The sequence below is a fragment of the Podarcis cretensis genome (assembly GCF_951804945.1).
Source record: "Podarcis cretensis genome assembly, chromosome: 7".
NCBI classification, from domain to species: Eukaryota; Metazoa; Chordata; class Lepidosauria; order Squamata; family Lacertidae; genus Podarcis; species Podarcis cretensis.
Window position 1 is genome coordinate 68645889 of NC_137176.1, and position 547936 is coordinate 69193824.

Consider the following 547936-nt stretch of genomic DNA (forward strand, 5'->3'; position numbering starts at 1 on the left):
ACCACTGCTTTCCACTGCCTTAAAAGGGAGAATCTCTCTTTGATTTTGAGGAAAGAGAGTGGAGCAATTACGCTGTGCGTGTTGTGTCAGGCTAGGTCAGGTAATGGCCCCCGTGGTATGCACAAAAAGTCTCCAATGCTCAATGCACTGTTACAGTGTCTGTAAATTGCTGTCCACCAACAGCATCTGCTTGAGGAGCTGATACAATACAACACAGTGCAATCCAGATGCTCCTTCTTCAGAAGGAAACCCCAAGTATCGCCATTCCCACCTCAGAGAAGCAAATGAGAGTCAAGAACACCCACGGGGGGCGGGGGGGGGGTTAAATGCTGAAGTGCAGGCATTCAGAATGACAACCCCATAGCTACATCCCTTCTAAAAAGGAATAAAAAATATTTCTTTTTACCAATGCAGACATTTACAGCATTAATACCAAGCCAACTGCTCTCTCTCTCTCTCACACACACACACACACACAACTGTTCTGCTTAATATCCAGCCTGATACATAAATGCATAAATTAGGGCAAAGTGTGCATTATAAATTACTTACTTCTTTCATAACATTTATACATTTTATTTATAATTACTTATTATTTATTACTTTATTGTTTTACGTTTGTAATTTTAAAACAATAGACTTATTGGCAAAAACAGCGAAAAGCAAACTGCTTTCCTTTTAAAAAAATAAAAACAATGATAAACTGAAAAGAGAATACAAATTAACATTCCACATATCTAATTAGGTTTGTCTAAACAAAATGTTTTTAGCAGGTGCTGAAAGGAGTACAGTGAAGGCACCTGCCTGATGTCAACACCCCTGCACATTTTCAGCTTACACTTCTTTACAAACTAAGTCAAAGTGCTGGTTATGACCTATAAAGCCATATATGGCTTAGGCCCAGGATCTCTGAAGGACTATATTCTCCTGCAGGCTCTGAGATCTTCAGGGGGAAGCCCTTCTCTCAGGCCTGCCCACCATCACAGGTTTGCTTAGTGAGGACAGAGGAGAGGGCCTTCTTGGTGGCTGCCCCCATACGTTGGCACTCTCTTCCTAGAGAGGCTAAAGTGGCTCCTTCCTTGTTGTCCTTCCTCCAGCAGGCGAAGACAGTTTTATTCTGGCAGACTAGGGAACTGGCTAGGATTCTTTTTTAAAAGGAAGAGCCTTTAATTGTGCTGTGCTGCCTTTACTATTTGTATTTTCATAGATTTGTTTTTCTATTGATCTTCAGATGAAGGGTGGTATACAAATAAATAACAAACCCTTATTTAGAGTTTAATTGCTTTTAAAACTTTTATCTTTTATATGTCTTTTATCTGTGTTGTTCAATTTGTGTAAGCTGCCTTCAGTCTGAGTTTGGGGAAACGGCAGGATAAGGAGGAGGAGGAGGAAGGGAGCGGGGAGAGTTTTAGTTATAAAGGATAGTTTTTAAACTACATACAGGTTCAGTTTATTAGAATGGGTAGGAATAAGTCTCTAGGCCTTCTATTTATGGAGAGACTTTTTTCTTTTTATTTCCTTGTTTCTGAAAACGCAAAGCCATTCAATGCATATTCATACATCTCAATGCATAATAATTGCTCTGTAAATTAAAACTTATCGTGCTTTCCAGCATTATGGCCATTCAGTACAATGGTTTCCTCCCTTTACCTAATGGGAGGGCCGGCTCTGGAACATATTTTACATCCCTAAAACAATTTATTCCACTGGGGAAACAGTTTCCCAAGTTATCACCCAGTGATTAGGTAACAAGCCCTTCATTTCAGCACCTGGGGTACACCAAGTAACAAATTGTGAATGCCAAACCACAACGTCTCTTATCTTTTGTGTGCCGTATACAGTGCCTCATGAGCATATATTTTTGCGCCCAGAGTCAACAGCTAAATCTTTTCTAGGTGTGCCTCAATATTACACTTGGTTTCAAGAGGGATTTGAGTGACAAACGATTCTCAAATATCAGAAATGATCCTGCCCTCACGTATTACTTTACCAGACAGAGAAGCCTATCCCTTCCAAATTGAGAGCAGGCCTTCAGTTTGATGAGGTGGGGGCATGGGGAGGGAAAATGTTATTTCCTTCAAAATCATTCTCTAAGCCCATTCCATTGCATCATATCGCAGCCCGGCTGCAGGGAACATAACACTGCATAAAACAAAAAGTGATCTTCTGCACTTTGGGCACCTTGGGTGACACATTTAAATGATTCTGTCTCTCTACCGACTGACCTCCCAAGTATTTCAGAGTGCCAGAGCTTGGCAACTCCTTTCTAGCCAATTTTGTCTAGCCCAGTGACATATCATCAGAGTTTTGTGTCTATGTTATTCTGCAGGGGCATAGACAATTTGCAGGATGTGGTACAGGGTGCAGAATCCAGCTTCCTAATAATCTCTGTTCTCAGTTTGTAATCTATATGAGAGAGACAGCATGGGGTTTTTTTAGCCCTTATGGATAAACAGATGTGCTTGAAAGTGGGTAGGCTATTTCTGCTAAAATCTCAAAACCACTAAACACCCACTGGTTGGGGATGGGGTTTCAGGGTTTTCCAGAGTTCTCCACTACCAACAAAACTGGAATAAAGTATGCAAAAGGGTAACATGAAATATGGGGAGCAGGGGGGAATCACTTTAAAATGTGCAGATCTGCTTAATTTGCCTAACAAATATGGGTAACATCCAGCTTCTCTTGGCACTGAATATGAATTTCCTTGGCACAGAATTTTATTGTGCAGATTACATGCATACCTTGCTTATCGTGCCTTTTAAGGGTCTTCCTGCAGACCCCAGAATTGCTAGCAGCCCCTGCCGAATTCCTAGCTTGCAGCACTTTGCTTACCCTGACCTCTGCCAGAAGTTAACGCCTGGTTCACAGAGAAGCATGGGTGCAGATCCTTCCGACGTTACACTTTTGTGTACTCGAACAAAATCAGAAAATAGCCCTGAATGCCAGGCACGTGGGCCAAGGCAGACAGAGGAGGGGAGACATGGAGAGTATGAGCAACAGCCAAATGCTAGGTACCGTATTTTTCTCTCTATAAGATGCACCAGACCATAAGACACACCTAGTTTTTGGAGGAGGAAAACAAGAAAAAAAAATATTCTGAATCCCAGAACAGCAAGAGGGATCGCTGCGCAGCGAAAGCAGTGATCCCTCTTGCTGTTCTGGCTTCTGGGATAGCTGCGCAGCCTGCATTCGCTCCATAAGACGCACACACATTTCCCCTTACTTTTTAGGAGGGAAAAAGTGAGTCTTATAGAGCAGTGTTTCCCAACCTTGGGTCCCCAGCTGCTGTTGGACTACAATTCCCATCATCCCTGACCATTGGTCTTGTTAGCAATGGATGATGGGAGTTGTAGTCCAAAAACAGCTGGAGACCCAAGGTTGGGAAACACTGTTATAGAGCAAAAAATACAGTAAATGTTCATAGCAACAGAGGTATTCAAAGGTTGGTTAGCAAGGGGCAGGTCACAAAAGCTAACCAAGGCATTGCAGGGATCAGCAAGCAGAAAGGAGGGCAGAGGGGAACTAAGTTGGAAACTCAGCAAGCAGGCAGCATGCAAAAAACAAACTCAACAGGATGGTAAAGACCGGCAAGGAGGTGTAGGATGAGAGGTGGACCTGAAGCAAGGGGAGGGGGAGAATTTACATACATCTCTTTGGATATTTGGAGTTAACAACAGAGGCTGTGCCAGTTTCCTCCTTTATGCCTTTCAAATACCTACCCTTTTCTTTTGGTCTGTCCTCCTGTGGCATCTATGAGATGGACTCTGGCAAAGCCTCTCCTGTTGTTGACATTGGGGAGCCCGTATCTCACCTTGAGTAGGGGAGGATGGAATGGCCAACTGCAAAATAGTGTCTGAAAGGTAAATGTTAGAGGCTGGATGGGAAACCTTCAGGGACAAAATTTAGCCACCTCCCTCTCTCCCTCCATCACCTAATCCTACAGGTGCCTCCTTTAACCTGTTGGGTACCAAAGAATGAAAGGACAGCCATATTTTTTTTCTTCATGTGCCACAATGCAATTAGGCAAGTGGCAATATCCGATTTCAAGCTCAGCAGGTCTTTCGCCCTCTTCTGGCCAGGAAATGCACTGCATACGTGTTGAACTGAACGGTGAATCTGAAAGAGAAGGCATATTGCTTTGCATCCCAGACAAAGAGAGAGATCCTGTTTGGGAGTTCCTCCATTAAATAAATCTATTTTAATTTATCATGTATCATAGAATGGGTTTCTGTAACACAGAATGTATACTAATAGGCTTCTAAGCTCTGTTAGTACTTAGGCTTGAAATTCCCCGGCAGGCCATCTCCTTTCCCTTCAGATATGTCAACTTATGCAATTTATTTCCTTAAAAGAAAAGCTACATTGCATTTTTTAAAATGAGAAATGAAGGTCACGATCCAGCAGATTTGAAGCGTGTTTCCATTTCCCACCAAGAACATTTCCATTTAATTCGCCTGGGCTTTGAAGTGCTCAGTTTGGATGTGTGGTGACAAATCTTTGCTGATTTCAGACATTAGGAACAACTTGTGCCTCCTCCCATCCACCCAGTCTAATCAGCCTTCCATTCCTGCTTATGGAATCAGGTGATTTAATGCATGAGTTGTTCTAAACTTCCACTAAATTTTGGCACAGGCGGGTTTACACTGTACTGCAGTATGCAGGTTCTACACAAGGTGGAACATGAAAAGCAACGCTTGCACCTTGTTCTGTGTCAGACGATTGTCCCATCTAGCCTAGAACTATTTTTATTTTTACTCAAATTGGTGGAAATTATCCCAGCTCCTTTTCCCAGGCGCTATGACAGATCTCCAAGATTTTGCCATGCCTCTGAGTTCAGGCCCCTCCCCACAGGCACAAACTGCCCATCAGGGATGAGGAACCTATGGTCTTCCTGATGTTACTGGTCAGTTATTCCCACCAGCTTCAGCCAGCATAGTCAGCGCTCACTGCACCAGCCTTCCCACCCCCTTATCCATCTCTCTCCCAGGAAGCACAGCAACGTGGCTGAGAGAACAGGTGAGTTGTAGTACCCCACCCTGTTGGCCAACCATCTGAAGGGCCACAGGTTCCCCATCCCATAGAAGGTTTGACGTGAAACCAAAAGGTAGTTAGATCCCATGGACCAAAACTGCTCACATGAATGCTTGTTCATCAGCTTTGGCTCATACTAAATGTTAACTCATCAGGGCATGAATTCTAGGTTTGCACTACAGAGAGAATCCAGACCACTGGGCATGAGTCAGCCCCTACTGGTTTTATTGGTGCTCTTCTTCTTTTAAAATGTAAAGGACCCCTGACAGTTGAGTCCAGTTGAGAACAACTCTGGGGTTACAGTGCTCATCTTGCTTTATTGGCCAAGGAAGCTGGCGTACAACTTCCGGGTCATGTGGCCAGCATGACTAAGCCACTTCTGGTGAAACCAGAGCAGTGCACAGAAACACCGTTTACCTTCCTGCTGGAGTGGTACCTATTTATCTATTTGCACTTTGACGTGCTTTCGAACTGCTAGGTTGGCAGGAGCAGGGACCGAGCAAAGGGAGCTCACCCCCTCATGGGGATTCGAACTGCCAACCTTCTGATCGGCAAGCCCTAGGCTCTGTGGTTTAGACCACAGTGCCACCCACATCCTTCTTTTGCATACCACCAAAGCATGGAATCATAGAATCATAGAATCATAGAGTTGGAAGAGACCACAAGGGCCATCGAGTCCAACCCCCTGCCAAGCAGGAAACAAGCATGCCTGGTATTTGCACAATAGGTCCAACACTACCGTCAGAAACATAAGAAAGTTACCTAAGTAAAGTTAGCAAGAAAAGACCTTGAAGACAAAAAATTGCATTAAAGGGAGAGCTTATTTTTAAATTCACTTGCCTGCTCCATGTAATGAAGGCATGAACATTTAACTTCTAGTTAGATGGAGCTGTGAAGAATGCATTGCTGAAGGGATGGAAACAAGGCTGTCACACCTTGGTACAATTCAAAATCAGCTTTTCCTGCCCACAGACCTGAATCCACCGTCCGTGCCAAAAGGAGGAACGGTCCACAACAAATTGTCTTTCTTTGTGAGAGAAGACAAACACGTCAGTCTTCATATTTATAATCTAAAAGGCGTTACTTCTACACAGCAGGTTTAACATTAGGAATGCTTAAACTCCTTGAAATTAGTAAGATAAGATTTAAATAATATTCACTTACATCTACTGCCTTTAAGTAGGATAAAGAATGGCCTACCTTCGCCATACAGAACAGCACCACAGCTACAGAAGCCCTGGTGTGGACACAACACTAAGCCACCTCCAACCACAGCTGTACCACTGCCTAGAGATGTATGTGAATTGTACTCCAAAGTATCTAGAGGGCACCAGGTTGGGGGAAGAGGGTTCCATCCATTTCAAGCAAGCAAGCAGATGCATGCTGTTCTTCCTACCTGTGCAAAGATGTGCTCCCTCCATTTAAAGTACTGTAGCACAGACCGTATGTAGAAGAGCACTGCTACTTTCCACTGCACACTCAACAGTGTCTGAGTTATGGACAGTTGTGCTGCTGTTATTAATATAATGATCACTGTGAGGCAGTATTTCATGATTCCGTTCTATTGCATGCAGACATGTTCACTTCCCCCTCCCCCTTTGTGCTGCATAGAATATAATGTATTTTTAAAATATCAAACACAGCTGCCATTTATATGCTGCTTCTCCTTTTTACTGGGATTATCCAACAGATGTAGCTTCCACTCTTCATGAAATCCTTCCATTTTTTCAGAAGTTACCCTTAAGAGGTTCTTGAGAATATACATTAAAAGGGGGGTTTAAATCACAAAGGTCTGTGAATTTTGTTTTTTAATTGGTGCTTCTTTCAGATCAACTAATAGATTTTAAGAATTGTAGCCAACATCCAGATATGATTTGGGGTTTTTTGGCTTTTAATGCACAGGTATTTAATCAAAATAGAGCAGAAAAAACATCCAGGGAGGAAAGAGTTTAATAATACAGTTGTGGTTTTAGTACCATCCAGTAAAAATGTTCTGAATATTAATTTACCTTAAAGAGTGTTAGGATCCGTACACACTAATCCATTTGTAGCACAAAAGTGATATTTTTTCTCAGTCAGGAACTGTTCATTCTTGTCCACAACATGTCACTTTCAAACTACTGTAGATTCTAGCTCCTGCTATCCGCAAGGGTGGGTGTGGTTACCTGATAAGACATTTGAAACTCCTCCCCTTGTTTAGGCTAACCCCTCCTTTTCTTCCCTGCACATGCCCCGGGTGAACGAAGCAGGAAGTGGTGACTGGGAACTTGATATATGCCCACCCATAGCATCACCGAACAGGTGCAGGGCTACACATCCACACCCACTGGTGGCACTGCCTATAGCTGCTTTCATCCATTTGCAAATGAGCACATTGCACAGCAATGCAGAATCCATCCGCAATGAGCTTTTATTTCCAGAACAGAGCCATTTTCTCAAGAAGAGCTTTTCAGGGGCAAAAAAATATGCAACAGATCTAAATTGTGTGCGGACTACATGGGGAGGGGGAAGCATTGTCTCCATTGGTTCTTGAATAAAATGCCATGGGTACGCAGTCTTAAGAGTTGCATATTATTTGGCGCACAACCCAGCAGGAAGTTCTCCTTCTTCAGCCTCACTGAAATAGGAACTGCGTAGCAGTGTGAGAACAAAGGAAGTTGCTTAATACCAATGGCCCATTTTGTTCAGTATTGTTCGAGCTGACTGGCTGCAACTTTCCAGGGTTTCGGACAGGAAGTCTCTCCCAGCTCCGCCCGGGGATCGAACCTGGAAACTTCTGCACGCAAAGCTGATGCTCTACCACTAAGCTACAGGCCTTCCGCAGCAAGGCATGTAGACCTTCCCGGTGAATTGTGCTCTTGCAATGTAGTGAGGTAGACAACAGAAAAAAAGAACTCTCCATTATTAACACGGAATTTTAACTCTTGCAATAACATTTCAAGAAGGGGGGGGGACGATAATGTTACAGACATACAGCTGAAATATTGGATTAATGCTCAACTCTGTACAGCTCAAATATAAACTTTTTTAACCAAAAAAAATTAGACATTTGAGTGCATATCATGTTTTGGACATTTAGGGGGAGGGGGAGAAATGAATGTTGTTTGCCACCATTTCTGCACTTTGCAGTCTGTTTAAATAAACAAGTATTTACAGCTTCAATACGAACAACAGTGCATCCAAACCAAAGTGTGCATTAAAGAACAATTATTGCTCCTGGCCGAGACTTTCCTTTATTAGCATCATTATATTATTTATTTACTTATTTACTTTTTTTACACTTGTACTTCTCTCCCCCATCCCACCCCTCACCCCCGGCCATTTTGCAGCTCTGTGAAGTCAAGATATAGTCTAACCGCTCTAGAATTCACTGGAGGAAGGAATCTCCCCATGGACTTCAGGAATGCTCAGAAGTGCATTATCTTGTACGTCACGCCACTCTTCGCGGAAGGGCTGGGAAAGAAGGCAAATGTTCATAGCGACGCGCTTGCTCTCGGCATCACTTTGCGCAACTGTGTAATACTGCTGTAGCTTCCTGTAAGGCGCTTGCCTGCCTTCTCCTGGAACTTAATTCAGCTCCCTGTCGAAACTTACCTTGAAACTAAAAGGCGTTTCCAACCTATCTTTTTAAAAAGGGGGGGACCCATCTTGTGTGTGCTTTCTTTAAACTCCTTTCACAGCTTTTCATTACTAGGATCTGAAGCCCAACCTCACTGGTAATTACAGTTTGGCATTGCAAAGCTACAGAAAGGAGAATACTTCCTGATGTTTCTGGAGGAACATCAAGCCAGCTCTGTTCTGCACTGGCTCTTTCCCATTTCTCCTCTTAAAAGAAAGCCTATATCTTCAGACAACGCAAAGAATACAATCTGACACTTAACAGGAAGTATTTGGCATTTTCTGTTCCCACGGCCCCTTTCCCCACGGCAATCCCCTAGACCTCAGCCTCCTGCTTTCATACAATTGTAGAGCTGGAAGGGACCCAGTGGATCATCTAGTCCAACCCCCTGCAATGATTTGCCTGCTGATCTCTCGACAGGAAGTGTCTCTGAGACAGGTGCTTTCCTATCTGCCCACCTGGGTAAAACTACAATCTGGAAAACAAAACCATCCAGGCAATTTGTAAGCATGTGCTAAGTTACTTGTGGAGGGTGGAAAGTGGAAGGGCGACATGGGTATCCTGGGATGGGGGAGATATCAGCCACCATGAGCATCACTCATGAAAGCGGCTATCACCATTTCTCACAATACTGATCTCCAAAGCACTGCTGATCTGGATTTCCTTTCCAGCCCCCTCTGCTTCCCTGCACCCCCTACTCTGAGCATCTCTGATTTGCAGGTAAGAGGAGATCAAACTAAAGTGACCGCCATCTCTGGAAAAACTCTGCCTGACCAATACACCTCCTAATATCAAACACGGGGGAGCAGACTGGGGCCAGCTACTCCTAGCCACAGAGCATCAGGAAGATGCCCACTCTCCTCCTAGCCTTTGCCCCGTGTTTTCCGAACAAGAGGAGAGCTGTTCTTGCCCTGGCTTTCCTTGCTCCTTAAACTGCCGTCTGCTCCGTCCACCAAAAGGGAATCCTGAACTTGGAAAGCTGATGGGCAGCAGGGAGGGGTGGGAGCCGGCCCAATTTCTAGCAGGCCTCTTCGCCTCTCCGCCCCAACGTGGCTACCCCCTGACAAGTGCACGGAGCGCTTGGAGGGAACGGGCTTAGCAGGGCGCAGGCGCGCGCCTCAATCCCACTCCAGAGGGCTTCCCAGGCCCGCGCGGCGGTAGCAACTGCAGCAGCGGCCGCCCCGTCGAGCGCCTCTTTTGCTTTCTCCTCCCTGCGCAGGGCTACCCCTAGCGAGTCCCTCGTGGGCGCGCTGGCGCTCTCTCTCCCTCTCTCTCCCCAAGTTCCCTGGTGCTTCTTTTTCTTCCCTCCAGGGGGAGACAGAGAGGCGCGGCGCTACCTGCAGCCGCAGGACTCGACGACCATATCCTCGTACTGCTTGTAGACGACGTTGTTGCCCGCGTCCGTGTACAGGATGCTGATGGGCGTCAGTTTGGTGGGCACGCAGCAGCTGGGCGGCGTCGAGCCCGGGTCCATGGAGTTCATGAGGGTCTGGATGATGGCGTGGTTCGTGGGCTCCAGGTGCGAGCGCAGCGGGAAGTCGCACACGCCCTCGCAGTGGTACGCCTCGTACTCCAGAGGGGCGATAATCCAGTCGTCCCAGCCCAGCTCCTTGAAGTTCACGTGCAGGGCCTTTTTGCTGCACCGCAGCCGCGCTTTCTTGCCGTGCCGCTTGCCGTGGCGGTTGTGGAAAGCCGTGCGCCTCATCCGACGGCTCTGCAAGCGCAACTGCGCGGCGGCCGTCGATTCCTGGGGAGGCGCGTGCGCGCTCTGCTGCTGGGCTCCCCCTTCGTGGCGCAGCTCGGAGAAGAGATTCTTCCGCCGGGACTTGGTGAAAACCACCAGCAGAGCCTTCTCCTGCTGCGCCCGAGCGCCTCGCCCCAGACCCAGATCGCGCAGGTCCAGCAGGGGCTGCTGGGCGTGAGTTCGAGTCCCCGCGACGGCGCGCACCTCAAGGCACAGTTGCTGCGGCTGCGGCTGCTGCTTTTTCCAGGGCTGGTGAGGCTGCAGCGCCTGCCACACATCAAACACCACCCAGCCGCCCCCGGCCTGGGCCGACGCCGCCTCATGCAGGCCCCAAGTCCTGGAGTCCAGGAGGCGGCCCGACAGGCAGGGCGAGACCTGCACATGGGCCAGGCCTGTCTGCGCCTTGGAGGAATGATCGCCAGGGGCTTTGCGAAAGAGCCGCAGCTCCGCTCCCACCAGCTCCTCTTTGTCGGAGAGAGTCGATACATCAAACAAATACTTCTGTCTCTTTAAAGCGCTGGGCGAAAGATCGTCTGCAAGATAAAACGCATAATTGCAGTCAGTTTCACCTCTGAAGCGGGAACGTGCGCGGGGTGGGGAGGAGGCGGCCCTTGCCCAGGTAGAATTGACCTCTTCCAGCAGCCTGGCTTGGCACGAGAGAAAGGGGAGCGCGGACTTGCTCCTCTGCAAGCTGCTAAAATACCCGGGGCCTACAGGTCCCGAATGGAATCCAGGGGACTTCTTTCCTAAGGGGGGTAGGAGGGTGATGAAATGGACTGCCACTGGAACCATGGAATTGTAGAATTGGAAGGGACCAAGAGTGTCATCTAGTGCAATCCCCGCAATGCAGGACTCTTTTGCCCAACCTGGGACTTGAACCCACAACCCAGAGCTTAAGAGCCTCACACTCTACCAACTGAGCTAGGCTGCTCATCAGTTAAGGCAACTGTAGATGGCATTTATCTGTATAGCCCAAAGAGGAGGGCTAGCTCCACTTTTTCGGAAGGCAATTTCTGTTGCCTCTTGACATTTCAAGGCATTAGTGAAGCTCTTAAGTGGCTTTCCTTGCATTTCAAATCACAGTGCTTTGGTGAGTCCTCGCAGCCAGTTATTGTGGTTGCTGCTTGTGGGTACAAGCTTTCTGCAGCATCCACATATTGCCATACGCCGCCCTGTATTATTTTCCCACTTCATCCCGATTTACCATTTCCATGGGAAAATCTGTCTATTCTGGATTAGGGGGGAATGCAGGAGGTATTTGATGAGGAGTGTCCTGTGGATGCTGCAAAAAAACTTGGTTGCATTTATTGAATTTGCTGTGTAGAAGGGCCCCTTATCTTTCTCTCAAAAGTCCAGGCTAACAGGATCCCCCAGGGCAGAGAGACTGGGATGGACTGGGTGGGCTGCAGTAGTTGCTAGTGGAACCCCTGCTGTCCCCCTAAAACAAAACCATAGAATCATAGAATCATAGAGTTGGAAGAGACCACAAGGGCCATCGAGTCCAACCCCCCTGCCAAGCAGGAAACACCATCAGAGCACTCCTGACATATGGTTGTCAAGCCAGGAGTACTGAGAGTAGATCTATAGTGCTGGGGATCTGCTCTCTGTTGTTGCCTTGCTCTCTTAAGAACCTGGGATCTTCTGCATGCAAAATAGATGCCCTCTTCCTCTTTTATACTGTATATATTTTAAAAACGCATTTCTTTTGTTTTTCCAAAACCTGCTTGTATGTGTGCTCACGTGGATTACATTCACCCTGAGACAAACCTGGATTTCTTTTTTTGACACATATTGTGTACAAAGTGTAGGCTGTGAAAAGCAAACCAGATTCAAACCTCTCCCCGCCCGCCCCCCGCCCCGCGCGCCTTAGCTGCTTTCCAATAAAAAAGGTTTACAGGCCAGCAAATACAAAAAAATTCCCCCAGCCTCTGGGTTTCCCCCAAGAGCTAATAAAAATCAGTATATATTTCAACAGTAAAAGTGTCACCACACAGAGCCTGCTCTCGTGAGCTCTGCGCTGCAGCTCAAGCTGGGAAAGGGAGGCTGAAAGAGCTTGCAAGAGACCCGGTTATTTATTGATCACGAAGGTCACTACTAGTATTCCTAATCAGTGTGTTTTTACAAGCTAAAGGACCTGGTTAAAAGGTCTTGGGAAGACGGGTGGGGCGGAGGGGAGGCACAGGAGGGTGATGGATGGGAATCAAGACCTTCCAACTTGCCAGTGACAGGAAGAATCAATTTCACATTGGCGCCCCCACCCCAAAAGAGAGTGCCATAACCCTTCCAGCTAAAATTGGCTCAGGGCTCCTGCGCTCCTTTGAGCTATGCATTTCACCCATAGGCAGGAGCTGACGCGTTGTTTGGGATTGTATAGCAGAGGAATAGGGGAACCTTTTCCAGACCAAGGGCCACATTTCCTCATAGGCAGCCTTCGGGGGACACATCCCAGTGGTAGGCAGGGCTAGAAGCAAAAAGTGGGAGGAGCTACAGAGGTGACTCTTTCCCATGGGTAGGCAACCTAAGGCCCGTGGGCCGGATGCGGCCCAATTGCCTTCTCAATCTGGCCCACGGATAGTCCAGGAATCAGCATGTTTTTACATGAGTAGAAGGTGTCCTTTTATTTAAAATGCATCTCTGGGTTATTTGTGGGGCATAGGAATTCGTTCATCCCCCCCCCAAAAAAAATATATAGCCCAGCCCCCCACAAGGTCTGAGGGACAGTGGACCGGCCCCCTGCTGAAAAAGTTTGCTCTTTCCTTTGCGAGGGCTACATTCCACCCACCTACAGGTCAGAGGTTTCTGCACCCTCTCTGTGTCTCTGTTCCATAACCAGGAAAGCAAAAGGCATGATCCACAGTTCAAGGACACACTCCCATCAGGCAAAAAGCACTCAAGGAGGGATCACCATACAACTAGTTAGGGACGTGACCTGGGAAAAGGAGGGTGTCCCAGAGATGGGCATAGCTTGGAGAGTATCCTAGCTCCTGAGGTCTGGGAAGCCCTAGACCTGAGGTTCCTCACCCTTGACGTAGGATAACAAAAAGATTTGCAGACATGTAGATTCAAAGCATATTCACCTATTGTAGCTTTACATGCCTGGCCTGGTGCATATTTACTCAGCAGTGTGTCCAACCAAGTTCAGAGTAACTTGGACATGGTTTCAGGCCAGTGGTGTTCAGTTGTATTATTCTAAGGGAGAGGATCGTGGCAGCATTCTGGATGGAAGTCGTCATCCATATCATCTTAGTCCTGAGAAATCCATAAAATTATTGGATGCTCACACTAAGTCATATTCCATTACCACAAGCCTTGACCAGAGGGTCAAATGTACTTGGGCCAGGTGTGCCCCGTTGGTGGCCAAAAAGTCTGGTGTTGCAACACTGGAAGGAAAGTATATCTCACTGCATTGCTCAGTGGTCAGAAGACTTAGCATAAGAAAAAGATACTTTTAGCAAAGAGAACAAACACTTGAACATTTTGGGTCCATACTTAGAATTGTTTGCATGAAGCACATGCCCAGGAGAATAGCCTCTGCTGGAGTCTATTCACCCAAAACCTTTTGGCCCACCACAAAATTCTGAGAGGAGCACTGCTTGGCACAACACCCACCCAGCCCACCCTTGGGCTGGCCAAGCTGGGAGGTGGAGCTCAAATATTCCATAGCACTGCCCCACAAGGTATTTCACTCCTGATACCATGAAGTGAGAGCTGGACCATAAAGAAGACTGATCACCAAAGAATTGACGCTTTTGAATTATGGTGCTGGAGGAGACTCTTGAGAGTCCCATGGACTGCAAGAAGGTCAAACCTATCCATTCTGAAGGAAATCAGCCCTGAGTGCTCACTGGAAGGACAGATCCTGAAGCTGAGGCTCCAATACTTTGGCCACCTCATGAGAAGAGAAGACTCCCTGGAAAAGACCCTGATGCTGGGAAAGATGGAGGGCACAAGGAGAAGGGGACAACAGAGGACAAGATGGTTGGATAGTGTTCTCGAAGCTACGAACATGAGTTTGACCAAACTGCGGGAGGCAGTGGAAGACAGGAGCGTCTGGCGTGCTCTGGTCCATGGGGTCACGAAGAGTCGGACACGACTAAACAACAACAATGAAGTTCAATATGTCACAGATTTAGAAGAGATATTTTGCAAACACCCATATATCTTCCACTGAACTTAACCTTCTGTAACTGAAAAAGGTTGCTGATACAATTCTATTCATCTTAAAGCTACATTAACATGTATCACCATGGTTGTGGGTGTGCATGCTGGAAAGAGCAGGAAGCATTAAAAAGGAGGGGTCTGTCTGTAAGAGAGAGTTGAGAAATGGAGGAATGAGGAGGTAAGGAAAAGGGGGTGAAGGTGATAATGTGGTATGTATTTTTATTGGGGTTTTTTTAAGATACAGTAATATGGTATATATGTGCAAAGGCTGGCTATGCAATAGGAGAGAGAATAAGACATGGAAAATGGGGGTGATCTGTGTGCAAGGGGGTGCTGAGAAAAGAGGCAGGGTGAGAAAAGTTTGTGAAGGTGGAAATGGGAGTGCAAAAAAGGAGGGAGTAGGAGGAATGGGAATAGAGTTGAAGATGTCAGCAGGGGCATGAAGGAATATGCAGAATAGGTGGGGATGAATGTTTAGAAAGTCCCCTTGGCCTGGGGAAACATTCAATGGGAACTACTTTTGAATAAACACGGTTGCAATTTTGACTCTTAGTCCAGGGTGGATTTGATGATAAGGCAAAGTGATTAGGACAGGGATGGTGGGGAACTTGTGGTCCTCCAGCATCATTTGTGACCAGTGGCCATGCTGGACTGGGGCAGATGAGAGTCCAAAAAAACCCACCTGGAGCACCACAGGTTCTCCATCCCTACCTTTGAGCCCGTTTGCTCTTGTCTGTGTGTGGGGTCTGTGTGTGTTGTCTGTGTGTGGGGTCTGTGTGTGTTGCTGCATCCATCCAAACCCAAAGTGAGCACTTAGGCAACACGCATGTTGCACTCACGCAGGAAGGCATACCATAGCACATACTTAACACAGCTCTCTACCTCTCTCCCCTTCTGCTTTCCCCTCAGCTCACACACCAACCTCAAGGGACTTGTGTGTGTCAGTGGTAGCAATACTAGGTAAAGGTAAAGGGACCCCTGACCATTAGGCCCGGTTGTGACCAACTCTGGGGTTGCGGCACTCATCTCGCTTTATTGGCCGAGGGAGCCGGCAATACAGCTTCCAGGTCACGTGGCCAGCATGACTAAGCTGCTTCTGGCAAACCAGAGCAGCGCATGGAAACACCGTTTACCTTCCCGCCGGAGCAGTATCTATTTATCTACTTGCACTTTGACGTGCTTTCGAACTGCTAGGTTGGCAGGAGCAGGGACGGAGCAACGGGAGCTCACCCCGCTGCAGGGATTTGAACTGCCAACCTTCTGATCGGTAAGCCCTAGGCTCTGTGGTTTAACCCACAGCACCACCTGCGTCCCTGGTAGCAATACTGGTGCATGGCTATTTTGAGCCCCAGGCTCAAAATCCCCCTTCCCCCCAAATAGTTAACTTCAGTGTTCAGAAACAGACGTATTGTAGAAATGATAAAATTCTTCAAAATATTAAAGTAAAATGTCAGATGTAATATAAACTGTGTTCCTTAAAGGTCTCTAAGATCTGCACTCTAGGCAGCTGCAGACCTGGGTGGTAGCTAACTATTGTTCTAGTCTTCCTTTGTTAGCCCCGCCCATTCATCATTACCACGCCCCTTTGGGCCACGCCCCTTCCTTAAAGAGACATGGAGTGAAATTTAGTTGATAAAGGGAAAAACATACTGAGTGGCCCCATTACTTGCTCTTCTTTCTGAAAGGAAATCACTCGCCATCTCTCTCTTGCTCGCTCGCTCTCATTATAAGAAATCATATCAAGTTAAAAGCAAAGCAAAAGCAAAGTGGTCCCTTACCACTTCTAAGCAAAGCTACAGGGAACCAGGCAGAGGGCCTTCTCGGTAGTGGTGGAACGCCCTGTGGAACACCCTTCCAGCAGATGTCAAAGCGATAAACAACTACCTGACATTCAGAAGACATCTTAAGGCAGCCCTGTTCAGGGAAGTTTTTAACGTGTGATATTTTAGTGTATTTTTGGTTTCTATGGAAGCCGCCCAGAGTGGCGGGGAGGCCCAGCCAGATGGACGGTATAAATAAATTATTATTATTTCACCGGTAGACATCTGCTGACTTTCTCCTCCTTAGCTTGAATAACAAAAACTCGACCAATTCATGCTGGGTAGGGCTATCGATGGTCGCTAGCCGGGACAACTAAATAAAATTTCCATGTTCAGAAGCAGTATACCTTGGGACACTAGACGCGTGGAGACCACCACCTACACGCCCGGCTTCTGAGCTTCTCAGATTCATCTAGTAGGAACAAGATAAACCTGAGTCCGATCCAGCAGAGCGATTATTGCATCATCGCGGTATTCAGCAAGGCGATTATTAGTCATCGCCTTGATTTGACAGGCGGATTGCGCTTGTTATTAGCAACGATAAACCTCCCCTCACGCCCCGCAAAGGCAGCTGAGCTTCCCTACCTCGTTTTGAAGTGAAGCTATGCTCATTAAGATCAAATGGCAGCGGGTGGAGGAGCGTGGCTATGATAAACTGAGATTAGAGTCTAAAATGACCTAACCAGCCCCATTGCCCGGGAGGCAACACCACGCCGTTCCTCCTCCTGTCTGACGGCTGCACCGACTACCATTTCCCTCCGCATCTACCACGCATCTGTCCCCAGACAGGGACAGGGGTCCCCAGATAGGGGTGGGAATATCTCTTGTCTTAAAAGCCTGGAGGGCAGCTGGCAGTCAGCTGGGTCCCAGCAGTTGTTGGACTACAACTCCCATCGTCCCTGACCACTGGTCCTGCTAGCTAGGCATGATGGGAATTGTAGTCCAACAACAGCAGGGGACCCAAGGTTGAGAAGCACTTGTGTAAACAACACTGAGCCCAATGGGCCGATGATCTGGCTCAGAGTCAAGCGCCTTTCTATGTCCCTGTGGATCGAGACTTCCTTCCTGGCAGCATGCGAGGGGCCAGCAAGCTGCAGGGCGCTCTGAGGTCCCAGGTTCAATCATTCCAGGTAGGGCTGGGAGAGACGCCCTGTCTGAAACCCTGGAGAGCAGCTGCCAGTCAGTGTAGACGGTATTGAGCTACCTCGACCAGTGGTCAGACTCTGCATAAAGCATCTGCCTTTTCCTTCACCTACCTTACAGGGTTGTTGTGGGGTTTAAATACGAGGAGAGGGAAAGAGAGAGAGAACCTCAAGCTCCTTGGAGAAAAATGGTGGGGTAGAAATACTATACACAGAGCACAAACATACATATATGCTAGCAGAGAATCTGGCTGTAATCCGAGATTTACTTGGGTTATCCCTCTCCGTAGCAAAGCCGCTCAGACGAGGATTAGGAAGAGCCCCGGGGCCACTGACTGAGTTCAGCAAACGTTCCCTAAACCCCATCAATGAAAGTGGGAGTAATCCAGGGCCCAGGAGCAAGGGAGAAGAATTCGAATTTCCAGTCTCCGGACGGTGGGCACAATCGTACACACGCTCCCTCCGAGTCAAGCGCCCTCCAGATTCGCTTTGGCGCCTCCGTTGAATTGCCACTAACCGGAGGTGAGGAACTGGGCTGCAGGCGCACCATTTTCTAATGGCTTATCGATTGGCCGGTCTAATTAGTCGATAATCCGCAAACCCCTAGAATAAAAATGGGGTCGCTTTCTTGGGGATAAATGTCATCAAAGTCCAAGGGAATTTGCACAGAATTAGGACCCAGACGGCAAGGCGCGTTTTGATTTTTCAGACGTGAAGGCCTTTGCTTTCTGCTGTTGTTTGTTCCCCTTAAAACAAGGCGACAGGATTTATCTATCATTTCAAGCCTGGCCAAGGAAAAGCCCAACACCCAACACATCAAATCTGCAAAAGGAAAATCCAAAATTAATATATATTCACATGCACACGATGAGATGCAAGTGATGGTGGGGTCTGTCCTCCCACATTCTCCAGTTTAGTTAGAAGTCTCGTTTCACCCTCTCTGGAAACTAGCCGTTTTGACTTCTGGCTGGCTCGGTTTGGTACTCCCTCTATCCGAATTAATCCCTTCCTCAGTGGAAGGTCAAGAAAGTGCTTCTTCGTTAAAGCGAGGGAAGATTTCAAAGGCCACACCTCATCTCAGGTACATCAAGGGCAATTAAAGCAATTAAAAAGATAAATAAATAATTTTTAAGAAAAATAAATAGAACACGGCCGTAGCGAATGCCAGAACCGGCGTACCATTTCAAAGCGCATAGCGGAGGAGTCGCTTCAGAGACGCACAACCCAACACGGTTCCATTCCCCTTTCATAGGATCAGAGTTGGGTCACGAAGTCCAATATTTCTCCCAAAGTGGTGCTTGAACCCACAGCCCTGAGATTAAGAGTCCCATGCTCTACCAAATGAGCTATCCCAGGGCGGATCCATAACTGAGCCAAGGCTTATGTAAGATGCGCTGCAAAGCGTCATAAGAACGATTTTTTAAAAATAAGGAGGAGCAAAATCTTCTCTGCCTGTTGGTTTATTGACAATCTGATACGGGGAAGAGGAAAGAGGAAGAGGTGTTTGAAACTTCAGAAGGAAATGTGGGTCCACACACTCCAACCCTCAACTGAGGGAATCTCTGCTTTGAAGTGAAAACCGTGCGATCCTTACTCAGCTCTCTCCAAACCAGCTAATCTGAGGTTGCAGCCGCAAACCAAGTCTCTCAAGTCACTCACCTAGGCGGAAAGCCCTATCGAAGGGAACGGCTCTCTCTTCCCAGCTTAGGATCGGCGCTGCAGCAAACGCCGGAGCTGCGCCTCTTCAGCTCCCCGAGATTCCAGCGCCTTAAATTAAACTGGAAACGGAGGCGTTTCTAGAAAGGAAAAGTTGCTTCTTTCAGGAAAGGGTGGGGTAACCCTCCGCCCTCTCACCGGCTCGCTGCGGTTACTCCTAAGCGGAACTAAAGCTCCGTCCTGACCTGTAATACGATCCCCGTCCGCCCTAATAAAAGAGGGGGGCGGGATCCAGACTTATTGATTCCTTGGGGGTTTTCAGGCTGAATTACGTCCCACTGATTTCAGTCGGCTTGATTTACGCAAGGAAGTAACTCAAGGGCGGCGGCCCGAAACATAGGAGATTTCTTGGGTGGATTCCTATTTAGCCTGTTTCATTATTCTCTCTCTTTCCCACATGTTCAGGCTGTGAGTGCCGCTGATTTATGGAGCCCAAAGGGCACCGTCTCCGCACACAGGAGCTTTCAGCAGGGTCGACGAGTCCAACGCTTTGCAGAAATATATATATATATTGAAGAGCGTTGGAGGGGTCCAGGAGGGGGCCCCAAAACAACCGAGTAAGGACTGGTCAAGGAATGCAACAGTCAAAGAGAAGGGCGGAACACGGGCTTGCAATGGATTCTCTGCGCAACGTTATTTTTCCTAAAGTCTCGCTTGCATTGGGCAACGATGTCCGAGTTACATTCTCTCTCTGCATCCCTTCTCCCTTTGGGTTCAACTATTTTGGACGCTCCAGACCTCTTCGAATTTGTTCAGCAGTTCCTTCTGGTGGGTTCAGAAAGGCGTGTCGTCTGAAGGAGGGAGGATTTGCAGCAGATCTACTCAGAAGCAATTCCAGAAAAAGTTTCTTGTCCATCGTTATCCAGGTTTCTCAGAGACTCAGCAGCGCTTTTTACATCTGCCTAAGGTTTCTTCCTAAGCGTGCGTAGGATCGCGGCCACCATTTCTGCTCTCAGATAGCTTGGCGGCTGCAAGAGAACTTGCTTCCCAAGTAAGCGTGTTTCAAAGAAATGAAGTTAAAGCTGCGAGCCATCCTTTGGGAATTAAGTGGGAAGAGATCGGTATTCTAAGCGACCGTCAGCCCGCTTGCTGCGTTTCAACCAAATACTCTTTCAAATACGATTTAAAACCGAAAAAACACGCGATGCTGCGACTTCAAAGCACTTGCGCTCTGAACCAATTCCCTTCGCGTTTGTTTGTAGGTTTCTACACCGTGTGAACCTAACCTCTTCTGATCAGAGGAAAATCCCACTGCAGCCAGTAGATTTCAGGATCTTAGGACCGCAGTTTTGCGAGAGAGTAAGTCACATAGTCTTTGGCTGGGCTTACTTCTGAGTGAACGTGCTTAGGATAGGGTTGCGCGGCTTATAATTGAGTGAACTCTTTCTATGCATCATTCATTTCAATCAAAGTTCCCGGAATCTACCACTATGAGGTGAGCAGCTTGGGGCAAATTTCTAGCTCCCGGAGGATCTTGACCCTTCCTAGGAAAACGTCTCTCGGGGTAATTCTAGACAGCTCTCTGGATTCTCAGTCTAACAAAAACGGCGCCTCCTTTTACTAGTGGAGATATGGGCGGGCAGCATTGGCCCGCGAGGCTGCTGTCTTTGAGCTGCCGTCGAGGAAGCCTCGTGGGACTTCTTTGCGAGTAAGCAGACCTCTGGCTGCATGGTTAGAAGCCCTACAATTAAATCAGGTTAAACATTTTAAGCTTGCTACCTCTTTCCGTTCCGGTTGCCCCTCCCCGATTCCCTTCTGCCTCACCGCCTCCTCCTTGGCGTGTCAGGTGATTTCTCGCCCTCGAAAGGAGGTTTTTCTTTAAAAAGAAAATAAAACAAAATCGAAGGGCGTGCACTGAGATGCATCTGGTGTGAAGCGGCTCGTCTCTCCGCCCCCCACGTCTTTTCGCCAGCCACCAGTATTCCCTGGAGATGGTACGCCAAGGCGCTAGTCCTCAAGGTTTTATCTTTTTATCTTTACCAGAAGATTCGGACGACTGCCCCGTTCCTCCCGTCTGGCCCCAAGCTAGGCTGAAGCGCAAGGAGCGAGGAAAGCAGCCTAGCTGTTTGGGAGGCCCATGGAAGCCCCGCTCTTCATTGGCGGCTGAAAGCCCCCGTCGAGGACCCTCCTGGTGGCTGGTCAAGAAACACCCGCAGCCTGCACAGTAACAGCCGTGACAGCCTCGTCTTGCGCCTCGGCCCGTCTGAGGCAGAGCGAAACGGGCCTTTTCGCCTTGGGTGGCATTGTTTTCCACCCGAAGGAGAGTTGTATAATTAATATATATTACTCCAGGACGGGTTTTAATTAACGGTGCGCTCCGGTCATTTAACCGTCTTGGAAAGCGCACGTCGAAAAGGGAGGGCGCCTCGCCCTCCTAACCGAAGTCTCCACCTTCTCCAACTTGGTGGCCCCTCCGGATGTTTCAAGTGGCTGCCCAAACTAGGTAGGAGGCTGCCGTAAAGCCTTGACACCCGGAATGGGGACTCTCCAGTAGTTGTTGGGCTCCAATTCCCATCAGCCTCAGCTGAAAGGAACACCAACAGACAAGGATGATGGGATATGTAGTCCAACCAAGGCCATGTCATACAACAGGAGCCCCCCTCTTAACTGCATTAAATACACCAGCACTCGCCAATTCTGCTGGATGCGCTTAAACTACAACTCCCATCATTCCTGACCATCTGCTGTACTGGCCGAGGCTGATGGGAACTGGAGTGCAATGCAACAGGTTGGGGAGGCTGGCATAGACTGCTGTTAGGGAACATCAATCCAAGTAATCATTCAAGGCTTGATAGATTTAGCCCGGACAGCCTAATCAGCAAGCCAGAGTCTTCGTGGAAAACCAGAATTTAAACTCAGTTAACCAACCAGGTGTAATCGAGGGGGGGGGGTGTATAATCAAACTATTCCCATTTCGGACCGTTTCAGCACCTGAATCTTCCACGACCGAAAATATATATGCCACAAGAAGAAATTAAGGAAGAAACGCAGAATTGGGATTTTTCAAACCACAACCCGCAACAGGGTTGCATTCACTCTTGGAGAAGATCGAAGTTAACGGACGTGACTAGCTTGGGTTCATTAATATCAATGTGTCTACTCTGATTGGACTTAGCAATGTATACAACCCGTATAGTGTTTTGCCAAATACCAATGCGCGGTTGAGAAAGATGGAGAGGCTGGGAGTTTAGACCGCTTTACAAAATCAGATTAAAACGATCGAGGTGGCAGTCAAGGCTGCTGCGATCAAACGGTGCTACGGAATTCCCTGGGCTTCTGGGCTTCGGACGGCGCTGCACTACACACGAGTGAAGGACAGCAGGCCATTACCTGGCAAAGCGAGACACCTGGCCTTCCAGATGTTGAAGGATGGCGACTACCATCATCCCTGACCACTGGACATGCAGGCTGCCGGAAGCGGAAGCTGGAGTCCAACCATTTATGGAGGTGAATGGCTCACCCAGCGCTAGATAGATCCAACTGGCACTGTTTTCCCATTGTATTAAATGGGGACGATCATACGAGAAACTGGCCACAGCCAGTTCCTTTACTCCCTGGACTATAATGGGACTGGCTCACTAGTAAGTACGCATAACACTGCGTTTAAAGATAAGCAGTCTCCTTTCCAGCCATTTAGCAGGGCTTCATTTTTTATTTTAATAACTTGTATACAGAGCTTGATTTTAGTAAAACCTTCAAGGGGTTTACATTAAAATAAACAATAAAAGCAATTTTAACGTAATTGAAAGCATTAATGACAATTCAAATTAACGGGGGGTGGGGAGATTAAAGCACGTCTACGTGTTGCGCCCTGGTAAAAAGGTAAAGGGAGCCCTGACCATTAGGTCCAGTCGTGGCCGACTGTGGGGTTGCGGCGCTCATCTCGCTTTACTGCACCCTGGTAGGCTTGCCTAAATGAAAATGTTTTAAGCGGATACCCGGAAGTGCCGAGGGAAGGCGGCTGCCTGGTGTCAACAGGCAGGGAGTTCCAATGTTTGGGTGCTGCCACACCAAAAGCAGGCTTTCTTCCAAGTGTGGTCTGAGTGCGTTTATGTGGCGCCTCTAATAGTGCCCCTTCTGCAGATCCAGGTGGTCGAGTGGGGAGAGGCGATCCCTCAGGGAAATCCAGCGGCTTCCTCCCGCTCCTCCTTCTCCACTGCTTCACTTCAATTGCGTGAAGAAATCCCTACAATTGCTGAGCCCAGGGAACGCCTTTAAAAAGTCTCCGCAACTTTCTGGCGGGTAAAGTTGCACTTTGTCGAACTGAAAGGTTGTCAAGATAAAACGGGTCAACTTGCGTGTCACTAAAAAGAAAACTTCTCGAGTGACTAAAATAAATAATATGTTTTCTGACGAGAGCATCCGCCACTCCTTTAGCTCCCAAATGCAACAGAACATGAGACTGAAAGCTTCCGTTGGATGTGCACGCTCTTTACTCAGAAGTAAATCCCATTATTTTCAGTGGGGCTTTCTCCCAGGCAAGAGTGTAAAGAACTGCAACCCTGAAAAAGCTGTTGAGAGTAAAAATACGAGAGAGATGGCCCACAAACTGCTGTTTTATTGTCTGCAACGTGTTCTTGGCTCAATAATCCTCCTTTAATGGTGGGTTTATTCTGCTTGATTAGACAGAATCATAGAGTTGGAAGGGACCCAACAGTTCATCTAGCCCAAATACTTGCAATGCAGCTAAAGAAGTTTTTTCTGCCATGCTTCCGCAATGCGACCACCTTATTGCTGTCCGAGGGAGGGGCAGTGGGGTGCGGCGTATCAACAGCAAGACAAAGGTGGACTTTTGGAGTGAAATGTTACAGCAGGAAGTGTTGCAGGAAATGCACTGGTGGGAAATGAAGCAGTATGACCCCCCTCAGACTTTTGCAGAGGCAAATAGCATTAAGAGGGGGATCCCGTGCAGCCGCCCCATAGAATCAGGAGCAGAGCGTCATTAATGCGCAACAAAAGACGGCTGATAACATGGGCGTAGCTAAGGGGGGGGGGTCAAGGTCAATACAAATCTGAGGTTCTGAGTGCCCCCCCCCCAACAAAAATCCTGGCTACTCCCATGGCTGGGAAGGCCGAGAGGGAGAATAGCTGTGTCTATTCAGCTTCCACATCTGATCACTGGAGCAGCTTTGGTTTCCCCAAGATGGTGAGAGAGCTCAGAGTCAGGCCCCTTGAACCCAGCAAACAGACCAAGGAGATTCAGCAGCGCGTGAAGTAATTCCCCTTTCCCTTTTCTTACCTCTCTCTCTCCACATCCTTCCCAACACACACAAACATACGGTTGTGGCGGTGATAGGTAGCAAGAGGTGCCCGGGTTCGCCCTGGAGATGGAAGGAGAGACGGGCCCTCCCTGCTCTCCTGCATGGAGCCACCTAAGCTAGAGTTCTAACTCAGGATCACGAGCAACCCGGAGAGGTAGGCAGCGCGGTGAAGTCTGCCTCGAAGCCCCTCGCCGTCCTAAGGAAATCCCCAGCGGGATGAGGAAGGTCGAAGTCTGACGCACACAGGAACAAGTGCATCATTCCTGGAGCCAGGAGGGTCCAGAGAGGAAGCCACTGCCAGTGGCGTAGCGTGGGTTGTCAGCACCTGGGGCAAGGAAAGTAATTTGCGCCCCCTAACCCGTGGATTTGCGCCCCCTAACCCTAACCCCCAGATGTTGCGCCCGGTGCGGCCGGGCCCCCCTGCACCCCCCACGCTACGCCACTGGCCACTGCAGTGCCTTCCAGATGTTGTTTAACTCCTATCATCCGTCCTCCTTGGTGCTGATGGGACTTGGACTCCAAGGACATCTGCAGCGCACCAACTTCGGATGCAGCGCTGGGCTTCGAGCGAAAAGAACAGGGTTCAAATCCCGTGCTTGGACCCAAAACGTGGACTAGTTAATCATTTCTTCTTCCTCTCTCTGGGTTGTTGTAAGGCTTAAAGGGGAGGAGGGAGGAACCTAGTATAGGCACCACAGGTGCAAAATGAAAGTGTGGGTGTTGGATCACCCCTCCCCCGACTATCCTTGGGCTGATGTGAGTTGCCCAGCAAAATCTGGAGGGCTATAACTGTCTGGCACAAAATAATGTACACGGCCTTTCCACAGCTAGGGAAGTGGCTAAAGCTTTGGACCAGGAATTCTCAAACAAGCATTTCTCGTCCTGACCTCCTTCAGGAGGGATATACACCTATCGCCGGCACGCGTAAAATGTGGGTCTCCAAGGGCGGCTAAGGGGGGAAGGGAGAGATAGGATAAATTCCGCTTATTCCAGCCAGTCTGAGCAGCCACTTCCCCTTGGCTGAGCCCAGGAAGCTCATCTGAGGGTGAATGGGGATATATGACACTGCAGTCCCGCATACGTGCTTATGCTTGTTTGGTTTTCTTCCTATTGTGAACCGCCGGGGGATCTTCGGGTGAAAGGCGGTGTACAAATTTAAAATAAAAATAATACTCAGAAGTTCTATTAATGGCAGTGGGGCTTATTGCCAGGTAAGTCAGCGCAGGTCTGAGGCTGAGGCAAGAAACCGCATTGTTGTTATTACATTTATTTCATTATCACAGAGTTGGAAGGGATCCCGAGGATCATCTAGTCAAACCCCTGCAATGCAGAAATCTTTTTGTCCAATGTGGGTCTTCAACCCACGATCGCGAAATTAGGAGTCTCATGCCCTACCGTACCGCTTCATGCCAAAAAAATAGGCTTCTGGGCGGTTTACAGAATATAGAAAGGCACTTCAACGTCGATGCAGCTGACCATATTATAATTATTATTAATTTATATTGCGCATTATAAAAACCACTGAAACATTAAGGCGTGTGATCATAATACTGTATATATTTGCTTGCTGGCTTGCTGCTTTCTTCCACAACAAACTTCTTCCGTGGTTTCTGATGTATAAAAACCGGTTCCATAAACAGCAGCAGGCTACGACAGTCCAAAGACCTCTGCAATATCAAACCACCACTCGAAAGGCGATGGACTCTCCTCCCTGGGAAGTTTTTAAACAGAGGTTGGATGGCCCTCTGTCAGGGATTCCTGCATTGCAAGGGATTGGACTAGATGACCCCTGGGGGTACTTTTCAACCCTGCGATTCTATGAAATTCCTACCTCGATCAGCATTCTGTTCCCAAGCCTATGTGCCAGCGAAACCCCCAAGTGAGACGTAGGAGATAAAGCGTTCTCCCGCCAGCAAGCTCTGCACGCAGCGGGCTCATAGGACGGGGCTGTTTTCCTTGGGGCACCTGCGCTTCCTTTGTGGAAAGACATTTCCACGAACACACCCAGTTTACATCATAATGAGAACTCGGGAGCAAGAAATCTTCCAAACTGAGGTCCTAGGCCAATCCGAATCAAGGCCAGCTATTGCGATGCTACTGGACAGACGGATTTTACAGTGAAGAAACGAACCTCCTCCCTGCGTAAAGTGCTGCGTTTTCGCCTCTCTTATCCTCTATGTCTCCCCGCTTCCCAGTACTGTGGTGGATTCAATGCGAAAGACAGGCAAAGTTTTGGATACATAAATAAGTACCACGAGCCACGTGACTGTACAATCCCGTTCTGCCGAGTCTACCGCGCTTCCCCCTTAAAATAAAAAAAATACAAAATCAGGTTGCCTCGGGCTTAGACTTACAAATCTCCTTCCCCGGAACAGGCCTGGAGTGATCCCAGACCAATACCGTCAAAGAGTAACACAGAGCAATTTGGATCCAAGCCCTCCAGATCTCACCAGAGGTGCCTGCCAAACGCCTCTAAACCCTGCAGACATTCGTTGCAAACAAGTTATTTAATTCCCCGCCCCTACACCTAACCAGATGTGTCCGCTCGCTTGCGCTTCCTTCCCAAAGAAAAGGAAAAAAGCGTCCTACCGAGTTCAGCGAGGCTTCTTCCGAAATAAGTCTGTCTAGGGCGGCATCTTAAAGTTAGGCGCTTTCTTGGGAGTACCACTGAACTCAGTAGGGATTACTCCGGAGTAAACATGCTTAGGAGCGGGGCACAACAGTACTGTCCTCATCCCAGGCGTTTCCTGCGTCCAGACAATATGCCTCCAACTCAGTTTAGTGCTGGCATGCTGGGGGGCGGGGGGGGGGGAGAAGGACCCCCAGGCTAGTCCCCCTCCCTTCATCCCGGGTCTTCTACCTCTTTGCTGGGCCAGGGAGCGCAGATTGGAACCGTCTGCGGGGCTCCGCCGCTCCGGCCGTCTGGTCTGCATTAGCGGTTTGTTGTTTTTGTTTTGTTTTTTTTTATAAGGGGCTCAAACAAATCGAATACAAGGTCGCCCCATCATTAAAAGCGGTGAATTCCCTTCTTCCCCATTAAAATACTTCCCTGCTTGTATTTCATTCGCCTTTCGCCAACCACAACACAGCCCCGAAGGCGCGGCCCGGATTGCGCTTCCCTCGCCCCGGCCGGCCGGCGGATGGTCCCACCTAGAAACCCGCCGCTTTCCGTCAACACGCAGCCCCAGAGGAGCTGCCAGAGGGACCCGCATTCCTCAGCCGTGGCAGCCCAGCCCTGCTTCCCACCCCGCAGGGGTTGTTTTCGAACTGCGGGCCTCCCCGCCCCTCGAAAAACTTCCCTTCCCTCTCGCCTACCCGCAAATCCCCCCGAGGGATACGAAAGACGCGTCTACGAAGAACGGAGGGAGATGCCCAGCCCCAGCACAGCCGCGCTTTGCGGCCTGCTTGCCTGGCTTCTCCTTCTTTTTGCAGGAAATATCGCCACTAATTTGGAAACACACACGCGAGAGAATGAGTTACACCCAGCCACCCACCCACCCACCTCAAGGCTTTAAAACCAGCGTCTTCCTCAAGTTCCACGCCAGCAGCAATGCAAAGCCAGCACGTGGGCAGTGTTCACACGTGACGCTTGATGCCCCAGTCCACCTACTGAGGGGCAAGTGGGACTTACCTCCGGGTAAACGGGCAGAGGCAGGGAGTCTCCCACTGCTGCTGTTTGCTTAAACCTTAAAAAACAAACTCCATTTCCTTTCCCAGTTCTCCAACATTCACACGCGTGTCCTCCGATTCAGAGGGAGAGGCTACAAGACGCGTCACAGCAGGGTTACCACGGGTGGTTGCAGATGCTGTTGGACTGCGACTCTCACCATTGGGCCATGAGAGTTGGAGTCTAACAGCACATGGGGGCGCCACCTTGGTGACCCCCGAGGATAAAATACTCAGGTGTAAAAGATGGTCAAACACGCGGTCCACTTCTCTTCTGCTTTGTGCAGGGATACGGTCTGCATGTGGTACACAAGGGGTTGTATCCAAATCCAACCCAGAGAAGACCTGGAATTAAGGAACCTATATTGGTCAGATCTATTCACTTCAATGGGTCTACTCTGAGTAGGTCGAATATTGGACACCGTCCTTGGAACGGAAGGGGAGCCTCAAAGAAGCTGGGGTTTTTTTTAGTGTCCTGCTTATGAAAAGGGTCGTGCCACGCTCAGCCCTCGCTAAGTCGTCTCGGTCCCTTTGCTGAAACTTGCGGATCTTCCTGTTCCCGGCCTGGCATCCCGATCCCAGATACGCGGAGGTGCCCGCGGCAGATGGACCTGCCCTGCAGCCCGTGTGAATCCTTAAGGCTCTCATCCAAGGCAAACTCAGCGAGGCAGAGAGAACCGTGCTCCAAAACGGAGATCCACGACTGTAACCAAGACAGCGCCTTGAATACAAATGCAATTATGTATTGAAGTGGCATAAGCTTCCGCGAGCTAGGATGCACTCGGCCAGATGCACGGAGTGTAGCGTGCTATCGTGAGTTACAGGAATACATACACGTGGAAGGAGTGCGTTAGAAAGAGGCAACAGCGAAGTCAGAATGAAACGAAGCGCAGAAAGCGTAGCCACTCACAAAACTGTTGCTGCTAATCCACACGCATTGGCTAATTCACACGTGAGCAGGTTTACTTGTTTTTGAAACAACGTAGCGTGCTTTCCAGCCTTATATTCACCTGCGAGGAAATCAGTACGACTGAACTCACGGACTTCGGCTCCGCCATGGGAAACTGAAGTCACAGTCGCGGTTGCTTTCTTCCAAGCAAGCCTTATTTCTGATGCGCCAGGCACGTGTGAACTCCGTGGAAAGAAATGCCTTATGGACGTCGTGTCAGTGGGCATTCCCAGCACCTACGAGCTTCCACTGTTTCCAACCTGCCGCTCGTTTTTAGCATATCCCTGGTCAAGAATATACCAAGCGTTTAAGACCCTGCCTGCACTTCCCTCGCCTTCCACAAATCCTGGGATTCCCAAGCCCTTCTTCAAACCCCTGTGCCTCACCTGCCTTTCACCTTCCTCGGGTAGTAAATCACAGCAATCACTCGCTCTCAGGCAGGCCTGCCGATTTCTCCCCGCAGAGCCTGAGCTCTGAGCCCCCATAGAACTAAATGGGATTTATTTCCGCCCAAGAATGTCTAAAGAGTTCTCAAGGAAATTAATAATAATAAGTGCCTTTGCGGTTCACCCCTGCATCCAGCGGCAGTTCCTAATTGTTCTGCTTTATTGTGGGGTTTCTGAACGTGGGGAGAGGGAGGGCGGCGGCGGCGGAGCGAGCCAAGCACCATCTGTGTTTTAATGAGTTTACTTCATGCGCCAACAGTAATTTTCCTACATACAGTGAGGTCCTGTCTGATCTTGCGACCATAACTGGGAGGAGTGGTGAAAGGGGAGGGGGGGTAACCGGGCTTTATGGTAAGGGGGAGGAGTTAATGCTAACTATCCCCCACTTTCCCCCCTAAACACGTAACAACAAAAATAATAAAGCATGTGAGCCAGCGGAGCCCTTTCCGATTAATAAACTATTCTGAAAGTTCTGCACCGAAGGAGGAGGGTTTCTTTTTTTTAGGGGGTGTTATTTTTTTAAGTAACGCCCTTCTAAAAACCACCAGCGAAGTCCTAACCGTGCCATCCTAGATCTACGCAGGTCCCATCGATTTGCAGCCGAAATCACTCTGGATTTATCCCCGTGGAAAGGATGGCTCGGGCGCGCTCCTGAGGGTTTGTGTTATGACTCTCTCTGGCCCTCATGGGACGCTGCGCTGGGAGGAGAGACAGAAGCGAGACTTAGGATCGCTTCTCTTCGCTCCAGGCTCAGCTGAAACCAGAGAAGAACCCCATCACTCCGCGTTACTTATAATGATTTGGGAGAAAGAGAACAGTTTCTTTAGCCAGATCCACAATAAATCACCCTCGTCTCCAGCAGAGTGAAAGAAGAAAAGTGGGTCGGATTCGTGGGAGCGTCGATTTCTATAAAAATAAAAAATAAAAAAGGAAGCCATTCCAGCCACTCTACTGCCTTTTCGTTTACAGGGATATTGACCAGGCGAGCCAATACCGCGGCGATCCTTAAGGGAGGGCTTGGAGGAGAATTATTCCGCGTTAGGGAAATGGAAAGTCTGTAGCTGCGCGTCGGGCAGGAGTCCTGCAAATGTTTGGAGAGGAGTGCTCCGGAGCTGCTCCTGCTGCTGCATAAGCCCATCTCAGCAATTAACTGGAGGACGGGGGGAGCGGGGAGCCCACAGGGAGGTGGGCTTTGAAAAAGAAAAAGGGGGGAGCCCAAGCGGGGGTCGCCTGCCACTTCAGAGGAACGGAAGTTCTCTTGAAGTCCTCCCCGTCGAGGGTGCGCCATTGGCTGGCCCGCCTTCATTATGGGAGACTAGACAATCTTTGATATGTTATGACATGAACACTCAATTAGATCACTGAGTTGAACTACTCTAATCAGGGGCTTGATGCTAAGCAACCCTCAGAAGGTCCAGCACGAGGTCACAGCCTGTGACACATCAAATCAAAATCAATGGGGACGGCGGGGGGAACGGGGGACGAAGGCTTTCCTCCTCCACCTCCTCCTCCTCACCCCCGCCCCTTCACCAAACCATGGCTCCTCCTGGGGGAATTGCTCTCCCGATTGCTCTGCCACCATCGCCCGCCTTCCCTCGGAGAAAAATCTCCCAGGAGGGCAAAGTGAGATCCATCTTTGGAGTCACGTTTTCAGGGTCCTCTGTAGCCTGCAAACTGTCCCCCTTCCTATCCCTTTTGTTTAGAAGGCAGCGATTTAAACTGGATAGGTGTATCCCAAGTTGGTTGTGGTTTTTGAAACAAACCATATAAAAAACATCAAGGAAGGGTGGGCCCCCGTTTCCTAGCTGAGAAGCGAGATAATCTCTTTTAAAATCAGATAGCACCCTATTCTCCCCTCCTCTCCTTAGAAACCCATTCTTGGTGGGGTGGCGAGCGAGAATGGAGAATTAAGAAGCCGTTCAGGTGCCACCGACCAGCTATTTTTAACCGAGGCTGCCAGCTAAGGCCTCCTTTAGAAGGACTGCTCTCAACAAACGAGCAAACGGATAACCCACCCGAGAACAGTGTTTCAAATATGCCTAGCATCAATCTCTCGTTATGGTGGTGGGGGCCCGGCGGAGGAAGAGGCGCAAGTCGAAGCGCGGTTAACTCTTCCCGTGAACCGCAGATGAGAGTAATCTCCTGGGCTCCCCTTCCCCAGTGAAAGCTACCTTACGAATCTCTGACTCACGTTAAGCTTGCGGTCTTGCCGTGAGAATGGAAGGGAATCGCCTGGGGTTCCCTCTTCCTATTCACTTTCCGATTGCCCTTCGAAGCAATAAGGAGGCAATAGATTTAAACCTGAAGACAGGCTGCAGATACCTGTAAGGTAGGGAGCAACGGCTGGTAAGGAGCCGGGATTTGGGGGTGGGGGAGAGAGAAAGGAAAAAAGGGGGCTGTAAACAGTTTAAACCCCGGGGAGGGGGGAAAGTACTGTAAGTTAAAATCCCCCAGTAGGAAAATAAATAACGTTTTAAAAAAACAAAAACAGAAGAAACATTTTACTCCAGGAGGATAAAGATGGCCATGGAGCATATAGGAAAACGCTGAACAATGCCTGGAAAGTGTCCATGCCTCATTAGCCGGTCTCAGGGTTGTTATGTGGGTTGAGGGGGTGTTTCAAGCCCCCCCCCCTCATTAATTGCTGGCGTCCCCATCTCCTTGGGGCAGAGACCTGTTTAAAGGACAGGGGAGCTACTCTGATCTTTTGAAACGAAGCGCAAGCTTTTAGTTCACTCCTTCTATTTTGCTCTTTTTTTTTAGCGGGAGGGAATCAGCTACCATTTGCAGCCGGCGGTTTTGATGTTTGCTCCCTCCAAGGCTTTCCAAGGCTCAAGAACCAGCCCCTGGCTCGGTTAGAAGGGCAGCCGCTGCGCGCAAAGGGCCCGGACAAGGCAGGCAGGGAGACCTGAACAAGGATGTGGGTCGAGATCTGACTTTGGGGAAAGAGCGTGCTAAATGGGAAGGGGGGGGTGAGAGAAGGAGGAAGAAGAATGTGGGAATGACCGAATTTACAGTCATATTTATGGATCATTTATGATCCCCAGAAGGATCCTCAGAGATTTCGGAAAGCGGGACGGGGACCATCCATTAAAGGCTTAGAGAAGCGCATCACCTACAAGGGAGTGAGGGGGGTGGGTGGTGAAGCGATCTTTAGGAGATCCCGAGATCTAGCTCGACCTGAAGATGCTGCGATTGTACCCAGATTTGTTTGTTTGGGTTTTTGTGGGTTTTTTTAAAAGTGGAGATGGCGGTTTCTGTGGAAAAGATACGAATTATGTGTATGGGGCGGCGAATTCCCACGGAGGCTGCCATGCATTAGGGAGGGAGCCCTATTCAACCCGGTGGGATTTGCTCAGCAGTAACCGCGTGCCGGATGGGGTCGAAGGTCCTTTTTATTTTGCACCGGTTTTAATATTCATTGTGGCTAAATGATTCTGATTCTGTGGGAGCTGAGGCGCGCCTTCCTGGCGGTTAGAACCGAGCAAGCGCTGACCCTCGCAAAGTTTTATTGGAAACTGACCGAAAAAGAACAATTCCCCCCGCTCCTTAATTTGTTTCATACAAAATCGGGCCCGGTAGGAGGATAACACACCCCCCCCCCCCGCTCCCCGTCGCGATTAACCTGGCTCTGGATTTCCACAAGGAAACCGGGGGCCGCGAACACACAGACACATCCCCACCCGCCTTCGGATTACTCCGGATTCCGCTGCGCTTTTAATCCACCGAACAGAATAATTCCCGTAGAAACGGCTTCCTAACAGAGCACCGAAAAGAAAACGCGACCCAGAACTGCAGCTCATCCCGATGGGGAAAAAGCCTGCGAAACATTTCTGGCAGATGAGAGAGGCGCTTCCGTCGAAGTCCGGGCGCTTTAAGGTTGGATCAAGTTTGGCAGAGGCAAGACAGCAGAGAGAAGGGAGAAAACTTGCTCCAGAAACAGAGCTCTCCTTTCCCTGTTTATTTCTGAGACGCCGACGCAACGAAGAAACCAAACGCGAGCGTTTGTCCCCAACCCAACGGCGATCCCCCGGTGGAGACCCCCAGACGCCGCTTTCTCAAAGGGGCGCCCCAGCCTCTTGTGCGCCTTGGACTCTTTGGAGGGACCCACCAGAGTCGACGGGGCAGACGCCCCAGGAAGCGCGCAGAAAGGCGGAGCGGGTCCCCCATCCAAGCAAGGCACGTGCTACTCCAGTGCAAGTGTTCCGGAGTGTGTGTGTTCACATCGAGACGCGTGTGGGACCTCCTATTCAGACTGAACTCCAGAAAGATGCTGGTGGCGGAGCACACAGGAGCACAGCTGTCAACTTTTCCCTTTTCTTGCGAGGAATCCTATTTGGAATAAGGGAATTTCCCTTTAAAAAAGGGGAAAGTTGACAGCTATGCACAGGAGCTATGCACAGGGATTCGGGAGCCTGAAGGAATGACGGGGAAGCCGGGGGAGTGCGGTCGGATCGGTGCCCGTTTGGGGAAGAGGGAACGGAGGGGCTGCAGGCTGTAAGGAGAGAAGATGGTGCGGGGAGAAGAGATATTTCGGGGGGGGAGGGAGGAGGGAGGGATCGGGCCCGGGAAAGTGTCAGAAGGTGGATGGGGCTCGGGGAAGTGTCAGAAGGTGGATCGGGCCCGGGGAACCCGCCCGAAGAAGCTGCCCGTCGGCTGCGCCCCGTCGGCTTACCTCGCCCCCTGTCCACGAAGCTGGTGATGGTGTTGGCGGCTTTGGAGGACTGGAAGAAGGTGGCGTTGATGCCCAGCTTCTCTGCGATGGAGTAGGTCCGGTAGAGGGAGAGCATGTACTCGTGGGGCTCTACTCGCGGCGGCGGCGGCGGGGCCCAGGCGGACGGTCCCTTCCGGGCGGCGGCGGCGGCGTCTCGGAGCGCTTGGCCGTCCTGTGGGCTCCGCATGCCCTGGTGGGACTCCCGGAGAGGCTCGCTGGGCGCGTCGTCGGCGGGGATGGTGGCCTGCTGGCAACAGGGCAGATCCCCCCAGAAGAAGCAGGCGAGGAACACGGCGGAGAGCAGAGCCCGGGCCGCATTCATAGCGAGCGAGCGGCGGCCCCGGAGCCAAGCGCGCGCCCGCTCCGCCCAGGCGAGTCCCTCGCGCAGCGCGCACAGCCCAGCCCAGCCCGGCGCAGCTCCCTCTGGCCGTCTGCGGCGCGGCGCTGGCTGCGAGAGAGGCCACAGCCCGGCCCGGACACGCCCCGCCACACGACACGCCCCTCCCCGCGCTGGATACGCCTCCTCCCCCGCCCGGGAGGGGTTTGGGGGGGGTGACTGTGGGGGGAGCCGGACGCTGCAGGAGCCGGAATCTCCTTTGCGCCACCAGCCAGGACTCAGCCCCGGGGGCGAGGTGTGCCTTCCGAGCATGTGCAGAGTGCAATGGGTGTAGCCAGGATTTATGTTGCGCGCGGGGGGAGGAACCTCAATTAGTTAACTATTTTTATTGATTTACTTGATTGAAGGAGGGGAGCTGCCCTCCTGCCTCTCCTAAGCCCCTGGCACTGTGTGATCAGCCTCCCGGGGGGCGGCTGCTAGGCGGGGTTGAATTCGGATTTTAGGTGCCAGAGTAGGCCGGAAAGGAGATTATCTGGCCACTTCACCGTCTGGATTAGGCGCGTTTGCTAAGCCATAAAAAAGGTTAGGCTGGGAGATTTGTTGTAGTGAAATAAGGAGCTGGCACTCTGCACATGCTCCAAGTCATTTCTTTGCCAGCTTTTGCTTTGTATGTTCTCCTTTGTGAGTTTTGGCTGAAACGAATTCCTGGAAAGGGGGGGGGGGTTAGGAGTAGAAAACTTCTGGTTGATTTTTCCACCAGCTACACAGCTGAGACAAGAGCTTGAGTGGAAATTCGGACTGAAAGAATAGCATTTCGCCGTCCGTTTAAAAAAGAAGTTGGTTTTTTTTTTACAATTGACAGGCTCACCTATGAAGTATACCCCAAACCCTGCTTCCACACTGGAACCAAGGAGGAGCCAATGGAAGGAGAGCTGTTCTTAGTGGTTTCCAAAGTTACAGAATACATTTCTGCCCCCTCTGGACATTGGGCAAAGTCTGAGCTGGAGCATGTTTTGAATATGCTCTTTCCCACTGGTTTCCCCTCTCCCCCAACAGACTATTCTAAAATTCCCTAGGGCATTGGCAGATCACTTAATGATTTTTCTGCCTGCTGGAGCAATTGGAAAGTGCTATGCTAAATGCTCTGTTATTTTAAATTTTTATTTATTTATGATTTATGATTAAAAAAATAGAGCAGTTTCTGGTATGTAAAACCATAAAATTAAAATCATTTAACAAAGTTGAAATCAAAAATCGTGTAACTATTTTGGAAATATGTGTTCTTAATTCTTGTATAGATAGGCCTGATGGAATAGAAAAGTTTTCGGCAGGTGTTTAAAAGTTGGCACAGAAGGCATCTGCTGAATCTCTGTTGGCACAGTATTCCACACTTTGGCTAATGACACTGAAGCCTTGACTTCTTGTTATTGTAAAATTAGTGTCACCAATTCAGGGAACAACCCAAGTTGCTCCTTGTAAGATACAATAAAATAACTGTATTTTATTACTTTTGGGGTTTTTTTGCTTGCAATTTTTTGTATTCCGGTTTTAATCCCATGGACTTCAGTTTGCATGTGTGCTCCAGGGAAACACCAGAAACCATAGTTTGGGATACCTGCCTCTAATCATCACCTGCTTGCTGGCTAGGCATTAATGTTTTCCTGCCTGCAAAACATTTGTTGTGTGTACAGATACAGCTGAACACTTCAAGCAAATCATCACATGCAATGCTCCATATATGTTTGCTTTTCAACACATATCCTGGAATTCCATAACTGCACATCTCAAGCACATGGGACAAGTGTTCAGGTCTGCCCTCATTACTGCAAAATCAGTATTTGATGTGGCTGTAATTTAGCTTCTTTTAGTAAATTGTTGTTTTTATGTACTCGTAAAAGTTCAAAAAGGATTTTCAGTGCAACCTGCTCTGAAATTGCTCTGCGATGAAGATTGATGCTTTCAGTAAGTAAAATATATAGGTTGCATGCAAAGGATGTCCTTTACATGTATTTTATTTTATTTTATTTTATTTAACTATGGCGCTTTTAAAGGTGCCCTAGGTGGACTTTGAGTGGCCAGAATTGGCTTGTATCAGGGATCAACCATTCCTCCTATTTCTGGGAACTGGGTTCTAAGTACCGTACGTTGAACCCTCAATTCTCTTGGTAGCTTTGGGGAAAATCGTGTTTGCAGAAGAAAGAAAATGTAGCACTTCTTCATACAGTGCATAGTTATATGGGACTTGCTACCACAAGAGGCTATACTTCCTCTGGGATAAGCGGCAGTGTTCTAGTCACTGGGGAACAACGTTGGAATTGGGCTATTGTTCAGAAGTAATGCCATTCCTCTGCTATGAGCAGGGAGATAGTTCTTATCTATTTTCATTGCTCCCTATTCCCTACCAGTGCAGTCGGCCAACCTTTGACCACTTGTCAGTTTGGTGGTCCCTGCTTGCCTAACCTGCCCTCAGTGTTGGCTTTATAGATTTTTAGAAGAACAAATAATGAGTTTGGTAAGAGCACCCATGTGTGTGTTTGTGTGTTAACCACAACCTTGACCAACTGTCCTTTCACTAGGCAGAGAGAAACCGTCTCCTCTGAAGAAGACAGGGCTTAATGGTTTTTTTTAAAAAAAGTTTGTTTACATTTTATCCACTCTCATCCCTAAAGACTTTGGTGGCGCTGTGGGTTAAAGCCTCAGCGCCTAGGGCTTGCCGATCGAAAGGTCGGCGGTTCGAATCCCTGCGGCGGGGTGCGCTCCCGCTGCTCGGTCCCAGCGCCTGCCAACCTAGCAGTTTGAAAGCACCTCCGGGTGCAAGTAGATAAATAGGGACCGCTTACCAGCGGGAAGGTAAACGGCGTTTCCGTGTGCGGCTCTGGCTCTGGCTCTGGCCAGAGCAGCGATGTCACGCTGGCCACGTGACCCGGAAGTGTCTCCGGACAGCGCTGGCCCCTGGCCTCTTAAGTGAGATGGGCGCACAACCCCAGAGTCTGTCAAGACTGGCCCGTACGGGCAGGGGTACCTTTACCTTTACCTTTTACAAAAGTTTAAAAAGCAAAGTCAGCTCTAAACGATGCTTTCTAGAAACAGCCCACCTGTAATTTCAGTAAAATCACTCGTATCATGTCCCAGGCTGTTTCTGTACAGTGCATTTCTGCAATGACACCTTGAAAGCTTGAGATTTGGTAGGGGATACTGAACTAAGCATTTAGAGAAAATCCAATTTATTTTCTTTCCAAAAAAAGGAGAAAGTTTCTGGTTCTCCAGGCTGAGAAAGTGCAGACAATGGTTCAAATGGATTGAGTGGATGAGTCCTCAGTTGCCATGCATAGATTCTTAACTCTATATAGAATGCTTATGCAATAATAATAATAATAATAATAATAATAATAATAATAATTTATATACCACCCATCTGGCCCATTATCATTCATTGTAGAGCACCCCACAGTGTTGTAAAGTAATTATCTCATTAGTTTTTTGTTGGGTTGAAACTCCCCTTGCACTGGAGGCTGATGTAGACAGAGAGAGGAACTGCTGTGTTTCCTTGACTGTCCTTTCTGACCTAACCTGTGCTGACCTTCCTTCATTTCCTACCTACTTCCTCTTTATTCTCACCTTGGGAGAAGAGACATCCTTTTGTCTCTCTCCTGCTAAAATGCAAGAGCAAGCATAGCTCAGGGCATCACCACCTGAGGTAGAGAGAAGTGAGATCTTTCCTGTCAATCAAGCATGTATTTCATGCAGCAAACATAGCTTTCTTATTTTCCAAAAGTCAAGAGTCTCAGTGTGATTATACCCAGGATAAAGTGCTCCTCCAACAGTGATCCAGCATTTAAGTTCAACGTTTGCAGAGTGTTTTAATTCCAAATGCCAACGTTTTCAACGAGTACTGGTTAGAGTGTTGGACTGGGACCTAGGAGACCAGAGTTCAAATTCCCACTGAGCCATGAAGGTCACTGAGTGACCTTGGGGCCAGTCATTGATCCTCAAGGCTCATCCACACTTTCCTTTTGTCCTGGTACTCTAAGCATAGGTCTGTGTCCCAAGTGCTTTTTATTTTTTTGCCTGGCCGTGTTCCCCAGGAAAATCTGACTTGTACAGTGGAATTGGAGAAAATTTGGGTTGGTTGAAGAGGAGCTTTTCTGCCTGGCATCTAACCTACCTCACAGATCTACCAGTGAGCGCAAGTAAAAAAGACAGTCACTTAGAACAAAAGAACAGAGCTCCTCTGAATTTGGGGCTGTGACATCCTCCCATTTACTCGGCATCAAGTGCACTCCCAGCACTGGTTTGGGAAGTGATGTTCCTATAAGGTTAGCAACAATCCACATCTATCCTGTTTTTTCTTATGAAATACTGCATTATTTTATTTTTTAATAATTGTTATTAAAGATTTCTTAGTTTACAAAATCATGTGCATTGTCTCTTTTCCCAAGTTGTGTTTTCAACAGATCCATTACAGTGGTACCTCGGGTTACAGACACTTCAGGTTACAGACGCTTCAGGTTACAGACGCTTCAGGTTACAGACTCCACTAACCTGGAAGTAGTACCTTGGGTTAAGAACTTTACCTCAGGATGAGAACAGAAATTGTGCGGTGGTGGCGCGGCGGCAGCGGGAGGCCCCATTAGCTAAAGTGGTACCTCAGGTTAAGAACGGTTTCAAGTTAAGAACGGACCTCCGGAACTAATTAAGTTTGTAACCAGAGGTACCACTGTACATTTGTTGCAAGACATTAGTATTGCATGCAGTATTCGGTTGGGATGAAAAGAGGGGAAAAGATGCTTCTATTCTACTTAGTGTATGTGTGCGGTTTTGTGTCAGTGTCACTTGTGTGGGTTCTCTTTCTATTTGCTTGTTATATTTCCTTGGTGGTGAGCAGTGGTGTAGGAGGGGGGTGCAGTGGGTGTGGGTCACCCTGGGTGTCATCACTGAGGGGTGTGTGTGTGACAAAATGGCAAAAATATGTGTTTTTGAAAAAATAATTCCCGCGCCCACCGCATGCCCCTTCCTATGCCACTGCAGAAGCACTCTCCTCTTGAGTGATTTCCAGAAACCAGAAGCATTGCTGTCTCCAACTTTGCAGGCAGAGCGCAGCTTTTATGGCTAACAGACTTTGCCAGCCCTCTCCTCCATGAATCTGCCTTATCCAGAGGCATAGCTAGGTGAGGCGGGGGGCACTGGGTGCTACACTGTGGGGCCTGCAGTGTGCCTGAGCTACGTGTCTCTCCTGAGGGGGAGGCAGTGGGCGAACTGCCTGCAAGCTCCGCACTGCTTTTTTGAGCAGCGCAGAGCTTGTGTCTGCCCATGTGGGTAAAACCTCAGCGCCTAGGGCTTGCCAATCGCATGGTCGGTGGTTCGAATCCCCTCGGCGGGGTGAGCTCCCGTCTTCCGGTCCCAGCTCCTGCCCACCTAGCCGTTCGAAAGCACCCCTAAGTGCAAGTAGATAAATAGGTACTGCTTTATAGCGGGAAGGTAAACGGCATTTTCGTGTGTTGCGCTGGTGCTGGCTCACCAGAGCAGCTTCATCACGCTGACCACGTGACCCGGAAGTGTCTCCGGAGAGCGCTGGCCCCCGGCCTCTTAAGTGAGATGGGTGCACAACCCTAGAGTCGGACACGACTGGCCCGTACGGGCAGGGGTACCTTTACCTTTACCTAAATTAGTCTGGGAATTTAATTGATGTTTCCATGAGCATAGACCGGGGGGGGGCAGTAAATAAATAAAAATACTTAACTAAAAGTAGAAATTGTAGAGAGATTTTGACAGATTTTTCAGAGCACTTAGGGGGTCAAAAGAAAGTAATTTAAAACAACTGTTGTTGAGACATTTCATTTTGAATCTGCTAGACAGAATCAGACAGAGAATGGTGACAGATGGGTGGCCTGCCCACCCCACAACACAAATCATGGCTATGCCCATGGATATTTCAGTTGTTACATTTCACTGGACGTTGTATTGTATTGCTAGATCTTACATTGATTGTAACCCACCCTGGGACCCTGAAGAAAATGAGAAAATGTTTCCATGCACTATTTGCACAATTTGATCACATGTATTTATTTACAGAGTTTAAACTATGGTCCTGTAAAGTATCAACAGTTTATCCCTGAAAAACCTGAAATCGGGGGAAAAGGCACATTCTTTCATATCCAGTTCTCCAAGAATCACTCACCTACCACTGCCCTTCCCTTGAACACATTTCAATGCAGAAAATCTCGAATATTTGTCCTTCACATACGGTATTTATTTCATTCAGTTAACTCAGTGGATTGTTATGTAAAGCTCTAGGGACAGCGAAACGGTGACAAGAATTTCAGCTGGCAGAGTTATTTACCATGTGAACTAACAATGTTCTTGAACTCCACCCAGCAAGTGAGGACCACTTCTGAACTGGATCTCAAGACTGCATTGTTTCGGTTCCTATTTCCCAGAGGGGAGGGAAAGAAAACTTTCTTATTTGACCATACAGTAACTGATTTTGTTCTTGTCCCGCTGCAGGTGTTTTTAAATAGCAGGAAGAGCTCTTAAAAAGCCATTTTAAAAAAGGATGGTTAGATCAGCCCACAAATCAGTTAAGCCGAAGTCAAATATACACCCTTTAGCGACCATTTGGGGGCCTACAAGAACTTGGAGCTAGCCATTCTTCTGCACCTGTATTGCCCATCGAGTTCAGTGAAATGTAATTGGCACACAGCAGGGATGTTGAACTGTGGCCCTCCAGAGGTTGTTGGACTACAACTCCCATGATCCCTGACCATTGGCCATGGTGGCTGGGGCTCATGGGAGCTGGAGTCCAGCAGAGTGTACATGGAGACAAAGATTTGGGATAGTAGGTTGTATCCTGTGCTGGATTACCAAATAGGCAGAGTAGGCACCGGCCTTTGGGCCCCACACCTCTTAGGGGCGCCGTGACAATGGATCAAAATTGGTTTATTAAAATTGTTGGCTGGTAAAATAAAAAACTTATTAGGAGATAGTTTGCGAGCCCCCCACCCCGAGATTTTGACTGCGTAGGGGCCTCTACAGGGTTAATCCGGCACTGCTGTTCCACTTGCATAGGAGACTTCTGTTTTTGCAATGACACATCCTTTCCCTGCAACCCCTGCTTCAGAGGGTTTGGGGTCCCTCCAGAGAATATTTGGGGGGCTTAGCAGAGTGAGGAGAGGAAAGGGGGTTCCTGTTGCATCAGTTGAACACAGCATTGGATGTAACCCAGTGTCTTCTCCCTGTATCTGCCATAGAAATGTCATTTTATACAAGAAATAGCCCTATTGATTGGTTTCAGGGTGAGAGATGGCTATCCGCTTTGTCGAAAACCTAAACACCGAAGCAATAAAAATAGGAAATTTCACACAGGGGATCAACAATGCTGGAAAATTATAAGCATGTGCTTACTTTGCATGGGATCTCATTTATACTTTTATTTACTAGCACTTGGGGAACATGAGAGGTTCGCCGCTGCAGTGTTTATTTACATGTACAGAGAATGTCACACTTCTCATTAATTTGTCATAATTTGTATTTCTGCTTGGAGACTCCAGCTATGTAAACTCAATCCCTGGTTTTACTATCATTTGTAATTTACCCAGCTGTTCAACTAACTCCAGAGGCCGCCCACTCCTGCAGCCGATTCCCAAAATGAGGCATTATCTCTAAAATTATGGTGTAATCACTTCTCCTGAATTCGTTGCTGAGCCTATGCTTCTCAATTCCTTGGGGGTTGTAAGTCTTTTAGAGCTTAACTTCGGAGCCTGTTCTCACAATCACCCCAATGTCTGGGCCCAGAGGAAGAAAGTCAAGCCGTTCTGGCGGCTTCATTCGGTGGCAAGGCTGTTGTGTACATCTGCGGCAAAAGGGGCGAAAATATACAGTCAGTCCATCGCTGGTTTTTGGCATGCTGCTGAAGTAGATGACTCATCTACGTATGTGCCTTTGATTCTTTATTTATTTTAGTTGTTAGTCATTATCAAAATGACAAAAGGGTCTGTTAAAATGGAAAAAAATCCATGCTTTTAACCAGTGCTATTTTATCTAGAAAAAGAGGTGCTGGAACTCACCACGAACACCTCCCTCCCTCTCTTAGAATGGCAATGATGCCTACTTGAGAGGTGCCAGAACGGAGTTCCAGCTGAAAAAAAGCCCTGCTTTTAACAATATAAAGACATAATTAGATTCCAAGGGGCCAATTCTGGAGCAAGAGTCACTGGGGTGAGCAGTTTAGGATGCAGCAGAGCTCCAGGTCAGTTGGCTCTGCTGGTGGCAAATCTCCAATCTTGGCTCAGCTGAAGATAATGGCAGTGTAACTTGGGTGGAGCTGTGGGTTAAACCACTAAGCCTAGGGCTTGCTGATCAGAAGGTCAGTGGTTCGAATCCCTGCGACGGGATTGAGCTCCCGTTGCTCCTGCTCCTGCCAACCTAGCAGTTTGAAAGCATGTCAAAGTGCAAGTAGATAAATAGGTACTGCTCCGGCGGGAAGGTAAACGGCGTTTCCGTGCACTGCTCTGGTTCGCCAGAAGCGGCTTAGTCATGCTGGCCACATGACCCGGAAGCTGTAAGCCGGCTCCCTCGGCCAATAAAGCGAGATGAACTCCACAACCCTAGAGTCGTTTGCAACTGGACCTAATGGTCAGGGGTCCCTTTACCTTTAACTTGTTCATCCCATCTCAGCAAGGACTCTGCTGACACAGCTGAGGCCAGCGTAAGTTCCAGAAAAGCGGCAGTGTGTAGATGTTGTGGGGGCGGGATTAAGCCCATTCAGATCAGTCATGTGATCTGGCAACCTGGCACAGAACACTACAGTATTTCATTTTTCTTCGCCACGCTTAGGCAGAGCAGCAGCAGCAGCCCAACTGCTGAATGGGATTTGGATCTGGTGTGACTTTATGTCCACATATGTGATATTAAGCCGCTTTGAACTCAACAGGTCTTAATTTTGAGTAGACAATATATAGCAGTACTGGCGAACCTGTGGTCCTCCAGGTGTTGCTGGACTACAACTCCCATCATCCTGGGCCATTGGCCATGATGGCTGGTGGAGGGCTGTAGGCTTCCCAACTCTGATATAACAAATTGGTTTGTATATGTCAGTGTTTCAGTCTGGTTGTTTATCTTCAATGAATCATGTCCATTCCAGTAGTGGAATAACTTATCAACTATATTCATATTACATTGACATTTTCTTTTGCCCTCTCTAACATGCATAAGATGATTAAGTTTCAAACTCTTCTACAGTCGCCAATTTAATTTCCCATTGTATTATTCTGGGGATTTCCATTCCCCCACCCTTTTAAAAAACAGCTGAGTTATAAGGATTCAATCCAGTGCCATAAAAAAAATGATCTGCAGTATTGTCTCCTTAGTACATGCTTCTTTCATGACCATAGGGTAGGGGCCTTCTCCAAGTAAACACTGTGACAACAGCAGGCTCCAGATCAAGCTATTAACATTATAGAAAACATATCTGCAATATACAGATTTATCTTATTTTTATTTGCTAAAAAAATTCTGCACTATATTGCCAACATTAAGGGAAAAATTGTCATATGGCAGTGAACAGCATAAAATCGACAGTAAAATTGCATTCATTAAACAAGTAGAAAATGTGTCACCAGTAGGAGATCAGTTTGATACATCAATGCACTACTGTACATGCTTGCTTTATGTTCACTGGGAGCACATTCCAAAGGGCAGGTGCCACCACACTAAAGGCAATGTGTGGTGGCAGGGCTTTGTGAAGAAGCAGCATTATGAGTTACATGCAGAGAACACACCACATGGACACATAGGACAAATATTCATTTTTTTAAATGTATGTGGATTGCATCCTATAGACAGTGGGAGGCAAAGTATACACTGGCTGATGAAACCATAGACTAACTTGTGGCTCCAGTAGCACAAGTGCATTATAGTTGTTCATGAGTCTTCATATTAATCATTTCCAAACAGGTGGACTGCATGGCAAAATTATGTCACTTAGGTCACTAGAACTCATGATTCTTGTAAAGGCATCTAAAGGCACAGTCCTAACCCTAGATCCACCTGGATGAGTTAGGATCTACTGGATCTGGTTCCCAGCTATCCCAGCAAGCCTGCCTCAGCCAGTGATATGCTGGCTTAACTCCCCCATTGCAACTGGGCTGAGCCCAACAAATTTGATGCTGAATAAGGGTCATTCCAGGGGAGTGGTGCAGGCTGGAGCAGGCAGTGAGGACTTATGGTGAATCTTAACTCTGTTCAGATGTCAGGGACCATGCTGAGGAGGGCACTGAGGAAGAATGGTGGGAGCCACCCCTCCCCCTGATCCTGATCCGGAATCTTCCCAGGAGCAGGAGGACAGTATAGATTTGGAACAGTGGTTTGCAGAGGGGCATAGTTCAGAAGGCAGAAGCTGGGAAATACTGGATGGGGAACAGCTAGCAGAAGAAACACTAGAAGAGAGAGAGTTAACAGATTCACAGTCTCTGGATAGCATTCACCCCCCTTCTCCAAAGTCACGGAGCACTCAGAAAGTGTCAGAGCAGAAAGCACAGCAGGTACAAGCTCAGATTACTAGACGTAGGAGTGACGTAGACTAATAGGGACGGAGAGGGGAGTGTCCTTTAATTGGGAGCACCGCCATTTCTAGGAGATGTGCTCTTTGTTCTCTCACTGTGATTATTAAAGATTCTAACTAGTAAGGCGTTCCTTTCATTTGATCTCTTATCTACTACCATGGGGGGGGGGGGGGGAGAGGAAGCCCATTCCCCAAAGCCTGACATCAGCTTAGGCTCATGGTCTGGCAATGTGGAGGAACTTAACGCTGGCAAAAAGGATGGTGAAAGTCCAACCACAGAATGGAAGTTAATGGGAAGGGGAGGGTTCCTAATCCTCAGAAAGGCTCACCTTCTCATGACACCCACCCTGCTCTGAAAGCATGCTTGAGATCTGGCATGAACCCTGGCCAGTCACACGGCAGCTCACCTCACATCTTGCATCCGGTGGCACAGCAGGCTGCCTCAAAAGTGCAAAAAGACTGTGTGCTTGGGAGAGGGGCACAGGGTTACCTGGTAAAAGGTACTTTACACTAGAAGGGCACAACCAACAAATGCTAGGCACTCTCAGCAGTTCTCAAACAAGGACCACCCACCAGAGATGGGAAGCAAATGAGACCTTTGTGATGAGACCTCTCTCTGAAGTTTCTTTCCACAACATGAAAGCAGCAGCAGCTGCATGTTGGAGATCCAGAAACTGCTCGCACACAGCAGCTGCCCCAGAGCCTAGCAGCAAGGTTGTTATGTACTAAGCGTGGATCCTAGAACAATAGGCAAGGAGGATCTTAGAATGCAACAACTGATGGGCTTACAGGAAAAGACCAATCAGGCTCCAGGAGGAAGTTAATCAGCCTATTAGGCTGGTAGGATCGTAGAATGCAACAACTCTTTGGCTTGCAGGAAAAGACCAATCAGGCTCCAAGAGGGAAGCAGAATCAGCCAATCAGACGGGACTCATTGTAAATAATGTATATAAAAGCCTGAGGTTTGGGGGGCAATTCAATCACTGTTTTACAAGCTGCAATAAAGAGCATGATATCACTACAGGACTCCGAGTATATTTCAAAGGTCATGCCAGGAAGCAAGGGGCCCCCAAAGAAAGGCCAATTAACATTCCCATTCACATGATGAGGGCTGGTGGCACTCACAAGCACCCCCTAAATTTGCCCCAGAGCACTATCAGGTCCTGGCATGCAGGTCCCTGTGGAGGAACACCAAGGCTACTGCCATTGCCTTCCTGGACACAGAGCAGTGGTGGGAGGGTGAACCTCCAAGGGAAGAAGGCTCAGAATGCAGGGTGGGCTGACGATGAGCGATCAGAGGGAGAAGATTGGGAAGAGAAGGAGGTGTCGGAAGCTGAAGAAGTGCCAGGTTTTAGTGAGCAGGGAGAGTCTGCGGCAGAGAGAAATCTAAAATCAGGAGAGAAGGGAGGCAAGAGGCAGAGATGAGCCAGGCTGATGTCTGGTCTTCCAAGTTGAGTAGAGGTATGAAGCAGGTGCACTAGCGAAGTCTCAGCTTGCTTGGGAAGGACCTGGGAGAGAAGGAGACTTAGGCTGCTGTGGGAAGGCAGGGTCCTTCAGCCTCCATGACTGCCTCATAGGGGCAAGACCTACCGAGAAGAGTTGCTGTGCTTATTAGGCCTAGCGCTCCTGAGCAGACCTGGCTTATTCTAATAAAGAGTTAACTCCATGTGATTTATTGCTGGCTTGCTCCTGACAGCTGCCATCACCAGCTGCCAGCCTTGAGCACTACACAATATGGAAGTGCTTAGCAGGGGACCTGCACCTTGGACACTGAGGACACACAAGGAAAGGTAAGAGGTTGCCAGTTGCGGAGGATGCTGCTGCAACCACTAACCCTTGTTGCCATCCCCACGTCTGATTGCCTAGCAGACACGTAGCTTGGAGAAAGCAGCAGCAGCACTTGCACTATTGGTGGTTATGGTCCAATACGGAGAGCCACACTCGCAGAGAGTTGCATTGAGCAGAAACACAACAATCAAGCTAAAGCTAATAGCAGCATTTTGCTTTTCCCACCTCGGTGCTCGTTTTGCGTCACAAGCTCCTTGAAGTTGTGTCCCGTGTTAACACAAACATAGCAATTCACTTTCACTTTCCAGGTCTTTTTTTTAGTATTTATTTGACGGGGAGCTCTGTTGCACAGGTCTGTTCGACTACTGGTTCCCAGAGCTGATCAACAGTGTGCAAAGTGTGTCACATCTGTACTATTTTCTCCCTTTTTATGCAGTACGCAGTAGGTCTCTGTACAGAGGAAGGATATGATTTGAGACTGGTGGGTTCACAGCACCACCCTGTGGACGGCAGGGGGGAAAAAACCTCTACGGGTGCAACGGCTACAAGACTCGCCTTGCATTTGTGTCTATTGCGTTTGGAAGCAGCCCAATCTGTTTCAGATCTGCATGTTGTTGTTTCAGTTCGATTCATTATTTGGGTCCAAGTGTGATGTGCTAAACCCAAAGCTCTTGTTTCACGCCTGTTGACTACAATGGCAAATCTCCATGCACCTTTTATATTTCGACCCCTTTCACTTAAGAGGATGAAAGCTGCGAGCAAAGGCGCTTCTCCAGAATGGATTAAGCCCACCAAATTTCAGGCATATCCACCCAGGAGTTTCTGTGCAGGAAATCTTTAAAGCTATTATTATTATTATTGATGAAAAGTCTCTTAAGTTTCTAAATATTCCTCCAGAATCAGATGGAAACTGCAGGTGTGGCTGCCTCTTCCAAAGTGATTAGGCCTGCCATGTTTCCCATTTCTCACCATCCCTGACCATTGGCCACCTTGGCTGGGTTTCATGGGTGTGGGTGTCCAGAGACACTTGGAAGGCCACAGGCTGATTCCCCACCCCATAGATGAATAAACCATCTTTGGATCTCAAGCTCTGAGTGCAGTTAAAGGGGAAGGGGCTCCCTTGCAGAAGGGATATACTTGGCCCCATAAACAGGATTTTAATACTTATCCCACAGTTTGTTTTGTAGGTACAGTGCTGTATGCTGGTAAAAACGTTATCACCACACAGTAAAAAGGAAGCAGTAAAGAGAGACCCTGATTTGTTTCCCAAGCATTTAAAGAGCTACAGATTATTATTAATTTTTTTTGGGGGGGAAGGAGGGGAGCCACTCTTCTTCAGCCAAAGGATTTGGAAAGAGTAAAACACACAAAATGTAGGGAAGTGGCCAAAATAAGTGGGAGGGGTCATTTCCTCAACTGATAGGAAAAGGCCAAGCAATTAGCTAACCCCCTGCCTGGATAATTTAATTCAAGAGTATTTGGTGTAGTACGGAAGGGATCCAGTGCAAGGATTTTACTTTTAAAAAGCATGTAGCATTCTCCACATCTAAAAGAAATCCTGAAATAGATTTGAATTTAAGATTCAAAAAGAAAATCTTTGCCACAAGCACATTATTGCAATGCAATTTTCCCTGATAGACACATTTTTGCAAAGTGTTTTTCCCTTATATAAGGCATTTTAAAGCATTATTTTCACTAATTATATGCATTTGAAATACATACTTTAGCCTAGTATATGCATTCTCTACATATTACTACTTGCCTGGAGAACAGTGTTGCAAAAATCAGGAGTGCAAATGTCAAAGGGTGGTTGTTTTTCAGTTCACATATTGTTTCGAAAGGTGTGGATTAGGTCAGGTGCCTTTAAATGCAAATATAATCAAATTTCTCCCCGCATCCCTATCGCCACAATAGAGGCCTGATTAGATCTGTGCCCTTTCCTTTTCCAGGAGCAAAGCACACTTTAAAAGCAAAAATAGGTATTGGGCAGTTGGGGTTATACACATGCTGGTATTGTTCAACATTGTGCTTGTCTGCAGCATACTCTGGCAGATTACAAAGTCATTATTGATAGAATTTCACTCATATAGTGCTAGATCATCATCTCAAGACTTCAGGATGCAGCAAGATGAAATCATAATTAGAATTACCATTCATTTAAGAGCCATAAATCACTATGAATAAAGAGGAGCACAACAAGTAATGAGAAATGCCATTAAACCATAACAAAGATGCTAATGTGATATGCCAAAGTCTCCCTTCCCTGTAAGTATGCAAAATTAACTCTTGCCAACAATGACTAGAACAAGCGCCAAGCAACAATACTTGCATTTGCGGCATTGCCCTGATCTCTGCAAGCTCTGTTTGTTTTCAGGGTGGGCAAACCATTTCCATTGTAATGATAATCAAGAGGGCCAAATTCTGTTCTGAGAAAGGAACCTAATCCAGTATCTATAAAACAACATGAGCAAAGAATACGTTCCAAGAAAGCGAATATCAGATTAAATTCCACTTTACCTCTGTAGGTCTTGGCTCTAGAAAAAGTGTTTCAAGTTACTGCTTCCTTTAGGCAGGTCCATTGGCAAAATCCAGTGATAAAAATACAACACCCTGCAGTCATTATTCCCCGTGTTGGATTCTAACTGATGAGAAAGCTCAGTAGTGTTTGGCTGGGACATTGTCCAAAACCCAATCACCTACTCCACTGCAGCAAAAGTTTGGAAAGGGCCAGCCTTTGAAACACAAAACCATCATTTTGCTTGTATTGATGTTAAACAGATAAAATTGACTGAGAAATAACACACAAGGAAATACAGCTACAAGTGAGCAAAGTAATAAAACCCAGGTCTGTGCAAGGATAAAGCTGGCCAATAGTTAATTATTATTTTTTTACCCTCACTGTTTTTCAGAAAAACAGAAAAAGGCTCCCAGAGCAGCTCAAAAATACCAGTTCCTAGTAGCCCCTGCTACCATGGGCCAATGGTTTGGGATGGAATTATAATTCCACTCCTGGAAGACCACAGGTTGCCCATCCTAGTTTTTTTAAATGACATTGGTTCTCCACCATTTCAGGAAAGAATTATCCCCAGCCCCAGTACCTGATATCTAATTTGGCTGGCAGTTCCAGGTCCTCTAAATCTGTATGCAGAGCATATAGAGTAACATGGAGCTGTTGGTCCTTCCCCCTAAAAATTCTGTATCTGCTATTGCTAATACCATCAGGCACAGTGCAAACCAATTCTCACAAGCCCAAACCACCTCTTGTCAGCCCGGCAGCAAAGGAGCACTTCAGGAACATAGAATGCTGCCTTATTATACTGAGTTATATCACTACTCCATCTAGCCCAATATTGTCTACACTGACTGGCAGCAGCCCATGATTTCTATCTACATAGAGCTTTTTTCCTTATATTTCCCAAATATCCAACACTGTGATGGGAAAGCTAGCATTTTAAAAAAATAAAATACAGCAAGCATGTTAGAACTTTTAACATTTGTGTTTTAACATCTCCAGATTTTATTAGGTGTTCTTTATACAGTCATCTGGTCTGTTTAAAGATTGAGCAGTAATATAAAAGGAAATACAGCTACAAATGATTGAAGTAATAAAATCCTGAAACTAAATAGTATCTCATAATTCATTTTACACAGCATATATTAGGTTTCATTACATCAGTACATGACTTAGTAGTAAATTCCCCTGGGGGCTATAAACCTTTAAGAAGCTGTCATCTTGAAATTATATATATTTAAAAAAGAATAATTGAAGAAGTGCTTTATTGATCTATGGTACAACTCCATTTAGTGCCAGGGTGAAGAATTCTTCTAAGCTATTTTATTGTTTCCATTCCAAAACATGGCATTTCTTGTTCTTACTAAACCTTAGAATGGTGGATTAGTCACAAGGCTAGTAAGCCAACAGAGTCAGTATTTTGTCTTTCTACTTATCTGAACTGATGCACATTTTGGTGCCTGCTCAAAAAACAACAGCAAAATTCTCACACTAACCTTCCTGACATGGGAATCTAACTGAACATACAGATCTGTGACTGCATTTTGAGTATTCAGCTAAACAGCTTCGCTGCAGTTTCAGATGTGTTTTAGTTACTGGTATTTCTGGAAACATGGGAAGCTGCTTTACAGTGTCAATTATTGACAGGCAGAGGCTGTCCAGGGTTTCAGGCAGAGAATTCCACAGCCCTAACTGGAAATACCACGGATTGAGCCTGGACCTTTCTATATTCAAATAACTGATTCTACTGCTGATCTACAGCCCCTCCCCTATTATTAATCGTTACTAGGGCATTTTTCTTATTATTCATTTCTGTACTGCAAACTCATGAAATCTCTCTCGAAAAGACACAATACTTGAGCTCTGCACAGATTTAGGTGCTTGAATTCAGATCTACTCTCATTAGTCAGTTTTAGAGAAAGAGGGGCCAACTCAAGTCTTCTTTCTCCCATAATTTACTTCCTAGCACTTTGTCAAAAAGGAGTTTGGGTGGGAGGACAAGGGAGCGAACATTCCTTACCTTTACAGACCCTGTTTTTATGCAGTTGGCACCGATATGGGTTCAAACACATAGATCTACTGATGTCAAATCTACTTTACCATCAAAGATCAATCACCTTCAGTCAAGAGTTCAATATTTCAATTAGACAAGGGATGCGGGTGGCGCTGTGGTCTAAATCACTGAGCCTCTTGGGCTTGCCAATCAGAAGGTTGGCAGTTCAAATCTGCACAATGGAGTGAGCTCCTGTTGCTCTGTCCCAGCTCCTGCCTACCTAGCAGTTTGAAAGCACACCAATGCAAGTAGATAAATAGGTACCACTGTGGTGGGAAGGTAAACGGCATTTCAGCGCACTCTGGCACTTGTCACAGTCCTCCCTGCTCTAATAGTGGTTTAGTCATGCTGACCCCATGACCCAGAAAGCTGTGGACAAACACCGGCTCCCTCGGCTTGAAAGCAAGATGAGCACCGCAACCCCATAGTCACCTTTGACTGGACTTAACCGTCCAGGGGTCCTTTACCTTTTCAATTAGATATGCAGGTATGTATGAGCAGTGGTTCTGGGGAACACTTAAAAAGGAGAGGCAAATTACAGACAACCAAGGCAAACTCTTTCCATTCACAGATAGGTAGCCGTGTTGGTCTGCCATAGTCAAGACAAAATAAAAAAATTCCTTCCAGTAGCACCTTAAAGACCAACTAAGTTAGTTCTAGGTATGAGCTTTCGTGTGCATGCACACTTCTTCAGATACCTGAAGAAGTGTTGGTCTTTAAGGTGCTACTGGAAGGAATTTTTTTATTTTGTCTTTCCATTCAGTCTATGGAAAGAGTTTTAGTTTTATTAGGGTAGAAAGGACTAGCATTTGATAGGACTAAAACTGCAAGTGATAATGGTAGATCAGGGTGTAAAAACTATGCCATCAATGAGTTTTAGAGAATACTACATGTGCATGCAGGATTATAAAACATTTATTTGGTGGGGGGGGGGAGGAAACTAATCCTTTACATTTCTTGACCGCACCTATTTTTCTCTTCCAGTTGTTGTTGGGATTCCCATCAGCCCAAGTCAGTATGGCCACTAGTCAGGGATTATGGGAATTTGATTTAAACAACATCTGGATGGCACCAGGCTGGCTACACCTGTGCTAAAATAACCCCTGCCAAGAGAGAGAAAACTGGTGGCAAAGCAGAGGGAGGGGAGCTCAGGTCCTGGTTTCAGACTTCCCATAGGAATCTGGTCAGGCATTGAGAGACTAAGATGCTGGACTAGATGAGTCGTTGAGCTGACCCAGCAGACTCTTCTTACATTCTGTGAAAGGGTTGAGACCCCTCTTTCTTCCCAACCATTCTTTGCTCTAGATCTCTTTATACACTTTGTCTGAATTTCCCTCACCCAAAGTAAAGTGCTGCTACCTTTGAATTCAGTTTTGGCCACAGTCTTTCAAGAAAGAATTAAATAAATCCACAAATTATCTTCTGCAAGTTTTATTCAATTGCTCCCATTATGCCTCACCAGATTAAGACAATGGGGTATATGGTGCTGCACGTAGTAAGATTTCCCTTAAGGGGCCTTTCTGGGGGGGAAATCTTCCATTTTACAGCAATTTTGTAATTCAACAGAATTCTGTCCTCTTCATTTAGAAGTTTTCTCTTTCTGTGCTGAGGACAGAAAAGTAGTTCACTACAGAAAGGAAATGGAATTGGGGAAGCCCTTGAACTGCCCGCTGCTGGTAGGGGACAAACTTTACCTTGGAATTGCAAATTCAGATGCTCCTGTTTCTAAGGCATAACATTGGAGCATTCGGTGAATCAGAATTAGTTTCTTCTAACTCTTGAAACATTTTGCTACAGTTACTCTGTAACTGCTATGTAGATGAGTTACTCTGTATTCTTAAGTATGTTTCAAAACATAGCCAGATTATGTGTACTTCTAGTCTTGGAAAATGGTATGCCTTTTAAAAGAGAATCTGGGTAGATTAATTTTGTATTCAGCACACGGAGGCATGTAGAGTTTATGAAAGTAATCAACAGATGGGGAACTGGAGATGTCGACAACAGCCAGCTTGCACCACAGAGCACATTTGTGCATAATCAAGAAGCAAGGAGGAGAGCCTCATTAGTCGCTTGTACCTCTGCTTTGCCAGCTTTTGCTGTAGCATCTGAAAGGAGGACTCAGTTCACTTGCTCTTTGACAGATCTATGAGCCCCAGGGGCCACCTGCAGCTCAGCAATCACAAACCTCATACTTCTTTATTTCACACTAGCAATCTGATTCTCCAAAGGATAAAAGTGCTTTCCTGTAGCTTATAGAAAAAAAAGTTATATAATACAACATAGTTTATGAACTATTGCACGTGGACGTGTTTGTGTACAGTGCTTTTTTTCTAAAAAAAATGTTTAGGGGTACTCTCATTTTCCTTCTCATATTGAAATACTGCTCCTCAATGAGGCCAAACTTAAATTCACAAAATGTTTAGGGGTATGAATACCCCTGCGTCCCACCAGAAAAAAGCAGTGTGTGTGTGTGTATAATGAATGAGAGAACAAATGAATATTATTTATTTTCTGTCCATCACCAGAAGGTCCTAGGAGAGGTTACAGGAATATAAAACACAGCATTAAAACACATTACAATCACAACTAAAGTTTTATATACATATAGAGTATCAAAGGCCGGGGTAAAGAAGCCACAACACAAGGGCTACATCCAGTGCCGGATTTACATATAAGTTAAACAAGCTATAAGCTTAGAGCCCCACTCTCTTGGGGCCACCCAAAAAAATTTAAAGGAAAAAACACTGGATGTACATTTCCAAAATATAAGATAAAAAAACAAATAAAATAAAACCTACATACAGCAACAGTGTTTTGTGTTGGCTCCTATGATGTAAGTAATGGGCCCCACCTCCTGGTCTGCTCCCTAAAATATCACTGGTTTGCTCATATAAATTAGGTAAAGTTAGAGGTACCCCTGACCATTAGGTCCATTTGCAGATGATTCTGGGGTTGCGGTGCTCATCTCACTCTATAGGCCGAGGGAGCCTGTGTTTGTCCGCAGACAGCTTCCGGGTCATGTGGCCAGCATGACTAAGCCGCTTCTGGCAAACCAGAGCAGTGCACGGAAACGCCGTTTACCTTTCCGTCGGAGCGGTACCCATTTATCTACTTGCAATTACCACATAGCAAATGTTGACAAAGAACAGCTGGACATATAAAGGGCCCCATTACCTTCAGTAACCTAGGGCCTCATTAAACCTAAATCTGGCCCTGGCTACATTTGTAGCAGGTGGTATACGTGCCTCCATATGTAGAGTACAAAAGGAACTTTTACTCCAGAAGTGTGCTCAGGACTGTATACTTTAGTAATTCAGCATGGCTAAAGTATACTAGGTATGCCTTAGTAATTCAACAAATAAATCCAAATGACCAATTCAGGTTAAATGAGGCAATTGCTTTTATTTAAAGATTGGCAAGAAACACAAATTCCAAAAGCATCTATTAATGCAGCGTTTCATTTGTTTGGGTAGACACGATAAGGTTTACGTAATCCCTATCTAGTGTTGCTGCTGCTGAATACTTAAGTGTGTCTGCATTCCCACCTCCAGAGACAAGAGGCGATGATGGCTATATAGTCATTCTGCAGATGGGCATCCCTTTTAAGAAATGAATCAGAAGAACAGAAACAAACAGCAAAGGTTGTTGCTTATCTACCCATCCAGCTGCAGGAAACATCTGTATTATGACAAAAAGAATTACTCAAACAGCTGGAATGAAGATCACAGATCACCATGTTCGTATGCAATGAAGCTGAAAAGACTTGAACCAATTCCTTGCAATTTAGGAGAAAGGATTCCAAGTAGATTTGGTAATGTTTATTTTAGGTGGATGAATATTAAGTGAGGAAAGATTTACATGAGATTTCTCCACACCCAGATTTTCTCAGTAGACCCCTACCTGAACAAAATAATTTAAAACTTAAAAGAAAACATTTTTCTGAAGTGCATTGCAGCAGCAGCTATTTCTTTTCCCACTCTTCTCTTTCAAGTCTTTCACGGATGACTTCTTTCAGATATGGCTCAAGATAATGTTTGTCCTAAAAAAAAAAAAAAGAAAGTTAAGGATGTTGGACATTTCATACCGGGATCTTTTTGTAAGAGCAGCATCAACAGTAACATGGATTATCTGATACTTCACCGCCATTTTAGGAACATAGCAGGCAGACCTAAATTTAAAATGCTTAATCCATAATTCACCAACTGGCCTTTCCTGCTACAATTATTACTTGTAGAGTCATTTCCCTAAATTTGTGTGATTAGTAATGCATCTGCCCTACGAAACATCTTATCGGTTACTGAAACTGTCATACAGAATCAGTCTAACTTTTGAGTCTTGCGTTTAAACCTGTTTACAATTAAGCCCTGAAATAAGTCAAGCGTCTGTTAAGAAATTTTTCACCACCAAAAATCAAGAGCTTTGAGGGTGCTACTGACTCTTAACAAATTTATCATAGCACAAATTTCCATTGACTAGAAGACTAGTTCATGAAGGCTTATGCCATAATACTTGTTAGTTTTTAAGTTGTTACTGGATTTGTGTTTGCTGCAGCTAGATTTGCAAATAACACTGATACACCTCTAGACATCTTTCACTCAGTACAGTGGTATCTCTGGTTACGTAATTAATTCGTTCCGGAGGTCCGTTCTTAACCTGAAACTGTTCTTAACCTGAAGCACCACTTTAGCTCCCGCTGCTACGCCGCCACTCCGTGATTTCTGTTCTCATCCTGAAGCAAAGTTCTTAACCCAAGGTATTATTTCTGGGTTAGGGGAGTCTGTAACCTGAAGCGTATGTAACCTGAAGCGTCTGTAACCTGAGGTAACACTGTATTGTACAGTGGTACCCCGGGTTACAGACGCTTCAGGTTACAGACTCCGCTAACCCAGAAATAGTACCTTGAGTTAAGAACTTTGCTTCAGGATGAGAACAGAAAACGGCAGTGGAGAGGCAGCAGTGGGAGGCCCCATTAGCTAAAGTGGTACCTCAGGTTAAGAACAGTTTCAGGTTAAGAACGGACCTCCAGAATGAATTAAGTTATTAACCCGAAGTACCATTGTACTAGTTGTTAGCCAGCAATGATCTCCATTTCACTGTCTTCTCCTCTGTATAGCATGCCCAAGCTGCAGGTCAAGCTGTTGGTGGCTAGGCTATGTGACATTAAAGGTTTTGGTTACACTGCGACTTTGCCCCATATGCCGTTTTTGTTTGTTTGTTTGTTTGTTTACTTTTTCTTATATAAGTAATGGGTGGCATCACTGGTATGGGATGAAAAACTGTCTGAGGCAAGCACTGCCCTTTACCCCTGGTGATCCCAGTGCTTGGCGTGAAAAGATTTTGTCCCTTAACAACTCTGATCTATATTAAAACTATCTTACTTTGTTTTACAGATTCTTATGGGGCAGATTATGACAAAGCTTGACTTTCTTTACACAACACTGCCCTTGGATTCTATATTTTGATCATGCTCAACTATGACAGAACAGAAAACCATTTTTTAAAAAAATATATGGAGATAGAATTATAACCCCTCCTGCAAGACTCAAGGTAGATAATACTACAAGTCATGTATAAAGTACCTGAAGGTTTATGCACTATTAAGTTTCATAAAATTAGGTTTTACTGCACCAAACCTGACAAACAGCAGATTAATAATGAAACAAATATATCCTCCCAAAGCAAGACGTGATCAGGAGGGAAGACTTGATTTCTATAGAAAAGTTGTTCCAACCACATTATGTTCAAAGATGCATTCAGTTATCATGATCACATGCAAGTTTCTGGCTGTGATCTAGATCTGTTGGGTCTTTTGGCAAAAAGAAGTGAGTGAAAAGTGTGAGTGTCCCCTTATCTCCTCCTCCCAGCCATGTTTTTGCTGAAGAATCACAGAGTAGGTTTTCTGCAAGTTCTATTCCCCTCAAAGTTCTGAACTGAGCCATGAACATTCCATCCACCCAGAAGCTAATCTACAGCCTTAGATTAGCATCACAAGAGTTAACCAATACTCAACTCAATTCATCAAAGTAATAATCAATGTTATGAACAGACACCATTCAGTGGTTTAAAGTCATACTTAAGTCAGTCATGCTTTAATACAACGGAAATCAATGGGACTTAAGTCATGATAAATAACTTATTTGATTTCAATGGGACTAAATCATGACTTAGTTTCTTATGTTGTCTGACAAGGAAACAATGATGTGGGATGGAAAATTTCCCACTACTACCCCTTTTCTGTGTAAAAAATGCATTTCTTTCTTTAAAAATGCATCATTTCATAGTTGGTTACAATGAATGGATATACCAGCAAAATTGAGCAGTTTCAAATTATAATTAACCCTTTTCATGTATTTATTCTCAGGAAGTGTGCATGTATAATTCTCTCTCTCACACACACCTACTTATAAACCGAAGTGTTAATTAAAATCCAACTATACTTATTGAATATGCTAAGCTACATCCTAATTGAGTCTTTAGGGCAATGGAAGATTTGATACAAAGATTTCCAGAAAACTCCGATTAATGGAAGAACATAATATTTATGCTGAACATAATATTTATGTTAGCTTACAACCAGCCTTCCCTAGAAAACTGGGTTGACTCTTATTATATGGGTATGAAACCATACCTCTTCATATTTTATCCACTGTTCTTTCGGAAGGATTTGTTGCCTCATGGACAAGTCCAATGCTCTCTTGATGCGAAATAATCTCTCATTACGTACATCTTCAGGAAGTCTCCTTATCGCTTCTTTCACATCTTCATTTTCATACACTGTATCATCTCGCATAAGTCCTGTAGCAGAAAGATGTTTCTCATGTTAACACAAATGATAGCTGAACATCAGTAGAGATTTTTTTTTTTAAAAAAAAACAAACTCTCTTCACTAGCTCTAGAAATTAATTTTTAGCAGCTTATTAGCTCCAAGCGCCTGGAAACATGTATTTTAGATGAATGTCCATAACTCACAGAACATCCCACTGATAAAGCTGCAGACTCCAAAGCAGTAAATATACACCCAAGTCAGGCCACTAACCAAGAAATGATAGCTCGACCTGCTCCAGACCATTCTGAAGCCATACATAGGCTATTGCAGGCAAGAATATTGCTGGCAGTAGCATGTGCCCTTGTTGCACTTTCAGCAGTACCCCCACCCCCTAACACCTGCCAGAAGTGCTTTGCCAGTCATCAATAGTTTTATTACTCATGCTAGTTACAAATTTGGTAGCTGATACTTGAAACACAATGAAATTAACTTTCATAGATTTTTAGGCAACCCTGTATCGGGTATAAATAATATTTTTTTATCATCATCATCATCATCATGTGTTGTAAGTTGCCCAGAGTGGCTGGGGAAACCCAGCCAGATGGGCGGGGTATTATTATTATTATTATTATTATTATTATTTGATCAAAATCCAGTTTACAGAGAAGGCAATCAGTTCACAGGGAGGGGATAACCAAAGATGCTAAGGTCTTGGGTAGTACTAAGCAATGACTTTTGCTACTGTTTACTTGCGTTCCTCTTCTTCTTTGGGGATACTGACAATTATAGTAGGTAGCAAGCAGGACAAACTTTGCTACCAAGTTAGGTTTAGGCCAGGCTATTGTAGGGCTTGGAAGCAAGCAGCCTTGTTCCTGTAACAGCTAACAAATTTTACCATAAGGAAATAAGAAGCTAAAGTTCCACCCACATAAACTGGAATATTTGGCACTTTTTATCATGGTCATACAACAACATCTGGTTGGTCAACTGACAAATCTAAACCACCCACACCTGTATTCGATTTTGATATATATTTTACTATTGTTCGTGACTGAAAACAGGGACAGCCAACTTCTGTATTCTCAAAGGCCACTGGTCTAACCAGATTTATTTAAAACTGTCCCACTTCTTTTCTACAAAAAACCCCATGTGGATAATAAAAATTAACACACACAGTCACAACACCAAGAAGAAGAATCCAAAGAAAGATACTAGCAGAAAGTGGACAAAATGCAAGATAATTCTCCCCCCACAACAAACAGACTCTTCTTAGTCAGGTTCCAAACCAAACTTCAACAGTAAAGGGCTTCCAAGACCTACCAATTTTGTTGAATCCAGCTGCACTGTAATACCATTTGCGAATACTATCAAGGAGACGACCGCTGGCTGCAGCTGGAAGTATTAATGACCACCGTTAGTTCAAGAGTATAACTGGTAGAGGCATTTATTCAGACACAAAGAATCTACAGTATTTTAGTTTGTTTTTTATAAACGTGCAACATTTGTAATAAACAGAAAGTAGGAACAACAGTCTGGATACTGTGCACTTGTCAAAGGGATGTAAAAACACAATGCTACTCAAAATATCCATGAAACAGCTATGCAACAGCAGATGAGATGAACGTTTGCTTAGTTATGAGCCCCACAACCTGCACCCACCATCTACTGTGCATTAGCAGCTATGCAACAATAAACAAATCATGAAGTAAAACCTGGCCTCAATTGCAAGCAGTGTCACTTCATGGCTTTTCTCAAAACAATAAGCATTTTAACATGATTAGTGCCTTCAAGAATTACTACCCCTTTGATCAGGGGTCAGCAACCTTTTTCAGCCATGGGCCGGTCCACCATCCCTCAGACCATGTGGTGGGCCAGACTATATTTTTTAAAAAATATATGAATTAATTCCTATGCCCCACAAATAACCCAGAGATGCATTTTAAATAAAAGGACACATTCTACTCATGTAAAAACATGCTGATTCCCAGACCGTCCACGGGCCGGATTGAGAAGGCCTTAGATTGCCTACCCCTGCCTTTGAAAGCTGACAGTATATGGCTAGATTCATAAATAACATTGTACTATGTGCACTGCAAGCAGTGTTCGAAACTCCCATTGTTCTAGGTGCATTCTGCGACAGTGAATTTCATTAGTGCAAGCAGTTGCTGAGCTCTGGGTGCAGTACTGTGCCTGAGATTTCAGATTAAAATTGCAGAGTGGAAGGAAAGGAGAACCTTTTTCTGCCTCCCCACTTCCATCTACTCTCTGAAGACTGGAGAAGAGATGCTCTTAAGAATATTAGGGGGTGGGTGGGCAGGCGAAGCACTAGACCATGTGAAAAATAAACATAATATTTTAGCTGCAGTTCATTCATTTTCAGCTTTTTATTATTGTTAGTTTAAAAAGTGTGCCTAGACACTTCATTGTGGCACCCATAACTTAGGTTTATGGTGCTACTTAGCTCCTAGCTTTCTAACACTGGCTGCAAGCTGGGGAGGAGACACATCCATAAGGATGCATTGTGTTGCAATTCACAAGCTAAAGGAGAGTGACAGGTTTGCTACTTGCTGCTGTCCTAGAGGGCTGTTTGCCACATGTTTGTTTCAAGAGACAAGGGTGGCTAAAATGAAACTCCCAAATGAGCTTTTCATTCACCTACTCTTTGCTTCCCGCGTACCCTTTGATTACTTAGAATGAGGGTCCTCATGGGACAATTACAAATTGCTACTGGTGCACAGCACGAAGCGTGACTATAAACAACTAAATCAAGCTTTTTGGGCAGTGAGAAGATTCACCTACTAACCTTTTGCTGGTTATGTGGATAGCAAGGGGGGCGAGGGCGATGAGGCAGGCCTCAAAGCAGCACGTGAATAAGGATCCCACAAGAGTAACACCCTTCCCTACGGAAACTCTTAATATGCAACCCTATTGCCTGCGTTGAACGCGACGTGGCTTACTTCTGAGTATGCCCTTAAAGGATTACAACATGGGTAGGCAACCTAAGGCCCAATCACCTTCTAAATCCGGCCCATGGACGGTCTGGGAGTCAGCGTGTTTTTACATGAGTAGAATGTGTCCTTTTATTTAAAATGCATTTCTGGGTTATTTGTGGGGCCTTCCTGGTGTTTTCACATGAGCAGAATGTGTGCTTTTATTTAAAATGTATCTCTGGGTTATTTGTGGGGCATAGGAATTCGTTCATTATTATTTTTCAAAATATAGTCAGACCCCCCCACAAGGTCTGAGGGCCAGTGGGCTGGCCCCCTGCTGAAAAAGTTTGCTGACCCCTGATTACACTGTGGTAAAAGCCACAAAGTAGAGACATCACCTTGCCAACAAAGGTCTGTATAGTTAAAGCTATGGTTTTCCCAGTAGTGATGTATGGAAGTGAGAGCTGGACCATAAAGAAGGCTGATCGCCGAAGAATTGATGCTTTTGAATTATGGTGCTGGAGGAGACTCTTGAGAGTCCCATGGACTGCAAGAAGATCAAACCTCTCATTCTTAAGGAAATCAGCCCTGAGTGCTCACTGGAAGGTCAGATCGTGAAGCTGAGGCTCCAGTACTTTGGCCACCTCATGAGAAGAGAAGACTCCCTGGAGAAGACCCTGATGTTGGGAAAGATGGAGGGCACAAGGAGAAGGGGGTGACAGAGGACGAGATGGTTGGATAGTGTTTTCGAGGTTACCAGCATGAGTCTGACCAAGCTGCGGGGGGCAGTGGAGGACAGGAGTGCCTGGCGTTCTCTGGTCCATGGGGTCACGAAGAGTCGGACACGACTAAACGACTAAACAACAACAACAACAAAAGCCACAACCGCTTGGCATGCCAAGAGTTAACAGCAAGGCGCCCCGTGTCCTCTCCGTCCCCACCAGGCAATCATAACCTCTCGCACACGCCCCAGGTATTGCCACACAAGCGCTGCCGGGCCCCCTCGACCATTTTCTTTCACCGGGAAGCTTCCCGCCCCCCTCCCTCCCCGCTGCAGCCCCTTCACCACCGACTCTTCCCCTCTCCTCACTCACCCGGTGCCCTCGCCGCCATCTTGACGACCTCTGAGGAAACACGCACGCGCACCGGCCTTCGGGAAAAGCCCACATTCCCCCCCTTTCAGATCACGTGCTCGCAACCCGCCTGCGCTGCCTGTGCTGTCACGTGGGTTGCGCGCGCCTGTGCGTCCCTACGCTGCGGCTGGACCATAGGGGGGAAAAAAAGCGCGGGATGTGATTTTCTGTTGCGTGGAACGGGCGCTTCCGGGTTCGTTCTGATGTGGTTTCCCCGCTTGCGATTTGAGAAAACGTGAGAGGACCCCATGGAAACAAAGCGCCGCAACTGGAGAACATCAGCCGTGGGGGCGGCAGGCTTTATTAGGCCCCAGTCCACGCCAGTCTCGCCCCCCTGCCCCATAAACCGTGGCCACCTGCCTCACACCTGGCAAGGGCAGGTGCAGATGTAGCTGGAAAGGAGCACTGGGAGCTTGAAGGTGATGGCGGAGGAAGGAAACTTAGGTGTTGATTTGATTCTGGCCATAATTAGCCCGCATGCACAGCTTCTTTGGAAACAGCTTATTTGGCCAACTCTGCATTTCACCTTCAAAATATTGCGCCGCAAACGACTGGTTGGAGCCCTGCCTGCAAAGAGAACCACCGACTTCCCCATAAACAGTTTCCGATAGGGCTTTGTTTTCTTAGCTGTAGTTGCTACGCAGCTATGTTTTTACTAAACAAAAAAAAACCAACCCAAATAAGAATCAAGCTACACTGAGAAAAGCATTTTAAAAACCAAGAACTCCAATAGCTTACTATTTTCCTGTGCTGTTGTTAAATAAAATTGGAGGAACTCCAGGAAATGATGAGGGTGGGGTGAGATTGCAGTTCCATTAATGCACTCCCAACACCAGGGGTTGAATGCTTGAAAAAAGGAGTGGTGTGCTACATACCCAAAAATGTTCCTAGAATAAGCACCCTGTAAGAAGACCCATAACAAAAGCTGATGCCGGTAAAAACTTAATGAAGGAAATGAGCACACTGAAAAAGCCATTCATCTGTGGGACTTATCTATTGCCTTTCTTCATTGCTAATATAAAAGTAAGGCCTTTGATTGGTAAATTCTCCTGTTGCATTCCAGAAGACTATTAATTCCATACCTGAATATTAACTCCTTTCCTTTTTTGGAGCTAACTTTCACAACCATATTAATAGTTACTAACTGGAACTGCTGAATCTTGTTAGGTTCAACTTACATTTCCCAACCCACTTGTAAAATGCAATGTCTCTCACCACCTTACAGTTCTCAAAAAATATATATAAACATGGGAAATAGCTCAATGTGTTTCATGTGTACCCTAGGCATCATTGAGAAAAGTGTGGAAACAAGACTTATTTTCTGAGTTGGACCTCCACTCCTTTAAATGAATATTGCCAAGTACAGAACTGACTAGCATGGCAAGGAACAGAAATTATGTACTGGTCCTTAGAATGTGCTATGCAACCAGTTTTGTGGTTATACAGCAGTACTACTGGCACACAAAAGCCACAAAGCCCTGAAATAAGATTTGTAAAATAGCTGATAAATAGGAAGCTTGGCCAATTGCCATGGCATGACCTATAATTAAGATGGCCATAGTTACTGATGTTAACTACAGATTTAGGGCCATAGTAATACTAATACTGACCCATTGGCATTACTCTGCCAAAAATCTAAAAGCCTCTAACAAAATGTAGTGAGGGTTGCAGTTACTCCTTTTTCTCCCCCTTGATTTCTATGGGCAGCTCTCACTTCTATCATTGGGAACATTTAAAAGTATATTCTCAGTGTGAACTGGGACATGGGCTATCCAGACAATGAGGTGGCTCTTTCTACTTTTTAAATTAAGTTTTTATTTTTCTGGCCTCCTTTTGCAGCCACTCCTTTCCATTCCCCACTGATCTGGTTTTCATGTGGTGTTTTTTTGGGGCTGTCAACATTTTGTGAGCAGCTCATATTGGCCTGGATAGAACAGTTGGTTAGTGCGATGCTGATACTGCCAAGGCTGCAGGTTTGATTGCCCATATGGGACAGCTGCATATTCCTGCATCACAGGGGGGGTTGGACTAGATGACCCTCAGGTCCCTTCCAACTCTACAACTCTACGATTCTAAGTCTAAGCAGCACTATTACTATGGCCAAGTAGAATGAACACCAGCCTTCAAGTCAAGAATTATATATAATTTTTTAATTAGCCAGTCAGTGTATTTTTAAAAAACATGATGTGTTGTGTTTTTAACACTGCACACTGCCCTGATATTTCATGCTATGGCAGAATAGAAATACTTTTATAATTATTCTTATGATTGGTTTGTGGCAATATCTACCTTTTACAAATACTGTATCTGTGCTGGGCTGAACTCAGTGCACCTATATATTAGTTGTGCCCTCTTCTAAATAAGTTTGCATTTTTTAAAGGATTCTTTATTGGTTTTCATAACCATATACCAAAATGTAACAGAAAAAAGCTCCAACAAATTCCCTTCCTCTCTTTCTCACCAGCAAGTTGGTAAGCATTATTGACTTTCTTTTGGGTCTTCTTTTGGTATTTTGTCAGCAGTACAAAATATGCCTGTTTGTATATTTTTAAGATGTAGGATTAGATGCAGGTTTTCTCAACAAAGTAGCTTCACAAGTTGTCATTTTTGCCACAAAACATGCAATTAAGAAAAACACCTTCCGATTTATTTTATTAACAAAGCTTTTTCTTTTATTTTACAGTGTTTTCAAGAAAATGCAGAAGTCTTCTTTTTCTGCTTTGGCAACTTCTGTGCAAAACACATCATCTGGCAGGGATACCAGTTTTTCTAAGGAGATATAATTGGGCTGTTTTGGATCATATTGTGCTCTTCCAATGAATTTAAGAAACATGTGTCTTTCTTTGATTCGCAGCAGCTTTGAATTAAAAACCTGAAATGAAAACAAGATCAATGTTAATGACCGAAATTGCCAAGACTGCCCTCCTATGTACACTTACTTGCTAGTAAGACATACTGAAAACAGTAGGACTATCCTGTTAGCTCAAACCTGCCCACAATGACTATGTGGCATTTAAGGCTAACAATCATATCTGCAAACTGATGCCATTCTACAATATATTAACCTAGGCTTTCCATCACACAGTCTGTAGACGACAGAACTTTCCCTTCAATACAGTTCCCAGTTTTCAAACTTCTTCCTATGACTGCAGTTAACTAGGTAGCATCCAAGAGTCTCACCTGAGGAAAATGAACCATCAGGCTGTGGGGAATGCCCATGACGTTGTGCACGTAGTCAAAGATCTCTGTTAGCTTCCTTTTGCTTATACCTAAATTCTTGGGGATTCTGTGTGCAATATGCCGAATTTCATTCTTACTAAAACCAAGTTCCAGCTCATACACCTGAAAAAGAGTGATTGCGATGAAGTCGGCTGATGCAGCTTAAAACACATCAGGAAAGAGGGAAATACGTTGACAAGTGATGAGACACAGGAGAGACACTTCTTTTTATTGTATTGTAGGTTGAAAACTTGCAATAAAATTCCACGTAAAAAAAGGAGAGGCACTTCTGTAGCAACCTGGAAGCTGCCCTGGCAGCTTAGAAAGAAAGAAAGAAAGAAAGAAAGAAAGAAAGAAATCATGAAGCCTCCATCACATTTGTGCAAACGGCCAGGCATGAAGCATAGTCCATAGTCTCATACTTATGAGGCCACCACAATTCTTTTCCATAAAGCCCGAAGTCCTCTCTTGTACTCAGTGGCGTAGCGTGGGGGGTGCCAGGGGGGCCGGCCGCACCGGGCGCGACATGGGCGGGGGGCGCGCTCGCACTAGCAGCTCTCTGCCCCTACTAAAATCCACGCGTTAGGGAGCCCGCGCTCGCTCAGCTTGGCGAGGAGGTCGTGGAAGGGGGAGAGCGAAGCCTTCTGCCGCGGGCAAAAAAAGGAGAGGAAGCCGGGCGGGCGGGCTGGCTGGCGGGGGTCTGGCTGCGCCTGCTGCTGCCGTTGCCGCTGCTGCCGGGCTTTGACAGCTTTCCCATAAGGGACAGGGAGAGGAGCTTTATGGTAATTGCAGCTCTCTTTCCACTGGCCACCTGGGTAGTGAGCCAAGCCGAGCAGGGAGTCTGGCAAGGGGGCGGGAAGAGACTTTCCCCCCTTTCCCCCCTTTTTTCCACCTCGCCTGGTCAAAAAGGAGAGCGGAGTCTCCTCAGGGTGCCCTCAGGCAGGGCAGGGCAGGGCAAGGCAAGCAGAGCGAGGAGGAGAGAGAGGGGAAGGGGGGGGGGGAAGCAGCCAGGAAACGCCGCAGTGTGGAGGGGGAATTAATTAAGGAGAGAAAGCGAAAAGCCTTGGAGAAAGGGAAAAAAGGAAAGAAAAGAGGCAGCTCCGGGAGAGCGCAGGGGAAAGAGAAGCCTCGCTGCTGCTGCTGCTGCTTGGGAGAGTAAATTACTGTACTTGCCTTGCCCCGGGTTAGGGGGCGCAAATTACTTGCCTTGCCCCGGGTTAGGGGGCGCAAATTACTTGCCTTGCCCCGGGTGCTGATAACCCACGCTACGCCGCTGCTTGTACTAGAGGAACACGCATAACTACTAAATTATACTGGAAGTCTAAAATTGCCATTTTTACTCACGAAAAAATTCTAATGATCCCTGCTTGTGCCTAAGTCTTTAAAATGCCATTTTGTCATTTGTCCCTTCAAAAACCCGAATAAAATGGCACAAGGAGTTTGGGGGGATACTTCGATGACCCTTAGGATCTCATGTCACATTCGGTGAAGGAGTATCACTGAACTGACTCATGCCTCCTCATTCCACTGATTGATGCTTTCCGTCATCAAGAGACACCCTAACTGAATCAGAGTTCCAGTGCTTGAGCAGTAGAACCAGCGACAACCCTTCTCTAGGATTCCAGCATCCACTTCAACAACATTTTTAAGTAGCAGATTATAAGACCAAGTTATTATTCACACTACATTTTGCTACCTGACAAGTGTTAAGTAGTCCTGCCGCCTGTGCAATCGTATCTAGGCTGCTGTACTTCTTATATTTCCTGTTACATCTCTTACAGCTTTTCTAAGAGCTCAAATGGCTAACTACTCTAAGATACTATCCTAACTTACCTTCAGGTTTTCTTTAATAGGCTCAAGACTGCCAGTCAGTAACCTTGGAAGACGAGTTACTACATCTCTGGTCTGTATTTTAAATACAAGGAAGGAAAAATAGTAAGTAAAGTAATGTGTATTAGATATTATCTGCTTAAGATAAAATAAATTTGTATTTGCATTTCTTTATTGGACATTTTTTTAACAGCACTGAATTATTCTACTTGAAAAGGCGTACATTTTCCACTGGGTGAGCAAAAGGCCCTCAATATGTGGCATTTTTCCTGCACAATAATGTGTGAAGAGACTTATTTATTCTAATATGATTACAGTCAAACCTCTGCTTACGTCCACCTCCGCTTGCGTTCATTTTGCCCAACGTCCACGGCAAACCTGGAAGTATCCGGCGGGGGTTGCCACCATTCGCACATCTGCAGGAGCGGCGATCGCCATTCGCCCATGTGCAGAAGTGGCGATCGCCATTCACACATGCGCAGAAGTGGGCAATCAGCACCCGCGCCTGCGCACAACAGTGCCTCTCCCAGCGACCTGTTTCGACCTCTGGATGGCCCTCTGGGATGGATTATGGTCACAGGTAGAGGTTCCACTGTACGTGCAATCTTGGGCAGGTCACTATTGGAGCAATGCTATGCACCTCTCCGCTGAAGTAAGCCCCTCTTCAACAGGACATACTCCTGGGTGTGTACAGTATTTCAGCCTGTGTCTCAGGATCAATGAATATACAACTATCTTTCCTTCATGTATATACTGTAGGGTACTGCATGCGTCAGGGGTCACAAAGTGCCCACCTCATAGCCAGAGGGAGCAGAAAGTAAGCTCTGCAGTGCTTGGTAGAAGTCTTTTTTTCTTTTTGCTTTGTTTCATGGTCTCTGACCAAGGATAAACTGAAAGATCACCCAAGTCAGTGATGCCACTAATAAATGGAAGCCCAAATTAAGGAACAGATCCGGCCTGGGTGACTCTTTACACAGAGTTTCACCCTTCATGCTGCCTGGAAAAATGTATCCTGAGCATCCAGCCACCACAGGGAAAGGCTTGAGTGGGGTGGAAGGAGTGCTGGTGTGTTCAGACAGCTTTCCACAGGCTGGGTCCACTCGCCTAAAAACCTCAGCTCTGTAAGCAGAAACTCCAAACCTACTTTCTGGCGTTCTGTTTGGGATTGTATGGTTTTTGGCTCTGCCCAGTCTTGTTTGGGTTGCTGTTGACCGCTTTCCACTGTTTGCGTTGTGGGTCGGGTATGGCAGTTTTAGGGAACATCAGGTTTCTCCTCTTCAATAGCCAAGAAGATCCCTCTCAATATTCTGGGGTCCTGGGGCTACTTTTAAGATACGTTCTACCACAGGCCAGTCACATATGCTGCACCCATGATAAGCGTGTGTATTTGAAAAAACAATTTCAAAAAGGCTTTCGTAGGACAAGTTCTCAACATATTGTGTAGCTCAGGCATGGCCAAACTTGGCCCTCCAAATGTTTAGGGACTACAAATCCAATCATCCCTAGCTAACAGGACCAGTGGTCAGGGATGATGGGAATTGGAGTCCCAAAACATCTGGAGGGTAAAGTTTGGTGATGCCTGGTGTAGCTGAACCTCCATTCTGTGATCTTGTTGACTGAAATTCCAAGTCAATTATTTATCTAAACAAAATAAAAAAAAATTTTCCCTTCCAGTAGCACCTAAAAGACCAACTAAGTTAGTTCTTGGTATGAGCTTTTGTGTGCATGCACACTTCTTCAGATACACTGAAGATAAAAATTTTTTTTATTTTGTTTTGACTATGGCAGACCAACACGGCTACCTATCTGTAACTGGAATTATTTATCTGTTAGCATAGGCATTATTCCATGTAAAATTAGTATTTCAGGATAACTAGCAATGAACTTGTAATGGGTGTTCCTCAAACATCTGGATGAACTAGTTTGAACTGTCCGTACAAGGCTGTATACTTTATATATGGTTCTAAGAAGATAATAGCATTTTAGAAGCAGTATTTTAGATACCTGTAATGCGAGAGATATTAGCTACTTGCTTGTGGAGTTTGTTTAGTTATTTTAACAATAGGCCCTCTGCCCCAATCACCACAACCCAAGTGAAAACAGAAGGCACCTTTTGTGAATTGAGTCCAAGTTCTTTTTGGAAGAAACCCAGCCTATTATCCAGTCTTTCCACAGAAAAGAGGAGTAAATATGGAGCCCCTGAGACCATCTTTGCAATTGCTTCCTTGCTGAATTTTTTTGATGTTAGATAAGCTACCCTGGAAGAGAGAAAGATCCAAATTAAAATGAGGGAAATAAGAAAGGCCATCATTTATCCAGCTCTGCCAGTTCCTCAGCAGTATGTTTCAAAATGACGGATGTTTTAATAATATTAACAAGCAAAGCTGCCAAGAAGAAGGGTGGAAAAGTCTGCAGGTATGACAAAAGCAAAATACCATGATTTCCAATTAACGGCAAAGAAAACAAACACTCTTGGTGCAAAATATTTTACGCCTGGATTAATTTAATGATTTCCAGCTGTATTTAAACAAAAATTATGTCAATACCAGACCATGATCTTATTATCCAAAATGGCTTGCACTGAAAGAAATGTCCACTTTCACAATCAAAATTGGCAATTTAATGAAGGTGATCTGATGAACTAAAGGGCATCTTTAGAAGAAGAAAAAAGTAATCACAGGAACAATCCTAAACATCTACATCCTACACCGACATACAGGTGAAGGAGAGAAGCAAATCAGGTTAGATGCCACTACTGTCAATGCTGCCTGCTAAAGACCAGGCCCTTAAAGGCTATGATATGCCTATTTATTCGGAGGGATATAATCCTAGGTTCCCTACCACAGTATCCTCCTCTTAGCCATGTCTTTTTGTTTCCACTGAGAAGGTGAAGGGAGCTGAATGGAACTAGTTGTACGTTGTGAAATTCTCCCTGTAACTGGGGAGAAGGGGAGCCACAGAGGCAAGATAATGTGAGCTGAGTGGCAGAACATCTGCCTTGAACACAGAAGGTCCCAATTTCAACCCCCAGTACATCCAGGTCGAGCTGGGAGAGACTGCCTATCTGAAACCCTGGAGAGCTGCTGCCAGTCAGTACTGACAATACTGAGAGCAAGATGGATAAATGGTCTGATTCAGTTACAAGGCAGCTTCCTATGTTCCTATGACTTGTTCCCTCCGACCAGCAGGGGGCAACCTTTTGCAGCCCAAGGACCACATTGCCTTATGGGAAACCTTCTGCAGGATGTATCAGTGGTGGGCAAGGCCAGAGGCAAAAAGTGGATGCAGCAATCCATGCAACTCTTCCTTGTGTATAGTAGGGTACATGACAGCTCAGTTGGTAGAGCATGAAACTCTTAATCTCAGGGTTGTGGGTTCAAGCCCCATGTGGGGCAAATGATTTGTGCATTGCAGGGGGGTTGGAATAGATGACCCTTGTTGTCTTTACAATTCTAGCATTCTATGGTTATACAGTAGGCTACTTTCCAGCTATCTAAAAATCAGTGGTTTGCATTTACAACTGCTGCCTCTTCATTCAGACAAGCAAGAAATATTCCACAGTTCAAAGACACATTCCAAGCAGGGCAAAATCACCCCATGAAGACCAGAAACAGTAGGGAATGTGTCCTATGGAGAGTCCTGAGGGCCAGATATAGAGAACTCTGGAGGGCACAACCAGCCCCTAGGCCTGAGTCCCGCCCCACCTCAGACCATCTTAACATTATGCTCAGATTGTGAACCCCTTTATGGATAGAGACAGAAATACTGATGAAATGCCTATTAGGTACCCTGACCCCATGGAATAGTGGGATACAAACCAAATCAAATAAAGTAACACCTATTAATTTAAGGGGTTTATTTCAGATAGGACAGAGCTGCATATTTAAGAAATTTATACTCTGCTTTTCTCCGAATGTCTCAAAGTAGCTTCCAAAAGATGCAGAATAAAGCATACAATATCTCATTGGTGGCTCAGTCACAAGACTAGGAAGCCTGTGCACATCTAACTAGGAGCACAGGGTCCAGAGACATACACTGAGTTAGGCAATGCTAAACAAATTATTTTCAGTGTAGTCTACCAGCTGTTCCTTCAGCCAAGGTTTACAAAATACCACATCCTGCTTCTATTGCATCAGCTTATGCTACCACTACAGGAAGATACAAAACATTTGCATACTACTGCATCTACTTATCTAAAAAGCTATCTGAGTTTAGGCAAACATAATTTAGGGTCTGTTATCACAGGAGCAAGAAAGGCCCCTTTTGAAACCCTGGCAGGATGGCTGTTGCCAGTCCATGAAGACAATACTGAGGTAGATAGACCAATGGTATGAGCTGGTATAAGGCAAATTCCTCTGATCCTAATTTTAACTATTAATTTGGTAGGTAACAGACGTGAACACATTTTGCAGCAGCACCAGTACAACTGCATGCTGGATTTTAAACCTGCTGAGATGCCCCAAATGCCTAAACCCAGCCAATTTTGAAACCTTTTTTTCCTATTAATTGCATTCTATGTTCTGGAGAGGCATGCAGGAACAAAACAGAGCATTGTGGAGTGTTCCTCTTCAGGGTTCCACCCACCATTGTCTTCTTTAGATATACTCCATTATATTCCCCTGACTCCTCTCCCTTCAACAGTCACCTAACATTTCATGGCCACTAAGCAGAGTAGGCTCATTCCTTAGTAGGGCCTTTTCAGGGTTTCCCACCCCAGTTTTTCCCCATCCTTGAATAATTTCTCTTCTTCTGCAGATCTTGGGGTTCGCCCAAGCCTGTAAACACTTGTGTCATACACAGGTATGGTACTCTTTTGGCTACATAAAGATGCACACTTGAAAAATGTTTCATGATTAGTGTACATATTTATGAAGAGATCGTATTGATGCCTCATTCTTAAGAGCCATCATTTCACTGCTCCAGACTGTCTGAGTAAGTTATTGTGTGAGGCCTATGCTGGGTCAATACAATTACTCAACCTATCTGGTACATAAAGCTTTTTATTGCTCAGCTTTGCATTCTCTCTCTGAAGCGGATACTGGCAATTGCAAAAATGACACTTTTACTTTAGACAAATAGATCTATGCTCCTGTTCATTCTGTTTTAACTGCATTATGTTTAGGATGAAGGTGCTGTGGTCTAAATCACAGAGCCTAGGGCTTCCTGATCAGAAGGTTGGCAGTTTGAATCCCTGCGACGGGGTGAGCTCCCGTTGCTTGGTCCCAGCTCCTGCCAACCTAGCAGTTCAAAAGCACGTCAAAGTGCAAGTAGATAAATAGGTACCGCTCTGGCGGGAAGGTAAATGGCGTTTCCGTGCGCTGCTCTAGTTTCCCAGAAGCGGCTTAGTCATGCTGGCCACATGACCCAGAAGCTGTCTGCGGATAAATGCCGGCTCCCTTGGCATGTAAAGCGAGATGAGTGCCGCAACCCCAGAGTCGTCCGCGACTGGACTTAACGGTCAGGGGTCCCTTTACCTTTACCTATGTTTAGGATGTACTGCCTTAATAGGCTGAAATCTTCTGTTCATCAGACTGAGTGGTGTGAGTGTCTTTCAGCCAGAACAGTCAATTAATAACAAGCCTTCAAGAGGAAGGGTGAGACAGGAGAAATGCATTTCTAACCAACTTCCTACTTTCCCCATTTATTTTCTACCACTCCACCCTGCCCAACAGGCTCTAGGAATAATTCCAATGACAAAGAATGTTTGAATTTTAATTCCACTCCCACAACACTATTTTTTATGTAGTTGCCCCTACACCTAGGTTCATGTTTACGACACAAGATTAATTCTAATCCTCCTTACTTGAGAAAGCTGTCCTCTAGCTTAGCTGGTGTCTACATAAAGCTAAACTGTTCTGACAACTGCCATGTTCAGAAGAATGTCTGGAACAAATTTCTGCAGTTATGATTCTAAATACTTTGCTATTTCTGTTGAAAACAGACCAAGTATTTCCAACGCCCAGCTTCAGAAAATGTCCCAATGAAAGCAAAACCTATGTATGAAAAAGGTTTGCTCATTTTGGGACTCCATTTGGAAAGAATCATTTTCAATAACAGAGTCTGACCACCTTCTGGATATCATAATCAGCACCTGCTGATCCTGAACACTTGAAATTGTGGAATAGGATCACCAGCAGTCCTTCCCCTACTACAATATTTGAGTGAGAAGGACAGCTTAAGCAGACTGTACAAAATCCCTAAAGCAAAGTAACATATTTCAGGCACACACACACATGAAATATATGAATATTTCAGGCATGTGGATAGATGATAGATAGATGAGAGAGAACAAGATAACAGACTGATGAATACAGAAGTCATTTTACCTTGTCTTTAGATCTTCCACTTCTTCTCTGAAAATATAGGGATTTCTTGTGAGAAATGGCCCAAGCTGCTTATCTTCCAAGCCAACATCCTTGAGAAACAGGATGATGTTTTTTATATCTTTTTCAAAGTCCAACTTGAGAAGTAGCTGGCCTGCAGCTGAACGTCTTTCCACTTTGGACAAATCAACTCCTGCAGCACATTCAAACATAAATTTAGTGGGATGCTGAATGAAAAATTCTGGATTTCTAAAAGTGTAAGAATGTACAAGTTTGTGCAAAGTGTCGTTAATGCTTTTATATGATATGTAGTAATGTTATCTAGTGCTGCCAAAAGGAGCTATGATACAGCAGCTCTGTACTACTGAGGATAATGGCAGAATGGACTCAAAGGCTGCCCTCAAGTTTTTACTTACTGGGGTTTTAAAATCTGCAACAAACAATCATATAATTGTGGACTGATTGAATGGATTGGTTTCACTCTCTAGAACAATTCTCTGTGGCTCTCCGTATGCTGTTGGACTATAATTTCCATCATTCTCGACTACTGGCCATGCTGGCTGGAGCTGATGGGATTTGGAGTCCCCGCCTGGAGAGCCATGCGTTTCTCATCCCTGTTCCAGATGAAGGCATTCAGAAAAATGCTGTCATAGGCATCTTGCAATTCAACATAGTACTTTTGCAAACCTGAAGCTGCAAATCTTAAGGTCCACGTGGCTAAAATGAAGCCATTCTAAGCAAGTTCTCATTTTTCACCGATTCCTCACAGTTCACACCGAGCTGATTCCTGCCCTTGAAAAACGTGAAAGATGCTTTTGCAGTGCTTTGCATTTTCCTATCCTCACTATACCCTTCTTGCTTTGTGGTCTATATTTTTGAATACAGGGATAGCCAACATGGTGCTTGGACCGCAACTGCCCAAGCACTATGGTCAGTGATGATGGGAGCTGCAGGTTCAACATCTGAAGGGCACGGCTACCTCTGCTCTGTACATTCTGCTGCTATCATGCTGTGCATGCAAAACCATTTTTTGCCATTTTACTGTATCAAAAGCAAATAATGACTTTGTATGCACAGCATCAGGAAGAGAAGGCTGAAGAGTCTTTAGCATATCTTGAAGAACCTGCCCGGTACAGCTATGCTTACCTAAAAACACCAGCTTCTGCAGTGTTTCTGAATGATCGACATAATCTTGAAGCGTGAACGATTCAAAAGGAAGTGGTGGCTCAGCCCTGATCTGAAGAGCCTCATCTTCCGAAACTTCCTCAAAAGGGGATGAAGGCAAAGTGTCTTCTAATCCTGAAGGTCGTTAAGGAAAAAGAACCTTTGAGAAAACAACAGATATAACATTTTCTCTCTCCCTCTGTGTGCGGCGTTTCCCTTCACAGAGGCCAGTGGGAATATAATTCCACTAATTCAGGGAAGGGAAATTTCACAATTTAAATTTAGAACTAGAGTGATCATCAGCTTTCTGACAGTGAGATCTTCTGCTATGCAACAGTTACCGAGAAAAAATGAGCATAAGAACAGAAAATAGACACTGAACTGGGAATGGGATAAGTTACTGTCCCATTATTTCATTATTGTGGACAATTCACAAGTGTTCACTGATCCTATTGTTCCTGTTTGTCTGACTTTCAACAGCAACTGGGATATTACTGTTCAAAGCAACAAAAGAATAACAGCAGCAGGTGGAGCCCTGGGGGCAGACAATGCATAGTTACTGAGGAGTCCTATACTATTTATTCCAAACAGGGATGGGTGTATCTGCCATTTTCAATTTCTCTGTTTCTCATTTTCCAATCTTAAATTAAGTCCCCTGTATTTCTGTATCAGTTTGCTTCTTTTTTTTAAAGTCCTCATGATAATACACATTGTTATGTACAATTATGCCTAATTACAGTGGTGCCTCGCAAGACGAAAATAATCCGTTCTGCGAGTCTCTTCGTCTAGCGGTTTTTTCGTCTTGCGAAGCATCCCTATTAGCGGCTTAGCGCTATTAGCGGCTATTAGCGGCTTAGAAAAAGGGGGGGGAAAGGGAAAAAACTCGCAAGACTCGCAAGACGTTTTTGTCTTGTGAAGCAAGCCCATAGGGAAATTCGTCTTGCGAAGCGCCTTGAAAAACGGAAAACCCTTTTGTCTAGCGGGTTTTTTGTCTTGCGAGGCATTCGTCTTGCGAGGCATTCGTCTTGCGAGGCATTTGTCTTGCGGGGCACCACTGTATACACATTTCTGCAAAGGAATGATGCCTGATATAACATTATTTTTTCTTATATAAGCATTTATACACACTTTGCCCTAGAATATGCATTTCTGTACACATTATTTGACAGAACTGCATTTCAAAATTTAGAGAAGGACGGTGTGAGGAAGGACTGCGTTTCGGTTCATGTATTGTTTCAGAAAGTACAAATTAATTATGTTCACCTAAATGCGAATTGAATCAAATTCCGCCCCCTCCCATCCCTAATTCTAGAAGGGTAGCAGACTATAATTTAAAGGTGAACGTATAGAATGCTGGTGTGCAAGGGACAAAAATCACAGGGACTTCACTGTTCTCTTGTTGTGCTGCCATGACCTAAGCCATGGTTGTCTTAGCATTACATTTCAAACCTGGGCCCATGGTTTGTCTCTCTCCAAGCAGGTCATAAGCCATAAACCAGGATTTGGATGCAAAGCTAAGCCAAACCATGGCTTAACTCCCAGCAGTGCAGGAAGAACTGAGCCCTTAAAAAGTTCACTTACAAACAATAATTTGGAAACACAATCCAGTAATTCCAAGCCTGTTTACAAGCAAGCAAGCAATGCATAAAAAATGAGGTTAAAAATCTAAATTTTAGATATGGTGTTAGGAGGGTCACAACCTTCATCCTTATTTTATTCGTTACATACCTTCTTCAAGCAATGCTTCAGTATATGAACTGGATATTATTTCAGTTTCTGGTCTGTTAACTAAGGATGAATTATTATCTGGACTCTGATTCAGTTCAGTGCTTGAACTACAGAATCGTACATGGTTATCAAAAAGTACAGTCTTAGAGTTCTTTAACGCTAGTTGACATGAGTATCTGTAAGGACAGAACAATGGCAATCCGGATTGTTGAAGAGGAAGTGTCCATGTTTTGACAGTTTGTTTTCTTAGCTGTTTTGCACTATTCACAACACTGTTTTTCTTTAGCAAGGGGCAACATCTGGATATCTGTCGAGTCAATGAAGCCATCTTAGTCAATATTCTGTCAAAATTGAGAAAGAAAATGGTCAAGGGAACATTCAAACCAATTTTGTATGCACAAAAGTTTACAAAGGAACAATTAATGAATTCGATTATGGTAATATTTAAGCAGAACTGAAGTGCATTCAGTACCATTTTGCAAAAGTATTATTTCACTATGTCTACCATATAGCAAAGGTCTAAAGCATCCACCCCCAAACTGCTGCCCTCCAGATGATGGACTACAAATTCCATCATCCCTAAGCATTAGTCATACTGCCTGCGACTGATGGGAGATGTAGTCTAAAACATCTGGAGCATATCAAGCTGGAGAAAGCTGATATAAAGCAATATAATATTACCGTCATGCTGCATAAGCGTAGAGTAGCAATACTTTCTTGAAGATGTTTTTGGAATACTCCAACAATCTCTGAGTCCTACACAGCAGCAGGGGTCCCACTGCCAATTCTGGAGCCTCCTGGCTGTGCTACTCTATCCAGCTACTTGCTGTCACTACCCATTTCCCTGTCCTTTCTCAGCAACAATAGGAAGGAAAAGGAATAGCAACAGCAGCCTCCACTCACTCGCCCTCCATTCCTCTGGGTAGTGATACAGATCAACTCCAGAGTGCGTGGGAGGCAGCGGCAAGCAAACGGATAATGGCAGGAGGACATGGATCCATTCAAGAAAAAGTGCCCACTGAGGACATGAGTACCTTTAGAACTTGCCCAAACCTCCCCGCACAGAACCCCTGGAACACTGCTATACCACAGAACATAAAACAGAAGAACATGTTAGCTTAAAATACCACAATTTTACATTATTTCAGGTTTGTATATCTCCCCGTGGGGAGTAAGAATTGACTTCAGTAGTCAAGCAAAGGACACAGACACACTCTCTCTCTGGCTTGTTTATGTGCCACAAATAAATTATGAACTCTGGTGCATTTAGGCTGGCTGGCTGGCTAAGATGACTTGCTGCCTGGGGACTGCCAAAAAGAGAAGACTGCTTCCATCATAAGTCCCATCTGCACAGCCCCACTCCACATCCTTGGATTCACAAGTATTGTGGGGGTATAACTCCCATCATCCCCCACCCGTAGTTAAACTGGCTGGAGATGACTGGAAAAGTTGCACCAGGATTTTGCCAAGAGCTGCTCCCTGGTATGGTATCAGGGAAGAATATGGAAAATGCTGTCTGAAAAAAATCCCTAGATTTGGTTGTGATATTAATTTGAGTGTCTTTTTGTAAACTGCTGTAAGTGACTCTTGGGGTTCCAAAGAGGGGCATAACTAATCTACGTAGATAACTGCTTGCGTCAGAATTGCAGCTTTAACTTCTATGTAAATATGGACAGAATTGGGCTACACATATCCTGTTGTGCTCAATGCCCCTTGCTCTCAAGGCAGTGTGCACAGGATCCTACCTTCATTCTCCCAGCACACTGCTACATAGCCTTATGCAGTTTATCTGGAAAAGGGCCTTAGCTCAATGGTAGAACCTTGCATGCAAAAGACCCTAAATTCAATCCCCTGCATTCTCCAGGTGGAGCTGGGAGAGTGTAGACCAGCTGCTCTCAACCTTGAGTCCCCAGATATTGTTGGGACTATTGTCTCATGAAGTGCCTAGAGACAGATAGGAGGACTGCATGTACACAGCATTGACCAAAGGAGAAATGACTGCTGAGAGGAGAGCAGAGAGAAGAAACCCCATGGTGTATTTGAAACCGGAAGCCTTCATCTGCCCAAACTGCAATAAAATATGACTCTCCCATATTGGTCTGGTGCCGTAACTCTCGAACTGTTTGACTTTACCCTGATGGCGCACTCTTCCATTGTCTCTCAAGACAGCTGGATGCCAACTAAATTGCAACAACAAAAACAACTACAATTTTATTATTTATACTCCGTCCACCTGGCTGGGTTTCCTCAGCCACTCTGGGTGGTTTACAGAATATATAAACCATAATAAAGCGTCAAACATAAAAAAAACTTCCCAATACAGGGCGGCCTTCAGATGTCTTCTAAAAGATGTATGATATGATAGCTCAGTTGGTAGAGCATGAGACTCAGTCTCAGGGTGGTGGGTTCGAGTCTTGGGCAAGGAGAAACATTCCTGTATTGCGGGTGTGTGGATGTGTGTGTGGACAAGATGACCCTCAAGGTCCCTTCCAGCTCTGCAATTCCTTGATACCATTCCCATCATCCCTGACCCCTGGGTCCTGCTAGCTAGGGGATGATAGGAGTTGTAGTCCAACCAGCTCTGGGAACCCAAAGTTGAGAAAGGCTGGTGTAGACAATACTGAGCTAAATGGACCCGGCAGCCTGACTCTGTATAGGGCAGATGGTTGCAAACCCCACTGAACCCAGAGACCGGGCTTTACTTCCGAGCGAAGCATGCAAACTGACCGAGGCAGAGAACCGAATCGAGATGAACCGAATCGAGAGGCCCTTCGGGGACGCAACAATAGAAGCCGCCGTTCCAAAGGGGATTCCTGGAGGGGAAGATGGACTCGGAGCGGCGCTGAGTCCGCAGGGTCCAGCCCCTCGCCCTCCCCGAGGCCCGGCTCCGTATCGAGCCCTAAGCGAGGCGTTTACCTGGCGTCCCGCCGGCGCCGGGTTGCCCCTGTCAGGAAAGTCCCCGGCTCGCCCCAGCCATGCAGGCCCTCGCCTGCCCCGGACTCGCTGCGGCGGTCGCGCTTCCCGCTCGGGCGAAGGCCTCTGACGCGCGGGAAGGAGGCGAGGCTCCCCAGCCGGCTCCTCCCCGCGGCCTGCGGCGGCCCAGCAAGGCCCGTCCCTCCGTCGCGCCTCCTCTCCCCCCGCGTGCCCTCCTGGGCCCGCCGCCGCCGCGGCGCCGCTGCAGCAGCCTGGCCAGCCGCCCCGCGCGCTCCCTGCCGTCTTTCCACCCCGCGCCGGCTCCTTCGGCCGCGGTGGCCGCCGGCGAGGCGAGGAGGAGGCGGAGGAAGAGGAGGAGGCGGCCGCCGGGCGGCGAGGCGATGGCGTCGTACATGGGCAGCCGGACCCTCAGCAAGGACGACGTGAACTACCGGCTTCACTTCCGCATGATCAACGAGCAGCAAGTGGAGGACATCACGCTGGAGTTCTTCTACCGGCCGCACACCATCACCCTGCTCAGCTTCACCATCCTCAGCCTCATGGCCTTCGCCTTCACCAGGTGGGGAAAAAGGGCTGGTGGGTGGGCAGCGCTGTGGGGAGCCGTGTTGCCCCGAGAGGAGAAGCTCGCTTGGGGGAGAAGAAGAAGAAGAGGAGCCCCCCCGGGGCAAAGTAGGGGCTGCGGTGGGTGGGGATGGCGACGGTCAGCCCTGCTGAGGCGGAGGAGAGCTTGGTCCTCTTCACCACCCGAATGAGGAAATCTCTCACGAGTCCTTATGCTCCTCCAGGGAGGAAAGATGGATTGCGGGTGCCATCGGTTCTTCCTATGCACGTTTATCGAGGTGTAAGTTCCACTAAGGGTTGTTTTTTTTAACCCCTCAAAAAATTAGGCAAGTCCCCCCATCCGTCCGTTATCTGAGAAAACACAGAATCGCAAAAAGTACCATTTTCCTGATGAATTTGCAAATGTGTCAGAATCAATGGAAGCGGCAGAAATTCGTTTTCCTTATAACCCTGGTGTTTATTTGCTTACTTATTCCCCGCATCAATCAACAGTTCAAGTAATTGATTCTGAAAGGTATTTAAATAGGTAGCATATTCATTCATAAATGTAAATTCGTTCATTTTCCCCAGATGCATCAACCCAATTGATGGATTCAAAAAGGTATGGAAGATGAATTTGTTTATAATAAAGAATTCATTCATTGGTTTCCCCAGTATACCCAATGATCAACCACCCAGCCAATCAAATTGAACTAAATACAAATTGACCCCCCCCCCAGTAAACTCAGTTGATGTAATCCCTAACAGAATTAAAATGAAAACTTTAATTCCTGCCAATGTAATATATTCCTATGTATAGAATCAGCGTTACCAGTTGCAGACTTCAATGAAATCCCTAATCCCTAAAAGTAAAGCTTTTTATGTATACAGTTAACTTGTTTGCAGTTTTTTATTTATATTTATTATATGTATTTATTCATCTTCTTTATAAGCCAGCGAGCGTGAGCAACAAATGCTATTCAGAACCACAGCCAGCTCCAAAAGATCTGCACACCAAATGAGGAGAACACACACAACATAATTGGGCAACCCCAATCCACAGAATTTATCTCAACAAAGCACTATAAACCACCTCCAATAATGCTAAACCTAAGGAATCTGAATGCAATTATGAATTAGGATGCAGAAATCCTGCTAATGGTGCACTGCATGGAGCCTGTTAAAATCAAATTAAGGGCCCATCAATAAGTCCTATGTGTAGAAGACCATGAAACCCCGGCACAATGAGTCTCTGCAGACAAAGCTGGGAAGGCAAAGATAGAAAACTAATGCATTGCTATGCCTTGCTGTTGGGCTCTTCTAAATACACCAAGCACTAAGGAAGGAAAGCAAGGAAGCTTACAGGCCAAAGCAGCTGATTCACGTTCCTTCACTTTCCATGGGGTGCGAGCTCTTCAGCGACAATGTAGCACGTGGAGATGCCACTGCAAAGAGGAGGGAGGCTGAGGAAATCAACGCTGGTTAGAGGAGCATTACTTGTGGACCCATTGGGGTAACTGTGGTCCCTGGGGATCTGCAGCCCACAGGTTGGGAACCATGGCTCCAGTAGACTAGGCGAGAAAGGCCTGAGAGTGAAATATGTGGAGCAGAATCAAAATACCAAGCTAGGCATGAGAAAAATCCTAACTGGCCAGCTATCTAGAAGTTCATTTAGATTCATACGTTGTTGGACATGGTAATTTAATGTATGCTTCCTTTATGTAACTTTGCAAATATGCTGGGATAGGTTTAGTAAACAGAGAACCTTCTGAAGTTTTCATTCCCCACCCTGTTCTTGTCAAAGCAGGCTTCTAGCAATTACTTCCCTCTCAAATTCATAAAGCTACTCATGGGAAAGGTTTGTTTGTTTTTTAAGTATCTTACAGCACTAGCTGGCAGGTGTTTTGAATTGTTTCCCTAGGGCAAAGTACAAGTGATACACTTTGTACAAAATTATTGGTCACTTACTGAGCTGTCGGGCTTTCTAGATAAATTATAAGTCTTCATTTATTAAATTGGAGGTGGTTTTAGGGCCCTTTCAATTTCACAAAGTTCCTACATGGAGTTGCCTTTCATATTAGAATTAGTGTCAAACTGCAGCATGTAGACCATAGCACATAAGAGTTTTCCATCTCTTTATGTAGCTTTGTGTGCCAGTGCATCGCTGTCACCAATCATAGTTTCATACTATACATAATGCAGTGAAAAAGCCATGAATGCATGTGATCTGTGTGTACACCTTTTGTACTAGTTTCAGGGCTGCTATACTATGCTAAAATGTGATGAAGTGACTATAAATAGTAGGCATCAGTTTGCAGGAGAGATGGGAGATGCTAATTAAGAACCCTAATGGATGTGCATTGCTCATATAGCACCTTTCTGAAAATAGTTGAGCTGAACTGCTTCCACCCCCAAAAATACAGGAGGATATATAGACACAACTTTCAGTGCATGGTTGCGTTATGCTGGTATAGTTTGTTTCAATTAAGCATAAGTTTAAGAAGATGAATACATCATCAGGGTACATTATAGGTACAGATGATATACAGAGACTCTTTCCATGAGTCTGGCTAAGACCAGCAGCTAATTGGCTCCTCTAGTCCCGGGCTGTGAACACATATTTAAAGCACATTATCCGCCCCCCCGCCCCCAAATCCTGGGGACTGTAGGGTCATGGGAATTTGAGGAATGAACTAGAGTTCCCAGGATTCTTTGGAAGAAACAATGTGTTTTAAATGTATGGTGTATATACAACTCTAGAGTGTCTCAGTCAACTCCACAACTATTTTATGTGGCTGTATCATATAAAGAGATGATACTGTGAGCCCCTCTTCACTGGCCCTGCTGGGACCAGCTGCATTTATTTAATTATAAAAACTATTTATATAATGCTATATCATAAAAAATAGCAAAGTGTTTACAACAGTATCTTCATGCAATAAAACCATGCAAAAATTTGAATTTGGAGACCGTCTATTTACTATTACAGGAATATATATTTTCTTAATTGTCTGCATAAGCTTGCTGACATAGAAAACTTCTCAGCAGGCATTTAAAGGTTAAAACAGAAGGCACCTGCTGAAGCTCTATTGGCAGAGGATTCCACAGGAATTAGCCGGCTTGGTTATTGTTGCTGTCAGATGAATCTTGCCAACTTGGGGGACCAGTGATGCTCCTGCAGATGATCTCAGTGATCAAGCTGGAGATGTAAGGGTTCAGGTTTCTTCCCTCACATAACTACTTCATTTATTTGCTTATTCCTTCCTCTACCTTGCTGCCCTTTCCCTTTTGAAATTTCTTTAAATGCCTGTTGCTTTTCTCTGGGGGAAAAAAATTCAAACCTCCTTCAGAATGTTGTTGAAGGCAATTCTAGTGATATCCTTTTATGCAAACGAACTTTCCAGACCATCCTCTCTTAGTGGATTTTCACCTTTCTGGTGATAATGTGTGTTTTGATTTCTTGGATTTTACTTTATTCCTGATGTTTGGATATACGGTTCCTATGTCCTTCAGAGAGACTGTCACGGCTTCGTTGTCACTACTTGTTAGTGTTAATAATAGGGGTGGCCAATTTTGGTCTGTTTTTCTTTTCTGTATGAATGAAACTGGGAAAATATTTTGCTATATCTTGATTAAGTTGGGCAAGGATCTGGTGGCACAAGAAGTCTGAGTTTCCTACCTATGCCTAGAAGCAACTGGCTAAAGTGCTGGACTGGGTGGCCAATGGTAATACCCTGTAGGACACTTCTTAAAAACTGTGCCCAGATCTGCCAGTCGGCCATCCCTAGAAGCTTAGATTTAGATTTGCAAAGGACCATGGATGCCATGTAGTCCAGCCCTCTGCTTAATGCTGGATTCATCTTGCCTTCCCAGATGGGCAGCTGTCCAGCATCTGTTTAAACACCTTCTGTGAAGCAGGGCCCATTACCTCTTGAGCAAGTCTGTTCTGCTGTTGAACTGCTTGTACTGTGAGGGTGTTTTTTGACATTTTGTCGAAATCTTGTTTCTCTCCAATTTCCACCCACTAGTTCTGGTCATGTGCTTTGGTGCTACAGAGGCCAATTCTGCTCCATTGCAACAAGTTTGCCTGATGTTTATTGTTCCAACCATTTCCCTGCCCCTGATGTTTATTGTTCCAAGCCTGTGCCATGCACCACAGAATCCCTGGCAGAGAGGTTGCACGATTAAGGAACAACCAGAAGCACAAGGGTATTAGCCAAAGACAGAGCTAAGAAGCAAAGATGTTTCCCCTCCTGTGTTTGCCTCATAAAGCAAATATGGAGCAGAGACGATGACGACAAATTGCTAACTTACCAGATGCATGGTCATTTTGACATCTAATTTGTCTCTAATTTTGGAGGCTGAGAGTGCCTAGGCTGATATTTCAAGCTAATTTACATTATGCATTGTAATAGCACAAGACTACCCTTCCAGCCACACCTGTCTTGATGTGATGGTATGACCACATATCAAGATTATGCTCTGTTTTGATTCATCATCAGTTATGGAAGGGGAGCAGGGGCGAGTTGTTTTACTGTACATCAAGATGATAATCTAAGCTGATGATTTGGCATTGAAACAGTTTGAACTGGGTTCCTCCATGCATTTCCCCATCTTCCTAAATCGCCTCATGTCCAGGTTTTTTGGTAAGCCTGAAGTTCCTGTTTCACCATCTCCTCTGCTTCTGTGGCCCTAGAGCATATGTTGCTGAACTGCTACACCCATCATCTCTAACTGTTGGCTTTCTTGCTTCCCGGTTGGAGTGTCCTGAGGCTGCTTTCTTTTAAAACAAAGCATTAGGGGAATGTTAACCAACACCTGCGTGCAACGCTAGTTTGGCCCTGTATCACCTTTTCCGCCTCAGATTACTTACTTATTGGGTGCTAAACAAGGACGTGACAGAGTGAGTGTGTTAGCAGAAATTCAGAGAGGTGTTCTTAAGATGAATGCAGCCATGGTCATGACCTCTTTTAAAAAAATATTTTAAAATATTGCCTATGTCTTAATGCACGTTGCTTCAAAGAGCTTAAATGTGTGTCATTGTTCTATCTCTTAATGTAGCTGAGATGCCTGAACCCGTATCCCTTGGTTACTATTATAAGCATTTGGTGGCCTTCATTTCTGTGAGAATTTTCAAGGCGAAACTAAGTGCTAATGTTAATAACAGTAATAGTTTTGCTTTCTTTGAAACCCTCTATATTCTTCCTTTATCACAGCTTGAGCTGGTTTGCAAAATCATAGAACAACTATAAAGCAAAGCCAAACCTAGTGGGGAAAATATAACAACAGAAGGGGGAAAAAATCGAAATAGAATAAATCTACAGGTTGAAAGCAGTCGTCTTCTATTTTTCCTTCTTTCAAGGTGTGAAACACAGATGAGAAAAGTTTTTTTATTTTTATTTAAATAGAAAGCACTGGAATTCACTGCCATAGAAGATGGCATTTGGAGTGCAGTTCTTTCTGAATAAGTGTGTGAGAGCTCATAAAGATAGTCCCCATTTTTGTTATTTATAAAAAGAAATTTTATATCTTGTATACTGATTTAATGCAAAGCTGGGGTTGCTTGGAGCCACAATAATTTTCTATAGAGAAGAGCTAGGGAAGAATGTAAATTCAAGTGCTGGATTGCCCTTGCCTAACTCAATGGTAGACAGTCTTTTTGGCACATATGATGCAAATCGTCCAAAACATTATGGGGGTTGTTTATTTTACAAATTTATGAACTGCCCCATAGCCTACAAACATTGAAGCGGAGTGCAACAAGATGAAAATGATACACACAAAAAATCTAAAAAACCAATAAAGCTATTTCTACAGATGTACTATTAATATTTCACAAATGACTGGGTCATACCCCAGGGAAAGCCTTCTTATCTGAAATAACTTTTGGTAGGCACCTGAACATTATGACACTTGGGTCTAATTTCAGCTGGTAATTGACTCCCGAGGGCTGGAGCTGTGATACTAAGAGCCCAGTTTCTAGTACAAACTGAGTGCACCTCTGTGGCATGTCTTAAGTCTCAGAAGTGCCCTATATGAGGAACACAGTGACCAGGCAGGAATACTCCTGGGGCGAGGCAGTCCCTTAGGTAACCTGGTCCCAAGCTGCTTAGGACTTCAAATGCTAAAAGCAAAACCTTGAATTGAACCTAGTAGCATATTAGCAGCTAGCGCAGCTCCCTCAGCAGAGGTTTTACACAGTGTCAGTGTGGGTTCAGCCCAAGGCAGGCGCCACATAGAGTGTTTTCAAAGGAAGTGCAACCCTGTCCAGAACAGGTAACTAACCTTTCTGCCAGACATGGAAACCTCTTTCCAACAGGGTCTCTGATTCGCCAGGGTTTAAATTCAGTTTGCTGGTCCTCATCCAGCCCTCCTGTGTACCCAGACACTGATCCAAAGGCTTCCCAGTCAGTCCTGATTCAGATGTTACAGAGAAATGGAGAAATGTGTTATCAGTTTACTGGTGACACTTTGATCTAAATCTCCCAATGCTCCCAGCAGCTTCATATAGCTGTTAAATAGCATTGGGGACAAAATAGGCCCCAAAGGAACCCCATAATATAAATGCAAGGGTGCTAAAGGGCATTTCTCCAATGCTACACTCTGGAACTGATCCTTCAGGTAAGAAAGGAATAGCTGTGAAACAGTGCCCCCCCCCAGCTTAAGCCTGCAACATATGTGGGGTGGGGGTGAGGAACTGCACCTAGAGCCAAAATGGTATATGGTCAAAATGCATTGTGTACAATGGCGGGTGGGATTGCCAAAGCCTTTTCCCTAGACGCCCACCCTCTTTAATTTTGTAAGATTCCCCCCCCCCCCAAGCTCATAAAGCTGAATGAGCACAAGTTAAATGTGCAGAAGTTGCGGGCTTACTCTATTAGAAAATGTTTGTATTTTATGCTTTATTGCTGTGAACTACTTTGAGTGGGTGGCGCTGTGAGTAAAACCTCAGTGCCTAGGACTTGCTGATCTCGAGGTCGGCGGTTCGAATCCCCGCAGCGGGGTGAGCTCCCGTCGTTCAGTCCCAGCTCCTGCCCACCTAGCAATTCGAAAGCACCCCTAAGTACAAGTAGATAAATAGGTACCACTTTATAGCGGGAAGGCAAATGGCGTTTCTGTGTGCGGCGCTGGTGCTGGCTCGCCAGCTGCCGCTTAGTCACGCTGACCATGTGACCCGGAAGTGTCTCCAGACAGCGCTGGCTCCCGGCCTCTTGAGCGAGATGAGCACGCAACCCTAAAGTCGGACACGACTGGCCCGTACGGGCAGGGGTACCTTTACCTTTTTACTTTGAGCTCAATTTAGTTGTTGGGAAAGTAGCATACAAAGATTAAATCAAGTTCAGTGGAATTTACTTGCAGATAAATGTGCATAGAATTGCAGCCTGAATCTCCTATGTTGTTGTTTTAATTACCAACTTTCTCTTTTTAGGGATGATTCAACCCCAGAAGACAATATTTGGAAAGGCATCCTTTGTGTGATCTTCTTCTTTCTAATCATCAGTGTTTTAGCCTTTCCGAATGGTAAGTAACTCCACAAGTATTTCTGTGCTGGTTTTTTTCTACAACTCCTTTTGCAGATAGGAGAGCAAGGTAAACACAAAGGTGCTTGGGGACTTTTGGAGCAAACTGTTTTATGGGTACTCTGGTTTAATAGTCTATTGTTTGCTCTGAGAATGGTCCCAGTCTCTCTTAGACTTTCACCTCGATAAGGGATGGTCCCTGGAAGAGCATTTTGTGTGGTGCCAAGCTGCAAAACAAGGCAGTAACATATACTCCAGAGTATACTCTTGAAAAGGAATGAAAGATGAGTCTAACTTCTGTGAGATACTAGTAGAACATACGTTGTTGGGCAACCATGCAGTTGCAGTTAGTAAATAAATAAAGTCTTGCATGCTAGAGTTCTCTTGATGGACACAGCATATGCAGTTTCAGGGTAAAAAAGGCAGCTCTCCCATAGAAGAGCCTTTCCCAACCTGGTGCCTGCTGTATAGCATGAGCCTCATAATTTCAGGGTTGTGGGTTCGAACCCCACATTGGGCAAAAGATTCCTGCAGTGCAGGAAGGGTTGGACTAGATGACCCTTGTGGTCTCTACAGTATGGTTTGCACGGTAACTGCCCTAATTTATTTACTGGCTGTGGCTGATGGAGTCCCATTTGGGCCACCCCAGTTTAGGGAAAGCTGAGATGGAGCCTTTTTTGTTGTTTTCTGTTGATGTGTTTTAGTTATGTTTTTATGCTTTATTTTATAAATATGCAAGTGCCTCTTGATACCCTTCCCCAAAAGGGATGTTCTTGCTTTCTCCCTTCCTGCGCTGTGGGTGCTGCTTTCCTGAAGGAGAGGTGGTAGGAAACAGCTTTCTGGGTGGGGAAGGTGATTGACAACTTTCCCCCTACTTCCCAGCAAAAGCCAGTTTGGAACTATATTTAACAGAAATAGCATGCATTTTATTGCTATCTTTAAAAGATTTCCAATTAGGGCATTTTAAAATTGAAGCAGCTTTGTTCCATCTAAAGAAAATGAGTTCAAAATTTCTAAATCTTTTGTTCTTATGATTAGTCGTGTGAAACAATGTGAGCCCTTTCTTTGACCTCTTCAGCAAAGAAAATGAATTTTTAAAAGAAAGAGGGGGGAAAGCTACACATAATTGCATGATAATCGAGGAGGTGCTCTGATATGGGGTGGTTAAATGCAAATAAAATGTGTGATTGCACACATGCCTACCTGGATGTGAGCCTCTTTGCAAATCCATATGCCCTGCTCAAAATAAATATGTTTAGCTCAGAGCAAAACAATTGTGTTGTTTCATTTTCTTGTATAATGTGGGGGGTAACTCCTTATGCTGAATCAGGTCAATGGTCCATCTAAATTAATAGCAGCATTTCTCCCAAGATTTCCAACAGAGTTCCTTTCTGCACCTATTGGCACTTTAGCTGGAAATGCCAGGGATTAAAACTGGGATCATTTTATATGCAAAGCATGTACAATACTGTTGAGCTGTGGCAACTTCTGAGTTGAAACTGAAGAGGCTCAAGGCAGCTTCCTATTAGCCTTGAGACACTAACAGCTTGATTTTTCAATGCATGCTTACTCAGAAGTGAATCCCACTATATTCCATGAGGACTGCAGCCTGAGATATTCTTATCAGTTTCCTTTTTCTACTGGACAGTGATTGATCAGCCCTTGCCCCCATGTAAATGTATCCCTCAAGATGCCACTTATTTTAGTGGCAGAAACAAAAAAGGGAGGGGAATAATAAAGTAGATACAGCACTGGGGTGGGCAGAGAGGTTTACATCTCTCTTCCCAACAAAGGACCCTAATGGGGAATGGGGTTGTAAAACACCCCTCCCTAGTTGTTGGATCAATCATTCAGAGAGCAGAGAGGGAATGATAACCTGGATTAGCTGAGCTGGGGTAGAGAACACCTGTGCAAAAGCGTGGGGTTGGGCACACCCCCTTTTGGCCACCTCTGTGTCTGGTATGCAGCCCCAGAAGGTTCTCCAAGTGTAAATGTGACCTTTAAGCCAAATAGAGGTTAGCCACCTCTGGACTAGACAAATAAAGGTTAGCCACCTCGGGACTAGGCTAACTTGCTATGCAGTTCATCCCACAAGCATTGTATTTTAAAATTTGAGACCTGGCTTCACATCAGAAGGTCCATACTGCAACTGTTATCCCTGTTTATCAACACTCGATTAAAAGAGGGTGGTTTGTACCTAGGTAAACTGCTGAGAGAGGAAAGGGAAGTGACATCCCATAAATCTTGCTTAACTGAAACCCAGTATTCAGTTTTTCAATACCTTGCGCCTGCCTCTCTTACTGGAAACATTAGAGTGATCTCATTGTGTCTGGTATGGGAATAGATAGTAGCCGTGGTCATTATCTGCAGCAGATGGTGACTGGCTTTCTTCCAGTAAAAGCAACTGTGTATAGTAACTGTTTGGTGTGAGTAAAGTTGATTGCGCTCTCTGACCGAAGCTATAGCTGAATTCAGTCCTGGGCATTTTTGGCAAGAGGCAGAATATCAGGGAATGCTTGCACAGGGAGATAGAGCTGCTGCTAAGAGGACTTGTTCCCGCTCCTCTGAGACTGGCCCAGTTCCCTTGCCCTGATTGTCAGTACTGCCTTGGTAACCAGGTTACAAGAGAAGCATTTAGCAGCAGCCAGAATACCTTCCCAGTGTGGCGCGGTTGCTGGGGGGTTTCAGAGGAGCATCCACTCCATCATCTGAACTGCTGATTTATCAAACGATGTCTGATACCCTCTAGGAATAATTGGGATTGCACTGGGCTACATTTTTACACAGAGGGCACTGAGCTATAAATTACAAAGCCAGGCACCTGATAAATGCAGACATAAATAACTCTAATGCAAAGACTGCAAAGTTGAGCAGATGTGTGCCTTCAGACACCTCACGTTAAGCTGCTTTGAGCCATATAATCTGGATTTGTATTTGATCTCAGTAGCGTCTCTAAAAGGTATTGATTTCAGTGGTGTAGCCGAGAGGAACGATTTTCCACCCGAATTCAACCTGTGTGCATGGCACTTGATATCCTTTGTGGTATCTAATGACTGGCTTGCTGGAAGTTTTAAGTGGCCTGCCCAGCGTGCCCTTCCTCCAGTTTTGCCAGTCACCTAGTTGCTTGGCTACATGAATTCACACTATTTTCATTCAAGCTCCTGTGTACCCTATTTGGAACAAACCGCAGAATAGGAAAACTAGCTTTTTACAAAGTGACTTGAAAGTAAACCTCAGAAACAGAGAAGATAAAATTTGAGGGCTCAGGACTAAAGTACTGTCAGTCTTACAGCACAATCCCAAGCATATTTACTCATAAGTAAGTCTCATTGTGTTAACAGGGACTTAACTCCTAAGTAATTGTGTTTAGATTTGCAGCATTAAAATAGTACATATATTCTGTGATTGGGCCTCCAGGCTTTCATGGGGATCCTAGATTAGTAACCTGCTTTGAACTGTATCACAATCTTGTGCTACATACATTCTTGTTCCTTCTCTCCATTTCTTAGCAGATTCCAATAATCTTAGTTGGTTGGCTAAATAAGTCCCTAAAATTTGATAGGTTGATTAAAGTCGTTGCACTTAGATTTGTTCCGAGCAGTGGGGGTTTTTTTGGTAAAAAAGGAGGCACAGGTACTCCAGCCTTGTTACAAGTGTCATGGGTGCCAGCACAAAATAGCTGCCATAGGCAGCAAAACAACAAAAGGTGGCAGTACTCCATACTGATGAGTATGGTTGCAAAAGGAGAACTAGTTTCAAGGCTTGTTAAACATCTGGAGATGCAAAAAGGGGTTCTCCTTGGACAAGCTTTGAGCAAGAAGTTGTTGATGGGGGACTCCTTGTTGAGTGACCCATGGCTTTTAGTTGCTTTCCCTATGGGATGAATTCCTGGTTAGATTCCAGGAATCTAACCTTAAGTCCTTAACCACAAGTTTCAAGATGTTGGAAATAATTGCTTTGGATCCCAAGATAAGTTAACTCAAGGAAGTTCACAGAAGGAAACTTTCCTGTCCCCTTTTCTCCCCTGCAATCAGCTGCAATCAAGGGAAGCCTCCTTGAACAACAAGGGATGAGGGACAGGGTCTGCTGAGAGAGGTCTGAATTATCCAGACTATGCACAGGTCTGCCCAGTTTGGGGCAATTCTTCCTTCTCCCAGCAGCTCCCTACACCTGGAAGACCGGAAGCTTTCATTCTGCTCTGCGAACTTCATTGAGTTACTGGCTTGGATCCTAAAATAATGGAGCTATATGCCCCAGTGTTCCTTAAGCAGCCTCCATAATATATGTAAAAACAGTTTCCTAGATACACTCACATTGGACAAAGAAATGGAGCTCCCGCTGAAAATGCAGGCAGGCAGGCAGGGGCTAGCTCAGTACTTCATTCCATGGGTCAAAGTAAATGTGGGCCACAGCTGGGGATGCGACTTGAATGGGAAGGACGCAAAATCTGAACATGGAAAGTACGGTAAATGAAAGGATGGCAACCCCTGGCCACATTCCCAACTCTGGAAATCCTGGCTTTCTTGACAAGGGCCTCTGTAGTGGTGTATATAATGCATCTCTGCGCATAGAGTACACAAAGACAAGCAGTGTGTGTATTTGTGTGTGCTTGTACGCACACAGTCCTCACAATATCTCCCTTCCTCCTCGACAGAACCATCACACACTCAAACATTTCACTTGTAAACTCATAATTTTCAGGCCCGCACATTCACTTCTGCCTTTCCCAATTGCTAATGTATCCCAATTCCCTGATGTGCCAGCACTAATGTTCCCACTACCTGGGAATTCCTGCTGGCAAGCATTGATCTTCCTGCAGATACTCATCTGCTTTTGGGTATGAAGTTGGGCACTTACTTTTCTATTACTGTTTTCACAACATAGAGAGCCTTGTTTTTTGGATACCATGGTAATTTCTACAGTGTCGCCAACAAGAAGTTCTTGAGGATCTGTGTCTTTATCCAGATATTAGTCTCAGTAGTTCCTTTAATGGCTTTAAATAGAAAACTTGATTTGTTATAAAGCTTGCTCAGGATTGATTCTTGGTTGGCATGGTTGCATTTCTTTCAGATTATGTTTAGATGACCTGTTGCAATTCTTTCTGATCCATCAGTTTGCTGTTATTGAAAAACTTTTTTTTCTACAGGGCCTTTCACTCGTCCACACCCTGCAATATGGCGTATGGTTTTTGGTAAGTTGTTTTTAAAGATGTGCTTTCATGCTATTCCAGAGCATCAAAAAATAGTAATTCATTACCTGAAAATAATACGGTATTTTTCCTGCCATTCTGCTAAGAGCAGCAAGAACAAAACATGTTACACATTAAAACCAGCAGGAGTAGAACTAAGTGGTATGCATTAAATGCCTGTTGCAACAGAAGTGATTTCAGTTTCTGGCGAAAGAGTGAGCTCAACAAATAAATAATTAGGAAAACATTCCCGAGTCAAAGAAACACTACAGAAGAAGGCTCCCATCTCTAGTGCTTACTCACCAAATCTCCTGAGATGGCACTAAGATCAAGCCCTCTGATGTTGATCAGAATTCCTGTGACTGCAAATTTAATTGGTATTGCAAAGGACACTTGGTCATGAAAACTCAGTTTCGACTTAATTGTATCTGCATGCAAATACACTGGAGTTTTGAAAAGGGAAATTGAGAATGGAACAATGGCGGGAGAGCAAGATGCAAATATTCATTGATACCCAATCACTTCTCCCCTGGGGGGGGGGGTATAAATAATAAATCATCATTATCATGGCAGTTTCTAGTGCTCTCAGGAATGGGGTGGTTGGAAGGTACAGCAAGTCTCCCTTCTTTCAGCATCTTAATGAACATTTCACAACCATGTTAATATTTAATGTATGGAAAGATTTGGAGACAGTTCTCAAGTGTTCCAGAATTGCTTTGGAAAATGGGACTCGGCCTCCTAAGGCACTAAGCGGTATTCTCAAAAATGACACCCTGTACAACTATAATCTGTTGGCATGTGGAGCAGCTGTAGCTATTATGATTACAGCTGAATTTCCAACATGAATAATTTGGATGCCCTTCAAAAACCTACCCAAGGTTGCATCTGCTTTATGACTGATGGATTAATAAACCTCTTGGCTGCCACGGGATGCTTAAATTCCTCTTTGAGTGTGACCTGTTTAACCATGACGGTGGGGTTAGAATGGAGTAACAACTTATCAAGAACTGCCACATTCTGGAGGGTTGTGAATAAACTATGGTGGATAAGTTATATGAAGAATCTGGGTTGTACCTCATGGTCCAATACTCATTTGTCTTGCTCCTTTTTCTGTTACATGTGAATGCAACATTTCACATTTTCACACATGTACCTCACAGGGGCAGGGGAGATTTCCAGCCATATGGAATTGTATGACAAGAATCTTCCGGAAGCTGCTTAATTATGAATACTTCATTATTATTCTTTTGTTTTGATTTTATTGATCTAAATTATTCCATTGGCATTGATATAACATGGTTTGTTTGTGTGATTTTAGTTATTGCTTTTCAAACAAACATTTTGTACATCTGACTTTGGTTTTCCTACAGGTTTGAGTGTTCTCTATTTTCTGTTTCTGGCATTCCTGCTCTTCCTTAACTTTGAGCAGGTGAAATCCGTGATGTACTGGCTCGATCCCAATCTCCGATATGCGACAAGGGAAGCAGACATCATGGTGTGTATTGATGGTGTTGCAAGAAAATATATTCGTTCCAGAGTGGATATAGTGCTACCATATTGCTGTGTTAGAATAGCATGCATTATCCCTTTGAGAAGGGATAGGAATTCTCCAATCCTCTCTTTAAGAAAGTTCAAATATCATGCAATAATATACTAGTATCATAGAGTTGGAAGGGACCCAAATGTCATCTAGTCCAATCCCCTGCAATGCAAGAATTTCAACACGTCCCCCATCCAGTTTGAAACCATACTGGACTCTGCTTAGCTTTGCAAATGGGCTAGCAGTTTTGTTGCTGCACCACTAAAAGATACTGGATATGGTTGGGAGGTTGAAGCATCTTCTCTAACAGGAAGGTTACAGTTTGGGGGGCCTTTTTAGCAGGGATGTGGCATATGAGAGGGGGCATCTTACAGACATTTCTTTCTCCTTGCAAAATGCATCTCTCTTGGGGAGGAGGACTTCTCCCCGCTTTCCAAATTGGGAGAGAGTCGCAAAGAAATGGCATAACCTGCCTGCCACGTTTTTGCGCAGTGGTGTGAATATTCATTGGTGAGTCTCTTCACGGCCTTCTTGGCTGCAGCTTGAGTGCAGTTTTTTGTTTGAAAAACAGCCCTTCTTCCTGAGAACAGTGACATCAATGTGCAGTCCATTCGATTTGGCTGTGTGACTATGGGTGGTATTGAGCGAAGTCCTACTCTGACCCAATTTAGTCATGTTCATTATTTTCAGAGGGTTCACTTTGCATAAAATGTAGTTGACTATCACTCCATGTCACTGAGGGCAAACAAAACTTGTTCAGACCAAAGGCAGTGTTTCAGGAGTGGGGTATTTATAGGTGTTCTGTATTGCTCCTTGAGTAAATAAAGCAGAGCAGGTAAATGCATGCTTATTAGTTTAATTTACTTAGGTTGCAGAATTTGCCCCCTTTTTTGGTTAAAACATAGAATATTCCATATCTGGCAGTAATTATCCCTAATGATGTAGAAAACAGAATTTTTATTGTGTTTCATTCAGTCACGTACTGTGATGAGGACCAGTAGAATAATAAAAAATATTAGGCTGCAATACTATTTAGACTTATCTGGGAGTAAGTCCAGTTGAACTCAATGGGGATTAATTCTGAGTAAACATGTGCAGAGTTACATTGTTAGCCATTCTCGAAGGATCATCATGTTCATTATTACAATCCAGCATTATAAAAGCATACACTTACCTTTTGTTCTGTTGTGTATTTTAATTAAAAGATATTTATGTTTTAATGTGTGTGCAGTTTGTTTTTATACTGCAGCCTGCATAGAAACCTATTTTGGCATTAAATGGTATATAAACTAATGATAATACAAAGCTAAGCTATAGCGGACCATAAGACGAGTAAATAACATTCTCTGATAGTCTCTGATATTGTAGTCTGAAGTTTTATTTCTTCTGAAAATGTTTCCAGAATAGACTTGTAACTTCTGCTTCTCTCTCTCACACACACCTTCTTCTTTCTCCAAATCAACAACAGGAATATGCTGTGAACTGCCATGTTATTACTTGGGAGCGAATCCTCAGCCATTTTGACATATTTGCTTTTGGACATTTCTGGGGCTGGGCAATGAAGGCTTTGTTAATCCGTAGCTATGGGCTGTGCTGGACTATTAGCATCACCTGGGAGCTAACCGAGGTAGGTTGCGTCTTCTCAGTGAAGAGTTTTTTATATCCTTGGGGTGGGGAATGACTGATGTGGCTTTCCTAGCAGTTTGTCCACATTGCAAACATAACACAAGTTTATTGTCTGCTCCTTAAATTTGACACACATGCTAGGTGTGAAGCTTTCCTCTTGCACACAAGTGTCTAGAATCGCCAAATCAGATTTATTTCATGTTTAAGTCAGTCTATCTAAGTAAGTTATTTACTCAATTACTTGGAAATATACTGGATGAATATAGACTTCAGTATTACTATATAGTATGTGCAGCTTGTCTCAGTTATGTTCCCTAAATTAAAACCAGTAGTGTAGTACTTCCTCCTAAAATTTGTGTCTCCTGTAATATTAAATCTTCTAGTGAAAAGGCAATATTTGCAGCACTGATTTTACAGTGCAACCCTATGCATGTCTCCTCAGTAAGTTTTTGGAAACACACGGCTGTCACTTTAAAGGGAAAGCATAATAATGCTTTTTCACCAAGAAGCCACCTGAAGCTGTAGGTTTATAGACTTTGGTCAGATTCACCTGTCGTATGAAAAATATTTCCTGTATTTTCAGCACCTGTAACTTATGTAAAAGTCACATTCTTATGTTAATGAGATACCTTTGTCTGAATGAATTTCTTACCCAGAATCTTTTTGCTGTATTCTGCAGCTTTTCTTCATGCATCTGCTGCCTAATTTTGCTGAATGCTGGTGGGATCAAGTCATTTTGGACATCCTGCTATGTAACGGGGGTGGCATCTGGTTGGGCATGGTAGTTTGTCGTTGGTTGGAGATGAGGACCTATCACTGGGCGAGCTTCAAGTAGGTCTCAAGTACAAGCAAATAACCATTATATTAACGATACTGCAGTATGAAAACTCTGAAATAAAATGTAATGTTTGGTAGATTGTGAATTTGTGGAGGTTGTCCCATTGCAGGCTGCTAAAATATATTTATGTTGAGAATTCTGAATCCCTAAGTTGGAAATGCTATGTTCTATGTTCACTGTCTTGGGTGATTCCTAAATTGGTATCGGTGCTGCGATTTATTTTTAAATCCATTTCCTTGGCAACGTTGGTGGATCATGACATTATGAATGGGTTACAATGTTATTTCCATTAATAAGCAAGGGGAGAGTCTGTGATTGTTCATGGTCCCTTGCGCTCACATTTGATTTCCATCAGCCTCTGATTTTACCTCTAATGGTGCAATCCTGTGTACATTTACCTGGAAATAAGCCTTACTGAACACAGTGGGCGTTACTTCTGAGTAAGCATTTGTAGGATTGCATTGTTACTCGTGTAACCAAAATATATGGTTCAACTCTCCAAAGCGACACCCATATAAGTATGGAACATACACCTTACTTCTATTGTCTTACTCTATTGATAAAGTCCAAGTAAACCTCTTCCATGGTTTTTAATAATATATAGTTAATATTTCAGAATTGGAGTGTGAGGGCCAAACTTCTGAACAGTAAACCATTTCCTGATACTTCTTTTTATAATGCAGTAGATGAAAACTGTATTTTAAAGGCCTCCCATTTCACCCGCTTGTTTTCCTTATGAAACTTTTGCCAAGAGCATATTCCTAAAACAATTTTCTTTCTGTAGACCTCTCTGAGAAAAGAGCCTCCGTTCTAAATTTTGATCCTGTACTCCTTAGGAGTGGGGATTAGGAATGTTGTAGCTTTGCACTTAGCCATGTGATTCGGACCTTTAATCTAAGCTGACCTTTCTGCATGCCTTACATACTTAGCACTGCTGTTTTGGCTGAAGATAAAGGAAATAAAACCCACTATCATTGCTGACAGTACCGTATTGGCCTGACTATAAGCCGCACCTTTGAAATTCAAGGCTTATTTGCGGGTGCGGCCTGCCTCCTGGCACTACCAGTGCTGGTGCCCAGCTCTGAATATAAGCCGCACTTTAACTTTGCAGAGTCGGAATTTGGAAAAAAAAAGTGTGGCTTATATTCAGGCCAATATGGTAATTAAATCCACTGGGTTTGTTGCTAGAAGCCAGCATCAAAGAACCCCATTCATGCACAGTTAAGTTTCCTGTTCCCCATTAGCTACACCTCTTACTGTTTGCCACACACCATGGCCAGTAATGACAAAAATGTTAAATAAAAGCATAAAGTGAAAGAAAAGTAGGACTGTTTTTTCAGTTGCACCTCACTACCTGTGACCCAGATATTGTTGGACTTAGCTGGCTGAGTCTGATGGAAACTGGAGTCCTACAATAGACAGAGGGCCACAGGTTCCTCATCCCTGATACACACTCATGGATTCATTTATCCAGCTAACAGTTGATTACACAAGAATCTAAATTAATTTGATGATGTTTTGGTTTTACCAGAACATTGGAAGTCACTTTCTGTGTTACTTCCCGGTTATTATTTTGAAATGAGTACAACATTACGATTACTTTTTTTGTTGTTAATTTGATTTGTGTTCACCTCTAGCTGTGAGGGAGAGATTTACTCTGAACACCATGGGATATGGGGCAACTCAGGAAGCTGTGAGGGGTGTTTCTAAGCTTCTTAATCTGGTGCTTCTGAGAGCCTTACGCTTTCTTTCACCTCATGGGCTGCTGCCCCAGAGGGTCTCCCAACCTTCAGGAGCACTGTAAATACCAAAATAAAATAAAATTGTTTGGCTGGTTCTGGTTAGTAAAATTTGTGGTTTTATGCTTATTTGCCCTTAATTAGAAGCATGATAATTAAATTATTAACATTAAATAGGGAGGTCTTGGCTCTCAGATCTTTCAGACACTTTTCCTCAAAGAAGTGTTTTTTTGTTTTGTTTTTTTGTTTTGTTTTTGCTTTTTTGAAAGCTTGGTATTTTGATAGCATTGGAAATTAAGGGATGTTTCCTACTAAGTTATTCTCCAAGCAGACTCTTAAGTTATCCATGTCCATTAATTTAAATGGGTCTACTCTATGCCTAACATAGGCTATAACCCCCAGTTTTCAGCTTTGTTGCATTTGAGGAGCAAATCACGCATGTGGAAAAGTTTGCTTCTTCTGATTGCAAACGTTTGTTTGCTTAATTACAATAGGTCTGCTTCTTAAATGCACCTTTCTTGTTACAAACCCCAGTATGATAGAGCTGTGTTATTTTACACCATTTGTTATATGGCAATTCAATGTTGATTTCCTTCTCTTTTTTTTACTGTTGTCCTTCTCTGCTTTCAGGGACATTCACACCACCACAGGTAAAATCAAGAGAGCTGTGTTACAGTTCACTCCAGCAAGCTGGACCTACGTTCGCTGGTTTGATCCCAAGTCTTCATTTCAAAGAGTGGCTGGAGTATACCTTTTCATGATTATCTGGCAGGTAAAAACAACAACAGCAAACCTATTGAAAACAAAGCCCAGGGAATCTCAGCTTGGGTTGACTGGATCAGGCTGTTTCCTTTTTGCGTTAGTTTCATCTGTGTTCATTCACAAATCCATCCCTTCTCCTTTCTGCAGCAATGCGTTGTTGTTTTTTTAAAAAATCCATATGAAAATATGGATTTGAATTTTTATTTTAACACAATTCATTATCATTAATTGCACTTATTAATTGCTTACTTATGAAAGGTAACTCAAAACGGCTTACAAAAAAAGTAGCACATAAAGTAAAACCAGCACGAAACCTAAACAGTAAAAACTAAAAAAACCCAATGTTTATAAAAAGGCACTGAACAAAGCCAGAAATATTTTTTTTAACTTTCCGAATTTTAGCTGTTGGCATGCTGGCTTAAGCTTATGGAATCTGGAATCTTAACAATATTTGGAGGGTCACAAGTTCCCTATACCTGTGTTAAGAGTGTAAGACCAAGACTGGAGAGAACCAGCTTAGAAACCCCCACTCAGCCATGAAGCTCACTGGGTCACTCTGGATCAGTCACTGTCTCCCAGCCCAATCCATTCCACAGAACTGTTATGGAGATAACATGGATGGAAAGAACTGTTTGTGCTGCCCTTAGCTTCCTTGAGGGAGTGTAGCATAAAAAATGTTGTAATAAAACTATATGATATGACAAAACTGCCTGGTGCCTGACACAGAAAATCCAGATGTAGTCCTCATGGTGGTAAAAATAAAGACAAATCAATTTAATCATTTACAAGTGTGATACTTTTTATTGGTACTACAAAATCTGCTTTCTCATGCTATATAAAGGTAGGCCGGATGCAATTAAAGGATACTTTTGCAAAGAGAAGTAAATTGACTCCATAGTTGTACACACAGAGAGAAAAATGAAGCAGTACGTTTATCTAGCTCCCCAACACAGGCATTTAAATGTATTGATTACTTTCCCAAAGAATTTAATTCTTTTTGTGGAGTTCATAATTTACTGTTCCTTATGGGGACAACAATTCTCTGCAGGCCACCAGGAGTGCCATATGTTTATTGTCCTGGAGCAGAACGTAAGCAGTTGCTAAGAAGTTGCATCTGTCTTATTTGTCTAGGATATCAAATGTTCCCAGCTTATTTTCTTCTTTCTGTTTCTTCTTCTTTTAGTTGACCGAGCTGAACACATTTTTCTTGAAACATATCTTTGTTTTCCATGCAAGTCACCCCTTAAGCTGGGGTAGGATCCTCTTCATTGGAATTATCACAGCACCCACTGTGAGGTACATTTTGTTCGTTTAATCTTCCTCACTGTAAAATTGCTGGGCAGCAGCTGGGGACCTCGAAAAGCCTAGCTCAGAGATGGGGAGCCAGTGAGGCCCTACAGATGTTGCTCACCAAGCCAGCTGTGGTTGGTCGGATTTGGAATCCAACAACATCTGGGTGGTCACAGGTTCCTTGCCTTTGCTCCAGCCCACTTACTTTTGGAGATTAAAAAAAACTGGTTTGGACGTAAAGCTAAACCATAATTTGGTGTTACACACATGAGCAGCAAGAAGCCTCGTGTTCATGTCTTCCCTCCCGAATGAGAGAGAGATTGGAAACATCTGCCTCTGCTTTTAAACTAACCAGGGTGTTCCATTATGTCCAAACCAAGGAACTCTGCTTAGCTTAAAACAAGCCACTGTTTGATCTTGACTTGTTTGAAAAAGCCACTCCTCCTTACAGAGGGGAGGAGTTGTGAGCAGGAGCCGTTTCCCACGTTGGCAGGGGGCATTGCAGTCCCCTGCCCAGCTGGCCTGGCTGCCGCCCCACGCCCCCAGGTAGCCAACCAACCAGGTGAAGGCTTGGGGGCGGGGTTTTGCCTCTCAAATGTGGCCACAGCAGCACTTCCCTTTCATTCCGCTGCTGGTTTTCGTCGGATCACCCACCCACCCTCCCTTCAGTTCACTGCTTGGTTCTTGACATTGCTATGGACCTATGGTTGGTCGCCTTAGTTGGCCAAGGGGCCTGGTAGGAATTTTTATCCAACTGGCCCCTTGGCACTAGCCACTTGGTTTTTCACCTACCTCGTAGCAAATCGCCACAACTTTTTGGTATTGGCGGTGAGGCATTGGAATATGTTTGTGTATTGGAGGGCAGGGTGTGGCCATCGCCTACCCCTCCACTTTATGGGTATTCCGGTAAAGGAATCCGGCGGTCGTAGATCCTGTCTGACGCCCTTGCTGGTGGCTAGGGCCATGGCAGGACCCCCGCTGACAACAGGGGGAGCTTTCAGTTGTATTTGCATCAACAGGCTCCCCCTACTGGTGGTTAACCCTTGATAGACTCACCCCTCCCTGAGCGGGTGGAGTCATGCTCTGTTGTTTTATCCAATGCCTAAGCCAATACCTCTCTCATGCTGTAATCAATAAAGTTGTGGCCTTTTTTTAGCCCATTAACCTAATATACTGTGTCCATGCGTCTTTCTTATCCCCAAGCGGGTGGCGGGTCCTTGAATCACAAACTTGATCTTGACTTGTTTGAAAAAAGCCATAGCTCAAACTAACCAGAGTCTGGAAACAAGAAGCAGCGCTTTTGATCTCCTTCTCACAGCTTTGCCAAAGGAGAAGCGGAGAGCACATAAGCCCCAGATTCACTGCTGTTAAGGTTTAGGGCAACCTTCCTCAACCCGGTACTCTCTCAGGGATTGGACTATGAGTTCCATCAGTCTGTCAGAATAGGCAGTGGTCAGAAGTGGTGGCACTTGTAGTCCAAAATCCCTAGAGAGCATTTGGTTGGGGAAACCTGGCTTGGTATGTCCAAAAAGGGCCATAGGGCATTCCACCCAATTGCTCACTTAGACACTAATACAATTAAATAACAACAATCATGCCAGGGAATGTAAAATCACCTGTAAAACAGCAGGTGAAATGACAGCAAGTGTGTTAGGCAAATGTATATTCCAGATGTTCAATAATTCCTCGCCCCCCTGGCTACAAGCCTGAAAAGCTTTTAACACAATTCTGTTTCCCATTCAACAGATTTCCATGCAGTGCAGTTTTTTGTTGGAAGTAAAACACATTTTTATTCAGTGGGGCTTACTCTGGGTAAAGGTGCAAAGGATTACAAGTCTTAGTTCCCATTGTTCAAAAGATTTCTGTCCTGAATCGCTTCTTAATTTCTAAACTCTGATTCCTTCTTTCCTCAGTCAAATCTCACAGGAGCTCAATTTCAAAAGGAAAAAAGTAGGAGAAACAACATACAATATTAAAATAGAGACAGTTGGCAGAAAATGCAGACATGTCAATCTAAGCTTAGGGCTGTGGCTGCTTTGTGCTCCTTTGTGTGGCTTCATTCAGGCAAACAGACATTCCACTGACATGCTAGCTGACTTTTCTGCCCCCTTTCTCATCCTCAGTTGTATATCCCTCTTTATAGCTGACCAAGTTTCAGTCATTGGTTTACAGTTGTCGCATTTACTTGATCTCCAAGATAGCAGTAGAGAAGTTTGAGGTAGTTCTCGAATATGGCTGAGCCTTTACCGTGTTCCAAGTAATTGAGCTGCTTTCTCCAAAAATTGAACATCAGCCCCCGCCCTGTTGTTTTTGCTAACTATAACCTACATGTGCAACTATCTGTTTCATTGAAATTTTCTCCTCTGTTTTTACTTCCAGGCAATACTATGCTTATCTCACAGACACACAGTGCAAAAGGGTAGGAACTCAGTGCTGGGTGTTTGGGTAAGTTTTTGTTGCAGTTGAAAACATTGAGACTGTTGTAGTGTTGACTCAATGAAAAGAACAACTTTGCATCCCGAAAGCTTTAATTACACGCTCCGTGGGGGGTATTTATTTGTTGTTCTTATTTGCTCTCTGTGTAACTCAGGGTGGCAGATATAGGGATGCAAGGTAGATTCCTATCCTGGCACCGACCAAGCCTGCTTGACTTCATCCAAGTTGCTGCCCCACAGCTGCATCCCTTGGCAGCTCTGCCAGCACATCAGCCACATTTTGGGGGACACGAATGCAGAGAGGAAGGCTGCTAAACATGTAGAGGCTGCCCCGGGGACCAGGAACCCTGGCCATTCATGCTAGCATTTTAGTAATATTTCAATAATGGGACACTGGTGGTGCTGTGGGTTAAACCACAGAGCCTAGGACTTGCCGATCAGAAGGTCAGCGGTTCGAATCCCCGTGACGGGGTGAGCTCACATTGCTCAGTCCCTGCTCCTGCCCACCTAGCAGTTCAAAAGCACGTCAAAGTGCAAGTAGACAAATAGGTACCGCTCCAGCGGGAAGGTAAACAGTGTTTCCGTGCGCTGCTCTGGTTCGCCAGAAGCGGCTTAGTCATGCTGGCCACATGACCCGGAAGCTGTACGCCGGCTCCCTTGGCCTATAAAGCGAGATAAGCGCCGCAACCCCAGAGTCGGTCACGACTGGACCTAATGGTCAGGGGTCCCTTTACCTTTACCTTAGTTAATATAAAAACATAACGTAACTCTGCGGGGGAGGCAGTCTCTCTCAAAGCTCTATAGATATTAAAATTCCCAAAGCCCTAACAGAGCTGAGCATTCCCAGTACCCTTAAGAAACTACAGTTCCCAGAATTCTATGGAGGAAGTCCTGTGCTTTAAATGTGCCTTAAATGGACAGTGTGCACACAGACTCGGTTGGTTCTGTTTGTGGCACTCTGTAACATGAATTCGGGGGGGGGGGATGAGGCGGAGCATATTGGCGTGTGAAGAAATCTGGTTTGGTATGAACTAGACCAGTGTTTCCCAACCTTGTGCCTCCAGCTGTTTTTGGACTACAATTCCCATCATCCCTTGCCACTGGTCTTGCTAGTCAGGGATGATGGGAGTTGTAGTTCAAAAACAGCTGGAGGCACAAGGTTGGGAAACACTGAACTAGACAACCCCCAGACTATTTCCAGCTTTCTGTGATCCTCTGGAACCGATTGTTTTCTCTCCTGCACACAACATAAGAGAAAAGGAAACAAATTGGTGTAGAACATCCAAGCCTTTCAAAGGAAGGTTTTCAGCTCACGAGGTTACAAAAATAGCAGCGTTCAGATCAGCATAGTCTGCCCTTGTTAAGAAGGTCACGCTGAGCTAATAGGCCCTGAGGGACTTCTAAACTGCTGCTTTGTGCCCTTGGCAAATTTAAACGGGCTAATTTAATCAGTTGACTTGGCCATGCCTAGGAACATTCCCATGTCATCACTTACTTCATGCCAGATCCTTCCTCCAAGTCTCATTCGTAATTTTGCTCCACTTTTGGCAAAGAAGATGATGAAGCCTGCTTTCCTAAGTACTATTTGTTGAACAACACCACCGGCATTAAAATTAAACAGAAAAGGGGAGGCAGGGGTTGCCTTCTCCAAAGTTTAGTGGGCTCTCAGAGTCGAGACATCAAATTCTCTTCTGTTTATTTATTTATTTTACTTAAATAGCTATTTAAACCACCTTTTTAGGGTCATTAACATAATAACGAAAACCATATTACTAAAATCATATGAAAGAAACAAAGCCAAAATCAGAGCAGCAGATAAAACAGTTATTAAAACACAGCACCAAAATAAAAAATCATCCAAACGCTGACCGGAACAGAAAAGTCTTTATTGGCCCCAGACTCTGGGGTATTAAGAGCTATTACCAGCCCCTTACATTGGACTTGGAAATACATAGGCAGCCAAAGTTACTAGTGCAACATAGGTGAAATTGAAGCGTCCAGCCCCTCAAATTGTTTTTGCTGCTGCATGTTGCACCGTTTGAAACTTCCAGACCGGGTAAAGCAGAAACCCCACATACAGTGGACGCTTGTGTTGCGAATGTGATCTCTGCAGGATGCACGTTTGCAACTGCAGCGTTCACAACCCACAGCGGCGCATCTGCACGCGCGTGGGTTGCGATTCAGTGCTTCTGCGCATGCGCGACCCCCAAAACCCGGAAGTAACCCATTCCTGTACTTCGGGGTTTCGGTGGGTCCATAACCTGAAAAAACGCAACCTGAAGTGTCTAAAACCCAAGGTATGACTGTAGAGTGTGTTACAGTAATCCAGACTGCATACAGCTAACGCGCAGGGGACTGAAGCAAGGTGCGACTAAGTCAAATGCAGGAAACATCCATTCTGCTGCAAGTGCCTTAGACAAATTCTGAGCTAAGGGCTGAGAACCACTTGTGCTACACAACTTGCTTTTACTTGGCAGTATTCCGTGCTTAGTTTGGGCCAGCTCACTCATTTCTAAGCTGGAAGATAGACTGTAGTATATCTAGACTAAGGTTTGCTTTGTTGTCATTTTAGAATGCTTTGAATGGAGCCTGATAGTATATTGCTGTAGTTGTATTCTCAGAGTTCTGTTGAATTCAGTGGGACCTTCAGGTAGTCTATAAGGATTACAGCCATAACTTTTAGAGAAGTGGAAGAAATAACTTGGCACATGGATTTTGGGGCAAGTCTTCCACGCATTTCTTTTTTACTTTAACACCTTCACTGTATGTGCCCCTTGATATGATAACAGAAGGTTAGACCTATCCCAAAGGTCTAAATTTTGGCATTGGTGTGAGGAAGACAACAAAGGGAGGGGAGGGAATGAAAACAATTGGCAAAAGTTTTTTTAAAAAAAACCAGACAAGAGGAAAGAGAATGTAAGAAAGGTCTGAATTAAAAGGTCTGTCTTATTTCTAAATAATGGCTGTTGAATTTCCAAAAACATAAAGATGCACAAGTAAGATGCACCCATAATAATAATAATAATAATAATAATAATAATAATAATAATAATAATTTATTATTTGTACCCCGCCCATCTGGCTGGGTTTCCCCAGCCATTCTGGGCGGCTTCCATAGAAACCAAAAATACAGTAAAATATCACAGATTAAAAACTTCCCTGAACAGGGCTGCCTTAAGATGTCTTCTGAATGTCAGGTAGTTATTTATCGCTTTGACATCTGATGGGAGGGCGTTCCACAGGGCGGGCGCCACTACCGAGAAGGCCCTCTGCCTGGTTCCCCGTAAATACTTGTGCAATGCTTAGTAGAAGTAAATGGGACTAGAGTTCCCATTTTTTACTCTTGGCCATAGCTCTTTGATTGCCTGACCCTCTCTGTTACGAAGCAGGGGCAGGGAGTTGGATTTTAATCCTGCATCAGTTCAGATCGTCTCTTGGTTCAAAGAGCTCAAGACACAAATAAATATAATCAGAGACAGTTAATGTAACAGACAACTTACTGGTATCTCACTGGGGTTTTGTTTTTTTAATGTGGTAAACTGAATTTTCATCTATCCGGCGAAAGCTGCTTAGTGTCTTGCCAGAAGGATTAGGCTCCCTTCCTTAAGCGTAATCTTAAACCGTAAGTTAAATGAACTTGCTCATCCAGTGAAATCCTTGTAAAATACACTTAAGGAAGAAAAAGAAAGTTCTAAGAGAAATAATGGCCAGTATGCATGTGTGCACACAGTATGCTTAAAAAAGAAAGAGAGAGAGAGAGGAATGAAATGAAATTCCATAATTTAAATTCTTCATTAAGAAAACCTGGATTTTGAAACCCATATAATCATGCAAATTTCTCCTGTTTTGCATAATTTTATTCTGCCACTTGTACTAGATCATCACAGAGAGAAGCAAGGATCTGTACAAGACCTCCATCGCTAGAAACTTTATTCAGATACCCCTCTGGCTTTTGAAATCATCATAAACATGAGAATTAGAAACTTGTTCATTCTTTTAAAAAATTAAAACAGGGGTAGGGAATCTGTGGTCCTCCAAAAGTTGTTGAAGTGTTTATTTGTTTATTTATTGAATTTATATACTGCCCTATACCTGGAGTTCTTCCATCCCCCACACCAGTGGCAGCGCTAATTGGAGCCACAGGTTCTCCATCCCTATTATAATGGGGGATAAAAGGTAAAGGTAAAGGGACCCTTGACCGTTAGGTCCAGTCGCAGACGACTCTGGGGTTGCGGCGCTCATCTCGCTCTATAGGCCGAGGGACCCGGCATTTGTCCGCAGACAGCTTCCAGGTCATGTGGCCAGCATGACTAAGCCGCTTCTGGCGAACCAGAGCAGCGCACGGAAATGCCGTTTACCTTTCTGCTGGAGCGGTACCTATTTATCTACTTGCACTTCGACATGCTTTCGAACTGCTAGGTGGGCAGGAGCTGGGACCAAGCAATGGGAGCTCACCCCGTCGCAGGGATTCGAACCACTGACCTTCTGATCAGCAAGCCCTAGGCTCTGTGGTTTAGACCACAGTGTCACCCACGTCCCATATAATGGGGCATACTAGGAATTAAACCTAGGACTCCCTGCATGCATAGCATGTGCTCTACCACTGAACTGTGATGCCACCAGATACCACTTTTATTGACTTGACAGAAGCTAGTCTCTTCTCTCATGGCATGTTCACACATCCACAACATACTATTTATGTTGCCACCCGCCTGCTGATAATACAGAAATGGAGGCACATGTAATGCAAATTACCATTCTAGCCCATGTATATTTTTTACATTTGCATTACAAAGCAGCTCTGACAAAGATATAAAAATGCTCTAAGGGGTTGTTTATTAAGGGGAGCAAAGTTGTTACCAAAAAATGGAAGGAGTTTTTGTTAAAGGGGGGCGGAGCCTGACCCAAGGTAGAGGATTTTAAAGGCTTTCAAAAGTGAGCTGTTTTATGGATGGTCCTCAAAGCTTATTTAGCCCCCCATAACATGAGAGCAATTTATAAACTAGCTCACAAAATCATGCAAACACCCCCGCCCCCCACTGAAGATATCAAAGCATGCTCTTAAATTAAAAACAGCCTGTACTTCTTTTGTCATTCCCTCAGAGTTATTGGTTTCCTGGAAGCTATTGTGTGCATCAAATTTGGTCAAGACCTCTTCTCCAAAACACAGATATTATATGTTGTGTTTTGGCTTCTTTGTGTGGTAAGTGGCTCTTTATTTTGCTCCTTAGGTCTTCCTCTTTGGTATGGCAACCATGTTAGTTGTCATGTCTCTTTGGTCATTGGCTAAATGTAAGCCACAATCTACCCATTATCACAACTTTGTGACCAGGGCTACAATGTTTAACCTAGACGAATTGCTTAAAAATAATAATTGAAGTAGCGGATTCTTCCACCAAGAAATCTATCCCCGGCTGGTGCTCTGCTGGCGTAGTGAAGCTTCTGCCAAATTCTATAGCCTGGGGTGGATTTTTTTTTCAACGCCAATGGTGTGTGGGGCCAGAGGAAAAATGGACAGAGCATTCAATGTGAATTTTACGATTACCCAGTGTGATGGGATGATGAGCTGCTTGTGCGTAAAAGCTTAGTCCCTCAGGGTTTGCTCAGCTTAGCAAAACTCTGTCTTTAGCGGAGCCCTTAAGCATGGCTCCCTCAGTCGCTGGCAGAATCCGACAGTGGGCGTTTGCGGAATCTCTTCCAACATAAAAGCTCCTTAACGGAAACGCGTCTTCTGGACTCTCGGCGTGACAGTTTCCGGCGAGGTGTGGGTGTCCCTATAGGAGGTCCTGAAACCTCCTCACTGTTTTCGCTGGAAGTGTCCCAGAGCCCTTCTTCCGACTCCCTTTCCCTCGGAGCTCCTTCTCTCCCCCTGCTGGTTCCTTCCTCTGCTGTTAAGTCTCTCCTAACCTCCTTGAGCCCTTCCACCACCTGCTCTGATGGCAGTTCCCTGACACCCAGTAAGCTCTATCCTCTCTATCCTCCACCCAGACAAGAAAAAAAGCATTCACAGATTAGAGTACATACTCCAGCCAGGCCAAAACACTGAAGGGTGGTGTACAAAGCAGGACTGGGGAGAGGTGTGTCGCTTGAGGAGAGTCCCAAAGGCCAGCCAGGGAGGCCTGGAGAAGTTCCTCCTTTACCTCACAGGCCAGAGATTCCTAATATTTGCTATCGCCTCTTAAGCAGCAGGCCTCCGGTGTAGAATTCAACCCTAAAATTCATATACATAGTTGTGTTTTGGTTTGTTTTTTTTAATTGGGTGATAGCCCTCCCTGTTCATAGTGGTAGTGTAAAATAAAATTGTTTGTAATATAAATAGGTACTATGTATACACTAGGAAGAGAGGCTCAGTGTTCATCAACATTGGTCACCTCCAGCGATGCATTATAAGTCATCCTGAGGCAACTTGTTGAAAGATGGGGTGCAATGCCCTGAAATAATAAAGGAATTAATGTAGAAGCTGGTAGGTTTTGACTCTTCTCCCTCCTTTTCATTCCTTTTCCCAATGTTGTAGGCCGTTACTACTTTCCTTTGTTTATATGGAATGGTTTGGTACGCGGACCACTACGGACAGCGCGAAAAGGTAATGCTTAATTGGGCACAAGGCACATTTTGAAAGATGCTTGTGTGGAAGCCATGTTCAAAGTCTATTTTGCCGAAGCTTGGTGAGGGTAAGGTGTCAAGATTCTAAGGTCCGTTCTTGGACATAGAGAAGCAATTACCCCCCAAAAGCATTTTATTATAAGAGCATTGATTTTGGTTATTTCTAATGAGTTGGGTCCAGATTTTGCCTTCTGCAGACTGAAAGAGTCCTTCAGTCTTTAGAAGGCTTTTGGTCCAGTGGACTCAGGATGCTGAACTCAGTGGTCCTTTCGACTTGATGCAGCAGGGTTCTTGAGCTCTGAATTGTAGATCTAGCCAGTCTTATTACTGAATAGTAACTTGATTTTGCAACACCTTCCCTCCTCACTAAACGGGTGCTCTTACCTCATGATTTTATGCACCTCAATAAATCCTATTCCACATAGATGTGGGTGCTCTGTTACCAAAAAGGGTGGAAATGATCCCTTCTATCATATGCCTGCTGACGTGGTATTGAGCACCATGTAAATGGGGAAAAACATGGCATTTGTTCATGCATAAATTTAAGAAGCCCGCTCTTTGCAGGAAGACTTGCATTGCTTAAGCAGAAGTCAGACCCAACTAACTCCCTACTGTGTAGTCATCCCTATCATTTCAGTCTTACAGCTGGAAAAGCAATTTTTTAAATTGTCATTGCACCTGGGCAGAAGGGCAGATGGGAATGCCAAGCAGCAGGAGGAGGTTTGGGTCACATAACAAAGCACAGGGGACATGATTAAGCCTTTTTCTCTCCCCTCCTAAGCTGTTAGACCTGTATAGCCCGGTGTGTACGTTAGGAAGAAGGCGCGAGGAAAATGCACCGTGTATAGTGTTTGACCAGTCATCTCTGCAGTTTTCAGAAAGCACGTTTAATAGAGTTTGGAGGCAATAAGCGTCGATGATTGCAAAGGTGGAAACCCCACGATGATCCTCTTTGTCTCCACAGACGCTGTCAGAAAGTGAAGACAGCTCATACATCCCAGATGCTTCCTGGCTTAACTCTAAGTTTACTAGAGGTACTGGTGGTTTGTATGGTACATTCTGTCCCAGCCAAATAGTCCTTGGAGATATATGGGTGTGGGTGTCCACTCTCTCTCACACACAGACATACAAACATCTCCCTCCCCACCCACCCTAATCGTTTCCTTTTCAGCAGCTTTCTTGGCTGAATTCCCAAGTTGGTTTTTTAATGGCCCTCAGATAGATAGATAGATAGATAGATAGATAGATAGATAGATTTAGTTTAATAGGCCACCTTTCAGCAGCATGCCAGTACACAAGAAAGATGATGCCTAGGAAAATGGGCGCCCCAAGTGGCGTGAAGCAGCAACTGGGCTTGGCAGGTCTAGCGCTAGCCTTAAGATTCCAGGGCACTTAGTTCTAGGGCACTGAAGATTCTGGGGCACTCAGTGCTTTTTGTAGCCTTCTCCCTGGTTCTAGGGTAAGTAGGTGGCATTTCCAGCCTACAAGGGCCAAGGAGCTGTGATGGGAGGCTTCACCACAGGCCTCATCACCATGGCGCCACTGATGACTGTGGCAGCGAGGGAGGGGTCACGCGCCAGAGATGCTCTGAGGGCGTCCGCCCTTATACTAACGCCGGCACTTATAAACCACCTCAAAGACACGCAGGCAAAGGATCGTGAACGATGGCCTTGTGTTTAACATTAGAAATAATTCACACTGGAAACGGTGGCTTGAAAGAGAATAGATGAACAAAGGAAACATCACACTTGCCTTGAGTCTGCATTGATCTCTTAATGCCTGCTTATGCATTGAGGCTTGCTCTCTCTTCTGAATCAGAGGGATGGAGTACCTGTGGCGCTCCACTTGTGGTTGGACGGCTCCAGCCATTGTGGTCCACGGTGAGGGACAATGAAAGTTGTAGTCCTCTGAGGGCTCACACGATCCCCATCCCAGCTGTATTGTTAAATTGGCTGGGATCGAAGGAGCTTCTTCAGATGCTCTCCAACGTTCATGCCCAATGGAAGTTTGTCTTTCTTCTTTGAAGAAATGCGTCCTCATCCCATTTTGTGAGTTGGGATGCTACAGGGTAGGGCTGCCATTTGAGAAACCCAAGTTCAAGCCCTCTTTGGCATGCAGATCCATTTGTCTGGTTCCTTGGATCTAGGCCCCTCCATCCTTATGTCACTATGGAGTGGAGGATGAAACAAAATTACTGTTAAGCATTTTAATAGCCCGCACTTTATATAGCAGTTGTTCTTTGTCATGAATTGAAATTTTATTGTAAATGAAACACTTGTTTCTTTATACATTTAAAGAGAGAACATTTATTAACACAGATTTTTCCTTCTGATTTTCAACATACTTTTTAAAGCTCCATGTAATCTATTTTTTATACACACGTGTTTCTTCTACGTTATATGAAAACACATTTTTCTGTAATATGATCTCTTAATACAATTTCCTAGCAATTCCTTCCCCCATCTTTAAAAAACTTTCTTGAAATCTATAAAAATTCTAAACAAAATAAACTTTTCTTACAAAATATTACAGTGCTGAAAACATTTTTTTCTTTATATTTTTCAGCTTTAGTGGCATATTCCATTTTGGCAAGTGGTTATATAAATTAATAAATGATGATAATTTGTATATTTTATTTAGGTTTTTGAAACGTACCAGCATGTTTCTTTCTTGTGTTTAGTTGTTAAGGGGATTGAATTAAAATGGTCTAAAACAGAATTGTATATGCTAACGGCCATCTCAGTTCTCTGACTCGCAGCTGAAGTAGCACCACTGACACAAAAGGGGCAGATTTGGGGGAACCACAAAGTTTGCAAAAGTTCAAGAAATATTTTTGAGGTGTGAGGGAACTCTAAAGAGGAGAAGCTCTCCAAAAAGCAGCCCAGTGAGGGCTGAATATGCTTAGTGGCCACAGAATCCTTCTCCTTCTCCTCCTCCTCCTCCTCCTCCTTCTCCTTCTCCTTCTCCTTCTCCTTCTCCTTCTCCTTCTCCTTCTCCTTCTCCTTCTCCTTCTCCTTCTCCTTCTCCTCCTCCTCCTCCTCCTCCTCCTTCTCCTTCTCCTTCTCCTTCTCCTTCTCCTTCTCCCCCCCTCTCTCCCCTCTCCCCCCATTTAAAAAAAATGTATTTGTGCCCCAAATACTGTTCTGACACCCCATCCAAGGTATATTAAACATGTTGCCTGGATGTTGGGGATAAGTTTTTTGTTGGGGAGTTTATCTCCTTTCCCACTTTTGGCTCCAGTGTTCCTTTTCCTTGTTCCCTAATTTTTCCAGCATCATCTGTGTTAAATTGTGTTGTTTTATCTTTTACATGTTTCTGTCCTATAACACCACCATCTACTTCTTCCTTGTTTTCCTTTGTCATTCTTTGTGGTTTATTTAATCTTAATAAAGGGTTGGATTAAACTAACGGACCCCACTTGCAGAAGCGTGCTCAAGGAATTCTGCTGGTGCAGCAGGGCTCCCCTTCCTCTCCTTCACCCACCCCCCAAAATTGGCTTTGGGGCTGTCAGAAGAATCTCCAGAACAATGTGCAGGGAGGAGTGGGGAAATTACTCTCAGCACTTGAGCAATTTTAGCTCTGCGTTGAATTCCTCCCAAAGCTTCTAAATGTTAAAGCTTCTAAATTTGGAACCTGGGGTTTGATCGGCTGCTTTGGCAGCCCAAGGCGAAAGTCTTGCCTTCAAAACTGGCCACCTCCTTATGTTACGCACTGCAGGGTGACAAAAAACACACACGGGTTGAATGCTGTCATGTGTTGAGAAAGAGGTCCCAGCTGATTTTCATCCCTGTCCTGATCTGACATCCATGCAGCCGCTTCTCACCCAAGAGAAGTGGCCAAAGAAACTGTGACCTCATGGCGACCAGACTTCTCCATTCAGGGGTCCAGGTAGGCACGGTCAACTGCATGATAAATGTGTCCTGTTAGTGTGGTTTCCTTTGCAGCTGTGGATAAATGTGGAATCACACAGCTAGAATTCTACAGCTTGATTCCCCTGCAAAGAAGCTCGCTGCAGTTCCTGGGGGTTGGCTGAGTAAAGAGTTTGCTCTGCTTTCTTTCTTCTCAACCTTTCTCTGTATCTCTTCCCCATCCCACCAACAGCAGTGTCCCATCTGCTTACAGTTGTGCACTGCTCTCATCTCCTACCCCTCACTCTTGAGGATCCTCAGAGTTCACATGCATACCCACTAGATTTTCATAGGGTTTGGGAAGCAGAGTATGGAGACCAGGATCTCACCCACAGCTTCTGCCTTGCAAACCTATAGATCATTGCTTCCCAAACTTGGGTCTCCACCTGTTTTTGGACTACAACTCCCACCATCCCTAGCTAGCAAGACCAGTGGGCAGGGGAAATGGGAATTGAAGTCCAAAAAAATCAGGATGCTAAAGTTTGTGAAACACTGGTCTATAGAGTTATTCTGCCCCTGAGTCCTGCTCCAGCACCTAGTGTTTCCATGTGCTAGCTAGCTTAATAACAAGACTGAAGAAAGAGTTGAGACAGCTGTATTACATTGTAGGTAAACGGTGTTTTTAACAGGTGATGTAATTTGGGGGACATAATTTGGGAGTTAAGCCACTAGATGGCATACCGGTTTCAACTAAAATGACTCAGTATGCATTAATAAATCCAGAGATTCACATGTGCCGGTAAGAAAAGATGTTCTTTAAAATAACCACATCTCACCTGTGTGTGTGTGTGTGTGTGTGTGTGTGTGACTTGCTTGTTAGGAACGGAAGACAGTCCGCCCAAACACTCGAGCAACAGCGAGAGCCATTCATCTAGGAGGAGGAATCGCCATTCGAAAACAAAAGTAACCAATGGAATTGGCAAGAGATAGAGAGACAGACAAGAGAGGAGGAGAAAGAGAGAGAATCAGTTTCTAGATTTGTTCCAGAAGTGTGCCTCTGAGAGCAAAGAAGCAAAACTGGGCCTGGTTCTGAACTCCCTGCTTGAAGGTCGACAAGAGAATAGGCGGAGGAGACAGGGGGACAACATCTTCAGCAACCAGAGTCCTTGGACCTTGTTAACATGGAGCTCATCCGTGTATCGCAAATCATTCGCTGCCGTCACTTGCCATCCATTGGCTCAGATCTTCTGCACTTGACACTCAAAACCGTAGTAATATGTTTAAAGGCAAAATAGTTGCTTGTTCCTGAAGGGTTCCTGTGATAGTCTTTGTTCAAGTAGTGTGTGGATGCCTTCTGAAGGCCTTTCTTTAATTGAGGACGATAACTCCAAGTTAACTGGCAACCAGTTGTTGTTTTTTGTTCGTTTTTCAGTTGTGGGCTTTTTACATCCTTGTTCGTTTTCAGCAGAACCTTTTTGACTGAAAGATGCTCTGCCTTTGTTCTCAATCTGACACCTAAGCTTTTCTGTGCTGTTAGATTTTTTTCAGGAAATCAACAGTTCCATATTTCAGTCAGCAGGGTGCTAAGTATTAGAAAATACGTTCATGATTTTTGTTCAGGTCATTTTTATAATTTTGTAACCCTGCTAAACGTTCATTGTGTTCATGACATTCTGTTACACAATCAGGGCTGTGCCGGCCCTTGGCAAGAAGACAGGCCCAGAGGCATTGGCACATACACACACATACATATATTTATATATTGTTTATTTTCTAACATCTCCAGTTTTCTGTATGTTCATCATCACTTCAGTTACACCATTCTTTTCTCTTTAAAGGCCTAAGCTCCCAACAGCAGCAAAATGATCCAAATTATAAACCAAAATTCATGCTTAAAGCTTTGCAAATCTCTGCCTGGCCTAACACAGCAGCTTACCCATGGGTGATACAATGTTCTTTGTATTATTGTGGTGTAACATTAAAAAACCCCACTTTTATACAAACTAACTCCACTTCTTCCAGGGGCCAGTTTTACAGAATGCTTCAGCAGTTTTTATTCCCTGTTGTTTTTTTAAAAAATTCCCCCACCCATTGGAAAATTGGTCTCACGGCATCATTCCCAAGAAATGAAATAATTATAATAATGAAGTATTGAACCCCCAAATCTTAAGCTGTTGGGATTAGGCCAGTTTTGCATAGATTCTGCTTTCTGTGTTTAGTTGGTCTTGATTTGTGTGTGCCAATCAAGTTGTGGGGCTACTTACTCCAAAAGACATGGCTAAGGTGACCGGTTAAGTGAGAACCCACATCCTTTCCCTCGCGCTTCAGCTGGGAAGAGCTGCTTGCTGTGATAATGTCATGGGATATGCACTGCAAGATATGAAGCATTGTAAAGAACTTCAGCGTACAAGCAAAGTGACTGTAAATAGAAAAAAGACCACCATAATCCATGACTTCTTATGTGCCACAAAGGATCAGCTTTTTGAATGCGCTCACTATGCAGCTGCTAATCCATGGAAAGCTCTGTTTTTCTTTTCAATCATGAATGTGCAAACTCTTGCATCAAAAGCTGCTATATCCTATTTGCTGCAACTGTGCTAAATGTTACCGGCCTGGGGAAAATATACATGTCTGGAACTTTCCCAGTTAACAAATGTTGGGTTTCTTGATCATATTTTGAAATATGTGTACTTTTACATCTGTGTATTCTTAGCATGCTGCATAATTTCCAAATGGGTTGGTTTTCTTATTTTGTTTTGGTTGATGCTCAAGGTCACTTAGTTTTCTGTCTTAATCCCTTTAGAGTCAGTTACTCAAGAGAGACCAATGTGTATGTGTGTGTTTTTTCTATTTATGCAAGACCAAAGTCAGAAAATGTTAGGGCTCTTCCGAATGAACATTTCACACTGTTCAGTTTAGTGTTAATAATGCCCATTCTTCCAAAGAGCCTGTCCTGTTTTGCAGAGCCTGCAACACATAGAAATATGACTGCTGGAGTCAGTAATAAAATTCCCACTCACACTGGTAGAGATGTGGCCCTAGTTATAATACAGTGCTGCCAAAAGCCATGTTTGTCAGCTGAAACTAGTGCTCACATGCACAGTTAATTATATGCATAGATAGAGCGCACATGCAGATCTTTGGCAAAATCAGTGTTAATATTTTACTGTGGCTGGAAGACAATGCACCTTGTGTTCACTGGGGCTTTTCAGCCTCTCTCTTCCAGCAGTAACTTCCTGACACACCCTTAGAACCCCTTCTTCCCGAAATGCTGGTCCGAAAGGTGCAGGGACCATGTGAAGTAGCATCCCATGGAGGCTGGACTGCTGCTGGAAGGGGAAGCCAACATCATCAACATAATCTGTGTGCACACAGATGTACTTTAGACACACACTTTGAATCCTGGGCTGTGTACTTTTTCCATTGAGGAATTTAAAAATACCTTGCATGAAGGTGGACAATCTTTAATCCCCATAGAAAGGAAAGTATCCTATAGGAATGTTTCCATATTGCTAAATATCAGCTATGTAAAAGTCTTCAAGTATTGCGTGAAATGCGGGATTTTCTGTAGAGCCATCGCTTATCCTATCTCAAAGTGGCACGTACACGCTCAGTTCAGAGTGACGTGTGTGTTCTATGCTTTCTATGGAAATGGAACCTGGACCACTAGAAAAACGCAGGTTTTGATCAGGTCCCAATATGCGATGTGGTCAGACAAATGTTTTGTCCCATAACCACTGAGCTCCACACCGGGGCTGTAGCACTCTCACCCTTGAGTTGGGAATTCTGGAAGGAATGTATTTGCTCCCATTTATATGCTTTGAAACTTGCTTTCTGCCTTCTTCATGTCCCCCTCATCCCACCGTTCTCACTCCCCCAGTTGTGTACACTCCAGTTTGTGGTGGCTGTTTTTAAATTAATCATTTACTGTGTGCTTATTGAAAAAAGAGATAGGTTGACCTGGTTCTGCTGGAGACTGTGCTGCATTATCAGTCAATGATGGGGGAGCCCTAACCTTCTGTGGCACAGCCCAAACAGTGGCAACCGGTTTATAGCATTTGCAAAAAAAGCTCTGATGCGAAGAAGCTTATACATATATACACGCACACACACTCGAGGCCAAGAGTACAGAAAAGTTACCCACCCAAAGTAAATCTATTGCTAGCTGCCAGTATTAAACCTGGGTGGAGCACTGTTATGTATAAAAAGACAGTATCTAATGAACACATGGAATCTGGTTTCAACTCTGCTTTTGGTTACTCGCCTGTGAAAAATAAAGCCCCGAATACCTGGGATTAATTTGGTGGTGGTGTTTTTTTTTTTAAATTAAAGCTGTGATTGTGTGTTTTTCTTCTGACTACAATCTTCAAGCAGAAAAGGCTATGTTGTGTGAATTATCATTGTCCCTACCAGAAGTGGACATGGTTCACCCCTTTGTGCCCCTCACAGTAAAAAGGAAATCTGAATCTCTAGTACTGCAGGCTTGATAATGATGAAAATGAAAATTTGACCCCAAAAAGACTTCTTGCTTCTAATGTACTCCCACGGTTGGCTAGTTCAAATTTCTTCTTGAAGTTTGGGGTGCCATTGGCTGCTTTGCTCACACAAGGGGGAGCTCTTTAGCTCATTCTGTAACCAAGAATCAGATTGATGTTCTGGTATAAGGCTGTAATCCTTAGCTTTTCATTTTGGGAAAACAAATGCATGGGAAGGAATGAAAATTATAAACACTGGATTCCTTTTATCAACTAGTATCGAAGTGCCAAGTACTGCAATGTTCATATAGAATTAATGCATTATGAAAAGTAATTTTTTTGCAAAAGATTGCAGATGAAAGCAGGATACTGTGTAGCTTCAAGTGTGTGTTTATGCGACATAGAAAATCCTTAATGTGGTGTTGTTTGGAAAATGATGTTAAATGAGATGACAGAAATTTTTAAAAAATAAGAATTGTAGCTGAGGGGTAAATGTAAAGGGACCCCTGACCATTAGGTCCAGTTGTGGCCGACTCTGGGGTTGCGGTGCTCATCTCGCTTTATTGGCCGAGGGAGCCAGCGTACAGCTTCCAGGTCATGTGGCCAGCATGACTAAGCCACTTCTGGCGAACCAGAGCAGCTCACAGAAACGCCGTTTACCTTCCCGCCAGAGTGGTACCTATTTATCTACTTGCACTTTGACATGCTTTCGAACTGCTAGGTTGGCAGGAGCAGGGACCGAGCAACGGGAGCTCACCCCATTGCAGGGATTCGAACCGCTGACCTTCTGACTAGCAAGCCCTAGGCTCTGTGGTTTAACCCACAGCACCACCCGTTTCCCTAGCTGAGGAGTAGAACACCTAAAAAGACTAAATTTTCACCAAAACAGGTTTATTCAGAACAAAATAGTTGAACAGAAAAAATCAAAGTAGCAGACCTATAATTGTTGTTTCAGAGGTCTCCCTGAAATCTGGATATGGGAAGGAAACTTGAGGAACAAACTCCCAAGTTCCCATCAGTCCCAGCATGCATTGCCAATGATGGGAGTTGTAGTTCACCAAGATCTGGAGGGCCACAGGCTCCCTATCCCTGTGTGACAGACTGCTTGCTATCTGTAATTGGTTGTTTTTTAGTATAAAATCCATGTGTTCTAATCCATGCAATTCTGCGAAAATAGATTCTGCTTGTCAACAGAATTCTGCCACTTCCTGTTTTGTCTCTTGATAGAATGTCTGGTCCGTTTGACCGAACAGGATCGGTTCTAACCCTTTGCCTGTAGACCGGACAATACAATTCAGAAAAATACTCCTGAATGTAGTATTTTAAAACTGATTTTGTTTCTCCTTGTTTTAAATACAAAATCAATGTTGGAGCAATAATGGGTTCCTACCATAAAACATAAGGGGTGCAGTTTTCTGCACATTTTCTGTGTTGCACTGTCTTTGTGAGTTTGTATTTAATACCTGCCCATCATGGGCATTTGATTTCTATTTAATGGAGGCAAATTACCTGAAGCATTTGATTTGGAATAGGAAGGGCTTTGGACTGAGCCAAGTGTCTGACAAGCTGTACTAAACAGTTCTTGAGTTGCTTGGACAAGAATCCATTGGCTTGACGTAGCCACAGCAGCATTAAGTACACACAGAGAGCAGATTGGATTATTGTTTTGGGGGGGAGGGATTAATAAGAGGAAAAACAAGAAACTAAAAGCAGGAAGAGTCCTGCTGGATCATTTAGCCCAGCAGTTTCTTTCAATTGACAATATTAAATTGCATTTGGGGTCGGGAGAGGACTTAAAACGATGTTGAAACTGAAATCAATACAAGCATGAGAGTTAGTTTCAGATTTAATGCAGTGATTCATTAGTGGCTGCTTTGAGATGCAGAAAGCCCACCCCTCTTCCCCGTTAAAGAGGGAATGGTTTGGGATGGAGTCTCGTGTTAAGAGTTTAAGTCACGTGTGCAGAATCAGACCCATCATTATGGCTACTTCAAATTTCCATGCACACAAAAGGTCTCTATCCAAGATGTTCCAAGGCATTTTGTATGGAAGTATGCAATGTACAGACCACATTACAGTACAGACCGTTATTGCTGCTCATAATAGCTGCCATTAGGCTGTGAGTTAGTTCCTGCTACTGCAGAGTGCTCCTTTCTTGCCTTATTCTGTTATCACCCTTTCCCAATCCGGTGCCCTCCGGGTATTTTGAACTATGACCCCTGATAGCATGTGAATGCAAACACTTGCAATGAAGGGAAAGCAAGTTGGATACTGCTATTTTCTGAAGTAACATCAAACACTGGCAGAAATGTTTATTGTACCTTTTCCTGCACTCGGTGTCCTACTGCAGCGCTGACAGTCTCACTTGGGATTGTCTGTCCCAGTGACAGCTGACTCATAAGGGTAAGTGTGGCATCCTGCCCATTTTTCAAAATGTCTTGGTGACCTTGCTTGACAAGAAAAGACATTACACACTGTTGGCAGCTCCCCCTGACTTAAACAAAAAACAAAATGCAGGAAAATGAAAAGAAGGGAAGGTACCACTGCAGTCAGAAATAAAAGTTAAAGAAACCCCTGGGGAAAGTTGTCAGTGAAGGCATTTCCTCCATAGCTGGGCTAGAGATCAGAGTCAGATCAGTGGGAAAACACACACACAAGCTTTTAAAAAAAAGAAACTGGAGAGGACACTCAACAGAATACTGCAGTGGGAAGTGCTACTGTTCAGGATACCAGCCAGTCAGCTTTCCCCCCCTTTCCAGGATACTCCATTTCATTCCTGCTCACCCTCCAAGAGTCAAGCAAGCATTCTTTGGCAACTGGAAAAAGAAAAGAAAAAACTCAAGAGAAATGTACAGTGGTACTTCGGGTTAAGAACTTAATGCAGTCTGGAGGTCTGTTCTTAACCTGAAACTGTTCTTAACCTGAAGCACCACTTTAGCTAATGGGGCCTCCCACCGCTGCCGCCGTGCGATTTCTGTTCTTGTCCTGAAGCAAAGTTCTTAACCCAAGGTACTATTTCTGAGTCAGCGGAGTCTGTAACCTGAAGCGTCTGTAACCCGAGGTACCACTGTAAGTGGTTGTTCCCACCTACACCCACCTGTTTTGCACAACCCTGTTAGGTAGGTTAGGCTGAGAGAGAATGATGTTTAACTAGTCCCAATCAAACCTATCCATTCTGAAGGAAATCAGCCCTGAGTGCTCACTGGAAGGACAGATCCTGAAGCTGAGGCTCCAATACTATGGCTACCTCATGAGAAGAGAAGACTCCCTGGAAAAGACCCTGATGTTGGGAAAGATGGAGGGCACAAGGAGAAGGGGATGACAGAGGACGAGATGGTTGGATAGTGTTCTCGAAGCCAGCAGCTTGAGTTTGACCAAACTGCGGGAGGCAGTGGAAGACAGGAGTGCCTGGCGTGCTCTGGTCCATGGGGTCACGAAGAGTCGGACACGACTAAACAACGATACAACAACAACTAGTCCAAGGCCACCTAGTGAGGGGTTGAACCTGTCCAATCTTGGGTTTAGTCCATCACTCTCTTGTTACAACCACGTTTACAGTGCACTGAGTGGCCCCCAGACTATGAGTTTATTTATATGCTGCTTTTCCACAGTGGGCTGTGCCCAAAGCACCTTATGACATCCCCTTATTATCTAAGGCAAAACACTGTTCCTTGCAAAGAGGGATTGCTTGTTAAAACCCTCTGGGAATTGCAGCTCCGGGAGGGGAATGAAGGTATCCTAGCAACTCTTGGCATCCCTCAACAAACTACAGCTCCCAGAATTCTTGGGGGCGGGAGGAGAGCTGCAGCTCTTTAAAGTGGCATCATAGTGCTTTAAATTTATGGTATAAAGGTAAAGGGACCCCTGACCATTAGGTGCAGTTATGACTGACTGGGTTGCGGCGCTCATCTCGCTTTATTGGCCAAGGGAGCCGGCGTACAGCTTCCGGGTCATGTGGCCAGCCTGACAAACCAGAGCAGCGCACGGAAACGCCGTTTACCTTCCAGCTGGAGCGGTACCTATTTATCTACTTGCACTTTGACATGCTTTCGAACTGCTAGGTTGGCAGGAGCAGGGACAGGGCAGCGGGAGCTCACCCCGTTGCAGGGATTCGAACCTCCGACCTTCTGATTGGCAAGTCCTAGGCTCTGTGGTTTAACCCACAGCGCCACCCGCGTCCCATAAATTTATGGTATGGATGTGGCCTAATAACAGCTGTAGGGCAATGCTGAGGAGGGCAATGGGGATGAACCCTCTTCTGCAGCCAGAAGCTTCCAGAATTCCCGTCTGCTAGTTCACAGGTCTTCTGAGCTCCATGCTTGCCTGTGAATGGACAGCAGGAGGGGTGTACTGTGTGAATTACAGATGCACCTGTGAGCATATTCCTGCAGTAGCAAAACTGTTCAGTGGCGCTAGTTGGTGTTAGGGCTGCAGGCCACACAATAACTTCCCCATCTGGCACGAACACTGTGGCCTGTGCTTGAACTGTCCTTAAGTTCTTCAATGCTCCCTTTGTACTATCTATGTTATGATTTGGGTGTTTTCTTTCTGCTGCATGTGCTGTAAAAGCAGGCGTCGTCAGAAGGTGCAGAAACTGTGCCAGGGAAGGAAACATTGTAGGTTCATAATTCATACTTGCACATCGGAGCTTGTTTTGCCACATCTGGAATGTGCTGGGACCAGCGCATTCCCTTAGACCGCGTGTGCAATAATCCCCACTCCCACCCCTCTCTAAAGTATCGGGAAAAGGAAGGGAGCGACGGGAAAAGGGATGGAAATATTGTGAAAGTGTCCAAAGTGTCCAGGTAACTTTGTGGTTTCGAGCCGACACTGCTGCAGTCTACAGCTGCATACATACCAAGAATCCTGGGAGCTGTAGTTTTAAGGGCACTGGGAACTGTAGCTTTGTAAAATGTAAATATCTCTACAGGTGCAACAACAAAACCTGCTTGTCTCCTGTCTCTTTGAAATAAGGTCCTTTTTGCATCTCCAGCAAATTTCGGCCACCCTGAAATGTCCTGCATTTCATCAGCACACCAGACACTGGAATGAAGGAAAAAGGAGCCTTGCTTTCCAGTTAGAATCTCATGGGTTTTCTGGGCAGTCCCATTGTGCTATAATGAAATAACATTTTAAAGCACACTTCACTGGGCACTTTCACTGAAGGATCTTAAAGCACTTCTGCAAACGATGAATTATGTTGCGTAGGCTGGCACCATTTGGCAAGCTGGTTTGAAGGTCTGCCTTGAAAACGAACATGCATTAGGTTTGGGATGAGCGCAAAGCCATGCAGAGCATAAAAACAGAATCCAAAAGTAAACGCTAATGTGATTTGTTTTCCCTGCTGCAGCTGCACCAATCTCCTCCGTCTTGCCCTGCTGACATGAAAGAAGATTCAGCTAGTATTAATAGACCTGCCTTGGCTCCCCCAGAGCTAAAATTCCCAGCACTCTTCATAAACTACAACCCCCAGGATTCTTTGTTTGTTGAGGGGGTGCTTTAAATGCAGGGTTTGCACACAGTCCCTGTCTGCACTTCCCAACAGAGAAACCACAGCCTAAATCCCGGAGAACTGCTGCCAGTTAGTGTTAGACAAACCTCCTGCAACCTGGCACCCTCCAGATGTTTTGAACTACAGTTCCCATTAGCCCCAGTCAACACAGGAACAGGATCTAATACTAAGGTGAACCAGCAGGGCCTAAGCCTGGCAGCAAATAGGCTGTGTAGGTTCTGACAGCTGCCATTTAGAATAGAATAGAATCATAGAATCATAGAGTTGGAAGAGACCACAAGGGCCATCGAGTCCAACCCCCTGCCAGGCAGGAAACACCATCAGAGCACTCCTGACATATGGTTGTCAAGCCTCTGCTTAAAGACCTCCAAAGAAGGAGACTCCACCACACACCTTGGCAGCAAATTCCACTGTCGAACAGCTCTTACTGTCAGGAAGTTCTTCCTAATGTTTAGGTGGAATCTTCTTTCTTGTAGTTTGGATCCATTGCTCGTGTCTGCTTCTCTGGAGCAGCAGAAAACAACCTTTCTCCCTCCTCTATGTGACATCCTTTTATATATTTGAACATGGCTATCATATCACCCCTTAACCTCCTCTTCTCCAGGCTAAACATGCCCAGCTCCCTTAGCCGTTCCTCATAAGGCATCGTTTCCAGGCCTTTGACCATTTTGGTTGCCCTCCTCTGGACACGTTCCAGTTTGTCAGTGTCCTTCTTGAACTGTGGTGCCCAGAACTGGACACAGTACTCCAGGTGAGGTCTGACCAGAGCAGAATACAGTGGCACTATTACTTCCCTTGATCTAGATGCTATACTCCTATTGATGCAGCCCAGAATTGCATTGGCTTTTTAAGCTGCCGCGTCACACTGTTGGCTCATTGGAACCATTGATGAGCACCCTTTGGGTTCGGTCAGTCAGCCAGTTACAAATCCACTGATTTGTTCCTGGCCAATTGGAAGTGGCCATTTACAATACTGGGAAGGGGCCTTTGGGTTGGGCACAGGCGGTTTAAGGATGGCACGACCCTTGCAGTCACACTGGGTGCCAAGCAGCAGAGGGTGCCAAAACAATGCTTTAGAACGGAGTGTGAGAGACAGGAGGGCGCAGAATTTCAGCGTCACACAGGGCACAGGTGAAATTTGAGAACCCAAAGTCTGCCACTGGGTTGCATGCTTATCATGGTGGTGGTAGCTGATTTGTTTTCCTAAGGTCCCCACTTCTCTTTCCCTTCCTTTTCTTTTTTCTTTTAATATATTTTTATTAAAGATTTCATGGTTTACAAAAGTATGTGCAATGTCCCTTTATTTAAGTTACATTTTCTCGGTGCTTTTTTTTCTAAAAAAAATAATGTTTAGGGGTAATCTCATTTTCCTACTCATATTGAAATACTGCCCCTCAATGAGGCCAAACTTAGATTCACAAAATGTTTAGGGGTATGCGTACCCCTGCGTCTCCCCCAGAAAAAAGCACTGCATTTTCTACAGATCAGTTTCATTTGTTGTGAGACATTAGGGTTACACTAGAAAGAAAAGGGGCAAAGAGGTGGAGGGGGGAATGGTGAGTGGGGTGGGGTCAGGTGGGAATGCTTCTATTCTACTTAGTGTATGTGTGGGGTTTTGTGTCAGTGTCACTTGTGTGGGTTCTCTTTACTATTCACTTGTATTCATTTGGTGGTGAGAGAGGTTGTGTGCCTAGGGTGTGGTTGATTGTCTTTGATTGGCTGTAGTGAACTTTCCTTTTCGTTTTGAGCAACAAGACTGTGGCTGCGAGTTGTGAAGTGTTTCCTGTCATCACACAAAATCTGTGTACATACATTTAAAGCACAGTTACCTTTGCCCCGCCAAGAAATCCTAGGAACTTCAGTTTGTTAAGAGTGCTGGGAACTAGAGTTCTGCAATGGGTCAAGTACAGTTTCTAGGATTCTCTGTGTGTGCACTTTAAATGTACGGTACATGTGCTGCCTGGCTCTTTGAAATGACTCTAGCATTGGGATGTAAGGCAAAAAGGAAACAGCTCCCATCTTGGCAGAGGGCAACCCAGTACTCCCTTCCTTAGCCTGATGTAGAGTAGAAGTATGCCACTTTAGGATTATAACAGAGCTCCTGGGTATTATTTCTCAGCCCCGGAGCTTCCAAGCTGAGCTGATTCCCATTCTTGCAAAGAATGCAAGATCTCAGATTATTTTTACCCTCTCAATGAAAAGAAAATGAGCACAGGAGGAGAGAAGGAAGAAGGAGAAGCCCATCCGATTGAGTACCAGAAACAATCAGCTGTATTGTCAAGTTCTTTCCCTCACTAGCTACAGCATACGGAGGATGAGCTGCTGGTTAGAATTAATAAATATTTTTCTTGAAGTTCATTGCCAGCTTGAATTCCGAAGCAGGGAGCGAGGTATTGGGCTCTGTAGGAAAAAGGTGGGGAACATCCGGCTAGGGCCTGAATGTGGCCCTCGAGGCTTCTTTACTTGGCCCTTGGGACTCTGCACAGGTCACACACCCTCATTGGCTCTGCTGTATGCCCTCTTCAAGTGCATTTCCTGGATTGGAATGTGCTACTGAACTTGATGGTGCTTCTTGCTTGGCTGAATGGCTTGTATGCAGTTGGACTTTAGCATACTGTACAAATGCAGGAGTCACACCTGTTGCCCCGCCCTCTTTTTCCTCTGTCCCTGCCCCTTTTGCTTCTGGTCCCACCCAGCACTCCCATGCAGCCTCTTGCCTTGCCCTAGGAGAGCAGGGGGCAGGGAACTGCTGCATCTTCAGTCTAGCTGCCTGCAAGAAGAGGGTGAGGGCAACACTCTGTTAGAGTAGGTGTTACCCATGGGACTTTATGCAAAATTCAGCCCATGTCCCACACCAGCACGGACCTTCCATGTGCTGTGTTTCTGCAAATGCAACTCTCACCTACCTGCACGAGCCAATCATTGTTGCAGAAGCAGAGAAACCCGCATTCAGCCCATGCATGAGAACACACACAATGCTTCTTCAGCCACCAAACGGATGATTGGCGGCATGTATTCTTCTAATAATGTTCTTTTGTGTGATTACATTATTTAGAACATGAAGCATGAAAGAATTTTAGAGATTTCTGACTTTGTGATTAGAAACCTTTGTGATGCAAATGGTCCTTTGCACAGCTTCTCATTTGGAATGTGATAAGAGCCTCTTTCCTGCTCTGAGCGCCAGTATTTCAGCTGACAGTTCTGGTAGGTCACAGTCATGTGGAGACCACAATTCAAGAATGCGCTGGCCTGTGGCCACTGTACTTTAGCAGCAGCATGAATTATTCCCTTTCTGCAACTAACTTAATACTGTTGCACATAAGTGGCTCTCTCGCAAACTGAATTATCGCTGCTCCTTACAAGCACAGGGCACATTTCCTCTTGGCATCTGCTTACGGTAAACTTTTGCATCTGTCTGCAATTTGCCTGTTGTCCTGCCTTGCCATAGATACAAATAATTCAAGCTCCTCTTCTTTCTGTTGTTTTTTTTTAATGTTGGCCAAGCGCTCCTTATGCACACCAGATGATTTCCTCCGGTGTCCTTCTGTTTGAACTGAATTTGCAAGTAAACAAGAACCAAGTGACTTTTCTCCAAGGTCAAAATGTTTACTGGAATGCAGAACAAGAAATTACTTTTTCTCGCAGTGAGGGAACCGCCAGAAGGCCCTCGGAGCTGGACCTCAGTGTCCGAGCTGAATGAAGGGGGTGGAGACACTCCTTCAGGTACACTGGGCTGAGGCCGTCCTATGCATGTCTACTCAGCAACAAGCCCCACTAAGTTCCTGAGGCTTACTCCCAGGTCAATGTGCACAGAATTGCAGTCTGACAGTACATTCCTATACATGTCTGCTCACAAGTAAGCCATATTGAGTTTAGCAAATTTGCTGCCAGTAGTTTTTAGGATAGTAGCCTGAGTCTAGACATTCCAAGCGCCCCTGTTTTACAGGAGCCATTCCTGTTTCTGATATTATCCCGTAATGTCTTGCTTTTCCTCAGGACACCCCTATTTTCATCAGAGAAGTGCTGGAGGGTATGACCAAGTCTGTCAAAAGTTTGAGGTTTGTGCACAAAATGTTATTGGTTTATTGAACCCATGACATCAGCTTTCTGGTTGTAAATGCTACAAGCTGAGTTTCTGCTAAGGACAGTTTAGTAGTGCTGTGTGTTTCACCTGTGTCTGTTTTGAGAGTTAATTTCCAGCAAAACCAGCAAATAAATGCATATGCTCATTTATTTTCTGAAACTGAAAAGGGGGAAATAATTTGTCTTCATTGGGCTCTTGACAATTTCAGACGAAGAAAAGTGTTAAACCTTCTTGCTCAAAAGCAAAGAACTTTATCACTGCCGAACAGGATTAACGGTTGTATAATCCCTTTACAACATCTACTAATCTTCTAACTTCAGTGCACATAAATTTTAAAAAAAGAAAGAGAGGAAGGGATCAATGTTTTTCTTCTAATTCTAGAGCAGCCACATTAACTCATTAAAACGCTCATCTTAAAAGATGCGTAGAACAAAGACAAGTGGAAGATGTATAATTAACCAATGTTCACCATGCTTATATTTGTTAGTTTCCCCAGAGTAGCTTTCCTAGTGCCCTTTGTTTGTTTTTTTAAATGTTGTTACTGCATAGATAAACCTATGAACGGAAGCTGAAAGAGAATATTTTGTATATTTCTCCCCATTTATGAATCGCTTCCCATGAAGCATCTCAGAGGAACCAAACAATAAAAACATTAAAAAATTGTGTATTAAAAGAATTTGATTTTCAAGACAGTTACAGACTGGGATAAAAATTTCCACATAAGATGCTTGTTGGACAACGAAGGTCTTCAATGAGCACTGAAAATAGACCTATGGTGGCATGAGCCGTCGCCATCTTGAAAATGGCAGAGGGAGAAGACCAAAGCATGTGTCTCTCTGTAAAACAGACAACTACAGGATCATAAGCATGACCAACAAATAGGAAAGGATCTCATCCAATCTGAAAGGAGAACAAAAGTACCAGGAACCAGGAGACCCCGTTTCAAATATTGCTGAAGCAATGAACTTGCTAGGCTGTCTTTGAGAAGCCATTCATCTGGGGTTTGGGGATAATAATACTGATCTGCCTTACAGGGTTATTTTAAAGACTATATAGAAAAGCTTATGGAAAGCAGTCCTCTTATAGTCTAGATAAACTATGAGATGATGGTAGTGATTTTGTTGTGTTTCTTTATTTAAAATATTTATATCCCATCTTTCTGCTTCCAAGATGGCTGACAACACATGACAATTAATACACAATAGGCAGTGGTGGGTTGTGATGGCTCTGAGGGGAAACAACGATGGAAAAGCTTTATTCCTCAGGCTTCAGATAGATATGGGGAATCTGTGACCTTCCACTGGCCACAGCCTGCAATGCCCACTGGTCCAGGATGATGGGAGTTATATTCCACTAAAAATTGGAAGGGCATGGGTCCCTGGTCCCTCAGGGACAACAAGTTCCATTATCCTTGGCTATTGGCCATGCTGGCTGAGACTGGTGGGAGTTGTAGTTCAGCAACAACTAGAGGGTCACATGTGCCCCATCCCTGGTTTATTCTGGCAGGTAGTAGCTCTGCAAAGTCTCAGGCAGAGACCTGGCTAAGCTATAACATCTCTTTCCGATGCTGTATCCACTGAAATCAGGATGGGTGGGTGGAGATTATTAATAATAGACATGGTCAGCTGTCTGTCTGTCTTAATCATACAGAACTGTATGTCCCCTCCAACATCACACCGCCCTCCTTTGAAGGAGTTCTTGAAGGCTGCTGTTAACAAGCTGTTTTGCTGTGTATTTGCTTCTCTCACAGCCAGTAGCTCTGGAAAACCTTTCTTGAGCCTCCTGATCAAACACTACAGCAGAACAAAGCAGGCAGGAGTCACGGGGCCGGGTGGGCTCTTTGATTTGTGCCATTTAATAAATAAAATAGTTCCTTATCTGAGAAGGAGCTAACCCAATTGCAGTAGTATAAATAATGATCTGCATTTTGGGGTGGACCACAACATCCTCAATCAAGTTGTAGTTGCGTGTACAAGCAGGCTCATGTAGCAGGTAGTCTCTCAAGATGAAGATTGTAAATGAAAAACCATAAAATAAATAAATGTTACCAGTGGTCAGTGTTTTGCTCTCCTGTCTGAACCCCTTAAACTAGCCTGCTGTCCTCCAATTTAGTTCCCACAAGAACCGTGTGAGGTAGGTTAGCCTGAGAGATACGTAATGGCCCCAAACCACCCAGTGAGCTTCATGAGCAAGTGAGGATTTGAATCTGAGTCTTCATCTGACACTAACCACTACATCCCCTCTTTCGTTTCCTCAGAAGGGTGGCTATTTTTTTCAGAGTGTGCTTTTTTCAGTGTGTGTTTTTCAGAGTGGTGGTCTTACCACAGTTTCATTTTTCCCTCCAAAACTAAATGCCTGGCCCATCATAAAGGCAGTGAATGCTCCATTGCCTCTGTCATAGATTTAGCTCAATCTGATCCAGATGCTTATTTCAGCTTGCTTCTTACATACCTTTGAGGTCTTTCTATTTAACTTTCTAAAAACAAATGAATTTGCTTATTGGCTGATATTCCTTCAAGGGGAAGAAATTGCCTCTCTGATCGATAGGGTTTCCTTCCCACAACAAGTTCTACTACCATATTGCCATTCTTTTAAAACTATATTGCTGGACTTCGAAGCTGAGCCAGTTGTTCAAAGAGTTTACCTTGGCTCTTGGCTTAGCACATACATATTAAATTTATCGTGATTATTGGATTTGCAATATGCATGGCTTCTCTCATGACCTTTTGCTTAAACTATAGCTGAATGTTATTGAAATGTCAGTATTATTTCCAGTTTCCATCTGCGCATGGGTGATGCATTGAAGGTGGGATTGGATGCATTCGTGGGGAACCGTCTAGTCTAGAGGTGACAAATTGCTGGCCTGAAGGCCTGATCCAGACCTCAAACCCCTTTTTGTTTTGTCAATGGCACTGGCAGCAGGAGAAAAAGAACTAATGGCTATAACGGCTTGCTAGTATCAGTGGCAGAGCCAATCCAATGCAGTGGGATCTGGTGGGGATCATGTAGGTGGCAAAGGATTAAAACCCACTTTCCCCGATATCACAATTTTGACCCAGCTTGCTCCTTAAATATCTCGCACACCAGGGCTAAAGAGGTCAAGAACAAAAACATGTTTAGTTTGGCCTAAAGTTGATGCAACTTGGGTTTAATTGCTCACCAGATGACCCAAACTTATCATATTCCCTCAGCCACCCTACCTGATATTGTTCTGAGGTTAAAACAAGGGGTATCTTGAATAAAAGATGGGATAAAAATGTAAAAATAAAGATGAATTACAGATGTAGCCTGATGGAAGCAATTTTAATCAACAAGTTGTATGAGCCTTGATGGACTAACTAATCGATGGATTAGATCTGCATATAGTTAAGGGAAACACAATAGTTTGGAAGCAAAAAAACAACATATACATTTTTGTGTTTAGGCGATCCACATGTGTATTCTGGAGGAGACATTTCTTTGTGTCAGGGATTAGGGAGTATGCCTCTTGCAAGAAGCTACTTTCATCTGTAGATTTTAGACTTGTTTGCATTAAAACAATTTCTTTCTTTAAAAAAATACAGTGGTACCTCAGGTTACATACACTTCAGGTTACATACGCTTCAGGTTACAGACTCCGCTAACCCAGAAATAGTACCTCAGGTTAAGAACTTTGCTTCAGGATGAGAACAGAAATTGTGTGGCGGTGGCACGGCAGCAGTGGGAGGCCCCATTAGCTAGAGTGGTGCTTCAGGTTAAGAACAGTTTCAGGTTAAGAACGGACCTCCAGAATGAATTCAGTACTTCACCCAAGGTACCACTGTTACCTGGGGACACCTTCTCAGGCAATGGGCAAATCAATCTAAGGAGAGGGTGGGAGAGGAAGAATTGAAAGCAGACAACCTGCCTAAGTTTATTCTGTGAACCGCCCTGAGATTTTATGATGAAGGGTTGTATATGAATCTAATTAATCATCATCATCTAAAGTCCTGGTGAGCTTGTTCTAGCAGGATGGACATTTGGGAAGGCACATTATTCCTTTTTTTAACCATCAGTTCTGTATTGCAATTTCCCCTCCCATTGATCCCAAGGGTTATCCAGCAGATCAAAAGCCTTCCCCAATCTTTCTCCGACCCACACCAAAATGCTTCCTCTCTGCCCTTTCCAACAGAGCACTGGCAGTGGAGGATCAATGGCCACAGACGTGCAGCTGGCAAGAGGATGCCTCCATGGGTAGATTTCCTGCTTTCCCATGGATCTCTTTCTCCACCCACAAGAGGGAGAGCCATCATATCCTGTTGCCCCTGGAATGTCCTTTCGGGAACCACTTGGCCATGACGCTCTGCAGGTAACGTTGGGGCCAGTTACTGTCTCTGTGCCTAACCGGGTTGTTGTGAGGATTAAATGAGGAATGGGGAGAATCATCTACACCACCTTGCGCTCCTTGGAGAAAAGTGTGGATATCAATGCAATAAATAAATAAAGTAATTAAAAACTGATGCAGAAATGTGAAGAAGTGAACTTCAGCCTGGAAAGTAAGAAATTAACAGATCCGTCTGTTTCTACTCCACTCAGTGAGTAAAACTGGGATTGTAACTTGGCTGTCTTCATTCTATAGCTCTTTCGCTGGACTGCATTGTTTCCCAATTGTGTAATCAAATTTTCAGAACCTAAGAACTAAGAAAGAGCCTATTAATGTCCTATTAATCCCTTGCCGTCTACCCACACACATCCGTTTCTCAAGACCCGTTTTGTAAGTTTCATTTGGTCTTGTTTTCTGAATGGTTCAGAGTGTGGCTTGACTTTTATTTCACTGGGAAGCATGACAAACGAATGGAGTGACCAAAGCCACTTTAATCACAAAATGACCTCACCATACTAGGAAATGTGAGAACAGTACATGGCCACTCAGACCCAAACAGTTTGCCTTCGTAAGATAGCATGCTTGCCAATGTGGCAAAGGTAATGTTGTCCTTAGGATCTTTCAGGGCTCGAGTACTTAATGTACTTAATGCAACCGCAGCCCCAGATCATTGGACTAAGCGGAATGCAGCAAACACCTCTAGCAGCAAAGTGATTTTGTTTGTGACTCCAGCAGCGCATGTATCATGTGTGAGCGTTTCAGAAAAGAACAGCAATTTTTCTCAGCCAGCCTGGGCTCTTTCCAACGTCTTGCTCAGTGGGGCAGACCAGCAAGAATCACAAGCCAGCAGTGGCACTGCTGCTGCATACAGGGAAGTGGAAGATTTAGGCAACACCACTTCTTGTGCCTGACAGAGATGCTGCTTGTGCCCAGCAGAGAGCTTGCTGGGAGGTCCTTGTTCTGGCTCTGCCCCACCAGGTGAGCCACTCCTGATTTTACTGTATTTTTCGCTCCATAAGATGCACCTGACCATAAGACGCACCTAGTTTTTAGAGGGGGAATGCAAGAAAAAAAATATTATTTAAAGGGAGCGCTGAGCCTGTATGCATCCCAGGCTCTGCTCAGAGCTCCCTTTCACAAGCCGCGTGGAGTGTGTGTGAGGCGCTTGCAGGCTTTTCCCCGAGGAGGGAGAAGGGCAGCCTGTCACACATGCTCTGCGCGGCTTTTGGGGGCTTTTCCGGGAGGTGAGGGAAGGGACAGAGTGCAACTAAGCCAGAAGCTAGAACAGTGAGAGGGAGCGCAGCGATCCCTCTCGCTGTTCTGGCTTCTGCGATAGCTGCAAAGCCTCTTCAGGGCAGCAGGATGAAGGCTCCCCACCGCCCTGAAGAGGCTGCACCCGGCTAAGCCAGAAGCTAGAACAGCAAGAGGGAGCGCTGCACAACAATCCCTCTTGCTGTTCTGGCTTCTGGGATAGCTGCGCAGCCTGCATTCGCCCCATAAGACGCACACACATTTCCCCTTACTTTTTAGGAGGGACAAGTGCGTCTTATATAGCGAAAAATACGGTACCTCTTGCATACGCATGTTCCACCGAGAATCTGCTTCTCCCAATCCAAGAACTCTGCAGATGTATGAGGTGGAATGCCTCCATTACTGTGTTCTGTGGTGGAGAAGGGCCCCACTTGTTCATTTCTTGCCATTTTTGGCCACTCAACCCCGCAAGCGCAATTCAAAAGCAAAAGGAGCTTGTTTGAGGCACGATACAACTCAGGAACACGAGGAAACTATCCAGAGCACTGTTTGCCTTGTAGTTTGAGGTACGCACAGATCCAATGCACACTCCTAATAACTACCCAAGAATGAGGCCCGTTGTGTATATGCCGACACCTGAGGGGACACAGCAGAGACTTTGCTAGCTTTTCACTCCTTATCAGAATGACTTAAGAAGCTGCAGGAACTGCAAGGTAAATCTCAATCTCAGGATGTTTCTGTCTCCCCTACCGCAAGACAATGTGAATGTATGGAGCTGCCTAATATTGAGCCAGCCCATCCCTCACTCACTATTATCTATTCTGACCGGCAGCAAATCTCCAGGGTGTTGGCCAGAGGTCTCCCCACAACATCTGCTACCTGAACCATTTAACTGGAAATGCTCTGCATGCAAAGTATATATTCTATATCATTGTACTGTGGTCCCTCCCCCTGTGTGTACACTGCCTGCATTGTTTGGCTTGGACATGGAAAAGGCCAAGTTCAAGGCCCTGCTAAAATCTGAAGCCAAAGGGAGCCTTGAGTAGCTCCTGCCATTTGGACTAGAAGTGCTATCCTTTATCCACATGACTTTAGAAGACCATTAGACAAATTCATGGTGTAGTAGCGACGATGGCCATTGTCAGGGTCTGCCACAAGGACCCTGTCATGGGGGTATCTGGTTGTGCCCTTTCAGATTTCTGTGCCCGGGGCAGCTGCCCTGGAGGGCCCCTCCCATGCTACACCACTGTGTTGTGCTTGTGTCTACCTTGCAGGCTTCCCAAAGGCATCTTGTTGGCCAAGTAAAGACCAGGATACGGCCTGGGTGGGACAGCCTGATTCAGCAGGCTTGTCTTATGTACTTAGTTCTGCTTCTGGTGTAACACAGCCTTTGTGACAAATTGTCCCCTCCTAATTCCCCTTTATGAGTCAATTCCTGTCCCTCTGGTGATGGGCTTTAATTATTCACTTCCTCTTTTTCTTTTTCATGTCTTGTAATATGGTGCTATAAAAATGGGAGGAAACAAGCAATTCAACCCACCTAGAGGGGAACAGAAACTGACTAATTCATTACTAGTGCCATGCCACACTGAACGGGAAGCAATTAGAGGCAGAAGATGGAATGATGATGCTGTTAATTAAATGCGATAGCAACCTATGCGGAACCAGATCTGCTTCTGAGTAAACATTATAAAAGCATCTAGGTCCTAGGAGCAGGCATGCCTACATTAAGTGCAACATGAAACCAGGATTTTAATTCTGTTTAAGCTGATTCTCTTAAAGAAAAGCCTCAGTGACACAACAGAGCCATCATGTGAAGAAAACAACTTCACAAGGTGTTGAGTCTAAAGTGTGACTCTAAAGTCCCCAAAGAATCCTAGGAGATATAGGAGAGTTGTTAGAAGGTCACTTAACAAACTATCTATATCTATCGATATCAATATATTTATCAATATAGATATCGATATCGATATATACTGTATGTATATTTGGAGGGAGAGCCATAACCGTTAAAGTGACATGAGTACTTCAAATGTATGCTGTGGGTATAAATTAAGTTACAATGTTGCAATTGCAACCTCCAACAAAATGTTCCCTGTTCTAGATACCTGTCACTGGATTCCATAACAACAACAACAACAACAACAACAACAACAACAACAACAACAACACAATTTATTGTTTGTACCCCGCCCATCTGGCTGGGTTTCTCCAGCCACTCTGGGTGGCTTCCAACAAAGATTAAAAATACATTAAAATGTCACACATTAAAAACTTCCCTGAACAGGGCTGCCTTCAGATGCTTTCTAAATGTCATGTAGTTGTTTATCTCTTTGACATCTGATGGGAGGGCGTTCCACCACTACGGAGAAGGCCCTCTGCCTGGTTCCCTGTAGCTTTGCTTCTTGCAATGAGGGAACCGCCAGAAGGCCCTTGGCGCTGGGCCTCAGCATCCGGGCAGAACAATGGAGGTGGAGACGCTCCTTCAGGTATACTGGGCCGAGGCCGTTTAGGGCTTTAAAGGTCAACATTCCATTGCCCCTCTCCTCCAGTTTTCCATTTCTCCCAAGTCACTCAGTGTTTTGCGGCTACTGAGTGCACACTTAAGTCTTCATTGGGCTGTTTTTAAGAGTGTTCCCCCCACTGGGGTAGGATTTTGGTACTTCTGCAAACCTTGCGGTTCCCTTACACCTCTTAAAACCTCTCCGTTGTGTATGCGTGCTGCCATTTTGGATGCAAAAGGACTGGCACACATAGCCTGAACACTGGAAATAGAAGGAATGACCACTAGCTGTGGCATTCTGCCCCCCCCAAACCCTTTATGCACAGGCAGATAAGTCTTTAGTCCCAACTGATTTAAACTGAAAATTAGCTCAAACTTTCTCCTATTAATATACATACCGTATCTTTTGAATGTGGTCTAGGGAGAGAATTGTGCCCCCCCCTCCCAGAATGGTGACAGTTTTGCACTAGGAATGATTTATGCTAACCACCGAATGCTCTCATCTGTGTCATGCGGAGCACTTGGAATAATAAGTGGCAGACATTAGTATGAAGCTTGATTGCTTCGGAATCTTCAAGTGATTGAAAAGTTGTTTTTGTTGTCTCTGTATGTGTGCTTTTATTCCTGTTACTGATGGCAATGAATTAGAGGTACATTACAAGCCCAGAGTGCAGGTATCTTGTGGGGGGGGGGGGGGAAGAAGTCTGGGAGACCACAGGAGATTGCTTGGTCTGAAATAAATGGAGCTATTATCAAAATCTAAAATCTTCTAAGATGAATTACCTGCTTTCAGAGTGTTTTTCCCTTTCTTCTTCTTAAAGCCCACTGCCCTTTTCAAAGAGGGGCTGACGTTCTTTGCCAAGCCTCTAATAACCAAGCCCAGAGGGCTTTGATGGAGCTTATGGACTTTGATAAAAGTTGTGTTGACTTTCTGGAGAACTGCTGCCAAACTGAAGTGGCTGTCCCACACAGCCACCCCCCACCTCCCTAATGCAAAAATGATGGATGTTTTCACGAGTGACGCTTAAATAGCTTTTCCTCGTTTAGTTTCTTCCTTTGTCTTTTCTGCTTCTGTAACAGACATCTTCTAGACTGTGTACAGTCAGCCTGAAAAGGAATTTCCCCCACCTTAATTACGGTACACAACACAAGTAGTGCAATAGAAGCTCAGTATTGCATTCCATGGTGTGTAAGCCACCATTTGACATGGCTTACAGCTACTGATTGGATAGTCTTGGATGCATTTGCTTTATATTGAGCCAGGCCATTGGTCCATCTAACTCATTACAGTGGAACCTCGGCTTTCAAACGCCAAAAACCCGGAAGTAACTGCTTTGATTTTCGAATGATTTTTGGAAGCCAGACATGCTACATGGCTTCCATTTTGAGTTTCCCTATTGTGGAGAGGCTTCCATATTGAGTTTTCAGTTTTCAAACATTTTGGAAGTCTAACGGTCTTCTGGAATGGATTATGTTCAAAAACCGAGGTTCCACTGTATTTGAAAGCAGTGAATTGACTTAAAACTATCACTTTGCTCCTATAGCACCATCAGGGCTCCCCCCCCCCCAGCCGGAACTCAATTCTGACACCTCTCAGGTGGGCACCATTGCCAAGTGAAGCGTTTGTCATGAGTTCCGGCACCTCTTTTTCTAGAAAAATAGCATTGAGCACCGTAAACACTAACAAATAAATTATGGCATAAACATTTGTGCCAGTGCGTTTTCTTGCATCGCTTGCAACTGATGAAGCTTTGCCAAAATAAATTTGTTTCTGTTTCAGAAACTACATAGATTCTTTGTTGTTTTTGCTCTGGAAGTTGTTAATTGACCTAATAAACGAAAGCATCAAGGGACTAATTGTCTGGCATTCGTTATTAACACGTTTCCTACTTTTGAGATCCAGGCACCAGAAAAAATAATCCAACAAAGGGAGACAGTTAATTGCATGATCATTGGGGGTGGGGGGAGAACAGCCCCTAAAGACAACATTGGAGAACAAATTCCTTGGAGACAAAGATAAGAACCTTCTAAGCCTCTCAATTGCCATTTTAAAACCTCTTTTAAAGGAAAAGATTAAGCTGCTTTGGAAACAGTACGCTCCATTAAAATGTAAAATGGCTGGGAAGATATGCCACAGTATGTTAATTTTTTTTGTTTTAAGGCTAGAGAGCACCTGCTTTTTCAAAACGAGTGTCAGTTTTTGCTTTCAAAGTGTGAGTTATTCAAATCAGCTAAACAAAAAGGAATCAAAGGCTAATGTGTGATAATTACATTTAATGCTTTCCCACTCTGGTACCTAACAAACATTTACAGCTCTTGGATAGTGTGTGTTTGTGTGTGTTGGGAGATTAGGCATTTAAATTGGCAGATCTCTTTTGTCCATGGCCACAGGAAGTCAGATTTCATTCCCAAGTGCCTGGGTTTATCATGCTATGTCTCATGTGTAATACTGAGCTAGTAGTGAGCAGGCTTGTTTGAAACTTCCTGCACTCTTAATGCTAGCCTTGATGCACTCTTGATGTTAGGACGTGGGTGACATTGTGGTCTAAACCACTGAGCCTCTTGGGCTTGCCGATCAGAAGGTCAGTGGTTTGAATCCCCTCGACGGGATGAGCTCCCATTGCACTGTCCCAGTTCCTGCCAACCTAGCAGTTCGAAAGCACGCCTGGGCAAGTAGATAAATAGGTACCGCTGTGGCGGAAAGGTAAACGGCATTTCCATAATGGTTTCTGTAATGGTGTCTCGTTGTGGCAGAAGCGGTTTAGTCATGCTCGCCACATGACCCAGAAAGCTGTCTGTGGGCAAACTCCAGCTCCCTTGGCCTGAAAGCGAGATGAACGCCGCAACCCCATAGTCACCTTTGACTGGACTTTACCTTTTACCTTTTATTCAGATGTTCAGGAGGGAGTGTGCTGAAGTTCTCCACTCAGCTAGATTGAGTTTACACACGTATTGGGGAGGGTGCCACACTTTTTTGCATGTGTATTCGATTCCCTGAAAATAGGGATGGAGAACCTCATGTCTTGGGGACTAAATACAGCCCTCCAGACCTACATACCTGGCCCTTTGAACCCTATATAGGCCACCTCTCACACTGGCCCAACTTTGCATCCCAAATATTTTTTCCTGGCTGCAGTGTGCCCTTGAACTCTGATCATGCTTCTTGCTCATCAGAATGGAAGGAGTGTGAGAGTCTGTGCAGAAACCAGCCTACCGTATTTTCCTGGGATTGCCACTGTTCAGGAGGAATTTTAAAACATTCCAGTTTAGCCAGGCATTTGATGGCTGAAAGATGGCTGGCAACCCTGAAATCATTGGCTGAGAGGATGATTTTAACTGTTTCTTGAATACTTTTAAGATAGTAGTAGTAGTAATAATAATAATAATAATAATAATAATAATAATAATAATTTTTATTTATATCCCGCCCTCCCCAGCCGAAGCCGGGCTCAGGGTGGCTAACAACAATAAAATAATACAAGATTCTAAAATCATTTCATTATAAAATTAATTCAAATCAAATTGATGGCAACCATTGGGCTAGAGTTCTGTGAAGATTGCCAAAGGAGGGAGTCAGGCTGTGCCCTGGCTAAAGGCCTGGTGGAACAGCTCTGTCTTGCAGGCCCTGCGGAAAGATGTCAAGTCCCGCAGGGCCCTAGTCTCTTGTGACAGAGCGTTACACACACACACACACACACACACACACACACACACACACACACACAACTTGATGTGTTTGCTCCTTTGGGAGGAAGAGCAGGATATAAATTGAATGTATGCATGACTAGAACCTGGTGCCCTCCAGACGTTTGGGAAAAGCCTGGCCATGCCGTCCGTGGCTGCTGGGAGCTGTAGTTTGCTGAAGGCTGTTCCAAAAGGAGCTATTTAATAACAGGGACAAAGAATTCTATGTGCTGTATCAGAAGACAGTTTTAAAAGACCACATCGCTTTGTCTACACGTGCAACAATAATCTGATGCAATGGAAGAAAGTGCTCTTCAGGCGGTTGTTTTTATTTTAGAAAACAAAGGGGAGGGGAGTTGCCAAATGTGTGACTCTCCCAAGCCGGAGAAGCTATTGCTCTGTTTCAATATGGATATATTTTGGTCATCTTATTCTCATTGTCTCAAAAAGGGAGGACTGTCAGTTTTTGCTCCTTGCACATACAGAGGTTGTGTCAGGAGGAAGTTTGGTAAACAAGTGGGTGGACTGTTTTTTTTAATTCTTTGTCACATGAAAGATCGGTTTCTCTCTGGGATTCAATAATACTCTCTCAAGTTCGGGAAAAATATATTCTTCCTGGATATCTTGATTAAGTCCCCCGAGTCGGCATCAGCTGTTGTCCAGATGTTGCAACCCTTCCTAAACTGCCCTCTCTCGCTGCAGATGAGATGAGATCGGATTGGGAATAAGGAATGTTACCCTGCCAGCCAGAGAGCTCTGAGTTCCCGGGAACTGTTTGTTTTTGTAGCTTAAATGCATGAATTTCATTAAAAGTAAAACTGGGACAGATGCATTGAAAACCTCTTTTGTGCACAGGGTTGCTTTCATTAGCTCTCCTGACGCTTGAGAGCTGCCAGCACACCCATTATGCAGCTACATGTTTTCAGAGTTTTGCATTTTGGGTATGAAACAGCATATTGGGCCCAAACTTCAGCCTGCACCAAGCGAGCTCTGCAGTGCCCTCAAATAACCTCTCTTGAATAAGGCAGGACTGAGCAAAAGCTCTCCAAACCAGTCCTTCATATTACTTAACATTTGCACTGTGTGTTCAAACTGCTTCAGACGCATTATCTGCAATAACCCTGTAAGGTAGGACAGTGTTATTTTTGTCCTTATTCCCACCTATATTGTTGTGTTATTATTCCCCTCCATGATACTGATAGGTGAAGAGATGCTGAGAGATGCTGGAGATCATTTCATCTGAGTTCTTGGGAGAGATGAAACTCTGAGCAGAGGCTTCCTAGTTCATATCTCTCTTAGTCATCACGCTGCACCAGTCCATGGGAGAAGCCTTTGATCTGGTCTGGAATGTGGGCAGATTCACAAAAGCTTGTATCACCTTCTGGTTCAAGGTGGGATGATTCATCTTTCTTGGAAAGAACTGCAGTTTTGATATTGCTATAGCCAGCACTGATGATGCGCCATGGTGGTTAGCAATAGGCATAGATAGGGATGGGCAAATTTTGATTTCTCCCAATTTCTCATGTTTTAGTTCTGGCACTACTCAGGTAAACACCATTGCCATTCTAGGAAAACAAGGAAGGCGTTCATGGTGAGTTCCACTACCTCTTTCTCTAGAAAAATAGCACTGATGACACCAGTTCCTATCACTGGGTTGTATCCGAAGCTGTGCCAGCAGACTTCTGCTGACACAACAGGACTCCCTCTGTATATTTCCAAAATCTGCTCCAGACTGTCCCCCAACCCTGAGGAACAGATTTTGAGGCTGGAGGGGTCAGGAGAGGAAGTCTGGGACACCAGTGGAGCTTCAGCATTCAATACATCTGTATGTATGTATGTATGTATGTATGTATGTATTATAGTCTTCTAATGAAGCAAGAATGAACATTGCCTGAAGGAGAATTAATGTTCAGTAGAATATGCAGAACCAGGAGAGACACTTATTTAATTAATATATTTAGATTCAGCTTTTCTCTCAAATTCTACTACATGACAGATATTTGAAGACCACCAGCATGTCCTGTTCCCCCCCACCCCTACATCTTCTGTTCTCCAGGTTAAAGATATCCAGCTCCTTCCACACAAGACTTGGACTGCATCTGCACCATACGTTTAAAGCACTCTTATACAACTATAGACAGCCATGGCTTCCCCTCAAAGAATCCTGGGAGCTGTAGTTTGTTAAGGGTGCTGAGAGTTGTTAGAAGGCCCCCAATCCCCTCACACAGCTACAACTCCCAGAGTTCCCTGCGAAGAGGCATAGACTGTTAAACCACTCTGCGAGGGAAATTGAGGGCTTTTAACAACTCTCAGAGCCCTTCTCAATCTTCAGTTCATAGGATTGAAGCCATGACGGTTAAAAAGGGGCATAATAACACTTTCAATGCCTGGTGCAAATGCGGCCTTGGTTTCTGCCTTCACAATCTTTGTTGTCCACCTTTGAATATCCTCCAATTTGTCGGTGGTGTCCTGAAGTGGGCACCTGATGTGTATCCTTATCTGGTGCCCTTTTGAGCTTTATTTGTAGTGTCAAAACCAGGTGAGGTTGCTTTTGCCACCACTCACTTTCAAGCTGTGTCTAGCTAGGGCGAGACCCAGCTCTACCCTGGCAGCAGCCCTCTGTGTCTGCTTGTTACCCTGAGGAATGACCTCTGAGGAGAAATTTTTGCCTTGGAATCCACAGCTATTAGGCCTGCAACTTGTACGAAGGGTTGCATGTGCGCTATATTATGGCATCTGCGTTCTATTATAGCTGGAGGGGAACTCCCTTGTGCTTTTTGGCTGGCTTATTAAAGCCTCCTCAGTGTAATGAATTACACTGGTTGGGCATTCCTCCCTTTAGCTGTAAAATTGTTTTTCAAATCAGCATGACGGTTTTATGAAGCGTTTGGTTTTCATACAGAGATGGATTATTTTTATGAGCCAGAGGCCAACTTGGTTAGGTGGCTTATTTTTATTTTATTTTTTGCTTCATGCCAGGCTGGGGGTAAGAGAGGGTTTCGTTCAATGCTTGCTTTGATTTGGGGGAGAACCGTTGCCTCCGCACCAAAGCCAGGTGTTATGATAAATCTGTGCTAAGACGGTTTGGGGGCCTCGGGGGGGGGGTGCTGAAAGAAAAGGATGCGCACCAGATGAAAACAGGCAAGGCTGGATTCAGGGGCAGGTTGAAGGATGCCCAGCTCAGAATCTGTCTTGGACTCATGATGAGACTATCCCTGAAACAAAAAGCACAAATAGTTCAAATGGCAGAAAGAAGGAACACATATTTTCAGATCCAAGCTTGGGAAATGTTGCCCTGCCTTACAGGGCAGAAATCCAGAATACATGCAAATTGAGGGTGGAAATCATGAAATGGGCTACGAAAGCAATTTTAAAAAGGTATTTATTATTTGTTCATCTGGGAAATGGAATTCCTGCTGCCTATAAAGGAGGTGTATATGGCTGATAGGCTCGCCTAACAGTTTCAGGGAATATATATCTCAGAAAACGTCTAAAGAGACACCACTATATCTGAGCTCACAAAGGTTACCTGGTGCTTTGAAGATGGAGTCCTTGAGTCAATAGTGCTCAAAGCTACCCACGATATCTGCTTGTACCGTTTGTTTGGGCTCTTGGACCAGGGATCTGAAGAATATGTTCATTATCTGAAATTTAGAGGAAGAAGTCCAGGCCATTCAACAACATACCACATCTCTCTCTCTTTCTCTTTATTGGGGGAGCACCCCCACAGAAATAAATAAATAAATAAATAAATAAATAAATAAATAAATAAAATCTGCAGCCCTGTTTCTCCATACAAGATTGTCAGTCAGCATTCATAAAAATTGGATCCCTAACTGATTTGTTCGCCGCCTCGTTCACCATATTGGAAACAACAGAGATCTGGCTTGATAAAGGGCTGGTCCACACTTCCGCTCATCCTGTGCTTAGAAAGCATGGGTCCTGGGGGTTTCCCCACTTGTCCCATGCTTTCTAGGCATGGGCCCCACCACTTTCCCCAGGAAAACGTGCTCTTTAGCGCTGAATCAGAACAAACATCAATCCGTGGAAAGCCCAGTTAACATTAGCTCCCATTTAGCAGTAAACTTTGGGTTTTCCTGGGGGAAAGTGGCAGAACAAACAGAAGTCTGGAGGAGCCCTTAGTCCCTAAAGACTGTAAAGCCACTGCCCAGTTAGTGGGAAGAGCTCTCCATATGTTCTCTATATAGTCATGTGATCGCTAGCCACAAAAGTTTCAGACATTTGTTTCACACCTTTTTCAGGGCGATGGCTGCCCTTCACCATGTCAGTGTCAGAGGCCTTGTCTGAAAGCAGTGGCAGACCTGGGAAACTCAAAGTTCAATGACAGCCTGCGCAACACCCAAATTCGGTGCCCTCTTGCCTCCCATTCTACTTCATAGTTACAGCACCCCCAAGGCTCCAGGCCCACTGAGACCAAACTGGTCACGCTCCCCTAAATCTGCCTCTGCTGTCAGCTCAGTCAACTTTAACCCATAAATCATATTTGTCAAGCTTACTTTTTAGGTCCCATGATCTCCACAGCATGACCTTTCAGGAGGCAGTCCTTGTAAGAAACACATTCAGAATTTTAACATTCAGTGGGTTTCATTCAGTGTTTGCCAAACTCAGAGCAGACCCACTGAAATTATTGGGCATGACTAACTTAGGTTTGTGAATTTCAACCAGTCCACTCTAGGAGAACATAGTTGGATACATTAGGTTGCCATATTTCAAAAAGTGAACAAACAAACAAACACAAAAGTTGTTGAGATATTTTTTTTGGGGGGGGGGGGAACCAAGATGTTGAGATCTTTTTAGACTTCTGACATGGGTTGTGCTATACGTCCGGTTTTTCCCGGACATTTCAGCGATTTCCACCCGGACACTGTTTGTGATTGCAACCCAATAGGTGCATTCAGTAAATGTTGGCAACATTTCTGAGATCCAGTTGCCATTTTCAAATAAATATTCCAAATACAGATAGCCAAATACAAGCAAACACTTCCCATACGCAAACCACACTAACAGCAGTGAGAGACAGTCATTGCTTATGTTTTAACTGCTTACTGGTAGCAAATCCTAGATAGGACCTCAATATCTTTTGGTTCCAGAAAATCCAAATGGCACCCTTTCAATGCACCAAACAAGGGCATCAAGAATCACAAAGTTCCTGTTCATTTCAGTGGAGCTCACTCAGGAGAACATCTCAGTCTTTTTTGCCCCAAGAGTTAGCTTCGTCTATCTCTAACCTTATAATCCACGCAGTGCCCTAAATCTGTTGCCCAGCAAGGCAGCCATGTCATCTTGGTTCACAGCAAGGCTGCTTCTGGGGGGTGTTGTCAGTGACACTACCGTGTAATAAATCCAGTTGTTGGGAAATATTGGCCAAATACTCACAGCCCCTACCAGATCTTTAATTTTTGGAATAGTATTTTGTAATTCCCTTTCTCAGTTTGCAGCCCAGTTTAGGCTCTCCTTTCAATCAACAGCTGAAATGCACCAAATCAAATAACAACAATGGATATCCAGGGCTTTCTATCATAAAATTGCTGCTGTGATGCATATTAGAGACATCTACGCCACTAGGAGCTCTCCAGCTGTACCATAACTTCTCATCACTTACACTGGATCCCTCGGGTAGCGTCACACACAAACCATGATAGTAGTTGTTGACGTTAATGCTTAACACAGGTCAAAACAATCTAACCCGACTTTTTTTTTTTGGCCAAAACAGGCTTAATAATTATTAACTGCACTCTGAGTTATGAAGGAACAAACATTAACTAATAACCTTGAGCTACTTTAGCAAACATTTATTTAATATCTCTTTTGTAAATGTCTGTTATGAGTGCTGTTTTATTTGCTTAGGAATCCATCACGGATTCCCAGTTGAGTTGTGCCTACATAGGATAGCAGAAGGGCACAATGATAAGCTGTATCTAGAGTCTTTCTCCACAACCCCATGTCTTTTGGCTATTTTTGTGCTATATATAGAAATGGACATGCTCTGAGTCATAGAGCAAAGGCTCTGTATCATGGAGGTCATTCTGTTCCCTAGATGGAGGGGAGGTATGCCTGTGTGGCTCTCTAGATATTGTTGGACTCCAAATCCCATCAGCTCCAGCTAGAATGGCCAATGGTCAGGTATGATGGGAGTTGTAGGCCACATTCACACCATATGTCACCACTTTGAGCAGTCACAGCTTCTCCCGAATAATTCTGGGAGCTGTAGTTTGTTAAGGGTGCTGAGACTTGTTAGGAAACCCCCATTCCCCTCACAGAGCTACAATTCCCAGAGTTCCCTGGGAAGAGGGATTGACTGTTGAACCACTTTTGAGAATAGTTTGACACAATGCCCTCCGGAAGTTGTGGACTGCAGCTCCCATTATCCCTGACCATTGGCCATGCCAGCTGGAGTCCACGGCAGTTGTAGTCCACAACTTCTCAAATGCACCATGTTGACTATCCCTGAATTAAAAAATGCCTGTCCAAGGAAAGACATCTTAAGAACTCAATTACATGTGAGCAAAGAAGGGGCCAGATGGACTTCCCTTGGAGGTTCTGCTACTCATGTCCTCATCAACAGCACCTGGCTGGAAAACAACAACAAGGACCTCAAGAAGAGAGCGAAGATCTCATATAGGTTCATATGGGAGGAGGTGATAGGCTGGCCATGTGTCCAACTTGGCAGAGGACCATCCTCTATTGTAAGGGCTGTCCAGTCCAAGCCCTATTTATAGATGTAGAACCATAAGATGGGAATGTAGGAGGAGCCTTGAAGTTGCACCTGTACCTGTTGGATAGCAGGCTGGGAAAACACCTGGTCACAGTCTTCCCTGCTATGGAATTGCATTTCTCTTCAAATTGTACTTATGATTTCTAAAGTTTCATCAATAATATTTGCATATGCAACTTTTATGCAAACCTGCCTCCTCTTTCTTCATATATATTTGGGGGGGGGTTGGGGTTGGGGGTAGGGGAGGTTAATGCATTTGTTACCCTTTTTTTTGAGCCATTTGTAAGTGGCCACCCTAGGATGGGGGTGATTTTTCTCAGATGCCCTCAGGAATTTGTTTGCATGCTTTTGCTCTGTTGGATTTGGTGTTTCCGTTTGGAATCCACCTCAGGGGCTATGCCAAGAAGCGAGACAATACAATAAAACCTGCTGCTCTGAGCTCCTTGGAAGAATGGTGGGCGATACAAATGTGATAGACAGATTACCAAAAGCATGGGCAGTGGCCATCTGGCTGCATCCTTTGCCTTCAAATCTGAAGCATAATGTAAATTACAGCCGTTTCTTCTCGGCACAGAAGATGCGGTTTACAGTTCTAAGTTATGTTTTGTCTGTCTCTAACCAAAGCCAGGCCGTGGAGTGTTCAAAATAAGCAGCAATTACATCAGTGTTCAGGAACAACATGACTTTTGAACAAAGCAAGCATTTGAAATAATATCTTTTAGCCCTTGTAGTTTGTTCTTTATTTGCGTTTGATCCATCTGTTGCTTAAAATAGGTCTGCTGTGAGATGTAAGGAGTTATGAATAGCAAAAATTAAAGAGAGAGCAAGAAGACCCTTTGCTTCTGAGTGCCAGAGTCAACCAAGAACACAAGCTATTCTCCTTTCAAAGGAGAATTCATTTTGCTGTTTTTCTGATAGTTACTTGTGCTGCCTGGGAACTTCAGGAGTCTTGAGTGAGATGGCTGCCTCAGGGGGCAGATGCTAGAGGGTATTTGGCTCTCTGATGAACATCCATCATACTGCAAAGGAACAATCAATTTGCAGGGGAGAAGCAGCAATGCAGGAACTGCTTAACCATTGCCTCTGCACTGCCATTTTCCCAGGAGCTTTGCTTCCAGCTGTCTTCTTCTTCTTCTTTGGTGATCCCTCATAGCCGAGTAAGATTGTCTTCCATAAACACAGTTTTAACAGTGGGTCCATAAGTGACTGTGGAGGCCAGTTCTGGATCCACATGTCCTTCCACAGTGGGGACATAGGTTTCCAGGAGGGAGTTGATACTGGTGAGGGTTTGCCAAGCATGCCTTCCTCTTAGCACATTTTTCCCTTTTGTCCTGACTTCGAGCATCTTCAAAGCCCATGACCCCTTTGGTAGAGGCTGTTCTCCAACTGGAGCACTCACAGGCCAGTGTTTCCTGGTTGTCGGTGTTTATACTCTATTTTAAAGATTTGCCTTGAGAGAGTCTTTGAACCTCTTTTGCTGACCACCAGCATTACACGTACCATTTTTAAGTTTAGAATAGAGTAGTTGCTTTGGAAGACGATAATCAGGCATCCACAAAACATGACCAGTCCAATGAAGTTGATGTTGAAGAATCATTGCTTTGACACTGGTGATCTTTACTTCTTCCAGTACACTGGCATTAGTTCACCTGACTTCCCAGGTGATGTGTAAAATTTTTCAGAGACACCTTTGATGGGATTTTTCGAGGAGCTGGAGATGGCATTTGTAAGTGGTCCATGTTTCACAAACATACAGTAAAGTTGGTAGTAAAATAGCTTTGTAAACAAGCATTTTGGTTTCCCTGCGAATATCCCGGTCCTCAAACACTTTGCACTTCAATCAAACAGCTAGGTGCCCTAGCTAGGGAAACAGGGGTGCAGGGAAGAAATGATGGGGATGTAAGGTTGAGGCACTCCATCTACTTCAGCCATCATTTCCCCACTAATTTGATGTTTGAGGGAACCATTTTGACTGTACCCAGCAAAGGAAAAATAAGTCTTGAGTTTTTGGAACTGTCTGGAAAAAGCAAGCTGTTGTTGCATTGAGGGAACAGACAAGTTATGGAAGAAGAAGAAGAAGAAGAAGAAGAAGAAGAAGAAGAAGAAGAAGAAGAAGAAGAAGAAGAAGGGCAGACTGGATGTTTCTTTAGGCTGAGGCTCAACTTGTGGAATAAAAATGTATGACATAAACACCACAAGCTTCCAGTACTTTTCTCCTTACAGGGAAATGGATAATGTAACAGGCTACCTTGGACCTTTTACCACTTAAAAAATCCGGGAACATCAACTGGTAGTTGCCTCATTCTGCTCAAACAGGGCTGTCTAATATTGACCAAGTTCTGGCTATTTAAACAGTGGTGAAACTGTGAGCCAAAACAGCCATCGCTGGAAATAAAAGTATTACATGTTGTTCCCAGTCTCCAGGCCAAATGACCACAACTACTGTTCCTTCATCACTGAACTCGTTGAGCATTGTAGTGCCAAGTATGTTGTAATTTCCAGCTCCATTGTGAGAAGCAATTGGTCCATGAGTTTGTGGAAAGGGAACTTGGAATAAGGGGACATGATGCTTTCTTCAATTCATCTGTGTGTCACTGTTCAACAGGTGAACCAACTCCACTGAAAAGCATTGCATTGGAGGTGACTTTGGATGATACAAAATCTCTGTCTCTGGTTAAATTTGTGATAGCTTTTTCACACATTCAAGTTAATGCTTGATGTTGCTGTCTTCAAGTGATGAATGTGCTTAGCTGAGTCAGCCCGGTGTCTCTATTAAAAACTGTGCTACATTTAAACAAAGCCAACTTCTCCACCAACAACTATAGCCCCGATCAGTTGCACAAAATTCATTGCTCAAATCGAATTGAAATCAATGAGGGACTCAAACGTTACAAACATTCCCAGATCAGGGACATTTTTGTCTTATATTCTTAAGAGAATTTTCACAAGCAGTGCTAAGAGCGTCTTTCGAGTTTGGTTTGGCACTCTTGGCAATAGTGCCGAAGAATTGATGCTTTTGAATTCTGGTGCTGGAGGAGACTCTTGAGAGTCCCATGGACTGCAAGAAGATCAAACCTCTCCATTCTTAAGGCAATCAGCCCTGAGTGCTCACTGGAAGGACAGATCCTGAAGCTGAGGCTCTAATACTTTGGCCACCTCATGAGAAGAGAAGACTCCCTAGAAAAGACCCTGATGTTGGGAAAGATTGAGGGCACAAGGAGAAGGGGACAACAGGACGAGATGGTTGGACAATGTTCTTGAAGCTACCAGCATGAGTTTGACCAAACTGCAGGAGGCAGTGGAAGAAAGGAGTGCCTGGTGTGCTGTGGTCCATGGGGTCACGAAGAGTTGGACACGACTAAACAACAACAAGAAATAAGAAAGGAGCCATTTAAAAACCAAATATGCATTCCAGTGAATCTTCATGTTAATGGTGTTTTCATTGTTACAGACTTGTAATAATTTCTATCAAAATTCTGGAATGTGTTATTGATGCCTCTGGCCCCCTTTCCATCTCAATATTTCTAACCTGCTTTCTGTGGTGATTTTGTTTATGCTTGATTTTGCATTTAATAGCAAAAGAAATGTATTCTAGTCAAGGCAGGTTTCCCCACTTGGCAGATCTGTTAATACTGCAAACATGGTTTAGCAGTCACATGTGAAAATGGAGCTGACCAGATTTCCACTTGCCTTTCCGCATCACCCTCCCACTCTCCAAATGCTCTTTTTCTTTTCTTAAGTTTTGCTTTCACAAGAGTTCAGTTAAGAGCAGTTAGCAGCTTATTATTCTATTTATTTCCTTGTGCCATTTAGTAGCTGCTTCAAAATTGGTCCTACCCCAACAGAGCTATTTGCAGAAAAGAGCAACATGGCTTCTCGCCTGGACACGCTTCAAGTGTTGACCTCGCGAGGTCAAGTCGTCCTGGACAAGCTCCCATTAGGCAGCAATACCTTTTTCTAGATCTGGACACTTGCTGAGGAAAGGATGCACAGTTCAGAAGTTTCCATGAGGTCTGGCAAAAAAGAGAGAAGTTGGCACTGTAATCTTAGATAGAATCCCTTAAAACAGGACTCAAGAATCCATTGACCTCCAGATATTGTTGGACTACAGATCCCATCACCCCTGACCATTACCGTTTCTGCTTGGGGCTGATGGGAGTTGGAGTTCAGCAAATTACATGTGCCCAGTTAGGTGCATGTTAGGTGCACCTGATGAGACAATCAAGGCCTGACTGAGAACTAAACAGGAGTCAAACGTCCAACTCCTTTATTGAGTTGCTTCATTTCTGAAGCTACAGTTCTCTTCAAGCTACAGATTCCAGCTCAGAGCCATTCCTGAACTGGGGAGGCTGACCCCTAGTTGGCAAAGACCATATGCTCTTGAAATTACAGACATGCAAACAGAGACCCTTTCCAAGCAAACAATTCATCCTGCAGAAAAACTGTTCTTGGCTTGTAGCACTTTCAACTACAGGCAGCAACCATTTCATGCGAGGGTTCCACCCTGGCCCCCACGCATGTTGGTAGAGCACGTATAAGTGCACCCCACCCCATTCTACCCCATTCTGCCTTCTTCCAGGTCCTAAAGGACCCACACATCAGTGATCATGTGTCAATTGGCCATGTGTAAAATGTCCATCGCTTGTATATTATCGTGTGCTCCCCCAGGGATGGTGCCAGGGAGAAGAGGGAGAAACATAGAAAAGCAGCAAAGCTAGTCTAGCCCAGAACTCTTTCCCCTTTACACCTGGCTTCCAAAGTGCTGAGAGTATCATCATCATCAGCACCACCACTGCCACTGGGAGAGTATTACATCCTGAGTTTAAGTGCTGGGAGGACAGTGGAAATGTTGCCTTTTAAGGCGCAGGCAAGGTTTATCTGCAATCTTAGTGTTATGATCACATATAAAAGATCCTCCGGTGACAGCAGCCACGAAATTAAAAGACGCCTGCTTCTTGGGAGAAGGGCAATGACAGGCCTAGACAGCATCTTGAGAAGTAGAGACATCACCTTGCCAACAAAGGTCCGTATAGTTAAAGCTATGGTTTTCCCAGTAGTGATGTATGGAAGTGAGAGCTGGACCATAAAGAAGGCTGATCGCCGAAGAATTGATGCTTTTGAATTATGGTGCTGGAGGAGACTCTTGAGAGTCCCATGGACTGCAAGAAGATCAAACGTATCTATTCTTAAGGAAATCAGCCCTGAGTGCTCACTGGAAGGACAGATTGTGAAGCTGAGGCTCCAGTACTTTGGCCACCTCATGAGAAGAGAAGACTCCCTGGAGAAGACCCTGATGCTGGGAAAGATGGAGGGCACAAGGAGAAGGGGGCGACAGAGGACGAGATGGTTGGATAGTGTTTTCGAGGTTACCAGCATGAGTCTGACCAAGCTGCGGGGGGCAGTGGAGGACAGGAGTGCCTGGCGTTCTCTGGTCCATGGGGTCACGAAGAGTCGGACACGACTAAACGAATAAACAACAATAAAAGATCCTCCAGTCTGTGATTTAGACAAATTCAGTTGCAAAACACAATGAATAGAATACTGCATATGGATCAATCTTCAGGTTGGGACAGCCTTGTGCTGCGAAACTATTATGGTACATTAGAAGAAACACCAGACATATTTCTAATTGGGAAGAATTGAGGAGTGTCATGGGTTTAATTCAGGCAACAAGTATGTTTCATTTTGGCACCGCACATTCCTATAATCAAATTGTCTGAGGACTGCTGTTCACGGCAGACATATAATGTAATAAATATTCTTTGTTTCCTTTCAGGGGGATTATGTTGACGGTAATATTCTGCTTTAAACCTGATCATACATTCTCCCTCTTATTATGCAAGCTCTCAAGGGCATCCTAGAGTCATGAATTAAAGCGAGAGGCCTAATTAGATCCTATTGTGGCAACTAAATATTATTTGATCTGCAGCAACAACACAGAGAATGCAACTCTCCAGCTTGTTCTGTCTGGCTTTATTAAATCTTCTTCTTTTTTCCAGAAATAGGCATAGTTTACGCTTAACGTTTTTGAGTTAGCACCTGAATAAAGTAAAAGAAACCAATCTATACTTTCTGGTAGCAAAACTGAAAGGAAAGAACACAGCATAATTACACTATCTCTGTACAGTTAATATTTTCTTCCTTCCGTGTGTAAATCTATCACACATGTCTGCCTGCAATCACATCCAGCTGGTTAAATAGTAAACAAAGGCTATATTTTTTAATAAAAGTACAGAGTTCCATTTGCTGTGAGTGAAGGTTTTGCAAGTGTTTGAACAACTGCATATGACTTGTGGCAGTGTGGGTTTTTATCTGAAGTACATTTCAATTGTTTCTGTAGCAGAAGTGAATTTACTGGTTGATGGTGTCTCTGGGCAATTTTCGACTTTAAAATGTTTGTCATCTAATCGGGGGATGACATTATTTAGATAACAGATCCTCTGTGATGCATCCACACAGCCAGCAGCAAAACATAGCTGAGAAAGGAATGTTAGCTGAACATGTCCCATGTGATGGGAAATTATTCACATCTTCCAAGACAGGGCTCACCGTGTTTTAGGAACACAGGAAGCTGCCATATGCCAAGTCAGATTGTTGGTTCTTATAGGCCATTATTGTGTACAATGGCTGGCAGCTGCTTGTCAGGGATGTGCCTGAATCGAACGCCTGGGAAGAGTCTGACTCTGGAGATGAAGGAATGCAAGTACAGAGGGAGCCAGAGTCTGACTCTGGAGATGAGGGATTGCAGCCACAAACAGAGCAGGAGTGGGTTAGTTCGCCCCCCCCCTTCATCAAGAGTTCCCAGACTCAGATAGAGCAGCAGACTCGGGAAGCTCACAGGCAGATGGAGGGGAAGAGATAGATGACATTGAGGGGGTCGCTATGCAACCAGGAGGGAGGCAGTGTTTGGAAGGATCTTTGTTTGATAGCTGGGGGGGGGGGGAGTTCACCCACCTTATCTCCAAACCAGAAGAGCTTAAAATGCAATGGAAGTACAAGAGAGGAAGGACTGGACTTCGGCGTCCTTTGTTCTGCGAAAGGGGTGCAGACTCAGAGTGACCAACTTGTAGCAAAGTGCAGCACGCTCAGAGCCATGCGATGGATGTTTATTGTAAATAAACGTACCATAAAAGTGCCAAAGACTCATTCATTCTTATTGGGGCTTGCTTGCCTGCCTGAGATCATTAAACTGCTCCACAGAGTTTCAGACGGGAGTCCTTCCCATTCGTACCTGGAGATGCTGGGAGCTGCACCTGGGCCCTTTTGCATGCTAAGTATGTGCACTGAATTATGCCCTTTTCTCTTTTAACCCTGGAACCTGCTTTTATTGCCAGGGGACTCAGCACCAAGCCCATGAATGTAAAAACAGTTTTATGCAGCCCCAAAGTCCAGGTCACCTCTGTTGATATATCCTCAATACGGCTGCAGCAAATTTCTGCTGCATCAACAGAAGTATAGTGTCCAGATCAAGGGAAATAATAGCCCTGTTCTATTCTGCCTTGGTCAGACCACACCTGGAGTCTTGGACCCAGCTCTTGGCACCACGATTTAAGAAGGATATTGGCAAGCTGGAATGTGTGCAGAGGAGGGCAACCAAGACTGTCAAGGGTCTGGAAAGCAAGACTTGTGAGGAACGATTGAAGGAGCTGGGTATGTTTAGTCTGGAAAAGAGAAGACTGAGAGCAGATATGATGGCCATCTTCAAATTGTTACCAAAAAGCAGCAATGCAGCAGCGAGCAGCAGCTACATCAGCTGCAGGTGGCTGGAAAGCCAAACAGGATGTGAATGTGTGTGACTGTTACCATGGTAAGAAAGGGGCAGTCCATTCACCGTACTGAGCGCCGGATGTTAGCTCAGTGTGTGTCATCTGACCTGTACTGGAAGTACAAGGGAGGAGCTATAGTCTCTCTGCTGTTGTTGTTTGAAGAGTACAGACATGTTTCTCTGTACTGCTGAAAAGGACAGAAATAAAAACATGTAGATACATTTCTGTCTGTCTCTTTCCCCTCCCTGGGGATAGCAGGGAGGAGAGTGAAGGAGTGGTGTGTTCTTCTCGCGTCTGGGGGAAGGATCACCGATTACAGACCTCACCTGTTTACCTGCCGGGAGACGCAGGGGGAGGTCAACAAGGAATTCAGTCGGTGCTTGGAGTGTGGCACATTCCTCTGACCGAGGCAGGATTCCAACACAAATATCTTAAAGGCTGTCACATGGAAGATGGAGCAAGCTTGTTTTCTCCTGCTCTGGAGGCTAGTCCCCAAACCAATGGATTCCAGTTACAATAAAGGCGATCTCAATCCAACACCAGGAAGAACTTTCTGAGAGTAAGAGCTGTTTGACAGGGGAACAGACTCCCACAAGAGGTGGTAGATTCTTCTCCCCTGGAGATTTTAAAGTAGAGATTAGATGGCCATCTGTCGTGGATGCTTTAGTTGAGATTCCTGCATTGCAGGGGGTTGAGCTAGATGACCCTTGGGTCCCTTCCAACTCTATGATTCTATTAATTAATTTTTTTTATTGTTTTAAAACCCTTCCTTTCTTCTGATGCAGGACCCAAGCTGGCTCAAAATTTTAAACTGATACAAATAAACATGCACAATAATAGAAATACAGTGGTACCTCAGGTTAAGTACTTAATTCGTTCTGGAGGTCCCCACTTAACCTGAAACTGTTCTTAACCTCAAGCACCACTTTAGCTAATTGGGCCTCCTGCTGACGCCTCGCTGCCAGAGCACGATTTCTGTTCTCATCCTGAAGCAAAGTTCTTAACCTGAAGCACTATTTCTGGATTAGAGGAGTCTGTAACCTGAAGCGTATGTAACCTGAAGCGTCTGTTACCTGAGGTACCACTGTAATTTTTAAAATTAGATAAATATGTAACCCCATTAAAAATAGCACTTAAAACACGTGCAAATATTTAAAAGCACACGAAAAAAGTGGTGTGGAGAACAACACCCACTCTTAGAAGATTCTGCCACAACGGCCAGTTGAACTAAAAAGGGCCTACTCCTCCTGACATAAACTATCCAAAACCAGACAAATGGCAATTTTTCAAGAAACCAATAAATCTATTTTGGCCATACTTAGCCCATTCAGATAGAATCTTTGCCATTCTCTCTCATTTCAGGATGCTGTTCTAAGATAATGTCACTGTCGGTAAGCTGTTGGAAGTAATTTTCTTCCTAATTTTAGGCCACAGAGGTAATAATGAATGAATTACTGGATTATTAATATTTGGAGGCCTTGCCTCCTCCTTTAGCTGCATAAGTGAATTCAAGCATAGCCCAATTCCATTTAGTTCCAAAGTATCTCATCAGCCTTTGTTTTCCAGTAACAATGATGATTTATTGGCGCCATGCTCTAGATCTTTCAAAGCGCAGGTCGCTAACCAAATTTGCCCACTTTGGGCTGATCCAGTCTTCGGTCAGTTTGGCTCACTGGGGGCAGAGTGGTTGGGTGGCACTTTATATGCTACTGGAGTAAGGTGAGTAGCAATCAACACAGGGCCTTTTGAGTAGTGGCACGCCAGTTACGGAATAAATATGTGCAGATAGGGGCTCATTTCATTCAGTTAGCTGAATAGGCTGACATCAGAAGTGTGGACAGAGGGGCACACTGAGTTTTGGGGTGTGGACAGCTGGTGCATCCTTGCTCCCCTTTCATGCATGCAGTGAACACACAAGAAGTGAGGTTGGATTCTGAACAGGGATTTCTCCTCCTTCAGCTGTGCTTTTCTGACACTTTGCTTCCTAGGGTGACTGCTCTAAGTAGGAGTTCACTGCATCAGGGGTATCAAAGATCTAAGAACAGAGAAGGTGTCTTAAGAAACAGCATGGATGTGAATTGTCTTGTCCTAGGGGAACTTAAAATACATGTCTAAACATAATACGCTGTTGCACACCACCTCAATCTCTGAGCAGTGTGAAATTCCAGGGGTTCTAGACCCTGGGTCTGTGTTTCCTCTTGGAAATGAGGCACAGGGGAGATTGTGGTGTCTTTATGATATATGGTTGATTTACGCATATCTACAACCTGAGCCTACAATGGAGGAATTTGCAGCATCAGCACCCCCAAAGGATCTTGTTTCTCCCATAGCTGTAGCCAGAGGTGCCAGCTTCTCAAGTTTATTGAGGGGGCCCGGCTCAACGTTGTACATCGTCTTGACAACGTCCTCTGAACATTGAGGGGACCCGGCCCCCTCAAAAGAAATATTCAGGGGGTGGAAGTATCTCGGGCCCCAGGAGTTGATGCCTATGGCCATCGCCTTGGATTCAAACAGAAACATTGCTCTCTCCAGCTTGCTGCTTTATGTCTAGGTCACATTACTCCCACTTTCAGCTCTAAACTCAGGCTTTGTCCTCCTAACTACTGTATTTTTCGCTCTATAGGACGCACTTTTTCCCCTCCAAAAATTAAGGGGAAATGTGTGTGCGTCCTATGGATCGAATGCAGGCTCCTTGGCTTCAGTGATAGCAACGCGAAGCCTCTGAAGTGCACCGACCCCTCTCACTCTCCAGGCTTCAGGGATGGCCGCCTGAAGCCTCCCGCTTCGGAGGCATCGGGTTCCTTTTGCTGAAGCTGGGAGAGCAAGACTCTCCCGGCTTCAGCGAAAGGAACCCGAAGCCTTCAAAGCGCAGCGCGAGTTCCCGCTGCACTCCGAAGGCTTCGAGCGGCTATCCCTGAAGCCTTCGGAGCGCAGCAGGACCTCGCACTGCGCTCCAAAGGCTTCAGGATCCTTTTGCTGAAGCCGGGAGAGCAAGACTCACCTGGCTTCAGCAGAGAGGGAGAGCTGTGCAGCGCCCCTTCAGCGAAGCAGGAGGAGAAATGGAAGGGGCTGTATACTCCTGCCGCTTCGCTGAAGGGGCGCTGAGCAGAGAGGGGGAGAATTTTATTTCTTGTTCTCCCCCTCTAAAACAAGGTGCGTCCTATGGTTGGGTGCGTCCTATAGAGAGAAAAATACCGTACCTCTGAGCTGAGGGAGAGCCCCCACCCATTTTTCATCTCGCACGGAGCCTTCTTTCCTTTGCTTCTCTTAATGGCCCATCACCCAGGCTATTACCTCCAGACAGGAAGCTAGCACGGCTTATATTTTAACACTTGCTGCATCCAGGGGTTGGAAGGATCTCACATACAGCCTTCTTCCTCCTCTTCTCTCCCCCCCAACTCATAACAATACATTCCACCTTAGCAAATGAAGGGAGGGTGGGAATGCTACTTTCTCTTGCAAACTCAGCTAAAATAATTTTTCCTAACACTGTTTGAACAAGTGTGATTTTTATAATCTCAATGTTTGCTTTGTACTGCCGTTGTGGTGGTGGGGGGAATGGGGCGAGGGGTTGCGGTTCACATGTATTTTGAATAGCAAAACAGAAGCGAGTTATTTACTTTTCTGATTAGGTTAACAGCTTTTCGCGGAAAGTGCTTACCAAACCTAAAATAAGTTAACATGAGTGCAGTGCACAGATGGCCAATGATTTGGGGTTCTTGGAAGAGAAGGAGGAGAAGCCGGTGGGTGAACATCCTGTTTTGTTTTTGCCATGAAAGGGGAGAGGGAGGAGATGACAGGCATATAAGGCGTTCAGATATCAAAGATTCTCCTCATCAAATAAATAAATAAACCCACAGAGCAGCCTGCAAGAAACCTTGCGTTTGTACACGCAATGTTTCAAAGTAAGTTGTATATGTTGCTAGGCATGAGGAACTGTTGCAGCAGAGCGCACAGCAAACTGGGAAGAGCAGTACAGTGGTACCTCAGGTTACAGATGCTTCAGTTACAGATGCTTCAGGTTACAGACTCCGTTAACCCAGAAATAGTATCTCGGGTTAAGAATTTTACCTCAGGATGAGAACAGAAATTGTGTGGTAGTGGCGCGTTGGCAACGGGAGGCCCCATTAGCTAAAGTGGTACCTCAGGTTAAGAACAGTTTCAGGTTAAGAACGGACTTCCAGAACAAATTAAGTTCTTAACCTGAGGTACCACTGTAGTTGTGGAAGAGGCATGGGCCATACTCAAAGCACTATAATGTCGCTTTAGAAGAAGAAGAGGAGTTTGGATTTGATATCCCGCTTTATCACTACCCTAAGGAGTCTCAAAGCGGCTAACAATCTCCTTTCCCTTCCTCCCCCGCAACAAACACTCTGTGAGGTGAGTGGGGCTGAGATACTTCAGAGAAGTGTGACTGGCCCAAGGTCGCCCAGCAGCTGCATGTGGAGGAGCGGAGACGCGAACCCGGTTCACCAGATTACGAGTCCACCACTCTTAACCACCACACCATGCTGGCTTTAAGCAGTCATGACTTCCTACAGAGAACCCTGGGTTCTGGAGTTTGTTAACGGTGGTGAGAGTTGTTCAGAGTCCCCTTTCGACGTCCCAAAGCTGCCAGGTGCACCATCTTGGGCCCCAGACTCTGAGTGCCCAGCAACACACGATGTGATATCACGTTATTACGTCACTTTACATGCGCACTGTTTGGCTTCCATGTGCTGCTGCTGTTCTCCAGCACCGCCGTGGGGCCAAAGTCTGACTCCTGACTCCACCACAGGACCTCTATTGGGGCCTGCCACTGCTGTAGCCATGCCCTGGAAGCACGTCCATGGCTGCAGCAGGCCCCAGCAGAAGCCCCGCAGGGGAGGCGGAGACCCCACTTTTAGTCACTGCAGCGGTGCTGGAGAGTTGGAGGTTAGGCAGCAGTCAGGGGTGTGCCCAGGCACCCAGGGCCCCCTGAAATTGGCGCCAATGAGAGCTGCAATTACCTGAGTTCCCTGTGAAGAGGGATAGCTTGTTCAACCATTCTGAGAATCGTAGCACTGTGAGGGGAATAACTGTAATAATTTTGGTATATGCACTTTGATACAACTTCGTTAATATATTCAGAAAGGTTTATCTGAACTTTTACTGTTGTTCTATTTTAATTTGATTTTAATTTTTTGTAGCTTTAGAACATGTCCTACGTTAAACATTTGAAAGTATGAAAATGAGTAAAAACTATGTTACACATACACCCCGCCCGAAAAAGGTATAAATATGTTCAGGTGTACTGTCTCTCCATGGCATGTTTTATTCTTCAAAGGAAAATTCTTGAGTTGAAATATATAGAAAATTTGAAGTATAGTATATTAAATAGTCTGTAGCAGATTCCATCAGGGGAATCATATCATTAAGCATTTTCTTCTTTTTACCATCTCCTTCATCTGGGAAAGTAATCTGTATTTTCATTTTTCTTTCTTTTTTTAAAAAATATGGTAATTAAAGTTGTACTCCCACGAGAGATCCTTTTTTCAGCAATAGGACAATGGATTTGAGACATGTAAAGCACCCCATTATAAAAGACCCTGAAATCAAATGGCCTGAAGACAGGTTTTTAAAGCTCCTTTTCCATGTTATTCCCGTGCAAAAGGACAACCAGAATTAGGGGGGGAGGGACCCTTGTACAGTACATTGCCAAAGAGGAACAAAAGAGGGCACCAACCTGCATAAAATTTGTATATGCTAACTGATATGCGTAGATGTAACTCTGAAAATTATTATTCTGATTTTAATAGAAATAAACAGCAGCATTCGGGGGGGGGGTGGAGCAGCACTCGTAATGTTGGCATCGCTGTTTACCTGGATGGCACTAGGGTAGGATGGAGCAGTGATGAGGTTGGGGGCTGTATGGATACAGTGGTGGTGCATCAATAGAGCCTCCATCTTCCTGCTACTTTGCGCCATCCAGGTAAACTGCCATGATGCCGCTGTCAGAAGGGCTTTTCTGTAGCTCCACCTCACTACAACAGCCATTACTAGAGACACAGCTGGACCATAAAGAAGACTGATCGCCGAAGAATTGATGCTTTTGAATTATGGTGCTGGAGGAGACTCTTGAGAGTCCCATGGACTGCAAGAAGATCAAACCTCTCCATTCTGAAGGAAATCAGCCCTGAGTGCTCACTGGAAGGACAGATTGTGAAGCTGAGGTTCCAATACTTTGGCCACCTCATGAGAAGAGAAGACTCCCTGGAAAAGACCCTGATGTTGGGAAAGATTGAGGGCACAAGGAGAAGGGGACAACAGAAGACGAGATGGTGGAACACTGTTCTCTAAGCTACTAGCATGAGTTTGATCAAACTGTGGGAGGCAGTGGAAGACAGGAGTGCCTGGCGTGCTCTGGTCCATGGGGTCATGAAGAGTCGGACACGACTAAACGCCTAAACAACAACATCTCACCATAGCAGGGAAGTCTGCAGGCAGGTGACCTGTGTGTCTGCTCTTAACTATTATTTCTGTTTGGGGGAGCTGTGGCTCATCTTCAAAGTGCTAAACCATGGTTTAGTGTTACATGTGAATGCAGCTGTTGTACAGCAGCAGAAAAAGAGAGAAGAAGCTGACATGAACACTACGGATATTCTGTAAGTCCTAACTTAACTTAACTCTGTGGGTTAACCCACAGAGCCTAGGACTTGACGATCAGAAGGTCAGCGGTTTGAATCCCCGCGACGGAGTGAGCTCCTGTTGCTCGGTCCCTGCTCCTGCCAACCTAGCAGTTCGAAAGCACGTCAAAGTGCAAGTAGATAAATAGGTACCGCTCTGGTGGGAAGGTAAGCGGCGTTTCTGTGTGCTGCTCTGGTTCGCTAGAAGCGGCCTAGTCATGCTGGCCACATGACCCGCAAGCTGTACGCCGGCTCCCTCGGCCAGTAAAGTGAGATGAGCACCGCAACCCCAGAGTCGGCCATGACTGGACCTAATGGTCAGGGGTCCCTTACCTTTAACTTAAATGTATAAATTAATACAGCCAGTCCACAAGTCCAAATTTCATATCTAAATGAGATCAACAGCAAGGGCCAACTTTGGTCTGTCAAATTTCAGTAGCACCCTGTGCGAGTCAAAAATGCAGCACACCCCCTCACTTCTTGCCTTCTGTTCTGCTTAATTAACTACATCATAGTTGTGACGTCCTGCAGAGCCTCCTAGACTCGGCGCCCAGTACGGCACAACTGGTCGCGCTGCCCTAAATCTGCCGTTGTCAACAACTAAAACCCATGTGTTCAGATGTAAGAAAGGATAGTGAGTACCCCCAGACATCATAAGGATGTCACAAAAAAGGGGACAGAATGTGGTAAAGCAGGAACAGAGGGGAACAGGCTTACGCGCACTCTACATGCGCATGCAGGTATCCGGATTGTAAACCCCGCTCAAAACTAGGATGGCCTGTATGTGAACAATGCCCAGTGTGTTTTGATTATAAACATTCCTAAGGAGGATAATGGATCTTCATGTTTCTTACATTTGTGCATCACTTGTCATTTTCACCAGGACTCATGAAGACCCTTCACCTCTGATGAGGGAATTCTTGTCAAGATTGCAGCACTGGGCAATCTTCGTATCATAAACAACTACTTCCAGGCACCAGCTTCAGGCCTTCCTCTTCCTTCGCTCATCCAGTGTCTGCTAGGCAACTCATCGGAGAATAAGCGTGTGTGTTTTTCTGCTCAATGCCTTCCTTGCTTCCTTTGTTGACAACCAGCCTGACGCTGTTGTGGCTGGCTGCCAAACCTAACAGTATATACCTGTCTGCATACTGGTTTTATTTCCTAGGCAGGTAGACAGATAGGTCATCACTAAGGAAGATGTCCTCCTTGACTGCCTTCAACTATATCTTTTGATTGGGCCATGAGACGGCGCTAGGGAGCCTTGGGTACCTAGCCCAAGGTTACCCAGTGAGATTCATGGCCAAGTGTGGATTTGAATCCTTGTCTCCCAGGTCCTAGTCCCACACTCCAACCACTACACCACACTGTCTCCCTGTCAGGCCATTGGTTCTTTCGCTGTTCACTTTCCTCCCTTGCTAACGTTGGGAGAGAAAGGGGGATTAGCTGTGCTTTGAATCAGCTCCACAATGGAGCTTGCTTTCGCAAATGGCTGGGGTGTTAAGACATGACGTAAGTGCAAAATGGTGCTATTAATGCCCGTACTGCATTTCATTGTTGCTGGGGTAGGAACCTTGGAATGTAGGAAATGCAATTAAATCCCTCGCAAACACTGGTTCAGATTTCATTAAAAGATAACAGTTTGCAATGTTATTTTGTAAAGAAGAATAAGAGCCAAGGGAATTTAGCCCAGCCCAACCAGCTCCAATTCTCCAGATCCCCACTTAAGGGGGTGTAAATATCCATATAAAAAGCTATTTATGGGGCAGGTCCGCTGAGAATAACCACAGATGTGGTGCTTTGAGCTAGTTCTGTTCCCAATACTAGTTTACTGTTTTTTAGAGGTGATAGAATCCTGCAGAGGGCTCTTTGCTGGCTTGCCTTATTTAGAACTTTATTATTTATGAGGATTTGTAGAAAAAATTACACTTTCTTTGAAGTTATTGCTCCAAAACTGTTTCCCCTTTACTTTTTGAAAAGCGTTTCCATTGTTGCCCCAAACGGAAGAGATTAGGATTTGAGGAGGTGCAGAAGAGGGCAACCCAAAATTATTCCTTATGGACGAAAGGCTAAAAAGCTTTGGACTTTGTGTAGGAAAAAAAGAACTCGCTGGGCACGGCAGAGATTTATAAAATCATACATTGTGTGGAGCACCTTTGCCTGACCTGATGGCTTCCAGATGTTACGAACGACATCCCATCAGACCCAGCCAGCTGAAAGGCCATAGCTGAGTTACCACTGAGCAACCACCTTGCATGCAGAAGGTCACAGGTTCAATCCCCAGAATCTCCCCATAACAGAGGCAGGAACTTTGTCTGAAGAGCTGCTGCTGAAGAGCTGTGGACAGTACTGAGCCAGACTGAACAACTGTTTGGCACAGTATAACACAGCTTTCCCTGTTTTGAATCTCTTTTCTGTATGTATGTGTGTGAATTTTGGTTGTCCCATTCCAGCAAGTGAGATCCATGCACGTAAGCAGGTCTTCTGCATGATACATTGCTGATGTGGAAGCATGTCTGGGTTCACATTCCCCATCTGCACTGTGATACACAATGCGCCAGCATTATCCTCTTTTAAAAATGAAAATAGTGTCGCTGGCTTGTTCCTGTAATCACGGCTGCCTGGAGCTGTGCAACGTCACTGGGGCATACACACAAACTGTGGGGTGCACACACAATATCATCATGCCCCCTGGTGTGCGTGTGTGACATCATCACACCCCTCAGTGTGCCTATGTCAGTTGCGCATGTGGCATGGCGACGTCATAATGACATTGTGCGTATGCTCCCCATGGCATCCATGTGTGGCCGCCACCACACTTTGTTTTTTGTTTATAAATATTTATTAAGATTTTTTAAATACAAATGCGAAATTAATCAACAATATAGCATATATCATCACATATTTTCAAAACCTCTTTGGACTCCCTCACATCTCCCGCTCCCACTTACATCGTCTTAAATTTTAACCAGCAAATTATCATCTTATTTAAATTCTTAGGTCCCATTCTTTTAAACATAATCTAATCATTCTCCAAATGATTTATATTTTCCTCGATCTACTTATCATCCTAATTCCATCTAATTTAGTGGTGGTCAATTATTTATGATCTAGCATCCTTCTTAACATTCAACCAAATTACAATACTTTTTAAAATAAATCTTAAATTTCTTCCAGTCTTCTTCAACCTTCTCTTCTCCCAGGTCGCCACCGCACTTTGTGGGTGCCTGGCCCCCTCATTTAAAATGTTGTGGGAGCCATGGCACCCAGGAACCCTGGGACCTGGCCCCTATGGGAGCGCGCATCTGTACCCAGGGCCACTGGTTGTGACTTGTGATTAAATGACCACAGGTGGACCTGTATCTTATTTATTTTTTGGTTAAAGGTGGGAAGTAAGAGACTGAAAACAGACTGAAGAGAGAAAAACAACTACCAGACTTTTAGAAGACATCTGAAGCCAGCCCTGTTTAGGGAAGCTTTAAATGTTTAATAGGTTATTGTATTTTAATATTCTGTTGGAAGCTGCCCAGAGTGGCTGGGGAAACCCAATCAGATGGGCGGGGTATAAATAATAAGTTGTTGTTGTTGTTGTTGTTGTTGTTGTTGTTGTTGTTGTTGTTATGGACCGTCTAGAGGGGCTGGGAGCTGGGGGCACTGTTATACAGTGGTTTCGCTCCTTCCTCCTGGGCCGTGTTCAGAAAGTGGTGGTGGGGGATGAGTGTTCAGACCCCTGGGCCCTCACTTGTGGGGTGCCTCAAGGTTCCGTCCTCTCCCCCATGCTTTTTAACATCTATATGAAGCCACTGGGAGAGATCATCAGGGGGTTTGGACTGGGTGTCCATCAATATGCAGATGATACCCAGCTCTACCTCTCTTTCAAATCAGAACCAGTGAAGGCGGTGAAGGTCCTGTGTGAGTGCCTGGAGGCGGTTGGAGGATGGATGGCGGCTAATGGATTGAGGTTGAATCCTGACAAGACAGAAGTACTGTTTTTGGGGGACAGGGGGCGGGCTGGTGTGGAGGACTCCCTGGTCCTGAATAGGGTAACTGTGCCCCTGAAGGACCAGGTGCGCAGCCTGGAAGTCATTTTGGACTCACAGCTGTCCATGGAGGCGCAGGTCAATTCTGTATCCAGGGCAGCTGTCTACCAACTCCACCTGGTACGCAGGCTGAGACCCTACCTGCCTGCGGACTGTCTCACCAGAGTGGTGCATGCTCTAGTTATCTCCCGCTTGGACTACTGCAATGCGCTCTACGTGGGGCTACCTTTGAAGGTGACTCGGAAACTACAACTAATCCAGAATGCGGCAGCTAGACTGGTGACTGGGGGCGGCCGCCGAGACCACATAACACCGGTCTTGAAAGACCTACATTGGCTCCCAGTACGTTTCCGAGCACAATTCAAAGTGCTGGTGTTGACCTTTAAAGCCCTAAACGGCCTCGGTCCAGTATACCTGAAGGAGCGTCTCCACCTCCATCGTTCTGCCCGGACGCTGAGGTCCAGCGCCGAGGGCTTCTGGCGGTTCCCTCATTGCGAGAAGCAAAGCTACAGGGAACCAGGCAGAGGGCCTTCTCGGTCGTGGCGCCTGCCCTGTGGAACGCCCTCCCATCAGATGTCAAAGCGATAATTAACTACCTGACATTCAGAAGACATCTTAAGGCAGCCCTGTTCAGGGAAGTTTTTAATCTGTGATATTTTAGTGTATTTTTGGTTTTTATGGAAGCCGCCCAGAGTGGCTGGGGAGACCCAGCCAGATGGGCGGGGTACAAATAATAAATTATTATTATAATATTATTATTGTTGTTAAGAAAAGCAGCACTGACTGCAATGCCTTGCCTTTGTGGGCCTAATAAAAGACAGATACACTCAAAATACATACCCTTCAACATTCCTCAGATGAAAACAGGGATATTTCTCATTCCCCTCAACTGATCCTTCTCAACACCCCTCCCCCATTTTTGTGACCCTCCCCCAGCAGAGCATTTCCTGTCAGAAAAAGGGTGGGTGCCACAGAGCACAAACACCTGTGCTGCTGCCAACTCTCCTCTTGTTCTCTGCAGCCATGACCTGGCAATGGAGCTGCTGTGGTCGGGTGCGCCTTGCCACTGCTGAGGAGGGCCGCTCTCTGCCTCCGGGTCAGAAGAACTGCTGCTGCTGGGCGCGGGGTGTGCCGTTCACTCACCTGCCATTTTGTCACCCCCCCCTTAGTCATGACACCCAGGGTGGGCCACACCCACTGCACCCCACTTCCTACGCCTCTGCCACCACCGTCCCGAGAAAACCCCTTTATCCTGATTTGATTTGATTCTTTATATTTACAAGAAGAAAAATGCACACCAATATATATGTGTGTATATAGACACACACACACAGTGGTACCTCAGGTTAAGAACTTAATTCGTTCCGGAGGTCCGTTCTTAACCTGAAACTGTTCTTAACCTGAGGTACCACTTTAGCTAATGGGGCCTCCCGCTGCTGCTCAAAAAAGTGCCAGTTCCTTCTCCTCCCCAAGCTTGGTGCCAGCAGGGGAAATGGGGACTTTCCAGGATCAAATCAGAAGCTGGTGTGGCTTTTGTAATTCCGGGACTGTCCCTGGAACATCGGGACACTTGGAGGGTATGAAAATACCTGTTTTCACCCCATACATTTAAAGCACATAGTTTCCCCCAGGAGCCCTGGGAACTGTAGTTTAACCATCACAGAGCTATTCCCAACACCCTTAATAAACCACATTTGCAAGAATTCTTTGAGGGGAGCTATGTGCTTTAAATGTATGGTGCAGTTGTGACCATAGTAATCTATTTGGTTTTGTAGGTTGCCTTAGAGAAGCCTGTGTTGTTGCCATATTTCCATTTAAAAGCATGGAAGCATGTAGACATACCCACCCACCCACACCAATATGCAATGTTTAGATGGATAAGCACTGAGTATCTTAAACCCTAATCCCTTAGAGTGTTAACACTTAATGGAAAACTATTCACAAATTAGCCCAGGGGTGCTCTAACCTAGATAGATAATCACTGGTAAAATTATGTTTTCCTGTACTGAGACAAATGAAATGTACATGGTGGCTCCTTGGAACAAGTAAAAACAAAACAGCAAGATCAAGTCATGGCATATATATTTTTTGCTCTTCAAGAAAAGAGATTCTGGAGATAGTAACAATTGGAGATTTGTTTTGCAGGGGAGGATGGGTTGAGGAAAGAGTAGCATCTCTGTTTAGAAAGTGAGAGACTGAGCTGTGACAGATGGTGTTATTCTGGAAAAGAAATTCAGTTTTAATTAAGGTTTTAATAGTGTGAACCAGATGTTCATCCTGTACTTTATCTTTGAAAAGAGTTGGGAGAATGCCAGGAAGATACATGTGTGCATCACAGATCTAGCATCACAGGTTTCGCCTCAACTAGGAACCTCTCCTGTCCTTTGCAATTTATGTGAATGAAAATAAACTCTCCAGCAATGTAAAAGATCAAGTTAGCTGGGCACCTGGATTTTCCGCTGTCAGAAAGTAGACTGGCTTTGTGAGCCAAGATTCTTTTGCAGAATTTGATGATAAAGCCAAGTCCGCTGGATCCCTCTTAGGGGTGGCAGGTGAATTTCAGGTAGAGACATTAAGAAGACATTAAATTTGACCATTAAGAAACATAGGAAGCTGCCTTATGCTGAATAGCACCTCAGTACAGTGAGAGATTTTACTTTCTTGGGCTCCATGATCACTGCAGATGGTGAGAGCAGCCACAAAATTAAAAGATGCCTGCTTCTTGGAAGAAAAGCAATGACAAACCTAGACAGCATCTTAAAAAGCAGAGGCATCACCTTGCCAACAAAGGTCCGTATAGTTAAAGCTATGGTTTTCCCAGCAGTGATATATGGAAGTGAGAGCTAGACCATAAAGAAGGCTGATCGCCGAAGAATTGATGCTTTTGAATTATGGTGCTGGAGGAGACTCTTGAGAGTCCCATGGACTGCAAGAAGATCAAACCTCTCCATTCTGAAGGAAATCAGCCCTGAGTGCTCACTGGAAGGACAGATCGTGAAGCTGAGGCTCCAGTACTTTGGCCACCTCATGAGAAGAGAAGACTCCCTGGAAAAGACCCTGATGTTGGGAAAGATTGAGGGCATAAGGAGAAGGGGACGACAGAGGACAAGATGGTTGGATAGTGTCTTCGAAGCTACCAGCATGAGTTTGACCAAACTGCGGGGGGCAGTGGAGGACAGGAGTGCCTGGCGTGCTCTGGTCCATGGGGTCACGAAGAGTCGGACACGACTAAACGACTAAACAACAACAACTGGAACTCAATGGGTAACTTTGACCCAATCACCTTCTCTTAACCTAGCCCACCTTACAGAGTTATTATGATGCTGAAGTAGAGAAAGGGGGAAAACATATACTGAGCTCGTTGTAGGGCACTATAAGCAAATAATAAACAGTGTTTGAAACACAGAGCATGGAGCATATGATTTGGATACATATAAGCACACACACATGCACTAGGGACTGCTGACCCTACTTGCATCACTTCTCAACCCCATCTACCCAACAACCCTTTGCCAATCCTCCTTACCTCACACCTGACCAACTCCTCTTCTTCTCTGCTCCTGCTCCTCTGCTCCACCTCTCTTCACAACGTGACCCAACACCCTGCTCCACTGCTTGGTTGCTTGCTGGAGGCCATGCGAACTACAGCATGACTGCAGCCTTACAATTTCATTATATAGCAAGATATATTCATATAGCACATTGTTGCCCTACGGAATTTGCTACTGCAAGACGTGGTGATGGCCACCAACATGAATGGCTCTAAATGGGATTAAACAGATTTGTAGAAGATAAGGCTATCCATTGCTCCCAGATTTTTTCGATGAGCTTAAATTCAATTCTGTCCACTTTGAACATACTTCTAGGGAGTGGGGGCTTCCATGGTGAGTGAATAACTTAACACACAAGTCCTTTGAACTGTTATTTGTTCCTTCTAGTGTACTGCTATGTTCTGTGAGATAGGCTTGAGGGGAAAAGGACAAGGACCTTGATTTTGGGGAAACCACATCTTTATCTCTGCAATTCCTGAATCATAAATTTACCTTAAAAGAGACTTTCATTGCCTGTGTGAAGTCTGGTTCCCACTTACAGGAAGGTGATAATTAAGTATTTCTTGTAAATAAAAAGATAAGCATGCTAATCTTTTCTGCAACTATTAGAGCCAGGATGTTAATTATTCTTTCCAGGACATGTCTGAGACACAGTGGCGTAGCGTGGGGGGTGCAGGGGGGGCCGGCCGCACCGGGTGCAATATCTGGGGGTTAGGGGGCGCAAATCGACGAGTAAGGGGCGCAAATTACTTGCCTTGCCCCGGGTTAGGGGGCGCAAATTACTTGCCTTGCCCCGGGTGCTGACAACCCACGCTACGCTGCTGCTGAGACAAGAGCTTGTGCCATGGTCTCAGATAGTTCACGAGGGGCATCTTTTACAGTATATTAAACTTATGCCAGCTGTGCTGATGCCATGATCCATTGAAATAAATCATATAAAAAGCCCAGACATGTAAAAACCATGTAAAAAACCCAGACCATGTAAAAATGCATCATTATTTCCTCTCCTCCTGCATGTGACATAATGTTTGCCATTTTAAAAGGGTTTTTTAAAAAGTGCTTAGTATGTCAACTGCTTCTCTGTTCTGTTACATATATATCCAAAGCACCATAAATGAAAATTGTGGCTGCAAGGCTGCTCCCTCTCCTACAACAATTCTCTCCCAATTGAGAACATTGTGTCTGCTTAAAGAGCTCCACTATAAAACAAACAAACAAGCAGTATATATTTTGAGGAAGGGATTCAAGCACATACTGGGAATTTAGCTTTGCACAGTTCCTCCTCCAGCATGGTGTGGTGGTTAAGAGCAGTGGACTCGTAATCTGGAGAACCGGATTCGCTTCCCCGCTCCTCCACATGCAGCTGCTGGGTGACCTTGGGCTAGTCACACTTCTCTGAAATCTCTCAGCCTCACTCAGCTCACAGAATGTTTGTTGTGGGGGAGGAAGGGAAAGGAGATTGTTAGCTGCTTTGAGACTCCTTAAGGCAGTGGGTCTCAACCTGCGGGTCCCCAGATGTTGTTGAACTACAACTCCCATCACCCCTATCTAGCATGGCCAGAGCTCAGGGATGATGGGAGTTGTAGTCCAACAACATCTGGGGACCCACAGGTTGAAACCCACTGCCTTAAGGGGAGTGAAAGGCGGGATATCAAATCCAAACTCCTCCTCTTCTTCCTCTTCTTCTTCCTCTTCCTCTTCCTCTCCTCCTCCTCCTCCTCCTCTTTCGTAACCTGGTCCTGAGCTGTAGAGGGACTTATATGTTAGTACCAACATCTTGAACTTGGCTCAGATCTACCCGTAAATCCCCATGTCCTCCATCCATTAGAACCCCATGCATGAGATACACATGAGAATAGAGCCTGCAGTGGGGTGCACCTTCTGGCCCCTGCCCTCAACATCCTGTGCCCCATGCACAGGTGGTTGCCAACCAAGGCTGAGCCTAACCTTTCCCAAAAGGAGTTTAGGAAGAGAACAGGTAGTTGGTCTTCATCTGCTGCTGTCTTCAAATTTGTCGTCATTTTTTCCAAAACGCAGGTAGTCATTTGCTTTATTGGGTATAATTCTGCAAGCATCTTGGTGTTTATGTGGACAGAAAAGCTGCAGAGAGGGGGAATAAAAAAGTCAAACTGAAGAAATGTTTGAGAATGGCTGAAGGGAAAGCTTAGCAAGGAGCTCCATTCTCTCCTATTGAATCTGGTTATGTGTTTCCACCACCCCTGTATTTTTAAAGCACATGGTTTCCCCCAAGGACTGCTGGGGAACCATAGTTTAAGGGTGCTGGGAATGGCAGCTCGGGGGGGGGGAGCTACAGTTTCCAGGATTCTTTAGGGAAAGCCAGGCGCAACAAATAGTATGGATGCAATCTTCGTTAAATGAAGGAAATGAAGCAGCATTTACCATACTGAAATGGAGTCTTATTCGGAGACCTTAGAACTGTTTTGGTTCTATCTTTCAGGGATTCCGCCCCCTTCAGTGGAACAAATGATTTGCTTTAAAAACAGCAGAAACAACAAACACAGACACAAGCAATCCTTTCTCACCACTTTGCAGAAACTGTTTTCAGAGGTAGCGGGGGGGGGGGCAGGGGGAACTGACCAGGAAATCACAGGAGCCAATGCTCCATGAGTCATGCTGAAGCTTCTGTCCTGCTCCGTTTTCCTTCTGCCAGCCAAAATCAATATATTTAACATTTGCATTTCATTACATGAGGCTGGAAAGGTCAGTGTTTCAGGGTTGAAGGTTTCTTCTATCTTAGAAAAGATTGTGGCTAGTTTGGAATCTGACTTATGGTCCGGGAGAGGGTTCATTGCACTCTCCTTACCTGGGGAGAAATGAGAGAAGGTGGGAGCAAAAGCTTCCTCTCTGCTTCCCACCATCCAATGCAAACAACACACCAACAGATGATAAGATTCCTATTCTTTTGTAGCATAGTGACAAGGCACCAGAGATGTACAATAACATGCAACATGTTTATGCAGATCCAGCCAAGAAAATCTTAACAAAAGACTTAAAAGCTTTTAAACAGTATTGTGAGCCCAGGAAAAAGCCAGTGGTTGAACACTATCAGTTTTGGCAACTTCAGTTGGGTGAAACCGAAGAAATGGATCGTTTTGTTATACAATTAAGGTGCAGAGCTCATGAGTGTGAGTTTGGAACATCAGAGGATGTAATGATAAGGTATAATATTGTCTTCAGTGTCCCTGATTACAGGTCAAAAGAGAATCGTGGAATCGTAGAGTTGGAAGCGATCCACAGAGCAATCTTATCCTGCAATGCAGGAATTACAACTAAAGGTTCCCTGACAGATGACCAGCTAAACTCTGTTTAAAAATCTCAGGTGAAGTAGAGTCCACCACCTTCTAAAACTTCTTTAGTACATCGATATTACACGTGCTCAACCAATAGACGTTTGTGGACTTCAGCTCATGCATACCCCCGCCGCTTGCGATGGCTCAAGGGTCTTCAGTGTATGTCCACAGTCAGCCAAAGGAGCATACAAATTCATCCATTGCATCAGCCAACAAAGTCATCTGCAATGTTAGCAGTTTGGCACCAGTATTAATGGATTAATAGGAGAACATTTGTTATTGAGAAGACTCAGCGATGACAGTGGGAGGGACTAGTCCACTAGTGAGGTACAAAAAACCCTGCAGGGCTGTGTCCTGAAAAACAAATGGCGTGTGCATGGCAGTTGATTGGTGGTTTTCTAATATGTCTACCGCTAGAGAGCTCTTTCTCTGTAGACTTCAATGCAAAGGACCTGCTGTGTTCTGGAGAGATTCTGAGGGCATGTGTTAGGGTGCTGGTCTGCTCACACGGGATGTTAGGCAGGGCTTTTGAGCCTCGTCATTGTACTGCATGAACTGAGAGCACACCAGAGGAATACTTCCAAGAACAAAGAAACAGGGGAAGCTTCCTTATAATGAGTGAGACCATTGGACACCTAGCTCAGCGTTGTCTGCAAAAATTGGGCAGAGACTTTCCAGGGTTTAAGAAAGGGGACCTTTCCAACTCCACCGGGAGATTGAACATTGAACCTTCTGCTCTCCCACTGCTTCCCCCCTCCCAAATAGTAGTAAGTTTGAAGGACAAAGTAGGGGAGGTCAGTTGTGATGGGGAAACTGTCTTGCAGAAAAGCTTGTCCACCAGGGTGAAACTTTTCATTGAGGCACCCTGGACTTCCCCAGAACACAGTTTGAGAACGCCTGGCTTAGATAAAGCTTACGATCAAAAAGAAAGGGAAAAGAGAAGCGTGTCCAGCCCCTCTTTCATGTCTCAGGAGATCTTCCTCACTTCATCCTCAGAGACTGTCATCTTCTTTCCCCACCCCCAGAACTGGTGCTTCTTCTTTTATCGTTATCCTCCCATTTCCTTCCGCAATTACAAAGCTCTGCAAAGATCAAAGTCCTTGTGACCCTGAGTTTGCACAGTCTTTCTCTTTTGTCACTGGATGGTGGCCAGCTGGAGCGTGTTAAAAAAACCCACACATCACTGGAATATGCTCCAAATTCAGACTTTTAATAAAATGCTGGAATAGATGCTGATGCTGATTGGCTGATACCCAGTGATGGAACCCTGCAAAAGGGAAGTCATCACTTTGATGTTAGCAGCTGCACCGTTTTTGTACATAATCATTCTTTTCTCCCATCTCCCCTGCCCTGTGGTCCATTTTTCGAGGATGCAGCATCTAGCCCTGTGCTAAGGGACCTTTGAGAGTTGTCTCCCTCAATTTATTAGCATGTTTGTTGAAACTTGCAGGTGTGGGGCCCCCACCCAGCCCAGCATCCTATTCTCACAGTGGCTAACCAAATGCATAATTAATTTCATTTGAAGATCACAGGGTGGTTTATAGCATAAAACTACAAAATGAAAACATGATTGCAGGAATGGGCCAGTGGGCCACTAGTAAGTTTCTTTAGGATTAGAAACTCAAAGGCCAGATTGCATGCCGTCCTTGGATAGGGATAGTCCCATGACAAAATCAGCCTTCCAATTTATTGAATGTTTTCTTCTCCAGTGAAACAGGCTTCTGTTTTTCTGCCACATTTGCAGAGCACTTTGGAATTTATTTAGAATTCCTTTATTATTCCAGGAGATGTGGGGTTCAGTTTGCCTTATCCTAGGAAATAGTTGAGCGTGGCGTATATGGGTTTTTCTTCCCCTTTCTCCAGTGATCTGTAGTTTCTGTTCCTTGTGCTTCCTGAGCTGGGGGGGGGGGACAACCTGTGGAAGAAGTAACCTCATGATATCTTTCCCTCAGTTTTAAATCAAGTGCAAGAAGGCTGGCTGCTGAGCGGCTGAGTTTGGTGTGCTCACTGGTTGTGTTTTTAAAGGAAAACCTTCCTTTTACCTTAAAAAGAAAAGAATAGAAAATCTTCCCACACTGATTTATTTAATAGTTTTTTAAAAAGCTTCAGTTTTTTTTTTGGGGGGGATGACTGCCACATATCAGCACAACGGAACTGGGGGTGGAGACAGGAGATAGAACTAGGCTTATGCTTTGGCACATACCATCACGACATCCAGTTGAGAAGAAACAAAAGAATTTGACAGCTAGCATCGTGGCTCTGCTTGGAGACAAAGTTAAGGACAAGTGGACTCAGGAAAATAATTGTTACTTGAATGACTGATTTGTGTTTGTTGGTGTCATGCACTTGAGGGGGGCAGGAGTGCAGACTTTTGCCCCTTATGGGCAAAATTTCTAGATCTGGCCCTGCTGTTTTCCTCGAAGACTCACGGCTGCACAGGACATTATAATAGGCTTCTTTTATCTGTATGCCTTTCATTTCCCCCCAGCTTCACAGAAAAGCCTCACTTTCTTTTCCCGGGATACCCCACTGTTGATAAATATCATCGGCTATTTATCTCTCCTTTGCTGTTTGATTCATTGCATTCGCAAATTTGGAGCTAATTCCTTGTATGACAGGGCAGCTAATGAGTTTGTCTCCAAGACTTGGAATAGAATTTTAAATCCTTTCCATGGACTCTTAAATCCTTTACAGCCATTAATGTCTTATCAGCGAGAGTCTCGTTGAACAAAAGGTATAATTCTTAGCTCATGCTGTGTTAACACCAACTGAATTCAGCTCAGTTGCTTCTGCTACACAAAACGCAGGAGAGGGAGCCTGTTCTGCAGGTCATCACTGCTGAATATTACACTTTGAAGTATTTTTTCTTCATTCAATTAAGAACATTGGCTTATAGGGAAATCTGAATCTCAAAATTCAGCTATCCCTACTGTCTTTTCATCATCAGACTGGATTTAACAGTCATTCATTATTTGAGGACCCAGGTTGGAATTCAATGTACTGCTAAGTTAAAGTCCCTTGGCAATGTCCTAGTTGCGCTACTAAAATGGGTTTTGCAAGAGGAGGCACAGGAAGCCAGCATAGTTTTCATGGCTGCTTGTGCAACAGATTTTTGTAGTGCTGATACTTCCTGTTGCACAACCAGTTGCACAAGAAGCTTCCACTAATGCAGCTGTTGCACAGGGCTTCGTATTTCACAGCCATTATTCTCACCCTTATGCTTGGGCAACAATCCTTACCCTGACAATGCATGCTAAACTATTGCAGATATTAATATTATGCAGCATGAAGCAATTGGATGCATAAAATTTGACTCCTTTCAAAATAAAAAAAAAAACCCTGTCCAGAACCATGATTATGATTCAAACCTTTACTAACCAGAACTTCTTCAAAACAGGTATAAAAGCATTATTGATACACCCAAATAATTCCATAAAGGATATGCTTATTCAAGCATAGGTTCTTCTTCTTAAATATATAACGTAATTACGATCAGGCTATGCAGCTCCCAGAGAGGCTTCATTATCACACCCTTCTCTCACTGTACCTGGGAACATAAGACAAAGGCAACTCACCTTCAAAATGGCGAATTTGCAATTGAATACCTTAATTATGTGCTATAAGGTTAAACACTCACATGTAAGCTAGCAGAGAACACCAACAGTTAATTATCAACTCAGTTAAAAGCTTAGAGAGAGCTTCAGTATAGCCTGGGTTACAATTCTTAAATTATCTTACTGTTGCTCTTTATGCAGCAGCCATTTCTCATTTTGCCACCTGAGGCGAAACAGGATTGTGCCGTGTCACTGCAGCCTCCACTGCAGCATCTGTTGCCCAAGATAGCTGCCTCTTCCTACCTCATGAACAGGCCTAGCCCGGCAGTAGCTGGCAACCACCTCAAGCATTCTGTGCATCTAGGTCAGGGCTCTGTTCCTCCCTGAAATCTATTGAAAGTGTCACGGCTCTTGTCCTTTTGAAGCCTCAATTTCATTGACTGCTCACTGATACTTTAGAGGTGTCACTCCTAACTCCCTTCCTTGTGTGACAGCTTCACCCTGTGACCGTTGGCAAAACTACTGCCTAATGCCAGAGAGAAAATGAACTTAACAAGGACAGCAAATACTGCAATTCTTTAAAGCAGCGCAGGAAGACAATCTCATCTCAGAGCTTTGAGTCATACTTCAAACTTTTTGATTACTCGCAGGATGCACAATCGGAGGGTAATAAAAATGCATACGGCTATACCGCTGACATATTTATTTATACACATGTGCACACAGAGGAGGCAGATGCAATGCAAATGGATACAGATACAAAAACAACACAAAAAGCTGGAAACCTTGAAAGAGACTAGTGGTCCCTCGATAATGGAAAGCGTGTCTGAGTGGAAGAATCCTGCTAAAGAATATATTTAACTCAAGCAGGGAGAAAATACTCCACCTACACAGTATATACAAAAAAGTTATGAAATGCAAATGTGGTTTATATAGAACATAGCAACCTACATTTTTTCACTTGTAAAAGGAGTACACCAAAGGATACCAGCAGGCCTGCAGGAACAGTCTTTGCAAAAGAAAGTTTTGTCGACTCTGACCACTAACGTTCTAGGAATAGGGGCATGGGCTCTGGCTGCCAATTTGCTACCGGGCCAAGTTAAAGGCATTTCTGTTAGTATATAAACACCTGAACAACTTGGGACCTGGTTATTTGATAAACCACCTTCTCCCATATTGCCCTATTTGGTCACTGAAGTCACTGGAAGAGGCTTTCAAGGTTTGGTACGGGGGATAGAGTGATGATTAATCAAACACTGTCTGATGCTTTTGCTGCTTTCTGCAGGGAACCTTTGGGCTGTGAACCAAATTAAACCCAACAAGGGTCCCAGTTGGACCTGAAAGGCCATTTCCCCCAAACTATGTCTGCCTGTCCCACACCTGACATCATATATGACCTCAGGTGTTGGACAGGTGGAGATGTTACAGGATCAGCTGCATGACCAAGTTCCCTGTGGGGAACTTGATTTCCACAAGCAGAAGATACCAGTCATCAGCTGATGGTTGATGATTCCAAGCCCATTGGATCAGTTGTGTGACCAATTCCCTTTGAGGAACAGAGCTCAACCTCCATGTTCTGCTCTGATGTTTGCTCTCTCTTCCCCCGTCATCCCACCCTGGCTTTATGGCATTACAATGAGCTCAGAAGCATTACTTTTGCTTTCAGCAGATGCTTGTGTGCCTCAGTTTTTGGGCGCATTGATAATCAAGGTGTCATCAAGTACCTTGTGCCATCTTGTAGAGATCCCAGCTTTCCTCTGACAAGCCCCATGCTTTGCCTTGGGATTTGGAATTCATCCAGATCTGATGCATACCCCTAAAAACTACTCTCTGCAAAGAGTCCCAGGCTTTGGCACCAGCCCGTTTTGCTTTGGGCAAAATCTGCTTCACTCCAAAGTAGGCTGCTCCATACCAAAAAACAAGCAAAACAACTCAAAAACAATGAGCAAACTCTGCAGCAAATCATCTGCTATATAGATAGTGGGGTTTTTTTAAAGGCATGTTTAAACTTTCAGTTTTCCAGGATCACCTCTAGCTAATCCTACCTGACTCCAAATTGCCTACAAGAAAATAAATGGAGGAAGCTACTATTTAGAACAATCCCATGAGCAATTTTGTCTTCTCCAGTTAATCCTTTCTTTCCACACCTGCTAATTCAATTTCAAATGCTCACATTTTTGTTCTTTTTAAAGCCCAGAGAACATTGCTGTTCTGGAATATTTTTAGAGTTAAATGTTTGCATGGAACAGACAGGCGGCAGTTGAAATGTTGCAATACAGACGTCTGTTCTAATAATTTTGGGACATTCTAACCTGTTTTCTAACACAGTGTTCCAGTTTCGTCTTGCTGCAGAACACACAAAAACCAGTGCAATAATAATAATAATAATAATAATAATAATAATAATAATAATAATAATAATAATTTTTATTATTTATACCCCGCCCATCTGGCTGGGTTTCCCATTAATGCATTTCAGATAATTAATTACCCCATCAGCTAAAAAATTAACCCAGCACTTTGTTCTGTTCCTCTTCTTCTTTGCAAAAGTTATGAAAGGAAACTGACAACCTCTTAATTTCTTTTAATGTGGTTCCAACTCCAGCTCTTTTCCATTCCCAGCGGAAGGAAAACCACTGGTGGTTTATACAACAAATGTTGACTAGTGCCAAATACATTTGCACTGCCTCTTTTATTGCTGTTGCAAGGCACTTAGATCTGCTCTTTACACATCTCCAGATGCTGCTGGCCAAGAAATCTCAAGGCTGGTTCATGGATTGAAATAGAAATTTCCTCAGTTGACCTTTTGTTTCCTGTTCTGGCTTAGGGCTTATCCACACTTACCTTTCCTTTGTGCTTTCCAGTCTGTGCTTTAAAGCTCAGCATCCTAGCACCCCCCCCCCACTTTTTTTTTGCTCTGGAGCTTTCACTGTGAAAACCTGCTCTTTAAAGCTGAATCAGAGCAATCGGCTATTCAGGTTTTCAGCGGATTACTGTTTGCTCCAATTCAGCTTTTAAAGAGCAGGTTTTCGCCAAGAAAGCTCTGGAGCAAAAAGAAGGGGCGATTGGACATGGAGCTTTAAAGTGTGGGCTTGTGTTTGAGTGAGGCAATAGGTAAGTGTAGGTAAGTCCTTAGATTAGGGTTTCTCAAACTTGGGTATTCTGCTGTTTTTGGACCACAACTCCCATCATCCCTAGCTAGCAGGACCAGTGGTCAGGGATGATGGGAATTATGGTTCAGATACAGCTAAATACCCAAGTTTGAGAAACCCTGCCTTAGATATTCCACCTTTCCTTTCCTTTTGTATCCCATGCTCCCTTAGAATGTAAATCCTACAGAGCTGAATGGGGTTTACCCCCAAGTAAATAGGTAGTTATTTACAGTGGACCCATTGCAGTTTCAAAGGTAGGCCGAGCATCAGTCTGAAGCATCCTCATCCGGAGGCCAGGGTCTCTATATCCCAGAAAGGCCCATAAACACACCTTTTAAATTTAAATTTTATTTTTGATGGGTCTGGAAGCTACCATGAGCCCTGTGCAGATGTTGTGGAGAGGGTGCTTAGAGGATGATGTGGAATGGAAGAGCATGAGTCCAACCTGGGGGAAGGTCCTATCGAGTTGGGGGTGCCAGACTCTGGGGAGGATCCCAGCGGCTTAAGAGTGGAGACCTGGGTCCAGGGGACAGGGCTGATCAGGTTGTCATGAGAACTTCCATGTCATCAAATTCAAGTGCAATGTCCCCACTTGCCAAGGTGGTGCAGGCAAGGGAGAGCCAGTGTGGTGTAGCGGTTAGAGTGTCAGACTAAGATCTGGGAGACCTAGTGTGGCGTTTGCCCTCCTATGTGTGTGACATCATCCTGGGTTCATAGGGATAGGGTTAACTAATTGTAAAATGACTAACCAATGGGAACCCAGGGGGCAGAGTTAAGGGTGTATAAGTTTAAGCACAGAGGTTTTTAGTGAGTTAGAATTGTTGAGGAGACAGTCTGGAGTTAGGAGAGACAGAGAAGATAAGTCTGTGGGTTGGGCTAGTCTGGTGTGAGAGAGTGAGAGAATTTGTTAAGAGGAGTCAGTCAAACAGTTGAGATAATCAGTCAGAAGGTATTAGGAAGGTATAGGCCGGTAAAGAAACTAAAGTTAAAATACTGACAGGAATATTATCTGAGAAACCATAAACTTGTCAATGTTTGTAAAATAAACTTGTTTTATTTGCAGTTACAGATAGGTAGCCGTGTTGGTCTGCCATAGTCAAAACAAAATAAAAAAATTCCTTCCAGTAGCACCTTAAAGACCAACTAAGTTAGTTCTTGGTATGAGCTTTTGTGTGCATGCACACTTCTTCAGATACACTGAAACAGAAGTCACCAGACCCTTCTATATAGTGAGAAGGTGGGGAGGGGTATTACTCAGAAGGGTGGTGGGATTGGGTGATTGGCAGATAGCTGTGATGAGCCTGTTGACGACTCTTAACGACTGCAATAGGTCTACAGGAAAAAGCAAGGGGTGTTAAAACCATGGAGAGACCTGGTCTGAACAAAGACATTGGATTCTTATCTCATTATACATGACAAAGCCATTTTTCACCTTCTCACCCCTTGCTTTTTCCTGTAGACCTATTGCAGTCGTTAAGAGTCGTCAACAGGCTCATCACAGCTATCTGCCAATCACCCAATCCCACCACCCTTCTGAGTAATACCCCTCCCCACCTTCTCATTATATAGAAGGGTCTGGTGACTTCTGTTTCAGTGTATCTGAAGAAGTGTGCATGCACACGAAAGCTCATACCAAGAACTAACTTAGTTGGTCTTTAAGGTGCTACTGGAAGGAATTTTTTTATTTTGTTTTGTTTTATTTGGTTCACTTTTAACAACTGACTGGACTCAGTGTTTTACCAGAGAGTAACTGGTTGGTGGCAGCGGGGAAACGAGCAGTGGTGGCACAGGGATCAATAGACCGTTAAACGTCCGGGGACCCTGTGTGATCGCCACACCTAGGTTCAAATCCCTAGGTTGTGGGAATTAAATGGGGGGGGGGGAGAACCATGTGACCACCTTGAGCTCCTTGGGAGGAAAAGGTGTGGTAGAAATATGATACAACGCAATAACGACCAAGTGCTGCCAATGTTCAAACTTGAATGGGTTTGCGCACATAGTCGTGCGCAGGTTGGCAATAGCTCACAAGATGCCAGTGAAGTTAACTCTTTATTCAAAGAAACAGAACAGTGCAGCCCTAGTGAGCACAGCACCTCTTCCTAGTAGGTCTTGCCCCAATGAAGCAATTGCAAGGACTGAAGGTCTTTCTCACAACTCTCTATTTCCCCCCACCCCCGGTCCTTCCCAAACAACCTGAGACTTCTTTGCCTTGGTTGTCTTTGCTTTGCTTTTTTCATACTTCTGTGGGTTCCGGGAGACCAGGGAGAGGGGAGCTGGTCGCAGCAGGAGGGGAAAACTCACTGGCTTCTTCAGCAGCCTGTCTGATCTCTGCCTCTTGGCCCCGCTCTTCTACAGCCTCTGCTTCTGGACTGCTCTCTGCCACAGCTTCTTCCTGCTCACTAAACCCTGTTGCCTCTTCCGCTTCCGACACTTCCTCAGCACAGTCTGCTCCCTCTGACCACGCATCACGATCCCACCACCAATCCCCTGGCTCTAAGCCTTCTTCCCTTGGGGGTTCCTCAGCTGGTTCCTCCCACTACTTCTCTGTATCCAGCCAGTCCATGACAAGTACATTTAAACATGACTGGCTGCATATGTGTAAGGACTTTCACAGGCCCTGTCATGTTTAAATCCCTCCTTTGTCTATGCAAAAAAGAAAAGAAAAGCGAGGACCACAGACCTTGCTCTTTGTGGTGCTTCTAGCTGAGCTTCCTTCCCTGATCCTGCCAGTCTTTTCCCTGGCTTTCTGCCCCTGCCAGTTCTGCTTCCTGCTCCTCTCTGCAAACCCGTCTTTCACCTCTCCAAGCTGCCTCCTGGGAGCTGACCTCGGCCTGCCTCTCTGACCAATGAGTTTGCCTTGCAGTTCAGATTCATGTCTTGCCTGGACCTGCAGGGTAAAAGGGCACAGGATGCCTCTGGTGCATGACAGCAGTTGCCCTACTGAATTCTCAACATACACAATATGCTTTAATACAAGAAGCTGCCTTTTGTCTAATTAAATCAGACCACTCTAATCATCCAAACCTGTGATTGCCAAACACTGCAGGGCTGATAAGAGAGACAGAAAGAGATAACAGAGTGAGGAATGAAGGAGTGTTTTTATTTTTAATAAAGACAAGAGCAACACAGTGATTAATGGCTGAGCGTCTGGATCAGGAACACCCTAGGCAGACCTCCTGCTTTGTCTTGGCAACACGGCTGTGTCACCAGCCTCTGATTAACCACCGTTGCTCTTGTTGCACATTTTTGTTTACTCCTTTGTGCTGCATCTTCCCCAGGCCTCCATCCTATAAAACTCAGGCAATGGCAGGAACAAGTGGCGGCAGCTGAGAGCCGCCATTTTGATGTCCCATAAACTCCAGCCAACATGGCTAATTGTCAGGACTGATGGAAGTTGGAGTCCAGCAACTTCTGAAGGACACAGGTTCACCAGCTCTGATGCAGGTTGTCAGTTACAGCTTCCACATCTTTACTTGGGCCATAAACATTGTTCTACAGTACTCAGCACACATTAAAGACACAAGGGGTTTAAAAAAATTATTTACTCTACTGTGCACATAGCTCCATTTTCAGTTGGTGTCTTCTTCCCCAAAATCTCTCTCTTTATCTCTTTTACACACACACACACACACAGAGAGAGAGAGAGAGAGAGAGAGAGAGTTCCGAGATCACACCAGAGTTTGGTGTGACTAAGAAGAACCTAGATGGGGCAGGTTTAGGTTTTAATGTTTGCCAGGGAAGAGATTTAGCCTCAAGTGCACTTCCATAAGAATGAATGGTTGCCACATTCCTATGAAGAAAGCAAAACTGCTGTATTTTGGAGGCTATCTCTTGGGCCGGTTGGTGGGAGAGGTCATAGTGTTTCACTGGACAGGTTCAATGGGTGCTTGGAGCTCTGAGTATCATCCAACAAGTGGACCGATCTACTGCACCAGGCAAAAAATAAAAAATAAAATAAACCCTCTTGCATCTAGCACGCTGGAACATCAGGACCATGCGTCCTGGCTTGTCCACCAAACTTCTGGTCAACGGCTCATGGAATACGACCAGTGCTTTTTATCTGGGGGGACGCAGGGGTATGCATACCCCTAAACATTTCGTGAATCTAAGTTTGGTCTCATTCAGAGGCAGTATTTCAATATGAGTAGGAAAATGAGAGTACCCCAAACATTTTTTTTTTAAGAAGAAAAAAAGCACTGAATACGACCAGCATTGACCGTGAACTGAAAATGCTCAACACTGATGTTGCCACTCTACAGGCAGCCTCCAAGAAAAGAACGACACCTTTTTCTGGCGAAGAGAGCATCCAGAAGGACCACATATTCAAGGTGTAGGCTTCGCAGTGAGGAACTCCTTTCTGTCTGTGATAGAACTGCTGACTGAGAGCTCAGAACACTTGCTTTCCCAACCACCTCCAATCTGGTTGACATCTTGAGGGCCTCCAGTCTGGTTAACATCCTGATGATCCCACAAACCAATGACCAGTTCCTCTTATCTGCTGTAGACAAACTACAAACCAATCTCCTATGCTTATTTCTACCCCAATCCCTTCCTTGGTTCAGAATTTTATCTGTGGGACCTATTAGAAAACAAATATATATTATTTTCTTGATTTTTCTTTGTTTCACTTCCACCAAATATAGGAATGATCCAATTTCCAGCAAAGATTGTTTGTAACAAAAACCAGTGTCCAATGCCATTAGTGCAGCAATATAATGGATTTTTTTTTTCATAGATTTAAAAACACTGAAAAAGAGGCTTCAGGTATTAAAAATAAAACTCCAGTCATCTTATTGTAAATTCCAATGCCTTTACATCTTTCAAATCCTACAAAATTTAATAATACTTTGTAAGTAATCCTTTAATTCTAATAATTTGCCAGTCATTTTTCAACAGAGATTAATGTCCATCATTTGTTGAAGTAAGCTTTATCTTAAATGGAACTATTGAAAAAAGGGAGCGAACTTTCCCATTTAAAATGCACACTTCTGAATAAATAAGAGTTGTTCAAATTCAGAAAAAACTGCTGGGATTGTACCATTTTAGAATGCAAATGGGTTATCACATGATTCAATGCATGTGCGCACACACAGCCTTAAAAAGCCCTATGCATGAAAAAGGAAAGTGGTATGTCAAGGAGAAGTCTAGGAGGAAATAACCATTCTACCTGAGAGAGGGACGCGGGTAGCGCTGTGGTCTAAATCACTGAGCCTCTTGGATTTGCCGGCTGGAAGGGTGAGCTCCCATTGCTCTGTTTCTGCTCCTGCCAACCTAGCTGTTTGAAAGCACACCAGTGCAAGTAGATAAATAGGTACCGCTGTAAGGCAAACGGCATTTCCGTGTACTCTGGCACTCATCACGGTGTCCTGTTGCACCAGAATCAGTTTAGTCATGCTGGCCACATGACCCGGAAAGCTGTCTGTGGACAAACGCCGGCTCCCTCAGCCTGAAAGCAAGATGAGCGCCACACCCCATAGCTGTCTTTGAGTGGACTTAACCATCCAGGGGTCCTTTACCTTTACCTACCTTTCTACCTGAGGGGTTCTCACAGTGGCAACCAGATGCCTATGGGAAACCAGCAAGCAGGACCTGAGCACAAGACCACAAGTGCTCACCACTGCCTCCTGTGGGAGCAAGTTCCATAGAACAGTGCGCAGTGTGAAAAAGGTAATTGGCATCTTCCCGGGGACAACACGACTCCAAAACAGCCTATCCTACTCATCATCTGTTGAAGGTGAGGCTCTCAGAGGAGGACCTTATTAAATGATTATAATCATTGAGCAGGTTTAGCTGGACGGTCCTTCAGGCTAGAACCTTTAGATAGGAGGAAGTTTTATCCTTTGGGGAAGTCAACTAGGTGTTGCAGCCAGTGGTAGGTGGAGCCAGAACCCTAAGTGGGAGGAGTTTGAAACAAAGCATGGATCTCCCTCTCACTCCATTAACACAAGTCTGAACTGATTGCTCACAGAGGGCCACATGCAATGGGGCTAAGGGCCAAATGCAGCTGGGAATAAGAACCATTAGACTCAACGGATATACTGTGGTACCTCAGGTTAAGAATTTAAATCGTTCTGGAGGTCCGTTCTTAACCTAAAACTGTTCTTAACCTGAGGTACCTCTTTAGCTAATGGGAACTCCCACTGCCGCCACACCACCGCTGATCAATTCTGTTCTCATCCTGAAGCAAAGTTCTTAACCCGAGGTACTATTTCTGGGTTGTTGTTGTTGTTGTTTAGTCGTTTAGTCATGTCCGACTCTTTGTGACCCCATGGACCAGAGCACGCCAGGCACTTCTGTCTTCCACTGCCTCCCGCAGTTTAGTCTGGGTTAGCGGAGTCTTTAACCTAAAGCGTCTGTAACCCGAGGTACCACTGTACATGCAACGGAATTGTGCTTTTATACACCCAGTTCCCAACCCCTGTAAGGCCATATAATTATGAATATGCAGTTTGCTTGATTTCTGGTAGATAAATACTGTAGCAACGTGCAAGGCACCTTACTGCTTTGCCTCAGGTGGTGAAACGGGCCAGGCCAGTGCTACAGTAAGCGGATGCTTCCAGGTTCCAGCTATCTTGCAAGATCTCGCCAGAGCCTGGGAGCCACCACCGCCATTTCTCTGGCAGCAAGGTGCGCCCCTCAGATTCTGCCGCCCGAGTCAGCTGCCTCAATCTGCTACATGATAGGCCAGCCCTGTGTAGCCCAAGCAAGTTTCCTGAGACCAGTACTTAAAAGCTGTACAAAATCCCAGGGCCAAGGTAAAAGATAAAGGGGCCCCTGACCATTAGGTCCAGTCGTGGCCGACTCTGGGGTTGCGGCGCTCATCTCGCTTTATTGGCCGAGGGAGCCGGCGTACAGCTTCCGGGTCATGTGGCCAGCATGACTAAGCCGCTTCTGGTGAACCAGAGCAGCGCACGGAAACGCTGTTTACCTTCCCGACAGAGAGGCACCTATTTATCTACTTTTACTTTGAGTGCTTTACTACTAGGTTGGCAGGAGCAGGGCCAAGGTACCTGTTCATAAATTTCAGGAATAAGTGGCAACCTGAGGATTTGCACTGCACTGCTTCCTTCTCTCTCTCTCTCCAGGGGTGCCAACTTGAATAAAATATCTTTTTTGCGGGCAGGGGGGGGGGGACAACCAGGTAAGCCCCACCCAGAATAATCGATCACATGACGTGGCGCGCACACACTATTTTGAATGGCAATGTCCATCAAATATTTTATTGCTGGGGAGTGGGTTTCTCTCTCTCGCGCGCGCCTGAGCTCGTTTCTCCCGTCTGCACGACGCTACTCAGGAGAAAGACAGGACCCCCCCCCGCCCCCCGAGGCGGGTTGGACGAGGGGAGCCGGAGAGTGTGCGCGCGCGTGTGTGGAGAGAGCGGTACGTGGTCAGGGGGCGGCGGCTCTGAGGGGGGATTAGCTTGGCTTTGCGAGGGACCCGCGCGCCTCCCCTCCCCTCCTTCCCACTGGTTGCGCGACCTGCCAATCCGCGCCGTAATCCTGCAGGAATTTCCCTCAGGCTTCAACTAGGAGTCGCGCTCGCACAGCCCTGGGAAAGGAAAGGCGAGCGTCAAAACGGCGAGTTAAGAGCGCGGCTTGCGACGACGACCGCCGAGGCTCCGCTCCCTTCTCCCCGCGGACAACTCCGGCGCCTCGGCCAAACTTTGTGGCGTTGCCCTGCGCGCCTCTCTTGGCCGGACCCGGCGCGAGGGAGAGAAAGAGGGACGGGCTTGAGTCCGACGAAGCGGCGAGGAGGCGAAGGCGAGCGAGCGGCGGCGGCGGCAGTCCGGAGCAGCCCCCCAGCCCAGCCCCTTCCCCTTCTGCTCCCCACAAGCCAGCCAGCTCCTCCCTGAAGCGAGCGAGGAGGAGCGGCGTCTGCAGGAGCAGAGACCAGGGAAGAGGGGGAGCCCGCGAGCCCGACGCTTCGGCCGGCGAGGAGCGGGGAGGAGGAGGAGGAGGAGGAGGATTACTCGCGGACCTGCCTGGGAATCTCTCCTCTCCAGCGCGCGCTCTCCTTTTTTTGTGGAGGGGGGGACGGGTCCTTCGAAGCCACCGCTTGCAACCCCGGGAATAATGTGGAACGTGTGGATACTGCTTGCTTTCGCCTCGGCGGCCTGCGTCTCGGCAGAGACGGTACGTCCCTCCTCCTTCTTCTTCTTCTTGCAAAAAGATTTGTTTTTGAGGAGTGGGCGGGAGGGAGAAGCGGAGCAACCGTGGGACGAATCGATACTGGCAGCTTCCTTTCTCTCTCCCCCCCCCTTCGCTTTCAGTCGCATTCCATGCAGCCGGCCACCCCGCAAGCCATGCAGCCAACCCCCATGCCCCCTAACTGCTGCATTTTGGTCAACTGGTGCCGATAAACAACACCCCCCCCCCTCCCGCTTCGTGCAGGCAGCGAAGCCCCGCTGGCTATTTCAGCGCCTGCAGAAACTTCGCTTCACTTTCCCCGCTGCGCTCGAGGATTCTTTTTCCTGCCCTCCCCGCTCCGCTAGTTAGTGCTGGCAGCCAACAGCACGGAATGTCACGCTGGCCCCATCAGAGATGGGGGGGGTGTCTATTTTGGAAAAGCCCCCCCCTCTCGATTCTAGAAGCCCAGGGGTCGACCCCGATTTGGGGAGGGAAAGGGTGGGGGCGACGGCTCAATCGGGAGGAAGGATGAGACGCCCCCGCTGTTCCCACATCTGCTGCGCAGAAGTTTTGCTGAGGTCATTCGCAAAAGATCAAAACTTTTCGAGCAGAAAAGGGGCACTTTGGTCTTTCGGCTCCTCGGTGGTGATATGGGAGACTGGGGTTGGCGGGTGGGAGGAAAGGAGAGAGGGCAGTCCATTGTATGTCACCAAGCAGTGATTTTCCTGGAATCGGGGCCAGGCTGTTGCATTGAAGGATGTTCGTCCTGAAGAGGCATTTGACAAAACCTTGTGCTGCATTTCTGATGCTCTGTTTGGGTGGTGGTGCCTCCTTTGTTTTTTTAATAAAGTACCAAAAAAAAAAAAAAATGTCCGAATATAATGGTTTAAACCGAAGTGCAGATATGGGAAAGCTTTATAAATGCACCATAAAAAGGCATCCCTTTTTTAAAAAAAGTGGGTGCATGAGACAGGAGTGTGACTGCTTTTTTAGCACTGTAGAAAAAAAGTTTGTAATTGATTCAGACCTCGGATGCTGCAGCTTCAGTTTGTTCACTTTGCCTGGAAGACTCAGGAGAACATGATATGATGGTGATTCAAATTGTGATCATTGTTTTTTTGCGGGGGGGGGGGCAGGGGTGAGAATCCCAGAGACAATCTTTAAGTTCAGCTTGATGGATTGGAACTGAAATGTGGATTTGGTCAGAAGCTCACTATATGATAGCTTCTCCCTACCCAACAAAAAATAAATAAATTATAAGCAGAGTTACATCCATCCCCAGCAAAGCTTTCTGGTTGGACCTGTGGGATTGATATGTTGCATAGGTGGTTAGAATGGAATTGGGGAAATGTTTTCCCTCTTGAGGTTTGTTTTGCAGTTGACTAACAGGCTCTCTTTAAGTTTAGAAACCAGCCAGGGATTCCTCTGGGCTGTAGCTATGGTGCTTACCCAGGGTGCCTGGAAAAGGCTGGTTGTTTCTGTTCTTGCCTTCTGCCTCTGACATATAGTGGAGTTTAATTGTTGACGATAAGACATTTAAGAATCGAATGCCTTTCTGGTCCTTGTGCAATCAAAAACTCTTCTTTCCACCCCCTTGCATGGAAAAGTGAGAAAAAATCTTTTACTCTTTGCAAAATAGCTTGAATCCCTACAGGATTCTCTTGCTGAAAGTGCTTGTATCCCTCGAGAACTGGGAGGTTCAGCTGCAGATCTTGAACAATATATGTTGTGGTCTCTTCCCTCATCACTTCAGCATATCTGAAACTCCTCATGTAAAAAGATCTTGTGCTCTTTTCTGGCTGTATTACATCCTCTTCCCCGCTCCTCTCTTTCTGGTGTTCAAGGTTAGAAGTACTTCAGCATACCTTGAATTTATGGAATTTGCAGTTAGCACAGAGTTTCTCTCTGGAGTAGCTTGTTTGCATTTCCTATTCCCCTTATGCATAATACAGGCTTCAAAACTACTGAATAATAATGGTGAATCCAAGCTGAAATCTGATAATAATATGAGATTTCCCCCTCGCCTAAGGATTTTGATGTGGGTTTAGTATCTTGTTCTCTGCTCATACAGGGTCTCTCTCTCTCTCTCTGTGTGTGTGTGTGTGTTTGCTTGCTAGGATACTGTCAATGGGGGGCGGAGGGGGGGGGCTGGGGTCCTGTCTCTGCTTGGCTTAGTATCATTGAGAAGCATTCCAGGCAATCCTGTATCCTTTCAGAAGTTACAGTGAGGATAAAATAAGCACGTCTCTGTGGTTAGAAAGTGTATATAGGAACTAATTGTGGAGATTGCTGATTTCTCCCTCCTTCCTCTTTAAAATGTTTTGGATGTCTTTGAGCTGCTCGACTTTGCTGTCATGCATTTCCAAAACCGGTAGCCTGATAATGAATATTCACATAAATTTTCTGGAGTTAAATAGGACTTACAGCCAACTCCAAATTAAATGTGCATGGGATTGCAGCCCTAGGAATACCTCCACCAATACATATGACACAGCCTGGACCAACCACATGATGGAGTGAGTGTGCATAGGATTGCAATTGGACAGCATGCCTACTTTGTGGGTTAGCCCAGTAAACTTGGTGGAATTTACATTAAGGAAACTAACTTAAGAGCCGACTAAATGTGTTTATTACTGCATTGCGCCCGTCTCCTGGCCTGAATGCAATGATCTGATCATCTTAATTGGCGACGTCTTTCAGTGTTTGTTTTCTTCATAAAATGGGCATGGTATTAATTGGTAGTAGTTGCTTCCCCCCCCCCCCCCATTTGATCAATGGCAGTACAGTGGTACCTCGGGTTACAGACACTTTAGGTTAAAGACTCCGCTAACCCAGACTAAACTGCGGGAGGCAGTGGAAGACAGAAGTGCCTGGCGTGCTCTGGTCCATGGGGTCACGAAGAGTCGGACATGACTAAACGACTAAACAACAACAACAACAACCCAGAAATAGTACCTCGGGTTAAGAACTTTGCTTCAGGATGAGAACAGAAATCGTGTTCTGGCAGTGTGGCGGCAGCAGGAGGCCCCATTAGCTAAAGTGGTGCTTCAGGTTAAGAACAGTTTCAGGTTAAGAACGGACCTCTGGAACGAATTAAGTACTTAACCCGAGGTACCACTGTATAAGAACAATTGTTTAAATGTTTGTACATTAGGATTTCTTCACCATACTGTTCATATAAAATCTAAACCTTCATAAAACCTTCATTTTCCAGTTAATGCACCTGCTAATGGTGTCATTATCTTGGGTTTCTCTGACAAAAGGTATTCATGAAAGAGCCACTGCAATTGGCAGTACTTTCATATTTTATTTTATTTTTTGCATTAAGTTCTAAGTGGCTGAGCTGGTAGTTGTGCTGCTTTTGTCTGGATGCTTTTTGTCTGGATAGAGAAGGATGGTGTTGAACCCCATCGTATTGAAAATCCGTGAAGACTAACCCCACCATTGATAAAGAGGCATAGGCATGCATATATCCACAAAGTGCCTTCATTACATTAATTGGGAAGGATAGCTCAGCAGCACAGCTCAAATCTAGTCTTGGACTTACTGAACTGTGAATGTTAAGGAAGAGTTTGCATTGCTCCTGTCAGTCATCTTGGGGAGTCCTTGGCTAGCTGGTTCTACTTTTCTTGATGAACTAAAGGCCGCACGCATTAAGCATATTTACATAGAAGTCTCGTTGAGATGAATGATGCTTCTTCAGAGTAAATGGATGTAGAATTGATGGTGCAAGTGAACAACCCACTCTGCATGGTCTTCTTCTACCCAGGACAAGCACTTTACAATTTTCTTTGGAGCTTTTTAGACTGAAAACAGCACCATGTGGATTTTCTGCAGAGACTACATCTGAGCTGACTGTACACATGCAGCGTTGATTCAAGCGATGCTATAGCTGCAGTGTTATTTCTTGTTTCCAAATGTGTAAATAGATCATACTGTTTCAGTACCATTTCCAGCTCAGAGGTGTGCTTTCCAAATCCATCTGATACAATGCAGTGTAATGGCTAGAGTGTTAGACTAGACCAGGGAGACAAGGGTGAAAATTCTCAGCTGGCCATGAATCTTGCTGGGTGACCTTGGTTCTATCACAGTCTCTCAGCCTAACCTACCCTCTCAAAGGGTTGTTGGGGTGATAAATGGAGGTGTGAGGGGACGGACCCATGAGCCATGTATACCGTCTTGAGCTCCTTGCAGCAATGGAAGGATATAAACGTGATAACAATTCAACAAGTCATAGAATTGTAGAGTTGGGAGCAATCTTGTACATCTCATACAACCCCCAGCAATGCAGGAAACACAGCTAAGGAATCCCCAGCAGATGGCCACCCAACCTCTGCTTAAAAGTCCCCAATGGAAGTCCGTTCCACTGTTGAACAGCTCTTACCACCAGAAAATTATTCCTAATGTTTAGTCTTTTCTTGTAACTTGAATCCATTGATCCAGGTCCTACCCTCCAGAGCAGGAGAAAACAAGCTTGCTCCATCTTCCATGTGACATCCCTTTATATATTTCTCTCTCTGCCCTTTAATTGTTTCTTTTTGGAGAGGTAAGTTCTCATCAACAGTTTCCTGGAAAGAAAAAAAAGGTGGTGGAAGTAGAGATGTTTTATTTTATTTTTGCTGTCCCCCCCCAAAAAAAGACATGAGAAATTATAGACACTGTGGTATGTTAAATGAAGGGGGCACGTTTCACAAGGAAAACTGCATAAGGTTTTCAGTAAACAACAAAGCCATCAATTGTGGCGACCCAGTTGTGGCTCCTGGCATCCTACCCTTAAACTATGTTTGGATGTCTTGAAAACATTCCACGTTGCCACCACAGATCATTTGCTCCAGTTGCACAGTAGTCCCAGTAGGTAATAAGGTGATTTTGTCAGCCATAAATATATAGTGCAGTGATGATGTAGCTGTTCTACTGATGGATGAAGATTCTTAGAACTTATTCTTAGAACTCTCACCTGGGTACCAGAGATCGTTTTATGTCTCCTCTTTATGGTCAGCGCAGCTAGAGTTATGAAGGGCTTAGACTTCCCCCAGATATTCCAGAAGAAGGGCAATAAACAAACATGGAATTACTATTCAGCAGATGTTCTTACCTGCAGGACCTTCTTTTTATCTAGTTCTAATAGAGGTTCAGAAGGGGACGACAGAGGATGAGATGGTTGGACAGTGTTCTCGAAGCTACCAGCATGAGTTTACCAAACTGCGGGAGGCAGTGGAAGACAGGAGTGCCTGGCGTGCTCTGGTCCATGGGGTCACGAAGAGTCAGACACGACTAAACAACAACAACAACAACAACAACAGAGGTTCATGGGACGTGAGTGGCACTGTGGGTTAAACCACAGAGCCTAGGACTTGCCAATCAGAAGGTTGGCGATTTGAATCCCCACGACGGGGTGAGCTCCCGTTGCTCGGTCCCTGCTCCTGCCAACTTAGCAGTTTGAAAGCACGTCAAAGTGCAAGTAGATAAATAGGTACCACTCTGGCGGGAAAGTAAACGGTGTTTCCGTACGCTGCTCTGGTTCGCCAGAAGCAACTTAGTCATGGTGGCCACATGACCCAGAAGCTGTACACTGGCTCCCTCGGCCAATAAAGCGAGATGAGCGCTGCAACCCCAGAGTCAGTCACGACTGGACCTAATGGTCAGGGGTCCCTTGACCTTACCTTTAATAGAGGTTCATTGCAGATCAGCAAGATGTGCAAGATTCAGGCTGAAGACAATTGCATCATAGATTCTGACCAAACTAAGCCTCCTGATGTATATTTTGCACTAGGAGGCTTAGTTTGGTCAGAATCAAGTATGCACTTTCAGAGTTAACGCTGAATACAGTACTTCTGACAAGTGAGCCACCGCTAGTGGGCTTTGAAAATTTGTGTCCCAGGCCTTTTAGACGAGGGACGCATTGGTTTCAAAATGTGATTTTGATTTTTCCAGCTCTCCTACAGGAAAATAGGAAGAAGGAATGGACTGGAGTAGGCTAGAAGATGGTGTGACTAGCCGCAACCCTGAATAGGAGCACTCTATGCAGCAAAATTTTGTTGCAAGTCCCACTTGAACCAAATGGAGATGCCCTAGCTGTAGATTTCCTTTAACCAATAGGGGTTTGGACTAGGTAGGCAAATAGACCCATCCAACTCTGACTCCTTTTCCAAGCTAAGAGGAGAGGCCTTGTTGGTCTTTAAAAACAGTGATGTGACCTAGTCGTCTGTAAAAATTATCTTGGATTGTATATGTAATGTGTGCACTAGCAACAAAGCACGGAGAAAGACTAGTATTTATGGGGTTCCATGGTGGTATGTCAGTTGCCTTGAATGTGGTATAATGAAGAATATAAACATTTTAAATAAGCAAAGTAAATAGTGTCTCGTTAATAGCATTTCTTGCACTTTCTCCCTTTTTTTCTGTGAGAGTTTGCAAAGAAGAACAGCCACCACGCTATGCTTATTTTATTTAAGGTTAACTTCACTGCAGCACATCTATAATGAGTTATTAATTAAATTATTATATTTAAACGGCTATTTAATTACCCTGGAAAATGAGTTAACTTTTCCTGGTCACCAGTTCAAATGTTTTCCTTATGGCGAATAATTATGTTGTTGTGATCCGGAGACTGAATAAAAGAGCACTTGTGTAGCTGCTGAAAAGCACTCTGTCGTCTTATTAGATGTGACTGTTTCTTTTAAACAGGGTTGTGTTGTTCTTTGAAGATGGAGAGGTTGTTTTAAGTCCCCTGTAAGGCACTGCTTGCATGGAAGTCATAAAGAACCCCCTTTTTAAATGTTTGCGTCTCATCTTCAGCCGCAGCAAATAATGAGTGAGCAATTTGGGTTTGGTTCAAGACACATTGCTAAAGTGGTATAACATGGTTTCCTGTTGTAGCTAGTATGGGAGAATTACTTCAGGCTGTTCTGCAAACAAAACCTTGCCTAGTTATGTCCTTAGTTCACAAGGCAAGCGAGGAGTTTGTGTCTGTAGCGCTGGTAATTTATTCCTAGACCTACACTGCACAATATAGTCTTCCTTGTTCACAGTGAAACACATTTTGCACCCCTTTTGAGCAAAGAGAGATTAATCCTTGAATGATGTAATGATAGTTACGGTTGCTTTCTGAATTCTATAGTCCTGAGGAACAATAACATAATACAGCAATACTCAAAATGACACAGGTTCTCCGAAGCAACCCTGGGGAGAATGACTGTGCAGAGAGTTAAACCTTAAGGGATCTGCTTCCAACAAGCAGTGTGAATTATTTTTGTCTGGTTCTGAGTTTGCTTGGGGTGAAATAAGATGATGAGCAATATATGCATAATATTGCACAAGCAATCTGTAAAGAACAAACTGCACATCAAATAAATAAAATAAAAATATGGTTTTCTTAAAACACTTGTAAGCACATTAACCCAATTGTTTCCAACCAAAAGCGAATTAATTTTGGATGGCATTATTAACATTGTGTTGGACTTCCTTGTCAAATACACAACACTGCATTCTTTTCTTCCTTCCTGCTCAAAACAATTCTGTGGTGTCTTGGAAGATCTGTAATACTGAAGGTGGCTATAAAATGAAAGATTTATTAACATGTGCACAGTAGGATGGTTAATATCTTTTCATTTATATCAGGGATAGGGAAACTTGTTCTGAGGGCCGCATAATGTTTTGGGGGCCGCATGGCAGTGGTGGGTGGGGCCAGAGGCGAAAGTGGGTGGAGCAACCAAACAAGCGTCATTATCAGAGTTCAGGGACACATCCCTGTTATTCTAAAGCAGCAATGCTGCAGCAAGCAAAGGCTCTAGCAGCCAAGTCAGCTGCTTGTGGCTGCAAAGCCAGACAGGATGTATGTGACTGTTGCCATGGAAACAAAGGGGCAGTCCATTCTCCTTATTGAGCACAGGATGTGAGCTCAGTGTGTGTCATATGACCTGTACAGGATGTACATGGGTGGAGTTTGGAGTCTCTCTCTGTTTGTTGAAGAGAGCAGACATGTTTTCTCTGTACTGAAGTGAAAGACAGGAATAAAAACATGTAGATTCATTTCTGTCTGAGTCTGATTCCCCTCCCTGGGGATATGCTGGAGAGCAGGGAGGAGGAGAGCAGTTGGTGTGTTTTTCTCACAGCCTGAGGAAAATCGCCGGAACGGACCTCGTGTGTTTTTCCTGCCGGGAGTCGCCGGAGGGAGGTCGAAAGAATTCAGCCGGTGCCTGGAGAGATAGGCACATACCTCTGACCGGCACTGAATTCCAACAATCCCAACCAGGCAGAAACTCTCAAGGTGTGTGAGAAGCAACACTGGTGAGGGGTGTCACCTGGAAATAGTCCCAAGGGCCATATTTCGAGACCCAGAAGGGCAGCATTTGAACCCTGGAGTTGTGTTCCCCTCGATTTACATGAACCTTCACCATTGCATCCCTATGGCAGATACTCAACATTATGTTGCAAAATAAACAGTAGTGTTTAATGATCTAACTGACTTGTATTCACGGATTCTCATCGGTATGCTTTCTCCTCACACCATCTCACAAACATGTAGGTGCCTAGTTGTCACTGGCACCTTTAAAAAAAAAATTGGTCCTGGCACTTGGGTTGCTGAAAAGGACAGGAAGCATGTTCTTCATCCTGGGTATGTTGCGGTCTGTGTGTGGGCTTGGCTACCTCTTCCGACGAAGCATGATATTCAGTCATGTAATTCTCTGGAGAGCTTTTTTTAAAAAGAAAGAAAGAAAAAAGAGCCACATGGTGGCCATATTGGAGAAGGGAAGGTGCTCTTTCTATCAGCTGTTTGGCTCAAAATCCTTCCTTTCCCACCCCACCCACAGCAGGTTAAAGTACACGTTCCGCAGTATGTATGTAGTTGAGCCCTTCCTTTCACAGTTCTTAATCTCAGCACTGGAGGTAAGGCATCCAGATTGGAGGCAATGATATCAGAGTACAGTGGTACCTCGGTTTAAGAACAGCTTAGTTCAGGCTTCCTCATCCTCGGCCCTCCAGATTTTTTTTGGCCTACAACTTCCATGATCCCTAGCTAGCAGGACCAGTGGTCAGGGATGATGGGAACTGTAGTCTGAAAACATCTGGAGGGCCGAGGTTGAGGAAGCCGGGCTTAGTTTATGAACAACTTGGATTAAGAACACTGCAAACTGGGAAGTAGGTGTTTTGGTTTGTGAACTTTGCCTTGGAATAAGAACATGCTTCGCTTCCTGTTGAGTGTGTTCCATTTGTAACTTGAGTTGCTATGGGAAAGCACGCCTTGGTTTAAGAACGGACTTCCTGAACGGATTAAGTTCGCAAACCAAGGTACCACTGTAGTTTGCAGTGCTAGGACTTCACGGTGTTGAGTGTGTGGGCCAGAGGGGTGGGACGAACGAGGAAGCTATTAGCCATCCCTTCCAACTGGTGGATCCTGCTCTCCACCTTCCTAAGTTCTGCAGAATCGGAATCAATAATAATATTCTATCTTTACCTGTAATGACTCTTTTTTAATTTCGGTATTCATCATGAAAAGATTGTGTGTCTCACTCTCTGTGTTAATAAGATTCAAAGGCATAATTTCTGAATGGATCTGACATTTAGGGCCATGATGTCCCTGCTGCTATTTGAACCTTTGCTTCTTGAGGCAAACTTTACACAGTACGTTTCTCATACACATATTTTTTGTAAAACGCTTAGAGGTTTTTTCTACAATCAAGCAGTATATAAATTTTAGAAAATAAATAGGTTTTGGTCATCTCCAGGTATGTGCTCTTCTGATCAGATGTAGGTAGAGTTTATACAAACATAAAAGCAAGAGCTACTCTACTCTGCTGTTGAACACTGTGTTGACTTTTTCATTGGGCTCTACACAGTGAAATTAAGATTTCCTTCTGGTCAATCACTATCAGCTCAGACACCATCCATGTATATGCATAGTTAGGTATTTCAGTCCCAATGTACCGTATTTTACATTTACATTGAACAGCATTTGCCAATTAGTGTCAATTCTTCTGGAGCTCTTTGCAAACCCTTGCATTTTTATTACCCTGAATAAATTGCTTTCCTATACTAACGTTAATAAGTTACCTTATTGCTCATCCTTAACTTTGGATAATTTACATATCTTTTAGAGATAGCAGCGGGGAGAAATTCAGTTTGTTTTGCCCAAATTCACATTTCCCACAACAGTACACAAATTGAAATGCATATTAGGGAAACGTGTACATAAAGTATTGGTGAAAATAATACACAAAATGCTTTGTATCGGGTGAAATTGCATTCAAAAATTTGTATGCTAGGAGAAATGCACACAGTTTAACAAGAATTGTTTTCTTAAAAAAGCAAATGTGACACAGAAATGTGATGAACTGTATTTAAGGTTAGAAAAATGAGGAACTAAGAGAAACCAGATTAGACAGATTATCAATCCTTTTGGGGATATCCCACAGTTTACATTCTTCCCCTAAATTGTGAGAGTTATCCATTTATTCCTACTCTCCGCTTCCTGTTCTTTAACCACTTACATAGGGCATGCCACACGACTGCTAAGTTTGCCTAGGAGCCTTTGGTGAGAGACTTTGTCAAAAGTCCAAGAACACAACACTTAACGGATCAGCTTTATCCACATGCTTCTTCTTGTTGTTGTTGATGATGATGATGATAATAATATTTTTATCTATATGCATTTACACACGCACACTTTACCCTCCAATATGCATTTCTGTACACATTTTTTTATTTGGCTGGAACACTGCATTACAAAACCCAGAGAAGTGAGGATTTTGAAATATGGCAGCTCTTCAGATCGCGTATTGTTTCCGAAAGTGTGAATTGGTTAGATTTGCCTCTAAATGCAAACTGAATCTTAATTTCTCCCCCACCCCAGTGGGCACACATCACAACTTATTTCTTTGGCTACAGCAGAACACTTATTTCCATTCTATTTTCAGCTGGGGTGGGGACCCTGAAGGTGCCAGGGAAGGCCTGCGGGTACCATGTTGGCAACTCCTACTCCATGGTTCCCAGAGCATGCTTATTAGGTTTCTTATTTGGATGTAAAAGTGGAACGGAGCTGTTTTAAAAACAAAATGTAGCACTGGGTGTTCAACCATTTTGGAGAGAAGCACGTTCATGGGCTTCAGGTCTCTTGCTGTGTATCCTGGACTAGGATTTGGAAACATTTTGTTACCGAGTCCTGATGACAGAACGATGGCTGTGACGGAAACATCTTAATGTCTGTGACAGCATTTTTATCCTGCGTGCTCTTTAAACACTTCTGCGTTGTGCCGCGTTTGAATTCGTGGAGAGAGAATGGAATCACCACCCCGAGGCAGAAAGTTTGAAGTAACATTGCTGCTGCTTTTATTAGCTCAATGAAAATTTCATATGTATCCCCCTGCACTCAAATACTGTACACAGCTTCCAGTCTTTGATGGCTTTGTTTATAATTTCTCCGGCGTAGACTCTTTGATTATTTCTTAGCTGTGAGGCTTGGCATTTCAACTGTAATGTGCTGCTTTAGAGAAAGGAATCGCGCGAAACATGCTGGAGACTGAATGTCTGTGGAGCCCTTATTTGGCCGAGCATATTACGTTTGCTGAGCTTGGCATTAGCTTTATGTTTACACTCTGGCTTTCATTTCAGGCAGCCTGTGAATCCACAATCCAGTGAAGCTGAGGGATGGGGATTTGAACTGATTGGACTGGTCCTGCTCATGTTTCCTTTCGGTGCCCATGCCCAAAAGTAGTTGGCCCTTATCTGTTGTGGCACCTTGGTGGTGGAACTCTCATTGCTCCCTAGATGGGATTCATGTCAGGAGTTTTGCCCATTATGGCATAAGTGTCGCGGAATCACAAAATATTATTATATTTCCCAATTCTGAAAATGTGGCCAACCCGGTCCAGCATTCCTTAAGGCACATTAACACTCTTCTGTGAAAGGGGATACAGTTTAGGGGTAGCCAATTTAGCAGCCTCCATCAGCCCCAGTCAACATGACCAGTGGTCATGGATGATGGAAGCTGTAGTCTTTGGTCACAGGTCCTCTCTACCCTTCTGTTACGTTCTTACCTGGATTACAGTGCAAACATCTTGTTCCTTGTCACAAAATATTCCACAACACAAATCCTTCCCTCAGTGGTAGTCCAGGTCTAGAAAAAAGTGTCCTTGTCTACTGAGTCCTTGTCCAGGACAACTTGACAATCTTCAAATTGAGGAAAGTGTAGGTGAAGCACGAATTTCATCTGGCTTTTGAAAACTTGGTTACGTTTTTGTTGTTGTCCGCTGGTTTTGTGTGTTGGTTTCTTTAGAGACTTTCATTGGGTCAGTAGGCCCAAATGTCTTTATCTAATCCATGGCAGTGAGTTATACAGTGATACCTCCAGTTGGTGACGGGATCCATTCCAGAGCTCTGGTTGGATCCCGAGGTTTCCGCAACCGGAGGGGCTGCTTCTGTGCATGCGCGCAGTGCGGTAGAGCGCTTCTGCGCATGTGCGCATGGTGAAACACTTCCAGGTTTGCCGTTTTCGCAACCCGAAGTTTACGTTATCCGAGGGTAACATAAGCCGAGGTGCTACTGTATTCAGATTTGTTTTGTCCCAAGGGAGGCTTGGAACGGTAGGGATGAATTGTAGTCACTTGCTTGCTTCTAGTTAGCAATACCTTTTAAAGAGCTAAACTATACTTGGACTATTTAAGTCATACATCTAAATTGAAAGGCAACATTCTCAAGCAAATGGTTGTTTTGTGACAGTTTAGGCCACAATGCAAAAGTGAGTGCTTAAGGATATTGAAACCTATTACAGCATAAGGCCTTCTCTTTTGGATTTGGGATGCTTTGCACAATGCATTTTAGCTCAACAAGTGCACTTTTTATAGGCGGGAAATAGTGTTGCGGAGCAGAAAATTCAGCACAATTGAAACTCTGGTGCTTTTTCTGCAGCAGGAGCAGCAAAACCATATGCTGGAGTAGTATTTGTCAGTGTTGTAAGCTTGTGAAGTAGGGGGACAAATTTGGTTTGGTGCATGATTGCTTGGGTAGGGTAGACTCAGACAGTGACAGGCCCATGATCACCCAGTGAATTGCATGGCTGTTGACAGATGTGAATCCAGGCCTCCAAAAGGCTCACGATTCTGTGACTGCTGAAGTGGTTGGGGGCACTGCTTTACTTGACCTCCCATCACTGCAGAGGTGAGATCAGCATGATACAAAAGCAACAGTAGAGTAGCCTGACGTTCCTGCTGGTGTGTTTGCACCACGCAAACTTCTCTGCTGCTTTGCCCTCTGGGTATGCTACGGTGGTGGCAGGGGGTCAGTTAAGTAGCCCTACCAACTGTGCAATTGTCAGGATGTCCTAATATAATGCTGCTTTTTCAATATTGCAGACTGTGCTATGTACTATATAGGTGGTGTTGCATGGAGATTATTTCACCTGTTCAAGCATTTCTGCTTGACTGATGGAATGATTTTGCTTTCGTTGTAGAACAATGCATCCCTTATAAGTGGGGAAGGAATGAAAATAGTGGGCATATGCAAAATGGGATGTTCTCATTTGGCTTATTGTAATAGATTTGAGAACATGGAGCATGTATAACTGGTGCAATTATTGTGAAACTTAAGTTATAGGGGTTTTTCCACTGTATCATTAAAATATCAGTTTTAAAGTGCTTGCTTTGCCAGAATCTTCTTTGAGGGAAAAATAATAATCAGAAAAGTCATGAACAAATACCACAATGATCTGATGCAGGGGTGGGCTAAAATTAGATCAGGATGTGCTGGTACCGGTAAATCTCTGGGTTATTTGCAGTAGGTTAGCAAGGGTTTCTGAGCCCAAAACATTTTAATAAACCAGCATACATGGCTTTTCCACCTAAACCAAGCTGCTAAAATGAAGAAAGGTAACCAGCAGTGAACTTTGATGCGAAGGAACAGTGAGTTCAGTTCAGTTCTGTACTGCAAAGAAATTCCTGGACTCAGAATGTGTTCAGAGACACCCTGTTCAATTCTAATTGGTTGTCGTTTGCACCTGATTCTGGTTGATAGATCAAAGAAGCCCTGACAAGCCCAAAGACTGCTCATGCCTAATCTAAAGAATACAAAGCTGGACTCATTTAAAAGCATATTCTATACCTTTCCTGGGCAAGCCTTCATGGAATGGGTGGAAGTTTGCAAAAACAATGCAGAACTCCCATTCATTTTTCTGGGCCTTGCTTATGAGGTGTGCCTGGAGGCAGTGTTAGAAGCTCAGATATCTAAGCTAGGGGCCAAATGGCTCCTTAAACCAAGGTTTCAGTCACCAAAATGGCACTCCCCCTATTGGTGACCCCAGGGGAGTTCCTAGTTGATGTGCATCAGCAGGACTCCCTCTACTGGTGGTTAACCCTTCCCGGACTTCAAGCGGACGGGCTGAAGTCGGATATAGTCGGTTAGAACCAATGCCAATACCGCTCATCACCTGTAACCAATAAAGTTGTGGCCTTTTTTAACCCATTAACCTTAATAATTGTGTCATGCGTCATTATTTCCACCTTGGGGGAGGGGGGGACTTGCCACACAACTTGAAGAAAAGTGACTAGATCCAGGGACAGTCCATATATCTATTGGCCCTATTCCTACCTCTTTTTCTTAATGGTGGCATGGACCATTCATAAAATTAAGAATATTATTCAGGGCAGTGGGGTGCGGTAAGTGTAGACAAGCTACAACAGTTAACTATAGCGTTGTTTGCTGCTCCTGCTCAGTCTGCACAGAAAAAGCATTTTGGTTCTTGAATTTCATTCTGATTATGCAGACAAAATATAACTGATAGAATTCTACAGGATGGGGTATTAGTGTGTGAAAACAGTCCAGATCCCCAGACATCACCTCTAGATGGTGGAGATGTCAGGTGCTATCCTGGCCCCCAAGCATCTTCACTTGGTAGCAAGTGGCCGATAGCCAGGTGCAAAATGCGCCTGGCTCCTGGCTAATTTCAAACATTGCCTGAAGGCCCAATTAGTACGAAATGCCCAATTAGTACGAAAACATTTTTCTGTTTGTATTTTTTGAAAGAAAGAAAGAAAGAAAGAAAGAAAGAAAGAAAGAAAGAAAGAAAGAATTAGCACTTAAATGAAAGACTGCTTACCATCAGCTGTGTTCACATCGCAGTTTATTCAGTTTTTATGGCTTTCCCCTAACAATTCATGTTGTGCAAGTCTAATGCTCATTTCTGTGTTCGCTTCCTTGCTTCGCATTTGTAAGAAATCAATATTTTATTGTGGTGGCACTTAACACTGTGGAACTCCCTGCTTGTTTACATAAGGAAGCTGTGTTTGCTGTACTCTTGTATGTGTGTGTGTGTCTGCTTACAACATTTTTGCTTAGGCAAGCCCATCCAGACATGTAGAACGATGACAAGTGTTTTAACCTGGTTTTTAGCTTATAGTTGATTTTAATTATTATTTTTCAAATGATTTCAGTAGGGTTTTTTTTAAAAGAAAACTTTTTAAAAAACTGATATTGTTTTTCTTGTAAATCGCTTCAAGGTTTCGTTACAATCAAGTAGTGTATAAATCTTGCAAAATAAATAAACAGGGTGGAAGCAGCATCAAACTTCCAGCCTCTTACTCTGAGGGATGGAGAGGTTCTGCGTACCATTTAAGAAGCAAGCCACAACCTCTTGTTCTGGTGATAATTAGTACTATATGAATTTACCTCTTAATGCTGTTGCTTCTAATCCAATGAAAGGCATTTGATCTGCATTCTGGGCACAGCCTTCCAATGGAGCCATTCAGGGAAGTCCTGACCTACTTTCTCTGAGGAAAGTGGGCAAGTCGGCCTTGCCCTTCTAATTTGTCGGGAAAGGTTTTGAGGTAAATTCTTCCCGGCTTAAACGCTCACACACACAAAAACTTTGCTGTAGAGCATCATTCACAGGCGGCAGCCCCTTGCTAGGCTAAGTGTTAAATATAGCATGAAGCTTAACAGAACTTACCTGCAATTAAGTAGTGGCAGTCTCTCATTTGGCGCTCCGCAGTTGTCAATTAGCCTTTATTACGAGAGATTTGTTTGCTAGAGGCTTTTGTGAATGGAGGCTGTGCCCTAACTGTGGTTCTTGCTCACAACCTGATTTTTTTTTTTTTAAGGATGTAAATTTGTGTGTGCCATTGCAGGGATGCTTATTTTAAAGTTGCACTCTTTCTTTCTTTTTCTTTTTCAAAAAAAGAGCCCCCCCCCCTCATCCCTGCAAGACAGTGACTAGATTCTAAATTCCTCTCCCCTGTATAAGTAAAGTGGATGTCCCTCATTCAGATCATAGAATCATAGAGTTGTAAGGGAACCGCCGCCTGCAATGCAGGAATCTCAGCTAAAGCATCCATGACAGGTGGCCAGCTTCTGCCATCCAACCAGATGTGCTGGTCTAAGTAGGCAGAAGAAGAGAGAGGGAATGAGTCCCATGTGGTGGTTGGATCTAGGGGCAGTGGTGCCTGGTTCATCAAGGTAAATGGGGTACTGCTTCACCACCAACCCCATTCTGCCTCCAGCCAGTCCCCACCCATCTACCTTCCTCCTTACATCCAGGCCAGGGACTATCACTGGCTATTAGCTTTTTTCTGCTAATAGTCTCAGTGCTGGCCCATGTAGAACTTAGCAGGGAGGATGTAGAAGTAGAGTTGGTTGACTCCAATTGTTGTTGCTCCGCCTATCAATGGCTCTGGCTCCACCTCCTTTTGGCATCCCTGTCTTCTGCCCCACTAGTCTCAGTAGACGCTGGTCATCATTGTCTGGGGGCACTGTAAATTTTGGAAAGGAAAAAACCTTGCATCGCTTAAAAAAAATCCAAGAATAGAAGACATTGTGGAATTGTAGGCTTTGGAGAATGAGCTGCAGCAGTTGAGGGCAGAACACTTCACAGATAAGGATGGGTACACACACTAAGTGGAATGGGAGTGAAGTGAGCTACATGTCTCACCACATGTCAGAGAAGGATAAGCTTGTATTGCTCCTCAGACAAAACCCTGCCTCTTTTTGTCTTGTCCTTCAGTCCTGGCTTGTCCTTCGGTTTTGACTTCTGGCTTGTCCCATGGCTTCTGATTCCCAGCTCCTGGTTCAGTTCAACCTGCTGCCCATGGCCCAGCTCTGGAAGGCAATGACTCTTCAAGTCAAGGATGGGGAGCTTGTGGCCCTCCAGATCTTAACTCCAGATCTCAACTCCCATCAGCTCCTGTTAGCATGGGCAGTGGTGATTGGGATGATGAGTATTATAGTTGAACAATATATGAAGGGCCACAGATTCTCTATCCATGCTACCTGAGATGCCATGGATTGGACCTGGGACCTCATCTCTCTTATACAACCTGCTACAGTGTATGTTTAAGCCCTCTGAGCACTGAGATGTGTCACCTACATAAGGTTTAGATATGCAGCTTTCATTTTCAAGTTTGGATAAGCTGCATATTGGCTAGCATGGGATTGAAGTGGAAAACATATGCTTCTACTTGTTTAAATATTGGTATGGATTTTGGGCAACTTGAGTCTGCTGATGAGTAATAGCAATAAAGAGTACTTAAATAACAAGATTAAAGTCATCATCTGGAAGCCGTATGCAGCAGATGACCCCAAACCTTTTGAACTCAACTGGTAATCATCATCATCATCATCATCATCATCACCACCACATTGTTATTCACATTCTTGAGTGTGACTCAGCCATACGTTTCTTTGTGTTACTGATTGGACATATTCATATTGTATTTATGTGGATATGTGGATTTGTATTGTCCACTACTCAGATATTTTTAGGATTGAGTTGTACATAAGTTTCTAAGTAAATTAATAAATATGGTGGACTCAAGCTGTATAGGGATTTATAAGTTAAAACAAGCGTTTTGATTTGTGATGCTTAGTCATGCAGAATAGATTGCTGCTTCCATGTCTCCAACTGAAAAGCAAATTGCATCATTCTAGACCAGGTGGAAATTCCAGAAGTCTTCAAAAGCAGTTCTACATTGAGTATAGGTGGGCAGTGCACTCAAAGTTACAAAGGCACCCGTTGATTTCAGCTGTTTTGTTCATAGAATCATAGAGTTGGAAGAGACCACAAGGGCCATTGAGTCCAACCCCCTGCCAAGCAGTTAATTAACCTCTCTCCTTAAAACAAAAGGACTTGCCAAGTGGTCAAATTTTCCTGCATCTTTCCCATGTCTTTATTAAGGAACAACAAATACCCTAATCTATCCAAGCATTCTATTCAAAATGCTGGCGTATAAGCTGGGTATAAGAGTAAGGTGGCAATATTGAGAAATCAAAAGTTGTGCATTCATCCTGAGGGCCAGATTAGAAGGGAGCTCTGTTGGGACCAAACTACATGTTTCACATTACTGAAATGTGGGTTCCTGTTTGCTTGCTGCAGTGGCCCTGGGATTCCAGTTAGGAAAGTGGTATGGCAGAGAAGAAGTTCATTATGAACAAAGCACTTTCATTCACAAATGCAATGAAAATAAATGTCAGTTCCACCTGCTTGCTTTATCCTCTTGTCAGATGTTTGACTTTTTAATATCTCAGTCAAGGTACATTGGGTGGTCCTGATAGCACTGTGGTATCTGCCATTCAACACTGAAAGATATAAAAGAATGCTGTGTGTGTGTGTGGCGCACGCAATGTGCAGTAGAACAAACCACCCAAATCCTGGCTTCTGCTGAGTCAGTTGCACACCAGTCACAGGCACGTAATGTGTCTGGAACATACGGTCCAACCAACTCGGGCCTCCTGCCAAGCTGTCTCGCTAGGCAAGGGAGAAGAGAGTCTCCGTGGCACAACTCTTGACGGATTATCTCCAGATCAGCAGCTGCTGTCTGAGAGCTTGCTTATGCACACCCTGCATCATGAACAACTTATTAACCCTCTGGACCCACTGAAGGCATTGACACTTACCTATAAATAGTCTTCCTTGCTTTCCCCCCTTGCCTTTCAGTAGACGAATTAGAGCAAATAAAAAGGTTGCAATTCAAGGATTTCTCCAAGGCAGGATTGACCTACATATTCAGCACTCCTGATTTTCTTTTCCTTAAAGAAGTTTATGTTTGCAAGGTCCACAAGTAAGTTTGAATAAATATGTCAACTTACTGTGAGTCAGACTTCACTTTATAGGCATGAGCTACACAGAGTTGTGCAAAACTGCCAGTTGAGTGAAAGAGAACTGAACATATATTCCGTTGAATCAGGAACCGCAAAGGAAAATTGGATGCACACCTGAGTGTTAATGCCATCTATCTGCACTGAGTTGCTTTTCAGTAGGCTGTACAGTCAAATCTGTTGCTCAGTCTATGTTCTGGTGCAACTAGAAATGTATAAATAGTGCCTTTTTTAAAAGTATGACTGCATCCAAGTCAGGGTGTTTTGAGTTCTCACACCAAAGTCCTTGTTGAGTTTGCTGATTTTGTTGCTATAATTTTAATTTGTCATGGTTTTTATTTTGCAGTCTATATATTGTTGATAATTTCGATATAGTTGATATAAGGCAGTCTTGTGTAATACTTGCTTATTCAGTAGGTATGATGTAAATTTCATATCTCATTCTTTTAATGCTGCAAAAAAAACCCCCGTGCCTAGGATGCTGGCTGAGGCTGCTGGGAGTTGAAATTCAGCAACATATGCAGTGGCAGAGATTTCCCATCCCTAGGTTAAGATCAAAGTTCAGTTTTGGGTGTTTTCCCTCTCCTCCAGCAACCCTGTCCCGCATTATTCAGTAGCGCTGCTGACCCCTCCAGAGAAGCTTTTCAGTAGATGCATTTGGCTTCCTGAGCAAGGACAGAACAGGAAACGCTCCTTCCGTGAACCTCTTCCAGTTAACTTATCTTGGGATCCAAACCAAAGTGTACTGTATCTCTAGTTTTGGTCCACCATTGCTGGCCGCCTTCTTAGTACTTTTGTTTAGATTTCTTTTCAAGGCTGTCCAGAGGATTTGGGATGGGTTTACACAGGGGATGCTATCAACTGTACAGACAACTGTGTCACATAGGTTAAATGTCATAGCTTCCCAGAAGAGCCCTGAGAACAGGAGTTCGGAATTTTTGAGCTGTGATCCAGAACACTCCCATGAGAGCTGCAGTTTTTCCTGTTTCCTGACCTGAGGAATGGGAGTCAAGCCAGTTTAAGACTGGCTCATATTACATGGTGTGCCCTTCTGTTTCACAACAACTCTCTTAGGATGAGTGATAGCAAAACATCCTAGGACTAGGCTATGAAATTTGTTGCTGGAAAGCCACTTCAGATGGTACCTTTTTCTTTATGAAATGTATTTTCGCTTGAAATATAGGACAGGGATGGGCCTTCTAGAAATTTTCGGCCTATCCAGCGATGATGTGAGTTTGAATCCAATAACGTCTGGAAGGCTCCGTCCCCGATACAGCACAAAATTATTTGCTTTATTGTAAATTGCCTAGAAACATAGCCTCTTCCTTTACTTATGCTCACTGCGTCTTGGGAAGGCTGTGTCTCCAATTTGCGTGTGTTGTTTAAAGATGCATTTTTTTTATATTGCTTCATTTACTTAAAAAAACATAGTCTGGTCCCGTTCCCTCCCAGTTTGCACAACTAGACCCTAGTCAAAGATCCATCATGGTTGGGAAAACAACTTAACATTGTCATGAATCAACTTGCATTCTTAGTTATGTGAATAGTGTGAAATAGTTGTTTTTTGAGGAAACTGTGTAACTTTGTTAATCAAGGGCAGGAGGAAAAGCCATTAGTGCTCATTAATAAACAGAAGAAAAACAGCCAAGTTTTCCAACACAGGATTCAAATTAACACATAGCAGGTCCAAGTACGAAGTGAAGATCAGTTGGGTCCTGGCTCTTAGCCACAAGACCAACAGCCACCCCCCACCCCGGCAGAGAATGCCCTAACACAGCCTTTCTCAACCTGTGGGTCCCCAGATGTTGTTGAACTACAACTCCCATCACCCCTAGCTAGCAAGGCCAGAGCTCAGGAATGATGGGAGTTGTAGTCCAACAAGATCTGGGGACCCATAGGTTGAGAACCGCTGCCCGGGGGCTTTTAACCTCAGGGCCATGCGTTTGAGCCCCACGTTGGGCAAAAAGATTTCTGCATTGCAGGGGGTTGGACTTGATGACCTTTGGGGTAACCTTACAGTACTGTGGTTCTATGGAAGTTGCTCTACTCCCACCCAGCGATAAAATTTTGAAACTGCTTACTGAGTCTCTGCTGTAGTGCTCAGCCTATTTAGAGGATACCTATGGAATATGTTAAGTTTTTTTTTTAAAAAAAAAGCCACTGCCCTTATCTTTTAACGATAAAATTATAACTATCTGTATAAACCGCTGAGAATCTCAGAGAGAGAGAGAGAGTCCTAATATATAACATACCTTTCACATATTATTTATTAAATCTTTTTATATTACCTTTGTAAGTACAGTAGAGCATATATTTAGGGAAAGTGGAAGAACCGAACTGGAATTTGCTGAAAAAACTGAACTGGAACTTTCCGTTTCAAAGGATCTCGCTTTTCGAACTGAAGATGGAAAGACACAAACAGGTCAACACGTTGCACCTTTTGTCCGGATGCACCGCTGCTCCCGTTCCATATAGAACCCTCGTTCTGTTTATTTATGGAGTGTTCAGATTGCCAGGGCACCCAACCTGGAGACTGTGAAAGCGGTGCAAGGCCTGCAAAGTGGTTATCGCGAGCCCTTGTGGTTGGCAGGGAGAGGAGGGAGGCGTGCGTAATCCTTGTTAATGCTGTTAACGTGCAGTAGGTCACTGCTTTACAGAGCTTTGCTCAGCTTGCTTACTTGGGAGTCTTGGCTTCTCTTGGGAGATGTTAACCTCCTCCTTAGAGAAAAGGAAGAAAGAACAAAGAGATCAAAGAGGAGAACAGTCGAAATTGATTTTTTTAAATAAAAAACTTCTTTTTTGGGGGGGGGGGAACATGCTCGGGAAGTCGCAGTGGTAAAAGCATTCTGCATGTTGGCAGATCAGAAGGTGCTTTTCATAATACATCAACTAAAGAGGAGCAGGCGTCCTTGGAGAGCTGTGTTGCGTTCTTGGTCAAAAATTTAACATAACATGTATAAATATTTTTCTCCCCAGATAGACAGCAGAGCGTTGGTTTCTCATTTCCCTCCCCCCCCCCCCCCCGCCAATGCCTGCTTCCAAGTAGGATGTGTGTTACTCCCTTTCCCACATACAGAGAGAGAGAGAGAGAGAGCGCTTTAGGGGATGATCATTCAAAGAAACTATGTGCAAAATCTGAAGCATGTTATTGTTACCCTTATTATGCCTATAATATGTGAAATTTGGAAGACAGCACTCTTGCATGGTACTTGCACACCATACATTTAAAGCACATTTAAATGCACCTCCCACCAAATCCTGGGGACTATAGGGTGTAGGGACTTGTGAAGGGTAAACCACAGGTCCCAGGATTCTTTGAGGGAGAAAAATGTGATTTAAATGCATGATATGTGTCAGGGAACTGCCATCAGCTCAGAGGCGGGAGGTGGAAGGGCAGTTGGGTTACAGGGAGCCGTCAAAGATCTTGAGAAGCAGTTCGTCCTCTGGGGAGGAGCGAAGCCATGCCTCCAGTGGGGAAGGGATTCAGGGCTCGGAGGATGCAGGGGAGAGCTGCAGCGCCAAACCTGAGCAAAGCGGGGGGGGGGGGGGAGACAGGTCCCCCTTTGCCCACACCCTCTCTGCGCAGTAGGCTCACGCGCAGAGAGGGGTGGCGTAGGATGGGGGTAAAAAAAACTGCTCTCCTGGGGAAAGTTTAAGGACCGCCCACTCCCAGATTCTGCTAACGACTGAGCAGACATGGAATTGAGTCGGTCTGCATTGTGAATGTTTTGGACAAATAATAAAGCCTTGAAAAGACCAACGGGGAGTCTTGCCTGTTTGCTCTCGAGCAACCACGCCGGCAATCATAACAATATGTAAGCAGCCTATGTCAAAGTGAACAAGGTTTTTGTGGGGTGGCTAGGGAAGGCTAGCAGTCATGGTGGTGGTAGGCAGGTTGGTGTTTCTCCTGAGAGCATAATTTACCAGGCAGTATTAGAATAGTTGAATCTTTTGAGCTCACTTGTAGCTGCATGGTCCTCTAGCCCAGTAGGAAATGCTGCTTCAGCATCCCTGATAGTTGGCCCATCAGGCTCTGTTATCAAAGGGGCATCCACGACTGGGCAAGGCAGTCTGTTCCACTTTCAAAGACAGCTTCTACTCCCAATAGGTTGTTGCTAATGTTTCTGGAAATTTGAACAAGCAATTTTGGGGCTTACCCCCTGGAACCACAGGGGAAAAAAATTGCTCCATTGGTGGCCACAATACTTGACCAGCTGGACTGTTTGTGAGGAGCCAGAATACCATGGTTATTGAATCAACCATTGAATCCTTGGAAGTGGCTGGGTATACTGCTTTAAATGTCAACTGCAGATGGTTCCTAGGTCTGGGTTCTCCAATGTGTATACATGGGTATATATTAGCCAGTGTGTGTTTTTCTGTTTAGAGGTGCTGATGTATTCTGCAGTGAGCACTGAGTGCCTTGAGCTGCCTTTAAATTGCAGGCCTGTTGATACAAGATAGATTTTATGAAGGAAAGCAGTATATGGACTTCCTACTTTTTATAGCTTCTGTGTTGAGTCTAAATATGTGCTAGTAGATTTCATCTAATTGTTTACATTTCCTTGGTTTTTAATTTGTTTTGAAGAACATTACATTAGTTTTATAGTAAAATAACATTGATCAGTTCCAGAAAAACTTGTAGAGTGTTACACGCTTACGTCAATCACATCTGAGGGGGGAGGGGAATTGAGCGGGGACACTGTCAATTAACTGAATCATTGAATAGACACCACCAAGGCTTCAGCTGTGACATAACCTCTCCATAACTGAGCATGAGCAACAGGAGTCTTACATTATAAAGTCATTTATATTTGCATAGTTGACATATGGCAAGAGCGTCCAACCGGTAGATTGTGATCTACCTGTAGATCAGTGGACGTTCTGTGGTAGATCACAGTAGATCACAGTGGCTCCACCCAAAGAAGCTCAACAACTTTGACCTGAACCCCCCAAAACAGGGATTTCCCTCCTAAAAAAAGTTCAGTAACTTTGACCTGAACTCCTAAAAAATGGGCCTTCCTCCTTCCTTTAAAAAAGGCTCAACAACTTTGACCTGAACCCCCCACTGGGGGGCAGATCACTGCCAGTTTTTAACTCTGTAAGTAGATCTCAGTCTCTTGGGAGTTGGCAACCCCTGATATATGGGAACTATATCTTATCAAAATGATCATGCTTAGTTTAGCATCTTCACAACGTTCATGTTACATTATATGTTTGGAAAGAGCCAGATCCCAAACTTTCCCTTGCCAATCCCTGAATGTGCAGTGGTAAAACAGCATTGCAGTTATATCCTTACATATAAGGGGAAGGTCTAGAATAGTGTGTGGTGACAGAAGGGCCAGAGCTGGGTTATTATTGGAAACAACATAAAAAACACTTTGCTCCAAACCCAAGGTTTTAAACAGGAAAGAGTGCATCTATGTGCCCTTTTCTGTGTAAATGTACAATACACACTATTTGTGTTATTTAGCCTGAGGTTGGAGTGTTCTTTGTTGTTTTTGACATGCCCGTAGCCAACAAGCGCTCCGTCGGTCAAGGACAAGTCTTTCAGTATGTGAATTCAGTGGCTTTTCAATGGAGATTGAAAAGGTTCATTCCCTGAGACAATAAAATAGTTTTTCTTAGACTGGGTTCTTGTGTTACCTTGGTGGTATGAGAACCACAGCCGCACTGATCTTACCTTCGCTAACAATGTAATGCAAGTCATTATGGGCAATGCTGACAAGTTAACATAATAATACAGCGTCTTAGTCTTCTTATGTAAGTCTTTTATTTCTGCATTAAAGGATGGCTTAATAGTATTTTACCTTAAAAAAAAAAGTTTCAGGTTTGGTTTAGGTGGTTGTTAAAAGAAAGAAAAGACCAAAGAGCAGGAAAAAAAACGGTGAACTAGCATACTCTGATAGCAAAGCATTCTGCAAATAATAAACCATGCATTTAAATCACACGACTTCCCCCCAAATAATCTTGCAAGCTGTATTTTAATGGCATTGTACCTCTGTGAGGTTTAAACTACAGTTCCCAGGATTATTTGAGGAAGACCATGGGCTTTAAATGTAGGGAGTGCGTGCAGCCCAAATTGGGTCAGAAACACCATTAATACTGCAAATCTCAGTTGCAGAGTGATTTTTAAAAATGAAATAGGATTCCAGATGTGGTGATCAACAACTTCTGTATATTTATGTACCCTCATCTCAAAAGAGCATTTGAGCCTGGTGGGAATATGTTCCTGATCTCATTAGCCATGTTTAGAGCAAACAATTCATTTAGTCTACAGGTGGAGGCTCTGAGGGTCACTGGCTTACAAAGTCATGCCAGGGACCCCAGTTTAGTCCACGAGGCCATTTCTCCCAAACCCCACACCTGAGGGTCATATGATGTCGGATGTGAGACAGCTATATTCCTGGCTGCAAAGGGACAGTCAGGGGTGTGACTGTGTGCTTCTGATTGTTCCTCATCAACTACGGCTTGTATTCAACACCTTTTCAGTTTGGGCACCAAATACAAGCCTTGTTGGGATTGGTTCACTCGAGAGCTGTTGAGTTCAGCCAGCTTGCTTTTGGCACTCAGTTCTGGATCCAGTCAGCAAACCTTTGCACCTTTTAATGTGCTCCTTCCCCCTTCCACTTCCATGGTTTGCTCCAATCATAACACGGGTTTTATTTGTAACTGGGATTTAAATTGAGTTTCCAGACTCTGGTGACAAGGGTAACCTAGGTTCTTGACATCAACCATAGTTGTTTATAGCAGCTGCTGTTACTTCTATCCCACTGTTCTTCCAACCTAGGTTCTTGACATCAACCATAGTTGTTTATAGCAGCTGCTGTTACTTCTGTCCCACCAGCCTGCCCTCTCCTTTCGTTTTGCCCCCCTCCCAACAACCCTGTTATGTAGTTTAGACTATGAGCGAGTGACAGGCCCAAGATCACCCAGTGAGTTCCATGGCTGGGTAGGCATTTGGATCTCCCTAACCCTAGTGGAGTGCTCTAACTGCTACACCATGCTGACTTAGTTTTAGCAGCAATGCAGAATGAAAGGCAGCACTGTGGTAAAAGGAAATAATGGAAAGTGAGTGAAAGGGGTCTCAAAGGAGAGGGGAGAAAGGTATGGTGGAAGGATCATCAACCATTACTAGGACATGGTGCACTTACTCAGTTGTTACTTGAGTTTGACTTAGACTAATCACTTTCCCTCTCATTATCTGTAATAAGTGGTGTGTTGTCCCGTCCCCCCCCAATTTTTTTATAGGTTTTCCACATTTATGACAAAAAAGACATTACAAAACACACAACAAAGAAAAACACTTTACAATACAATAAACTAAACACAAAAAATTATTTCTTCAGATATCTTATTCTCATAGCATTAATAACTGACTTCCTCGCATCCCCTCTAACTGAATTTCATTATATCACCTGTATGACAGTTCTCCAAATTCATATTTCTAATAAAATTGACTCCTAACATTTACTAAGTCCTTCTCCTTTATTAATAAGTGGTGTGTTGGGTTACAAATACATTTTTAGATTTCTTTGAATTCTGCCGTTCAAATGATAGAATGGAGTAGCTTGCAAGACGAGAGGGGACTGCTTTCAATAAGCAGTTACTTTTGTGCTCTTTCTCCTCGTTCACAATTTTTTTGGGAAGGGGTGTGTGTGTGTGTGTGTGTGTGTGTGTGTGTGTGTGTAATGTGCAGTCACGTAGCAAAGAAAAACATAACCTGGAGATATGCTCCCTCCTACCCCTTCTCTGAATATAGGACTCTGTTTCGAACATGAGAGGAGACATTTTAATAGTTCTGTTGGGTTGCTATGTGTGGAATGTAATAGTTCATGCATCAAAGACTCTGAAATGGATCCAGGTGCATGACGGCCGTTGCTTTTTCTAAAACGAAGTACTGTGAGCAAGAAGTTGGGAGCGACAGAAAAGCATACAAAATGAGCAACTGGAAATTTAAACAGCCCATGCTTTAATCTTAAAAACTTCCTTACTTCTGTCGGCCTGTGTACCTGTCAGTCTTAAGCTTTTGTAGTACAAAGCTGTCTTGTGGTTGCATGGGGGCTAATTCGACCTTTTGTTCATTGTCGTGTTTAGCTTTCATTTAGAATTTTGTCTTTGCTCTTTATCCTGGATAAAAAAGAAATACTTTTTTTTTTTTTAATGCACCCAGATCCTTCCCAGAGTACAAGGACTGAAAATGTGCTGGTTTAGCCTCAGACACCAAAAGTCAGCACATGCAAAAAGAGCTTGCTTTTGGACAGTCTTCTCTGCACCCAATTGGTTCCCTCCAAATGTTGTGGAACTTCCAACTCCCAGCATGATGAGGCAGTGGCACTCACCTGACTTCCTTACATCACTACTGCTTACTATGAGGCAGAGGAGGATACGCTGTCAAGGTCAGCATGGTGCGAACACACCATCAGAGACCTGGGTTGGCTCCCACCATTCCTTTGCATCCAACCGGTCCCTGACACATGGCCACTTCTGATCATGGGTAACCTGCACATTTCTGCATATTTTAATGAGGTATTAAATGTCTTATTTATTGCTGAAATATTCTAGAAGGCTATATGAAGCAGGGTGCTTTACTTCAGAGTAAAAAGTAGGTTCTGGTGCTGAGATTTGTGTTTAAACTTGCTTAAAATATACCAGCTACCTATGGGGTCTGTGTGCTTGAAAACATGACTTTAAAAAAAAAATAAAACTGGAGAGAAGTTTATTTAGAAATACTGCTAGTTTCTTGGTCTTTTGTCTTGGAATGGCAGTCTGTGTGAGTTTACAAACTTGAAAAGAAAATCTGCATAATTGGCCAATAAAATCATCCCATGTGATAATTAAAAACAATCCAATAAACACTTAAACAGAAGCAGTATGCAAGAGGCTGGATGTAGCAATGGACTGGACGAGGGCCAATAAACTGAGACTCAGTGCAGACAACTGCTGGCGTGTGGTACTCTTGGTGGATGTTTCAATGTCCCAGCCAAATGTCATTCTGTCAGTTCCGGAGGGAACTGTTCACACCATAAAGCAGGGGTGGCCACCTCCCAAGAGACTGTGATCTACTCACAGAGTTAAAACTGGCAGTGATCTACCCCATTTTGGGGGGTTCAGGTCAAAGTTGTTGAGCTATTTTTTAGGGAGGAGGAAGGCCCATTTTTTAGGGGTTCAGGTCAAAGTCATTGAACATTTTTTAGGAGGGAAAGCCCTGTTTTGCAGGGTTCAGATCAAGGTTGTTGAGCTTCTTTGAGGGGAGCCACTGATCTATCACAGAACGTCCACTGATCTACTGGTAGATCACGATCTACCCGTTGGACATGACTGCCATAAAGGACCAGCGTCACAGTTTTGGGATACTCATTGACCCAAAGTATTCTGTCTGCTGGCTAATGTGTCTTGCTTTGGACTTGTTTGCATGTTGTTTTGTGAGGGCATAACTCTTAAGGCAACTGAAAATTAATTCAGTAAATGAACTGATAACATAGTCCATGGAGCAAGACCTCATCTAATGATCTAATGGTGCTAGGGTGTTAACTGAGATTTCCAGAATCTTTGGGCCTGATATAGCTTGATTCTGTAGCTTTGCAGAGGAGGGCACATACCCCCAGAGCCAACTCTGCAATGTGGCACAGAGCGAAGCAACCTAGCTCTAGTGGCACCTGGAGCTAGAGAGATAGAGGAAGGCAAGAACTGTTTTCGAAGTGCAAAAATATCCCTCCTGCATCAACCCAAAGGCTCATCTACTCCAGCATCTTGTTCTCTTGATGGCCAGCCAGATGCAAGCAGGACCTGAATCCAGCAGCACTCTCCCCGTCTTCAATTCCCAACATTGGTCGCCATTGAATGCCTCACCTTCCTGCATGAATTTGACTAATCCTCTTTTAAAGTCGTCCAAGTTAGCGGACATCTTCTGGACTGTAGTGGGATGTGGTGAATGGCGCAGCAAGGTTTTTTATGAAATGTTGGGCCTGGGAGTGGATGGGCACCTTTTCGGTTCCTCTTCAGTCAGCAAAATGTCTTAGGCCACAACTTGCATGCGCCAGGCACCTTCCACTGGAGCCCTTCAAGGGACCTTCTGTAGCAAGATGGACCCTTTGGAACAAAGGACTGAAATCAGAAAGCAAAACGCACACACATCTTTATTCGTGCTCAGCAAACAGATTTACTCACACACACAACTCTACAGATCCTGACCACAAGTTTTACACGGTTCCCCTCCTTAGCACGTGGCCTTGCAGAATGTGCAAGTACTTTCGTGTTGCAAAACTGCAGTCCTGCCTTGGCAACACCATTATTGCACCTAAACTATCTATGCCCTGACTCCAGTTCTTCCTACCTGAGAAAAACAACAACTAATATTAGCCACAATCAAAATTTGCCAGGGAAGTAAGTAAAGGTTTTGAACATCAACAGAAGAGAAGATTTGTCTTACCACTTTTATGGGGTTAAAAAGCATTTCCTGATAACCCAGACAGTATATACATATATATTTTTAATCTCAAAAGGTTTAGTAAACTTTTCGGAGATATCTGAAGGCAGCCTTGTATTGGGAGGTTTCTAATGCTTGATGACTGTATTATATTTTTAGATATACTGTAAGCCGCACAGAGTGGCTGTATAGGTGGGGTGTAAATAATAAAATTATTATTATTATTATTATTATTATTATTATTATTATTATGGGGTGGTATATTTTGTGTAAGAGTTAGTTGTGATGTTACAATGCAGTCCTGCATCATGTGGGTAGTGATATGTGTGCAGTGCAATGCAGTGTAATTATAAAAAATATTTTACTAGTTTTCTTTTATTAAAATCTAGTTGAAGCTTTTGAGTGGAATTCATTGTGTTCTATGAAGCCACTTGGTCACTGTTCTAGAAGGATTATTGGGGATGGGAGGAATTGCCTTAGGCAATAGATGGTGTATTGGAGGAAATAGATGCCGGATTTCCTCCAGGTAATATTAGATTGTAAACCTTTTTGTTTGTGTCTGCATGCCTCTGGGCATTGTATGGTAAGCTCATCTGTCTCGTGTTTTGTTCCCTGATCTAATGCACCCTGCCTATTATCCCCCGCTTTTTTTGACCTGTGTACAGTCTGAATGATGCAAATCATAAGTGCTTCTATTGTAGCCTGATTCTCAACAACACCAAATTCCAACTGACTTTAAGTAGGACTTGTTTCCTAGCAATTATGTTTAGAATTGCAATCAAAATACTGAGCTGAAATTGGGAGAAAATGCCATTGAACACAGAGGGACTTATTAAGTAAATCTCTAAAACAGGGTTTCCCAAACTTGGGTCTTCATCTGTTTTTTGTCTAGAATTCCCATCATCTCTGACCACTGGTCCTGCTAGCTAGGGATGATGGGAGTTGTAGTCCAAAAACAGCTAGAGACCCATGTTTGGGAAACCCTGCTCTATAGCATCTGGATGCAACGCTCAGTCCCACTAAACTTGGTGGGGCTTGCTTCTTAGTAAACATTCTCAGGATTGGGCTATGTGTTGGGTACAACTGGGGCAAAATGGGGGGGAGGGGGATTATGATTAGTAAGAAGTGATGGGTCTTCTGCAGGTGAGGCCAAACTTAAAAGTGGTGTGAAAGAAATGTGTGCATTTAGTACTTCTGCACATTGCCAGAATCAGAAATGCATTGCGTCGCCATCCTCTCCATATAGCATTAGTACACCAGGAATCCAGAGACAGGGTGTATGGCAAGCTGGTATTCCAATGCTGCAGATGTAATGTGATGCTGGTTACATATTACTCCCCCCACCCCCTATGAGCATGTTTTGTGTGTCCAACATAACCCTTCCTAAAAAAAAAAAAAAAAGAACTTGAGAAATGTTGTTCCTGGGCCAACATATAGTTCTGCTACAGAAACCTTAATAGGGCTTAATAGATGAAAAATGCATCACAGTATGTGAGCTGAGTCTAGCTTCAGATATCTGTGGTTTTGGAGACTGAACTCCCTGTAACATTAGAGAATCCAATCCATATGTTGTGTATTCCAGTTCTCTAGAATCTGGAGCAGTACCACCAGTCCAGGTTTACACAAAGCTCAGAAACTGTAGAGATCAGGGCCCTGAGGAAGCTGCAAGGGAATCGATTTCTGGTGGACTTTTCTCATGGTGCAATATGTGTTTGAATCTGTTCTGAACAAGGTGTTTTGGTCACCAGCCTTTGCGCAGAGTATGTCGTAGATACCCCTCCCAATTTGGATCAATGCCGTATCACTTTTACTGTAGCCCTGTGCAGCTGTTCTTGTTTGATTTGAGTTGATTTAATATGTGTATTCCTGTTTTCCAACAACAAAAGTTGAGCTGAAAGCAGCTCACAATAGCATGAAAAACAACACCAAACACAATAGCATATAAAGCAAACAACAACAGATTCATCAAAACAATTACTACAATTCAATATTAAGTCATAGCAACTGATGGTATTGTCAGGATACTACATAATACCATGGGACCTTATTCCAGTTGTGGGTTATCAAATGTGTTCTTCACCATGAGGTTGTAGTTGTGAGAGGGGAAGAATGGGGATACATTTGCAAGTCCCACCTTTTCTGAAGCTGTTCTCCATGTTTTGGAGAGTTTCTACAAGCACAGCACTTTCCTCACATATCCTCTCCTCCTCCCCCCTCAAGCTTGCATGATGAAAAAGATGCCTAAAGAGGGACTTGGTGTGATGTTAATTGCAGTGAATTGTGCAGAACTTTCAGGCAGAAGTGATGGTGATTTATGAACAAAAGGAGAGCACTACACATTTCAAGGGACGCGGGTGGCGCTGTGGGTTAAACCGCAGAGCCTAGGATTTGCCAATCAGAAGGTCGGCAGTTCAAATCCCCATGACGGGGTGAGCTCCCGTTGCTCGGTCCCTGCTCCTGCCAACCTAGCAGTTCGAAAGCACGTTAAAGTGCAAGTAGATAAATAGGTACCACTCCGGCGGGAAGGTAAACGCGTTTCCGTGTGCTGCTCTGGTTCACCAGAAGCGGCTTAGTTATGCTGGCCACATGACCCGGAAGCTGTACGCCGGCTCCCTCGGCCAGTAAAGCGAGATGAGTGCCGCAACCCCAGAGTCGGCCACGACTGGACCTAATGGTCAGGGGTCCCTTTACCCTTTTTACACATTTCAAACCCACACATTATGTTTGCTAATAAGTCATAGTGAAGATGCTGTAAGGCTGTTAAAGGTTGCTTATTCATGTCTGTGTATTTGTGGTTTTTATCTGAACTACATCCATGAGTTACGTGTTTGAACGCTTGTGGGCGCAGCAGGATGGGGCAGTAAATAATGACTGTGAAATCATTATTTTAAGTGCAGAGTATGATCTGCACGAACATTTTAAATTAAGGATGAACGATTCAGTCTGTTTCTGCATATATCTGAGAATACATTTTTTAAAAATTCCGATGAACATTTGCATTTAAATGGATAGTTGAATACTTCTAAAGCATTTTAAAAAGTATTTTAAAATGCATTTTTGATGCACGTTTAAATCCGATAACAGTTTTTGAACATGTGGGAGGTGAGAGTATCAACTGATAGTGCAAATGCCAACCCACACAAATGCATTTAAATGCAAAACTACCCAATTTACACTGTCCAAAACAAAATGAGAATTGAAACACAGGATCCTTCAAAATTTGCACTTCCCTGAATTTTGCAATGTAGTTCCCCAGCCAGCAGTGTGTACAAAATTCATATACTAGGGTAAAGTGTGCATAAAAATGTATATGCTCGTGAAAAAAACATTAAAATGCATTGTATTTAGGGAAATCACTTTGCAACAATGGGTTTATTAGGCAAGATTGTATAGCAACATATTAGGATATATTTGCTGATGGATTTTCATGAGGACTTTTTTCTTTAAAATAACAATCACAAAATGATTTGGAAATGTGGAGAACTGAATTAGGAATGCAGGAGGGGGGTCAATAAGAAATTGAGAGGAAGCAAAATGGACAGATTCACCCATCCCTATCTTTGGCCATGCTGGATGGGACAGAGGCCATAATCTCTGGGAGACATCAGGCTGGGCTATGTTGATATGGACAATACTGAACTAGATGAGCTACTGATATGACTCTGTGCAAGGCAGCCTCTCTTATGGGTTAACTGAGTCTTGCCATCTGGATCTGTAGAGGTTGTGCCCTGGAAAATTATAATATTACTTTAAGTGCAAATTCGAGGAAATGAGGGAAATGTTTCAACCTAGTATTGAAGAATGACTGATTGCCTTCTTACTTCCAATCATGGAGTATTTTTCAGCTTGCACAAAATGTTGCTGATGATGATTAATATGACTTAGATGTTAAGAGTCCATGCCTCTCTGCAGCTGAACCCTTAAATTCTCAATCCTTATGTAGGTCTTGCAGTCTGCCATGGTCTCAAAACAGTAGTTAGAAGGACATTTTGCTGGCTTTTGAGAAGAACTGGTAGCAGCAAGTTGTTAAACCAAATTAGTTCCAAGAAGAAATGGGATTTGGCCTTCCTGCAAATTTCCTTAGAAACTTTTGTGTTTTCTAAAGTGTTTTTAGGACACTGGAACAATAAACCAAAGTTGAATCATGTGCTGGATTTCATTGTTGGCAGCTGAAGGGTTTGGTTGCTTTTGAATGCTTCTGCTTGGGGGTAGTGCAGAATGAAAGGCTTTATGATAAAGAACTAGGAATGTCCTAAAATAAATAGATGGATAATTCTAAAATACGTTAGGCTCCAAGTTGGCTTTTATTAATTATTCTGAAAGACAAGGCAATGCAATGCAAAGCAAAGCAAAGCAAAATATTTTGTATGAGTTAGACCCTATTAAAAGAGTTAAGGAAGTGTTAGAAGAGATAGAGCAATTTGGACAAGTGGCCGGATTCAAATTAAATAAGACTAAAACGAAAATAATGGTTAAAAACATGGACCAAGAGATAATAGAAAGAATTCAGCAACAAACAGATATGGAAGTGGTTAAGAAAGTTAAATATCTTGGGATTATATTAACTCCCAAATGTATTGATCTTTTTCAAAATAATTATGTACCAGTTTGGAACAAGATAAGGAAGGACCTGGAAGTGTGGGGAAGAATGAAGTTGTCATTTTGGGGAAGAATTGCAGCGGTAAAAATGAATATGCTACCAAAAATGTTGTTTTTATTTCAATCAATACCAATAACTAAAGGTGTTACAATATTTAAAGAATGGCAAAGAGTATTATCGAGATGCGTCTGGCAGGGCAAGAAGCCTAGAATAAAATTTAAGATTTTAACGGATACAAAAGATAGAGGAGGCTTTGCCCTGCCAGACCTAAAATTATATTTTGAGGCTGCATGTCTTTGCTGGGTGAAAGAATTGATAAAGTTGGAAAACTCAGAACTTTTGGATTAGAAGGATATGATAATAGATTTGGTTGGCACGCATATTTATGGTATGAGAAAAAAAGAGTGCATAAAGGTTTTGAAAATCACATTTTCCGAGGTCCGCTGATTGAAGTATGGAATAGGTACAAAAATTTATTAGAGTTTAAAGCTCCATTCTGGCTGTCGCCATTGGAGGTAATGAGTGTTAAGAAGATCAATATGACGGGGAGTTGGATTACATATGAGAAATTAATTATAAAAGAAGGAAATAAATGGAAATTGAAGCCATACGATGAAGTTAAAGAATATGTGTTCGATCGGTTACACTACTTCCAAGTGAATTCGATGTTTAAAAAAGAGATGCTGGAAAGAGGTTTTCAAGATGAAAAATCTAGATTTCAAAAAAATTGTGAATAATGATGTTAAAATGTTATCAAAAATGTATAAATTATTACTTGAGTGGCATACTAAGGATGAAGAGGTGAAAGTTGCAATGATTCAATGGGCCAAAGACTTTGGTTATAATATTCAGTTTGATGATTGGATAAAATTGTGGAAAGAAGGAATGACATTTACTGCATGTACTACAATAAAAGAAAAGATTATGAAAATGTTATATAGATGGTATGTTACACCAGTAAAACTTGGAAAGATGTATAAAGTGAGTAATAAATGTTGGAAATGCCAGGAGAAAGAAGGAACATTCTATCATATGTGGTGGGAATGTAAAAAAATGAAAGGTTTCTGGGAAATGATTTATAATGAATTGAAAAAAATGTTGAAATATACCTTTGTTAAGAGACCAGAAACGTTTCTGTTAGGAATACTAAGAAATGACATAAAAAAGAAGGATGAGAAGTTGTTTTTATATGCAGTAACAGCGGCAAGAATTTTGGTGGCACAAAAATGGAAACAGGAAGAAATCCCGATGAAAGAAGAATGGAGAATGAAGTTGATGGAATATGCAGAATTAGACAAGCTAACGGGGAGAATTCGGAACCGGCGAGACCAGAGATTTACCAAAGACTGGAATAAATTTACAGAGTATATTAAAAATATGTGTGAAGGCCAATTAATGTTTGTAGGTTTTCAAGAAGCTCTGTGATAATAATGGAAAGAAATATTGTTTTATAATAATTGTTAAGATTAATTTGGTTAAAAAAAATCAATACAGATGGAAGAAATGTGAATAATTGTGATAACATGAAAAATTTCCAGATAGACTGAAGGAAGTCTGAAAGTGGAAAGATTAGAATTGGATGTATATTTCGAATGGAATGTTTTTTCTTTATTGTTATATTTGAAAATTTTACAAATAATAATAAAAAAAGAAATGTTATTTTTATATATATATATATATATATATATAATGAGTTATCTGTTTCATTATACATTTGTTGCCATGCAGACACCTATGACTCTGCTTTTGGGGGATGTTTGGGGGGGGCTGCTGTTATAGAGGGGGGGACATCGGGGTTGCTGGCTTTGCCTTAGACTGTATAGCTCTACACTGCCACAGAGTGGTGATTTGTCAAAGGCCCCATTGCAGTGGAACCATGGAGTGGGTTGGGCATGGTGGGAAGGGGTGAAACTGGTGGCCCAAGGAGAGCAAGGAGACATTTGATTGTTTACAACTGATATGGAAGAACACTCTTCACTCTTGGGAGATCTTGCCTCACTGCATGGTGTTGAATTATTACTATTATTTCATTTACTAATCACTCATTGTGAGGCATCCAGAAGCGATACACACTATAATACAGTGGTACCTCGGGTTAAGTACTTAATTCGTTCTGGAGGTCCGTACTTAACCTGAAACTGTTCTTAACCTGAAGCACCACTTTAGCTAATGGGGCCTCCTGCCACCGCGCCGCCAGAGCCCGATTTCTGTTCATATCCTGAAGCAAAGTTCTTAACCTGAAGCACTATTTCTGGCTTAGTGGAGTGTGTAACCTGAAGCGTATGTAACCCAAGGTACCACTGTACTATGGAAAGCAGTGCAGATATGAAAACAGTTAAAACAGTATCGAAAACAACAACAGCATAAAGTCAGTTCAAATCCATGCGGATACCAACTGAGATATAGGTCTCTGTTTAGAAGGTTTGTTGAAAGAAGAATGCCTGTATGGTTTACAGTGGGAAGGAGTTCTGAAGGATAAGTGTTTCCACACTAAAGGCCCAATTCTGGTGTTGTGCAGAATGGACCTCTTGATACAATATCAAATGGAGGATTCCCTCTTCCGCAGAATGCAGTGATCAGTTGGGTTTGTTTTTTTAGGAATCCTAATCCCAAGCTTGAACCTAGCCCTAGGTTGTTTCAAACCTAAAATTCAGGTGACAATACATGTCTTGTTGAATGATGCAGTTTCATTGATCCAGTTTTCAGTGATGTTGGGAAGTTTTGAGAAAATAGTGGAATCTAGTGTTTTGTTTCGTTAAACAATTTTAAATAATGGTGGTTTAGATAATTGGGTGGGGTGTTTTTGTTTTTTTTTTTTTTTTTGAATTTTCATGATGATTGTGTGAGATTGTATGCTGCTTTTATGACATGTTTCGGCTAAGTTTTGCTCCATACCTGCTTAGGCAGTATATAATTTCCCACTGTGATGAATGATAAGCAATTTAAAGCTTTGTTTGTTTGTTTAATGCCTTTGTACTCCACCTTTTGGGGCACATTGCCCTTGCAAGACGGCTTACTATTTATTATTATTAAATCATATAAAACATCACAACACAGCAATACTTTTAAGTACCGTTTCAAAGTTAAACCTTAGCAGCTGTGAACAATTTCCCAGCCCAGCAAATTAATTAGCTACAGATCAGAACAAAAATATAATTCAAAATTAAAAGCCCGTAGCCGTTTCTTCTCCCCAGCACAGCAAATTAATTAAATGTGGAGTCACAGTATTTTCAAAGTTCTTTTAAAAACCAGCAATGCTAAAGCCATATGTGCCTCCCTGGGGAGGGAGTTCTATGTGACAGAAATAATCATAGCATTTAATTTGATTTTGGGTAGTTTTAGCCAACCCTTAAATACATGCCCATGTCCATTTTTGACTCTCATAAGTGGCATTATGCTTTGAATATATGTCTGCGCTGTACATTCTCTGTGGACTTTGAGGATTTCTCCAGGCAAGGCTTTGAGTTCCAAGATGGAGGCCAAGTTTCATCAATACCAACTGCATCTTACTCAATGACTACTAATGCCAATAGCCATGCTCTACCTCCATTGCTTTGGAATACCAGTTGCTGGAAACCACAGGAGGGGAAAGTAGTGCTGTGCTCACGTCCTGCATGTGGGCTTCCCAGAGGCACCTGGTTGGCCATTGTAAGAAAAGGATGCTGGACTAGATGGGCCCGACTCTTAGGAAGTTCCTAATGCCCATCTCTAACAAGATTTTACTGTGCAATTCCATTTCTGCAAAACTGGACGAATCTATGCAGTAAACATAACGTTGTTGTTGTTGTTTAGTCGTGTCTGACTCTTTGTGACCCCATGGACCAGAGCACACCAGGCACTTCTGTCTTCCACTGCCTCCCACAGTTTGGTCAAACTCATGCTGGTAGCTTCGAGAACACTGTCCAACCATCTCGTCCTCTGTCGTCCCCTTTTCCCAGGAGTCTTCTCTTCTCATGAGGTGGCCAAAGTATTGGAGCTTCACAATCTGTCCTTCCAGTGAGCACTCAGGGCTGATTTCCTTCAGAATGGAGAGGTTTGATCTTCTTGCAGTCCATGGGACTCTCAAGAGTCTCCTCCAGCACCATAATTCAAAAGCATCAATTCTTCGGCGATCAGCCTTCTCCATGGTCCAGCTCTCACTTCCATAAAAAACATAACGTTACTAAGAACAAATAGTTGTGACTTTCTCCTGCCTCACTGATGGAATTCTGTGGTTTGAATTTCTAGCACATGATCTATTCAGGGATTCATCTTACGCTGAATGAGGTTTGTTTTTTTAAAAAAACTAACTTGTTCAACAAACTAGAACATATATTGAACAAGACTCACGTGGATTTGAGGTTACCTCTAATTCGCTTTGTGGTTATGCTGAATCTACCCTAGTTCAAATGACATACATATTAATAAAAAACTACTCAAAGGAAACTTTTGCGGCATTTATGATCAGTCACCCTATAATAAATTTGTGGCAGTGGGACAATGATGTGATGGACAAAAATGGCCAGTTGTCCATCTTGTTGCCGGCTTGTGCTGAGATCATGGATGTGGTTTGTCTGGTGATCATGGAATTTACTTGGCATATTACGGTCTCTGCAGCTTTCTCCATTTATGAATGTTGGGGAGCAGATATGGCTATCAAGGTGCGGACCCCAGGGATAACAGACAATCCTAATAATTCCACATTGCATTAAGCTGCTGCATCCTGCTGCTGAGCAGACTTCAGCATGCGAAAGTGCCCTTACAAGCAATGTAAACCTTGGAACTGTCCTAAATCCTAAATATAAACAGCAAATATTTTAGGAACTGATACATGGAATGATGTTGGAGACAGAGAAGATTGTGTTGTACAGAAGGCAGCTGTTGTGTTGGTTCTTATCTGCAGCTGAACAGGGGTCTCTAAGGTGCTTGATTTCATGTCTGCAAACTCGACCAGTTTTTTCTTTTTCTTTGAAAAGGGATACAAGGGAAGTAATGAAAATGATACCATAAATCAGACAATTGCCACTGAGTCATTGTTGACTCAAAGACATCTTGCTTTGGGACCCATTTGGATCCCTCAAAAATCCTTACTCAAGAATGATTTCTTCATTGTGTTTTGACTTTTTATTATGGAAATACAGCTGTTCTGTTCCCTGCCTAGAAACAATGACCCAAAAAAGAAAAATAGATTGCTTCGTAGATCAACCAGTGAATATGAACCTAGCTCTGCACAAGTTACTTCTTTGGGTTGTTGCCCATCTTTGCCAAACAGCGCTACAGACACACTGAAAACATTTGCAGGCATTTGGTGTGATCCAGACGGACTCGCATCTAATTAATCTTGTTTTCCATGGTGGCCAGCCAGAAGCCTCCATGGAAAACCCACAGGCACAAAATTTGGGGAATGCTTATTTATTTTAAAAATATTTATAGTTCACTTTTCTGCTTGAAAACAGGCCTCCAACGTGGTTGGCCGTAAGTGAAAATGAATACAGTATGATGGCATCTTACACACATTTAACTTGTGAGGTTTCAACCATGCATGGTTGAAGTCTGGCTGGTTAAAATTCTGCAAGTTAAATGCAAGTAAGGTGGGCAGCTTAAATGTTATCTTCATGTGGGATTTTGCAGTGCAGAAAGAGCTTTCAGGCTCTGTCTTGCTTTGGGGGCAAGTCCCGCGGAGTGCGTGGGCGGTGAAATACTCCTGTGAGATCTCACAGGGCCATCCAAGTTCCCATGAGCACCCCATGACTCCCAGAGCCAGTGGGTTGAGTGGGGCTTGCCTGGTAAGCAAGGCAAAGAGCTTAAAAGCTCTCTGCCCTGCTTGTGGGGCCAAGGCCCTTTTGGTGTGCTGGCTCCAGAAGACTAGAGATGCTTGCATGTGGCCAGTTCCATGGGGGCAGGTTGAGTATGCATATTTTCAGGTGTACACAGATCCCTTGGAACTGAACGCTTGTATAAGAGATGGCTTGTACTGCATATTACACATAAGATTTGTTTAAAAGGCAGCGTTGACTTACAAAATCTCTGCAGGGACAATGAAGGAAAATGTACTCTCTCCTGGAAGTTGCTACTGTTCTGACCTTTTGGGTTGCTGGTCTTCAAAAGTTCCATGGAGACAATAGGAAAGTGTCAAAACCCCCCCCCCCACAAAAAAGTGTTCTACTTAGCTAGCAAAATGGTGTTGCACCAAGTGCTTTAGTCCCTGGGTGACAATCTCCCCTTTGCTTCCCGGGAATTGGTATTCAGAAGCATGCAACATCTGAAGCTGGAGATAGCATATGACTAGTGAGTCACTGCTACCCTATTTCTCCATGAATTTATCTAACAATATTTTAAAGCCAAAGCTGTCTTCAAGATTCACAGGTCCTTGAGGTGGCCCTGTTCAACCTTCCCTTGACAGAGTGCCTTCCTTCCTTCCTTCCTTCCTTCCTTCTATCCTCCCTCTCTCCCTTCTTTTCAAAAAGTTGAAAAGTATATAGCAGTGGTCATCAACTTCTTCAAGATATGGGACTCTACTAGCAGCTGAAAAGGCAGCACACCAGGGGTTCCCCAATGCTATTTTACAGGGTCAAGTTTTTGTGATGAGAACACTAGAGACCATTTGCTGCCTTTTGCAATGAACTGTTCATTAGAAATGAACAGGTTGAGTCCATCAGGAGGAAGCAAGCATGCGGGTGGTACTAGCAACACCAGTCCTACTCCTTAGTATATTTCTGAGCTGAAGCTACTTCTGGCAGGCAGTAACCACTCAGCAACTTCTTCTAGCAAGCTTCAAACTCAAGCCTGTGTTCCTTTATTTTCTTTTTTTTCCTGGCCAAGCTCAGGACTGTAAGAAATTGTTCCTTCTGCCCTCAGGCAAGTAAGGTGTGACATAAATTCTAATGCCTTCGTTATCACAAGATATCAGAAGCTATTAATCAGGACCACATTGTGCTCCATAACCTGCCAAGCTCTACAAACACTTAACATAGGAAAGCAGGGCTGTTTTGCATAGCCAAATAATATGCTTTCAGCAATACATTAAACTTTCTAGGGATTAAATTACAGCTTGGAGTTAGACCCAATTTCTTCTCTTGTGCTGCCTGGTGGGCTGTTTATCTCTCTCCCCCCCCCACCTGCACCTGAATTGCAATGCTAACAAAGATTTCACATATCTCTTTTTTTCTAGTTGCAGTCCACAACAATAGCAAATACGTTTCATTCGAATGCATGTGCAATCCCCTTCCCTCCCTTTCGAACCAGCAGAAATTAGCCCTGGCTGTTTACACATCAAGCCCTTAGGAGGTTAATGTACCACATAAATACTGCATTTATCACAATTTTGCCTCCTGTCTGGTAATAAGTGTGAAATATCTTCCTTCAGGAGTTGCAGTCATTCCCCACCCCCCGTTGTGTACACAGCCAGATGCCACCTTTCTATTCAATTTTACTTCTGTAAAATATTTCAAGGTGGGCTTTTTGGACGAGGAGTGGTGAGTCTTGATAGTTCAGCCCATCCATTTCCTTTATTTATAAGGAATTGCTCCCACGCTTTAAGTATTGTGATGTGTATTCAGTATTCGCAATAATCTAAAGAAGATAGGACTCTCACAGAGAAGGTATGGAACTTGTTCCTCTAGCTAATGGCCATCTTGATTATTTGAAAGTGCCAGCTGGCAGCCTGCTTTTTCTTGTTACTCCTTGCCCATTATTTTGTCTTGGACTAATCTAGTTTTGACACCAGATTCTTTGAGCCCTCCTCCTTGTTTCTGATACTTTAATCAGGAAGCATGCTGTGATTCCTTCTCTGTCCTGAGCAAAGTAATCTGGTGTCTGTAACTTCATCTAGTGGGCCTTTAACTCTTTTTAATCTTTCATCTGTTGGATTGAATTTGTTGGAATTTGGGACTAAACTGGCTTCTCCGTAGTCACATTCTCATGTAACAACAAAACAAAGCTTTTGGATTATTGTGGTTTACTATGCCTAAGTAGGGTGCTAGTGCAATTTCCCAATTGCTTGGCTTCTCTGTTGTATCCGAATCGGTCATTGTTGATTTGCTGTTTTCTACCAAACTATCATTCCTAGCCAACGTTAGGCAAGGATTTGTTGTTGGTTTATGGGCCATGGCTTGTTTGGAAGAAAACAACAACAATCCTTGGCTCAGACATAATGGGTAGCCAAGGTTTCCTTGTTTGTTAGTTCTGCTAGTGGCAGGGGAGGAGTGAAACGGAAGTGATCAACCTCCATGCAGCTCATTCATGGTCAACCATGACAGTGAGCCAGAATCATGCAAACGTGGCCTGTATGTTAACCTGCTTTTTGTAAAGTCTACAACAGTGCTCAGTGAAAGCCGTGGAGCTTTGACTGCCTAGTTTCACAGTCCTACATCATTTCACTGGACCTAGGATTGTTCTGTACACTGCCAATCCCCTCCCAATAACAGCAACCTTTATGCTAACATCATTAAAAAACAACAACACAATTTAGTGCTGATGACTTTGAGGTTGAATCTGAATTCGTATCTTCTGCCACTTGTTTGACATCGTCCAAGAGGTGGTGTCAGGTTTAGAAATAGCATCACATCCTTTAATAGACAATTCATATTGTGGTTTTCTTCAATTTCCAGTTTCCACTGGTAGGGGTTAATGTGATGGCATTTTGCAAAACAAAAAATGAAGGTAGTGTTCCTGTTCTCACTTTCCTTTGTGCTTTTTACTTACCAGCTTGTAGCTTTGCTTAGGAATGTGGGAAGCTAACTTACAGAAAGTCAGATAATTGGTTCTTTTATCTTAGTATCGTCTACACCTGTTTTCCACAACCTGGCACTTTCCAGGTATTTTTGGCCCCTTCTCCTATCAGCCCCAGCCAGTGTGTCCAATGGTCAGGGATGATGGCAGTGTACCAGGACGTGCACTGACTGGCCAGCTCTCCAAGTGTGTTTCCTAGCTCTTTCTGGAGATGCCTGGAATTGAATTCAGGATGTTTTTGCTGGTGCTCTCCCACTGAGCTATGCCTCCTCCAGAATTGCAATGCCTTCCTAACCATGTCTACTCAGAGTACTATTGAATTCAAAGGAACCTAGGAAGCAGCCTTCTACTGAGTCAGAACTTTGGTCCTGCTGGCTCAGTATTGTCTACATTGATTAGCAGCTCTCTGGGGCATTCAGTCTTTCCCAACCCTACCTGGAGATGCTGGGGATTGAACCTGGGACCTTCTGCAGATGCCTTTCCACTGAGCTCCACCTTTAGGTAAAGGTAAAGGGACCCCTGACCATTAAGTCCAGTTGTGGCCGACTCTGGGGTTGCGGCGCTCATCTCGCTTTATTGGCCGAGGGAGCCAGTGTACAGCTTCCAGGTCATGTGGCCAGCATGACTAAGCCGCTTCTGGCGAACCAGAGCAACAAACAGAAACACCATTTACCTTCCCGCCAGAGTGGTACCTATTTATCTACTTGCACTTTGACGTGCTTTCGAACTTCTAGGTGGGCAGGAGCTCGGACCGAGCAATGGGAGCTCACTCCGTCGCAGGGATTCGAACCGCCGACCTTCTGATCGGCAAGTCCTAGGCTCTGTGGTTTAACCCACAGCACCACCCGCGTCTCCTGAGCTCCACCTTTACTCACAGATAAATGCAGTTAGGATTGCAGCCTAAGACTTGACAATCAGCTTAATTTTCAAATAATGCTAGAGTTTGTGTTTAATGAAAACTGTTCCAGAAATGATTTTTCTCTTATAAGCCTAACTTGGACATCAAGCTTTAAATATATGCACAGATCGAACAACCACGTTGCCAGCCTGCTTCTGTTTAAGCAGCTGCAGAAACTGCATTCACATCTTTGTGAAAATAGTTTGCATAGACTTTTCTCTGCAGCAAAGCAGCATTCCCCACCCAAAGCTCATGATTTATACTACATGACCCTTTTCACTATTCACTATTCACCCTTGACACTTTCACTATTAATGAAACTTCCTAAGGATTGGTTACTTTATCAACTCCATTTTTCATATTTGCTGCTTTATTGAACTTTATATCCCCCCCCCAATGGTCTTCCACTGTTGTGAGATGCTGAATGAACATTCCTCCTGTTTCTTGAAGCATCTTGTCTTTGTTAAAGGATAGTGTCTCTTTATTTCATTAAGCTTATAAGAGTTTCTTAGTACTGAATGAAAAGAATTGTAGGTATTTCAGGAATCTAGGAACAGCTATTTCATAATAAAGGACTTAAAAGGAAGGGTTTTCTCTCTCTTTATACTCTGATCGTCCGCTTTCAAAAAACAGAGAAAAACTCCCCCCTTCTAAGATACAGCACGGAGCTCTTACTATTCCGTGCTAACATTTGATATTCTGGTTTTACAAGCTCTAAAGCTTATTGTCTTCACTGAGAGGTTGAAATGGTAGAAATGCATTTTTTTTTTTTGGTCTGCCATAACCCTTTGCAGGCTTCAGATTAACTTTGGAGAAGTTCAGTTTAACATGAAGTGGTTGCCTTTTTTTGTACTGTTGCAAAGTACTGGAATTCTAATTGAAGGTGCATGTTGTGCTATATAGATAAGATGTCAAATGGGGGTGACACTTGCAGCTTTATCTAAAACCATAGATAAACCATGTAAAATGTTCCTTTAAACAGACTAGTAACATTAATGTCTTGACTTCTTCAAAGTGCTCCAGATAAGAAATTATACAAATAATTGCATCAAAATGTGACTGATTTCGCAGAAATCTCTTATGCTGATGTATTGAACCAGAGAGCAGACATTATTATTGGTATTAGTATTATTTGTAAACCACCCTATACTCATAGGTCTCAGGGTGGTTCACAACACAAAGTTACAGTATACAAAGCACAAAATACAGAATAAAAATAATCAAAACATAAAGACAGTAAAACATGGCTTTTCACTTGGCGAGCTAACGCCTTCTCCCGCTCCTATTCCGAGTCATCCTCCAGAGAACTCCTTATGGCTTTTCACTGCTGATTTTTGCACCGCCCATATCTTCTGTGACCATCAGTAGTCCATTTGGCGAAAGGATCTCATCTCTTAAGTGAACCTTTCCACATTTCCATGCTAGTCTGTTTTTCTTCTCCTCACCCTGGCAGAGGAAGTGCGCTGAGACCTACACATGGAGTTGGTACTTCCAGGAGGCCAGAAAATACATTTACTATCACTGCCCTTCCCGACATTTCCCTTTTGCTCCTTTCAGCCTCCTCTGGAAAAGGTTCCCCATCCCTGACTTAGATACTACAGGGTTATTTTTGTTTGTAGGTACGGAAGTCTCCCTGCTTTAATAAAAAAAAAATACTAAAAAATCCCACAGGTGTGTATTGGTTCATATGCAGTGGCAAACTATGGCTTGCATTAGGTGCTGGACTGCCATACAAACTATAGCTGGTGCGTTCCCCCTTTGCCCCGCACCTTCCCCGAGGATTTCCAGGTGTTGTCCCAACAGTGGCCTCTGAGTGCAGAAGAACATCCTACTCTGTGCTTTTAGAGGTGGGATGGAAGTCCAAACCACAATTGGCCAAACTTTACAGTTTACAAACAGTTTACACTTACAGTTTACAAACTATCTTCAAACATTCTTGGTTTCAGATCCTGGTTTGGTAACCTCTCAGAAACCACAGATTTTTCAGTTTATCAAATGGTGTAAGCTCAGACAGTGTGGTTTGGCATTAGAGCAACGTCGTGAGTAAAAAGGCTACTGATGTTATACAAATCGTTCCCTGCAGTGGCAGAGCACAACTTGTAAACATGGCAAGACGTTCAATAAGCGGCGAGTGCTGTTCAAAAGTTGAGGTTTTTGTTTTTTTGCAAGTATCTTCATTTGTACTTCTCCAAACTTGTTTTGTCAGTCTTGCAACAACAACAACAAAATCAACAAAAGTTCCTAACCTATAAGATTCCCATTGGCTTGGAGGAAGGGAGCAGGGCAGTGATTGTCACTGATCTCCCTGCAAGCGCCTGAAAATCTGCACTGCAGGGTTGGTGGATTCCTATGAGCAACATGAGAGTAGCACTAAGAGTTGCAGGGAGAGGGAGAAATCAGCCACAAAATAATCACCTCTCCTGGAGCTTGGTTCACAAACATTAATGAAACCAGTTTTATTGAAAACTTAAAATATAAATACTGTATTAAAAAGGGAGGAAATCCCAGAAATCACACTTATTTCAAAGACAACAAATTTTAGCACAACTTGAAATGTGATCAAATCGACCCTTTCTTTTCCCTTTACATTCATATCAAAGCAGTTTTGTAAAATAAATAAATTGTTCCATAGGACACAGGAGACAGAATATACTGAAGGGGGAACAATCTTCAATTCAGGGAACAAAGCATTCAAAGAAAGGAAAATCGGGACTGCTCTTAGTAGTACATCGTTAATAGCTCAGTAGTGCAATTTGCTCTTTTATTTTTTAGAAAGGAACTGCAGTGAGAATCTTGTTTCCTGTAAATAGCTGCTTTGGTCCTTCTGTGAGATTATTTTTTGTTTTGGGCAGCCTCCTTGCTTAAACAACTTTTTGAAAATAATTTGAATGAACAACCCTGGAGCTCTTGCTACACTAATGCTTTATTTGATTGGAACATTGTCCCTGAGTAGGACATTCATAGCAACAGAGAATACACAAAAAAGTGGTGGGTTGAGAAGTGATTCCAGATGTGGGTGATGAGATCCTTTTTTCCATGCTTTGATCCAACGCTAATTGTTAACTAAGTTGGACATCTCTGTGTCTGTCTGTGTGTCTGTTTGTCTCTCTCTTTCTCTCTGTATGTATGTACTTTCACTGCAGCTCTGTTGAGTGTCAGTGTGCTACACAATTGAATTAGTCACAGCTATTCTGCGTCCGGTCAAACAGCCAGCAATATTATTCGTCTTAGAAGTTCTATTGTTGCATCTAATGGTGCCTTCTCCCCTCAGCAACATAGGAGCCCATTCCACTTTGTTGGTGAACCACATAATCCAGCACTACTTAACTATAGCATTACATATGAAACAGATTTGTAATTGATGGTTACATGATAGCTAAAATATAATTTTACATTCTGATGGGTTTGTATTTTTAGGTAATACTTGTGTCAGCATTGGCTACAGAGAGTTTCTCTCTTTCCGCCCCTCCCCCCCAGCCTTATACATTGATCACCAAGGGTGTTACTATGTACTTAAAATACTCAGGACACAGGTCTCTATCACAAATTTGTTATACATATGGATACAGATTTAGGCCCCTCATCAAATAACGATTGTCAGTGGCTACTGTCCTAATGATGGCACACCACACATTTTGCAGCATATCTTGCCGTCCTGTAAGCAAAATTCTGTTTTTAAATGTTTTAAAAGGAAGGGGGAAAGCAGGAGGTGTGGCGCCCAATGCAGAAAAACCTAGAAGACATAGTTCCATTTTAAATGTGTGTGTTGGTCTTCAATTTTCAGCTTTGGGGTGGGGGCTGGGGTGAGAGGACTGCCATTATCAAGTTCCCGGCTTCTCACCTTTTGCGTTTTAAGTTCTAACAAATATAAATTACCTGGCAGTGTCATGATCGAGACGTTAAGGGGAAGAAGAGGGCATAAACAGCTTAAATGCTTTAAATTATAGAAGCACAGCAAGATGAATGTTGTTTTCTCCTCAGAGCCAGTGATATGATTAGAAAATTAGAACGTTTGTTTGCTAACTGCCAACTCTTGCATGCCTTGTGCGATAAGCATTGCACCTGAGAGTAGCAAGGCTTAAATGTTTAAGCATTTCGCTTTTGAAGTGTAGTGAGTTAGTGTTCTACTTAGAAACGGCTCTGTTTTGCTTTGGTGGCACAGGATAGATTCTTGGTACTCTTTCAGTTGCTTACATTGCATGAAGACCAGGCCTGGGAAGGAGTTCAACATAGGCAAGTTTCCTATCACTAAGTATTTGGTAAAACTGGAAAGCTGGATCTGCTGACTATATGATGATTCAGTAACCAAGCATGTTAGAACCCAGTTTTGCATATATAGTCAAGCGTCACTATCACATGTGACTTTCTCCTGGCCTTAGTAAGAATGAGCCTGCCATGTAGGTCAGGGATGGGGAACATGGAGCTCTCCAGATACGAAACTACATGACTGACTACATAATCCATTGATGACCCAGGCTGTGATTTATGGAAGTTGAAGTCCAACAGTATCTGGACTGCCACAGAGGTTCCTTTATCCAAGGCATCTCTTTCAGTGTCCAATCCAACTTGAAAAACTTAACAAAGCAGAACTCTGTGTGATCTCAGACTAGAACAACAGATCTCTTAACGCCATTAGCTATGTTTGTAATATATGTAACTGTGGTTATAGAAATCAAGGTGAATTTCTATAGCTTTCTGTGTTTTCTATAGCTTTCTGTGTTTTCTGTGGCATTTTAGAAACATTCACAGAAACATCAGATGTAGATACTGAATTCAGTGTAATAGATGATACCCCCCCCACACACAGGGACATGGGTGGCGCTGTGGCCTAAACCACTGAGCCTTGGGCTTGCCGATCAAAAGGTTGGCAGTTCGAATCCCTGTGACGGAGTGTGCTCCCGTAGCTCGGTCCCAGCTCCTGCCAACCTAGCAGTTCGAAAGCACGCCAAAAAGTGCAAGTAGATTAATAGGTACCGCTCCGGCAGGAAGGTAAACGGCGTTTCTGTCTGCTGCTCTGGTGTTGGTGTTCTGTTGCGCCAGAAGCGGCTTAGTCATGCTGGCCACATTGAAGAAATTAAAGACTATGAGAACCTTCATGTAGAATTGGAGGGGAAATGCTTTGACATTTTTATAAGCTTAATAGAAGTTGTGTTGTTTTGTGACATCTGTAATAGCCACTGATTTTCAAAAGTGCTTTTCAAAAGTAATTCAATTCATTAGCTATGCAGTTGCCTGCTTTTCTTCAGAATATATAACTGCTAAACATGCTGCATCTCTTACACTTGTTTCTCCATGTATTTTTCCATCAGCTGGAAAGGTTTGACAGAGGTGGATTTGTTTTTATATATGTATGTATGTATGTATGTATGTATGTATGTATGTATGTATTTTTGCAGAACCTTCCCCACTCCATCTCCAGTGCCTATTGATTAGCAACTGCTTGCGTAAGTGCCCGGGGGGTTGTTTGAGAAAAGAACAAACTGTGTGCTTTAAAAAACAACATTCTTTGGTGTGAGCTTCTGCAAGTTTCCAGGGGGGCTGCTTTGCAATTTGACCACTTGGAGAGATTGCAATTAATTGCTGCTAGGCTGGGGCAGTGAGGCAAGAGGGAAGGTTGTGATGTGAAGAGTTATCGGCATGCATGCCAGCAAGGTTACCCTGACAGCTTTAATCATTCAATTGCATTCCCTGGAGCTGGAAACGAAGGTCCTCTGAAAGGTAGAAAATGGATCTGAGAGACAAAAGACAGAGAAATGCTTCCTTAGCCTTTAATAGCAATTAATTACAGGGAAATGCATTCATAAGAGGTCTGTTTATTTATTTATTTATTTATGAGGAAAGGCTGTTGTCCTCAATGGTACCAGCATCTCACTGCATGAAAAGGATTTCCTGCTTGGCAGGGGGTTGGACTCGATGGCCCTTGTGGTCTCATCCAACTCTATGATTCTATGATTCTATGATTGTTTGGCACCTGGGTCTTCATTAACAGATCGTTCTCTGAATTTACCTTTATGTGTAAAACACAGGCTGATGTTACAGTGGCTGAAAAATGCACACCCACATTTTGAACAATAATGGAGAATTAGCCGTGCATGCTTCCTTCTATTTGGGACTGAGACTGATGACTGCGCTTTTATTTTTTTTATTTTTTCTTTGTAAAACATGCAGAATTGCTATGCTAATTGAGGTAAATCCATCTGTGGTTTGGCTGGCTGGCTGGCTGGCTGCCTGCCTTACTGCTGCTACAGTTAGAAGAACAGCTTATCTATTTAAAAACTTAAACGTGGAGTGGCACTTCAGGGTTTGAATTGGAGATAGCTTCTCGGAAGCAGCTATTCTGACGTCTTCAGAGCTGAGTGCTCCCACTCCATCCACGTTGGAGGCTGAGCTGAGAGCATAATAAATATGGTGGCAGCAAAAGACCCCAGTCTTCATATCCAGGATTAGGGTGTTGCTTTTCACAGTGAAGCTGAATTCCCCCCCATCTTTTTTGAATTCTGATGTTGGTTATATTGTGCAGATGGGAGTCTTTGTTTAGATTTCCAGAAATGCATGCTGTGCCTCAAATGCCTAGCATGTACCAGATATAGTAGACAACTCAAAGGATGAAGGGTGTTTGATTATTATTTTGTTTGGTGGTGGGATTTAAGCAATTAAAATTGTGCTACTTAACAAGGTAAAACACACAACAAGAAATGGTTTAGGAATGGAATTTAGCTGCCTCAATTTAAAAAAAAATAATTCAGTGCCAATATTTATTTTTATATTTATTAAATTTCTATACTGCCCTTCCTCCGAGGATCACAGGAAAAGGAATGTTTTTAATAAAACTGTTACTTCTACATGACAGGAGGTGGCTTCCAGAGATGGTACTGCTTGGATATCTACCGTATTTTTTGCTCCATAAGACGCACATTTTTCCTCTTAAAATCTAAGGGGAAATGTCTGTGTGTCTTATGGAGCAAACGTGTGGTCCCCGGGGCTGGGAGAGCAACCCGGGCTTCCCCCGCCAAGCTCGGGGAGCAGTGGGAAGGCTGCGCACAGCCTTGCCGCTGCTCCCCGACATGCGCTTTGGGGCTGGCAGTGGGGGAAAGCCTAGCTTCCCCCACTGCCAGCCCCACAAGCTCGGGGAGCAGCGGTAAGGCTGCTCCTTTTGCCTCTCCTTTTGCTGAAGCCAGTAGAGTCCTGCTCTGCTGGCTTCAGCGAAAGGAACCTGAAGCCTCCGGAGCGCAGCGGGAACTCACGCCACGCTCCGGAGGCTTCGGGTTGCCTTCACTGAAGGCGAAGGCAATGTGGGAGAGGGAGAGTTGCGCAGCGCCCCTTCAGCGAAGCGGGAGGAGAAATGGAAGGGGCTCCGTTTCTCCTGCCGTTTCGCTGAAGGGGCGCTGCGCAGAGAGGGGGAGAATTTTTTTTGTTCTCCCCCTCTAAAACAAGGTGCGTCCTATGGTTGGGTGCGTCCTATAGAGCAAAAAATACGGTAATTGCTGGTGGGGCCTTTAGCAGGGGATTAGACAAATTAATGGAGTGCTAATGACCATTAGTCATGAGGGCAATATGGAAATGAAGAATACCAGTTGCTGAGGAGCAACACCATGGAATGATTAGTACTTTTGAAAATTGGTTGTGGGTATCCCAGAGACATCTGGCTCTCCACTGTGGGGAACTGGATAGTGGACTAGATGGTTTGATCAAGCAGTGTTCTTCTTTTGTTCTCCTGGGAAAATCTGCTTGCGTGCTTGAGATTTCTCTGCTTCGAACTGTAATCAAGAACTTTCTCTATGTTGCTTGCATGTGCACATTTAAAACAGGGATGGGGAAAACTGGCCTTTCCTGATGTTATTGGACTCCAGATCCTCTTAGCCCCACCTAGCGTAACCTAGGATGGTGGGTGTTTTCCAAGAACATCTGGAATACCCCACCTCTGGTTTAAAGAATAAGAAAGAAATACTAGGTTTATGATTGCACTGTAATCCAAATGCTAGAGCATGAGACTCTTAATCTCATGGTCGTGGGTTCGATCCCCACATTGGGCAAAAGATTCCTACATTTTGCAGGGTTTGGGACCAGTTGAATTCTACAGTTCTGTTATTCAAATTGTATATGGCTAAACCGGTTAATATGTCTCCGTAGGAACCTATTCCTGTTTAAGAATCTTTCTCTTTTGTGTGCAACAGAGACAATTTCCTGTAATTTCAGTTATCTGGGTCTTTCCGTACTCTCAGTGGCTGAAGACAGTCAAGCCAGTTCTTTCCTTTCTTTCTTTTAATCTGCAATGAAAGTTCAGAGCCTCCAGCTATGTTTCTTTTTTATTATTTTATTATATATACACACAGAGAGTTGGGAAGAAATTCTTCATTAGATACAAAGAGCGTGAATAATCTTTCTGGCATCTACTCTGAATGTTATAGTAACTGCACTGGTAAGCCAAGCAAGGCTGCAGTCCAGAGCACAGTTTTCATCTCCAAGGCTGCGCTCTCATTGCCACAGGCGGATGCCAGAGTTTGGAATCAACTGCAGATGCACATTACAAATGCTGACTTAGTATTGTTTCGTGCTTACATAAGGAAGATCTGCAAATGTCCTTCAATACTATAAAGCATTTTTATATAAGCCGTGTGTCATTTTAAATTACAATAAACCCTCCTGTCTGGGGGGGGGGGGGACTAAAACAAGGTGTCCTGTTCAGTTCAGCACAGCAGTGCACTGCAAAACCCCACATTCGTTGTCATTGCAGCTAGAGTTATTCAAACAGAACTTCATAGGCCATATTGCCCCTTTGCAGTGTTGGCAGGGAGATCGACTGAGTTACGAGGCTCTGCGCAGGCAGGCAGACCACAGAAAGAGGCCTTCCAAAATCTTCCCCTCTGGGTATTGTTAAACTCCAGCTCCCATCTGCTCCAGACTCCATGGTCAATAGCCAGGGATGATGGGAGTTGTAGTCTCAAACATCTGGAGAAAACTGGATTGTACTAAGACTTCTGATGCTACTGGCTTTATCCCCCATTTCACATATTCTAGACCTAGCCTAAAGCTTTATATATGTGGGCATGGACTTGTACATAATAATAGAGCAGGGTAGCTCTCTGTGTTAAAACATCTTCTGCTCCTTGAGTTGCAGCCCTACAAGCGAACTTGGCCACTTTTATTTTTTTTTAAGGGATGTGTGTTTCTTTGAAAGTATCCACAGAGAAGCTCTCTTGTTTCCTCTGGGTCAATAAAACTTCCTCCTTGTTGCTTTCTGCCGTAGCTTTGCTGAAATAAGATATCACTATGGAGTCCTGCGAAATAAGTTTGTATTGCCTTGTCAAGAGAGAAAATGTCTTTGAGCACCATGAGATTCACTAAGCCTCTTTAGCCAAAGGGCATCACTCATCCTCCATTAGAGCAGAGAAGTTTTTTTAGTGCAGGCAAGAGCTCTGTTGTGTCAGGCACCATCTAAAACACATTAACAGATGCAACTCATGTCTTAAAGACCTCTGCAATCTCCCTCCCTCTCTCTCCCCTAGGTTCATTTGGGTACCAGGAAAAGCATGGGGGCGGAAGCAATGAATTTTTAACTTGCTTTCTGAGGACCATTCAGCACCCTCAGAGGAGCGGTTTTTTTCAGGCAGATGTTCTGGGTTGTTCTCTTCCCCTCCTGTCTCACTTATTGGAAAGAGTGCTAGGCAGAGCACACAGAATCTGGAGCCAAATTCTTAGTAGGAAACCATCCATTGTGGAAGGTTTGGAGAGGCCAAGACACATGCTAACTAACAGAAGGACGATGAGGCTCATTGTTTAGAGATGTACATACTTCAGTGCAGTCTTCTAAACATTGGAGGCTGGTGCCTATTGGAATTACTGGGGTGGAAGGCAGGGAGGCCAACAGTAGGTGGAGCCAGAGCCAAAGACTGGCAGAAGCCACTAATTCTAGTTTTGTCCCCATCCTCCTCCTTGGTAAGCTCTGTAATGGTAACACTGACATTATGGAGAAGGAAGCAAGTAGACAGAGCTACTTCCTGGTCTGGTCGTAAGTAAAAAGACAGGTGAGGACCGGCTGAAGTTGGTTGAGCAGATCCCCATTTGCGTTAGTGGACCAGCCTCCACTACTTCTAAATAGATCCTGCTAGAAACCAGGTTTTATCAGCATTCATTCATTGAATTTTATATATTATTTCATACGTATGTGTGTATGGAACGCTAAAGCCCCAAATCAAGAGATTATCCTTAAAAATACCTGTCGTGGCATACAGTTACTGTTTAGGTAGCAGGAATTGACTTTGAGAATCATGGTGGACCAGTGAGAAAGCAAATTGGATTGGATTTGGTAGGCACAGTTTTAATCATCATCTTCTTCTTCTTCTTCTTCTTCTTCTTCTTCTTCTTCTTCTTCTTCTTATTATTATTATTTTAAGAGGGCCCCTTCCTTTGGTGATTTTGTATTGTACTTGATAAACCTTTACCTCACTCTGAACTGACTCTGTTTGACCTTCATGACCTAATTACATAGCAAAACCAGGCTGGCTATGTAATGGTGTGATGTCACGGATTCAGGAAGGAATTGCATCACCGTGTAGCCAATTTAGACAGGATATACCATGTTGCGGCATCATGACAGTCACCACACGCTCCCTGATTGGGTGGCACTGCCAATGTGACTAACCGGGGTGGGGGTGGGAAATAGGATTTTGTAAGTTAAAATTAAAAAGCCGCATAAGCAGCAGATAAGAGGAAACAATGGCAGAGAACAATGGCAGAGTTATTTTTTTAAAATAACTTATTGACTTTATACCAATTTTAAACAGTGGTGACTTTTTGACACAGACTCCTGAGCATTCTAATCCTAATAAGGATTGTGTGAATTTCTCTAGCTTCTTTCACAGAACTAGGCTCCCTAGTAAAACAAACCAGCTATGTGTCTCTGAAACATAATATATACCTTTACAGGGTTGTCCTCAGTATGTTGACCCACCATGGGGTTTATTCTACGGTCAGTACACACAGTGGTGGTTTTTTGGTTAAAAATAAATAAATTGAGGTGCTCATATCGTATGTTAATAAAAGTGCCTTTGGTGACAGTAAAATAATGGTTCCCGTGGGCAGCAAATGAAGAGGTGGCAGCACTCTGAGAGCACACATACGATGCCACCTTTAAACTATATAAGGCTGCCTGCTGAAGATTTGAAAGGCGCATGAGTGCTATGCCACTGATTATGTAGCCCTAAAGGAATCAGTGGTTCTGCGGTATAAGTGCTTCCTACATTTGCTTATCATAGTCTTTCCCCAGCTGTTATGAAATGGTGATTGGGATGCTTTTATTTAGATACACATGCAAGATAAACCAGGGGCAGAGGGTGGGTGGCACTCTGATACACCTGTTCCCTTCTCCCTTTATATCTGTGGTCAGAGAAGATGCCTTTATCTTGACTGTGGGTCTAGGGTGACACCATTTCTGTAAAACTACTTTAATTTTTTTAATTTTGTTGATGACTTGTAAACAGCTAACAACTCCCAGATGTGCAATCTAAACTCAGCACATATTTGAGAGGAGAAGCAACCTGTATTTAGTGCTTAGTGGACATTAATCTGCTTCACATCCCCTAGATTTAGATTTATTCCTGTTTATTCAGTAACCAGACTGGGCTCCAATGATCATTGGCTTGTAATATGTGAAGAATTTAGGTCAGAGGATTTTCCAGCATTATACTCTTAAGAATATCAATGTAAGTGGGATAATAATTGATGGATGGGAATGCAATCCCTGTCTGAGTGTACTGAACAGAGTTTCTGTGGCTCTTGCACGGGGCCTGTGCTCACTGCCCGACGCTAAAATCATACACAGTAAGCCTGCAACTTACACGAGGGTTATGTTCCGGAGACCGCACCTCAAGCAAAAATAGCATGTAGACGCAATGGTGGGTGGGATTGCCAAAATCTATCTCTCTCCCCCCCCCCCCCCCCGGAATCCCACCTCCTTTTAAGTATTTTTGCCATGCACGTTCAGCTGAATGCACACAATGAAATGCATGTAGTTTGCGATCTAACAGTTCACACGTAGGTGGGAGTAAGTTCCTCTAATCCCAGTGGGAACTTATTTATAGTAGGCATGCATAGAATATTGCTCATAAGTTCTTGCCTGGATCTTTGATGTTTAATAAACTTAGTCCATCATGTTGTTTTATGTGTTAAAATATGAAAGTCCATTTCCAGTGATCAAGAGCTGTTGCTTATTCTGACTTGACCGGGGAGCACTAGCCAGTATTTCTCAGTTTTTGTCCCTTTTCTCATTTTTTTAAAACCATTTTTTTCTTGCACAAGTGCATGTTCAAGTTGCCTATATGAGATTCCACCTAAACTGCTTGTCAACCTCCTGTTTCTGGTTGTAATATATGAAGGGGCCTGCTGGTTTTTAAATGATTCAAAGTTAATAACTGGGAGCTTTGTCAGTTCATTTTGAGGGAGTAAGTGTAATATCTCTGCCTATCAGAAAGTATGTGTTTGACTGCTGATCTTGTCATTGGTTGTGTTTATGCTATTTTTAGTGAGGTGGTGTTGGGTGTGAATTTGTTGGCTGCCTTGGAATGAGATCTGAAAAATGAGTGATAGGCTCTCTACCCTTGGTCCTCAGTAACTGGAAGCGGCAAACATAAATATTTCCCGAAAACAGTTTGGGAATAACTCACTTTATACTGAGCTCTGTTATAACTGCAATTAGATCCTGTGGTACCATTATAATATTATCTGGAGCACTATGGGGACAGACCATTCCCTCACTAACCCTGGAGCATCCAAATCCCTATATCCTTGAGCCCCCAAATTATCTCCACTAACTAACCCACCTTGGAGCTGCCAACACTCATTCTTGCAGCTGCTTACCTGGTTCTTGTTTGGATACTGGATTGAATGAGAGACATCTCTCTCCTGGAGTATTGTTGTAACAGCAGCCCAAAGGTTGGTAGCCCTGGGAAATGTTATTTTCCCATGGCTACTCACATTCAGAAAAAACAGGGGGAGGAAGCAGTTTAGCTGAAAAGAGATTTTGGGAGTCATAATGCTTGCCTTTTATTTAATGCAAGCATAACAAGTCCTTGTGTTTCATATTTCAAGCCAAGAAAGTACAGACTTTGACAACATGTCTAATAAGATCAGTTTAAATTAATAAATCTTGGCTAATGGAAACAGGAGGACATAGCCTCCATGTTTACCTCATCTTTCATTAAACCCAGTTCAACAATGGCCATGAAGGATATTCTTATGGCACTTGTTTTAACACTGTTTCCCACTACTATTTATTTTGACGTTTGCTCCCTCCGTTCATTTAATGATATACTGGGATGAAATTAAATTAGAAGTTGTGCTTGTGTTTCATGAAACAAAGAACTAACCATGCATTTCGCCATCATTTCCAGAGAGCAGCATTGACCTCCGATAAAGACCTGTACCTTGACAACAGCTCCATTGAAGAAGCATCAGGAGTCTATCCAATTGATGACGATGATTATACTTCGGGTTCAGGCTCAGGTAAAGCAATGTTGCATAATAATAAATGTGTTAGGACCGGATATGGCCTTTGTCCTACAGTTTCATTGTACAGCACACACTTCACATGCAAAATGTGCCAGGTTCAATCCCTGGCTTCTTAAGAATGAAATAAAATCAGGTAGCAAGCAATGGGAAGCAGAGTAGTCATTACTGGACTAGAAGAGTCTGACCATGATCTCTTCCTGTGTTCCCTATGTTGGTCTCCACATGTTGGGTTGATACACTCAGGTCAGCTGATATGTGTGAAGCGGGCCCTTGATCAACAAGAACATGAAAAAACCTAATCTGAAAAAACCTAATCTGTAGAGTACAGAAAATTCAGTACAGTGGTACCTCTGGATATGAATGGGATCCATTCCGGAGCCCCGTTCGCATCCAGAAGCAAACGTAACTAGCAATGGCACGTCTGCGCACACGTGCATCACGTTTCGCCACTTCTGCGCATGCGCGTGATGTCATTTTGAGTGTCTGTGCAAGCGGCGAAACCCGGAAGTAACGCTCTCCATAACGCTCAACCCGAAGCACATTCAACCCGAGGTATGACTATACAGGCAGCTCCCAATTTATGCGGATGTTACGTTTCAAGGCACCATGCATTTAAGTGAAACTATGTATATTTGAAACACCCTTGAAAAAGCCTTCAAATACCCCCTTCCGCCCCTTTTGGTGACTTTTTGGGTCACTTTTGGGTTCGGCGCAATGTACGTGTACACACTCACACATATATTGGATGTGCCTAAAACAGTCGTTGCCTGTATGTTGACTACCTGCTGAATCTGTGATGCTGTTTATGATGAAGATTAGAATCCCCATGTTGTGTCTGTATCATTTAGTAGGATGACCTTGGTGACACGCTGCATTTAAAGGCCATGGAGAATGTTTGGGCAACAAAGAAGTAATTGTGGCTCAGATGACACCAATTTTTGCCACAAGCAAGAGCATTGCATCTCATTAGCATATATCAGTTAAAGAGTATTTTTTATGGAGAGCATAATGTTGTTGATGGGCTTGGGGGCGGGGCTACCTAGAGTGACGGAGATATTGAGTGTGTGGCAGGGAACAAACAGCTTTCAGTAGCTACCCCTTCCATGCTCCCACCTGGATTGTGAAATTTCATGTGCATTTCTATGGTTATACAGTAATCCTGAACTTTTCTGAAGCTTGCCGTTGGTTGAATTGTGCATTTATGTTTTCCGGAGTTGAGATATCCAGTTTTAAACACTGATATCCTGTTGGATTTATTACATATAAATAAGGGATAAGACAAAAAATGGGATTTGGTTCTAGATTAGACACTGGGGAATTAAAAAAGTGGTTGCACCAGGCTGCTTGATTAATATAATTCTTTCCCCCTGCCTCAGTTGAATGTACTGAAGTAATGGAAAATTAAACTAAGGAAGCCAAATACTACCGAGCAAATCTCGATGAATTAAATCAGTTAGGTAGATAAAAGAAAATGTCACGAGTGTTTGGATTTCAGTGCAAAGTAGTTGCTACATAATCGGTCAGATAACTATCCGGTTCTTTTTACAGCTAAATAAATTACACAGTAAATGTTTAGGACCTTTTTGATTAGCCAGCTGCTGAATAAGTAAGGGCTGGTCCCCACAAACACCAGATTACATTCTTAAACTGTTCCTGGGAGGGGGGGGGTGTCTCATGCTTGAATGCTTTCCTATGACAGCAAACCCCCCTGCAGATCAGGGACATGGGGAAATGTGGCTGGACACCAGCTCGCATCAGCCCCAGCCAGTATGGTCAATGGTCAAATCTGGAGGGCCATGGGTTTCCCTTCACTGCTGTAGATAGGAAACCAGCATGTTGTGAAGAGTTCAAGTCATCTTACAACAGGGTTGTTGTAAGGACAAAATGGTTGGGGTGAGGGGAGAACTATATGCTACCCTGGAGCTCCTTGGAGGAGAAGCGACAATATTTATTTTACATTTTACTGCGATGTTGATGTTTTTTTAGAAAAGTGGTTTTTTTAAAAAAAAATGTAAACAATCTTTAGGGCAGCACACAAATATCGGCAATAAACTAGAGCAGAGTGTTTCCATTCATATTCTTCTTATATTTCAGGGGCTGAAGAAGAAGAAGAAGGCGATAACACGCCAATAGTGGTGCCATCAAGAACTCTTCCAAAGATGCCACCAACTAGCGATGCTCCCAGAACTGAGAAAACCACGCTGAAAATGCAGACCAAGGTACCTACGCAAACAAAGGTGTGTGCAGGGGAGGAGCCTCTTGCTGGTTTTTAAAGCTGCCGTGATAATAATTTAACCTTAAATGCCATCTGATGTATGCTTTAAGAGGATTTACTAGGTTTAGTGCAAAGCTGTGGATTAACCATAAAGACAACTCCCTTGGATATCATATCAGTCTATTAGGAGAAACGCAGAGCTTTGGTCTTCTGTGCTGAAACGTGTGAGAATATATTGGATGCTACTCTCTCGTAGAAGGTGGCCGGTGCCCACAGTTTGGCAGGGTTCTTCCCCAGTGCTACATTTTCCTCCTTAAGCATCCTCAGGCTCCCCAATGTGTTAGTGCCTACAGCTAAAATGGGAAAGCTTGGTGACAAGTGTAGAATCCCCAGCCTTGCATTTTCTGCTGCTGTGCAAAGTAGCAAGGAGAAAGGGAGTGGGCAGGAGACTCTGTGCTTAAGCCTTGCTCTGCCCACTGCTTCCCCTCTTTTAACCCTTAACCCTATTCCAACCAGCTTCTCCCCCTCTTTTTTTTAGTGGGGAAGGGAGACAGGTGTGTAAGGAAAGCAAAGGTTAGGGTAGGGTTAAGTACTGCAAAGTTATGATTCTGAGTTGCATCATAAGAGATACTTTCAAAGGCCTGAAACTTGCAAAAAAAACCCATAGTGGAGAGTTTTTAGTAACTACCAAAGAGTAGGGCAAGCTGCTGTAGTTTCCTGCATCCAGGGCACCCAGTAAGCATCACCGAGCAGTTGGCTATTCCTCTTATGGACCATGAATCCTATCAGAATGTGCTTGTTGCTTCCCTTACAAATTCTGACACTCAAAAGGGTTTTACACAGGGCAGCCAAAATACAAAATATCAAAAGGAACTGATGGCCGCTAAAAGCTTTGTTGTAGGGCTATTGGCACACTGGGCTTTGTACAGAGTTCCCTCGAATTAACAGTGGAAATGTTTTTGGGTGTGGCTTAAATTGTGGGCAATAGGCTCCTTGTTTTCACATTATAGGAACAAGAGCATGGGAAGTTGCCTCTTACCAAGTTAGATCATTGGTCCACCTAGTTACAATATGCTTTCTACACCAACCTTATTTTCCAACTTGGTGTCCTCCAGCTGGGGCTGATAGGAGTTGTAGTCTAAAACAGCTGGATCACACCAGGTTGGGGAAGACTGGAATACACTAACTGGCAGTGGCTCCTCAGGTTTGAGAGAGGGGACTTTCCAACCTTACCTGGAGATGTTTGGGATTGAACCTGGGACCTTTCGTATACAAAGAACATGGTCTTCCACTGAGCTACGGGCCACATTATGTTACACAGTTAAAGGATATTTAAACTGAATTAGACTACATTCATTGCACCATGTAGCAACAAATCTATTTGATTTTACTCTTATTTCATAGGGGTAAGCAAATCTATATAAGCACACATTGATTTTGAGAAAGGGGTCTGAGGCTTCTAGTTAGAAATTTTGGAGACAAATTCTGCCCCCTCCCCCTTTCAGGTTCTCAAGAGAGTTGAGCTAAAGGTGTCAAGTGAATAGGAAATGTATATATTACAGAATTTGAATGCATAAAGGGTAATGGTTTCTGTTACTGCTGCTGCGGGTTGTTGTTTCTCCCTCTGAACTGACTCTGTGCCATCGTTTTCCCACATCTTGTGCTACAGTCACCTGAAGAGATTGATAAAAAGAGGATTCTCCAGCCTGACGCTGAAAACAAAAACGCTAAGAACGAACCAGGTGAAGACACCGACGTATTCACTCAAAAACACTCAGAAAACCTTTTCCAGAGAACAGAAGTATTGGCAGGTGGGTGCCATATGTTCATAAGCTGCAGAATAAGGAGCTTCCTGCTCTATTTTGAAGCCAAGGTATTCACTGTCTCTGCAGCTACTCACATAGCTGTTAGGAGTATTGGAGGACTGTTGCTTTGAGCACTTCCTTCCCACCCTGCGGTATGATGCAATCTCCCCACTTTTTTTCTCTTTTGCAACCCAGGAACTGTTTCCATTTTATTGCTCTTTTCCTCTCAATACATTGCTGCCCTTTCCTTAGCATCTCAGTAATGTTTACACCAGGACATTCACCTCCTCCTCAAGGGATGAAAGAAAAAACAAATCTCTTTCACCTGAGGGGGTTTTTTGCAAAGGGGATGGGGCTGCTAGAAGCATTTGAGCTTTGCGAATTCAGATACAAACGAACCCTAACCTGCACCTCACACAGACAAATGTGAGGATCTGAACACTGCCAGCCCTTTGGATTTCACACTTCCTCAGATTTTGCAATGCAGTTTTTGGTTCAAAGCATATAGAAGTGTGTTTAATGGTGGCACGTGTTTTCAGATAATGTTCAGAAACGGGCATTTTGAGAGAATGTGTGTTGAAAATACATATTGAGCACCGTCCCTAGAACACCCCTTTCTTGGCCACTGGTGCACCAGCAGTGGAGGGGAAATGGCTGCAGTCCTTTCCACAAGCAGTGGATCTCCCTCCCACAGGGTGGGCCTCTGAGCTACTCTCTCTGGGACCAGAGAGTTGCACCCTTCATGCCTTGCTTGTCTAGTTTGACTCCAGGGCTGCAATTCACACATGCTAGGAAGCAAATCCTTTTGCATTTTGCAGCCAAGTAAATATATTTTGGGCTGGGCTTGTCAAGCCTTCAGGAACATTTTAGAACGTCCCTTCCAGAACCTTAACAGTTATTCGGCTATAAAATAATCTGGGTGGCTCTTAAGAACCTGGTTGGGTTATAAACACGATTTACATGTTTAAACTAAACTGAATTAAAATGTTACTATGGCAGTGCTCCAAGGGGCCATAGTTGGCAGTGCCAGAAGCAAAAGTAGGGGGAACAACATTTTTGTTAACCCTTTGTACAGTAGAATGGTTTCTTCGCACACTTGCACACTCCTCCCTATTCAGGCAAGCAAACTGCATTATTCAGGGATGCATTTCAGCCAAGCAGAACCCTCATGGAAACTGCAGAGCAGGACCAGTGAGGGGCGTGGCCTGGGAAGAGGAGGTGTGGCAAGGGTAGGAAACCTCTCCACTTGGTTCCCAGGCTTGAGACCTGTTCCTTTGAAATGCCATTTTGAAAGGTTGGGATACTCAGTAAATGATGGTGGTTGTTTTTTCTCTTGAGAGGGGACAACTTGGAGGCAATACACTGCTCCTGGTGAAACTGCTGTTCTTTTCCCTTCCATAGCTGTTATCGCCGGTGGAGTTATTGGTTTTCTCTTTGCAATCTTCCTTATCTTGCTTTTGGTATATCGCATGAGAAAGAAGGATGAAGGCAGCTACGACCTTGGAGAACGCAAACCATCCAGCGCTGCCTACCAGAAGGCACCTACTAAGGAGTTTTATGCATAAAACTCTTAACTTAAGTGTCTCTGTTTAAGAGATCACTGAACTTTTTAAATAAAGCTTTTTTTTTTTTTTTTTTGCATAGAATAATGAAGAAACCTTTTTTTTTTCATTAAAGAGCCTTTATGGCACCTTTATGATAAAAAAAAATCCCATTGTATTTAAAACTTTTCATGTATTCCTTTTAAGAAAATGTAAAGTAAAATCTTAACATTTTGCAGTGTTCTGTGAATAACAGTGGCAAAACATTATTTTATACAGCCATTGATGTTCACTGAATCATTTAAAAACTTTATGCATAAATGAAAATGATTGTTTTTATCCTATGGTTCAATGAAAGTTGTTTAATTTTTGTCAGCATGTCTGATTGATCTTACAAGTTAGTTTTTATTTCATTAATTTATCTGTTTCCAAAAAAATAAATAAAAATAAAATGCCTTTTTGTAGTTGTCATGGTGCAATTTGTCTTCGGATAACTCAGATAATGGTAACTCTTAGTGTAAATGTATTTTTTCAGCTATGTAAACTTTAACCTCCACTTTGTATAAATTTTAGTGTCAGAAAATCCATTTTACACCTTGCTTTGTTTCTCAGTGTTCCTGTAGCTTCATTGAAACTTACAGCAGCAAATTAATGTGTAAAATTGGACTATTACTGCAAACGATGTAGTCGTACCCGTACAAAAACAAATCTTCTTTATGGGAGATTTTGCAGTAAGCTACTGACAAGCCTATACAAACCCAAAGACTCTTAACAGTATTCCAAGATGTTGCTGCAAATTTCTATGGCCACTGTTGGTTAATTTTTTGCAATTTGAAGGTACGAGTAGGAATTGAAAAAGAATCCTTTTTTTTAATTGTTCTTTAAAAAATGCATTTAAGTTGTAAACGTCTTTTAAAGCCTTTGAAGTGCCTATGATTCTATGTAACTTGTTGCAGACTGGTGTTAATGAGTATATAACAGTAAAGAGAGAGAGAGAGAAAAGAGAAAATGTTGGTATTTTATAAGCACAGACAATTCTAATGGTAACTTTTGTAGTCTTACATGGATAGACATAAATTGTAATTTGGGAACATAAACACTACTGAATAAATCATGTGGCCTAATACTGAAATATTTCATTGTGGACTTTATTTTGTTCTCTTTCGTATAATGGCGACTTCATGCGCCATGCTACTAATTGCATCTGTTATATGATAAAAGGATATGTTGGAAACAAAGGTCCCCAAAGGTTGCTAACAAGAGTTTCACGAGAGAAATAGCTCTGTTAATAGCCTCATTAAAATGAAAATGTACCTGCAGTTGTTAATTCTTTTCACATTGGTGAAATGTTAAGTGCTAATCAATATGGGCTACTTCTTTAGTGCTCAAATTCACATGAATATAAAGTTTCAGTTCTCCATGTGCTCGAATGATTCCTCCCACCCATGCCTTGCCCTAGAAATAAGCAATATGGATATGTTTGCGTGCCTTGAAAAGTAACAGAATTATTCCACATCATTATCTCTGTGGTGGGGATTGAGAATAGCTGGCCAGAACTGTATGTTCAGCGGCCACCATTTCTCCAAAGAAAAGGATGCGAGGAGAGGGAAGAAATAGCAGGTGGGAAGGGGGATGATTGCATCCTTCCTTTTCTACAAAGGTGAGTCAGGAAACTAGACCCTCTCCTTTTGCCTGCTGGTGCTTCCCTGGAAATCTGTGCAACCACACAACTCTTTGCATGGGAGAAGTGGCCTCCAGGCGCCTGAGTCCCACTGAATGTACTTTGGACATCATGCCAAATGTGGTGCTGCAGAGACCACACAGAAGTGCCACGTCCTACACAGTCTGTATAAGATGGACAAGAACAAGGAGGCGTGATAGGGCTTAGTGAAGGGACAGTAAAGATGAGGAACTTGTGGCCCTCCAGATGCTGGGCCCCAGCTCCCAACAGTCCCCACCCATCATGGCCAATGGTCAGGGCAGGTGGGAGGATGTTTTCCATCAATATCTAGAGGTCTACCCTGTCCCCAATTCCAGGGGTAGGGAGAAGGTTAACCTGCAGTAGATAGCACAGAACTGCTGAAGTTAATGTGCACCGAATAATGATCATAGGGTCTCAAATATGACAAGCTGGAATGGTGTTTGTTCTTTTTAAGGTGCATCCTATAGCAGAGAGACTGAATGCCGCAATAGCAAGGAGGAGCTTAAAAAACAGATTTAATAAGGAAGTGGAGCACTGCAGCCTTAAAAGCCAAGCGCTTTGAGGTTCATGTGGAAGGTGGGTGACCAAGCCAACATATAGACTAGGAGAAGATAAAGAGAAGAGGGTATGTCAAAGAGGCAAGAGGGTTTCATGAGACACAAAGATCTGACAGAAGAGGGGAGGATGTAACCTGAATAAGGAAGTCCAGTGAAGAGAAGAGTGCAGTAATCTGGGCAAGTGAAAAAACCAAAGTACCACACACACACAAACCCCCCCTATCTCTTTACAACTTGTACATTCAACGTAGGGCTTACTGAGTCTCTCTGGATTGGCTTCTTTTGCTGGTACAGTGTGTAACAAATCATTGATGGAATAAAAGAGAAATAGTGTTGGATTTATGCAGGACCATCCACACATTGTTCTGCTTTATTAGTTGTTCTGCAATGCTTTCCTGTTATTAACATGTATTTTGCATCTGGGGTGGAATTCTTGCTCTATAGCACAACAAAAGCAGGATAGGGAAAAACAACCCCAGGACATGGGAGGTCTGAAAAGTTGCAAGGTTTTGGCAGCAAGCCAAGGAACATTCCCTGGTTGGAAATGAAGTGGTATGTACAATCTCAACTTTCTGCAGTCCCAAGCAGTATTGGAAGCGTGATTGCGTAGAATCAGCTGGATACCGTCACGAGTGCAAATTACAATGGATGCACAACAGAAAGGGTGCATGGAGGGGCATGATGTCCCTTGGAAGGGTGTGATATTAGGAACTCGTGTGGCAGGAGATTACATTTCATTTTACTTTGCATAATGGAGTAGCTAGTCCAATAAAATCTCACCATTTGGCCTGGCAAATAACACTACGCTTGGTTGTTTGCAAGAGACCGAGTGGCAGCTTTCCTGTTATAGAAAATTATTTAATAAGTTTCTTCGCACGCTTCTTTTGATTTGCCACAAGCTGAGCCGCTTGAAAATGGTGTTCAGCAAGTGTTCATTAATTGCACAAAATGTAGTGAAGCGAAGCTCACGAAACAACAGCTGCTGGAAATAACGGCACCAAATGAAATTTTGGCAAAAAGCCTTTGCTACTACCCAAATGCCAACATTAAGTCTACTATACCCAAACATAGCTATTTCATTTGCATGGTCTAATGTAAAGTATTCTGCATAATTCCAGGCTGTTTACAGGTTGAATAGGCCAAATATTAAATGGGGAATATTGCACAGTCAGAACTAAAGCATCTACTTCTGCAATCTACCCCCACCACATTTGCAATGGGAGACGGGTAGACTGGATGAAGGGACAGCATCACTCTTCCTGTGCGGAATTCTCTCCTCCACCTGCTGAACAGGTGAGCAGAATAGCCAATGGAAATCCCAAAATGAGGCATTTGGGGTGTGGGTGGGAAAGAGCTAAACCAATCTGGGATCTGCTGCCCCTGTGACTGGCGTGTGGAGCAGAACTGTGGATGCAGAAGTGGCCCCAACAGAAAGTGGCTGGGGTGCAAGGATAAGGGTTGCATCCTAAATATTCAACCTCCTGTTTTGAATTTTCAACTTTTTAATACTTCAAATAATGCAAAAGATGTTTTTCCCCAGTATGGACTATGCTTCTAAAGGCAATTTTACTGGAATGAATCTTCCCTGTGGGTTGGATCCAAAAGTGCCTTGTGCAAGCAGAGGGGTGATTCCTCTGGGCCCCATTCCATACCATTCCAGGAGTTCCACTGACCCATCAGCAGATTTTCAGGGTCAGAGGAAGGCATGCAGTGCTTCTCTAGAGCCAACCCTACATGTTTCCTACAGGCCAAGTTTTGTTGTCATGGTGAAGAATTTTATACTCTTGATCTTCAGTCTGCTTACTAGTAGACACTTCACAACTCTGCTGCTAAAATACATATACAGTGGTACCTCTGGTTAAGTACTTAATTCGTTCCGGAGGTCTGTTCTTAACCTGAAACTGTTCTTAACCTGAAGCAGCACTTTAGCTAATGGGGCCTCCTGCTGCCGCTGCACCGCCAGAGCACGATTTCTGTTCTCATCCTGAAGCAAAGTTCTTAACCTGAAGCACCATTTCTGGGTTAGCGGAGTCTGTAACCTGAAGTGTATGTAACCTGAAGCGTATGTAACCTGAGGTACCACTGTAATTCCGGATCCAGAGAACTCTGTCATTTTGGTTCAATACTGTATCTAAAACGATGCATGAGGGGGAAAACTCCTTTGTGTGCTCTGTAAGTGATTCTTTGTAAGTGGGAGTGACTTTGTTAAGTGACTCAAGCCATTGTATAGATTAACTCAATAAATAAATTTAAGTGGCAATAGTATGCCATAGAAAGAGCCCTATCCTGGATGAGGACTCTTGTCTATTAAATTGAGACCCCCCCTCGTTCTCTTTTCCCATGCCCAAGGCAGCAAACAGGATGAAAACAAATAATATTAAGATAAAAGCACATCAATAAAAACAGTGAAAGCCAGTGAAGACAGCAGGATAGCAAAGAAACACAGAGTGTGGGGTCTCCACTATACTGAGTGATACAATAGTCTTGTCTGGATTCATTTTCAGGAAATTTTCTTGGATCTTGGGCCAAGCTGTGACTTTGAGTCAGAAGAAAGGACAAAACATGGTTGCCTTCTGTTCTTCCCACCCATCTTGCAGTGTAGTCATTGTTTTGTACTGGATCCAAGTAAGCTGACTGAAGCTGAATCAAGAGACAATTAAAATGATGATGAACCCACTGAATCTTTCAGGGAGCATGGATTAATTATTGTTCTTGCCAAAATGACAACAACTTAACTTTCCAAGTATAATTCTTGGTAGGCTTAAATTAATATTTAACCATTCTGCTCCTGTTGCTTATTACTTTCAAATTTGTTGCAGAGCTACGTAATTTAATAGAAAGTGGGTGGGCGATACAATAAAAGAACAAAGTACAGTTAAATTGAGGCAGTTTCCTGCGATGCAGAAAAACATGTTGTTGGGTGGTTTTTAGATAGTAACACATATTGAACGCGCCCTTCAGTGGGCTGCTTGGTCATTTTTACATTGTATTTTTAAAAAAGGGTTCTTATTACTTTCTGTGGTAGACTCTATATTTTATTACACATATGCTTCCAAATCAATGGCGTGCTCACTTTTTGAATAATGTGGACAGTTCCAATTGTTCATTCTCAAAAAGGATATTGTAAAGCTGGGGAAAGTTGCAGGAAAAGGGAAAACAAAATGATCAGGGGGCTGGAACAATTCCTCTGTGGGGAAAAGTTATAAATAAAACCTTTGAATGTTTTTATTTTAGCTGAAAAGATGACTAAAGCAGGGGGTTATAATAGGTTATACCATTATGCATGTTGTGAGGATTTTCTTTCTTTCTTGTCAGTCACAATACCAGATCTCAGGTCATCCAATCAAACAGATTGCAAACCAATTCAGGACAGACAAAAGAAATAAATAAATACAATTTTAAAAATTGTCCAGTAGCACCTTAGAGACCAACTAAGTTTGTTCTGGGTATAAGCTTTCGTGTGCATGCACACTTCTTCAGATACCTTTTCTTCAGATACACTTTCTTCAGACAAAAGAAAGTACAGTGGTACCTCAGGTTATAGATGCTTCAGGTTACAGACTCCGCTAACCCAGAAATAGTACCTCGGATTAATAACTTTACCTCAAGATAAGAACAGAAATCGAGCGCCAGCGGCATGGCGGCAGTGGGAGGCCCCATTAGCTAAAGTGGTACCTCAGGTTAAGAACAGTTTCAGGTTAAGAACGGACCTCCAGAACAAATTAAGTTTGTAACCCGAGGTACCACTGTAATTCTTCACCAAACAACTAAGCTATGGACAGGGTTGGCCCAAAACATTTTGGCAGCTGAGGCGAACCACAAAATGGCGTGGGGAGTGAAGATCTACCTCAGGAATACAGGTGGGAAGAGACAGCAGCACCTCCTATTCGCTAGGAGGAGGTGGCAGCTCTGGCATTTGTTAGTTGCTTTATGCAGAAAGCTCTCAAAGCAACTTAGCAAGATAAACTAGATAAACTTCAATATACCTACCTCTACTATAGCTTCTTAGGAGTTGGTAGCCATTTCCCCTGTTGGAACTGTACATACTTGTTAATTTGGACCATGATCTTGTCATAAATTCTTAGCAAAACACTTTCCATTGAAAATGTCAATATCTTTCTTACAGAAACTTACTTTTCAGTATAAACAGACTTTTTTTTTTAAGTATCTATTTATGCATGAGTTATTAAGACCATAGGGATAGGGTTAGAAAAATACTCCTGTCAAATCGAAGTAACCAGCCCAAGAAGACATTATCCATTCTGTTGTGTGCAAGTGAGTAGGAGTGAGAATAGCAATCATTATCTAGACTTTTTAATGACTCAAGTTGGAAACTATTTTTCATGGGAGATCTCCTGGATCTGGTGTGAGAAATCGGCAACATTGAACAGCAAAACACTACAAACATTTGGTCACAGTTTAAGGAATCAAAGTCACCATATAACTGACATTAGCATTAAAAAGAACAGGCCGAGCTTTTCCACAAGCTTCCTTCAACTTATAACTGTGACTCTGGAAATTGTCACTTCCATTTGTCGAGGAACCACAGCTTGCCATGTTGTCCAAACCCTGCCTGTTGCGAAAAACATACGGTGCAAATTATATATTTATATAAAAGTCTAGTGATTAACAGATGCCTCTCTTCTCTTGGCAGATCGTATCTCTCAATCCAGATGGAAACTAAGGAGATCTGGATGGTGAAAGAAGGACAGTAACTTGTTAAACTATTCCCTTCAGGAACTATTTACTTACTGGTACTGGGCATGTGTTTAGCATCATCCATGTCCTAAATGTGCATGCCCTGGAGTTTCCATAACCTTTCCTTCAGTTCTTCCTTTTCTGGAGACGAGTGATTCAGCCTTATACTGTGTTTTAGGGAGATTGCATGTAGCTTAATCCAATGCTATTTTGTTCCTAAAGGGAATAAAATCCAGGGAATCTAGGTTGAATTGGGCAAACTTCTCTAGAATTATAATTCACAAGGTACTGGAGTAATAGGTCAGGTAACTTTATAGTGTAGCGTGACATTAAATATATTAATTTTAAAAATCAACAGCACACTCTTTATATCTGCCTACTTTCAACCGTCACTTTAATATAATGCATTTTCAATAACAAAATCCCACACAGCCTTCAGGTTATAAGACAATACAATGAACAAAGTCCCAACACAATCTCTGTGGACTGACTAACAACAATCTTTCATTGTTATCTTAAAATTCAGAATCTAGCTGATTTATTGCAGCAGGAGAGTTCAGAGGTAATACGAGTAGGAGGTGGTGCACAAAACCTAAGTTTGGATTCTGTTTGCGTTTGACAGCAAGCCTGCCCAATTCAATATGCAAAATGAAACACCCTAGAAATTCACACTTCTCTTAATTTTGCAAGGTAGTTCTCTCCCTACATATGTAGTATCCATGGCTGAAGTATCTTTGACAGATGCTCACTCAACCTCTGCTCAAAAAGCTCCGATGAATCTTCATCCCTGCCTTGTTGCTGATGTAGATCTTTACTTCCCCTTCTAGCTTGGGCAGGGAGGGGACAACCTTACTTTGGTTTGCCTCAGATGCCAAAGTCTTTTGGTCTGGCCCTGATTTGGTCCCCCAGATGGTGGATGCAGAAGATGGAAGTAGAGGATAGGTTATGGACTCTCCTTGCTCCAGCAAGTGACTGAGAGGATGAGGCTTTCCAGTTTTACTGTTGTTTTGCAAACAAAACGATCAAGGGGGTGGAGAAATTAGGAAAGGTTACAACATTTGGGACCTCTTGGTTTAGAAAACAAGGCAAGTAATGGGAGACATGACAAAGGTGTCTGAAGTTATACATTATACATGGTGTAGAGAAAAGTTATTCTCCTTCTCTCAAAATATTTGGGACATCGACTTGGCCACCAACTTGGATGGTTTTAAAAGAGGATTAGACAAATCTAAGGAGGATAAAACCATCAGTGTCTGCTAGTTACGATGGCAATGTTTTGATTCCAGAATCAAGAGACTTTATGCCTCTGAATATCACTTACAGTGAATCACAGGGGGGGGGAGTGCTGTTGAGCTCATGTCCTGCTTGTGGACTTCCTGTAGGCATCTGATTGGCCACTGTGAGAACAGGATGCTGGACTAAATGGGTCATTGGACTGATCCACCAGACTCTTCTAACATTCTCATTAGCATGGAGAAAGAGTAGTTTACTAATCCATGGCTGTCATTTGACCCTTACACAAAATGGATCAATAGGGCTCCTTGTATTTTTGCACTCTCCTTGGGAGTTGTGGCTATGGGGCTGTCAAGATGCGCTTCAAAATTTACCACTCTAACACTGGTCCAACTGCATTGTCTAAAAGAATGTCTAGCGCTGAATATGTTTCTCTTCTGCATTTTTAACAAAACGGTTCTTCTATCACCTTTTTCTTGGAGGAACATCACCGGCCAAAGGACTCATTAGTTGAGGCTGTTGACTGCACACTGCTCCACTACTTGCAGCACGGGCGAGTTCCCAACTGGAATTCTGAATGACGGCTTGGGCTTTCCTGACCCAAATGCCTTCTCAAATGTTCATAGCATGCTACAGCTTCAATGCTCTAAAGAACCATGGAACTGTCAAGTACAAGAGAGAATAGCACAACTGTGTGGCATAGATTGTTCTTGGCAGCTGGTCCGCAGCTGTAGAATTTATTCCTGAAACCTATCACTGTGATATCTGAACATCTGGTGATTCTCCCTCATCTCTCCCTTGCCCCTAAAACCCAGCAAACATCACATCGCTTAAGCTATCTCATATGTCTTAAGTTCCTCTTCCTTCCTGCCTCTGTGGAGGTTTTCATATTTAATTGATGGAAAGTGAAATGAACAATGCAAAGAATTTAGAGGAAAAGCAACAACTCCTGCCTCCGAATAACAGCACCCAAGACAATAGGATTTCACTGATGCAACATAAAGCCCTACCTTGTTGTTGCATTTTTTTAAAAATTGCTGATACGGTAGGCAGAAGAGTCATAGCATGGGGAGATGAACGATCTCATCTGTTATGCAAGCTCACTAGAGACACTGAGATGAATCCCTGTTTTATCTGGACATCCAGTGACTTAAAACATTCAAACTCCCTTTTATTCTTTCCAGGGCAGGTAATTTTGTACACAGGAACAAACCTGAAATTAAGAGCTCGCACAAAGGAATGGTGTGAGTTTCCTTAATGGAAGATTTGTTGCACTTTCCATTTGAACGAGAAGCAATGGGCAGCTCAACTGGAAAGCTAGATAAAGCTAGATAAAAATAATTTAAAAAATAAAAATAGCCACTTAGTTCAGAACTCAAAGAAAACCCGTTACCAGCTTAACAGTGTCTCTGTTTCCAGTTTGTAAAGCAGGAATAATATTAACCTACTTCACAGAGGCACTGACAGGACAAAGGAGTGGAAGATTATGACGTCCTAAATGCAAACAACAGACGTTGAAATACAATTGCTGTCATGAACTGGCAGGACAACAGGGAGGCAAAGGGTCCCAGCGAGGGGTGTAGCCAGGGCTGGGACACACTGGGGCAAGGAAGGGATGGGGAAGGAGAGGTTGGTATATGAAGTACTCACAGGGTGACGGAGGATTATGGGGGTCAGCACACAGAAACCAGAGCAGCAAGAATCATCACTAGAGCCAGAGGGGCCCACAAGGCAAGTTCTGAGGCCTAGGGAGCAGCAGGTGGGATGCTCCAGGAAGCTGAGGCAGGCAAGGGCCCAAAGCCCAGCTCTCTAGCTGGCCAGGTGGGGCTCGCTAGCTCTGGAAGGAGGTGTGTGATTCCTCAGCTGGAGTAGGCTTAGAACAGGTGAAGGCCACATGCCTCATCAAGCCCAGATGCTGCAATCAGCATGCAAAGTGCAAAAGGGAAGCAGAGCTGAGGTGCTATGTCTGCTCAACTGCCCATGTTGGTGGACCATGAGCTGGATGCTCCTGGACCTCCACAGGACTGTACTTTTGGTTTGATTCTGGATTGTATCCTGACTGCTGGACTTCAGACTTGAATTTACCCTGAACCTTTGGACTTTGGACTTCACTTGTGTGGATTGACCTCAAATTTTGGACTTGGCATCCTGACTTACTGCCAGGTAGGCCAGGGGTTCAGGAAAATTGTGCTCTAAGAAATGTGAATCACCAAAGCTGCTCTTCTCTGGCATACTGTTATGGCCCGTGGATCTTCTGGATGTGGTTGAACTCCAATTCCCATCAGCCCCAGCCAACATGGCCAAAGATCAGGGGTGATTAGAGTTGTAGTCCAACAACTTCTAGGTGACACACTACTTTATCAACTGCCATTCCCCTTAAAAGAATCCTGGTGACTACAGTTCCCATGATTCTTTGGGGGAAGTCATGGCTGCTAAAGTGGTGTAAGAGTGCTTACACCTGCTTTAGTGACTAGGAACTGCACCACTTTTCAGAAACTGAAGTGCAATGTCAGCACATTTTCTTAATACTTCCCATTTTCCTACACTGAAACTGCAAAGGTTGAGTCACTGAATCAGAGGGAACCTTAATCTGAATGGTTCACTGAATTCATTATGGGGCTGACTGTATCGCAATACACCTGCTGGTGTATGAAAAAAACACAAGAGACCAACATCTGGGGAGGGAAATGAGTGAATGCATCTTAATGTCACTGACAGACATACCAAGGAAGTCTTCTGGTAATTTCATTAAGCTTTTCAGGATAAATACATATCGGTTAAAGTCAAAATCTGGGTGGAGCAGTTCATGAGGAGCCTTGTGGGAAAATGTGGCACTGTGGAAGAAATGACACAGAAATTCAAAGGAATGGTGGTGGCGGAGTAGGAAAATTTGCCCGCATAAAAAGCAACCAAAAACAAGTTCAAAATGGTGATGCTGTGAACCTTCCAGTCCTACATTGTGCCCTCCAGATCTCTGGGACTACAGCAGTGGTGCTGATGGAAGTCCAAAATTTCTGAAGGGGGTCAGATTTGGGTATTGTATTTTTTAAGCTTATCTGCAGATATTGAACCTGGCAGCTTTGTGTATATTCCAACATCCTTTTTGGTTCCTTTTTCTTTTCTCTGCTCCATGTACTAATCCCCCAAGTAGTAAATGATTTACTAGCAAATTATTATGCCAGAGATTTAGTATTTTAGGTTAATTATTTCTGTTTTGAGTGCCAGCAGGCCCCAAGCCTAACGAGTTAAACACTACAAAACATGTATATGATACCATTTCCAGAATCCAGGTGTCTTGGGAAGGGACTCAGCTGTCTGGAGTGCCGCCAGCTAAATAAACAAATAACAAAAGTGGACATCATGAGGTGCCCAGAACTTTATTGCTTCTGACCTGTCCGATACATTAAGGGAAGGAAATTCCCATTCACCTCCCCCCCAAGGGTGAAATGTGGAAGGGAAATAGATTGTTACAAAAGCCATTACAAGCTGAATCCAGTCTTTCTGCCCATTGTTAAGTACAGAAGCAAATCCATCAGCTTGATTTGGAATTGGGACCAGCAAATTGAAAGGTTTTCTTTAAAGATGACAAAACAGCCACCCCTGAAACTAATCCCCAAATTCGAATATTGCTGACTTTCCCATTGCTCAGTAAGGTACAATTGCTTCCCTCAACTCTGCTGTGAGCCGCTGTTCTCTGGCCTTCTGTACTTTGTGATAGCAGTAGCAGCAGCAACTGAGAAGTCTCAATGGAGGGCTAAACTCCCTTTCCTAGTGCTTTGAATGCTCTGTCTCATATGCCAAGGATTCTGGGAAACATTATTTCCCAGGGTACCTGGCATCCATACTAAGGACAAAGGTGTCCTAGAAAATTTGCTTTCCCAGGTGACCCGGCATTTAATGGACTAGGGGAAGGGGGAGGCATGCAGTGTACAATCTCAGATGAATAACTTCTTTGTAGGAATGCTCCTCAACTGGTGAGGCTGCTGAATATTACAAATAGGGCAAGTTTGTATTCCAAGACAGGTATAACTACATTCTTTGATGGCTTTGCTGGAAGAAATCTAGGGGGGTGGGGAAGAAATCTAGGGAAAGCATTTGCAATGTCCCCTTTTCACAGATAAGCAGATGCTGCATGGAAGCAAAATCCTAACCTCCTTTGTGACTTTATATGTGCGCACATAATTCTTTTTTAGTTTTAAGCTTGCTCAGTATCAACATACCTACATCTGAAAGCTTGTACGTTTGTAGCATTTATAATTTGGCAAAGCCACACAAGGAGTCTCTGCCTGGCAGTTGACTAGGGAAAGAGAGGTGAGGTTCACTGAAACAAACCGTTTGTGTGATGCTTTGAAAACAAAAAACAAAAATGATCATCAGTGAGCTAGACTGTTTTAAAGAGCTGAATGTAACACTGTCTCTGTGGCCATCAAATTTAGTTATGTTTCCCACCATTCAAAAGAAAAGAGAGAAGTTGGTAAACAAAAAGAAATACAACAACAAAAATGGCAGATGGACAGATTATGACTCTCCTCTTAATGAGACAAACAGGGAAGTAAAATCAAGGGTACCAAAGGAGAGTGCAAGGAAAGTGAGAGTGGAGGAAAGAGTTGACGGATATGTTTTTTAGGGCCCCTCAATGAAACCAACACGAAGACAGTTTGTTCTATTACTACTGCAAATGAAACCTCTGTCACCAGACCCAAAGGGAAGGAAACAGAAGCGAATAGATGTGAACATATTATAGTCACTAAGAACTGAGAATGTGTTTTGTGAGTGACAGTGAGTCATTCAATCATCTCTGTACTTTATTGCCTTACAGATAGATGTTCTGTGACATCTTTATAAACTGCGAATAATAGGAACTCAGGCTTGAACAAAAGAGGATCCTGCCGGAACAGGGAAATGTCCCATCTAGTCTTGCACCCTGTTCTCAGAGTGACCAACCAGATGCCATGGGGAAGTCCCAAAGCCCAAGAGCCCTGAGCTGCCTTCATGGGCATAGCCAAAAATGTTGGGAGGGCAGGCTTCATATTGGGGGGCGGGGTGGGTGAATCTCCTTGTTAGGGGGGCAGAACCTCAGTTAATTATTTTTATTGATTTACTTGATTTAGGGGGGCAGCTGCCCCCCCTGCCCCCCTATACCTAGCATGTAGCTTCAGATCAGATTACATGCAACCACCACAGTGGCGCATCTCATAGCCTGCAAGTCTGTCAGAGCCACATGTCTGGTGCCAGTGTTGCAGCAGGAGGACTTGGCGCAAGGATGAGCGGGAGATGGCCAATGAATGCAAAATGTAGGTACATCAGCCCGCATATTGTTCCTTACCTGCTTCTATTTCTAGTCCTAAGCAATTCAACCTTTTCTTTGGATGACTAGTCAGCTGGTGTGACCAAAGCTACGATTAGTGTTTCCCAACCTTGGGTCTCCAGCTGTTTTTGGACTACAACTCCCATCATCCCTAAGCTAGCAAGACCAGTGGTCAGGTATGATGGGAATTGTAGTCTGAAAACAACTGGAGACCAAAGGTTTGGAAACACTGTACAGTGGTACCTCGGATTAAGAGCTTAATTCATTCTGGAGGTGCGTTCTTAACCTGAAACTGTTCTTAACCTGAGGTACCACTTTAGATAATGGGGCTTCCCACTGCTGCTGTGCCACCACCGCACAATTTCTGTTCTCATCCTGAAGCAAAATTCTTAACCTAAGGTACTATTTCTGGGTTAGCGGAGTCTGTAACCTGAAGCGTCCGTAACCTGAAGAATCTGTAACCTGAGGTACCACTGTAGTAGCTTTGCAAAATACGCTGCATGGGAGATGTTGCAATGAACTGCTTTATCCGAGCTATCTTGCCGTCTTATGTAACCTTGCCAGCTCCTTTTTTTTTTTTTAGTTTATAACTTCCTTCTCCCAAGACTCCCGCCCGGGGCCTCGCACAAGCTCTGCACAGGCCTGTCTTGATGCCTTTGGTGCTGGAATCATTAAAAAAGAGAGCTTGGTTTGTTTTCTCCTGGCAACACCCCACGGAGGCGAGGGGCTCTCTGGCCCTCCTCGCCGGGCTGTGACCGAAGAGCCTCTCCAAAGCGCACAGGCAGCGCACGAGGCTGACGTCTGTACCCGCGGGAGAGGCAAATGCTCTTCAGGCAGGGCGAAAAGCGCCTCTCCGGTTCATTCAGCCAAACGCTGCTGCTGCTGCTGCGCAGAGGACGTGGCCTCGAGCTCTCCTCTCCGCCACCCGCTCGCTCGCTCGCTCGCTCGCTCCAGAGGAAGGTTGGTGAACAGCCCCGCTCCTCCCCCGCGTTCTCCACGGCAGGAGAGCCTTTTGCAGGCCGTCTTAAGGCCGGAGAAAGTAGCGTGGCTGGCGGGCCGGCTGCGCACGCTTGCGCGCAAGGAGGGCCGCCGCTTCTCGAAACGCCCCTGCAGAAACGAAAAAAATGTGCCCTGAAGTCAAGGGAGCGGATATTCTCACGGGGGCGGCTCGTGGTTCCTTGAACCAGGCGGAAGCTCCGTATAGGATTTCTCCTCTTGCTCACAATTCAGCCCACAAAACGGGAAGGAGGGGGAACCTTATCTTACCTTCTTCTGCAACTTATTAATGGTCTAAAGGTAAAGGGACCCCTGACCATTAGGTCCAGTTGTGGCCGACTCTGGGGTTGCGGCGCTCATCTCGCTTTATTGGCCAAGGGAGCCGGCGTACAGCTTCTGGGTCATGTGGCCAGCATGACTAAGCCGCTTCTGGCAAACCAGAGCAGCACACAGAAACGCCGTTTACCATCCCGCCAGAGCGGTACCTTTTTATCTACTTGCACTTTGACGTGCTTTTGAACTGCTAGGTTGCAGGAGCAGGGACTGAGCAACGGGAGCTCACCCTGTCGCGGGGATTCAAACCGCTGACCTTCTGATCAGCAAGCCCTAGGCTCTGTGGTTTAACCCACAGTGGCACCCGCATCCCACAACTTATTATTTGCCTTGTAGGAAGGGGTAGCGGCGGAGACTATGGAGGGTGTGACTGCGCAGTTGAATGGATAGATTGTATTGACGACCTGCTTTTCACCTTCCAGAGGAGCTTATTGATTATCTTTAAGCATTGTGTGTAGTGGAGGGACGAGGAGGAGGGGTGATGTTTGCAGCTTCCTGGTCCAGCTCCGTGTTATGCATTTCCCTTCCTAGGATGAGTTGCGCTTGCCATACATAGCTTTACATGGTCAGTTTAATTCTGCTGTTGTGATTTTAATTCAAGCCAATTACTGAACCTGACAGGTGCGGATGGAGGACAACCCAAGGGAACAGCAAATTGCAGCCAGTATTCTGATGACTGCCGGGAGATCTACCTCTAGATATTCAGCACGATTAAAAGCATTTCATTAAAATGTACAGCATTTGTTTGGGCCACTTTGAGGAGCTGGCGCTGTCAGTGGCAGGAGATGATGAGCGAGACAACGTTTTAGGTACTCTTCCACCATTCTTGGCCCCACTTTCCAGCTGCTGCTCATTGCTAACAGCCGGGACCTCTGGAGTCAGTGGCGTAGCGTGGGTTGTCAGCACCCGGGGCAAGGCAAGTAATTTGCGCCCCCTAACCCGTGGATTTGCGCCCCCTAACCCTAACCCCCAGATGTTGCGCCCGGTGCGGCCGGCACCCCCCACGCTACGCCACTGTCTGGAGTCACTGTCCAATAACCAGGGCTTCCTTCCTGCAAGTATCGGAAGCAGAACAGGAACCGCAGATGACAGTTCTTGGGAGGAATCTAGCATTTCTGGTAAAGTTGCTAACGCTTATTCCTGATTCTGCTCCTCTAATAGTAGTTTGGTACAGAAATTTTATGGAGTTTCCTCCACTATTTATTTCCACCCACTGTCACTAAGGCAACAATCCGGTGCACACTTGTTTGGAAGTAAACTCCACTGAACTGAGTACGTTTCTATTCTCAGTAAAGTATACCTTGCATTGTGTTGTGGGCATACCAGGGTTTTGTCTATGTGACTGTGTGCGTTGTATGGGCTGAGCGAACAGGACTACCAGTTTAATAATAATAATAATAATAATAATAATAATAATAATAATAATAATTTATTTATACCCTGCCCATCTGGCTGAGTTTCCCCAGCCACTCTGGGCAACTCCCAATCAAGTGTTAAAAACAATACAGCATTAAATATTAAAAACTTCCCTAAACAGGGCTGCCTTCAGATGTCTTTTAAAGATAGGATAGCTGCTTATTTCCTTCACATCTGAAGGGAGGGTGTTCCACAGTGCGGGTGCCACTACCAAGAAGGCCCTCTGTCTGGTTCCCTGTAACTTCACTTCTTGCAATCAGGGAACCGCCAGAAGGCCCTCGGCGTTGGATCTCAGTGTCCGGGTTGAATGACGGGGGTGGAGACGCTCCTTCAGGTATACAGTTTTTTTCTTGGCAGGCTACATTATTATTGTTATTATTATTAGTAGTATACTGCCCTATACCCGGAGGTCTCAGAGCGGTTCACAGAAAAGACAGCCTTTAACAACTGCATGCAAAACTAATATTCACTAGGGAAAGTTTTCCAACACTGCCTCTATATCAGATATGAGGATCCCATGGCTCCCTACATGTCACTGGACTACAACTCCCACCATCCCATGCTGGTGGAGGGATATGTACACTTAGGGATACAGCAACATTTGCAGGGGACACGGAAGGTCTCTGTGCTGGGCAAATTTACCTGAGCAATGTTACCTGTGAGTCTTGAATCTGCCAAAAGGCAGGGAAATGTTGGCGCCCCTATCTCGTATTTGACAGATATTCCTCTAATACACATATATAGTAGATTGGGTGGACTTAACCAAGTTCTGGGTTGCACACAGGCTAATTTTTATCTGCATCAGTTATAACTTGCATGTATGAATCGGATCCAATGCAAAAGAGATCTCACATCAACCTCAAACAGCAAGAGTTTAGTGGCATACTAATTTTGGCACAAGCCTTTATGGGCCAAACTCTGCTTCATCAGATGATGATTTTATTTGAACTTGTTAGTTACTTCTTACACAGAAAGCTTTTTCAATGACTTACTATATATCCAAGAACATAAGCAGAGGTGAAGCTACAGTGGTGCAGGGGACTTCCCTTCACCTGCAAATTCTGATCCAGAGGGTCCTTTAACCATCTGCGACTATTTTGAGGGTGCAGGGAGGGCTTCGTGGGTGGGGGAGAAGAGGAAAGGGAAGTTCTGTTGCACAAGTGGAAGTCTGTTGCGCAGGCAGAACGGCAGGGTTGGATATTATTCAGTACTGTATATTAAGAACACATTTACACAAACCGCATGCAATTCACAAAGCAACCCCAATAATAGCAGCAGATAGCTTCAGCAGTATAACTAATACTTGAAACATTATCCTCCCTCCCTCCCCCCCCATAAATGCAGTTACACATATATGGCTGGGCTGTGAGAAGACTTGTTATTGTAAAGTAAAGCCGGAAGAACCAGCCATGCAGGCAAGATGTGTGTCACATGCAAAGCCCACATGAAAATTAGATTCAGTCGCATAACAAAAGGAGTCAATCTTTTCATCCAACTGGGTGTTGGCTTTTCCCAACTGTTAATGAATTGGCAAACCAAGATGAACAGCGTACATAATGAATGCATTTTTGCAGTGAGCTAGGCACTCCCAGCCGATACTAAACCCAACAATGCCAAATTCTGCAAATTATTCCAATTTAACAGTTTCCCACTGGGGTCTCCTTTTGGTGCTCCATTCTTTTTTGAGGGGGGAGGGAGATAAAGTATGAGCATAGCCAGAATGTATTGAGAGACTGAAATGTCCCCTCACCAGTTATCATTTCTAATGCCCATTTATTATGTTTACTCTGCAGTGGGATAAGTCCTTGATGTTAGGCTGATGTCATTAGGTTCTGTTGCAGTGTTTTTCTTACTAGCTGTGGGGGCAGAACTAGCACCAGGGTTTGTTGCAGGAGAAAGTTCCTAGGCTTGTATCCTCTATGTGGTCTATTACTCCTGGTTAAGAGTTAGTAGGTTGGGGGGGGGGTGTCTGTAAGGATGGGCAGTACAGTGGTACCTCGGGTTAAGAACTTAATTCATTCTGGAGCTCCGTTCTTAACATAAAACTGTTCTTAACCTGAGGTACCACTTTAGCTAATGGGGCTGCCTGCTGCCGCCATGCAATTTCTGTTCTCATCCTGAAGCAAAGTTCTTAACCCGAGGTACTATTTCTGGGTTAGCAGAGTCTGTAACCTGAAGCATCTGTAACCCGAGGTACCACTGTAATTCTACCTACAGCCTGTTTAAGGGAAGGCTCACCAGGATAGCCTGTAGATCCACAGAGGGGAATGTGTGGCCCTCCAGATGTTCTTGGACTACTACAACTTCCATCATCCTGGAACATTAGCCCTGCTGGATGGAGCAGGTGGGAGCTGAAGCCTTGCATTGCAGGGGGTTGGGCTAAATGACACTTCCAACTCTGATTCTGTGAACATGTGGAGCACACAGGTTCCCAATTCCTGCTGTAGATCTGTGATGATGCAGTGGAGAGGCATTAGCCTGGAGGGACCTGAAACTATTCAGCAAACAGATCTGGGGGTTGAAGTTGACAGCTCCATGGCAATTTGATGTGCAGCAGTAGTGAAACTGATTGGCAGTAGAATCTGGACACAAGAAAATACTTCACACAATGCATACTAAAGGTATGCAGATCACTGTCCCTGTGTGTGGTGATGCTGGCCGTTGGCTTGGGTGGCTTCAAAGGGAGTTAGATTCATGAGGGATAGCCATTATAGCTAAGGAGACCCAAGCGGGAAGGCTTTGGCCTCTGTGATAAGCTTCAAAGCTTTCTAGAAGCATCTGTTTGTCCATGGTATGCTAGACTAAATGGAGTCTTGGTTGGATCCCTCAGGGCACTCTTACATGGTGTTCTTAGGGCTGGTCCAAACATGCGTCTCTCTACAATTGGCAAAACAAAATAAAAAAATTCCTTCCAGTAGCACCTTAAAGACCAACTAAGTTAGTTCTTGGTATGAGCTTTCGTGTGCATGCACACTTCTTCAGATACACAGATACATCTCTACAATTGGGTATATCATATCTGTAGGCCAGACTCAAAAGCTCCTGGCTTCCATTCTTACCTCAACAATTCACATCATAACAGTGTGCAAATAAAGCAAACTTTGGGCTTTATTCAGCTAAATGATTGTGCAAGCAGAATGACTTCCACTTGTGCAGTGGGGACTCCCCACCTCACGGCTCACACCTCATGCATTAGAACAGATTTAGGAGTGGGGAGGAGGAGAGTGGTGAGGTCCCATTGCACAAGGGCAAGTCATTATGCTTGCACAATTATTTAGTTGACTACTCAGATTTTTCTGATTTTCCTGCTTAAGAAAAATTACATGATCAGGAATGCACGCGCACGCACGCGCGCGCACAAACACACACGCACACACTTTAGAATGCAGCTTCCATGTCAGCTAAACAAATCTAGAGACTCTTAATAATTAGACAAACTGCCTTCTTTCCATGCAAATGGTCCTGAGCTGGTTTTCCATTTTTTTCACATTCCTTGCCTGAATTGCCCTTGCTGAAAATGTCGGTACATCCGATGTCGCAATTTGTATGGGAAAGAACAAAAATACAAATTCTTTGCTTCCCAAGCTTATTGAAAATCAATGGCTTAAATTTTGCAGAGGAAGGAACATAGCTGGAGGCAGAGATGTCTTAGTAAATTATACATGGGGAGAGGGAAGAAAACAAATAGCAGGATATTGGTGGGTTTAAAAAAAAAAATACTCCCAGTGTCTGCCCTCCTGGCCTGTCCTTTGACCTGTTGTGTTGACAAGAGCACTGCATTCTCTTGCAGACTGAGCTCCCACTATCTTCTTGTCCTGGAATCAAGGGCATCTTTCTGTCTGACCTTTCTCACATTTGTCATTGGTGGCGAATGTACCAGCAGAAAACCACAAGTATCTCATTATTAATGCATTAATAGAAACATTCTGACGGATTTCCAGGTTTTATTTTGAAACTCTAGATGCTGGTGCCATGGGAATAAAATAACTGGCAAGTCACTCCAAAGGCCCTGTTTTGGATCAAGATTTTATTTTTCCCCTGAAATATTCACAGCACTGGCGGTATACTGATGAGCACTGGTGTCGTGTAGCAGGGCAGGGTTCATAGAGAAAATGTGTGAACTCCTAGGCTGAAAAGGTTTGCCTGAGAACTGGTAGAAGTTGAAACAGAAAGCTGTGGGTGCAAGCAGAGGATTTGGTGTGGTTGATTTTGTGGAGACACGACCGAAGGTCTGAAAATGTTACTGTACGCTGTGCATTTAGCTAATCAAAGCTAAGGGATGGGAAAGTTGTGTAAAATTCATGGTCTATTCAGCTGTTTAGGATATAGTGCATTGAAGAATTAACAGGGTCTTCAGTAGGGCTGGGCGATATAGCAATATATTGTTTCTCTCTGTGTGTGTGCTATGCAAAACTCACAATGTGGGGAAAACCCGTGAAGCCAGCCAATGCCTCTACAGAGCTCCATCATTATTTCAGACATTGTGATATATAGGTATATTAAAACATTTAGCTGGTGATGTGTCACGATGTTGAAAACCAGGTATCACCCATCCCTAATCTTTGGTTAGAACAAAATGCTGCTGCTAGGTTACTCATTGGGGCTGGCTTTAGGGAATATATATCACCAGTACATAAACAGATACAATGGCTACCATCTGTTTCCAATGCTGGTCATTGTCTATAAAGCCCTAAACAGCTTTGGACGTAGCTGTCTGGAGGATTGCTCCTACTGAATTAGCCTGGTGGAAGTTTACAGTCCCAATTGGAGCCCCTCCTCCAAGTCAGGTAGATGGAGACCAGAGAGAGAGAGAGAGAGAGAGAGAGAGATGACTTTTCTAATTTGTTGGGTTGCCCCCTCCCCTCCAAAAAAGAGGAGAGGAAATGCTTAACTCCCTAAAAGTACCCAGATTGGCATAACATGTGCATATCTCATTTAGATGCATTGCTGAAGCTATAGAATTAAACAGAAATATTTAAGCAGAAATATAACATACGTGACTATACAGTGGTACCTCGGGTTACAGACACTTCAGGTTACAGAAGCTTCAGGTTACAGATTCCGCTAACCCAGAAATAGTACCTCGGGTTAAGAACTTTGCTTCAGGATGAGAACAGAAATCGCACAGCAGCGGCGCAGTGGCAGCAGGAGGCCCCATTAGCTAAAGTGGTACTTCAGGTTAAGAACAGTTTCAGGTTAAGAACAGACCTCCAGAACGAATTACGTTCTTAACCCGAAGTACCACTGTAGAGGGAAAGGCTATATGACCAGAAGACCTGTGTTCTGCTCAGTCTGCTGTCCGAGTGCTAAATGTTGGTGGGAAGACTTCAAGGAACCTGCTCTCCTCCTTTATTTTTGTACAGTTCTTCATCTTTAAACTGGATACCAGGCAGATCTTGAAATGGGACTTCTTAAAATAGAGGACTGCTCTCTATAAAGTAGGACACAAGGTCACACTCCTGGACATGGAAACAAAGTCACTCCTCTCAGGGGGACACTCATGGCTCCCAGTTCTCTGCATATTCACTCAGATGTAAGTTCTTCTGAAATAAAAAGGAAGTCATTGGGTATAGGAGTATATCCTTATGGAAGTTTTCTTATCACCTTCCTTGGGGCCTGCCGGCCTGCCCATAAAGTGGGGGTGAGGTGATTGCCTCAGGAAGCAGATCTGTACACTGCCATTGACTCAGGCTGGCCTTGTTTTTCCTTGCTTAGGGACTACGATTAGCAGCTCTGAAACCATGCTTCCAGTGTGTGATGTTTTGCGTGTTCAGACCCGGAAACCTCCCCCTAAATAAATTCACACTTGACTCAAAATTTTGGTTTGGTTTTTGGCAGAATTTAGGCCACAACTTTATTGATTACAGAAAGTGGCTGGTTGCTTAGGCTCTGGTTCGACTAGCTCCCTGCCATGCAGGTAGCGCTGACCCAGGGCAACAGCATAGGTCAGCCTAGGGTGAACATCTGGATAAGCGGAAAGTCAGGAACAGGCTAACTCCACCACCCAAGTGTCCCCCTGGACTCAGGCATGGGCACAACCCCCTCACAGGGGTTGACCAAACCATCGAGTCCCTGGATTCCTTTGAAAGAATACCCTTCACATAGGGATGGCGAGAGCGTTCTCCCATCCCTATCACCTAAAAAAGAGCCTATCCGCAACCTTACAAGTTGTGACGATTTGCTACACAGCAGGCGAAACCCAAATGGCAACAGCCAATCAGCCAAGTGGGGAAAATTCCTTCCGTGCCCCTGTCCCAACAACAGACGACACACGACGGCATAGCAAGGTCAAGCGCAACAAGCCCTAAAAGTAGGGAGAGGTGGGCAGGTGTTCCGAATGCATGCGCCGAAAGAGGAAGCTCTGGGTCATGTGCATGGGCATAAATAGGTCCCTCGAACTTTTTAGACTGCGTCCCATTGGCCAGATTGCACCCAGCTTCGAGGGACCTACCAATCAGGTGTTGTGGCTGACCAATGTACCCACTCACAACACAGGGTGTCGGTTGTCCAGGTCTCACTCTTTAAGGGAGAATCCGATTTCACCTAACATTTTAAGTAATAATATATTTTCTTTTCCTTTTTACAAACCACCCCTTTCTTTGTCTCCTTTGAAATAATTCCCACCCCATCCTACTTATTTCTGGGAAAGCAGTATTTTACAGATGCTACTCCCTTTAGTGTGAAATTAAACAAACCGGAATTCTAGTTTCTGAAATGCCAGAACGTGCATCATGCATGATGTCAGGCACACTTGAGAGCAGGGCAGATATTTCTTAGAACAGTAATTTTGATTTATTCTGGCAATTTACAAAGACTGTGTTTGCACCTGCACCATAACTTTGAAAATACTGCCGCCATCCTAGACATGTTAATGTTTGCATGGAAAAACATGCTTTGGAAGTTTATCACGAGCTAAAACATCCCTCCATTGTTCTCATGAAAAAAGCGATGAAAAATGGCTGGCTTGGCCTACGTGTGAGTAATAGGGGAGCCTGGTCTAAAGTGAATTAATTGTTCGTGTGCAAAGTCAGTTATATATGTGCAGCTGAATTCTCTCGGCTGTCCAGATAGCCACAAGCAACTAATTTAAGCTTCCACCCTCTGTTGATGAATAACTGCTTGTTTTTGTACCTATGCAAAGCTTTTGGGTCTGTATCAGGTGAGGGAAGCGAATTTCAGTATTCAGAGCTCTCCTGTTGAATATTCATGGCTGAATAACGTAGAGTCGTTTCAGCCGCTAGACAAGCACCTTGCTCAAGCTAAACAAGTCTGAGGTGGGTCAGTGCCTGGATTCAGTGGCAGATGTGATGGAACTGCTACGAGGTCACAGAAGCATGCCCAAGTTGTTCCGGTTTTCTCTGCATCTTCCTCCCTTGCAAAGATATTACCTAAACTTAGGTATTGTGGTTTAGCATGCAGTTTGCACATCACTAACACTGAAAAGTGTCTGTGGTTCAGAAGGAGTCCCTGCTGTTAGTTTTTAATGACTCCATGCCACTGTGCATTACCCTGATTTCCATGGGGCTTGCTCCCTGTTAACTATGTGCAGGATTGCAGCCTGACTCGACTAGTCTGAAAGATGTCACATGGGACCGTTAACAAGAGACCCCACAAAATTCCAGAGCTGTGGCATTATGCTTTTGCTGAGAGGCAGTGGGCACAGCCTCCCAGTCACCCTTTTTGTACCCCAGTTGATGGCAGAGTCTAGATAGCAGTTGGAGCTGAGCGTACTTTCTTGACTCTGTTTAGGTTCACGTCATCCTTACAGCCTGTGGCGTTTGTGGTTGACTTTCTTCTTCGTCTATCTGAGCTTCCCTCCCAGCTGCGGTTTGCTGAGGCAGCTGTGTGATTGCCAGGTGTACGTTTTGGGCTGTGTTTCTTTCTGGTGGCGGAATAATTCAATGCAAATGAAGTATCTTGAGAATTAGATTTGGAAACGTTCCCTTGACAAAATACACTTTTGGAAACACTATTTCATTAAAGCTTTGGTTTAACTCCAGAAAGGGCATTAAAGGCGTAAATCTGCTCCGTCGATTAAGAGAGCCAAATATACAGGGAGAGGAAAAATGGTTTCTCTGCTCTTACATGTTCCTTTTCCAATTAAACTTGGAAGCTTCAGGGCAGGGGTAGCTGGTGTGGTGCCTACAGATGTTTTGGACTACAACTCCCATCATCCCTGTCCATTGACCTTGCTGGATGGGGCTGATGGGAGTTGAGTTCTTTAACATATGGAGGGCACCACATTGGCTACCCCTTTAGGGAGTGCACATTATGGACACAATTTGAGGGGGGAAATTGTTTGGGGGGAGTGAAGGGATGATAAGGACCATTATTTAAAGGACCAAGTACAGTGGTGCCTCGCAAGACGAAAAGAATCCGTTCCGCGAGTTTTTTCGTCTTGCGAAGCAAGCCCATTAACGGCTTAGCAGATTAGCGCTATTAGCGGCTTAGCGGATCAGCTGATAAGCGGCTTAGTGGCTTAGCGGATCAGCTGATAAGCGGCTTAGCGGATCAGCTGATAAGCGGCTTAGTGGCTTAGCGGATCAGCTGATAAGCGGCTTAGCGGATCAGCTGATAAGCGGCTTAGCGGATCAGCTGATAAGCGGCTTAGCGGATCAGCTGATAAGCGGCTTAGCGGATCAGCTGATAAGCGGCTTAGTGGCTTAAGGAAAGGGGGGGGGGAGGAAAAAAAACCCGCAGGAACTTGCAAGACATTTTTGTCTTGTGAAGCAAGCCCATAGGAAATTCGTTTTGCGAAGGACCTCCAAAACGGAAAACCCTTTCATCTAGCGGGTTTTCCGTCTTGCGAGGCATTCGTCTTGCGGGGCACCACTGTACTATAGATCTCCCTCCAAGTGTCCCTATTTTCTAGGGACAGTCCCAGATTTACAAAAGCCATCTAGGTTTCTGATTTGATCCCAGAATGTCCCAGTCTTCCTTGGGATGTCCCTATTTTGATCAGAGAAATGTTGGAGGGTATGGAATAGGATGTCCCTACCAGCAAGGAGGTCTAGGTAACCACTGTTCTCTTCTTCCATGGGGCTGTTCCATGACAGATCACACACCCTTACAACATCTGTGCTACTGACTTTCAGACTTTGGGATTGTTGAAATACACACAACAACAAAATGAATAAATTTGTCTCAAATCAATGCAACTCAATTTAGGTTTACTAGGCCCAATTTTGAAGCAATGTGGACTAAAGTCTCTTCTGGGGCCCCTCTGGGATTAGGGGCCCTGGAGCTTAAGCTCCATTAGTTTCATTGTAGCTCCACCCCTATGACTGGCCCCTGAGACTCCCAAGGTCATGGGTAGGCAAACTAAGGCCTGGGGGCCAGCTGCGGCCCAATCGCCTTCTAAATCTGGCCCGTGGATGGTCCGGGAATCAGTGTGTTTTTAGGTGAGTAGAATGTGTCCTTTTATTTAAAACGTATCTCTGGGTTATTTGTGGGGCATAGGAACTCGTTCATTTTCCCCCTTCAAAATATAGTCTGGCCCCCCACAAGGTCTGAGGGACAGTGGACCGGCCCCCTGCTGAAAAAGTTTGCTGACCCCTGCCCAAGATCATAATCCCCACAGACAACACTTCCCACCAATCCTGTTCCATGCGTTCCTCAAGGGCTTTTTGCCTGGCTGAAATGCGCCCTTGAATGGCGGCAATGCCTCATGCTTGCTTGGAAAGAAGATGGAAAGGTTTTTGTGCCTCTGGCTTTTTTGCACAGTTGGAATATAGCCTCCTCAGCAAAGTTAGGAGTCACTCTCCCTTGTTTTGCTCACCTTGGCTAGTGGCCCCTCCATGCAGCCCTCTCAGGCTGGGGAAAAAACGTTATCCACCCCTTCTGTGCAGAATGTAAATTGTGTCTGTAAGCAGGGGGAGCAGATGCGGTAATGGGAAATACTGTGTGGTGGGGAGCTGCCACTAGCCCCCAGAGTTATTTCTTGCGTTTCATGTACCAGAATCCAGGTTCCTCACCATTTGTTTACATCTTTGCAACAAAAGGACAAATCTGGCATGTCTTTGGAACATGAGGAGATGGCTCTATCTGGCCTGCTATCTGTCTCTGCCAGATGGCCCATGCAAGCCTTGGTCAGGTGCTTCTGCCTCAAAGCGAAACCACCCTCGGAGATTTATGGCTTGAATACAGCATCAGCCGCCGTTGCAGCGCACAGCTCAAGAGTCCTGAACTGAGGCCACTGGGACATAAACAGGCAAGCAAATGGCATGGCTTCGTATTCTGGCAGCCAGAAGGAGGAACAATTTATACTTTATAGGACACATTGTGATTCAATACCTTTATTTTCTAAAATAAACATTTTCTTGTTTCAAAAAATGAGAATGTGGCTGCTAGTATTCTAAGTGGGAGCATATTTATCTGCTTATTTCATTTGCATCCCGTACGTTCAATGTAAATGTATGTTCCCAGGGTAGAAACAAAAAAGCACAATGTATTATTATTATTATTATTATTATTTAGTAATCAATAAAATATAAAACATGCAGTTGACAAAATAATAATAAACATTTCCAAACTAACCCAGCAAATTAAAACAGCAAATGGCAGCAGCACATTCAGACAGAACTGGGGTCCCCACTGTGGTGCCTGTGGGCACTGTGGCTCCTTCAGGTGCCCCCCTTGTGCCTGCCAAGCCCCCCCCCCCCACGGCCTCTCCATTTATTTTTTGATTAATTGCATTTTTATGACTTCAGATAGGGGTAGCTTACTTTTTTGCCTGTGTTTTGTTTTGGATTGGAAATAGGTGTTTGACCTGTTGTGGGGGGGCGGGCGGGCAAGGAAGGGTAGTCCTGAGCATCATTTGACCCCCCCCCCCGTGAACTCTATTTTGTGGCGCCTGTGACAGTTTCTTGTTGGTGGCATCCATCTGTCTCAAGAGACAATGGAGTGTGCCTCCGGGGGTGAAGTCAACGGCACCAAAGTTACCAAAAAGATCACTCAGTTTGCCTGTGTCCCCTTACCAGTCTTTTGTATACTATTGCCTCTATGGTTTGGAAAGAGGTTGAGACTATGGCATAGAACTAAAATATGAAAAACAGTCCCTGGTATGCCATCCTGAGGATAATTCTGAAGTCCTCCAGCTGACGAAGAGCTTTAAGTCAGAATGAACTTTCTCAGAGTTGAACTGCAGTGCTGGCAGTGTAATGGAAGAGTCAATGACTAATTCATTCATTGTTATGAGGGCATTCTGCTGTGCTTCCTCTACCTTACTCAAAAAGGGTCCTCTGCCGTGCTAAAATGGGGTGTTTTCGCAGGAATTAAAATGAGCTAGAATCGGCACTTTAAAAAAAATGAAAGTGCTTTTTGAAACAATGAAGAAAACCACGCTTTTAACGTCAGTTGTGACTAGCTGAGGTAGACTGTGGCACAATACCCTCTGGAAAAAATCAGAATGGGTTGAAAGCATGCATAGAAAATGTGGTGACAATGATCACTGAGAACCTGATGGGTTGAGTCCAATGGGATTTAGCATTGCAAACTGCTGAAATTTTTAAAGTAAATTGGTATCCTTGATAACAAGGACAAAAGGATCCTTAAAAGAAGTGAGTAAGTGGCTTTTCTGATGGAGAGGAGGGCTAGGGGAGGGGGCTCCTCCGTGGCAGAAAGCAAACATTGGGCCAAATGAGGCATTTCGGAACTGGGCCAGAAGTGGGACATTGTTGCACAGTGGGCTGCCCAAGAGTGGGCATTGTTGGTGCTTACTGAGAGGGATGAGTTGTGTAGGGTTGCCATATTCCCAAAAGTGAAAATCTGGACAAAGTTGTTGAGCATTTTTGAAAACATCTGCCCCCCCCCACCAAAAAGACTCACAAGTATTTGGGCTTTTTTTGGATTCTAAAAGCATTTTTCTTTAAAAGATTGCCCTAGTTGCCCTAAGTCCAGTTTTTCCAGGACATTTTGCCGATTTGGCAAAAATCCAGATGTATGGCAGCCCTAGAATGGTGGGAAAGTCAGTATGGTGTGGGCCCGGTGACAGGAATGTCTGCTTGATGCCACCCCCACGCCAACTGCGCCTCCTGTGTCACACCTCCTTTTCTTAAATGGCAGCAACACTCAGATTTGGGAAGCCAGGTGTGTGATGCTGCCACTCACGCAAAAATTATAAAATTAATGTTGTATGTGACTTGGTTGCTCAATTTGGACTTTTTGCATTCTTTTTAATTAAAAAGTATTGCGACTTGCTGTTGTTTTTATTGATTATAGACAAGTAATGATTTCTTGTAGCTGTTGAGAGTGAATTTCCGCATATTATTTGCTGATGTAATGTGCAATATTATATTCAAAATGGAGCACTGAATGTTAATTTATCCAAGTTGTTTCTTTTAAAGTCATATTTTTTTATTATGGCTTATTTGCATTGCGTTGGATAGTTAATAAGATAATAGAATTTGGGGTTGGAAGGGACCATAGCATAAGGTTACCAGATTTTTTTTCAATGAATCGGGGGACGCTTTTCAACTTCAATGAATTTTGTATGGGGACTGATTTGTAAATCCAGGGACTGTCCCCGGCAAACGGGGACATCTGGTAACCTTACCATAGCAGGTCATCTGTTCCAACTCCCTGCAGTGCAGGAATCTTTTGTCCAACATTTGGCTCGAACTCATGACCCTGAGAGATGTGTGATCCTTGCTATGTATTTTCCTGTTTATTTGCCTTGTAAGCACCTTGTGTATAAAGGTAAAGGGACCCCTGACCATTAGGTCCAGTCGTGGCCAACTCTAGGGTTGCAGTGCTCATCTCGCTTTATTGGCCGAGGGAGCCAGCGTACATGTGACCAGCATGACTAAGCTGCTTCTGGCGAACCAAAGCAGTGCACGGAAATGCCGTTTACCTTCCCGCCGGAGTGGTACCTATTTATCTACTTGCACTTTGACGTGCTTTCGAGCTGCTAGGTTAGCAGGAGCAGGGACCGAGCAACAGGAACTCACCCCGTCGCAGGGATTTGAACCGCCGACCTTCTGATCGGCAAGCCCTAGGCTCTGTGGTTCAACCCACAGCGCCACCCACGTCCCATCTTCAAAGGGAAGATGAGAGCAAATTCGAAAGCACATCAAAGTGCAAGTAGATAAATAGGTACTGCTCTGGCGGGAAGGTAAACAGCGTTTCCATGCTCTGCTCTGGTTTGCCAGAAGCAGCTTAGTCATGCTGGCCACGTGACCCGGAAGCTGTACGTAGGCTCCCTTGGCTGATAAAGCGAGATAAGCGCCACAACCCCAGAGTCGGTCACGACTGGACCTAATGGTCAGGGGTCCCTTTACCCTTTACCTTACTTTGACGTGCTTTTGAACTGCTAGGTGGGCAGGAGCAGGGACCGAGCAACGGGAGCTCACCCCGTCGCTGGGATTCAAACCGCTGACCTTCTGATTGGCAAGTCCTAGGCTCTGTGGTTTAACCCACAGTGCCACCTGCGTTCCCACCTTGTGTATAGCAATACACAAAAGCGGCATACAAATTCAAAGTGAAATGAGACGAAACAATGCTCTTGTCATGCCCCACCCTCCGCCAGGCAATGCTCTCCACCTGTGGAGGGGCAACTGTATGCCATTCTATACCCACATCTCCAGCTATCTACTGTGGTAAGGGTGTGTGTGTGTAGGATTGTGCTCTTATTCATTTTCCCCCTTTTTACTTCAACCCAATCCTTCCTCCGGCCTTAATTTCTTCATCCTTCAGCCACAGCAGAGCATCTGCAGTTGTTGACCCTGCCTTAAGTTTAAGCTTTGATTTTTCTCAAGCTCCCGGGAAGGGGTAAGTTATTAATTTATGTGTCTGACTGGTAGACAGAGGCACTTATGCCCAAATAACCCCCAGGGTCCATTGGTCACAAGAAGGTTCGGCATGGGGCTATAAAAGAAGAGGAATGTGGGTCTGAGGATTAGGGACAGTCTATAAATTCATTGCAAAATAGCCAGCTTGTCCGCTTCTGGCATCAGCACATCTGAATGGCCTGTTAGTTGATAATAAATCACAGCTACCGACAGCTATTCTGAATGCAAGGTCCACATGGTTGAAATAAAATACCTTTTAGTCCCAGTGCTTAGCCTAAAGAGCATATTGCTTCTGTGCCAATGGAAAGGGAGAAAGGATTCCCCCCCCCCATCACAATAGAATGCAATTCAAATTATGTCACTCCATAACTTCAGACAGCTGGCAATTGTCAGTCCACCATGTGTCTGGAGGAATTCAAAAAGGGTCGTTCATATCTGATAGCCTGGAAAAGCTACCCAGCTTCTCAGCAATATCACCCAATGAAAACTGGCAGAATTTCAGCTGCACACAGTTAATAGATGGAGTAGCAGTTGTATATATTTGTGTGTTTATATATATATATATATATATATATATATATATATATAAACAGGAATAGAAGAATTAACATTGCAGACCTTACCAATGAGGGTGGTAGTTGAGGAAACTTTGCTTCAAATGACAGATTCCTACCCCATCCCCTGGAAGTGCATAGACTTAACAGAAAGCTTACTTTGCTTAAACAAACGTTAATTCCCCCCACAGCATTCACTGGGCATTCAGACTGATTTAGCATCACTTATCCAACAGGACAGGAAACAAGCCGAGATGTGGGCTCTGAGGCTTCTGCTGTTGGATGGCAGGCTTTGATCCACAGAGGAAACTGAGCATGCTTTCCTCAAGACAAGCAGACTAATTGAAACGTAGTTTTTACACCTTTGAAATATGGGGTTTGGCTTATCAAAGTGGCACACCTTAAAAAACCAGCTAATTCCCATCACAAATGTTGATTCCTTTGTTCACATCCCTCTAGCTCTGGTGGCAATATCCATGCCACTAATGTTACATTAGGGACGTGGGTGGCTCTGTGGGTTAAACCACAGAGCCTAGGACTTGCCGATCAGAAGGTTGGCGGTTCGAATCCCCACAACGGGGTGAGCTTCTGTTTCACAGTCCCAGCTCCTGCCAACCTAGCAGTTCGAAAGCACGTCAAAGTGCAAGTAGATAAATAGGTACCGCTCTGGTGGGAAGGTAAAACAGCGTTTCTGTGCGCTGCTCTGGTTTGCCAGAAGTGGCTTAGTCATGCTGGCCACATGACCTGGAAGCTGTACACCGGCTCACTCAGCCAGTAAAGCGAGATGAGCGCCACAACCCCAGAGTCGGCCACGACTGGACCTAATGGTCAGGCGTCCCTTTACCTCTTTAATGTTACATTTGGTTTATATGATGTTTACGCCTTATGCTGTGGTTGCCAACGTGGCAACCTGTGGTTACACAGGTACCCACTGAGACCTTCTCCCTCCCCACCCCAAAGGGGTTGCAGCCTAGGTGTTATACAGAAATAGTAAAATGAAGTAACCTGCTTTCCTAACTTTTGCGGAATATATTAACCAGCTCCCTCACAATTTTGTTCTCCAAGGAATATTCGAGTTCCAGGAATGGTCTGACAGAGGATCATGACTTCCCCAATTATAGCCCTGTGTGGCCTTGTTGCATAAATCTAACATGGGCACAGCCCTTAAACTCTTGTTACATCTTAAGTAGTTTTTAAACCCAGGAGTGATGTCTGGGAAGACGGCCATGTCCCAAAAACAGAATGTGTAAATCAGGCCAAGTATTTTCCCCATCTCCTTGGAGATACACAACAGGGTTTATTTAATTTTTTAAAAAAATCATGTTACTTAAACCAGCATATCGATTCAAAATACTTCCAAACTGATCCTTTTTAAAAAAGCCTTGTTGTTTAACACTGTTGTTCTGAATTCACCTGAAATCAACAGAAATTACCTGTCCTGAACAATGTGCGGCTTGTTATTTACAGTGTCTGGTATCAGGTTTGCTCCAGTGAGTATATGGATAAGTATTAAAAAAATAAAACTATCTGGCAGCATCTTACAAATGGTAGTTATCCCACTGTTTTCCAGCTCAGAGGAGAAACCAAAGTAGAAGTTATTCATCCATTCTACTGGCAAATTAAAAAAGGAAAAACCCCGGCAAATTGCATTAAAAGAGGTGTTTTGCCATTTCTAGGAAAGCTTCCCAGCAGTGTTCAGAGTTCATTATCTGCAGCGGAACTGCACAGGGTCTTCTCTGCTGGAATGCTGCTTGAGGGTGCCCAAGAAATGCCTTTGTAACTGCTGTTTGATTTGACAGTCTGTTTGTATTCGGTTTCCCTAATTCCACAGGGCTGGCCAAGCTGCCGGAGAAAGAGCTGGCAGATAGTGACAGCTCCATACTCACTGCTGTTTCGAGAAACTTAGGGAGATCGCATTACAACTTTTGACTCCAGAAACTTGCATTTTCCAGGGTAGATTGGGGTTGAGAAGCTATGCTTCTTGATAGAGAAGGCTGCTTGCTGCGCTGCTCTGTTTTAGTATTCACTTGACAAGCAGAAGAGTTGCATGTTGATATTTTGCAACCGTTGCTTGCTTTGCTCCAGGCCTGAGAGTGGACATCTCCAAGAGTAAGCAGGAAAATAAGCAAACAAGGTTTTTAAGACAACCATATTTGTACATCTCTTGTTCTAGATCAATTCATTCTTAATTTCTTTCATCACTGTCCTAAGTAGGGCTGGGCTTTATTTTGATAAATCGTCCAAAACCTGTCTCAAGTCATATCGTGATATTGGTTTCAAAGTTTTTGACCTGTCAATATATTGCAAATTGTTATGTGTGTGTGCTATGAAAAACTCTATCCTTATTGCAGACATGGTGATATATCAGTATACAGTGGTACTTCAGGTTAAGAACTTAATTTGTTCCGGAGGTCCGTTCTTAACCTGAAAGTGTTCTTAACCTGAGGTACCACTTTAGTTAATGGGGCCTCCCGCTGCCGTCGCATCGCTGCGCTGGTGCGCAATTTCTGGTCTCATCCTGAGGTAAAGTTCTTAACCCGAGGTACTGTTTCTGGGTTAGTGGAGTCTGTAACCTGAAGCGTCTGTAACCTGAAGTGTCTGTAACCCAAGGTACCACTGTATTGCAATGTTTAGCTGGTGATATATCGTGATGTTGAAAACCAGATATCACCCAACCCTAGTCCTAAGCATGTGCTTGGTTAGGAGCCAGGGGCAAGGCTGACAAGTTCCCCCATTGAGATGGGCCCAAATCTGACCCTCCAGGCCCCCGCCCAGCCGTACCCCTTCTTTGCTCTGCTGTGGGCCTCCCCAAGTGTTATTACAATGTGTTCATAACTACAACTATGGGGAGGTGTAACAGAGAGGGAGAGGTGTTGCAGAAAGCGGTTTGCCAAACTGCTCTCTGAAACGCCTCCCACCCTCCTTTAAAAGAGGCAGAGCGTGGGGCGGGGTAAAGGGAAACAGGTTGTTCAGATGTAAAGAGAGGAGGGGTCAACCAGGTGTGGGGAAAGCAGGGTTGGCAGGTAAGTGGGATTGGAAAACGGGTGGCAGCCCCATATTTGTGTGTGTATGTACACGTGTAGATGTGTAGATGTGTATACACACACACACACACACACACACACACACACACACAATCAGCTTTGGGAGTTTCCGTGAGGCAAAGCCGCCCAGTTCAAAATCCATCGAAATGTATAGCAGAACACAACTCTGAGCCCCCAAACACAAAGAGAGAACTCTTCTTGAACAAGTATGAGCAGGATTTCAGAAATACCTCAATTTCTTCTGTTTTCAGCCTTTGCTGCTCTATTTCCATCACAGGAAACAACCCCATAACTTAAAAACAACAACGCCATAATTCCTCTTATATTGCACATTCAGCTAACCTCTGAGCCAACTTTTTCCACAGCTGTCATAACAAGCTGACTGTTAGATGCTACTAACTGTACCAGACGCCCCCGTGTACCATGCAAGTTTCTTTCCTTTGCCCCAGGGCTTTAAAAGTCTAATCCGATGTTATCCAAGCCACCTCATGTACTCCCAGGTAAATGATTTCCTGTATCCCTTGGAGGAGAATCAAACAGAAAACATCGTTAGGAAATTATTAGATTATTCACAGATTTAGGAGACCTTTCTAGCAATTAAGTGGATATTAACCTGAGCCTATTGTTTCTTTTCCACATTTCCTATTCGGCATCATGAATTAGCTCATTTTGATCTGCAAACGTCAACAAGGATTTCTAGAAATTCTGTATAAAAATAGAAGCATTGCTCAAGCCTTCTTCATTTAGGCTCCCCCCCCTCTCTCTGCGCCTCTCTCTGTCTCTTTCCATTTAGCCCATGGTTGATGAATAAGCTCCTAGGTAATTATTTTGATGTTTTGATGTCATTTTTGTGTTCTGACACTCTTAAGCTCACTTATGGGCACCACAGTTTAAGAAGGATATTGACAAGCTGAAAGGTGTGCAGAAAGAAGGCGACCGAGATGATCAAGGAAGGGTCTGGAAACCAAGCCTTATGGGGAACAGTCGAGGGAAAATTGTGTAATGCTTTGTCGGAAGTGAGATTTGAAGGGATGGTTGTTTGGCACATGTTTGCAGCCTCTATGCGACACCGGTTTATGCTAATTCATTTCCTCCAAGGTCTGATTTCGTCTCGGGACATTTCGCGTAACCCTGTTAATGTTTTTCTCTTGTTCAAATGTTTTTTGTCTCAAAGTTCGCTTCCCTATCTTAATGTGTGTGGTTAAACATGTCATCTTCCTATCTTGTATAAACTATGGAAATGACAGGTTTCATGACTCAGACTGGACTGCAGAGTAGGTGTGGCAGGAGGACGGTCCTGAGGCAGAGAATATATTCTCCGAATAGCAAAAAGGATGAATTTTTTAGAAAGTTGGAAGAGAGATTATGGGATTATGTGGATGAAAATATAGTAATTATGGGAGATTTTAATGGAGTAACATCGATAGAAATGGACAGAACGCAAGAGAGAAAATGTCAAGTTCAGGTAGATTACCACTCTCCATTTTCCACTTAATTGAGAATTTTAATTTATATGATGTCTGGAGAACAAAAAACCCAAGTGTTAAAGATATAACCCATTACTCGGAGGCAAAAAAATATGGGGGACGAATCGACGCAATATGGCTAACAAAAAAGCTGATGTTAAGTTTAGAAAAAGCAGAAATACTAAACAGATCGATATCAGATCATAATCCGGTATCGGTAATAATGAAATTTCAAAATCATACTAAGGGAAGGTGGAGAATGAATGAGGAGGTATGGAGAGACGATCAAAGGGTTAAAAGGGCAAAGGAAATATTGAAAGAATTTTATGAAATAAATGAAAATCAGGATACGGATAAAAAAATGATTTGGGAAACGAGCAAAGCCTATATGAGAGGGTTTGTAATACAACAAATGGGAAAGATAAGGAGAAATATAATAATATTATGGAAGTAAATAAACAAATAAGAGAGAAAGAAAAAGACCTAGTGAAAAACCCAAAGAATGAGGATATCCTCCAACAAATAAAGAATTTACAAGCCCACCTATCAAATTTAATAAATAGGGAAGTAGAGAAAAAAATTATATGGACGAAACAAAGATATTTTGAACAGGCAAATAAACCGGGTAGGATGCTGGCATGGTTTATCAAAGAAAGACAGGTAGAAAGAGTAATAAATAGAATTATTGACGAAGAAAAGGAAATCATTGACCCAAAACAAATTAAAGAAAGTTTTATAAAATATTACAAAAAATTATATAAAGTAGAATTAAAAGAGGAAAAGAAAATTCAAAAATACCTATCAGAAAATAGACTACCAGATATAGAAGATGAAGAATATGCAATATTAAATTCAAATATTGAACTTGAAGAGATTAAAAAAGTGATTTAAAAAATGAAGGAGGGGAAATCGCATGGACCAGACGGAATCTCAGTAACATATTATAAAAAATTAGAGGAAATAATAACACCCAAATTGCAATTAATTATGAATGAAATTTTAGATAAAGGAGAAATACCTAACTCGTGGCAAGAAGCATTAATAACCCTTATCCCAAAGCAAGGTACAGATTTGAGACTTATAAAAAACTACAGGCCAATATCTTTATTGAATATAGACTATAAAATATTTACTGGAGTCCTTGCAAATAGAATGAAAACTCTGCTAAAAAGGATAATTAAAAAAGATCAGGCAGGATTTTTACCAGCCAGACAAATAAAGGACAACACTAGAATAATTATAGACTTAATAGAATATGCCGAAATGAATCCAAGTAAAGAAATTGCAATGCTTTTAGTAGACGCTGAAAAGGCATTTGACAGTGTCTCTTGGAAATTTATGATCAAAACATGTGAAAGCTTAAATTTAGGTAAAAGATTTATGAATGGAATTCAAGCAATCTACAAAAACCAAACAGCTAAATTAATCCTAAACAATGAAATTACAGAAGAATTTGACATCGAGAGAGGGACACAACAGGGATGTCCTTTACCCCCACCCCTATTTATAACAATATTAGAAACTCTATTAATAGCTCTGAGAAAGGATGAATAAATAAAGGGCATATGTCTTGGGACACAGTGTTATAAAGTAAGAGCATTTGCAGACAATGTGATCATTACAACCGAAACACCAAAAGAAAGTATAAATAAAGCATTGGAAAGGATGAAAGAATTTGGTGAAGTAGCAGGATTCAAATTGAAAAGATAAATCAAAACTGATAACTAAAAATATAGGCGAGAAAGGAAAAAAGGAATTAGAAGAAATAACAGGATTAAAAATAGAAAATAAAGTGAACTATTTAGGGATATGGATTACAAATAAAAATACAAATTTATTTAAGGACAATTATATTAAAAAATGGAAAGAAATTAAAGGAAGTATGGACAAATGGGGAAAATTAAAACTATCATTAGGAGGAAGAATATCTATGATTAAAATGATGATACTCCCCAAAATTCTATTTTTATTCCAAACGATTCCAATTGTAATAGGAACTAAATATTTTATAAGCTGGCAAAGAGACCTTGCAAATTTTATATGGCAGGGGGAAAAAGCAAGGATAAAATCAGAAGTAATGATGGGCCCAAAAGAAAGTGGAGGATTCGCAGTGCCAGATTTAAGGAAGTATTTTGAGGCAGCGTGTTGGTGCTGGATAAAAAAAATGGATATTATTAAAAGATAATGAAGTCCTAACATTAGAGGGTTGGGACAAAATATATGGATGGCACGGCTACTTATTCTATGATAAAAAAGAACAACACAAAAAATTTACAAACCACATAGTAAGAAAGGCTCTATTGGATGTCTGGGAAAGAACAAAAGGAAAAATTATTGAGAAAACTCCCCAATGGGTTTCGCCAGTAGAAGCAACTACAACATTAAAGAATAATGTAAAAGAGACTTGGCCAACATACAGGGAAATGTTAGAGGAAGCAGATGGAAATATTAAATTAAAAACTTACGAACAATTACAAACATTTAGAATAAATTGGTTACAATATTATCAATTAAAAGCAACTTATGAAAAAGACATAAAAGGGGGAGGATTTGAAAGTAAAACCTCAAAATTAGAAAAGGAAATACTACAGAGCGATCAAAAAATACTTGCAAAAATGTATAGACTATTAATGAAAACCACCCTAGAACAAGAGACGAAAGGGGAAAACATGTTAAAATGGGAGCACGATTTGGGATATGAGATAAATCTGGAAAGATGGAAAACTTTTTGGGAGGAAAATATAAATTTTACTGCTTGTGATTTATTAAGGGAGAATTTCAGAAAAATACACCACAGATGGTACCTAACCCCTGACAGATTGTCAAAAATAAATAAAAGGAACAATGACAAATGTTGGAAATGTAACAGAACAAAAGGTACATTATATCACATGTGGTGGACTTGTCCAAAGATTAAAATCTTTTGGGACATGATCCATGACGAAATAAAAAAATTGATAAGGACATCACATAAAAAAAAGGCAGAGGCATATTTATTAGGCATCTTAGATAAAGATATCCCCAAAGAGAAAATTAACTTATTTCTATACGCGACAACAGCGGCAAGAATTTTGATTGCTAGAGGACAGCATCCCAACAAAAAGAGAATGGTTGGGGAAACTTTGCGAGTACCTGGAATTAGCAAAATTGACAGATATAATAAGGAGAAAATCCAAAACTATGGTTATGAAGCCATGGGAGTGTTTAAATGATTATTTACAAAACCAGGGCTCAACCACAAAAAGTCTGGTTGTGTTTAGAATAACCTTGTGCATAATATATAAAAAAAATACAAAGAGAGACATTAAGGAAACCCAAAGGGAAAATATGAAGAACAGAGGCTCTGAAGAATGGATTATTAAAAACGCGTGAGGTAAATGGTGGAAGTCGTTTCTTTTCTTTTCTTTTTTCTGTTTTTTCTTTTTTCTTTCAAAAGAAACAATTTGTTTAAGGTAGATAAGGACAAGACGAAATTATACAATCGAATGTAAATGTGGATGGGAAATGGCTATGTATTGTGAGTGCTTATCTATTTTGAAAAAATTTCATATATGATCTGTTTTTTTTTTACTTTTTATTCTCTTTTTGTTCCCTTTTTCTTTATTCTGATATCTTACATTTCATTTCACTGTGTTATCATGAATGGCATTTTATAGAGGTATAAATAACTGTAAATATGAAAAGAGACAAAATATTCTCTAATTCCTTTTCCTTGGATAGATGTATTTGTTTTTCTCTTTTGTATTTTCTTTTATTGTGATTATGTATGTATTTTAACTTGTATTGAATAAAAATTTATTTAAAAAAAAGAGAGAGAAGCTTCATCCACCTGCTGTACTATGGTTAAGAGTTCAACCAAGGCTGCAAACCAGTGTGGTTTGGGCTTTATTACTCAGGAAGTCTCGGGTAGCTCAGTTGATAAATCATGAGACTCTTAATCTTGGGGTTGTGGGTTCGAGCCCCAAGTTGGGCAAAAGATTGCAGGTGACCCTTGTGGTCCTTTCCACCTCTGATTCTAAGAAAGCCATAAATCAGGGATGGGGAAGGTTTACCATTCCCAAAGGCCACATTTGCATCTGGGTGGCATTTCAGGGCCACATGCCTGTGATGAGCAGGCTGGAAAGTGGACAAAGCAACACATGGTATACAGTTCACGAGTTTCTACATGGCATGCCCCTCCTCATCCTGCAGGCAAGAGCCGTTATCAGAGATCAAGGACTCATTTTGGACAGGCAAAACAGCACAGGGAGGGCTGATGAGAGGTGCTGGGGGAAAGTCCCAAGATAGAGAGGTCTGGAGGGCTGTGTGTTTGCCCTCTCCACAGGTATGCGCTTCCTGATCCCTGCGCAAAACCTTGGGCTGGGTTGCTGGGCTCCTCTTTCAGCGTAATAGCAGGAGCAGTAACAGCTAACAGGTGTCAGCTGACGCACGCCAGTTTCTGCTCCCCCACAATGCATTGCCAGTTGGGGGCACTGTGTGTGTGGAATGGCAGGCGCCAGCCAGCTAGGGGACCATTAAGAATATAGCAAGAAGAGCTTGCTGCACCAGGCCAGTGGCCCATCTGCTCCAGCATCTTGTTCTCACAGTGGCCAGTCTGTGGGAGACCCTGGTGCAAAAAAATTTGTGACCCCCCCATTGACAGCTTGGAGTAGGCTTGGGAGTCGTGGGTGGGTGCTGCATGTCACCCCCTTAGCGATGACACCTGGGGTAGTCCGCCCCCCTTCCTATGCCTCTGCACCCCCACCCCCGCGACTCCCAAGTACCCTGAGCTGTCGGGGGAAGGGGGGCAGCTATACCGCTTTGCCAGGGCCCTGGCATAGCGGCACAGCTCATCCTCTGGGGCACTGGCAAAGCGGGAGCCGCTTATGGCGAGCCAGGGAGGGAGGGAGGCTGGGAGGGGGCCCCTGGCTCGCCTTAAGCGGTTCCTGCCGGCGGCGGAGGCATCCCACCGGCGTCCGTACGGCGCTCCAGCGGCGCCGGTGGCAAACCACTATGTACAGCGCATGTGTGGCGTCGCTACGTACAGCGCATGTGTGCAACACCACACATGTGTCGTATGTAGCGGATTGCCATTGGCACCACTTGAACGCTGTACAGATGGTGGCGGGATCCTTTGTTCGCGGCTGCAGCCTCAAACGGAAGATCCTCCACATGCGGCTGCGGCCACACGATGGCTGTTTGTGCTACTGCGCTGGGGCAGCAGGGCAAGCAACCCACGGGGTGCCTTCTTTTCACCCCTGAAGACATGGAACCCGGGGCACACCACCACCCCCGTGACGCCACTGGCAGGAAGCAAGCACAGCAGCACTCTCAGCAGCTGCTGTTTGGAAGCGCTTCTACCTGTGGAGGCTGACTATTGTCACTAGGGGTGGTCAGATACCTTACTTTATTTTATTTTTTTAATCATATTAAGTTTTTAACAAAAAAAAGGATTACAAAACAGTAAACAGTAAACAAAGAACACAAAAGAAAATACAAAAACCGAGATTTAACGTAAAAAGAAAAAAGAAAAATCCCTCTTTCTGATATCTTACAATCATTTACTTATTTTCCTGACTTCCTCACACCTCCCTTTTTTGTATTCCATTAAAAAATTTGTTCAGCAAATTCATACCCTCTTAATTTACCCTTAATTGTTTGTCCTCACATATTCTAACTTCAAATTTTCATCTGATATCAATCCCTTCTTGCATATTCTTATTTTGCCTTATTGCTAGAACCACTTCGTTTCATTCCAACGTCATTAACATTCAATAATTTTACAGTGTTTCTGTAGATATATTTTAAAATTCTTCCAATCTTCTTCCACCGACTCTTCTCCCTGGTCTCGGATTCTGCTGGTCATTTCCGCCAATTCCATGTAGTCCATTACAGATACCTTACTTTAGAGAAGACAGTCTTTGGTTTAAAGTAGAGCTGTGCTAAATAATAATAGTTATCCCCCATGTGTTTCATTAGTATTCTCCATCAGGTAATGAGAAAAGGAATTACACCAGTAAATTATTAAAGGAGGAAGCAATTTTTGGTGAAAATTCTCATGGGGTGCAGTGCAGGGTTTTGTTGTCCTCGTCGTGCTTTCAAGGTAGTCAGGAGTGAGTGTCTTTTCATTCCATAAATCAGTTCTTTGCCTGAACTCTTCAGCCTTGCTTTTCCTGAAGATCCCATGGTGCCCAGTGTTGGGTTCTTCTGTTAGCACAAGAAAGTGGGGTGGAGTGGGTGGGGATTATTATTTAATTGAATTTGTATACCACCTTTCACCCGTAGATCTCATGTCAGCTCACAGCATAAAAATGCAATATAAAAGCACTAAATACTTAAGGAGAACAAGAGCAGAAACAAAACAAAGAAGTAATTAAATTCATCCAAGGATCACAGGGTGGTTTACAATATAAAAACGCAAAAATACATAGCGTGGTAACAAACAATACCAATACCCCCTGTCGCCGCCTACTCTGTGCCTGACAGGTGCTGGCTTTAATTTGTTTTAAGTGAAGCTTTTTTATTTTTAAATATTTTTTTAAGATGCATTGCAGGAGGTTGGACTAGATGTTCCTCTGGGTCACGTCTAACACTACAATTCTATGATTCCATGATTCTATGTGAGCTCCTATGGACCTTTTTCAGGTTGGGAAGTGTAGGCAGCCTGGAGGCAGCAAGGTTTTGAAGAAATGTTTACTGGAAGGGGAGCTAGGAGACACACCACCTATTGCAACCAAAATTCTGAAGAAATTCTAAAGCACCTGGAGAATGAGGCAGAAAAAGAGAAGTCTCTTGTTCAGGGAAAGGTAACTTTTTGAGAAACGGGGGTCAGGTTTCAACATAGCACTAGTTTGAAGGCTGTCTGGTCCAAGTCCAGTTTATAGATAAATAATAAAAAGAAGGGAGAGCAAGGGACTAAGCAGGCAATCAGGCCGTATTTATGTTTGAATTATGGTAGTTATTGTTACATGTGCAGCTATACATGTAAATAGAAATATGCAAGTTTTCTGCAAGTCTGCCTTTAGAGGGATGTGTTTCCTCTATTTGAATTACAGCAATTTCTACATGCCTGTGGGTGATTAGCTATCCCTGTTTCGCAATGTGTAAGTAGCACTGTAGCAAAACACAAATGAGCAGAAATGTCATCCTGCCAAGTTAGAGAGGTGGTTGTGCAGATGTTGGCAGTGGGTTGATGGCAGGCCTAATTCTCCCTTGGGTTACATGGCAGGCATTGGGTCTCCAGTAGCTACCCAGACGCCTATGATGCTGGCCCTGCCAAGAGCATCTTGGTTTGCATTTCCTGTTCTGTATCCTTTTGTGGGGGACGTCTATGGGTAGCACCTGTTCAGATCCCCCTTCTTTTTTTAATGCTATGAACCATGACAGGTAGACGAAGGCTCCATGTTCAGAGTCAGTATAGCGATGAAGATCAGATGTTTGCTGGGACAAGCGGTGGTGGAAATCTGTTTGCTTTTGCGCTCTGCTTTTAAGCTTCCTGGAAGCATTTGGCTAGCCAGTTTTGAAAACAGAATGCTGGACCAGATGGCTCTTTGGTCCATCAGAGCTCTTCATATGTTGCTATTTTCTTTCTCTCTCGAGGCTGTGGATGAGCTAGCAGGGCTTGCCCTTACGGAGCAAACGGAACTGTGTGTGGGGGGAAGTACTCCCTGACCTTGAGACAACTGCTATGCTGGCGATCTGAATCAAATTGTCAGCTGTCGACACAATATTATCCATGTTGCATTCAATCACAGTGCACTGCTTCCAGCCGTTCCCCCTCCTTCTCTCCAGCCTTGGCCTAGTTCATGGGTGGCCAGTGCAGTCGCCTCCAGATGTTGCTGGACTCCAACTCCCATCAGTCCCAGCCAGCATGGCCAATAGTTGGGGATGATAGGTATTGCAGTCCAGCCGCATCTGGAAGGCATCACTCTGGCCTAGTTAAAGGCCTTCTGCAGGCCTGTGTATAAAGCCTGGCCAGGGAGCTGTGGGTTAACCCTGTTCATAGCCCAGTTAAACTACAGACAACAGATAATACACCATCTAGCTCAAAGGCCATCAGACTAGAGAAATGGTTGTGAACACCACCACCACCCTGGAGGCCCCTTAATGTAAGGGTTAATTTTTCCTCCCTGCTTGTAGACTCCAGATAGATTGTCCAGTCACAACAATTAGTGTCTGGGGGGAATTAACTTTCCCTGGGTGCAGTGCACACCCCAAAATTGTCCCCACGTTGCAGTGGCGGGGACTCTTCTGCTGTAGCCTTCTATCTGTCAAGTCTAATTTCAGTGAGGAGATGGGGCCTTTCAGGTATAACAGAGGCTGCTGCAGGTTAATGTGTGCCCGCAGGCACTGCGTTGGCGACCCCTGAATTAGCTACTCCTTTTCACCATTCTGGTGGCACAATCTTTCCTGTACAGCTGTGTGTTTGTGTTTTCCCCATTCGTTTCTATGCAGCATACCCTTCAAGTGTCCCGATTTTCCCAGGACATCCCGGAATTGCAGAAGCCATACTGGCTTCTGATTTGATCCTGGAGTGTCCCATTCCCCTCTCCTCCAGTGCCAGGCCACCAAACTCAGGGAGGATAAGCTTGCAGTGGGGCTGTGCTCTCGCTTCAGATCTGTCTCTTGTGAGAGAGAAGCACCAAAAGACATGTGTCGCAAATTCAGCAGAGGAGTGTTGGAGGGTATGATACAGCTTGTGCAGAAAGTAAGAAATACTTCCAGTGGATTGTGTCCTGTAGTCCATTAAAGGGGGGGGGGGAAATAATCACAAAACATACAGAAGAAAGTCCTTCCAACCTGTGCAATTTCAAAGCACTTAAAAAATAATAATACATGAACTAATTAGCAGTCCGCCCCTGCACGGAACAACTTGATGCTGAGAATATTCTTCTTTGTAGAATAAAGTTCAATTTTGCATCTGGGATTAGTTCTTTAAAGATAAGTCTGCTTTATTCTTATGACAATTATAATTAGCTCTTAATAAGGGTTATGAAGTTTTAAAAAACTGAAACGGGGACTGGGTTTTAACTTTTTTTTTTTGGCAGAAAATAAAGTATTCCAGTGTGAGGTCCTATTGTTACAAAGCCTCTTAAATGTCAGTTTAGATACATCTATAGGTTTCTTTTATCTCTCCCCTACCATTCAACGCATAAGAGTGTAATATTTAGCATTCTAATTGCAGCTTGGTTAATTTTAAAAGGAACGGATAATGGTTGTGTGTCCCCTTTTATGTATAGCAATAACAAGTATTTGATATGCATTCTGCATCTTAATTCTTTGCCATGTTTTTTTTCCCTGTTAGGAAAAGACCCTTAGAAGCATTTCAAAGACTTCTAGATCCCAACAGTTCTTACTTGTCAGTTTACTTAAATAATAATAATGACATATTATTGAGAGAGGATTGAGAATGCAGAGGACATAACTGAATGCGAAGCTTTAAAACAAGAGGTTGAAAAGGAGAGGCTGGCTGCCCTTACTCAACTTGATCTGCAATGTTTCTGGAGAAATGGATTACCCTCAAGAGTAGTAGCACCTGGAACCTTGGCATGCAGCATGGCAACCGCTTCTAAGACTCCATCCACCAGGGGGCAGAGCTTAGTAGTAAAGGGTTTGAGCTCATGCACTGATGGCCAGAGCCAATGAGTGAAGGTGCAAAGCTCTTCCACCTGTGGATGGAACCTGTAGAAAAATCTGTGTCAAGGTGCACTGCTTTCTCATGTGCTAAAAGTTGTCGGCCATCAAGCAATACATCCATACAGCATACTCACAAGACAGCAGTGCTGCATTCCATAGGTAGTCCTTTAAGCTGAGCTAAAGTGAGTGAGGGACGCAGGTGGCGCTGTGGGTTAAACCATAGAGCCTAGGACTTGCCAATCAGAAGGTCAGCGGTTCAAATCCCCGCGACGGGGTGAGCTCCCGTTGCTCGGTCCCTGCTCCTGCCAACCTAGCAGTTCGAAAGGACGTCAAAGTGCAAGTAGATAAATAGGTACCACTTCAGTGGGAAGGTAAATGGTGTTTCTGTGTGCTGCTCTGGTTCGCCAGAAGCGGCTTAGTCATGCTGGCCACATGACCCAGAAGCTGTACATCGGCTCCCTCAGCAAATAAAGCGAGATGAGCGCTGCAACCCCAGAGTGGGTCACGACTGGACCTAATGGTCAGGGATCCCTTTACCTTTACCTTAACCTTAAAGTGAGTGTTGGTGTCTTCAGTTGTTATCATTTAGTTTTAAAGATGACCACCCACAAACTGGCCTTGCCTTTCTGCAACTTCACAACTTTCACTTCGCAACTTTCGCACGCTCCCAAACTGGAGCAGCCCTTGAACAGCTGCTCCACTGACTGTTATCTTTCCACACCCCCTCTCCCTCCTACAGATTGACCCATAAAATTTAGAGCGGAGAAAAATGAAGCTTCTGTATTTAATAGCTCTCATTTGCCTGTTTCCTCAAAGCGAAGAGAATCCATTAAGCAGTGACAATGCCGGCCCCCAAAGATCATTTGAAGACATTAAGAGGGAAATAGCGGGCTATTCAGATGTTGCTAAGAAGATTATCGACCTTGCCATCCATGGCAAGGCTCAGAACAGATCCTACGAAAGGCTTGCATTCTTTGTGGACACTTTCGGGCCGAGATTGAGTGGTTCCAGAAATCTAGAACTAGCTATCCAGTACATGCACAAAGTCTTGAAGGAAGATGGCCTGGAAAATGTCCACCTGGAGCCGGCAAAAATCCCCCATTGGGAAAGGGGGGAAGAGTCAGCAATGATGACGAAACCACGGAACTACAGCATTGCCCTTTTAGGGCTTGGTGGCAGCATTGGGACTCCTCCAGAAGGTAATGTCTGAATTATTTTAGGGTATATGTACACTTCCCCACCAAGCGAGATATAACAAATCAATAAAATACAAAGTTAAAATTCCAAGAGTTGAAATGCATTAAAACAGCATCACAACAGCAACAGAATGTTGTGGGAAACATCAGTCGTAACAAACACCTTTGTTAGAGTCAAAGAAGAATTTTTTTTCTTTCCACAGCCAAAAATAAGTACCGTATTTTTTGCCCTATAGGGCACACCAGCCGATAGGGCGCACTTATTTTTTTGGGAGGAAATAAATAATCCCCCCCCCCAGAACTTGCTGGGCTGGGGGCAGGGGAAGCCCGAGCTTCCCCCGACCCCCCCCCCAGAACGGGTCTGGGAGCGATGGCGAGGTGAGACGTCCATTTGCTTCATATCTCACTAATGAGCATTGATTTCACTGAATCGATTTCAGTTTCCCATTTTTTCCAGTCTTAAGTTCAGTTTCCAATATTTCTGCATCATCTGCATTTTAGTGTATGTTTCTCCTAATCTACACATTTTTGTATACAACTTCGGCCAATATTGACATTTTCCCAAGCAGCTTCCCCGAAAGTTCATTTTCATATGTTCTTTTCATTAATATAGCCGCTCTTATACACAATTTACTCCTAACATACACATTTTTTTGTGCACACAAAACTTGGAGAGAAGCGTGAATTTTGAAAGATGGGTGTGTTTCTGTTTGCATATTGTTTTAGGAGGTGTGAATTTGGTAGGTTTGCATTAAAATGCAAACTGAAATAAACTCCCCTTCCTATCACAAACTTATTGCTGCAATTTGCCTGGTGTGTCAAAATTATCTTTTGCATAATCAGTTGCATATTTGGAAGTCACTTGTGAACACCTTGGTGTGGAAAACATGAAGTGGGTGTTTGTGTTTATTAGGGCTTTCTATGAATGTACATTGGGCTATGAAATATGTGAGGCGTTTTTCTTACCAGTTGACCCTCAACATATCATATTCCCCAGCCCCCTGGTGACTAACCATTCTCCCCCCCCCCCCGCTTTGACCATCAAGAGAAATGGGGAGCACATGATGGAAAACATAGTCCTGGAAAGAAACATAAAGTTAGAAAAGAAAGCATTTTCCTTGATACACATTGGCTTCCTCCCATCTTAGTGGAAACTTCTATAGGTATTGGAGCCAATTCCAACAAAATGATTTTCCTCTGTGGAAGAATACTTGTGAAACTTTGTCAGGCTGCAAAGTCCACATATTTTTCTGGCGAGATCCGTGAGCAGTAGCAGACCTGAATTAATTCCCTGCTCTCAGATCTCTCTGGCAGAATCCGCTTGGACTCGTCATCCTGATGTAGTGTTGGAACCTTGCCTCAGCCATGACTGTTAATCTGCAACCCTAAACAGATCCTGCAGGAAATAGGTCCCCGCAAATCTACTGGGATGTTCTTCTGAGCAAAGCTGCTTTGGGTAGAGCTACCTGGAGCCTTCACAACCACAGGGCACCAGAAAAAAGTAGCTTGCCAAAGGGCAAAATTAGATGAGATGGTAAATGTGTTTAACATGTCTTCTTGTTGTTTAGTCGTGTCCGACTCTTCGTGACCCCATGGACCAGAGCACGCCAGGTACTCCTGTCTTCCACTGCCTCCCGCAGTTTGGTCAAACTCATGCTGGTAGCTTCGAGAACACTATCCAACCATCTCGTCCTCTGTCGTCCCCTTCTCCTTGTGCCCTCCATCTTTCCCAACATCAGGGTCTTTTCCAGGGTGTCTTCTCTTCTCATGAGGTGGCCAAAGTATTGGAGCCTCAGCTTCAGGATCTGTCCTTCCAGTGAGCATTCAGGGCTTATTTCCTTCAGAATGGATAGTTTTGATCTTCTTGCAGTCCATGGGACTCTCAAGAGTCTCCTCCAGCACCATAATTCAAAAGCATCCATTCTTCAGCGATCAGCCTTCTTTATGGTCCAGTTCGTACCATGGTGCCTGGGAAGAGGGCTTAATCCCACCCACCCCATCCGCGGTTCTGCAGTTAGTGATGTAAGAAGGCATCATATACTGTAGTGTCCTGTATTCATTACATGCACCACTGTTTCTATTTTATTGCAGTTCCTCTTCATTAATGCAGCAAGGAGCTGTCAGGAATAGCTCCTGTTCTTCCTCGCCTTGATGAACAATCATGAGCACATGTTATTATGTTTTCATCGCTTGATGCAGTGTGTAAATGGAGCACTGGGATGAATTAAAGGTAAAGGTACCCCTGCCCGTACGGGCCAGTCTTGACAGACTCTGGGGTTGTGCGCCCATCTCACTTAAGAGGCCAGGGGCCAGCGCTGTCCGGAGACACTTCCGGGTCACGTGGCCAGCGTGACATCGCTGCTCTGGCGAGCCAGAGCCGCACACGGAAACGCTGTTTACCTTCCCGCTGGTAAGCGGTCCCTATTTATCTACTTGCACCCGGAGGTGCTTTCGAACTGCTAGGTTGGCAGGCGCTGGGACCGAGCAGCGGGAGCGCACCCCGCCGCAGGGATTCGAACCGCCGACCTTTCGATCGGCAAGTCCTAGGCGCTGAGGCTTTAACCCACAGCGCCAATTACCTGGTGCCAATTCTGCTCATCTGTTACTGAAGCGGATACGTCATGTAGATTGCAGTGCCAGCCAGCACAAACCTCAATTCCCTCTCCATTTTTTTCTTTTCCTACTGGAAAATGAAAATCTGCAGATCCCTGGCTTCATTTTCGCCGGCTCTTTGGATGATCCTGTCACTGAGACATTTCTTAGGTACACGGCTCCCTTTTCATTAGAAACTGCTGCAGCCTATCGGTTCACCTCACTTGGATGCCAAGCAAACTTCAGTAGATTTCTCACTCAGTACTCAGATTTGGCATGCTTGGCACTTGGCGGGGGACGGTTAGGGGAGGGGGAGTTTGGAAGCCCAGACAGCCTGCCAAGTTAGATTTTTCTCACCTTATCTATTCCTAGAATCAAACTTCAAGGTCTGCCCACAACCTTTCTTAATTTATTTCCCCCCTAGTTGTAGGCAGAAGCAGCATATTTTCGATGTGTAATGAATTTTCAATAGGAAACCAATTTTGTGTGACCTGGTCTGAGCTGCAGTCTGGTGGGCGTCTGCACTGCTATTTTTCTCGAAAGAGAGGTTCTGGAACTCACCACGAACGCCTTCCTCTTTCTCTTAGCATGGCGATGGCACCCACATGAGAGCTGCTGGAACTGAGTTCCGGTGAGTTCCTCCTGAAGAAAATGTCCTGGATGCTTGGTGTGTCTCGCTGCCAACGTCACAGTATCTCCCCGCCATTACTGTTTCACTCCTGCCTGGATTGGATTTCAACCCTCTTACCCACACACAGTGCCCCTCCAGCACCTTCCTCTATTTGGATTAAAAACAAAACAAAACTGAATGGAGAGCAACTGGACAGCATCAGCACACCGGCAGCACTGAACTTCCTGCTTCCTTGTTGTTTATAAGCTTGTCCTTTGGTCTTGCATCAGATCAAACGCAGTGGGAGCAACTAAAGGAGCTCTGAAGGATAGGGATGCTTGTGGATTTAATTCAGTCCGTGTTTCTACATGAACCCAACCAGGTTTGCACTTCCTGTGCTGGTTCACAGAGCGGAATGCGAAGAGCTCCCAAAGGATCTTTGCCGACTGGGTGAGCGGGCATTAAAATGTCAAATGTGAGCAAATGTATTGTTGTTGTTTAGTCGTTTAGTCGTGTCCGACTCTTCGTGACCCCATGGACCAGAGAACGCCAGGCACTCCTGTCCTCCACTGCCCCCCGCAGCTTGGTCAGACTCATGCTGGTAACCTCGAAAACACTATCCAACCATCTCGTCCTCTGTCGCCCCCTTCTCCTTGTGCCCTCCATCTTTCCCAACATCAGGGTCTTCTCCAGGGAGTCTTCTCTTCTCATGAGGTGGCCAAAGTACTGGAGCCTCAGCTTCACAATCTGTCCTTCCAGTGAGCACTCAGGGCTGATTTCCTTCAGAATGGAGAGGTTTGATCTTCTTGCAGTCCATGGGACTCTCAAGAGTCTCCTCCAGCACCATAATTCAAAAGCATCAATTCTTCGGTGATCAGCCTTCTTTATGGTCCAGCTCTCACTTCCATACATCACTACTGGGAAAACCATAGCTTTAACTATACGGACCTTTGTTGGCAAGGTGATGTCTCTACTTCTCAAGATGCTGTCTAGGCCTGTCATTGCCCTTCTCCCAAGAAGCAGGCGTCTTTTAATTTCATGGCTGCTGTCACCATCTGCAGTGATCATGGAGCCCAAGAAAGTAAAATCTCTCACTGCCTCCATTTCTTCCCCTTCTATTTGCCAGGAGGTGATGGGACCAGTAGCCATGATCTTCATTTTTTTGATGTTGAGCTTCAGACCATATTTTGCACTCTCCTCTTTCACCCTCATTAATAATAATAATAATAATAATAATAATAATAATAATAATAATACAACTTTGCATAGAATTGTAGAGTTGGAAGGGACTCCAAGGGTCATCTAATTCAAACCCCTGCAATGCAGGAATACCTTGATGAAGATGTCAACCTAGGGTGGGGGGGGGGAAGGCAAATTCCATGTTAGGGGTCATGAGAAAAAGAATCAAAAATAACATTGCCCATATCATAACACCATTATAGAAATCTATGGAGAGATTTATGGCATGCAGTTCTGGTCACCTCACCTGAAAAAGGAGCTGTGAGGAAAAGTTACAATGTTTGGAGATTTTTAGTTTACAAAAAGTAGAGTCAGTGGGGTGTATGGAATGTGCATAGATATTTCTGTCTCTCACTTATGGGTTCTACACCCATAGGTATCCAATGAAGCAGAAACTTGGAAGATTCCTGACAGACAAAAGAAAGCACTTTACACACTGCATAGTTAACCTGCAGGACTTGCTACTACAAGATGGCGACCGACTTGGATGGCTTTGAAAGGGGTTTAGAGAAGATCAGTGTCTACTAATAGTGATGGGTGTGCACTAACTCCAGTATCAGAGGGAAGGCGCCGAATGCCAGTTACCAGAGGTAGGGGTGGGGCTCAAATGATTGCAGTAGCAAATCCTGCAGGTTAACTCATCACATGTTGAGGGAGTGTTTTTGTCAGAGCTTTGGCTATTACATCTTTATATAGCAGCCAGGAAACGGGCAGCGGTTTCCTGTTGAAAACTTTAGTGCAAGCATCTAGATAAGACTACAGTGGAACCTCTGCTTACAACCATAATCGGTTCCGGAGGTCCGGTCATAACTAGAAACGTACATAAGTAGAGGCGTACTTTTCCATAGAAATGGAAAACTGAATTGATCCGTTCTGTGGGTTAAACCACAGAGCCTACGACTTGCTGATCAGAAGGTTGGCAGTTCGAATCCCCGCGACGGGGTGAGCTCCCATTGTTCGGTCCCTGCTCCTGCCAACCTAGCAGTTCGAAAGCACATCAAAAGTGCAAGTAGATAAATAGGTACCGCTCTGGCGGGAAGGTAAACGGTGTTTCCATGCGCTGCTCTGGTTTGCCAGAAGCAGGTAAGTCATGCTGGCCACATGACTCGGAAGCTGTACGCCGGCTCCCTCGGCCAGTAAAGCGAGATGAGCGCCGCAACCCCATAGTTGCCCGTGACTGGACCTAATGGTCAGGGGTCTCTTTACCTTTACCGATGAAAAACACCCCCTAAAACAGCAATTTAACATGGATTTTACTGTCTAACGAGACCATAGATCCATAAAATGAAGGCAGTAATCGATGTACTGTACTATAAGATAGTATTGTAAATGAAAAAAAATTATTTATTTTCTTATGTTCACTGAGGGTGGGTGGGCCTACCTGGCTACAAGCTGGGGGTAGGGCAAGGGTCAGTAAAGAGCTGATTCACTTCGGCCAGGGTCACTTTTTTTCCTGCCAGGCCAGGTTCTTCTCTGGACTTCCTCAGGTTAGTTCCTCAGCGGGGTTTGGGGCTGCAGTGCGCCCTGCTGTGCCTCTTGCAGGCGGCACCTCTTCCACAGCTTCGGGGGTGGGATGGGGGCCCTCTCCCCAGCAGCAGAGGCCTCAGCGCTGCTCCACAGCCGGCCAGGCGAGCTCCGGGCTGCTTCAAGGCCTCTGTTCGTATCTAGAGGAAAGTTCATAAGTCGAAGCACCTACTGAAGGTCGTAACTGCAATCGTACGTAAGTAGAGCCGTACGTAAGTTGAGGTTCCACTGTAATTACAATTTACAGTTACAAATTGAAGAACAGAAAGGAGACTTTAATGCTTTTTCATTCTTTCCTTTAGCCTTGGCACAAACGAAGTGTGTGTGTGTGGGGGGGGGGTGTGACATTTGTTCCAGCATTTAGCTTTTACTGACGTGTTTTGCGGCTTCTAGGTGAAATGCAGTGGTGGAATTCCAGGCATCCATTACGACTTCTATATTTAGCAGCCGAGCCTTGCTCTTGTTGTTGAACAGTTTCCACTTACTTCTGTAACTCGTCTGCAAGATTAGAGCTTGAGCATTGTGGTCATCTTGCGAACGATTTTGTAAAAACCATGAAACGTGGTTCCCAAATGTACGCTCAGTGAAAATATATGTAGTATGAGCACACACAAAAACCATCCCATCTGGTTACCACTGTTACCTATAAACATTTATTTGTTCTCTCAGGCAAGGCCACAGAGTAGGCAGAGAGGAAATGTTTATAGTGGGTGTTTTTTGTTTCATTTTTACTTTTTGCTTAAGAGTTTATTTGTACTAGAAATTCAGAAACTGCAGATCTTTGGGGTTTTTGGTTTTTTGTTTTTAAAGAGAAGAAGCAAAGCCTACTGAGAGGAATTACTTCAGGCCGGCCACTGCTTTTGTGTTTTTATAAATCACTTTCACATCCACCCATGGGTTAAAAAAAATCTGTATATGAAAAACATTGGTTTCATTTCAAAGAGGACTTCATGAAAGAAAATTTCCTGGCAGATTCTGCCCTTTATAATAATGTTTCATGTTACTCAGCAACCAAGCAAAACAATGGTCAGATTGTATCAATACTTTGAAGCTGTGTGGTGTGTTTAAAATGGAAATAATTGAAGCCCTGCAAATCTATATTCCTGACAGGAGACATAATGTCATTGTCCCTTGTTTTATTTTATTGAATTCTAGCGTATTGCAGGAATGATAAAAGATACACATGTGTTATCTTGGAAATATGGGAGTGTTACTGTGCTGGGAACTGCTATTCCCTAAGGCCTATGGGTGGGACGCAGGTGGCGCTGTGGGTTAAAGCCTCAGCGCCTAGGACTTGCCGATCGAAAGGTCGGCGGTTCGAATCCCTGCGGCGGGGTGCGCTCCCGCTGCTCGGTCCCAGCGCCTGCCAACCTAGCAGTTCGAAAGCACCTCCGGGTGCAAGTAGATAAATAGGGACCGCTTACCAGCGGGAAGGTAAACGGCGTTTCCGTGTGCGGCTCTGGCTCGCCAGATGCAGCTTTGTCACGCTGGCCACGTGACCCGGAAGTGTCTCCGGACAGCGCTGGCCCCTGGCCTCTTGAGTGAGATGGGCGCACAACCCCAGAGTCTGTCAAGACTGGCCCGTACGGGCAGGGGTACCTTTACCTTTTACCTTTTTAAGGCCTATGGGTCAGCTTGCCCTCTGTCATATGGCTGGCCATCCCAGGTTAAGACTCCTCTAATGCAGCCACCTTTCCTCTTCCTTAGAAATGTACACATTGCTGTCAACTTGCATATCCATGCACAGGGTTGGTCCTCCCATTAGGCAGGGTGAGGCAGTCTCAGGCAGCTTATTTGGGAGTTGCTTCCAGACCACCTGTTTATTGCACACATGTCTTGATTGGTTTGCAAAAAGTATGCAGGGAGGTTAGACACTAAGTGTTGACTCTGATTTAGGGAACTTTGATTACGTTGCATCAACAAATGTCATCCCATACTTCTCAGCGTGTTTTCCCATCGCTCTCCTTATCACAACAAGTCCAGTTTTTTGGGAGGAACAGGGTTTGTTGTGCAAGAGCTCCAAACCAACTTGAATTGCACAACCTGAACTTGACAGTACGTGACTGAATCCCATTTGAAGAGCCTTGGGTGACATGAAAGAGGAGCAAATTGTTAGGCATTTAACTTATTATTACCATAAGGGGAAGAAAAGATGCCTGTGGCATTTTCTACCTATGGTGCCAAAATGTGGCTAGTCTTGGGTACTGTGTGCCTTGACATGTGGGGACGGGGGCACTATTTCCTGCTTCATCTCAGTTAGCGAAGTGTCTGGCTCTGCCCCACTACCATGGGAGCTGCCTCAAGTTGGGGGTTTGGGTGCCATTATTGGCAGAAGAGTGGAAGACAGAACAGATCTGACCCATGAGCCAACAGTGCACTTATGCAAGAACAAAAGAGAAGCCTGCTGGATCAGGCCAATGGCCCATCTGGTCCTGCGTCCTATTCTAACAGTGGCCCACCAGATACCAGTGGAATGTGCAGGATGTGTACCAAAGCTCTTCCTGGTACCTTGTGTCCCATCTTGATTAATGGGAGGGAGGGATGGTGGAGAAGTTTGGCCCAGTTCACATTTTAATGAAATCCTAATTCGAGAAACAGTATACATCTGAAATGCAACTGTCCTTCAAAATTTGCACGCAGTTCTTGAACCAAAAAATGTTTACAAAAACGCATATAGCTGGGGGGAATGTGCATACAAATGCATATATTAGTGAAAATAACATACCCAAAAGCATTTGGTTAAGGGGAAGTGCTTGCAAAAATGTGTATAGTCGGAGGAATCCGCACTAAAATGCTGATGGATTGTCATAGCAATGTTCCTTTTAATATAAAAATTGCAAACAGATGCAATAATGTAGAGAACTTAAGACTGGAATATGAGAATCTGAGGGAAACGGGAAGAGATATGCCTTCCCTGGTAGGAGGAGATTTTTCAGGCACTGAAATGTCTTTGGTCAGGCCTGTCTCCATAACTGTCCCAATTTTTCATTTTCAGGCATTACGGCTGAGGTCTTAGTGGTGACTTCCTTTGACGACCTGCAAAAAAAAGCTCAGGAAGCCCATGGAAAGATCATTGTTTACAACCAGCAGTTTGTCAGCTATGGTGAAACAGTCCTGTACAGAGTTCGAGGAGCAGTGGAAGCAGCTAAAGTGGGAGCGAAGGCATCTCTTATCAAGTCTATTACTCCGTTTTCCATCCATAGGTAAGGGCTTGTTGCTTGGTGCGAATCAGACTTCACCTCTTCTTTCATCTGGGGGTGGGGCAATCCTGTGGCAAGATCTGCTGGGATGAGCAGCTCAGGGTGCAGTTGAATCTCTGGCAGCCGGCTGATTCGTGGCTCAGCTGGCATTAATCCTCAACCCCTTCTCAGCTAAAGATACACTGATGTAACTTGCTCATCCTGGCTCAGCTGAGCAAAAGCTGGTGCGAGTCCCCAAAAAGGGGCATTCTGGGGGTGTAGAGGTGGTAGGGGGATGCGGGTGGCACTGTGGGTTAAACCACTGAGCCTAGGACTTGCCAATCAGAAGGTCGGCGGTTCGAATCCCCGTGACAGGGTGAGCTCCCGTTGCTCGGTCCCTGCTCCTGCCAACCTAGCAGTTCAAAAGCGCATCAAAAAGTGCAAGTAGATAAATAGGTACCGCTCCGGCGGTAAGGTAAACAGCGTTTCCGTGCACTGCTCTGGTTTGCCAGAAGCAGCTTAGTCATTCTGGCCACATGACCCGGAAGCTGTCTGCGGACAAACGCCGGCTCCCTCAGCCAATAAAGCGAGATGAGTGCAGCAACCCCAGAGTTGGTCACGACTGGACCTAATGGTCAGGAGTCCCTTCACCTTTAGAGGTGGTAGGACTAGAGAGAGTAGACTTAGACTGGATTCATGACCTGGAAACCTGGCATGGAATGCTATTTTAAAGGTTTGTTTTCCCTCTGCCAGGTGTAGGCAGAGCAGCAGCAGCAGCCGCTCCTCTCCTGAACAGTGTTTGGATCAGGTGTAACTTGATGCCTACTTAGCTTGCACTGGCCTGCTTTATGTCTGCTTCATGTACACAGGATCACTCCCTTAGTGTTTCATATTGCCTCCATGCTCTGAAGCAGGTTTGCTCCCAATAAAGAAAGGATATTTTGATTGGAACCATTTGCTGTGTATATTATATTGTTCTTCTACTGGTAGTTCAGGTTTGGAATTTGACCTCCAAAGACTCTTGATAGCTGGAGCCCCAGGCGTTATTCGTGAAATTCCTGGCTATGTGATGAGAATGTTGAATGTCATCCTTTTAAACGTATTTAGCACAAGTTATGGCACATAGTTGAGAGAGTAGAGCATGAGACTCTTAATCTGAGGATCGTGGGTTTGAGCCCCACTTTGGGCAAAAGATCCCTTAAAAATATATATATATATTTTCAGTTTTCAAAATAACAACATTTTTACTTTTGTAAATACATTTTTGTTGTTTAGTTGTGTCTGACTCTTCATGACCCCATGGACCAGAGCACGCCAGGCACCCCTGTCTTCCACTGCCTCCCGCATTTTGGTCAGACTCATGCTGGTAGCTTCGAGAACACTGTCCAACCATCTCGTCCTCTGTCGTCCCCTTTTCCTTGTGCCCTCAATCTTTCCCAACATCAGGGTCTTTTCCAGGGAGTCTTCTCTTCACATGAAGTGGCCAATGTATTGGAGCCTCAGCTTCAGGATCTGTCCTTCCAGTGAGCACTCAGGGCTGATTTCCTTAAGAATGGATAGGTTTGATCTTCTTGCAGTCCATGGGACTCTCAAGAGTCTCCTCCAGCACCATAATTCAAAAGCATCAATTCTTCGGCGATCAGTGGATCTCTGGCAGCCGGCTGTAAATACATATCCAATTCAAATTTGCCTTTAAATGGCTCCCCTCCTCCCTGGTTTCCATTTTTTCCTTTTTATTCTCCTTGCATATAATTATATTTCTCTAATTAATTTCAACTTCTTTTCTCTTCCTAATTCTGTTATTAGTTCATAAACGTTATGTCAGGGAACTGCCATCAGAGCAGGTGGTGGAAGGGCTCAAGGAGGTTAGGAGAGACTTAACAGCAGAGGAAGGAACCAGCAGGGGGAGAGAAGGAGCTCCGAGGGAAAGGGAGTCGGAAGAAGGGCTCTGGGACACTTCCAGCGAAAACAGTGAGGAGGTTTCAGGACCTCCTATAGGGACACCCACACCTCGCCGGAAACTGTCACGCCGAGAGTCCAGAAGACGCGTTTCCGTTAAGGAGCTTTTATGTTGGAAGAGATTCCGCAAACGCCCACTGTCGGATTCTGCCAGCGACTGAGGGAGCCATGCTTAAGGGCTCAGCTAAAGACAGAGTTTTGCTAAGCTGAGCAAACCCTGAGGGACTAAGCTTTTATGCACAAGCAGCTCATCATCCCATCACAGCAATCCGACAGTCTCTGAAAGCAGCTTGTGCAAGGAGAGGCATCATGAGCAACCCAGCAGGAGCTGGAGCAGCGGGAGGAGCTGGAGAGGGTCCAAGCCTGGAAGAAAGGTACAGGATGTTGGAGGTCCAGCTAGCTCTGCAAACGGCTAGGCTCGAGGAGAGGAGGGCTCAGGATGCAGAAAAGGGAAAAACCACCCCACTCACGAGGAAGGTGCCAGGATTGGTGCAGAAGTTTGGGGGGGATCCCAGGAACTATCAAGCCTTTAGAACAGAGATGCAATATGCCCTCAATCTGCAGTTTGATGACTTTCCTGATGAGGAATCGAGAGTTGCGTTTGTGATTGGGCACCTCGAGGGAGGGGCGAAAGACTGGGTGAGGCCCCTGATGGCAGCGAATAATGATGCCTTAAAGGACTCGAGAAAGTTTTTTCGCGCCATGGATCTGATGTTTTCCAGCGAGATTGAGCAGGGAGTGGTGCACAGACAATTAATGGCGTGTAAACAGGGGAGCCGATCTGTCCGTGAGTACTGGACTGAGTTCACCATGTTGATCCATAAATTGGGTTGGGATTTGTCGGCGGAACCGATACAAATGCTGTTCGAAGAAGGACTATCTTCGGCAGTGAAGGACGAACTTTCCCGGGCGCCCAGGGCGGAGTCTGTGGACCAGCTGACTAAATCAGTGCTGGCCATAGGAGCACGCCAGGAGGCGAGAGCTTTGGAGAAGCGGGAAGGGAAGGGGGAACGTTGGAGGGATTTTCGCATTCTAGAGATTCCTGAGCAGCATTCCCCGCCAGCAGAGCCGATGGAAATTGGAACAGCGCACGCACGCTCAGTTTCAAACCCCAGCGAAGGGCGGAAGAAGGAGGGAAAGAGCGCCAAGCAATGTTTTCTCTGCCAACAGCCAGGTCACTTTGCCAGAGTCTGCCCGCAAAGAAAGGAATGGCAAGGGATGGCGGGAGCTGTTGGAGGGGAGGAGGAGGGGGTTAAGGAGCAAGTAAAAGCCAACGCCTGGCTGCCACTGTCGGGGCACAGCAGCCAGGCCAAAGAGCAGTGAATGTGCCCACGCCGGAACCCCCAAGACCAGCGCTTGTAATAGAGGTGTTGCTTGAGCTGCCAAATGGACACCCATTAAAGATAAAGGCGCTATTGGACTCAGGCAGCTCCTGCAATTTTATGAGTAAGGAGTTTGCAGCCGAACACCAGATACAGACTATCCCTTTGAGCAACCCATTGCAGGTGACCACGATTGATGGGAGGGAGCTGTTGGGGGAAGAAGTTAACCAACAGACTGTCCCAATGATAATGAGGGTGGCAAGACACACCGAACTGATAGCGTTTAATGTGGCCACCTTGGGAGGAGCACCCATTATTTTGGGGATGAGCTGGCTGGCACTGCATGATCCGCTAGTGGGATGGCACCAGAGGGTAGTTTCCTTTGGGTCAGCGCATTGCATGGCACACTGCAAGGAAGGGGAAGCCCAGGCAGGAGCTCAGGCCACACTAGCAGGGATGGAAGTAACAGATAAAGGGAAGGTGCCACGACAATACGCCGACCTGGTTAACGTCTTCAGCGAAAGAGAAGCAGATAAACTGCCCCCGCACAGACCCTTTGACTGTCAAATTAACTTACTCCCAGGAGCACAACTGCCAGTGGGCAAGCTGTATGCAATGTCAGACCGGGAGATGCAGGAGTTAAGGGAGTTCATTGACAAGAACCTCAAGCGAGATATCATCAGAGAGTCACGCGCGGTGGGGGGCAGCCCAGTGTTCTTTGTGGACAAAAAAAATACTGATAAACCCAGATTGGTCGTGGACTTCTGGGCCCTGAATGCAGTGTCAGAACCAGTGGCTTTCCCCATGCCCTGAATCGATGACATTTTGACCCGCGTGAGGAAAGGGAAAATCTTTACCAAGCTGGACCTAAGGGGGGCGTATAACCTGATACGTAGGAGAAAGGGAGACGAGTGGAAAACCACTATGTTCACCCCCTTGGGGGCCTTTGAGTACCTCGTTATGCCTTTCGGTCTACAAGGGGGCTCGGCCTGTTTTCAATCGTTCATGAATCACGTCCTGGGACCATTGCTATACAAAAACTGCGTAGCGTTTTTAGATGACGTCCTGGTGTACTCAGAGAATGAGGAACAGCATGTGCGAGATGTAAGAGAGGTATTGAGCAGACTGCAAGAAAACCAGCTGTGGGTGAAACTAGAGAAGTGTGAGTTTCATACCAGAGAGGTGGAATTCCTGGGGTACCGGTTGTGAGACAAGGGATTGGCCATGGATCCCAGCAAGGTTCAAGCGGTACTGGAATGGAAGACACCGAAAACTAAGAAGGACGTGCAAAGGTTCTTGGGCTTCGGAAACTTCTATCGGAAGTTCATCAAGAACTTTGCCCACTTAACGGCGCCCATCACTGATTGTCTCAGCAGCAAGAAGAAATTTGTTTGGACGGAAGAGGCGCAGGGGGCATTCGAAAGATTGAAGAAGGCGTTTGTGTCAGAAGAACAACTTTTGCATGTGGATCTACAGCAACCCATGAGAGTGGAGACTGACGCGTCAGACCGAGCGGTGGGGGCGGTGCTTCTACAGCCGGGAGAAGACACATCGGAGTGGAGACCGTGTGCCTTCTTCTCGCGGAAGCTGAACAAATCCGAGAGGAACTACACCGTGTACGACCGAGAACTACTCACCATTCATGAAGCGTTCCGGAGATGGCGACACTTGCTGATTGGAGCGCAACACAAAGTCCAAGTGCGCACCGACCACAAAAATCTAGAATACTGGAGAACTGCCCGAGTACTGAACCAGAGACAAGTGAGATGGGCCCAGGAGTTCTCCAAATTCCATTTTGAAATTTGCTATGTGCCAGGGAAGGAGAATGTCAGAGCAGACGCTCTCTCTCGTAAACCAGAGGGAGAGGGGGAGCCAGAGGAGAGACATATCATCCCTGAGGACCACTGGGTGTGTGGGGCGGCATTGGTGGGGCAAAGAGAACTGGTAGAGGAAATCGAGAACGATGCATACGCCCAAGATAAAATCAGAGGACTACGGGGAGGTGGAGAGAACACAGGGGGGTTTGAAGAAAGGAACGGAGCGTTGTATTACAAGGGGGCACTGTACATACCGGAAGGTGAATTGAGGGGTCGGGTACTCAAACAATTGCACGACAGCCCCACCGCGGGGCACTTCGGGGAACACAAAACCATGTGGTTGGTTACCAGGGAGTTTTGATGGCCCAAAGTGAGGGAAGACGTACGGGAATATGTTAGGGGGTGCGACCGGTGCCAGCGAGCAAAAGGGGAGAGGTTGGCACCAGCGGGGCTATTGGAACCCTTACCCACACCAGAAAGGCCATGGGAGGCAGTATCCATAGATTTTATGACGGATCTGCCAAAGTCCAAAGGTAAAACAGCTGTCATGGTGGTTGTAGACCTGTTAACCAAGATGTGCCACTTTGTAGCATGGTCACATGCGGTCACGGCAGAAGAGACAGCCAAACTGTTTGTAGAACACATTTTTAGGTTGCATGGCACCCCCTTGAGGGTGGTTTCCGACCGAGGGAAACAATTTACTTCCAGGTTCTGGAGGAAGCTCATGAGCTTGCTGCACGTAGAAGTCAATTTTTCGACTGCCCGACACCCAGAAACCAACGGGCAGGCGGAAAGAGCAAACGGTATCCTCCAACAATACTTGAGGTGTTATGTCAATGACAGAGAAAATGATTGGGTAGAAAAGTTGGCACTGGCGGAGTTTGCCTACAATAATGCGGAGAATGTGTCCACAGGGATGAGTCCCTTTTTAGCAAACTATGGGTGTCATCCCAGGGCTTTTCCAGGGGAAGGAGGGGAGAGATGGAGCGTCCCAGCAGCAGAACATTTTGTAGAGGAGATGGAAGCGATCCACCATCAGCTCCAGCTCAACCTAGAAAGGGCCAAGGAAGAATACAAGAAGCAGGCAGACAGGAATAGAAGGGAAGGTGAAACCATAAGGGTGGGGGACCAGGTGTGGCTGTCGACCCAAGGGTTGCCGTTCAAAGGGGGTTGCAAGAAATTGAGACCCAAAAGATTGGGACCATTTGAAGTTATTCAACAGGTCAATCCGGTGGCGTTCAAACTCAGGTTACCTAACCACATGAAACTGCACCCAGTATTCCACAGGTCATTGTTGTCACCACACAGGGGGGGACATGAAGGGTTGTTGACTCAGGTACCAGTCATAGAAGAAAGGGAGCACAACAACCATGTGGCGGAAATCATTGACTCCAGGTGGAAGGGTAATCAGGTGGAGTATTTGGTAGCTTGGGAAGGAGAACCAGAGTCAGAAAACACCTGGTTAAGTGCAGAAGAAGTCAATGACGAGGTTCTGATAGAAACGTTTCATCAAAGGTTCCCAAGGAAACCTCAGTCTGTAACGAGGTTTCGGAGGGAATATTTTGGCACCACCGACGAGGAAGAGGAGTTCGAAGGGTTTCCGGAATCAGAGCGGGAAGAAGAAGTAGACTCTGATGAGGAGGAGTACTGGGGGGCCAGGGACAGGAACAGGTGGAGGGAAGTGTTCGAGACTTCAGAAGAGGAGGGAGGCTCTTTCAGGGGTTTTGCATCCTCACCGCCCATGGAGGAAGGGACGGGAGGGGGTGAAGGGGGCCCTGGAGGGGAGGTGGATGTCAGGGAACTGCCATCAGAGCAGGTGGTGGAAGGGCTCAAGGAGGTTAGGAGAGACTTAACGGCAGAGGAAGGAACCAGCAGGGGGAGAGAAGGAGCTCCGAGGGAAAGGGAGTCGGAAGAAGGGCTCTGGGACACTTCCAGCGAAAACAGTGAGGAGGTTTCAGGACCTCCTATAGGGACACCCACACCTCGCCGGAAACTGTCACGCCGAGAGTCCATAAGACGCGTTTCCGTTAAGGAGCTTTTATGTTGGAAGAGATTCCGCAAACGCCCACTGTCGGATTCTGCCAGCGACTGAGGGAGCCATGCTTAAGGGCTCCGCTAAAGACAGAGTTTTGCTAAGCTGAGCAAACCCTGAGGGACTAAGCTTTTACGCACAAGCAGCTCATCATCCCATCACACGTTACATCAAACCTGCTAATGTTTTAACGTTTTTACAGTGTTCTTTAAAGTAATCTATAAAGTTTTCCCATTATTGATTGAATTTTTTCCCCATCTTGGTGCCTGATCTTCACGGTTAAGTTTAGCCATTTCAGCCTAGTCTATCATCTTAGTCATCCATTCTTCTGTCGTTGGGACATTTTCTTCTTTCTACTTCTGGGCAAGAAACATTCTAGCCACTGTAGTCGCATACATAAACAGTCTCTTTAGCTTCCTTGGCACTTCTCCTATTACCCCTAGTAAAAAAGCACCTGGTTTTTAAACAAATGTACTCTTAAACATTTTTTAAGTTTCCTTGTATATCATTTCCCAGAAGCCCTTTATATTTTTACACGTCTGCCACATATCAGAAAATGTACCTACTTTCTCCTTACATTTCCAGAATAGTTTTGAAGAATTTTTATACATCTTAGCAAGTTTTACTGGAGTCAAATACCATTGGTACTTCATTTTCATATTATTTTCTTTTAGTGAACTACAGGCCGTGAATTTTAAATTCCTGTGTTGCAGGGGGTTGGACTACATGATTCTCTCGGTCCCTTCCAACTCTATCATTCTATGACTAACTTTTGCTTTGGAGTAATACCAGTGACCCCAATAGCATTGAGAGGAGAAGCAGTCCAAATCAAATGTAAACCATTGGAGAAGGGGGTGGGGAAAATGAAGGCCTGCCCAACTTACCATATTTTTCTGTGCATAAGATGCCCCCATGTATAAGACGACCCCTATTTTTTTAGCCCAAAATTAAGAAATACAGTGGTACCACTGGTTACAAACTTAATTCGTTCCGGAGGTCCGTTCTTAACCTGAAACCATTCTTAACCTGAGGTACCACTTTAGCTAATGGGGCCTCCTGCTGCCGCCTCCACACGATTTCTGTTCTCATCCTGGGGCAAAGTTCTTAACCCAAGGTACTATTTCTGGGTTAGTGGAGTCTGTAACCCGAGGTGTTTGTAACCTGAGGTACCACTGTAAATAATTGCAACATTCCGTGTATAAGATAACCCCCAACTTTAAACTTTAAAAAATTGGGGGGAAATATACAGTGGTACCTCGGGTTAAGAACTTAATTCGTTTTGGAGGTCCGTTCTTAACCTGAAGCTGTTCTTAACTGTTAGATAATGAAGCTTAATTGGTTTACGACCCCAATTAGCTGCAGTTTATAGCGGTCCGGCACGCTCCTCAGCCAAGCTGCGCCGATCTGCGTCTCTCCGGTTTCGCCTTGCAGAGTAAAAACACAGCGGAAAAACTGTTGCTTCAGATCCATGCAAACACATCAAGCACTTGTGTGTCCATTTTATCAGTCTTTTATTACAGCAGAATATTTACATCTCAGCATTCCCCTGGGCTGCTAGCAGCCATGGCCACCGTCTCCTTCAGCTGCGGAGACGGAACAGTGAGGAAACAACTCCTCCCTCCTTTCGGGTCACGCGACAGGAATTGAGGGACGTCACACAGAACTCTTTAACCCTGTGAGTTCTGAAACCATTAACCTGAGGTACCACTTTAGCTAATGGGGCTTCCCGCTGCCGCCACACCACCAGAACATGATTTCTGTTCTTATCCTGAAGAAAAGTTCTTAACCTGAGGTACTATTTCTGGGTTAGCGGAGTCTGTAACCTGAAGCATCTGTAACCCGAGGTACCACTGTAGTCTTATACACTGAAAAATCCAGAACATTCTTTGAAATGCCTGCTGGAACAGATGCCTCTCCATGCCTACAGATGCAAGGCTGGCTCAGTTTTACTGCCTGAAGTGAAGTAGCAAATATGTATTTATAAAGATATATACCACCCTCTCATAAGATATTGGGGCATGAATGCGAATGTACACACAAGTCAAGGTGCATAATGCCCAAGGGCAGCAAGTTATTGTGACACCAGAGGCAGAAAATAAAACAAGTCGCCTCTCACCCTAGCAGTGAAAATATATCAACAAGAAATCAAAAAGGTCTTAAATTAGTTTTAGTTTCCGTAAGCGATAATTATTATTTTTTTGGTAGAAATAGTGATATTATTCCTTATTAGCTATTCCTAAGTTGAGGTGCTTCTAGTCTTTAAATTTTTTATAATGTTTATTTCTTAAAAAACATTTTTTATCACAAAGAAATGTTTATTAAGGGGCATTTCTGCTATCTCTGTTTTACAGAGTGGGGAGTTGAGAGGTAGTAATTTGCTCAAGGCCATCCCAGGGGCTGCAATTTGAATTCAAGTGTCCTACTTTCAAGTAAGAGTCTGATGTTCAGTGTGGTCCCTCCTGTTTGTTACTTGAAGAAATTATTTTCATTGTTCCCAAATTCAACATTGCCTAGAATCAAAATTGACAGCTTTTTGCATACAGGTTCTGTGATACTAGGATATTTCCAAACATCCACCAAAATTTATCTTTATTGACTAAAACTAGGCATATGTGAAACCTCCTCTGAGAGGTTATTGGTAGCATTATTGACTCTTTCGGCTTCTCTCAAGAAATAACAAGCACATTCATCACAAATTTTGCTTTAGACCAAACACTAGTGCTAACTGAAACAAGGACACATTTTGCTTTGTTTTGACTGTATGTTTTTAAATATTTTTTCCAACCCAGAGGAGTCCATTTTTTGAGGCATCATCATGAAGACTGGCCCTATCATTAGGCAATGGGGTGACTGCCTTAGGTAGAACATGCTAAAGGGTGGTGTTGAGGGAGCAGAGACAGAGATCTTTGTGCCAGGCGACTGGCCCTGCGTTCCATGAGCTACTTAGTGGAGGATGTTGACCCATTATCAGTTGCCACTCCAGTTGGCTTCTGTATGTGGAATTAGTAGGGAGGGCATATTGTCTTTTACCTCAGGCAGCAGAACATCTTGGGCCTGATCACTTTGGCAAATGTAAGGTGTACTTCGGCCTTTTCACTGTAAAGAAATGAAGCAATAGCTTATTCCCACCCCACAGCATATGAAAATGGAATCATGGCATTTCAGAAATGAGTTCTATCTAACATTTATGATATGCAAGTGGATTGTAAAAACAGTAGAAAACTAGTGAGGGTCTTTTGAGACAGCCTGTCTGCAGTCCTGGCTATTAAAACGGGTTAAGCTTCAGACTATTGGTCCTGATTTCTGAAAATCAGAAAACTGTGGGGGGTTTTGCAGGGAAAGCGTAGACTTTACTAAAAAACCCCAACAAGACCAAAAGAAAAAGTCTGCTATTGTGAGTCTGCTATTACTGGTCAGTCTTGTCTGTCCTGGTAGTGTCTACTATAACTGGCAGTGGCCCTCCAAGTTCTTTGGCAGAAGCCTTGAGTCTTGCCAACTATACTGAAGTGTTGAACTGTGGGGTCTTGTGTGTGTGTGTTCAAAAGTTTACAAATTTAATGCACAATACTTATTTTCATTTAACTTCCCCTCCACCCCTGCATGGTTTCCCCATATTTTCTAACATTGCTGCATATTATAATTACCGAATACCCCATCCTCTCTGCTTGTTCCCAGATACATGTTTTACTGCAGTTCTTCATTCAAATCCTATTTGCATTTTTACATGTTTACAATAGCTCTTTAGATACTCTACAAAAAGTTACCAATCCTCCTGAACTATGGGATCTTAGACATGCAAAGCCTGTGCTCTGTCTTTTATGGGACTTCTCAGAAAAGAGTATGTAATGGGAATTGGGGTTGCTCGTGCGTAAGTGGCTGCTGCTCTAGGCAATGTTGTCTGGCTAAACCTTTCCCTGGTTGGACAGCCCTTGCTCCGTGGCTGTGTCAGTCACTGGCAGAATCCGTCAGTGGGCGTTTCCTGAACTTTTTCCAGCATAAAAGCTCTTTCACACCAAGTCTCCGCCTAGCCTCCCTGTGCGGAAGCTTTCTGCGCAGAGTGGGCGTAGCCAGCGGAGGTCCTGTGCTCTCCCTGCTGGTCTCAGTGGAAGAGTCTTGGAGCCCTCTCTCCGAAGTCCTCCCAGGCTCCCCTTTCTTCCTGGTGTCACGCCGATTTCCTTCCTCAGAGGAAGTGAGCTCTCTCTCCCTGCTGGGTCCTTCTCCTGCATCGCTGGTGCGCCTTACCTCATCTCCTGGCTCCGATGGCAGTTCCCTGACAGAGTAGCTGCGGCAGCCATCTTTAAAAAGCAGCCATGCTTGATAGGCCTGTGGGTTTTTCTTCTAGAGCATTTGGTCATAGTAGAAAAAAGTTGCAAGACTAGTTCATACCATGGCTGCATTCACAAGGCCAATTAATTCCATCTCCCCAACATTACCCTGTTAATTTCACATGAAATTTGAACTTTCACACAACGTAAAATCCAAAAATCTAGCAGAATATAGTGGAAGTTTAGTGCTCATTTCCATGTTAATCACTTTCAGAAAAATATGCATTTGCAGCCCCATTAACCCAGAAAATTGCAGGAACAAAGTGGTAAAATTTAGGGTGGCATACTTTCATACAGTTCTTTCCTGTCATTCTCATGGGTCAATCATGAGGGAAAGGGTGGGGAAGTACAGAGCTGGCTCACCCATGAGGCAAGGCGAGGTGACCACCTCAGGTGGCAGAATCCACAGAGGGAGAGGATCTGGCCTTCAAGGAATGCATCTGCTGCTGCTGCTACAGCTGGGGCAACAACAGCTGTGGTGTGCTCCTTGGAGGCTGGATTTGCCTTCTTCTCAGCAGTCCCCCCAACCATGCCCCTGTTGGAATTCCTGCTCTATGATTACAGTCATGGGATTGTTGTCTGTCACATGATGGTGTGTGTTTTGACTCCACGGAGTGGGAAGTGACGGAGACAGGATGTTTGTGTTACTGTGTTCCGTGAAGTGGGACTATTGTCCTTTGTTCTTTCTCTTTGCTGTATGATGCTAGGGAGAGAGAGAGCCATGTTGCAGTGCTCCGTGTGTGTTTATATGTAAATAAACGTAGATTAGCCAAAATGCTGAGTTGCTGAGTTCTGTCACGCAAGCTGCGAAGACTCTGAGGATCACTAAATGTGCCGATGTCTTTTGGCATCGGTGGCTGTGATGTTCGGGCAGAAGAAAGCTCCTGAAGCTCCTGAACAGTTGACCAGGAGGGAGAGGACAGGCCAGTTGGGCATGTGTCTCTGCCAGTGTCCTACTTGAGTGTAGGACAAGCTCCTGACAGCCCCCTCTACAGTGGCCTTTTGGTGAATAGGAGACGCTGTTGTTTTCCTCCCAACCCGAGGGAGGAAATGGCTCTCTGGGATCTCCTGGGATCTGTACTTGTCTGGCATGATTCAGAGCACACACATACCCATAAAGCCCTTTGATTCTCTCCTTGTTCCCTCCCTCACCCCTTGTTCCTAATGTCAGCAAGGAAGGACTGGAGGGAACTAATGTTGGTTGAACAGCCCTGGACTTGCCCCATGAATGTGTGGTACACATTAAGCATCCAAGCTGAATGCTTGGGAACCCTCAAAGGTAGGCGTTGAGCATCAACTTTAACCCTTGAAAGGTCCAACACCAGGCATCCTCCACTTGCAACTTCATCCTCTGTCTTCCCTCAAGCCCCTAGACTGATTTGGGATGGAGGTCCCAAGTGATAAAGCAACGGTTCTCAGCCTGGTTGTCTCGCCAGTCCTCTGCGTTATATATGATTTCCTTTTTTAAAAAAAATAATATTTATTACTTTTAAACACTACAAAAAGAAGAGAAAGAGAAAAGAAGAAAAAAGAAGACAATATAATACAATGTATAAACATTACAAAACACAACACTAACACAATAAACTAAATAAAGCCAAACAAAAACAATTTAAAACACACATCATACAATTTCAATGTCATACCTTTCATTTACTTGTTTCAACGACCTCCTCACACCTCCCTTTTTGTATTCCACTTCTGTTAATTGTTTCAGCAATTCCTTTCCATCTTTCTCTGTTTTCTGTCCTATATTTATCTTAACATATTCTAACCTTATTTTCCCCTAATACTCTAATAATCTATCTATACTTAATTCCTTATAACATTTCTACTAAAGCCATATAACTTCATTCCAACATTTTCCCAACATTCATCAATTTTACAATATTTCTATAAATAGTCTTTAAACTTTTTCCAATCTTCTTCCACCGTCTCTTCTCCCTGGTCTCGGATTCTGCCAGTCATTTCCGCCAATTCCATATAATCCATCAACCTGGTGATCTTCTGTCCGAGGCTCTTAACTCTTTTCCAAGTCCCTTCTGCAAGTCTTCTTCGTGCTTATACAAGAACTTTACTTTGTCTTCTACTGATCTTATTTTTATTTTCCTTCCTTTGAGGCTGAAGAGCAGATCTCGGGGAAACTCCCTCCTAACGATGATTTTATTCCTTCTCGACAGGGCAACCAAATCTCCATAGTTAGACCTAAGATCCAAAAGGTATTTCAGAACGTCTTTAAAAATTTCCTCTCTTGACTGTTGTTCTTCTAAGTTCTTCTGGTAGTTCCAACAGTCTCTTATTTTGTTCTTCTCTTTTTTCCCTCCTCTTCCAAGCCTGAAGGCCCTCACAATTTTAGTCTCTTCTTGACCCAAGTCCAGGTCCCAAGAAACAGCAAATTCCTGTGTGAGGAAGTCCATCAAATCCAGTTCAAGCAGGGCTCTGATCCTCAAAATTTGTTTTTCTTTAGATTCAATCATGACAGGCATCAACTTATGATCATCAAGTTGCATCTGTGAGGCTGGGACTCTTTCCCTCTCCAATTGTGTTACTTTAGGTTCAACGGCAACAGCTTTCTCCCTAGCCTTCTCCGCAGTTTGCCATGTCAAAGTAGATTCCTGTGTCAATTTCTGGATAGTTTCTGTATTGATGTTCACCTTTCGTCCCAAATTATTTATACTTTCTATATTTAAATCCAGCTTCTTGTGAAGCTGTTCCAGTGAGTCATTTATCTTACATAATGCAGCCACTAAGGCCTCTTCTGTCAACATTCTTAACCGATTCAAGGTCAGTCCCAGAATCTCACAGCTTTTTATCTTACAGCTGGAAATTCCCCCAGCTCAGCTCTTATAACAGTTTCAAAGGCTTCCTCTAGAGGGAAACAGTTTCTATTTCTATTAGTCCTTTTAAACACAGTTCAAACAATAAAGTTAGTTTCAATTTTCAGTTACTTTTACTCCTTTTTAAGAGCAGACGGATAGAAAGGAAACAATGTATCTCTCTTATTTAGCTAACTGTCAGCGAACGTTTTATTCACTATCAATGAACAATCCAAAACGTCAGTCTTACTAGCAACCCGTTTCCAGGTTCGGAGCGGTGGTATTTTAACTTTCTTCGCTCTCCTGCAGGCACACAACCCAAAACTTCCCACCTCTTCTCCTGCTTCCAAGGGGGGTTTGATGTTTTCTACTGATGGAAATTTAGTCCTTTACAGTAGGCTTTCCAAGACTTTAGCTTACAGTCTCTTTACTTCAGTCTATTTACAAAAGGGGAAGGCGGACTTCCTGTTTTGAACCTCCCTGTTTTGGTGCCAAATTAAGACGTTTAAAAATCCAATTCTCTGCTCTACTCATGGGTAGTTGCTTTAAAATCAAATTGTCCACAGGAAAAAGTCAGCGCTCTCCGGCAACAGCTATGCAGCTTTGCTCCGTGGAAGAAGCAGTCAATTTGAAGCACCGCGCCACTCACCCCACGCCGCTCCGGATCCCCGAAACCGGGTTTTCCCGTGAGTGGGGGAGGCGCAAAAGGTGCCAGCCGAATCCCACGTTCACAGGCTTCACCCGCCTGTGATTTTTAGTGGGTCTCCGCTTTCGCCGTGGCGGCCAGACCCAGATTTCCACGAGGCAAATTCCTCCCAATCAGAGGAATTCCGCAATTACCGGAGGCGCCAACGCGGAAGTCACGTTATACATGATTTCCTAAGGAAAAAAGGCCAAATGCACTGCTTGAAGAAATATAGTTATGCTGTGTGATAGAGCAGCTGGAACCAAATGAGCACACTGAGAGTTGTAATGAGAATGATGAAACCCAAACCTTGTTCACAAAAAGCGGTTAAAGGATGTGTTCTGTTTAATAATGGATTGTGAATAATGAACACAAATGAAACAGAACTCTTGAATTAAAACAGAAACAAAGGAAAGTCCTTTGGTTTACAAAAAGCAGTCAAGGCTCTTGCACATTTATTAATGCACCAAAAAGCAAGGACATTTTTCATGATGTAAGCAGCATTGTATTGTTACCGTGTATAACCTAGGCTGCTTCCACACTAGAAATTTATTGTGGAATAGACACACGTTGTTCCCTCACTTTCTCTGGGGTATCTGCATGACCTTGTGAACACAGCAACCTGTTCCTATGTTTTCCTGTTCATTTCCCTCTCCCTCTGGGCTGCATCAATAGGAGTATAGCATCTAGATCAAGGGAAGTAATAGTGCCACTGTATTCTGCTCTGGTCAGACCTCACCTGGAGTACTGTGTCCAGTTCTGGGCACCACAGTTCAAGAAGGACACGGACAAACTGGAACGTGTCCAGAGGAGGGCAACCAAAATGGTCAAAGGCCTGGAAACGATGCCTTATGAGGAACGGCTAAGGGAGCTGGGCATGTTTAGCCTGGAGAAGAGGAGGTTAAGGGGTGATATGATAGCCATGTTCAAATATATAAAAGGATGTCACATAGAGGAGGGAGAAAGGTTGTTTTATGCTGCTCCAGAGAAGCGGACACGGAGCAATGGTTCCAAACTACAAGAAAGAAGATTCCACCTAAACATTAGGAAGAACTTCCTGACAGTAAGAGCTGTTCGACAGTGGAATTTGCTGCCAAGGAGTGTGGCGGAGTCTCCTTCTTTGGAGGTCTTTAAGCAGAGGCTTGACAACCATATGTCAGGAGTGCTCTGATGGTGTTTCCTGCTTGGCAGGGGGTTGGACTCGATGGCCCTTGTGGTCTCTTCCAACTCTATGATCTATGATTCTATGATTCCCACATCCCAAGTTCAGAAAATTACTTCAAAAGCATAATGGAACAGATTCATAATGACTTACTGCACAGCAGTATTAGGTTTGGAGGCCAGTTATGGCTTCTATTGATTGGTCTAGCCATTTCATTCTCTATGGTCCATACTTCTCTCTAGAAATAAGTTATATTAGTTTAATTTTTAACCGTTCCAAGTAGCATTGTCTTTATATGTGCTTCTTTTTCCCTCTGCTGTCCCTTCCCCACATTGCAGTGGGGGGCTAGGAATCATGATCAGAAGAGCCGGGAGGGAGGATTTAACCCAGGCATAGGCAAACACGGCCCTCCAGATGTTTTGGGATGACAACTCCCATCATCCCTGACCACTGGTCCTGTTAGCTAGGGATGATGGGAGTTGTAGTCCCAAAACATCTGGAGGGCTGAGTTTGTCTTTGCCTGATTTTAACCCTTTACCTCACACTTTGGTCCTAATGAAAACTGTCCATCTTGGGGCAATATGGACTAGTAGCCTGTCTGCAAAATGTCAGCCGGGAGCAGAGTTGCTATTCCACTTGCAGCTTAGAGAAGAACAGCAATGATTGGTTACTGCTAAGTTGCCCATGTCTGGAAATACTCTTATGCTGGCATGCAGAGATCACCTAGAGTTTATGAACTCTTTTTATTTGTGATTTATAAAATAGTTTGTGTTGGCAACCTTGGATTGAAGAAAGAAAAATACTTGTCTTTTGCATCCCGTTGCTTATGTGCTAATGTCTGGGATTCCTTGCCATGGCTTCTGATGTCTTGCAGTGTTTTTTAAAAAGTTCCTGCTATGACACATAGGCAGGATTTTCCCCTTAAAACAAATAACTTTTAGTGCATTTGTGCTCTACAAAAATGTATTCACCCCACCCCATAACACACTGCACAACATTTGGGGCTAGAGGTGGAAATGTACATTTCAGTGCCAGTTTTAGAAGACAGTGAAAAGTCTGAAAATAAGGAATGCGGGTTGAATCTGCCAAAGCTTGCTGCTCAGGTTTTTCTTATTTTTCTTTTTTAATGAATAAAAAAATCAGTTGAAATGAATAGAGAGATTAAATGGGGTGCCAAGCATCCATTTCATCTTACACTTAAGTGGAAAGAGTTGTGTGTCATTCTCAGATGCTATTGCAACATTAGAGGTCACCCAAAAACTATCTAATACAAAAGAACCAAGTTTGCGCTCTCCCTCCCTCTCTCTCTCTCCTTCTCTCACTGTCTCCTCCAAAAAAATAACATGGATGACATACAGGCCTAATGTCACTGCTGCCACTCCACGGTGACAAAGCCTATCCTTCATGTCTGCAGGTGACAAGGGACAATGTCCTAGCCAGCAGAGATTGTCTGCCTCGAACGCCTCCTCTTAACCACCTGTTGTGCCTTTCCTTCTCTGTCCGCCCTGACAAACGGCACTGAGTAGGGCTCAGCTGGACACAGAGCCCTTTGTCAGTCAGCATCAGGAGGCATTGTCAGCTCACATTGCACGGCTTTCTGAACATTTTTTATTTTAAGACGGGTGGACTGGAAGTGCTGCTTCCACCTGACCACTTCATTGGATGTATAGAGACTGCATCCAGAGGCCTGCTGGGCCACAGGAAGAAAAGCTGGCACCCGATTTCTCAGTAATGGAGCTGGAGCCAAAAACACATGTTTTTCCCTTCTATACTAAGGCCCTTTCTACAGCTATGAAGCTGTATTGTGCCACTTTGAACAGCTGTGGCTTCCCCCAAAGAATTCTGGGAGCTGGTAAGGGTGCTGAGAGTTGTTAGGAAACTCCTGCTCCCCTCACAGAGCTTCAGTTTCAAGAACAGTTAGCAAACAGGGAACTCTGGCAATTGTACTCATGTTGTTTGTTGTTTAGTTGTTTAGTCATGTCCGACTCTTCATGACTCCATGGACCTGAGCATGCCAGGCACTCCTGTCTTCCACTGCCTCCCGCAGTTTGGTCAGACTCATGTTTGTAGCTTCGAGAACACTGTCCAACCATCTTGTCCTCTGTCATCCTCTTCTCCTTGTGCCCTCCATCTTTCCCAATATCAGGGTCTTTTCCAGGGAGTCTTCTCTTCTCATGAGGTGGCCAAAGTATTGGAGCCTCAGCTTCAGGATCTGTCCTTCCAGTGAGCACTCAGGGCTGATTTCCTTAAGAATGGATATGTTTGATCTTCTTGTAGTCCATGGGACTCTCAAGAGTCTCCTCCAGCACCATAATTCAAATGGCTTCCCTCAAAGAATTAAGGGAGCTATAGTTTAAGGGTGCTGAGAGTTGTTAGGAGATCCCTATTCCCCTCACAGAGCTACAATTGTCTGAGCTCCCTGTGTAGACCCAGTGTACTTGGATCATCTTGAGGAAGCCACATATTAACCCCACACTTCTTTGTTGGAGCCAAAACTTGGTCCTACTGAAATGAAAGGAGTTTTGCAGTTGACTTTGACGAGGTTCCCACTTGGTCCTACCAGAGAGTCTCCACAGTTTATAGGAAATTATGCTGGTTGAAAAACAAACATTGAATCTCCCTGTTAAGCAATCCACATTTTCTCCCAGGAGCAGCTTTTGGCACCAAGTTGTCAACATTTCAGAAGACTCCGAAATGATGCCCTCTTGGGCCAAGAGCAATAGAATCTTGGCAAAAATAAAACCTTAAAAAGCAAACATTGACTTAAAAATCATTAAACAGAATTTCAAATATTTAGTCTTCTATCCAAGCATTTGAATGCATGGTATTGATTTGCTTTTGCCCCCCACCCTTTGAAGGTAGAATGTAATTATTACAATAAAGTTGGAAATAGGAAGTTGGAAGGCGCTGCCTTCCCAATTTAATATTACTATGTCTATTCAGAAGAAACTCCTACTGAGTTCAGTGGGACCTATCTGAGAGGAATTCTGTAGCATAAGTTATGTTTTGGTCACAGAAATTGATTAAAAAAGGAGGATGGATGCGTAGATGATCAGAATATTGGGCACTTAATCTAAATATTAAGGGTAATGTGCCAGCTCAGGCTTTCTCAACCTTGGGTCCCCATATGATGTTCCACGTCCCATCATCCATAGCTAGCAGGGGCAACAGTTACGGATGATGGGAGCTGTAGTCCAACAACATCTGGGGGCCCGAGGTTGAGAAAGGCTGCATTAGCTTGAATCAGAGTAGCCAATGTGATGCCTTCCAGATGTTTTGAACTACAGTACCAGTCTTCAGTCATGCAGATAGGGGTGCTTGTAGCAAACTGGAGTTCCTTCTAATATCAACTCCCATTTGCAGCGGCAGAGCTAGCCGCTTGGGCACCCAGAGCAGCGCACATGCCGTGCACCCGGGGGCAGGCCGATCCGCCCAGGGGGTGTGTTCGGCGTGGTGGTAATCCGCCCAGGGGGACGATCAGCGTGGTGGCAAACTGCCCAGGGAGGATTTTGTCACCCCACTCTGGGATGACACTCAGGGTAGACCATCCCCACCTCCCCCCTTCCTATGCCCCTGCCCATTTGGTAGATACAAAACCAAAGGCTTGTTGGGTGCCCATGGACATCATCCAAGCCAACCCCTCTAATCCTATAGCAAGATAGTTCCCCAGTCTCTGAGCAGTGCGAGATTGCAGGGGTTCCAGACGCTCACCCAGGGTCTGTTTCCTTTTGGGAATGGGGCACAGCGGAGACTGGTGTTGTACCTTAGAAGCCCCGTCCAACATTCAGCTTCCAAAAATAGTTCGCAAACCGAAACAGTCACTTCCGGGTTTGCGGTGTTCAGGAGCCAAAACATTCAAGAACTAAGCTGTTTGAAAACCAAGGTATGACTGTACCTACAACCTGAGCCTGCGATGGAGGGCGTCACAACATCAGCACCCCAAAAGGGCCTTGTTTCTCCCATAGCCGCAGCCCTGAATTCACAGACGTAAAACATAATTCTATGCTTCTCTCACTTTACAGCTTGCTGCCTTTACCAGCCTGCAACTGGTTTTCTCTCCCTCACATCGCACAAAACTCTGCCCTAAAAGCTCAGACATTTTGTCCTTCTAACCATCTAAGAGCTGGGGCAGGGGCCCTGCTTCTGGAGCAGAGCTCCCTTTGCTCTGTTCTCACACTGACCCATCACCTTTCCTTTGTTTCCCTTAATGGCTTATGGCCCAGGTGATCACCTCATGAAGCTAGCCTGGCTTATATTCTAACATTTGCTAGGATTCTAAGGATTAGAGGTTTGGCACCCACAAACTCATAGCAGTGTGCTCTCCTAGCAGAAACACCCAAACCACAATAATAGCCAGGGGAGAAATAACTAACATGGTAACATTGACAACCACTCTCATAAAACGCCCAATAAATCCATTACTCACCATTCTCACAGTTGTTCCCAATGGTGCACCCCATTAGTCATGATGGAAAGGCACCAGTCAACATATGGGAGGAGTGGGAATGCCATGATGACGTCATGTAATTTGTTCTGTACTCCGGCTGTGTACACACTGTACACTTTTAAGCACATGACCTCTCCCAAAGAACCCCGAGAAGAAGGAGGAGGAGGAGGAAGAGGAGTTTGGATTTGATATCCCGCTTTATCACTACCCGAAGGAGTCTCAAAGTGGCTAAGATTCTCCTTTCCCTTCCTCCCCCACAACAAACACTCTGTGAGGTGAGTGGGGCTGAGAGACTTCAAAGAAGTGTGACTAGCCCAAGGTCACCCAGCAGCTGCATGTGGAGGAGCAGGGAAGTGAACCCAGTTCACCAGATTACTAGTCTACCACTCTTAACCACTACACCACACTGGAGAGATGCAGTTTGTTAAGGTCTTGAGAATTACCCCTTGTGAGGGGAAACTACAGTTCCCTGAATTTTTTGGGGAAAGTCATGTGTTTTAAATGCATGGTGTGTATGCAAACAAGGCATAAAGCTCGCTTCCATGGAGACCACAGCACTTTATCCAGCACAGCTAGCATCGCATTTCAGGGCTTTGGAGGAGCCATACCGCAAGGATCCCTCAGGCAGGGGTTCAAATTCCTTGACAGCTCAAACACAGGTCACAGAACGAACCCTTTTGCATGAGAAGCAGGTTCAAAGGGAAGGGAAGGGACAGGTGTCATTACAGTCTCAACAACCAAGCTGCAGTAGAGCCCAGCAACTGGGAGGAAGCCTTCAGATAAAACCTATAGGCAACAAGCCTCTTTGAGAGCAGGAATCCTACACAGACAATGTTGCAAACAGTATTCCTGTGTGTACAGAGCATGCTATTTGTGAGGGAGAGAGGACAGAGCCAATAGGAGGAATGGAACTCAATGGGAAAGAGCACTGCAGTCAGAAATGGGGAGAGCGGGAGAGGAGATTGAGACAGTCCATACCAGGGAGAAGGGAATGCAATCTCCACAAGGCAACTGTGATTTTGGGGGACCTGGTGGGCAAGGACAATTGGGCTTCCAAGTAAACCTGCATGGGATTCGACCACACATCCTGTTTCTTGCATCACGTTCAGAAACCACCTGACTCCTGTGTTCCACACGTATGGCTGCCAGCCTGTTGTGTCTTAATGAGAACTATATGCAATGAATTCCTGGTCAGACCTGTGAAACGCATGACCCTGGAAGCAGTTTGCATTCAAAGGTCCTATTGGGAGCCAATTGTGTGTGTGTGTGTGTGTATGGCAGTGCCTGGAAGTCATTTCCACATAAATGCATCCTAGGAGAGAGTCGTGGGAATAATCCTGTGTCTGAAGAACATAGTGTGAAAAATGAGTTCTCTTTGCTGTACATTCTGATGCTGGTTAGCTCAAGCTTCCCTGAAATGTACAATTTGAAACCTAATCATGAATGCAGATTTGTTTAGATTTGTAATAATTAATGAAGAGGTAAATAAACCAGAATTTAGCAAGCCCAGAACGAGACATCAATGCTGTCACTTTCTTCAGTAACTGCCATCTGTTATAGTGTACCATTTGTCATCCAAGCTGTTGTTCCACTGAATCATAGTTTTCCCAGGGCATTTAAATTTAACCAAGAGTTTGCTGTGTAGCTGACACCTGTTGGAAAGAGAGGGAAAAAAGTATAAGCCTCAAAATAAAGCAAAAGAGAATATCAATTCATCCTCCAGCCCTTTTCCTTGAATGCCTGCTGCTCCCGGTATTAACACAAGCTGTTTACAATGCAAGAGGAATTTTAAGGCCCACAGGAAGGGATATGCAGACAAATGTTGAAAATGTCAGCTGAGTAGGTTTGTTCAGAAGTCAGTGGCAAAACAACGACTCCAATGTATCTGACTCTCACAAATGATATTAGCTCAATATTAGATGCCCTCTTTGGGTTCTATAAATCCCCCATCTATTGGGAATATGTTTGCTGCTGCTTTTCTATAAGATGGGTGCAAACCTTTTGTGAAATCAGGAAGCAAGTAAACCCTACTAAATTGGGAAGCACAAAGCAAATGGCGAAATCTCAAACACGTTAATCATCCCATGCCTTAATCCATCCTTGTGTGGTTATTGAACGTTTTGGGTATGTGTGATGTGATATAGGCATATATAAAGTGTACAGGACACTACAGCTGAAATTTAGTCCATTTCAAATAGCAAACAAATGACTCTTCATGGTAGTACACCTGTCCCTAAGTCCCTGCCAACTGTTGCCATTTTTATGATTAATCTGTTTTGTTTTGCTGGGTTTCTATCTTGTTTTGTTCACATGGCAACAGTGGAAATCAGACAGTAGGGAAGTCATAAGGCTAATCATACCCAAGCACCACACAGTACATGCAACCTTAGCTACAATGTCCTTAGTCATATTTTATAACAAAACAGAAGCCAAAGCCATTTTCTAATTAATGTACTTTTGTTGTCGTTTAGCTTCAAACATTTGCAGATTAAATATTTAGCTTGATCTTCAAAGGCCTCTTCAGGCAAAGGGTCTGAGGAATGAAGGAGAATCATGTTCTGAGTATGTGTAGCATGTCTTTGAGTTGCCAGCTAGTTCAAGGTCTCGGGTCCTTGTTTCTGTTAATTGCGCTTCTTCGAAATCTGTGACTTCTAGATGCTTTGTTAAATTAACAAGTACTGCAGTTGCAATTTAATATGGTTCCATGTGCAAATCCCACCTTTGCTGGCTCTTAAACAAGGGCAGCATGGCAGACTGTGGAAGTGATGGGAGTGAATTGTGTCATTGAACACGAAGAAAAGCCCCATTCAACACATGCTGTTTGTCTGTTCTACAATATATTTCCAGCCTCCTAAAAGTACCAAATTGGGAGTCCAAGAAGGACCTATGTGGATCTGCAACTATTAGTAGACAGCATCGTGGTAGTCAAAACACATTGGGTGCAATGGCAGGTGGGATTGATGAAGTCTTTTTCCCCAGATGCCCCTTCTTTCCACCCGCTTTTTACTCATTTCTTATTTTTGCCAAGTTAAATGTGTGTAAGTTGTGGTCTTGTGGTACTTACTCCACATCTTAACCTTTAATACAGATTTCTTCAACCTTAGGTTCCCAGATCAAAAAGGCCAAGTTGCTTCCTTTTCTGTTTGAAGAAATATTATTGTTACAGAACACGTTTCCCTTAGTACACCCCTTTGCTGTTAAATAAATTTTGTCTACTTCTACAGAGAAAGTAGAGGAAATGATTTATTGCTAAGCTGATATCTGATGCATTTGAAACATGCAAGTTCTTTCTTGGGGCAAAAAGAAAACAGCCTTCCAGTTTGATTTGTTCTCTTCCAAATTGCTCCAAAGTAGATAGGGCTTATTTGATAATAGAGCCTATATGAAAACAGCTTTCTCTTCCGATCAACTGTTCATAGAGAAGCTATGTTACCTCCAAGCTTTGCTAAGGATTGAACTATGATTGCTTCCTACAGCATTAAAATTCTGTGAAAGGCTATCCTGCATTATATAATCATGTAATTTTGCTCACTTTATCCAGGCGAGCTTTATATCCTGTTTCCAACTGGTATCATTGATTGACTCCAGACATGTCTTTCATTTGTTGAAGCATCACAATCTGCGTCAGGTTTTTGCAAGAAGACAGTCTAAGATCAGTATCCTGAGCGTCATTAAATTTTCCTATATATATTGCAGTGGCTGCAAAATAAATGAAAAAGACAGAGCTAGATAGACAACATTGCTGTAAATTGTTTTGGTGCCTCTGAAGTTTAATCTGAAGTTGAGTTAGCTGATGGCACTTCTGATTTTTCTTATTTCATATTGCTGATGGTTGTCATTACTATGTTTGTGTATAGGTATATTTTAATGTAATTGTTGTGTCCTTTGGCTAGCACAATAAACTTATTGAACGGGGCAAGCGGGAGGAATCTTTTAAAAAAGAAAGATAATATCGAACTCCATATACTTGCTAAACTTATTCTCTGAGCATAGCTTTTAAAAATCTGGATCTGTACCTTGACAATAGCAAAGGAAACTTTGAGAGGCTCTTGGAAGTGATTGTAGGATTGAGGGCTCATCCTCAAGGACCACCTCTTTCCATATGAACCTATCTGGACCTTGAGATCATCTTCTGAGGCCCTTCTTCATGTGCCTCCTCCATGAGAGGTCGAGAGGGTGGCAACACGAGAACTGCCTTTTGTAGAAAGCTCTCCCCAGGGAGGTTCTCCTGGCACCTTCATTATATACACCTTTAGGGTCCAGGCAAGAACACCCCTCTTGAACCAGGTCTTTGGTTGGTTGACATCCAATGTCCTTTTAAAATGTGTTGGAGGGGTGCTATTAGGTTGTTTTTGTTTTTATTTTGTATTATGTATATTGTGTTTTTATGTTGCGATTTTATGTTGTAACTTTCCTGAGACCTGTGGGAATAGGGCGGTATACAAATTTATTAAATAATAATTTAAAAAATGCTCACTTACCTTTTGCCCCACACTTTCTAGGCACAGCTCTGCACTTTCCCAGTCTGTGTCAAAACACATTCCCCCCTCCCACTGCTCCCCCTCCCCCCAGAAAACCTGATCTTTACCGCTGAATCAGAGCAAAAGGCAATTTGGATTTGCCATTTTCTCAGATTCAGCAGTAAAGAGCTGGTTTTCATGGGGAAAGCGCAGGGGCAAAGAACACACCTAGCACTCAGGCACAGACCTGGAAAGTTCCAACCTGTGCCTAGAAATGTGGAGCCTAATTAAGTGTGGATGAGCCCTGACTTCCCCTCCCCTCCCCCAGAAGATAGTGTTGGCCCACTTAGGATGAGTTATGTAAACTCCTTTCATAGATTTAGGCTGTAACCCACTGAACAAAATTCTGATTTGATTTAATACTTGTATGCCACTTTCCCAACAATCAAAGCAGCTCACAAGAATAAAAGAATCAACAACTAAGAACAATGCTCCCTGGTTTTGTAAAATAAAAAATTTTCGAGGGAGGTACAACAAACACAATAAAGGGATCAAAGCAACAGAGCATAGGAAAAGCATATTGAGTTGCCTTCTACTGTGTAAGGCCATTGGTCCATCAAGCGTATTGTCTACACCTTCTGGCAGCAGCTCCCCAGGGTTTCAGGCCGGGTTCTCTCCCAGAACTAGCTGGAGATTCTGGGGGTTGCGCCTGGGACCTTCAGCATGTACGGCAGATGCCCCACTACTTAGATGCATCCCTTGCCCATATATTAAGCGACACAGAACAGTAGACTTACAGTACAAGCCTATTCATGTTGACTCATCATATCCAAGTCCCTGCTTGCTGGGTGGCTGGCAGGTAGAGGGAAGCGGGGGCAGGAGGAGGTGATTTGGTATTTAAAACACCTGCACCCTCCCCCAGTTTCTAAATCCGGAATAAAAGAATAAAGGAGCAAGCAAGAACAGAAAGGAATGGGGGAAAATCTGGGCTGCCACCGCATTCCAGACTACAGACCAATGTTTTATCTAGATGTTGTTCGGTTTCTGTGGTTGCCCAGTGATAAAGGCACAGCTGGGTAGCTATACCAACCTGTTCTGGCTTTGTTTTAAGTTGTAGTGTTACATTAACTATATCATGCTGAAAACATACTGCTTATCTCTTAATTATCACCCCTAAGATTTAAGTTTTGTTTTGTTCCGTGAACTATTTGATAAGCAAGCGGTAAGCAAATGATGAAATGGCACCTTTTATTGGTCCCTACAGAATATGCTATTTGTTGGAATGAGGACGTAGATAGCCTTGCTGAGTTTCAGGTCACAAAGGGGTATGTTAGCTGGGAGCAGAGATATTACAGAGCACAGGTAGGAGTTGTAGATCCCTGGCACTTCTGTTTACGTAGCTGCCCTGGCCTGCCTTTGCCAAGCATGGCTATTGCTAGCCTTCATCATGTTACCACATTTGGAGACTGGGTCCCAGTCAGTTATTTCTCACAACACCCAAGCCCACACATTTCTCTGTGTTTTTTTTTCTTTCTTCTGGTGGTAATTTTGCACATGCTTACCAAGGAATATGGCCACATTCACATTTCACCACTTTAAACAGTTATGGCTTCCCCCAAATAATTCTGGGGGCTGTAGTTTGTTAAGGGTGCTCTCAAAGCTACAGCTGCCAAAGTTCCCTGTGAAGAATAATTTATGGTTAATTTATGGCTCTGGGTTCTGTAGTTCTGTGAGGGAAATAGAGGTCTCCTAACAGTTATTGGCACCTTTAACAAACTACAGCTCCCAGAATTCTTTGGGGGAACCAACGACTCTTTAAAGTGGCACCATAGTGCTTTAAATGTGTTCTGTACTGAAGTTCTCACCCTGGGCCAGCAGGGGGATACTGTAGATAGTTTTCACTCAGGTCCGCATATGCAAATAAGGAATTGAAAGTGATGTTCAGTGATTGGATAGTTACAGAAAGTTGTTACTATTACATTGTAGTTGAGCTCTATATAAGCCGGTTGGCTGAACCCTTCAGCTCAGTTCTGTTCTGGCCTGTGAATAAACAAGAGCTGTCTGAAGAATTGCTGTGTCATCTGATATGTTCACCCACAACTTAACAAAATGTATGGTGTGAATGTGACTCAAGCCCTTTTGAACTCAGTGGGGCTTACCTTCTGAGTAGATAAGTGTAGGATCGCACTGTTAGGGTCTGTGAATTGTTAGTGTCCAGACAGGGACTGTTCCTTCCATTAGGCAAAATGAGGCAGCTGCCTCAGGCAGCAGCAAGGTGTACATGGGCCCCATGCCCTGGCCTACACTCCCTTAAGCTAGCCTGCTGCCACAGGTATATTGGAGGGTGATGCCTTGTCATGAGTGTTGAAGTATTTTATTTTATTTATTTTTTGAATTTATATACTGCCCTATATTCAGAGGTCTCAAGGTGGGTCACAGAATAAAATCAAAACATAAAACAACAAAATACACAATAAAAACAAAATAGAATACCCGCCCCCAAAACCCCACATTTTAAAAGGGCATAAGATTCAACAGCCAGTCCAGTCAGCCCTTGAACCTGGAATGGAGAGAGGGCACCATCTTGTGCTTTACCTCAGGGGTGCCCATAAGTATATAAATGTATTAAGAACAGCTAGTTCTCAGCATATATATAATGAAAATCTTCTTCAAATAACACCCCTGTCTTTAAGCACTGGGACATGTTGTCCTGGTAGCTGAAGTGACGGAGTCCTGCCATCATAGATGGTGCTTAGCATAGCATAGAAAGAAGACACAGAGAGGCAGCGAGTATTTTCATAATGGAGGGGCAGCTCCTTCGAACCTCTCCCTTCCCCGGTAACTTTTAATTGTCCTCACCAACAGCATGGCCTGGTAATGGTTTGACACTCCCCTCACCATATAAGGAAACACTGCCCAGAGGAAACACAACTCCATTTAAGGTCAATACATTCCTATACATTGTAAAGCTCAGAGTGCTGGTCAGCCGAGGTCAGGGGGCACCCTGCAGTATTTACAAGCCTCCGCCTTGGCTTTATGACTCCCACACTGAAGGGATGTTTTTCTCAGGAGCTGTTAAAAATAACAAGGCTGATATCGATCTCGAAAAATCCATCAGGATGGGTGGGCAGAGCTGGACAGATTTCGGAGCACTATTGTTTGGATAGTGTCTTTATGTACTGTATAACATGTTTAATTTTTGTACTTTCCATATAGCCCACACACTGGGATACAAGAATACCAGTCTGATGTACCCAAGATTCCCACTGCCTGCATTTCAGTGGAAGATGCTGAAATGATGAGCCGGATGTCTTCCCGAGGCACCAAGATTGTTGTGACCCTGAAGATGGGAGCCAAAACCTATCCCGATGCTGATTCCTTTAACACGGTTGCAGAGATCGTTGGGAGCATGTACCCCGAGCAGGTGGGTGACACTTTGTTGGGGAACAAATGAAGCACGCCACTGAGATTATCCTATCTCATGCTTTCAAATTCACCGTAAACACACTGAGATCCCGTGTCAATATTTAAAGCGGGGATTGCCAACCTTTTTGAGCCAGTGGGCATGTTAAAAAATTTGGGGAAGACCTGTGGGAGCCAGTCACAAAATGGCTGTTGTAGGGGCATGCCGTAACCAAAATGGCTGTTGTGGGGGCATGGTATAAAAGAGATGACCACGAGATGGTGCAGGCGTCATCATTAGCAGCTCTGTCAATGGGTGAAAATGTGCCTACAACTACCAGCACCAGGCTCACTCACAGAGACAAACTCTTTCTACATCTCCACATTTCTATATTTCTTATAGACAGGGCCAGTCGTACCATTAGGCAAAAAGTATTGACAAAGCATTGGAGGGCAGAGTTGTGTGTCCCACTGTCTTCCTCGGGGGCAGAGAAGGATGCTGTCCTATCGCTAGTGCTGAAGGAAGACTTTTATATGTGAAATTCAGGCTACCATCTTGTCCTTCACCTCAGATAGCAAAATGCCCACAGAATAATTCTTTCTCAAAGTGATGTGGCAATTACTTACTCTCATTTTCAGCAGAGTTTCTGTTAACAAAAGTAAAGGTTTCACACACACACCCCCAATTATTATTTTTTAAATATGGCTGAAGTATGAATTCTCCCTTTTAAAAGAAAACAATGCTTTTAAAATGGAGAATTTTAATAAGATAACTTCATTACTTGTAGCTGCTAACTGCGTTGTAACTCCTTTACCATAAGATCAGAGCTAATAGGTTTTCCAAATGTGTGTTTAATAGGCAATGAAGATATATATTACAATGCATGACATTACATCATCTAATAAATATAGACCTGCTTTATTCCCTCAATACCCACCTGGCTCTCAGATCTGCTGAGGCTGGTGTTTCAGGGACCCCTGTTCCCTATCCAAGATGGATGGTTTAAGAGCTGTTAATAGATATGCCACCCACTTCGGATTTCTTGCCAAAGATTTAGAAGGCCAAATCTGCTATTATTGTGCTTCTGAATTTCAGGTTAGATTACTTGTCTCGTAAAAAAAGAAACAGCTGCTTTCTTTTTTCCCCCTTCAGGTTTGCAGGCTGTAGCACAAAGTGAGTTGCAGTGGCCGAATCTGGCATTGCTTTCTGTTGCAACCCTGCCTCTGATAAAGTGTGAGAGTAGCACAGGGCTTAGTCTCAGCAAGGGCTTCACTCTGCCACTTGTTTTCAATGTCAGAGCTCAGCCATGTACCTTAGGAGACACCCTGAGCACGTATACAGTTTCAGTTTCCTCATTTTGAATAACTGGAGCCAGCCTTCATACAACTGGGATTAGGGAGTGGTGTTTTTGAAGAGGCGGCTTCCGGACAAGTTTTGTTTTTCACAGATGACACTGAGATAGAAATTGGAAAGTAAATCCTAAAGAGGAATGAATTCTAAAGAAGTTCCTCTCTCCTTTTCTTTTATATACACTCAGTGACAGTGTCAAAACCCTAGCCACACAACTGTTCCTTAACCCTTACCTGGTAAGCTGGACCTCTGTTTCTTTGCTTTAAAAAGTTAGAGGATTTGTCAAACATGGGCTACAACTGCGGCTATTTGCAGGCCCTAGGAGCGGAACCAGGAAGGCTATGATTTCAGACACTGTGAAGTGAGCATTGTTCCAAAAAGCAGCGTGCTGGTTCCCAACCCCCCCATCCAGCATAAGATGAGAGGTAGCTATACAGTGGTACCTCTGGTTAAGTACTTAATTCGTTCCGGAGGTCCGTTCTTAACCTGAAACTGTTCTTAACCTGAAGCACCACTTTAGCTAATGGGGCCTCCTGCTGCCGCCGCGCCGCTGGAGCACGATTTCTGTTCTCATCCTGAAGCAAAGTTCTTAACCTGAGGTACTATTTCTGGGTTAGCGGAGTCTGTAACCTGAAGCGTATGTAACCCGAGGTACCACTGTACAGTAATTGAAGGCAATAATTACTCCGTGCCACTAGGTGGTTAAGTCCAACCAAATGAATGCATTAGCTCCTCCTTGACTGAGATGATGGAGATGGTCTTGGATATGGTGACACGAAGGAGGTTCACATGATCCTTCTCACACTCTGAAAGCATGCATGAGGGCATTGTCCTGGGCAGCCCCACAAAGGCCATCAGCATGTGCACAGGCCATGTGTTTGGCAGCTATGTGAATGAGTTAGTTGCACTGTACATATCAACACACATTTGTAGCATAATCTTGCTTGTGTGAAGGAGATCTACCGCATGTGCACACATTTCACAGCCACTGAATGTGGATTTGGCAGGGTGTGTGGCCACCACACACGTTGGTGACAATGGACAGGGATACCTGGCTTTCATTTATTTTTATTTATTAGATCCTACTCACTTGTAGTTTCAGTGTATGCAAGTGCTTGTTTTAAACCCCATAAGGTCTCCCAGGCTTAGTGTTCTTTTGATACTTGTTTGTGGGTGGGTTTGATGTTGCATCAAGTTTGGTTTTTATTGTAGTCTATGTTGAAAACTTGCAATAAAAATTATATATATAAAGTTGTTGCATCAAGCCCATGTTCCTCCACACTGCCAGTGTCTTTTCCCATCACTTTCCTTATTGCAAAAATTACAGTGTGCATGAAAAATGGGTATGTGGCAAAAGAGCACAATTTAATTGCACAACCTGCATTTACCAGCGTGCAATTGAATCCTACTCCAAAATAGCAACAGTCTGGAACAGCCTTTCTCAACCTTGGGTCCCCAGATGTTGTTGGACTACAGCTCCCATCATTCCTAGCTAGTATGGTCAGTGGTCAGCGATGATGGGATTTGTAGTTCGATAACCTCTGGGGACTCAAGGTTGAGAGAGGCTTGTCTGGAAGGACCCAGTGACGAAGAAAGGGAAAATGAGCAGCAGGGTGGTTTGCAAAGATCTTGCGCAGGGAGTGTCTGCAGTCTCCACAGCTTGAAAGCCAGAACAGCTCAGGACCATCCCAGGCTGTGTGCAAGATTGCCCCTTTCCAATACAAAGTCAATCCAGAGCACTAAATATGCAAAAATAAAAATGCAAGACGAGGTGGAAAGAGGAACACAACTAGCCAGGGGTTAGATGAATAGTGTACTCATGCACTGCACCAGTTCATGGGCTCAGACAGGAGGCTTTCCAGCAGTCCTCTTGGGGACAGGAGGAGGTCAGGGGTTGTATTTTCTGAAGCCCCCTTTCCCCAGTAGAGGGTTTATGACAGTCTTTTAAATTCCCCTTCAAAGTTAAATTGCACACACATTTTCAACTATGTATATAATTTGGAAATGATAAATAGCTTTTTAGCAGTATTTCTGCCACTGCTCAGATGATATCATTCCCTTTATAAACTTATATAACCCCAAAAAAGGCACTCTTCCATGTGATTAGCTCAGCAGAAAAAGCCTTGTCCCATTTACTGCCAACCTTTCTACCACCACATGTATGTTTTGGATTGCTAAAAGACTGGGTAATGTTGTAAACGCTCACGAAAACACAGTAAAAGTGGAAAGAATGTTGAAATGGTCGGTTTCTGTTTTTTAAAGCAAAATTTGAAACCATGCGCCCCAATGCTTCACAGGACCCTAATATGCACATTGATCTTCAGCTTCGAGGTGGGCAGACTTTAGGGTTAGAGTTGGGTCTACTTCTTGTTCTTTCTTTACCAGAACCCCAAGATCCACCAAACCGAGCCAGATGCAAAAGACATACAGTCAGAATTAAAGAGCAGGGTGGTTCTGAGCACATTCCGAGCCTATCACCATCATCATTATTACCGTTATTAAATTTGTTTTGTTCTGTTCACCAGCAGGTCCCTGGGTGGGTAACAACAATTTTATAATTCAGAATTAAAAACAAGTAAAATATGAAAGTTATCTGATTTCAGTGCCAGAACTGTACTGAGATTTCAGCTTTTTCATGCAAACGCCCTCCTCCCAATTTGTTTTCTTTATTTTGGAAGCCTAATTTAGGTGGGAAAAGGTGTTTTGCTGTTGCTGTTGCTAAACAACTGAGGTTCAGAAACTGTTGCTGATCCACTTCAAATGAGCCAGAGATCTGCTAGGCTAAAAGATCCCAATCTACCTTGCCCACCCTTCTGCAAGCATGTGCATCCTCTATACTTGTGTGTAATCCACAAAGCTATCACTGGCACTGGTCAACAGAAAAACCTTTACACCTGTGGTAGTTTGTAAGCGTGTGTTGCAACCCTTGTCTGAACAAGATGGGGCAGCAGGGTATAATATAGAGAATAGCTGAATGTTCCTGGGGGGAAATGGTGGGCAATTAATCTACGTGAACAAAATCTTTATTGGAAGACCTAATAGACTGAAAACCTGATTCATAGATCTGTCTACTTTTAGGTATCATCTCTTTTGTAATTCTGTATTGACCTATTTCTGCATTAATCAGGTGTTGTTGTTTTTAAAAATGCACATGAGAACTGATAGCTACATATTTGAATATGTATTTAAATATTTTATCTCCATGCACACATTTCTAGATGCATTTTATCCTAAAATACGCACCTTCAGCACATTTTTGGTACATTATTTGAACAATCTTGCAAAATTCAGAGAAGGGTGAACTCCAAAGGATCGTTGCATTCCGATTCGCATGTTCGTCTGGTAAATGTGGACAAGGTCGGTTTGCATCAGAACTGACAAAAACAAATTCCTATGTGTGTGGCACAGATCGTACGATTCAGAAGGAAATGCCAGTATTGTGGTGTTGTGTCCTCTGTTATTTGGCCTTCTGGTTAAAGCAAATAGATCAGTAAAAGTTGAGCCAGAGGTAGTAGACCCTGCTGCTCACCCTGTTCTGTTCTGAAGTTTATTTTTCTTCCTTTATTTCTTCTGCAAATAATGCATTGTCCAGGGCAGCAGTAAGTAGAAGTCAAACCTTCATCAGGATTTCTAACAGCTAGTCTGTTCCCAGTAGGTTTTCAATTTGCAGTAAGAGTTTTCACCTGCCAGATACCAGAGGATTGTAGGAGTACAGCAGAGAAGTTAACCACATGTCTTCATAAAGTCAAGACTTGTGGGCATGTCTGCACTGCTAAGGGACTGCAGATTCAGTGCCAGATTGTAGCCGACCTGCTGCGTCTTCGTTGGAAGCCATAAGAAGCGCAGTAGGAATGTTATGCCAGTGCCCCTCAAATTACCTCAGGGAATGGTCTGAGCTATAACATTGTTAAAGCTCAGAAGGCCTCAGCCTGGTCAGCCCTGAAAATCCAACCTAGGTTCCAGTGTAGTGGCAGATGTGTGTGGCAAAAATGAAGGAAAGAGCAGTCAAGGCAGTTTCCGGTGTGGCCTGAGATCTTACATACCCCTGCATGGTCCAAAGTAATTAGAGCTGCACTCCAATACATACACACTGATCTGGCAGTAAGACCTATAAGCCAATGAGGCTTATTTCCGGGTGGAGGCTTCGTCATCATCATTTAATAACATAAGACGCCTGCTTCTTGGGAGAAAAGCAATGACAAACCTAGACAGCATCTTAAAAAGCAGAGACATCACCTTGCCAACAAAGGTTCGTATAGTTAAAGCTATGGTTTTCCCAGTAGTGATGTACGGAAGTGAGAGCTGGACCATAAAGCAGGCTGATCGCCAAAGAATTGATGCTTTTGAATTATGGTGCTGGAGGAGACTCTTGAGAGTCCCATGGACTGCAAGAAGATCCAACCTATCCATTCTTAAGGAAATCAATTCTTAAGGAAATATATCGCTTGATTGTAGGAAACCTCAAAGCGGTTTACAAAATAAAATGTACATGACATCACTTCCTTCATTCTATCCACTTCTCCCAACTAAGCAGCTCCACATCAAAAAGGCAGTGAGCTCCTGGTGATGTGCCCCAGTTGATGGTTGCCCAGTCCTGGCCACATGCTCCTGCCCCTGCCCCACCTTCCACCCTATTTCTTGGCCATCTATAAACTCCTTCCACTCCCTCTGGAAGCCCAATTGTTCTCTTTTCTGCCGCTCTCATCCTTGGGGAATTCTACTCTTCCCAGCAGTTTGCAAGGCTATGGTGGCTGGATCCAGAAGGGCACCAGAAGTCAGGAATTCTCTATGTGATTTCTCTTTTCCATTCTCCTGGCACTGAAGATGATGCACAAATGTGGGTGGCCACATTGTGGCTGTGATCCTGCACCTCGCTGTTAGTTGTTACACATTCACAGAACGTTTCTGTACTATTTCAGTACAGCTCCTTTGCCCCAAGTGTTGAGCAGTACGGGTTCTAAACTCCCATCACTGTGTCACGAGCTGATTTGTATTTCCTTAAGCGATGCAATTTGCTGCCCTTATAATGGAATTCCCTTAACATTTTACAACTGCATCAATAACATTTATGTGCTGTAAAGGGTGCCTTATGCATGTCTGTGTATAATGCACAGCTGCATATATGGTTGTAATAATACGAAACAGCATCCACTTTGGGGTGATTTGTCTCATGTTTCAGGAATCTGGCAGAGGAACATTATCTGAATGTTTGCTGTGGCGATGACCACCCTGAGAAGTTGCTCTGTTCAGGCACTCAGCTCTGTGTGGGGCACACAGGTTGTCTACAGGCCTCTGTGTGTTTTATGCTGCCGAAGAGGAAATATGTATATGCTAAGCTAGCAGCTGTGTCTTATTTAGGTGCAACATTACTTTGGGAGCACTGTGAGCAAAGTGGGAAGCTGTCATAAGTCCCGGGGTTTCGCTGGGGTCAAGAGTGGAGTGGCAGGCTAAGACACATGAAGAGGGAGAACTGTTATGGATTGGTTGGATATAGAGGAATAGTGGGAGAAACCAGCTGGGAAACCCCAAGGGGAGAAGGCTCAGAGCCCGGGGACTGGTGGCGGGACAATGATGAGTAAAAGGTAAAGGGACCCCTGATCATTAGGTCCAGTCGTGGCCGACTCTGAGGTTGCAGCGCTTATCTCGCTTTATTGGCCGAGGGAGCCAGCTTCCGGGTCACGTGGCCAGGATGACTAATTTCAGGGGTTCTGCTCTGGGTGACACTAACATTGGGTACAACGCCTTGTTCCATAGTATAAAATATTTGAATTTTAGCTTTAAATCCCATCAAACATTATGGGATTTAATCTCCTTTTGTTCTGAGCCAGGTTTTTCAAATGAGTAGATCTGCTTTTCCCAGCCTAGTGAGTCCTTGTGTTTTGTTCTACATTCTGGCTGAGGCTGATGGGAACTGTAGTTCAAAGCATCTGGTGGAAATATTGGAAGTGATGTGAAGTGTAATGTTGCTAAGATCCTAGAACATGAAGTTATTTTCCTCGTCAGTGATTGATTTAGCAGGTTCTTTGTGACAAAGGAAATGGGAGCATATTTGCTTATCCTTTACAATTCTCATTTCTTCTGACGGGGAAAGAATCCTCTTTTGCAATTTGTGTTTGGCAGAAGCTCTGTTGAATAACAAAAAACATGGAAATTCTAGGTCCTGGTTGTCATTAATGGAAACACCCATAAATGGACAGGGAAGATAATTCAATATGTGCATTGTATTTATTTATTTATTTATTTATTTATTTATTTATTTTGTTCATCCAAAGATCACAGGACAGTTTACTACATAGAAATACAAAATGAGAACACAAAATACATAATAAAAAACAAACAAACCAATAACCACCTCCCACACACAAATTTAAAAGGCCATAGAGTGTTAATCAGCCAAAGGTTTGGTTATAGAGGAATGTTTTCACCTGGCACCTAAATATATGTAATGAAGGTCTCCCTGGGGAGCCACCACAGAAAAGGCCCGTTCTCATGTTCCCACCCTCTGGACCTCTTGTGGAGGGGGGCACAAGAAGAAGGGCCTTAGATGATGAGTGCAGGGTCTGGGTTGGTTCTTGAGGGGAGATCTGGTGCTTGAGGTTTGGTGGTGCTGAGCCATTTAAGGCTTTGTAGATCAAAACCAATTTTATAGGTCAAAACCCCCCCTTTTTTTAAAAAAAAAAAACAAGTTTAGGGTTGCCATATTTCAAACAGTGAAAATCTGGACAGAAAAGTTGCTGCATTTTCCTGGACATTTTGTTGATTTCCGCCCGGACACTGCTACCAACTGTAGTATTCCGGATATGTCTGGGAGATTCCGGACCTATGACAACCCTACACAAGGTAAATAGCAGTTAAAATAATTTCAAACATTTTAAACAATTAGGACAAGAATAGCAGCAGCAACAGCCTTCCCCGCCACAACCCCCCTAAACAATTCCCCAACCCCACCGGTTATGCAGTGGGAGGGAGGGAGAAGCTTTTGTCGGATCTGGCATGAGCTCAACCTAAAGACAAATGTCTGTCTCCCCCCCCACTCCCACCCCACTTTGGTGTATTTTTTTAGTAGTCTGTCAAACCAGACTAACTCATGTGTAGCAAATACAGGAACAAGGATGTTTTTAAATATGGTACAACTGAAGATTGCTATTTTCAGCATGGTGTTTTGCTTTGTTTTGAAGCCGTACTGATAGTGCTGGAGACCTGATCCTGTAGAAACAGAATACAGTGGTACCTCCGGTTGTGGACGGGATCTGTTCTGGAGCTCCGGTCAGATCCCGAGGTTTTCTCTACCGGAGGTGCCTATTCTGCAGATGCACACAGCACGGTAGAGCGCTTCTGTGCATGAGTGCAGGGCGAAACCCGGAAAAATAATTCCAGGTTTGCCACGTTCTCATCCTGAAGTTTATGTAACCAGAGGCTTATGTAATGCGAGGTATATGCTCTTGCTCTTGCCTCCACAGACAACAACAATGCTTTCAAAACTTTCACTGCAGCCTTAAAATCAGAAAGGGTTGCTGAGAACGGGCAGCCAGTTTGATTGAAAGGAGCCGAGATTTAAATTAGGTAGCATTGTCACGAACTATTATTATGATATTTGCATTTGTGTGCGATTTTATGGAAATAACCAGAAACACTGTATTTTATTTGTGCGGCAGCGTGTGTGTGTTATAATTAAAGCAATAATTATGGTTCTTTGGGGTAGGGGGAACACATCTTAATTACCACGGTGACAGTGGCTGGTTTTAGATATCATATTTTCTTTGTGGGAAATAAGCAGTAAAGAACCTTGTGGTGCTCCAACAACTCCTGTTCAGATGTTTCTTTAACTTAGCAGTAACAATGTGGTCCTTTGCTGCTGAGGATTTTTCCACCCACATATGCATTCCCAGATGATGCTTCGGAAGAGGCGCCACATTTCCCTAGGATTATAAGAGGAAGGACTTGAACCAGTTCCTCACTGTTAGGTTTTGTCCACTTCTTAGCTGTACTGAATCAAGCTATGGTTGCAAGCAAAGAATCCTGAACTCCTAGGCTGTGATTTAACATGCAGTTAAAGTGAGATGAGCGCCGCAACCCCAGAGTTGGCCACGATTGGACCTAATGGTCAGGGGTCCCTTTACCTTTTTAAATGTTTAGGACACGGGTGGCGCTGTGGGTTAAACCACAGAGCCTAGGACTTGCTGATCAGAAGGTTGGTGGTTCGAATCCCCGTGACGGGTGAGCTCCCGTTGCTCAGTCCCTGTTCCTGCCAATCTAGCAGTTCGAAAGCACGTCAAAGTGCAAGTAGATAAATAGGTACCGCTCCAGCAGGAAGGTAAACGGTGTTTCCGTGCACTTTCAAAGTTAACAAATTTCGAGAGGGGTAGCCATGTTAGTCTTTTGCAGCAAAAGAGCCTTGTACAGACAAAGTCAATGACGTGACTAATGACCCATCACAATAACATCTATGACTGTAAACCTAACAGTGTCTTCTCAGAAGTGAGTCCCATTGACTTCACTGGGGCTTACTCACAGGTAAGTGGGATTAGGATCACAGCCATTCTTGCAACCTTGATTTCACAATGAAATTAAAATTTAATTGTACTTTTAAAATGAAGGTTTAGGATGGTCAGAAATGAGCAGTCAAATCCACGTGGTTCTCCTCACCTAATTAATGGGGAAGCACAGATAACAAGAAACAAGTAGCAAGAAAGATCACTTCTTTATGCATGAAAATAATAATAATGAGCACTGCATTATGTTAGTTTCTTAAATTCAAAAAAAAGGCAGTTTAATGCTGAAATCGTAACTCTACTTACCTTGGAGTACATTTCAGTAAAGTCAGTGGGATTTACTCCTGAGTAAACATTGTTAGAATTGCAGTCTTAGTGCATATTGGTTGCCTTTGACACAAACAATAAGAAACAATAAGAAAAGCAAAATGAAATCTTTATACATAAATTAATTTTATTTCATAAATTTTATATGCTGTTTGGTTGTAGGGGAAAAAAACTTTAAAGCAGTTTACAAAAAATAGAAAATTATAACCAAAATTTAAAACATACAGAAGGTTTAAACCACAATAAAATAGACTTAAATTAAAACTCACACAAACTTTCTAAATATCTGGGTAGATTTGTCTAGATAAGAATGTATTCAGCACTGAAAAGAATGCAGTGAAGGGGTCTGGATGCTATTAATAGGCAGGGAGTTCCAACATGTCAGTTCTGCCACACTAAACAATTGAGCTCTTACAGAAGCAGTGCGAGTATTATGTGGCACTTGTAAAAGTGACCATTCCACTAATCAAAGAGGTCAAGTGGGCACATACGGGGTAAGGGAATGTCATAGGTAAGTTGGTCCGAAGATGTTAAGGGCTTTATATACTAATAGTTAACCCCTTGAACTTGGCCTTGCAGATCAATAACCAGTGTGACTTTCTCACACCTTGGCAGCCCCTCCCTCAACTGAAAACAAATACTTTGCATTATTCTCTTCCTTGTGTTTTGTCTTTCAAAGTAAATGAAGCTAATGGGCCATCAGTCAGCCATCTCTCCACAGGGTTCTAAACCTCTGTTGAGCTTCACAATAACAGCATTAGGAAATGTCAAACAAAGTGACATGTCAAAAAATTATATATAATATGCGGACTTAAATTCATTCCTGAACGCTGAGCGAACATGCAAATAGAGGGAATTTCTGTATTTGGGCCTGTTTAGAGTGTAATTACCCAGCATCCCTATCTCCTAGTGCTTTCTCCCCTCCATGACATGGGAATTTGGCGAATATCCAGAGACACAAAAATATTTTATTTTATTTTTAAAAGGAGTAGGATTTTAAAGCAGTAATTAAAAAAACTAAGGAGACTACAATTACTAACTTACGCAGAGCCAAATGCTTGCTGGAATAGGCAGATTTTGTCGTTCTCCATCACTGGAGTTTTTCAAGCAGAGACTTGACAGCCATTTGTTGAGGAAGGTTGAACTCTGAATTTTCTTCTTCCATTAAGCTGGGGACAGGACTAGATTGGCTGCAAGGTCTCCTCCAACTCTATGATTCTGAGGCAAGAAGTGAAACAAGTTTGAAACAGTAGAACATACTGGAATGATTGGGGTGGGGAATGAGTTAACTTTATATAAAACAAGCTTCTTTTATTTTTACGGGCACAAAAATCCTTAGAGTAGACATTTGCGATGGAAATGTCAAATCGGTCCAAGTTATTATACATTAAAATATTCCAGGCGCTGCTGCTCTCCAACTTCAGTTAATCCACAGTTCACTCTTATATGTGTCTACTCAGAAGCAACTTCTGTTGAGCTAAATGAGTTTTACATCTACGTAAGTGTGCCAACCTAGCAGTTCGAAAGTACCGGTACGTCAAAGTGCAAGTAGATAAACAGGTACCGCTCCGGCGGGAAGGTAAACGGCGTTTCCGTGCGCTGCTCTGGTTCACCAGAAGCAGCTTAGTCATGCTGGACACATGACCCGGAAGCTGTACGCCAGCTCCCTCGGCCAGTAAAGCGAGATAAGCGCCGCAACCCCAGAGTCGGTCACGACGGGACCTAATGGTCAGGGGTCCCTTTACCTTTACTTTTAAGTGTGCATTTGGATTGCTGCCTTAGAGTAGCTTGCTTGTGCAAAAGTGTATGTGTGGCTTGTTGTTGTTGTTGTTGGCACAATCTTCTACACAGTCTTTGATGGGCCCAAGTCACAATGGATTCATGTCATGAAATATCTTCAATCATGAAGCATTATGCTTACCTAGTTAAACAAGATCAGTGGACTTTCGTTCCTCTAACTATCACTGCAAAAAATAATCAGCAGCTGTTCAAACTGAGCAACCCTTTAATGTCACTTTATGTTGGACTTGGCCACCCAAATATGGAAGATCCTAGCTTTTCCTTGTACTTTATCTGTCTAATAATGGAAGATCAGAGTGAGAATTCTAGCAGCCAAATGTGTCGCACTTTAAGAAAGACTATCCCTTCCCCATAGATTCCATTATAGGATTTGAAGTGCAAATAAAGAATGTATTTTCCCAGGATGTCTTGTAAATATAAAAATAGCTCAGATCTTGTAACTGTGCAGCAACAATCCTTTCCTCTTACTTTAACAGGATTATAAAGAATCCTGTGGTCGGGATTGTTGGCAGTTCACGTGCCCCATAGCTACTGGTCTTAATGCATCCAGTTTTCATGGGAGGGAACAACTTTAGAATCGAAACTTTGAGAAAACTGAGCTTTACCATCTTAATATCCCCTGAGTCAGACATTTGTAGCTAATATATAATTAAAACTGCAGTTCTGTGCACACCTACCTGACAGCACACCCCATTGAACACAATGGGTCCCACTTCGGAGTGTAAATGGGTGAATAAATCAATTTTGGTTTCTTTCATTTTTCCAATCTTAAGTTCAGTTCTCCACTTTTCCACATCTGTTTGCAATTTTTTTAAAAAATATAAAAGGTCCTCGTGAAAATTCATCAACATTTTGGTGCAAATTTCTCCTAATATATACATTTGTGTATGCAATCTTGCCTAACATACACATTTTGACAACACAATTTCCCGTAACATAATGCATTATTTTTTACATCATTTTCATTAAAGTATGTATTTATATGTACAATTTACACTGGTATGAGCATTTTCCAAAGGATGCAAATTCTGAAGGACAAATGTGCTTTGGTTTGCATATATTTTCAGAAAGTGTGAATAAGGTAGATTTGCCTTTCAATGCAAACTGAATTGAATTTTGCAGGGGAGGGGCATCCCAGCTTCTCCGTAAATACACATAGTGTTTTATTGTAAGTGTGGAACTGACAACAATTACAAGCATTTCCTATAATTAAGACAGCTTGGTGATTGATTGATTGATTGATTGATTGATTGATTGATTGATTGATTGCAGAGCACCACACACATACTATAGGTCCTGCTGTTGCTTTCCATAATTCATGGAGAATTTTTGTTATGCAAGTAGCTTTAACATTTCAAATTATATTTGGCCTCAAAAGAGCACTGTCAGCTAAGCCAGCTAGGTCATTATTATTTACATTTTGTAGTGGAGGAATTGAAGCTGAAACATGAGGAGTTACCCCATGGCTACATCAGGGAAGAGATGGGGCTGGAACCCATATCTCCCATTTCAAGGCCATCTCACTCTCCTGGACTACTTATCATAAGGCTTTTGCTTTGTAGCCACCCATATCTCAGTGATTGGGTCTTTTCTACCACTCCAGAATAGTATACATGTTGGTTAGGTCAGCATTCTGGCTCTTTCAGTTTCCTTTCTGCTTCAGAAGCATGATGTAGTTGTGAGATTTTGACCAGCTTCAGCCCATCTGAAGCTGATACAGGCTCATCTTATCTTGAGCCCAAGCAGAGTAGTCCACACAGCAGAAGGATAAGCAGTATGTGCCACATTCTTAACTTTATTTCCACTCTATGCTGAGAGAATACAAACATGCATCTTGCCTCTGTGAGAGCAGAGAAGCAACTGTCTCTCTAACAGAGAAACCGAGAGAACAAAAACAGGAAACCAGTGTACGTCACATCCAGTCTCCCATCCCCGTGGGAATCCAACAGTAACTTGGACTGTGGAATGCAAAACAATGTCTTGTGACTGCAGTTGCTGCTCAGTGAGGGAAATAGAAACCAACATCAGTGAGCATCTTTGTGGTCCTGGGAAGTGAGAAAGAAACTTGATTCATAATCTCTCCTCTCTTTTCTCTTCTCTTCTTGTTCCCATTTGTGAGGCTGATCTTTACAGCTCATTCGTGGGGACTGTACAGTCAGACCTCCTGCAATTTTCTTGATAGGCTGCCTGTGGTGGAAATCCTCTGATGTATCTTGATGCATATTGCAAAGATTAGCTGCAAAGCTGGTCTGGAATACTGGGTTCCATTCCTCAGCTCAGGTGTGAGATAAAAAAAGAATATTTAGATAGTTGTCACAGCCCTAGTCAGGTGTTCAGCCGAATGTATAAAAGGGAGCACAAACTATAAGAGAGTGTAGAGCTTTCTTGATTCAAAGCACAAATTAGGCTATAATAAACAGATTCGTTTGAATCTTGTAGGTCTCCTCACCTTCCTTCCTTCCTTCCTTCCTTCCTTCCTTCCTTCCTTCCTTCCTTCCTTCCTTCCTTCCTTCTCTAAGGTCTAGTCACTTTTAAATTTTACTCTCAAGGTTGTGCCTTTGTCCCGTCCATTTCCCCTCACACCATCTATTTCTACACACTATGTTGCAAGATTGTTTTAGCGACTCTTCAAAGACACAAAAGAGCCCTGCAAGATCATTATCTTTACTGTTTCCCTGTTTCTGTTTATTTTGCAAAATTATACAATCATTTTTTTTGGTCATTCCAACTTTCAGGGTGTCTAAGGATTTGTCAGTAGCGCTGCAGACATAAAAGCATCACATTAAATTTATGGTGGCTTTAAAACAGCCTGAAATATTTGTCCTGAATCAATAAGCAGTAGACGTGAATGCAATGTATGTGTGTGTGTTTGTTTTAAAAATATTGCCTGAAAGCTGTCAGAGAGTATAGGCACATTTGAATTCCTCTATTATTGTTGTTGTTGTTTAGTCGTTTAGTCGTGTCCGACTCTTCGTGACCCCATGGACCAGAGAACGCCAGGCACTCCTGTCCTCCACTGCCCCCCGCAGCTTGGTCAGACTCATGCTGGTAACCTCGAAAACACTATCCAACCATCTCGTCCTCTGTCGCCCCCTTCTCCTTGTGCCCTCCATCTTTCCCAACATCAGGGTCTTCTCCAGGGAGTCTTCTCTTCTCATGAGGTGGCCAAAGTACTGGAGCCTCAGCTTCACAATCTGTCCTTCCAGTGAGCACTCAGGGCTGATTTCCTTCAGAATGGAGAGGTTTGATCTTCTTGCAGTCCATGGGACTCTCAAGAGTCTCCTCCAGCACCATAATTCAAAAGCATCAATTCTTCGGCGATCAGCCTTCTTTATGGTCCAGCTCTCACTTCCATACATCACTACTGGGAAAACCATAGCTTTAACTATACGGACCTTTGTTGGCAAGGTGATGTCTCTACTTCTCAAGATGCTGTCTAGGCCTGTCATTGCCCTTCTCCCAAGAAGCAGGCGTCTTTTAATTTCGTGGCTGCTGTCACCATCTGCAGTGATCATGGAGCCCAAGAAAGTAAAATCTCTCACTGCCTCCATTTCTTCCCCTTCTATTTGCCAGGAGGTGATGGGACCAGTAGCCATGATCTTCGTTTTTTTGATGTTGAGCTTCAGACCATATTTTGCACTCTCCTCTTTCACCCTCAATAAAAGGTTCTTTAATTCCTCCTCACTTTCTGCCATCAAGGTTGTGTCATCTGCATATCTGAGGTTGTTGATATTTCTTCCGGCAATCTTAATTCCGGCTAGGGATTCATCCAGCCCAGCCTTTCGCATGATGAATTCTGCATATAAGTTAAATAAGCAGGGAGACAAAATGCAGCCTTGTCGTACTCCTTTCCCAATTTTGAACCAGTCAGTTGTTCCATATCCAGTTCTAACTGTAGCTTCTTGTCCCACATAGAGATTTCTCAGGAGACAGATGAGGTGATCAGGCACTCCCATTTCTTTAAGAACTTGCCATAGTTTGCCATGGTCGACACAGTCAAAGGCTTTTGCATAGTCAATGAAGCAGAAGTAAATGTCTTTCTGGAACTCTCTAGCTTTCTCCATAATCCAGCGCATGTTTGCAATTTGGTCTCTGGTTCCTCTGCCTCTTCTAAATCCAGCTTGCACTTCTGGGAGTTCTCGGTCCACATACTGCTTGAGCCTTCCTTGTAGAATTTTAAGCATAACCTTGCTAGCGTGAGAAATTAGTGCAATTGTGCGATAGTTGGAGCATTCTTTGGCACTGCCCTTCTTTGGGATTGGGATGTAGACTGATCTTCTCCAATCTTCTGGCCACTGCTGAGTTTTCCAAACTTGCTGGCATATTGAGTGTAGCACCTTAACAGCATCATCTTTTAAAATTTTAAATAGTTCAGCTGGAATACCATCACTTCCACTGGCCTTGTTATTTGCAGTGCTTTCTAAGGCCCATTTGACTTCACTCTCCAGGATGTCTGGCTCAAGGTCAGCAACCACACTACCTGGGGTATATGAGACATCCGTTTCTTTCTGGTATAATTCCTCTGTGTATTCTTGCCACCTCTTCTTGATGTCTTCTGCTTCTGTTAGGTCCTTTCCACTTTTGTCCTTTATTATGGAAATCTTTGTACGAAATGTTCCTTTCATATCTCCAATTTTCTTGAACAGATCTCTGGTTCTTCCCATTCTATTGCTTTCCTCTATTTCTTTGCATTGCTTGTTTAAGAAGGTCTTCTTGTCTCTCCTTGCTATTCTTTGGAAATCTGCATTCAATTTCCTGTATGTTTCACGATCTCCCTTGCATTTTGCTTGCCTTCTCTCCCCCGCTATTTGGACAGCCACTTTGCTTTCTTGCATTTCCTTTTCATTGGGATGGTTTTCGTTGCTGCCTCCTGTATAATGTTACGAGCCTCCATCCATAGTTCTTCAGGCACTCTGTCCACCAAATCTAAATCCTTAAACCTGTTCCTCACTTCCACTGTGTATTCATAAGGGATTTGACTTAGATTGTATCTTACCGGCCCAGTGGTTTTTCCTACTTTCTTCAGTTTAAGCTTGAATTTTGCTATAAGAAGCTGATGATCTGAGCCACAGTCAGCTCCAGGTCTTGTTTTTGCTGACTGTATAGAGCTTCTCCATCTTTGGCTGCAGAGAATATAATCAATCTGATTTCGATGCTGCCCATCTGGTGATGTCCATGTGTAGAGTCGTCTCTTGTGTTGTTGGAAAAGCGTGTTTGTGATGACCAGCTTGTTCTCTTGACAGAACTCTATTAGCCTTTGCCCTGCTTCGTTTTGATCTCCAAGGCCAAACTTGCCAGTTGTTCCTTTTATCTCTTGACTCCCTACTTTAGCATTCCAATCCCCTATAATGAGAAGAACATCCTTCTTTGGTGTCACTTCTATAAGGTGTTGTAAGTCTTCATAGAATTGGTCAATTTCAGTTTCTTCAGCACCAGTAGTTGGTGCATAAACTTGGATTACTGTGATGTTAAAAGGTCTGCCTTGGATTCGTATCGAGATCATTCTATCATTTTTGAGATTGCATCCCAGTACAGCTTTTGCCACTCTTTTGTTGACTATGAGGGCCACTCCATTTCTTTTACGGGTTTCTTGCCCACAGTAGTAGATATGATGGTCATCCGAACTGAATTCACCCATTCCCGTCCATTTTAGTTCACTGATGCCCAGGATGTCAATATTTATTCTTGCCATCTCATTTTTGACCACCTCCAACTTACCCATGTTCATGGTTCTTACATTCCAGGTTCCTATGCAATATTTTTCTTTACAGCATTGGACTTTCCTTTCGCTTCCAGGCATATCCGCAACTGAGCGTCCTTTCGGCTTTGGCCCAGCCGCTTCATCAGCTCTGGATCTACTTGTACTTGCCCTCCGCTCTTCCCCAGTAGCATGTTGGACGCCTTCCGACCTGAGGGGCTCATCTTCCAGCGTCATAACTTTTATATGCCTGTTGTCTTTGTCCATGGAGTTTTCTTGGCAGGGATACTGGAGTGGCTTGCCGGTTCCTCCTCCAGGTGGATCACGTTTGGTCAAAACTCTCCACTATGACCTGTTCATCTTGGGTGCCCTGCTCGGCATAGTTCATAGCTTCTCTGAGTTCTTCAAGCCCCTTCGCCACGGCAAGGCAGTGATCCATGAAGGGGTCCTCTATTATTAGTGCTAGTCAAATGGCAGATTATTATGAACATAGATGCTTACGGATGGGCAAAGCACTCCAGAGGTTTTCTGCTTATGCAAGAATAAATATTCAGAAAAGGGTCCAGAATAATTGTGGTTCTGCTTAACTTCTAACCAATTTATGTCAATGTATTTGTATTTAAGCTAGCTTTGACCGGATGGGCTATGGATTAGGCAGGCTGCTAGTGATTACTGGTTTGCTTTCCAGCTAGGATTAATATAAAATATCATAGGAAATAGAATGCAAGGTCCAAATGCAGAGAGTCCAACTTGAACCATGAAGCTTCCTGGACAGCCTTAGGCAAGTTTAGTCACTGTTTCTCAACTTAATTATATTATAGGCAGGGACTGGCTGGATGATGAGGAGTGGTGGGAGGCTGCAGCCTGAGAACCCCATAGGGAATCCTCAGAGGAGGAAGGATCAGAGCCAGGGGAGTGGTGGTGGGACAGTGAAGACAGGTCAGAGGCTGAAGGTGGGGCAAAATGATTGGATGCTGAACAAGCAACAGGCTTGAGTGAGAGAGATGAAACAGAGACAGAAAGCACTGCAGATGCAGGACCAGCAGCTGAGGAGAGAACAGAGGCTGCAGCAACTTCACAGAAAGTTGTATTATGCTTGCCTCCTCCCTTGTCTCCAAGGATACATAGGGCCTTGCATGTAGCAGAGCAAAGAGCACAGAGAACACAGGGCCCCTCTCTTCAATGGAGTTTAAAGCTGCTTGGAAAACATCCAGCCAAGGAGGAGATGTAGAGAGAAGTCGGAGGCACAGATCATCCATTTTGCTAACTGCTTTATCAGGAGCCAGTCTTGCCCATAGGTTTCTCTGTTTGTATTCTGTTTCCCTGAGTAAAGAATTAAAGTTAGGGCCTGTCCCTGAGTCTCCATGCCGACTTGCAGTTGAACCAACCCTGACACTCACTGTCTTATTATGAGTCAGGCCGTTGGTCCATTTCGCTCAGGGTTGTCTGCCCTGACCACCAGTGGCTCTCCAGCATTCTAGACAGGGGACATTCCCAGCCTTACCTAGAGATGCCCTAGGGCTTACCTTGGGACCTTCTGCTTGCAAAGCAGATGCTGTGCTGCTGACCCACCACCCTTCTCCAATCTCACAGGATTGTTGTGAAAATATTATTCGATCTGTCCCATGTAAAAACGTAATCTCAGTATTAGTAATGGAGATAGTGCTTCACATAACCCCCACCTATGTGTGCACCTAACCATCCACACTCCAAACTTAACCTTGAGGTATATGGTGCAATACTCAATTTGTTTTTCCGGGTTTAGTAAAATGAGGAGGACTTGGTTGGAGTCATCTCCCTTAACTGCAGATATGTGGGGACTTTGCAGGAGTTTCTCTGGAATACACTCCTGAATATTGAAAGTAGAGAAGCTGAACCTTACCTTGGAAGTCACTGGTTCAGGTTTAAATTATTCTGTTGCATTATTTAATTGTGTGCATTTTGTAGTGGAGGACGAATAGCCCTTGAGGGATTTTCAGTCAGCTCCACTGCCTGTCAGGTTGAAACCCTCATGGATAATTCAATTAAGGGTTGACTCAAACAATGTCACGATACCTCCTGAGCAAATCTCTGGCGTTGAACTGAAGATGAAACAGCAAGAGCATGGCTGGAGCAACCTTGGTGGAAGACCAATCTAGAGCCCTTCTGAAGGCCTACTTTCTAGCAGTGAGGACAGCAAAGGAATGATACACAGAGAAGGGCTGTAGCCCCTGTCTAAAACCCTGGAGAGCGACTTCTGGTCAGAAAAGACTAGGAGTGGGGGACTGACCTCAAAGGCTGCATTTCCTCATGGACCATATGTGAGTGGTGGGTTGGGTCAGAGGCAGAGGTAGGTGGACAAGGCAGGTATGGTTGCCTTCCTGTAATGGTTCTAGGGGTTGCTCGTGCGTAAACCGGTGCAACACCTGGCTGGGTTGCCTGAGTGAACCTTTTCTGTCCGGACAGCCACTCACCCGTGGCTGTCTCAATCGCTGGCAGAATCCATCAGTGGGCGTTTCTTGAACTTCTTCCAGCAAAGAAGCTCTTTGACGCCTAGTCTCCTCCTACTCTCCCTGCGCGGAAGCCTTCTGCGCAAGGAGGGTGTAGGCAGCAGAGGACCCTTACTCTCCCCGCTGGTCCCTGGCAAGGAGTCATGGGACCGCCTCGCCGATTCCCCCATCTGCCCCCCTTCTCCACTGGTGCTACGCTGATTCTCTTCCCCAGAAGATGGGCTGCCTCTCCCCATCCCGGGACGCTCTCTGGGACCCCTCTGGAGCCCGCTCTCCACCTCTGGCCCTGATGGCAGTTCCCTGACATCCACCTCCTCCCCAGGACCCCCCCACCCCCGGCACGATTTTCCGATACCACCTCCTCTCTCTCCTCGGCCAACGATGCGGGGAACCCCCTGAAGGAGCTGTCATCATCTCCTGAGGATTCAAAACCAGCCTCCCATCCACTCGGATCTCTTCCCACTGTTTGAACCTCCCAATCTGATTCCTCTCCCTCGGACACCTCCCCTCCCTCCTCTTCGGAGGCAGGAAAACCCACAAAGTCCCCTTCGTCGTCTGTGGGTCCAAATTCTTCCTCCCAGAATCTAGCTCGTGGTTTTGGCTTATTTGGGAACAAACTGTGGAATTCTTCCACCATATACCCGTCACTGATTGATTCAGCGGGGACCCACGTGTTTTCCGACCTAGGTTCTCCCTCCCAGGCTACCAAGTACTCTACCTGGCGACCTCGCCACCTTGAATCGAGTATTTCCGTGGCCTGGTTACAGTGTTCCCTCTCCTCTACCCGCGGGTGGGTGGTAACCCCTCCCTCCCGTCCCGGGAATTCCCGCCCCTCCCTGTAAGATGAAAGTAGGGACCTATGGAACACCGGATGTATCTTCATGCTGTCAGGCAACTTGAGTTTAAATGCCACTGGGTTTACCTGCTGTATTACCTCAAAAGGTCCCAGCCACCTCGGCTGCAACTTCTTGCACCCTCCCTTTAGGGGTAACCCTTGGGATGAAAACCACACCCGGTCTCCCACCCGTATGGCCTCCCCCTCCCGACGGTGCCTGTCCTCCTGCCTCTTATAAACCTCCTTGGCCCGCTCCAAGTTCAACCTGAGTTGCTGGTGCAAGGCCTCCATTTCCTTTTTTTTTTTAATGATATTTATTCAGAGTTTAAAAGTTACAAAAAGAAAAAAGAACAATACAAAATACAAAAGAAGAATACAACAACAACAAAGAAAGGAAAATAAAATAAAAATGAAAATGAAAAATACATTCACTTAAAAATATAAAAAGAACTGATTAAACCTTTACATAACTTTCTTTCTTTACTTATTTCCTTGACCTCCCCTCACCTCCCAATTTTGTATTCTAGTTCAAATCATTATTTCAGCAAATCCTTCCAACCTTATTTTCATTTAAGTAATTTAATTTATTATATTATAATTTAACGTCCTCTCTTTCATCAAGTTCATCAGCTCATTTTTACTTAATCCTTTATATTATTTCTACCAAAACCACCTAATTTTCTTTTTCCAACATCTTTCTAACATTCCTTAATTTTACAATATTTTTGAAGATATGCTTTAAATTTTTTCCAATCTTCTTCCACTGACTCTTCTCCTTGATCCCGGATTCTGCCAGTCATCTCAGCCAATTCCATATAGTCCATCACTTTCGTCTGCCATTCTTCTCGGGTGGGTAGTTCTTGTGTCTTCTAATACTTTGCAATGAGTATTCTTGCTGCTGTAGTAGCGTACATAAAAAAGGTTCTATCCTCCCTTCGCACCAGTTGGCCGACCATGCCCAGGAGAAAGGCCTCTGGTTTCTTCTGGAAGGTATATTTAAATACCTTTTTCATTTCATTATAGATCATCTCCCAGAAGGCCTTAATCCTAGGGCATGTCCACCAAAGGTGAAAGAATGTACCCTCAATCTCTTTGCATTTCCAACATTTATTATCGGGCAAATGGTAAATTTTTGCCAGCTTGACTGGGGTTAGATACCACCTGTAAATCATTTTCATTATATTCTCTCTTAAGGCATTACAAGCCGTAAACTTAATACCTGTGAAAAGGCCTCCATTTCCTCCACAAATTGCTCAGCTGCGGGTACACTCCATCCTTCCTCCCCCCGCCCCAAGAAGGCCCTGGGGTGACACCCGTAATTGGCCATGAAAGGGCTCATTCCCATGGACACGTGTTCAGCATTATTGTACGCAAATTCAGCCAAAGCTAATTTCTCTACCCAGTCATTCTGTCTCTCGCTGACATAGCAGCGTAGGTATTGCTGGAGTATACCGTTCGCTCTTTCTGCTTGTCCGTTGGTCTCTGGGTGCCTCGCCGTTGAGAAGCTCACCTTGACCTGTAGCAAGCTCATGAGCTTCCTCCAGAACCGGAAGGTAAATTGTTTCCCGCGATCTAAGATAACCCTCAAGAGATCCCCATGTAGTCTAAAAATGTGATCCACAAACAGCCTGGCTGTCTCCTCTGCCGTTGCTGCATGTAAGCAAGCTACAAAATGGCACATTTTCGTCAGTAGATCGACTACTACCATGACCGCTGTCTTCCCCCTAGACTTGGGCAGATCTGTCATAAAATCAATGGACACCACCTCCCAGGGTTTTCCCGGTGTAGGTAGGGGTTCCAGTAACCCTGCGGGGGCCGCCCTTTCCCCCTTAGCCCTCTGGCATCAGTCGCACCCTCGTACATATTCTCGTACGTCTTCCCTCACCTTTGGCCACCAGAACTGCCTGGTGACAAGTAGCATGGTCTTGTACTATCCAAAGTGCCCAGCTGTTGGGTTGTTGTGGAGTTGCTTAAGTACCTTCCCCCTCAAAGTCTCCCCTGGTACATACAGCGCTCCCTTATAGTACAGTAGCCCTTCCTTTTCCTCAAACCCTCCATTGTCTTCCTTTCCGTCCCTGAGTTCCCTGATCTTGGCCTGAGCAAACTCATCATCTCTGGTGAGCCCTGCCAGTTCTCGTTTCCCAACCAACGTTCCCCCACACACCCACCGGTCCTCGGGGAACACGTGCCTGGTCTCTGGTGGCCCCTCCCCTTCCATGTACTCCGGTTTCCTGGAGAGAGCATCTGCCCTTACGTTTTCCTCTCCCGGCACGTATCGAATCTCGAAGAAGAACTTGGCGAACTCCTGGGACCATCTGATCTGTCTCTGGTTGAGCACTCGTGTGGTCCGCCAGTATTCAAAAGTTCTTGTGGTCCGTTCGGACCTGGATTTTGTGCCGCGCCCCTATCAACAGATGTCTCCATTGCCAAAATGCCGCATAGATCTCAAGCAATTCTCGGTCATACACCGTGTAGTTTTGCTCCGACTTGCTCAGCTTCCTAGAGAAAAAGGCACACGGCCTCCAGTTCTGCTTGGCCCCGGGCTGCAAAAGTACCGCCCCAAATGCGCAGTCGGATGCGTCCGTCTCCAGTCTCATGGGCTTCTCTGGATCCATGTGCAGGAGCTGCTCCTCTGAGGCGAACGCCTTCTTCAGCTTTTCAAAGGATTGCTGTGCATCCTCTGTCCATGCGAACTTCTTTTTGCTACTAAGACAATCCGTTATGGGTGCTCTTACAGGAGGGTGTAGGCAGCGAAGGACCCTTACTCTCCCCGCTGGTCCCTGGCAAGGAGTCATGGGACCACCTCGCCGATTCCCCCATCTGCCCCCCTTCTCTGGTGCTACGCTGATTCTCTTCCCCCAGAAGATGGGCTGCCTCTCCCCATCCCGGAACGCTCTCTGGGATCCCTCCAGAGCCCGCTCTCTCACTCCGGCCCTGATGGCAGTTCCCTGACACTTCCCTTCATACAGTAAAAACCAGAGGTTTTATACACACACCAACTCCACATACTTTCTCTCCATCCAGGAATTATTATCCAAGAGGCATTATTATCAGAGTTCATGGAAACATTTCAGTCAAGCAAAAACCCTCAAGAAGCATGAGATGTGTCTTGAGCACCCGGGAGAAGGCCTAATCTGGCCCTCAGGGCTGAGGTTCCCACCCATGGAGTAGACAACATTGTGCAGGGTGGACCCATAGGAACAAGGCAGCTTCCGGTGTTCCTATTATTGCCTTAGTTCTTGGCAGCAGAGTAACCTCTGAAATCTGAGAAACCTAATTTCTTGGAAAAGCTGGTTCGTTGTGACATGTGGAACATGAGGCATTCTCCTCCTCTGCCTCGCCAGACTTTAAATAATTGACAATAGGAATCCCAGTGCAGCTCTTTTGTGAGTGAAGGTAGTCAGAAATGCTTGAAACGTACACTTGCATCTTGCTGTGCTTTTCGGAAGCATCTTGTGATGGGTGGCCGATTCTGCTTGTGCATCACAGATTTTCATTCAGGAAACTTCTTGCTTTTTTGGTTAATTTCCCCATGCCCTTTTCTTATATGCTGCTTGATGTTCTCTCAGCGCATTTTATATGCCAAAGTGCTCCGAGGAGCTTCGCATTGTAACTGACACTGTATTTGGAAGATGTGTTTCTTTATAGTTTCCTTTGCATGCGCTTGTGTGTGTGTGTGTGTGTGTGTGTCTTTCTGTGTCTTTCTCCCCTTCTCCCCATGTCTGCAGCAATAAATCTGCACATAAAGATAGGCTGCAGATTTTAACAAGGTCTTGGAAGGAATCCAGAGATGGAATATTGTTCTGTGCATTGGGTCAGGTTTTTTATGTTTTTTATACATAAAAAAATTGGGTATGTTCACACACAACAGCAAGTGTGGTCTGTTATATATGTATATATAATTTGGTGCAGTATAGAATTTTTTTATGTTGAATGTAACACTTTATGGGAGATAAATGTGCGTTCTCAATGGCATGCACACACACATGGCAGGAAACCTAACCAATTTATGTGTCTTTGGTGCATGTATGAGCAGTATGCCTGTCTTTCAAAACATGCTTTATTTTCTCCCTCACACATTGAATTTGTTTAGCATACACTGCATTTGCACCCAAAATATGTACATGAGACTCAGCGAGTGCTTCCCCTCTTTTAGCAAATTTGTGAGGCAGAACTGAAAGCATCTGCTTTTCCTTTTAAACTGACTGTAGTTACCCATTCCATAGCATCTTGGAGAACTAAGGTTAATGCAAACCATGTCCTGTTCAAACATGCCAGAATCAAGCCATGGTTTATGATCCTGATTAGTTTGGTAACCATAATTTAAACAGACCATAGTTCCTTATGGATGCACAGTGGTACCTCAGGTTAAGTACTTAATTCGTTCCGGAGGTCCGTTCTTAACCTGAAACTGTTCTTAACCTGAAGCACCACTTTAGCTAATGGGGCCTCCTGCTGCCGCCGCGCCTCCAGAGCACGATATCATCCTGAAGCAAAGTTCTTAACCCGAGGTAATATTTCTGGGTTAGCGGAGTCTGTAACCTGAAGCGTATGTAACCCGAGGTACCACTGTAATGGAAAAGGAAGTTTTTTTAAAAAAAAAAACCCAGATACTTCCAATCTCCTCCTCACAGCCATGTTTGAGGAGCAGAAATAAGTTTGTGAGTCTATGGTTTGTGCACACAATGCCAAACTGTGGTTTAAACATTGTATATGAACAGATCCAGTGTATGAAGCAGCCTTAAAATGGTTTTTGTTTGTTCTTCTACACAAGGACTTCTAGAGTCACTGTGTCATAGGATTATTGTTGGTCAGAGCTTTTTGAAGAGGACCAGCACACGTAGGATTCGGCAACCACTTTACTATCCACATTGCAGTATACTCTAACTTGCTGAATGGACGATGTCCGCAGGGGCTTAGTATGCAGGCCTATCCATTCATCATGTTTACAGCTGCTCATATATTGTATTTCTGGAGCTGTGGACATAATAATAAGAGAGCCTAACATGTACAGTATTTATCCATCTATTCTGCGATGTCAGAATTGAGTTTTCACCAAATCTCAATCAGTCCTGCCTTGAGCTTTAACAGTATGGTTGGAGGAGGCCGCCGAGTTATTTCCTTGACTCCTTAGACAGTTTCAAAGTGTGCTGCTATGATTTTGGTTTTGGGGTGATGTTGTTTCATGTGGTATAGTAGCTTTAGTTTTATTGATATACATGTATACACACACACAATGATGAATAGCCTGGCTGTCATTAATTTGCCAGGTTAAATGGTTGGCACTCCTGCTCATGTGTTGGAGCCTTTCAGATAACTCAGATCTTTCCACATGTATACTGTGGCGAATGCGAAAACAGGGGGAGGGGGGATAGATACCTGAACCTGCACTATGTTACAGAAAGGCATGCCTCCCACAGAGCATATTCCACATCTTAACTTTGAGCCCATTTGCTATTTTTTGTTATAAAGTTCCATTTACGCCTGACAACTGAAGTGATTTGTAAGGGCCATTACCCTAAATTGCAGCTGACTCAACCATACTGATCTCCCTTTGCAATATGCAGCCATGGGGGGAAGTTGGGTGCCATCAGTTGACACAGGGTAAGTGACAGGCCCAAACCCATGCTATGCATGAACTGAGATCAGGGTGTGTCCTAAGGTGGTCTCTGTATTGCACAAGGATTCTACAGCATATAAGTTGATGTAGAAAAGGGGGTTCCTGAAGAGGAAAATGGAAATTTTGAAAACCATGGAATATGAAAGCAACTAACATGATTGCAATCATGGGTTTGCACTGGGGGCATAAGAGAAGTGAGTGTAGTGGTTCTTCACCCATTTTTGAAAAATGTAGCCGAAAATGTTCCAGGGACTAACTGACTTATAATGTTCATTTACATTACTGTAATCTCTAAGTGACACCACTAAAGTCAATGCAGTTCGACTACTGTCACTTTGCATTACCTGCAAAAAGAATTATCTTTCTTCTTGCACTTCACCTGTGGTAATCCTGAAGGCACTTGGAAGTAATTATCTAAAGTGGACACAACTTGTTCACTCTTCTTTTGTTTGTTTTGTTTTTTGGTAGGAACTGTGAATGTGGAATCCTTTAAAATGATGTGTTTTTATTTTATTTTTTTAAATGCAGGAAGCCATTCTGTTCCAAAAGACAGAGCTATCCAGATAGCACTGGCAGAGGAAGAGGAGTGCGGGGGGAGCGTACCGCCCCTGGCAGCGTGAGCCCAGCAAGGTGCCATCGCGGCTGCCCCCCGCTCATCCTGGGTGCCCTGCCCCCAGAACACGCAGTGTGCCCCGCCCCCACCTGCTCTCCTCCCCCCGGTGTCGGAGTATGAAGCTCCGCCACTGCCGGGTAGAATCAGTATTGTAATAATTTTCAGAGAACCAACTAAAAAGAACAAAATAGCATTCTAGCTTTCAGGTTAACAGAACTGTCCATATTAAATAAAGGAGGAGAGGAAAGGGAAAGGGAAAAGATAGTCTTTTATATTGTATTGCTTGCAGAATCTTAGAGACATGATTCAGTATGGAAAAGAGGATTACTGAAGATGATAATGGAGAGTTTGAAAATCACTGTTTTGGGTGGAATATGAATACAACTATCAGTGCAACCATGATTTTGCACAGGGGACATAAAAGAAGTGAGTGTTGTGTGGTTCTTTCCCCATGTTGAAAAGTGTAGAGGAAAATTTTCCTGGGAACAGTTAGTCAAACTGGTAGCTAGGGATGAGCACTTGTATCCATTTCGTTTTCTCTCGGTTTCGTATTCTTCTGATTTTGTTTCATTCTCCACATTTCAACACTGGTTTTAGTCATCATGAAAATCCATTAGCATTTTAGTACAAATTCCTCTTGCTATATGCGTTTTTGCATGTAAGTTTGCCTAACAGACACATTTAAATTCAATTTTCTCTTAACAGCATGCATTCTGAATGTTATTTTCTCCAATATATGCCAATGTAGATCTTTTAGGACCTGTGTTATATGGTCCCAGTGCCTGCTCCCAGTCACCAGTCTTGATTATTAGCTATACTGGCTGGAGCTGGGAGCCTCAAAACCATATGGCTGGAGCTTTTGAGAATTGAGAACCTCAGCATCATATAGAGGACCACATGTCCCCCACCCCTGCAATACACGCTTATCTGAAAGTAAGTCTTATTGAACTCATTGGACCTTTGATTTTTTTTAGACACTGAGAAAGCATTTGACAACGTTTCCTGGGGTTTTATGTTTAAAGTTTTAGAATTCAAAGTGTTGGTGCTGACCTTTAAAGCCCTAAACGGCCTCAGTCCTGTATACCTGAAGGAGCGTCTTCACCCCCATCGTTCAGCACAGACACTGAGATCCAGCGTCAAGGGCCTTCTGGCAGTTCCCTCATTGCGAGAAGTGAGGTTACGGGGAACCAGACAGAGGGCCTTCTCGGTAGTGGCGCCCACCCCGTGGAACACCCTCCCTTCAGATGTGAAGGAAATAAGCAGCTATCCTATATTTAAAAGACATCTGAAGGCAGCCCTGTTCAGGGAAGTTTTTAATATTTAGCACTGTACTGTTTTTAACACTTGATTGGGAGCCGCCCAGAGTGGCTGGAGAAGCTCAGCCACATGGGCGGGGTATAAATAATAAATTATTATTATTATTATTATTATTATTATTATTATTATTATTATGCAAGTTGTGGAGACACTTTCATAAAAGGAGTCAGAGCAATATATATGCTGATCACTGCATTTCAGATTTGCTTTTCTGGACAGTGACTGAAGCAATAAAAATAATGACTCTCTCAACAGACAGAGATGCAAACTGTATCTCCGTGGCAGAGCAGCTGCTTTGTTCATTGGACCTTAATTCTGAATAGACATGTATAGGATGCTGCTGAGAGTGACAAAGCATCATCAATGCTGTAGATGGATTGGCTGCACCCCACCTGCCATAGTGGGATGTCACTACAACCTCTTTGAAGGTTATCATGGGTCTGTGAACTGGATTTGATTTTGTTCCTTTTTAATCCACATTCAGGTGAGAGGAACATGTTGGAACAGGCTGCATGGGTGAACTACTTTTCAGAACTATTTTCACACATGCATTCATAAGGATACATTAAGCAGTCATCCTGTGAATGAAAAATGCACACCTCTGAAAATATGGTTTGCATTTTTTAAATTGCCTTTTTAAAGGGCCATATAGACATGTCTTAAAAATGGATCTAAGGCAATTAAAGCACCATCCATAGCTATTTACTTCATCCCTTGAAACACAAGAGTAAGGATACTTCAGGGTAATTGCGCATATAATTGCATCCTTAATCTGACTTTTTAAATGATCAGGTAAGAAAAGGCACTGCTGATTTCTTTCTTGAATTAAAAGACAGAAACTTCAACCTGTAAGTGTTTGAAGGGCACTAAAAAAAACGATATAAAAAAGCTACTTGTATTTCTCTACTCACATGACCATGCCTGGCAATTCCTTTGACTCAACCACTTGATTCTGGGCGATGCTTTGGGGATGTCCTCTTGACCTGCCCTATTTTGGTTTCATTAAATTAAATGGGTTCTCTGGCAAACTCCCCAACTTCAAAGAGGATCAACAGTTCTTGAAGCCAGTTATCAATTTTAATCTACTCTGATAGAATTGGAGGAGAACTTTAAAAGATGAAAGAGAATAGGTTGCAGGTGATGTGCGGAACACATTTCGTGTTTAAAGAAAGATAGTCAAGTTTGAGTTTATTCTTGAGAAGGGAAAGAGCTCAGCTTTTTTTTAAATATATCTGCCTTAAGTGAATTCCTAAATGTTGCAGCCAAAGCAGATTTATGACAAACATTAAGCACATTCATTCGATTTATTGTATATCATTTGCAAAGGATATTGCATAACATGTGGGAGAGGCGAGCAAGAAGTGATTATACCCACATGCTGCAAGGCCTTTAAAATCTATGAACTCAGCACACCATTCCAATGTTTGCAGATAATTCTGTGTTGTATAATCAGATGCACAGGACCCTTGAGGGGAAAGGATTTAAAATGTTATTCAATGCAATTTCTGTGACTGTAATGTACTCGCTGAGCTGTATAGAATGATGAATTGCAGGTATAGTGACACATTGATAATTTTCTCTCTCTCTGTTAAAATGTAAATGATGCCATGCATTCTGGTTTTCCCAAGTGTTAACAATTAGTAAGGCAGGTTTTATGGCTTTATTAATCTCATAAGCATTTGTTGTTGTTTTTGAATGAGATGCTGTTTGCATAGGCATTTTATAAAACAAACAATGACTTTAGCTGAAGCAGCATTAACTACAAATTGAGAGTGATCTATTGTCTATCAAGTGTTGTAGGACAAGCCAGCTTGCCACCAGTGCCAAAACCCAAAGTCTTATTGTTAATACATATATCTCTGCCACATTTATTTGTTTCTCCATACACAACCACACCAAGTGCATATTTCTAAAGTAGCATAGTTGCCGATACAGAGTAGTAGCTTATGCAGAAGTGTACATGATAGTTTGGACACATATGAACCTGCTCACATATTCGAGTCATCATAATTTCCTTTAAATCTTCTTTGATTTCTGTCTTTAGATCTTTTTTCAATTGTGCTGTCTGAATTGTAAAAGGTTCTCTTCTTCCAAAAGACTACAATTTAGAGACAGCAATTTTCATAATAGGGTAAAGTGCTCCAGCACTTCAATATCATTTCCACCATTCTTATGGGTTCTTCTTTGTCCAAATCTCAGTTTTTAACAATTGAAACCACTGTGCTGGAAGAGATTCATGAGAGGTCTTCTTGATCAACCCCCCATCTTAAAGCTGCAGTCCTAGTTCAACTTGCACATCAGTTTTTGGGATCAGGTGACAAGGAAAAATACCATACCCTCCACCATCCCGCTAATCAAAACCGGGATGCTTGTTTTTTGGTCCCACGTTCTCCTGGGAGTCTGCTGATTCACACAAGAGTGAAAGACCAAAAAGATAGCGTCTTTTAGTCTGGTGCAAGCCAGCTAACTCACACCAGAACACCAGACCAAAAAATGGGACATTCCAGGATCCAATCAGTAGCTTCTGTAATTCCAGGATGTCCTACTGAAATCGGGATGCTTGTGGGATATGAAGTACCATAGCGACCTTTGCACTTGTTAGGGGCAAATGTCACATTAACTTGAGTGTCTTAGCTCATCCCTTCCAACTGTATATAAAGGAGGAGTTTGGATTTGATATCCTGCTTTATCACTACCCGAAGGAGTCTCAAAGTGGCTAACATTCTCCTTTCCCTTCCTCCCCCACAACAAACACTCTGTGAGGTGAGTGGGGCTGAGAGACTTCAGAGAAGTGTGACTGGCCCAAGGTCACCCAGCAGCTGCATGTGGAGGAGCGGGGAAGCGAACCCGGTTCACCAGATTACAAGTCTACCGCTCTTAACCACTACATCACACTGGCTCTGGTGTTCGAGGGATTTGATTTACAGCATCAATATATTCTTGCAGAACTTCTGTGTGATTAAAAACCTCAAGTAAAACCTAATAAACATATGGTCAGGTTTTGGAGAATCTATTCCACTGTTTCTTTTTTTACATGTACATGTCACCTCACCTTTTAGACAGTTCAGTATAACAGATCCTCAGCCCATTCCACCTATAGGCTGACAGTCATCCTTTCTTTGTCCTTTGCATCATCACACTGGGCCCCTTCATACATCCCCTTTATTGTGCATGAGAATTTGTGCTTATGATGGTATTGTGGTTGTTATACTGCTTTCAGTATTGTTCGCACCTGCAGAAGTTTTCTGTGCATGTCCCTGTGCATAGCTTCCAGCTGAAATCCTGTAACTTTTCGTACCACAAATGTTCAAGGTTTGGGGTGGGGGTTGTCTCATTTTTGTTCCATTATAACATCTGAGTGACCTTCCAGTGGGGGTAACGCTGTGGAAGCATCAGAGAACAAATAATACTGAGGAATGATGTGTGAATGATCCAGTATAAATCCCCAACCAATGTTTTATAGAAAATTTGTAGGTATTCAGTAGACAGGTAGCGAAAGCTTCTTCATCAGCTCTGGCAAGCCGCAAATGCAGGAATGCAGTCTAGCAGGTCTTTTGAAGTAATAGACCTCAATAAGCAAGAAAAGGAGAAAGCTGGAGCAGTTAAATCAGAGAATGCAAGCTCTGCAACTGTTGCTTTAGATGTAATATAGAGAATATTTTGTGCACCTAAATCAGTGGTGTATGTGTTTTACTGTCGGCTGAAATCCCATTGATTCAGGAAGCAAATCAACATGGCAGTAGGTTTAAGGAACAGCATTAACCAATTAGATGAGGACACAACCCGAGAATTTATTGTACTCCTTTTTTAAAAAAAAATGTTCACCATCTTTTCATTGATCCAAGTACAAGATATGCACTTGAGAATTAGAATAGACAGCAAACTGAATCGTAATGTTAAGATCCAGAACATGAACATGAAGCACAGTGTGGTGTAATGGTTTGAGTGTTGGGCTAGCACTTGGAAGATCTAGGTTAAAATTTCCCTTGAGTACTAGTTGCTGGGAATCACAGGCGGGCAGACTGCTTTTGTGCTTATGCAGGCTTCCCTCAGGAATCTGGTCAGCCACAATGAGAACAGGATCCTGGACTAGATGGGCCATTGGCCTCATCTTATGTTCATGGAATTCACTGGGTGTTCTTGGGCGGCTCATCAGCTTACCTCACAGGGTTGTTCTGAGGAGAAAATGCATGGGGCAGAATCATGTATGCTGCCTTGAGCTCCTTGGAAGACAGGCAGGATATGAAACATGTCAAATAATATAATCTTGTGGCACCAAAACAAACAAACCATTCCCATTTTAGGTTGAATCAATAGGAGCATGCTATTTGGACTTGGGAATACATATCACTTGCACTCTTGCACTTTGATTAGCTTTAAGCATAAAACGAAACAGCTCTCTGTCAGCAATTTTGGGGCACCTTGTTTAACAGCAGTGGATTCTACACACAACTGACAGTCACATGTGTATCAATAGTTAGCAGATAAGTGAAAAGGGAAATTCTGAAACATCTTTTATTACTTAAGTATCACCATGTTGACATGTCCCTCAGCAACCAGGTGTGTTCAGATTTATGCAGATTATCAGCTTATAATTGTAGTTCAATTCAAGGCATCTACAAAACAAGGTGATGTGCTGAACTCTGCCTGAGAAAAATCTCAGGGCTTGTCAAAATGGTTTAATATACCTCATTCTGGCCTGCTAAGAAAAACCTCCATTTTGCTTTAGTAGAAATGATGGATTGCCCGGGACATTCAGGCCACCAGCAACACTCCAAATGAAAAACAATAGTTTTAATGAAAGAAGGCTTTCCTTGAAAACCTCTGGAACTTCTTTCTGAAAGAAAAATTCCCCTGATTTGCTTCAAATTTCACTTCAGGAGACATTTCTGTGGCAACATTATGGCTTCGTATTGAATTCAGAATGAGAAATTTCAGGATCTCCCCTGTAAGTGATGGCTGAATACTTCGGCATAAATGGCAGGAGCTGAAACAAGTGTGTGAATTCCAAATTTCCTGCTGTTAGATTGTGGATGTGTCAAAACCAAATTTCTCCTTAAGCTGTTGTGTGCAGTTGTAGCAGATGTACTTTTGAAAGCACACAACATTAAAATAAACAGTTATACTGAGGCAACTCCCTGGGCTACTTCCCCCCCCCTTTTCTTTTCCCCCTTTTCATTTTTGGTCAGATGAAAGAAAAGGGGCCCCCTTAATCAAGCCTTCACTATTTGGGATATTCAGAGCAAGCAAACATGGTCCGTGCAGTTTACTTCTGTGCTCAGCAGTTCCGGAACAGAAACCAAACAGCCATATCTGTTTAGACTGCACCCATTCTGCCTGCCCTTTGTAGCGGTGCCAGAGCTCTCCACATCACTGACTTGAGGCTTGCCGTTAAAAACAGAGCCCGCTTCACTTTGTTCATGCGCCTGAAAGCTGTTCACAAGATGGGATGCCAGCTCTGAAATTCTTTCAAGATTGGGCATGGGGGTGGGGGAAGGGAGAGGGAATTATAGTCCGTCAGTGAAAGCTGTCAAGAAAATGAATCGAAGGAAAGTATTTGTTTTGACTTCTCTGTGATTTGTTTGTTTCAGCATTATGTTCCCCGTCAGTAAGCCTTGGGAGGGGGGGGAGTGTAATGAAACTGTAATTTTAAAATACCGGCTCACAAAGCAGATGCTTTGCTTCTTCAGTTGCGTTGGCTTTCTAAGCAGCTAATGAAAGATCAGTAAACTATGAAAAAATAATGAGGATGCAAAGGGTGATCTGGCTTTGTTCTGAAGCCGAAATGCGAAGGAAAAGAAAAGTTGGGGAGAGAAGAGTCCAGATAAAGCCATTTTTTTGGGAAATTGGGGACCAAGGCTTAATTTGAGCCAAAGGTTACGCAGACTTAGCTTCTAGAGCTCCTTATCTCTCTCTATCTGACTCTGTGCATGCCCACACGTGCACACACACAAATATATATCTATAAGCACACACACATATACATAAACAAAGTAAAATAAATTGCCACTACTGGATATCAGAGGTACATTACTTGAGATCAATAACAGTGACCATTCTTTGTCCTATAAGGAAGTCTCTTAAGACCCAGGATTGAGCTCCACCCTGATCCTCCTGTTGTGCATATGTGCTGAGCAGGATTCACAGTATGCCCTCATTGGCCATTTGAGGCATTCATTCCCATAGCTCAGTGGGAGAGAACATGCAGAAGGTGGCTCCAGTTTCAATGCAGTTATAACAAGTCTCAAGGTTTGGGAGAGATCTCCACACCAGGGACCTTGGAGAGCTATCACTAGGCCGATCTCATACCCTCCATATACTTTGGCTGGGTTAGAGAGCTGATGGGAGTTGTTTTATGAAACATTTGAAAGGTTCCAGGTTGGGGGAGTCTGGAACAGACAATATTGGGCTGTATAGACCACAATAAGCACAGGGCAATTCAGTGGCTCTTTATCCTGGTCATGGCTAGCCAGAAAGGCAGACTAAATTATGAAAACTAAGTAAATGTATACACACCTGGATAATAAATAAAAGCCATACACCCAACATTAGTGGTATAATGACTGAAAATTTAGAATCATAGAATTGTAGAGTTGGAAGAAATCCCAATGACCATCTAGTCCAGTCCGATGAAATGTAGGAATCATGGCTGAATCCCTGGCAGATGGCCATCCAACCTCTGTTTAAAAACATCCAATGAAAGAGAGCACACCACCTTCCAAGGTAGTCCATTCCACTGCTGGAACAGCCCTTACCATTAGAAAGTTCTGACTAATGTTTAGTTGGAGCAACAGAAAAAAAGCTTGTTCCATTTCCCATGTGACAGCCCTTCAGATATTTGAAGATGGCTATCATATCACCTCTCAGTCTCCTCTTCTGTAGGCTAAACATACACAACTCCCTCAACCGTTCCTCACAAGGCTTCATTTCCAGACCCTTGATCATCTTGGTGGCATCCTCTCCACACGTTCCAGCTTGTCAGTATCCAATTGCTTCCTAGGCAGTTGTGAAGCATTTGGATACGCATGCACACACTTCTGCGTTTCAATCCATGCTGATCCGCAGTACATTTTTTCCAGCCCTGGTTTACGTCTTCATGAATTACGAGGAGCGACTTGTTACGGGGACTCACAAGAGCTATCCATGAGCTGCTGGATGTGTTCCCCTGGTGTGTTCTTCAGTGGCAAGTTCCTTAAAGCAGGCTTTGTATGGCCATTCAGTCTTCTCTGCTTCGCGTTTTGTCTGCCGGCAGGGTGATCCAGGATTCAGTCTTTTAACGGGGGCAGCCAGGGTGTGCATGGCAGGGGTTGGGGGAGCATCTATTTTGCTTTTTTATGTCTTGGAAGTAAAGTGTCTGGTTTCCTCGTGACCTCTTAGAGGCTGAAAGGAAGAGCACTAATGGGATATAAAGGCACATCCTCTTTGTCACTCCCCGCCACTAGTCAGAGAATACCCTCATGCCTGCTAATTGGCTACATGGAATGTAGATAATGAAAGAGACCTCGGAGAGCATAGCGCTCTTAACTTTAGTGTGGCAAAGAAAACACAATGAAGTCTGTTTCGACATACCACCTGAATTGGCCGACCCAGGCTGTACGCTTGCTCTGCTCTACCTCCCAGATGTCTTTTGTTTCTCAGGGAACTAATTGCTCCTCTCCCCCAGTTAGCCTGTTTGCTGTTGGTCATCGATTTCGTTCTTCATTAGTCCTATAGTAGTATCAAAACCAGACTAAATGTAGCTTTTTAAAAAGATGTGCCCTCTTCCTCCTGAGAAATCTCATTCTACACACACACACACACACACACACAGAGAGAGAGAGAGAGAGAGAGAGAGAGAGATCTTGTTTAGGAAACCAACAGACACCACTTTAACCACACACCCTACCACACTTATGCACCTGATAAATATCCCACAATCAGCTTCTCTTTACAGAATTCTGACCACCAAGCTACTGTGGGATAAGGGCACAGCCATCTCCATCCCTAGGCAGAGTGAAGCAGCAGCCTCTCCCCTGTTCCTCCTGAACCTTCTCTCGGCTGGAGGACAAAGCTGCGAATTCTGCATGCCGTGCCCTGGGACCCTCAAAGTAGCCTGCTACCTCAGTTGTGGTGGACTGCGCTGTCCCATTGTCAGCGTTGAAGTAAGATTTGTAGAATTGTAGAGCTGGCAAACAGCACGTGAACAACATTCTCCATAAGAAGCAGAGGAAATTCCTTCTACTCAGTGGGACAGCATATGCAGGGTGAAGGCGTCACAGTCTGCTTCTGTGTATATCAGTGAAAATACATTAAAAACAATTGACAGATGGTATTATACCCCCGTAGGATTGGCACACAAGCTGGTTGCAATGCCCCCAGAACTTTTGTGGGATTGTAGTCAGCAGTGCCCATAGGTAGTGAGATTTTGGGATGGGGTGCTCAAGGAGATCAACACTGCAACTGGGCAAGCAGCTGTTATAACAACAACAAAAAATTAAATGAATGCAATTTTCACTCTTTGACTCAGAAGCTTGCATTTAAGGGCTTGTTTTGATTCATATTAGTTGCAGCCAGACCTGAGATAACAGAATTGTGGAAGAGTGACAGGACTCTTGCCATAAATCTCTGGTACAGTAAACTGTGGGGAACGGTCATTTCGGAGAAGCTTTGGCATTAAATCCATGTCCTGAAAGGGCAATCATAGCAGGATGCCTTTTTTTGCAGAGTGGAGTCATTTTATTTGGGCTGGACGTATCCTTGTACTGACATTACAAGGATGCTTCCAGTGCAATATGTGACAATTAATGATTCAAGTGTCTGAAGAATTATAATCAGCTCCTGTTGTTTATGATGCCTTAAGTCCTTCTGTCTGACAAATCTGAGAACAATTGTCTTCTTCTACAGTAGATATTCTGTTTGCTCAGCTGTCAGGCCATTGTAGTTGTCGGGCCTTTTCTCTGTCCCAGAATTTTATTTGTACATTGGTGTTTCTGTTTGACATTTGTATCAAATAAAGAAAAAACGAAAGGGGAAGACAACTGGGGTAAGCAGCACATGAACAACATTTGGCATAAGAAGAGCTTTTCTGTGGTGCTTTGTCAAAAATTGCAGTTGTTTTTTTTTAAAAGAATTGTAGAGTTAGAAGGGACCACAAGGGTCATCTAGTCCAGGGGTCAGCAATTTTTTTCAGCAGGGGGCCGGTCCACTGTCCCTCAGACCTTGTGGGGGGCTGGACTATATTTTGGAGAGAGAAAATGAATGAATTCCTATGCCCCACAAATAACCCAGAGATGCATTTTGGTTAAACAGTCCACAGGCAGGTAGGATCTCAGCCGTCGTACCAGGTGGAGCTGTACCGAATTGTGTGGGGCCCCCTCCAATACTTTGGAGAAGCTGGAGCCTCTGCCCTAACATACTGCAGCAATGGGGCAGGCTAAAAATTATACTAGGGGGTTATTTGGCAAGCAACCATGAAGATGTTCACGACAAAGTAAGAACAATAGCTGAAAATTATCACTGTGAACAGAAATCGGATGCTGGCAGTTCTTGTAATGGTAGCAGCTGACAGAAAGCCCCAAAACAGGGTATTTCAGTGACTGGTGACTTTGGATCTGCTGCCTCCAAAAGACCCACAGATCTCTTGACAGGCCCAATCTCCTGCCCTTGTTTTAGTTTAGGTCTTCCCTACCCCCCATTTTAATGAGGTTGACTGGAGAGGGAAAGGTATATTAGTGACAGGTGGTGCAGAATCATAATATTTCTACACTTGTTTTTAGGTTCGCTGTTAGCTAGGGAGGAAAAAGATGTGTTCTCTAACTCTGTAAAAACAGGAATATTGTTAGCAAGAAATTAATGATAAATGTTACTAATTAGGAGCTGTTAAATGATAAGCAACTTGCAATAAAGAAACAACAACATGGTGAGAAAACTGATTCAAGTGTAAGTTGAAAGATTCAACTTTGCAGTCTTTCTTCTTTGTGTGTGTGCATGTAGCTTTACAACCTCTTTGCAAAGCATATGTCCATATTTTCTAGATTTTAAAGTTTTATGGTACTAGGTCCCAGCTTAGCAATTATCGAAATCATGAAGCTTATTAAACAAGAGAAAAGGAGAGTCCTGGGCTCATGCTCTCACATCTTGCCACAGGAACAAAGAAAACCGGAGAGCATTTTTTTTAAAAAAAACAACAACAACCGCAAAATCAAATGCCAAAGTTAATGGGTGGAATTAAACATCACTTTCTTCCAGTCCTTTACACTGTGTGTGTTTTTAAAGTACACAGCAGCCATGAGGTGGGGGAAGGATGGGGAACCCACCCCCCAACAGCTGCTCTTTGCATTGGGAGAAAAGTTCCCATCGATGCCAATGGGGCCTTTCCTCCCAATGCAAATAGCAGTCATGGGAGGGGGCAATCTAGATCAGGACTGTAGAAGGTACAAAGAGTTAAATCCTCTCTCCACATGTCCTTGATCCAGATTGAGACACCATATGGATGCCATTTACTTTAAAACAGACAAGGAGCTCATCACATCTAGTTTGCCTCTTTGTTAGTGACACTTTCATTTTGGGTCCTCACCCTCTCAGACAGTTCAGCATCATCAAACCAGATTTTTACAATCAAGAGGAGACCATAGTAAACCTATAGTTATCCACTCCCTCTGCAAGATTTCCCATCATGGAGAGGATAGCACAATGAGATGTCACCCTGTCATGTACTACTGCTAGCTTCCCCAACCTCGTGCCCTCCATCTGTTGCTGGATGCATCTCCCATCATCCCTGATCATTGGCTATGCTAGCTTGGGCTGATAGAAGCTGGTCCAACAGCATCTATCCTCACGGGCAGGATAGCACAGTGAAATGTTACTGTGCAGGAGTGTTGCATGAAGGGGAAAATGCATTGACTGCCATGCATCAGCTGCCTTTAAGGGAAGACTCCTTTGAAAATGTGAATTTTAGGCCAGGAAATCTTTCCTTCAGATGGGCCACATAACAGACCTGTTTGCTGAAAGGTCAGCATGCAAGAGCCATAAGGAACCTATTGTACTGGATTCAGAACCTATTGAAAGAAAGCATAAGGGCTGCTACACAAGCAGATTGTCCTGTAGTAGAATACTATGATGTTTTACACACTCTTGTAATAGACTTGAGAATAAGAAGAAACGTGGGGTGGGAGATTGCTTTGGGAGAAGTTAGGGCATCCTGACTTTTTTAAAAAAAGAAGCAAATCCCTAATATGGCTGTGCATATGTGAGTGGGAGGACAAAGAACCCCCTCTGCCTGGTTTCCTCGTTTTTATTAAAAACAGCTTGTCCTGGTGAGAACACAGCACATGACTGACAAGTGCTGGATAATCGTCATAGTGCTGGCCTGCCAGGAAACTGAATTAGTCATCGTGCATCTGAAATGTACCCAGCATTTAATTTCTCTTCTGCTATTATCCTCGATAAGGATTCGGGGACAAAAAGGCAATGATTTAGCTGTGAAACTGTAGTAAACCCCAGGCTCACATGGAAGGGTTGCTTAGAAATAGCCCTAATCCTTAAATACCTTTCTGAAACAGGCAAAACATGATCCTGAATGCACATGTTGATGTTTCCTCAGTATATTAAACATAAATAAAATGGTACGCCTGTATCGGGGAAGCTGCATTGCTCTTGCAAATCACGTCGGAAGGCATGGGATATGTTGTTGTTCCTCTTGGTTGTGAACTAGCAAACAAGAAAGAAAGACCTGAAGAATTTGGAGCAAATGATTCAGCAGAGGAAACACAGCCCAGAATAACTAAGGAGATAGTACAAGAATACTTGGCTAGTTTAGATGTATTCAAGTCTCCAGGGCCAGATGAACTGCATCCAAGAGTATTAAAAGAACTGGCAGATGTGATCTCAGAACCACTGGCAGTCATCTTTGAGAATTCCTGGAGAACAGGCGAAGTCCCGGCAGACTGGAGGAGGGCAAATGTTGTCCCTATTTTCAAAAAGGGGAAAAGAGAGGACCCAAATAATTACCGCCCAGTCAGTCTGACATCAATACCAGGGAAGATTCTGGAGCAGATCATTAAGCAAACAGTCTGTGAGCACCTAGAAAGGAATACTGTGATCACCAATAGTCAGCATGGATTTCTGAAAAATAAGTCATGTCAGACTAACCTGATCTCGTTTTTTGACAGAATTACAAGCCTGGTAGATGAAGGGAACGCAGTGGATGTAGCCTACCTTGATTTCAGCAAGGCATTTGACAAGGTGCCCCATGATATTCTTGTAAAGAAGCTGGTAAAATGCGGACTTGACTATGCTACCACTCAGTGGATTTGTAACTGGCTGTCTGACCGAACCCAAAGGGTGCTCATCAATGGTTCCTCTTCATCCTGGAGAAGAGTGACTAGTGGGGTGCCACAGGGTTCTGTCTTGGGCCCGGTCTTATTCAACATCTTTATCAATGACTTGGATGATGGACTCAAGGGCATCCTGATCAAATTTGCAGATGACACCAAACTGGGAGGGGTGGCTAACACCCCAGAGGACAGGATCACACTTCAAAACGACCTTGACAGATTAGAGAACTGGGCCAAAACAAACAAGATGAATTTTAACAGGGAGAAATGTAAAGTATTGCACTTGGGCAAAAAAAATGAGAGGCACAAATACAAGATGGGTGACACCTGGCTTGAGAGCAGTACATGTGAAAAGGATCTAGGAGTCTTGGTTGACCACAAACTTGACATGAGCCAACAGTGTGACGCGGCAGCTAAAAAAGCCAATGCAATTCTGGGCTGCATCAATAGGAGTATTGCATCTAGATCAAGGGAAGTAATAGTGCCACTGTATTCTGCTCTGGTCAGACCTCACCTGGAGTACTGTGTCCAGTTCTGGGCACCACAGTTCAAGAAGGACACGGACAAACTGGAACGTGTCCAGAGGAGGGCAACCAAAATGGTCAAAGGCCTGGAAACGATGCCTTATGAAGAACGGCTAAGGGAGCTGGGCATGTTTAGTCTGGAGAAGAGGAGGTTAAGGGGTGATATGATAGCCATGTTCAAATATATAAAAGGATGTCACATAGAGGAGGGAGAAAGGTTGTTTTCTGCTGCTCCAGAGAAGCGGACACGGAGCAATGGTTCCAAACTACAAGAAAAAAGATTCCACCTAAACATTAGGAAGAACTTCCTGACAGTAAGAGCTGTTCGACAGTGGAATTTGCTGCCAAGCAGTGTTTTGGAGTCTCCTTCTTTGGAGGTCTTTAAGCAGAGGCTTGACAACCATATGTCAGGAGTGCTCTGATGGTGTTTCCTGCTTGGCAGGGGGTTGGACTCGATGGCCCTTGTGGTCTCTTCCAACTCTATGATTCTATGATTCTATGATTCTAAGTGAGGGATATACCTGTGTTTGTGCCATGCCTGTTCAAGGGAGATGTGGTCAACCTCTCTAACTCTGAATTAGAAACAAATGTTGTAGAAGATGAACTCTTATGATGTGAGCTTATAAATATGTAATAGTATGTTATATTTCCACAGAACGTATGTAGGGCGTTTTGCCTTGGAAAGAATCCATTGCTTTGTCTACTAGGTAGTGCTGCCATCAGGATGGGACTTTGGGGGCAGAGGTCCAAGGCCCCACTCAGCAGAGCAGGTAAAGGGTAAAGGGACCCCTGACCATTAGGTCCAGTCGTGGACGACTCTGGGGTTTCAGCGCTCATCCCACTTTATTGGCCAAGGGAGCCGGCGTACAGCTTCCGGGTCATGTGGCCAGCATGACTAAGCCGCTTCTGGCGGACCAGAGCAGCGCACGGAAATGCCGTTTACCTTCACGCCAGTGCGGTACCTATTTATCTACTTGCACTTTGATGTGCTTTCAAACTGCAAGGTTGGCAGGAGCAGGGACCGAGCAACGGGAGCTCAGCCAGTCACGGGAATTCGAACCGGCGACCATCTGATCAGCAAGCCCTAGGCTCTGTGGTTTAACCCACAGCGCCACCCGCGTCCCAGAGCAGAGCAGGAGGCCCCCCTAAAGCAGCAGGATGGACGTACCACAATATACTCTGCCATTTAAAGAAACCGTCAGCCCCATTAAAACCTTTGGAGGCTCCTACAGATACCTTTGTTTTATTGTGCACATTTGTGATGGTTTGTGTTCATGATTCTATCAGGGTGGTCACACACAAACCTGTTTTTAATACAATTTGGTCCTGCAAAGATTTTGGTGCAGTCTTATTACTGCTTTACTTTTGATCCATAAATATGCTGTAACTTCTTGCTGAAATCCTATAACTTTTCATACTACAGGTGTTCTGAGGAGAAATACCCCAGGAGAGTTGGATTAGTGGTACACCATATATTTGGCATAATGAAGGTTCCAGGTTAAATCACTGCAATCTCCAGGCTTCAGTTAATGTAAAGGTCTGAGACTCTGGAGGGTTACTGCCAGTCAGAGTACACATTGCTGGCTAGATGGTCAAAGAGTCTGACCTGGTAAAAGGCAGCTTCCTCTGTTCTTTCTGAACCTACTTGAATAGCAGCCTCTCTTTATCTAACATTCTGAAATTTGCTCGTACACTTTTATGCCACCAATTTCTGCTCCCATGACAGATTACACCACTTTCGGATTCAAAGATGCCTGCTGTTGTAATGCGAGTTCTTTCACAGGAACAAAAAGTAATTCTCCATCAGGTCTTTTCGCAAATCTATGGTTGCCAGGGAACTTCTCACCATATTAGCAGGGTAGTCCTTCACTGCTATGGGAAAGGCATCACTTCTGGTGTAAATTCAGGTTTTCAATTCACTTATAAACTAGGCCATAATTCACTTCCAGGCATAGGTGCATTTTCGTCATCCAGTGTTTGATGAAAACAGCTCACCCATTGACAGTCATGCCAGCATACTCTTTCTGATGGTTCACATCTCCTTTTGTTCACATGCCAGCTATTTAAAAACTTGTCTTGGTGGATCTCCGATATTCTGTTGTGTACAGCATCCCATTTATTGTTTTTGCTTTTCTTCCTTTCCTGTCACCTTCTGCCAAATATGAGAGGGCCTGCTGAAATATTTACTGTGTGAGCCAATATCTGTGTCTAGGTATCTTAAAGTGCATTTACTTTCATTGGTTACTTTTATCAGGAACATAGGAAACTGTCAAACCAATGGTCCATCCAGCTCTGACTGGCAGCGGCTCCCCAGGGTTTCACACCAGGTATCCCTCTCAGCCCTACCTGGAAATTGCACCTGGCACCTTCTGCACTCCAAACAGTTGCTCTACCACTGAGTTACAGCACTTACTGGAATACTCAAGGCAATGTGTAAACAGTTCACTTGAAGGGTCACCTTAGCGCCCCGCCCCCATATATACTCACTCGGACGCTTCATAAGAACATAAGTCCAGCATCCTATTTGTGATTCCCAGCAACTAAGTTTCCCAGCAAACTTGTGGCGGTGAGATTCCGTGGCAGAGCTACCACCACTTCCTAAGTCTTGCCAGCTCCCATTGTTCCCACTGGGAACTAACTACCGTATTTTTTGCTCTATAAGACTCACTTTTCCCCTCCTAAAAAGTACGGGGAAATGTGTGTGCGTCTTACGGAGTGAATGCAGGCTGCTCAGCTATCCCAGAAGCCAGAACAGCAAGAGGGATTGCTGCTTTCACTGCACAGCGATCCCGCTTGCTGTTCCGGCTTCTGAGATTCAGAATATTTTTTTTCTTGTTTTCCTCCTCCAAAAAATAGGTGCGTCTTGTGGTCTGGTGCGTCTTATAGAGCGAAAAATACGGTATGTCAGCTCCAGGCAAAAGGGGCTTGTGGTGAGCACAAGGGGGCTTGCTTTTGTTTCAAAAAGCACAGAAGTTATTGTTAAAGAATGGGTTTTACATTAATTTTCACAGCAGTGAACAAATCTAAGTTTAGCTGGGGAATGAATAGTTGGGCTTTTGAAAAGGGCAAATATGCATCTGAGGAACCCCAGGGGACATCTTGGGGATTCTTGAGTGGAAAAACAGCTGACGGGCAAGGGGTCTTTCTCCCAAACTGCTCTTCCAATCAATATTGCAGGCTCTTGATGCTGCTTTTCATTTTAAACGATTTTGGCTTTGTTACAAGGATTTGTGTATAGCATGCAGTTTAGCCCCTCAATGACTCCTGCTGTTGTTGTTTAGTCGTTTAGTCGTGTCCGACTCTTCGTGACCCCATGGACCAGAGCACGCCCGGCACTCCTGTCTCCCACTGCCTCCCGCAGTTTGGCCAAACTCATGCTGGTAGCTTCAAGAACACTGTCCAACCATCTCGTCCTCTGTCGTCCCCTTCTCCTTGTGCCCTCCATCTTTCCCAACATCAGGGTCTTTTCCAGGGAGTCTTCTCTTCTCATGAGGTGGCCAAAGTATTGGAGCCTCAGCTTCACGATCTGTCCTTCCAGTGAGCACTCAGGGCTGATTTCCTTCAGAATGGAGAGGTTTGTTCTTCTTGCAATCCATGGGACTCTCAAGAGTCTCCTCCAACACCATAATTCAAAAGCATCAATTCTTCGGCGATCAGCTTTCTTTATGGTCCAGCTCTCACTTCCATACATCACTACTGGGAAAACCATAGTTTTAACTATACAGACCTTTGTCGGCAAGGTGATGTCTCTGCTATGATATTAGTGCATCATATTATAACAGTCTAAGGCAGCCTTCCCTGACCTGGTGCTCTCTGGATGCTTTGGACTACAACTCCCATCATCCTAGGCTAGCATGGCTAATGGGCAAGGATAATGGGATCTGTATTCCAAAACATCTGGATGGGAGCCAGGTTGGGAAGAGGTTGATCTATGGCAGTATTTCCCAAAATTGGGTCTCCAGCTGTTTTTTGAACTACAATTCCTATTATCCCTGATCACTGGTCCTGCTAGCTAGGGATGATGAGAGTTGTAGTCCAAAAACAGCTGGAGACCCAAGTTTGGGAAACCCTGATCTATGGTATTTAAAGCCTAGCAACAAAGATTACTGACATAAGCTTGCAGTTGCATGTTGGAATGATCAGCCCAGCAACTTGACCATTTATACAAATAGAAAATCATCTTATATCACTTCCCATTGGGACAGAACTAATTGCAATGCCATCATTAGACTTAAGAACATATTTGTGCAGTCATGGTTCAAGCTACAGGAATTAAATCCTCTGAATGGGTAAAACGATTGAAGGGTCACTGGAGAGTATGATTGTCCCAGTACAGAACTTTTGTGTAATTATCCTTTCTGTGTTGTATTTTTAGGTTGTCCTGGTCAGTGGACATCTGGACAGCTGGGATGTAGGGCAAGGAGCCATGGATGACGGTGGTGGAGCATTTATATCATGGGAAGCATTATTGCTCATTAAAGATCTTGGTAAATATTTACCTTTTAAAAAATTATCTAACGAGTAAAGAATGACAACGCTGCTTAAAATAAGCAATAGCAAGTGCATTTTCCTGAATCCCTGGCCATTTGCAACACAAGTATTTCTCAGAGTTTCCCCTCCTAATAGTAGCAACATTGTGGCAAGACTTTCATATTTTTTCAGATATGTGATCTTACAGAGACTGAAGTCTCTTTGTGTCTTGAAAGCCAAAATAAGGAAACAGCTGTATTGACCGTAGTGTTGCTGTATTCATGAAAACACTATATGAGCCATATTGTATACACCTGAGATCTCTTTTATCTGGATCCATAATGTGGTCCATGGTGATGTCCATCACGATGCTCTACTCTGCTTTTATAGAATAAATCTATTTGTTTGTTATGTGCCACAGTTATATTCCTTGAAGGAACTCAGGGCCAAGTGCAGATGGTTGGCCAGTTTTATCATTACTGTGTGAGGTAGAATCAACTGAGAGAGTGCGCACTTTGTCCAAGACCACCCAACAAGATCTATGGTTAAGCAGGGATGTCAATCCACATATCCTCAACGCCAGCCCAATATTCTGTCCACTACAACATACTGGCTTCCATGCTTAGCAACAGTAGCATTCAAAGTTCAAAATAATCCTTATAAAGGCCCTATATGGCAGATCTGTATGACCCCCATTTTGCAGGGGCTGGAAAAAATGGCTTGCCTTTGGCTTGCAACTCCCACTCTTATTCCCTAGGATTAAATAGAGTGAGGGGGTGTTTTGTATGTAAATTAAAGCATCCATCCCATGCTTTCAGGTTTTTGTGGCCTCCCCAATTCACCCAACCCCAGTTGAAAGTGGCTAATCTTGACAAGTACAGTGGTACCTCAGGTTAAGTACTTAATTTGTTCCGGAGGTCCGTACTTAACCTGAAACTGTTCTTAACCTGAAGCACCACTTTAGCTAATGGGGCCTCCTGCTGCCGCTGCGCCGCCAGAGCACGATTTCTGTTCTCATCCTGAAGCAAAGTTCTTAACCTGAAGCACTATTTCTGGGTTAGCGGAGTCTGTAACCTGAAGCGTATGTAACCTGAGGTACCACTGTACCGACCATTGAGTGAGTTCACCTGCTTGGCCCTCTCCCCAGCACTAAATGAAAGAGGCCCCCAGATGAAACAATCACTTGCACATTTGCCCCTGAAAAGAGGAATTGCATCACCCAAAAGAGAGTAAGAAAAGGAACACTGATTTGCATAAAATTAGCATGTGATAATTCAGATACATAAATTCCAAATTTAGACATAGTTGCTATAATTTAAATATATACAGGACATCTCACCATAGTGGGAAAGACTGTAACTGAGAGACTTGTGTGCCTCCTCAGATTGCTGTCCAAGTGGTAACCCTTTACAGTTCTTTATGCTGGACTTGGCCTAGACAACTCTTCTCTGACAGCCTTCCAAACTGAGGATCTTGAGCATCTTCTAATCCTGCATGGGGTGCCTGCCAAGTCAGAAGTGTCATTTGATGTGGTGCATGGTAGCACACGGGGTTCCGTCTCTCACTTATTAGGTCCCCCAAAGTATTGAGTAGCCTAGAAGTCTCTTGGGCAGAGTCAAAGCATTGCTTTGAACCATGTAAGCTTTCTATGAAAAATAGGAAGGTGTTTCGAGACCTCTGTGATATCACGGAGACCTCTGAGTCATCCTCTCATTTACTTCTGGTAAGAAAATCTGTGGCAAAATCAATTCAGTTAAAGGCAGCCCCGCTTTCAGGCTCCCCTCCCCTTTCCATCCCCTTTCCCATCCCATTAGTTATCCCCTCTCTCAGTGCTGAGAAGAAAGCAGAGTCTTCTGCTCAGTTGCTAGAGCTTCTGCAATATCCACTCTTCTGCCTGGGTGGCTGGACCCTTCCTTGCCAATGTGCATGAAGGCAAAAAGTGATGATCATCCCTCACCCCCTTGAGCAGCTCAGTTGAGGATACATCCCCTAAGGATGAAGAGACTGACCGTTCCTGAAGTGAAATATTGTTTGAAAATAACCCTACAGAAGATGCTACGCTACAATGAGTTAAGCACCATATGGAATCTTGGGGACTCAGCTGTTTATTCAGCTTCAGTCTCAAGGGAAACGTATTCGCAGTTCAGTCTCGTCTATTGCTTATTTTTTCCATACCATAAAAGGACTCCATAACAATTTATCTGAAGAAATTTGTGAAGTTACTCATCTTGTTTTTAAGGAGCTCAGCCACAAGTCTCTTCCTTCCTCCTGATTTTGGTCACATCACAGCTTCTTTATATAGTAAGTCGTGCTCATCAGGATCACTTTGCATAATGTCATACATTCCATAAGCCAAATATATATACAGTGTAGGGGGCACTCTATTGTCCCTTACCCGGGAAACTTAAGAAGCTGACTTACCCTAGGCCACACTGTTTCTCCATCCATTGGGGGGAGGGGCTTTTCTTGAGGGTCTTTCCTTTCGCCCCTGACTCTTTCCTGATTTTCCTTTCCTGATTCTTTAGCTGGAGATGCTGAGGTTTTTATTTATTTATCAAAAGATTTGTGTACTACTAGGGCTCATCCACACTTCCACTGATCTCATGCCTAGGCAGAATGAGTCCTAGCAGTTTTCTGCTTCTCCCACACTTTCTAGGCTCAGGTCTATGTAGTTTTGCCTTTGGCACTCCACTTTATCCCGGAAAACCCACCCTTTAGTGATAAATCAGAACAAACTGCAATCCGTAGAAAACCTGAATGCCATTTGTTTCAATTCCACGCAAAAGAGTGGGTTTCGCTGGGGGAAAGAGATGAGGCAAACAGAGGTGTGGATAAAGCCATACTGAAAGATGTTTTCTAGGTGTTTAAATGTTAAAACAAAAGGTGCCTGCTGAATCGCTATTAGCAGAGCGTTCCACCATACTGGGCCAACAACACTACAGGCTCAGTTTCTTGATCCTATCAGATGAGTCTTGCCAACTTGGAGAATGACCAGTGGTTGAGCTGGGATATAAGGGCTTAGGTGGTCCCTAAGGAGTGGCTCTGAAATATGAGAGACCCCATCAGCATTTGGCATTCTGTTGGCTCTTGAGGACACAGCTGTTTAGGCAAGCATTTCCCTGAATTTGAACTTACTGATCTAATTGTTTTGATTGCTTTTTAAACTGTTTTAATTGCTATGCTTTTTAACTTGTTTTATTGTCTTATTTTAATTCTGGATATTTTAATGCTTTTATGGAATTATTTTATTGTGTACTTTAGCTACGTAATGATTGTATAATTGATTGTATACTTGTAAACCTCTTAGAAGCTTATTTGGGCATGTAGGAAGTATATAAATTAATTGATGGTGATGATAATGATGATTTTCATACCATACCAGTAAGATCACAAAAACTGTCGTGGCAGCATAGATGCTAAGAAAATAATCCACTGGAAGTTCTTTTGCACAGTAAACCATAGCAGAGGCACCATTCTGAGGGAGAATGGGCAATGTTGCATGTGTGATGTTGTGCACGAGATTGGGTGTGTGACATCAGGACATCAGGAGGAGCCATGCGGTGGAATTAAACATGGCGGCAGCGTGGCTTCAATGGCCACCAGCTCCTCCTCCTTTTACCACCACAGGCAAGGGGCTGCTTCCTCGCTCCTTCCCCTCTGTGGCAGGAAGAGGAGGAGAAGGAGCCAGCCATTGAAACCATGCTGTGATGGGCTCCTTGCTTGGCCTCCGCTGCCGTCTTTGAATATTGGGGGGCTCCCCCTCCCAAAAATATTGGGGGGGGGGAGAAAGGGCTTGGCCTCTAGGAGTTGGCACTCCAGTCCATGAGAAATGATTGGCTAGTGGTTTGCTTCAACAGGCGCACAAAGTTGACTAAAAAGAGGGTAGTTGTGTATTCTGGGATTACAGAGTTCTACAAGATAAATAGTTAGATTTTGAAAGCTAAAGTTAATGAACACACAAACTAAATCCTCTTTGCTGAGGTATGAATACAATGCCTAATCTGAATATGTACTGGAGCATTAAATGTCAATACTAATGAATCAATGGAGGACGGCATGTGAATTCAATGAATATCCCAAAAGGAGACAATTGAATTTGACAATCAAAAGAATTGCTGGAGAAATACAGTCAAATTCATTAATGATTTCCATTTCTGCACCCATCGACTCTCATTGTATCCCAAATGCTGAAAAGTGTTCCAGCCTTAGATATATGTCCCAGAAGATTGAACTGCTCTTCTAATTTTCACTAGTTGCAATATTGGTGATATCTGCTAAAGCAGATGAAGAGTGGGCGTATTTTTAAAAAACACACACATGTCTTAGTTCATACTAAAAATGAATACCTTTTAACAGCTTTAAATTAACAAAACCTCCCTTTGAATTATACGCCATATTTTTAACGTGCACATTATATTATTTAATATAATGCATTTTGCTGGCTATTTTGACTAACATATTCATTTTTACACATGTGTTTACCTATTGCATGCAGTTTTGCCAACATTGCTTGGTTGGGGGACTTCGTTGGAAAATTCAGATGCATGCAAATTTCAAAAGACGGATGTGTTTCAGTTCTCTATTTTTTGGGAGGGTGGGGGGAGTGTGACTTCAATAAATTTGGCTTTAAGCGTGAACTGAAGCGAATTTCTTCCTGACCCTTGTGGCAACTACATTATAGCTTTCTTGCTATTTTAAAAGTTTCCCAGATAGTGCTAACTATTTAGACTTGAAAACTCCTAATGACAGGACATGATTGTTTCTAGGTCAGGCTCTGCTGTACAGCAAACTATCTATTGCTCTCACTGTTTCGTCTCTCTCTTTTTTTCTTTTCTTTTTTTGCCTTCCTGCTGTGTTCGCCCTATTCTTGTTCCTAAATCTATTTGCTTTGAATACTCCTTGTAAGCGATTCAAGGCAGGCACCTATACTTAGCACCATTTCTCTTCTCTTCCAATTATGCACCAGCCTAGTCAGCTGCTATTGCATCCTCTTTTCTGTAGCCTATTTTCCCCCTGTGGACCATAGGGACCACCCTGTGCTTTCTGGTATATAATCCAGAAATTAACCAATAGGCAGAAGACGAACCACTACTTTATTCTAGCCAAAAGCTGCCTCAGCTATAATTGCTAGAAAAATCTTCAGTGCTTTACTGATTATTTACACTGTGAGATCAGAAAGCACCCCAAGTCTGCTTTTTGGAACACTGTGCCCTGAATTTGATTGCGGCAGAATTTGAGCATGTTACATCTTAACCAAATATCTACTGGCATTCGGAGTACATTCCCTTCTGCCACCGATATTATTTTTTGCCTAAATTCTTAAATCAATGAGGTTTTATGTTAATTATTTGCAGAGAAGGGGTGGCCAGGGAGAGGGAGGGGAGACAAATCTTATGGAATAGGGAATGAAGATATGTTATGTCTTTCAGTATACACTATGTAGTCCTCTGATATTATGGTAAAATCCCTGCTTCTGGTTCTGCCAGATGGGTTTTAAAACAGTACACACCTCATTTAATTCAATTTACTTCTTAATTGATAGTGTTATGAGTTGAGGGGTGCAAGACGCCCTAAATTCTGGATCAAGCTAGTGTTAGAATTTAATTAAGGCTTGTGTGTTAAAACTGGTTGCTAGAGCCATGTGTGTATTTGAGCCCGTGTGTGGCACTTCTAGCCCTCTGGAATTATGTGTCAAAAGCTAATTAGGCCAAGCTGGTGCTTCTTGTGATGGGTCCAAAGCTAATTAAGACAGGACTAGCCTCTTTCATAAGCCGATAGCCTGGGAGTAATGAGCGATCAGGACAACAAAGAATCAAGGGCAAATGCAAAAGAGTGGGTTCCCTCCCTCAACTGAGAGTTACTTTGAAAGACAATGCCAGTCGTTAGGTTAGGGTTTAGGATTACAGTTAGGCATTATGCAGCAGAAACAGTAAGCACTGGGCTGGAGAGAAAATGAGAGCAATTTTTGAGAACAATGGTTGGGGTTTGCTTAAGTCCGAGGCTGCTGTGGCTATGGGAAAAGTCAGAACCTCTTGCGATGTTAATGCTGTGAACCGTTCCACCATAGGCTCAGGCTGTATAGATGTATAAATAAACCATATATCATAAAGACACCACAGTCTCCGTTGTGCCTCATTCCAAAGGAAACATGAACCCAGGGTCAGTGCCTATAATCTCACCCTGCTCAGAGACTGGGGTGGCATGTATTTCCACAGAAACGACAAAACATACAACAGAAACCTTATCGTTGCCGCCTTAGAACAATTCAAAATAAAACTAAAGACAAACCATTAACAAGATTAAAGAATCCCTTTGAGATGTAATACTAAGAGACTATATCAAGATGATAACAGCAAACAGCAACAAATCAGAGTGACATTTCTCTAAGTTGCAGTGTGTCATTAAATTTATTTATTTATTTGTTTGTTGTTGTTGTTAATTGCTCGACAATTGTAATATTTTTGGTAAACTCGCTAGCTAACCTGTGCCGTATGTTGAACGCTTGTAGTACAGAAAAAGCCTCCAGGAACTATTCAAGAATTGCAAGATGCCAGCAAACAAAGGAAAGGAAGAAATGGAATTTATAGGTAATGGTGCAGCATGGACACCATTATCAAACACGGAATAGCCAGCTCATTTTAGCGTTAATGAAAATGACTTGTTTATCACCACCCCACCCCAGAGCATGCATGTGAAAGGTTATATAAGAATGATTCCCAGCAAATAGGCCAGATGTGCTTGGGACTGCTAATTGCTCAGTCCTCAGAGACGAAACAGTTTTGCTTTTCCTTGGATATGAAAGCGAGGTGGAAAATATACAAGACACCAGTCTCCCTTCTGTGTTCAAGTCACTATAGGGGTTTCCCCTCCCTTTGCCCTCATTCCAACCACATTACTTCTGCTGCCTGAGTCCAGGCATAAGTTCCTTTGACCACCGTCTTTTTGAGTTGTTGGTAGACCATCATGGGGGTGGGCAGAAGAAAGCACCCTTTGAATTTGGGTTGCAATGTCTGTGGCTGAAAAGCTCTTAATTACTGAGATCATGAGGTCCCTCGCCGCTTATTCTGGGAGGAGGGCAATGCCAACTAACTACAGGGCCAGTCTTCTGAAGGCCAGAGCAAATGCCCTGGCATGAGGAATCAGTCTTGGGGGGGTCCTGCAGATCCCTGCTTCTTGTGTTGGAGAGCTGTGTGTTTAATTCATTGAGGTTGTTTGGGAAACTAGACATCTTTCAGAGCTCAAGTTGGCCACTGGCACTGTTGCTTCCTCACCCAAAAGGTCACCTGTGTGGTGAGCGAGTCCTTTTGGAAATAGCCAAGGCAGTGCTGAATGCCTCCTGTGCAAAAGTCAGCAGCCTAGGGGTTTTCTTTTATTTCTTATTCAAACTACATTCCTTGTGCTGCCTGCAGCCAGGTGGGTGTTCCTTTCCCTTTACCACCCTTGCTTTGGGAACAGGTCAGAAGAAACCATGCTTTGAATCTGGGCTGTGCTTCCAATTCCTTAATTACAGAGATGGGATATTTACTTCCAAGGGTGGCTGTGAAAGAGATTAATAGCTACTGGACAGATAGTATATTTAAAGACCCATTTCTTGGTGACTAGGTCAATGGAGACTATCCAAACATATCGTAGTGCATCCTTAGTTTTAGTGTATACAGAATAGTTATAGGGTGAGTATGACTTCAGGACGCGGGTGGCACTGTGGGTTAAACCACAGAGCCTAGGACTTGCCGATCAGAGGGTCGGTGATTCGAATCCCCACAATGGAGTGAGCTCCCGTTGCTCATTCCCTGCTCCTGCCAACCTAGCAGTTTGAAAGCACGTCAAAGTGCAAGTAGATAATTAGGTACCGCTCCGGCGGGAAGGTAAACGGCGTTTTTGTGCACTGCTCTGGTTCTCCAGAAGTGGCTTAGTCATGCTGGCTACATGACCCAGAAGCTGTACGCCGGCTCCCTCAGCCAATAAAGCGAGATGAGCGCCGCAACCCCAGAGTCAGTCATGCCTGGACCCCTTTACCTTTTATGACTTTTGTTAAGGATGCAGTTTATCATTGATTTGGGCCTCCAGAATTTCTTTTGCTTCTCTTCAGATGTCAATGTTTTGTACTCTACTGTTTTGATTCAGCTAGTGGCAGACTGGAGACACTTTCTTTTTGCATTAGAGGAGGGCCCTACTGGGCTAGGGCAAAGGCCCATCAAGTCCAGGAACCTGTTATCACAGTGGCAACCATGTGCCTATGGGAAGCCCTCAAGCTGGATCTGGGCACAGCAATACTCTCCTCACCTCTGATTGCCAGCAATTGGTATTCAGAGACACACTGCTTCTGACCGAGATCCCTGAGTTCCCCAGTCATAATTTGGATGGGAACAAAATTTCTTAAATGTTAGGCTTGGGACTATATGGTTTGTGTCTTTTGTGGCCACAAGTTATAGGAAAGGTGCTAAGAGGCAACATAGCTGAGATGATGGGTTCCTGATTGGGAGGGAAGCACAGGGCATTAGAGATAGGGATATTGGACTGTGAATCAGATCAGGGGAACCTTCCACAGACCTATTTTGAACCACAACTCCCACCAGCCCAAGCAACCTGGTGGGCTGATGGGAAGCGTGATCCGAAACATCTGGAAGGTCCCAGGTTGGGGAATGTTGCTCTACTCACAATTGCAGCCTCCTATTTCTGCTTTTGGTTTAAAGGTGGGTGAAGCATAAGGAAAGCATGTCAGTACCTCTCAGCTAGTTTTGATCCAGATCCCATTTGGAGTTATTTCCATGAAAATGTAGTTTCTTGCAGTTCTTGGGAAATGGTTACATTGGCATTAATGCTTCCAGTGGACAAAGATCAGAGATAACAGTTTCCCCCTTGAAAACAGAGAACCCAGATGCACCCAAACAGGCCATGGAATATGCTCTTTTTGCTGTTTCCATAGTAACTGAAATGAAAGATGGCTCCTGTGACCGAGAAGTGTCTGTTCAGACTGTTGTCCCATTTTTTCCTCATCCAACTGGTATATATCCACAAACCTGTCAAAGCAGTCATGCAATCAAACATGAAGAACTTCAGTAACTAGTTCCCTGTAGGGTATAAAGAAGTAATGTCTATATGGTGGTATCCAGTTTTTCAATTACTGGAACTATAAAAGGATTGTAAGAGGAAGCCCCTGTAAACAATTTCAGAGCTAATTCTGCTAGCGAACCTCATTTGTAAATGAAGACTTTGTCAAATTAAATTGAAAGCAGGTAGTAATTATGAAGCGCTCTCTGTACTCTAATAATTTAGAACTTTAGGATAGTGTAACTATCTAGTTTCCTCTTATAACAAGTTGAAAGAGAGAGAAACCCTTCCCATTAAGTGACATCGAGTCAGAAAATTGAAAGTCACCTGTTATACCAAATGAGCCCCGAACAAGTTGTAACCTACTGAGCAAAACTCCATTCACAATTCCACCAACACCTCTTGCAGTCACAAAGAGATCAATTGCATCTTGCAGTTGTAGGCATATAGAATAGATAAGAACAGGAGATTACATTGAAAGCATTTGTATATCACCCTGATAAATCTACACATGTCTATTTTGCCATGTGTATATGCTGTGGGAATCTAATGCACGGCCAAACAGATTTCACTGCATGGAAAGTACATGCAGATTTTCTATAGGATGTGATATCCATGCCAGAAAATGTTGCACATACAGGAGCCCTAAGAAGGTCCCAAGACTTTGGCCAGTTATATGGCTTGGGCTCACGTCTTAGGATCTTGGCTATTAGGGGAACAGTATGCACAGATGAGGACGCAGGTAGCGCTGTGGGTTAAAGCCTCAGCGCCTAGGACTTGCCGATCGAAAGGTCGGCGGTTTGAATCCCTGCGGCGGGGTGCGCTCCCGCTGCTCGGTCCCAGCGCCTGCCAACCTAGCAGTTCGAAAGCACCTCCGGATGCAAGTAGATAAATAGGGACCGCTTACCAGCGGGAAGGTAAACGGCGTTTCCGTGTGCGGCTCTGGCTCACTAGAGCAGCGATGTCACGCTGGCCACGTGACCCGGAAGTGTCTCCGGACAGCGCTGGCCCCTGGCCTCTTAAGTGAGATGGGCGCACAACCCCAGAGTCTGTCAAGACTGGCCCGTACGGGCAGGGGTACCTTTACCTTTACCTTTATGCACAGATGACTTATTTTCCTGTTTTGGTTCTTCCATGCAGCCACTTCATTGGAAAGATAGTCAAGACCTCCATTTTGGATGTTATGAAGGACAGGAAATAGGAAGTATGAATCACGTGTGCTTCCTATCATCTCTCCTCTTGAAGCTCGAAAACATATGCATTTGTAGTCACTGCACATGCTTTCATCATATTAGTTGGGAGATGTCTCACAGTGAAATTGGGCCTAGATTTACCACCATCAAAATAAAGATTATCAGTTATGGCTTGGTGCTGTTGAATTTCAAGTTCTTCACAAAGCTGTGCACCACCAGAATGCATGGGCCTATTGAGAATGAGTCGTTACAGCAATTTTATATGGGATTATTATATCTGAATGGAATGGGATGAAAATTGTTAAGATTTTGAAACACAGAAAAAATGTAGAAGAACGAAGACTCAAATCTAGCACGCTGGGAGGCCAGTTTGATAAAATCATATAATTTGACATATGAATAATTGGCATTAATAATTGTATTACTTGGATAAAATTGGTATTTTAGCCAATTAATGAGGCTGATAGTGGAACGGTATTGGAAAATCAATAAAAACATATTAAGAGAGAAAGAGAGAGAGAGAGAATGAGTCCTCTGCCTTCTCTTTGCAGTCGGTTTATTGTAAATTAATATTATATCGTTAGAATGTGCCATGCATCCTGGGGACAGACAAGTCCCATGTCATTGAGATGGGGAGAAAATGACAAGGGTTATAAACCCAGTATTCAATCTCTTTACTTCACTTGGAAAAACACAGAAGCAAAATGTCAATGGCATGGCTTGGTTGAGTTCAAAGGCCAAAACATATTTTATGATTCTCTGTCAATGAGATTGAGGGGACATGACGTCTTTCTGGTCTGGAACACTCTCCTTTTGCATCTGTGGACTCTAAATAACCCAGGGCTGGGAATGAGCAGGAAAGCAATCAATCTGTTTTTATAAAGAAAGGAATTATATAGAACAGCAGTGGCCAACTCCTAGGGGTGGGCATAATGCACAGTGTCAGAAGCTCCAGAGAAGGGACCATTACTTAGTGGTAAAGCATATGCCTTGCATGTAGAAGGTCCCTGGCTCAAAGCCAGCCATCCTTAGTCTTTTTTTAAAAAACCAGATTAGGTGGCACCCGATTGGAAAGACTTCTGCCTGAGATCTTGAGGAACTGCTGTCAGTCATAAGATGAAGCCAAGCTCTCCTCACTGTGATGTTCCCTTTTTCTTCCACAATAGTCTCCTGGGGCCAGCTCTAGTTTGAGATCCTCTGGAAGGTCTCATCTTCCTAGTGGGATTATCTGGCAGTGGGTTGCAGTCCTCAGAGCAAGAAGGAGCTTCTGGCTGCCATTTTAAGCTCCTGCACAATGTATCATTGCTCTAGGATGTTGCGGGAAATAAAAATGGCATCTAGACCTAGCCACTCACACAATGGGGAGCCCAGGGCAGGCATTAGTGGTGAACTCTGCTAGAATTGCAGCAGCTGTCCAAGGATGCCGGCCCTGCATTGTCCCCATGGGTCCAGTGGCAGGAAAAAAATTGTGTCAGAGTCTGAATGCTGCCTGTGAGATGCCACTGCTATAGAAGGATGATGACAGCAGACAGAAAAGAATAATTACTGCTGCAAAGAGCTAAAGCCTAGTACATATGATTTGCATGGGTTCTTTTAGCTGATTCCCTCCCCACCCACCCACACTTGTGGTAGCACTCTCATAATGTCAGATGTGACTTTCTGGCCTTTTCACCACATTAAAACTTTCTACAAGCACAGCAGGGAGCAACCTCAGCACACACTGAAGAGGGGGAAATCGCTGACAATAGCACAGTAGTCATGTGTCTCAGCCTTGAGGTGGCTGCACTAGAGGTTTTGGGTGTGTGTTTTAGCTGACTTGGAAACCAAGCAAGCAACGTTCAGGAAACTGACATAAGTTTGCTTTGTTTGCAATCTAAACCTTAGGTTAGTTTTCCTGGAAAAAAGGCACATCCTGGAAAAGAGCCGGGATGTGATGCTATCACAGAAAGGATGTTGTCTAGATAGTGGAGGAGGTTACTCTTAGGGTGTTTAGCATTGGGAGTTCAGCAAATGATATGATTAGTATTTGCACTCATACATTTTGACAGGCCATCATTGAGTTTCATCACACCTTAGGTCAGAATGGAAGCATCAGTAACTTGGGGTGCATGTCTTAAAGATGAGGTGAGCATTGTGATCACTGAGTTCTTCTCCACTTCAGGTTTTGTTGTGGGGTATAGAAGGTCTTGAATGCCACACCGCTTCTTTTGCATGTGCTTTTTCTGGAGTCATTGGAGCTTTTTCTCACCAGAGTTTGGTGTACCAGCCCAGATTCTGTAATGTGAATAGTTTCTGTTTCTCCTCAGGGATATCGCGGAGTGGGCAGTGGGGTCCGGAGGGAGCACACTCCCCACCAGCAGGCAGTCACAGTCTGCCTGCACGCGTGACCCTGGGGTGCAGGGCACATTCCCCCCCCCCCCAGACAAGCCACAGCTATCTGTACATCGTTCCCTCTGTCTGACCTTTTGCGGTCTCAGCAGTCTGCGGTGTCCTGTCTGTAACCTTTGTCCCTGAGACCTTTTGTCTCCGTCATACACTGTGCAAGGGGAAAATGACGCTGTGGAAACAGGTGCCAAAATAACTTTGTACCACCCCAAGATCTCGGGACGGAAGATGTGTAAAGGTCACAGGCCAAAATGTATTTGCCTGGCTTGCATATTTGTCTCAATAAAAGGAGGCTCCACAGGCCTAGCGAGCAGCTCGCTTCAGCTCACCTGTGCGCAGCTCACTGATGATCACCCCCAGTCTTGTGTCTTCACTTCACACTACTTGTCCACTAACTCAGTCATGGTGGATAATGAAAAGTACTGGATGACATCAGAATGCTGCATCTCCAATCAGAATTGAACATGTGTTGATGTCACTGAGGGCAATGTAAATAAATCAGCAAACTTTTTTCTTGAGAAGTGCTGCAACATTTCTGAAAAGGGGAAAACTGTGAATAATTTTAGTCTGGCTCCAATGCTATTTTAGATCATTTTTTTTTAAAAAAAATGCATTACCAGCTCTGCAGATCCTACAACCTTAGGTGAAAATTCAGTGACCTGGTTGCTCATCAGTATGCCGCTGGTGTGAATCTGCCCCTTTCAAAAGTACCTATGCAACCTTCACTTTTTGACATCCTTCTCTAAAGAGAGTTCTCCCTAGAACATTATCATTTTGACATTTGTTCCTTCTTTTCTCCATTTCATAGCTCAGCTATTACCTCAGCTCAGATTACTCACAGATGCACTTCTAATCCTTGTCCAGCCTTGTGTCTGTTACTGTATATTTCATCTTTAATTGGCCTATTACTTCACTAAAGGGAAGATGTCCAACACTGAACTTTTTTGTGCTTGTTGCCTCTTAGCACACCTCCTTTCCCCTTTATCTGTTATGTTCTCTGTCGGATTTATCTTTGAAATTGTAACCGGAATCACCTGAGCCCTCGGCCTTTTGAGATCTCTCCATCTTCTCAGTGCCCTTTCCCCTCCACATAATGCTTATCAAACAGAATTTCTTCTTCATCCCTAATAGTAATTTCTTTTTTTACTGTGGGTTCCTGCTCCTGAAAATCAAAGTACATCTCATGCCATACCACCTTTCTTGTGGCCTCCACTGACAAGCCAGTTCAAGACTCCATGTCCTGACAAAAAAGCCCTGCCAGAACCTACTGATTACTTGGGAGCCCTGCTGTTGTTGTTCCTATTCCTAGTTATGAGCTCCTACCTGTTCATTTGTCCTTCCTCTTTCTCTGGCACAAATCTCAACCATCAGACAGAGAGGGCTGCTGAGCCGCTCTTGTGCATCCTCATTCATTTACTCTCTACCTCATTGTGGGATGGCAGTAGGGACAGACAGATCAGTCTATTTCAAGTCAGCTTCACATGTGTTAGGAGGTCCTAAATTCAATTTCTGGCATCTCCAGGTAGTGATAGGCATGTCCCTAGTCTGAAATTATACCAGTCAGTGTTGACAGTATTGAACTAGATGAACCAATGGTCTGACTCAGGGCTTGTCTAGAAAGTCTAGAAAGCACAGGGCTGAAAAGTTTTCTCTTTGCCCTGCCACTTTCCCCAGGAAAACCCGTTCTTTAGTGCGGAATTGGAGCAAATGTCAATCAGAGGAAAACTTCAGGTTTTCCTGGGGGAAAGCAGCAGAGCAAACTGAAGTCTGGGTGAACCCTTAGCGTAAGAAAATTCCCTGTTTATTCATCATCATCATAAATTTTATTTATACCCTGCCCTCCCCGGCCAAAACCAGGCTCAGAGCAGCTAACATCAAACATATGACACATTACCATAAAATCAAGCAATCAGTTAAAATACATCTTAAAATCAAATCAGAATCAAAGTGAAACCCAATCAGATGGCAACCCTCAAAGTAGGAATGAGGACATTAAATGCTCATAAGTATTCCATTTTGTTTCTGTACCAATCAGCACATCTTTTAAAACAGCATGCGATGATTTATATTTTTTATGTATCTATTTTTTTCACAGAGCGTACACTATTGTATGCAATTTTCCCTAAAAATGTGATTCTTTTTACCCATTTTAGCCTAAAATGCACATTTTTTACACACCTGTGTTATATTTATGAACCAAAAACTGAATTACAAAATTCAGAAAATGTGAAAAGTGAGGAATAACTGCATTCTGATTAGCATGTTTGTCTAGGAAGTGCAGGCTAATGTGGGCCAAATGAAGTCCTCAGACAGTTGGAACACTTCCCATACTGCTGCAGTGCAGCAGATCTTCTTTTTTCTCCCTGACAGTGGATAGTCTGCCTAGCCACGCCACACCTTCCAGTTTCCCAGCCTCTGCTCCCACAGTCCACCTCCTTACCATCCGTGTTTCTAGGGAGAGAGTATGGGAAACAGGCAGTCAATCCTAGTGAGTAGTAGTAGCTGCCACCTACTTATCATGTGGGAGGAGTCAGTGCATGGTGGTAGTGGCCAGCTAAGCCCCTCCCTCTAACCTGGAGTTAGCACTAAGCTGCTGTTAAGACACTAGTTTTTATTTCAGCTCCTTGGTCTTAAGTCAAGCCATTGGTCCATCTAGCTCATCATTGTCTACACCAATGTCTGCCAACTTGGTGCTCAGTTGTCCTCGCTAGGGCTGATGGGATTTGTAGTCCGAACTATCGTAAGGGGCACCATATCTACACTAACCAACAGCAGTGCCACAGGCTTTCAGCCAGAGGTCTTCTTTTTTAACTTAGAGATGCCAGAGATTGAGATCTTCTGCATGCAAAGTAAGTCCCTTCCACTGAGCTACAGCCCTTCAAAATTCATTGTTTTATACCAGGGTAGGCAATCTACATGACATAGATTGCACAGGCTCAGATATTGTCATTTACTGGCTCATCCATAGACTGGTTGTTTTGGAGAAGAAGATAATTTTATGAAGAGAGAAGCTTAATGGGGCCAGTAAAGCCCTAAACGGCCTCGGCCCAGTATACCTGAAGAAGTGTCTCCACCCCCATCGTTCAGCCCAGACACTGAGGTCCAGCTTCGAGGGCCTTCTGGCGGTTCCCTCATTGAGAGAAGTGAGGTTACAGGGAACCAGATAGAGGGCCTTCTCGGTAGTGGCGCCCGCCCTATGGAACGCCCTCCCATCAGATGTCAAGGAAATAAGCAGCTATCTTATCTTTAAAAGACATCTGAAGGCAGCCCTGTTTAGGGAAGTTTTTAATATTTAATGTTGTATTGTTTCTAACACTTGATTGGGAGCCGCCCAGAGTGGCTGGGGAAGAAATAAAATATTATTATTATTATTATTATACAGGAGCAGACCCTTGGTATTGCATTGCCTGTGCTTCACTTAATGCACATTTAAATAGATCACAAAAAATGATTCAATGCTGTCATGGTTCTGAATCCAGTAGATGGTTCTGGGCACTCTGGTATAGTTATTGTTTTGAAATCATTTCACACATTGGATCTAAGCCCCACCCCCACCCCCTATTTCGAGGATTTAGCTTTCTAGTACCTGAAACAAGATGAGGATAGAGGCAGGTCCCTACGCCCTTCTAGTAAAATTCTTCTTGGGACTCCATTGAACTTGATGGATCAGGGCTGGGGAATCTGTGGCCCTTTGCGTGCTGTTGGCCTGCAACTTCCATCAGCCCCAGATAACAGGCCCAATGGTCAGCAACATCTGGGTTTCCCTCTCTTGCCCTAGACTGTAGAAAAAAATGGATTAAAATGCTGTAAGGAAACAAACCATTGTTGCTCAATTGATTTGAATGGAGTGATTCCTCACTAGGTCAAATTACACAATGAATTGAAACGCCATTGTATTACTTTTTAAAAAATGCAGACCATGGTGGGAAAGCAAATTCAGTACCTTGTTTTATTTATAGAAAACGGCGCTGAGCCATGCTTGGGATTGTATCTTAGTCATGCATTTGACACATGAGTCTACGGCTGCTGTAATGAAATATGCAGCTAAATCTGTAGCCATTGTGCATGTTTTCTGTATCCAAGTTATAGATAGTCTGTTGTATTGTCATTGGGTGCTGTTTAAAAGGTGTTGAGTAAGTTTCCACTCAGACTGTTAAATACTGGTGGCATTCAGGGAATCTCTTATGCCTCGTGAAATCAGATCTTCCCCCTTCCCTTCCCCTGGAATGGAAAAGCTGGGAGGCGATGCCAAAAATGAATAAGCAACCATAATGAAACATGTCATACACATCCTGCTTGTATTATATTTCAGCTCCGCAAAAAAAGTAATATATTCTTTAAAAATCTAAAGTAATTCACTTTGCTAAACCTCTCAATCCAATATCAGTGCAACAGTTACTTTCATGACATATGTAACTTGCATCTCCATTTAAAATCCCAACCAGCTAAAGAGGAAAGTCATGTGGATTTTGAAAGACCTTGTTCAATACACTGCTTGCTTATTATAGCTTACAGATTTGAAGCTACAACTATTCAGGCAGGAGTTTTGTTTTTAATTTTACTTTCCATTTTGCATGAAAAGTGGGTTCATAAGGAGTGCTGGTGTTTCTCCTCTCAAGTACAGTGGTGCCTCGGGATACGAACGGGATCCATTCTGGAGCCCTGTTTGCATCCTGAAGCGAATGCAACCCGCGTCCACGTGTCTGTGCAGGTCGCGTTTTGCCGCTTCCGCGCATGCGCGTGACGTCATTTTGACTGTGCATGCGCCTGTGGTGAAACCCAGAAGTAACACGCTCCATTACGTCCGGGTCGCCGCAGAGCGCAACCCAAAAATACTTAACTTGAAGCACATTTATCCCGAGGTATGACTGTAGATTTATGCAGAAGAAGTTGATCCACAATACCCAATGAAAGAGTCAATTTCCGTGCCCAAAATTTATCAATGGGTGCCGCTGGCTACAGAGTGCCTGCTCAAGCCAGAAGGTTTCTAATAGATTGCAATTCATTTTAAGACTCCACCTTCACAACCCCCTTTTAAGCAGAAGGCGGAATGCCAGTGTGTTGTAGTGGTTAAGAGCGGTAGACTCATAATCTGGTCAACCGGGTTCGCATCCCCGCTCCTCCACACGCAGCTGCTGGGTGACCTTGGGCTAGTCACACTTCTCTGAAGTCTCTCAGCCTCACTCACCTCACAGAGTGTTTGTTATGGGGAAGGAGGGGAAAGGAGAATGTTAGCCGCTTTGGGTAGTGATAAAGCGGGATATCAAATCCAAACTCCTCTTCTTCTACTCTTCTTAAAGTGCCACTTTTGCAAGCAAAGAAAGCTACATACCACAGGGATCCTCTAGTATGGCAGGTGGACAGACATCACCTTTCCAGGATTGGCTTTGTTTACCACTAGAACACCAAGGTTCGCTAACCAAAGCCTGGTTCAAGTCATGGCTATGGGGGTGGAGCCAGATATGAGGCATGGTTTGGGGGCACAGCCAGATACCTCTTGCACCCCATGCAACTTGGGTTAACTTGCATATTCTAAAGCAAATCTGCACCTGAGTTACTGCAGACCAGGCATTCCAACACAAAACTCTTTAAGTGACCAGTCCGAGGCAACTGATTAATTTTCCTATATTGAGGCACAGAACAGTGGAGCTTGAGAACTAAGAAATTTGCAGAGCAAGCAGTCTAGACATCCCTGAGAATGCCTTGCCTCACGAACATGACATGAGCACCACAGCGTGCTTTGCGCTAGGGTTCCTCAGCAACTGACATTCAGAAGCACACCACCTCTGATCCAGGAGATAACATATAGCCACTGTGATGGGAAGCTATTGATAGCCTTCTTCTCCATAAATATGTCTAACCCCCTTCTAAAGACACCCAGGTTGGGAGCCACCAACATATCTTGTGGTAGCAAATTCATTTGGTTAATGCATGGTGTAATAAGTACTTTCAGAACAGACAACAGCATTCAGCTTCCTTGATGACTCTGATTCTAGTAGTATGAGAAAGGGATAAAAACGTCTTTCTTCACACCATGCATAATTTCCTACATCTCTATCAATGTGCCCCCTTACTCGAAACCCCACCTTGCAGTGCATTATGCAGCGCATCATTTGGTGCCAGATGCCCAAGAAGGTGGAAAATCATTTTCCAGCCCTGTCACATATTTTTTTTGCACCCATTTATATATACACATACATATTATACAATCTAATCCCTCCCTGGCATTTAGTGCCTATTATCAGTAATCCCCCTAGTTCTTCTGAAACATGCTGCCCCCATTTGCTGAGCCAAACTTGCACTATTTTGCATCTAAAATGTTACCAACATCCAGTGCATCTTATGGCCAGTAACCCAAAAAGCACAGAATTTTAGGCTTCTCTGCAGACTTTTAAAAGATCACACAAAAACTAAACACCTGACCTGAGGCTGACCAGAGACCACATGTGATGGCTTTAATGTGACTACTGTTTTTATTATCTTAATATGACATCATTGGCCATCTGGCTGGTTTGAAAGGGAAAGGAAGCTCTAATCCTGTGCTGTAATAGTAACTAAGAAGCGCACGAGTAAATCTCTTGGATATATTTTTTACGTTTTGCTCTTGAAACTAACAGACCCGTTTTGCTTGTAGTCATAAAATGCTATTTTTGTAGCTCTGTGCCTCCCAGTTTATCTTGCTACATTACACACCCATTGTAATATTTTGCATGATTTTGGTTCAGTTTATCCACTTATTTTTGGTTTGCACCTTTGATGCACAACACACACAAAGTAGCCTTCACTAACCAGGTACCTTCCAGATGTTTTGAACTACAGTTCCCATCAGCCCCAGCAAGCATGGCCGATGGTCAAGGATGATGGGAAATGTAGTACAGAGCATCTAGAGGACACCGGGTTGGCACAGACTGAAATAAAGCAACCCGTGATTATGGACCGCTAGGCTATACTGTACTCACTTACCTGGAAGTAATACCCATTGAACTCTTTAACTTAAATTGCACAGAAGATGTAGGAGACGGCTTAGATAAAGAAAATGCCTATATGTACATAGTTTTCAAATGGACTTTCCTAGTTAATGTTAAAGGTCATAACAGTGCATTGGTTCAAACCACAGTTTACCATTATGTGGATGAACTTCAGGATAATGGACCTGGGAGTGCAGGGAGAGGTACAAACAACCAAACGTAGGAAACAGCCTCATTGTCGGGATCTCCGCTCAGCCAAGCTGCTAAAGCTCATCTTCCTCCAAGTCCTTCGGAATCACCCTCCCGATGAATAATTAACGACCTGAGCCTCTGATAAGGCTCCAAGGCACGTTCCCCCATTCAGCAGAGAATCCAGCACAGGGAAGTGATGAGATTTATGGCTACATCACTATGCTTTATTTCTTTCTACGCAGACAACAAAGAAATATACATCCTCTCTCTATGAAAGCAGAGAGCAACCAAACAAAGTAACAAAGGAAACAGGAAACCAGTACGTCACATCCGTCTCTAGCCTCCCATTAGACTTCCAATAGCCTGGACTGTCTCTGGAATATAAACAGAGCCTTGTGACTCTAAGCAGCTGCTCAGTGGCAAACAGAAACTAACACTCATAACATATGAGACCCTTTGGTCCATCTAGCTCAGTATTGTCTACACTGACTGCCAGCAGTTCTCCAGGGCTCCAAGCAGGGTTCTCTCCCGGTCCTACCTGGAGATACCAGTGATAGAATCATAGAATCATAGAAACCTGGACCTTCTGCATGCCAGCAAAACTGCCCAACCTTGGTTCTGTAGATGCCCTACTCTTGAGCTACAGCCCTTCTCTATGCACTATCGAAAAGGAAAGAGAAAAGGGTGGTAACTGAAAGACATGCGGCAGTGAAGGGTCGCAGATACGAAGATGCTGACCTGTGGCGATGTGGACATAGGAACGTAGAGCATAGGAAACATCTAGGAAGCTGGGATGCTGCCTTACACCAAGTCCATCTAGGCTGACTGAGAATGGCTCTCCCAGCCCTGCCTAGAGATGAACCAGGGTCTTCCTGCATATAGCACATGTGCTGCAGCCCCTGTCCTGTGGAGAAGAGAGTGTGTGTGCTACAGGGTGCAAAGACATCGGACAAACAGACAGAGAGGTTCAGAGAGACCTGTGGGGTGCAGACAGAGGGAAGCGGGATGCAGAAGGGAAAGGGTGGTTAACAGGAAATGCATTTGAAAGAAAACATTTACAATAATGACCAAAGTGCTTCTCTTCTCCTCCTCACATACTCATGCAGCCCTCTTGTGGTAATAAAAATGCAAAAGTGGCCCTCATCTCAGATGTGATGCGAGTGGTCCACTCCTAGTTTAGGGTTACTCCATAAAGGCTTAGAAGAAGAAGCTCATTCAAATTCAAATAGAGCTTTTTAAAAAAAAAATTGTTCACTTAATTCCCCCTCTTTTTCTTTTTAAAAATAACTTAGGGCTCCGTCCCAAAAGAACTCTGCGTCTACTGCTTTGGACTGGAGAAGAACAAGGCGGAATAGGAGCTGAACAATACTACAAGATGCATAAAGTAAGCCGTTTGGTGGAGCAATATGTATTTCATGACAGTAGCCCTTCCTTTTGCAGTTTGATTTATTTAATTTCTTACTTCAAATGTATGGGATGAAGGGAAGCTATGAAATGGTTTTGGCCTAGAGACTAAGCCCAGTTTTTATGAGGGAAAATTAGGATCCCCATTAAGATGTAGGAAACAAACAAGACTTATCATCCGGATAAGCATCAGAAACAAACGCCACCATGCAAGAAGCTAGGGCACAGAGAGGGTTAGTTCAAATGTTTGCACTAAGCATAACTTAGATTCCAAACTGTTGTTTCATTTCAGACATATAGGCAAACCATGATTTGAGAAGTTCTTTTCCTTGCCTCCCCTGAGAATCCCTCCAGCAGCCTCCAAGGGTGGAACAACACCCCAAACCATAGTTTGGCCTTGCTGAATGGGGACTGATGGGGGCGGTGGCCCAGAAATACCCAGAGGGCACCAGTTGGGGGTGACTGACCTACATATTGCCAAGCTGCTAGCTTGATTTTCCACAAAGCAAAATTTAAAGCGAATTTAGAGTTTCCTCCACAAGATGAAACTTTAGAGGAATTTTGAAGAAAGCTAAAGCCCTTTCAGTTGAAGTAACATTTCCCAAGGAGGTTTTTCACATTCTTGTGTGTGATAGACCCTTCAGCAACAGTCACCCTTCTTCGCATCACTTGCAGTCACATCAACCTGTTTGTTCTTGATTTTAATTACAGGAGTGTACATTTTTATCAGCACTGCAGTAGATTGTGGGGGGGTGGGGAGAGGAGGTTAACCCTTTACTTTCCCACTCTGATCTTGATTAAAATCTCCACAGATTGAGGTCAAGCTTGGGGTGGGAGGAAGCTCCCATTAGCATCATGAGATCTTTTGTCCTTAGCTGAACTGCAACACCAGGGGAGGGGAGTATTCATTGAGATTGCAGTGGGGGAGGAAAGGGTTAAACCACCCCTCACTGTGCACTGCATTCCTGATATTTAAAAAAATCCCCCCTCTCTGGTTGCCTGCAATTAAATAAAGTAAAACCAATGATGTGGCTGCAAGTCATACAGGTAGAGTCAAATGTAGTTAGGCCCTTAGGATCATGATTTGTGAGGCTTTCCTACAACCTGCAGTAGAGTGCCTGCAGTTTTTTCAATTTACGTTGCTGACTCTCATATCTTTGTGCCTTGCAAGCTGGGGGGGTGTGACAATGTTTTCCTTTCATGGCTTACTACATGTCGAGTTGCGCATATGCTCTGCATTGGTCCCGCCTTGCAAAATCATTTTAAAAATATATTCCGCCATGACTAGATCTTATGGATATCATCAGTGGTTTTCAGAAATAATTGACTGTTTGTGATTTGGGCTGGAAGAAAAGAGGAGCAAAAGAGGTTATGGTATGTGCCTCATTTATTTTAACGGTGTACTTTATGACAAGAATTTGGACTCAGATCAAGAAGGAGGCTTCTACGACAGCTTCAGAATGTGATTTTTTTTGCCAGTTAGTGTTAGCCATATAGAATGAAACATGTTCAGAAAATCGTCGACGTTTTTTGTGGCGCCTTATAAATTTTAAACAATCCTTTTAAAATTAAAAATTAGGCTGAATGTAACATGCAACAGCATTTCCATGTTTTTTGCGGGATTTGTTTGCAATTGTCTCTTCAAATGATGGTATGAAATGAGGGATAACTTGATAAAATTGTCTCTGAGCCAATGTGATCATTGTATAAACATGTCATTGCTAACCTAGTTATGACTTCTTATAATTACGTCCTGAAAAATTAAGAAGTAAACTTTATGTAGAAGCCACCAATTGCAAACTGGATAGGCATATGTGTATGTATATACATATATGTTCATATATATGTCTGTGTTTATACACACACACACAAACAGAAACACGGGCATACACATGGAGGGTGGAATTGCCAGGTTCATCAATGGAGGAAGTGTGGCTGAACCATGAGGCTCCAGCAACCCCCCTGAATACTTTAACTCTGGGGGAAATGACTTACTTGAACCCCCATAGTGGTTAGAAGTCTAGTAATGGGTCTACATGTGTACACCAACCCATAGCAGTGGTTCACTAGCAACTTTCTCTTATGTGGTCCTGCTGAAATAAATATAATTGTGTTCACCTAGGCCAGAACTAAACACTGCAAACAAATTATTTGTATACAAGATTTTCTTCCCTTCCCTTCCCTTCCCTTCACCATAATGTCCTAGAGTAGCAATACTCTATACAATTATGAAAAAATAAAATCGATACAATTATAAGACAGGTAAAACCATTCCAAATGGAACCCGTTGTGTTTTTTACATGTGGAATAAAAATTAGAGAGATGTGGCGTTTTGAAGAAATGGCAAGGAGGAGATTAAACCTTTTCACCTTTTCTGTGCAACTCCCCTCCCTGTGGAGTTCTAAATTTAAGTTTATGAGTTAAATGAGTTTATTGGGGGAGGGGGAGAACCATGGGAAAAGCGGTAGGTCTGTGAAGGCGAAATATACACACACAACTTCAAACTGCCCCCTCTCGAAGCAGTTTTTCTCTAACAAGAAGATGACAGAGTTTTGTCACATCCATGCATGTATAATGCTTATTCTACCCTGGGTTTTCTCCCTCAGCATCACTTTCCAATATAGATTCATGCTCCCTTGCTTTGTGCTGCTGCTAATCTTATTTATTGAAAATCTTGACAGGGAAATGTTATAAATAATTCCATTTAATATTCTAAGCATGAAAGATTTATCTAAATAATAGAGGTGGGGGGTAGAAAAGAGACCCTGAGCATTACTGAATTATACCCAACTATTGTATACCATCTAGATGGGGGAAATTGTTTTTTGTGAGGATGGGAAGAAATCAGCAAGATAAAATGTGCTTTTGAAGCCTTCCCCCCCACCCATCCCTTTTCTATGCAACCTGTTCTGTCTGCTGTAATTGTATGTTTGGTATGTATCTATCGACAGGGAAGTCTAATTAGCATGAGGTGGCAAATATAAACTGATTAATACTGTAAATAATGCCTTTTTTGCACAAAAAACATCTTAACCTTTCGCAGAGTTGCCGCACACATTTGCAAGAAATGGATTGTGAAAATATGAACATCTCTTGTCGATAGTAATTATTCACAGACAAATATGATCCATCATTCAAACTTTCCATCTTTTAAGTTTTAAAGGTTACTTTTTAAAAGATGATTGGATAATTCATTTAAGAGGATGGGTTTATTATGCGACTGGCTGATTGCAAAGGAGAACATAATTAAACCTTTTCAATTAAGAGAATAATTATTAGCAAGAGGCAAATACGGTGACAAAACAGATATCCTCATAGTATTAATTTATACCACATGCATTCATAATCATAGAGCGCTGCTTTGGAGCACAGCAGAATAGTAATAGAATACATCCTTTGGTAACTGTCAGAAACACCATGAATATTGGAGGCCCTTTGGAAACATTGTAAGTGTCTGACATTTACAAAGTTCCATTGTCAAATAATCAATTTTATCCCTATTTTCCAAGGCAGGCTCATAACTGTCCAAAATAAGCCTCTTTATACAACCATGTTACTTTCCAAGACATCTCAAGAGCCACCAACTGCTCTTTTCAACAAATGGCCCCACATTAAATATGATTTGTGTCAGCTTTTGACAAGCAAGGCTAGGGCACATCTAAGACTGAGATAAAATGAATGCTTTCTTTGATGTTTTCTTTAGGAACTATACTAACAAATCAGTTCATTCAAATGCACCAATCAGCAACAGCAGCAACAATCATTGCAACAGATGTTTTCATACCCCATCCCCATCTATAGCAATATTGTTGTTGTTTAGTTGTTTAGTCGTGTCCGACTTCGTGACCCCATGGACCAGAGCACGCCAGGCACTCCTGTCTTCCACTGCCTCCCACAGTTTGGTCAGACTCATGTTTGTAGCTTAGAGAACAGTGTTCCACCATCTCACCCTCTGTCGTCCCCTTCTCCTTGTGCCCTCCATCTTTCCCAACATCAGGGTCTTTTCCAGGGAGTCAGAGAGATAGATAGATAGATGATAGATGATTAGATAGATAGATGATAGATAGATAGATAGATAGATAGATAGATAGATAGATGATAGATAGATATAGATATAGATAGATAGATAGATAGATAGATAGATAGATAGATAGATAGATATACTCAGATATGTTAATATTAAGAGGTGGAACCAAACCAAATGCCTACCCCACTCCTATGTGCAGTCTTAAATGGCTAGTTGTGTTGTGCAGCACTTTGCCATGTAGACATTCAGAAATACATGCTGCTATATGCCAAGGGACACAGGTGGCTCCATGGTCTAAACCACTGAGCCTCTTGGGCTTGCCGATCAGGTCAGCAGTTCAAATCCCTGCCATTGAGTGAGCTCCCATTGCTCTGTTCAGCTCCTGCCAACCTAGCAGTTTGAAAGCATGCCAGTGCAAGTAGATAAATAGGCACCGCTGCGGCAGGAGGTAAAGGGCGTTTCTGTGCGCTCTAGTTTCCGTCACGGTGTTCTGTTGCGCCAGAAGTGGTTCAGTCATGCTGGCCACATGACCCAGAAAAACTATCTGCGGACAAATGCCGGCTCACTTGGCCAGTAAAGTGAGATGAGTGCCGCAACCCCAGAGTCGTTCGCGACTGGACTTAACTGTCAGGGGTCCTTTATCTTTACCTTTAACCTTCCAGAGGTCCTTTACCTTTACCTTTACGCCAAGGTGAGCAGACAAACAGCAATTTGCAAACTGATACATGGGCCAGTACATCACAAGGAGTCCACTTTGTTTCATGTAGCAAACAAATATGATTTTCAGCTTGGGGGGGGACTAGTAAAAGCTAAAGGTAAAGGACCCCTGGACGGTTAAATCCAGTCAAAGGCCACTATGTGGTGTGAATGAGTTTATTGCAGTGTCTTATTGCGAATTAGGACTATAGAACAGAGACTTAATAGCGAACCTGTTATGTTGCAGCTTCTCGTGAAGCTTGTTTGTATGCATGGACAAGTGCTGGTATGTGTGTGTTTTAAGCGAAGATAGCAGGAATTTTTCATCAAACAAAAGCAAGTATGGTGTTTCCACCCCCTTCATGTCAGCACTGTTATATGTTTTTAAGAGGTGTGCAGTCAGGGAGAAGGAAATAGTGCAGAGGGTCATGAAAAGGAGGGGAGATAAGAATAGATGCAGGCAACGGACGCCTGGGGCAGAGAATTTATTTGCTTTCTCAGAGTTTCTTCTGGAGATGCTTTGGCCTCTGTACTACTTGCATTGGCCTAATTCTTCAGGCAGTAACATCAGCTGGAGGTGTGGGGGGTCTAGGGAGAGAACAACCTGATAACCCCATTCTTTTGGTATTTGTCCACCAGTGCTAAAATGGGTGGAGGCACAGCATTTAAGAAGTCATAGCAAGTGTGATCTTAATAGAGCTTTCTGTTTCTACAGCATTTTTTCCATCCCTTTCAAATGCATTCTTTACACACTTAGCGATGCTGTAAGTCAAATGTGGAGAACCTATGGCCCCCTCTTCTTCTATTCAGTTTCTTTGGGCTATTTTTAGATATTGTGTTCTTGTGTACCCCTTTTTTTTATCTGCAATGCAGTTTATATCAAAACAACATGTACCGACAGGAGTCATACAGAAAAAGATAAGAATACAAATAATAATAATAATAATAATAATAATAATAATAATAATAACAACTTCCCTGAACAGGGCTGCCTTCAGATGTCTTCTGAATGTCAGGTAGTTGTTTATCGCTTTGACATCTGATGGGAGGGCGTTCCACAGGGCGGGTGCCACTACCGAGAAGGCCCTCTACCTGGTTCCCTGTAACTTGGCCTCTCGCAGTGAGGATATCTAGATTGCATTTCGTCCTCGTTTCTTTTCAAGCTACAAAAACTTGCAGATCTGCATATTTTATTAGAAACCTGAGCAAGGTGATTATCATTTCACTACACACGAACAGAGGGAGAGGTGAGAAAAGCTACTGCAATGCTATAATTAGCTGCAGAACTTCTAGACTTCCATGGTGACACACAAGTGTAGGTATTACTGCTGGCATACTAGTAGAAAACTTAACAAAGGTATCGGTATTTTTTTTTTGTCTTATGTACCGGTATGTACTGAGGAGACTAGCAAACAAACCAATTGCAATATTTAGCCACACATCTTGAAGGTAGGAAATACATCAACGAAAAAGGCTACCAAAAAAAGGGCAAAGATTTGCTAAAAATTAATAATAATAATAATAATAATAATAATAATAATAATAATAATAATAATTTATTATTTGTACCCCGCCCATCTGGCTGGGTTTCCCCAGCCACTCTGGGCGGCTTCCATAAAAACCAAAAATACACTAAAATATCACAGATTAAAAACTTCCCTGAACAGGGCTGCCTTAAGATGTCTTCTGAATGTCAGGTAGTTATTTATCGCTTTGACATCTGATGGGAGGGCGTTCCACAGGGCAGGTGCCACGACCGAGAAGGCCCTCTGCCTGGTTCCCTGTAGCTTTGCTTTTCGCAATGAGGGAACCGCCAGAAGGCCCTCGGCGCTGGACCTCAGCGTCCGGGCAGAACGATGGGGGTGGAGACGCTCCTTCAGGTATACTGTGCCAAGGCCGTTTAGGGCTTTAAAGGTCAACACCAGCACTTTGAATTGTGCTCGGAAACGTACTGGGAGCCAATGTAGGTCTTTCAAGACCGGTGTTATGTGGTCTCAGCGGCCGCCCCCAGTCACCAGTCTAGCTGCCGCATTCTGAATTAGTTGTAGTTTCCGAGTCACCTTCAAAGGTAGCCCCACGTAGAGCGCATTGCAGTAGTCCAAGCGGGAGATAACTAGAGCATGCACCACTCTGGCGAGACAGTCCGCGGGCAAGTAGGGTCTCAGCCTGCGTACCAGGTGGAGTTGGTAGACAGCTGCCCTGGATACAGCTGCCCTGGATATGTTAATTTATACATATAGATGAAATTTAGAAATAACTACTATGATTTATGTGGAAAAGTAGTACATCCACCATGGTGGGGAAATCAGTGACTAGATTATGTTGGTACCAGCTCCATCTGCTGCCTAGGTGCAAACTGTCAATGGGTAACACCAATACCTCTTTCCCTTCTTAGGTTTCCCCCCCCCCCCCCATTTATATTTAAATGGGAGTTAGAAATGATACCATTTAAGGCAGGGGTGGGCAATCTTTTCCCCAGCCTGATGCCACTGAATTACAAGTCGCATCAGCCTCAGCAAGCACGGTCAGTGTCCAGGGATGGTGGAAGTCATACTTCAACAACATAAGGGGCAAAGATTCTCCAACTCTGCTTTAAAGAGAGGTTGCCTTCAAACAGAGGACTATTCTCTGACAGCCCATTAAACATGGCTAACCCAAATAGCATGGTGAAGAGCACATCCCCAAATGATGGAGATATTCTGATTGAAGGTAATATTCTCCTTATATTTGCATTGGGAAACCAGGTGCATGTGACTTGTTCATGCTCAGCTTGGCCTCGATTTCTGTGGCTAGCCCAGTTATGACACTTCCTTGAGTTTTAAAGGCTATAGCCAGGGTGGCAGTTGGCGAAACAGGAAGATGCCACCCCCGTACTGGAGTCACATGGCTTCGGCTTCTGAGTCCTGGTGAGATCTTGTGAGAGGCCTGCAAGATCCCACGGAGGTCTGTGGGGCTCTTACAAAATTTCACTGGAACCCAGAAGCCACTGTCTCACTTCTCCGGCAGCTATGGTGGGATACACCCGCAGAGGCGCCCCTTGAATTCTGCTGCCTGAGGCAGCTGCCACAGTCTGATCACAGATGGGTCGACCCTGCCTACCAGATAGATGCCGAAACCACAAGAGAGCTGCTTACCTTCAGTGCCAAATCTAAGCCATTAAAGTTGCATGAGTTGTAAATGAGTTGTGTTACTGAGGGCTTTTTGTATGCTGATCTTAAACTTGCAGTACTACTGTCAGTGGTAATGACAGTATTGATCAAGCATTGTATTTCAGGGAGAGGGGGTCAAAAGTGATTTAAGATATACAGCAAATCTGTCCAGATGCTTCTGCTTGGATGTAAAAATACAGTAGTTAAAATGCAAGCATTGTAATCATGTGTTGTGTTTTATTAATACTTCATAATAGCAACAGCATTTAGCACAAATTGCTTTCAGGGCCACATCCAGTCCGTGAGCTGCCTGTTAGCCACCTCCATATTAGACTAATAAAAAAATCACTCATGTGGGAGAGGTTTTGGGTAGAGAGAGAAGTGAGCAGCCAGAATTGGTATTGTACATGGACACATTTCCACTTTGAATTCTTAGGATGCTTTCAAATGACCTGTTTAAAATGCATGTCAAGTTCTAATATTAACAAAAACTCACTTCAGATCTGAACAAAAAAAGGCCAAATGTCGAATTCAACCATATTGAAGCAATGGCGGTTGATGGCTTCCTGGGAGCTGAGAAATAATAATGCATAACAAAAGTGCCAGTTCGTGAATTTTAACGACCTGTTAATTACTCTTCTTCTATACCTTGCTTCTTGGCTTCCTGGGGCTAGGAGAGAGCTGTTCTCTACATTTGCAACACAGGAAGACCACACCTTGTTGCTTTCCAATCTACAGAACTTATGGAAAGCATAATAATAATATTACAGTTCTTTTACAGGGTACAAACATTTACCACCAGACTCCACCATTAGCACTTCTATATTCCTGCATTTATTTTGTACATTTATATCCCGGTGTTCTTTCATCATGTAACTCAAGGAGGCATCGATAGGTGGACTTCCATTTATGCAGACCCAGACTTGCTTAAATTCAGGAGGGCAACTCCTTCATTTGTCCTAGATGACCCTTCCAATTCTACAATTCTATGGTTATGTTCTACCTTCATTGTCGGAGGCAATATGCTTCTGAATACCAGTTTCTGGGAATCAAACATGAGGAGAGTGCTGTTAATCTCATGCCTGCTTGCAGGCTTCCCATAGGCATCTGATTGACCACTGTGAGAACAGGATTCTGGACTAGATAGCCCTTGGAGCCGTCTTTGGGCATAAAAAGTACTACAGGTATGCAACATCAGCACCAGTAAAAAGCCTCTGTGTTGGCCAGAACTGGTGAACCATCCCTTTGAGGGAGGGCCATAGCTCAGCCATTGAGCACCTGTTTTGCAAGCAGAAGGTCCCAATATCATTCCACATCATCTCTGTTAAGTTGTGGGCGAACATATCAGATGACACAGCGATTCTTCAAACAGCTCTTCTTTATTCTGAGGCCAGAACTGAACTGAGCTGAAGGGCTCAGTCAGTACCTTGTTACTGTAACAACTTTCTAAACCTATCCAATCACTGAATGTCACTTTCGATCCTTCATTTGCATACAAACTATCCAATCACAGAACGTCACTTTCGATCCTTCATTTGCATACAAACTATCCAATCACTGTACGTCACTTTCGATCCTTCATTTGCATAACTATCTACAGTATCCCCCTGCTGGCCCAGGGTGAGAACTACAGTACATAACAATCTCCAGGTAGGGCTGGGAGAGACTTCTGCCCAAAACCTTGGACAGCTTCTGCCAGTCAGTGCAGACAAAATGGAGCTAGATGAATCAGTTGGTCTGTAAGGCAGCTTCCCATGTCCTGCCTTTGTATGGTTGACAGAACTGTGCCTTCAGCTTGCTGTCCTCCATTTTACCAGATGATGCTGCCAATCTTGGGGCCTTCGAGTGGAGAACGTGCCCTCCAGATTTGGATATGGCTGCAATGCCCACAACCCCAGCCTGGCCCTGTCAGCAGGCATGCAGAGAGTTAAGTAAGCTATACCATTTGACAAAATGTGTTGACTTATTTCCCCCACCCTGCTGTCATGTACTGTGGTGAGAGTGTCACATTGTACAGTCAGAGGCAGGAGCTCAGATCGTTGCCTGACGAAAGTGATTATCTCAGTGGACTGATATTTTAATGAGCTTGCATATTTGAATGAGTCCTCCAATATGAGGAGAGACGGAGGAAACAGCTGAGCCCACAGTTAATCTTTGGCTCATACAGTCACTCTTGACTTAAATTACCTAGGAGAATATAGCCTGATCGGAGCTTGTTTTGACAAACAGCAGTTATTTTTTCGCCGTCTGACAGGAAACGAAGGGCAACACAATTCATACAAATATACACTCTTAATACATTTCTAAAGTGTTTGCTGCCTCTGAGCTAGCAGAAGCAAAAATGCTTTCTGAAGGGGTTTGCGTTGCCTCACACACACACACCCCAGCAGAGTTCTTATACCTCACAGTTATTCATTCTGCTGAAATAAACTCGTAAGGGATGGTCTTCAGGAGGCAATGAACCCACTTTTCACATCTGAGATCTGTTTTGCCTTTGTGTGTCCCCCCCCCCCCCCATACTGGTTTCTCTCTGCAGAAAAGTTCTGTTTTTAAGGCATCTCCCAACATATGCTCAAAATTAACAGTTACAGTAATACATGAGGAATGATGGAGGGATGGGGTGGGTGAGGGGTGTAGCCATATCATGTGCTAAGGGTGGTTCATGTTCTTGGTTTCATATTAGAAACATATGCAAAGCATTACAAAAATGGATAACAATGAACTGATGCCGTGTTGCCAATAGCCTTCAAAAATCTACCATAATAAAACATTCTCTCTTTCTCTCTTTCTCTTTCTCATAATCTGTCCTGCTAAGTTAATATTAGCACTGTGAGATCCTTGGTTGCTTCTCCCACCGTTGTGAGATGGAAACATATTATTTTTCATGCAACTCTCATCACCCAGGCTCAAATTGGCCCCTAAAAGACATCTAGCTGTCTTTATTCAGTTCCTGTTTTCATGATTTATATGCAGAGATAATGTTTTAAAGTTGTGCTTTACAAGCACCCATAATAGCAACATATGAGACAGATCCTCAGACTCTCATGACAGTGAGTAACTTTGTGAGCCGTGTGTGGTGCTGTATACACCATTAAAAAGCAGGCTTTTCCTGACAGCACTCACCAAATGGTAACAGGGTTTTTTGCTAAACCCACAAATACATTACTGTGGCACGTAAGGTTGCTTTTTAAAAAAAAAAATCAGAGTAGTTGCTCAGTTTTGTGTGTGTAAAAGCCTGAATTTTGGGGCTGGTTACCAGATTTATCACTTCAGTAAAACTGGTAAGGGGAATTGTAATAGATGTCGGTAGCATAATTTTCACATGCTTGAAGCATGTAACCCCCACAACACACACACACACACACACACACACACACACAGCACACTAAGAAGTTAGGTTGTCCATGTCAATTTCCCAAATTCAGCATTCATACAGAGCTACAATTTCTTCAGTTGCCATTCCACACACCGAGGTCTCGCTCCAAAGGCCTGGCGATTCCCTCACTGAGAGAAGTGAGGTTACAGGGAACCAGGCAGAGGGCCTTCTCGGTAGTGGCGCCCGCTCTGTGGAACACCCTCCCATCAGATGTCAAGGAAATAAACAACTATCTGACTTTTAGAAGAAATCTGAAGCCATTTTTAGGGAAGCTTTTCATGTTTGATGTTTTCTCGTGTTTTTAATATTCTTTTGGGAGCTGCCCAGAGTGGCTGGGGAAGCCCAGCTGGATGGGTGGGGTATAAATAATAAATTGTTGTTGTTGTTGTTGTTGTTGTTGTTATATAATGAAGGCATGTGTTGGAGGGCCGGGATCAAGGCCAGCTAAGTCATGAGTTGAACTCAGACATTCATCTCAGGTGGCCTACATGCTACATGCTTGACCAACAGAAGCCTCATATGGAGAGCAACATCCTGCCGCAACCATGTGACGCTCCTTCTCCTCCATTCTGCCACAAGGTGGGCCCTTCTTCAGAGCAGTGCATTCTGGGTGAAGCAAGTGAGAGACTGCCTGTGCCGCCACTGCTTTGACACAGCGGCTAGAAATTTTGTTTAAGCATAGGCAAAAATGAAGTTTAGACAAAACGTCTAGCCGTTGCGGCAGCACAGGCGGTCTCTCAGCTGCCTGGCCCAGAATGCAACTCTCTTGAGGAAGTACGCTACCTTGCCTATTTAGACCACGGCATGGAGGAGGAGGTGGAAAGATGGCTTCTGCCCTTGCAGTGGCAAAATCGGGGGGGGGGGGGCGCGAGGCAGTATGTGCGGCAGCACTACTAACCACTAACATCCAGGAAGGGAGGAAGACGAGGCAGAAACAGCAAGAGAAGAGATAAGGAGGAGGAAGGGGTGGTGAGGGCAGCCGCCGCCACCTCAGCTAGCACAGATTCCCGGGGTATAAATAATATATTATTATTATTATTATTATTATTATTATTATTATTATTACAGATATCCATTGGAACATCTGTATGAGGTCCCTTTGCATGTAACTTCTTACAGTCATTCTCACAAACGTGTGGGTTGGGGGCAAAGATTGCGCCACCTCTCATTGTTGTCATGCTGTGTAAATGGACAACGGAGCAGGACTCTGAGCTATGAACTAGAAAGTCCCCACTTCAGTTTCATTTCAGCCATGAACGATGTATGTTGGCAAGCAGGGAGGTGGTATGCAGTCCCTAAATTAACATTTGGGCAGTCCCTAAATTAACAAGTGGGATTAAAAAAAAAAGGTTGACAATCTACCTTAAATCGTACCAGTTTGCATTCTGTCTTGATTATTGATGTAATGCACATACTGCTCTCAAGTCTCTAATGCACATACGGATGCTAAGTATGACTGTCATCTGCCAATCAGAGGTTACACCCACCTTCTAGAAAAGAAGGCGCCGGTACTGCGTACCCTTCAGTACCCCGGTGGGGGGACACTTCCCACACCTCACATTTAAAGCACTCTTATGCCACTTTGAACAGCCATGGCTTCTCCCCAAAGCATCATGGGAACTCTAGTTCTTTAAGGGTGCTGATCTCAAAGACCTACAATTCCCAGCACCCTTCACAAACTGCGGTTCCCATGATTCTCCATGACTGTTAAAGTTGTGTTAGTGCTTTGAATGTATGATGTGGATGTAGCCAGAGTTGTTGCAGCGTAGCTCCCTCTCTATATGGCACTCTGGTTTATATGCATTTCAGATTTATTGTGATGTTTGGAATGCACCCCAAGCATTTAGAGAAAAAGAGATTATGCTACACAGTTCAAACCTAGATTCTTAAGATTCCACGCTTCTTGGAAGGGGATCATTTCTAATTCTGTGGCGTTCCAGTAGAATGGCACTTATTTCCTGGCCACTAGGCAAAAAAAAAAAAAAAAAAGTATTATATCTTTGGGACTGTATATGACTTCTTCTGTCATCGATAAACAATAGCGTTTTTGCAGCACACGGATGGAACAAAAGCTAGATTTAGCAAGTGACACGCGCACAACACTTTGAAATTGAGTGGCCTACTTCACAAAGGATGGACTTCTATTTGGAGGAATCCCCTGTTTGAATGGCTGTCTGGTCCTTTAAAGATAAAGAACCATAGGAACAGATAACAGGTCCTTGAAATTGCAGGTCCTTGAAATCTAGAATTAGCACCTGGCCATCAGACTGTTCAGTCGTCGTCCCCCCCACTATGGTGAGATGCATTGCATTTCTATTAAAATTATAGTAGTTATTTTTAAATTTGCACCTCTACATATCAGTCAGCATTTTATGCAAATGTGAGCCCTCTCTTTTGGTGATGCGTTTCCTCTTTTTCAGTGATATGTAAGTGTGGCCACCATACCTTGGAAGGCTTTAAGCTGCACAGCCATATGCTGGGATCCAGCTAAGGCTTATGCCATTGCCTAAGGGCTGTGATCTACTAGGTGAAAGGAACAGAGCCCACTTGCCAGGAGCACTCTTCAAGAAGCACACATGCACCCCAGTCTCCTAGTTGGAAATAATAATTGAGGAAACTTGCCTCATTGCCATAGAGGCATCAGCAACCCACTTTCACTCTGACCCAGCCAGACTTCATCCCTACCTTCCAAAGGATCTTAACCAATGGCTACTGAAATGCCAGTTTGGAGATGACAAATTTGGGTGCTTGTGCCACAGTAAACGGTGGTGTTAAAAAAAAAACCACCAACCCAAACACCTCCTTATGCTGTTAAGAGAGATAAGTTCTATGTCTCCTTAACCATGTCTGATTTATGGCTACTACAGTGCAGGGGTGCACAGAACGGCTAATTGCCTACCTTCCTTTTCGAAACTGAATATACCTGCTTGGGTGGTCAGAAAGGAAAGAATGAAAGAAAATGAAACACCTAAAGCCAGTCTTCAAATTAACCTCTCAAGGGGTCCGCAGATTTCAGCGGAGTATATTCTTCCGTGATGGAAGTCACTCGATTTGGTAATAACTACTTGCCTCAGAATATTATTGCAAGGCTGATTTTAATGAATGTTTGTGTAGAAGTTGGAGGAGATATGTGTGAAGTACTTAATTATATCTCAGTGATTGTTTAATAAGTGATGCCAGAAATATTGTGCATGGCCCAGAAAAGCAAGGGGGTGCTCATCATTTATTTTACCCGGTGCAATCTTCAAACTGCTTCACAATGTCTTTCCTTCTGCCCTTTTCTAGGTTACAGCCTTCCTGTCTGATCCGAAGGCACAGACGTGCAACTTGTCAATGTTATTTAATAACAATAATAATTTAGAGACATTCCCTATCAGTAGCTCCCCACAGTCAGCCTGACAGTGACTTTCAGATTACCCTAAATTAAGAAAAAGAAATGGGAGATTTGTCAATGGTGCAAGAAAGCAAAGCTGCCTCCCAAAGTAGGAAAATGTTTTTTAAACACAAAGAGGGCATTTTTGGTGTTGGCACCTCGGCTGTGAAATTCTCTCCCTAGAGATGCTCACTTGGTGACTGCTTCGGGGTCATTTCAGTGCCAGGCAAATGCTTCTTTACATTGTCTTAAGGACTTTTAAGATGTACCTCAGCCTTACACCCTCCAGATGTTGGGCTACAACTTGCATCAGCCCCAACCAGGCACCAGGTTGTGGGAGGCTGTTTTAAATATTATCACACACCACCCCAATCTCTGAGCAGTGCAAAATTCCAGGGGTTCAGGCACCTACCCCAGATTTGGTTTCCTCCAAAGGAGAGACAGCGGGGACTGTGTTGTCTTTATAATATATGGTTTATTGACATGTATATACAATCTGTCCCTATGGTGCAGGGGCTCACAGCATTAACACCCCAAAGAGGGTCTTGCTTCTCCCACAGCCACAGCTTTGGATTTCACCCACAATCAGGCATGGCTCTGTCTCTCAGCTGCCTAGCCTGCAGTCTGCAGCCTCTACCATCAAAGCTCGCATATACACCTCTGGCCTTTGTGTTTCTAACTAATACATAGTTTAATGGGAGGAGCACCCATTTGTCCTCTGGCACCAAACCACTTCCTTTGTTACCTTAACAGCCTATACTTAGGCCATTACCTCACCAGGAAGCTAGCCTGGCTATTCCAAGAATTGAATCCATTCCAGAAACTGAATCCATGCTGGATCCAGGAATTGGAAGGGACTCAAGCATGTAGACTACCCTTCCCAATTCACAACAATATTTTAAATTATTCTTCAGATCTGCTCTTGTATTGTTTTACAGTTGAGTTTTGCATCATGAAATTTTATTGATGCTGCAAGGCTTTTACAGTACAAGCCTCCCAGAGAATGTTCTCTGTAAATAAGTATGCAAGTAAATAATAAAGCAAGTTTCTCTTTTCGCAGCTCTTATGCCAGAATCTCACACTGCTGTTTAAACTCTGAGGCTTTTCAAAAGCCACTTTGCAAGTTCAATAATGCTGTTCAATAGGCTGATCTCTCATAACAACTATGTCACACTGGCTGAGCTCTTCTGCATTGCATCCATTGTGCTCTCTTACTCGTAACACCTTATTCAAAGAGCCTCACATTGTAATCCACACATAAACCCAATAAAATAGGTTGTTTATTATCCTTGTATGGCAGATGCAGGGTGGACACTATGAAACACAGCACTAGGGACATGCAATGAAGCTGAATGATTAAAGATTGAGAAGTTTTTCTTTCACACAGTGCATAGATAAACTATGGCATTTGCTCCCACAAGGAGGTAGCGATGGCCACCAATTTGGATGGTCTTCCTTGAAGACAGATGGGTAAGATGCAGAGGGGATGAGAAAGGAGGGAGCACTTCAGTTAGTCTCTCGTCCATGTTCCAACAAGGCCCAATTCGTTGAAGCGGCAGTGCTGCATATGAACTGAGCCCTAGCCATTACAATGCTGTCATTCTCCACTCAAAATTTCTGGTTCACACACATTTCCTGTCTAACTGCATGGCAGGTAGTGCAGGAAGTGAAACGGTTACCAAAACAATGTCCTCCTTAAAATTGGTCTTTGCAGACCCAAGGTTTTCACTTTATGTCTTTCAGGAGAACATCTCCAACTTTGACATGGTGATGGAGTCTGATGAGGGAACATTCATGCCCACCGGCCTGGCTTTCACAGGCAGTGATAAAGCTCGTGACATCATGAAGGAGATCATGAAGTTGCTGAAGCCCATCAATGTTACTGATGTCTTTGAAAACGGTGAAGGAACAGACATTAACTACTGGATACATGATGGAATACCAGGTGAGATTCCTGAATGAGTTGTGGAAATTGCTCAGTTGTTCCTACTGCTTTCCTCTCTTTTTCATTTGTCTTCCTTTGTGACAACCCCAGGTTTTGACAAAGACTTTTCTTGAACAGCTCCGTACCAGAAATGAAACATGTATACATATCCCAGAGCTAACCTACAGAAGCTTGGGTATAACGTGTGCTTGATCTTCTCTTTGGAAAAGTTATAGATGATGTGTGGGCAGTGTGCCTACAATCTTCTTTTAGGCTTTAGGCTTTATAATAATCTTTCCTAGAGCAGTGGACTAAAAATAGCAGAGCATTCCCTCTGCTTAAATGTAAGTGGGGGCAGACACACAAACCAAAAATAATGCATTGAAATACAGTCTGTGTTTCCTCCATTAGTTGCATTAGTTCACACTCCCCACTGGGCGCAATCCACTCCTGTACTTCCAGTTATAATCATAAGCTTTATTTACATACAACAGAGCATGAATGGAAGGAAGGAGGCATTCTTTCAGAAGAGGGGCTCCTTCAGAGAGTCATGGGACAATCTCTGAATGCATCCCAATTTCAGCTAACTCCGTCCGTTTAAGCGTCCGTTTAGAAGTTCTCAGCATTCTCTTTCACTCAAACCACCAACCACTGTTTCTAACATCTACACCCATCTACCCTCTCCCAAAAGCCCCTCTTCAGATGTTCAGCCTCATGGAATGAAGGGGGAGCAGGAACGAGCCATTGGCTCACCCGCTCCATCACATCCCCATCATTGACCATCGTCTTCCACATGTTGAGGAGATGAACTTCTGCAGCAAGGAGCTTTCCTTACTCTTGGAGGTTTGCTGCTTGGTTTAGAATGTCAGAAGATCAGGGTTCTAAGTTGCACATGGAGTCTCCATGAGTATAGAAGACCTCCCACTGCAAACATTCGGCCCTCCAAGTAATGGAAGGCAGCAGGGCCAGGCACAGGGATGATCAGGACTAGCGTTCCCACTCTCCCTTATGAAAGTCTAATCACATGGAGGTTGCCAATGCCTGAACAGGGCTTGGGAGTCTCATTACAAAACAAAACCAGAGCTATCAAAAGGCCATCCCCCAAAAATCAGCTCCTGTTGATAAAACACCATTTGACCACCCCACCCTCACCTACTCAGTGGTTTTACGCAAACCTTTTCTACTGCATTATATCTTTAGGTATTACAAAAGGTTTCTCTGTTACGATCATTTTGTCATTTTTCTTCTGCTGCTTTTATCTCGAATCCTTCCCACAATTTCATTTGACTGTAATATTTTTTTAGATAGTCCACGAAAGGTCTCTGTTCTCCATAAAAAAGTTCATCATTTTGATCTCTTCATTTCGCTTTCAGCTTTGCCATTTCCGCATAGTCCATTACTTTCAAAAGCCATTCCTCCTTCGTTGGAACCTTCTTTTCTTTCCATTTCTGTGCATATAATATTCCAGCCGCTGTTGTCACATACATAAATGACCATCCTGAACTATTTACCTGCAGATGAAAGTTTACCAGCCAGCAATTTTAACAGCCTATTTCCTTCTCCAACTAGCCCTGAAACGTTTCCATGCGAGCTCAGCTGCATCAAGCAGCGTGGCTGGGCAGCTGCCATGGTCCCTTCTTCTCCTGTTCCACTTTGCTGCTACTTTTTGCCATACTTGTTCAGGGTATCACCACTGCCTTCTTCTCTCCATGCCCAGTGTGTGCTGCAGGGAGGTCCCACTTGTCTGCTGGTCCACTGGTAGTGTAGATTTATAAGATGCAGTTTGGGAAGATGAAAGAAGAGCCACAGCCTCCCAACACAATGGGGAATCCCACAGGCAGGGTAGGGGTGGGGGCGTGCCAAGGACGCACATCAAACTTAGAGCCACCTCAATTAGAGCCACCTCTTCCCTCTCTAATGCTACAGTACACAGTAAGTGTTGGAACAATGCATGGAGTAGCTGCTTTGTTTGTCTGGCAGACCGTCCTCAAAGGGCTCATGTTGCTTCAAATTGCACCATGCATATTCTTGTCCAAGAGAAAAAGCTTTGAACGTCTTGGCGCAGTTCACATGCCGCTCAGCTGTGAACAGGCCAGGGGAATACTTATGGTATGTAATACCACGGCAGCTAATTGTACGTATTCTAACAGCTTGCACGATTGCATCCAATTTAAGCATGCCGTGAAATGTCAACACTTCATCATTTCCATTTAAATATATTCCTGAAAATTCGCTCTACTACTTCGATGAAAGTCAATTTTCCCCCTTTTCTTCCCTGTTCTTCTTTGTAATCTTACGGAATAGTCTTGCTATCAACAAGAGCTATTTGGTCACAAATTCAAACACAGGAATTTAGTTCTTTTATAATTCACTAATTAGCTGTGTTAGGGTCATGCAGCTTCTGCTCCCAGTTTTAAAATCTACCTCCTCCTCTTTTGGCACAGGCAATTCGTCTTTCCCTCTTTTCACAGTTATCAGACCTGCAAACCAAATATATGTTTTAGCCATGGGTCTCTTTTGCCTATTTTCCTAAGCCTATTTTGCACCATACATTACTCAATATTTTGTGTGAATAGGATGAATTATATAGGTGAATTGATATAGGATGGATTATACAGGTTTCAAGAAATGCCCAGAGCGGCTGGGGTAACCCAGTCAGATGGGTTGCATATAAATAATTTATTATTATTATTATTATTATTATTATTATTATTATTATTATTCAAATAATAATAATATTGGTGCACAAATAGAGTGGTACCTCAGGTTATATACGTTTCAGGTTACATACGCTTCAGATTACAGACTCCACTAACCCAGAAATAGTACCTTGGGTTAAGAACTTTGCTTCAGGATAAGAACAGAAATCGTGCTCCGGCAGCATGGCAGCAGCAGGAGGCCCCATTAGCTAAAGTGGTGTTTCAGGTTAAGAACAGTTTCAGGTTAAGAACAGACCTCCGGAACGAATTAAGTACTTAACCCGACGTACCACTGTATAATCAATGTTTAAATTTGTTGGTTGTTGTTGTTGATTAAATTTCTGTGCTGCCCTTCATCTGAGGATCCTAGGGTGGTTTACAATATAAAAACACAAAAAGTAGCATAGTAACAAAAAAGAACCCAATACCCCCTCAAACAGTTTAAAAAGTTATATTACACTCATAATCCATCTTTCCTCCAAGGAGCTCAAGGTGGTATTCATCATAGTTGCCAAGTCTTGGGGGCCGGGGGCCCTTGCTTGTGGTGCAGTGAGGGGGCACCAGTGGAGGGCGGATTAGGTTGAGCCCGCCCCCAATGTTTTGTTCAAGATGGCACTAGTATATATGTTTCTGCCCCTCCACATTTTATCCACAGTGCAACGCCCTGTGAGGGAGGTGAGGCTGACAGACTGTGACTGGCCCTAATGAGCTACATGCCTAAGTGGGGATTTGGACCCCGGTCTCTCAGATCCTAGTCCAGCACTCTGACTACAACACCATTGTCATCCTTGCATCTAACTCATGGGCAGCATTTCAGTCCTCAAACCACTTAATCTGGGGTATCTGATCTAACAATACTGTACACTAGAGATATATGCAGCTATTTTGCTCCGTAAACAAACATCTTCAGGCTAGATTGTTCAGCCACATTATGAATCAAGTGTCATTCTCCAGAAGAAGAAAAGAAGTTGATATTTTGAACATGGGTGGGTCATCAGCAATATAGAACTGTAGAAATATTTTTTTTTTATTAAAAAAACCACACACATTCTTTCCAGGGTGCTTGAGGTTTCAAGACATCAGGGGACCTGGGAACTGCATATCTCATAGTTCCTTGCTCCATGAATCCTCACGAGATCATTAAAGGTGCACTGAGTCCTGGAATATGTAGCTTCCAGAGCAGTGGTATCCCTACTAAGTCCTCAAATGCCTTGGGAAACCATATCATTCTCAGAACTGGGATGCTGCAGCTGCAATGTCCTGGGTACCAGGGATGAATGGAAGGTTTGCAGAGAGACCTTTTGGTCATTGCTGCTGTCCATGAGATGATGTTTCAGTGGAAGGAAGAGGCTTTAGGGCTTGAGAGAGGTTGGCATATTCATGGGGACTGAAGATGGATTCAGGACATGTACTCTCAGTGTAGTCAGTGGGGGTTCAACAGGACCCCCAGATTGGTCGGAGGGGGATGCTATTTTTAGATATTTTGGAGAAACAGCTTGGTATACCAAACCAGCTCCAAATTGAACCCAGGCACATAATGCCCATCAAGAAAATTCACTCAAACCTAAATAAGACTGCTCAACAGTAAACACAAAGAAAACCATTATCAGTGGACCAGATCTTTTTGCATTGCTGAAGACGACCTCATTATAAATCAAACGCTCTTTCTGTAAAAGTACAAAAAAATATATATTCTGTTCTCAATTTTAAGTGCTTTGTAATATGTGTATATGGGTGGTCTTTTCCTTTCCAGCAAATGCAAACCAAATGCCATTGCATTAAATAAAATCATTTAAAACTGATGGCCTTTTGATTTGTGCAGAACATCAGCCCCATGAGACATAGCTTCATTATAGGGAAATCTACCTCAATCAATGGCCTTTGATTTGTTTTTTATTTCTGAACTTTGGTTGGGTCTGGAGGGAAAGTTATTACTTTCCCTGCGGACCCAACCAAAGTTCAGAAAAAGATAGAACTCCATATATGTTCTAACCAACCGGCACAGCTCATCGCTTGCAATGAGAATGTGATGTTGTGCATGTAAAACAATCTTGCTTGCTCAGGGTTCTTGGTAGGAAAAAGCATGCTGGGACCCCAGCTAGACAAATAGTCTAATATTTACAGCAAGCAAACAAGGCATTAGATGTGAGAAAAGGAAGCCTGTTCCCTTTAGTGTGATCAAAAGAGTCCTGGAGCAAGGTGTAACTTGATGAACCAAGAAGATTACAGGCTATTGACTACAACTTCCAGATATTGGTCGGATAGGTAATGACTCAAAATGCTGCAGGGAAGCTAGTAATGTTAAAGGTGAGCAGTTCACTGTGGTATGAACAAGTCTATTAACGTTGAACATCTCCTCCTTCCACAAGGAAACTTCTCCAGCAGAAAGGCACAATAACCTCGTGACCTTTTATTCATCCGATAGGCCTTTCTACTGAGACCACAGTCTAGTGCTGTTGAAATGGTTACATCCCACCTCAGAGGAAAGAAGAGATAAAGCAGCTGTTAAGCATAATTTTCTGCCTCTTAAGTAACAGGTACTGCTAACAGATAAAAGGGAATTAGGGTTCTATGGAAGGAATTACTACGACTTCTCACAGTGACGTTTATTCACATATTGCATTTTTATCTCATCCTTCCTCCAAGGGCAGGAGTAGGGAACCTTTGGCCTCCTAGGTATTGCTGAACTACAATTCCCATCAGCCATAGCAAGCTGATTGGGCAATCCCATAGTATCCTATTGGACAAGGATGATGGGAGCTGGAGTTCAGCAGCATTTGGAAGGCCACAGATTCCCACAGCTGAGGTAAGAGTTGCGTTCTAACCTTGAGTACTATGTCTGCCAATGGTGGTCTTTCCAATAGGGAAAGGATGGCTAACTTGTGAGTAACATCTGGCCACACAAAGTGATCCCCCAGCCTCAAAGCTTTATCTGGGAGGTAAACGACTCTGCCTGCTCTTTAGCTATCTTCTCTAAAGAGCAGGCACAGGGATCTTTTATATCCAATCCTGGTGCTGAGATCAGGGATAAAGTCCCCTGCCTGCTCTTTGAGAGTAGCTATCTTATCCCATCACTACAGTGCAAGAGGCTGGAAATGCTGGTGGGTGGGTGCTTCTGTATGTATGTGTGCATGAGTGTGTGTGTGTGTGTGTGTGTGTGAGAGAGAGAGAGAGAGAGAGAGAGAGAGAGAGAGAGAGAGAGAGAGAATGCTGCATGTCTGGTGAGTGTGTGCAGTGTTGGTGTATTCCTCTGTTGTGACAAGGGGGGCTTTTGCTCTCCATCTCTGGGTTCCAGAGCCTGTCCTTCAGTCGTGTAATGCAACCTGTTTCAGAAGCTCAGCCAGGCAGGTTCTTTTCCAGTTTAGGGAAACACTCTTTTGTCAACTCTTGGAAGACACGATTCGGACCTCTCTCTCTCTTCTCAGAGGTTTGACCGTACAATGTTCACCGTACAATGGTGTGTACAATTGGACTAGGGGTTCTAGGCTAGTCTCCTAGCCAGCGTGGTGTAGTGGTAAGAGTGGTAGACTCGTAATCTGGTGAACCGGCTTCGCTTCCCTGCTCCTCCACATGCAGCTGCTGGGTGACCTTGGGCCAGTCACACTTCTCTGAAGTCTCTCAGCCCCACTCACCTCACAGAGTGTTTGTTGTGGGGAAGGAAGGGAAAGGAGATTGTTAGCTGCTTTGAGACTCCTTAAGGGGAGTGAAAGGTGAGATATCATGTCCAACTCCTCCTCCTCCTCCTCCTCCTCCTCCGCTTCTTCTTCTTCTTCTTCTTCTTCTTCTTCTTCTTCTTCTTCTTCTTCCTACATGTTCCTTGTAAATTAGGGGGAAGCTTCTGACCGGCTTAGAGAGCATGATGGTCATACGTGAGGTTGGCACCCTCCCCCCCACAATTGCCCTTGCAAGCTTGAGCCTCTGGCTCTAATAGTTCTACAAAAAAAATTCGCTGCACACCACTGCCACAGAACCCTTTAGGCTTCCAGAGCTCTCCCAGGCATTCAGGGCCCATCTCTTGGTGCCCACCTGTACCACCAGCAGCTGCGTTTGAAGGCATGCACTGACTTTACATTACCTTAGTACGAAGAGACCTGCTCCCCTTTCTGAATGATTCTAATCCCTCTGTGCAATGTGGCTTTGCCCCTCTTCACTCTTGTTTGGGGTGTAGGTGGGGACAGGGCCCACTGGATTTTAATCCCAGGGGGCAGAGTGCAGTGAATGTCAGCAAAAAGAACCCTCAAGTCTATAATGCTGTGCTTAAGCACAGTGCCCCAGCAACATGCTGAAGTTGCATCATTCACAGAAGGATCGACATGCTCTTTGCAAGTACTTGACGAGCAGCAACTGAAGTCCAAGGCCAGTTTATTTAAACAAGGACATCAAATAGTTGTTGAAAAACATGAATGTTCTACATGCAAGTTCTTGCCCATGACTGAGGGTAAAATGTTCTAGGGCAGATAATCAAAGCCTGGCTCAGCCTTGACATTTTCAGTTCTTTTTCTATAAAATCACTATAGATAAAATACAACCTTTATACTTCACTTTTATAGAACTAAATTATTATTTAAAAAAAAAACAACCAGAACGATCCATACAATGGCAAGGCATGCCAACATGTCTGTGTTGCTGGTGTTCTCCATTTTTAAAATAAGGTCAGCTTGGACTTCAGGTCAGCATTTTAGTGACACAGCGCTTTTAAGAATGGAAAAAATAACAGGCAAGTTTTGAAAAGTTCCCCTAAATAGCACTCATTTCCCCCTGGCACTCATCATCACAATGGGTTTGCTAGCTAGGGGGTCAAAATGTTCTGGCATGTGTGCCTCTTAAAAATGTAAACTCAAGTGTCTGATGAAAGGGGTTGCATTCTGCACAACCCATGAGCAGCTGGATTTTCTTGGGGGGGGGGGAACGGGTCATTGGGAAAGGCCGAGATAATTATTATTTATTATAGCATCTTTCTAAACCAGGCCAAAATCAAGTGAGCTGCTCACAACCACTTAGTTATCAGTGCTGAGCAGCATTTGTTTTTTTTTTTTGGTGTGTGTGTGTGTGTTTTTGATTTTTTTTTTATTAACCGGCCAATCACATCGAATCAAACCACATCACATAAATTCCAAATTACAGTGCCGAATTTTTAAATTTTGTTGGGGGGTTCCATACTTCCAGATCCGAGGAGGGATTCTGATCTAATCATTACTTCTGCATTAATGTCCAAATCAGTCCAAATCAGTCCAAATAGATGTTCAAACAGTCCAAACAATATTCATAGTTCTTTCCAGTCTTATCTTGCTGTTTCCACATCACTTCTTAATCAAATATTTTCTCTTTGTCCTTTATGGTCTCTCCTGATGGTCTCCTTAAGCCGATATACACCAGTAATGCTCCTGCGTAGATTTCCCGTCGTGAACCTCCATCCAGATGGTTCCCATAAATCATCACCTTCGGAGATAAGATCACTTTTTCCCTTGTAAATTCATAGCTCTGTCGTACTTAAAGCCTCTTTGATGAGTCTCTCCCACGATATTCACTGTCCTCCCAGGCTTATTCCTCAGACAGAGCTTCCCAAGATGGCGACGACGACATTTTTAACTGCGTCAGAACAAAGCTCTTATACATTCCACAGTCTTCTAAAAACATACTTTGATTCGAAAGTTTATCTCCACACAGCCTTAGATTCACAGCTTAAGTCCTTAAAACCTCATTTCTGGCTTTTGACTCTTGAAGGGAGGGGATTCTTGGGGTTAATCACATAAGTAAAATAAAACGTTTTTCCCCCTCCCCCATCAGTCTTTGCCATACCGTATCTTGACGTATCTTCTCATAAATTAAATCTTGTTTTTCCAGAGACCTCTTTGTTGCAGTATTCACTCCTCCTCATTTCCTGAAGTATGTGCTTTTCCTTCGTGCCAAATCGTTTCTTTTGAAGTTCTCGCAGCTAGTGGCGCAGGTCAGAGATGGCGTCCAGGAGTGCCGACCCACGGGAGGGTTTTGTGCCTAATGCCCCCATCCCCCTCAAAAATTCGGGGGTGGTATCGGGCACAGCAGGCATACGGCCCCACTCACCGTCTTGAGTGGGTTTAGGGAGGCTAATTACTCCCAACATAGCCTCCAAATACCTCCCGTGGGTCGGAGAGATGTTATTGTCGGCCATCTTCCTATGCGCCCCCTAGTGGGCCCCCTGCTGAGCAGCATTTGAACAAGGGCCCCTTCTGAGCTGGACTGACCCTCATTTCGTCTGCATCTTAAGCCAGGCATTGCTAGTATGACTAGCAACCATGCCTAAGTTTTTAAAATATAAATAAACACCAAGCATTGGGGTGGGGTGGGGGGCAATTTTAATCAGGACTGCAGAACACGAGGAGGAGAAGTTTAACCCTTCTCTCCCCAGCCGCACTGGAAAACCTCCATGCACAACACTTAGCCTTAAAACTGTCTTTGGTGCCAATGTGATTTCCTCCCTCTCGGGCTAATTGCCTTGCGGTGATGGGGTTTGTGAGTGCAACCAAAATTATGATGGTGAAGACAGGGCCAGTCACTGTGACCCCCACTTTTCATCCATATGATTGTTAATTGCAGGAGGGGGGAGTGCCTAGGGGGGCTTTAGATGTACTTCAGTTAGGCCTGATTTTGGCATTCATATAAGTAATATAATTAATGATACAGGGCTTCTCATTTTCTTTTGCTAGATGACAACATGATCTAGAAGTATTCACAATGCTTATGTTTCCTTTGAAAGACAAAAAATATTTACCTAGAAAACCTCACCTTAATAGGAAGGTTCTAATTTTAAGAATCAGATTTCCACATTGCATTTCGCAGCTATTAATTTGGTTTAGGGTTTCTAACTTGGAAAGAAAGCTACATTTTTCTAGTATCTTGAAAGTGAAGGATTTTGCGGTGAGGTGATGTCTGTTCCAGCAGACTGCAGGTCTGTATCGTTCTCCAAAGCAGCTTCCTCAAGAATTTGTGTATGTATGTGTAAGGAGCCTATGTTAACCTCGGAGATTATAAATTCAACCTTTCATCTAGTACAGCTGTCCAATATAGTTTTCTGCAGTGCTGATAGAACCTCACCTCCCGTTCCCTAAACAAACTCAGTCACATGGGTTATGGGAAGAGCAGTTTTATTTCCAGACACTGTTTACTGAAAAAACTTGGTCGTTTTTTGGACTTTGTTGTCTTACGGACAAAATAAACTAGCCTGTACCAAACGGTTTTGTGAAAGTTTAAACAAGAATCTTGTGTAACTTATGGCCATCCTTGAAAAAATGTGTTATAATTCCAATAGCAGCAACATAAATAGCACTGAATGAATCAATCATTACCATTTATGAATGGAAATGCTCATAACCACATAGGTTTTAAAATTATTCTGAAGGGAATTAGTTTTGAAAGTAGCAAGCATGCAACTTTGGACCATCATTATAGTCTAAGGAGTCTAGCTAAGGTCTAATGAACAATAAATCTGCAGTCTTCACATTTCCATATCAGTTTGCATTTACTTTAGTAAAAAAGTTAATTAGCATTTTACCATGAATTTTTCTTGTTGTACCCAATTTTGTATGCTATTTGGCCTAATATTCACACTTTTGCAAAACGTATTTTCCCTAACATTTATATCTTCTCCATTATAATGCATTTTTATGCATCATGCAACATACAGTGAGGAGGGAAAGTATTTGATCCGCTGCTAAATTTTCCCGTTTGCCCTCTGATGAAGAAATGACCCGTCCATAATTTTAATGGTAGGTTTATTGTAACCGTGAGAGACAGAGTAACAACAGGAAAAACCCCAGAAACCCAGAAGGCAAAAGTCAGAGATTGATATGCATTATAATGAGTGAAATAAGTATTTGATCCCTTTGCAAAAGGATGACTTAGTACTTGGTGGCAAAACCCTTGCTGGCAATTGCAGAGGTCAGATGTTTTACAGAGGTCACACAGCTGAAAGGGATCAAAATAGGCTACAATTTTATTGACTGCAGATGAAGTGGTTTGGCATAAGCATTGGGTAAGAGTTTATTTCTGGGCTGCCTACCGGAAATGACGTCAGGATCCACCCAGCAGCGGGGATTCCTGTGACTTACATGAAATAGGGAGGGGTCGCCACAGGAATCGCCACCTCTAGGAATGCTGAGGCCCAAGTCTCCCACCTGGACAAGTGGACAGAAGCCACTCCATCACAGATCCCTTTAATGAGATACCTGTTTCTGGAGAGGAAAGCAGGGGTGCAACCCCAGCCCCCAACCAAGGCTAAGGTTACCCAATGCCTAAACCACCAAAGTTGTGACGATTGCTATGAGGTAGGCAAAACCTCCAAGTCATAGCCAATTCACCTGTTAGGCAATTTCCTAACTGACTGCAAAAATACAGTGAGCACCGCAGCCATAGCAAGGTCAATTCAATGAGTAAATGCCCGAATACTGGAGTGGGTGGGTTGATCCAATGAAGAAGAGCTGGGTGTCGGATGCTGGGCGGGCTGCTTTAAATCCCCTGGGAGTGGACCGGAGGGTAGCTTGATTGTTCCCTCAGACCAGACCAGCCCTCCACGCCAGCCTGTTGTTGTTTAGTCATTTAGTCATAGAATCATAGAATCATAGATTTGGAAGAGACCACAAGGGCCATCGAGTCAGGATCCACCCAGCAGCGGGGATTCCTGTGACTTACATGAAATAGGGAGGGGTCGCCACAGGAATGCCAAGCAGGAAACACCATCAGAGCACTCCTGACATATGGTTGTCAAGCCTCTGCTTAAAGACCTCCAAAGAAGGAGACTCCACCACACTCCTTGGCAGCAAATTCCACTGTCAAACAGCTCTTACTGTCAGGAAGTTCTTCCTAATGTTTAGGTGGAATCTTCTTTCTTGTAGTTTGGAACCATTGCTCCGTGTCCGCTTCTCTGGAGCAGCAGAAAACAACCTTTCTCCTTCCTCTATGTGACATCCTTGTGACATCCTCTATGTGACATCCTCGTGCCCAACTCTTCGTGACCCCATGGACCAGAGCACGCCAGGCACTCCTGTCTTCCACTGCCTCCCGCAGTTTGGTCAAACTCATGCTGGTAGCTTCAACAACACTATCCAACCATCTCGCCCTCTGTCGTCCCCTTCTCCTTGTGCCCTCCATCCTTCCCAACATCAGAGTCTTTTCCAGGGAGTCTTCTCTTCTCATGAGGTGGCCAAAGTATTGGAGCCTCAGCTTCAGGATCTGTCCTTCCAGTGACCACTCAGGGCTGATTTCCTGAAGAATGGATACATTTGATCTTCTTGCAGTCCATGGGACTCTCAAGAGTCTCCTCCAGCACCATAATTCAAAAGCATCAATTCTTCGGCGATCAGCCTTCTTTATGGTGCAGCTCTCACTTCCATACATCACTACTGAGAAAACCATAGCTTTGACTATACGGACCTTTGTTGGCAAGGTCTAATGAACAGCCTGACATGGAGCAAAATTTCAAGCCGGGAGCATGAGCCTAAGCTCACGCTTTGACAAGGAGAGACCTCAAAACACAACCCTGCATCATTGGCGGGGGGGGGGGCCGCTGGCCATCCCACAAAGTTGCCGCACCCCTAAAAGGGGGTAAGCAGACATGTGAGCAAAACCTACCCCAAACCTGCTCATTAAGCCTGGCCCCCCTGTGCAGATCCTGTGGCTGTTTCGTTTTTTTCTATTTTTTAAAAAATAGTTTAACTCCACCTACTCCCTGTGATTTACTGCTGGCTTGCTCCTGACAGTAGTTTCATCTGTAAAGGTGAACTGCTTCTAATTTATCTCCCATCCCAAGTGAAAAGACGGACTAGCAGAATTCCGCCTGTGTTGCCTTTGATTCAAACCAGTGTTTACAGCCAACACATTTGGTTAGAAGAAGCTAGATGGGTAAATACCTATTTGAGTGAACTGTACTATGAATAAGTAGGGTTGCCGTACATCTGGAATGCTGAAGTTGACAGCAGTGTCTGGGTGGAAATCGGGAAAGTGTCTGGGAAAATCCAAATGTATGGCAGCTCATGTCGGCAGTGCCATTTCTGCCGTTTTCCCATAAAAATAGCTCAAAAACAGCTTTTCTTTTGAGATTTTGCCCAAAAAGCTCAACACCTTTGCGGGGGGGAGCTCAACAACCTTTCTGTCCAGATTTTCACTGTTTGAAATATGGCAACCCTAGAATAAGTGTGCCGCTTTGAAGTCGTACCAACCGCTGCCTTTTAGTGCTTATTTATATAATTAGTCTTGCCTGAGCAGCTGACAAGTTGGTGCTGTGGTGCCCATCAGCTTCTTGTTTTAGAAACAGCAATTCAGTAAACACAGCAATCCCACCGCTTTCCACCTCAGCCCATTCTCTACATACCCCCCTAAAAGTGTAACATAAGTACCTTCTGTTAGCCCAAGGAGCAGACGCTAAAAATACAGCTTGATTCTTTTACAGTATATTTGAAAGGAACTGTTTACACGCGAAGGAACTTCCCTGAAATTCATTAGGCAAGTAAATCCCATAAGCAATCTTTCTTTCTTTTTTAATGACCTACCCAATCTAGTTTATGAATTGGCCAGTTGAATTCTGAATGATTGAAAGCTTTACATAGACTTAGTAAATCATTGGAAAGCCAAGATCTCCTACAAAGTGCATATTGAGTGTAGAAGCTGCCTGTGTACTGTGGCGAATATGCCTGGAAAGGATTGGAGCCTTCCTGGAAAGGCTGAGCCTTGTTGGGTTGCTGTCATTAGCTGCCAGCTGAGGGCTACTCTACACAATCTGCTATCCCAGGCAGATTCAACGAGCGTCTTCTTCTCCACAGTGCTACCGCTGTAGCATGCGGCACTGTGCATAACAGTCTTCAGAACCACAAGTAAGGTGGGTTTTTAAAATTTGTTCTTTGCAGCAGCATCCAAGACTCACAGGAGTCTCAACAGATCTTGGGCTTTCTTGGGGGGGGGGGCTACATCAGCAAGTGTAGCTCTCATCCCTTTTGAGCCAGAGATAGACCAGGGTAACTCTTTCCCCCAGCTCAGCTGGCATAATTTAAAATGGCATAATTTAGGCTAGCATATATTTCCAAAAAGAGGTGTTCCAGGGGAGTGTTCTTTCTTCTTCTTTGGCAATCACTCGTAGCCGAGTAAGATTGTTTTCCATGAACACGGCCTTAACAGTGAGTCTGTAAGTGACTGTGGAGGCCAATTCTGGATCCACACATCCTTCCACAGTGGGGACATAGGTTTCCAGGCGAGAGTTGATACGGCGAGGGTTTGCCAAGTGTGCCTTCCTCTTAGCACGTTTCTCCCTTTCGTCCTGAGTTTGAGCATCTTCAAAGTCCATGACACCTTTGGTAAAGGCTGTTCTTCAATTGGAGCGCTCTCAGGCTAGTGTTTCCCAGTTGTCGGTGTTTATACTACATTTTTAAAGATTTGCCTTGAGAGAGTCGTTAAATCTCTTTTGTTGATCACCGCATTACGCTTTTCATTTTTAAGATCGGAATAGAGTAGTTGCTTTGGAAGACGATCATTAGGCATCCACACAACATGACCAGTTCAGGGGGGTTGTGGTGGTGTGGCAGGGATGGGACAGAGAAAGGAGAGACTTACACCTGTTGCAAACTCTGTTCAGCTCAGTCATGTGACCTTTGGCCCAATCCTGAAAAATCTGGCTCACACCCCTCTTCCAGCTTGGCTGGCAATAGCTCATCCCAGAGGCTCCTGAGCAGAGTTTGGAATAAGAATAATGAACACCTGTGAAGGTTATGCTGTGGCTAGGATGGCTCTGTTTTACTACATTTCATCCTGCTTTTTAGACAGTTAGTGCCTCCCCAAATGGCTTACAACAATCAGTAAATGACACAGTCCTTGTCATCAGACTAAAAATATGGGTAGCAGGGGAAAGTGGCCTTTCCAAAACAAATGCATGAAAAATCTGCATGCACATTGTATGCATTTGGGACACATTTTGTGTGCCCCCTTCCCAGAAATAATGGCATCAACAACAACAACAGCAACAACGTATTACCCACCCTATTTCCTAAGGTGCCAGGGTGGATTACAACAATTAAAACAAAATCCGGACATTAAAACACAATATTAAGCAATGTTGAAAACAACTTAAAATTACAGAAATAAGTTGAATATACATCTCAAGTGTCGAAAGTCGCTGTAAAGAGCTTTTGCAGTGCATTCCACCCCCCCCCAAAAAAAAAATTTGCATTATTTAATGTAAAAGATGTCTATCTTTGTTCACACTTTGTGGACTGAAATTGCACTGCAACGTCCTGAGGAATGTGTATTCCAGTTGTTAGCTGCTTCCCAATCCTCTGCAAAAAGCAGGCTGAACAAATTCCACCTCCAACCCTAGCTTCACAGCTGAGTAAGGATTTGAATCCAGGTCTTCCTGATTCCATGTACAGAACTAAATCACTTCGCACCATATTATTCTGAGCCCTGCAGCACAGATTGCTAAGCCAAAGCTGAGAAAACATACCTAGATGTGTGGATACACTGTTAGGAACCTAGCTGTTTTCGTTCTGTTTTGTTTTTTGCAAACACAAGTGACAGGTATGTGTATTTTCTTTAGCACTCGATCAGCTTCTATGAGCCATCCTGTCTCCCATAAAATTATCTTGTCCTAGCGGAAGACAAGGATGAAAGGAGTGTGCTTTTGACCAGCTAGGAGCTATTAAGTTGAAGCACCATGCCAAGAGAACAATTTTAATTGCTTGGCACTTGGAGAACCAACCGCAAATGTTAAATCCATTACTCTTTAAAGAAAAAACAACAACTATTGGCTGCATTACAAGAGAGAGTGTTAACCTGTAACACCATCTTTTGTGAGCACTTAATTTAATGCTAATAGGCTTTGAAAAAATTGAAATTGCTCCTCAAAGAGAGTCTTGTCAGTTCTCCCCGTGCAGAACTGAGAAAATACAGCATTTCCTTTCTGCCCATTCAGTGAAAACTGCATCACACTCTCATCGATTCCCTCTTTTACTTCTCTTCCCTGGTGTTCTAACACTGCAGCCCCCACTGCCCCACAACTGCCACCAAGAACTATATGTCTGTCCAGACTAGGTGACACCCCTTACGTATATCCATGCATTGGGTCTGCTACTGCATCCAACACACAATGCTCAGTCATTCCTTCAAAGTCCTCCATGGCCAAATTAAATTAAAAGTCCTCCATGGCCTTCCTCTCTCTCTCTCTCTCTCTCTCTCTCTCTCTCTCTCTCTCTCTTTCATTTCTCGACCCACATATCCTGATATATCCCTGCCTCTGCCTGTGACCATTACTCTTTCAGCTCCTTCTCAGCTATCTGAAGTAAGGCTGATGGAAAACCTCTTTCTCTGGCACTCTATCTCTGTTATGACCATGATGGCTACTAGTCCCAATAGCTATGCTGTTGCCTCCACAGGTAGGGAGCGGGTGGCACTGTGGTCTAAACCACTGAGCCTTTTTGGTTTGCTGATCAGAAGGTGGGCAGTTTGAATCCACCCGACGGGTGAGCTCCCATTGGTCTGTCCCAGCTTCTGCCAACCTAGCTGTTCGAAAGCACACCAGTGCAAGTAGATAAATAGGTACTGCTGCGGCAAGAAGGTAAACAGTGTTTCTGTGTGCTCTGGCTTCCGTCTGGTGTCCCGTTGTGCCAGAAGCAGTTTAGTCATGCTGGCCACATGACCCAGAAATCTGTCTGTAGACAAACGCCGGTTCCCTCGGCCTGAAGCGAGATGACCCACACCCCATAGTTGCCTTTGACTAGACTTAACCATCTAGGGGTTCTTTACCTTTTTTACCTCACCCCCCCTCTGCCTCCACAGAAGGGGGCAGTAATGTTTCTGAATACCAGCTACTGGAGGTCACAGGAAGAGAGAGTGCGCTCCCATGCTTGGGCCTTTTTGAGGGTTTCCCACAGACATCTGGTTAGCAACTGTGAGAACAAGGTGCTGGACTAGATTGGCCATAAGAGTCAGCTCCTAGGGGCCAAGCTCCCTTTGGCCCCTCCGATGAAATATTTGAGAGGGCCAGGCCTCCCCCAAAGTTGATGGGCATTGCCATTCAAATGGTCTGTGTGTGCTGCGTATGGCAATTGACTGTGGGGCTTTCCTGGGCCCCCACAATATTTTATTCAAGTTGGCGCCACTGAAATGGGCCATTGTTCTCGTTCTCTCTCTCTCTCACACACACACACACAAACACAAAACACCCCACACAGAGGACCATTGATTTCACCACAAAGATGGAGGGGAAATTGGCAATTTTTGAATGTGTGTGTGAATTCACTGAACTATGGTGAGTGGGCAGGCTTAAAGACAAAGTTGCCAAGCATTTTTTTAAACAGGAAAAAACTGCTGCCATTTCAAGTACAGTGGTACCTCAGGTTAAGAACTTCATTCGTTCTGGAGGTCGTTCTTAACCTGAAACTGTTCTTAACCTGAGGTACCACTTTAGCTAATGGTGCCTCCCACTGCCGTCATGCCACCGTGGCGCGATTTCTGTTCTCATCCTGAAGCAAAGTTCTTAACCCAAGGTACTATTTCTGGGTTAGTGGAGTCTGTAACCTGAAGCGTCTGTAACCTGAGGTATCACTGTAGAGCTAGCCTGCCCTCAGCAACCCAGCAGCATTCCTTTTATAATTGAAGGACAATGCCCTCTGGGAACTTTTATTCTCTGAAGAAGTCAGTTAAAATTAATAATTTAAAACTGATATTTTTTGCTAGGGTGGCACAGTGCTTTAATCCACTTTAATTTCGCAGGCCTAAATTTACAGCAGGTGCTTGACAGCCTGGAGTCAACCATGGTTAACATCTTCTTATGACTTTTTATCATGGTCAGTGTACTGGTTTTCGCTTGCTCATCTTACCGCTTGACTACAAAGGCGTGTCTGCACATGCATTAGGGTCCTGATTTCAGCATCTTGCTATTCTCAAAAGTGATGTCCAATTGTACTTTTAATCACAGGTGTGGGGACAACTTTGTCTTTTGGAAATACAAACTTCAGCATATGGTGAAACCAGGTGGGAAAATGAAATTTGCAAATGATGGACTTTATTGTTCTGTTGCTCTTAAGCTGTGAAACCATTGGTGACCTCATTTAACTCAAGTCTGAATTCATTCAAGTAGAATTATGTAAAAGATGGTGGACAGAATGCATTGACAGGCATGCATAAATTTCTATACTTAGCATTGAAGGCTTTTGCTACAAAATACTGAGGAAACAAACAAATCCCCAAAGAAAACAGCACCAAACAGATCCAATGAGATTCTTTATCTTCCCAGTTCTCACAAGAAGGCACCAATAAATTAGATTCTGAAGTGCTTTCATGTAGTGCTGCTATCTTCAAACACTGCAATGCCTGTGACAAACGCCTTTATTAATTACTTCATAGGCTTTCAAACATTCGTGGATGTGGGGACATTTCAGTGCTGATGAACTGGCTGGTCCAGTCTCCTGAAAGGGAGCCTAGCTTTTTATTCTGCTAAACAGAACTTTTATTCCTTTGTGTTACAGAACATACAAATTGCCTTGGGATATATTTATGTGGAAGGAGAATCACAACTTATTAATAATACATTTCTGAAAATATGGATTCACTGCTTTACCCCCACCCCCACCACCAAAAAGAAAGAAAGAGAATGTTTTATAATACAGAAATAACTTTAAGACATTGTTGGGTAACTCTTGGAGCGGAACCCTGATTGTGAAAGAAAAGGAACATCTAATTTAGATATTCAGAGGAAATTTTCCATGCACTCCAGCCCCTCATAAAACTCATCAGCATGTTAGTACAAATTTTTCCTAAGATACACATGTTCCTAAGCAGTTTTGCCTAGTATAATGCATTTTATGTGTTATTATTGCTAATGTATGCATTTATATGCACATTTTACCCTAGTATATGCATTTTGGTATGCATTACTTGGCTGGAGAAGCACATTGCAAAATTCAGAGAAGTGTGAATTTTGAAGGCAGGCCGTGTTTTGGTTTGGGTACTGTTTCAGAAAGTGTGGATTAAGTACATTCTCCTTCAAATGAGAATGGAATTTGATTTCAATTTGGGAGGAATGATGGGAGCTGCCACACTCATGCACATCCATATCTGAAAACACATCCGGGCATTTGTGCATGTCTTAGAAGCAGCTTATTGCAAACGCTTTCCATTGTAAACTTGAGAATATTGCCAGTATCACTATTGGCAGTACAGTGGTACCTCGGGTTACATACGCTTCAGGTTACAGACTCCGCTAACCCAGAAATAGTACCTCGGGTTAAGAACTTTGCTTCAGGATGAGAACAGAAATTGTGCGGCAGCGGCACGGCGGCAGCAGGAGGCCCCATTAGCTAAAGTGGTGCTTCAGGTTAAGAACAGTTTCAGGTTAAGAACGGACCTCCGGAACGAATTAAGTACTTAATCAGAGGTAACCTTGTAGTAGTGATAGGCAGGATTGAGCAGTTGTGTCACATACAGTTTTAATGCTGCAGTAGAAAATGTGGGCTGACCAAAAATGTTGCACTTCAACTGATGCAACCGCAGCACCCACCACGGAGAGATGCAAAGTACAGGAATGAAATAGTGGCAGAACATGTTCTTTGCAAACCGTGAAAAGGGATTTTTATGTACCTCTTTACAAAGAGACCCAGGTGACTCCTGTGGGGGATGGGCTCTAGATATCCAGATGTGCTGTGATATTACAAGGCTCTCACTGTAATACAGGATCAATTTGTCACTCTGAGGACCAAGCTTTAATGATGTGATTAGCCACCAGATTGCGGTATTTTGAAAAATAAAAGAAGAAGTGAGGGGGGTGGGGTTTGCCATCAGCACTGTAGCATGTTGACAGGGGGGTGGTTTAAGCCTCTCCCCACCCTCCAGCCATGATCTTGGGGAACACCGTGCCGCAATTAGCAGTAAGAAAAACCTTACCTAACTCTTAGGTGAGGGGGAGATTTTTATCAAGACTTTTGTTGAAGTGGGAAAGTTTAAACCTCTCCTCCCTGTACACTGTGGTGCTGATAATCACCTCTCACCCGTCCGTCCTTGGCATTTTATTTTCATATAAACCACAACAGGATTGCTAATCGCATGATTAACATATTGTGCAGGCAGGCCCTCAGCTGCAGGAGAAAGATGCAATTTGACATGGAATATACTTTCCCGCACTATTGGCAGAGTACGGGCTGGGCTGAACCGCTCTATGTGTTTCATCCACCTTGCACATAATTTATACTAATCCATTAAGGTGGGGTGCAGCCTGATGATCTAATTAAAACCAGCGTAGGTCATACATTCATAGAATTGTAGAGTTGGAAGGGCTCTCAAGGGTAGTCTAGTCCATGGGCAGGCAAACTAAGGCCCGGGGGCTGGATCTGGCCCAATCACCATCTAAATCTGGCCCGCGGACGGTCCAGGAATCAGCATGTTTTTACATGAGTAGAATGTGTCATTTTATTTAAAATGCATCTCTGGGTTATTTGTGGGGCATAGGAATTCATTCATTGGTGTGTGTGTGTTTTCAAAATACAGACCCCACAAGGTCTGAGGGACAGTGGACTGGCCCCTGGCTGAAAAAGTTTGCTGACCCCTGGCTCTAGTCCAACCCCCTGCCATGCATGAATCTTTTTGCCCAAAGTGGGGCCCGAACCCATAACCTTGAGATTAAGAGTCTCCTGCTCTACCGACTGAGCTGTCCTCCGGTTCTCCCCGAAACCATGCTCAGGTGCCCTACACCTGATGTCACAAGTGAAGTGCAGGGCATGTAGAGATGCGGCAGCTCATGTGCAATTGGTAGCCTTAAAGTATGCTGCTGGTTGTGCAGCGGCAAGAGAGGCAGGCTGTTACCATTGATGATTGACAGTTAGAATGAGCCTGTTGGGATTGACTGTGCTACTGAGTACTCCACGGGGGACTCAGCCAACCCCTGTCCAAAGCAGGACATGAGGACCTCCGGCAGGCTTGAATTCACCCCACAACTCCAGGACTCACTTGCCTTGGATTTTCTTTTGCAATGTGGTTTGTTATCCTATCCAAGAAAAAATGATCACCTGGTGTCATATTGAAGCCAGGTGATTGACAGGCGGCCAACATCCCACAATCCTGACAAAGTGGCCACTGGGGTTGCCAGAACTCAGGATGCTATCTGCCGGTTGGATCCACAACAAGCCTAATCCAGTGGGAGAATTGGAATTTTAATTGCATATAAATTATTCCAGTGCAATGTGTTTTTTTCTTATTTGAAGCCTGCTGAAAGAAAAATAAGCACTTTACAATCCAGGGATATTTGGAGATTCCATTCTCTACAGCCTCGCTGGGGGGTTTTTTCCCAGCTGATGAGCAGAAGGCAACATTTTTATTTTTAAAGTATTTTTACCCCTCTCTTCAGTTGGAAAAAAGGTTCCCATAGCACAGTGGCGTAGAAATATCAGTAATATGACAGTCCTTGACCTCAGACTCACAGTCTAAAAGACACAACAAGACACAACAAGAGAGGAGCAAAAGTCAGACATAAGAAGAGTCTACTGGATCAGTCCAAAGGCCCATCTAGTCCAGTGAAAAACCAGCAATCATGTTTCGAACACAAGGGCATTCTCTTCTCCTTTGGTTTCCAGCAACTGATAGTCAGAAGCATTGCTGCATTGTTGTCAGTAGCCTTTGATAGTCTTCCTCTCCTCCTAATGAGGAAACATGTTTGAAATGTTATGATCCTGCTACAGTGCAGATGGGGCCTTAATTGCTTAGGTATTATATATCTGGTTCTTCCCCAACAAAGATATACCCCGACTATAGATTTGAGAGTGTTTTTCCCCTTATGGGCCAACATGATTATCTTTCCTTTGAGCCTTTTCCTGGGCTCTACTGTTTAAAAAAAGAAAAGATGAAAATACTGATTATGGGATGTTGCGGGTGGTGAGTGGGTGGGTGGGTGGAATCTAACAGTCCTGTCAATCTGTGTACGCCAGTTATCAGTTGTTGGTAATGCTTAAAAGCAGAAATCTGCTTGTGTAATGCTTGGGAGCAGCTGGGTGGGAGTGTTTTTACGAAAGCCACCAGAGTGTTTTCACAAAACAAAGGCTATATCGGTTTTGGTTTAACTTGGGAGCACTTTAGGAGAAGTTATTTTTGATTCCCGTCAGCTTTTGTGCCGCAGAGTGGAACCCCGACCTGATTTCGCTCCATCTTTTATGCAAGCCTCGTTTCCCTCTCCAGCTGCCACTGATGCTCTGAGGCGATGAGCGAAAGGTTAATGTGCTGCAAAAGTAACTGTGATAATCCTGGGCTGTAATTTACCCTATTTACTGTATCAATACGAATTAATACTCAGATGAGTTAAACAGAACAGGAAATGACTGGATGAGCAGCATATATTTCTCTCTGTGTGTGTCTCTCGTCTCTCCTTCCCTCCCATCAACAGACCCTCGTTTAATTAGGCACCACAGCAGCTGTAGGAGGTGCTTTCCTTTTGCCATTTTGTGCAAACCTTGATTTTTTATTATTTTTTAAAAAAGCTTTAGAGAGCAGTGATTCAGGAGGTAAAAACAGCAGGACTTTGGGTGTTATTTATAAACTCTGTGCCGGAAACTATTTCAAGGTCTGCAGCAGGGTAACTCAAACACCATTTACTTTACCCAGTAATTTCAAGCGCAGAGGCTCAGTGACAGAGCTAATGGCACCGTTGCCCCACTGGAACCACATTAACTTCTTGATCATTTTGGCTCAAATTGACAAAAAAAAAAACCCAAAATGAAACAAAAATTCTAAGTGTTGTCTGCCGCCAAAGGCACCAATTGGTTCACTTAATCCTGCGGAATGGTGCTAGCTTTAGATGTTGCGGTATCTGAAGCGAAAAATTGAAATGACACACACATTCCACACACATTTGCCCTTAAAAAATAATAATTCGTGGTGAGCCATAACTCTTCCAGTAAATAAATAAATAAATCAGCAAGCCACTTTTCCAGGTCTCTGTCCAACTAAGGGATATTCTAAGGAGATCTGCCAAAATTAAGTCCATTAGGTGGTTTCAATTCAGACCTACTCAGAGTAGACCCATTGAAATTAATGGCTCTAAGTTAGGATATGGCCACACTCTTGTTTTCTGAGCACCAACTGCATTTCTAGTGCTGAGTTTTTACTCCCTGTTCATGTGATGTTATCCAAAAAGCATATGTATCCTGTACTTTGTTGTGAAATACTACTACAGTCAAACCTCAGTTGTCAAACATAATCCATTCTGGAAGACCGTTCGACTTCCGAAATGTTCAACAACTGAAAACTGAAAGCAGAAGCCTCAATACAATAGGGAAACTCAAAACGGAAGCCGCATAGCACGTTCGGCTTCCAAAAATCATTCAAAAACCAGAGCAGTTACTTCCGGGTTTTTGGCATTTGGGAGCCGAAACATTCCAAAACGGAGGTGTTGGGGAACTGAGGTTTGACTGTATTTGATGCCTTGTTTCTCCAACCAGCTTCACATCTGTGGGAGTCCTTAAACCATTCCTAATTCATCTCTAGCCAAGGTGTGAACACCTTCGCATCCCAGCCAGGGGAAGTTGGGCAGCTGCTGGCAAGACTGGGCTATGATTTCCTTGCTATCTTGTGGCCCCAACTCCTTGGAACCTCTTATTGCAAAGAGTTAAAAGCAATTTGAGAGAGGGAGGCAGATAGAGGGACGGGTGCGGGTGGGGTTCACAAAATGATCCAATTATTCTTGGCCTTTCTCTAATTAGTATGGTAGTTTAGCTAGATGTGCTCGAAGATAAATGCCAAGCACTTTATAGCTCTCTGCCCTGCTGGAATGCTATTGATGGAGATAGAGTATAAGGAGTTCAGAGTAAGCCAAGTAGGGAATTCTCTGTACAACCTGTGGGTCTCATGAAGCAATGACTTTTTTTGAATACAAGCAAGTTACTACTGCATTAGCGGTGCAAGAGAAATTCAACTGAGTGTGTGTTTAATCTGTCAAATTCACCTTATCCTAAACAATATGAGAACATTATTTGGTTGGAGAACTGCCTCACAAAATTCTGATAGGTAAAGGTCCGTACGGGCCAGTCTTGCCAGACTCTAGGGTTGTGCGCTCATCTCACTCTATAGGCCGGGAGCCAGCGCTGTCCGCAGACACTTCCGGGTCACGTGGCCAGCGTGACAAGCTGCATCTGGCGAGCCAGTGCAGCACACGGAACGCCGTTTACCTTCCCGCTGGTAAGCGGTCCCTATTTATCTACTTGCACCCGGGGGTGCTTTCGAACTGCTAGGTTGGCAGGCGCTGGGACCGAGCGACAGGAGCGCACCCCGCCGCGGGGATTCGAACCGCCGACCATGCGATCGGCAAGTCCTAGGTGCTGAGGTTTTACCCACAGCGCCACCCGCGTCCCTAAAATTCTGATAAGTGAAAATAAAAACAGATCCTTGACATGCCATAGAAGCATGAAACTGGAGAGTTGCACAGTTGGAAGGGACTCTAAGGATCATCTAGTCCAACTCCTTGTAATGCAGGAATATGCAGTTGTCCCATACAGGGATCGAACCTGCAACCTTGGCATTATCAGCACAACACACTAACCAACACAGCTATCCTAGAAGGATATGAATATGCACTTCCCTGGAGATCCAGAGTGCGCTTGTTTGTTATACTTAAAACTTGCTCTTCATTGCAGATGCCTTTTGCTTCATTGAGATGATGAAGCTTTGATTTATTAATGGATGCTCTGTATCTCTCCTCTCTAGGGGGTGTGTGTGTGTGTGTGTGTGTGTGTGTGTGTGTCATTCCATGCCTAGCCTACTAATCCTGTGCTTGTAGTGCTGCCTTAAAATGTAAGTACAAAACAATGATGAGAAAGGGCAAGCCAGTTCTTTTGCACTTTAAAAAGGGCTCCTAATTATATCCTTTAGAGTACAGTTGTCAATGACTGTTCCCTTTAAAGTGGAGGGGGTGTATTGTATACCTTGCTTTGTAACTAAAAAAAGAAAGAGCACTCTCCTCCAACTTCACAAACCTAGTGGGCACCCTCTGGCCCCTGCCATCAATGGTGGGAGCAAGGGCCTCTGGGAAGCTGTTCCCTTGCCTACGACAATGAATATCAGGGCAGCCTATCGCCATCCACTGGCTAGGTTGAGAGCAGCAACGTCAATGTTTGCTTTCCTCTACCCTCCCCAATCATTTTTCCTTTTGCATTGTGTCTATTCAATTTTGAGCCTGGGGGCAGGGACTGTCTTCTCTTTTCAATATCTGTAAAGCACTTATAATGTAATCTCCAACATGGGAATGGATGGGCTGCAAAGGCACAGATCCACTCAGTCCCTTCACCACCAGCTCGATGGGCAGGAGGTTTGGCAGTGCTAGGAACACAGCAAGGTGATGGTGTGTGGGTGAAGCCCTCATTTCCTCTACTGCCAGTCTTCTTGGTTTCTGTGCCGGCTGCACAGGAGGGAGTTCCAGCTCCTGTTCTGTCCAGTTTCAGAATACAGTGGGCTGCTAGAGAAGGAATAGGGGATTCTGCATTTATAACAATAATGTCTCTACTGGAAGCCTGCTTGATTTCTGCACTGGAAAGAAAGAGGAGTCTTCCCCCTCCTTCCCATGCAGCAGAAACCCAAGCGCTCCATCCCTTCCACCAGAAGCCTGCTTTGTTTCTGTACTAGGCAGGAAGCAGTCGAAGCACTACACTCCCATCAGCACTAGTGGCTGCCCCCATCAGCAACACCCAGTGCTAGCTGGGGCTGGTGGGAGCTGTACTCCAAAGCAATTCTTTTGAAGGCTATACAGTGGTACCTCGGGTTAAGAACTTAATTCATTCTGGAGGTCCTTTCTTAACCTGAAACTGTTCTTAACCTGAGGTACCACTTTAGCTAATGGGGCCTCCCGCTGCCGCCGCGCGATTTCCGTTCTCATCCTGAAGCAAAGTTCTTAACCCGAGGTACTATTTCTGGGTTAGTGGAGTCTGTAACCTGAAGCGTCTGTAACCCGAGGTACCACTGTACTAGGTACTAGACATAAGAGCCTGCTATATCAAGCCAATGCCCCCTCTATCCCCCTGTGGCTTCCAGCAACGGCTCTTCAGAAACATTGCTTTCTCCGACCATGGGGTCAGGGGGACCATTGACAGACTTATCTTCCAGGATTTTGTCCCATCTTCTTTTCAAGCCATCCAAGTTGGTGTCCATCCTTGCTTCCTGCGGGAGTGAGTTCCATAGTTAAAAGTCTTGTGCGAAGAACTGCTTACTTTTATCCCACCTGAATCTTCCAGCATGAGCTTCCTGGAGAGCTTCTGTCAGTCAATAGAGTAGACTTTCCTGAGCCAGAGGGACCAGGAGTCTGAGAGCGCTTCCAGTCTGTTACCGTTATTGTCGGGTATGCAAGCACATCCTGGCATAATGAATTTTTACAATTAGACTTCATTTGGAGTTCTTGCATAACAAGCCCTGCTTCCTCAAAATACCAGACTTTCTGCAATAAGCAAGGCAATGGAAAAACACAGTAGAAAGTGTGGAATAACACTTGCCTTGATGCACATAATCTAGCTTCTCCCAAGCAAATCAGGAAAGATGCTTGTTAAATAGCCAACGTAGTCTGATCCATAGCTGTCAACCTTCCCTTTTTTTTTTGCGGGAAATTCCCTTATTCCAGCGCCGTTTCTCGCTGCTTCCCGCTGCTATCCCAGATTGTTAGATATCCCGTAGACTGTCCCTGGGACAGGTGAGGCTGCTGATCCCTTATTTTCGAGGCTGCTGATCCCTTATTTTCAAATCTGAAAGTTGATAGCTATGGTCTGATCTTCCTGCAAACAAATCAGGACAAATGCTCAATAAACAGGTTGTTTGGAAGTGCCCTGCCTTAGTATAAGGCAGCTTCCTGTATTTTGATGTTCCTATGTTTCTCCAATGCCTAGGTGCTATAAATGCTTAATAAACAATACATATTATTGTTATAAAGTATGAGGCTTGACCCTGTTTCATTCCCATGTTTGCACTTGAAGATGACTCTGACTGCTTTCCATCTGTTTGAAACTCATCTTCTGATTAAAGAGGCACTTTAAAGAGAGTCTCTTTTAATTCCCTCCCTGGCATTTCCTCCTCCTTTGAAGCTGATAAATGTCTAATTTCCCAGTCTTGCAGATGCGCTTAAGCTATGGAACCTTTAAGCTCCCATAAGGCTGTGGGGAGCTTATGCAACCTTTGGTCCTGACCACAATGTCATCCGCGAGACATGCCAAGTATTTCTTGGGTAGAAGCAAATTACGAACTGTTCTGTTTACTTATAGTAAGGAATGAATGCGTTCCCCTGCCTCTTTCGGGTTCCATGAATTGAAACATTTTTCCCCCATAGATGGAAGTATTTTGTCCAGCAATTATTGTATTGTATTGTATTTTGTCCAGCAATTATTGTATTGATGGGGAAGCCACAACATCCCCATCACAAGAATGTATGTCGGTATATGAGCCATATACTCAATTTTCATCATAATTGTGAGAAAGACACGGAGAGTAATTTACACTATGAAAACCGCATCCTTGGAAATGATTTCAATTACTCCAGTGGGACAATTGTGAGTCGCTAGCTCTTGCATCAGGATAGACTGTGTATTTGTTGCCCAAATACACAGTTGAAGCACTTTGAACCCAATCCATCACAGAACAGAGTGCTTCCATGCATGGAGGAAAGATCTGGTGGCAGCCCCTTGTACCTCATGGGATACGGCTCTGGAAGATGCCCTGTCCAAGGGGGGAGAGTGACTTTGGGGGGAGTGTAGCTGCCACATGGAAGAAGAGTTTAAAATCTTCTGTACCCAAGCAGAAGACCACCCACAGTGTTTTGCAACCCACGTCTTAATTTTTTCAGGGTATACTTTAAATCTATTAACCTATACAGCACATAAACTTTTAATGGAGTGATCCATTACAAGAAAAAAAAGTTGAGCACATTCTTTGAATTAATTAAAGTTTAAATGGTTATTTTATACAAAAACATAATTATTCTTAGGAGGAGAACACCTGGCCAGCAGTTTGTTTGTGTAATTAAGCTGTGCCGTGGGTTTTCATAAAAGATGGGCTTTAAAAAGATTTTCTGCAACTGCTTGACTGAACATGTATGTGTGGAATAGCACTTTAAGCAAAGATTTCAGGAGAACTTGTACGATGGATTTGAAGCTTTATTTTGGAAGGAAACCCATGTAATCACCAGCAGCGATCAGAAAACTCTGTAGCTGGTTCCAGTGCTGATACCCGGGGCCTATGCTGCTCGACAGAGGCCAATTAAGCGCATGGATTGTATGTTGCCAACATGTGGGAGAAAATCTCCCTGCACAGATGCAAACAGGAGATGCAAGTTCATTAATCACAAATGTACTGGGCAACAGAATATGGCTGCATCCCATAATCATTGGGCTCCTCTTCCCTTCCGTGTGAAATCAATTGAAATAGTTAGTTTAGTTCATTGGATTTACGAATGGCTCCCCACAACAGAATGCCCCAAAGCAATTTGTAAGAATAAAATACAGTGATACAGTAGATCTGTATAGACTAGGGGCTGCCCCCCTCCATGCCTGCACTGCTTGCCACCCCTATCCACTCCTTGGCCAACCACCCTTTCCCCACCCCTTTCCCCACTGCTCCCCCTCCTCACCCTACAGCTGTTCCCCGATTACCTGCCATTTGTCACGCTGTAGCTGGGGTGGCTGCTGCACTACAAAGCATGATTACAGCCTTACATTTTTATATAGGAAGATAGACACAATGGAAAACAAAATAAGAGTCAAAACATCCAGTCATCGGTGCTGCCCAGAGGCCTAGGAAAACAAAACAAAACAAAATTGCCTGGCATTGGAACAAGAAAACGCTGGTGCCAAGTGGGCCTTCTTGGGGCCTCCATAGGCAAGGAACGACGACAGAATTCTCTCATTATCATTCATTCATTCTCATCCTCAGACTGTTGAATGAAAAACAATGAATGGATGGAGAATATAATACTGGGGAATTTTAAGCTTTCAGGCGGGGTGGTTCACCTTTTCACAGCCCAATGGCAACAATGGTGGCCACCCTTATCAAGACCGCATGCCAGTAGTGGATGTGGTCAGCTATGCACATGCATACTTCCCCCATGCAGACCACGTGCCTGTACTTGGTTTCATGGTACTCACCACATGTACAATGCAAAAATGCACACATACAGCACATACACAGCATGCAGGCGCATGCTATCTCTCTCATGCAAATGCATGCACAATGCATTCACAAGCATGCACAATGGCAGCAAGTAAAACAATTTAAAATAGGAGGTTGGCATTAGGAGAACAAATTGCCCCTCCTACATTGGTCCCCTGTACCATACTCCACATTCTTCAGGAGGGTCCCCAAGACTCTAGACAGGCTTTTCAGGGGCCACAGGTGGCTACAGGGGGAATTAAGAAAATTTCCTTAATTTGTCTTAGTATCCGAGCCATTATTTCGAATATGTGCATATGAAACAAAAGCAGAACTAGCCCGCCTTCTTTGCCGAAGAACCATCTCACTGATCAGAACGTAAGTAAGCATTGTGTTAGAGACAGAATGTAAAGTGTCAAGCTTTTACTGATTTCGTGAGAAAGGCAATAAAAAGGACAGAAATTCAGTGGGGGGTTTTGCAATCTAATGTTTGTTGTATAACGTTTCATTTGTGCTACAAATAACTGAAAACAGAAGCCTTCATTTTTGCTGTCTTGTTTACTCCTACAAGTTTGAGAAAACTATGGGAAGTGTATTTAATAGGGAAGTCATGAAAAACCCAGACACTTTGGCTTAAAAGTTGTTTCATGCACCATACATTGTGTGTTAGTAGCTCACCTGGATTCAGTCAAAGCCAAGGTACAAGAAAATGTCAAAATGATAAAATTCTCATAATAAGAAAGTGACTTTTTTCCTCTTCACAGCTGCCAGCTTGCGTGATGATCTCACTAGGTACTTTTGGTTTCATCATTCCCAAGGGGACACAATGACAGTTCAGGATCCTATCCAGATGAATCTCTGTGCTGCTCTTTGGACTGTGGTGTCCTATGTAATTGCTGACATGGATGAGAAGATACCAATGTAATTAAAAAGAAGGAGGAGGGGGAAAATTGATGTTTTCCAGAGCAGACAAGGAATGCACGTGGCCTATTGCTGTGATGAAATCCTGCTTTTCCTTTAAAAGCTTGTGTCAAAGATGTTCTTTTAATTATGCAGCCCTGCTTCGATTTCCTGATGATTGTTTCCTGCTACGTATATTAAATTCTGTGATTTTTCTAGAGCTGCTCTGCTGTGCCACTCACAGCAGCTTTCGGTAAAACAGGAGAACCCGTTACCTCCTGAGTACTTTAAATAAATGTGTTACATACAATTCCGACACACTTTCTGCTTAATATGCACTTTGGGGGGACTGAGAGAGAAGGAAGAAAAATAAAGATGTTCAAAGAATCTTGAAGAGTTCTCAGACTTGGATCTAGTTATCCGGGGGAGAGGGGGAGGGGCCAGAGGCAAAAGTGGGTGGAGCAATGGATTCAAATATACTATAGGCTAATTCCTACATGCACACCTCTCTGCCCTCCATTCAGGCCAGCAAGTGGCACGTTTAGAGTTCAAGGCCACATTCCAGCTAGGCAAGAATACTTGGGGTGTGAAGCAGGAATTCTCCTGGGGAGAAATCCTGGGGCCAGAGACAGAGAGAGAGAGGGCTGGGGGCCACATTTGGTGGTAAATACTTTGATTCAGGACTTCACACTCTGAAGATATCCCCTTGAGGCATTTTAAATGGAGATGAACATCCGAGCTCTACACACCCCCTTGCTATTCTTATTGTCCTTTGTGAGTTGGTGGGCAGCTGTCCGAAGTAGAGAGCCTTCTGTACTCATGGAGGTTCCTTGCAGATTTGAGGATTCAGAGTGGAACGCTGATGGGGTGGAACTAGTGCATTTGTCCCCAGTAGCAGTGGGCATGGCGGGGCAGCAGTACTCACCTGACCTCCTGACACCAGAGTCACGGTTACATAAAGGGAAAAAGAAAAGGAGAGGTGGAGCAGTCAGTGCAGCGTGAGCCTGCGTCATTGCATTGCTCAGACCTCCCCACCACCTCTCCTCTCTCCTTCCTGTAAGTAGCAGCAGCTAAGCTCTCTAGAGGATCCAGTGGTGTAGCGTGGGTTGCCAGTGCCCAGGGCCACACAGAGGGGGTGGGAGGGAAATGGGTGGAGTACGCATATTCATTCAACTGCCTGACAGCATCCACATCACCCAGAAGATCACAGCCACAGAGATAAGAAAAGAAGAGTCATTCTGTTCTCTGAAGAGGTCACTTCTTGGTTCACATGGAGAAGCTGTTTTCAAAAGAGTCCAGCGATGAAAGCACACACCTATATTGAAGCAGTACTGGGTGTCGACAATTTGCACCCCTAACCAATTTTGCACCCGGCGCAACTGTCCCACACATACACTTTCCGAAACTGTTTGTCCCACACATTTGCTCACTTCACTCACATTGAGTGTTTAACGAGGGCTTAAGCATCAGAGCAAAACCTGACCCACCAACCTGTCAGCCAGTCAACAAAAGGCCAATTATTTTCCTGAAGCAACTTCAGCTTATTGAAACAGGCGCAGCTAAGTCCTGCGCGTTCCCACTTGAAGCAAATCTGCAGTTTTCCAAGATGAGGGAGCAGGTGAGGCGGGGAGGGAGCATGCTGGTAACTAAAAGTGGTAATTGGCTTCCCTCAGGAGCAGGTGACAATAGCAAACCCCTAAGAGAAGGAGAAGCACGCGGGTCATGCTGGAGAGAAAAGTACTCTGCCCAGTCCATTATCAACCACTCACCCCTGCAACACAAATGACTGGAAAACACAGTAGGAAGAATGCATTAAGGTTTCAAGTTTAACTGCTAAGCAGGTTTGGGATTTGCAGCATCGAATGCCAGCCTGGCACACAGTTAGACCATCATCTCAGCTCAACTGTTAGCCTTGTTTTATGCTAACCAAACCATGGTTTCCTGAAGAATTTGCTAATGTACCCCTTGCTACTATATTGGTGGCCTTGGGTCTTGCTTATGCAGGCTTTGGATATAGCATGCTAACTACCCTAAATGAACTGAGTTTCCTATGGCAGAGAGAGAACACTAGAAAATGGTGGGATTTGTTTAACAGCCCATTTACAAATGCACAGAACAGAGAAGCACAGAGCCAGTCAATTACAGTTCTCCGCACTGACTATAGCCATTTCCTCTAAAGGGTCTTGGAACTGTTGCCAGTTCTAGGGTTGAGAGGGCCCTTAGCTGATAGGGGTGAGAGGCAGTGGCGCGACAACAGAAGCCCAAACAATGCCTGGCAATTGGATCTAGCCTTCATTAAGCTCCCCACGATGCTCCTGGGCATTATGGGAAATTTAAGTGGCAGATAAGCCTAGTTGCTCATGGGCACTTGGAACATCAGGTTGGAATCTTTTTGAAGGGAGAACCAAAGCAGGTGTCAACAGTGGCCCCTGCCAACATGTTGAGGGCCCTGGCCACTCCCCAGGAATACCAGCTGTTGGGCCAGCCTCACTTGGAAAACAGAGAGTATAGACTCAGAGAAAACTGGCTTCAGAGCCACACTGACAGGGAAGGAGGGATGATCTTCATTTTAGCCAACTGGAACAACCAACTGCCCATGGTGCACCATCAATGGCAAGGCTATAACTAAAGCCTAAAGGGAGTTTCAGTATGCACAACTAAAAGGCATGTTTCACAACAGTATACACCTGATCAGGTCATATAACAAAAGTGATCTTCTACATCAGTTTCTCGCCTGCATATTAAACTGTGCCGAAGGAGAAATGGGTCGAATCAGCTTAACTTGCACACGTGCAACCAATTAAACTTGTCTAAGGCACCATACTGGATTGTTGTCTGTGACTACCTTTAGTTCAAAGGCTCTTTACTTACCGTATTCTCTCTCTCCTTCTCCCCATAAAAGAATATCATTCTGTATTAGAGCTATCTGAATTTGAAACCATTTGAACACTGGCCATTTTGCATAATGATAAAATTGCATAATGGCAGGATGAGCTGTGGCCCAGGGCTGAGGGCTGAAAGAGTGAATCACATGCATCAATGGGACAGGCACTTACACAGCAGAAATCCCGGGCCATGTATTTATTTATGCTTCATTCATAAAGATCTGAACCGCTTCCATTTACTGCCAGTGAATATCAAAGTGGATCTCAACATCTATATTCGCCTCATGAAATATACATCCCCTTCAACAGTACCCAAATGACTAATTTTCTGCTCTTTATTGATTAGCATAATAAAAATCTCATGACAACACAAGATAGAAATGTAACCATTAATCCCTGGTTGAAGTGAGCAGAGTTTCCCGCATAGAAATTAACGAAGTGCACGTCTCAATTCTCTCCGATGTATTGGAGGCATTCAAGACATTTCTTGAATCAGAAAGTGTTCCTGATTTGTTTGCAATCATTCCCTTCTAGAAGAATAAAATAAATTCCATTAAGATCGGTCGGGAACTGCTGCTGGCGAGTGGGGGGCAGCCCTTGTGTTGAACGCAAATTGAACCCAGCTAGTGTCTCACTCCCAGGTTATTAAATATACATCAGCCCTGTGGAAATATTTTCCCCTATCATTAAGAACAGGAAAAAGTGCTTAAAGCAGGAGTGTTGTTAAGAGGGAGCCCAGGGGAGCTGAGTCAGAGTCTTCGTGATGGGCCCTCAATCTCCGGTCACTTCTTCCACTTTTAAAAAAACTTAAGCAGGTACAGTATATATATTGTTTTTTCACTTTGTTTACAAAGTTACAAAGGCTGGCTGAGCACACCAGAAAGTGCTGGTGGGCAAATTAAAACATCAGATGGTTGGGGGTCTTACTGCACTGTGCTTTGGAGTTTCACCTCACCTAGCAAGTGGGGTCTTAACGGTGCCTAGCCCCCCTGTAAGACAAGTAATGGGGTCGTTTGATTCAGTTCACACTGGAAGGCAAACTTACTGAATTCCCACTTTCTGAATGTGGGAAATACATTCGTCCTCCAAACATTGCCTTTCTTTGAATTTTAAATGTAGTTCCTCAGCTAAGTAATGTGTAAGCAAAGGCATATACAGGTATACTCGGGTAAAGTGTTCATATGAATGTACAGTAGCGCAGACCAGAGAGGAATGGCAGACCAAGTTGGTGGAATATGCAGAAATGGCGAGAATGACGGGAAGGATCAGATCAAGTATTTTTAAAAGATTGGAACAATTTCTTAATTTGTTTAAAAGACCACTGTAGACAGTTAAAATCACTGGCAGGGATACAATGACACTTGTAAAGTGAAATAAAATTTGGTAACTATGATTATATAATAGATGGATAATGGTAAAAGATGCAGGAAAAATGAAAAAGGATAATTATTATTTTAAATGGAACCCATGGAGGGAAGGAAGGAGTCCGAAAGTTCGAAAGAACCTTTTTATTGTTATGTTTTGGAATGGTTAAAGTTATTGTGTATAAATTTATGTAAAACCAATAAAAAAAAATAAAAAGAAAGAAAGAATGTACATTAGTGAAAACAACATAGAAAAGCACTTTATATTAGGGGAGCTGCTTTGCAAAAATGTGTAGATTTCACAAAATTGCGTACAATTAAATCAGTATTGTGCTAAGCAGGTCACTCAATCAACACAAGCATTCTGCTTGCCTCATGGCGCAATCCGCCCTTCCCCTCCCATGATGTTCCAAGGATTCTCTTGAATCTGCCCTCCAGGGCCAATTGGGGGGTTCTAGGACACATGGGGGGGACGCGGGTGGCGCTGTGGGTTAAACCACAGCCTAGGACTTGCCGATCAGAAGGTCGGTGGTTTGAATCCCTGCAATGAGGTGAGCTCCCGTTGCTCAGTCCCTGCTCCTGCCAACCTAGCAGTTCAAAAGCATGTCAAAGTGCAAGTAGATAAATCTGGCGGGAAGGTAAACGGTGTTTCCGTGCACTGCTCTGGTTCACCAGAAGTGGCTTAGTCATGCTGGCCACATGACCCGGAAGCTGTACGCCGGCTCCCTCGGCCAGTAAAGCGAGATGAGCCCCGCAACCCCAGAGTTGTCCGCGACTGGACCCAATTATCAGGAGTCCCTTTACCTTTACCTTTAGGGCACATGGGGCAGGAGAGGGGGGGAAAGCCCTATTGTCCTCATAGAAGACCTTGTGTGGGCTTCCACTTGTGGGATTCATTAGTTGAAACCAACTATCTGTGTATATTAGAAGAAATTCACAGCGAAATGCTGGTGAATTTTCACGAGGTCTTCTCCCCCCCCCCAAAAAAAAAAATTCTCAAACTGTTGTGGAAATGTTGAAGAACCAAACTTAAGAATGGAAACTGATTCACCCATCTTAATCTGAAAGCAAAGCCAATGATTGGTAGGATAAAAGGGGGTGGGGAAAGTGTAGGGGGCAAGAGGAAAAGGAGTTGCCATGGGGCTGGGGAAAGCAGCACAGAAACGGGGCAGGAGTATTCACAGTGGGGAAGCATGCTGGGTGATGGTGGACTGGTCACTCTCTTGCAGCCTAGTCTACCTCATAGATTTGTTTTGAGGATAGAGTGGGCACAAGGGAAACTCATGAGCCACCCTGAACTCCAGAAAGGCGCAGGACAAGAATGCAAGGAAATAAAGAAATAATTTGGCACTGGAAAGTTAACGTGGGTTTCCTTTCCCTGCGGTTTGTCCCGACCATCCAAAACTTGGAAAGAGAGGAGTCAGTTAATGACATGATCTTTCAGTCTTTCTTTTTTCTCAAATCTTTAGAAGAATTTTATTATTACGGTTACAGACCAGTTCCAGCTCACTTACAATATCAGGAAAATCATAAAACACAACAAGAATACATTGAATTGCAATTAGGTACAGATCTTTATATCTCTAAGTGGTATGTGCCCGCCTCTTAACACTGGCAGATGTTTTCTGGAAAGTAATCCGTACGCCTAATTCCTTGATGACATAATGCACATTGTGTGCATAGCTTTCTTATTTGCTCTGCACATTGGGCCTTTCCAGGCTGCATGGGTGTGGTCATGCAACCACTCCTCACTCGGGACTGTGAAATAAGCAATCATTTTATTAGCCCTTGCAAACTAGCCCAAATCACGTGTAACACTGAAGGCTTCCACCGCCCAATGAATTACCTGAGCTGGTTTGGTAGAAGAGAACTGACTCGTATTACGGAGGCTTCAACTCTCAATTTTTTTAGTCCTGAAACTAATACCTTAACTTGGATAAATTGCAGAGAGACTTGGGTGAAAGTCAAATGCTGTGGGGAACTATGGTATTATACCACTTTTGCCATAACTTGGGGAAAATGTATTTGTAGCCTGAATTTGTGGGGAAGTGTTTGTTAAGTTGTGGGTGAACATATCAGACGACACAGCGATTCTTCAAACAGCTCTTGTTTATTCACAGGCCAGAACAGAAAGGAACTGAAGGGTTCAGCCAGCCTGCTTATATAGAGCTCCACTAGAACGCAACAGTAACCATTTTCTGTAACTATCCAATCACTGAACGTCACTTTCGATCCCTTATTTGCATATGTGGACCTGAACTATCTACAGTATCTCCCTGCTGGCCCAGGGTGAGAACTTCAGTACATAACAGTGTTCAAGTGGCTTTGTCTTCACAGTGTATTTTGCATTTTCTTCCAGGGAATATTTTAAACTTATTTATCTTCATGGCGATTTCTTTTTTTCTTTTTTGGGCAGGGATGAGGAGTGGAGAATTTCCATAGGCAGGCTTATATTTTGGTCAGATTCCAACTACACAACATCATAGTGTGTGGGAAGTTTTTACTAGTTCCAGTAGTGTGTGACCATTATGAGTCAGACCTCAGTTGAAGTGTCTGGTTTGGAAAGCAGTTCTGAGAGTAACGCTAGGAATAGTAGCAACTTTTGTAGAACTTTTGATGGGTGACATTCATCTCTGCAACAGTCCTGTGAGATAGGTTACTGTTACACTCATTCTGCAGCTGCAGAACTGAAAGTGAGAAATAGCTGCATTATGTGAGCAAAGGTGCCCAGGGAGGCCTTGGCAGAGGCGAGGCTTGGATGGAGGTTAATGTCAAATGCCCGAAGTCATCAAGGCACAGCTTCCTGCAGATGCAAATTTCTGCATGACTGGAATGTGCATTTGGATAAATGTTTGCATCACCTGGGACCCACTGCACCTTTTGATACAGGTGAGGATATACTGCCCCAGTGGAGTTCATTAGATGGATGCACAATAAATTGACCAGAGATGGGTCTCTTTCAGCCTTATAGAGCTGCTTTTGGGGGAAGAAATAGACATCACACAAAGGACAGGGGTAGCTTGCAAGTTTGCTGGCCAAGTTACAAATCCAACATTATAAAATCATCAGAAAGCTCTTTGTTATTGCAAGGTTTCCAAATATCTTCAAATCTAAACTTACAGTAGTGCAAGGTGGTCTTTTAAATAGATTTCTTCTTTGTTTTCTTTGACTTCCTTAGAGATAACAGCCTCACCGAAAAGCTAGGGAGCATGTCTCCTGCGGCACGACTTCAAACTTAGTCTGGCAAGGTCCCCGTAAATGGTGCTCCGTAATTATGCAATGTTCCCATGGGCTGTAAGGGGTGGGGAGATTATAGCCTCTACATGGAGGAGGCATCTTTCTCCTCATAAAGCCCTTGGAAACACCATCCAGACAAGCAAGAAGTAGAGTTCAAGGTGATCTTCCAGCTAGGGGTAAACACTCAAGGAGCAGGAAAAGCCAGACCAGTTAGGGGAATGGCCTGGGAAAATTGGGGGGGCTGCAGAAAGTTCTGTGGGGCAGATACAGAAACCTGGACAGCCACATTTGAGCCCTCTCTGCAGACTGAGGTTGCTCATCCCTGACCTACACATTCATGGCAGCCATTTTCATTGGTGGGCATGTGACTTACTGAGTTGGGGCCTGAGTTTAAAGGTAGAGTGAATTTTCCAGAACTTTTTTTTTTTTTAAAGAGGTTTCTGCTGTTTCTTAAAGGCAGGTTTTTAACTGGGCTGACAGCTTCTAAGCAGCTTTGCTCAGATGTGTAAGATTTGCCAGCCCTTGAGGACGGGCACAGCTTGTCTCATAACACCTGGCAGCTGGAATCGCATGCCATTAATAATTACCCCACTTGGACACCTTTCAAACTTGGAGATGCCGTCAGGATTCAATTTACGATGTTGTCACCACATTGTGAAACCACCGAAATCAAATGCTTTTCATGTTTCATATCGCTGCATTTCAGAACTGCATCCAAAACAAGCTGGAGCAGCAGTAGATTTCACCAGAGCTCTTGACAATGCCTTCAAAGTGAGGGAGCTGCTTAAACATTTACTTTATGGTCTGTATTAGGTGTCAATGGAAGTTTTCTTCATCTCTGCCATTAATCTTTCACAATGCTTCTGAATCTGTTTAAGATTAAATAGTTGGCAAACTTTGGAGAGGGTGCTTCAATTGCACAGTAACATCCCCCACCCCACCCTGGTATTTTATAGCCTTAGCATTGTTTACTGACATCTAGGGGAAGAATATTTTCCACTGACAGGAATAAAGCTCTTGTACCCATTTCTGAAGTTCTCTCAACTGACTTTTCAAAGGTCTTTCTTCAGGTGAATGCAGACGACTGCTTACTGTATGACAACCACTTCAGCAGAGTGCACAAACCATGTGAGAATCCAGTGGTATATAGGCCTTGATCCAGATATAGTCGCACACAATAATGGCTGGGGATACATATTCCTGTCTGCATAGCAACGCATATGAAACTGTTACAATGGTACCTCGGGTTACAGACGCTTCAGGTTACAGACTCCACTAACCCAGAAATAGTACCTCGGGTTAAGAACTTTGCTTCAGGATGAGAACAGAAATTGTGCGGCGGCGGTGTGGCAGCAGCAGGAGGCCCCACTAGCTAAAGTGGTACCTCAGGTTAAGAACAGTTTAAGGTTAAGAACGGACATCCAAAACAAATTAAGTTCTTAACCCGAGGTACCACTGTTTCTGGGTTAGTGGAATCTGTAACCTGAAGCGTCTGTAACCCGAGGTACCATTGTAACAGTTTCATATGCAGTTTCATATGCAGTTTCATATGCAGTCTCCCATCTGTACCACATAGGGCAGGGATGTATACAGGACATCTTGGAATTATACCTATAGTGGAACCTATAGTCCAAGGGCTCGGTTCTAAGCCCTGGAGGTCAGCAGCAGGGGCCCTGAAGCTCATACCAGTCAGGGTAGAAGTGCAATGAGCAGGGGTAGGAAAAAACTTACATGTTTGTGCCAGTTCCAGGCTGGTGGAGCAGATAGGCCTGGATTTGGCCACTTGTTGATAGCTGGACCAGCTTAAAATCCAGCAGATCTTTGGCCAACTGAGCGCCTTTTCTCTCCCCTGAAATGGCCCATTTATGCTTCTGCCCACACAAGCTTTCAGAGGGCAGAGCAAAGTTCTCCACAGCCGTGGAACCTCCTCACTGGCAAGAGCCAGAACACTTTTGCCTCATCCAAACCCCTCCAGCATGGCGAGTTGGGAGTTCGGATTACTCTGCCCACTGGTAACATTTAAGGATGTTTTTAAGGTTCGTGGCCCGATTTATTTTCTCCCATTTTCTCTCTGTCTGGGGGAAAAACACACTCCATAATCTTTATTTTAAAAGACTCATGGGATGAAAACTAAAATTTAAGATAAAGAAAGCATATTTTGGAATCACTTAACTGTGAGAAATATGCAACCAGTATGTCATCTCAAGATAAGCATCAGTCAGATTTATTGCAAAGTTTTGTTGAAGAACCAAAAACAAAAGCGAAGTGACAGTGTTCAATATGCCTTATTGCATTTTATTTTCATCTTAACTTCTTACTCTTTTTTATTATTTAAGGAGAGGAATGCAAAGCAAACAAGGAGGGAAAGCAGAATGAATGCTAAAAAGTATTTTTTTTAAAAGAGTGGCATTTTTGACAACTGTGAGTGAATTATTTTCTTGTTCAAGTCAGAAGGTATGTTCTGCTCTTGACATTTTCATAAAAATAAAAGATCACATTCAAAGAAAATAAGCAATTGTTCAAATCTTTGGGCGTATTTCTTTTATAAGTAGTCTTTAGTTCTGTATGGTTTCTTTGAACCAAATCAAAAGTAAAACAACAGGGAAATCCTAAGGTCTGTTGCAGAAGACCTGAGGGGGGATCACTCCAGTGATCTCCTAGTATGCCTACAAAAAGCTCTATGGGTGTAGAACTGTGGGGGAAATTCCCACCGGCTATAGCATGGGTAGGCAATCTAAGGCCCAGGGCCCAGATCCGGCCCAATTGCCTTCTCAATCCGGCCACGGACAGTCCAGGATTCAGCATGTTTTTACATGAGTAGAATGTGTCCTTTTATTTAAAATGAACCTCTGGGTTCATTTGTGGGGGCATAGGAATTCATCCCCCCCAAAAAAAAATATAGTCCAGCCCCCCACAAGGTCTGAGGGACAGTGGTTTGCTGACCCCTGGGCTATAGCATCTGAATTAGGGCATTTCAGGGATTCAAAACCACACACCCACACACCTACACACCCACACCCACTTCCCAGCAGAGTCCTCAGTTAGGTCCCATACCTACCGTATGTAGCCTTGAGGCTACATAGTTTTTTACTCCCATTGAAACCAAAAAGAAAAACCATCACAGTATTCAAATGTCTCTCTCTCTCTCTCTCTCTCTCTCTCTCTTACACACACACACACACACACACACACTGTCTCTTGTCTAAAAAACTGACAGTACAGTCCTAGGTAATGTCCTCCTCTGGATGAATGTACATAGGACTGCAGCCTAAACCATTTTATGTACAATGAAACACTCAAGTACTTACCAAGGTCCCACGACTCTGTCACAACAAGGTATAGCCTTTTTGCAAGGAACAGATACACTCTTTATAATAAGGGAGGGGGGAATCCTGCATATATATCACACAAAGGCATGGGAAATGTACAACTACGAAAAGTAGTAGTATTTTCCAGGGAGTCTTCTCTTCTCATGAGGTGGCCAAAGTATTGGAGCCTCAGCTTCAGGATCTGTCCTTCCAGTGACCACTCAGGGCTGATTTCCTTCAGAATGGATAGTTTTGATCTTCTTGCAGTCCATGGGACTCTCAAGAGTCTACTCCAGCACCATAATTCAAAAGCATCAGTTATTTGGTGTTTAGCCTTCTTTATGGTCCAGCTCTCACTTCCATACATCACTACTGGGAAAACCATAGCTTTAACTATACAGACCTTTGTTGGCAAGGTGATGTCTCTGCTTTTTCAGAGTCTTACACACACTTATTTGAGGGTTTCCTCTTATATCCTATTCTTATCACAAACATGTCCCTTTAATATCATTTTTAACTGAGCAAAATTCATGTCAGTGAGGTCTCTTTTTGCAGAGTTCTAAATTAACGCTGAAAAGTTTGAAGAGCTATGTAACGATTTTTCCGATAACTAGCAATTCAGTCTTCCAAATCCATCAGTTACCTGCCTTCGCACATGTCAGCTCCCAGCCTTAGATTTGATAAATGGTTTTAATTGTATCCTGTCACTAAGCGGAATCCCATCAGAACCTGGCAACAGGAAATTGTACGTATTTGCAGTTAGAGATGAAGCTCATGCTACACCTTTAAAATGAACCATCGCCCTCCGTGATTGTTTTCTCAAATGTGTTTTTAGGAAACGGTCTTTGTCAAGACTGCAGGAAAAGTAGGAATCAACATACTTATCTCCCCAAGGTGAGCTTTCACACCTTTCAATTTTAAAACAATGGATTGAATCATAAAGTAGCTTGCTTCCAGGAAAAAAGCAACAACCAGATTGCTTCCTTGAAACAGATACGGTCCCTGTAATCTCAAGCCCCACATGTGCTCCAGAGCACACACAGAACTCTTGCATGACCGAATTTTCCCATTCACCTCCATGGAAGAGGGCAACTGTGCATGCACTGCACTGAAAGAAAGGATCGCTAGCCCTAACCATCAGACAACAGATTGTTATTTTAATTTAGGAATGGGAACATGTGATCCTCCAGATGTTTCTGGATTTCAACTTGCATCAGCACCAGCCAGCGATGTCAAAGGCAGAAGTGTTCACAGTCCAACAACGTCTGGAGAACCACAAATTCCCCATCCCTAAATTAAAACAATGATTTATTCCCTAATGGCAGTACCAGCTATTCCCATTCAATGTTTTACATCAGGCATCCCCAAACTCTGCCCTCCAGATGTTTTGGGACTACAACTCCCATCATCCCTAGCTAACAGGACCAGTGGTCAGGGATGATGGGAATTGTAGTCCCCAAACATCTGGAGGGCTGAGTTTGGGGGTGCCTGTTTTACATGCATAGTTCTTTGTTTTTTGAACTCTACTCAGGGTAGGTGAGTCTTACCCTTATGCTTGCTCTTACTCCAAGAGCAAACATTTCTGCAAATAAGTTAGAATGCGAACAGAAGTTCATGGTGGGCAGAGACGTATTGTGACGCTAATTCCAAACTTTGGGCCGCTGTTGTTGAAAGCTTGTTTCGCAGCATTGGGGGGTCCTGTATTGCTTCCAGAGCCACGGTCCTCTTTTTTCAGTGCAAGCACTGCTGGCAGCATCTGCCTCGATTCCATGGGAAAGTATTTGGACAATCACATGCTGACATGTTTATCTTTCTAGCTGTCAGGATGAGTAAGTATGCAGGCTGAATACTATCATTCAGCTTGAATGGAGAAATAGCTACCACTCGTGAAATCTGACAGAATAAATATACTTTCAAACAAGATATGTCAGATTCCTATTAATCTTTTGGCTTAGATCCCATTGCAATTGATCTTAAATGGGGTCACACTGACGAGCAACTAACACTGTGGTGTTTTCCTTTCCTTCGCTGAGTCTAGGCAGCTGTACGAGACAGTGGCTGCCCGTCGATCGGTGCAGGCGTTCCTCCGCTTTCTTCGCACTTGCCTGCGCATTTGTGTGTCTTTCAACGTCTAATTACAAGGATGAACCCCAAAGACAGCTTATTGTTGGGGCTTCAACGCTAATCCAATGAAAAAGCGGCACAACCTCTTCAAGGCAATGACAGCATCTGCCCTTCCCCAGCTACCTTTCAAAGCAGTCAGTTTGTGAGCAGCCTCGAAGCCAAGTGAGAAAAATAGCAAACACATTCAGCCTCATTCCTCCGGGTACAAACTGTGCTCAAAAGAACTCGGAGTTTCAGAGCTGCCCAGAATGTCAGCACATCACTTCCTGCTTGATCTAAGCTGGACTGACCCTAGGCAGAGTTTGATAGCATACTGATCCGTTGTTTCCCCATGATCAAGAGAGGAGCTCGTCTCGCCCACTCGGACCACATAGACATTTCCATCTGCACCGATGTCAAAGCATCTCATCCACATCAGAAAGCATCCAGGTCTGGCTCACTTCCTTTCTGGTATTTACATAGTACGGTGGAGGGGGGGAGGAGAGACTGAATTGAAGCCCTTGCAGTCCTTTTGGCTCCCCCCTCCCTTGTGTTTGCTTAAGTGTTGGCATCTTGTTTATGCAGCAGAGGCTTGAGAAACTCCCAAGATGGAGAGATAGAGAGAAGGGTTTTTTGCCAAAGTTTGGTTTTTATGGATTTCTGGGCGAAATGTGTGCAGGTCTAAGCCAGGTCCTTGGCATCCAGGTGGCCACCTGGGCATTTCCAAAACAGAAGAGGGCACATATTTTCATTAAAATTGCAATATATATATGAATATGGCAATGTGCCAATATAGAAATCATGACTGTGAAATGAAAATGCCGCACATCTTTCCACAGTGTGGATGACTGTGACCAGGTGACCTGTGTCAATCTTGCTGTCCAGGTGTTTTCGAGACAACTTCAAGGCCCTTGCCGCGCGCTCTCTCTCTTCTTGGGGTTCTTTGCCTTTGAACTGGGCTTGGACCAGTCAACCTTGTAAAAGCAGAGGATGCTCTCAAACAGAGGGCTGGCAGCCCTTTTAACAGAAGATAGCCCTCTGTAAAATAGGACAGGGGACCACCCTATTTAAATGCCAGGCTTCACTTCCAGGCAGACTGGTTACCTTCAGCCGAAACAATGGGGATACGAATTAGAGAGCTCACTGGTGGTAAAGAATCAAAACATCAAAAATCTGAGACTCTTGTAGATCCCTGAAGAAATGAGCGAGCTTACTACTATGTTTGTCTAGGGAAGGCTAAGTGGAGAGAACAAAACCAGTCATGTACTAGGGGACATCATTTCAGTTTTAGGTAAAGAGGGACAAAGAGCTTTTTGTGGTTTCACTGCAAAGTCTGAAAGCCAACTCTTGGCTACTGAATTGCCTATCCCCTAGTTAAGAGCATTCATTTTAGTTATTTCATTGTTTATATCACATATACATCCCCGCCACCCCAGCTTTTATGAAAGAGGTTCATGCCTTTAGCACACAGGTTTGGCAAATGTTCCTCTCAAAAATAACAAAAAGGAGGCTTCCCAGAGGCATCTGGAAAAATGTCGGACTAAATAGGCCTTTGGTCTGATCACACGGGGTTCTTATGTGGCAAAATCTCAAAATGGTGCTCAAATATTGAAACATCATTGTAGAGTATAATATGTATGTTGCAAGGTTGTTGCTGTTTTTAAGCCTTCTTTTTTGTGTTTGTCAAGAGCTGTGCTCAAATTTTTCTGAATACCCTTTTTGAGATAGGAGGAATATGAGGTTTTTCTTCTCCTTGCCCCAGAAAAGAAGGCAACCTCGCAGAATCTCCACTGTTTTTTGTAGCGTCCATCATTTCCACACACACACACCATGCCCTGGAATGATGGTAGGTCCAGGGCATTGTGGAGGACACAGCTGCTGCTGCTGCTGCTGCTGCTGCTGCTGCTGCTGCTTCTTTTACTGGCAGCAGAAAAAACAGAAAAGAACATAGGAGCATAGAAACAGTGAAAAACAAAGCTGGCAGCATGGTTCAGGGGAGAACTTGGGCAGCCATTTGTGGATGTGTGCTATGAATCTTTCCCAAGTATTATGTCCACATAGTTTAACCACAAGATGTTAGGCAAAGCCTTTCAACTTCCTTTCCCTTTCAATATGTCAATATTGTGTGGCACACATATCCCTACATTAGCCTATATTCTGGAATTACAATATGTTTTTCTGTAAACACCATGCAAGAGTGTCATTTTCTACAAGTGCTTCCAAATGGGGACTTAATATTGTTAAACAGGTCACTGAGATATCACAAATGGCCCAGTGGCAGGAAATTTCAATTCACATTTCCCCTGGAAAGTAAGTTACTCCTTTATTTTATTTCACATCCTGTGCCTTTGATCCCAGAAAAGACAGCTAGGACAACTAAAGATATGTGTCAGGGAACTGCCATCAGAGCCAGAGGAGGAGGGAGGGCTCCAGAGGGATGCCGGAGAGCGTCCCAGGAGGGAGAGAGGCAGCCCATCTGCGGGGGAAGGAAATCAGCGTAGCACCAGTGGAGAAGGGGGGCAGATGGGCGAATCGGTGAGGAGGCTCCATGACTCCTCGCCGGAGACCAGCGGGGAGAGCACGGGTCCTTCACTGCCCACACCCTCCCTGCGCAGAAGACTTCCGCACAGGGAGAGTAGGCGGAGACTTGGCGTCAAAGAACTTCTTTGCTGGAAGAAGTTCAAGAAACGTCCACTGACAGATTCTGCCAGCGATTGAGACAGCCACGGATGAGTGGCTGTTCAGACAGAAAGGGTTCACCCAGGTGACTCAGCCAGGTGTGGCGACGACTTACGCACGAGCAACCCCTAGAACCATTACAATATGCCTCTGTCAATTGCTTCTGTACATTCAAAACAGTCCAAGTGGAACTGCTACTACTGGTTCCTTCTGGGCCAGTTTGGCAATGTCTGAAAGTCTTCAATCACCTACTGAACAAATAATCTTTCCCGCATTAAGACAGAGTGGGGGGAAATAGACACGTCCTTTCTTTAGTAGGGTGTACAGTGATGCATCCTATTTCCTCCTCTTTGCAGTCTCCCAGGAGTTTGTTCAGGTAATGATTTGTAAGGCTCATCACAACCTGTAATTCTCCATCACTCCAGCCACTTTTCATCTTGTACGACATCAATACCAGGCACACTGTGTACGGCACTTAATGGACTGATGGTGGGAAATAGGTGGCCTGAATTACGTTAGTCATCCTAGGGCTTGTCAATCAGAAGGGAACTTGAATGAAAGAACATGGTGTGCTAGAGTCAAGGCAGCAGAATAGAGACGACTGACGTCTGCACCCACATCTCGGGCCATCTGCAGGGAAATGCAAAGCTCGAAGCCTTTCATGAAGAACTTCAGAACCAAGATGTTCATAGAATCATAGAATCATAGAGTTGGAAGAGACCACAAGGGCCATCGAGTCCAACCCCCTGCCAAGCAGGAAACACCATCAGAGCACTCCTGACATATGGTTGTCAAGCCTCTGCTTAAAGACCTCCAAAGAAGGAGACTCCACCACACTCCTTGGCAGCAAATTCCACTGTCGAACAGCTCTTACTGTCAGGAAGTTCTTCCTAATGTTTAGGTGGAATCTTCTTTCTTGTAGTTTGGAACCATTGCTCCATGTCCGCTTCTCTGGAGCAGATGTTTTTCTCAAGTAAGTTGAATGTTCCATTTCTTTGAAGGAAAATCAAAACGTTAAACTCCCATTTGGTTGCAACAGGTAGAAGCTCAAATGTTTAAGAGATAGACTTTACACAAGTTGATGTAGAAGTAAATAGCACCGAGTTCTATGAGGCTGTTTGTTGAGGAAGTGTGGAGCAGCTACATAGGAAGGGCTGTAGCATTCAGCTTTGTGCTCAGAAAGTCCCAGGCTCAATCCCAGGCATCTTCAAGAAGGACTGGGAATGTCAGGAATCCTGGAGAGCCACTGCTACTCAGTGTAGATGGATAAAGAGCCACACAAACCATTGGTGAGACTCAGTATGAGATAACTTCCTATGTACATGGGCAGTTTCCAGCTAGCATGATGGAGGATGTCTGGTGGAAAAAACATTGTCTCACCAGCATACCTCCATCTTTGCTGCCAGACTGGCACCTACATCACATCCTGAAGCCCCTCAATTGGATTTACAATAAGTATAGGACCGCACCGAAATTGTAGGGCCAGAAAATTTCAGAAAACAAAGACTAGGTATTTCTCTCTTTAAACTGGCTACCATACTAAGGGTTCACTGCAAAAAGCTCTATAACATATTCGAATTATGCAAGTGTGCAGAAATCAAGACTGCTGATTTTTCTTTTACCTTGCAGGAAAAATTATGACTCCTAATGGAGTAATTTGGGGTTGGTACATGACACTTGCTTAGTAAGCTGTATTTGGCCTTAGAAGTGAAGGTAAACCAATCAGAAGATCCTATTCCATCGAGCAGCTATGAAATTACATCTCCACATTGTCAACAAAAATCTCCCAGCAAACCAAAAAGGGAAAAAAGAAGAAGCTGTTTGTGGTTTTTCCCTTTCCAAGTTGCATAGACACCATAATTTTTAAGCATAGTTGCAATTTTTATAGTTTTCTTTATATATAACAAACACAGTTTGTGGCAGCTTGTATGTGATAGTCAGAGAAACCTCCCATTTTATTTTTGGAAAAGACAAGCGCATTACGTGAGAAAACGTTGTCCTTCTAGAGAAATTATGCATAGGAAAAATTCTAAAATACTCTGATGGATTGTAGCCCCTTTCTTAGAAGTAGGCATTGCTGCCACCTTTTTCATACCTTAAGGCACGTGGCTTTTGAACTTTTCAAACTGACATGCTGTGCCAGATCATCAGAGTTGAGCAGCTCCATTTTCTGAGGGGTCCACAGGCAAAATGCATTCTGTGGCACCCTCCCTGAGCGGGTCCACCTTCTCCTCGCCCACTAACACAGCTATCCATTCTGAGCAGCAATCACTTGAGTGCCAACAGAGCCAGCGGCAAAAGTGGACAAAGCAATGGACATAACGCTTAACTGTAAGTTATACTCAAGCTACACAAAGGGCAGTGGTTTTGACCTACACCAACCCACCCACATGTCTGCACCCTGCCAAGTGAGAGGCATTAGCACAGTTCAAGGATGCTGTCCTGAACCCCTGGCCTACCTGGCAGCAAGTCAGTACGCCAAGTCCAAAGTTCTAAGTCTGAGGGTCGAGCCACACAAGCAAAGTCCAAAGGTCAGGAAACGAGGCAAAGTCCAGCAGTCAGGATACAGTCCAGAGTCAAACCCAAAGCACAGTCCCGTGGAGGTCCAAGAGCATCCAAGCTGAGGTCCACCAACATGGGCAGTTGAGCAGACACAGCATCTCAGCTCTGCTTCCCTTTTGCACTTTGCTTGCTGATTGCTGCATCTGGGCTTGATGAGGCATGTGGCCTTCACCTGTTCTGAGCCCGTTCCAGCTGAGGAATCACACACCTCCTTCCAGAGCTAGTGAGCCCCACCTGGCCAACTAGGGAGTTGGGCTGTGGATCTTTGCCTGACTCAGCCTCCTAGAGTGCAGCTCCCGCTGCTCCCTACAGCTCAGAGCCCACTGTATTCATGGAGACAGTGGCCCCTCTGATTCCCCTTGTGTGTACTCCCTTCCCCATACCCTGCTTGCCCCGGTGTGTCCCAGTCCCGGCTACACCACTCGCCAGGATACTTTCCCTCCTCTAATTCCTCCCCATCGTCCTGCCAGTTCATGGCAGACACATTTCCAGCCAGGCAGAAGTGCTTGAGGGGAGCAGGGTGGTGGAGACAGGGTGTGCCCTGGGAAATAGTCCTGAGGCCCAAATAGAGGCCTGGTGAGCTGCATTCAACCCCTTGGCTCTGATGTTCCCAACCTCTGGCTTATCTAAACATGGCTTCCCACAAACCCGATTCAATCAGCACCATATTGCTGAATCAAGAGCATGGGAACTGGGCATGAGGGAAACCATTCCTGCGGATTGTGCAGCCCATGCCAGCCACACCGCAGTCTCCAAATCAGGAATTAGTGTCTGCTGATAACTGAGACTATGTGGGAGGAATGCAAGATTTTTAATGTCCTCAAGCCCTACGATGAGCGCAAATTTAAAATTAATAAGCATTTATCAGCCATTAAGCTTTCAGAAAACAAGCTCTTCCTTTGACTTCCTCACAGTGGGATTTTTCTTACAAAACAACTGCAAAACATCACACTCCGTAAAAGCTTTCACAATTCCTCTGCTGATTACACACAGTTCAAAATCCCTCGCAGTGTCAAAACTAAAATGTTACACCTACTGTCCTCAATAAACTTTTTTTAAAAAAGATCTTGTTTTTAAAGCTTCACTTGCTTTGCCAGATATACTCATTCCAGATAACAGGAAACATACGGGCATTTTTAAGAGGGCCGAAAAGGCAAGGCACCTTCTCACCCAAGGTAATCTGAAAAGGCAAGCCACATTTTAAATGGAAGAGCAGCTGATGATTTGAATAAACCTTCTCTAACAATTTCAAAAAGTGTTTTCTACTTTACCTATAATTGTCAATCCTTAGGCCCAGAATTATTAAACTGCAGTTAAAATGTGCAGACAAAAGCTTTCAATTTGTTTTTCTAGTAATTACATAAGCCACCGAAAATGTCACATTCCCCCACCCTGGCTTTTTCAAACATTTTATTGTAGAAATAATAGGATGAGAAATAGGATGAGAAAGAAATGAAAGCCAAGTCCTAGGGAAGAGGAAGAGGGATTTTGGTTAAGTTGCTTTGTCTGTTTTTCTTTCCATGATGTCAGGCCCTGGAGGCAAAAAAACCTCTCAGACAATACATTTAAGAGAAGAAAAGGTGGGGATGGCTTGAAAAGAGCCATTTGTTTCAGACTGAGCAAGGACCAAATAAAGGCAAAATCACTACAGGTCAGATCTGCAAAGCCCTCTGGAATAAAATTGTTTAAAAAGAGTGAGAGAAAAGACACATTTATTTCTTGTAGACATTTCTCCATTAAATTTAACCAACTTCATGCTATGTCCATTAACCGGAAGATAGTAAAACCAAATAAAACTTATTCCCAACAGAAAGGGAAACATCTCCTGGCCCCTTGATGGAACTTGGTGCTAGCTGCTGCTTACTGGAACAATCTCGCTATCCCCCAAAGGCAGAACACATCCCTGAAAATATTTGACATGACACCTGAGCTGAAAAACAAGAAATAATGGTCACTCCTAAGAAAAAACATATAACAATTCCACTCTCTAAAGAACCACCAGACTATTGTGAACCAGGGAAGAAATGTCCCAAGTCAGAAAGAACTGAAGCTTTAGCTCAAGATGCCAGGCGAAAGCTATCTGATAATGCATAGTTTTAGGAAGGGTCTCTTCAGTTCTCATAATGTAAGGGAAAGAAAGTACTATCATCTTACCCTAAGGACGTATTATTTGCATCACAGACTTAGCCTAGTTTAATAGTGATTCTCTTTACACAAATCCCAGCACTATCATGGAAGAGGCTTCGAGGACACATCAACCAGCAGGCTAAACAAAAACTTTGCTTCTCTCCAACAATGGACCAAAGTAGACACAGAGGGTGTGGGGGAAGGAGATATTGGTTTGGGGTTTTGTTTTGTTTTTGGTTCCTGTTTTTATCATCTATTTTGTATTTTACATAGTATTTTTAGGTTGCTAACTGCCCTCAGATCTGTGGATAAAGGATGGTATACAAATTTAATAAATAAAGAATAATAAAGGTAAAGGTAAAGTACCCCTGCCCGTCAGGGCCAGTCGTGACCGACTCTAGGGTTGCGCGCTCATCTCGCTCAAGAGGCCGGGAGCCGGCGCCGTCCGAAGACACTTCCGGGTCACATGGCCAGCATGACGAAGCTGCAGCTGGCGAGCCAGCACCAGCGCCGCACACAGAAACGCCATTTACCTTCCCGCTAGAAAGTGGTCCCTATTTATCTACTTGCACTTAGGGGTGCTTTTGAACTGCTAGGTGGGCAGGAGCTGGGACCGAACGACGGGAGCTCACCCCGTCGCGGGGATTCGAACCGCCAACCTTACGATCAGCAAGTCCTAGGCACTGAGGTTTTACCCACAGCGCCACCCAAATATAAATCCAGTGCCACCTAGTGACTAAACTGTATAACAGCATTATCCAGACAGGACTATAGTTCTGAGTGTGGTCCCGGAGATCTCTTACAGACTGTTCAGCACCCTAAATAAACTATAGTTTCTGGAATGGTTGTGAAAAGGCCATGAAAGTTAAAGGGCTATAAAATGGATATAAGCCTGTAGACTAGATTTCTCAATCAATTCTTTATTAGGCATAGCAACCACACATTATAAAACAAACACCGTATACAGATTGTGGAAAATACAAATTCGGCATAACAATTTGCATAAATAATACAGTCTAATACTAGATATGCCCTTTGTTATATTTCATGAGAAGATTTTTCCCCCTTCAGAATATCCAAAATATCCCCTCGCAGAGCAACAATTTTCAGAATTCTCTGGGAAGAGAGGTCAACCATTAAACCACTCTGAGAATGGTAGCTTCAGGAAAGGAATAGGGGTCTCTTAACAACTCTTCTCACCCTTAATGAACTATAGTCCTGAGGAGTTATGGGAGAAGCCATGGCTGTTGAAAGTGGTATGATACTGCTTCAAATGTATAGTGCTGATGGGGCCCAGAGGTTGCTGTACTACAACTGCCATAAGCCCCAGGCAGCAAGGGTAATGGTGAGGGATGATGGGAATTGTAGTCCAACAAACATATTGAGGGCTATAGGGCTCTCTTAGGCCACACAAGAAAAACAGATGACTATGGCTTGGAATCAGCAGGGGTCTCCAGATGTAATCTCGCCTCACTTTTAAGTAAAGGGACCATAGCTCTGTCACAGCACATGCTTTGGATTCAGAAGGTCAAAGGTTCAATACCTGGCATCTCCAGTTTTTAAAAAGGGTCATGCTGCAGGTGATGGGAAAGACCTCGGTCTGAGATCAGGGAAAGCTGTTGCCAGTCAGAATAGCCAGCATTGGCCTAGAGGGAGAAATAGCTCTGATCTCCTGTAAGACAGCTTCCACTGGTCCAATTAAGGAACCGTACTGGCTCACAGGGTCAAACTAAGCAATGTTCAGGAGCCATGTTAAAAGGCTCCTGGTGGGCTTTCGTTTTCCCTCTGCTGGTTTTTAAACTGAAAAGCAGTATATCAGAGACTGCACGCAGGAGCAAAAACCAAAACAAAACAAAAAAGTGGGATGGAAGATCTTCTTAATTATTGCACTTCACACCATTTTCACACAGCAGCACCCCCAAGCTACTTTCCCAGCCATGAGGGGCTGGGACAGATTATGGGACTTGTCTTCTGGTAAAAGAAAAGCAGGTAGAGGGTAGGAAACAAATATCAAGTGAGGGAAAGGGTTAAGCCACACACACACACACACACACACACACACACACACACATTCCTCTGCTGAATATTCTTCCAGCCGCCTGCATATTAGCTGGTATGGGCCCAAGAACTTTGCTTATCTCAAAAAGTCCAGGCAACAATTACCCACACTCATGCAGACTTTAATATAATGTTAGAAATAGATAGGGAGGCTGTTGCCCAGTGGGAAAGGTTTTAAAGGAGTGCATTTGGGAATAAGACTTTTCCTGTATTTATGGATAAGATATAAGCATTGATCAAGCATCCCTTGGACTCTCTGCTTTGTTTCCTTTTTGAGTTGAAAGCAAGATGGTTGATGAGAAGACCTATATCATGTGTGGAATGAGATAAAATATTAAAAGAATTCCCAATCAGCCACATAGAATTGTTCGACATTCACAAGTCTATTTGAATATGTGGTTTCTTCTCCCAGTCTTCCATTATGTGGCAACAATCCATCAGAATCATAGTGTCTGTTTTTCAAGTATAGCCAGGCCCAGTATAAAAGCAGCCCTATAAACATAGCTTGCATTTTACTTTATTTTTGCATTATGCAGCCCAATAAATTATTGCATTTCTCTCTCTCTTTGGCCCCTTGAGAAGTCATTTGCTCCCCTATCCCTCATCCCACTCTCCATACAAGAGTGGTCAGTGGCGTAGCGTGGGGGGTGCAGGGGGGGCCAGCCGCACCGGGCGCAACATTTGGGGGGGCGCGCTCGCACTCGCAGCTCTCTGCCCCTACCTGGCTCACTCACTCTCTCTCACTGCAGTGCTGGCTGTGCGAATCCGATCCGAGCTGCCGGGTCGCCGCCCACTCTCTCTCTCTCTCTCTCTCTCTCTCTCTCTCTCTCTCTCTATATATATATATATGAATAGAAGCTGGCATATGCTGTCCAGCCCAATATGTATGCCTGTTCCATGCTTTGAAACTGCACAATTTGACATTTGCAAACTCCAGGATCTCTGGTGATATTGCAATTGATAGGGCACAGCTCCCAGAACATATTCAGTTTGGCAGGTCCTGAAAGTTAAACCTCAGGTTTTACTGCAGTGCTACAAGGGATACCTTGACTGACAGAATCCCCAGCTGCTCCTTCTGCAGTCAGGGCAGCGCTTCAGCGCAAACATAGTTATTCAACAAGGAACCAAAGAACTAAAAGCTAGTAAATATATCCATCTATAAGGCACAGACAGATGAAATCTGATTGCAGAAAAGCAGCCACAACAGAATCACTTTGCATGCTGCCTCAATGGGAAGGAGAGGGAAGAGGCTGCACAAAAAAATTGGTGTTTCTCACTCCCCAACTCTCACCATTTCTACAACATATGCAAAGCTATTATTCGGGCCGCAGCTCAGTGTAACAGTACCAGTGGCACATGGTGAAATTTTTCATAGGGGAGCAGTTAGGGCCAGAATTGCCTCCTTTTAGCCACCCTACTAAAATCTAAGCTGTGTACACACATAGCCTTTGAAATGCACAGGGATCATTTTTTTCACAATGCACTTTTGTGCATAGCCATTCTACACACCTTCCTGCAATAAAGCCATCTAAACTGGCAGCTACTGTCTGCATTGTCTGCACACACAGGTGGGCATGTAATCCAACCAGTACACAGTGGTGTTCTCTATTCCTCTCCCATCAATTAGTATTCCTACAGACATACAGAGATAGAAATAGATAAATGATAGATAGATAGATAAGATAGATAGATGATAGATAGATAGATAGATAGATAGATAGATAGATAGATAGATGATAGATGATGATTGATAGATAGAAAGATGACAGATGATAGATAGATGATGATAGATAGATAGATAGATAGATAGATAGATGATAGAGATAGAGATAGAGATAGAGATAGAGATAGAGATAGATAGAGATGATAGATGATAGATAGATAAATGATAGATAGATAGATGATAGATGATAGATGACAGATGATAGATAGATGATAGATAGATAGATAGATAGATGATAGATAGATAGATAGATAGATAGATAGATAGATGATAGATAGATGATAGATAGATTGATGATAGAGATATATTTGTGGGATAATGACACCATGAGGTTGATATCTTCTCAATACCTGAGCCGAAATCCACCTACATCTGGAATCAATAAAGTTGTGGCCATTTTCAATCCAGATCATTCTCTGCTTGAGTTTATTTCATCACTCCTTACTTTAGCCACTGCCTAGGGGTGGGTGGAGTTGTAACTTGGACCACAACTTTTGTACAGCACCTGCATCCAGCACTGAATGAACATTATCGCACCATGTGTGCACAACCTGATTTATCTGGGGCATGAATGATGGACACTTGGCTTGAGCATTGTGGAACCTGCAACTACTGAAACTAGCTGTGTTTTAAATTTGGAAAAACAACTTCTAAACTGAAGTCAGATTATATAAGGTATTTCAGATTTACAGAATATCTTGTTTCTGGGGTGACGACCTTAATAAAGTTTTGACTTTTGGCCTTCCACATCTGAAACTTCAATTCCATTTTTTTAACAGCTGTGACATCTGTTTAAACATGTGCCTCGAGGGTCAAATAAAATGTAATCGTAAGCCCTGGTGCCATTGTAAAAATCATCATTATCATCTTGGTTCAAAATGTCTGAGCCAAAATTTCAAACATTGGTACTGTTGTTGTCCTGACTTTTTCTGAGGAAGTTTCTATCAGTGTTTAATTCTTAGCATCCTATAATAAAACTAGAATATTTATTAGTGGCATGTGCCCTGAGTGTCTCTTTTCAAATATCCCTCCTTGCCTTGCCTGCCCCAGGATACAGCAAGGAAACACCAAAACAGAGTTTCACAAAGTCAACATGGAAGAGTCACAGTTCATTATATTCAGAACCAGAAGGTCTAGTCTGTTTCCCACATTACATGGTAGGAAATGTTCGTATGCCATACTGTGTGTCATAATACCCAGAACAAAACAGGAGAAAGGGGTGAACTGCAAGAATAAGAATAACCTGAAATGGGTTGATGGACCAGTCATATTTATTCAAGAGAGATTGATTCAGAATACTAAGGAATGTTGGCATGGATGGGTTTTAGAATATCTTCAGATGTGGACTGTAGACCCTGATTAGCATAACTGCATTCACCATTCAGCTTTTGCTCTTGTTTGTTGTATATTCACAACATTATAATGTGCTTTTGGGGAACTTTTGTGAAAATATAACACCATTGGTTATTGCTATTTCATGGTTGGTTTTGCCATTGCGGGTCCTTTTTTTGCCTTCTGTTCTCCATCTTAGAGGGAGTAATGGCCAAACTTGACTCCCTTCTATACCCAGCATGCTTTTCCATGTTGCCATCATACTTTGACACTTCTAGGGAATATTGTGCACATGCACCAAAAAAGAAGGGAGAAATACTTAAACTCTTATAGACATAGTTCAGCTGTAGAGCCCATGCTTAGCATGCAGGAGATCCCAGGTTCAGTCCTGGGCATTGCCACTTAAAAGGATTAGGAAGTTGGTAATGTGAAGGGGGAAAAAATCTAGCCTTCCTATAGTTAGCATGGATCAAGTCCTACCACTATCATTACCTTACTACCCCTAGCCAGGCATTCAATCTACTTGAATCAAAAGAAATATATGAGACAGAGTAGAGGTGTGCTGCCAATCCCTACACCTTCTGCCATGTTGCCTGGAGGGCAAAATCAAGGCTCTAAATTGGACAAGGGGTCTCCAATAATAGAGAAGACTCCCTACTTTACACCTTTGTCCTCAAACTCATTGAGGGCTCTAAAGGATAGATATGTACTGCAGGAAGGGATGTGACTTGCTAGCCTGCCCCTGCTCCCACTCACCTATTTACTTTAATGAAAGTAAAAGGAACACCCAAATACAGCTGTTATGTGGCTATTAACTATCACTTAGTCTGAACTATTCTGAGCTTGCAAGAGAACCCTAAGTGCAAGCATAGCTGGCTTATCTGCTGCCAAGGTGCTTTAACTGCAGACACACACACACCATATATTTAAAGTACTTCCCGCAAAGAATTCTGAGAGCTGTATTTTACCACTTGCAAAGCTGCAATTCCCAGCGCCCTCAACAAACTACAGTTCCCAGGATTTTGGGGGGGAAGTCATGTGCTTTTTTCTGGGGGTACGCATACCCCCTGAACATTTTGTGAATCTAAGTTCGACCTCATTGAGGGGCAGTATTTCAGTATGAGTAGGAAAATGAGAGTACCCCTAAACATTTTTTTAGGGGGGGGAGCACTATTTAAATCTATGGCGTGTGTGCAGCCAGAGGATTTGTGGGGGCTCTCGCTCACTTTCCAGTTTTCACTTGCCTACATTGCAATAGATTGCATGAAGGTGCCATTTATGAGTCTGGACCAGGGAATAGTTAGTAATGAGATGCTTGCCTTGGCAGTGGTTAGTTGCATCCTTCTTCCTATAGACTTTATTGGGTTTCCAGCACCCTCTTCAAAAAGAGCAAAATCCCCGGCTTCCAACGTTAATGTCACTACTAGTCATCTGTAACCTTGTAAAACATGGTACAGAAAAAAACATTGTCTGTTTCTTCCTGATTTCAATCATTCCCTCCCTCCTTTCCTACACACACACATACACACACACCCTTTCCTGGCTTTTAACTTTCTCCTTTGAAATGTTCTCACAGGGTAATGCAGCTTGTTAACTGGCTGCCAGTCTGATTTTTCACAAGTTTGCCACGTTGCAGTGACAGAACCGTAGCGAGACCCAGATGCTGCAGAGTAAATAAATAGCACATCTGGGATTTGGAAGTGGGCTGGCTCCATATTATGGAAAAAGCCGATGCAGGGACATATCCAAAGAACACACAGCTGGAAACCATTAATGTTGGAAGAAGAAAGGGAGAAGGGGGCAGAGGACTGGAATGGGGGGGGATTACTGGCGGTCGCAAGCCTGAGAGCTGTGAGCGTCAATAGAAACTCCATTTATACAGCCGCTGAATTTACTGCATTCCTGAGAAGCGAATGGTGGTTTATAATAACTGACCTCAAGTAACACAAATACGGATCAGGCAGGGGTGGGAAAGCTGGCTGGGAGGCTGAAAACATTTGGAGGGAAATGGTGAGAGGATCCTGATGGCCGTGGATTTTGTAGCAGCAGGAATCACCCCTCCGAAACTTGCTTTGAAGAGAGGCACAGCCATTTCCTAAGCCTAGAGTGCCACATGCAGATTCAAGCCTGTGCAGACTGAGACAAAATGCACAGTTCATCATTCATAACAGGAGAGGCATGTGTGTGATTCAGTGATGACTGCCAAGTGGGTTGTGGTGGGTTGTAGAGACTTCTAGGTTACTTTTGTTGTGAGTGGTGAGAGACAGGATATGGGGGAACTGGAACAGAGGAGAGGAAACTAAGACCCAGATGAAATTTCTCAGAATTTTCAGACAATGTTTGGCTGAGTATGCAGACCCAATGAATGAAGAGAAGCAATGAAAGAGAGGAGAAATGGGCAGGGACAAGGAGGGAAGCAAGAGCCCAGGCAGGAGATGTGTGGTAAAATAGAAGCGCCAGAGGCTGGGCTCCACTGTACCAATTTACAGGGGTTCTGTATGCTGGTTACACATAATTCTTCTGTCTGAGCCTTAAGGGTTTCTGCACCAGCTCATAAATGATTAGGCTATCAGAACTAGTGATGGATGAATCATTTCTCTTTTGTCCGGTTCTTGGTTCAGTTCTCCACATTTCCACATCAATTTGCAATTTTTAAAAAAGTTCTCATGAAAATACATCAGCTTTTTAGTGTGAATTTCTCCTAATTGACACATTTTTGCAAAGCAATTTCCCCTAATATATTGCATATTTGGAAGTTATGGCCACAAATATGTGCATTTTTGTGCACACTACTAGGCTGAAGAGCTCCATTGCAAAATTCAGAGAATTTGGAAAAATGGTTGTGTTTTGGTTTGCCAATTGTCCACAAAGTGCAAATTTGGTAGGTTCACCTTTAAATGTGAACTGAATCTAATCTGATATGGCAAATGGAGATCTTATCATCCTTGCATGATCTGCTGAAATTATATTTTACCCTACGGTATAGATCAACCCCATCCTCTTTAGCAACTGGGTTGAACTAAATACAGATGGACAGAAAACGTATGGAGAGAAAACTCAATTCCACAGCAACCTTTAATTCGGATTCCATTTGCAGTCCACTTCTGCTGTGCTGTGGCTCATAATAAAAAACATTCATTCTGCAACCTACCGTAGCCTAGGAATTTGTTACCTGAACCCTATTCAGACAACCTGTGTCCATGGATCACTCTTCGTAATTCATCTCTCTCTCTTTCTTATGAAGGCTTTTGTTAGCACAGACCTCCTGAGCAGCCCCTTCAGTCATTGCTCCTCATAGTCCATTCTCTTTGCCAATGTACTAACAGGTGGTTGAAAAGATTCCAAGAATGGGGTCAGCTGAGGCCTCTGACAATAGCTTCACAGTTTCCTTCTCAGGAGTGTGCTCTAGCAGACTTCCTGGCTGATGGAGAACATGCTTGATATTTTACAGTCTTTCTCACATAATCCTTTAAGTTGCAAAAACTGGCTGCACGTCAGGCTTGATGGTTGGAGAGTCAGTACCTAGAAAGCACAGAGGAGCTGTTTAGCTTTCAGAAGGACCACACCAAACTAACAGAACAACTGTGCAAAAAAATAAAATAAAATAATCTATGCTTCCCCCCAACAACCTTTCGGCTAAAGAAACTGGTTCTGAACCAGTAAAGCTGTCTTATAATGAGTCAGATCACTGATGGAGCCAGTCAAAGGAACACAGGAAGCTATTTTATACAGAGTCAGACCACTGGTGCATCTCATTCAGTATTGTCTACACAAGGAGTAGGGAACTGGATCCAGCCAGTGGGTCAGAGCCTTATCTCCCCTGCTCCCCTGTCCGTGGGCCAGATTTGGCTGTTGGGTGGGGTTCACCCTACTTTTAATCACCAGGTGTCACAATGATGTCAAGTGACATGGTGCTTTGAAGTCCCAACAATCAGCTGATCATAGGGACTCCAAATTGCCACCCTGGGGCTTGCAAAGAGACTGGTGTGGTGCTTTGAAGCCCCAAAGGTCAGCTGATTATCAGGACTTTAAAGTGCAGCACAAGGCTATTTTCAAAGGGAGTTGCAAACAGCCTTGCACTGCACTTTGAAGTCCCACTAATAGGAGCCAAGTATGCAGTGCTTCTGAAGTCCCTTTCTGCCCTGCATTGTTGTTGTTGTTGTTGTTGTTGTTGTTGTTGTTGTTGTTGTTCAATCCTTCATTCAAAGATCCCAGGGCAGTTCACAACAGAAAAATGCAAAATGAGAAAACATAATATTTTGTATTTCTTTCTACGTGCCTATGCATCAGGTGATTGGCAGGTAAGCATGGCTTAGCCAAAATGGCTTGGCAGAACAAATAAGGATGCCTGGCAGGTTTGGACTGAATGAGTTAAAATGAATGACACCTCCAGTGTCTTCCCTGACACTTTTTTTTTAATCATCCACTTTTTTTATCACCGGGTAGATTTAAATCATTTATAAAGCAATACCACAGGGGATTTTTATACAGGTCCTGATCCAATATCAAATAAGATTTTTTTAAAAAATGACAATATTAGACACACATGGATGAATTTAATCAGCGATGTTTTATTTTTATGTCAATGATGAAACAACAAGCAACCAGACTTTTAATACTATTTGAAAACTATTAAACAAAAATCATTTACCATTTTTCATGGCCAAAGTGGTTGGAGCACCAGCTGATTTCTTCATCGTCTTCTTAATCATCTCTTCTTTAAAAAGAGAAGTCTCTTTCATAGCATTAGTCCCTTTCTGCCACAAGGGAAAACTGGAGGAAGCAATATATTCAAATCTTTAGTTTAAAAAAAGAAGAAGAAAAAGACAACAAGTAATTGAGAACTGTGAATTTATTATGCGTTTATTTCTCATATTTTTGAGAGCCTTATGACTACTCCACTGGGGCAAAAGATGCTGGCATGAAATCTCCACTGGCGAAGCAGGACTTGGCATCCAACATCTTGATGCAAATTGTATTAGTTGCCAGCAAGCAGAATATGTGTTTAGCTACAGCAGGTGTCTCAGGATGTAGCATTTTGAAACACTCTCCCATGTTTCTACCAGTAAGTAGGCTACCTCGTGTCCCAGTTTTACACCGTAGATGCCCTCCCCACCTGCATGGAATACACTCTCCACCTGTATAGGATGGAGTACAGATTGGGTGGGGACTGTTCCCTGCTTATTGAGCTTTCCAGAGACATCTGATGGTCCACAAGCAGAATACTCAGCTAAAAAATCACTCAGTGATCCAGAAGGCCATTCTGTAAGGCAGCCTTCCCCTCTGGGTTTGAGGGGTTTTTTGGGGGGACTACAACTCCCATGAGCCCCAATCAGCATTGCTATTGGTCAAAGATGATGGGAGCTGGAGTTCAACATGTGGAGTGCACTAGGCTGGGGCACGCTGCTGTATGATTTTGATAGATGGCTCATCTTGCCGTTCCCATTACTCCTTGCATTGCAGTTCTACTGGAATCGCTGTGCCATATGTGGTTCTCTTTTAATAATATTAACTGTTAAAGCTCCCTGGTTGCTTTTGTGATGTTTGTCTTGTTATGATTTGATGTTAGTATTTTAACTAACTGTTCATTTCTTGCGAGACACTCTATGTTCCCAGGGGGTCAAAGGATGTCAGATAATCTAATGATAAACATGTTTATATTTTTCTGTTCCTAAGTGCCAATTTCACCAAGTACTGAGATTCAAACTGACAGTGATATTTTGCCTTGGTCTAGTTCAGTGGAGATTAATGCTGTTCCACTGTTCAATTTATATATAACCTTTTTCCAACCAATACCTGGCAGGATTTTAGTCTTGCAACAGGCCTGTAAATTAAGTTAATGAGTGGTCCAGTTGCAGAAATATAGGAAACTGCCTTTTACCAGGAAAGGCTATTAGTCTGCTTAGTTCAGTACTACTCTGTGTTCAGTACATACTACTTAGTTCAGTACATACTCTGTACTGTCTACTCTGACTGGTAGAGATTCCCCAGGGTCTTCAGAACAGGCTTCCCCCCCTTCTAACTGAGCCTTTAACTGAAGGTGTTGAGGATTGGACCTGGAAACATTTACATACAAAGCATGTCATCTGCTACCAAAATGGGGCATGAAATCAAGGATTCCCCAAGAAAGAAATGTGGCAGTACTTTGTGACAATTCCCTTCACACGGATGGGATAAATGCAAGCTTGAGTTATGACAAAAAGGTTAAATTTCTAGATACCCTAAATTCTGTACTGCAGAATAGTTGGTTATGAAACCAACCAGAGGGGAGAAGACCCTTAATTTTAAGTGGCACCCAGGATGTGCTGTTGAACTGACTTGGAAAAGTGACAACAGTGCTACCAGTTTTAATATATATGCAAGCGGGCATTTACCAATAAAGTTCAACATACTCACATTTGAATTCAGAAGACGAAGCTTCTCAAAAATGAGGAGATTGTTGTCAAGGAAGTTGAAAGAGAAAGTGAAGAGGGTCAAATCTCTCCAGAATGCTTCAAGGTTATTCGAAACCACAATAATAGCTCAACTAAAACAAAGAGTGTCTTCTTCTTCTTCTTTGGCGATCGCTCATAGCCAAGTAAGATTGTCTTCCATAAACATGGTTTAACAATGAGTCCGTAAGTGACTGTGGAGACTAATTCTGGATCCACACATCCTTCCACAGTGGGAACATTGGTTTCCGAGTGGGAGTTGATCGTGCTGAGGGTTTGCCAAGTGTGCCTTCCTCTTAGCATGTTTCTCCCTTGCATCCTGAGTTTGAGCATCTTCAAAGCCCATGACACCTTTGGTAAAGGCTGTTCTCCAATTGGAGCACTCACAGGCAAGTGTTTCCCAATTGTTGGTGTTTATACTACATTTTTTATAAAAAAAACTGCCTTGAGACAGTCTTTAAACCTCTTTTGTTGACCACCAGCATTATGCTTTCCATTTTTAAGTTCGGAATAGAGTTGTTGGAAGACGCATCTGCACAACATGACCAGCCCAACAAAGTTGATGTTGAAGAATCATCACTTCAACACTGGTGATCTTTGCTTCTTCCAGTACACTGGTATTAGTTCGCCTGTACCACAAATCAGGAAAGGTACTACCAAGACTAAGAGGATGTCAGCAAGGTTAACTAGCGGAGTCATGTTTAACAAACTATTAGAGGCAAGAAAGCTATCTTCAGAAAATGAAAGTTTTGTCCAAATGAGGAGAAGAAAAGGAATACAAACTCTGGCAAATAAAATGCAAGCAGACAAGAACAGATGTGGAAAGCAAGAAAGAATTTGAGGAACACTTACCTAAAAAACATTAAGACCAACAATGAAAAAATACTTAAAATCATTAGAAAGGGAAACTTGCAAAAGGCTGACCTTTGGCCAGCAAGGGAGTCAAAGGTGAGCTAAAGGACAAAAATGAGATTGTATAGAAACTGAATGAATTATTTGCCTCTGTCTTTACTGACAGAGTTGAAGGGCAAATCCCTGTGCCTAACTTAAGTTTCTTAGGAAGTGACTATGAGGAAATGAGACAAATGACAAGGTATGGAGTTCTAGGCCTTATTGACAAATTAAAAATCAACAAATCATTGGGTCTAGATGCCATCCATCTCAGAGTTCTTAAAGAACTCAAATATAAAATTTCTGATCTGCTAACAAAAATATGTAGCCTTTATTCACGAGGACCAGAAAGTGGCCAATGTAACCAAATTTTGAAAAGGGATGTAGGGGGGATCTGATAAATTACAGTCTAATTGATTTAACATATGTTCCAGTAAAACTGCTGGAAAGTGTTATTAAAGATAAAATTATTAAGCATATAGAAGAACAAGTCTTGCTGAAAAAGAATGAGCATGGCTTCCATAAGGGTAAAACCCATCAGATGTTTGGCAGTGTAGTCCTATGAAGGACTGTAGTTCAATGGTCAACAATCTCCTTTGCATGCAGAAGGTCCCAGGTTCTATCCCCATCATCTCCATGTACTGCTGAGAAAGACTCCTGCCAGAACCCAGGAGAGACACTGCCAGCTGATGTAGGCAATTGTGTGCTAGATGAACCGGTGGTCTAAAATATAAGGCACCTTCCTATGCTCCAATACATGTTTGTTGTTGTTGTTGTTGTTTAGTCGTTTGGTCGTATCCGACTCTTTGTGACCCCATGGACCAGAGCACGCCAGGCACTCCTTTCTTCCACTACCTCCCACAGTTTGGCCAAACTTATATTTGTAGCTTCGAGAACACTGTCCAACCATCTCGTCCTCTGTCGTCCCCTTCTCCTTGTGCCCTCCATCTTTCCCAACATCAGGGTCTTTTCCAGGGAGTCTTCTCTTCTCATGAGGTGGCCAAAGTATTGGAGCCTCAGCTTCACGATCTGTCCTTCCAGTGAGCACTCAGGGCTGATTTCCTTAAGAATGGATAGGTTTGATCTTCTTGCAGTCCATGGGACTCTCAAGAGTCTCCTCCAGCACCATAATTCAAAAGCATCAATTCTTCGGGGATCAGCCTTCTTTATGGTCCAGCTCTCACTTCCATACATCACTACTGGGAAAACCATAGCTTTTACTATACGGACCTTTGTTGGCAAGGTTATGCAGAGGTAAGTCAGTGAGCCATACTCCCTACTGTGTGTACTCAAGGTTACAGGCCACAAGCCTTTGGGAAGAACTAAATGTTATTAAAGCAACAAGAACAGAAAATAGAATGTCTCACATGACTTAGACTATGTTCTGCCACCCTCAATTTATGGACTTCCCAACACCAGCAATTGCTGCCCAAAGCACCATTGTGGGTGCAAGAAAACACAAAAGAGCCGTGACGTCAAGATTTGGGATAACAAAATATGCTATTGTCTTTTCTGATGCCTATGAAACATCTTTCTTTTACAACAAGCCTTTTAAGCAGAGATTTTTATACCAGTCTGTGCCTGTATTGGATTTGAAATTGTTTTTATATAAGAAATTGCTTTGTACTTGTTTGTTACAGTTGAAGCTTTTGTTGCTAAATCACTACAAGGTGTTTCATAGGAAGCAATTCATTTTTTAAAAAAAATGTTACATGTTATTGGGAGAAGGTGGTTTCCGGCACCATTGAGAGCTGTCCTTTCTCACAGCACAAAAAGAATTAGCTAGTTTTGAATGCTGAGATAAAAGGGTTCAGGAAACAACTGGTGAACTCAAGCTTAGCTGTCAATATTTAAGCTTAATATTTGCAAACTGCTAACATTTTTTGAAAGATAAATGTTGCACTCCAGCTATGCCAGCCTCTGAATTCCTTGTTGCCTTTCCTTTTCACCTAATCTTTCATAATTGTTACTGGTTTCCAGGATCATATTCCCTACCGGCAACCTGACCCCTCTGCTTATGGGTGACATTCACCATATTGATTCAGCTTGGTCTCATCAAGCAGCAATTTGTACTAATGGGATAACACTTGGTGACAGCACGCAACAGCAAGCATTTGGAGCAAAATATCCTTTTCTTTTGGCCCATTTCTGCAACAGTTGTTAACTCGTTAATCACCATTTCCTTAAAAACACATTTCCCTGCATAGCAAAATATTCTGTGGACATTTAGGAGCCAATTCATATCCTCTTTTTTTTTTTAATCCCCCGGCCCAGAAGTCAACACAAAAAATTAAAAATAAATAAATCTGAATATAAGTATGTGTGTATATATATATATATATATATATATGAATCTCCAAGTGGCATACAAAAATATAGTATAAACAGAATAGAAGAGTCTCATAAAACAGATTCAAATATAAAAAAACCCTACACTATAGTTCAATTAGCACTGTGTAATTTACCAGACACTTTTAGCATGCTGCCATTTTTATTTCCTTTTTTTGTTAGGTACCAAATAAATAAATGCCCAGGAGAGAGAGAAAATGATACCCTCCCAGTGCACTCCCAGCACTAGCTTCCCAAATACAGCTAGGAAATTAAAGCAGCCATGGACAAGTAGAGCAAAATGGCTGCCATAACCATAAGAAAGAAAAACTCACACTCTCATCTTCTTCATTGATAAATGCATGTTGTGAAGGAAAATTCTGGACTTCTCTTTGTCACAGACTCTCCCAACTCAGTCAATATATCCTCCCTAACACATAGTGCTATCAGAAATCATCTTGGTTTCTTGTGGTGTTGTGGTGCAACACATCTGAACAATAAACCGGCACTCGTGGCTCTATAATCTAGCTGTGAATTATTTTCACGGTCTTTGCTCTTTTTTTACCTAAAGTCTAAGTTAAAAAGAATCTATAATCCACCAAGATATACAGTGATTTCTTTTTCAAAAAAGATAATGACAAGGATGGCTTGGTGGGCAACAAGGCATATTTAAAATTGTAGGAGATTTGATCAAATTCAATGAGAGAAACTATTCTGACTGATGAGGAGGCTGGAGAAACAAGAATTTTTTGTTAAAGGAAATTATGACTGAAAGAGCTATTTCAGTCAAAGAGTAATAAGCATGAGGAATAAATTATTACTAGATGAAATCAATAAAGCAAGTAGTAGAAATAAATTTAAAAGCCAGCTCTTTTGCAAAGAGAAAGAAATAGCATGTGTTTCACATTCATAGATCTGAAGAATCTTCAGAGGCATCCAGACTTTTATATGACCTCTCGACCTCTGTTCCTTCGCCAGTGTGTCAGCACTAATATGTTCAGTGCCTCGGTGTCCTTCACTATACAACCCTAATGGAAAATTCCACAGGAAGCATGAAGCATATAAACAATGTTCAAGAAAAACATGGAAAACTAGGAAAGAGATGAAGTATAAGGACAATAAAGGATCCTTTATGACAGCCTTCTCTATCTGAAGTCATTGGGTGTTGCTTGATTCAAACTCTGCAAAAGTCACAACTTTACCTGCCACACACTTAAAATCACATATGGCAGGTGACTGTGGTTTGGCACAAACTGTCTCATGGGCCAAATGGGGCTGAAGGTCCCCCACCAATGATTTCATGTTTTGAGATTGAGGCATGGCAAACTTTGGTGCTTCCCCAAGTTCTTATCCACATGCACAGTAAGAGAAGGAGATTGAAAACTTACGCTGCTAGTTTTGAATCCATCATTGTTTCCTGTTGCATCCAGATTTGTGTTTAGTTCAAACTAGCCAGAGTCAAGGGGACGCAGGTGGCGCTGTGGGTTAAAGCCTCAGCGCCTAGGACTTGCCGATCGAAAGGTGGGCGGTTCGAATCCCTGCGGCGGGGTGCGCTCCCGCTGCTCGGTCCCAGCGCCTGCCAACCTAGCAGTTCGAAAGCACCTCCGGGTGCAAGTAGATAAATAGGGACCGCTTACCAGCGGGAAGGTAAACGGCGTTTCCGTGTGCGGCTCTGGCTCTGGCTCTGGCCAGAGCAGCGATGTCACGCTGGCCACGTGACCCGGAAGTGTCTCCGGACAGCGCTGGCCCCTGGCCTCTTGAGTGAGATGGGCGCACAACCCCAGAGTCTGTCAAGACTGGCCCGTACGGGCAGAGGTACCTTTACCTTTACCTTTAGCCAGAGTCAAACCATGGTTTTGAATCCTGGTTTGTTAACTAACTACAGTCAAATCTACAGTTTCCTTAGTTTGAATGTAACAGGAAACTGTGGTTTATTCAAAATGAAAAAGCACAAGCTTTGAACTCATCCCTTTCTGCAGAAAGGAGGAGAAGACATGTGACCCAGGCTCACTGCAGCTGATTCTCATTACCCTGAACCATAGTTTATGCCTAAAACTAGTGAAATTCCCTGAAAAGTTATCTCCATGTTTTGCTGAATGCACGAAGAACACACGTGAGGTTATCTGCTCAATATGTAAACTGCTAGCTATGCCCTTGGGGTCCGTCAGGAATCCAGTCACAAAAATTGTTCGTTCACACAAGCTTCTCTCTTGTGTATTCAGAGCCCAGGAGCGTCTTGGGGGAGTCAGCCTGTGCCCATTAAAGGCACACAGAAGGCAGCCTTAAGGCTAAACAATGTGTGAGATATCCCTGTGTGTGAACTTCTGTAATCTGTGAGAAAAATGGCAAGAAAGGAAGAACACAGTCTGCTTTTGGCCACATGGGGACATTCCAAATGGCACAGCTGTGCGAAAACAAACCCGCGATTCCAGCCTGAGGGCAGAGGACATTAAATGCTGCTCCTCAGAATATTTTTCTTCTACTTTAGCTGGCTTGTCTGAAAGACTTTCTTCTTTTTCTTTTTTTACTGAGTCTGGTTACAGGCTTTTTAAAAAAAATAAGAAAGCATGGAGGAGGAGAAAATATATACCCAATATTTTTTTAAAAAAATTAAAAAATTAAGGCTTTGAACAGTAGGTGAGGGTTTGTTTCTCAAACAAGTGCAGACTTGGGCCACCCAGGTCTCCTGAAAAGGGAGCCAGGAAACAGATGCTTTCTAAGAGAGAGGGAGGGAGTGTTTAAGTCTGAAAAGAAGTCACCGTTCAGGGAAAGTTAAACATTAGAGGGTTGAATTAGAACAGGAGACCTAAAACACAGAATGGCTGGCATCTCAGTTGGCTTCCAAATGACATCAGCAAGCCACACACAGCAAGCCCACTGATTGTGGGGCGGGGGGACACACACACACCAAAATAATTATTTCCATAGGTCACATCTGCACTATACATTTAAAGCACTATGAGGCCACTTTAACAGTCATGGCTTCCCTCAAAGAATTCTGGGAACTGTAGGGTGCTGAGAGTTGTTAGGAGAGTTGTTAGAAGCCCAAGCTGGCTTCCATGGGAACACAGCACCGAAAGATGTGTGTCCCGATTTAATCAGCAGAATGTTGGAGGGCATGGTGTTATCAAAGTTCAAGGACATGTTGCAGTCAGGCAAAGAAAGACAGTTGGGTGCAAGTAGTCTGGGGAGAGATGGTGCAGCCTGCAAAAGGGTTCCAAGGGCAAGACAGAGAGTCCTAGAAGGCTTCATTACGCCCCGAGGCCTGAGGTTCCCCACATCTGTCTTGGTGGAAAAAGGCAAGTGCTTATGGTATGTGTTTATAATCTCAGGATCCCTGTGCTACCCTCTTTTTTGTCCTCTAGGAGATCAGAATTAGTCTACGCTGTTATTTTCATTTATAGGAAGGCAATGGCACCAGCTAATGAGCCAATTGATATTTGCACCTAATTATACATCTCAAGTGTCTCTGATTGTAAGGAATGTCATTGACTTGTATTAGAATTTTTAAACTCGTCCTCCATCCCTGTATGAATTGCTCCCCAATTTTCATGCTGACCCCGCCCCCAAGCCCCACTGTTTCTCAGGAGTGGAAGTCCTTGTCTCACATGGAGTACTGTAGATTGAGAGGGTAGAACTGTATCAGCCATATCAAGTGCTCCACACTTGGGGCTCTCTTCAGGAACCTGTTTTTTTAACTTTCCTTTTAGCCTAGATGGTAGATTTGTCAGATAAGTACATCTTGAAATCAGTTAAGATGGTTTCCCCAACAGTGAACTAGTTTTACTTTATTGTCAAGTAAATGTCAAGTGATAGTAATCCAAACATTATCATTACTTATTTTAATCAGTTAAAGCAAAGCAGCTAATCAATTAAGGGCACCTTTGAATAACTTCACATCCCTAAAACACATCCAAAATGTCATCTGTAATGATAAACTATGGCATTTATTTTAATTGGTTTAATTAATCACTTAAAATCACGATAGTCAACTGATTAAAAAAACTTTTAATCAGAGGACAATCTTTAAAATGTTTATTTCAAATGTTATCAATCATTGATGTCTCTTTGGATAGGTGAGATACTTCAGAACAGAAAATACTGGCGTGAGTCTATGCATGTCTGCTCAAATGTAAGTTCCATTGAGTCCGATGGTGCTTACTCCTAGGTAAGTGTGTATAGGATTGCAGCCTGCATTTGTTTGCTCCACTGTGCGATTTTCAGTGACACCAATATGGAATATTGAAATATTGTGTATTCGTATCTGACATGTTTATTTCCCAGAAAAGACTTCTGAGCATTTACACTAAAGACTTCCTCTTTTTCCATTTACAGCTGTTGTGTGTTTCCTGAGCAAGAGTTTCATGATGACTAGTGTCCCAGGCTCAAGTCTGCAAATGTTTCCAGTGGTTGCTGGATAGCACAGCCTGGTCTGTAAGGCAAACTGTGTGCTGGCAAGCCTGCAGGCATATGCGTTGTGTAATGAGTCCCATGTTATAATGGATCTAGTGTTAGAGAAAATTATGGGTGGCACCCACTGAGAACATTTCCTATGCAAGTTCCATTGGAAAGACCAGGAGCTGTACAAGAGTTCACATTCATTTCCAAATTCATTGTGACTTGCGCAGGAAGACATTTCCTAGCGGTCTGTGCCTTAACTTCACACAGATGAGGTGTTGCTCAATGTAGCTTCTTCTGTTCTCTTGATTTTGGCAATAGCAAATGGCCACCTTCCAGTTTGCAAGAGGTGTAGGACATCTAACTCCAGCTGCTGTCAATGCACCTTCATAACATATCTTTAGGTGCCAGGCAAAAACATTCCTCTTCTCCCAGGTCTTTGGCTAAATAAACAATCTAGGGCCTTTTAAACTGGGGTGGGTGGTTTTTGTTTGGTATATATTTTTGTGTATTTATATTGTAAACTGTCCTGTGATCCTCAGATGAAGGGCGGTATAGCAACAACAACAACAAAGGTTTTCATATCCATCAATGGAGAAGTGCAGTTTGGTGGCCACTGTAATTTAGCAACTTTTGAGGATTGTGCACTTTAAAAGCTTGCATCTGGAACCAGCGGATTAAGAGATGCCCTGCTAGATGCCTAACATTTCATTCCCTCACATCTGTGGTAGGTTAAATTTAGACAAATCGCTAAACATTCCAGTGTTTATCCAAATTGAAACTCCAGGCTTTTGAGGTTCCCTCATCAATGGCTAAATAAGATTTGCCTGACTTCATTTAGAATAAATACAGAACCTAAACACAAAGCCCAGGGGAGTTTTTGATGCATAGCGTGCATAACCTCGGGCTGGTGGAGTTGGGATTTTTCATAAATGAAAGTGGGCAACTAAGTCAAACAAAACTTAAAAATAAAGTGGTACCTCGGGTTAAGTACTTAATTTGTTCCGGAGGTCCGTTCTTAACCTGAAACTGTTCTTAACCTGAAGCACCACTTTAGCTAATGGGGCCTCCTTCTGCTGCTGCACCACCAGAGCACGATTTCTGTTCTCATCCTGAAGCAAAGTTCTTAACCTGAAGCACTATTTCTGGGTTAGCGGAGTTTGTAACCTGAAGTGTATATAACCTGAGGTACCACTGTAAAGTGTTTTCTTTTTAATCTTCCAGAGCCTCTTTGAAAAAAATGGATTGTCCTTTCATTTAGCATCTCCTCCCCCATCGTTCAGTCTTCCTCTGAGGGGCTTCTGCTGGTTCCCTCACTGTGAGAAGCGAAGTTACAGGGAAACCGGCAGAAGGCCTTCTCGGTAGTGGCGCCCTCCCTGTGGAACGCCCTCCCTTCAGATGTCAAGGAAAGAAACAACTAACTGACGTTTAGTAGACATCTGAAGGCAACCCTGTTTAGGGAAGTTTTTTTAATGTTTGATGTTTTATCATGTTTTTACTATTCTGCTGGGAGCTGCCCAGAGTAGTTGGGAAACCTCATCCAGAATGGTGGGGTATAAATAATAAAATTGTTTGGAGGTTCTAGCAGGAGAGCGCAGCTATCGTATACCCTTGACCGAAGAACGGTACACGCCTTCTATCTGGGATGGTCGTCCTCTTCTACCGAGCGCGCAGCTTCGGGAGGGACGCACATGGAGCGGTGAGGGAGGAAGGGGACACCCGCCTAGCCAGCCAGATCAGCCGAATCCACCCTGGCGATCAATGGGGTGACAGATGTCGCAGCCAGATCGCCCTCACAACTAAAGAATCATGGCAAGAAAAATTGATGGACTATGCAGAACTGGCAAAACTGACATACAAGCTACGGGACAAGGATAACTGTGACTTTAAAGATGAATGGGAACCCTTTACAAAGTATTTGAAGACGCAACAAAGCGAACTGGACTCCTTGGCTGGTTTTGAATAAACATTCACAAACTTTTTATTGATAATAATCAGTTAAATAGTTTGAGGATCTATACAACTGTGTAATATGCAGAAAACAGCATTTTTAGAGAAATCAAAGACTGGAACTGAGGGAATTCGGGCGTGGGGGTGGGTGGGTTCTGTGGGGGGAGGGAGGAAAAATGGGGGGAAATAAGGATGATATATTTCTGGATAATATGTTTTGTTTTAATTCTGAATAAAAAGTTATTAAAAAAAGAAAGAAAGAAAAATAATAAAATTGTTGTTTTGTTGTATCTGGATTTACCGGTAAATATTGATGTAAAAAAGGTGGGACATTCAAGAGAAATTACTTACTATTTTTTTAAAAAATAGTAAATCAGGAGCATATTTGGAGATTGGGGTGGGTGGGAGCTCCAACACCATGGAACAAAAGAGAGTGTTGCCACACCCATAACATTACCTTGGGGAGATCCACACCATACATTTAAAGCTCATTCGGCACACATTTAAAACGCATAACTCCCCTCACAGAATCCCGAGAACTGTAGTTTGTTTATGGTTCTAGGAATTGTAGTCATATGAGGAGGGAACACTACAGTTCCCAGGAAGTCTTGTGCTTTAAATATGTGTTGAATATGATTTAAAGGTATGGTGTGGCAGTGTTTTCAGTCTCTCAGTTTCAGCCAGTAACCAGTCTTCACCATGAGGCAAGGATGGATTGCCTCCAGTTTGGGGTCCTGAGCCAGTCACTGACATAACATGTGAGCAGTTACCCCAGTGCAAGTATTTAAGAGATCGCTCTGTGACACAGATAAAGAGTTGTTGCTGTTTTGTCACAGCAATATATGTCAGCTGACGAATAGTAGTGAATATGGCGATGCTTCCCATTCTATCGTAACTATTATTACAAGGGGCACTTAATCAGGCTTCCTGGAAAGAAAGACTGCTCTCATTCCTTTTCTGGGTGGTATCTTGGGAGAAATGTGTTCTTTGAAGCCTCCTACGCGTATCGCCAATATTGCTTCCAGATGAAATAAGGATCTGAGAGAAAACTAGGGAAAGGGGCTTTGGTTCATTTCTTGGACCAGTGAGTCCTCTTCCTTCCGGGACTTTTAAGGAAGTAGTTCTATTTATTCCCTAGATTTTACAGCCAAACCAAATTTGAATACTTCAGTCAGAAATTCTTGACCAGAACCAAAAGGACAGGTTAGAAATCTAGGCTGACTTAGTGATGCTTCACTGCAACTGAGCATGAATCACGTGATCCTGCACATATTTACTTGGAACTAAGTCTTCAGAGGGCTTAATCCCAAGTAAACTGTGCATTACATATGGCCTCTAATCCATATCAACCTTCAACAAAGCCTTAGCGTAAACAAGGTTTTAAGTCTGCAGTGTAGTCAGGCACGCACAGTGAATTAATACCCTTAAGCACAACCGAGTCTCCAGACTCCCACTTCTCTCTCTTCTTCCCTCAGACTACAAGAAAATGATGCCAGCTTTTGTTAAGAGCCCTGCCAGAGAGCTGTAGAGATCCCTGTTATAAACCAGTTAAGTTACCTGATTTCCATATCTAAGGTTCAACAGGCAGTACTAATTCTATGAACTAAGGAGGGGTGTGGTCAGGGAAGGGGGTATGACCTAAGGAGGGCCTGATAGAAAGGTATGGAGGGCCATATGCAGTCCATGGCCATGAGGGCAACCCAGAGGACTCAGGGGGGGAAACAGTTTGTAAATAAGCCTTGACACATTAGGATTTCATTAATCCTCTTCACACATCCCTCAAATGTGTTGGAAAAATATCATGGAAACTTGTAGAGTGGACTTACTGTCGTCAAACTAACTTTGGCAAAGCAACCTAGTCCTGCCAGAGGAAGGCCACAATAAACTCCAGTGCAGCTGAGAAGAAATTATTAAAAGCAGCAACCAAGATGTTTGTTTATTTTGAACTTTTTTGCCTCACCAGCCCTGCAAACAAGGAGTGCTTTGACTGCTTTCCACCTCTGACGGTTCCTGTTCCACACATGTCCCCACATTTACTTAAAAACAAAACAAGTGGAAATGGCCATAAAACTCACCCGTCCATAAAGCTCCTCTTTTCCCACTGCCAGTTCTTTGCCTTCCACATTGGACTGGGTGGAGATAAATAAGCTAGTGTTATAATGATCACCTTATATTTAACAAGGTGAAGGTGACCTTGAGGGATCCAGGATTATTGCAGTTTCTGGTCAGCACCTTTCATGAGTTTAGGTTTCTGACATTCCCAGTGCATTTTTCCCCATCTCAAATAAGCTGTATTTGTATATAGAGCTACTAGTAACAGCAAACATACAGTAGTCATTTTGACTGTGCAAAGAAACACGTATCTAGTTGGCACTTACTTTGTACAAACCCTTAGGCTGTGTATAAAAGCCAAGTTACAGCGCAAATATTTGTTGGGATCCTAGCTTTCATTGCGTAAACACTCTTGATTTGCAAACCTTCCTTGAAAGGCTAGTCCAAAATATTTTAAGAGAGCATACAAAGTTCTGACATACTGAAAAACTCTATACCGATGGAAGCATCCATAATAAGTGTAGAAAACTGAATTCTGTTTAAGTAGCATTAGCATTAGGACGTGGGTGGCACTGTGGGTTAAACCACAGAGCCTAGGGCTTGCCAATCAGAAGGTCAGCGGTTCGAATCCCCGCGATGGGGTGAGCTCCCTTTGCTCGGTCCCTGCTCCTGCCAACCTAGCAGTTCAAAAACACATCAAAGTGCAAGTAGATAAATAGGTACCACTCCGGCAGGAAGGTAAACGGCGTTTCTGTGCACTGCTCTGGTTTGCCAGAAGCGGCTTAGTCATGCTAGCCACATGACCCAGAAGCTGTACGCCGGCTCCCTCGGCCAGTAAAGCGAGATGAGCGCCGCAACCCCAGAGTTGGTCACAATTGGACCTAATGGTCAGGGGTCCCCTTACCTTTACCTTTAGCATTAGGGGAGGGATGTGGTATTTGGGGAAATTTGCCAGGAAATGGCAATGCTTACATCATGGAGACTAATGATCCTCTGTGTTGGCACTGTACACCCAAGGCACAATTTATGGGACCCTGGAAGTGGCCTGAATTCCATAGTTGCTCTTCAGCATTTCACAGATGGACTCAGAGATGCTTCTTCTCTGCACAAGCACCTTGAAGGGGCCAAGGTGGATCCCAGCAGCCCAGATGCATGGCATGGAAGAAAATGGACGTTCATGGAGTGACACCAACATAAAACGCATCATATATCTACAGGACCACAGCTCAACTGAACAGCAAATACTTTGCATGAAGTGGGTTGAAAGTTCAATCCCTGACATTGCCAAGTGACAGGAGCGAGCCAGCAGTAAATCACACTGAGCAAGTTGGCGTTAACTCTTTATTAGCAAAAACAGGGTGTTCACAGGAGTGTTAGGTCTAATGAACACAGCAACTCCACTCATCGTCATCCCAGCACCACTCCCCAGGCTCTGAGCCTTCTACCCTTGGGGGTTCCCAAGCTGGTTCCTCCAACCATTCCTCCGCGTCCAACCAGTCCCTGATACTGACTGCAAAAGTCGCTTGACTAAAACCCTGGAGAACTGCTGCCAGTCAGTGTGAAAATATTGAGCTAGATGGACTAATAGTTGGGCTTGCTATGAAGCAGTTTCCTAAATGGCCCCAAAAACTGAAATCAGGAGCTTAAAAAATTAGACCAGATAATTCAGATGATAAACTATACAAGCCAAGACACCAGACTTGGCGTAAGCACCTGGCCTGGCCAGGCAAATGCCAGGGCTCATGAGCCCTAGGACAGCCTATTGGGGTTGACACAAGCCACTTACATAATTTGTTTTCTTTATTCATTTCTCAGAATGCATCTTGGTTTCATGAGGGCCCAGAAGCACACCTGGGGGGGGGGGTGATTCATTGGTGGCTCTTTCTGAAAGAGAAAACATTTATCAAAAAGACATATCTATTTTCCCATATTGGGTTTTGACAATAAGTTTTACTCAGAGTAAACCTATTGAAATTAATGGAACTAAGGTAATCATGTTAATTAATTTAAATGGACCTGTTATTGAGTACAACTAGCATTGGCCACAACCTATTAACATAATCTGAACCTGAAGATGATAAAATACAACATACCGTCCCCAAGCCTTCATTTCTGTTTTCTCTAATCCATCTAAGTGAAATATTGTCTTTTCATTATATAGACTTTATTTCCAGAAGACAATAATCCAGAATTTAACCTGAGCTACCAGATACACATATGGCGCAGGCCTTATCTGTATGCATCACAAATAGATACCACGTGGCTGTGAATAAATCAGTTTCATTTCTTTATTTTTATCTATTTATTTAGTTCCATTTATGAATCGCTTCTCAAAATGTATATCTCAAGGTGATTTAAAAACAGAAGCGTCAACAATAAAAACAATTTCATATATAAGAACAATTTCAAATCTAATATACAGGCACAGACATTTTAGCATATTGTATGTGAGCTGCCAAGGAAGAAGGTTAAAGCTATTTTGATAACAATTCTTTTATCATGCGTTGTGCTACTAAAATTTCTGCCACATAGTTCATTATATCAGTTCATTCCCATGTGGTTTCATTCCCTGCTATGTGTTTTTATACCTACATCTTGCCCCACCCCCAAGAATTGTTTTAGTTTCCACAATATTGTGGTGGGGTTGGGGAATTTGTTCCAGCATTCTAATAGTATTGTGAAGCTGCTAGCTACACCCTGATTTTATGCACTGCTGTCTCTATTCTTTCCTCACTTGAGAAATCTGGCTGAGTTTACAGACCGTTGCAAGGAATCCTGGCAACAGAACCATCCTCTAACTTACAGCTTGATGTCATTACAGCATTGTAGGTAGGCAGAATTTTGACGTTTCAGGAAGATCCTTGTTTATGTGCTGGCTCTGGCAGCCGTTAGGAAGAGAATGGTGCCTGTGGTGGTAATCCGCAAAATGTAGTCCTCCCTTCTTCAATTTCTTTTGCTGGGGAAGTTCCCCACCCCACCCACCCCCGCACGGTTTTCAGTAACGAAAACTACACTTACAGAGAAAGAGAAAAAGCCCGTTTCCCCAGTGCCAGAAACATGAAGAAAGAGCCTAATAGCCATGACATTGGTGGGAGATCTCAGAAATACCTCAGGGCATCATGGGAATTGTGGTTTTCAAAAGTGGGTTGCTACTGGGTTGCTAGTGGGACAGAGCCACTACATCAGCTTCTCAGCAGGTGGGTTTGCTGCTGCTTGCCAACAACGGTCTGTATAGTCAAAGCTATGGTTTTCCCAGTAGTGATGTATGGAAATGAGAGCAGGACCATAAAGAAGGCTAATTGCCAAAGAATTGATGCTTTTGAATTATGGTGCTGGAGGAGACTCTTGAGAGTCCCATGGACTGCAAGAAGATCAAACCTATCCATTCTTAAGGAAATCAGCCCTGAGTGCTCACTGGAAGGACAGATCCTGAAGCTGAGGCTCCAATACTTTAGCCACTTCATGAGAAGAGAAGACTCCCTGGAAAAGACCCTGATGTTGGGGAAGATGGAGGGCACAAGGAGAAGGGGACGACAGAGGACGAGATGGTTGGATAGTCTTCTCGAAGCTACCAGCATGAGTTTGACCAAACTGCGGGAGGCAGTGGAAGGACAGGAGTGCCTGGCGTGCTCTGATCCATGGGGCCACGAAGAGTCGGACACGACTAAACGACTAAACAACAACAACAACCAAGAGTGGAAGGGTGAGGTGTTGCGGAGGGTGGCACAACACCAATGCACTGGCAGAGCCAATCTGGTGCCAACTTCCCTGCTGCATTGCCCCTTTCCCTTCTGGTAAAAGGAAGCGAGTATAGCATCTCCGCAAAGCAAGCTGCTTTTGGTCACTTATTTAGATACCAGTTGGGGCTATACTCTAAAGGGCATTCAGATATCTTTAGGGTGCATTTTAATTTGTGATATGCAGTGCTAAGCCCGCATGACAAACGCTCGCCCAGACGCTCCCTGCTGTTATTGTGCAATAAAGCCGTAGCGTGAATTAGAATTGCTCACTCTAGCAGAAGAAATAAAAGTCTTCTAATCTGTGCTCTCCCATTCATTTAAAATATATGCATATTTAAAACTATCGTGGAACCCAGCAACTGTGTGTGGTGGGTAGGAGGGGGCAGCAGAGGAGAAGACAGCAACTCAGTTTGTCAGCTTAGATGACAACCGAAGTGTGAAATTTTATCTATATATAATTTTTCTCTTTCTGTAAGGTTTATACCTTAGGCTGGAATCCAGGGTGCTTCCTTGGAAGTAAGCAGTTGGACCGCAAAGGAAGGCTTACAGCCAATCTGATGCATGTCACAAATATGTAAAACTGCACTTATTTCCCCCAAAAATGGCTGACATAGGCATCTTTTCCCAAGTGATGGGGATGGGGCATGTCCATGCTGTGCTGTGGCCCTGTGTCTCTTTTTCTTCTATTTCTGAAGTGGCAGCCATTTTGTATTACACCATGCCCTCATGGCAACCATTTTCTGACTGGCGCCCACATCACTTGCTCAAAATTCCAGATGTGCCCACTGGCCCAAAACAGGCTGGCAACCCAGGTTTAGAGCTTTGGAGGTGAAAAACAGCACTTCCAATTGGGGGCCCCATTCAGACTTCTGAGTAAACATGCTTAGGATTGCTCTGCTAATTCTGAATAAACATGCATGGGGTTGGGCTGTGGAAGAAACCAGGGGGCTTTGATATGCTGGAAAGGAGATCTGGTTCTACTTAGTTCAGAGATTTCCATGACTTCATGCTGTGCTTGCCCTCTGCAGCCCGCTCCAAGTGATAAAGATGATATCGTGGCATGGAATCATAAATACATTTTTTTCCTGAGGTCTATTGAGAGTGTCACTGGCTCTCTCTCTCTCTCTCTCTCTCTCTCTCTCTCTCTCTCTCTCTCTCTGTTTAAACAAGAACCTGCAAAGGCAGCCACATATAGTGTGTACGGCAAGTGGAGGTGAGTAATGAACTGTCAAAAACGGAAGATTAGAGAAGCACTTCACCTCAGCTGTGCTCTTGTCAAACAAGCCAACCAATCTACCTCAACTTTTCTTCTGGAATTTTATAGAGAGCCCCACAGGGTAATCACAGCCATTCAAACAACTTGGATCTCCTAATCCGCTTGTATTATGCTTTGCAGCTTCCAGATGCATTTAGAATTAAAAGCATATTTTCAACATTCTCCTCTTGAACCAGGTTTTTCCCTCATCCTCACATCTCTCCTTCAGCTTTTTTTATTATACTTCTTAAGAGTTCGCATTTTGCACTTTCCACAGCTAAAGAGCTGTAGATGATAACAAGAAACAAGGATGGCTTTTTATTGAATATTAAGCAATATTTTATTATCAGCTCTAAAAAACAAACAAACAAATAAATATAATTTAATGTATTTTTTTAGGATTTTATTTGCTTTAAGTTCCAATTTGTGTTATGTACTTTTAAGCCCTATGGATAATAGACATTATTCATGCTGGTCAAAGTGATTCAATTATATTTCAACTTTGATTATATTTCAACTTTGATTATGCCTACGGATTAAAGTAAAAGCAGGTTGGTTAAGTGCATAAGATTCTTATCTCATTATACATGATAAAGCTATTTTTAGCCATCTCACCCCTTGCTTTTTCCTGTTAGACCAATTGCAGTTGTTAACAGTCGTCAACAGATTTACCCATTCCCACCACCCTTCTCAGTAATAACCCTCCCCACCCTCTCACTATATATAAGGGCCTGGTGACTTCTGTTTCAGTGTGTCTGAAGAAGTGTGCATGTGCACGAAAGCTCATACCAATAACAAACTTAGTTGGTCTCTAAGGTGTAAGCTTCCTCCTTTTGACAAGATGGTCCCTACCACCAGGTGCATAAAACATACAGTTATTAGTCTGCGTTTTGCAAGGAACTCGCACAGCTTGGACTTTCATAAGTGGTGAGGCAATGAAAATGACCAAATGTACTACTGTCTAAAAACTTATCTAAACCTTTCACCTTGGAGGGTGCCCCCAAAAGAAAATAATTGTGGGGGGGGGGGCAAGGGATCCCAGCCCCCTCCAGTTGGCACCAGTGCTTGTGATACACATAAACAAACAACATAAGAAGCCGCTTATCCCAGTGAAGGGTGACTTTATCTGGCAATACATATGTCATACTGTTTGACTGATTAGTCACACATTGGATGTCCCCTTCATTCAACCCTGATGATGTTCTTCCCTTTCATTTATTGCCATATGCCTCAATCTTTGGTGCTTACCTTGGTTTCCTGCAAAGCTATATTGATGATTTTTCTTTCTTTAGCATGTGTAATGTTATTGTTATTACGGTTTACTAGTGCTGTTATCCTTTTGAAGTCTTAATAGTAGGTTAAGGTAAAGGGACCCCTGACCATTAAGTCCAGTCGTGGCCGACTCTGGGGTTGTGGCACTCATCTCGCTTTACTGGCCAAGGGAGCCAGCATACAGCTTCCGGGTCATGTGGCCAGCATGACTAAGCCACTTCTGGCGAACCAGAGCAGCACACGGAAATGCCATTGACCTTCCCACGGGAGCGGTACCTATTTATCTACTTGCACTTTGACGTGCTTTCGAACTGCTAGGTTGGCAGGAGCTGGGACTGGGCAACAGGAGCTCACCCTGTCGCTGGGATTCAAACCACCGACCTTCTGATTGGCAAGTCCTAGGCTCTGTGGTTTAACCCACAGCGCCACCCGCGCCCCTAATAATAAAATATATTAAAAATTAAAAGTGAATACCAGATGCTGGAAACTATAGAATATGAGAGCGCTCAGACCTGCTTGCGGGTTCCCCACAGGTATCTGGTTGGCATAGCTGCCAACTTTTCCCTCTTCTTGTGAGGAATCCTATTCGGAATAAGGGAATTTCCCTTAAAAAAGGGAAAATGTTGACAGCTATACTGGTTGGTCACTGTGAGAACAGGATGTTGGACCAGATGGGCCACTGGCCTGGTCCAAGAGGCTCTTCTTAATGCCATAATAGTTAACTATAAATAGATTTGTGGATTTTCTAAATCCAGTGGGTGCTTGCTCTATCTGTCAGGCACTGGGCAGAGGAGGAATGGCGAGCCTTAAAAGTAGAAGAGCAAAGAGCTCACAGACAGAGGGCAAGTACCAGTAGTGGGGGAGAAGGGGGGGTGAAGATTCACTCGGGACAACGCCATTATCCAAGAGGCTGGGTTATGTAGCCTCTCTCTGTAATATTGAAATAAAAAAGGACGGTAATAAACTTTCCCTTGTCTTTATAATTTCCTGGGCAACCAGCCGGGAGCCACTGAAAGCATTCTGACAATCTGTTTTGAAGTGTTCAGAGAGTGGGTTCCACTGTTCCCCATGACTTGTAATTCCTATTTCACTTCATTTTTGTTCTGCTATGATGTCTCACGAGGTTCTTCTGTCCTTGCTCTTTGTCCTTGCCTTCAATCAAATTTATTAAAAATAAATAAAGAAACTCATTTTACAGATTTCAGATGCAGAGATTTTATTTTCACATATAAAACAGTGCAGTGGGGCTGTACAACCATAACAATCTTCTCCAGACTTGGTGATGAACACAGCTTTGAAGAACACTTACTTTCTCAAGCAGTGTGATCTTTCAGCTAAGTCGGTTTCCTCCATGTGCCCCGGCAAAGTGGTGGGAGGTCCAGGCTTTGTGGGATTTTCATGTTTATTGGGTGTTTGACAGCAGATGGTGAAAAGCATTTCAATTTGGATCAGCTTTATACTCAGAGATTAATTCAGGTGAAAAACAGAGCCATCGTAATTGCATCACAATGATGCTCTACATTACTCAGATAGTATTCATCATCATAAATTCTAAGGTCAGCTGCTAATGTATCTCATGATTGCAATTGCCTTTTTAGACCATGCTTTCAATTACTTTAAATGGGTAATCTAATTAAATTGGCATTTGCTGTTTGTTACATGCAGCTTGTTTTGTAACTGGGGCTATCACTGGGATAAGTTAGCCAGGTTGTCTGCCTAGATTCCTATCTTAGAATACAGAAGACTGTGACACAGTACTGGATACTAGCTTGCTGCATTAGTTCTTGTCACAAGTTGGCGTTTGAGCATAGAAAGCTGCAATTGGTCCATTTAACTCAGTGTTGTCAGTATTGTCTACTCTGATTTGCAGAAGCCTCTCCAAGGTTTTAGACAGGAGGGTTTATCCCAACCCTACCTGAATCTTAGAAACATAGAATTGTAGAGCTGGAAGGAACCACAAGGATCATCTAGTCTAACCTGCTGCAGTGCAGGAATCTTTTTGCTCAAAACATCTGGGTTTGGATCTAGGGTCTCCTGCATGCAGAATGTGTGCTCACCTCCACAGGACTCCTCTGATACTTATTTAGAAATATTTAAGAGACAGCAGAAAGACAGAAATAATACATAAGCCCCTTAAGCTCATCATATTGAACAGTTGGGACAAAAATAGTAAGATATCATGGAACACCCATGCTCCATGCCTGGTCCGACGATCAATATTCACTGTTGTTCTAAGTCCACAAAGGTTGTTCCCCTCCCTCGATTTGCATTGTGTTTCTGTGGCACTGTAAGGAATGGTGTAGAACAGTGTAATTAGTTACACAGTTAGTTGTGTAAAATTCTGCCACAGCAAATAGCAAGGCAACTTATGTTGTTTTTGTCCGAAGTCCGTTCACCTTTTACCGGGTGTATGGTGTTGCAGCCAGTCAGCTTAGCCTCAACAGCCTTCCGGTGTCAGGGGAGGTATTTGCCTTCCCTCTCACATCACTGCCGGCCGCGTCATTGATGCTGGGGACACTCCCAGCCAATCTGCTGGGGGGGGGGGGGGCGTTGCCGCGAGCCATTTAATTATGCTGCGGCCGGCCGGTTCATTTTTCTCTGCCTTTGCTTCAGATCACCCTACCCACCCACCCTTGTTCATGCGTTGCTCTGATATGACCTTGCTATGACAGTTGTCAGTTGCCTTGTTGTGGGGGCCAGCTAGGGATTTTTTCCACTTGGCAAATTGGCACCACCCGTCTGGTTTTTGCCTACCTAGTAGCAATCACCATAACTTTTGTGAGGTTAAGCATTGGGTAAGCATTTGTTTGGTCGGAGCGGAGGTTGTGGCCTTGCCTGCCCCTCCTCAGTAAGGGTATCCTGTTAAAAGGATCCTGGGTGTGAATACTATCTGAAGCCTGGGCATGGGCTAGGGCCATGTCACAGCCCCTATGGGGGACCCCAAGGGGAGCTGCTATCTGACGTATATTATCGGGTACCCTCTATCAGTGGTTTACCCTTCCGGGACTCCCTGCAGATGAACAGGAGTCAATATATAGCCTGGCTTCACCCCAATACCTAAGCCAAACCGCTCACATCTGTAACCAACAAAAGTTGTGGCCTATTTGAACCCATAAACCAAATATTCTGTGTCAGTGTGAGTTACTGTGTTCCTGGGATCTTTGGGGCTCAGGTGCCTTGGCATGCAAGCAGACCTGCAGTAGAACAGAAGCATCTCCACGTGTGATGACCACATGTCAGAATGGTAATCAGTACCTTCTGGTGGTGGCAGAAATGGGGTGTTGGGGAGGTGTGAGGGCACGCCGTGCAGGTGCAGGATCCCAAGCTTCCTTGTTCTTCTCAGTATGCCCCCAAAATGGCTCTGGACTTCAACCAGCCCTGGAGTTGGCGTAGTAAATTCCCTTCAATAGGAAGGGGAAGGGTAAAGGAAAATTAATAATACAGCTGCTCTCCACCTCCCTCCCTCACTATAATGAGCCAACGGGCATAGATACTGGCTCCCTGGGGCCCTGGGTGCCCAAGCACCCACAAAATTCCCCATGAAGGGGCCCAGGCACCCACAAATTTTGGCACCAGGGCCATGCACACTGCATGGCACCCACGGCCCCGGGAACCCACAGTCATGGAGCCAAGCTGGCACTGCTGTCAACTGGCTATCAATGTTGCATTTGCTCCATCTCAGACCTACTCCACCATCACTATAGGACTGCTCCAGTTGGCCCCCAGGAATATTCTATTTTTCTTCCTATTTGTGCTTAAAGAATATCAAGATACTGTCATTTCTTCAAATGCTTTCCTTGTCCTCGAGAATCGAGTGTTTCCTTCAGGCATTTGTTTCTTCTTGGAGGCTGCTGTGTTTACGAAGCAAGCACCACACACCCTGGGTGCCCACTCCACTCAAAAAGCAAAGCTGAATTCAGTCCGACGTGTTCGCATTCAAAGATGCCTGTGTTCTGAGGAGAGGAGGGTGCGCATTCTTTTGGAATGCTTTTCAGCGAAAATCTTAAGCCTGGTGATAAATAAATAACTAGATGCATCTTTGGAAGAAGAAGAAGAAGAAAAACCTTCCATATATTTCTCTATTCAACAAGCAGCATACATAATCACAAAGGTACATTTTCATATAAAAATGTTACACATACCCTGTGCATGGATTTAAAAATAATATGTCTAAATGGGTATTTGAGAAGATAAGCATTTACCATCAAGGATTCGTTCCTTTCAGTTTCACTGAAGGACCAAGGCTCTCCAGATGTCCATGTTATTGTGCATTCATGACTGTTGGTGCTCATGACGGTATCAGGGTGCTTATATACCCAAACAAAGAAGTGCTATCCCAAATCCATATTCCCTGCATGTTCACACTCCTGTCCCAGCAACATCTATGCTGGCTTCATTACATCCACAGAATGGAAGATGGCAGGGTCCCCGAGGACATGATCCATGGACTTTGGGCACCAGGCCAATTGGCAGACTAACTCTGTGTAGCAAAGATTTCTGCAAACATGACAAGAAGGCTGGCATCATCAACACTGCTATGTGGAAATCCCTTTCAGACAACCACAGTACCTGGAGACAGACAGTCAGGTCATGCTTCCATAGCAGTGACCAGAGGAGGAATGACTGCTGGGAGGAGCGCAGAGAGAAGAAAAGCCATGGTGCATCTGGAGCAGTACAACCGGTTGCCTTTATCCTCCCCAGCTGCAACAAAACATGTCTCTCCCACATCTCTACAGCCACAGCTGGTGGTGCAACCATTTCAACAGCTTGACCTCAACCCAAAGTCTCCTGAGACAGATAGATGCCAACCCATACACAACCACACTCTTAATACCATTTGTAGCTGCCTCTTTTTCAATCAGTGCATGTCCTGTAACTTCCCGCTGAAATCCTGACACTTTTCAGACCGCAAATGTTCCAGTTTATTTGTTGTCCCGCTTTTGTTGCACTCTAGTGAGGAGTGCCCCTCTAGATTGCAATAATGTGAAAGTATTAGGGAGGCATCACAGAACAACCAAAAAGGCAGAACCGTGTGCGGACTGTCCAGTATGAATCATCTACTATTATTGCATTGGTGACATGTTGCAGAATAAACCCACACACACACCAGTCTTGAGGGCTCCCAAGTAGTATCATGGCTTATGAAAATGGCCTTAATGCAGCCTTCATCAACCTTATGCCCTCTAGACATTTGGGGCTACAGATCCCATAGTCAGCATATATTCTTGTGTTATAAACTATCTACACTGCTACAAGAAACACCACTATACACACAACCACTGTGTGTATTGTGTAACATTGTTCCTTTTCTCTCCCTTTATTGTGTTGACTGTTCTCCACATCTGTTTTCTTACCTACTGTCTTCTCCTCTTTCTCCCACTCCCTCTTATTCATTGCCTTCTTCCCCTCTCACTTAAGCTCACACATCTATTCTTCCAGACAAAGAGAATTAAAGCACTATATCTAGTATCCCAAGACCACCAAACTATGTAAATCCTGCCGAGAAGACCCCCACTAAACTCAAGAAAAGGGGAGAGAATTACAATGCCAGGGAGCAGAACATTAATTGTGTGCGACTGAATACGCTTTCTCTTTTCCTCCCCAAGGAAACCAAAGTCCTGAAAGGAGATCTTCCGCTGGCAGTTAAAAGTCCATTTTAGTTACATTACCAGATATCTGGCACTGAAGCAAGCAACATAAAATATGTACTAAATGGCTCTCTTCAGTATCGAGCCATTAGAATCCGTGCGATTATTCTGTCTGCATGCCGAGAGCTGTGTTGGGAAAAGGCCTTCCACGATGAATAATCTTTTTCGGTTTTCTGCTTGCCTTTTGCAAATGACACAAATTATTATTATTATTGCATTTTCTTAAATTTGTGATGTAATATGCATATCTCTGGCCCGAAAGCTCTGTGCAAGTACCTTTTTGGAATCGTACGTCCGCTAACTGCATTTTTGCAGGAACTGCGTGCATTTTTCTTCCAGCGGAAGCCTTGTGACCTGACCTGAAGATGAGAAGAATTGCAATACAAATGGAGCACCATCTCTAGGCCTGGGTGGTGTGGTGTTGCCATTAGCTCCCAGGCCCCATATTATTGGCTTATGGTCATCAAGCGAGACAAGATTTTTCACTGGTAGGGCCAGTGTTATGGAATTCACTGTCCTGCTGATATGTGATATGTGACAGCCTCCATCTGTATTGGCATCCCATCATCTTTTGAAGGCATGCCTGTTTATATAGGCATCTCTTTGATCTCTCAACACAAGTCTCCTGTTAGTTGCTACATTGTTTTAATTATATTGTTTTATTCCAGATTTTAATTATGCATGTTTTATATCTTAACGTTCATGAAACTGTTTCTTTTATACTTTGCAAATCAATTCAAAGGCTATTTTGGCATTAACAAGCCTTCTAAAGTGGAATTTTATCACCCCAGTCAGTAACTGGATTCATGCAAATGGTCTCAATTTCCTATATATGTAATTGCTTTTATATATGCTATCGTTTCATATATGGCTTTTGCTGTATTGTGAAATCACTTTAAGATTAATAAAAAATAAATAAACTGTATCCAAACTTAGTTATTTATTTCAAAGCAATTGTGAACAGTTTAAAATTTCAAACATCCCTAAGTGGCATGCAGTCTAAGAAGCAAACAACGTATCATTAAAACAGAAACACCACCTAAAGCAAACTAAACAGCAATATGAAAACATATAAAAGTGTATAAAAGTTAGTGAAACAGAAATCCAGAGGATTTAAACATGTAAAACAGGGTCCAATCTTATGAGTCAGGGAGCGCCTGAGCAAAAAGATATGGCGCTTAAATTCCTAACTTAATTCTGAGTTACAAATGTAGAAAACCCAGTTGTAGACCATCCCTATATCACCCGTTTTCAAACCCTACTCATAGGGTCTGTTAGCTCCTTACTCCTCCTTAAAGGTAAAGAGACCCCTGACTGTTAGGTCCAGTCGCAGATGACTCTGGGGCTGCAGCACTCATCTCGCTTTACTGGCCAAGGGAGCCGGCGTACAGCTTCCGGGTCATGTGGCCAGCATGACTAAGCTGCTTCTGGAGAAACCAGAGCAGCACACGGAAATGCCGTTTACCTTCCCGCCAGAGTGGCACCTATTTATCTACTTGCGCTTTGACATGCTTTCGAACTGCTAGGTTGGCAGGAGCTCACCCCGTCGTGGGGATTTGAACCACCAACCTTCTGATCAGCAAGCAAAATATACTAACTGAAGCCATTGTTCTTCATAGCTTCTTTGTAGAGCAGTACATGCAGGAAGTTACATTTCTATCAAATTGGTGACAATGAGCAATCTTTCCACAAAGAGGGCTACTGCTATCGACATCCCCCTGCAATGAACTGTACCAGGGAGTATTTACATTCTCATTCTATAATAATAATAATAATAATAATTTATTATTTGTACCCCGCCCATCTGGCTGGGTTTCCCCAGCCACTCTGGGCGGCTTCCATAAAAACCAAAAATACACTAAAATATCACAGATTAAAAACTTCCCTGAACAGGGCTGCCTTAAGATGTCTTCTGAATGTCAGGTAGTTATTTATCGCTTTGACATCTGATGGGAGGGCGTTCCACAGGGCAGGCGCCACGACCGAGAAGGCCCTCTGCCTGGTTCCCTGTAGCTTTGCTTCTCGCAATGAAGGAACCGCCAGAAGGCCCTCGGCGCTGGACCTCAGTGTCCGGGCAGAACAATGGGGGTGGAGACGCTCCTTCAGGTATACTGGGCCGAGGCCGTTTAGGGCTTTAAAGGTCAACACCAGCACTTTGAATTGTGCTCGGAAACGTACTGGGAGCCAATGTAGGTCTTTCAAGACCGGTGTTATGTGGTCTCGGCGGCCGCCCCCAGTCACCAGTCTAGCTGCCGCATTCTGGATTAGTTGTAGTTTCCGAGTCACCTTCAAAGGTAGCCCCACATAGAGCGCATTGCAGTAGTCCAAGCGGGAGATAACTAGAGCATGCACCACTCTGGCAAGACAGTCCGCAGGCAGGTAGGGTCTCAGCCTGCGTACCAGGTGGAGTTGGTAGACAGCTGCCCTGGATACAGAATTGACCTGCGCCTCCATGGACAGCTGTGAGTCCAAAATGACTCCCAGGCTGCGCACCTGGTCCTTCAGGGGCACAGTTACCCTATTCAGGACCAGGGAGTCCTCCACACCAGCCCGCCCCCTGTCCCCCAAAAACAGTACTTCTGTCTTGTCAGGATTCAACCTCAATCCATTAGCCGCCATCCATCCTCCAACCGCCTCCAGGCACTCACACAGGACCTTCACCGCCTTCACTGGTTCTGATTTGAAAGAGAGGTAGAGCTGGGTATCATCTGCATATTGATGGACACCCAGTCCAAACCCCCTGATGATCTCTCCCAGCGGCTTCATATAGATGTTAAAAAGCATGGGGGAGAGGACAGAACCCTGAGGCACCCCACAAGTGAGGGCCCAGGGGTCTGAACACTCATCCCCCACCACCACTTTCTGAACACGGCCCAGGAGGAAGGAGCGAAACCACTGTATAACAGTGCCCCCAGCTCCCAGCCCCTCTAGACGGTCCAGAAGGATGTTATGGTCGATTGTATCAAAGGCCGCTGAGAGATCCAGCAGAACTAGGAAACAACTCTCACCTTTGTCCCTAGCTCACCGGAGATCATCAACCAGCGCGACCAAGGCAGTTTCAGTCTCATGATGAGGCCTGAATCCCGATTGGAAAGGATCCAAATGGTCCGCATCCTCCAGGCGTGCCTGGAGTTGTTCAGCAACCACGCGCTCAATCACCTTGCCCAAGAAAGGAAGATTTGAGACTGGGCGATAGTTGGCCATACTGGCCGGGTCTAAAGATGGTTTTTTAAGAAGCGGTTTAATGACCGCCTCTTTCAGCGGATCTGGGAATGTTCCCTCACAGAGGGAAGCATTCACCACCCCGCAGAGCCCATCGCCCAGCCCTTCCCGGCTTGCTTTTATTAGCCAGGATGGGCAAGGATCCAGGAGACAGGTGGTTGGTTCCACGCGTCCAAGCAGCCTGTCCACATCCTCGGGGGTAACGGATTGAAATTGATTCCATGCAACTTGACCAGACAGAGCTCTAGCACTCTCCCGCCCCGGCACTGCTCCCACGGTGGTGTCTAGCTCCTTCCGAATATGAGTGATTTTATCTGCAAAAAACTTTGCAAAATCGTTGCAGGAGATCTTGGGGTCTTTACAAGGCCCCAGTGGTAAAGGTGGTTCCGTTAAATTACGAACCACCTGAAAGAGTCTCCTGCTACTATTTTCTGCAGATGCAATAGAGGCGGTGAAGAAAGTCTTCTTCGCCGTTACTGTCGCCACTTGGTAGGCTCGACGTTGAGCTCTAACCTGTGTCCGGTCAGATTCGGAGTGAGTTTTTTGCCACCGACGCTCTAGCCGTCTCAGCGATTGTTTCATCGCCCTCAGCTCCGAAGAAAACCACGGAGCTGTCCGGGCTCCATGCAATCGGAGAGGGCGCTTCGGAGCCAGACAGTCGATAGCCCTGGTTAACTCCGCATTCCAGCGGGCCACCAGGGAATCAGCTGAAAGGTCATCAACATGGGATAAAGCATCCCCTACCACTCTCTGGAAACCATTTGGATCCATTAAGTGGCGGGGGCGGACCATCCGAATTGGTCCCACCTCCCTGCAGAGGGGAAGGGTCGCGGAGAAGTCCAGTTGCACCAGGAAGTGATCTGACCATGGTACTTCTTTTGTTTCACTTTTACTTAGTGTCAGGTCACCCACGTCACTAGAGGTGAACACCAGGTCTAAGGCATGTCCATGACTATGAGTTGGGCCAAACTTATTCAGGGACAGCCCCATGGAGGCCATGTTTTCCACGAAGTCCCGAGCAGCCCCTTGTAAGGTCGTGTCGGCATGGATGTTAAAATCTCCTAGGACAACCAAACTAGGTGTCTCCAGGAGAAAATCCGCCACGACCTGAAGCAGCTCAGACAGGGAATCCTTGGTGCAGCGGGGAGGTCGGTACACCAAAAGGAATCCTATGTGTGACAATCACAAAGTTTGGTTGGTGCTCCATGTAGACTTATCAGTGGTGGTGCACCGCAGAACACTTAGCAGAATCCTCTGGGAATGGCAAAGTCTGGTTGGTGTGCAATGAACACTAATAGGCAATGGCACACCACAGAACACTTAATAGATTCCTCTGCAGCACTCATTTGCCTATGCTTGTTTATGCAGAAGCAGGAGTTTTGAGGTATGCATGTATAGCATTGCAGCTGTTCTCTGAGGACAGGAAGTTTGAAAAGCAAATCTCTAAATGACCATTTAAATTATTTTGAATGTTTATAGCCTACCTTTCAAACCATAAGAAAGTCAATTTCTTTCAAGTGCAAGCACATCAGGATGGGAGATATTCAAGATGTTTCCCAATAGCAAATATCAGAGGGAGAGTGCTTATTTGAAAATATTGCTAGTACTGCGCATGTTATTCGCAGCCTTAGTTAGCATTTTACCAGTAGTTAATATATTGTATCCATTTATTGGTTAATTGTTTGTTCTTTTTATGTATTTTCATACTATCTGTGTACGATTATCTCTTTTCTCATATGTATATCCTTGAATGCATTTTTAAAGCCCTAAGGAACCCCAGAATGGCCAATAAAAATAAAATCAGAATGCACATTTAAACAGCAAGGGAAAGCATTAAAAAGTTGCAACATAGCAACAGCAGAGACCCGGCAGCATTATACAACATAGGCACTAGTTATCAGTGCCCCTTTGAAAAAAGCAAGGGTGGGTTGTACTTCTTACCTGAAGGCAAGCAATGATGGCGCCAAATGAGCCCCCCTCAGAAGGAAATAACATAATAGAAAAGATAAGTTTCATGCCAACAATAAAGGTCATTACTTTCTCAATTTCTATCTGCTGTTAGCTGCTCCCTGTTAACAAAGAGCCCGACAGAAGGGATTCTAAATCCAGGTTATATATGAGTCAACCATGGGAAACCTTTCAAGGTTCATGTTGCTATCATATACATATAACCCCGTTAAACCAGACTCCATTTCCTTGAATATAAGCAATGCTCTGAGGACCTTACCTGCAATAATCGCAGGAATCAGATTTTGCTGCCATCACTTATTGTGGAAGGGCCATGGCTCAGAGGTTGAGTGTTTGTTTTGCACACAGGTTCAAAGGTCAAAGGTCCCAGGTTCAAACCCTGGTGTCTCCAAGTAGGACTGGGTCCTTTCCCTACCTGAAACCCTGCAGAGTCGCTAACAGTCAAGGTTCTTGGCATCTGTCTTTCTGGAGAGACAATGGAGTGCACCTCTGGGGTGAAGTCAAACCACTGCATTAGCAACACAGAAGTGACCTCCTCAGGGCACAAGCCTGGGCAGTGTGTATGGAGGTCCTGGGCTGCCCAGACAACATGGCCCTTATCTCAGCTGATGTGGTCCAAAGGAAAACAGAGCAGTACATCTGGCACCAGCTTGGCTGTAGGAGTTGCTGGAAGAAGGCATATAAGTAGGGTTGACAGATGTGGCCCTAAGGCATGAAGATACCAGGTAGACATGCAATTTTGGCCCACCACATGAGGCAGCTGCATAAAACACCAATGCTCCCAGCTAGAGTCTTGGCAGTTCCTGACCCCCACACTTAATGTATACACTTTGTTTACATGAAGAATATACAAGCTGATGCCATTGGATTCAATATGTTCAGCCATCTAACTAAAAATAAATTAAGGCTTATAAATCATCAAAACAGATTGGGTCAAACATATTTTGCTTTACAAATTTATAAGCATGAATTCAACTAATTAACCTAAAATTGCACGGGTGAAAATAATTTCAAAGAGATAATGAGTGCACCCCAAAGATATTTATGAGCTATTGTAAAGCTGCAAGACAAAAGGCCAGAATCACAGTAGAATTGTCTATGTCAACAAGAGCTGCAATTAGTAGCAAGATTGAAATCAACTAATATAATTTAAGCTTGAGCCTCATATTTTATGGTTGTGACTAGGTCACCAAGGCACTCGGAAATGTTTGTTCTAATTACTTGTTTGCACAGTTGAGTTATTGTTATTATCATGGGGCTTATTAGACCCCAGAATGAATCTAATGCATATTTTGAACTTCACACTTGAACTAAATTCAGTTCCCTCACAATCAATGTTCAATTCATAGCATTAAGCAGTACAAACTAATCTGATAGTTTCTGCTTCTTTGTAAGAATAGAATTGCCTAACTAGTTTCTGTCTAGTCTAGCACAATAATATGGCCAACCACATGTTCCTGGGAAGCTCACAAGTGGGGTTTGATGGCAATCATGACCAATTGTCAAGGGTTCCCACAACTGGAAGAATAGTGTCTCAGAATAGGGACATTCCATTTTGGACTGTTAATGCCTAAGTTAGTTGCACCTATTGAAATCAATGAGACGGGTCATGACTAATGTGTCCCACTGTTCCCAGGGCAAAGCACAACCAGCTATGAAGACTTATGTGATGAAAACATCCATTTTACACTGAAAAGGGGGACTCGGTGTAAGGGTTGAAAACTTATGCAGAACATGATGCACAAGGACATATTGTTAGCACACGTGTGGTGCACATTGGATACACACACACCTTCTTGCTTATTCCATGGTAGTAGCAATGTACAAAGCCCTTCTAGGGTGGTACCTTAGTATTAATGGTAGTGATGGTGGTGGTGGTGGTAGTATAGAGTAGGGCTGTGCACCAGATTCACTCTTATTTGGGGAGGATCCAGGCTTGGGCCAAATCTGGTTTAGACAGCCCTGAATTGCCCCAGGTCAGGTCAGGACACTCAGAGCAATCCAGGACTGTCAAGGGATAGGGCACTGGATGGAAGCCTGCAGAGGTCTTCTTCAACAGCATGTTCCCCTGCAGGGAGCACACTAAAGTAGCAGACTCCAGCAAGATTGAATACTCCACTCACTAGTTAATGAGCTGAGAACTGGGCTTAGCTTTTCCAACTTCCAATTTTTCAGTTCAAACCCATTAGGAACTATAGCTGCAGACTTGAAGCAGCTTGCAGTAGAGTCATTGTTGCAATTGATTTTAGTTGGTTGCCCTGAGGTTGGTAGATTTAGGCTGCAGACAATGAGGTTGCATCAATGAAGCTCCAAAGAATTTGGTAAATTAATAACAGAGACCTGACACTACAGTAGCTCTATGAACGTAATGTCATCTGACTTCTGTGACTAACCAGGAGAGTTACATATCTGGAGGGCTTGAACAAAATGAGGAAGATACAATGGCAACACTATATACAATACACACACACACACCCTGACTGTAATTCAGTTATACGCACTGTTCAGAGAATTAGACTATAATGCACTTCTACACAAGGATCTAGGGCAATTTATACACCCGTAATTCATCTTGACAAAAGCGAATAAATTTCCCTTGAGTTATTCTTGTTAGAAATGCAAGTTGACGTTTTATTCATGATTTTAAACCAATTCCTTATAGACATTTCCAAGAAATTATTTTTCAACATTAGATCCTCTACAGTTTTCATTTCTGAGAGTTTCACCTAAAAATTGTTTTCATATTATTATTACTATTTAGCATGGGGTGGTAAGGCTTACTTGGTATCTCCCCCCCCCCTTTGGTCAATCTATTTATCGTTCCTTCCAAATGCTCAAATCCATTTCCCTTGGAATAGATTTGTCTTTGTATGACAGGCATATAAATAGGTTGTATTATAGTATTCTATTCACTGGTGCAGGTTTAGCCTGAAGATTTTGAAGATTTAAAAGGAAACAGGAAAGGGGGGAAAATCCTTGAATGACAGCTCTGCATTATCTAACCTCTTAGCTAATAAAAAAAGAGAGAGAAGACCTCAAAGTGAACTATAGTATCTACCCCCAGGTTTAAAAAGAGCAACTTACATGCTGCTTCTGAATTCAAGCCACTGAGCCTCTTGAGCTTGCCATTCAGAAGGTCGGTGGTTCAAATCCCCACAACGGTGGTGAGCTCCCATTGCTCTGTCCCAGCTTCTGCCAACCTATTATTATTATTATTATTATTATTATTATTATTATACCGCCCTATACATCGAGGTCTCAGGGTGGTTCACAGAATAAAATCAAAATATAAAACCACAAAATACATAATCAAAATAAAAACAACAACCCAACAACACTCCTCCTCGCAGTTCAAAAGCACACCAGTGCAAGTAGATAAATAAGTACCATTGCAGCAGGAAGCTAAATGGCATTTATGGGTGCTCTGGCTTTCGTCACGGTGTTCTGTTGTGCCAGAAGCGGTTTAGTGATGCTGGCGACATGACCCAGAAATCTGTCTGCGGACAAACACCGGCTCCCTCGGCCTGAAGTGAGGGGAGCACCACAACCCCATAGTCGCCTTTGACTGGACTTAACCGTCCAGGGATCCTTTACCTTTACCTTACAGAGCAAACATTTAAAGTACATGACTTCTCCCAAAGAATTTGTTAAGGTGGTGGGAACAGTAGCTGCACAAGAGGTAATCTACAGTTCCCATAATTCTTTGGGGGAAGTCATTTGCTTTAAATGTATGGTATGGTCCAATTAATTAGACTGAATAATATCTAACCAACATGGGAAAGTTAGTTCACACCTAACATGTGGATATAACGTGGGGACCTGCTATCAGATTGCTAAATTCATTTCACTGTTTCGCTGATGTATCCAGTAAACGAAGGAATTTGTGAAAATACCAACGAGTGCTCTGAGAATAGCTGATGCTGCAGCATTGTTAAAGCTAATCACCAATAGCCCTGATCAGTATTTGGAGGGGGCTTTGAGAGCTACTTATTAACCACTCTTGGCTTTTTAAGGGAAGTGTATGAGGTTGTACAGAAACACTTGGCAAAATTAGAAATACTAAACTACAAACCCCTAATCAAAGAATTAACAACAAAAATTAAAATATGGAATAAATTTACCTTATCTTGGCTGGGATGAGTGGCAACAATTTAAATGAACTTACTGACATGCTTCCTTTATTTTGTGTACTACCTATCTAATTCGCACTTATCCGAATTTTGTGATGAGGTTCTTCTACCAAACGATGTTCAAGAAACTGCATGTATTAGGGGAAGGGCGCATAAAATATAAGTGAAAATAACATACCAAATGCATAATATTGGAGCAATTGCAAAGAAAATAATGTGTCGATTAGTCAAAATTGCTTACAAAAAATGTTTATTGGGATAAATTTGGCCAAAAATCCAGATCAATGTTCATAAGTGTGTGTGTGCGCGTGTGTGTGTGCAAATTTCTGAGAAATGTGGAGAACTGAATACAGTGGTACCTTGGGTTAAGAACTTAATTTGTTCTGGAGGTCCGTTCTTAACCTGAAACTGTTCTTAACCTGAGGTACCACTTTAGCTAATGGGGCCTCCTGCTGCCACCACACCACCGGAGTACGATTTCTGTTCTCACCCTGAAGCAAAGTTCTTAACCTGAAGTACTATTTCTGGGTTAGCTGAGTCTGTAACCTGAAGCGTCTGTAACCTGAAGCGTATGTAATCCAAGGTACCACTGTATTAAGATTGGAAAAATGAGAAACTGACAGATCCTTCCATCCCTACCAATCTCTCATTCGGTGTCATTCAGAGCCTCATTTTGTTGTGCCATACAACGGAATTTCACGAGAACATGTCTTGCTAATCAAAAGACTATGATATGTTCATGGTATGCTTACAAAAAAAACAACCCTAAACCCTTTTGCTGCAACTTTCCACAAGAAATGCATCTGTTCCCAAATTGCCAAAGACCTTTTTGGAGCTCTTACAGAAAGTTAGCCAGATAAATTCAAATGCATACATTTTCATTTGTATGTTTATGTAGAAAAACAAAAGAAACTCCAATATGCATGGCAAATCATGCAGCACAAAAGTCGGTTCACCAAACTGCTATTTCACAGCAATTGTCAAGTTTCTGGTGGGGAGGAGAGGGGGGCTTTCCAAAAAGAACATAGAGGTATTTTTGCAAATTGGATTGTATGCTGCAGTTTCAGAACTCACCATGTGACCATAGTTGTGAAAAATAATTGGAAAAACCAATTGTCTGGAAGCGTGCTTATGTTCTTTATGTCGTCTTTCCAGTGATTAAGAAACTGTCTGAGAATGTTCTCTAATAAGAGAAGATCCAAGTGCAAAGTGGCAGGTCTCTCTGGGACATTGAGAGAAACAGCATAGCCACGCAGCAAAGACGGTACAGAATGATGCCAAGCCACTCCTTATAAGATGATTACCGAGATATGGTAAGCTCAAACAAGGATCATTTAGGGACAGAGAATTGCTCCGTATGTTGTGATAATGTAGCTAACCCTTCAAACAGCACTTGTTATCAGGTTCCCATATTATCTTGTTTACCTTGATTTTAACCACACACAGAAAGCACAGGAGACTAATGGGATCCATGTCTGTACCTTGCTTGTGATTAATCCCAGTCTTCGCAATATTAACTTCAAATTATTTGAATACTAGTCTTGCCACTTTAATTGTATACAGTATGGTGAAGATAACAAGAAAGTCTTGTGATCTGGATAATAACTACCAGTGATTCAGCTGGTGTCTCGGCAAGAATAATGTTTATGTGCCACTGTGATCCAGTGGAAAGCAATCTAGACAAAGAAGAGGACATTTTCGTGATTTAGTATCAGGCCTTATCAAGTGGAAATGGACAGCCTGCCTGCCTCCACCATTATAAACTAATTTTTCATTTTCTGATATTTTAAAAACAAAACAATAGGCCATCTGAGTGGTGCATGAGTTGTACGGCGTACTCTTCTGAGCCAGTCAAGAGCGCTACCACAGGAATCCTTCCTTGGACTGTTGCAAGCTAGGCCTCATCTAAGGGTACTGTGAGTTGTTAGGAACCCTTAAGGAGTAAGAAGGTAAAGGTAAAAGGTAAATGACCCCTGGGCGGTTAAGTCCAGTCAAAGGTGACTATGGGGTTGTGGCACTCATCTTGCTTTTCAGGCTGAGGGAGCCAGCGTTTGTCCACAGACAGCTTTCCAGGTCATGTGGCCAGCATGACTAAACCACTACTGGCGCAACGGAACACTGTGAGGGAAACCAGAGCGCACGGAAACACCGTTTACCTTCGTGCTGCAGCAGTACCTATTTATCTACTTGCACTGGTGTGCTTTCGAACAGCTAGGTTGGCAGGAGCTGGGACAGAGCAACGGGAGCTCACTCCATTGTGGGGATTTGAACCGCCGACCTTCTGATCGGCAAAACCAAGAGGCTCAGTGGTTTAGACCACAACGCCACCCATATCCCTAAGGAGTAGGCTGGTGTCTGTCTTCTTTTTAGAAATCTTGGACATGTGCGTTTGGCCACCAAATGGGCAGAATTAGCACCAGGTTTATTTAACCTCTGCAACCAACATCATATGTGGTTAGGGGTGGACACCTCTGTGTGCTGCAGACTGCACCAGCAAAACACCTTTGGGATTGTACTTTTTGGTACACACTCGCACACAATCCTATCTGTCTCACCCTCCCTCCTTCACAGAGGATAGGAGCAGATACTTCAGAGTAAAAACACCCTGGATACAAATATCTCATGGGTATGCTCCACTTCACTTACAGAAGACAGAAAAGAACAAACTTTTTTAAAGGCTCTTTTTATTTAAAAAAAAACCACACACATATGAATAGAGTCAATTTGTCTCATAATTGTAGAGCTGCTTCCATAAAGATACCACCAGCGGTCGCTAATTGTACCTAGAAAACTCATTACATTATATGATTGGATTTTTAATTAGAAGTGCAGATGGCATCTCATTTATTACTGTTCTATACAGGCCTCTTGACTAGAAAGGCAAATCTATCCCCCTTTTCTCTTTTTTAAATAAGCTTGCAATTTGGCTATTGGAGAAACAACTTGGGTTCACGGAAGGCAGAAAGGATAATTGATAAGTTACATCTGAAATGCACTACTGAGATTGCATCTTGGCATTTATGAAATGGCTGCAGTTCGTCTGCTTCTCTGGAGTGAGTCAGAAATGCTGGTTGCTGTTAATAGCAGAAGGATCCCAAGAAGGAAGGAGAAACAACAGAGGAAAACTGCTCAAAGAAAAGCAACAATAAAATGATTTTTTAAAAAAAATGAAAGGAAAGGGAAAAGGGAAAGACAGTCCCTTAAAACACAATAAAATATAAACATACCTAACAAAGAGACTGGTGGTGATGGCACTGATTCCTGCAGGTATTGTTTCCGCTTTATACTATGCTCTATACTATGCTGCGATGGTACCTCCCTCCCTTATGCTGCTGGGGTGGGGCGCTCCCCCGCCCCCCTTTCCTCCCCCAGTGCATGCAGCGAACACAGAACTGAATCCCACCCTCCTGTCACCCTGTCCTTTAGAGTGGTGTCAACTGACTGAAAGCTGGGTATTGCTTTTAAACAACTGCCTTGAGGTCCATAACCTTGAAGAAACCACTTGAAAATCTACATAAAATTAGTAACAGAAATAGAAGATTTCAGCACAGAACATCAACTTAATGCAGTTGTACTGTACAAAGTGTCACTGTTCCTTCAGCAGTGCAAATAGAAACAAAACTGTGTATTACGGGCAATGCATCCCTCTGCCATCCTTAAGAATAAAATGGACAAAAGAAAATGGAATAAAATGGACAAAAGAAAATGGATTCTCATTTATGTTGTCTTCATCCCGTTTCACACAGATGGCCTTGTTTGCTCAGGCTTGCTTTGAGATTTCCTTTACTATAACAACATGATCTTTTTATTGGAAAGCAGAAAGATAAAATCCCTATTCTTCCCCTTTTCACCTATGACACATTTGAATTTATCAGAATAGCTGTGAAAAATGAGATGCTTTCAGTGACATTTTTAGTTGCTTGAGAGGTCAGCTCTGAGGAAAATCACATTTTCACCATCATCAAGGGCAGAGGAATCATTTCTCGATGGTTGTCAAAGAAACAGCTTCTAAGAACCTAGTTCATGCACTCTTTCTCAAATCAGCACATCACGGTAATTCGATGTACCGTACAGCCACCTTCCTCAAACTGGCTCTCTCGAACCTGGTGGACTTCCATTGCCTCTGATGATTGGCTATGCTGGTGAGGGTTGATGGGAACTAGTTATTTTCAAACCCATGACCTTTACCCTTTGATACGGGGGGGGGGGTTGCATTTGTAAGACTACTGGCAAGGGAAGATCAGTCTGGCTTCAAATGATATACAGTCGTACCTTGGTTGTCAAACGCCTTGGTACTCGGACGTTTTGGCTCCTGAACCCCTCAAACCCGGAAGTGAGTGTTCATGTTTGCAAATGTTTTTTGGAAGCCAAATGTCCGACGCGGCTTCTGCGGCTTCCAGTTGAGTGCAGAAAGCTCCTGCAGCCAATCGGAAGCTGCCAGGGCCGTCTTTACCCAGGGGTGCAAGGGGTGCTGGGCACCTGGGCGCTGAATTGTATTGTATTGAGTTGCTATGTGGCAGTGGGGTCAGCGGCACCTTTGACACGACTGATCTCGCGCCGCCTGCCTGCTAATGCTGCTTCAGGGAGAGCTCTCTGGAAAGTCTTGCTCACCAAAGCCGGGCGGAGGGGGGGTGACATGAAAGGGGGAGAGACAGACAGAAAGAGGATGCACCTATCTAGTGTCGGGAGCACACACAGGCTGCAGAACTCGTATATGTGCGCTAGCAAGGGCCCTCCAAGCTCCTCCAGAAATAAGGTCGCTCCCACAATGAAAGGCTGCCTGAGATGGCTCTCCCACGCATGCGCACAATGCCCGCCCGTCTCATCTTTCAGACACCTCCCTAAGATCATAAGTGCATGCATGGAGTCTTTACACCCAATGTGTTCTTTGTCTTTTTTAAAAAAGCTGGTTTTAAAGAAACACACACACAAATCTCCTTTTGGAGCCACGCAGGCATGAGCGCTATTTATCAAATGATAATAGTGGCATAAGGCATAATAAAAGTTAATTTGGGGCTAAACTAATTTTGGGGGCGCTGGGTGGATCTTTGCACCCTGGCGGCGCATATGCTAAAGACAACCTTCGTTTTTGAGCCATTCCGGGAGTCGAATGGACTCCCAGAATGGATTAAGTTCAACAACCAAGGTACCACTGTACAGGAAATCCTTGTTTGGTGTGGGGGTTATGTTCTGGACACCCACCTCCCACATGAATGTGAGGCATGCGAAAAGCATTCTGTTGTGTTCTGCCCCCTGCCCTGCCCTTTTAGTGACATTTTCGGGTCACTTCTGGGTTCGACTCCTTGCACATGTGTGTGATCAAGATCACATGTAAATCAGTCGTTGCCTGTATAATAAGTGGTTGTATACAACTCACTGCTTTATTCTGGGATTGTCAAACTGATCTCCCTGCTCCCTCCCACCCCACTCGCCTTCCTTTTAGTTTGTAAGCCTGGGGGAAGGGCCAGTGTTCTTTTGGGATTGCGGTAATAATACTTGTCTGAAAAGTGGTATAAAAATATATGACTTCTCTGTGTGTGCACATATGTTGTGCCAGGGGCTCTGTAAACCACACAGAGTAGTTTTGAGAATGCCTAAGAATTACACAAGAATTATAAAGTATTTTCTAACTGTAAATCCTCGAATGCACACATACATGATATTTGTAAACTAGAAAGGCTTGGTGAAGTGTGTGCATGTTTGTATCCTCTGATCAGGAAGTGAATCCCAAATGTTCCAGCACTCGATTTAGTTTCTACATACATCTCTTATTTTCAGGGACACTTTTTCAAATTAAAACCTTGCCTAATTGGATTGATTTTTTTTCTTCCCCTGAAATAATCCGGTTACAATTCTGGAAGAACATACTAAGACACAAATGATTAAAATACACAGGTTTGTGCTGTAGGACACTGTAGGGAAAGCACTTATCAACTTGGTCAGCAAACCAACTCAGCACCAGTTATGAACAGGTATAAATATTTGTCTACATATGAATTTGTACCAGAAAAGGGTTTGTATCAGATGGAGGAGAAAGAGAGATCAAGCAATACAAAATGAAATGAAGCAGTACCAGCGGCTTTATTGGTAACTTCAGGTAGACTTTTTGGAGTGCAATTCTCCATTTCATTTACAATATCTAATCCACGTAGCAAACGAACATGCCTTTTCCACAAATGTTACATATCCATATCCGTCTATCGGCACTTTCTCATCCAGACCGCTATTAGGCAATCATGGAGTCTTTCACCCTCCAAATTTCAGCAACAGAGCAGGGACTTTATTTTTAACTTTGTAGGACGTATCACCATGGAAACATAATGAAATATGAGAGCAATCTGGCTGATTGATGATGTTACAGTGGAGAAAGATTGACATGAAAAGCAGAGATAAATTTTGTGGCATTCTGAAGGAAGGCTTCGTTTATACACCAGATGAATCATCTGGCCTAACTCTGTAGGCTCTAAGTTAGTACTATAAGATCACTTAACCCAATGCGAAATGAAACATGCCTCAGATGAGATATTACCCTCTTTGGTTCATTAACCAAGCCCAGAAGAAGAATAGCTCTCTCCTCAGTTAAATAGGAAAGATGACCAGCAATAATGAAGGGCTATAAATACACATGACACTTCAGCATATGGTGGGAGGAAGATTTATTTATTTTATTAACGATTAACCATGATTTCCAGCCCACCCTATTCCAAGGGCTTAGGACAGGAAACTGCAAATCTGTGCACATAGCTGAGGTCCCAAAAGTTCCGACTTCTAAATCTCTAACACTAGTGCACTTATGCATAACTTTGCTTTCTTTAAATTTATAGGATTTATATCTGAGTAAGTATTTAGGAGGAATGTACCGGTTGCTAGAAATTTGTTATATTTTGCAATAAAAGTAAAGCCATGTGCACACACTATACCTTTAAAGAACTTTCAAAACACATTCTTTCCCACACAAAAAATTCTTTGCACTGCATACAACCTTCACAGGGTTACAATTCCAAGCAACTCTTAACAAGTTATAGTGCCCAGAATTATTTGAGGGAAAGAACATGCTTCAAGCACCAAGCAGGACATCCTGTTTTTTTCGCATGAGAACGCAGCAGCCATTTTGGGTGCCATGCTCTCATGGGTTCTCCCACTGTGCTCTTGCCCTCCCCCGCAAAAAACTGTAGCCTGAAGCTTGTCCTCTTTTGAACAATCTATTACTTAGATTCGTTCTGGGGTAAGGGTCTATATTCTCTCATAAAAGCAATCACACGTGGACCCATCGTGCGGGACATCATCTTTTCCATCGTATTTTGCATACATTGCATCAAGCAGGGCATACAGAAGCAGAAAAGCAAAAGGATTATAAGTGGCCCTGCTATCAATACCATAATATGCCTGATCCAACCACCATCGGGCAGCCAAGAATATAACCAATTCCATGGATCACCTTCTGTAGTTTTTAGCGGGTTTTCAGCTATCATTGTTTCCATGTGGTCAATTGTGGTCGAAATGCTGACATTATTATCTGGGATAAACATGCAGCAATGAGAATGAACTAACGCACAAACTCCTCTCTATGTTGAAGATGTTACCAATGGGAATTCCATGTAGCATCAAACCTGACCGTTTTGCATAAGGTGGTATGTGCATACACAGCCAACAATTGGAGAGATTTAACATCGTGGTGAACTTAAACATATCTTTGATATAAATATTGTCTTTCCACATCTTATGATAATTTTCTCCTCGTGATATTTTATTCAATAATCTAGTCCCCATCTGCCCATGTTCACCAGGTGCACCTTGTTCTCCTACAACTATGAGAACGAGGAATACTAGGAGGATCATCAAGGGGATAGAAGGATCGGGCCGTCGTCTCCCGCAGAGCCTATGACGCTCATGCCAGCAGAAAAAGAGACACATCCATGTGACAAGGGCAGTTGAAATAACTCCCATCCACCATCCCCAATCATTCCATGGTTCCTCCCACCAATATTCAGGGGGTGTGCTCATTGTTGAAGAGCCCACTGATATTCATGCTCGATTACCTGTTGAGCCTCAAGGGTGAGAGCCCACCGGTGAGCTGATGCTCCCTAACCCTGTTGGGTGGATTGAACTCTCGTGCTGCCTCCCTACTGACCAGGGCATATGGAGGCTGAAATCCTGGGGTGGCAATTCTTATTTTGGGAGGCTCGAGCCACCACGATTGTCAGAGGTGGTGCTGCAGAATTTACTGGCACTTGTTCAGCAATTTCAATGCACACCTGGTTCAGGCTCCCTCCCCTGCAACACTTGCATTAAGATAGGTTCTGTCCCATCTGACGCCTGCATTAAGATTAGGACCTGGTCCATCAGATGGGGTTGGTACAGTGCTCTACCCCCCGAATGACAGTTAGTTACCTCCCCACAACAGCAAGAGCAGTCCAGAACTCGATAGATTTCGACCGTCTCTGCAACTTCCCGTAGGAGCACTACTACCCACGCGTGCTGGATAGTGGTGTGGAAGAGGAGCCACAACGGGGTAGTGGGATGTTTTAATATGGTAACCTCATCAAACCCCTGTTTCCAATGGGCAATGAGCACGCCGTCTCTTACCACCGGCAAGACGAACCAGTCGTAGCAGAGGCCAGCAGGCCAGTAAGGGCGGTATGGCTCGGTGGGGTCAGGGCTGTGGGGCATAGAGCAAATCAATACAGAATATAACAGAAAAAAGAAAAGAGAAAAGAGAAAGTCCTTATGAAAGTCCTTGTGATGATCAGCTGCAGGATCTCGGTGCCCGTGGCCCAATGCGTTTCCCGGTAGCGTCAGACACAAGGTGATGATCAGCCGAAGGGGTTGATCAGGATTTAGTTGCACAGTCCAATCTGTAGCGGCTCTTTTTTACTCTGGTGTGGTGGACCCAAGGGGTGATGCCAGCGACTCTCACGGCGGTGGGTGTGGAGAGCAGGACGGTATAAGGTCCCTTCCAGCACGGTTGTAGCGGCGTCCGTGCCCAATCTTTTACCCACACTTCATCACCTGGCTCGAACTGATGCAGCCAACACACAGGGGTTGCGAGCCTGGATCCACCTGTTGAGACAAAAGAAAACTCGGAAGAATGTCTGGACATAATTATTCAATTGCATATCCTGACCAGCATGTGGGGACAACATTCTGACATATGGGACCGGTCTCCCAAACGCAATTTCAAAGGGTGACAGATGGGTCCGTCTTAATGGGAGATTGCGGACCCTGAGTAATGCCAGGGGTAACATTGTCACCCAATTAGACCCAGTTTCCTGTGTCAGCTTGGATAGCTGATTCTGGGGTCTGTATGCTGTATGCAACTTTCAGTTGATTTGTAGTGCCTTAGCCAACTCCTGCAATACTAAGTGAACAAAGGCTGGTCCATTGTCAGCTTCTGCCCCTTTGCCAGGTTTAGGGCTCTGGTGAGCGCAGTTAATTCTGCCAGCTGGGCCGATGTTCCAGGCGGGAGTGGCTTTGCCTCGATCACCTGGTCTTCCAGGGCTACCACTGCGTAACCTGCCTTCCGGTGTCCAGCCTCAATGAAGCTGCTCCCATCCATAAACCATGATGGCCACTGGGGGTCTGCTTCATCTTTAAGGTCAGGCCTGCTAGAGTACACCTCATCCATTACTTCAATGCAGTCATGCATGGGCTCCTCACCTTCTCCTACCGGTAATAGGGTAGCTGGGTTGAGGGCTGTGGTGACTTGGAATTTCAAACGCGGATGTAGTAGTAGCATCTGACATTTCCTCATTTTAGCCTGGGAGAGGAAATAGGTGCCTTTCGGCAGATGGCACGCTGATTCTTTCCTAAGCGGCCTCGCCCTCCTCCCCGGGTGGTTTCTCCTAACGGTGGACCTCCCGTCCTCAGGGCCATCAACTTCTTTGCCTGATACTTCTCCTTTTTTCTTCTGGGCCTCTTCCTCTCTTTGGTTGTACGTAGTTTGAGCTATTCCTAACATCCATTCCAAGGTGTGGCCCATAAAACCTTCATGTGTTTTTTTTTTTTAAATGTTCCTGCGGATATCGGGCGCTGCCTGGGCTACAAAGGCCGCTTTAAAAATTGGGGCGTTGGCAGCCTCATCTGGGTCCACGGGGGTATACTGGCGGTAGGCTTCCTTCAGCCTCTCTAAGTAGGCTCCAGGGGCCTCCTCTGTTTCCTTGCACTATTTCTCTGGCCTTCACAAAGTTGGTGGGTTTTCTGGCTGCCCTCCTCATGCCATTTAAGACATTCTGACAATAAGTGGTGAGGGTATTTTGCCCTTCAGTGGTCTGATTTGCTGGGTTTTCCTCAAATGAAGGGTTTTGGTTCCTCCAATTACAAATGTCTGCACTAGAGAAGGGGACATGTTGAACTGTATAAGTTCTATTGGGCACCACCCCATCAGGTCCCGCGGGGGCCGGAGGGTCGTACACTCTGCGGAGAGGCATCACTCTGGCCGCGCCCTTCTTCTGTGCTTTATGTGCCTTATGGGGGGGGTCACCCTCTTCGCTGCCTTCCCCACTCTCTCTGCCACTTTCTTCTCTGTTCCCCTATACATCCCGCTGCTTTTAACAAATGGGGACTGACGTCCACTTCTTCTGCATAAGGTTCCACATACTTTCTCAAACGTTCTGCCTGTTCCTCTGTTCATATCTTTCCATCACTTGTCAACTTAACCAATCTTCCTACAAATGCCTCATCCTCATCATCCTCTTCTCTTTCCTTCCTTTCTTCATCTTTGTCCAGGTCTAACAATGCATTGTCCACGGGATTGGGGCTGGGGCATCTGCTCCCTGTGGCGGGGGTGGTGCCGTGGCATAAGGTGGTGGGGCATCAAAACTTTATCTTCTTCCCTCTCTGAATCCTGGAGGACTGGGGGTTGTCCTCCTGTCTTCCTGACTGAGCAGATACAGCTGCCTGAGGCTTCTTGGCAGCATGACTTCAGCCGGGGGGGGGTTCTTTTCCACATTGGTCTTCCATGTGGAGATGTAGGGGATTTGATCAGAATGGACATTCAAAATGTTCTGATATAATGGATTAATGAGGTGCAAATCAAGGGTCCCAGTGGACGGCCAATTCGTTCTTTTGGGTGGGCCAATCTAATTCACACAATGTCCTCATTCTCTGTCGTCTCAATTTAAATCCCCAGTCATCTTGTTTCGTGGCTGCTTTCCAGTTGTTTAAAAAGCATTCCAGGGGACTACATTGGCTTGCCCCAGACCCCATTTTTCAGATACTCCGCTCCTAACCGGGTTGTAAATTCTTTCACACTTCTCACGATACAGATTGTGGTTTGGCGAGGTCACCCTGCCAAAAACCGCACAACCCTACAATCGCTCGGCCAAGGGGCACTAAACCCCGGCCCACACTTGACAATTCAATCACCGGAGTATCTGACATGCAACACACAACATACAAATCACATCAATATAATTTCCCCTCTGTTTCCCTTTTATTTAACCTTACTGGCGGCACACTACTGCCACGGCCAGTTCCTGGCGGCACCTTACTGCCACGGCCAGTCCCTTCCTGGCGGCACCTTACTGCCATGGCCAGGGGAGGTTGATCAAGCCTCCTGCCCTTTCCATCGGGCTGCCCTTTCCGTCGGGCTTACCTTTTCCCGCTGCGGACCTGTCCCCTCGGCGCCGTTCTCTTTTTCTCCCTCAACCAGGATGTCTCCACTCCAGGACAGTGTGGCCAGCTCCCCCCACGAAACAGGTGGGGTGCGCACGGGAGCCTGCAAACGCTGCTGAGCTGTTCACCCTGGTTGAGCCTGGCCCTCCCCGGCCCTCTGGGGTGGGGCAGGTTTCCCGGCCAACGCACCAAGCTGTAGCCTGAACCTTGTCCTCGCCAGGGAATCGTTCGCCCGCGTCCCCAGTACCGAAGAGAGAGCAAAAAGCACCAGGAAAGATTCTTCTTTGGAGAAAAGAGTTTATTGTAATCTGTGCACAGAGACAACCAGCAGAATAAGTTCTGAAAAACTGGTTGTGAAGCAATACACTTCAGCAAACTTTCTTATACTTTCTGAACATTCTCCCCCCTCCCATACCTTCTCCAAACTTCTCCAATCAGCTGGCAAATGTTCAACTTATTCCCTTATATGGCACATCTATATTGCTTGCTAAACATTCCCTCATACATTTCTTTCTGCTGGCTAAGCACTCCCCCTCCCCTTTTGCTTATACGTGTCTTTTCTTATCTTTGCATTACTAAGGCAGGAAGCGCAAGGCAGGAAACGGCCTCCTTAGCAGGCCTGGTTAAATTTGCAAACAGCTGCAGTTTCTTGCTAGCTGACAAGGTAGGAAATGGACTCTTGACCTGCCAGACAGATTTAGCAAACAGCCACTGGCTGTGTGCTGTCTGACCACAATTGCAGAAGTAGGATTAGCACAGGATTAGCACAGAAATTTACTGCAGATAATATTTGAGAGCAACCCTTCTTAGGTACAAGGTACAGAGAATATTGAGAGAAACCCTTCCCATCTCCCTTCAAAACAACAACACTTTTTTGGCATGGAAGTAGAGCGTGGGTCATGTGACTTGCCTGGGAGCACATCCCGGAAGACACGCATACTGGTTTGAGGATTGAAAATGTTGAACGATATGAAATATGCTTTAGGGATTTAGTGTATACACATCCTCAGGCCTGCCCATCACTTCTTTGTCTAAATTCTATTCCCTACAGCCTTCCCTTATTACTGAGGTTATGTGTCCCTTTGTCTGGTTCATATGATTTGCTTTTATTTATATACAGTTTTTCAGGACATAACCCTCACAAGGAAATGTACCATGGAGATACAATTGAGGTATATTGAATAGTCAAAAACAGTCTCAACTGGGTGGTCTCCAGATACTTTGGACTATAACTCCCATGAGCCCCAGCTAGTAACTCTGCTGGCTGGGGCTGATGGGAGTTGTAGTCTAAAACTTTGGGAGGCAGTCAGGTTGGGGAATGCTGGTCAAAAAGGTTAGAAGAAAGGGCAGAACCCTCACCCCTACCCCCAAATGAAGCCAATATAGATTGTGGAGTTGTAGCTGGACTATCAAAGGAATCACACTAATATGAATTATGGGGGAAAGTGAATACTTTTTACTTCCCCCACAAAAAGCCCCTGGATCTATTTGCCTGCAATTTGGCAGGCTTAATCTACTCCTAATCTACAAAAGAAAAAAGAAAAAAAAGCAGAGACATCACCTTGCCAAAAAAGGTCCGTATAGTTAAAGCTATGGTTTTCCCAGTAGTGATGTATGGAAGTGAGAGCTGGACTATAAAGAAGGCTGATCGCCGAAGAATTGATGCTTTTGAATTATGGTGCTGGAGGAGACTCTTGAGAGTCCCAAGGACTGCAAGAAGATCAAACCTCTCCATTCTTAAGGAAATCAGCCCTGAGTGCTCACTGGAAGGACAGATCCTGAAGCTGAGACTCCAATACTTTGGCCACCTCATGGGAAGAGAAGACTCCCTGGAGAAGACCCTGATGCTGGGAAAGATTGAGGGCACAAGGAGAAGGGGACGACAGAGGACAAGATGGTTGGATAGTGTCTTCAAAGCTACCAGCATGAGTTTGACCAAACTGTGGGAGGAGGTGGAAGACAGGAGTGCCTGGCGTGCTCTGGTCCATGGGGTCACAAAGAGTCAAACACGACTAAACGACTAAATAACAACAACAATCTATTCCCATGCATGTAAATTTCATCCATTTTGCAAAAAAGTGGAAAATTACAACCATTTTTAGATTCCCCCTATTAGTGAATAGGTAAACACGGTACTTTGTTTTCTATAGAGTGGCTCAGGAGGTGAATTACAAACTGAAGTGGAAAGTACAAAGAACAATTCGTAAAGAGATCAGAATTTTGAATATGCTTGGATTCAGAAACAAGGCTTAAAGTGCAAACCCCCAGTATCCAGTATGCTATAGAAACACTTCCAAACATGCAGAGCTGTTTGCATCCTGGTTCATATGCCCTTCATGCTTGACTCAATATTCATTTTGTAGTGAAGTATCATATCTGAATACTCTGAATACATTAAGAGCTGCTCAGTGTCCCAGAGGCCGCCCATTTTAGAACACACTTTTATCACACAGGGGCGTTTCCTCTTCGTCTCACACCTCCCAATCCCCCCTCTCCAAAATAAAAGCTATAAATGGGTATTCATCTTTTCTTCCCCAAGACTGACACATTTGTTCAATACAGTTCAACCCCTTATTTTATTTTTTTTACTTTGCTTTGTCCAGGCCAAGTCCGCCTGCAAGGCCTAGAAATTCTATATATCTTCTGTTTTAAAGACTCACATGTCTGTCGCTTTGAGCAGACATTTATCTGCCATTGTTGACCAGATGGGGATTTGACCTTCCAATATTGGTACCTGAAATGACATTTTTCTGCTATTGTTGACCAGATGGGGATTTAACCTTCCAATCATGGTACCTGAAATGAACTCCTACCAAACAGAGCGCATTACTCACTTAGTAACTTTCTGCGATGGACTTATAATGTGCACTCTGGTGCCCTCTCATGGCCTTGTACACTTAATGTTTAGCTTCAGTTATTGAAATTGCTGCTACTGTACAGTACTCGTTTCTACGCATGCAGTGGTGAGGAGAGAGAGAGAGAGAGAGAGAGAGAGAGAGAGAATGAGAATTCTCACAAGGCTTCTCTTTTTCTTGAAAGCCAAACAAATTAGACCTCAACCATGTTGTGATTGAACTGAAGGTGGGCACTCATTATGGAGGAGAAATTTGACCCAGTTCACATTTAAAGCCTAATCTCTCAAATTCACACTTTCAAAAGCAACAGCTGTCAAAAATTCACGCTTATACAAATGTTGTATTCTCCAAAAACTCATATTTTAGAGAAAAGTGTGTATAAGGGGGAAATATCATATAAAATGCATCACTTGTGGGGAAATTGCTTGCTGAAATGGGTACATGAGTCAAAACTGCACATGAAATGTGTTTATTAGGAGGAAATCACACTATAATGCTGACGGATTTTCATGAGGATTTTTTTTTTTTTTAATGCAAATTGCTGGAAAAATGTGGATTTACTTTAAGACTGGAAAATGAAAAGCTGAGAGATCTGGAATCGGGAGACCCTTCCATCCCTTTTAAAGTTATGTTTATTATGACTTTCTGTATTGGATCAGATTATTATAAGATGTATTGTTGTATATTTTGTTGCTGTGAACCGCCCTGTGCATAGTAAAATAGAAAGGTGACACAAATTAAAAGTGAAATGAAATGAAATTCTTACTAGTCATGGAACTGAAAATGGGTAGCTGGATGTTTGCCTCAAAGGAACTGCTTTCTACTTGGGCCAGCGTCCAAGGAAAATGCAAATGCAAACCTTTGTACAGTGGTACCTCAGGTTACAGATGCTTCAGGTTACAGACGCTTCAGGTTACAGACTCTGCTAACCCAGAAATAGTACCTCGGGTTAAGAACTTTGCTTCAGGATGAGAACAGAAATCGCACGGCGGCAGCGGGCGGCCCCATTAGCTAAAGTGATACCTCAGGTTAAGAACAGTTTCAGGTTAAAAACGGACCTCCAGAATGAATTAAGTTCTTAACCCGAGGTACCACTGTACCAGCTTTAGGGGGCAAATGGGTCATTCAGTGGGGTGCACCAACTGCTGCATACACACCAAAATAGGTCAGTGATGGGCTACTGACCTGGTCCTGTAGGACTTTTCTTAGGTTCCTGTGTTCCTAATCTACCACTATGCTGGCATTGAAGATGCTCCGGTACCCAGTGATAACTATCATAGCTCCTGACAGGAGCTGTCAGCCATGACAACCAGAGAGCACCCTGACACAGAAGCTGCAGGAAGAGATGTCTTCCCTAAATGAAACTGATTAGCATACAATGTGGCCTGAGGCACGACAATTTGTACAGATTGCTTCAAGTCCCCTTTTCTGCTTGCCAAGCATTAAAACGAAAGGGGAAGTCTGCATTCAGTCCGAAGTATGAATAAAAGTAATTGAGAATGACAATAATTGGAAATACATAATGTGAGCGGAACTCTGTGCCCTTAAACTATTATCTCACTTCAGCAACAAAAATCTAATTCAGCGAGCACCCACAGCTTGTAAATAAAAACTGAATGGTAGCTAAGTTCCAGCAGACGGAATGCTTGAATTCTTTAACAATTTATGAAGGCTTTCTTAAAAACAACACAGCAATAATTTATACACACACACACACACACACACACATATTGCAAAATACACTGTCTCCAGAAACAAGTACCATATTTCAAAATTAAGCATGTTCTATTCAATCCACTGTATTTAGTGAAAAATGTGTCCTTAATTTTTTTTCCCAATATTTACATCACTTGTGTATCCCAGACTTTTGTTATAACCATCATCGTCTTGAATGGCTAAACGGAATAAGAGTTTTTTTAGTGTAGGTTTGAAAAATTGTTCCACTATGTCTACATTTTGTTGGGAAATGCAGGCAATAAAACCACTGTTTTTCAGCTCATTGGACTAATGGCATCTTTCGGGGATGATGATGTCTTATTATACTTATGAATGATAACCAAAAGGAAACAAATAATAAAATCAAGAAGTGAAAGTTAGCTTCAAGGCTCCCTCACATAACTATTTCTAGGGCAGAGAAGGTGCCATTTCGCCTCCAAAGGGAAAGGATGTTGTGGAGAGCCCTGTTTGACGGCATTGTAATCACACCTTAAAATCAGTGGTACGGTGTGGGAATTAACTATGTTCAGAGAATAACTATGAGTACAGGGTATCCAGGCCTTGGGCCTGGATCAGAGTGAGACACAAATGGGCCACTGATTAAAAGTAATGCACAGCCATTATAACGTGCCCCAATCACAGAGGGATCCTCTCCCTCAGAAGCAGAGAAGATAATGGATTGTGCAATTACAGTCTTATTAGAAAGGGCAACAGACAGTTCTAATTCCAGCCCCAGTTCCATTTATGCTGAGAACCTTTCAGCCACTCATAATTTTCTAAGTAATAGTTGCCTCTATAGTTGAACTGATGTGATAGGGATAGCTAATGGACAGTAGCATTTGATTCACTTTTTAAGCCTATTAGATCTCAGCAGCACCGTAACTAAATTTAGTCAGAGAGAACTGTGCTGCAAAGATATTCTCCATGGCTTGAAAAGATAACAACCATGGACCAATCTCAATGAAGTTTTGAAGATTCATTCATTCTTCCCTTTCTTGGCCTACAAGGAACCTGACTGATGCCATCGTGCTACATGCATTCACCCCACTCTTTGAAAGTACCAGTACAGAGAGACAAAATTGAACTGAGAAGAAAATGAATGTCTGATCCAAGTACAGTAACCACTTTTAAGTGGTTTTAATTCCCATTTCAGATCTGGAAGTGTACAGAAGCACTCTTGTTACATTCAGTTCAAAAGTCCACATTTATATAATCCCTGGAGCAGCTTTGCGTGTCAAGTTTCCTTTTATAAAAAAAGTTAAGACTGAACAGTTAAAGATGTGAAGGCTCTGTAAAACAACAACAACAAAAACAGGAGGACAGACACCTGAAACATAGCAGGAGCAAAAGGCTGATTACCTGGTATGTATACACATCTTTTATTACATACAAGAAACCAAGCTAGGCTCATCCTGCAGCTGAGGGATGTTGTTGTTTAGTCATTTAGTCGTGTCCGACTCTTCGTGACCCCATGGACCAGAGCATGCCAAGCACTCCTGTCTTCCATTGTCTCCTGCAGTTTGGTCAGACTCATGTTTGTAGCTTCGAGAACACTGTCCAGCCGTCTTGTCCTCTGTCGTCCCCTTCTCCTTGTGCCCTCAATCTTTCCCAATATCAGGGTCTTTTCCAGGGAGTCTCCTCATGAGGTGGCCAAAGTATTGGAGCCTCAGCTTCACTATCTGTCCTTCCAGTGAGCACTCAGGGCTGATTTCCTTAAGAATGGATACATTTGATCTTCTTGCAGTCCATGGGACTCTCAAGAGTCTCCTCCAGCACCATAATTCAAAAGCATCAATTCTTCGGCGATCAGCCTTCAGCAGCTGAGGGATACTCTGTGACAATTCCCTCTTCATCCTTGGATTCCCTGTAACCAATCTTTCACTGCTATTCAGACTAACATGGTGTTTTTCAAAGTTACCCACAACCGTGTTTTTCACACCTTAAGTGCAATGATCAAGTGGCAAACTTACCTTCTGAAGCTTTTCTTACAGTTATATTTTCCTGTGATGAGACTTTTCCAATATGTCCAAGCAGCAGCAATCTTTGGGGAGGAGACATCCAAGTGGACAACTCAGTTGGTTAGAGCAGTGTTCCCCAACCTTGGGCCTCCAGCTGTTTTTGGACTACAACTCCCATCATCCCTCGCTAGCAAGACCAGTGGTCAAGGATGATGGGAATTGTAGTTCAAAAACAGCTGGAGGCCCAAGGTTGGGGAACACTGGGTTAGAGCATGGTGTGATACTGCCAAGGTTGCAGATTCGATCCCCCATATGGGACAGCTGTGTATTGCTGCATTGCAGGGGATTGGACTAAGATGATCTTCAAGGTCCCTTCCAATTCTACACTTCTATGATTCTATGACAATGAGTGCCTCTGTGCTGGGCAGCTAGAATGCATGAAGGCTACTTACTCACTTTAACCTGAGGCCCACTTGTGAGTCTCACTGAAGCAACTGGCAATATGCTCCTTTCCAGAACCTCAGAAGAAAAACAGGGGCTTATGTTATGTACTGAAGTTCTCACCCTGGGCCAGCAGGGGGATACTGTAGATAGTTATGCAAATAAGGGATCGAAAGTGACATTCAGTGATTGGATAGTTACAGAAAATGGTTACTGTTGCGTTCTAGTGGAGCTCTATATAAGCAGGTTGACTGAACCCTTCAGTTCTGTTCTGACCTGTGAATAAAGAGCTGTTTGGAGAATCGCTGTGTCGTCTGATATGTTCACCCACAACTTAACAGCATATGAAACTTATACAAAGGATAGCTCAGTGTTGTCTCCAGAGTTTCAGATGGGGGCATTCCCAGTCCTGCCTGGAGATGTCTCAGATTGAACCTGCAATGGAGGTCCTGTACAGCACCTACTCTGCCACTGAGTCACCGCCCTTCCAAAACAAGGTTAGCTGACACCACTCACAGAAAGCCCAGGCCTCAGTTTGAAATGATGACAGAGAGTTGTCCTTGATTCCTATGAGAAGTTATTCTGCAATCATCTCCCAGCAGATGGAGGGAGAAGGATTGCAGCCTATGTGACCAAAACGGTCCTGAAAAAAGCACACCCTAAAACCATCATTTGTTTCCAGAATTTTCTAGTGTGGAACTCTAATGCATCTGGTTATGCATCTTTAGTTCTAGAAGCTACACCAAAGCAATGCCCATTTCCATTTTTTCACCCCATAACTTCTGGCTGAATCATCTGGAAAGTGACAACTGATCGTTTGAGGAAGATCCAAGCATCGAATTATGAAAGATGTCTTTTTATCATCAACATAGGCATCTTTGAGCACCTTAATGAAGTGTCTATCTCTACAGCAGAAATGTTTCTCTAAGCTGAGTCTCTTTGCCTCCCTCGGCCTTGACTGAAACCCCATTCAGAGTGCTATTTACCTTTAGGTTAATTTGATCCTCAGGAATTTACATGCAGTTTAAAGTTTCGGAATAAATCCCTCAAGTAACTCCTCATTACTTTTTATGATAAAAAGCAAGTCAGTTCCCAAAAGACTGCATCGGCATAAATGTGCACACTGCTTTTAAAGGCTACCCACATCCTGGCACTGTGGTCATTCGCTTTTTAATGAAGAGCGAATGCCACAGCAAATTTGCTATACCAGGAATCAAAATGTTTTCAGTATGATGCTAGTTACAGAATTTCTTTGAGGTCTATTAAGCCCCCTCTTAAATTATCCAGTTCTTTACATTTCAGGCAGTCCAAAACCAGGCTGGAAAATTATAGGAAGCCCAGTCCTAATAAAAGAACAGAGAAAGAAGGGTACTGACAAAAAAAAAAGTCAGTACAAATACCATAGGTATAGAAAGACAGATTTAAAGATGGAAATACTCTTTCAGCATCCAATGGTGAAATAACTTTTGGCTGCACAACAGAACCTTCCCTGCTTCTCCTCCACCTGTGCATCTCCAATGTACCCCCTAAAATTTATTCTAGGGGTTCCCCAACACTGCAGAGCAGTTTGGGAGTACTGGGAGAGGAGAGAGGGGAGAACTTCCATTACACAAGTGGAAATCCTTGTGCCAACAGAAACACTTTGTTAAATATTGCCTTCAGTCTTTGGTAGTTCATAATACTGGACCATATCCTATGTTACTCATACTCAGAGTAGATCCATTGGTGAAGGGTGGGTAAGAAATGCAATATTGCAATAATAATTTCCAGGAAAATAATACTGGTACTATTACATTTAATTATCATTTAATTTAATTATCACTAAAATGAGTGTGAGAAAATGTTTCTGACACTTTTCAGCCAAGGATGCCTCATTTCCAGAGGGCAGGGAGGCTGTGGAATAAGAAGCCTTGCTGGGAAATTTTTAGATTAATCAGCGCATAAGGAAGCCTTCTTCTTTACGCCACTAGCATTCTTACCCATGATGGATGGAACCAATTCTTAAAACCCTGCAGGTTAAGGATACTCTATACTCTGAGACACTCAGACTGCTTCTGATTATTGAAAATTCTTGTTCCTTAGCTGCCAGTGGCATGGCAGTTTGTAATGATCCGCCGCAGTAAAAGGCATCAGCGGGTGAACAGCCCAGATTAACAGGCAGACCTGAAAGATTTGCTCCCCAGCACCTATCTCACAAAAGTCCTCTGAAATGTTGTTTCAGACACCAAGTCACAGCAGTGTTTCTGTCTCTGTAATGACAGCACTTGCTGGAATAATAATAATAATATCTGAACAGGCCACCTTCACACCACAAACTGAGATACACTTTGGCAGTCCAACTTGTCTTGAGAGTCGTTAGACAGGTCAACAAACAAACTCTTGAGCAAACAAACTTGCTCAAAAAATCAGACTTTTGCTGTAAAAAAGTGATGAGGAAATGCACATCATCTAATCCCCCTGGAAACAAATTAGGATGGTTGCTCAGTAAACAGGTTGAGTGACCTCTGTGCCAGTTGCAATAAGCTACCAAGCCTCATCAGTGCAGGTCTTGAAGAAAGGCTCTCATAACTTACCTGTTCACTGCTTCTTACTCATGATGATGAGTTTTAATTGGCCAACTGAGATCATCATCTGAGGCCCTTCTTCTTGTGCCTCATCCACGAGAGGTCCGGAGGGTGGCAACACGAAAGCTAGCCTTTTCTGCAGTAGCTTGTGTAATGCTCTCCCCAGGGAGTTCGGCTTGAGCCTTCATTATCTATCTCTAGGCACCAAGCAAAAACATTCCTTTTCAACCAGGCCTTTGGCTGATTGACATCCAATGCCCTTTTAAATGTATTTGGGGGTTGGGGATTATTGGTTTGGTTTTGTTCTTATATTTATTGCGTATTTTGTGTTTTTTATATAGATTGTACTTTTATGTTGCTTACTTCTCTGGATGAAGGGTGCTATACAAATTTAATAAATAATACTAAAAACAGTGTTGTTTCGCTTTTGGTTATTGTTGTGATTTTACGTTTTTGCTGGGTTTAGTGCTACGTTGATGTTATTGCTGTTATTTATCCATTTTTTCTGCTCTTGTGTTTTTCTAGTTTAAAATGGATTATGGCCTGTAGATTGTGATATATCACTTGAAGCTGCCTTGCGAGGGGGTTTCAGCTTAAAATGCAGCATAAAATAACTTGTTGTTTTTTAAAAAAATAACAACCTGGGGAATGGATCTAAATATGTCATTTGCAATTGGAAAGGCCATTCTACTTGCACAGAAGACATCGCTGCTGAACTTTTCTAGAAAACGTTTATGAAATGGTGGAGGTAAAAGGTTTCTAGAGCGAGGGTAGTCTTGCTTCTGTACTTTAGTGATCCTGTGAAGGCAAAGGGGAGAGCTCAGCTCCTAAATAGCTGGCGTATGTATAAATATATACAATAATCTTCCAGCTTCCCAGTGTGGCATAAGTTGAGATGTGGATGTGCCTCTAATCACCAGTCACATCACACAGAACAGATGTTTGCAACACACAGCCACATTCCATACTGCACCCCTAATTACAATTGATGTGTGAGCTGTGGAGAAAGGAATTTGCATCGTACGCTGACAAACGTTTGCTGTGCGAATGCTCGAAAAAATGCACTTATCTCCACAGCAGAAGGGATAACTTGAAGAAAGACATCTGGCTTTCCCACAAGAAACAAGTCGCCACTTTGTATTTCTAGCTCTGTTAACTACGTGAAAAGGACAATACTGTAGGACCTGCTTTTCAAGGAAGCGGGAAATTTGAGGCTGCAGTCATGCACACACTTACCTGGGAGTAGGGCCCTTTGAACTCAGTGAAGCTTACTTCAGAATAGCCATGCAGAGGGTTGCACAGTTGCTCATGCCAGATTATCTCATCCGTTATACGCCCAACCAATCTCTGTGGTCTGCAGGAGAGGACATGCAGCAGATACCATCTTATCGGGAAGCCTGCTTAGAATTGGGCATCTACCCTCTGGAGCTCCCACCCATTACATATCAGCCAGGAACGCTCTTTTTTAAAGGGTTTTTTGTGTGTGTTTTGAACAATTTCCTCTTTCATCAAGCCTCCTTAGCAGATGCTTTTGTTCCAATCTGTATCTGAATTTGATCTGAAATTGTTTTTATGGATGTAATTGTTATAACGGTTTTTATACATGTAACGGTTTTTAATTGTTTTACATATACAGAGATTTTTTAACTGTTTATATATGAGCAATTGCTTTATATATGTTTTTATTCTGGCTTGAAATTTAGATGATAGATAGATAGATAGATAGATAGATAGATAGATAGATAGATAGATAGATAGATAGATGATAGATAGATAGATAGATAGATGATAGATAGATAGATAGATAGATATAGATGATAGATAGATGATAGATAGATAGATAGATAGATAGATAGATGATAGATAGATGATAGATAGATAGATAGATAGATAGATAGATAGATGGATGATAGATAGATAGATAGATAGATAGATGATATAGATGATAGATAGATAGATAGATAGATAGATAGATAGAGATAGTTGCCTCAGCCACTCTGGACAGCTTCCAGCAAATTAAAACATCAAACACAGTAAAACATCAAACATTAAAAACTTCCCTATACACTTTGTAGGAAGTGATTTATAAAAGAAATAAACAAACGAACAAATAAGAAGAATATGGGTAAAGAAGTAGCAAGATTCTTTTTTAGGGCTGCCTTTCCCCCCTTACTCTTCTTGTTTTTAAAAAAGTCATTACAGCTCTTTTAATTCCATGTTAAATTCAGCAGCAATCACACTGAACAGAAATAAATAACCAATCGTTTCTAAAATTGCCTTATAAAGGACCCCTACAGCCGTTCTTTTTATTATGCATTCATGGTGATTCATGGTCTTGATGCTTTCGGGGAGATCATATGCAATCTTACTCTCAATACCATTTGCACCTGCCAAAGGTTTGGGGCAGGAGGGGTGGTCACACAGCATCATTTCCCATCAGTGCATATCAGTGCATTATTTCTATTTTACTGGAGATGCAATTTGTGTGTTTTGTATTGTTTGTTGTTTTCAGTTTCTTTTACTGGTTGCATTTTACCTTGTCAAATAATTTCAAGAATTTTTAGTACAAATAAATGTAGTAAGTAATAATAATAAATGTAACATATTGATCACGCAAAAAGTGCCCAACCACATTCTGTTTGAGAGGCATAAAGGGGAATACCGGTAAGTTCTCTCTCCTTTTTAGTTGTTATTTCTTTGTCTGGAGCAATGTGCAGGCATTTATGTTCCAAGGGACACCGTGTATATTAAGACGAGTGGAAAAGGAAATCAGATTAACCTCCGTGCCAAGAAAGGAAGATTTATTTCTGTTCCTCTGTCTTTTCCTTTCCTTTCTTTTTTCCCCAAACAAATGCGATTCAAACAGATACAACAGCAAGACCGAAACACAACTATTTATACAATATTTTGATTTATTAATCATAGCAAAAGCTAACGAACATATAGAAAAAGAAAAAATGCTGATCATACCAGGTCCAAAGGTTAAACAAAGTGTTTCAAAGAACAACAACAACAACAAAATTCAGCAAAGGAAACTTGACTTGCTCCAATGAGGTTCCTTTCTTAACAATCCACAGAGAGCTGTAATCAGACACCATTTTATTTTATTTTTTTTAATGATATTTATTAAGTTTCACAAAATATAACAAACTTCGAAACAACAAATAACAAACATCAGAAATACAAACAATATCAAAAAACATAAAAAACAAAAACATACAAAAGATTCAACATAATAATAACAGAAACATTAAAAGAAAACTCTGGTTCATTCTAATAGTCTTCAAAACCTTATTTTCCTTACTTCCTCCCGCCTCCCTTCTTGTATTCCACTTTAAAAGTTTTTTCAGCAAGCTCGTTCAAATTCGTTTTATCCTTTATCTTTCCCTTTATACTCTTCCTTATCCTAATCACTGGAACCCCATCATTTCATTTACACTGCCCTTAGCACTCATAGATTTTACAATGATTTTGTAGATAAACTTTGAACTTCTTCCAGTCTTCTTCCACCAACTCTTCTCCTTGATCTCGGATTCTGCCGGTCATTTCTGCCAATTCCATATAGTCTATTACTTGTGTCTGCCATTCTTCCAGGGTGGGTAGATCTTGTGTCTTCCAGTGTTTTGCGATGAGTATTCTTGCTGCTGCAGTAGCATACATAAAAAAGGTTCTATCCTTCTTTAACACCAATTGGCCGACCATGCCCAGGAGAAAGGCCTCTGGTTTCTTTAGGAAAGTGTATTTAAATACCTTTTTCATTTCGTTATAAATCATCTCCCAGAAAGCCTTGATTACTGGGCACGTCCACCAAAGGTGAAAGAATGTACCTTCAACCTCTTTACATTTCCAACATTTATTATCAGGCAAATGATAGATTTTTGCAAGCTTGACTGGGGTCATGTACCACCTATACATCATTTTCATAATATTCTCTCTTAAGGCATTACATGCCGTAAATTTCAAACCGGTGGTCCACAACCGTTCCCAGTCAGCGAACATAATATTATGACCAATATCTTGTGCCCATTTTATCATAGCAGATTTGACCGTTTCATCCTCGGTATTCCATTTCAGCAGCAAGTTATACATTCTCGACAATACCTTAACCCTGGGTTCTAGTAATTCTGTTTCCAACTTCGATTTTTCCACCTGGAAGCCATTTTTCCTGTCCAAATTATAGGCCTCTCTTATTTGAAAGTAATGTAACCAGTCACGCACCTTATCTTTAAGTTTCTCATAACTCTGCAGTTTCCATTTATCTCCCTCCTGCTCCAAAATTTCACAATATTTTGGCCATTTAGATTCCATATTAAGTTTTTTTTAAGGCCTTAGCCTCCATTGGAGAGAGCCACCTTGGGGTTTTATTCTCCAAAAGATCTTTATATCTGACCCAAACATTAAACAGCGCTTTCCTGACAATATGGTTTTTGAACGACCTTTGTACTTTATCCTTGCCATACCACAAATATGCATGCCATCCAAAAGCATTATCGTACCCTTCCAAATCAAGAATGTCTGTGTTCTCAAGAAGTAGCCATTCCTTCAGCCAGCAAAAAGCTGCCGCCTCATAATATAGTTTAAAGTCCGGCAGGGCAAACCCCCCTCTCTCCTTCGCATCAGTAAGAATTTTGTATTTAATTCTGGGCTTTTTGCCCTGCCAGACAAATCTAGAAATTTCTTTTTGCCACTTCTTGAAACAATCCATCTTGTCAATTATCTGTAACGATTGGAACAGAAACAATAGTCTTGGCAATACATTCATTTTAATAACTGCTATTCTACCCAGTAAGGATAATTTTAAATTTGTCCATATTTCAAGATATTTTTTCACTTCAGACCAACATTTTTCATAGTTATCCTTAAATAAATTAACATTCTTTGAAGTCATGTTCACCCCTAGGTATTTTGTTTTTTTCACCACCGTTAAACCTGTTTCTCTCTGAAACCTATCCTTCTCCATTTGTGTTAAGTTCTTCTCTAAAACCATAGTTTTTGATTTGTTGAGTTTAAACCCTGCTACTTGACCAAACTCTTGTATTAATTCCAAAGCTCTTCTAGTACTAGGGATTGGCTCCTGTAATGTCAAAACTAGGTCATCTGCATAGGCTTTTAATTTATAATGTTTCACTCCGACCTGTATACCCTGAATCTGTTGGTCCCTTCTAATCATGTTCAGCAATATCTCCAGGACTGAAATAAAAAGTAGAGGGGAAATTGGGCAGCCTTGTCGTGTCCCTTTCTCTATCTTAACTTCTTCTGTAACCACATTATTCACAATTAACTTTGCCTTTTGTTCAGAATAAATCGCCCCTATACCGTTTCCAAACCTTCCTCCCACCCCCATCCCTTGCAAATTTTTCTTCATAAAACTCCAAGAGATATTATCAAAGGCTTTCTCAGCATCAATAAATATCAATACTGCTTTCGTATTGATATTAACTTGTAATTTTTCCAAAATATCAATTAAATTTCTTGTGTTATTTGACATATGTCTACCTGGAAGAAAGCCTGCTTGGTCTTTATGTATAATTCCTGCCAAAACTTTTTTCAGTCTTTTAGCTAAAATATCTGCAAAAATTTTATAATCCACATTAAGTAGGGAAATGGGGCGGTAGTTCTTAAGCTGTGTCTTTTCCGCTTCATTTTTCGGTATAAGAGTGATGTAAGCATCTTTCCACGACTCCGGCGCTCTTTTCCCCTCCATAATTTCATTGCAAACCTCCATTAGTGGTTGAATTAAATAGTCTTTCATCACTTTATAATATTTGGAGGAAAGCCCGTCTGGGCCTGGAGACTTGCCGAATTGCAAATTCTTTATGGCACCTTCAACCTCCTGTTCAGAAATTTTTCCATTCAATATTAGTTTGTTCTCTTGTGAAATATTTTGTAATCCATTTGTCTCTAAAAATTCGTCAATCTTGGTCTCATTCTGTGGCCCTTGTGCATACAGTTGTTTAAAGTATCTCTGGAAACAATCTTTAATCTCCTGTGGGTTTTGTACATTCCTTCCATTTACTTCAAGATTAGTCACAGTGTTTAATTTTTGTCTTTTCTTCAGCTGCCATGCTAGCAGCTTTCCACACTTATTAGCTGATTCAAAGGTTCTTTGTCTCATTTGTTTAATCTTCCATTCTATGTCCTGATTAACCAGTTTCAAATATTGTGCCTGATATAATTTGATTTCTCGCAGGATCTCCTGTGACTTTGGTTTCGTCTTTAGCCTCTTCTCTCCATCTCCAATTTTCTCCAAAATCTTTCCTTTTCTTTCTTCTTGAAGTCTCCTCTTTAAAGTGTTTTGTTGAATCAAAAAACCTCTCATAACCGCCTTACTCGCGTCCCAGATTATTCTTTTTTCTACAGTTGTCTTCAGGTTTATTTCAAAATAATCTTTCATAGTTTTTTGGGCCTTCTTAATAATTTCACAGTCTCTGAATAAGGTGTCATTCATTCTCCATCTAAAGGAACCAATCGGTGTTAATTTCATGTCCATTTTCACAGGGTTATGGTCGGAGCAAGCTTTTGGGCAGATTTCCACTTTCCGTATCTTAGGTGCCATCCCTCTTGTAATCCAGATTTGGTCAATTCTTGTCCATGTCATATTGGCTTCAGAGAAGAAGGTCCCCTCTCTGCCTAGGGGATTTTTAGTTCTCCAAATATCAATCAAGTCCATATTGTCTGTCAATTCAAAGAAAGTCTTTGGTAGCCTTCCATCTTTTGTAACAACCTGTCTTTCAGATTTGTCCATATTTGTTGACACAACTCCGTTCATATCTCCCATCAAAACAATGTTTTGGTCCATGTAATCGAGCAACGTCTCATGCAGTTTTTTATAAAAGTCTGATTTTCCCTCATTAGGTGCGTAGACTCCAATTATTAAAACTTTTTCTCCATATATTTGTATTTCAATTGCAATAAATCGTCCCTGTTCATCTTTAAACAGAAATTTTTGTGCCAATTTCTCTTTTGCGTATATCACTACTCCTCTTTTTTTGACTTTATCCGATGAGATAAATTCTTGGCCTAGTCTCTTATTTATCAATAATTTCCTGTGGAGTCTGGTTATATGTGTTTCTTGTAGACAAATCAAATCCAATTGTTCCTTTTTTAATATATGAAAAATTCTCTTCCTCTTACTAGGGGAATTTAGGCCCCGGATATTCCAAGTTAGCATCTGCAGAGACATGTTGTAGTTATTATGACGTTCCTCCGACTGCTCCTAAAAGTTGTTCTTCCTCTGATGGTTGTGTCTCTTTCTCAAGTCGATCCAACCCCAGGGGGTGCCTGTCCAAGTCAGGTGGTCCCAATCCTAGTGCCTCCAGATCTTTTGTTCTTGCCTCCTTTCGTAGTTCTTCACCAAAATCTTTCAGGAAACTCACTTTATCTTCCTTTGAGCTTATCTTAATTTTCTTTCCTTTGAATGTGAACGAGAGGCCTTGCGGAAATTCCCACCTGAACAAAATATTGTTCTTTCTTAGTAGCACGACCAAATCACTGTAGTTGGTTCTAAGATCTAATAGGTATTTTGGGATATCTTTAAAAATTTCAATTCTCTCACTTCCAATCTCAAGTGCTTTCTGGTAATGTAAGCTCAATATTTTGTCTCTTTCTTCTTTTGATCTTAACGAAATCAAGCAGTCCCTCGCCTTGTTCTTCCTTCTGACCCTTCCCAGTCGGAAGGCACTCACTATCTTAATTTCTTCAGGGTTCAAACCCCAGAAAGTCTCAAACTCCAGTGTGAGGAACTCTATTAATTCTCCTTCCTCTGTTTCCGGGACTGCTCTTATTCTCAAGTTGGCCTGCTTTTCCTTAAGTTCAATCAAAGAGAATTGTGCCTTGTAGTCATCCAATCTTCTATTAATTGGCGGTATTTTTCCCTCTACCGCCAAGATCCTCTCTTTCGCTTCCTCTGCTGTCTGTTTTGTCTCCTTAGATTCCTGCAGTAGCCTATCAATTGCCTGGGTATTGGAGTTCACTTTCTGCCCCACATCATTCACCTTTTGTCCAAGGTCTTTAATAGTTGAAGTGTTTAAGTCTATCTTGGTTGACAAATTTTGTAAAGCTGAGAGGATCTTATCCAATGTTGCAGAATCTGATCCTACTGGTCCTGCTCCTTTGGCTTCTTCTCTCTCTGTAACTTGTGGGACAGAAAGGCCTGTTAAAGATGGTCTTCTGTGATGTTGTTGTTGCTGTGTCAACAATTGCTGCTGTTGTCTGGTTTTATATTTTATAACTTTCTCTTGCGCCTTCTCCTGAGCCTTATCTTGTGGTTTGTCTTGATCCATTCCTACGGCTCAAGAAGTCAAGGTCACTTACACAGTTCCCACAGCTCCCAGGATTGTTCTCAACAATAATAAAAAGGCAGCTGCAATGGAAAATTCCCAGCTATAACACAAGTTGCCTCTGGGGGAGCAGAGTAGCAAAATGTCCCATGAATGACTACTATAGAACAATGTCTTCGTAGATATAATAGTGTTACGCAGAAAGCAACAATTACAAGCTCAGATAGTCCCAAAATGTTACCAATCTTTTGCAGAGGTCTACTGTAATAGTTACAATGTCTATAAAACGGTGCATTCAAAGTGACTTTTCAATTACTTAAGGCAGACCGAAGTCAAGGATTAAGTGGTAGATTCAATCCCCCCCTTTCCCTTTTTTTGGGGGGGTTCTTCTGTCAGGCAGTGAGATTTAGCTCTTTATAAGATTTCAAATTCTGTGGTTCCCAGCTCCGATGTCCCTTGCTTTAAGCTGTCTACAAGTCGGCACAGCAGGCTTCCTGTTTAAACTTTGCCGATTTCAGATTCAAGTTCAAGATCAAAGTCCCAGGATCAAAGTGTCAAAGTCAAAGTCAAGTTACTGGTTCGCTTATTTTAAGTCCTTTCCTTTGATCCTTTCAAAATTTCCCCAGTCTTACTCACGGGTAGATGTTTCAATTCGATGTTCACAGGAAAAAGGTCAGCGCTCTCCGGCAACTGCTATGCAGCTTCACTCCGTAGAAGTAGCGATCGACTCCCAGCACAGCGCAACCCCGCTCCGCTCCGTAGCTCTTTACAGAGCTCCTTTGACAGTTCGGGGTGCGCTCCGCGTGCCCACTGAGCCCCACGGCCTCAGGCTTCTCCCGCCTGCAGGTTTTTTAAGGGTCCCCCGCTTCGCTGCAGCGGTGGACCCGATTTCTACGGAGCTTCTCCCTCCGGTTAGAGGGAATCCGCCATTGCCGATAGGCGCCGCCTCCGGAAGCCGTAATCAGACACCATTTTAAACTAGGGAAGATTACATGCTAGTGCATTGTCTGTGCAATCCTAGCATTAATCAGATGCATTAGCCACACCAAGAACTCTGTCTCAGGTGCCAGATGAAAAGGTGGCAGATCTGTACAAACTCTACAAGCTGCAGCCGCGCACACACACACACACACACACACACCACTTAGCATTCTTGGAGCGCAGCAGCTTTGCTTGGTACTGGTATGAAGAAGCTGGCTGTGCTCCTGCAGAGCTCTTTGAGAGTGTCTATGTCATAGGGTGGTAGAAAACAGAGGAATGGTGGAAGGAACCACCAAAGGAAGAAGGCTCAGGTCCGGCAAGTGGTGGTGGGACAAAGATGAATGGTTAGAGGGAAAAGAGGGAAGAGGTAACAGGGCTTAGTGAGCTGGGAGAGTCTATGGCAGAGAGAAGTCCAGAATCAGAGGCAGAAGCTGAAGCAGGGGAAGTGGGAATCCAAGAGGCAGAGATGAATAAAGCTGGTGTCTCCCCCTCCTGCTGGGATAAACGCCCCTTCTCCCTTGTCTCCCAGAACCAGTAGAGGCATGAAAAAGGTGGAGGAAAGCTTGGCTGCACACAGGCACAGTCTCTGATTGCTGGAGCGGAGGGTACTTAGACAGAGGTCAGTCCACAGGCATGGCATATGGCTGCTTTGCTTCAGATGGCAGAATGTCTTGCACTTGCACTGGGTCCTGTACATATATACTGTGATGTAAACTGCACTGAGTTCGTTAGAACTTACACCTAGGCAGGTGTGTATACAATTGCAGCTTCATGATGAAGATGATGATGATTGAAAACTATTCTCAAGAGGCTTTAAGTCTGAGCACAGGAGCTGTATGCTCAACTCCATTCTGGCTGCTTTCCCCCTCAAAATCTTCCTCCAACTGCTTTCCTCCAACGGGGCTCAAGTTGCATATAGTTTAACATTTAGCAAGTCCTAAAGTGAAATGGCAGATGCACTGCATTCATCTCAAGATTTATGTTCACCTCCATTGTATTTGGTTCTGTGGAACCAGGAGAAATGACATTAACAGAGTCAAGTGTGCAAAAGGTGAAGTCAATCAGCCTTCTATATTTGTATATATTATTCAAGATCTGCATTAAGACTTTTCCCATGGTAGAAGGCCTTGTTAACTTCTTTTACCCTGGAAGAAGGTTCAAAATGGTTCATTCGTATTATCAGATGCAATACATGTGGTTGAGAAACAGGAAACATAACCCCGCAGATGTTCTGAACATTTTCCCAAATGAGAAAAGAACTCCTGTTTTGAAACAGCAAGGTCACATTAGTTTGCATAACTTTTCCATCAAGCAAACTTCTGCAGGGAACTATGCATCCAATATTTTTCACATACACAGAAAGTAGGGTCCCATTCATCATCCCAGTTATAATTTATGGGGAATATATATATGGCTGTGTGTTGTTACTCAGTTAGTGAGCTCTTGGTGTTTCAGGTCTTTCCAATTCTGAGATTGCAAGACCTTTGGAGGCGTATTGAATGAGCTGTAGCTGCCATCTGCTGGCCACATACATTTTAGAACAAATCAACAGTGATGCAATTAAGTAAATTTAGACTGTAGTCACACTCCCATTTCATAGAATCATAGAATTGTAGAGTTGGAAGGGACCCCGAGGGTTATCTAGCCCAACCTCCTGCAATGCAGGAATCTCAACTGCAGCATCCATGACAGGTGGCCATCCAACCTCTGCTTAAAAAACCTCTAATGAAGGAGAGTCTACCACCTTTCAAGGGAGTCCATTCCACAGTCAAACAGAAGAAGAAGAAGAAGAGTTTGGATTTGATATCCCGCCTTTCACTCCCTTTAAGGAGTCTCAAAGCAGCTAACATTCTCCTTTCCCTTCCTCCCCCACAACAAACACTCTGTGAGGTGAGTGGGGCTGAGAGACTTCAGAGAAGTATGACTAGCCCAAGGTCACCCAGCAGCTGCATGTGGAGGAGCGGAGACGCGAACCCAGTTCCCCAGATTACGAGACTACCGCTCTAAACCACTACACCACACTGGCTCTCAGCTCTTATTGTCAGAAAGTTCTTCGTGATGTTTAGTCAGAATCTCCTTTCTTGTAAATTGACTCTATTGGTTCGGGTCCTACCCTCCAGTGTGGTGTAGAGGTTAGGAGCAGTAGACTCATAATCTGGTGAACCGGGTTCGCATCTCCGCTCCTCCACATGCAGCTGCTGGGTGACCTTGGGCCAGTCACACTTCTCTGAAGTCTCTCAGCCTCACTCACCTCATAGAGTGTTTGTTGTGGGGGAGGAAGGGAAAGGAGAATGTTAGCCGCTTTGAGACTGCTTCGGGAAGTGATAAAGCGGGATATCAAATCCAAACTCTTCTTCTTTTTCTTCCAGATCAGGAGAAAACAAGCTTGCTCCATCTTCCATGTGGCAGCCCTTTAGATATTTGAATATTATTCATTGTGTCTCTAGTACAGGGTTTTAAATCTGTGCTCTCACGATGTTATCCAAAATGTATACATCTCTTGTACTCTGTTATAGGATGCTACTGTTTGATGTGTTGTTTCTCAAACCAGCTTCACAATGGTGGGAGTCCCTGAAGCCATTCATAATTAGGCTCTAGCCAAGGTATAAACACCTTTGCATGGCAAATATTTCCCCATTGCCTTCAACACAACCTGATGTATACACAAACACAAAATAATTGAAGCTGTGTTTATGTGAACAGATAGGGGGGAAAGAGCTGTGACATGCAATGTAAACACATTCTTTGATTCTGGACCTAATGATTTTACCAGCAAAAAGGGGAAGTAATATCTACTACTTAATTTACTTCAAAATATGGCAAGCCTGCCTTGTTGTGGTTGGAGGGCCTCAGTGGGGCCCTGAACTTCTGACCCAAAGTCTTGCCCTGACACCACCCTATCTGCCCAGTTAAACAACCAGCTTGTCTAAATCACAATCCCAAGAAAACAAGCAAGTAAGTAAACGACCTTTCAAAAGGAATATTTCAGCTTACAGTCTGAGGAAATATATTTTGAAGCAGCAGAAATAGTGTAAACGAACTAGCACTGAATCACACGTGTATATTTATATCTGCAGTGCTTATCCAGTCAAGCCATCACAAATTTACCTTTTTGCATGACGGGGGGAAAAATAGTGGTTTCATTTATCACCAAAGAGGCTCTCGGAGGGGCTGGTTTTAGCTGTTCCAGACTCATCCCTTATCTCAAGACTCCTACAAAAAATGCATTCTGCCCTGGAGGCTTCTGCCGAAAGACAATGACACCCTTGTCAATATTTGGGTACAAAGGGGGAGGCTGAGTTACTTGGTTAAAGACTAGGTGGGTTCTTGAATGCCACGAAGTATTCCCACTCCTCAAATTCTGCAGGAATTAAACTGACTTTTGTATATTCCTTGAGGAGTTTGTTGAGGTATGTTGGTAAGAGGAGGGCTTTGTGCAGGGCTGATTTTCAGCCAGAATTCACTGGAACCAAATTCCGGCACCTCTCCGGTGAACACCATTGCAGTGCTGGATTTACATATAAGCTAAACATGCTATAGCTTAGGGCCTCACTCTCTTGCCCCCCCCCCAAAAAAAAATTAAAGAAAATAATGGATGTACATTTCCAAAATATAAGATAATAAATAAATAAAATAAAACCTACATACAGTAACAGTGTTCGGTGTTGTGTAAGCTCCTATGATGTAAGTAATGGGCCCCACCTGCTAGCCTGCTCCCTAAAATATCACTGGTTTGCTCATTTCTATATACAGTGGACGCTCGAGTTGCGAACATGATCCGTGTGGGAGGTACGTTTGCAACCCGCAGCATTCACAACCCGCAGCGCCACGTCTGCACACACAGGGGTCACGATTCGGCGCTTCTGCACATGTGCAAAGCGCAATTTAGTGCTTCTGCGCATGCACCGAAACCCAGAAGTAACCCGTTCCGGTACTTCTGGGTTCGGCGCAGTGCGCAACCCGAAAACACACAACCTGAAGCATCTGTAACCCGAGGTATGACTGTATAGGGTGCCTACATTCTTCATGGACTGGTTGCATGGCAATGTGTGCAAATGGCTTTAGATACCTATTAGGTCCATAAATTACCATATAGCATATATTCAACACAAAAACAGCAACAATTTGTTCTTGATAAAGGACAGCTGGACATATAAAAGCCCCCAGTACCTTCAGTTGCCAAGTCAAGTTTTATTGCGGCAAAAGCCAGCGACACAGAACACCACAAAATCAAACAAAAGGAAATCAACAACAGCATCAAAAAAAAAAAAAAATACACAAGGGAACTTCACAGTGTGCCATTCAACAAAAGAGATTTACGCTTCCTGATTGCTAAAGTGCAAAATTTGGCCACCTCATATGACATTGAGCTTGAGGAATCTTCCAGAAGGTATTTTCGTAGAATTTCGGGGGAGGATTCCAAATAATGTTGAAGGGGTATAAATTTTGATAAGAGCGGCAAAATAAGTTGAACTCGTTCTTCACTATAGAGTTCGCAAAATAGAAGGATGTGAGTGACAGATTCTACCTTATTAGACATACAGGGGCAGAGACGCACATGCATTGGTACCCGCGTAAATTTGCCGTACAGCACTGCTGAGGGCATTGTCTCAAAGCGGGCTCTGGAGAAAGCCCATCTATAAGCTTCGTTAGTGATGTTAGTTAAGTAAGGGGCAGCTGCAAAAATAGGCCAAGCTTTTAAACATCTATACGTCTCCGGGAGTAGGGCATCTTCTTGTTGTAATTCGACATCGTAAAGTCTCTGAGTGATAATTACTTTTGCCTTGTTCAGAGTTCCAATAAGAAGATTTTCAGGGTTTAGGCCAATTTGTTTGATCTTGTTAGTTATTTGCATAAGCCAAGGAGGATACAACAGCTTCTCGGCCTTTTGGCTAAGATCAAGTGTAGTACCTTCAGTTGCTTAGGGCCCCATCAAACCTAAATCCGTCCCTGTGCCATTGCCAAAGGCTCCGTTGTTGTCAGTGGAGTTAACTTTTCAAGGAATTGGCATGCAACTCAGCGACACTTTCCAGTAGGTCTTGCCCCTATGGAGCCATTGCCAGGACTGAAAGTCCCTGCCTTCCACCCTTTCCAGGGCTCCTCCTCTCTCAGATCTTTCCCCAAACAGTCTAAAACTGCATGTGTGCACTGCTGATCTCTCTTCTGCTCTCATTATTCTGCATGTTCTTGGAGACCAGGCGGAAGGAGAGCTTGTCCAAGCAGGAGAAGGAGACTTCCTGGAATCTTCAAAACCCTCTTGACTCCCATCAACTGCTTCAGCAGGGAGCTGAAGCTAACTAAAGTCTTATGTAGGCAGACAAGAACCATAGCGTGGTTGGTTCCACTCATGTATGTATGTAGGTAGGTAGGTAGGTATGTTTTGCATCCCCCCAAAGCCAGAAAGACTTCCAGAGTGGCTTACATGCATATCATCAATTTTAAAAAGACAGTCCCTGCTCACAGGCTTACAATCTAAACAAACACAACACAACACACAAAGGAAGAGAGACAAAGAGGGAAGATGAAAAATCAGACTCAGGTACCATTTCTTAAACAGTTTTTCTTATATACACAACTGGCACATTTTTGGGATTGGAGATGCTTGATGCAGCCGGTCTTTCCAATGAGATCATATAAATTCAGTTTTGCAGAACATTATTTTTCATCCCCTCGCCCCCACCATCCAGCACTCCTACACGCCGAAGCTGGGATTCCCTCAACTGAAGTTCAGGTTCATATGCATTGGATCAGACTGCAACTAATGTTAGATGACAGACTACCTAAAAATTGCCTGATGGAGCAGAGCTGCAAATTACGGTACCAGCTAGCATAAACAGTGTGAATCTCTTAATGGCTAATTAGAAATACTGCACATATATGGTGTAGAAGCTACCACAAAGTCATGTTATATGTAAAATAAATGTTCAAGCAAGGTATATATAACACCCAATTTTCACGGTGGGTAAACATCTATAGCAATTTATTCCCCCCCCCCCAACACACATAGAAAGCATGATTGCACTCTGCAAACTTATTTTTAGAACTGGCGTTATACCATCTGGGAATCCATCATGGCACTTCACTTTCAAACAACGACCTCGGCCTATCATGATGACAGATATACTAGAATGTCTGTCAATTTACATAAGTGTGTCTACGCTATGAGGCAGTGAAGGATATCATCCATTTATGCATTGTACTGTCCATTATATGCCACTTCTAAGAAGAGGTTTATAATAGGCATATTGTAATGTCTGACATTGAAAAAGATTTGCTACCTCCTTTTCACCAAGACAAATGTGTCTTTTATTTATAAGTATTAGTCACAACAGCAGCCAAGAACGTGTTCAAACCACTGAAGCATCTTTCCAAGGTGATATCAAAATGGCAGTATGATAGGGAGATAATTTGGATGGCTAAAATACATCTAATGCCGACTGGAGAGTTAACACTTTTATGTATTAAAAATAAGCCTAAACTCTTGGTAATGATCATCTTTGTATTGTACAGTACATGTGATCTGGTGAATCCCTTGTGACCTATATATTATGATCCTACAAGTGGGACCTACAACGCAGTATTTATAGACCGCTTAAAATACACTTCACACACCATACATTCAAAGTACATTTAAAGCGTACGCAAACCCAAGAATCCTGGGAACCGTAATTTGTTAAGTGTGCTGGGAGTTGCAACTCTGCAAGGGCTAAAATATAGTTCCTAGGATTGGGGGAGGGGGGCAGGTTTCTTCAATTGTATGTTGTATGTATCCATTCCATTGCTTTTGTTTCTTACTATGGTATGTATTTTTGGGTTGATATATTGTAAACCACCCTGTGATCCTCGGATGAAGTGCGGTATAGAAATTTAACAATAATAAATAGTATAAACATTTTATTGAGTGCTCCTGTTCAGGGCTCCATCCAACCTGGAACAAGAGCCTTTAGTACTGTTCAGGCCTGTTGGGGGCTCAAGAATGGAGAAAGGGAAGGTCTTCTCCATGAATTCATGTGTGACCTGACCCCTGTACTCAAATACCTGTGAGGAAGCTTGGAGTCAGAAGAATAGCTTACAAGGTAGTTGCCCAGGTCCAGCTCTAAGCTTTGAGGCGCC

General features: G+C 43.9%; 6 protein-coding genes and 4 long non-coding RNA genes across 15 annotated transcripts; 6 read left to right on the forward strand and 4 right to left on the reverse strand.

Moving 5' to 3' along the window:
* Positions 1-7423: 7423 nt before the first annotated feature.
* On the reverse strand, positions 7424-34676 carry GDF6 (growth differentiation factor 6). Its single transcript, XM_079984748.1, has 2 exons — positions 34231-34676; positions 7424-10927 (listed from the first exon to the last, which is right to left on the reverse strand). The coding sequence occupies exons 1-2, from the start codon at positions 34589-34591 to the stop codon at positions 9984-9986; spliced, it is 1305 nt and encodes a 434-aa protein (XP_079840874.1). The 5' UTR covers positions 34592-34676; the 3' UTR covers positions 7424-9983.
* Positions 24107-25677, forward strand: LOC307220734. Its single transcript, XR_013841064.1, has 2 exons — positions 24107-24794; positions 24950-25677. It is a non-coding gene; the product is annotated as an uncharacterized lncRNA (long non-coding RNA).
* Positions 34677-51999: 17323 nt separating the features above from the next.
* On the forward strand, positions 52000-55575 carry LOC307220739. The gene is made up of 2 exons (XR_013841069.1): positions 52000-52100; positions 52294-55575. It is a non-coding gene; the product is annotated as an uncharacterized lncRNA (long non-coding RNA).
* On the reverse strand, positions 54900-62394 carry UQCRB (ubiquinol-cytochrome c reductase binding protein). Its single transcript, XM_079984772.1, has 4 exons — positions 62308-62394; positions 59604-59675; positions 58146-58312; positions 54900-55556 (listed from the first exon to the last, which is right to left on the reverse strand). Exons 1-4 carry the CDS (start codon positions 62324-62326, stop codon positions 55479-55481), a joined length of 336 nt encoding a protein of 111 aa, XP_079840898.1. The 5' UTR covers positions 62327-62394; the 3' UTR covers positions 54900-55478.
* Positions 62395-64971: 2577 nt separating this feature from the next.
* Positions 64972-79658, reverse strand: MTERF3 (mitochondrial transcription termination factor 3). 2 transcript variants are annotated; one of them, XM_079984747.1, is made up of 8 exons: positions 79527-79658; positions 76611-76951; positions 74865-75017; positions 73722-73911; positions 69506-69653; positions 67399-67470; positions 65527-65688; positions 64972-65218 (listed from the first exon to the last, which is right to left on the reverse strand). In XM_079984747.1, the coding sequence occupies exons 2-8, from the start codon at positions 76936-76938 to the stop codon at positions 65024-65026; spliced, it is 1248 nt and encodes a 415-aa protein (XP_079840873.1). In that variant the 5' UTR covers positions 76939-76951; positions 79527-79658; the 3' UTR covers positions 64972-65023. The 2 variants fall into 2 exon arrangements, with proteins under 2 accessions (XP_079840873.1, XP_079840872.1); XM_079984746.1 differs by lacking the exon at positions 79527-79658 and adding an exon at positions 77518-77862.
* Positions 79659-79869: 211 nt separating this feature from the next.
* Positions 79870-117772, forward strand: PTDSS1 (phosphatidylserine synthase 1). The gene is made up of 13 exons (XM_079984736.1): positions 79870-80103; positions 87514-87605; positions 92751-92795; positions 94163-94287; positions 95801-95959; positions 96638-96789; positions 99166-99307; positions 100481-100593; positions 102967-103032; positions 108126-108225; positions 109537-109605; positions 110590-110659; positions 114354-117772. Exons 1-13 carry the CDS (start codon positions 79925-79927, stop codon positions 114461-114463), a joined length of 1422 nt encoding a protein of 473 aa, XP_079840862.1. The 5' UTR covers positions 79870-79924; the 3' UTR covers positions 114464-117772.
* Positions 117773-185821: 68049 nt separating this feature from the next.
* SDC2 (syndecan 2) lies at positions 185822-250110 on the forward strand. 2 transcript variants are annotated; one of them, XM_079984770.1, is made up of 5 exons: positions 185822-186207; positions 243300-243411; positions 245512-245654; positions 247302-247443; positions 248839-250110. In XM_079984770.1, the coding sequence occupies exons 1-5, from the start codon at positions 186148-186150 to the stop codon at positions 249000-249002; spliced, it is 621 nt and encodes a 206-aa protein (XP_079840896.1). In that variant the 5' UTR covers positions 185822-186147; the 3' UTR covers positions 249003-250110. The 2 variants fall into 2 exon arrangements, with proteins under 2 accessions (XP_079840896.1, XP_079840895.1); XM_079984769.1 differs by having other exon boundaries at positions 186008-186207; positions 245512-245636.
* A 5700-nt stretch (positions 250111-255810) lies between these two features.
* Positions 255811-261514, reverse strand: LOC307220741. The gene is made up of 3 exons (XR_013841071.1): positions 261393-261514; positions 260443-260498; positions 255811-256151 (listed from the first exon to the last, which is right to left on the reverse strand). It is a non-coding gene; the product is annotated as an uncharacterized lncRNA (long non-coding RNA).
* A 1576-nt stretch (positions 261515-263090) lies between these two features.
* CPQ (carboxypeptidase Q) lies at positions 263091-446069 on the forward strand. Of its 4 annotated transcripts, XM_079984743.1 has the most exons (9): positions 263091-263436; positions 292684-292758; positions 294427-294886; positions 303844-304051; positions 332269-332476; positions 378210-378321; positions 399386-399477; positions 415862-416063; positions 445618-446069. In XM_079984743.1, the coding sequence occupies exons 3-9, from the start codon at positions 294457-294459 to the stop codon at positions 445776-445778; spliced, it is 1413 nt and encodes a 470-aa protein (XP_079840869.1). In that variant the 5' UTR covers positions 263091-263436; positions 292684-292758; positions 294427-294456; the 3' UTR covers positions 445779-446069. The 4 variants fall into 4 exon arrangements, with proteins under 4 accessions (XP_079840869.1, XP_079840868.1, XP_079840870.1 ...); XM_079984742.1 differs by lacking the exon at positions 292684-292758; XM_079984744.1 differs by lacking the exons at positions 263091-263436; positions 292684-292758 and adding an exon at positions 281394-281515.
* A 12521-nt stretch (positions 446070-458590) lies between these two features.
* Positions 458591-487253, forward strand: LOC307220738. The gene is made up of 3 exons (XR_013841068.1): positions 458591-459100; positions 484858-484949; positions 486404-487253. It is a non-coding gene; the product is annotated as an uncharacterized lncRNA (long non-coding RNA).
* Positions 487254-547936: the final 60683 nt, after the last annotated feature.

Coding starts and splice junctions, on each gene's coding strand:
- GDF6 (XM_079984748.1), bottom strand. CDS start 34,591: ATGAATGCGGCCCGGGCTCTGCTCTCCGCCGTGTTCCTCGCCTGCTTC. Junction 10,928..34,230: donor CTTCGTGGACAGGGGGCGAG/GTAAGCCGACGG, acceptor TTTATCTTGCAG/ACGATCTTTCGCCCAGCGCT.
- SDC2 (XM_079984770.1), top strand. CDS start 186,148: ATGTGGAACGTGTGGATACTGCTTGCTTTCGCCTCGGCGGCCTGCGTC. Junction 186,208..243,299: donor CCTGCGTCTCGGCAGAGACG/GTACGTCCCTCC, acceptor CATCATTTCCAG/AGAGCAGCATTGACCTCCGA. Junction 243,412..245,511: donor TACTTCGGGTTCAGGCTCAG/GTAAAGCAATGT, acceptor CTTATATTTCAG/GGGCTGAAGAAGAAGAAGAA.
- UQCRB (XM_079984772.1), bottom strand. Junction 58,313..59,603: donor AGCTGGATTCAACAAAATTG/GTAGGTCTTGGA, acceptor TTTCTGCTACAG/GACTTATGCGAGATGATACA. Junction 55,557..58,145: donor AGTGGATAAAATATGAAGAG/GTATGGTTTCAT, acceptor TTTTTTTTTTAG/GACAAACATTATCTTGAGCC.
- PTDSS1 (XM_079984736.1), top strand. CDS start 79,925: ATGGCGTCGTACATGGGCAGCCGGACCCTCAGCAAGGACGACGTGAAC. Junction 80,104..87,513: donor ATGGCCTTCGCCTTCACCAG/GTGGGGAAAAAG, acceptor TTCTCTTTTTAG/GGATGATTCAACCCCAGAAG. Junction 100,594..102,966: donor ATCACAGCACCCACTGTGAG/GTACATTTTGTT, acceptor TTTTACTTCCAG/GCAATACTATGCTTATCTCA.
- CPQ (XM_079984743.1), top strand. CDS start 294,457: ATGAAGCTTCTGTATTTAATAGCTCTCATTTGCCTGTTTCCTCAAAGC. Junction 399,478..415,861: donor AATACTACAAGATGCATAAA/GTAAGCCGTTTG, acceptor TATGTCTTTCAG/GAGAACATCTCCAACTTTGA. Junction 416,064..445,617: donor GATACATGATGGAATACCAG/GTGAGATTCCTG, acceptor TCCTCTTCACAG/CTGCCAGCTTGCGTGATGAT.
- MTERF3 (XM_079984746.1), bottom strand. CDS start 77,603: ATGTCCTCCTGCCATTATCCGTTTGCTTGCCGCTGCCTCCCACGCACT. Junction 67,471..69,505: donor TTGGACTCAATTCACAAAAG/GTGCCTTCTGTT, acceptor TTTAAAATACAG/ACCAGAGATGTAGTAACTCG. Junction 65,219..65,526: donor TGATGGTTCATTTTCCTCAG/GTGAGACTCTTG, acceptor TTTTCATTTCAG/GTTTTTAATTCAAAGCTGCT.